Consider the following 429535-nt stretch of genomic DNA (forward strand, 5'->3'; position numbering starts at 1 on the left):
CTACATTTATTCTTCAGCTGTGAAACAGCACTCACCTCCTGAATGGTACTGCTTCCTGAGAAGTTGAGGTTGTACTCCCGCTGGACTTCTCGATGGGTGACAATCAGCATGAAGTTCTGATTTAATGACTCCTGCAGGGCCCTGAAATGGTTGAAAGAAAAACAGGAAAATCAGGGATAAGCATGTTATAGCTTGTTTTACAGTTAGATGCAGAAACCCCAGGGTACCCTAAACTCTGCATGGACAAGTCCAGGCACAACATTATCATCTCTCTTTTCACTCTTAAATGCAAGGAAGCATGCTGAGAATGACCAAAGGCCATTCCTGAACTCCTTCCTTAATAAGGTGACTGCAGCCTTTAAAGCTCATCTGATGTTAAGTATTTTCAAAATGGAGAGAGTCCCATTATCTTCACAAACCTCGGGTGTATTTAGCACTCCTAATGCCATTAATAATAGGCTTGTCTGCATATTGATGGCCAGACCAAATATCAAGCTATGATGCACATTAAGAACTGATGGTAAATAGAACAAGGCAAAGCATGCTCTTGCTTCTCAAGGGTTACCTGAAGCAGAAACCAAATGGAAATTCTTCTGCTTAGATTCATTTAAAGCACACAAACCCAGCTAATTAGAACTGGAAAAGTAACCACAGCAAAATCTCTCATGTGGGTATTGAACATTTAGAAAATTTCATTCTGCTCACATTGTTTTAAATGGACACTCAGAAGTTTTTATTTAAAAAATTCAGAGAGGGTTTTAATAAAAATAAAAACATAAATAAAAATGAAATTAACAAAAATCTTAAGATACAGTTTAAACAGGCCAACCATACCTTTATGTTGTTACAAACTTGGGTTTTTTTTCTGATTTTTCTGGTAGTAAGATATCTGGATATTAAAAAGGTATCCTGATTGCTTAATTAGGTACAAAATTATGCAGCTCTCCACTTTTCAAAGCAGAAGGCAGGACTACTGCTAGAGACATTACAATTATGGCTGTGTGCAATCTCACACATGCTACGAAACTGCAGCAACACTGTACCACACCTTGGGTTTCTAAACAATATTTATGCAGACTTGACTTGTTCAGTAGCATATGAAATTTAATGAGGCCTATTCAATTCTTTTTTTTTCTTATCACACACACTTAAAAGAATGACAGACTGTTTTTCCTTCACATCTTCACTATTCTGTGACACTTCAACAAGCCATTCCTCTTAGCACTAAAGGACAAATTCTGCACGCAGATCAGCACAGCTGTATCCTATGATACAAGAAGACAAGAAAGACTCCTCCATCATTTGAGACCTGATTTGTTAGTTGTAACTCCTGGAATTACTGATCTGCCGTTTTGCTGCTCAGGTGGGAAGGAACTCATACAATACTCAGTGGATGGTTTAGCAAGAGATACAAAGTTTGCTTGAATATCTTAGGGAAATTTACCTCACAGAAATATCTTCACTGGGAAACCTTACTTGGCTCCATCCACATCTCAATAATCACATACTACAAAACAAAATCATGAAGTGCTATTTCTTGTCTTTTACGGGTTTCCAATATGGAAAATAAATATAACTCATTGCCAATGCTGAGTATGATCATGTGCATGAGAGACACTACAAATATAACTGGAGTCATTGATGTGGAACATGTAGTTTTCTGTACTTTCACGAGATTTTCAACAAAAGGCCTAACAATTCTTTAAATACCTAACAGTCCCTCTAAAGAGGGGAAAAAAATAAAAAGAGGAGTCCTGAAAAGTTCTATGCCTATTTTCAAAGGTAATTCTAATTTGATTGTTAGTAAGTTTTGCATCCTCATAACCATATTTTCAGTAGCAACTAAAATATCCTGCTGTGCTTTTTCAGATTCTGATTTTTTATTTCTTTTCAGCAAATACTGGAGGCAAATGACATATTTAATTGCTCTGAAAACATTAATTACCTCATATGTGAATGGCTCTGGATTCCATACAGATTCACACAAGGTTCTGTTAAAGCTAATTTTGACTCTATCTGAAAATCTGTAGATGCTAACTGATAACATGACTCATGTTTTCATTCAGTAATTGATGTAAACATAGAATAAACGGGCCAATCTGATCAAACCCTCAGTCTCTCCAGTTATGCATGATCCACACACTTCAGTACAACTCAAAATACAGCTTGCTAATAAAAAGCATCCACTCATAGGAAAAGTTTTCCACTTGTGAGAGCAGGAAGTATTTTGGAAAGGAAAAAATACTCTTCAAACAAATTTAAATGAAGTGCCTAAAAATTAAAAGCTTTAATTTTTGAACTAACAATTTTGACACCTCTACTTTTGGGATTTCTAAGCAACACAAGCTGAATGCTGCTAACAAGCAAATTCTCAGTACATATTCATTGACAAACAGAGTGAAAAAAGAGGCTGAAAATTAAGCTGGCTAAAAAAAAAAAAAAAAAAGAAAAAAAGAGGAAAAACTGGGTTTGAAAGTGTTAGCAAACACAGTGCATGGTTAATTGTTCACTTTTTCTTTAGAAAAATAACAAACTGAGGAACATTACTTCTGCTTACACAGAAATGCACCGGTCAACTGCTCCAGTCCTTGCAGCTCCTACATCAAAATCTCACATGGTCTGACAGCTGTAAAGCTTGGACAGTGTCCACGAGAAAGTCACAGGGAGGAGGAATTGCTGACACACCTGATGGGTCACTGATGCCAGCACTGGCGCCCACCCTCCTGTGTGGGATGGGGCTGATGTGAACACACAGCCAGAGATGTCTGTCCCTCCCATAATCATTTCCTCCAGCAAAGGGGGATGCAGATTAACCCAAATTACTTGGACCAAAATACATCTTGCCCAAAAATTGTATTACAGCCATTAAGGTAATGATAAATTTTACAAGGTGAAAGTATTTAAAGGAAACTTCTCACTGGCAGCAAGACGAAGCTTATTCCTATCTCTCTTCAGGTCCACATAAGTGTATCGAGAAGATTGACTTTGAATGCAAAGCACATCTCTAAAATTTTGGCCTCAGCGTTTACAGCTGTTTAATTTTCCTACAAATGTTATAGTTCACTACAATTTTCCATATAAAATAGCTATATTAAAAGGGGAAAAAAAATCAGGGTCAAAATGTAGGTCCCATTAAAGACAATACAGATTTTTTTCCCTTCTTTTTCTTTGTTGCCAGAAGTGCTAAGAGAATACAATTAATCTGAGAATTAATTAGTGGGAAAAGAAAACTAAATTCTGGAAAGAGACTAAAGTAGGCCACTCTTACTAGAACATTTTTCCCCTACTGCAAACCCCAGCTTTCAAAAGCATTTGCTGATAGGTGATATACACCATTACAACCTTTTCACCTCAGCTGAATGATTCTGCACTCGCTGTGCAGCACAAGAGGCAAGGGAATCTGTATTTTTGGGTACCAATCCTCCAGCTGAGGTACCCTACCGACACCCAAAAAAGAAGTTCAAGAACAAACAAAAGAAAACAGATCAGAGCACAGTCATTGCTCCGACCATGGCATTAATGCTCTGATTTTTTTTATATGATACTTTGCAATTCGACAGCATTTTTCTTTGAAATTTTAGTAATATTTTCGAATTTGACACCAAAAGTAAATCCTTAAAAAATTATATGTAAATGCTCCTTTCATTCCAGTTTTTATGAAATACACTCAGTATTTCCTACTAGGCAATATCTTTCTCAGTCACACAGATTTCCCCAAAACCTCTGATTTTTATACAAACAGGTATGACACAAGGTAATTAACATTTCCATTTTAAACTTACAGATTTATATAAGCTCGTGTCAACAGAAGTCCAAATTTACTGTAATTACAGATTATTTACATTAAAACAAAATAAGAAATCAGTATGTAAATGTAATGTTTGTTGTAGCTAATGCAGCAGGAGGTGGTAGATTAGGTTCAAACAGCAATCAGTTAGCAAATCTGGCTAACATGTAAATGAGCAGAAGCCCTTTTGTTTACATTCTATTGCATTTTAAACTTCAGGATTTTTAAACTGTCTCATGAACAGATGGGAAAATAAAACATTAATCTTACCATTCTTATGGAAGCTTTCAAAGTAACTAAAGCAAGGCACTGCTCCTGTCCAGCTAAACAGACAGGACTAATAATTGGAGTTGCAGGTTACATCGTTCTTAATTAACACTCTGCTACAGTTGATAACATACAGCAAGACACCACATCACCACCACTGCTCTGCAATCATCTAAAGCAGAGGCATTCAGCAATATATGCACCTATTGCTTGAAAAAAGGGATCTGTGGGTTTTTTCTTTTCCACACAGATGATTACACTTGTTAAACAAGTTACAATCACTTAGTAAAATTGCATTATTTCCAATCATCCCCATGGTATGCACCTGGGGTTTTAATGCTTTTCAACTTTCCAGTGATTCATCAAGTATAATAAAGTATGTTTGCTAAATAGCTGAAAGTCAAAGAAAGTATAAAAGACATTATATCCATCATAACGACAACAGCAACAAAAAACATCTCCCAGAACACACAGGATAGAAAGGAGAGACGATCTGGATGACCCAGCTCCATGGCCAGACTCCCATGCTCATACTCTTCATGCTTCCCTCTTGCATTCTCCTAAACCTATTTCCTCAACTGAGTATTGTCAGCCTTCAAGAAGCATCCAAGGCAACAAAGGGAAGGAATTGCTGAGGAAGGGATTAATCTAATCTGACAAAGCTGGTGCAAGGGATCTATCCCATGGGCGTTGAATGGTGGACATTCTTTGGCATCTTTCCTTTCAGGATTGCTTTCCGAGGGAAATCATGCTCTTCTCCACCCACCTGGTAACTTTTGAGCGTAGTCACTGGTTTTAAGGAGGTCTCATAGTGTTAGAAAGGTCTCAAATACCAGGTGTAAATCAACAGCCAGGAGGAGGAAGGGGACCCAAATTACCACCCACCTCAGTAAAAGGCTGCATTAAAAGTGCAGTATTTTATACTCATCCAGGTGATCCCTGGCCAGTGATCTCAAAACTACCCACAGGACATGACTTCTCCTTTCCTTTGATACCTGACTGTGAGCTGGAGAACAGATGCAGGGCAGACTGATACTCTGTGCAGGGGGAACAATATTACACAGGTGCTACAAAATACACAACTGGAGGCAGTATCAGAGGTAGGTGAGATGATGGGAAGCATGGAAGGGGAAGGCTGATTTACTGCAGCTGCTGGGATGAGGCAGGAATTCATTAGAAATCGGACTTCAGTATGTCCACAGCTCACAGAACACATGGTTATTGTTCTGGATATCGTGCATGGAATGTATGGCTTTACCAGCTGAAATTGTGGTAGCAGGGTGGAACAATACAGGTGATATTTGACATTTAAATTTAATCTTTCCACCTCAATTTACTAGCATGCAGTAGTAATTCACTGGGTTTCTATTACCTATAAAAGCTTTAGGTAGGCCACTGATGAACAAAGATACCCCAGGAGATTGTTGTTTATTTAAAAGGCAGGATCACTTTGCCATTACATTTACATGCCGGTTTTCAGTCAGTTCTGGGTTAAGCCCACTCAGTCTGTCACAATAAACTTCAATGCCTTCATACCAATATGTTGGAATAGGATGTTTCAGACAGTGTTCTGCCTCACTATAAAGAACAGACAAAAACTGGAGCTTACAGAGCTGAGGCCAGACTGTTCCTTTTAAGAAGGGCATATAGATAAAATATCACATACTGGAATCTCAGGCTTTTCAAATATCACTTTCTGGAGATATTCAAATCACGACTATTTATCTCTAGTTCAAAACAGAAGGCATTTGAAGAAAACAACAGATGAACTCCCAGAGCAAGAGGCAAAGTTCCTCAACATCCATTAATAATAGACGTGAGCACGACGCTTTTAAAAATTGTGGGTAACAAACTAATCTGAATAATAACTGACCTAACAGTAGGCAGTAAACAGTGTAACTGGGTTTGGTACATTGCTTCAATTAGATGTGTTTTGATCTGCATTGATGCTTTAATTGGAGGCAAGCCTCCCCTTTCATCTAGAATTTATGACTTCAGGAAGATGATCTAGCCTTCAAATTATCCGTGTTTAAATAGCCACTAATTAGGCACCATTTGCTGTCCCAATGCTACCAACTTTTATCTTAAAAATATCCAGAACTAATCTCCACTATGAAACAAATATAAACTATAAAAGGTAACAACTACTTTGATTTTACTATCAAGTGAAGTTCTTTAAAACCATTAATCCTATAAAAAAGGCTAAGAACTGTTTTTAAACAGTTTGTTGTTATATACTTTACTGCAGTTGCAATAAACAACTCTCTTCAGAGTCCAGTTTTCTCTCCAGATTTATAACATTCAAACTACAATATACAGCAATACCTAGCCAGAAAGTTTTGAAATTGGAAATGAAACAATTAGCAGCTGTAGTGTCTTTTCACTGTTCTTCAAACAGCTGCTAAGGTACAATGCTTATTGTCCTCACACACAAATACAGCTCCTGTTCGCACATACAGTTCTTGTACACCACTCTCTGTTCCAGTGCCACTCTTCCCTCTCTTAATGCTCCTTTTCTTATCATTATTATTTTTATAACTCATATCAGCATTCTTAATTCTTCCACAGACTACAAGTTAATGTGCACAAGTACCTTTTAGCAATATACAAAGTCCTTTCAGTCCTTAGGAAGGCAGCTACAAATTTCTATTGACTCCCCAAGAATTCCTCTCACCAGTAATAGAACTGCACTTGCAGAATGTTCTCCTATCACCTACAAGGTCAGAAAGCCAACTCCCTCTTCGGACAAGGTGAAATCCATGCATTTTGCCCAATTCCAAAGGCATCCCTGAGCTGCATCCCGGTCCGGAGCAGCTCCTTTGGCAGCTCAATTCCCGCGCACCCTCTAGCGGCTACCGAGGAAAATTCCCATTTTCCTGGGAAACAGCACATAAAATGCAACCTTTGGGAAAGGGAAGGACACGGAAAAAAACCAAACCAAACGAATTGCTAACGACTTTAAAAGAGTATTTTCCATATAACGTCGCTTCATTTTCAACCCTTCGCAATATTCCCTGCCAGCAGAAAGAGACCTGGGGTGCTGCTGGGCAGGGACCGAACACGAGCCCGGCATGGCCAGGGGGCCAGCAAGGCCAGTGGCACCTGGATTTGAGCAGGAACATGCAGGACCAGGGCAGTGACTGTCCCCCTGTGCTGCCGAGGCCACAGCTCGGGTGCTGTGTCCAGCTCTGGGCCCCTCAGCTCTGGAAGGACTTGGAGGGGCTGGAGCAGGGCCGGAGATGGGAACGGAGCTGGGGAAGCGCCTGGAGGGAAGGCCCTGAGGTGACCGAGGGAGCCCGGGCTGCTCCTGGAGAAACCCTTCAGCTCAGGGGGAACCTTCTCACTCTCCAAACGCCCCAAAATGAGGAGTCTGTCTCCACTGCCATGTCTCAAGTGGAAGGATGAGAGGAAATGGCATTAAATTGCACCACAGCAAGTTCAGATTAGGTATTAGAAAAACATCTTTCCCTGAAAGAGTGGTTAAGCACTGGATTAAGTTGCCCAGGGATGTGGTGGAGTCAGGAAGTTTTCAAGAGATGTCTGGATGCGGCACCTGGGATTTGTTTCAGGGGTGATTATGGTGGGTTGAACTAAATAATCTTGAAGGTCTCATCCAGCTTTGATGATTCTGTGATTCTGTGACATACGAACGCTCACTGCTTACTTCTTGAGTGTACAAATCAGTAATAAAATATATCCTTCTCAACTCAAGGAAATAAATTATAATTCATTATTAATGAATAATTAATTTATTTATATTAATTAATTATTCAGTCCACCTACATACATTTAAAAAGTACAAGATAAAATAATTCTGAACAGACAGGAATGATTTATACAGATTTATATGATACATTAAATGGACCAACATAAAGCAGCAACTTATGCAAGGCCAGCTCTCATTTCCACAGGGACCAGATTTCTGTTAAATTAAAGTCATCACATCTGTGAGATGCAAAATTCTGTATGTACCTAAGAGGCTCATGTACCCCACCAGAGTTTTAAAAACCCCAACAAGCTTCCTTTCATCCCAACAGTCACTAGTGCAGTGAAAACACTTCTTATTTACTGACTGCAGATTCCTAAAAATACACATGTGGCTTCATAAAAAAACCCCAAAAAAACCAAACAAATAAAAAAAAACCAAACAAACAAAAAAAATCCCCCAAAACAAAAACCATACAAATAGAATTTACGGCCAAAAGACTTACCCAGAATGACTTGAAGAAGGCGGAGGCAGGTCAGGTGTTAGAACATAAAGACTATTATTTTTTGGCAAGTGTAGACTTTTTAAAACAGTCTGAAGGGAGAAAAATCATTATAAATATAAAACATTCACCAATTATGATTTTTTTTTTTTGATCATAGGCATGTATTTATAATATCAGCAAATATTTTGTTTCAAGATACAATTTCTGTTACTTCAGAACATCATTTTTGTAGGTGGGCCACATTATATACAAACCAAACACAAACTGATTTGTCCTGATTTTATTTTGCAATGTTTTAGATTAAGAGTTCTTTGTGTGCCACCCAAGACATCTGACACTGTTTGAAACTAACAATTCTTGCATTGTAATCCCCACCCACAGATGCTCAGTTTGAAACTGAGTTCAGTTAACTGAAAACACAGTTGAAAACTTACACTATCATCTACATCTCCAGTCTTCCACCCTTTTAACAGCATTTTAGATGCAGGAATCTGAAGTTCATTTTCTAGAATATGTTTGATATCTCCTAGAGAGAAAAACAAAGAATATATATAAAATATACACATCTACTGCTTTATTTCAAACAGCAGTGAGTTGTACTTAATAAACAAGAGCAAGGAAAAATTTACAAGAGATGGATTTTCAGTCTAGTTACCCTTGTAACATACCCTTCAAACAGTAAAGGACAAATGAAGCTTAAAAAAACAATCACAAAGCATGAATGATTGGAGAATCACACAAGGATTTGATGATTTGTACATATATATTGGTAATTCTGTATTCCGTATTTATTAGACACAGATAGCTGTGTGCTATCTGGAACACCAGACTTAAAGAGGGTGCATATTTCTGATAGCAAATTTGATTAGCATTAGTCCAGACATAAGGAACTGGAATGTTCATACAACCGACTGCTCTGACAGCTTTTTCAATGTTTTATACGTTTTGATTCTCTTCTGCCCCTGTAGTTATTACAGTCATAAAGTAACTCAGGCTGGAAGGTACCTCTGGAGTTCATGTGACCCAAGCCTAACTCAAAAGTCTAATTAAACCAGTTTAGTCAATGACTTGTCCAGCTGGCTCTTGAACATGTCAGGATGGAAGTCTGACAACGTTTCTGCCCAACCAGTTTCAGTACTTCACCACCCTCACAACAAAAGAAAAAATCTTTTCTTTAATGTGAATTTTTGATGTGTCTATTGCCTCCCATTCTCATGCACCTCCAAGACAAGTCTGGCTCCATCTTCTCCACATCCTCCAGCAGGCAGCTGCAGACAGAGGTCAGGTCTGCACCTTCCCCTTTCCTCCCCAGGCTGGAAAAATCCTCTTCTCTGTGTCTCTCCTCCTGTTAGCCCAGAGCTCCAGAACCCTGACCAGACTTACTGAAGGATGCCATCATCTTTCTTCTAGTGAGCACCTCAAAACCCCACACAGTGCCTCAGATGCAGTCTGGCTAGTGCTGAATAGAGGGAAATAATGATTTCCTGGGATCCACCAGCTACAGTCTCACCAGCAAAGCCGGAGAAATGGCAAGTCTTCTTCACTGCAAGAGCTCATTGCTGAAGCACCCAAGATCCCTTTTACTAAATTGTTTTCTAGCCCATCAGCCTTCAGCCAGGTAGCAGGTGGGGATAACATGGAGTTATCCTATGCCAGACACAGGACTTCAACTTTATTTTCTTGGAACTTCAGGAGGCTTCTATCAGCCTATTTCTCCAGGCTGTCCAGGACCCACTAAACAGCAGCCTTGCCCTCCAGAGTATCAGCCACTTCTCTGAGCAGATTAACATTTATTTTGATCAGTTTTTTATCCAGTTTTCATCTTAACATTGTAACTAGAAAAATACAACAGCAGAGTACATCAAAGGCCTTACTAAAGCCACAGTGACATTCTCTCCCCTTGTCAACTGAGCCGGTCATCAAATTGTAAAAGGCAAATAATGCTGACTGATCAGGTACAATTTGCCTTTAGTAAATCCATGCTGGGTGTTCCAAATCCCATTCTTTTCTCTCCCATGGTCAAAAAGTGCTTCCAGAAAGATTTACTCCATAATCTTCCCACAGACCAAGCTCAGCAATCACCACTGAACACACATTCACATTTGCCTTAGCCTCTGTCCTCCTTCTGATGTACTTACAGAAACCCTTCTAACCCCCCAGTGGTTTCACCTTCAGCTGAGCTTTGGCCTTCCTAGCTCCAAACCTGCACCCCTCTGTGCTCCTGCTGGGCAGCCCACCACTACTTTCCAGCTCTGGCTACTTTGTTTTTGAATTTAGCTCAGCCAGAAATGTTTTCTTCTTCTGTGCTGGCCCTCTGCCATGCTTGCTCCTCTTGCACATTGGAAGGAACTCTTCCTGTGCTTTGAAGAGATTGTCTTGAAGATCAACCAGCTCTTGGGTCCCTGTGCCTTCCTGGGCAGCCTCTCATGGGCAAGCAGATGCCCATAAAAGCAAAATCTATTCTTTCCTCAATTCCACAGCTGAAGTTCTAAAATTTGCCTTGCTCACTTCTCCCAGGACTTCAAACACAAGGCTGCCTTCCATCTTTATATCCCAAAATATAGAAATTCTACACGAACTGCCTTCTGCCCTACAGCTTTCAGGTAAAAACCAATAAGAAAAGAAAAATCAAAGCAGCACAGCTGAAAAAATCTGATCTGGTCAGTTTTTGATGCCTCATTTCCATGGATGCAACTCAGCACAAAGGAAAACAGAAAACACCCATGGATAATTCAAACCGAGCACCGCTAGGTGGCGCCACCCAACACCAAATCCATTGCCGAAAGGACAAGCGAGGATCAAAAGTTTCAATTTCCAAATTTCACCCCACACAAAAGGCTGCAGCACGGAAAATTGCTTTCATCAACTATTCCTTCACGTAGCTCCTTATTTGGATCTGTATAAGCTCTTCACTAAAAGTAAAAAAATTAAAATACTTTTCTTCCTTAGCAGAAGTAAATTAACTCCCAGTTTGGTGAAGGTGAAAAATAACATGCTCTGAAACACTAGCATAATTCTAACATACTGCTTCAAATTGCATAATTTTTAGGGTAAAGACAATAAAACTGATAGAATTAATCTTAATTTGAATGAAAGAGTCAAATAAAAATTGAACTAAGAAGAATGCAATGATGTTCCTCACATCAGGAAGAATTCCTCTAATCTTGTCACTAATCCTGTGCAGAAAGAGATGCCATACAGATTCAAAGAGGAAATGCCAAGATCATCCACTTATTAATAGCTTGCATCTACACTAATCCTATCCCAAATTACATTTTCATGCCTCAACTTAATCATTAATCTTCATTTTGTTTCTGAAGCAAGTTCATAAGGAAACTAGATTTCAAAATAAATATTTGATAGATCACTAACCTTTACAATGGATTAGTGAAATTTTGCTTTTTTAAAGCTGCAAAGAGATTTGAAAACGGTTAGTAGCTGTGGAGGCTGCATTTTTGGGGGGATCTTTTTTTTCTTTTTGAGAGGTTTTGCTCTGCTTTGCTTTAGGACTTGGATTTTTGGGGTTGAATCTTTTTAGTTTGTCCTTTTAACAGTTTCACAACAGCAGCTTTCATTTCATTTTTACAAATCCTTACCAACTGTAGAGCTGTCTTCAAGTACTACATCCACATTTCTGTCTCTGTACTCAACCCTGAAGTCAAGCATTCGAGGTTGTCTTTCCACTATTTGTCTAGATGGCACTACATGGCGAAATGCTGAGGAGGAGGAAGGAGCTGAGGAAGCTGCAGCAGAGTGACTGCTGGGGCCATACGCTGGTCCGTGCAAAGTCTCTACACCGTACTCACTGAAAGACAGCAAACAAGATGATTTCACCAGAACAGCTTGGCATGTCTAGCCAGAAGTTAGGAAAGCAAAATGACAGTATTATTCACTTACTACAGTCCAGCACACACCTCTCGAATTATTGCTGCTGTATCTGAAAAAAATACTTATTAAAAATGAAAAAATAACTTCTGTATTAGCAATTTTAACCTTTCAGGGCTCAGGAGCACTATAGGAGATCAGCATTGATCTGATAAACAAAACATTTAAAATCCACTGTGTAATTAATACCAGAAGTATCTTGAGGAGAAGGATTGTTTCCTGTTCCAGGAGTATTGTGGCCATATAAAAATTGGCACCATGGCAACGACCAGCTTTCTACATCATTGGGCTAGTATCCAGTGGAAAAGAGAATAAGAAATACAGCTCAAAATTCTGCACCCAGATAGGTATTTTCTCACACCAAATTAGTGAAAAACCAGACAGATATGAAAGTAGATACATGTTTAAGGTTAATAAATTAAGATAATGAAGCATGTGTTTAAGAAGAAAACACCTGTAATGCAACGCTGAATTCTGGCTTGCCTTCAAGTTCAAAACCCTGCAAGGCTCCCGGAGATTCATATAAGGATATCTCCATAGCTGACTCTAAGGATACCCACAGCAGAACAGGTCAGAATAAACTGGAATACTCTCACTACCCAGAAGCACTTCATCTTCCTCAGTGAGCCTCTCCACAGGAAACATGTAACTGGGACTGGAAACTAGTGCAACAAAACATGGCATTTCAGGAATATCACTCCAGGCAAAAAAAAAAAAAAACAACAACAACAACAAAAAAAAAAAAAAAAAAAAAAAAAAAAAAAAAAAAAAAAAAAAAAAAAACCCACCAACCCTATGATGTACAGAAATCAAATTTGGAAGGTTGGAAGGCGAGAAACTTCATCAGGTAAGCCTGGGGTGTTGCCTTTTAGATGTTCTTACCAGGCAGATGCTGGGCAGTTACAGAATCTCATGGTGGATTTCAGAAATGCTGCAACATAACTTGTCTCATTTTCATTCCTTATCAAAACTTATTTCAAAAATTCCTTCTGTTCTCAAAGATACCATGAGATTCTCAGTGGAAATGCTTCACAGAGCAAGTCAAATCTGTCATCTAGAGGAGGTCTGAACTTTAAAAAATGCAAATGTGTATGGCATGCATGTCACAAAAGTGCAACAGTACTCAGCTACTCCCATCATTGTGCCTCTCACATTTGAAACAGAAAAACATGTTATGCTTGTAAAACAAGGGGCTCCTTCACTTCTCACATCAGCATGCTCAGAAGGATGAATGCCCAGCCACAAAGACCTGCACTCTCAGACCTATGGCTCAAAAGTCAAAGGCCCACGACAGAGCTCTAAGGAGTACAGGAAACAGTCTAAGTTCAGTATTTTAAAAACTATACATACCAAGTGATACATTATTTGCTTCAACATGGTGGGCAAGTATGAATTAAGTACAATTGTAAAAGTAACAATTCTGTTAGTAGACCCAAGAAGCAATGGATATCCCAGTTCTCAGGACTGGATTACAAAAAGCAACTAAACTACACAACAGTGTACTTTTTTCTCTTCAATAAATTAACTTGCTTCAAGTCCAGTTGCATTAATTCTATTTGATTCCACCACAAAAGGCATCCTACATGTCTGACTAGCAACCTCTAATAGAACATAAAAGGCCCCACATCAGTAAAATAAGCCCTTTCTGAAAACCACTGGAAACCAGGTTTCTAAATCTTCTGAGCCTCCCTTTAAACCACTTCCACTGGAAGAAAACAAAACAAGACAAAAACAAAGTAACAAAAATACCCATTTGAAACACATTTGATGATCTAATAATTTCTAAAAATTAATCAAATGAGTGAAAAAAAAAAAGTGGGCACTGGATCACCTTGTGATTGAAGACAGGCATTAACTACTCTAACTATTCCCCAGTTTCTTTTACCCAACCAAACATTCTGGGATTTTGGATAGAAATGCTTTGAGGTCACAACTTATATGCAGAAAGAGTGCTCCACACAACCAAGACTTCATCTCACATGGACTAAACAGGCCTTACAGCAAATATATATTTAGTAACTTTACTGGGCAAATAGTTTTATCCTCAATCAAAAACTGACTCTGTTGAATTAGTAAGTATTGACAGAGATGCCAAACGCCGCTTTACCTGTATTATGTATCTTATTTCATCCTTGACATTTTTTAAACAGTACATTAAGTATTTTTCTGAACAAACATTTAAACACTGTTTTACTGTCTCTCTCAGGTAGCTTAATCCCTGTTCTGCTGTTTTCAATTGCCTCATCAGCACTTAGAAGATCAAATTTCAGTGAGTTCAAGATATGCAAGCATCAGTATGCAAGCCAAAATTTAATTCAGAAGCTGAAAGAAAATCAGTAAAACTACTTTTAGAAGGGAACAACCTTACTTTATCTATCACAGTTTCTGCTGCTTGTAATTCAATTTTAAAAACAAAAAGAGAAAAAAAAACCAAGTATAAATGGTTTTGGCCCGAAATAGCAAAGCATGGAATATCAATACCTTTATAAATGCATAAGGAACAAGAAACATTTATCCAGAAGCATACCACCCAGTCTTTGTAAAGAGACAACCCTGCAAAGAATGACCTAACCACCAGTGAAAATAAAATAAAAGTTAACTATTTTGAACAGATGTTTGAGCTAGTCCTCTATCAGTATGGGAAAAACCGAATGTTAAATCAGCTTTGCCAGGAATAGAATTTGTGGCTCCAGAAACAGCTTTAAAAGGAGAATTATGTCATCTTTTTAGGATTCAGGAAGGAAAAAAAAGCAACTGTTACCCAGCATCATTCTCTTCATGTACTACTCCAGTCCCCTGTGCTTACCTTTGTAGAATGCCATTTTCTTGCGGTATAACACCATTTATAGCTGCCTGAAAAGAGAAAACAAATTTTGAGTCAAGCATGCAGAACGAAAATACATCAGAACTTTTATAATATGTTTTGAAGAGTGATTAGCCTGTTTCAAAACATGCCCTAAAATGCTCTCTATTTAGTGAATATTCTTGGTGAACGATATTATCATTATGGGATCTACATAAAATAAAAACCATACCCAAGTGAAAAACAAACATGAGCTGAAGCTCAGACTCCTGTTTGGTTATCCTGTGATGGATTTCCCAGGTGGAATGCCTGGGAATAAACTTTGGTACTCACAAAGGAGACACATCACTCCAAACACACACAGAAAACTGTGAACAGCCCAGGCAGCCTCAGAGCACATCCACAGAAAATCTGATGTTCCCCAGGAGCACCAGCCATGGCCCAGCCCATAACCCTGCCCAGCTGCACACACCCTGCGTGCTGCCAGCCCCATGTGCTCCCGAGCAGCTCCATCACACCTACACCTCTCACACAGACACCACCCAGCCTCCTCAGGCTGCCAGGGACCATCCCAAAAATTTAAACTATCCTCAGGGAGAAAAGGAAGTATTTATTAAGCAGGGTCTATGCAGTTAAAATACCATTCCACAGTGTCCAAATCACCAGAAGGTTTAACAGTAAGATTAAAGAGAGCTTGTAGCATCCCACTACTCTCAGTTTTCTCCTGTGCCAGCAGCAACTCATCCATTTTCGACCTTCACCACTTCTAAAATCCATCCTCATATGTCAGATACACCTGACCTGTTGGCCACAATACCTGGTGAATGAGTGCCTGGTCCCCAGTGAAGAAGGGAACACTGATCTCTAGCAGTTCATAGATTCCCTGGTACTCCAGGAGGACAAAGTCATACCCTGTAACTGAACTACTGACAGCAATCATCTATCAACATCTTTTGTACAAACTGACATTAAAAAAATGTAGCTTAAGTAAGTGCTTAATAAACACAAAAATAGATGCAATCAAGATTTAAATGCTATGGTTTCTTTTTCTCTGAATAGATAAACATGACTTTTTTACAATTTCCATTAATAGTTAAGGCTACATGAAGTCAGAACATTTTATTGCTGAACTCAGCTAAATTACTGTGATACTGCAATAAGATTTATCCTGCATTTAGAAACAAATATTGCATTAATAATTTTTTAAAAAGCAGAGAAGGAAAAGGTCAGAGGTACCCATAAGCTATAGCAACAACCCATGAGGCTGTATCAAATTACAGTGAAAACAAAGTTCCCTACCAGATCAGGTTTTAAATCAGTTTATTCACTGTGCATGGTAATAATCAGTGGTTTCTTTCTAACAACGTGTCTCATTTATCATCATTGTGGTTTTTGCAGTTATACACAGCTCTTGATGGTGTTCATCTAATAAACCTCCAGGAAAGAGTAGGAGGTTTTGGTTTATTTGGGTTTTTCTGGATTGGCTTCTCGCTCCCATACTCTTCGACAACATACATTTAATTTATGTCAATCAACAGATAAAGTTGGCTGAGAGCAAAATTATCCTTTATTTTGCATCTGTTAAGATACAGAGAGCAAACACAGGTTTTGTACCACAGAACCTACACTAATAATGATCTGCTGGTGCAACAAAATTCTCGTTACTTGGGGAAAAGAAGGTGCTTCAGCTGTGAAGAAATACATCAATGTGGTATTTTCACACTTCTGTCAAAACTCTGTCTCAGAGGATTAAATCAGCTCAAACTTCTTCTGAGCCTAGTTTGAGGGGTTAAGTACAGTAGAGGCTTCAAGCTATTTTCTTTTAAACTGAATAACTCACTTGTTCATATATCCCCAGTTTTGTAAACTTGATGACATTTAAGGGGCACAGGAGTAAGAAAAAACAGCAGAAGCATTATGTGCTTTTTTGATGAAAAGACCTCTATTAACCACACTGTAAAACTGAAGAGTCCAGACACTGTTTGTTAAGCAAGATGGAAGACTAAAATAACGTAGACAGCAAATGGTAGCAGTGCACATGTACATACTGCATAAATATTAAATATCCATGTTCTAACAAGACAGCTATAAGTAGACCCTGCAAAGAAAAAAAGAAAAAGGAACAACCATCTGCTTTAGAATTTCATTGGGAGAAGGTTGTGACTATAAAAAAAATAAAAATTAAAACAAGAACACGTTACTAAGGCAAGATCTGCTCCAGGCTGTTCCTCCCCAGTGTCAGCCCCCTTTGAGAGGCTCACATCTCTATGGTTATGCAAACGTTTCAAGATATTACTTTTTTTTTTTTTTGTCTCTCCAAACAGGGATCTTTGATCACCAAAAGCACCCTGTGTGGCTAATTTATAGTCATTAAAAATGTGTGCTACTCTCAAAACAATGTTAATAACCAGTGCATTAAATCTATTTATGGGTTATTAATATAAAGAAACCATGTCTGGATCAGAAAGCTCTTTCAGCTCCCCATAACCTGCTGCTGAGAGTGATGCCAGGGAAGCAGCACCCTGTGCTTCTGCTGCTCTCAACTGCATATCCACGAGTGCCTCTGCTGGATCCAGGGTACCACAGCTTGCTAATGCTATCACTATTTAAACAGTGAAGTTCACCTTAAATGGAGAATTACAGGGGTAATTCAGAAGATTTTTCCCAAAGCCAAGAATCCTAGATGAATCCATAAACAAATTCTGCCATAACTCTGTCCCATCCTGAAACAGAATAATTCCTGTTTTGATGACAACCTTCAAACAACTACCAGGCCCCCCATTTATTTCATTACATTATCAACTGAATATAGCTCTTCTTGATTTATACATTTTGTTTAGGGGGATATCAATCATATAGCCAAGAATTGGAACAGCTTATTTAAAAATTCATTAAGTACTGCATAACCTGACCTAATTGGACCTGCTTTGGGCCAGAGAGACATCCAGAAACAACTTCCAGTCTCAAGCACCTGTGACTTCACCATCCAACAGTACAGGTTATCTTGATAAACATACTGTGAATCCTGGGGGTTTCTTAAATGAAAAGGACATCAAGAATGTGACATAACACTAGACTGACAAGTGCCCATTACAAAGGTTCAAAGTGACAATATTTTTGGTGTGTTTTTTTCAGCAGTACGCTTCCAGGTTACAGTATTGAAATATATTCAATCCAACTTTTCTGTTTCCCAAAAACATAGGGAAAAAGAAAGCAATAGGGTTAATGAATTGTTACCAAATTCATTAAAAGTTTGGGCATCATAAAAAATTTGTGGCATTCTGAAATTATTTAGGTACCTGAAGAACACTGAGAAGCAGACTGAAATTTAGAACTTTTCTTCAAGGGAATATTAAAATTAAAATTTGGGCATCATAAAAATTTTGTGGCATTCTGAAATTATTAGGTACCTGAAGAACTGAGAAGCAGACTGAAATTTAGAACTTTTCTTCAAGGGAATATTAACTTAACTAGACTAGTCAGTTCTGACTAATTGTGACTATCTTCTATGAGTACAAAACAGTGCTAGAAAGAAAACCAAGAATCACCATTCCTTAATTACCTATTGAAACAACATCAATGACTTCCTTCAAAATACACCATTCTAGTGCTAACCATGGACAAGCAATGAAGCACATCTTAGAGTGACTCTCATCCCAGGGTCAGTGTGGGGTTTTAGACAGCACAAATATTCAACTCATAAGTTATAAATACTCTGTGGTTTTCACAAAGTTTGAAGATGGACTGGATTTACCAATCATATTATTTAAAAGCAGAAGTCTACATACACTGATTGAATATTCAAATGAGGCAAGGGGTTCCTTCCTCTTCACAAACTACAGATGGAAGGTAGTTTTTAAATTTCCAGAATTTGCAGAATTTAAAAGGGATATTTAGATGAATTAAGAGTTAAAGGCAGTCCCAGGCAAAAGAGCAGCTAAAGGCTTTTACAATAGGTGAGGAGGGAGCTCTTCCTCAGTGGCCACCTCGTGTTCCTCCCCTCTCCTTCCCAACCTCCACAGCACACCATGGTTTTGGCTGACAGATACAGACCCCTGTATCTGTCCTTTGGAAGATCTCCTTTGGAAGCTCCACCCCAGTGAAGAGCAAGAGGTTTTACAAAGGACAAAGCAAGATCAGCTCTTCAAAACAGGGAACCAGAAAAGACATCCATAAGCAAAAGGAGAAAGCAAGCTGGAGCAGCACAGTGCTGGAAGAACAATCCTTTCAGAGGAGGAGGCTGGAGAGATGTAAATAACCTGCACACCTGAGAGATGCACGAGTTTCACTGGGATAAATAACCACACCAGCTTAACACAACCAGCACAAGCTGCTCCCAGAGAATTCCAAAAGCCTTATTTAGGTTTGACTGCATTCAGCAGGTGAGACCACTTGAGTCTCCTTAGCAAAGCCCTCGCAGAGCTTTACATTTGTTTAGCTAAAAACTGAGGAGGTTTACACTGAACAAACGCAGTACACAAATGAGACCTCGAGACAGGGCAACAGGAACTGCCACGGCAGATGATCCAAAACCCAAAGATGTCCAACCAAATGGCATCAAGTGTTTCAGAAAGTCACAGGGAATCACAATGGAGTAACTTGCTCATGGGGCATTTTCTTCCAAGCCCGATTTTCTGACAGTCAGATTTACATCATTATTAATTTTTTTGTGTATTCAACTTACAGCAATAGCCTCATAAACCACCTATTTAATTATTTCTATGAAACTCAGTAAAAGCTTTTTTGATGAGAGGATCCATTTATTATAGCTCTCAAAAACCTATATTCTCCCCTAGATGCTACAAACTCAGATTTTATTTTCAGTTTAACACATCTGACAAGCAAAAAAAACCAAAGTTCTGCATTTTGTCTCTTTACTATTCATTTTGCCTCTCCTTCCTATTAACACACTTAATATCTTCTCGATATAAAAACAATTTCTCTCACATCACAAATGCAGAAAGTTTACCCCATGCTGTTTTCTACATTAACAGAAGCAAAGACAGGAAGAGGTGTTAGCCACTTGTAGGACAGCATTTAAAATTATAACCAAAAAAACGGGCATTTTGTTGTTTCACACTCAGAAAAAAGAAAAACTTGTTTTAATCTTTGACTCTTTCAGTATTTAATCTTAGATTTATTTTCTGATTCTTTGAGTGAATACAATATCAAAACTTACATACAAAACCTCAGTACAGAGGGTGAGATGACACACAAGACAAACATACTGCGGTTTTGAGTTCTGCAGAATAAAAAAATTCTAGCTGTTATATTTTGGAAATATCAGCCTGTATTCATCTGTGCTTGAGGATCACTCAAGATTTACTGAGTTTAAAGAAGTGTAACAAAATGCACTAAAAAGCCCTCATTAAGAATTCATAATAAAATTTTAATTTTTTTTGTCTTTTATATTTTATTATATATTTCCACAGCAAAAAAGGGGTCATTAATAACACTCTGTTTACAACTGTCAGTCCATTGCAAATTATTCTACTCCTAATTTGGGCTAAATGTGATATTCTCCCTGATATACAATACTCCTACTCTAATTTTCTGCTTTCACATGATAAACTTCTTATCCTAAAGATTTAAAATTTCATGTTCAAACAAAATAAATGAACAATACAACTCCAAATGCTTTCTTGAGAGAAGGGTTTTTTTTAAACAAGAGAAGGGGTTTTTTTAAAAGAAAGGAAACAAAACCCAAAACTGAAAAAATATTATCCAAAATGAGGAAAAACAACAAACTAAATGATAAACAAAAGCATTAGTGAGACAAAGCACCCATGAAAGGACTGAAAAAGCAAGAGTGAATTTCAAACTGCTTCCAAACCACAAATCTAAGTGACAAAGGAACATATTTTCCCATGCAACAGTAAAGCAAAACAGAAGTGCACAGGTTTATTAGTTCCTTTTGAGCACAGAAGTATTTCTTAAAATGAAACTAACTCCCAGGGCTCTGCCCTGGAATATGCAAATATTCCAGTAATAACAGTAACTGGTTTGAAATAATGCTCTTCTAATAATTTTCTTTTTTGCAAATAGTGATTTTGGCTAATTTTCAACAGAACTGGTAATAATGGGAACTGGCAGGTACAGACACATCAAAACATTTGTTCTGACCTTCATACTGTGATTTTGGGAAACTGGATAAAAAGCAAGACCACGCACAGACTTCTCTTGCAATCAGTTTACAACAATAACAAAGTTGAAATTTCCAGAATGAACAGCAGAAGTTTTAGTAACTGGTGCTGACAAAAACATCCTGTAAGTATTAGTCAAATACAGCAGTCAATGTGGATTAATACAACAAGGGTTTCCTGAAACCAGCTGTGTTAATTACCAACGTTTCTTTCTGCCCCAAGACATCCAGATCGGACCCTGAGATTCCCAAGAAGAGGAATGTGGCTTCTGAACAGCTTTATCCGACTACCAAATCTCATCTGTTCTAAGCAAGTCTGAGATGTGTACTCTAAACAAGAAATTCCACAAAACCTTCTGCAGAAATACCAATCGCTTTAACCAGAAAGAGACTTTTTACAAACAAGATCACCTTACTACACACACAGCTACTTTGAAACCATTACTTTCAGAGGTTACAAAAAATTGACTGCTAAGAGTTTAAGTAATAAAAAAATATTATTCCATTTAGGTTTTTTAATTAATTCAGTAATATTTAAATAACAAAATTGCTAATTGTGCCTCAGTAGTAAGAGAAGCAATCGCTACCTGTGTTATTTTTGGCAGGCTTTTCAAGGCAAAGGAATGAGTCAGCTTTTTCCTGTAGCTTATGTTATACTTGCTGGCATCTCCCCAGCTTTGCAAGTCTCAAAAGCATTTCCAAGTGCTAGACGTGAAGTTACACCCACAAAGTTTATACAGAATGACAACATTTGTCCCCATCGTGGTTAAAATTTAACCAAAAACCGTAATTGAACTACAATGAAATGTCTTCTATGCATTCTGCTTTATTTCAGCTTGCTTTCTTTACAACAAATATACTTCATGAAAAGCTGCAAAACAATAGAATTGCTAATAAAGCAAAAAATTAACATTTCATCAAAAAATGCCACATGAATACATTCATACAGATGATTCACTTCATCAGCAAGAGAGCACGCGTTGAAATAGTTTACAATTAGCACTCTAGATGTGGTTTCCCATTTCTCCCTACATCTTTGGTGGCTTCAGCAAATTTTTTCCTGTCACTCCTACAACATGCCTAAATGCACTAGGAAGCCTTTCAGCAGTTAGATATCCTTCTAAAATTCTGAGAAAAAAAAAAAAAAACCCACTACATTTTGCAGACTTCCTTAATTCTATGTTGTCACTGCCTAATTCCCCCGACAAAGTGCAACGGAAATAAAAAATTCATAACTGAATGTGTTTTCCTGGCATAGTAAAAGTAAAGAACACGTACAGATTTCTAAGAAGCTTAAGGATCAGCACGTACCTGAGCTGACTCTAGCTCAGCAGGAATAAAGGAAAATAATCTACTCTCAACAACCCACTCAAAACTCATTCACATAGAAAGGGAAAGTAGCCCATGAGGTGTCTCTGCTTTGACACACATACAGGTACCTCGGCCTTAGTCATGAATGTCACAACTTTGACATTAATGCTACTTCACCTTCTGAAAGAAAGGAATGCTCAGTACCAAAACATATTTTATTACTCCTTAAAACATCAATAGATAGAAAGCAGTAGAGTCAGATAAATCAAAAGCTATGCCTTGATATGAATATTGGAAAATGTTCTGAACTCCCATATTTTTACCCCTCTCCTAATAATTTTATGTAAATTTGAATGGCAATGCTAAAATGCGAAGTTTAGGAATAAGCCACCTCATGACAATATATTTTTTGTTCAGTTATATTAAAAAAAAAAGTGGGGTTTTTTTAGTCATTCATTGCAATATACTAGCTCTTAGAAAGTACTACCAGGACACAAGAACTCAGGACACAAGAAGTCATAGAAGTACTGCCAAAAGCCTAAGGCCCCTTCACTGAAAAGCCATAATAACATGAAATATCAACAGTGTTCCAATGACCCCAGCTGTAGTCAGCCAACTGCCTAATCACTAATCCGTAATAAAAAAAAATAATTATGCAAGATTTAGCTTAAAAGTTTGGAAAGCAGAAAATCCCAAGATGAAGTATGTAACCTTCAAGTTGTCTCAGTATTTCTCCAACAGCCAGTGCTGTACTGCTGGAGGGACAGCAACCCAGGACAGGCTAAGGAGAGTTTATTGAAATAAAACTAGAAACTGCTCAGATATCCAACAGCATTGTAAGTATATAAATTTTTAAGACACTCTGCTTTGAAAGTCTGATGGCTCTAGATTGCTCCTAGCTTTTGTGGTAAAAATTTTCACAAGTAACATTCACTTCCAAAATAGCCACAGCACTGGCACAGATGCTGTTTTTAAATAATTTACTTAGTTTTTCTCCTACTCACACAGTCCCAACATGACTCAATGACAGACTAAACACTTGTCAAACACGTGTTTATAAGATGTGTGCAATTTTTAGTTCAACTAAATAGGTCACAGTCACAGGGTAATAAACTACAGATACCTCATACCAGCCAATTCACTATGAGTATATTCTAGAAATTTGTTCTGAAATTTGAATGTCTCAGGACAAATGAATGCTAAGTAATCTTCACAGAAACTACCAATAGGAGGTAGCACCTCTAAAAAAAGTATTTGTAAAAACTGTGGTAGGTGGGTGATGCATCCATGGAGCTCCAGCAGTACTGTGGGGCAGTACTGGGATCTCAGGTGCTGCTTTTTGTTTATTCTCAGAACACAAAAGTCTCTGTTAAAAGAAACAAGAGTCTTTTACCATGAACAGAAATCTAAATATATTAGTTCCATTGCTTGTTTGATCACTGTACAAGAAAAACTTGAGGTTATTTCTTAAGTAACTAAAACTCTAAATTATTTAAGTAACTAAATTCCATCTGTTAATTGAAAAGGAGAGACAAAATTTACATTTTACTTTACCATATTGCCAGCAAAGCTTTACCTAAAAATCTTCTCCACTCTCTTTCTGGTCAGAAAGAGAACTAAAATTTCATATACATTGTCCCAGCAACAAAATGCAGCCACAAAATACATAATCACAACCCCTTTGTTACCCTCACATGAATAAAGCAGTTTTTTGGGGGTTGCTTTGAGGGTTTTTTTAAATGGATGAATGAGCATACAGCTATGTGGAAAGTCATACCACGATTACAAATGCCTACAGACCCACACATTTCATATAACCTTCCATGAAAGAAATACATTAAAAGGAAATGTGTTTTACCAAAGATTAAGGCATTTGAAAGAAAGTAAAACCAATGAATTTAATACTATTTTTAAGAATCAACAACTCATCTGTGCTACCACCCAGCTGCATAAAATACACAGCATCCATCTGAGCTTACTCCAAGACACACAAATGTCACTTTGAAAGCTGCAAAACGCTGGAAATATGGAGAATGAGAAATACAACAATTTTTGCAAGCAGGGATCCCTAATTTAACAGAAAATACATTAAAGACTTCCAAAGGGGATTTCTATAGTCCTTTGTAAAAGACAAGTTCATATACAATTGTGTCCTACAAGGAAAGATTAATGATGCAGTTGAACATACAAAAAAACCTGCAACTCCTGAATTTCCTGGAGAACAGGCACCATATGCCCATGGGATGCCTGCACCAGTGGGATGCCCAGCCACCAACCCTCCTTGGGATTATTTAACTCAGGGCTTCCTTCTTCCTTCCCTCTGCTGGCAGGAAGGTTTTGAATGCTGGACAGGCTCCTCACTGCAGTAACAGTGAGAATAAACCTGCTGAGCTGACAAGAACATGTTCCACAGGACACCCAGATCCACAAGAGAACACCTGTCTCAAACAAAACTCATTTTCCTGGAAAAAAAAAAATAAAAATATGCAAACCTCTGCTTCCAGTAGGCAGATGTGACTGTTCATCTGACCACAGGGAGAATGTTATTAATACACAGACAAGCCCGTGTTCCCAACAGTGAAAATCCCTCAGATTTAGTCCTAATGAGAGGAATATACCCTGAACATCTCACTTGCCCCATTTGAGTACTGTCAAATCTGTGCCATATTCAGTATGCAATTCTAAAGTAAAGAAAATAGCAGGTCAGCAATACAAAATCAAAGGGCCAGTGTGAAGAACACCATGACCATAAAGTGCAGTCCTGGTTCCCAGCCACTGAAATGCAGCCTTGCAATACAACAGGAGAGCTGCTGAACACAGGACATAAACATACACTGAACACTGCCCCACATTTAAGGAAAAGAAAGGGCTGTGTGCCAAACTCAGATTAATCACCTAGTTTCTGGAGGCAGACTAATTGAAATCAATCAAAATAACACACAGAGAGAGACCACATCAAAGCTGTAGCAGAGCGAGAGAGACAAAAGACAATCTAAGTGTATCAGTTTTACCTGCTCCTACTGAAATTTGCTACACCCTATAACAAAAGGATTGTTACTGGTTAGAGCACTGGAAGATACAAATAACAGATTGCTGATAACTGCCAAGAGCCCATTCTTTGCCATGCCCACCTAAATGGGCACCTCCAAGAGAAATAAAAAATTGCCAAGTCCTACCTGATTTTTCTCAGTTCAATTTTTTTGTCTGTTCGGTTACTTTTTTCCAAAAGACATTACATAGATGTAAACAGACATATACAAAATTGGTACTTTGAGAAAAAAAAAATCCTGTTTGACAAATATTATTTTCCAAGAAGTTTACAAGCAATATGCAAAAAAACCCTCCATCTGTCTAAGTTATCCATTTAAAGTTAAAAGTTCTAGTTGAGAGTTGAAGCTTTATAAAAACAGATGTTCAAAATATACAATTTTTCCTTCCAAGATAGAGAATCACTTCTTGTCAGGTGATCCTTGGAACCTGAGTATGACAGGACCTGCAAGTCATCCCATCTCCAGGAGCACTAAACTGCTGGTTTTACTGAAGTTATACTGTGCTTTGATCCTCTACCAGAATATAGAATAATCAAGCCAAGGAGAGCAGGAAGGCACAAAGGTCATTTTGAAAATAAAAAACGGGAGAGGGTTATATACATACAATCATTATACACACATTTACAAGTGAATTGAATATTGGAAAATAAACACCCCTCTCCCCCCATTATTTTGATGAAATTTATTTTCTTCTTAAAGCAATTCTAAAAAGTACCTATATTACAATGTTAAAAAAAAACAATTTTAAACCAGGGAACAGAAGTAAAAACAGAAATGGCCATCCTGGAAAAAGCAGAAAATGAAGTGTGGTGAATTCTGCTTTTCATTCAAAAATCCTGCTCTGATTACCAGTACAGAATATGAAGTCATGCTGCATATGAGGGACTTGAATTTTTCATTAAATCTGTGAAAGGCAGAGCAGAACACTTCACTTACTTTCATGCACAGATTCAAGCACTGGATCTCAAGAGAGCAAAGAGCTCTCACCTGTGTAATAACCTCACACATATAAAGGTCCACAGAGCATAAGGTCAAGTCACTAACGGGTGATTTTCCTTTAAATATGTACCATCATCAGAAGCATTTCAACAGACACACAGTTGGAATTTTTCACACTTTTATTTTATTGTTCATACATAAAGTTTAAGATGTATTTACCTGTCATTCTTACCTTCACATGCCAAAAGAGAAGGTCAGAGCCTAAATGGGAAAACCACCAGACTTTACAACACACAGAAATTCCTAACTTCTGCTTCCTCAGATGGTAAAAATTACTTTAAATTAATAGAGCTGAAAGAAATGACACTCAGGAAATAACATACCAGCAACCCTGGGAGGCTTAAGAGAGCTGCATCCATTTATAGCAGGATGCCTGAAGAGATCATTATATTATCTATGTTGATCTTCTGTATCTCACAGAACATCTGAAACATTTCGTCGCCCAGCCTATAATAAGCCTTGTAATTAGGCTACAGTGTTCTCACACAGAAAAACCCAAAGCTGCTCTATATGCAGCAGACCACCACAAAGGCCAAGTCATATGCACCAGAGGGGAACTAATTATTGGCAAAATTAGGCTTCATGATCCCACCAAGCAGTTTTTACTGCATATTAATTCCTCTGCAGCACTCTTGTGACCAATTTTATTTTGAGCACTTGAACAAAGCCAAGCAACCAAACATTTATGAAAGACAGCTTCCCATACTGCTTCAAGCAGCTACTGCAACATATACAACTGCTTTGAGCACTATAAAACATACACAACTCTGAGACATTTAAATCCAGTTTATTTAGTACCCAACTCAAGATAAATCAGAGGCAGTTTATATTGTCTTAGAGTATCCCATATAGAGGATTAGAGATGAAGACTTCTAACTGGGGGTAAGTAATCTTTTAAAGTTCAAAAACAGGAAGATAATGTTTCAGTTCTAAACTGAAAAGAAAAAGGAATTCTTTTTAATTCTTAACAAAAACCAAAAGTGACTATTAGAAAAACTAAACCCAGAAAGGAGAGCCTTACACTTAACCCAGGTTCAGCTTTGTTTAAAGGTAAAACCAAATGTCCAAAAGATACAGAACATAGTAACAATAATAGGACAGATACTGGTGACATTTTAACCCTTAATACTAAATTCTAGCAAGACCAGGGGGAAAAAATGCAGGGACAAAGTAATCAGCAGGAATACTTCTCCAGTGCAAACAAAGTAATCCTCAGAAAAGCTTACACAAACACACAGTACTTGTAGCACAATGTAAGGAACTTGTTTTGTGAACCTAATAACCTCTGTTGTCTCTGCGCATTCTGATGCACTTCTCTGTCAGCCCATGTCAGTACCTACTTCTCTGTTTCTGTTTGGGATCCTTCTGCTTTCCAGCTCACCAGGGCTCCTTCTTTTGTTTGTTTTGCCTGAAGTCCCAGAGAAACAACAACACCCTTGAGCTGAGTGTCAGAGAGTTCAAGAAGCAACAGGTGCCCAAGGGAATCTTCAACCTGGGTCTTCAGCACAGCCTCTGATAATGCACAACCTTTTTTCCCCAAACAGGAACATGGAATTGAGATACAGACAGGCTGAGTGAAAAGCAAGAGTAAACATCTCTTTGAGACAAGAACTTCCTCATGTTTTTGGTTTTTCCCCCTTTTGCTGCAGGAGTGCCCCTGAACTTTGGTTGATGACATCCAAATGGGATTTGCTTAGCTTTCTACTTAGCCTCACAGAAGATTTCCTCATCAAATCATCAAATACTGACTTCAGATTTTACTTCCAACATCATAGAAGTAAAGGAATCGACATCTAAAAGCCTCTGAATCAGATGCAGAAAATGAAGTGAAATTAGAGAAAAAAGAAATTGTGTTCTTCCCATTTACCTAACACTGGGGACCAAAGGATAGCAGAGGAGCCCTTAACAAAATCATCATATTACTTCACTACTGTCTTCAAGCTTGGTGGTTTTCCTCAGAAATCAAAAATAAGTTTTGCGCTGAGTTGAATGACATATTTAGTGCCAAACTAAAGGATTTCTTTAGTTTTTCATCTCAGCAAAAACAACTAAAACAAACCCTCCCCAATTCCTAGGCACTGAATCTGTACTTGACTATTGAATTTAAGGTATTAAAAAAACCCAACCAAAAAAAAAAAGGAAAAAGAAAACCAACCACCAAACCAAAAAACCCAACCAAAAAATAAAAAAAAAAACAAAAACAACAAAAACAAACAAACAAACAAAAAAAAAAAAAAACCACACGTGGATCATGCACTTTTAATTCCAAAATACAAAATGCTACATTTCTCTTAAGTCTTGAGCCTTTCCTCAAGTTCTTCTGAAATGCTAAAAACCCTTGCTTAACAGACATAGTTGATTCTCTCACACCCCAGGAACTCCTTTTCTTCACTCTTCTCTTCCTTCATTCTTTTGCTTCTACCTCCTTGTTAGATTAGCAGGATTTGACTTTCACTCCCACTCCCTTTTTTATTCAAAGGCTGCTTTGAATAAAAATGAGCCAGTGTCCTGTTAATGACAGCCCCTTAGGGCATCTCCTTCACTTACAGTCTCCTCAACAGTATTTTTTTTTCTTCTGCAACTTACCATTTCCTCTTCATAGACATACCTCTCATTCATCTTCTGCCTAGTTTCAAAAATTATGTACCTTTCTCAAGTACCTCTTGCATTCCTAATTTTTTATCCTTTCTTACTTTTTTTTTATGCCTTTTTTAAGCTTGCACATTTGGGTCATTACTTCTTTCCTCTCTACATTCTACTTCTAGATCATCTAGTAATCAATAATAAAATTAAGCATTTAAAGGTGTTCTCATAGCTTTAGAAACTTCACTCTGCTTTCTGCTCATTCTGGAGTCTCAGGAGACTTATTTGTTCTGACCATTTTTCATGGCACTTCTCTCATTCAACCCAACCTGTTGGCCATTTATTGTAATGCACACAATTTACAAATCCCCCAAACCACATCCAACAGATCTAATGGATTGTACTGGAAACTTCACAACCTGAACAGAATGCACAAGGCTGCTCCTTGCCTTCCAGCAAACACTTGAATTTTCAAAAGAGCTCATGCCATGTCACTACTATGACACAAGAGGTTTTAACTCCAACACTCAACACACATCTGGGTTTTTCTGTTTGAAGCCACTGATGACAGACACTCCCTTCTGCTCACTGGTGTCTCACTTCTGCTCATACCTTGACATGTTGCAAAATAAAGACTGCATTCATTTTAACACATTAGTTTCAAGTGTTGGGAGTTTGTACTTGTTTTCTACAATAGGTTACAGTTGAAAGTATATCCGTAGCCAATTTTGGAAATCAAATTTTTTTATAACTTTCTGATATTTTGGACTGGTCCAAAGGTCACTCGTTTGGAAAAGAGGAAAAAAAAAAAGGAGGAAATCAAATGTTTTACAGTTGAAAGGAAGACCACTCACTTTTTAATGACATTTGTGTAGTTTACACTTCTAAACTTTAAGAAATTGGATTAATAGCTTCTTTATTTACTAATCCTATGTAGAGTCTTAAAACACCTAAGACTACTTTTCTTGGTTTTATTGGTTTCCTCCTACTTGCCTGCACGTTGAACCTTGTTGAAAAATAGATTTTTCAGGATGACTGCTTGCTGGGTTTTTTGTTTGTACTTAATGGTGTCTGGAAAGCACAAAATCTAAATAAAGTTATGGCTTTAATCATAATTCTGACTCAATTCTGCACAACCACAAACAACAGAAGAACAACAATCCTAATTTTAAATTAAAAGCACATGAAAATTTGAAAAAGTTGTTTTATCTTCCATTTTGTCCACGGGAACGTAAATCCTCAAAAACCCACATGTGTACACACAGGTCTTCTAAAAACACAACCCTTCATAACACTTCTTACAAAATGAAGCCAAGAGGAAACTGAACACAATATGAAACATGGCTTTAGAGGACAAGAAAAGAAAAAAGCCTGAAGACAATCACAGCAGAGCAGGGTTTGTTAACTCAGGATCACATTTACTTGGAGATGAGGTTTTAACAGACCAGAAACAGTCTGCACATAACAGCCTGTTTGTCCCAGCCACCAGACACCCCCAAATTTGAAATAAAGCTACCAGCTGTCTTAGCAAGATGCCATGTCACTGTTTGTGGGGTTGATCTATGAAGTCATTTTCTTAGAATACTTACCACTAAATCCCAGTTATTTTGTTCAAGCAACGTTATAGCTTCATCAATATTTTCAATACCAGTACAGGCCTAAAAATAAAAAGAAACAGTAAACAGAATTAAAAGCATTGATCAAAATCAGGGTATTAATACTTATAATTCAATTAATTTCAGCAGGATGACAGGAAAAGTATAGGTTTTCCCTTTCTATTATAAAAGGGTAATCCAGAAATCAGACTTCAAGTTTTAACACCAAACATTTAGATGTAATTCCCTGTTCCACCAGAGGACTCTTGTGTAACCTTGAGCAAGCAACCCAGGGAAGCAAGACCAAGCAGTTATTTGTAAAAGTAGGACAACAGTGCTGTCCCATAAAGGTGTTTTACCTTCAAAACTATGAAGCACTCATACTACTTTAAAAGGGAGCACAAAAAACCTTGAAGTTCTAGCCCTGTACTCTGGCTTTACCTAGTTCAGGAAATCTAACACGATAGCATTTTTAAGGTAGTGTTAACCCTCATAAAACTGTATTTTGAACTGAGCTTAATTCCAAACACAAGAGCACCCCTACTCAGCAAAAACTGAGATGCAGCAACCTGCTGCCTTTTTTTGATACCCAGACCTTTTCCACTATTCAACTTTTCCACTATTCAATGAATCATTGCTGTATTCATTCTGCCATATATTTGCCACCATTCACATTGAAGCATATCAGGTACACTTTACCAAAAAAGAAAAGAGGAAACAGCTAAGTCTCTTTCTGGAATTTATCTTTCATCATAACTGTATTCAAACATACAAGAGGAGTTCAGACTTTTACAAGATCTGAAACATGATCATGTTCCTTCTGCTCCACCACACAGTTATATAAAACTGTGGTATACAAAACTGCATCCAAAAAATATAAAAACAAACCTTTTAACAGTAATTATACAGAGCTAGATAGCAGCAGCAAACAGATCAGTTTTCCTGATTCCCTTTATGTTGTAAGAGAAGAAGGAGGCTAAGCAGACACTTTTTTCCTTCCAAGACATAAAGAGCCATCATCAGGTCATGTATTTCCCATGGTTTTTTTCCCAATTTACAACCATGAAAACATAAAAAGAAGAAATCACAAAGAAATTCAAGGCTAATTCTCTCTTCCTAAATTCAACCCTGAAAAAACCCACACTTACAAAGCACAACATGCAGTATGTCAAAACAAAATGGACCAGTCTGAAGGACCACAAGATGAAATTATGGAGAATTTTGCCTGCAGAGGGGAGGCAACAGTTTCTACTGCTACACAGTGCTCTCATCACCACATCGATCCTCTCTGCAAAAAGACAAAATTTCTTCCACTTCAGAGCATGCTGTGTTAATGCTGAATTTCACCCACTTCACATTGGGGGTGCTAAAAAATACCACTTTGCTCCTCAGAAGCATCATTTTGCCTTCTTTTCCATTATTTCTTGCTCACTTCACATTGGGGGTGTGAAATACCACTTTGCTTCTCAGAAGCATCATTTTGCCTTCTTTTCCATTATTTCTTGCAGTTATTTCTGAAGTTAAAAATGGAACAAAACTTCAACACAATCCCCAGGAAATGCTTACACATTTATATACACTCATGCCAAGTAGGTTTGCAGAGTACAGGGCTCGAGCTTGTCATTTCTGAAATCACAGGATGGTTCATACTGCCATCAACCTGCCACTGGAACTGATGTCAACAGATCTGCTGCAAAAAATCCTGCTTTGAGGAAAATCTCTGCAGAAGTCTGAGATTCTGTTTACATCCCAGTGAAATACACTTAACCTGGTCATTACAGAAATAGTTAGTATTTCTCGTTTGTCAGCCCTGCAAAATCTGCATGACCTTTTTAAGAATACCCTGTGTTTCAACCTACAGTAAGAACTTGACCAGCAATGTGTTGTTTTCACCCCTGGGCTGTGCAGATGAAGTCGAGGAGATGGTACCTACAATAGAGGATTTAACACTGGTTTTAGTTGTTCCCTCTTTTTATCATTCCTGCAGCTCTGCTGACTTGCCACTGTCCTCTTTTAGCCCATACTAACTGCAAATCGATTCAGTTCACTTTGGCATATTCTCATTTTGAGATAAACTAAACAAAATTAGTTTATCCTTCTGCCAGAGCACACAGTGAAAGGAGTTAACTGATCCCAGTGAGGGCAGAGTAATTAAACAGCTAATTCACCTGGTGTCTGCATCCTTCCTGAATCATCTTTCTGCTGATTTACAATGTAAAATAGAAGCCTGCTCTTGGTCACTTAGTAATTCAGAGTCACTGGGTAAAAAGAACAGACAGGTGTAAACACCAGCTGAAAATAAAGATCATCAGAATTCTTAACAGCCAATACCAGCATTTTTGGTTAAAATCTTTGCACCATTTTTACAGTCCTAATATTTGACTTTGAGGAGTTCTTAAACAAAGATTTCACTTTCCAGACAGATCATTTTTTTCTAGTTGTCAATGAAACAGAAAACAAACATTTCAGAATTGCACCAGGAAAGAATGAGTGCTACTTATCAATGTAATCATAAAAGAGACATTCCCAGATCTTCAACACACTGTTAATGTCAGAGTTGCAGCAAATTAAGATTATTTAGAATCTTATTATACTTCAGTATTTCAGTGTTCAAATACTACATACTACAACATACAAATCTTTGTATCAAGTCAAAAGCCATCAGTGAGATAAAAAATCCCCAGCAACCAAAAACTAAAGCTGCTTCCTTGTCATGACCTGCATCATGCCATGCAAGCTAAACTAAAGAAAATCACCTGGTTTGCATGTCTTTGGTTTTCCCTAAGAAATTAAGCACACGAGACAGGCAGTCCCTCAATGGCAAGCGTGACATGACGTCAAAGGCTCTGTGGTGACAGATCAGTCCCAGAACAACCTGGCCTGCTCCTGCCTTTGTTTTCTTTAGGGAAAGGCACACAGGAAAGCAGCAGGTTCTGTGAGCAGCACAATTAACAAAGTCTGGTTCCTCATGGGTTTGCTTCTCATCCCTAATTGCAAGGGCTGATTTCAGCTTTTCCTATGGCTGGAATATTTATAAGAGCCTCTCCTAATGGACTACTTCCCATATTACCTGGCTGTATTTTCATTATATTTGAAATTGTTTCATTAGTACAAGTCCAAGGGACACCTGGAACCTTAGGCTTTATGCCTCACTTATCTAGAAAGGCACACTAGAATTCACAGGGTTTAATTATTTACAATACACAAAGATGTTTTCCTCATGTTTATTCCTTTTATTCTATCCAAGCAAGAAACAAACAGACAAAAAATTAATGGGAAAAAAAAAAAGTTAAATTTGTTCAGAAACAGTAGTGAAAAAACCCTTAAAAATATAGCACAGCAGATGAGCCCTAAAGACGCGAAAATGCATCTCTGAGCAAGTAAAGAGAGGGGCTGAGACTTTTATTGTTCACAGATTTTTATTCAGCTTTATTTTCATAAGAGACCTGCTTAACAGAAGGCATTAAATATTTTAAAAGAAAATTCCTACCTGAATACTACTAAATCTTGTTTCAGTGAACAACCAGCACATCCTCTAAGTCATCAAAAGATGAAAGAAACAAACCACCACAGAAAAGGTAAAACCTTGAAGGCTCACTGATTTGTAAACCTTTACACATCAGAAAGAAACCAAAGAACTTTTTTTGGAAGAAAAGGAGAAGAAAAGGTAGAACAAGTTCCTCCTCCTTTGTGCATTTCCTGTAAATCTAGGATATCATTTTCAGCCTTCACAGCAGCTCCAGGGACTCTAGAGTCACTTCTGTGCTTTTCCAGACCACACAAGAGGAAAACGAATTCGAAGATGAGAAAACTATTGTTGTGTGCTGAATACAAAATCAGATTCTGAAGATAAAGTTACTGAATATTAAAACAACTTTCTTAGCCTGCTTTTCCAGGGCAGATAAGTGTTTCCACCAGGCAGATTGAAATTTTCACATAATAAAATTTCAGTGTTCTCCAAATTTTTTTTCCAGGTAGCTTCATATCCCCACAGCGATGGAGACCTTACCCTTGGAATGCTTCACAGGTAACCATTAGGGTGCTATCCTTGCATATTAACATTAACCTTAATAAAAGAAGCAAAGTAGTTACTGAGGAAATAATTCAACAGGAAAGAAGTTGTGAGGGCAGACAGACTCCAAGGCATTTGAGGCAAACCTAGGAGCTGCTTCCAGAAAGCTGTAATGCAGGATGCCAGACTGGCTCTCCTAAATCCCTTGCAGGGTGGTCTGACCCCAGCAGCTGTAACAGCTGGATGTGTGTTTTGAGACCCTCTGAGACACCCCACCCCAAGAGCCCAGGCTCCAACCTACCTCCACAGCCAGGGAAGCAGCTGCCTTCCCCATCTGGCAGCAGCTGCTCCCCGGCACCTGCTGCAGGGATGCAGGCAGTTGTTCCACGGAGAGCTGGAAGGGCCAACTGCTGCTGCCAGCACAGAGCCAGGCTGTTCCTGCAGGGCTGATCCTGCAGGGTGATCCTGCAGCAGGGCTGGAGAGCAGCAGCAGCTGCTGACGCTCACACACACTCACACTGCTGCCCCTTGCAGCTGCTGCACAGGAGCTGGCAGCACATGGCATTTAGCAGCAAGGCAGGATCTCTCTCACCTGTGACACCATTCCCCTTCCGGCCAAGGCAAAATGCAGCAGGCAAAGTATCCAAAAGGCCACTGTTGGCACAACAGCAGTAGCTGCATATGGAGGACTAAGTCTCAACGTTCCTTTTGAACAATTCCATACTTTCTTTGGATACTAACAGTAGCTGTATTTTCTCCAAAAAAGGGACCATCTAACCCAAACTAGGCCTAGAACATTTTGTACAACAGGTTCAGGCCCATTAAAACCAGGCAGACAGACAGCTGGGAATTACACTGGGTACCACTTGCTTCTGTAACAGTCAGATGAAAAATAAAATAATCTGTAGCTCAGTCCATCATTTCAATGTTTAGACAAATGCTACAATGCCCAAAGAAACAACTGCATGAAGGCACCAAAAGATTCAACTGGATTGCCTAGGAAGAAAATCTTTCACCCTCTGGGATCTCCTACAAAAGGTCAGGAAGTCAGCATTAACACACCTGCAAGTGCACAGACAACACCCTAGGAAGTGCTTACTTTTGAAAGCACCAAATAAATTTTTATCACTAGATAGAGCACGGCAGCTAGAGTTAACTCTATTCCATAAAGATATATGAGGTTTTCAAGAGACATAAGAAATGCTGCCAAAGAACATATATTGTCAAAAATCAATTCACTATCCCTTGGGTAATTTACTCCTCAAAAACTGAGAGAGACTAAGAGCATGGAAAACTCTTTGAGTCCAGGGCACAAACCTGCTCAGAAGGACAGATGAATTACCCAGATCACCAGCTTAAAAACAACAAACCACTCAGAGCTGTTCTGACTAGCATTTGAGCTACAGCAAAGGATATCTCCTTGCATATTTCCTGTGTAAAAGAACCAAGATTTACCTTACTGTTTTATTTACCTCTTCAATTACAACCAGACAGTTCACAGACACACTTCAACTCCCTGCCAGGTTTTGCATATCTCCAAAGACAGGGAGTCTACAGCCTCTGTGGGCATTTTGTTCCAGTGCTTTACCACCTTCACTGAGAATTGTTTTTCTTTATATTTAATTATAATTTCCCAAGCTGTAACCTATATCCACTGCCTTTCACCCTCAGACTCCAACTCCAAAAGAAATTTGATTCTGTATTGTCTGTTATCACCCACTGTACAACTGAGACAGCAACCAGATCCTCCTGCAGCCTCCTCTCTCCCAGGCTACACAAAGCCAGCTCCCTTAACATCACCTTTCACATAAAAATGCTCCAGCCTCCTCCCTTCCTAGGTAACCCTTCACTGGACTTGCTCTGCTTTGTCAGTGGAGTGACTGATAGTGAACCCAGTACTCCTGGCAGCAGCGGTGTCACCTGTACAATGACAAAGAATGGCCTCCCTCAGGCTCCTGGAACACTTGTACAGCCCACTAAGTGGGTACTGCTTCTAGAAAAATCCTTAAGTTCCCTTTCCAAGCATTCCTAACAAAAATCAGATTTCTGAATGCAAGATTTTTAAACAATCCAATCCTGAGTTTCCTCTTTCTAGAATAGCTTCTTTTTCCCATCTATTATGAGGAGAATTGCTCAGTAATCAAGGATAATTATCAAGTCTATGAAGAACCAAGGCTAGCTCCAGATTGTATCAGCTAGAAATCCACTCAAACCTAGAAAGATTTAGGATACTAATTCATCCATGAGATGTTAATAAGTCAGAAAAGTTTCTTTAAATTCACACATATACTGCTGCAATGGTGATTACTTCAAAGCTACTGAAACAAAGTGTAACACTTCTTCCCCCGAAACAGGAAAAGTCAAGCCAATATGCCTAGCCAAGCAAGTAAAGGCTTTAGTACCATAATATCAAATTTATGATGCCTGTGGAACTCCCTTCTGGGCTATCAAGAGATGCAGCACATTCAGACACTCACAATTGAGATTTTTTGGTACCCCAGTTCTCCTCATCCCAGAGTCCCACCAGAATCAGGATCACTTCCACAGACTTCATCAGTTCCACCCCTCTGTGGCATCCCTGCTCATTCTAACCCTGCAACAACCCTACCAGTGTATCGAGACTGTTCTAAATATGAGTCATCCGTGGTTATGAAATTAACTTTTACTTCTGTTTCAGACAAACACTTAAAAAACAACATCCAGGCATATCGACCAAGACATAGACTGAAAGGTCACCTACTGCAAGCATCTAACTGAAGAGATAACAATGCTTCTCTGGTTTTTTTCATAACTCAGAAGACCATCTGGTAAAAATAAAGCAGATTCACCAGCTGTTTGTTTAGCAAAAACAAGCTAATTTACTTACCAGCATCAGAAATCAAGAAAGGGTTTTAGGCAAATATGCCAGAATAAAGTTTGCCCAATGCATTTCAACTCCCACACCCAACTATTTACAAGTTTCATCATTCTCCTATTTGAGCATCCCCTTAAGCAAAGCGAGGTGGGGAAGGAAGGGGGGAGAAGGAAAAATAATATTTATGAAGGTCACAGAAGACATTTCAACCTGTAGCTACCAAGCAGAGAGGAGTGAACTTTGCCCACACTCTCGAGATGACTGTGAGCCTTCCAAACAAAGCAAGCTGGGGACAAAGTCTAAACTGGTAGCATGAAGCTCTAACCACTTCTCAGCAGAACTAACTAACTCAGCACCACACTAACCACGTTCAAATGGATTCCAGCAGTCTGTAAACTCTCTCAAGACTCTGGAGCAAATTCTGATTCCAGAATACCATGAAGGCAGATCCCTAGGAAGCCCATGAGCTGAGCCAAGACATGAACTCAAGCCTCCCAAGCCCCATGCTAACACTCCAGTGTTTAAGCCACACACGTTACATACAAAGAGCAGTGGTCTAACTGAATTAAAAAACAAACCAAAATTCAGTACCCATTAATTAGTACCCTATGCTACCAAACCCATTTGTCTATCCTGAGGACTGAAGACAGCCTTTACCCAACAAACATGTTTTAGTTAGGATTTTCCTAAAGTTTCTGTGTTTGTTTAATATTTTTATTAAGTATGTCAGTGAAGGCAAACCCCCAAGGTTTCCTGAATAATTTTGCCCTTACAGTATCAGATAAGAAAAATTGATGGAAAGAAGAAAATAATTGTATGGGTCAAACAAACACTTGCTGCACATTTGCACTCATCTCCTTTCTCCTCATTGTCTCAAAAGCAGCAGAACTTTAAAAACAACTCAATAATAAATAAAAACCACTTTCTAGATAAGCACACAAAGGAAGAGTACTGATCTATACAAAAGAATATTTTAGTCAGCATTTCACAAACACTCTTTTTAATTTTTTTTGAAGAACAGGATAGCAAGGAACAAACATACTCTTCAAAACCTGGAAAAGGCACTGGCATGGTTTAACTCCAGTCAGCAGCCAAGCCCCATGGAACTGCTCACTCACTGCCCCAGCAGTGGGACCAGGTAGAGAATCAGAAGGGTAAAAGCTGGAAGACTCACAGTTTGAGATAAAGACAGTTTAATAGGGAAAGCAAAAGCCACCTACATAGGCAAAACAACACAAAGAAATAATTCCCTGCTTCCCATGGGCAGGCAGGTGTTCAGCCACCTCCAGGACAACGGGGTCCCACCACACGTAGCGGTTACTTGGGAAGACAAACACCAACACTCTGAAGATCCTCTCTTCCTCTTTCTTCCCCCCACTTCATACACCAAGCATGATGTCATATGGTCTGAAAAATCCCTTTGGTCAGTTTGGGTCCCGTCCCAGCTGTGTCTCCTCCCAACTTCCTGTGCACCCTCAGCCCCCTTCCCAGTGTAGCAGTACAAGAAGCAGAAAAGGCTCTGAGCAAACTCTGCTCAGGAACAACAAAAACATCTCCTTATTATCAACTCCATGTTCAGCACAAATCCAGAGCAGAGCCCCATAACAGCCACTGGGAAGAAAATTAACTCTACCCCAGCCAAAACCAACAGGCATCCAGAGCAGGGAAACAGAAGCACATTCAAACTCCAAGCATAGGTCATACCAATAGCACAGGCCAACAAGGGCTGAAAAGAAAAGAAAAAAAAAATCAGTTTTCTAAAGGCATTAATATTATATAAGCTTTTAAAAGCATCAGGTCAAGAAAGTCTGACGGTAAGTTAGTGGGGCCAAAGGAAGAAAACAGTAAAGAAGTATTCAAAGAAGGCAAGGACATATGAGAAAAGCTACATGAATTCTGTGCACTGATACCCACTACTGAGGAACTTCAAGACCATCCTGTAACACAGATGATCTGTACAGAAAACACTCTCATCCTAAAACATCAGCAGAGACACACACAGCAAACCATTAGATTTGTGAGAGTCCCCAGAACTCTAAAGGAACTTAAATACAAGTTTTTCACAGCAGACTCCTCTTTAAATCAGTCTTGATTAAAGGTGAAATCAACACCACATTCCCACAGTGTTGTGGTGTAAACCAGAAGGGGTTAATATTTCTACAGTTCAAATTTGACTTCTGTACTAACAAGAAACAGCACAAATTCCAATGAAGTACATAGAATAGGCTCAGTATGTACATGTATAGAACACACTGAGGAAAAGCGAACATAGCTTCTATAGAACAAACACATATCACAAAACTATTAAAATGTCCCTCAAGAACTCAGTCAGTTGAAGAACACAAGACTGACTCAAGCAGGCACAGTTTATTTCCAAAGTTTTACAACAAACCCCATCATCAAGCTTTCAAAATGCTGACTTCCAGAAACTAGGATGAGGCAAATCCATTCACATTCTGTCTCTTTCAGCTCTTTCCTAAGGACCAGCCACTGCTGTACAAGAGACATTAGGCCAGCTGGGTCTTCGATCTGAGCTGATATGGCACCTTTGGTATTTGCTCACACAAACAACCTGACCTTTAGTAAAAAAAAAAAAGTACAGAAATGACTCAGTTTCAGTGTTCTTGTCTTTACAAATTGTTTTCCGCAATAGATAAAATATGAAACTTATATAAAATAACCCAAGGGCTAACGTATTCTGTTCTAGTTTCAAAATATGTCTTAAGAACTTCAGCTTTAATGAATTATCTTTTGAAAGCATTAACTACTGCTGTGGAACAAAGACCTGCTCAACCAGTCAGACATAGAGGACCAGTAGATGACTATTTCAATAGACCAAACAACATGTCATGCATACATGAGGGCTTTGATTTCCTCTTTGAGCAGTTTTTTTTTTTTTTTTACAATTGCACATTAACTAGTCAACTCTAAAAAATGGGCTTAATTAGTAGGTATCAATCCAGCCAGTAAGAATGTCATTTCCTTACATCCAAATAATGAGGGACAAGTAAAATGTTAGGTACTTCCCCAGGCCTTTTATTCTAGTTCCTACAGTAGTTAAAGGAAAGGACTCATCTAATGCCTGCCCCACATATGCACAAATTTATTCACTGACTAGAAAAATATTAGATCCTAATCAGAGATAGGCCATGTAGTTCCTTTAAAAAGCTACCTTCTACTTGTAGTATGGAAGTGTGTGAAAACTAGGCTTGCAGTGGTAACTGAACCATAAGAACTGCCCAAATACAGAGGAAAACTCTACCCTTTCAGGTTTTCCAGCTCCAGTACAATATTCTCAAGATGGGAGAATCTCAAGGCCCCTTAAGACAGGTAGCAAATGGCTCAAATGCTCATCCTCTCCCACACCTCCTTCCACACAGAAATATGAACTCAGTAAGTGTAAAGTTTGCTGTAAATGATCCTTGCTTACCAAGGTATATTAGCCATGTGGTATTTTCAACATGACAAATCATTTTCACAGTATCTTTCAATGAAAGCCCATTCCTAGCCTTTGGGAGTACATATAATTAATAATTTCAATATTATAATTAGTACTGGTTGTCATGGCATTTGAAAAAGGATCCTACAGCTACCACCTCTCAATCTGTTTCAGTGACCTACTAACCCAAATACCTATATGAATGGGCTGATGGAAATGGTGACATGATTACTATGATGTGAAGAGTCTTTTCAAGGTAATTGAATGAAAAAACCAGAACAAACCTCTTTCTAAAGACAAATTGGTGCTCCAGTGGTAAATTATTCAGGTTCCTACAGCAGGGGTGTAATGCACACAAATCATAGTCAAAGTAGCCTCTTTCTTTTCTATAAATGTCAGTTAGGATTTCTAATTAACTATCTGCCCTTACATCAGAGAAATTAACTGGCTTTTCCATGAAGAGCTATCAATGGGAACATCCAAGTTATGTTTCTAAAAGGACACCACTCTTACTCCAACTTCTTATTTCTGGCTCTGGAACCCACCTCACCTCCAGTTTAAAGGCCAGTAAATCAAATTAGCCTTGTTCTGATGAACCTGAACTTTGGGATGACAACTGAGCCTAAACATATCTAAAGAAATGAAACTCCAAAACCCCACAAAGAATAAATTAATAGAAGTGATGGCAGAAGTGACTGGTGGCAGACAGTGAAAATGGCAATAACCAAGCTAGAACACACTAAGTATGCAGTATGTTTTTATCATGTCTCTTGGCCCTAGGGCCATTTACAGCAAACAAAACCAATTGTGTTCCAAACCAAGCGGTCCAGCTACCAGTTCCAAAGGTGTTACTGACTGGGAAATGCACAAAATTATAATGTGATAAAATCCAACAAGGATTAAAAGGAATTCTAATCAAAATGCAAATTAAGAGGCCTCACAAGTATGAGCTTCAACATCCTACAGTGTCCTAAAGGCCTCTTTTTTTATACTAAAAAGCAGTCCTGTTTTCTATTTTTAAATTTAACTAAAGATACAGTAACCTATATCCATTAAAACAGGTCAGGTGAAGCAGTGCAGAGCACCTGGGCACCTGACTATTAGAAACCCAGCAGAGCCCACTTTTAACTAAAGACACCCAGCAGGAGGTACGATTAAACAAACCTGTCTATCCCAAACCCTGATTTCCAACCTCTAAAGTACTGGATTTCCTTCCAGCTACTGTGGAGAGCTCAGTTCAGCACCCACTGCACTCTACATTCTACAGAGGCCACACTAAAGAGAGGTTTTGGTTTGAGTAAGACTGAGGTAAGACTGAGGTTTAAGCTCAGACAAATCTGAACAAATGTACACCAGCAGGTATATAGGGAGACCTGATGAAAATGTAGGCCTCCAAGAACTTTAAATCTTTGGAAAGTATCCTCCAGCTTATGTTTAAACTTTGACTGGAACTCTCTTCAGCAACTACCTTTTGTTCCAAATTCCCAAACACTCCACTGAATGCCTGCACAGAAAGCAAGAACAGCCCTTTCTGCCCCAGCACCTTAATGATAAAACATGTCTTTTTCTTTCAGAAATCAACATTAAGGACATCCACTTTGAGATTTGTCCAGAACCCACAGTGAGTGGTTTATCCTTACAGAAATGTTTGAAACACTTTCCAGCCCCCACCCTAAGTCACAGTCCAGGGCCAGAATCAAGGGTACTGACTTGAAGCTATTCCTGTATCTGCCCACCTTTTCCACCCATCAAATCCTTATACTGGCAATAAATTAAAATGACAGAAAACCTGAGCCACCATGCCAACAAGCACAGAGGAAAGCAAAGCTCACTCAGCACCCTTAAAAAAAATACAAATGTAAATTCTACACACAGACTGTTGGACAGTGAAAACTGTTCACAACTAAGATAATCTTCTAGAGGGCTGAAGCAGACAGGAACAAAAAAAACCAAACCAAACCAAAAACTTTATCTTGTCAGTTTTTTAACAGTACTGTGTTAACCTCCAGGTGAAAAGATTCTCCAGTTTCTGTAATTTCTGCCATTCCAGAAGGAAACCAGTAGACTGAATTACAATTAAATCTTCAAAAACAAACAAAACAATACGTTATAAACCGATGTATCACTGTCATGGTCAATTTTATAATTTAAAACACAGTCATTTAGCATGCTTTCTCACTTTGCTGCAACTGATGGCAATGAGGCTCTTCCTTCCCATTCCCCCTTGCTCTTCCCACAAACCTGTTTTTATGAAAGAGATTGACACAAAGTTGAAGCTTGGAAAAAAAAAAAAAAAGACATTTTTATACACAAGGGTGTGAATCACACAAAAGTAGTCTATTATCCAGTTTAAAAAAAATTTGGAAAAAGAAAAAAAAAAGCACATACCTTGGTTTTACAATGAACATAGACGAAAGAGGGAAGAAGAAAACTACTAGAAATCCATTGTCTCAATGAAAGCAAGGATTTTTGAGTTCTGTCATTCTGTCATGTCACTCTGAAATCCTCCCACCCTGACCAAATCCTGAGCTACTTATTTTTTGGTCAATGAAAAACATGAATTCTTCGAAAAATTTCCTCCTGAAGCTCCAGAGTGCCAGATATTCTTGTAATACATGGACACACAGGAGCTGGCAACCCCCACAACACTGCAACCCTTAGGCCCACTCCACATTTAGGATTGTTGTGAGGACAAGCACACAGCATGAATAAAGTGGTCCTATAGGTGGACATAACTTTACAAGGACAAAAAGATGTTCTTGCTAATTCCAATCCTAAGTGAAGCTGTAAAAACAAAAGCAAAAGTGCTAGCGTGCAGAAACATCAGTATCTGACACTTCTGCCAATACTCAAAGTTAAACTTTGGGAATGAAGACCAAACTATGTCAATCAAAGGAAGACCTGTGCAACTAAATTTTACAACTTAAAAAGAAAAAAATACCTGTTTTCTTTATAGTGAAAAGCAGACCTCAAACTGCAAGAGATCATGAGTATATTTGTACCATGTGAGCACCTGGGTATCCCACTGAAGATGGAAGCACACTTTGCAGTTAAACACAACAAACAGAACAGCTGTTAACAAACTGGTATAAATTATGCCCTTATTTCTCCCAGTATGTGAAGTGTGTTACAGCATCACTTACCAATTCACATGCAGCTACCTTTTTGAAGAATTTACACTACTAAAACAAGCTGTTGTGCTTTTTCCTATGGAGTTTTTCCTTTATGCCAATGACACTTTGTGGAGAAGTTCTGAATTGCATTTAGTAAAAAAGCTAAAACTTGTTTGTGCACTGAACTCCACATCAGCTACTTCCACTGGAAACAATCAGGCTACTCATGTACAAAGCAAAGCTCCTGCATAATCTTTCCTAAGTGTGGGCCTAAGAAGGAAAAGTTAGGCAGGTTGCTTACACAGCCCACACGCATGAATACGTATTTTGTGCTCCCTGGGTAGCACACAGTAGCCTCATTAAAAAGGAGGGGAAAAGAAAATAATTATAAACCACACAGAACAGGCTTAAATTGTTTTGAGACATTAGGCAAAAATATTTTGGTAGATCACTCACTGTGCCTTACTCTATACTTAAAATATTTCATAAAATTACATGAGTTTATGTGTGTGTGTATATGTATATATATACATACACATATACATTAAATATATAAATATATATATACACACATATGCAAAATACTTTTTAAAAATAAGTAATTCTCTTTAGTACCTCCAAATGCAGAAGTAGCCTGTTACTACAATCAGAGCTAAAAAGAAAAAAACAAATGCAATACAAGTTCCTGCTCTAGCTGAAACGCAAGGCAAAATCTCTAATAATTCTGGAAGATACTAAATAAATCCATGAAAGCTTCACAAAAGCATCAAGTATCAGTACAATTATGATTTTTTTTTTTTTTAATGGGGAGAAAAACCCTTTCAAGTTTCAGAAGTTTAAAGACCACTACTCTATCCCTCTTAAACACAATTTGGGAAAAGTGAGGGTGAAATGGTGATGGAAGTTTCCCTCCCAATTTAATTCACCAAAGATTAGCTGAACTAAACTACAAAGAATTGCTTTTGAAATTTCACTGTGTGCACAATTCTTCAACAAGACACCTCACATAAACATAGAAGATGGCAGCAGAACTCTGATAAATATATTTATTAATTAAAAGGTACAGAAAATATAGAAGGGAAAATAATGCAGAATTACTTTGCACATAATGTTTTATTCTCCATTTTAAATTCTTAGTGAATGAGTTGCAAATACCACCAAGTATTTAAAAGACCCAAAAACCTTTACTGTTTTGTAACAGTCTACAGATACAAGGCCTAATAATGACTGACATTGTCCTTTACTAATCTAAATCTTTAACAGCATGACAATTAACAGTTCAGTACTTCAAAATCAGGTAGACACTTGATATAATCTTAAAAAGAAATACAATGAAACAGGAAAACAAAGCTGTCTGCTGAAATACAAGAGGAAAATGTTTGGGTTCTTTTTAAGTAAGGATTGGTATATGATAAAATATTTCCTGTGTCCTAGGTTCAGACACATTATGTCATCCACCCTTGAGCTAAAACTGGCTTCTGTGACTCCACCACCCACCTGCAACTTTGTAATGATACTTACTTGTCTTCATGGTACCAAGCACTGCCGTTGCTCTTATACTTTTATTAATGGTTTCAAAATCCAAGCACAACAATAATGCAAAATAGCAAAAAACACCTGCAAAGTGTAAAGCTGTATTGAAAATTCTATTCAACAAATAATCTTACGCTCACCAGCCACTCATTTCATCTTCTGGGATTCCTGATTGTAAGTTCAGGTAATAATGTGGGATCCCATAAGAATCTGCTCCCACTGGTATGAATGCAGAATGGGGGTCCCAGTTTCCTTTCACACAGTGTGCTGCTCCTGGAAAAACTCCTTTGTGAAATCCCAGCCCTAAAATTGGGATGTCATCCCTTACATACACAAAAGCACCTCCAAGTACAACAAAGTAGTGTCAATATAGTAACATTTGGTGAGCATTTTAATGAATACAGGTGTAAGATATGGGGTACAGGAGGGGATGACAGCTCCCTGTTACCAGCTGGGAACTCCATGAGTTACATCAGTCAGATACCAGGTACCTTTTGCAACAGAGGAATTACTTAATTACATCATACACAGGAATTACTGTGCACACTACATCACCCTACCTGTAGCTCCAAAGAAACACACACACAGAGTGAATTGGAGGGATTACTTTTTTTTTCTTTTCAGCTGAACGAAATAGTTTCACTGCTAACAGTGTTTTAAGAAGCTGAACATAGAGATGGCAGTTTTACAAATCAATCCAAGGATATCCAGGTGCCTATCCATGTAAGAACAACCACTGCAAATGGACAGAGCTTAAAAAAACCCGATGGATTTAAAAGCAAATATTAAAAAAGTATATTCAAATATCATCTGATTCGCTTCCCAGATGTGTTTGGCTCCCCCCATTATTTCACATGCAGATATCCTCCACTTTTTTACTTGGTATTAGAAAAACAATATAAAACAAGCAATATACGCTCCTAAACACATCACTTTCACTTACAGGAAGACTTTATTCTGAGGATAAGATTTAGAAGTCTGAAGTTAAATTACAGCCCTTCTGTAGAGAGAAGGAAAGGTAACAAACAACTTTGAAGAGGATATTCCTCCCTTCTACACAAACACGCTGCTGTTTGGAATGGGGTGGGAAGAGTTTTACCGTCATCACAACAGTCATAGGCTGAGGCAACCATGGAGTTTAGTGTTGATGCTGGAATGGAAACACCTCTGTTCAGCACTAATCTGTAGTACCAGCAAGTGATTCACTACAAACACTGTGACAAATCATGTGGACTGGTGAGTTTTGTATCCTCCCTGGCATCTGCCTCTTCCAAGGGAGCTGCCTCACAGCTGTCCCAGGGCCTGGGTGGTTGCAGAGGGTAGGAACAAGCGAAGTGGATGAAAAAGCTTTATTTTATTAATTAAAAACTGAAACTCTCTAAGTTAAAGAAGACATTTTGTCCACACACCTCGAGAGAAGAGGGCACACGCTCCCCATTTCTGACAAACAAAAAAAGAAGGAAAGCGACAGCGGAGCTTCAGAGGGTGGGCTTCACACCCACCACCCCGGACCTCCCCACAAAGAACAAGCAGCACAGCAACGAGGAGAAAGAGAAAAGCAGCGAGAGGCCACGGCTGTGTGGCGGCGGCTTGAAATTTACCTGGAAATCAGCCAATATCATTTCTCGGTCCATGTTGGACGCCATTGCAGCCAGCTGCGTCCCGGCTCTGCTCGGACCCGCGCACCTGGAGCCGCTGCCGCGGGGAGGACGGGGCAGGGTGGGAGCTCAGGAGCTCATGGAGGCGCCGCGCTGCGCTCGGGCTCCCGCGGCGCCCCCGGGCCGCCCCTGCCGGGGCCGAGGAGGGGAGGAGGCAGGAGAGCGGCGGGCCGGGCGCGGGGCCGGGAGCGGGCAGCGCTGCCTCAGCCGCTGGCCCGGGAAGGAGGAGGAGGAGGAGGAGAAGAAGGAGGAGGAGGAGGAGGAGGCAGCGCCGCTCCCCGCCTGCCTCCACAGCGCCTGTGTCGCACATTTTGCCTGTCATTGAGGTCGCAAAGAGGCGCTTTGCGGCCGCCACGTGACTGCTCGCCTGTCAAGCGCTCCCGGAGCCGGGGGCGGGACCGCGCCGAGCCCGGGCCGGGACCGCCGACCCCGCGCCCGGCGGCACCGGAGCGGAGCGGGGAGCCCCGGCCCGCGCCCTGCCCGGCGCAGCGGGGCCGCGGGGCGGACACATCCTTACGTCCCGCGCCGGGGGTTGGCGGCTCCCCGGGCCCGGCCGCGGCGCGCGGTGTCCCGGCTGGGCTCCGCCGCCAGCTGCGGCCTAACGGGTCTGAGGGAACCTGGCTGCAGCCGGCCCCGGGCGGCGCGGGGAAACGCGGGCCGGTGCAGCTGCCGGGCGGAGCGCGGCCCTGCCTGTCTGTGTGGGAGCGGGGCATCCATCCATCCATCCATCCATTCTCCCTCCTCTCCGTGGCCGCGCTGGTTCCGGTGCTGCAGCGGCTCCCGGCCGGTCCCCTCCGCTCCCGGGGCCGCGGTGCCCGCCCGCTGCCCCGCACCGCCCGGCGCTCGGGGCAGCGGCGACATTTCCCCCGCGTTCCCCCGGCTCAAAAGATGGAAATGCATTTTCGCAGGTTTTTCTGAGCCAACACACCGGGATCTGCACAGCGGCCCTCGCTCAGGCTTAGCACTCCAGCACTGTAAGATGCAATTCTATTATATACCGCAAATAAACCTGCTTTAAGCAATGCAAATCTAAACTGATGCTTGCTGAGTCTGCCTTCTACAACCTGACGTTCGTGTACCCCCTTAGCACCGACACAAAATACACATTTGGATGCCAGCTTGCTAATTATCCCAACACGTTTTGCTCTGCTTCTTTGAGTGTCCTGTGAGTGTCGCAGCCGAGGTCACGGACGCACCGAGCCGCTTTCCTGTCACCTCGTAACGCTACATTACGATACCTTTGAATCAAGATACTCTGCCGGCTTTAGGAAGCAGCGTTCTTTATTGTTTCTCTCGCCCATCCGCGGGGTTTCAGGGGGGCTCAGCGAGCTCGCTGCCGCCGCTGGCCCCGGGGCGAGCTGCGGGGGGAGCCCGGCGCCACCGCGGACAAAAAAAAAAAGGAAAAGCTCAGCTGTACCTTCAGGAGGGTCCGTGATCCCAAGGAAAGCCCTGGGGATGGTCTGGAGCCTGCTGCGGGCGCCTGGGCTGGGTGTCTGGCGGCGCTCCGGGCGGGCTGAGGCCGCACGGAAACGCCACTGAGGATGCGAAGCCACGGAGTCAGAGAAGCTGGGTTTTACATTTTACCGTGTTCCTGCTCTAGTTTGTGTTGGCAGGGCTTGCCAAGAGGTTTTTATTGCCCGCTGACGTGAGCTTAACAGTGCGAGCTCCCCACCACCGACCGGAGGGATGATAAATTAATTGCCCTCACACCTGCGCCTTTTTTTTTCCCCCCCAGTTTGATGTTACAGACAGTTCTGTACTAAGTAGAAGATATGGTGCAGTGCCAGGGACAGCCTATGCTAAATTACAAACAAATCCACCCACACATTACTAGAGAGTAACTATAATAAAGGCTGAAAAGCGAGTTTTAGCAATTGGAATAAAGCCAATTAATTCCTGGCACAAATTGAAGCTATAGGTACCTTGTCAAGATTAGTTACACGGCGTTCATGTCTATTACAGTCATATTTTAAATAATGATATCTATATTAGATCAAAACAGGAAGGATTTGATCCAGAACATGAAGAAAAGGTGAAAAGCTGCACATGCCCCACATCTCAGAAAGTTCACGTTCAAGTCACAGCTAAAGTTTCTGTTTGCCTTCTCACAGCCTTTCTGAGCCTTTTGAGGTGGGTTTTATCCTCCAACGAGTGAGAGACAAATTAGGGAGCGGATTGTTTTACTCCTTATAATGCCCGGTGATAATATCTCCCTCCAGAAGTTGTTTGTTGCTGGTTTCTTGGGGCTTTTTTTCTGCTGATTCTGGAACCGATCGGGACAAATCTCTCTGTTTTAGGTGGAGCATCTTTATCACTCATGAGAGGAAATGATCAGGACTAACGAACTGCTTTCTGCAAAGACTTTTGACAGACATGCAGGGTAGAGGAAGTTTGATGGCATTTTCTGGCCAGGCAGCTTTACTTGCAGGAGGCCTGCAGCACTCCAGCTATACGTTACTTAATTATTTTGCTACGTGGCGTGATTAACAGAAGATGGAAGCTTTATTCATAAACCAACAAAAAAAATAGTGTGAGACTGTTGTAATATTTGCAGGTCTAATTTTGCACTAAGTTAGCAACAGGTAACACCACGAAAACCTATGGATTTTAGGCAGTAATTAGTCACAAAATAAGTAATTTATAAGCCATCTGACTGAATAATCCAAGTTTTACATATAAATTCCCTCTTTATGCAACTGTATTTCAATAAACAGATGCTACTTGCATATGTATATTTCTAGAGCTAACTTTGAGGGAAGTTATAATTTATATTTTCGCTTTTAAAAAATGGGGGAAAAGGAGGGGAAAAAAGCACTATTACTTCTGGACGAGAATTACCACAGTGAGGCCCTCAAAATTACATGTGTTTTTTCTCTCCTTTAGTGGGAATGGGAGTGGAGGGTCAGTTGATAAACTGAACAAAAAGTTGTTTTCCCTGCTTCGTGTGTAGGCAGCTCACACTTGTCACCTTTGTGATACTCGCAAACAAGCGCGGATGGGGGAATCAGCACAGGAAAATAAAACTGCAAAGCAAAAAAGCAACCGAAGCTGAGAGGAAAGCCAGGTTCAGAAGTCTGGCTCCGTTCAGCCGCAGATCCACTGCTGTAGAACCGGCTCGGTTTGACGGCGGCGGCCCCGACTCAGGCCCCGGCCAGCCCCGGCCCCTGCCCGGCGGCCAGCGGCAGGTTCCCCGCGCAGGGCAGCGCTGGAGGAGCTGCGGCCACCGCAGCCTCCCTCCCTAACGCACCTCCCCGAGCTGTCTCGCCTGTTTACATTCAAAAATCACTTTCCCGTGGCGTCCAGGCAGAAAACAGACGTGCAGATTGCCCCTGCGAGCGATGGGTTACGTGTGCTTATCAGGGAGCCATGACATCGCTGCTTACCTCTCGGAGGGTTCGCTTGGCAGAACGCAGTCCTCCGAGGGTCCCTGAAACCTAAAGCAATCCAGCCATTAAAGCACTTTAAAACACTAAATACTGTTAGGCAGAGTGGCGGTGACATCCCCGTCCTGCACCATCCTCACTTCTTCGCCCTGGGAAGGAAAAGCGAAGTCCTCGCGTCTTCTCGGTGCCCGGGCGCGGTTCCCCTTCAAAATGGCACTTTCGAATCAATCAAGGACACCAGAAACGCGGGAAGCAGGGAGCGCTGCCGTGGACGGTCGCCTTCCACCGTTAAGACAACTTGACATTGACCCTTCATCCTTGACCTTGTCCTGAGGATGGGAGAGGAGCCCGCGCCGCTGCCGGGGCGGCCCGAGCGCGGAGCCGCTGCCCGCGGGGCGCCGAGCGAGGGCGAAGGGGCCAGGCCCGGCAGCGGAGCCGGCTCCGCTGCCCCCGCGGGCAGGTGGAGACCGCCGGCGAGAAGCTCCGGGCAGCGCCGCGGCGGAGGCCGCCCTCCCGCCTGCCAAACTCCCCCGACCCCGCTCCTCCCGCCGGGGTGCGGCGGCTCCCGCTGCTACAGCCTCCTTTTCCTTTCATTTCCCCCCCTCCCCTAGGCCTCAGCAGCGCTGCTCCGAAACGCAGCCGGGCTGTGCTGGCTGTGGCGGAGCCGTGCCCGGGCTGCGCGGCGAGGGGACGGCACCGGGCGCCGCGGAGCTGCGGCGGCCGGAGCGCGGCGGGGCCGGGCGAGGGGCGGGCGGGAGCCGCTGCAGGCCTTCCTGCTCGAACTCCGCCGCGCCTCCTTAAATCTCTGCCGTTAAAATGTGGGCGGGTGTTTCAACTCAAAAAGCGCTCAAATTTTTTTTCTTTTCAAAAAAAGCTGATGAGGTTAAAAAAAAAAAAAAAAAAAAAAAAAAAAAAAAAAAAAGGAAAAAAAAAAAAAAAAAAGGAGAGAGAAACCGGCTTCGTGTCCTTAGGAAACAGAAGTAGCGATTGTTTGCGCTTAAAAAAAGGGGGAGCGCAAAGCCGCGGGCGGAGGCGGCGGCCGCGGACCGGCAAGTGCAGCTTTATTTCGCGAAGTTGGAAGAGGAGGCGAGCGGGGCTGTCAGTGCGGCTGCGAGCGCGGCCGGGCCGGGGCAGCGGCGGCACCAGCGCAGCCCCTGCCCCCGCCAGGAGCTCGCCCCGCGCCCCGCGGCCGCGGCGGGAGGAGCGGCTGTCCCGGGGAGCGCGGACAGCGGCGGCGGGACCCCGGCCGAGGGACCCCGACCGAGGGACGACGGCGGAGAGGGCTCCGCGCCGCGGCTCCTCCACGCCCTGAGCGCGGGCGGCGGTTCGCGGCAGCCCCCCCGCGCCGCCCGCCGCCCTCCTGGATGCTCCGGAGCCGCCGCCGCCGGGGGCGGCCGCCGGCCGGGATCGCGCCCGCCCGCTGCGCGGAGGCTGCGCGGGGCCGCGGGAGTGAAGCTGCTGCTGCTGCTGCTGCTGCGGGGAGCGAGAGCACCGAGGGAGCGAGCTGGGCGCCGGGACAGCCGCCACCGCCGCCGCGCCCGGCCCTCCGCGGGCTCGGCTCGTCCTTCCCTTCCCTGCTGGGCCCGGACTAAGCCGACGGAGAGGGATGGAGGGGGGATCCCGAGCGGGAGTTGGATGCACATTGCTACAGGAGACCTTTCCTCCGAGCTGCTGCTGCTGCTGCTGCTAAGTTTCAGAAACCGGCTGTGAACAGGGTGGGTTGTCTTCTTCTTCCAAGATCTCAGGTCTGAGTGAGTCTCCGGTGTACGTGTATATATGTTACCTATAACATATACAATATATTGCATAGCTGTTAATCTATTCCCCCCCTCCCCCCGCGAAAGTGGCCAAAGTCTTTAATAAGAGTTACTCTATATGTGGAAGCAAAGAAATCTTGCTTCAAGTGGAGCTGCAGTTTTGCTGAATAATCACGTGTGAGTTAGGGGCGGGCTCTTGGCAAGGAGGTTTTTTACGAGTATTTACTACAAGGTCTTACTCCAGAAGATTAACCATCCCAATCCTTCTGTCAGTCTCCGATGCCATGCCTGGTTAAAAAAAAAAAAAAAAATCTCATCTTTTTTCCGATCGTCAGTCACCCTAAAGAATGGCCGAGCCTTCTGGGAACGAGCTGGCGTCCGCGGCTGCCAAGGGGGACCTAGTGCAACTTACTAATTTGTTGCAAAAGAATGTAAACGTCAATGCACAAAATGGATTTGGGAGGACTGCGCTGCAGGTTGGTATCCAGAGAGGGAGAAAATATTTCATCACTGGTACCTACGTGACCCGGGTTTCCAAAAAAGACAACGTTTTAAGCAGGCTGGTGGATGAAATTCGAGTGGTTTTTCAAACTCGTTGGATGCCATATTTTATAAGTTTAGTGGCTCCAACTCCCTAAAATGACGTACTTGAAATAAAACTGGTCAAAACCATTCTTTCAGTCGGGGATCACCCTCAATGTCAAACGGGCGACGAGTTTGCTAATATTTTGTAACTTCGTGGGGAGGAGGCAAGGAATGAGAGAGCTGAGATGAAAAGAAATCAGCTTAGGTGAGCAAGATTTCATAGCAGGTCTGTAAACACAAATGTTCTGTTCTTGGAAGCTTAGGATTTTTAATTTTTTTTCTTCCCTTTTTTTTTTCTTTTTTTTTTTTTTTTTTTTTTTTTCCCTGCAATGTGCTTTTAAAGCGTGGCTCGTCTGGGTTCTGGGGTGTGCTGTGGATGGTACTTTTCCTTTATACTCTGCTTGTGGGAATGACCTTTCTCATGGGGAATCATGCTGCTCAGAAGCGAGGACCTCCGATGTACATTAAGAGCTAACCCTGCGAGCCAGGGTTCCAGCTGAATCACTTGCTTTTTCATTCATATTTAAGACTTTAAAATTTGCTTTTTTCAGATCGGTTAGCAGGGCACTGCTTCCAGTTATTTCCTTTCTGATCGTATAGGGTTCTGTGCCCTAATTTTTAACTCTGTAGTTGTGCAGGCAGGAGTTGGAACTCGTCCAACTGCTAACTATTGTAGCTGATGAAAGATTTTGCTTTTAATATTATCAGATAATGATGGCAAAAAGGCTAGAATACCTACCAAATAGTGAAAGATGTGATTTATAAATCCAGAGGGAAAATAAGTGGGGTTATTTGTACTTCAGTTGCAAGTAATGCAATGTGGAAGTGGAGCTATAGGTCTTTTTAATTTCACACATTAGTAAAATCGTTTTTTAACCCCTATTCCCCCTTCCCCCAAAACCATGGTAATAATTTCTGAAAGTGGATTTTTAGACAACATAGAACCTGTGAATGTAGTCGAGATATTTACAGCTTTTTGGCTTAACATCAAAATGTTAGAGCTGGAAAATAAGCACCTCTTGCTGATAATGCAGGAATGACCCTTTTTTGATAATTTTGCTGAAGCTGGAGATCTGTGAGCTCCTCGCTGTCCTCTTAACACCTAAATAGGGCATCGCATGGCAGTGCAGGCACTTGCAGCAACTTTAAAGAGAGTGAAAGGGTTTAAATTAAAAACTTAGACAAGCTAAATTCTTTAAGAAAGCAGAAAACATTTAGCTAGTTGATTTATCCTCGGGACAAGGGCTGAAAACTGACTTGTCCTACAGGAATGCTGGATATTTTTTCTTAAAGCAGCTAACTGTCCATATCCTGAATTAAGGTATACTTTACACAATTACATAGCATCCAGCTGCATTAAACATGCATCTGTTCCCTAACGATACTTCTTAGGGATTACAACAACTGAGCTAATGAACCATCACAAAAACCAAAACAGGAGAATCTGTCGACTTATTTTCAATATGTATCATCCTGAAATGTGCTGTGGGTGCCTGGCCACGCTCGAAAGACTTTTCTCTCAGTGCACTCTGCAAGAGTGAGATAATCTCTCTGTAATCTCTCTCTCAATTACAACGGAGAGAATGCTCCTATGTTAATGTAAATGAATTTATATTTTTCCTCTGCATTTATGTTTAATTAAACAACTACTCGGCTTGTCTTGCTCTGTCCTTTTTATTTCTGGTGAGGTGTACCTATGCAGGCCTCAAATACATCTCCTGCCCTCATGCTCTTTGTCAGATTTATTAAATTAACGCTTTCTACTTCTTCACCTCCCTCCCCCCTAACATTATTTTGCTAAATATAGGAGGCATTTGCTGTTCAGTTGTAGCCCACGGCCAAAAAGCATCACCTTTTTTAGGATTTTCTCCCCCTCGCATCTTTAACTGAAGCCTTCAGTCCCCTGGCCTGAACACTGAAAACTCCCACTTAACCCAAATATATGTTCTGAATTCACAAATAACACAGCCTGGGCTCTCAAAAAGAGATCAGAATGTCCGGTTTTTACTAAACAAAGAGAGATCACAATGATCTTGTTTTCTTTTACATCGCTTCCATCTCTGTCAGAAGTGAAAGAAGTGCCTGGAAGTCGGGAGCTGGAAGCCTTGGGGCACAGAGAGATCTCTTTCCCTGAATCCCAGCCTGTCTTATCTGCACTTTTGCTCCTGTCTGTGGTTATAATGTGTTGGGCTGCTTTACACTTCAAACGCTGTACATAAGTGTATTTATTATATCTTGTTTTTCTTAAAAAACTTGATATATATTTTTCATCAGGAGATATTTTCAGCAAACCTCTGTAGAAATTGTACCTTAAGCTAAATCTAACGCACTGTAATGCTCGTTTATGCTGATTTTTTTTAATTAATCAAGATTTTCAAATCAATGTGTGAATTTCTCTGTAAGGAAATAGAAAAGAGTTGGTATTTTTTCGAATTTTATACTTACAATGAGACTAGTTACAAGAACAGGAAAATACTGCCTATAGGGTAGAGATTACACAATATACATTACAGTGTTCATTTTTGGAAAGTGTGCAAACAAAAAATGAGGAATTACAAGGAAATCGGTGCAAGCAGTTAAGTTACAAATAAGAGAGATTTGTGTTCTAATTATGATAGTTTTATGGTGCAATTGAGAAAATTGAAAGAAGCTTTTTTTTTTTTTTTTTTTTTTTCCCTGAGAGAAACAGTCAGAAAATCCAATTATTGTTGTTGTTGTATTTTTTTTAAGGGATGTTTTAGCAACAGAACATAGCCACAGTTTACTTATAGAAAGGTTATGAAAGTATAATATAATATCTGATTTTAGAAGACAACTTCTGTCACTTTGAAACATCCCTTTTGACTTTTCCTTTTTGGGTGACCTAATGAAACACAAATATTGGGGAGAAGAATTTCTTTTAACATTTATGTTTCTCAACAGAGAGAGCTATGGTACAGTCCAAATATTTGTTTTATGATAATGCACAGACAATGTAAACACCTGAAAGCTTGTAAAAACACATTCTACATTTGCTGTTGCTTAGGTAAAATATCTGTTCCTCAGAGACCCTATATTTGCTGTTTAACAAGATTAAACAGTAATGCAGAGGTGTCTCAAAACTTAGGCAAATAAAACCGAACTATACTTAATTTTTATATGTTAAGAAACTGAGATGACCCTCGTTAGGGAAAAAAAAGAAGTTGTTATGTGCCATTCTGTGCTATTTCAGGCATTAATCTCTCCGAGGCAGAAAGCTATGACCACCGAAATGATAACATCTTTCACAATTTCACCGAGTTCAGTAACAAATGCATGAAAAACGAGTCGTTCTGGTGTGTCATTAGTTCTATAGCGAGCCTCCTCTGTCTGCTTTAAATGAGAACTGGACTCTGACAAAAGCCAGGGACGAGAAGCGAGGACGGGAGGCAGTGCTGCAGCAAACCCCCACCCGCGGTATCCAATTCTCCTCTCTCTTTCGCAGGTGATGAAACTCGGGAACCCCGAAATCGCCCGGCGGCTGCTCAGCAACGGGGCCAACCCCAACCTGAAAGACAGTACCGGCTTCGCTGTCATCCACGATGTAGCCAGGGAGGGCTTTCTGGACACTTTGCAGACTCTGCTGGAGTTCAAAGCCGATGTTAACATTGAGGACAACGACGGCAACCTGCCCCTGCACTTGGCGGCCCAGGAGGGCCATGTGCGGGTGGTGCAGCTGCTGCTGGCGCGCTCCGAGTGCAAGGTGGGCCACCAGAACAAGCGGGGGGCCACCGCCTACGACCTGGCCAAGCTCTACAGGAGGGCAGCCGTGGTGGAACTCCTGGAGGCCAGCAGCTCCTTCCCCCCCAGCATGGACTGAACCCCGCCAGGACGGGGTCTCCTTTGGACGTGAGGGTGTGCACAGTTCTTGGGGTGTTTTCCTCCTTTTTAACAACATTTGTTGCCACATTACTTTTTTTTTTTTCTTCTGAACAGCTGGTAGTGTAACTCTCAAGAAATTCCAGAGGTGGGTTTTTAGACAATGGATAAGTTTCGAATCCATGCTCCCAGCAGTTTCCTATACCTTTCACTTTACACAGTACTCCCAGGCTCATCCGTGTGTATGTTGGTTGCTCATATTAGTTTTCCAGTATCAACTTTTACAATTTATTTTAGGTCATTCATATCAAGTCATTAATACAAGAACTACTATTCACATGCTTAATATTGCTGGACTTTTAAGAAAAGGAAATAGTTTACTGTGATTTCTCCCACCTCTCAATGCACCCCTCCTTTCTCCTCACTCCCCCCACCCCTTTCGGTCAGGCTCAAGAGTCTGAGGTCCTGTTTTAGATAAAAACATCTTTTTAATAAGGGGTCATCTGCAGCCCTGCACAGGCAGAGCTGGATGTCAAAGGCTGCGTGGCATGAGGACAGTGGATGGCGCTTAGATGCTTTAGGCAGTAACTGTATTTTGTCACTAACAAGAGCTTGTAGAACTAGGTCACTTACTTTCTAAATGTAGATGACACTTTTCCTCTTTGTATATTTAAACTTTCACCGATCTGGTTTTGAATTTAGTTACCAGAAACAGTATAAGTGGTGTTTCTTCGATTGCCAGAGGTTTTAAACAGCTCAGTTTAGTAGTTCGTGTTTACTGTGCACTGCAGAGGACTTTTTTTTCTAGTTTCAAAACAAGCAGCAGAGAACCATTGTCAAAGAGGACACGAAAGCTGCAATACAACACTTCTGGTCGCTCCATCTGCTGATTGCAGTTTAGATGTTCTCTAAGTAATATTTGCTTTCCAACAACTATTCTGTTTTTTTTTCTGGAAATAAACTATTTTAATGACAGCATCTCACAAAACAAGAACATTTGAATACGGTGACATTTAGGAAGCAGCACTTTTCATATTTGTGAAGTTAAGTTATTGCTTGCACCTAAAACACAATTTAACCATTGGAAATTTTCTATTGCAACAGAGAGTTGAGAGTATTCACCAGACTGAAACTCATTTGCCTCTCCAGCCTCAACAGGAGCTAACGATGCTCAGCACCGTGTCGGGAAGAGTCTATTATGAAACTTTTAACATTTGTACAGGATCTACTTATTGGGCAGATGGGCAGTTTAAAGTGCTTTATTTTGAATAGTCTAAATTTCAGTCGTGCAAAATAGAAGGTTTTAAATAAATGAAAAATGAATACTACTTTAAATAGCACTTAAAAGAGGAGAGGGAATAGTCTTAGTTTTTAACTTTTTTTTTTTTTTAATTAGCCCCCCAAAATCAGTTACTACATTTTCAAGTAAAAAGAAATTTGCTGAAACTGTCTGTCACATTTACTATAAGCTCTGTCACACTGCTGTGTTCTGATTAAAAACCTCTGTGAAATATGAAAAATTGTGCCATGATCATTAATCAGAGCAACACAGCACATAAGAAGCATTTTTAGAGAAATAACCCCAAAATTCCCAGTAGAAAGGGCACTAAACCACCTGAAATATTCAACCGAGCAACATAATCCACAGGTCCCCCAGATGAAGTGACCCAAATCGCTCTGTGCTACTCTCCATCTTCCTTTCCTCGTGTCCTGGAGGATGCTCCAAGCCTTTTCCTTCTCCATTCCTCTCACAAAGAGGAATTCCGTGCTACACCAGAAGGTAACATCCAGCTTTCTCACGTTTGTTATTCTTTTTTTTCACCCGTGCTACTAAAAAACCTCATTTCAAACCCGTTTGGAGCTTCATCAGCATTTAATTTACGCTAAGGCGAAGTTTAAGCAGTGGCTTAATAAGAACAACTTCGCTTCCGAGAAAAATGCCCCGCCTAGTCAGAAATAGCGGCTTTTATTGCGTGCCAGGAGTTCAGGGTTAAAGCCAGGACGGATCAGCCCCCGGCCATGCCCAAAGCCTCGGCGGCTGAGTCACGGCTGATAGTCTGGTTTAAAGGTGTGTTTTATCTGATTTCACTGCTGCGTTTTCTCTGTGAGCCCCTCAACAAGATGATCAATTGAAATTCCTAGTTAGGTACTTGGAAAGCAAAAAATTGCTCTCTATTATCCCAGGAAGTTAATAGTTACTGCAAAGAGCCTCTAGGAAACCAAAGAAATCAGTCAGCTGGTGTTACACGCACCTCACAGGGTTTGCCAGTGACAAAAGGTGCCCGGTTGAATGGCTTTCCAATCACTGAGCGAGGAGAAAATAATATAATGCGAGTCTCATTAATAGGGAATCTTGACACCTAAAAAGGATTGTAATATCCCATGTGGTTTCAGAAATTGCTTTGGCGCTTTCCCCCCACTATTCTGGCAACATCAAAAAGTCCAGTTTCAAAAACTCGCATATTCCTGAAAATGTCGACAAGCGTATTTATCCAGAGACGCAAAACTGCAGCGTGTGAGATTGAATTGAAGATTTTTGAGGGGTTTTATTGAGACACAAACCAACTGCCAAGTTAAGTCTGCAGGCAGGAGCAGAGATCGCCCTGCAGCAGCCCAGGAATCGGCAGCAAGCAGTGCAGTACCGAGATGAGAGGTATAAATAGAAACAAATACAGCAAGCACAGAAAAATGTGAAGAAATAGAGCATAAAACGTAGCTGTACCAGGATTCACAGTGACCAGGCTGTGTGAGGACACAACTGTGGGGCAACAGCCCTCTCCCCTATTTCAGTTACACGGATGAGCAAAGCTGTTGCACTTGACCTTTGTTTCTAAATTATCCTCGGAACAACGGCGGGGGCTGCTGAGCTCCTTTTGGAAAGGGGCAGATCCTAAAAGGATCCTGCAGGGAACGAAGAGAGTTTAATCTGTGGCAGCAGCACCGTGCGAGGGTGAAATACCCGATCTGTGGGTGCTGGGGACACAGGGGCAGAGGTGCAGGGCACTGTACTGCCCTTAGCCGGGGGAGAGTGAATGAGAAGGTATTTGAAGGTGAATTTTCCTCAGTCTCCAGTGCAATAAGCCACAGCACATTTAAGTACAGGAAAATACTTTCTTTCCAGCTTTCAGTGTGGGGAGAGGAATGGAATCAATGGTTTATTCCACGGTGGGGTAAGATATCAGCTCCCTAGGAAATGCCATTGCACCGTTCACATGAAGAAAGAGTTAACACAGGAGAAAGCTACCACTTTTCATCTTCTAAAAGAAAGAAAAGGTTTTCTTCCACAAATGTACCTGGGAATTCACTGGGCAGCCAGAAGCAGCCAGACATTATTATCTCCTGACTGAAGTGCTGAAATTCCCTCGAAAAAGCGAGGGGAGGAAGGCTTTTACATTTATCCGTTGGGACTGTTATCCTGTGCATGGAGGGGGAGGGGGGGGTGGGGAATAAAAAAAAAAAAAAAGAAAGAAAAGAAGGAGAGAGAGAGAAAGAAAGATTTCTCACCGGCTCTCAGCACAGCCTGCCCCACCACACAGGCACTCAAAATGTCGGTGCTCCCGGAGGGCTCTGCCGGGGTCCCCGGGGAGGAGGGAGGGTCGCGCCGGCCGGGCTGCGGGCAGGTCGGGCGGCCCCCGGGGAGCGCCGGGGCGCGGGGCCGCGGGGCGGGGGGGCCGCGCCCGGCTCCGAAACCGTTACTTTGGCTCCTGCGGCTCCGCTCCCCTTGCTCTTCCTGTCCAAATAATTTTAAATTTACGCGCCTTAAATAACAGTCTGATTTTATTTATTTAGTTTCCTCCGCGGGCTCCGCCGCCGCTTCGCTGCGCCCCGGTTCCCCCGACAGGCCCGGGGCGGCCGCCGGGCGGGCAGCGCTGCGGCCCCGGGGCTCGGACACCCCGGCCGCCCCCGCCGCCTCTCTCCCGCCGCCGCCGCAACTTCCACTGCGCCCCTTTTTTATTTTTTTTTTTCCTAGCTTCTCCTTCTTCCTTTTTTTTTTTTTTTTTTTTTTTTTTTCCCCTTTTCTCTTTCCCCCTCCCTTTCCTCCCTCTCCCCGCAGCCGGGACTGGAGTCTCCTCAGCGAAACTCCGGTGCTTTCGCAGCCGCAGTGAGTACAGAGAAGGGACCCGCGTCTTGCCGGGGGATGTTTCTAACGCATCTTTGCGGCCGCTGCCGGGCGGCGGGGCTCCCGCTGCTGCGCCGGGCTCTCCTCCCCCAGCCCCGCGCCCAGGGATGCAGAAGCATCTTCTCCCACCGCAGCTCACGTAGAAGGGAAAACCCGGCAGGTTTGTCTCCAGGTTTCCTTAAAAAAAATGGGTGGCAAGGTGTATCTCCCAGCCGGAGCTTTTCATGCATGACCTTGTGTTACATTTTAAAATCAGACAGGCGAGAGAGGGGGGAGGAAAAATCCACGCTTCTTGGCTTCTGTGTCGCGGAGGCGAGAAAATTATCTTCGGATGTAAAGTACATGGCACATTTTTGAGAGACAGATGTGCCAAGCCTGGCTCTGAAGCCCTGGTCTGCAGAGTCCCACTCGGAAAAAAATAATAATTCACTTCTGCCATGGCTCTGAGTGGTAAAATGGCTTCTGCGTTTTGAAGAAGCACTCAGTACAAATCACCAGGGACATTTTACAGTGCCAAAGGTTCCTGCTTGTCATTTTGTACTTTTTCCCTGTTTGAATTACCTTTCAGCACAGTATCAGTTATAATTGTGCGAAGTTCAGCTTAAGGATCTACGAGAAAGAGAACTCTCCTGTGCTGGATACTTCAGAATAACCTTGACCTTTGATTAGTGCTTATCCTACAAGATAAGTCATGCAGGGAAAGCATGGAATTGGGCAAGGCACCTGCAAAAGCACAAATGAAATGGCTCTATTTTTAAGCTAGTGTTAAAATGGCTTCTGAATCTGACAAACAAGGGGCACTCAGGGGCTAAAAGACAAAATCTAGAGCTCGGTGGCAAATTTCAGTTTGACACACAGAGGACCCCGAGCCAATTTCTTCATCCCCAGATACATTTTGTGCCGTCGGTGCAGCCAGACTCAAACTGCCAGAAAGGGTAAATTCCCTCTGAAAGAAAGTGAATCAGCCAAAAAGTATAATCAGCTTTTCAGGGAAGTACAAGACCACTGAACCATGTTTCCAGTCGCATTTCTTTGTTCCTCTGTAACTGTTTTCTGATATTTGTAGCAGTAATTATAAGGGCCACTAGCATTTATGAATCTTTCAAATTAAAGAAGCCTAATTCGGGGTAGGAAGATTGAAACATTTTCTTCACAGTGCAGCCACTAAAAGGTTAAAGTCGATTCACAGCTCCTCTGAAAGTTTTCCTTCAGCAGATAGTGCCTATCAAGATGGTCTTTCTTTCTCCTGTTACACCCTGAGAGCAGGAAACGGGGCAGCATTTCTACTGCAACACAGCCCTCTTCACTCCTCAATATTAAGATTATTACCAGCACAATGATATTTTAATGAACACTTTTACATACACGGAGCTAATGAACATTTAAAGGAAAAGAGACACAGCACAAACCACAATAAAATGCGATGCCTTGTAGGAACACTGAGTATTCAAAAGCTTTTCAGGGTTTGACCTTAATGAAACACAAGAGCAGTCCTGGGTACAGATCACATTTATATGCGGAGTATATTGCAGGCCCGAATGAGGGCTTCTGCTAAAGTTAATTGTAATTTTCTGGTGAGGGAGGATCCGTGTTCAGGCCTGGAGTTATTAACATCTATTCTGATGGAAATAGGGACATTGGGATACACTTTGCCAAATCAAAAAAAGAGTACTTTCTGCTTCAGATCTGTTACCCTAGAGGTGATGTACCACCATTTGAAAATCTGCACTTCCAAACCAGGCATGCCAGGATGGGACTGAACTGATCAGTCAGGAACTTTTGCTTGCATCTAGTAATGCTGGAGAACAGGCAGAGGAGATGTTCAGTCCACACTAGCTGGAATATACACAGGCCTGGAAACCAAGCTGTTAATTGTAAATGCTTCCCACAGAACGGACTTTTAAAATTTTTCTGAAAGAAGAAGTACACTCTGCTAGAAAAAGCAGTTTTTTTCTCTGTACATAACATAGTCCTTGAGGGTGTGACTGTAGGTACACAAACAAAGCTGTATTTAATCTCCCTAAGAGAATTTTATAGAGAACATCTGTTAAAGAGGAAAGTGTATTTGTTTCAGGAGAGCTGTAACATTTAGTAATATCACCTCCTTGCACCAACATATATGATTTAAAATAGTGTGCTGTCTGTGGATTTTTCAGTTGTAATTGGTTTTAGCTCCTGTAAAATAAGGGCTGCAGAGCTGTGCTACACTTTGATGCAGTCACAGTATTCACAATCCAGCACTGTGTGCACGTATTACAGAGAACAACAATTTCCTTCCTGTACCAGCATTTTAATTTATGGAAACATACTGTTTTGTGTAAAGAAGGTAGTAGATAATTAACAGTATTCATTTAATCTAATTATAGGCCTCTGAGGCAAAAAGCTGACACTTTTCATTGTGGTATATTCAGGGAAGTTAATTGAAACAACATTGCAGCCACAAGGCATAACATGCCCATCGTAGATTTGATACTAATTCTTTTTTCAAAAACGGGACGAATCCGATGCTCACTAGAGATAAGAATTGCTGTTACTCACTCGAGTAAGGAAAGTCTGGGGAACCTCATTATGCAATGCTGCATGCACTGCAATATCTCTGCAATTCCAGGGCTAACCACAGACAACTTAATTTGCCAAATTGTGAGATGATTTTGTAATGTACACAAGTATCTACTACAAATTAAGAAAAGATTGAACACGTTTTTAGCTGGGACGTAGGTCAGAATTTGAACAGAGATCTGCCTCAAGAAGCAAGAGGTCAATGTACCAACTTTTAGCTCTGTTTAATCTTTAGGAGGAACCAAGCAGTAACAGCAACCTTCTCCCTAGGAGTTGTTATTAGAAGTGTAGTTTGTGGATTTAAGCTATCAGTATGACAAACAGATAAACATACAGCAAATCAACACCTGCAGATCCCAAGTATGTATATAAAAAAAAGTCAGACCATGTGCAGAGTAATTTTTTCTATCACCTGATACACACCAACAACTCAATTTTCTGACAGCAGTGCTGCTTTCATTCTCAAAAGGAAAGTAAAGCTCAGTTCTGCAAAGCTTGCCTTCAGCTTGCAGAAAATGTGACAGACCAAACATGCTGTTTGTGGGGAAGCATTTGCCATTTATATTGAAAAAATTGGAATTTAACATAAATGGCAAATGCTTGCAAGCTGAATCACCACGGCAGGGGCAAATTTCAATGTTTCCCCGTTTTACTACTGGAGGAGTAGAACTGGTGTCTCTGCAGCTCCAGCAGTACCACGGGGCAGGACACCTCCCACTCCCCTCCCTGGCTGCTGCTCAGTGACCTCCAGCTCTGCTTTGCCCGTGGGCAGCACCCAGCCCTTTCCCACTCTGCTCCTGTATCTCCAGCCCTTGCCCACTCTGCTCCTGTATCTCCAGGCCTGTTCCTGGGGGTGGGAGGTACAATTGCCAAGGCAGGGCTGCTGACCCCTGTGATGAATTACACACAATGTAATGGGGATGGTGCAAGCCGTCTTAGAGGACAAACACCCACAGTGAAAGGCCATCAGGCTGAATGCAGGGCCTTGCTTTGCTCTGCCAGTGGGAGACACTGCTGGCAGCCCTACCTATCATTTCAAAATTACTTGTAGCATTTTCAAATGGATTTTGCAGAAATACTTTTGACTGTGATTTTTTAAAAAAGCCACATATTGCACTTCAGGCACTTGAATGTTTGTTAACAAAATCAGAGAGAGGAAGCCTGAAAAATAAACAGATAATGACACGCGGTCACCTTAACTCCAGGGCTCTGGCTCATGAGATCCAGAATGTGCGATAAAGATCTCTAACAAGAAAAGAAAATGTGGCTATAGATGTTAGTCATACCTGATTCCTGTTCCTATACCATTACAGATAAATCACTATTTGCATTTATGTCTGACTCAGAAGATCAGCCTAGTCTCAGAGTTCAATCTGTACTCACACCCCTTCTTTCCCTTGATGCTTGTCCTCCTGCCTGGCTCCTGCCTTCTCTTTCTCCTCTCTGATGTTTTAAGGTAACTCCCAGTTCTTTCTCTTCCACACTGTTTATCCATCTCTCCATCCCCTGGTTCCTGCCTTCTTATGCACTTCACACTCTATTTTCATATCCTTGCTTTAGTTGCACACCAAACCTCTTATTTTTTCTTAATTATTTCCTCTGGCATCTTATCTTTATCTCCATGAGGCTTATTAATCTCCTTACCCAATATATCATACCTTTTCCCATGGCATAGCAGGATCTCTTTATGTAAATATGTATAATCTTTTTTTTTCCCTAGTCATGCAGAACTGCTTCCACAATTGATTTCAGCCCATGAAGTCCCAGGAGAATTATCACTGGTCAGCAGTAGTTGTCTCCTTGGACTCTATTGTCCTCATCTCCTCCTTCCTCTCACTTTCTGCTCCCTGGTTGCAGGCCTCCTCCCAGACACTTTCATCTTTGTGACCCATCCTCCTTTGCTCAGCAGGAGAAAGGGAGGTGGTGCACACAGGAGAGGCACCCAGATGTCACAGGAAGGGAGGAGCACTCGTGGTCCCCCTGCCTTGGGCACGGATTGTACCCGGCTGCCCCGCAAAAGCCCCCGAACGTGGAGCGGGCTCTGTCAGCTCGGGCTGGCCTTTGGAAAACTCAGTAAAATGACAAAAGTAAATGATTCTTAACCAATCACATGAAATCTTAGATTTTCTCTTTTTTTGAGACTTTTAATTTTTTTTTTTACATTTGGATGCACATCTGTGAAACCACAGCAGAGATGCTGCCAAATTCCAAGTTGCTGCTTAAAAGGTGCATGGATGAAAGCAGACCAGTGATGGTGTTCCATTCCAAATTCCTTCTGTAATGGGGATACCAACACTTCTGAATGAAGCAACCAGATTATTATTTTTTAATATGAGCAAAATATTTTTTTAACCTTGTTCTTGAAAATTACTACAGCGGTTTAGCTGGCAACTGCCAAAAATTAAACCTGAGGCAGATGCTTGGCTTGGAAAATACCAGCCCAAACAGTGACAAACAGCTGAAAACAAGATGTAATTATGAGGCACTGGACAAGGTTAAGCAGAGCAGTGGAAGACTTTTAAGTGACCTGCAATGAGTTTCTTAATAAAAACTTTATTGAAGTAAGCAGAAATAAGTCAGATTTAATCTTTTAGGGTGAAGATATTTCCTCTGAAAATAAACATGAAAATAAAGGAAAATAATTCCAGAGTGTTTGGATGTGAATAGGGAGAGGGGAGTATGCTCAATTGAGACTGGGAGCAGTATAGTTGAGGACTGGACCATCCTCTTAGGCAATGAAACCAACATGAACGATCTACAAAAGTGCAGAAATAAATGATCCAAAAATATTCTGTGAAGACGAATACAGAGACAGCAGAGTGAAGGGGAAAAGGAATTGCTTCTGGTGGGATAATGCCAAAGCAACAGTTGAGGTTCCTAAATACCCTCATCAGTGCAGTTTACCAGCACAAGCCCCAGGGAAAGCATCATCTAACAGTCCCCCAAAGTGCTCTGCACCTCCCACAGCTGACTGTTTGCCTTCTGTGGAAACTGAGGCAGCTCAGGAGCTGCTCCCTACGCTGAAAGCTCTGATTCAGGGCACGGCGGTGGCTGTGGGAGCGGTGGCAGGGAGGGCAGCTGAGCTGTGACCTGTTCCAGCCCTGTGCTGACACGTTCCACTGCCTCCCTGCCAGAGACTTCCAGAGCAGGTTCACAGCAAGAGTTACAGCAATTACCACCCAGTGCTGTTTGGCACCAAAAATTGTCATCCCATTCCTCTGCTGGGGATGAAAGTAAGAGAGTCACAGAAGGCCTTTCCAATGTACAATGAACTGCCTGTTAATTTGCAAGTACAAATGTCTTTTGTCTATAAAATTAATACTTTTAGCAGATTTAGTGGGTTCTCTGTCACTTGAATCTACCATTGCCTAAAAGATATGCTCTTGCTGGAAAATAATTTAAGTCAGGAGGTCCTGTGGCCTCCGTTTTGCAGGAAGTCAGAGGAGGTGAAAATGTTGGTCCCTGTGGCCATCTCATCTCTGTCAGACTGTTTGTCCTGGATTTTTACAGCAAAACTACACTAATGCTGTAAACTTTCTCTGCAGTTAAAATATCCTGAAATAGCTTGCACAGCCTGTGTTTGAAATTTTTTCACTGCATTTAAGCAAAATGTTTCATGTTAATGGTCATGATTATCCAAATTATGGTCAAAATGGTGACATATGATAACACTGGAAATCAGAATGAAATTAAAACTACTCTAATTTAAAAAAAATCTGTTTCCATAAACAGAAAGTTGAAATTTTTTGCTAGGTGCTGTTGTTTGGCATACAAATTCTTTTGCCTTTCTTATTTATGCATGTGTTTGTTATGTTTAGATTTCTTTTGGGTTTAATGCTAGGCCTGGTCTGGCAGTGTTCAGTTCTGGGACCACTGCAACACTTACACAATGTACCTTACTCTCCAAGGTATCTTATTCTCAGCACATTCTTCCTTCTGATACAGTTTCCCTTTATTTTAAAAAAAAAAAAAAAAAAGAGGAAAAATTGAGGTTTAAGGATAGCAGAAAACTTGGCCTGACAATATGATCTAATGAACCACAAAGCAGCTTTCAAAGAGAAAAAGTAGCAGGAAGTTCTTTCATACCGGGTATTAAAAATAGACTGCACCAAGTCCCGGAATGCACACGGCAGTTATGTAATGATTTTTCAGTGACATGCACTAGGAAATATTCTCAGGACATGTTTTTCCTTCCTAGCACCCAGTTTACTTCTCTGAAGTTTGGAAATTCTTCACATGGATGCTTCTAAGAAGTCTAAAATTATAATGTTCATTTGAATAACCTATCAATTAGCCAGCCACATAATGACAACATCTAATGGTACAATTGAAGTATTTGAATTTAATATACCATTTTCATAATGGTACAAAATGAAACACATGATGGAATCCAATTTTTTTTCCCCCCACAAGTTAGGCTTAATTTATTCCTGGCAATGTAATGATTTTGCACTGGAGACACTAAAAGAGAGAAATCATTTTGGGTACATATCATAAATACTGAGAACATCAGCTCCCTTGGAGCACAGAGAAGTCTCCCAAACATTTCAAAAAGGTTTATATGTTTTTGGGTACTTTCTATAAATGGAAAGACTGAGGGGAGCCAGAACAGCTCTATCTAGTTTCTACCATGCTGAGGAAACTAAATGGTAAATTATTTTTAAGAAGTGCCTTCCTCAGACTTTTCCCTATAGATTTCCCACATTTCCCTATAGATTTTTCCTAGAAATCTTTTCCTAGATTTCTAGGCTCTGGATCTTTGAAGTATAATTTGAGAAGGTAATAAAGGAACTGGAAAAACAGTTGAAATCTAACTTTTGGGCTTTCAGAGTTGTTTTGTTTTCTTGAATTATTCAATGCTCAGAACAATCTGCAATATCCTCTGCCTATAGCAAGAGAATCACACAAGGAAGGCAGCATTACTTTCTTGTTTGCCAATAACCTTTTCTGCCTTTTCTGTTAAAAACCACAAGCCCTCCCACGGCCTCGAGCCTTCCATGGCCACCATTAACTTAATCACTAACATTTTTAGTTTCAATTTATACTTCAAACCCAGCAAAATTCCCTGATGGGAAAGCTCACACATCTCTCCCACCTGTGTCACACACACTGTCAGTATTTCCTAGATTGCTATGTATCAGGATGTACCCAGAAGCACAATTACAGACATTTTTCATCACCCTCTTATGTCAGTGATGGACAGTGATAGGAAGCATTATGGCAAGTGCAATTTTGTCCAATTTTGCCTCCTACTCATAAGTTTTTCCCAGTTCACGTAGTGGAGATTAAATACCAGGAGATCCTAAATGGTCATTTATGACCATGGTAAAACAGTGAGTTTTTTTTTAACATGAGTAGAACTCCAAGTGTTGGGCCTGGCTTTCCTGAGATGTCTTTAAAATATTTTCAGAGCTAAAAATGCTTTTTGTGGAGCAATTGAAGCTCCACGCTGTTCTTTTTGAGAACAGAGAAAAACCTGATCAAAGTACAATCAGATAAAACATCTGATTTATTTTCTCTCTTTACTGTTCTGGGGAATGACAGAATTAAAATATCCATGTTTGACATGTGAACAAACTGTACCACATCCAAAATACTTCATTTTGGAAAGACATAAAAAAAACCCTGAGAACAAGTCAGCATCTTGTAGGGAACCTGTTTGTTTGATAAAATATTAAGAAACATCTTAATTGGCAGTCTGAAATAAAATAAAAAGGGGCATATTGAATTGATATCAAGAATTCATTTTAGAAGAGGTAGGAAGTGAGCACCAGAGCTGAGATGACAAACATGATTTTATAAGATCAAAGTGTCTTTAAGGCCATAAAATGAAAGAAAACCTGGTTATTAACACATTAATTTGCTTCTAAATGCTGTTATACAAATATATTTCTGGGAATCCAGTGCCTAAAAAGTAATTTGTGAATAAGTCAATACTTATTTTTCTGCACTGATCCATAGGCAAAGCTCGAGCTGTTTATGAGGGGAGGAACAGGGTTTCATGCATAGTATTCAGCAGTGCTCCCACTTACAGGAAGACTCATCATCCAGCCTGATTAGTTTACAGGAACTGAAGCAAACAACAGTCTGTGCTTTCTTACATATTTTATGACTATTTTCATATAAGCAAAAATCAGACTTTGTCCTTGTTATGGAAATTTTAGAGCAAATAGAGAATTACAGCCTCTTGTTTAATCAAACTGCTCTGCAAGCTTTGCTTCACCCAGTCACTTGTGAATATTTCTGAGCTGTATTTGATATATTAAATTATTTTTCTATGAGATTTGTTGCCACTTAATGTGATATTCAAGGTCAACACTGCAAACGTATTTGTAAATGAAAGTTTCTGGCTTGGCTGAATTTAAAACCTCAAGTGTTTTCTGTCCCCAAACAAACATGGGAGGCCTCATTTGCATATTCCGAGAAAAAAAAAAACTCCCCCCAAATTTGTGTTACTTTGCTTGCAATTTTCCTTTTTCCCCCAAACTTTATTCCCTCAATTAAAGTTGCTGATGTGTCTAAATTAACAAGTCTTATTATTATATTCATAAATGGGACAAATTTGAGCTCACCTCTGAAACCCAAAGCAAAGCTCTGCCACACCACATTTTCATCTGCTTTCCAGAAAGGCAGGGATTATCCTGTAGCACTGAAGCTCTGCTTTCATGGTGGGAAGGAATTCTGGATTTTACACTGTTTGCTGGCTGTGCACAACAGAAGAATAGACAATACCATCTGAGCTTGGGACAATTAACAGGATGTCTTTAGAATATTTTTATTACGTTAATCTTTTCTTTTGCTTGAGCCAGCATTCCCCTCGAGAGGAAGAGAAATGATGCTGAGACAACTTACTATTGCAAATTAATTGTATGGTCCATTTCCCAAGCATTTAATTTGGCCACAGCAACCTGTTTAACTCAAATGAGTTGTCAAAAAGTGACACAAAAGAGAGGCAAAGTTCTTTAGAGGTGGCCAGTAATTTTAAAGGATGAAGGGAAATGGCTGGCATTATTGCTTTGGTCCAAGTAAAGCCTCTTCTAAACAGGGTGAGGGAAAATCAAGTGATTTGGCCTCACCAAAATTCATGCTACTTGAGACCTTTCAGAAACGTTGAACTCTGGACTGGAACAGAAAATAGCAAAACCATAGGAAACATAAAGAAAAAAAGTAGCATTTCTTACTTCTCATAACAGATAAGTCTGACAATTGGGATCTAAGTTTGGGACAGGAATTGGGACAGATGCACCTGCTCCAGTCTGAGCCACTTATGTGCAAGGCAGGTCTCTCTACCTGCATGAGAGAAGAGGTTGATCCATGAGATCTCTTCTGCTTCAAAGTCAGCAAGGTCTGGTCTGATCTTCTACAGCACGGCTCGTGCTTTCATTCTTTGCTCTGGCATTCTAGAAGTATTTCCATGTGTGTAGCCCCTGTCTGAGCCCACTCTTGGTATGTGGACCTCTGTGATTAAGCTATCCTGGCTTCCTTAACCCATTGCTTCCAGTTTTCCCAGCCTCCTGGGTGTCTCTCTCACAGCTGTATGGATTTTAGCTTTTCAAAGTACAGTTTGATTCATTCTCTCAACACAGGAACTTATCTTCAGCATAAATATTTTTGGAACCACAAAGGTATAATTTTATAGTTAAATAATCACATTTTCCTGGGAAAGCTTCGAGGTAGTGGGTAATGCAGATTAGGATTTGGCACTTTGTCAGACTCTCAAGGAATCTCTGTTTCACTGGCAATATTTATTGTTCAGGAAGCAACACTTAAAACTTTCTTTGCCATAGAAGAAGGTGATCTATCACGTCAAAGACGAATTCCACCAGCCTGATCACTCTCTATAATGATGTATCCCTCTTCCATGAAGCAGATATAACCAAATACTTCTGATAAGGAATTACTCTTTGAGACTAGGACATAGATGCTTCAGTTATAGGGAGTAGAAGACTAATAGACACGAATAAAATTTGGAATGGATGGAATACTTATAATGCTGCATTTTGAAGATAACCAGTTCCCTTTTTGTTTGCGTGTCCTAGAGATGACTTCTTTTCAGATAATTACTTTTCATAAATTTAGATTCCAGAGAAGTATGATTCACAGAAGTGCAGGGATTCCTTTTACTAAGCTGACCTTGAAGAACAGATCTGTTTCATTCTGTGCTTAGTCTCTTCTTTCCTGCCTCCTCTTATCACTTCGGAGCAGCCAGAACCATCAGTGATGTTCCCTCCGCAGGCTCTGTGCTCCAGCCAGCTCCACTGCCCTGCAGATGGTGGCCAGGAGCAAAGCTCTTTGCAGGGTCTGGGCACAAACTCCTTCTAAATGTTACTCAAAACCCCTAATCTGATTCTTGGTACCAGATATCCATTCATTTATTAAGAAAAAACACAGCAGACAACGAATGCTGCACTTTTTCTGTTATTCAAACCTGCTGCTAACAATGAGGAAGATGATGTCATTCCCTGGATGTGACAAAGGACTAATATTATATGCAGTAAAAACAATGAGTCAACAGTTTCTATTCCCTTGAGGTCAAACCATTCAGCAGTTTTGAAAGTAGACTGTTCTTTTTTGTGCACAGAGCTTGTTGTCTATTAACACAAAATGTGTAAAATCAAGATATAATTTGAAAAAAATTTTTGTCCTTTCAAGGGGAATTTTTCAAACCAAAAGGCAATTTGAAATATCTTACAACATAAACCAAAATATATTTTTTCCCCCACATATACTAATCGTAATATTGCAAAAGCCTTTTATTTTTTAGGTCAAAGATACATTATCCATGTTAAGTAATTATTTGTATCATCCTGAGAGGCACTTTGCAGTTCCCAGTAACAGGAGTATGAACTGTGAGTATTAATGCATAACTAAATAAAATGAAATTTTCTGGAGATATTTTGTAATGGTCTGAAGATAAGAAAGACCTTTAACATGAAAATGTGTTTTGACAGACAACTGAAAGCAGGGAGTAGAACAATGACAATTTCCCAGATTTTCTGGAAGAGATGAGGAATTTACCAAATCCTGGCCACCTCTAACCACAGCTGCACCTAGCTCAGGCTAGTGCAAGAAATGTTGTGTTCATACAGATCCTTCCTCCAGCAACTCTCAAACCTTTGTGGAGGATTATTACCCTGCTCATGCAGACTGTGAAACTGCAGCACAGAGAAGTGACAGCTCAAGGTCATTTAAAAGTCAGGAGAGTTTGGAAGAGAACTCAGATTTCTCAATCCCTGCCCAGCACTCTGCCCACTGGGCTCCACTGCCTGATAAAGCTCCTTTTCCAAACTGGACAGAATTTAACAATTTTGAGGAGTTTCAATTCATAATGTTGTTGCTTTTAATAATTTTATTTGGTGGGAAAATAGACTTGCCTAATTAGATGAGGTTCAAGTGCCAGGGAATCCTAGGCCAGCTGCAGTCTCCACTCCTGTTATCCTTTCAGACCAAATCTAGAGACAGGAGAGCAAACTGGACTATATCTAGATGGGCTCTTATGCAGGAAGAAATAACATTTTGCCTGCATTGACACCATCTGACCATGTTTTAGATTAAAATGAGCCTTAGAGTGGAATAAATAATATTCATCATTCTGACAATTAATTGAAATGAAATCTTAGACTCTGAATCCCAAGGAATTTCCTCTGGCATGCTGTCAAAGTGCTGGATAAAGTCTTTTAAGCTTATGCTGACCACTTTAGTATGTCACCTAAAATAACTGCAAATGGGTTCAGGCACAGCCTGTAGCCTGTCCAGTAGGTCCAAGTGATTACTTACCCAAAATGTGGAGGAATACATCTGGCAGCCCAGCTGGTCAGTGTCCTGACAGATTTACTGGAGAAGTAAATGCAGCAGGCATGGCTCAGTCTGATCTTTAAACTCTCTGTCTTCTGATGCTTAAGGAACTCTTACCTTTTCAAATATTTTATGGAATACTGAAACCAAATATCTAAGACCTAAAGACATCTCAGTTGTTTTGGGTGTCCTGTTACACTGCTCAAGTGAGACCAAAAAGCTTGTTAGAGCACTTCAATGGAAACACAGACATTTCCACTAACAATTGCTCTTATAAACTCAAACAAAAATCAGAGAGATTTCAGAAAAGGCAAAATAAAGAGACTAAAGCAACTTACAGAATTTCCTCTGGATGTCTTAAGTTAATTACAAATCCTGTGGCCTGGTATTTTCATTTCCGTAGTCACAATTAAAGGCAAAGTGATTTTGATGTCATGTAAAGAGGGATGAAACAAATTTCCCATATGAAATTAAGAGTCTCCTTTTCAAGTTGTGTCATATTTTTGCAGGCAACATGCCTTACTGCCTAATGAAAGCCAAAACCTGAATGTACTGCAGGAAGAGTCACACATACTGCAGCCACGTAGGTGTGCTGTTTGACTCCAATGACACACAAAAATATAAATATATTTAAGTTATTATTGTCTATTTAATAGACTTATGAACTACCAATAAAAATAGAGACTCATATCCTAGTGTGTTCCAAGAAAGGATCTTCACCTGATCTTTGTTTTCACAGCTCTCATCCCAACAATCAGCTGTGAAAACTTGCATAAGTCCTCTCAATATGACTGAAGCTGCTCCTTTGTTAAACAGTTAAACAAGTTAAAACTAGGGACAGAGATTCCTATTCAGGAAAATAGTGAAGAACTTAATTCAATTTAAACATATCTTAGCATTACTTTGTAAATCAAATCTTACTTAAGCAGGTGACACTTCCAAAAAAGACTGTCATGAGGCTACCCCAATGCAAAGGCATATTAATATCAGGAGGCATCAGCAGGATTATAATTTCAAAATTTTGTAGGTATGACATCTGGAAAAACTACTTCTGTTCAATGTTAGTTTGACTGTCTGCACAAAAATTTCAGACCGGTAGCATTTAAAATTTATAAAGAAAAATGTATTCTTAATGTTAAATAATAAAGACAGAATACAATAAAAAGTTTTTTTTTTTTTCATGAAACTGTGAAATAAATCATTAGGTTTTGGATTAGTTTATGTATGTGCTTGTCACATCTTATTAGATGTTTTTATTAGATCTGTTTTATTATTAGATCTGTTAGTAGGTCAGTCCTTTATTATATGTTGCAGTGTTTGTTTAGAACCTCACCCGTAGCTGTCATTGCAACAAATCAATGTATACAACATAGCATCAGTACAGCACTGTATTATCCATCTGCAACACTATCACAAATATGAATACAGATTTAGCTATGGTCCATGGCTCAATATTTTTGATGTATTGATTTGTTTCACAGTTCTACTGTTACTTTTCTCATCTATTAAGGCAGGCAAGAATGTTTCATAATATTGAAAAAAACCCATTTAGCTGGAAGACTTTTCTAGAGAACAAAACCTCTGTCTTATTTTCTCTTCACTGGTAATTTTCTATTATTGGAAGAACAAGAAGGAAACTTAATACCAATTTTAATCTATTTTCCCTGGCAACACAAAGTAAGAAATAGGCAAAGCATGAACAATATGTTACCTGTGTTCTGTCAATTTGTGCTGTCTGTGGAAAATAGGCTGGCACACAAAATTTGAAATGGTTATTGCATTCCTCTTCTGAACAGATTCCTATCCCACTCCAGGAGGGAACTTGGGTGAGCCCTGGCTGGGCACTAATTTTCCTGGGTGCCCAGAAAGGTCTGAAGCCTACACTTTTCAAGAGAAAGGGGGAGAGAGGCTCTGAGAGGGGCCTCGACACACACTGTCTGCAGCTGCAGAGCTGAGGGTCAACCCACATCCCACATCCTGGGAGCAGCAGCAGGAACAGATTCCTCATTCCACACCAAGGTTGGAGGCAATGTGTTCCTGAACAAGGCTGGTTTGGGCATGTAGGATGGAGAACAGACCTGTTCCTGAATCCTAGTTGGACAAGCATGCATACAGCAGCTAAGTGGGTATGGTGGGTATGGCTTTCTTATTGAGCTGAAGAAATAGGGCAAGATTTTGCCTGGGATTATTTATTTTCTTGCAGAACACATAATCTGCCCTATCAGATGGAATTATTACCCACTCACAGCAACCTTTACAGCTAGAATGGTATTACTCATTCTCCTTAACAGAAACCTAGCACTGTGGTTTTGGTGACACACTGAAAACTTATTTTGATCTTCGTTGTGTTTCAGATGGCAATGCATTGTCTCCTTCCTGATCTTGGATTACAGTCCATACTGAAAAAAAAAATTAAAATTATTAAAAGTTTAAGTGGATTTATTTGTAAATGCTGGTTGTGACCTTCCCATAATGAGTCAGCTTTTTCCCTACAAGTCATGCTAAGTACTAGTTAGCAAATTATCTATTTTCCTTTGCAAACACTGCATTATGGATGAGAATAAAATATTGCTTTTTAAACAGGAGTGGATGTTATCACTTCAAACGTGCTTATATGTACTTCCTGTGCTGAGATCCAGCCCAGCAATAACAATACCACAATTACCAGAATGTATAATCTATAATGTGTCCCCGTGTAAATCAAGCCCCCGCTGAGCAGTCGCACACATCCTGCAGGATACCACTGCCATCCTCAATTGCTTCCGGTGAGCGCCTGCATCTGCAGGAGGAGTTCTGAGCCAGCCTCACACTGGCTCCTAACTCACAACACTGCAAGTCACCTCCTCCCAGGATGATTCAGGCACAGAGCTGAAGCAGGTTTTGTTCATGATTGCTTAAATGGGAATCCAGAAAATCAGGCTTAGGGGAAAAACCGTTTTGATCTTTTAAAAATACTTATGATTTCCGATAAAAGCAGAAAATTATTGCAAATACTGCAAGGGAGAGTGTTCAGGATTTCAACTCTGTTGTTAAATTGCTGAAATAACGCATACCTGGGACTTCCACACCGTGGAGACTTAGATGCATGATCTTAGATACTCTGTCATTCATTCCCTTCAGAATAGAGCATCATTTTTTCTCTGTGCAAAATATCTGAAAAGTAAACATTTTTGAAAGAATTTTCCAAAGTCAAAGAAAAAGCAAAGTCCAAACTAAACCAGAAATATATCAATTTAATTGCAAGACACATTGCAGCCATACACTCAGAACAATCTTACAGGAATACTCTGACAATGTCAGTGTCATGATTCAGTTAGTTCAAGCTAACTCAACAGACTGACTCAGAAATTAATTCTACTTGACCTGTTCATGACTTTATATTTTTAGTTAGTTCTCAGGTTAGATACTGACTTTTTCAAACAGATGTTGAAACCAATACAAAGTTTCAAAATACTTGTGAACCCTGTAAACTATGTAAATCACTTTTACATATAATTTATAGATTAGATCCTTAAAAACAAAATAGGTGACCATTGTGTGATTTGACAACTTTTAGAATTGGACTCAATAAGCTTCTAACTCTCATTCTACTTTGTAACTGGGGGACAAACCATCTTTCCTAGGTATACATAATTTCCACTGAGTCTCTTACTAGCCAGAAGAATTTTAGTATGTTTTAAAATAATAATGTAGCAGTTTAGAGGAAACATTATGCAAACCCTGTTATTTTTCTCTTTCTGATACAGGCCTTCCAAAGAGAGATTCTAGCTGGAGGCAAGTCAATGCACTGCTTGTCTGAATGGTATTTTAAGGTATCCCTTTTTCTTGCTGCTTTTGGTACAAAAATACGTAATGAACAAATGATTCAAACTTCATTTGTCCACTGCAGAAGCTGACAGGGAGTATTTCTTGTGCTAGCACAAATACCTGGATTGCAGAGGCCACTGAGGGGAGCAGGGCAGGGGTGCAAGAAGCACCACGTGTCCAAGGGTAGCTGAAGAACTGACACACACCTTCTCAGGGGCACGGCCAAGTCCTGCTGCACTTCAGCTCTTCTGCGACATACAGAAGTCATCCAGACCCCTACAAACAACTTTTTATGGAAGTTTTATTGTCTTTTGTGTACTGGACACGTGACTTCTTCCATTCCCTGTTACTGCCTTGTACCTTCTCTAGTCTGATCTTTTCTTGAAAGATGCTCGGAAACTTGAGCATCAGTGCAGGTCCCTCTGTAAGCACTTCACACCCTTTGGAATTAACAGTCAGCTGTAAATTAGTATAGGACAGGCAGCCTGGTTATCCCTGGCTCTAGGAAAAACTCAGGAGATTTGGGTCTGATGTGCCATAGCCACTCTAGGGTAAGTAGAAGCTGTCTTGGCTGAAGTTGTGGATGAACTTTTCTGCTTGTCAGGATCCAGGTTGATTCCTGCTGAAATGATCAGATAAAAACATAAGACACATGCCAGTGTTGACACAGGTAATCCTGCTAGGAAATACACAGCCCTTCATCAGCCTGTCTGCTAAACCCTGAGCTGCCTCTTCATTTTTGTACAGGATTTGGGATAGTCACAGGCTTGTGGATGCTGCTCTTGCTCAGCAGACAGGCCCACCTTTGCTCACACAAGTGGTTTAAAAAAAGAGCTTGCAAACCTGTGATATTTGGCTTATGAAATAATTAATTCTTTAATGATGCAGCTACTTTAGTCAGTTACAAAAAGCAGACAGAATTATCAAATTACTTTTGTCTTATTTGTTGCAAACTTCTTAGCTGTGGCACCACCTTGTGGACATTGCTATGTGGAGTGAGAACTCGACTGGTGGCAACAAAAGCAAGAAAACCAGGCATTTTGGAAAAACAGCTGTGGCCACACATGGTTTGCTAAAGGAGAGTAAAATAACTACATTTTAGAAATTAGTCCTCAAAATCCACCTAAGAAATAAAATGTGGAATAAATACCATCATTATACTCAGTTGTCTTTGCAGCTTTTACCAACTCTTCTGCCTGCCAGCCAAGAGGAGAGGCAGCCTTCAGGATTACTTTTGTTCCTTCTCAACTGACTAAGTAGCAGCATCCACACCCCAGTTCTGTTCTTGCTGTACATGCAGACATGACCTTTACACCTATCCCAAGCAACAAGTCTTGCAAAGTCAAAATCATAACACTGGAAAACCTTGGGTCCCACTCCATAAATGTAAACTCAACAGTGAGATTGGTGTCCATCCTAAGCCAAAAGGAAAACAATCTCTGACAAAGATAAACTGGGGGATCTTTTAAATGCTTGCTGAAACACAAGACAAACAAAAATAAATTTAAATTCTACTCTCTTGGCTGTTAGTTTCTCAGAACCTTTTGCAGCTGAGGTAACAGGGGGTTCCTGTTATGAACTCTCTTATCAGCTACAGGCAAAGCAGGAAAGCACAGGGGAGCCAGGATTTCTAACACAAGATCTCCAAGTTGAGTGCAGCACACATTCTCTCTGGGTGTGTCTGAGTAAACTTGGGGAGCATAAAATAAAACACTGAATTGCATTTTCTACTTCTCTCTCTTCAATAACATACAACCTGTCCTTGCAGTAGCATAAAGTGCAGGAGGAGATGAAGACTTGAGCAATGTCAGACTTGCTGAAATGAAATACTGAGCCCTGCAGCCAGGGAAGCCAACTCATGCCCAGTGGAGCTCATCCCTCACTCTAGAACAGACACTACTCTTGTTGCAGCTGGTGTCCTTCCTCTGCAAACAGAAGCACTGCACCTGTTTTAGAAAAGAACAGAGAGTAAAATGTCATCTTTTTTTATTACAAAATTAAAATACCTTTTAAAATATGGCAATGACAGCACTACTTTTACAATTCAGATATTTTTAAAAAATGTTTTTTAGAAATGCATTTCTATTTTCTCTGTTCTTCATCTCAAAAAGATTAAAGAGTTTATGCTGCTAATTTTTTTTCCTTTGGCATATTCACACAGTAAGCATTAAAGTTATTTTATTTTTTGTGCTTGAAAATTCTTAGTATAAGTGCAGGGTTTTGAAAAAAATATAGGACTTTCAAACTCTTAGTGATTATTCTCAGAGATCAACTATTGTTTTCAATTCAACTTAAATATTTGTTTTGGAAAAAATCAGGCATTGGCTACCCCTTACTCACACTGAGTGCAGAGATTCTCTTTCTCCTTAGGCACCATTAATGTAATTTTGTTCCCCATTGCAATTAGTTGCATAATGCATCCTCATTAATGGCTCTGGATGTATCTACATGGAAGTTTTCATCCACAGAATTGCAGGAGCAGTTACTGTAAACATGGGGTGAGTGACACAGAAAAGACTGAACCAAGTTTATTCTTATACAGAACTCAGTTAAAAAAAAAAATCTTATTTCTTATTTTTTTGAGCATGTGAAAATGTCGTATTTGTGTCCATCACATTCAGCTTATTTGCTTTCAGAGAAGAAGCTAATAAACTTTGAGGCACAAATAACCTTAAATCTCCAAAATGGTACTTTTTACACAGACTTGGAACTCCCTTGAATATTTTAATTATCTCTTTCCTAAAAGCCAACAAAGTAGCATGGCACTAGATTAAAACAATTTTCTTTGCATTTCTGCTAGAACTGATTTCTTGCTGAATTAGCATATCAACTCCAAAACCAATTTCCACAGCATCAGTGACCTTATGCCACTTTATGTATTACAGCAGCAAGAGAGAAATGATTTCAGAGGGCTGTAACAGTTTAAAATTATTCAGTATAAATCCACTTATTGAACTGGCACATGCAGGAGACAAAGCCCTGAAATTATGTTGCTAACCTGTACGGCCTAAAGTCAGATTTCTGCATTTTTAAAGGCTGCACCACCTGACACAGAGCTGTGGTGGGTATTATCAGAAAATGGGATGGAACAGGCAGAAATCTGCTCAGGCTGGAAAATCCCAGGGGAGAGAGAATGAATGAGAAAGCAGCAGCACCCCCAGGATGAGATCATGGGGGACACAGCCCTCTGTGGGAACAAAGGGAGGAGTGGAGAAAGGGACCAAACCCTACATATGAACATTTCAGGGGGTCCTTTAATAAGAGGAGAATTTTCCAGGTGAAATTCAGTAAGTCTGCAAAAAAGGATGGATAAACCCAGACTCTTCAAGCCCCAATGCAGAGCCAGTTTGGTCTACATAAAAACTAAGTGCACAGCTCTCTAGCAATCAAAAGACAAGGTAATATTATTATGTTATTTAATACTTTTTACAGGGAATGAAGGTTGCATAAGCCTCTACGCTTATTAGACATTAGATTTAATTTCCTGTATTACTGAGAAATGGGTGGCTTGGAGCTCAGCCAGGCTTGGATAGATATAATAGGTTACACATTTATAAAGGGAAAGCAGTACAAGTAGGAACTGCTGCTAGAGGTGTCAATTTAAAGTAATACTCTCCCCCCAAAAACCCCATCCCACACAGGATAGAGGAGACTGAATCAGAGATGTGCTGTAAAAACATTAAGTCAGGGGAAAGTGGTGCAGAGAAATTGGTTGCTGAACCAATGACTAAGTACATTTGACCTTCATGTGCTATTTTCTTCTGAAGTCTTAATTTTGTGGTTTCACAATGGGCTCATCCCCAGGAAAATCTGATGTCCTCTAACATCTAATTATCACAGGTGTCATTTATACATTTATGCCTTGGTCTGTCAGACCTAATGTGACTCCATATATTGATAATAAAGAAACAGGTTATTTACTTATTGTTTCACTTGCTGAAGTGCAAAACCAAAATGAAATAAAATGTTTTATAATCTGTTTATTATCTAACTACTTGTGCAATGTTGCTCAATTTCTTGTTTTCCAGTGTGCTTTCCTTTTTCCTTAAGAGGCAATATAAAAGACAAAGACTTTTCCAAAGAAGAAGGACCTGGAAATTCTCAATACTGCAAGTTAGCTCCTTTTCATAAAGAAAAACCACAGGTGAATTTTCCTACCACTATTCAGATGATTTAAAAAAAAATTATCTTTGCCTTTCAACATAAAACTTGCTTCAACATAAATAGTTTTCAACTATGAAAGCCCTTTTTGAATTTCATCTTCCTTCTTATTTTGAAGGTACTGTAAGAATAGCTACAAACTAAGTGCCATAGAATATGCAATGTAATTATATATTTTGATTTTACCTTGCTCAAATTAGGATATTTTCAACTCCTTCAGATATGGTATGTGCTTATTACTGAAGTAATATGTCAAAGTAGATTGTAATTTGTTAATATCAGTACTACAAAGGAAAGAAAGTGTGGAACAAACAAGCAAATAAATTCTGCACTGTAAAGCACCAAGTATTAATTTCTAGAGTAAAATATATGTTAAAATTGTACAGAGCAAGATTAAACTAAAATAAACATGTTCAGATAGAGAGAGGTTACCATCTGCAGTCCAGCTGAAGTGAGAGAACATTATGGGTATTCAGTGTCATTAAGACCCAAGTAATTTCTATTTTGTATTTTCAAGTGAAATATCACTCTGATGAGACATTCCGAGTACTTAGCAGCTCCCATTATGCCTTTTCTGGGCCTCAGCCATCTGGATGAATTTCTGGGGTCACAGCCTTTGCTCTCCTTAGGATTCCTCCACAGTTGAGTTGCAGCTAAAACACTGACAAGACACAAGCAAACTGCCTCAAATATTCCCAGTCTGGAAGCATCTCCAGAGATCACTCAGCCCAAGCCCAGCTCAGAGCTGGATCACCCAGGGCAGGGTGCTCGGGACCTTGCTTAGCTGAGTTTGGAGTTTCTTCAATGATGTCAACTTCAAAACCTCCCTGGGCAGCCACAGGACAGATGTTCCTCTTGTCCACCCTCATGGTCCTTTCCTGCCCTCCCTCCAGCATGTCCATGTCCTTCCTGCTGTGGGGAGCCCTGAACTGGCACAGCACTCCCACTGAAGCCTCACCAGTGCTGGGCAAAGGGCAGTGATCACCTCCTTTGACTTCCTAAAAATGCTCTTCCTAATGCAGCCCAGGATGCTGCTGGGTCTCTCTGCCAAGATAGATGTTTACAGATATAACAGAATTTTAAGGACATGATGAGTTATGTATTTCCAGGGTCTGCTCTATATCAAGGAAATACAAACTATATCATTTTGCTAATACATGTTTTATGTCAGTATCAGGGATTGTATTTATGTTCTCATTACATGATTTCCTAAATAACTGGCCCATTAAAACCATTGTTTGGGATGATTACACAGTGCTTTGCAAAAACATCTGTGCACAGATTTCTAAAGGTAACTGAAAATCTCTAAATGCACACCAGGGTATGTTCACAGGAATAAAGGCACCTTGGAAACTGCAATTCTAGAAGACAGGATTTCTCAATTTCATTGTGTTGTTAATGTTAACATCTAAAGATAGCAGATTAATTAGTATTATATTTTACTCACAGATAACCTTTTGTAGCAGTAACATCCAGCTTATAAACTTCCACAGTTTCCAAAAGCACTCCACACTGTTTCAGAAGCCAAAAATCCAGTTCTCCCTAATGTATTCCTGAGAACCTTCCACTTCCTCTGCAGCTGCCACAGTGTAACTGTGGACAATACACTTATGTATTGACAATACACAAATTTTCTGTGGAAAAAGGTCCATAGACTTTCCAGTGGGTCCTCAGGCAGCCTAAAGCAATGAGATGGTCTATCAGATTTGTTTGTCTTGGCAAGGAAGACAGCAACCTTGTTCTTGAAAAATCTACATTTAGTTCCCCATCTATAAACAATTTTCATCAGTTCTTCCATCTGCAGTATAAGTCTTTGTTTGGCAAACAATTTGCAATGTTTCTTGTTATACATGTCAAATTGTTTCTGTTCTGCATGAGCTATAATGACTTAAAGGACCAAAGTTCCATGTGGTGGAAGGAGTTTATTCCCTCTGAATCCAGGGGTACCTTTACTGCCCTGGTTGGCCCATGATTTCTTTGCATTTCTTACAGTCTGTGACTGCAGAAAACAGGAATAAAACTCCTTCTCATTAGTGACATAGCAGTACATGAGCCAACACAGTCTAGCTAATGTCCTTTTACCTTCTGGAATAGTTTAAAGCAGGATGCAAAATATTCTTGCAAAAATATACAAAGTCCTTTCCATCCACTTTCCTGTAAAGCTATGCCAAAAGCCCTGGGAAAGCCTTTTGACTCCAGCCTACGTGCTCAAAAGAAATCTGGGAGACTGGCAAAAACCCACAATATAATTAGGACAATGCTGGGACTCAGATTAACATTATGGAAAGCAAACACCTTTCATACCACTCCCAGCTCTCACATATCCATGCTCAAGGGAGATGAAAATTCAGATGCTCATGAGCAGAGTAGCTCTTCCCAAAACAACACTAGATTGGCCCAGGTGGTCACAACCTGCACAATTTTTCATGGACTGACTTTCAAACTGCCTCATGGCTGCCTCAGTCTCAGAGATGTTGAATATCTTTCTCAGCTTTTTCCAATGCAGACCAGATGTTCTATTGTGATAATTCTCTCATGGGCCTTTTCCATTTTGACTCTCCATCAGCTAGGGATCCAAAGAGACGTTACTTGAAAAACAGGAACCATAAAAGAGCCAGGAACTTATAAATTAAAACATAAACATTAATTTGTTTTCCAAAATACAGATGTCTTTTGTCAGTTCAAGCCTTGATCTCTCCACCAGTTAAAGGCAGCAGTTGTTCTGTGGAGGCATGCACTGGAAATTAGCCAACGGGCATTAACTTTTGGTTCTGATTGAACTGAGGAAAATTTGAAACAGAAACACAGAATTAAAAGTTGTGATAGCAGTTATTGTCTGATAACATTTTAAAATGCTCATGACAATACCAGAAGAAGTGTCCTGCCATAAAGAACTGTAAATTACAGAACCTTTTTGGATGAGGCTCAGGAGAGATTTGGTGTGTCCTTGGTGACAGCAGGGTCTGTCCTTCTCCTCTCCTGGCTGATACAGCACAGGGACCAGGATCCATCCCTGGGGAAGTGGATCCTCTGGTGGTGACTGGTGCAATGGGGTCACAGCATTGGGGCACCAGCACAGCTCTGGACAAAGGGACTGGGCTGGAGAGGAAGGGACACAAGACAGAGACAGCTTTAAAAGAACAATTTTATACATTACAAACACAAGTGCTCAAGGTTCAACTGCATAGATTTGGATTAACACAACACATCAAGCCTTGTTTTCAAATGGCCATTGAAAATCTCTTTTCTAATGCTAAATCACTTGATATATCAGTATTATTACAACTGTTAACATTTTTATCTCAATAAAATTTTGAGAATATTTAAAATAGAAGAAAGGCTAGAGGCAACCAAAAAAATCTATAAAAATGTGCATAATAAAGAGATAAGGACAAAAAATTACTTTCTTTTTTTAACATGACCTACATGTGAACTAATTTTTTATCTTTAAAAAGTAGCAATTCACAAGTCACACCTCTTCATTCCCTTTGAAATCAATTTTATACACCTACACAATTCTTCTGACAGTGGATTACTGCAGGTTTACACTCAAACTTTGAGTTTCCAGTTCTGCTGTATTTTCTTGAAAAAAATCTATGAGAAATAAATACTACTCTGCAACTTTTAGCAAGGAACCCTCTGCAACTGAACACTTTATTGTACCTAAGCAGGGAAGGTACAACAAAGTGCTCTTGATGTAATTTTTTAATTTATGTTTTAATTTCCTTCTTTCTCATACGGGCATCAACAAACACCTGTAATTTATAATACAATCCAATCCAAGAAGTATCACTGAATTATACCCTTTTCTTCTACTCCTTCAGAGACTTAGCTTTTACCAAGAACTACTTTTTCTAGAGCCTTCTGCTGAGAATAAGGCAATAGTCTGTCCTTTACACCAAGACCTGTCCTTCCTCTGTACTACAATGCACTCACCTGGTGGAGCAGCCCTTATTCCCTCCCTTAACCCTGCTGGAATAAATCCTTGCTTTCCAACACCCTTTCATGACAAGCTTTACATCTTCATTTTCTTTTCCTAGGCTGTAGCTCCTCTAGACTTCACACCATACTAATATCTGTCTGTACTCCTCTTGCTGAACTGTTCATGCTTTATTATTTAAGTGCAGGGAATTCTAAGTAGCTGTTCCCACTTCATCTGCTCTTCCCTTGAGGGGTCAATCAGCATCTGCTGTTCCCTGTCTCCTGAGGAAGAAACAACTTCCACAGAAAGGAGCTGCAAAGATCCTTTCATGGCTTCACTTCACACTAAGAAAGATTTTGATTGCACATGCTGGTTCCAGCAGAATTTGCTCTCAGGGAAATATTGTAGTCCTGTATATTGCTGAAGTTTTAATATTCTCTTCCTTAAGGAGAAGACCGAGGTAACAATTTGGAATATACATTTTTCTCAAAGATTTTGCACTGGTCAGATAATTCATCAAAGATGCCCTCCATCAAAAATGTAGAATTCTGTTCCAAAAGAATATGAGAAGCAAAAGGAGTCAGATATTTCTGTGAATTTATTAGTAATATACAGATAATGTGCATTTATAGTTGTACCTGTTAGCTGATTAAGAAAGGTGATTTTTCAGATCTATATATGTTACAAATGAGCTGTTTATGAATTTTCCAGACTACAGAATGATGCAAATCTCATTATTTCAACTCAATATGAAAGAAACAGTTATTTTAAACTTAGACTGTGAAGTGGCAGATGTACACTCACTTCTAAGGATAATTTTAAAATGTATTGCAACTGGTATGTCTTAAAAGTGAAGATTCATCCAGACTACTACTGGTAAGGACTAAGAAATTATTTCCTGGCTTTGCAATGACCAAATTCTGAACTTCTGCCCCTGTTAATCCCCTTGCTCAGTCAGACATTCACATGTAGGAAAAGCAACCCCTGTCCTGCTCCCATCAAAGAGGCTGCAGTGGCACCCTGTTCCCATGCCAGAATCTTCTTTACTCTCGGCATCCCTTCCAAATAAGCCACTCCAACCAAACATTCCCTGCACCTTCACAAAAAAAGAAGTGGCCACAGTTTCAGTGGGAGTTGTTTCAGTTGCAGGCACTTCTGCCAACCTTTCCCTAGATGTCGCCACATTTTCTGGCACCTTCAGTACAGCCTTAATTACTACACGGAAAACTATCATGAAGGATCCTACTTTCTTCATGGAAGAAACAGAAAACTATCATAGAGCAACCCTATTTCTTCAGAGCAACAAAAAGACATTCTAATTATATGCACATATCATTCGCTTTAATAGAATATATCTAATATATCCTACTAAGGTCACACTGAAACCTGAAAATAGCTTTTATCACAGCCTTGTTTTCACACTCTTTTTACTTCCTACTAAGTGTGTTGACTCACTGAGTCTGGAGCTGCTGACCTCATCCACTACTTTGTGCTGAAACAAACAATCTCCTTAAGGATTTTTCCAAAGTCTCCAGATTCAGTTTTTATGCATACTTTGCCATTCTTTCTCTCTTAACAATTTTTTTCAAAGGATGTCCTTCTGCCCTTATATGATTTTGCCACTTAAAGACTCATTTGTACTATCCAAGTGCTACAGGACACTATTTTGGGAATTCAAGCCAGGATTCAGGCTTGTGTTTTAGCTGATTTGGACTTAAAACAGGGTTCTGAGGGCACCATCCTTGGTTCCACCCCAGTGTTAATACCTCTCTGCAATTCACACCTGTGGAAATAGTCTTTGGAAAGCACATGCTGATTTCTACACATGAATGAAGTCTCCATATTTTCCAGAAATACAAAGACTCTCCAGTTTGTTGCAAAACCTACCAAAATATCTCCAGATTTTCTAAGTATTTCAGATTTCAGTTGTGCTGAAGTAGTCATTGATTGGTTGTCCACAAGATGGGGCTTCTACAACAGAGATCTTTATATGCAAATTTAAGATTCTGATGTAAAACCTATGAATGGCACCACAGTTGACAGAAACATACTTGGAAATTTTGGCACAGGAATGGTCTTTACTGCATTCCTCATTTCTCACGTGAAGAAAACAACTCCTCAGGAAATCAAAACAGCAGCAAGTGATTTTATCTTGTCCTTAACCCTTGCACTGTGCTGGTGTACAGCTTGTAAGCCAGAGGCAAAATGCCTCCACTGCAATCACCCTGTGTCTTGCAGAGATTCTGTGCAGTCCCCCATGTCTAAAGGAGTGCTTGTGGAACAGCACACAGACCAAAACACCAAATGGTGTGCCTGTGGTTTTTGAGACATTTTCTAAGTCAATACGCAGCCTTCAGAATTTCTGAAGCAGCCTGCAAGTCCACTGCTAAGATGATAATGCCTCCAAATAAAAGTTTAAGTAGATCCACAGACTGTGCAATTTTTGTAAACTTAACTGAAAGAGGGAACAGTTTGCTGTCATAAAAACTAACTGTAGGCATGCACTTCACAAAAATGAAAATTGTGAAAAGAAATGAAAATGTGAAATGAAAAGAAAAATAATTTATTCTTAGACACAAAATTTTCTAAACACTACAAACAATAAAAAAGAATAGACTTACAGTGCCTTTAGCTGTCTTGTTTCACTGTGGTGTTTGTTCAAACAGTATGTTCTGCTAAAAAAAAAAGGCCTTTCTCCTCTTTTGTCATGTAAGTAAACAAGCAAGATTTTCATGTCTTATAGGAATCTCCACACAACCAAAATCAGAACAGACTAAGGAATTGTAAAATTACCTTCTTGTATTCCTTTTCATATTGTTAGAGGCTTAATTTATGAGAACTTCTGTTTTCTGCATGATATAGCTGTTTTCTAGAATTTTTTTTTTCAGGAAACACAGTAGTGTTTGAGCATGCAAAAGCAAATACTGGTACAAATTTCCAGCCTGTCCCTCCAAGAGGAGGCTGTACAAACACAGACTAATCAAAAAGCAAAACTAAATGTTAAGAAGAAACATTTCTGGCCAGAGGATAAAGTGAATTTCCCAAGGGCAGTCATTCACAACCACCTGATACTTTTAGTACAAAATCTTCAATGGTTCCTTCTCACATTCCTTCTGTTCAGTCTCCAGTAACTTGTCTGCTGCAATTCAGTCAGCTAAGCTGTCACAGACCAGAGCTTCAACAGGAAGTGCAAAATAGTACTCTTCAGAATAATCATCTGGAGAAGCATAAAATAAGAAAATCTGAGTAGGCAGGAATTGCATGGAGATGGATAGGGAGTGACAGGAGCTACACGCTGCAGGCAACAGTGTGTTAGGAAAAGGAAGGACACTACATTTGGTCAATGGCATTTTTGTACACACTAAATAATATTCCTTTATTGAACACTGAGGTTATAACTGGATCACTCAGTGCAGCTTGGGGTGCCATGCTTACTGGAAAAGTGGACCAAAGAAGGAGGTTGCAGGACAGTGAATCATCTCAGAGATTTACAAATCCTGATCCATAAGGAAAAACTGAAACAAAGCATTGTAACAGTTTTCAGATATATAAAATTGCTTTAGCAATGCAAACAGAACACATAATAAAGAGTTTGACTTACAGCAATCTCAGGACATTTTTTGAAGCAGTAAGGGATTAGAACACAGTACCTGTAGCCATCATTCAGTACCCAGAAAGTTTCAACAGTTTTCTGCCAAGGAATGACAAAGACATAGGTGATTGTACCTGTAGCCATCATTCACTATCCAGAAAGAGTTTCAACAGTTTTCTGCCAAGGAATGACAAAGACATAGGTGATCTTGGACTTGGGCAGAGCTGTCTTTGTCAACCAGAATTGACAGGTCACACTCCCTAGGTTCTCATGAAGTTCTATTCATGTGTCATTTTATCACTATTTTATTGCAGAAGACCTACAATTACCTACAGGAAGAAAATAGAGATTTTAGGCTACAGGAAGAATGGTGAAAATGAGAAAAACAGGAAGAGTATGGAGAAGGTGAACAAGAGGTGTTTTAAATTTTGCAGCAGAATGCATATTTAACTAGAACAATTATTTCCCCAACTCTGTTTCAAAGAATTACAAGCACTTTGGGTACCAGTTTACAAGCACTTTGGATACCAACACCTTACTGTTGCAGAGAACTGGAGGAACAAGAAGTTTAACAAACTGGCTTCTGGTGGACTGTGGATACAGTTCACTCCTTGCAAATTCAGGAAATACTCAATCACAGCAAAAAGTGACGCTCCAATTAAAATTTAAAACATAGATTTCTGTGTATTGACTAACCACCACTTGTTGAAAGCCAGCCCAATACTTGTGTCCCAAAGGATGTCAGGACAGGCTGAATGTCACACACGCTGAATGTGATATGTCAGCATGTCACACTCTGCTCAAGCACACCAGCTTTCCTGCAGGAGCTGTGATTCCTTAGTACTCTGCCATTGGAAACATCCCCACCCATCCTACTTACTCAATTTTTAAACTACTGACATCTATGCTTACTGGCACTTTCTGAGAGCATAAGGAAGAATGAGAATCAAAATAACACAGCAGTAAAGCATCTGCTGTAAATCACCTGAGAGAAACAAAACATCATAAACCAGCCAGGAACCTTTTGGGGTTATCTCCATATAATCTACTGCAACTAAAACCATTCCTGAAACATGTGACCTAATCTGCCTTTCAAAGCCTTCAGCAAATGAGATTCCCAGATAATAATTTTCACTGCCAAACTACATTTTCAGTTTGAAATAATTTCCCAATATCTACTTTAAATCTCCAAGTCCATCACCTCTTGCCCTAGACCGACTGAACATAAAGAAAAACTGATTCCTTCTCTCTGCAGAGAAACATTTTATATTTTTGAAAGATCATTACCATTTTTCCCAACACCTTCCTTTTCTTCAGACTAAACAACCCCAATTCTTTCAATCTTCCCATTTAGATCATGTTTTATAGGTCTCTGATCATTCTTGAAGTTGAGACTACAGCAACATGTGGTACAAGGAGAAAAAAAAAAATATTCCTACACAAAATTCCCCAGGAAGATGGGTGACAGAGGGTTTGTTTGAAGACATCACCTTTGTGTGATGACTGTCTGTTTTGTTGCTTGGGTGTTTTAGTCCCAAAATACATGTTCTTTCTGTTCTTTGTGGCTTACAGTGCAGGTGCCCCAGTGCACAGAATAGGCAGGCATTACACTCCTGGCTGAAAAAAACATTTTGGATCTGGGGAAAATCGTTATTAAGGAAAACAAGTTATTCTTGCCAGTCACGGAATACTTCCCCTTACCAAGATGGTATCTTTGGGATAAATTGATATAAGTGGCATATTTGTGATACCAGGATAATTTAGGCAGAAGTTTAAGTAATTTTTAGAAACATGAGTAAAATCCTGCATCACAAAGTACATTTCAGGGAAATATATTAGTTCCATAATTGCTTTCTAGTGCTGCATTCACTCTGTCTCAGAAAGCAATATGCAGTTGTAACATACACTGAGAAACATCTACAGTTCAGCTAAAATCAACAAAACTAAAAATAATCATGTGCATTTTAGAAGATGCCATGTTCTTTATAACCAGATAAATTAATTCCACCATCCTCATAATCAGATTCACATACATAATGGAAGAATGTAATTTACTTCCATTCTCCAGAGGTAGACAAAGTCCTTTTTTTTTTTTCCTCCAGAAAAAGGTTTTAAAATTGCATTGTGTTCTATTCGCCAACATTACCCGAGCAAACAGAGTTATCTCTGAACCTCTGGGTACCACGGCATGGAAAGACTGCACTCAGAAATCAACTGGGCTTCTGTGTATGAATTGGGAAAACAATCCTATCCAGAAGAAAGATAAGACCTAATGAGAGATGATAAGTGCTGGGAAAATAAGCTTGATGGAAGAAAAGGAAGTGAAAAAACTTTTCCATGCTCAGGACAGAAAAGGTCTTTCAAAAACTTTTGTTAAGCATGACATATTAAATATATCCAAAATGTCGTCCAACAATAACATGAACATGGATCACATAAAATAGTGTTATCAAAGGGTCTTTCATTTAAAAATTAGGCAACTTATGATGTCAATTTTGTAGAGGAACTCCTAACAAGAAGGACTTTTTATGTCCTCAGAGGATTTTAGATTCGTAACTCAAAAGGAAATGGATTTTTCAGTAAAACAGTTCTTCATCTCTATCTTGTATGAGCCTCAAGAATACATCAATATGTCACTTGCCTCCTCTCATATCAAAAGCCTATAAAATTAAACATAAACTTTGTCTGCATAGTTTAAAGCTCTTTTTCTTGAATTTCCATTCTGTTTTGAAAGATGGATTTCACTGAGAAGATGGTAGCTGCCAGAAGGGGGTGAGGACAGACCCCCGTGTGACATTGTTGTATTGAAGTGTACCAGAACATGAATTCTGCACACTGGCAAACTTCAGAACATAAACATTTCCACTCTGACAACAGATTACAGTCAACTGTTTAAATGTCTAGAGGTGAGAAAAAGTTTCATTGACTTGTGTTACCAGTTCTGTATTGATATTAGTCTGACACAAATTTTTGTATTTGCATGATCTTTTCCGTCTGTAATATTTGTGCAGCCCTAAGCCACAACACGAATCTTTCTTCCTCTATAGAAGCATTTTAAGGCCCTAGAAAATCCATTCTGACTATTACTTCTTCCCCAAACTAAGTAGAGGAAGTAAAAACCAAAGAGAACTGAAGTTAAACTGCCCTATGGTTCTGCTAAAACACAGAAACCATACCATAAATCCCATCCTTTGAGGACCCATTCCTCTGCTTCCTTGTCCCCAGCCTGCAAAAAGCAAAAGGAGCAGGCTCACAGCTACACCTCAGCATATACAGGGATATTAAAAGACATTTGCGAACACTAAAATTTTTTGATTTTCCATCTGCTGGACCTTTTTACAGCTTTTGAGCCAGTGGTGCAAAGCCACTATTAATGACCTATTTGACAAAACAGGAGTGAATGGCTGGCAAAAGCAGTGCCTTCAACCACCCTTACTTCAAAGAATCCAGGCATGACTGGTAGTAGCTCTTCCCCTTCAGAGCTCTCACAGGTGCAGTCTGTCTTGTTGCAAGGCCAAACATGAACCTCTGCTTCCTCTTTAGTCTCTGTGAGTCCACCATGAAAAGCAGGTCTCTTCTGGCACTTGACAAGTCTGCATTTTTTCAAACATGCCCAGATTCGGAGCATCCTGTACCCACTAAGGGAAAAGTTGTAAGTGGGATTAACAGCTATTCCTTCTGGTGATGGGCCTCAAGGTAAATAAATGCAACATCTCTACCATGAGATGCAGAGGAAATCCCGCCTATGTCCTGACTGCATATCAGGATGAGACCAGTTTGCACTCTGGTTTCCAGAGAAACGCTATTTTGGCACGTCAGCCAGCAGGGAGGCACCACAGTTTTCCATAGGACCTCCTCGCTGTGGAGGATCAAACTGTGATCACAGCCTCACACCACGGCACAGTGTGACCTGTGGTTTTCACTGAACTACATCAACGATACAGGCCCCAGCCTCACAGAGAAAACAAAATATGAGAACAGCTAACTCAGTCTTTTAGCTGCCCATAATCTCATTCCCAGTGGTGCCACTGCCCAACTGAAAATACCAGTGACAACGCTGGAGTTTCATCACCAGGTTCTCACAGCAGACAGCTCTGACATTGCCTTAACCTTGAAATCACGACTGGGTGAGACAGTGGTTTGCTGGATCTCCTCCAACAATTGCTTGCCTAATTCTATTAAACCAAGCCAACAGACTCATAGGATAAACACCCAAATGAGCAAGCCACATACAACACTCACTATTTACAATGCACCATTGCAAAGCCTCACCATCTTGAGCAACAATCCTGCCCCATTTTCAGTTTCAGTTTCCTTGAAAAGCCCGAGACTGTGTTAGAACACCATAAATGGCAGCAATCACAGGCTTTACACCAGGGTTGTTTAACTTACCCATTGATAAGCAGCAAAACAAACCACCCTAAACGGAGCAATAAAATGAAATCTACATATGAACTCATAAGGAGAATCAGCAAAAATTCTGATCCCAGACTGAGGTCCACCAGGAAAGGTTGTGGAGCCAAATACGTCACTGTGGACAACAGGTCTGGAGATACTCTGACCCAAGAGGGTGCAAAGCAGGCCCGAGCTGTATCAGCAGAGAACTTGGTGATAAGCAGCAGCCACGCTGTACTGCCTACAGACTGGACTTTGCAGCTGCTCTCATCTGCACCACATTTGCTTCACTTTAAAAAATACTTCACTTTGAAAATTGGATTTTAAAGTATTTTCCATGGTGTGAATCTGAAGGCCAAGGATGAATTTTCAGGAACCAAAGAACATTAACAGGACCATCATATATTCCACTCTGTGTGGGTCAGTGCTGGCACACTAACACAGTGACACAGGAACATTCGCTGTCCTCAAATTTGCATTTATCAGTACTTACCTACGCTTATATCCAAGTATGGACATATTTTTATGGAGAAAAAAAAAAGGCGCTAAATATACAGCTTATTGGAGTACCTGCTCATAGCATAAAAAACCTTTAGAAACGCAGAAGCCAAGTCCCTGCTGCTGATTTTTCTCCACTCTGGGCTTCAATGCCCTGTGCCTACGCTAACAGTGCTCCTTGGGTCACGCCAGCGACCAGCACGGGGAACCCCCTCCCTGCCTGGGGACCCGCCCGCGGGGGAACCCTTGGGAAGGTCGCTGGGCCCCGCACAAACCCCTCGGCCGGGCGGCCGGGCGGTGCGGGGGTCCCGCTGCCATCCCGCCCTGTCCCGCCCCGCCGGGCCCGAGCGGCCGCCGGCTCCGCCATGCCCGGAACACAAACAAACACGGCGCTCGGGGGCGGAGCGAAGCGGCTCCCACCATTTTGGGGCCGGGGGAGCCCAGCAGGCGGCTGGGTCCCCCAGCCTGTCCCGTCCCGCCTCGTTCCGTCGGGGGCGGGCAGGGCTGTCCCCGCGGCGGAGCCGGGGGGCGCGGAGCCCGGCGAGGCCCCGCGGCTGCTCCCCGGGCCCGGCGGGGAGGGGTGAGAGGAGGAGCCAGGGCGGCCCGTGCGACAAAGCCCAGTGCGCAGGGAGCTGGTGACCGGGAAGCAGAACCGCGCCGGGCAGCCGCGGGGCGGGCGGACCCACCGGAGCCCGCTGCCCCACGGGGGGTGGGAGGCCCGTCCTGCCGCCCCCCCCGGCTCGGGGGTCGGGGCGGCTGCGGAGCGGAGCGGGAGGCTGCCGGGCTGCAGCTGCTAAGCCGCTTAGGGCCGGGGCTGGCATGAGCCTCCCCGGCGGGGCGGCTGCGGGCTGCGCGCTGCGGCGGGGAGGCTGAGGGCGCGGATCCGGAGCGGGAGGAGGCGGAGGGGGGGCCGCGCTCCCCCCGGGAAGATGGGGAACTGCCTCAAGTCCCCCACCTCGGATGACATCTCGCTGCTCCACGAGTCCCAGTCGGACAGAGCTAGCTACGGAGACGGGGCTGAGCCGGATCAGGAGCCGCCGCCGCCATATCAGGTAGGGGAGGGGGCGGCATCGGGCCGGGGGCAGCGGGGCCCCGCCGCGGCTGCCGGGGGTCGCGGGGCCGCTCGCCCGGGGCTCGGCCCGCACCGCCCCGGGGGCCGCCGCCTCCCCGCCGCCGCCGCTCCGGCGCTGGGCGTCCCGAACCTCTCCCTTTCCGCCCGCACGTAGCGCGGGGGAAGCCGCTTTGTCTCGGCCGGTGCCGGCGCTCCGGGCGGGCGGGCGGGAGGCGCGGTGCCGCCGGCGGGGCGGAGGGCAGGGGCCGCCCGGCCGGTGCCGCGTCCTTTGTTGCCGCCGGCGGTGACATCACCGTCTGGCGCGGGGACGCTCCGGGACGGGGACCGCGGGCCCTGCCCGGGCTTTGCCCGGACCCGCTCGCACCGCTCCCGTATTTTTAGCAGCATTTGATCCCCACTGAGTAACTCCCCCAGCGCAGGGGATCCTGTTTCCCTCTGTCCTGTGGGGCACCGGCGGGGAAGTGTTTCCCATTGTTCGATGGGGTTTTTGGGTTTTTTTTTCTGTCTGTGAGAGAATCTGCTAATTTACATCTTGATGACGAATCAAGGGGGAAAGAAGAAAAAGGCCGCGTGTGGTGGCTTTGCTGACAGCGGAGGATAACGCCGATGTGGAGGGGGGATGGTTGGTGTGAAAGCCTGCGCTTGGCTGCCTCTGGGAGGGATGGACACAGAAAGGGAACCTGAACTTGGGGTTGCACTTGTCTGCTCCCGGAGATCTCCACTCCAACCTACAGAAATGTGTATTGACCTAAACAAGCGGTCTACAGCACTGAAAAATGAAAAGGAAAACCATCCAGCGGTAGAACTGCACATTCTATTCAAGTTTTGAAAGTATTTTCCTGTCTGGGATAATAGCATACATACCAGAGGCATCTACAGAAACGGCAGTAGACACAAACACTCTGGGGGGTGACTTGAGAGCTGTGTGTTGTCTAGGATGGGAGTCATTCCCTAATTGCAGACCCTGATGTATAATTAACAAAATTGCAGGAAGTGTTTAACCGGACAGGCGTGTAATCTGCAAATGCTTTAGCGAGTTCAAGAATTCCACCCTGGTAGGAGCCCCGAGAGTGTTGAAGAGGAGCCCTACACGTAGCAGCTCTTTGCTGGTGCCCTGAAGCTGCGCGGATGTTTCTTGGCAGTGTGTGCCTGATTGTTTTGTTTGGGTGCGAAAGCGGAGTGCCACAATAAATTCCATGAGGAATTTTTGTGTTCTGATTTCTGAACTGTGTCTGCTGAAGTCCGGTAAATAGAAAGTGCTTGGTGGCAGATCAAATTTTTTAAAGGTTGTGTTGTTATAAATTGAGCCTGAATGGTCCATGAGGTTTAGAAGTGCGTTGTATTTTTGTCACATCAGCATAAAAAGTTTGACTGTTTGTGCAATGTATTGCATGTATATCTGATTCTAGGAAGTTTTGTGGAGGTTCTTTTTTCTTGTTCTTCCCTTTGAAAGCAACCTGTTAGCTCTTGTAAGAGTCACCAATCAGGTATATGCCTTATGCAGGCCTTCTAGTGTGGATGTTGGTGTAGATAAGGACTCTTCCTCTGTCATCAGAGGTTTTTAAATTTTTTCTTGATTTGTCTGCAAGTGTGGATGGTTGACTGAGAACCTGACAGACAGTAAAATAAATGAACCAATGAACCCACAGTTGTCTATTATAATCGAGTAAGTGTATTCATAGCAAACCTTCCCTCAGCTGAAGAAGCTGTGCAGCATCAGGTGATGTGCCCACAGGCACTTGGCTGTGTCAAACATCACTGTCTGTCCTGAAAACTCCTCCACTGATCCTGGCAGTTCCTAAAGCTTCACCTTAGGGTAGCCTTTAGTGTCTCATAGTCAAAATCAAAGCTACTCTTTCCACAGATTTTGAACCACATTGGATTGTGACTTTAAAAAAAAGATAGGCCTTAGCTACAATATTACACAGCATTTTGTGCGCTTTAGAGGTTGAGGGGATTTATAATTTTAAAGTAGTTAATGTTTACAAGATACACAAAACTCTTAAGTATGAACAATTGCTGATGCTCCAGTATTACTTTTGTGCTAGAAGTCAGTCACCCATTTTAACTTTCAAGTGGCTGCTCAGAGTCAGTGTTACAGATGGGAAAGTTGTGCCCTTGTTCCTTGTAATTACTTCTTTCTATGTCTTAACCAGAGTTAGTGTATAATGTGTAGACATTACGAATGAAAGGAAGGAAGGGGATAAAACAAGTTTGAAAACTTGTGGCAACTAGCCTTGAGAAACTGGAAGGTAACAGTTTTGAAGCCAGCTGCTGAAATGTCAGCTGCATATTTTAGAAGAGAGTAAAATCTGATGTGTCCGTTGCTCTTGGGTTTGCAGCAACAGTGTGTCAGCTTCCTGAACAGCTCTTGCAAGGTATGCAAACTAAGGGAAGGAGGTTTGCTGGGGAAGATAAATACTTGTAGAGGATGACTTCTGTATTACTTTGACATTTAAAGTACTTTTTTGTGTTCTGACAGGATTGTGCCAGGGGTGTTCATGTGGGAATCTTGTTGTGACTTAATAGTTATTTACCTATTGAGTTCCAACTGCAAAATGTACCCCCAGTAAAAATTGCAGTATAACATGTCAAATTCCTTTGATCACTGAGTGCTATTAAACTGGCTGTGCAAAATTCCTACTTTCAAAAGTCGGGTTGAGAATTGGATTGACAGTATGGACACCTAGAATCATGGGGAATAACTTCCATTGAGAGGCTCTGCAAATACCTGTGTCTTGGTTCCAGTGGCAGTACCTCTTACCAGCTGCTGCAGAAAGGCCTCAGAGAGGTAGCATCTTTTTAAACAGGCATCTGAATTAATAAGAAAGTGCCCCATTGAAGCCTCAGGTATTTTCCAGTGCATTGAGCTTAACCACTAACATGAGAAAAAATGAAAACACACCAAAAAAAGAGTGTGTTTTCATAGTGGGGAGGAAGGAAGTGATTTCAAGAGTGGACCAACATTTTCATAGACAGATGCTAATTTTGAATGCCTCCATTTTAGAACCCAGAAATTACAACTGCTTTCCTAAGTGTTAAGAACATGCAGCTCCATTTTTAACCAGGGAATCTGTGATGAGGGAGGAGTTAGCTTTGGTTTTGTTTTTTTTTCTCAAGTCTTCAAAATTGAGTATGCTTTCAAATTTGTTTTCCTTTTTGATGTATGACTTCTTCACCATCTGTTGGCAATATGCCTTCTGCTGTTTTTCCATACAGGTTCACTGGGGTTTTTTTTGGTTTCTCTTATTCTACTAGTTCTCCTCAAAGACTTTTTTTTTTTTTTTTCAGAACAGATGTGTCCCTTTTCTTAATCCATGTCTCATATTTCTTTTCTTAAATAGTTCCTTAATAGCTGTAGGAAATAATTTGCCATTTTATTCAATTTTGGATTTTTTACCCAGTAAAGTACAAAATGCTTTGCGCCTTTTCCCCCAAAGTTTCTATCAAGTATTACTGTGGACAAAATACACTGCAGTCTTCTGAAAAAGATGTATGACACTTGCTAAATTACTTAGCTAAAACTATGAGAAATAAGCACAAGATCTTGGTGTTGATGAAACCTCATACAAGCTCGTTTGATATGGTGATGTGGTAGATAGACTGATAAAATATTTTACCTGCAGAGCTCCAGAGCATCCTCTGGTACTTCGTACCACCGTGTGTTGTCTTACAGGCCAAGATAAAATGTTTCAGTGGATATAGTGGATTTTTTTCTGTTTTTTTATTTGGAGGGATTAATTTAAAACCTTTTGGCCTGGATACTCATTTGATTTGGCTGTAGGCACAAAATGAGACGAGAGATCACAAACAGGAGCTTAACCCAATGCTGTGCTCCCATAATCCTCCAAAAGCTGTTGGGGACAGCAGGTATTGAAAGTGTAATTTAGGATGTCTCATGGCTTCTCTTGAAGCTGAGGTTGCTGCAGTAGCCTCCTTGGGCCTCCTCTGAGCTGAGTGTCTCCTGTACACAGTGTGCACGTGCTCATCCCTCTGGCTCGTCGTGCTTCATTCCAGCTGTTCCCAGTTCAGGGAGGTGGCACATCAGCCTGTCCTGGCAGTGCCACAGGCCAGTGCGGAGCACAGCACACTAGGTGCAGCCCTGGAGATGCTGAAGAAGTGCCCAGTTTGAACAGTCAGAGAATCTTCTTGAAAGAGCCCACTGCATTTCTGTCTGAAGCTTGCCCTGTGGATGAGAGTGTTGGATATTTTTTGCTCAAGAGAGAAACCAAGCCTTTGTTACTCTCTCCTCGTGGCTTAAGGTGTATGCTACATTGGTGTTCTGATGCTGTCTTTTCAAAGGCATGGTAATTAATATAATTAAAAATTGCCAGCCAAATGAATTCTGATCTAGGAGTTGCACCTATTTATAGAAAGAGCTGAACAAAAATTCCCTTCGGCCCCGATGGAAATGATTTAGCATCTGTGACTGCTTGTATTGTACAAGAAGGAAGACTCTGGTAGTGTAACAGGTTATAATCTACCATGGAGTGGTTGTGCAAAGCTGGAACTCTTGGTCTATGTTGGAACAGCATAAAAGGGGGAAAGATGCAATGGGAAAATGTTACGTACAGAAAACTATCCGTGAAAAAAAGCAAACCAGCTGGTAGGGTTACTTTCATATAAGAGACAGCAGTGTATTTAAAAGTTGCCTATGCATGTCTTGCCCTTTTTTCTGCTTGTCCTCCACATCTTGGTGATGATGTGTATGAATTACAATTGCTCTTGTGGATGTGAACTGAAATATCACTCCAGTCCACAATTCCTTAGTCTGCTGGAAACTTCAAAGGGTTTCAAACCCTTTGTTTTTGTTGCTGTGTTGCTGGTTGGTGCCTTCTGGCAGCAGTGCCCAAGGTGAAAATAAGCTACTATGAGGAGGGAAAGTGATGCAGGAGCTGAAACTGAGAGTTTGCTGCATGGATAAGAAGTGGTAGAGTAGCCAGTGATGTTTGGTGCTTCTCAAGGATGAGATTGCTTGAGTGACCGTATGTAATTCATTCTCAGAAATGAAGAAATGTTTTAGTAGTTTTCTGGAATAACATTTTATCTGTGAAAGACCAAGCATTAAGTGATAAAGGCACTCCTGAAAAATAGTTACGATGTAATTTAGACCTGCATTCAGAAAAGCTGTAAGTGCTCCATGTTTTATGCTGCGGTTCAGGTAAATTATTTGTATATGTAATGCAATAAACCATCTTTTTAATATCAGTATAGGGCTATATAGTTCATTTTCCATACAGTAATGAAATATATATATTATGAATGTCATTATTGTAGCATTCAAGATTACTTGGTTAGTGAACAATATGCCATGACACTTGTTATTCTTCCACAGCTGAAGAATTTAGCAAGTTGTCTTGAGAATTCTATTGCTGATAATCAGTTCTAGGTGAAAAGTTTCTTGAGGGTGCTAAGTCTAATCTTCCTTTCTAGACAACAGTTAGAAAAAACCTGCACCTGTATTTCCTGTCTCAATGCATATTGGTTTCAGCATAGCCTGCCACACTGGCTGAGGGGGGCTGTCTTTCATTTTGCTGGTGAAAAAAGCTGGTGGGGCAGAGGGAGAAGAGAAGAAGGAAGAAAGACCTGAAAGTAGAGGATACCAGATGGTATCACGGAGTTAGGTAACTTCAGTCTTGAAAATGCCCATTCATAATCAGTTTAAATGAATATGTTAATTAATATTGGTTGACTATTGTAATGCTTTATCTGCTTAAAATAGATTTTAAACTACAGTTGGTTAAAAATGTGTTAGGCATGGCTGGAGGAGGTGGGAAGAGTATGCTAATATTTGAGTTATCTGTGTTACCACCTTTCTTATAAAACTAGAGCTGGTTTCTAGATTCACTGTTGAGTTGGCAGTTGGTAAGGATCTGTTCCTAACCGCTCTGTCCAGGAGATCTTCCAAGGGGTATTATGAAAAGAAGATAATATGTTTATAATCCCAGTATTGCATTCTGCTTCACGTGGATTTCTGCAAGAAGTGTCTTAAGTTGGCCCAAGATGCTCTACAGCGTCTGTCCCTCTTCATCATTTCAACAAAGGAAGGAAGCTCAGCTTGATGAGCCCTTCTGCAGACCCTGTTAATGGCTGTAGTCAAACTGGTTGCAGAATGTAAGGCGAAGAAACTAAAAATAACACCTCTTGCTTGTGGCAGACTTGTGTCTTCCAGTCCTTGTGCTTGTCCTTGTTTCTGCCTCCCCATATGCACAGAGAAACATATTTGTATTTTGGAGACTTAATAGTCTGTGGAGTAGACTAAAGCAAATCAGCCATGACTTTTCTGTGAGCTAATGAAGCAGTTCCTCAGAGACCAAAGAATTACAAAATGAGCAGATATTTAGGGATGTCATGGTTGAGTAAGAATGAAACCTTTTTGGGGGAAAAAGCTGAAGAGTCACTGTTCTCTTGACTCTGAAAGGTAAAGCAAGCTTTGATCTCGACTTAGACCACAAGAAAAATTGTCCCTGACATTATGAAGGTCTCAGAAGCAAAGATGTGTCTTGCTCCCCCCCGAAGGTAGGATGTGTTTTTGTAGAAGATGCTGTCATGTTCTGCCTGCCTCTTGGGGGGATAGCCATAGCAGTGACCTGTCCCAGCAGAGCTAGAGTTGTGTAACTTCTTGCTGGGTAAAACTGCACTTCAATGAAAAAAACTCCCAGCCCCAAGACTAAACAAAACAAAATCCACCAAAAAACCCCAGTCTAGCAGCCCTAGGGTTAGCCATCATCATCCTTATTTAATCTCTTCTGTTCTGTTTGTAACTTTAGCAAACCACTTAACTGCTCTGTGCTTTAGTTTCTTCACTGTAAAATGAGGAGAGGAGGAGTAATAAAGTTTATCTTTAGTGCAGGCATGCTTAGTAATTTAATTCAAGTTTGTAAAGTGTTCAATGGTAATTTGATTTTAATAAAATAATGTTCCTCTATTACAAAAGGAACCTCCGCAGAAATTTATGACAAACCTGATGCCGGAGAGAGGGAGCTTTATCAGAAGATCTGTTTAAGGCAGTAGATAAGTCTCCTAAAATCTGTTTTGGAATCTGATAGTTCAGCATTTATTTGGCAGCCTGCATTCCAGATGCTTGATTAATAGGATGAAGAGTCTGTGGAGATGGTAATAAGAAATCTTGCCTAATCAGGGTGATGAATCTTTGCTATGCTGGAAGATCATGCATTCTTTTGGACAAGCCAACCCAAACATGCAATACCACCCTCCCTAAAACCTAGGACCACCATGAGTTTAGGAAGCTCTTCCCGTATGTTTCCTGTATGTACCTTGGGTTGAGTGCTGTGATCAGCTGTTGCTGGCTGTACATCTGGAGTCAGTTTGTGACCCACAGAAAATAAACCACTTTTATGTTCTAAAGAGATAATGATCTGTGGAATGGACTAAAGCAAATCAACTGTGACTTTCCTATGAACTAATGAAACAATCTCCAAGAGACCAAACAGTTACAGAGAGCGATTATTTTATTTACCAGCCCCTCCATAGGAATCTGCCAACCACTCTGTTTTTCATCAGTGAAGAAGAAGGTCAGAATGCCGGTGGCATAAAAGCTGCTGGGCCAGGATCCACACACGGTGACACGGACAAAGAGCAGATGCGTGCAGCGACTGGAGGAGGAGATAAAAGAGCCATCCTTTAACCGCGGTTGCGTCAGCCAAATCACAACCAGCTGGGTTATTGTGCTGGGCATTTCTGCTGACCCACCGCAACGCTCACGCGTGCTCTGTGCACGTTTGCACACACACGTACCCTCTGTCAAAGGCCAGGCTGATTTTTGAGCCTTCTCCTCCTCTCTCTGTTTTTAGCCATTGGTTTAGTTGAGGGATGATGGAGACCTGGGGTGCCCGGGGGAGGACTGAAACTGTTGGAAGGATGAGAGAAACTGTGACTCAGGAAATTCAGTTCCTCCCTTAGTCCCAGCATGCAGGGATGAATGTGCAGACTATTATCCTTGCAATACTGAAACCTGTTTCCCTTGGTTGTATTTTTGGACGCTGGAGTGGCCTCCATGTCCTCTCATCTGCTCTTTGCTCAGAGGGAGCAATTTGTATTTCTAGAGGCAAGGTTCAGAAGTGCTTGCATGTAGTACCCTGCACTCCAAGGCTAAAAGCTCATGCAGGGACAACTTCATCCTCAGTTAAAGACAAGTCTCAGCTGGCTGACAGGGCTGAGTTTCCCAGAGCTTGGGACTGTAGCTAGCCCACATGCCAGTGGAGTTTGGACTGCTAAGAGAGGTCCTAGAAGCATCAAGGAAACGCCTGGTTTTGACTAATGAAGTTTAATGAAGCTGCTTGACTATCCAGTTGTAAGCAAAAAATGAGTCAGTCTGTGCTGGTTTGGACAAAAGCAAGGAATTGACCATCCTGCAACCATGATTAAAACCATTACATCTACCACATGCCGCCAGTTTCTAATCTGTGTCATGGCAAAACTGCATTAGAAGAGAAAATCAGACTAGAATATATCTCACAAATATATTATAACATAACTACTGTCCAAGTATAAATAGCTCTGTGGAGACTGTAAAGTGTCCCTGTAGTCCTCACCACTTTCACTCTGTGTGGCTCTCCAGATGATTTGTGTAGAAGCTCTAGCCAGAAGGAAATGGAGCAATATTTCTGTGTATTTATTCCCATAAGATGTATCTTGGTAGTGGGGATACAAATCTCTTATGACTCAGTGTGCGAACACTGCAGAATTGGATGAGGTTGGGTGCTCTTGCCCTTTCTGTTTCAGAGCTGTGGGAGGCTTATCTAAGAGATCAAAGTGCATCAGATTCCATTATTTCGGTATCTATGGGACAGTATAATGCATGAATACTCTCGGCCAATGCCTGTGTCTGACTTTTATTCATCACTGTAATTAAAGCCAGATTCAGAGCTTGTTCTGTGCACTGAACGTTAATCACAGTGCTTTATTAACACAGTTGTCGAAATCTTTAATTCAGACATCGTGTAATTTTGCAATATAGATTAAGACTAGTATTTATTTTGCCTGAATTAATTTTATTTAAAGTTCAGAAAGAGAAGAGATTGCTCTCAGGTTTTGCACACAAATGAGTGCAAGCATTGCTTGACTGCAGACATACCAAACTGCTAAACTGGTTTGGTCTGCACTGTTGCTTAACAAAAAGCAGTGAACTGCTGTATTCAGTGGAAAATACATAAAAGGCTCAGCAAACAAATACTCTAAATTCAGATTTAGTTAAGACACTGAAATTAATATTTTAACATCTGTGGACTTTATTTTGTGCACTGTTGTAGTACTTGCTTAATTGCCATTGCCAGTTTCTGATGTTTTGGGATTTCCCTTGGTTGTTTTCTGTTTAAATATTATGATTTGTATTGCAGTTGCATCCATTTATCTTCAGTTTAGCTTATGAAATATGACTAAGACATTGCTTTAGTTTCTGCTTCACAGAGTTCTTTAATGTTGCATCTGTATATTTGGAGACCTTGAGGCAGTTGGGTTGTCCTGTGGAGAATGGTGTCCTTGAAAGTATATTGCTCTTCCTGGAAGGGAAGAGAATCAGTTTTAAAATTCAAGCACAAATACTTAACTTTAAATTAACTGTTAATTCTTCTCTTGGTTAGTGCTTTTTCACCTCTCAGTTCCTGGCTTTCCGAGTCTCTGTGGGCTCTTTTGATTGTGCTCACAAGAACTAATGAAATCCCCCCTGTAGTCACTAACTGAAATACAGGCCCCCACCTCTACTTGACAATTTTTAGGGATTTGCTGATTGGAAGCAGGCGAGGAGCACTGCATAGGTAGTGTTGCACGGAGGTCTGTCCCGAGCTGAGGAAACTTCCTGCCCTGGTCTCCCACCTCTTCAGCTGTGGCACCTTCATGTTCCTGCAGTGGCTGAGCTGGCCAGGTACCCAGAGGCTGGGCTGGGTTAGGTGGTGGCCCTTGGCCAACCTGAGTGAGATGCTTGGTTATTCACCCACCTGCTCTCGATTGGAAGTGGGACCATGGTGTTTAATCCATTGGAGTGGATTCATATGAAAGCTCACGTGGAGCTGGCTGGGTTGTGTGTAATCATTCCAGCCTCCTGTAAGAATCACAGATGAGGTGCAGGGAGGGATTTTGCATTATGTCTGAATATAGACAAACTCCCTGAAATTTCTGAGACCTGAATTTGTATTTACTTTACTGTGTGGCTAAAATACTGAAAATAAGTTTACTAAAGAATGCCCATTCTTTCTGTAAATATAGTGAGTTTCTCAGTTTAAAGTGGATGGAGTCAGGTATTCAAACAGACAGTGTTTCATGGTGAGTTTTGTTTTTAAAAGTCCTTTAGGAAACAAAAAATTACTATCCACACAAGATTTCATGCTCCAAGTAATCTTTTATTTCCTTTAGAAACTGTATTCTTGTTCAATGAGTAACCTGTTTTTTTTCTGCCTCCCAGAAGAAGCAAGATGACCTAGATCTAGAGGTTCCTGGGGAAAAGTTCACTTCACCCTATATATAGCAGCTCCTGAAGTGTCTTTATGTATTTGTCATTTACTCTGAGCTGATGAACTGAAAGAGAAAAGAGCTAAGTTTTAGGCTAAGGTAGGAAAGGAAGGTGTTTTATCCCTGCTTTTTATGGGGGTCTCTTACGCACATATCACTGACTGGATTACAGCCAGGTGAAGGCTGGACTGCCCATCTTCTGGCTGTAACGCTGAATTTCAGCTCTGTGTCTCCCCTCAATGTGCTGCAGCTGAAAAATGACCAACTGCCTCTGTTAAAGGAGTGAATTGGATCCTGTCTTTGTGCCAGCAGGAGTTTCTGCACAGGACTCAGAATGTGATATCCTGGGGTCACTGTGTTCTTCGCTCCGGTCAGATCACGCAGATGGAGACTCCTGCAAGCAGCGCTGCTGGCACGGTGGTGTTTTTATTGGAAAGCAAAAACTGGGAAAATGGTAGTAACAGCTACATAACAGATGCTACCAAACAGGCTGTTGGTGTTGAGGGATCAGGCAAGTGTTTCCACCTCAGGGTGATGAGTCAAACGGTGAAGTGTACTGCAGGCTGAGGGAAACCTGCCTGTCCTTTTGTCAGCATAAGGCTTTTTGGTCTAGGAGAGTTTATCTGAGTGCATCAGTAACTTGAGCAGTTTGGGCTTCTGCAGCCTTTCTGGGGAGAGAAGGGTACTTTCCAAGTCCCTACAGAAAGTGCCACTGCCTAAGGACACCACACACTCCCCTCCTGGGGCCTTCCCACACCAGGGCCAGTGCTGGTGGAACCCGTCGGTGCTCCTGTGGTGGGTTGTGTGCACCTCTGGCATGTGGAGAAAGCAGCATCTGTGTTTGTTTAACTTGATGGCAAGATCCTGCTCCAGCACTTAAAAATAATGACTTCAGCAGGCCCAGCTCAGGAATGAGCACAGCCAAAGCCCGAGGAGGAGCTTGGAGGCTGTCTTGGTGTTCAGCAGACCATTGGCTGAAACCAGGCTGAAATGAGGTGTGCCTTGTGCTCAGTGTTGTGTGTGTAGATGTTTCTGGGACAAGGAGGTCTGATCTAATCATCCACTGCTGCCAAAAAGGGATTGTTTAGCTTTTCCCTCCTGTTTTCCACATGGAGCCATGTTCTCTGCAGTCAGTCCATGGTGGCTCTGGTGCTTGGTGGGTCAGCTCATACCATTCAAGTGTCTGAAATGGGTTGTCTTTTTCTTCTTCTGGTCAGATTAGTGAAATGAACTGACTTCCTGGTGGACATTTGATTTATCAGCACTCTTTGCCACCTATAGATTGCATTTTATTTAGTGACATCTGTGGAAAGATCTAGAGGTGTCAGGTATTAGAAGTGTGCTATTGCTACCAAGTATTAGAGAAATTTTGACTTTTCCATGTTGAAATTAAGGCAATACTTGGACTCAGCTGTGTGCCAGGGCATGCACAGGATAAGTATCTGATACTGGTTTGGGCAGTGAGTGCATTTGGGAATGGTCTGTGCATGAAATGCAGTCTGCAGTTGCCATTTTTAACTTCAGCAGGGTGGTGATTTCAGTTGAAGGGATTTTACTGCTTCAGGACAAATGTCTGATGTGGACAAAGCCTTAATTCTTTATTTCTTAAATGTGATCTTTCTGGTTAAAAAAAACCTCCAAAACCATAAAAAATAAAAGAGAGAATATAAGTTTGTCTACCACAACCACCTTTAAAGATTATTGAGTTTTCTTTACTATTTTTCTTGTTAAAGAAGTTTCATTAGTGTTACCTAACAGTTCATGAGTAGACTTGGTAAGTGCAGGAGTGTCTGAAGACTTGGGCAGCCTGTTCATATTGTGCAGCAGGCTGTGCTGTCCCTTGGGACACAACTGACCACAGTAACATCATTGATCTGCGTCGTGGCTTCTGCTCTGCCTCTTTCCTCACACAAGCCTTCCAGTTACGATTCTGTGGATGGTTTCCAAAGTCTGAATGTTGCTTGGCAAGCTTTGTCACTGCTGTTAGGAGTTTGATTACCTTTGTGCATATGTATGTGAGGACTGCCAGTGTTCGTGGTTTTAATAAAACAACCTCCTGTAGTCTAAAATGTTTAGAATTAAGAAATTATGTAATTGTGCAAGAGCAGGAGCGAGGCTGGCAGCCTCAATTTGACTGTTCTGTTTTATATGTTGTGTCTCCTTATTCTAGTTTGGCATCACTCAGAGGAGGCCACTGGCTTCCTGTTGAAGCCAGTCTTACTTAAGGCAAATAAAGGGACAAAACCCTGTTTCAGAAAATAAATTTGAGAAACAAATCTTGCTGATTCTTCGTTCATCCACTCATGCAGCATTACCAGCTCTCCTTGTTGGAGTAAGGCTATTCTCTTCTGTAGCTCAATCCCCCTTGCCAGAACCTTTCTATTCAGCTTTCTGAATTCAGAACCAGGAACACTGAGCACAAGCAGTAAGTACCATCTTTACAGCTTTTTTGCATGTCATTAACTGTGTTGGGTCAGGCTTAATTTTTGACTTGGAGACCTACCAAAAAAATCCTCAAAGCCACAGGAGATGGGGCTGCTGGGGCAGAGAGGACACCCTTCCTTGTCAGTCATATTCCACATAACCAGGGCTGTGGGGCACTGCAAAGCTGCAGAAATTGTTTTCTGAATAAGACCACTAAGGTTCCTTGGATTATTTCGCAGAATATGCCGGCCAGGTTTCAGTTTGAATACAGTTATGCATTTCAGCTGGACCAAATATAACTATTTAAATTAGAGCAGTAGCTTGTGCCCTTTCTGCCTTTAAAAGTCTTAAGTAATACAGCAAACTAAAGTAAGACAAATACTATTTTAAATCCTAATTGCAGAGTGGTTACCAGCAGTAAAGTGCCTGTAGATTGACACAGACTGCAGTAATGCCATGCACACTTGTTCACTGATGGCCTTACATTTTACTTGCCATGGGCCAAATCCTCACTAGTGGTGCAGCTGCCTGGTGCTACTCGAGCAACACAAGTGGAACTTCCAGCTAGCATATGTTCAGCAGAAAAAATTTTATAAATGTCTTTTGTTCAGCCCTGCCTTCATTCCTGATTCTGCCTGTAGATTGTGCTGCAGGAGAAAGGGCTTGGCTAAGAACATTTGTGCTCCACTGTAGGGTGTCTTTCACCAGTGGGCTATGAAAACCTTCCCTGAGATCAAACCAGAACTCCTAATGGAAAATTATTTTGCCCAAAAATTTATTTTCTCACATTTAAAGCTTTTGTTTTGTTAGTGTCTTAAACTTCCAAGTGAGCATGACAGTGTTTGCTGACTTGGCCTCAACAAAATGAGGCTTGGATTTAATGAGCGTTATCTTTTGTATTTTATTTAAATTAGCTTTGAGTTAAACATGACAAGCATTATTGCTAGTTTTTACACTGCATCAGAGATTATATTAATTTGGATAACAACTGTTTTCAGTACAGTCTTGAAAATTGCATATTAACAAGGCTGTAAATTGGACTGGTGTCTGGACAAGGAGATATATGGATAATTTTGCATATACTCAGTGAAGTTACTTTCTGCAGACCATGGATGATTTTGAAAGACACTGGTCAAGCTTTGCCCTGTTGCCCCTACAGGGAGCCTCTTTTGATCAACCAAGAGCTGAGGCTCAAGAAGCTTATTTCACAATTCTAGATTATTAATGTAACCTTGCACCTGTTATTCTTCTACCAGATAGGTCTTTAGTTGTTTCTCTGATGTTTACACTCCTGATTTATTTAGAGATCCTATATCCCTTTCAGCCTTTGTTTTTCTGGGCTAACGCTTCTATTTTTATTTTATTTATTAGCGGATATGATATTCAAACAACTTGGTTTTCCTGAAAAACCAAATGTCTCATCTATAGTCAGTGAAACCAAACAAAAACAACAGTGAAAAAAAGAAAATATTAAAATAGGGCATGTGTTAAGTGATGGAGGGAGCACTGCCTGACCACTCAGCGTCTTGCAGTGAATTTGTCATGGGGACTCATGATAGAAGTTAGAGACAATGCTGAACTCCAGATCTGCAGAATGTGCAGCTCCAAGGGGTGAGCACCTTTTCATGTGCTGCTGGATGTTACCTTCTCTCACTGGGGTAAAACATTCCCTAACATGAATGAAGACCTCACCAGGAGTGCAGCACTACATGGAATTATACAAAAGAATTACAACAAGAACTGTAAGTTATTTCAAGACTAATTTCAGTATAAAGCTTGAACAGAGCAAAGAAATTTTCTTTAACCTGATTTCTAGTCTGAAATTCTGCAGGGTACTTGCTTATGGTGTTCAGCAGACTTCATTTAATGAACACTGGACTCGTTTTTGCCAAAGTTCATGGAGAAGGCCGTGCCAATTGTTTTCTACCCCCAAGGAAGAACACAGGGCTGCCCATCTCGCAGAAGGATCAGTTTATTTCTGTTTCTACTGTGTGATTAAAAACAAGTGACAGAACAAAAAATTGTTTGCTGCAGTAATTTCTACTCATGTCTTTACTGCACTGGAGATTCACCCATAAGAAAGGTGGTATCCCATTTAAAGACAGGAATTCAGGTTCATCTTGTTACTTTTCCTGTTTGGTTCAGCAAATCTTCTGGTGTTCCCAGGAAAGCACATTCCCTGACTTCACTTAACTGCAGCCAACCGTGAGGAGACAAAGTGAGTTTGGTCCTGTGGCCTTGCAGGAGTGGCACTAAAGGCCATGTGCTTCCCAGGTTACTCTGCTGCACCCTCTGCCTCTTGGAGAGGTCTCCATTCAGTCAGGGATCAAAGGGTGAGCTAGAAAGTCTAGAAAGATAACTAAAATGTTTCATAGTCATTGAGTCATGTTATTTCTGCTTATGAAGTTTGAGCAGTAAGCTGCTTTTTCTCTTGGAGCTTATCTAGGTATTACAGTTACCTCTGTAGTTACACCCTAATAACTACCAAGGTAACGAGACTGGATGTCCAGACTAAATGTCGTAAATTAAACGTAAAGAATTCATAGGCTTTCTTGATAGCTGTTTTGCTGGGGCTGTGTGTATTTTTCTTTTTTACCTTCCAAAAAAGCTCAGTGTTACTCCATTCTGGCGTTTTGTTGTGACTGCAGTTTGTCTGTGTGAGTATAAACTGACAAAACTTATTTTAGTGAGCGTGTAGGTTGCAGCAGGACATGGTTATTCCACCCTAAACATTAATGCAGCAGATAGAGTGAGTACAAGTTTCTTTATATTTTCATAAAACCTGAGAGTGTTGGTAGCATAATGTTAATGACATTGGGCTCTCATTTCTGACTCAGGGGAGCAACGACAGTAGCATGAACCTCACCCAGAGTGGTGGAGCTACCCTTCAAGTATAGGACCTGAGCTGTATCTTTGTGTGTGTGTGTGTAAATGTTCTTGGTAAATTAGAGCTTTTAAATTTGCACAGACAAATTCTGTATTTCCATGAGACTTTCTCAACTCCAGTTGTAAAACTGCCCCCTGTGTATCACTGTGTTTAGTGTTCAGGGTTTCTGGTGTTCCTCACACAACCTGAACGATGGGTTGTTGTGCATGGATGAGCTGAGGCTGGAAATCTCCAGGCTTTGCAGCTGCCCTCCTGTGGGTGTGTCAGGGTGAAATGGGGCTTTGTGTTCCAACCAGTCAGTCCATATTCGGAAAAATGACCTCTCTGTTCTCATGTCCCTCCTCTCAAACAGTTTTCTGTTCTTCTGAGATTTTGTGGCAGCCTGAGCCATAATTCAGGCAAGTACTTAAGTAGGTGCTCAAGTGCCATGTCCCTGGTAGTATTTGAAATCCTTACTAAGTGTGCTACTGGGGCTGTAGTGGGGACATTGGTAGATTTTATTGATTCATGCAGACAGCAGGATGAATCCATTGTGGAAACTCCCAAGTTTTCCTTCAGAAAGGCAGTTGCATGTAAACAAAGCCCAGTCCTCTGTGACAGTGGGTATAAGCAGGGGAATGGTCTGACAAAATAAAGGTTTTTCTTCATCCCACTGCAGCTGGACAAGATGAAGTGGGAACTGCAGAGACTCAGTTGGGCTCTGTGCTCCCCATCTCCCCCCCTCACCTTTGCAAAACCTTGGACCTGCTTCAGTTCCTCCTTCAAACCACCTATTCTGAAAGCACCTGTGCTGAAACGGACATGGGTATTTTTGGTGTGAAACCAGCCCAGGCAAGATCCAAAGATGAGGGTAAAAAGCCCCACTATGCCATAGATTGAAAAGGCTGATTAGCCAGGTGTTTGCATGTGCAGTTAGTGGTGGAGGTTGTACCTTATTTATCTGTGAAGCTGAACGTTTGCAATCTGTCCTGCTTGTACAAGTGACTGGCTGTTTCATACATAGCAGTGAAATGAATCCGTGTTGTCTGGTGACACATAAAGGGATGACCAGGTGCCCATTGAACTGTCTCTGTGCATTTAAAACTTCAGAATAGTAGGAAAAATGTGTTCTGGAAATATTTCACTTGTATAACCAACTCCCGAGAGAGCTATTTATGATTTCTCTACCTGTTCTTGGCACAGGCTTTTTTTCTGTTAGAAGAGGTTTGACAGTTGCATGAGATCACACTTGGATTTGTGCCCTGCGAGCTGAAAACGCAGAGTCATTGCTTGCGAGGACAAGACTTAGCTGGAAAAAATAGAAACATTGCCCTTGTGTTCACTGCTAATACTGCATCGAGAAGTGGAGCTCTGTCAAGCTTTAGTGTGCCTTGATATTCGTGCAGTCATTATTTGCTTATAAATAGAGAACTGCTTTAAAACAAAACCCAATAAACCAAGAGATTTAGAAATATTCATTTAATGCCTGGGACATTCCTTTAAGATTAATAAATGACTGGATGAGATGAGCCGATAGGCTGACTCGGTGCCTCCTGGCTGTTTACAGCTGCTGCTTATTAACTCAGAGATGAAATAATTAATGTTATTGTCAAATGATGCTAAACAAATAGATCACATTTTTTGTGTGTGCTCATTCTCCCTGAAGTGGGAGATGGCAGCGAGTGGGCTCCTGGGGGAAGTGTCAATGTCCCTGGAGCGCCCTGAGCTGTGCACAGCCCAGCAGTTCAGGGTGCTGCTGGCACCAATTCAGACCCCAGTTCCAGGCTCAAGATGTGGCTGAAATCCCAGAAAACTCCAGTCAGTTTCCCAGGATCTGGTGGAAGAGAGGAGCTGTTGGCTGGAGGGATGGTAGGGACAACTTCTCCAAGCCCCCTCACCGGCAGCGGCGCACTGAGACTCGGGCTGTGTTTGAGGTACCCCAGTGCGTGGCAGGTGTATGTGAGGCTTTCCAGCAGGCTGATGCAGAAACATGCTAAAAAAAAAACCCCAAAAAGCTGTGGTTATGCTGTTGCAAAATGCAGCGTTGTTGATGTATCCTTTAATTGGCCTCAGGAGGCCTCCTGGCTGCCTGTGCACAGTCCCCTGCTGCACTGAGGCTTCTCACACACCTTGATCTCAGGGGTATCCCCTGTCCATTAGAAATTCAGATGCCAGTAAGAAAATAAAAAGGCCTGTGGAGCTGAGTGTACCATCAAACTGCCAAGGTGTGGCAGCTTTCTGCTTGAGCAAGCATTCATAATTGAGGATGGCTGTGTTAAAAAGACAATTAAAATATTTCAAATTGAGTACAAAGTTACGATGCAGTGAAGTATAGCACACATTCCTGGGTTTTGGAGCAAACCCTGCTGTCATGGGCTGCCTCACTGACACAGTCTCACAGCAGGTCTCTCTGCTGCAGGTTTTCCTGCTCTGTGGTTACACAGACCCAGCTCATCACCAGCCCCATCTGCTTTTTGAAGCTCTTCTGCAGTAGCGTGTGGACTGCTGCCCCTTTTCTCCCTCAAGTTGTTTATCCTTAGTAGAGCAATCTGTTTTCTCTCCTTTCCTTATGCTGTGCCAGAGCTTTTTACTGCATGAGATTCCCACTCTCCTGAGTCCCTGTTTGCTGTGAGGCCTGATGGAAAATTCTTCTGTCAGGTGTGGCAGAGGTTTGCAGTGTGTGAGAGTCCTGTGCTGCAGAGTCCTTGTTTGCTGCCTGTCCTGATGGAAAAATGTTCATCGGGTTTCTGCTTGGCTTCCCTTGCTGGGGCAGCCATTGCTGTCCCACCTTGCCAGGCTCTGGCACAGCTTGGCCTCATCTGCTGGGCCCCAGTGAGGGGAAGGTCCCTGTCAAGGTTTGCAGCAGCCCTCTCCTTGCCTCTTCTGTGTATTTTGGTGAGGTAACAGACTATAAAAAGAACAGCTGTGTCCTCTTTCAGACCTCTCTTGGGTGCTTGCTTCCAGCTGGGTGGCTACAAAAAGGCAGTTTGTGTCATGGCCTAGGACAGTGCATGAATGAGGGGCAGATGATCTGAGGGAGCTGCTGCTGTGCCTGTTTGTTTTTGTTACCTCCTAGCTGAAGCTGAATTGACACCTCACAGGGACCTTACCTAAGGGTCATGTTCTCAGTCTTGCTGGGACTGTTGTGTCTAAGTCCTGTTTTAGGAACCAGATGCAGGAGGACCTAAGCGCCTTGATAGGATGCCTTTGGATGTCTGTGGAGAGGAGCTTTAGGCAAGGCTGTTAAACTGCATTCTGGAGAGTCCTCTTTGCCCAAGGAGGGTGCTTGTCATGTGTTGAACAATAACACTCAGCCTAGAGATGAGATCACTTGTCACTTGATTTCTCTGATCTTTTGATATTCTACTCAATCTTTTTCTAAAATCCTTTCCTAGTTCTGCGTAATATTTCTCTGCTATGTGCTATAATGTTCTAATTAATTCAGACTAGCACTCTTAAATACACACATATATATGTCTATTTACAGACTGAAATACAGCCTGTATTTATGTCTCCCCTGATGGATTGACTGCTCCTGCATTCAGCTTATGTGCATTTTCATGTTTACTCCCTGGCTTGGCCCCTTGTCCCCAGTCTGTCCTCTTGGCTAATTAAAGCTGGTTTCCATAATTTTGCTATCTTGTTCCTGAAGTCCTCAGAAGGGCTGTTTTGTTCTTAGAATTGCCATCAAGCTGACCTAATTCTTGCCAGAAGATATATTTTAACACTCTTGCTATTTTTTAAGTGTTTGGAGTCAGGTTCTCACAATTGGCTGGAGTCCCAACAGGGGCACTCCTCCCATTTTCCTCTTGCGTGCCTGTTCCCAACTTTCCCAGCAGCTGCAGGGATCGCACTGTCAGTGGCAATGGCTTGTTTGCTTTCCGTGAGGGGAAGTCAGTCAGAGCAGTGTCCTTGGAGCCATTGCAAGGGACGTGGCAGGACCCACAGTCCTGAGGCAGTGCTGTTTTAGACCAGCTGCAGTCAGCTGTGCCCTAATCCCCAAATTCCCTGAAATGGCACCATAAGCCGGGGCTGCGTGTGCTTACTCAGCTGCACTGAGTTGTTGGTTCAGTAGCAGTTCAGGGCACAGTGTGCACTGCTGTTCACTCTTGGTGCCTTACGTTCCCCACCTGAAGTCCCTTGTATCCCTGTACTCCTCCCTGGGAATGCCTGTCCAGTGATCCATACCCAGCCCTTCAAACAGAAGACTTGCACACACTTGTCAGAGTGATGCAATGCTTGGGGAGCTTTGGGCCAGGCCCATGGCTCTGGTGGCAGAAGCACGTGTGAGCTTTTTGTAGCCGGGGGTGAGTCAGAGCCTCGGGTGGTTTGGGGTGTGCACAGGGACAGTGTCTGGGACAGATCCCACGTGTCCCACATCAGGGAGCAGGGCAGGGTGTGAGCAAAGCCTGTTTGCGGCTGCACCCAGGGCCTGGCTCAGTGAGAGTCACGGTTGCCTGCAGACTCTGTGTGCTCCCAGGATGATCAATACTACCATTTTTTAGCTGTTACCCCTTCGATTTATACTGTAAACAAGTTGCACTGACTGATATTTACCCTTTGCAGAAAGCAAACGTGTCTAAAGGAAGTGTCAACTATTCCCCAATGTCTGTGTGGACTGCTCATGTTCTGTCAGCTTTTCCATCATAGCTTCCCCTGTCTCTTGTGCTTGAATGCAGCCTCCAAAAAACGTGTTAGCTCCATTCCTTTGTTTTGTGTGTTCTTTTTATTTTTTGCTTCCTGCTACCCAGCAGTTCTACAGCAGTAAGTGGGTGGCACATGGTAGGTTCACTTTACCTTTCAGCAGAGGAGACAGTCTGAGCTATTTGTTTTCAGACTTTTCCACCTCAGAACTGTTTTCTTTCCCCGAAAACTTCAGGTTTTTATTTTCTACTAATTCTTTCAGTTTTCCAGCAGTCATCTCACGTGAACCGTAAGTGCTATGTTTAATGCAGCCATAGCACTGTAGTAACTTTCTGCTCTTGTCAGGCCTAGGGAGTGGTTTCTGCAAAGAACCACTTGGCATAAGTGGGAGAGAACACGTACCAGTAACACAGATGTGGGGTTGCTTATGGGGTAGGATGATCCACATTCACGTGCTGTTTTCCACCACCAGCTGCAGAATTGATTGCGGTTCTGCTAGATTTTCTCCCTACCCAGCTGCTTTGTGTTGTAGTCCCTGGGGTTTACCAGTCTCAGGAGGCTGCATTTTGTGCCTGAGTGTCCTTAATTTAATGTTTAGGTGCAACTGTTCTTTCCTGGCTTTTCTCACTGCAGCAGCCTGACAGAAAAAGCATGAATTTTTATAAATTGTTTATGACTCTTTTCCTTCTCAATATAAAAAGAAGCCTATTAAAATAAACATGCTGGGAGCTGCAACAAGAGGGCTTTGTTATCTCTCAGAAGTTGTGGCCTGATGCTGTAAGTTGAGCTGTCAGTGAGGCTGTCTGGAGGGAAAGAATCAGTTCTCTGCTGAGCAATTTACTGGTCTGGGACATATTGGTGTATGTTACTGACTTTCCTGAAAAAATTCACACTCTGATGGGATCTCTGGAGAGTGAGCAATTTACTGGTCTGGGACATGTTGGTGTATAAGTTACTGACTTTCCTGAAAAAATTCACACTCTGATGGGATCTCTGGAGAAAGGAACAAGGATACCTAAAACTGACACAAAGCTGGTGAACAAGAAATCAGCAAGTGGAATCATCAGTACCCAGTGTTGACGCCCTTGAGTTAGAGAAACCTGCTGTGCAGCCTGGAAATGTAAAAACTGGCTGTGTCAGGAGATTGTGCTTCCAGGGAGTAGTTACTGCTTTTTAATTACTGCTTTTTCCCTACAACTCTTTCTTGCTAGTCTTTTGTATTTAGGTTTGCCTTGATGGTTAATCAAATTTCAGAGCAGGTGACTCTGCAGAGCTGCAGGTGATTTCCATCTGCCAGGTGAGGCTGGGTTTGCTCTGGCCAAGCTGCATGGGCACTGCCAACTGTTTGTCTTGGCAGTAGATTGATAGCCTTTTTGGGTTTGTGTGACAGCACAGGGATGAAACTTGAAAGTCCTTTTCTCACAGCCCTTGTCACTGTCTAGGAAAGCAGCAGGCAGGATACATCTACTTTGTACACCTCTCTCTGTCCCAGCCCTATTTTTGGTAGCAAAGCTGAGCTCAGGGGACAGGTGATATTTTAAGAGTCAGCAGTCAGGAGTCACTTTCGTTCATGGTTGCTGCTCTTCCAACTCTTCAGATATATTTATTTCTCAGTAATTTCAGTGGAATAATTGTGAAGAATCCACAAGACAGTTCTACAGTTTTGGTTATAGTGTGAATGAGGCTGTGCCATCTCTGCAGAACCACCGTGGCTTTCACCAAAAAACACCTCTCTGAAGTGTGATCCATGACTCAAAGCAGGTGTTGCTTCTCAACTGGAGTCAGCAGCTGGAGAAACACAGCACAGATCCTGCAGCTTCCTCTCCTGTGTGCAAAGTGGTTCCTCAGTCTGTTGTTATATTAATTACCAACCATAATTGCAGTGCCCGTTTCCTACAATGCCAGAATTCTTAGTAATCTTTCCTTAGGACCACCATGGTGGGAAGTGTGTGTGCACTTGTGTCTGATCTGTCTGTCCCAAATGTCCCCTCCAAAAGGGAGAGGGGAGACGAGGGGATTTTTCTTTCAGAATAACTGTTCAGTGTTAAGTTGCAGTTACTCATACTGAGTGACTACTTGTAAGCAGAAACATAAAAAAATTGGGTAACAATTTCATTACATGATGTTTTATGGCAATTGCTATTCACCTTTATAAATTAACTGCTCTCTTCTGTATGGCAGAGAAAGGCTTTTATACTTGGCAGGCTGTTCATAATATTCTAAGGATTATTAAAGTAAGCTATAGTTGTCATATAGTGCACATTATAATGGAGCATGGTTTTACATTAATGTGTCTTGGGGGAGGATATTATTTCAGAATGTGTATTCACATATGGATGGAGTTTGAGTTTTTTCACCCTGATCAGAATGACATTCACAGAAAAGGTCCCTGGACCATCATCCCAGCAAGTTCTTTGTGAGTAATAAAGTGGTGAGAAGAGAAAATTTCATCAAATTCAGCAGGAATTTTTGAAACAGACCTCGAAGAGCACAACTTTTTTTTTTTTTCTCACCTCCTGACTTTACATTTATAAGCTGAGGTTGTTCATATTTAGGTGAGTTCTTTGGGCTCCCTGCTCTCCTCAGAGGTGACAAAGCTGGGGAGCAGCCAGGCTGAGCTGTGTGTCGGGGTGATGAGTGCTGCAGTGGGGCTGCAGTGTGCTGGGGGCTGATGTGTGTGAGCCAGGGCAGCTGCCTTCAGACACCCTGGTCCAGGCAGGACATTTGCAAGTCGAAGGGATTTCAGAACAGAGCTGTGGGAACAGCTGGGGAAATGCAAATGGAACTGTTATATTTGCATTAATTAATTAGGCAGCGACCGCAAGGAGCGTAAGTGCTACAGCTACTGGTTTAAAAAGTGTGAAAAAGATGTAGGATAACATAGCTAGGGAGGTGTTTGTCTCCTCTGTCGGACTGAATTAACAGAGACACCATTGATCTGGTGATAAAATGCAAATTAATATCCCAGGGTGGGACACACAGCACTGGATTAGGAGAGGAAGAAAATCTAGAGATGGAAACAGGGCAAAGCAATCAGTAGAGGAAAGCAGAGGCTGTGGACAGGGTCTCAGGGACAGCAGTGAGGCTTTAACCTTGAACTGTTTGGTGTTAGGAATTATCCATCTCACCTTTGACCATCCTGGAAGGATAATTTGGGCATGTTGGTGCAATTATAAAAACAACAAACAAAAGCCCTGATAACATACTGCTGATATGTGGCATAGAGGGATCTTAAAATAATCTTTATCCAGGGATTAAGAGTTTCTGATCTACCACTGACCTGTTTTCAGAGTATTACAAATTCATGGTACTTGCAGAAACAAGACAAAAGGCTGTAAAACAAGAGAAAAGCAGATTTACAACAGCATAATTTACTAAAGTAAGTTGCATTAATGAGGAAGCTTCAAACTAAAAACCATTCTTGGTGAAACCTTCTTTTTCTAGCCAAGAATCCAAAGTGTGACTGGAAATCTGTGTGTACAAAGTTTTTGGACCTTTTAGGCCATGTGTGAAAATGGTTTTTTTCATTAAGAGTGAGAAATGCAGACCTCCAGATGCCCTCTTGATTTTCCCCCCCCAAAGGAGGAGGAGCTGGGGTGAGATGGAGACACAAATGCTGCTGCAGTCCTTGAGTCTGAATTAATGTTACTGTTTTTAAGGGCTGAATAAACATTGGGAGTGAATGATTTCTGTGCACAGAAAGCCAGGGAAACTTGTGCTGATACCACTGACTTTGTGAGCAAAGAGAAAGTTGTGTATCTCCAGGATTATGGGCATCTGAGGTGTTTCATCATTACTAAATTCTTATGGGGAAAAATAATTGACTAAAGCAAATTAAGTGCCAGAAAGTGATTTTTATTTCATTGCCTGACAGTAATATGTGAATTTGATTATTTGTTTTGGCCTTTTCTAGGGGTTTTTGCACGAAGTAATAGAGTTAGCATGAAATTTCATCTTAGTTTGAAGTGCCTTACATCTTTATCAAATGATAAATAACACAGACTTTGGCTAGAAGTTCAGTATTTTGTAATTTTGTCTGCACAAACATTTTCTATGGTCGATAAGAGAAATGTGAGACACCAGAGCAATAAATTCATGCTCGTCTTTGGAGTAAAATAACAATTACTTGGGTAATACAATCTTTTTTATATACACCCATGTCAGGGGGCCCCTGGCTACAGATGTGAGCTGAGTGAAGTCTCGAGTCGCTCCCCTTGAGCACCCACCCTGGAGGAGCAGGACCTTGGTCAGTGAAAGCAGCTTTTATAAACTGTGAGGGATTTGCAAAGGGGTGATAAACCCACACAGGACCAGCAGCTTGGAGTTATTGTTGGGTGTTTTAACTCCCAAAATCGCTGCAGAGGTTGGCTGGTGGAGAAATGCAGGGCTGCAGCTGCCAAGGGGCTGGGCCAGCTGGGCGAGTGCCCAGGGGCTGCCGGGGGGCAGGAGCCCAGCTCCACTCTGGGGTGCTGGTCGGGGTCTCCTGGGGGAGCTGGGGATGGCACTTTGCAGTCAGAGAAACCCGGGCTCTCAGATTCTCATGAATAAATAGTTCCAAATAGTTTTAGAATCATACAGGTATGAACACACCTTTTCTTTTTAGCTGTTGGAGGGATAGGGCTGCTTTGAAAGGGTCAATGTTGATGTACCCTCTAATGTGACACTGCAACGTGTGTGGCTGTGTTCTTCATTTCCCTGGTGCATTCATGTGCAGGGCTCAGCTTGGGCAGGCTTTTAGCAGCAGTCGCGCTGGGAGATCAAAGTGCCACCAGGCAGGGTGTTCAGTGCCTGCGTATCGAGTGGTCTCTGTGGTTTATTTACAGTAATTTGTTCTGCATTTTCCACAACAGCCACACCAACCCCAGCTCTCTGCGTTCACAAGCGTGAGGAGATCGTGGTGAAAGACACCACCATTTTCACCCAGTTACTCCTCTGACAAGAGGTTCTTGTCTAGAATGTGAAATCGTAGAAGCCCCCAGCTGGCGACTATAAATTCCTGCCTTAATGGGCTGTGTCAGACACGTCGGGTGGCTGTGCCGGGAGGGAACCCGAGACTGGATGCCAAAGGGAGGGGTTCCCATCCAGCCATTTGTGTGCTTGGCACGCCAAGGGGCCGGGGTGCTGCAGCCCCTCTGCAGGGAAGGTGACACCCGGGGCAGAGGGGCGCTGCAGTAATGCACAAGTGGCTTCCCCAGCTGCAGGGTCTCTCAGTGGTCAGTCACAAATGCCTGTAGAAGACTAGAACAAGAGAATGAGGTTTTGTTCTTGTCTGGCCTGTCGCAGGTTTAAAAGTTGTGTTGATTTCCTGTCCAAAACTTAACCAAAGCAGTTGTTGACTGGGCAGTGTGTGACTGTCGCTCACTTCAGAGTTGTCCAGATGTGACTGTTCTAACTCACAGCAGATTCTGACTTAAACTCTAGTTTCCTTTTGTTGTATCATTTTTGCTGAGATCATCAGTTTGCTGTTTTTCTGCTACAGACATTCACTGTCAGTTTTCATTGCTACTTTAAGACATTTTGAGGATTTCTTGGATCTTTTGGCCTCCTGTTTTTGCCTTTCATTGAATTTCTGCATTATCACTTGCAGCCATGGCTTCAGCCAGGGGAGCTCTAATAAGTACAATTCCCTCTTCTCCTCCTGCCCACGCTGGCACCAGCCTGTGCTGTGCCTGTGGTTTGTTGTATTGCTCCTCTCTTTTTCCTAGATGGGAAGGAGGGTACATCCCTCTCCAGTGTTGATTATTCTCCACATTTGTGTAACAAGTGAAGGAGGTAGCAGTAATATCCTGCTATTGCTTTAATAACTTGTTCAAAGAAGTACAGCAAAGCCCTGGGAAAAAAAGTTCCTGATAGTTTGTGGTGTTAAGTTCTTGAAAGATAAAACCAGGACCAGGCTCTGCTTCAAGATGAAGTATTCAGTGTAGAGGGTCTGCAGCATTGTCAGGGGAAAATACTTTATTTTGCTGGCACCAAAGGTTTCAGTCACTTTCTGAATACTGTTATATCTGACAGGCCAGCCCTAGGTTCAGCTGGTACTTTTCTCTGTCCAAATGATGATTAGAGAGTACTTTGGATAATTTAAAACACTAAAAGGCAGCTGATCCAAAAGAATTCTGTGATCCTGTGAAATATGGTTTAGAGTAGTCAGGAAATTAATCACTTGGAGAACCCCTGGCATTCTGTCTTTTGAATCTTCTCATAATTCCTCTGAGTTCTGCCAGGAAATGAGAAGGGGAAATCCTAGGCTAGCTAAATGAAGAGATGACTGTGAATTTTACCCCACAGCTGAATTGCCAGTGGCAGGCACTGTGTTCAGTGAAGAATTGCCAGGCAGACTTGTATCTGTAATTAGCATTTCTCACGAGCAAGAGCTTCTACTGCTGGGTGGCACCAGCGAGAGGCTGCTCTCTCCTGGCTTTCTCCTGGCCTTCCAGGAGTCCTGGCTGACTGTCCACGTGCTGTGATTCCTGGCAGTGAAAGGAGAAAAGCTTTATTGGGTTTGACAAATGCAGGGTTACATGTTGGAGGTGACCTGTGCTGCCTCAGCTGCACACACCTGCCCTGGCCTCAGCTTTCACCAGTGTCCTCTAAAACAGCAAATTTGGCATTTGCCAAACAGATGATTCGGTGCATTGTGTGTCTGATGCAGCAGGTTTATTTTCAGACACATCTATAAGTTGAGTTTTTTTTCTGCTGTTTAAGAAGGACCATTAAAATGGGTCTCTTGCAAGAAATTGCCTCCCTTTTAATAGCAGATTTATGGCTACTGGCCAATACTGTCCTAATAGTGTATCCTGTTCAAAATTGGTATTTATGTACCAAAAATGCTTTAAAAGCAAGTAAATTAAATACCATGTTAATATAAATGTTAGTGGCAATATCTGATCTAAAGTTGATTAATATTCAAAAGAAGCTTCTCAGAATGTGGTCAAGGAAGGACTAAATAATAGCTATATGTTTCCTGTATTTCTTTTGAAAATACATACCTCAAAGATATCCATAGTTGAATCCAGCTTGGGAGAACTTGTAGTGTCATATTAGTGCACGAGAAGAAATGCAAAACTTGGGTTACTTACTGAAGCTGCTGTTTGTGCTGTCCAGGTAACATTCTTTTAACATGTGAAGATTAAATCTACAGTTCTAGATTTAAGCTTGTGTGGCCCAAAGCAGTTCACATACATTTTAGTTATTGCAGAGGAAGTAAAACCCTCCTCTCTAAAACTTTTGAGAGTAAGCAGTATCCTCATCTTTCCAAAGAATTCTTCCTAAATGTAAAAAGAAGATAAAAATCATAGAATCTGCTTTTGGATTTGCAGGTACTGGGGGCTCTCCCTAAGCCCTTACAGTGCTCAGTTCTGTACCTTAGCACTTCACCAGGTGCCTGTAAGGTTTATTTGACTGCTGGTTTGTGGAGTTTCTTGTCCATGTGTCTCCTGTTTGAACAATTCCTGGAGATCAAAAGCTTTTGCAGAGAACAACCACGAGCAGCTCCTTGCTCAAACACTGCCCTCAATCCTCTATCCTGTTCTCATTACAATTATAGCCCCAAAACTGCAAAGTAGGAGTGGGAGTTCGTACAAATATTTGTAGGATGGTGAATTGCACTGTGCTGTGGAAGGCTGGGAAAGCTCTGGGGTGGATTTTCATGGAACCATTTTGCTTCCAGGAGCAGGTGCCCGTTCCTGTGTATCACCCCACGCCGAGCCAGACGCGCCTGGCCACGCAGCTGACGGAGGAGGAGCAGATCCGGATAGCGCAGCGCATCGGCCTCATCCAGCACCTTCCCAAGGGAGTCTACGACCCCGGCAGGGACGGCTCCGAGAAGAAGATCCGAGAGTAAGTCCTGGGACACAGTGGAAGGGATGTGGCTGTTGCCTTGGTTTGGGATGATACTCTGGGAAACCTGACCTTGTCATCCGGGGTTTGCCTTATTTCAGGGACTGGGATTTATTGTAGCTTTTTAAAAAAATAAATAAAGTCCTGCAGAAGGTTTGATGTGGTGATTAGCATCCCTGCTGAGGGCAGGGGGTTGGGCTCCAAGATCCCTTTAACCCAAACCACTCCATGCATCTGAGACTCTTTCCTCTATCTTACACAAGGCTACTCCTCACAGTATCTACAAATACTAAAAATATCCAGGAATAGATATTACACTGTGTTTAATTTCCAGGCTGGTGACAGCAAGCTTAATATTTTATTTTTCCCCCTTCCAGATGTGTCATTTGTATGATGGACTTTGTTTATGGGGACCCTATCCGATTTCTGCCGTGCATGCACATTTACCACCTGGACTGTATAGATGACTGGTTGATGAGATCCTTTACCTGTCCATCCTGCATGGAGCCAGTGGATGCAGCACTGCTTTCATCATATGAGACTAACTGAGCCAGGGTTTCTCTACTGAACCTTCGAGGAGACCATCCACTTCAATGGGTTTGATCCTTTTGTCATTCAGCCCAAAGAGCCAGGAATTAGGAATTAAGATCATGCACAAAGTATACATTTCCTAATAAATAAATAAAAAAATATTCCTGAATGGCTGCAAATATTGGAAAACATAGTATTTTAGAGACTATAGAAAAGTAGGTTGTTATTTTTAATGTAAAGCCTTGACCCACCATTGTCTTTTAATGTTTGTTCTTACACCCATATATAGGAATTGTGTAAAGTGTTACAGCAACTGTAAATGTTTAAACTGCGTGTATCCAATTTTATTAGCAGCAAGATAAGAGTATTTTTTTCCTAAATAAAGTAACCAGTTTTGTTCTGATTCTTTTCACAAGTCCTGGCATTTGGGTCAAGGCTTTATTGAAATCTACATTTTATAACACTGGCACAAAGAAATAGTTTTAAGCTTGTTTGCACAGTTCTTTTTCTTTTTCTTTTTTTCTTTTTTTTTTTCCATTGGAGATGGAATTCATTGCCTTAGGTCTTTTTAATAGTGTATTGTTATTGTTGGGCTGGCTCTATGCTTGAAAACCAGTTTATTTATAACCTGTTAAAAGTGCTATATTTTGTTTGCAGTTAGGAATATGCAGACTTCAAAGTGATCTCCTAGCTTATAAGCAAACTGAGATGCATTATCCCTTTTCTACAAGTGATGCAGATTATGAAGATATGACACAAGTCCTGCAGTGAAACTCTGGTTTCATGGGGTTTTTTTTATAACTTCCTTTGGTTTTGGTGAAATAACAGTCCTTAAACTTTAATATGTGACCTTTAACTTGATCAGATTAAAAGTGGGCCAGATGAACAATAAATAGTTAAGCTGCCATAACTGAAAAAAAAAATATTTGGAACTAATGTAGTGTTAGGATTGATCACTTATTCTATTTTTTTTCCCTAAAATGGTTGTCTTGGATAATAGCAAATGGATACTGCATCTCTCGTTCTTGTAGTTCTTAGGTTATCAGAAGTTAAGAATAAACATACTGTATCTCAGTCTCCTGTATTAAATGTATCTGTTGAGCCCTGCTGGCTGGCACATCAGTCCACCAAACAGGAATGAATGCAGAGAGGAGAAAAATAGACTTTGTTCTGCACATAAATGCAAAGTTTATATGAACACAGAGTGTCAGGGTAGCAGTGGAGGGGCAAACAGTCCTGCTACAGCCAGAATGACACAATTCCCTGATTTCTGTAGCAAACAGTACATGCTTGTTAAGAGAGGCTCCAGCAAAGATCGTAGCTCTAAAGACCTTTTTCCACTCAGCATGATTTTCTCCTTTTTTCTTCTCCCCCACTCCCTTGATGTACCTACTGTGACTTCTGTGCATTCAGTGCCACCCTGACACAGTGAGAAGCCCTGGTCTCATGAAATGAAACACAATCGCAAGTTAACCACAGCAAAGTGGGGGATATTCTTGGATTGTGTTTCAGATGTGGTTTGAGTTCTTGATACAAGAAGTTGTGTCTAAAGACCCAGGTCTTTTGAGGACTTACTGCATTTGCAGTAGAGGAGAATTGTAATTCTGTGGGTTATGGATAACTGGTCAGCACAATGGAGAGTCAACATTTGTTGTTGTTGTTCCTGCAGCTGACAGCACCCTGCTCCCTTGGAGAAGAGCTCCAAGGAGCAGTCAGAAGGAACTGAAAACACTCTGCAGTTCTAGTTTCACTCAAATGGCCACACATTTATCTGGACACAACGTTTTGCTGAATTCATGCATACCTAATTACATGGATCCATATCTGGGAAGAGAGACCTGAAGTTGTGCAATATCATTGTTCCTTTTCATCATTCCATATGTGTTCCTTTGTGTCCTCCTTTTTGTCTGTTTCAGGGGTTGGGTTTTTTCTTTTTTTTTTTTTTTTTTTTTGGTAAAACAATGTCCACATTAAGTATTCATTTCTTTATCTTGTTAAAACTGGCAAATGAACAATTTGAAAAAAAACAGTGTTGTCATGGTGGTATTAATCTTTCTTTATTTATTACAAGACTTGATTAAGAAAGATTTAAAAGAAGTAGGAAGTGATGGGTTACTGAGCTGAATGCTTTCCTAGGCAGCTGACACCTGAGCAGCTGAACTTTTAACACTGATACTGATGGGGCTAAGGGAAGAAATTACATTTATTAAAATACTTGTTAAATAACAAAAAGGTATGAAGGGCTAAAACTGGAGCTGATGACACAAGACTATTCCAAAAAAAGTTCAAATTTTAGCTTAAAGACAAATGTGTAAATATAAACAAATAAATCAAATTATTTTTCAAGTTTTTAGATACAATACTGTTCTGGGTGATTTTGAATTCCAAGAAGAATTGATCTAAATTTAATGCAAAATAATGTAAAATAATGTATAACCTGAATTCTAGCTAATTGTGGAACCAGATCTGTGTTTTATTTCTACCATCTATAAGATGAAGATCTATTTACCTCCTGTCCTAGAGGTGTCTAACAAATTACTTGCACTTCAGACACATTAAGACAGTCCAGCACAGCACAGCTGTTCCCAGCTGGAGCATCCTGCAGCTGAGTGAGGGGAAGGAGTTGGCTCTGCCTCAACTGGACCTGTTCACCCAAAGTCCTTCTTATGCCAGGGTGGGCAGGTCTGTAGAAAAATGTCTGCAAAGCAGTTTGAAGGAAAAAAAAAACAAACAAAAAAGCCTCTTAGAGCCAGTGTGTGCAGGTACCTGAGCGTGGAGGTGCTCGACAGCCCTCAAGAGCTGCTGCTTTGAAGCATTTTCACAGGGCTGTGCAGTGTGATGGAAGCACAGAGTGCAGTGATGGCATTTGTAATTCAGAGCTGGCAGTGGCACAGCAGCCCTGGCACAGACCCAGGCTCCATTTCAGCAGCACAAGGGACAGGGGCTGTGAAAGCCACACACCCCAGGTCAGGGCACCACGTCACTGCTGCCCCTGCACAGAAACTGCAGGGAGGGAGCACCTGCACCCAGAGGCACAGAAAGGATGTGCTTGGGTTCCACTTGCAGATTAGAGTAGGAAATAGATTTGTCTCCTGCATGAGAGGGAAACTCCCACAAACCTGAAGCCAGAGATGTAACGACAAGTAAGGAATACTCAGTTTTGTACAGACCTTCATGCTTAAAAATTCTTGCATGCTACAGGAATTACCACTTTAATCATTTTACATCTAAGGATGGTAATCCTTATTACTTGTTGCCAGTTCATTATGTAATTCTGGGGGAGAATCATAGATAAACAAACAAACCCAGCCCAGAGCATTTCTTTCTAAGGAACATGAGCCACATAAGGGTTTAAAAAGCTCTTACAGTCTTGCAGCTTCCCAGGCTGAAAGCAGTTCCGTGTTTGGAAGGCTGACAGTCTCCCTTTCCAGTGGCAGAAGGGTACATTTCTGGGCTGAGGGATTATGAAATACCTGAACTTACTTCAGTTGCCACAGTTTCAGGACTTTGACATTTCCTGTCCTTGTGCAATTGTGGTAAAGATGAAAATTCTTTTGAGTCAGACTGCCAGTGAAATAAATAACAAGATGGCTGAAACTAAACATACAGGGTCTCAGCAGTTAAATCCTGGATTAAAAGGACTCAGGAAAAAATGTGGATGGTGGCTGATTACAAACACAGTTTGTTACAGATACCACATTTTTATTAAAAACATACATTCTAGTTGACAGCCTATAAAACACATGAATAAAATCTGTTCAGAAGAACCCTTCTTGACTTCATACCCAGAATAAAAATTAGCTTCAAGGATTAACTTTTCCTTTTATATAGCATTTAACTTTGAAGAATATAATTTATGATAACCATCCTTTGCAGATTATCTTGCATTTAAACCTGTTCTGGGATAAGAGTTCGGGGCTTTGGAATTCTTGGTATGAAATGCAAAGTTAATGCTTTGTGATAAAGAGAACGGTCTAAATGCACTCTGCTAAAGCATCTTTTTGATTTAAGCATAAGAAATAACTGTATTTTCACGCTAGCAACTGATTCATTACAACATCCACTGTGCTCTTTGTTAAGTAAAAGCTGCAGAGAAGAGTTTATAATGAAGCAATCCTTTGTGCAGAGCCCTTTCTGTGCTCCCACAGCACCGAGATATTTGCTTACTCAGCAAGAGGGGCCCAGCCACACGGAGCGTGCACAGAGAGCCCCCAGCCCTCCTCTGTCCTCCCTGAAACGTAATAAAGCTGCTCTTTGCAGCACCAACACCTACAAAACATTTCTCTTTCTTTCCAGGAAGGCATTTCAAGAGCTCTGCACGCAGCAGTAAATGCTGGATTCACCACACGGGCCCTGGCTGCCCACAATGAGCCCTTTCCCAGCCTCACTCTGCTCTCTGGCTGCACTTCTGCCAGGGTTCTCACTGCACCATGACAGACAAACTTCACCTTTTCAGCCTCTTCTGCCCACAGTTCTGCCACGTTAGCAGGAGCTGCCTGTGTAACCCAGGATTCACGCTAGGGAAGCAGATTGAGGGAGGCAGACAAGGCAAGAATTCAAAGGGGGAAAGGGTGAATCACTCCAAATCTCTTTTCTGAGCAGGACAGAGCCATCCCAGGCACTGTCCCACTCAGGCAGAGCTCTGCTAGTCCAGAGTGAAAACTGATGCCTTCAAATCTAGAGCATAAAACTGCATTTTTGTGAGGTTACCCCACTGAAGGGCTCTTGCTAGATTGCATGTTTGCCTTGGGATTTCATCTTCTAGAAGGCTGCAAACTGCACAGTCCTGCAGTGTGACCCTCCTGCAAACCATTAGTACAGGCCTTTAACCTCTGCATTTTCCTCAGCCATCACCAAAGCTTTCTTTTCTTTTTAAAGTATCTTGCCTTTTTTAAGTCCTGAATGTAATAAATAGTTCAAGCAGTTAACTTTTTTGAAAACCTTTGGCTCCAGAACCTGTAACCACCATGTGTGAGTATACATACATACATAAGTGTTTTATGTATATTTATATAGCTTTTCTTTATGTATGTGTGTGTGTGACAGATCAAACAACAGAGCTGTAGCAAAGACACTGTGCATGGAATTCCTGCTGTTCCTTAGAAAAAACAACATTTATTTGCATCAGTGATGAGCCCAGCCAGCCTCACAAAATGGAAACCTGACTCAGGTATCCACAAGCCATAAGAATGAAAGGTAAACCAAAACTTCACAAAATTGCATCAGACATTGGAATAATCTCTCCAAGCAATGTTAGCTCTCCCAGCACTGGATATTTCTAAGATTCAGCTAGATAGGGTGCAGGGTCACCTTGCCTAGCCTTTACTTTTGGCAAGAAAGGCTGGGCTAGATGATGCTTGAGGTTCCTTCCAACCTGGTATTGTATCTATGACTGAGATATCAAAACTGTAACTGGCCCTGATGTTTGCATCCAAAAACCTCTGCAGCTTAGTGCTGGTGAGAGCAGTGCTGGGTACTGTACCCAGATGAAGATGACACTGAACATAAGCCATATAATTCTAGGATCCTCTGGAGTTAACAGCCTTGCTTCATTCCCCAGAATGATTTACAGAACTCCACTGACATACAGTTCCTGTTCCACATCTGCAGGCATCTCACACCAGCACCTTCCCCAGAGCATCAGGGAAAGCACCACTTTCACAAAGCACCAGCTCCTCCTGAGACTGCCCTTGTGACACAGCTGACACCAAGCATGGCCCCAGGGCTGCAGCACTGCAGACAAACATCCCACACAGCTCCAGCACCAAGGATGTTGTTCTTACCTTCACACCTGTGCACTGCAGGATGAAAGGAATAAAGAGGAAAACTGTCCAGAGTATTGCAGCTTCTGCCTATCTTCTCTTTCCACCACATCACTACATTACTTCTAGGCCACAGGCCTGAAAGTGCACTTTGCTAGCACAAGATAAACTTTTCTTTGCCTTTTTTAAAATTGAATCAGCCCATAAAAAGCGCATGCAGGGGGTTATAACTGCTCTGTTTTGTATTCTTCCTGTAAAATAGCCAAGGAAAGAGAAAGCAAGTAGATTTCCCTGCAATGGATAATTCTAAATAAACATTTTGCCTATGCTTAGCCAGCAATAAAAATAAGTAGGTCCTGAGGTTTAAAAAAAATACAGAAGATAATGGAGCACAGCCCAGTTCTACAGAATCATGACTGAATTTGAGCAGACACTATGCAGAACTTTACCACAGTGCATGCAGGTATTTATTAGCCCTGTTGCTATTCATAAATTTTGGAGACAGGGATTGACTTGGCATGCCCTTAAAAGAAAGAGCTTTGATTTTTTTTTTTTTTTTTAACACCTGAAGCAAACCTAGATAGCATCTTTTACAAATATTCTATGATGACAAATCATTCAATTAAAACACTTGCTGGTACACGCTTTGCACATCACCTGCCACCAAAATGTATTTGCAGAGCATAATGAGAAAAGAAGCAAGTTCTTTTCTAGTCTGTTCAGGTTGCCCAGTCTCATTCATCAGTGATGTTGCCAACCATTACCCATTTTCCTGTAGAGCAGTAAACAACATGACTCACCTCTTTATCTTCTCCTCTTCCTCCCAGAGGGGAACAGTGTTGAACGCATTGTTTTGGTCATTTCATATACATTTGCTTTGCTGCTGTGTTTTTATGCTTGAGAAGGCAAAGAAATGCATCTTGCAGGTGGAACTGGAGGCTGAGTGTTGTATTTGAACTCCTGGGAGTGCTTTTTGCATTCTGGCACTGACCTGTAGGAAAGTTTTGTCTCATACGGAGAAACATTACTTGATGCCTTTGTTGGGCCAGAGGCACACAAGCTGTCAGCCTGTGAGCTTTTAGTGAGCTTTTAGTCTTGGACCCAGACCACAGATAACTAAAAATACTAAAGCACTCAATACAGAATTTAATGCCAAAACCAGTGTGAAATGGGAGGAAATGTTTGATATTATCCTGTTCTACGCTGCTGTATTTCATAAAATGCTGTTTCCTAAGCCAAGCTTTGAGATGTAAACAGCCTGAGGCCAGGCACAGTCAGAAGGGGACAGTCCCTGAACCCATCCCTGATGGCACGTGTGAGCTGTGCATGGCAATTGAACTGCATGTCAGCAAGCAAAGCAGGCTCCTATGACACAGGTGGAGTTGAGCAATAAATGTGTGTTTCCAGATCACAGTATCATGGTTGTGACTTCACCAAACTCTCTTCTAACCATCCAGGAAAGCTGTGTCCAGGTCCAGCTCCAGCCCAACATCCTTCACCCAACAGTTTGTATCTCATCTCATGTTACTCACGGGAGCAGGAGCTGCTGGCTCTTCAGCCCCTCTCCTCCCTCAGTTCACCTTGCACACAGGGATTCCACATCACAGAGCTCATGACAAAGGGATGCCCCTTTTAGTGCCTCGCCCTTCCTGCCAGCACCACTTTCAGGTGACAGCATTGTCCCATGTGCCACCACGGCTGCTGCTACAGACATCCAGGAAACTGAGTAGGAATTTCTACCCCTCCCTGGTTACTGGCAGAAAAACACTTCCTAGTTAAAAAAAAAAAAAAAAAAAGACAGAAGAAGAAATAAAGCTTGTGGGTTTTATGATAAAAGTCCTACCAAATGCAGAAAACTTTTCTGCTGAGTAATTTTTGTCTTTGGGTAACATCTCTGGCTTTGCTGAGGATGGGGAAAAGCTGATTGCAGCAGTTGTTGGCTGAAGCTGGTGCACAGAGTGGGTTTCTTAAGCACTGCTTAGACAGTTCAGTGTTTGAATGCAGAAGAAACTGCTCCTTCTGGAGCTGAGGTGTGGACTATATCCATCTGCAGTCACACTTCCATTTCCTGAATCTTGGGCCATGCTTCAGTCTCTGCTGTGCAATTCAATGACAATATCTGCTATTTTCTGCTGAGTACCCCGAGGGGAGAACTCACACCTCTGTGCTTCCCCTGATTCACTGCATTTGGGACTCCAGACTGATGAAGCAATTTACTGTCCTGCAGAGCTGCTCCAGGCACCACAGAGCAGCTGCTGGAGAGGCAATGGAAAAACCAGCCCAGCACTGAGCTTCCAGCCCAGAGTGACCCCACGGAGTTTGGATCCCTGCCATGGAGGAACACCAAAATGAAGGGACTGCTGAGCACAGTGATGTTGGGCAATTGCAGATGTAACACATAAAAAAACTTACACAGTGACAATGTACCAGAACTTCCACTCATCTTCTCCTCAAGCGAATCCATATTATTACAGTCCATAAATCCTCATTGCATAAGGAAGGTGATTATTTGCTATGGCTTGGGAGCAAATTGGGAGCCAAGGAGTCAAACATCACAGTGAACTACAAAGCACTCAGCTCAAGCTGGAGATCAGGTCCACAGTGTGACTGGTGCTGGTGTTTGGAAATGACTCCGAAAATCTTAGGAGGGTTATGAAAACCATAGGAAAATCTTGGGATTTTCATTGCTGCAAAGCATCAGGGAAGCTGGCTGAGTATCACACAGTACATCCTTTTGTGATCTAGATAAGATCAGGCAAAACCGAGTTGTGGGTGAAATTTCAAAGATGAGAAATGAATCTAAACTCAGAAGGATTGTTCACTTTCTGCAAAGTACAATTTATGCTAATTTTCACGTGGCATTACTTGCTTAAAAGATGCTAAGGCTGCCAAAATATTTGAAAAGGACACAACTGGAAGAAGAGGCATTATATGCATGAAGTAGAACAAGAAACTTTTTTTATTCTATACAAAGACTGACTGAATTTTTACACTGAAGTTTTGATGTGCAGCATGTAAAAAGCGTAACTGTTTATACTGAATTTTATCTGAATCGAGAAATTTATCAGAACTGAATTTATCTGAGAAAGTCACTTTAAAAAATGCATTCTTCATCTATGATTTTTAACTTGCAAAGACTTTTCTAAAGGGCATCTATTTTTAAGACAATGCAAGTTCTCCATGTTGAGGAACTGATGGTTCTGTCTCCTTGCATATTAATCTACAGTTATAAAACAATTTAATTTCCTTTGAGGAGGCAAAAGCAGAGCTATAAACTGTCAATTTTCTCTTCTGCTGGGAACAATCACTCTAGAAAGTATATGCACTGTGAGGTACACAGATATGAATCTTCCTGACAAACGTCTCCATTGGAGAAAAAGGGCTGTCAGAAGACCTCCCATCTCCACCCATCAGAATGGGCAATGGGGAAGAAGCTCTTTCAAAAGGGAGGTAGAAGTGTGCCCCAAAACCCCAGAGGCATACAGACATGGAGCTAGCCTGGAGCACAGCAAACACAAGGCAAAGCTGTGGCACCACTGACTTCACCAGTCTTCCAGCAAAGCAGGAATTCCATGGCAGCATTGGAAAGCAGACCCAGCTCGCCGCTCTATTCTCAAAGCCCCTGAGACAGAAAATCTCCCAAAAGATCAATAAAGAGCAGAAAGATAAAGGGCTGTCCTTTGTGCTGAGGGAGCCTGCTCCAGCCCCAGCTTCCTCCCACAGGGAACATCAGCTTTGTGCAGCAGGGACATCTCAGCTTGGGAATCCCAAGAGCAGCCACTGCAGGAAGGGCTGCACTGTCACAGTAACTCCTGTATTGCTCCAGCCACTGCAGTGTTGCCATTTCCTAAATGACCTTCAAGGACTTGTGCTTTCAATTTGACATAAGCTTCAGATCATGTTCATTCTGACAAAATACATTTCCTAAGAACCTCCCACTGTCAAAGAAGAAGTGATGCAGTTTTATGCCATCACCACCTTTCCCCTTGCTATCCTCAGTAAATTAATTCAGCTGCTACAAGCAGCAGACTTGACAGGAAAACCAAACTAAAGAAAAAGTCAAGGTACTTGCATAAGGGAGACAATTCTTTTCACCAGCAGGGCTCTTACAGAAGCAAAAATGTGAAGACAATAGCTTCTCTTCTGGTAAAGAGAAGTTTTCTGTGCACAACTAGACATGCCCAGGATCCAGAGCTCCACCCTGCTGTGAGATTTTTCTCCCACCATTCCAACTAAGCAGGTACTGGGAAAAAGCAATGCTTCCTTCTCAGCTGCTAGCAGTATGGATGCAAACAAACATTTAGAACTAACAGATTAAATCTGGAAATCTTAAAGTTTTGCTGTTTGCTTTTTTTTTCAAATGTTCCCCTTTCACTAAACAAGCTACAACATAATGTTGCAAATGCAAGAAAAAGGCACACAAGTGAAAAATGAGTTACACAGATGTAGGTGTGTGTGTGTCAAAAAGCCACTGTTGGAAAAACAATATTTTTCAGGGTTATGGTTGGTTTGAGAGATTTTTTGCCATATTATTACACTAGATTAATGTTTTATGCATCACCTTTGAAATTTTAAGTTATTTGGTTTTTCACTGACTTGAAAGAAAAGGAAAAATAATTCTAAAGTGTCAGTAATTTTCTGCACCAAAGTTTGCAACAAACAGAACATCAAAGAAGAAAAAGTTACGACACTGCCGAGGCTCCACAGTGCATTCCATTTTCTGGGGCGGATTTGGCTTGGTGCAGGGCAGCTTGAATTCTGAAATGTGTCCTTGTTTCCATGGAATAATTCTTGTAGTTTTGTCTGAAACAAAAGAAGATCCACTCCAATTAATATATATTTTTTTAACATTTCTAAGTTATCTCTGTATTACTGTTTTAAGCAAAACAGCAGTAGACAGCAAAAAATTCTTTCTTCACAAGCTCTTTTGTTGCCCACTCTAAAATACAAGGCATGTGTTCCTGGCCAAACAATGCAGCTCTTTGTTCTTTATTTGTAGTTCCACTGTCTGGAAATTACCAGAAAAATATAGCTTAGTAAGAAATTGAATCTGGTCCACTCAATCAAAATATTGAGTCCATATTAATTATCTGTAACATCCAGTTAGTTTACATTCAGAAATTAGAACATTTTTTCCCCCTCTCAAAGTATAACTGACAGATTTGAAAACAAATATTTTCAGCATTTAAAAAATTAATTTTAATAAGACAGACTCATTTCAAGAAAGTAAAGACAAGGGGAGAAAAAAAAAGAAAAAGAAGAGAGGGAGAGAGAAGGGAAACTGTCCTGAACCAGAGGAGGGAAACACCCCATCTCCATCCTGTGGTTGGCAACAATGTGAATTCTGGGTGTAGGAAATGAAGGCAGACAATTTGCTGCCCCAGAGCTTGGAAAGAGAAAGTGGGCACACACCAGATTCCATAGCAGCTTTTGAGGAGCAATTCACCATCCCAGGGAAAGACTGGCAGGATTTCCACCACACACATCTAGTACCTAGCTCTGCACTGTCATCTGCCTATAGCTTCCTGTAGTTCTGTCATACTCTAAGGAGTTACTGGAAGATTCAAAGAACCTGTATTTTCATGGAAAAGCTTATATTTAAAAAAAGAAAATTTGCCCCAGGACCACATAGAAATTGCAGATCCTACTTAGTAGGAATTAACATGTCAGCTCCTACAGTATGGATACAGAATCCAGATACAAAAGAGGATTAGACCATGCTAATTTTCTTGTAGAAAATATTTGTCATCTTTACAGAAACATAACATTAAGTATTAAACTCTGTGTATCTTAACAGCATTTCAGTTCTGAATTCATAATTCAAAGCAAGCATGGCAGCGTGGTATCTGTCTGTGGCAGTGCCAGTCTCTTGGTGAAAACCAGGAATTCCATGCCCATCCTACACCAGCTTATAATTTTATGTATGCAACACCCAAGAGGTTGACTGAGAAAAGGAGGTGGCCAGGTTCTGCTGTGTGCTGATCTGAAAAGCCCTTGGAGTTTTTCCTTCAAATGAAATCAATTTTGTCATGCCAAGCCTGTATTTCTCATGAGTACGCTGATATTCTTGTTTGTAGTTTCCAGTCATACAAATAGAAATATTTCCATGCATGACCAAGCCAAAACAGTTTATCATCTCGTCCCACTCTTTCTCCCAGAGCTGAGGATCCAAGCCAGCAGCAGGACGTGGATTTAGGTCAGGCAAATCAGACGTCAGGCACCAGCCAAGCGCTCGCCTGCGCTCCTGCCAACTGAATTCTGCAGCCCCAGCCCCACCAACGCTTTGCTCTCCCTCTCGTGGCTCCTGAGACATTCAGTGTTGGTAGCTGAAAGTTCATAAACCCAGAGCATTTTAATGCCACAGGTGGAAATGTAAGAGCTGCACCCTTTTTGTGACTGACTGAAACAAGGGGGTTTGTTATGAGGGCAGGTTTGGGTTTTTTGAGGGTTTTTTGGTCGTTTGTTTGGGGTTTTTTGTTTGTGCTTTTGGTTTTTTTTCCCCAGTCATTACAGTTTTCAAGAGTTCTTTGAGCACAGCAAGTCTGAGTAGCAGCTTTCATACACTGGGCACAGCACATTTTTTAGAGCTGCTGTCTGTTAAGACAAACACCTTCTCCTCAGAGCTGCCAGGGAAAGATGCAATGGCCAAGCAGCAATGACAAACTTCTGATTGACTTGGAATCAGCACCTCCAAATCATTCATTTCTAGTTCTCTTGTTAAGAGAAATTTGAACAAAGGAAATGAGGACAGGTGTGTTTTGAGGAACATGAAGCCAATTGAAGCACTTTCCACTGCACTTTGCTAATGCGATTTTTGCTGCTCTTGATATCTTCCAAGAGTCTACAGAGAACCAGGCTCAGAAGCACAGGAGACTAAAGATTGCAATATTTTAATTTTTGTGCTGACAGGCTTTTGGCATAATTTTTGGTAGACTTGATTTGCTACTGTGACTTGCAGAGTTGCCTGAGTTGGACAAAAAGCAACATAAAAACTCCATCTGACCTCTCTGACCCAAGGGCAGGCATCAGTTTTGTAGCTGCTCACACCTGTGGCAGTGACTCTGCACATCTGGCCTCCTTCAGGACCCGGGCAGAGGTGAACTACCCTGCTGCTGCTGGATGCTTGAAGAGGGGGAGAGTTGTTTGGGTTGGATTTCCTCCCTCCCCATCACTGCCAAAATTTTGGCTCAGCAGAGAAATAAAGGCTCAAACAGAGGCAAAACTCATGTTTTGTTAATTTTATAATAAAGAATACAAATGATCAAGTTCAACTTCCCATAAACCTACTTTGCTAGAAAAATCAATCACACAAAACAGTAAAAGCAGGTGTTTTAGTTGCCTTGATGCAGATGAAACAATACAAAGATACCAAGTGTAACCTGAAGCGCTATCTTAAATGTATTTCATCAAGGAAAGAAACAAGGCATTGCTGGCCATCAATTTAAGTAATGCTATTTTAGCCATAACCCAGAGCTTTGATTAAATTTAATACATCTTTTATATGAATAAGCAAATAGAATACAAAGATTATTACATTTTGTTAACATGGATTATTTCTTATGGAGCCTTTGACATTCTAAGATACTTAATTTTTTTGGCTCTTTTTTCAACTCCAAGACTGAACAAATGCAACACCTACCACTGGAAAGGTCCAAACCAAAACTAAGAAACGCATGCTCCATTGGAAAAATGAAATGAATTTCCACGATATTAATGAAATTATTCTGCTTCCTGCTAACCAGTGAAACACCAAACTGATTCATCAGACACCAACACAGGCTTTTCACTTACTTTGCTTTTTCCAGAAGTTTTATTGCTTCTTCTCTTCTATCCTGGTCCAGATACAGTATTGCCAGCTCCAGCAAGGCATTTGGAATTAGATAATGGTCATATTTTATCTTCTTCTCACTGCATTGGAAAAGAAATAGCCTAGAGACCTTGAAATGATATATTGTTTCCCTCATTTAACAGCTCCACACACAAATAAATAGGAGATTAGCTAAGATCAGAAGGAGCAATCAATCTCTATTACAACACTTGTCATGTTCTCTATCCAAAGCTCCCTCCTGGGTTATTAAATGTGTATTTTGCATAAGCATCCTACACGGTATGTATAATCTCAGGATCAGAAAATAATGCCTTATTATCAGGGAAAAGTTAGAAAAAGATGACAATATCATGAGCTCTATCCACGTGAGCTGACAAAAAGAGGTGCCATTCACCACATGATGTGCAGAAGGTCCCAGTGTAATCATGCTCCCACCTGTCTCTGCAGAGTGCATTTGGTTTTTTGGGTACAGCTTCTTCATGACTGGGAAGAGGAAGGGGGCAATAAAAGCTAAGTGGCATCTGAAAAATTGTGTGCACCTACAGTCCCCCAAAAAGAAGAAAATACCTCAATTAAAAATATTTTAAAATAAAATTTAAAAATTGAAGATTTGAAATACTTCCACACATGGCTAATAACAGTGGAAATTAAAATGGAAATACCATGGAGCAGACACTAAAGATACTGCAAACCTCTCCCTTCTATTCATATCATGGTTGCATCTCCTCTTACTTGAAACTCAAGAGCTCTCCTACATGCCAGGTATGAAAACTTACTTTAAATAGATGTAATTAAAGTGGTCTTCTGCTTCTGAGATCTTGCCCAAATGCTTGAAGCATAATCCCTTTAACAGCTTTATCACACACCGGTCATCTGCCAGTAGTTCAGTAGCTGCAGGAGGAAGGAAATGGCACATTTTAGAAAACTCTACAACAGAGAAGACTTTCCTGCCTGTAGGGAAACTTTTCAAAGGTATGTGTGAGTACAGTCCATTTTAAGAAACAGAGTAAAGAACTAGTTGGTGAATTTAATTTAATGCAGAGACAAACTCACATCAACTGTCTCATAAATTGAGCGAACTTTGTCCAAAAATTTGTTGGGCTGTTCTTTCCCTCCCTACTCCCACTGTGGAACAGCTGTTCCACAGTCTTACTGCTCTGACAGCTAAGAACTCATTTAAGGTGTCCTTTTTGTAAATACTAAAGTCCAATTTACAATCTCTCAACCCTTTGCCTTTATTGCCCTGTACAGCTCTTTTGCTTCCTGACTTGTAGTCACATGGCCTATTCATGGGCAAGGATTCTGTCAGTTCTCCACCTCCATTTGGTTAAATAAAAATATGTGAAACTTTGCTACCTGTACCTCACATCTTACCATACCCTTCTTTCGAGTTTATACTTCTGAGAGCCCAGAGTCTTTACAGCTCCACCTAGTTCAAAATCCTTACTATCAACACTCTTTCTCCATCAGAAAATTTCTGCATAATGCATATCAAAGAAAACTGCTGGGTTTTTCTAGCCAATCCATATGGGCAGCTTATTCTTAAAAGTTAACAGGCAAAATCTTCAGCTTGGTTGCTCATTTCCAATTCATTAAATACGCCTGAAAACAGCAAGTCAATATTTTGAACAGGCAACACTTTAAACTGGTGACATGTTTAAAATATATCCCACTTTTCAATTACATGTCCTCATAGTGTTCTACAAACATGAATCTGCTACAAATCCCTGCAAAATGCAGCCTTAGCCACAATTTGCCAACTAAGAAAAAAAAAGAGAACAGGGAAATACTTCACTTATTTAAAATGATGAAACAAAATGGGTGACAAAGAAGGTGAATAAGTCAAAGGCCTTTTTCTAAGATGTCACCTTCACTGAAAATATTTTCCCATACTCTTTTTCAATTAATTAAACATAGATAGTTTTAGCCAGTCTTTCAGGCAACCCTTTTAAATCTTGTGTAACACTGCACAGAAGTCCAAGGCCCTAGAAAAGACTGCAATGCAGTGTTTTAGCCTATATTCCTTTGTCAACAGGGGCTCGATCCTTTTGCAGGAAGGATAGTAGTAAGATCAAATATTGGTCAAGGAGAAACTGACAAATGCTATGCAGACTGCTTGACTCCCACAGGAACTGGGAAAGACTGACAAGAAGTAAACACCAATTCAATTTTCTCATGGATTGCTAATTAAGAGACTGACAGAAAACGTAGTAGCAGAGGCTGTTTCAGTTCAATCCCATATTGTGCTCATTGACAGAAAGGCCATCCCTGGTGTCCTGGATTTCTGCAGCACACTGGTGACACCAGAACATTCAACACAAAGGTCACATCACAAACTGACAGCACTTTTAAAACAAAAAAAACAAGTCCTCTCCTATTTATCCTTCAAAATTGAGGATAACAAAATCTGAGGGTAACAGAGCTTCAGGATCCTAGAAATTAAGTCAAAGAATATGCTCATGTTGATCTAACATAATAAACAGAACTTTATGTCATAAACCATTCCTGACACACACCTGTGGATGGAAAAATCACTTACTATTATTGTAAATAGTTGCTACCTTAAAAATAAAAAATATTCCTATCTGCATAAATAGTTTATAGTTTCATTATCTATGTTCTTCCTGTGACCCAATTAACTTCACTAATGAGTGTGTCTCTATTGTCAGATAATATCTCTAGCTATTACAGTGTAAAATAACTGCTTAAACCCTACCATTGGTTACCTGAACTTCTTGCCAATGCTTCTTCTGCTTCATTTAAAGTTTCTAACATGCCTTCTGTTAAGTTGGGACATTTTCCAATTACAGCATAGCCATTCCAGATATACATCATTTCCTGGGGTCAGGGAGAAATGACAGCACCATTAATTACAGCACTGGATAAATGTAGTTGTCAAATACTTCAGTTTATCTCTGCATGATGAAAAAGTTACACATTCCTTAAATAAAGTCAGTTTGTCAAAATGTATTTTCATTGCAACTGAAAACTTGTTACACTGTTTTTTCAGAACAAATTAGCCCTGGAAGACACCTCAAGAGCCACTTACTGCAAACAATGCAAAGGAAATTGCTTGACCAGAATGCAAACACATTCTCACTTATAGAAGAAGGCAAGTACCAACAAAACAGACTGAAAACATTCACAGCACATGGCTAATTGTCCCTTCATTGAGGTTTACTCTTGTTTTTCAGTTCTATCCTAGCAAAGGCAGTAATACCCATAAATAACTGCAATGCACTGCTTCCACAGAAAAATTATGAAATCTCAGGACAGCAAAATAAACCAAAAAGAAAACCAAACCCTCGAACCTTTAAGCCAAGTTTCAAACAAACAGACAGAATTTTAACTCTGAACTGTAAACTTCTTACATTCCTCAGGTTTGTTTGATGTTCCCAAAGAAAGCAACTTCTTTATTATTCAACTGTCCTTAGAGAAAGTTTTATTAAAAACTATAGGCTGAATTCCTATTTGCTGTTGGGGTTTTTAGAGTATATCACCAAATGTGCCCATTGCTACTACCAATCACAAAGTGAAAGATGAAAATATTATATAGACTTACAACTGACCTTCATGACATTATTTAATCATAAAATCACAGAACATCCTGAGCTGGAAGGGACCCACCAGGATTGCTGAGTCCAGCCCAATAGCACCCCAAGAACCCACCCTGTGCCTGAGAGTGTAGTCTAAAAACTTCTTGAGCTCTGTCAGGCTGATGCTGTGACCATTCCCTGGGGAGCCTGTTCAGTGCCCAACCACCCTCTGGGGTGGTTGAACCTTTACCTAATATCCAACCTAAACCTCCCCTGACACAACTTTGTGTCATTCCCTCAGGCCCTGTCACTGATCACCAGAGAGAAGAGATCAGTGTGTGATATACTTATTCTATTCATATTCTATTTAAGGTCTACATGACCTTATCTGTGTGTGCTGATTTAAAGCATTTGGATTAAATTTCTATGCAGAACAACTGAATTGTGGAACTGTGGCACAAAAAAGCTGTCAGGCTAGAATAGCTGAAACAGCATGTTAACCCCAGTCACTGTTGCTTTCACCATCTGGTCTCTGTTGACTGGAAAACCTGTGCTGAGCTTACTGGACCTACTGCAGATTCATGAATGTGGTTTTCAAACAGAAGCATTCAAACCACAGTTATTCGAGCTAAATCTCTGAGCTAAGACTTGCTTGAGGACTCACTCTTTCCAGCAAGTCTCCTGATAATGAAAAGAAAAATCCTGGAGATGCTGTCCCCAGCTCCAAATCCATGAAGTGTTTTTATCTGTTCAGCTGCGGCATCTGCTGCCTCGGAAACGCAACTGCACAGCAGCCAAGGACGGGTGCCCGGCCCGAGAGCTCCTGATACAGAAACCTGCTCTGCCAAATCCCAGCAGGATAGCCCAGCCAAAGCCCAGGTGTGTACACTCCTTCCTCTCTGAAACCTGAAAGGTACATCAAAGTAACCTAATTATTTCTCTCACTTCGGTCTTACTAGTAGAACGTGGCCCCTGGTGAATACCCATGCTCTGCTGTAACAACTATTTCAGTGTCACATACTCCTGGTGGGCTGGGGAGTGGTCTCCAAGAGGCTCCTCCTGTTCTGGCATTTTCTTAAAGAATATTTACTAATTATCCACCTCCTTCTTAAAAACAAACAGCTGAAAGCACTGCAAGTGTTAACACCACTGCACTTGGCAAATCCTGAGACTCAAAACCCTTTTATGTTCTTTTTCACATGTTCTTTGCAGACAGATTTTTGTAAGTGCCATGGGTGCCTCATGCGAGTGGCCACAGGGAACAGGCCAGCATAACAGGGGAAAAATAAAAAAATAAACAAAAGCCCTAGTGGTTGCAGTGGTTTTCTGGGGTGGCCAAAGGAGTCAGTTGTTTCATCCCAGCACCCATGAGCTGCTCTGGAGAGCACCAAACTGCAAACATTCAGGGGCATATTAAATAGCTCCTTACATGCAGTGCCCAAACCTTCCATTGTTTCCTTGACACCACCCCTCCTTGTACCTTATAGTGCTCTGTTAGCAAGTGACACCACAGAGGAGACCCAGGGCAAAGTTCCTCCAAAGGGGACCAAAATAAAGCTGCTGGGAGCACGCTACTCTATAGCTGGAATAATGAGTTACACATGCAACACATTTACGTGTCACAAACAGCTGGCCGAGTTCCCTGTGGCTGGTGCATGCCCCAGTTTTACAGCATTCCTCGCATTCATCTGGCTTTGCTCTGGGAACATTCCAGTCTCCTGCAGAGGTTTTACCTTAGAAACACGGAAAGATACTATTCCAATTATCTCGGGTTTATTTCTCTAAATTACGAAAATGTTGAAGAGGGAGTGTGTGTGGATATTTCTAACTTACCAAAGGTGGGACAGGCAAAGGAATGGGGTTTGAAGAAAGATACCGTCGTGCTTTCCGAATTGCAAACTTTTCTGTGGGCAGAGACTTGCCTGCAATTTTCAGTTTCAGGCTGGGAACAATCCTGAAAGTTTAAAGGAAAATGTAAGGCATTGTTTCCCTGTGAATCTCTGAGATGAAGACATTCAAAGTTAAAAACAAACAAACAAAAGAATCAAACCAAGGAGAACTTTAAAAAGCTGTTACACACTGGGCTATTGCTACCTCGGGGAAGCTGAGCAATACATACTCACAAAAGCTGTCTTTATGCAGGGCACGTTTATCTCTAGGCTTCCTCTTTAATCAAGCAGGAGGAGAGGGACTCTTCCCCACTGAAAGATTAAATTAGATGATGCACCTGACTTATAAAGGGCTCATCTCTCTTCACAGACTAAGAAAGAGGCAAACTAGCTTTTGTCTCCCCATTCTCCCAAAGACTAAAACTATTCACTTCATAATGGATTCCAAATTCAGTGAAATGGGTTTATAATGATTACAAAAGACAGAAAACCTGAAAAGAGTAATGTAGTCACATTTTAAAAAATTAGATTTCATATAAAAATTGTAAACTCTAAAGTAACCAAATTTTCTTTGCCCCAGCAAGCCTTTTTGAGCTTAAACATTACATTAACACTGTGAGGTTATCTCACTGTGTTTATAATGCATAGATTCACTGGCACATTTAATTATTTCTTACTTCTCTGAGACTCAGAACCCAAGAATCAAGTTGTGCTGATGCTCCCACTAAGGAAGAACACATCTTGCAGCAAAATCCATTGAAGGCTTTCACATCTTACATTCCATTTTGATTAAAGGAAGGAACTGAAAAAGAATGTATTACATGGAACAGCAGCAGCCACTGTATGGCCAGGAGAAATCTGCTGTCTAAACCCAGGGTCCACTTCAGTCTAAAGGATGTTTAAGTCTGCAATTTCTTACCAATCCAAAGTTATTTGCACAATAATTTTGCCTCTGTTCCCCCAACGCTGTGACATGAAAAGATAGTAAATTGTTGTAACTGTGAGTTTGCAAATTTTACCTAAATAATTCAACTTCGCTGTCTCCAAAAGGACTGCAGTCATCTGGTCCAAACATACTGAGATAAGCAGCTTTCATGTAAATGTAAGTAGCCTGCAAATGCAATGAAGAATATCTATACAGAAAAATGAATTTACAGCATCACCTTTATTCATATAAAGCACAAAATAGCAACATAAAGGGAAGAAGTTGCTGCTTTTGCTCACAGTCTTGCAAAAATTTAAGTAAGAGATAAGTATTTTAGAAACTGAGTATAGAATATCATTTTTAAATCATGTATGTGTTTGTTTAGTATGTATCAGCCAATAGTTTTTGTCCAAATTCCAAGAACAAATCTCATGACTGAATAAAGTAAGTTTTTATTACTCTTAGGAACACAGGCTAGAAAACCTAAGATAAGGTCATGCTCAGAGAAAAGACCTAATAATATACAGTCTCTGTGTCCCATCACAACTTGGTAACATATCCCAAATAGTAGGTTCTAGAAAACAGTCACTGCCTGTTGTTCAGGAGAGCAGACTTTGGCCTCTTCAGGAATCTGTGTGGTAGAGCACCACAAGAGAAAGCCCTGGAAGGAAGAGGGGCCCATGAAATCTGGTTAATACTCAATGATCACCTCCTCCAAGCTTAGGAGCAATGCATCCCAAAAAAAGAGGAAGTGGGGGAAAAGCTCCTGGAGGTCCACATGGGTGGAACAGGATCTCCTGGACAAACTCAAGACACAAAAAGGAAACCTACAGAGGGTGAAGGGACAGGTAGCCTGGGAGGAATACAGAGAAATTGTCTGAACAGCCAGGGATCAGGTTAGGAAAACTTAAGCCCTGATGTCTGGCCAGGGATGGAAAGAGCAACAAGAAGACTCTGTAGGTATGCTGGTGATACAAGGAAGACTAGAGAAAATGTGGGCTCTCTCTGGAAGAAAACAGCAGACAAGCTTACCCAGGATCTCGACAAGACTGAGGAACTCTTTTTTTTCCTCAATCCTCAGCATCAAGTGCCCCAGCCTCCCTGCCCAAGTCACAGAAAGCAAAGGCAGAGAATGTGAGATGAACTGCACAGGGCAGGAGAAGTTTGAGTTCAAGACCTTCTAACGAACCTGAAGGAGCACAACCTCATGGACCCCAAGGGAAGTGGTGAATGACGTTGCTAAGCCCCTGCCCAGCATATCTGTAAAGTCAAGCCAGTTCAGGAAAATTCCCTCTAACTGGAATAGGGGAAACATAACCCCCACTTTTAAAAAGGCAAAAAGGGAAGAGAAAGGCAGGAAAGCTACCAGGGATCTGGATTGAAGAGCTACTCCCTTCCAGATGCACAGGGATATAGGCGCCACTGCTAATTGCATTTATTACTCTAGAGGCACCACCGTGGCTAACCTCACTCAGCAGCAGAAGAGCTTTTATCCAGGGCATAATTAAAGAAATGGCAACTTGCACCATTAATTGCAACAGCTGATGACACAACCAGTCACTACACAGCATCTTTAACAAGTTGCTCTTCATCTACCAGTTGGGCCCAGAAGATTTCTGCTTGCCCACCATCTGTTCAGATTTGGATGTTTGCAATTCACATCATTCTGCAGCAGTCACAGTAGGCCAGGTTTTACTTTACAGTCTGCACCTTCAAAGCTACAAAAAATCAACTCAATTTGCTCAAAAGTTATAGATACTCTGAGGCCTCCTGCCCTCCTGTTCTGCTGAACCTACCTTTGACCAGGTGTTTTCCTTGCTCAGCAGGTCTGCATAGAAAAAAGCCATCTTCCACTGGCGTTTGTAGGTGAAGCACCACATCAGCTCCCAGTAGCACATGTGATGAAACTGCTTCCAGTACTGCTGAGCTTCACAGCATTCCTCGTACCTATTGACTGCCTGCACACAGAGATTTCCAAACACTGCCTTAGTCAGGTGTAAATGCACAGACAGAAGAGCTGTAACACACTGGGGCTCCAGGATCTGCCTGCATGGCTCTTGCAGCTTCCAAATTATTGCCAGCCCAGTGTTTCCCAAAATCACATCTCTTTGCTTCACCCAAGAGATTCTTTGCTACACAGTCATCCTGGTGCTAGCAAGTTTATCCTGTCACAGAGCTCCCCATTCCTTGAAGTTATGTTTCCAAGCATACTCAAAATGAATGTTTGTGTCTCAGGAAATTAGGAAACTGAAGGCAGAGAACAGATGCTCAGCTGACATTTATTGCTGCACTTCCATGGATTTCAAGGGAGCTACTGCCCTGCACACCAGCTGATACTCTGTCTCAGAGTATTTTGGGCATGCATTCTTCATCTTAATTTTTTCAAGTCTTTTATGACTCTGCTCACACTGAAGGCAAAGGATTACCACTGGGTCTCATTAAAGATACAATCTGCTGCAGGATGGGAAAGACAGTGATAGAACTGTGTCATTAATCCTGGTGGACTACATTATCACCAGAAACTGAGAGGGGTAGCAAAATCAGGTGAAGGAACAAGTCAAAATAGTGTACAAAATTGCTATTTGCAATTCAATAAACTAGAAATTGCATACAGGCCAAAGCCAGAGGAAGCATTAGCCAAAAAGGAAATAACATTCCTGGAGGAATTTTTCCAAAGCTTTTGAAATTTACTTTCTCAAGAGCAAAATGATTACTTACCGCATCAATATTACCCTTTAGTGTCTCTATCCTGCCTGCAAAAAACAGGAATATGGCTCCCTGTAATAAATAATAATAAAAACACAAGTATTCTATAACAGTTTTCAATCTGGCCATACAGTTTTTGGCACGAAAACATTAAATGACCACACCAAATAAATTATGATTCATTTTACCTTTGGATAGCGTGCCAAGTAAGGCTTAAGTAGTTTTTCTGCCTCCTCAACATTTCCTTTTCCTGTCCCTAGAATGTGTAAAAATGCAAGCGATAAAAATAGTTAGAAAACAAGCCAAAAAAAAAAAAAAAAAGAGAACAGGAATGCAAGGTACTGATTTTCCATCCTCAATTGGCCAACATGTTGATTCCTCTCTCCACTAAGTAAAGCATAAATACAGGTTGGTGCTGCACTAAGGCAGAAGCAGAAAGCCCTGAAAACATTGTGCTTCCTGACTTGAAAACTCAGGCACAGACAAACACATTTTGTGGAATGATTTAGCAGGAGTTAACACAGAAGTACACATTAGAGGGAAGCTGTCACCTCCCAAAGAAAATCCAATGTCAACAAAGCAATTATCACTTACAGCCATTATTTTAACCTCCCCAACAATGCACCTGGCTAAAACAGATTTCAGTTCCCACAACTTTCTTGGCCATCCCCAGTATCTCTCTTCTCACCTGTTAAAAAACCCTCTGTCTTGAAAATTAAAACACACTCTTCAGTTATGATTGCTGTAAAATGGCCCACAAATGACCTACATTTAATCTGGATACAAACAAACCAGTCACCAACAAATAGGTGATGGAATAATCTTTTTCCCCTTTGTGTCCCACAAGAACTAATCAAATCCAAGAGTTATTATAAACAATCTTACCTAACACAAAGGTCATGAAAGTATGATAGCAAAGCAACAGCATGGTACACAGCACCGACCTAAAGCTGTATGATGATGCTCCCTCTTGAAGCTGCAGCAGACCATGTTCCTGTGCAAACACAGGGAGGGAGACAAGGTGTTGGGAAAGAGCCAGGGCTGTGTTTTGCTGGCTTAACTTCTGCAGGGTCAGCTACAGATTGCTCACTCACCAAATTCCCTAAAAGGCACTGAAAAACTCCTCAAAAGGCACTGATTGCTTGCACAGCAATTAAAGATAAAAATACACCTATTTATTTATCTAATAGTTTTTCATGGAGTTACTGCTTAGCCTGGAAAACACCTGGTGACAGAGCAGCAACTTGAGATGTATTCCATGATTAACACAAGAAAATAAGAGACAATTTATCACTGTGATCCAAGTGCTGCTAAACAGCATTCCAGAAACAAAACACAGGGTTTTGAAAACAAAACCAAAACAAAACCCACACATCACCACTGTACAGTATATTCTTGTTTGCTGTGGTTCACTGCACAGAAGAGTTAAAGGTATCAAGAAAATAAAATCTGCAATGAACAGAGGAAAAGATGTCAGGGCAAAAAGACATTTTAAAGTATGCCAAGAACAAAAGGAGCTTTGCAATGATGTTGGCTCGCTACCACCAGTGGAAAAACATAATGAAAAGAAGAGAATTTCTGTTCCCTTTGGGAAGAACTAAAGCAATCAAGGATAACACTGTGTTCATAGTCAATGACAGCATGATGGATAGCCAACTTTAGGGATTCAAGTTCCTGAGGCAAGAGCATTTATCAGCCCATTCTAGGACTAGTTCCATGATATCAACAGCAAGAATATAAATATGCAAATGTATCAAACAAGAGAGCTGCCTACTTGTAAATATGCACAATAAGACATCTACTGTGTGCTGGGACAGAATCTGTTTCAAAGTTACTCCATCGCTGCCCTGGAAGGTCACTGGAACACGATGTGTGTGACTGCAAGGACACCTTTCCAAAGCAGCCACACTATAAATAGGAACCCCGAGGGATGTCTGTCAGAGGCACCAGGAAAGGCATCAGGCAGAGCACGATTCCAGCACAGATTTACATCTTTTGTGTGTCCTTGTTGACTGAGGGGTGTTACACCACCACGCCTTTACTGCTTACTGTGTAAACACTGAAGCCTGTAATCAAATTCTCATTTTCCTCAGACATCTATTTTTGCACTTAACTAGTGCAGTTAATTGTTTTCACATAAATATAGGGGAGGTTGTGATTTTGCTTCTCTTTGTTTTTATTTTGAAAACTCAGTGTATTACATTAATTACTGCTACAAGGAAAAATATGACTCATATTTGCAGATCAATTATTATAACATCTAATTGGGACAAAGTAATGAAAACACTGACTTGCACGTCACTACAGAAGAAATTAAAAGATAGTAAAATCATTACAGAAAATCAGTGACAATGGAAATCAAGTACTTAGCAAAATAAAATCAGCTTCATTTTCTGCTGAGAGGAAAAGTTTGATTGATGCAAGTAAGTAACAAAATATGATATATTCAGCTTCTTCAAACTGCCCAGATGAATACAAATATTTGTATTTTTTTAAAAGTAGCACTTCAGGGTAGAAGTAAAATAAAACATTCTGTGGAATGAATTTTGGCAAAAAAAAATTTCCAAAGTATATTTCCAAAGTACATTTTTTTGCAATGAAAAATCTTCAGACTTGATATTTCACTAAGCCTTTACTGGCACTAGGCTTTACAGCATTTGGTATCTTCCATATTATATAGAAATAAATATAAAATGAATGTGAACAGCACTAAGAATGATTCAAACAGACTTTGTTTGTCATATAAAATAATGCAACCTTTGTCAAGTTGATCTCAATTATGTTTTAGTCTGAAAAGCACATTTAAGTGCAGCCAAACACAAAGTTATAATCTGTATGGACAAGGAATGAACCCACACCCATTTTACACAGGGCTGCATCCTGGATTAAGAATATTGCCCATTCATCAGAAGAGGGCTGCAAATCTGACGCCCTTAATTCTAAATTCTTGAACTGAGTAGTTGCACAGGCATGAGGAGCTCACTGAGCAAGTTAGTTCACTCTGTGGAATGTCCATAAGCCTATCTAGTGCAGCAGAGGTATTAAAGGGTGTTTACTTTTCACTCTGCCACCTGAATATCCCAAACTTTCTGTATTAAAGTAATAACAATCAGTAGAAGGCACAGCCCAAATAAAAGAAATCTAGAAGTAGTTATTAGTATTTTAATACTTGCTTGTAGAATACACTGCAGCAAAGCTGCTTCTCCTCAAAAACCTCTTGCAAACTGCATCTCTTACAATGGGATACCCAGAAAATAGGAATATGAAGAGTGTCACTGGGAGCCATGTTTTACATCCCACACTCCCTAGCTGGCCTCCCAAGGCTCCCTCTGAGCCTGGCTGGGGCAGGGGTGCTCCTCCAAGGAAGAGTGGATCAGGCACATGATTCACCTTTTCAAGCACCACCCTTTCTCCACAGGGAGCCTACAGGGATTAGCCAACGATCCCCATCAGCCAAGGGAGTGCCAGGAGCTGGGCAATGTAAGGCTCTCCGGGATCAGACTGAGGATCTGGGAACCAAATCACAAGCAGCTACTTGAGCCTGAGGAGTAACTCTGCAAACACACTGCACTCACTTAGGGACTGGCACCATTACTGGTGAGTACATTATATTTAATTGCCAGGACACACCTTCTAACCATAAATGACCCATAACTACCTCCCACACCTATGACACAACTGATAGAAGCAATCCCAGAACACCAGGAATGAGCCTCCAAAGAAAGTCCATTACAGGCCATTTGATGACAGTATAAAACAGATGTCGAGGCAGTAAATGTTTGTAATTTTTCCAGAAAGACATTTTTGTAATTTCCCTAATTTGCACTAACACATTTCAGTTTTATTTTCACACAAAACAAACTACTCTGAAAGATATAAGGTAGAGCACAGAGCAGACATGATCCAGTGTGGTAACTCTGAGCATTCTGTGCAAGCTCCTCATGATATCCCACAATCTAATTCCCAAGACTCACTACATCACATTATATCAGTATCTCATTGATTCAATTCTTGTCCCAAGATATCCAATGTTTCATTCAGGACTCCCCATGTGAGCACTGGGGATTCCCACAGCAGTTGCAGAATGAACAAGGACAATGCTCAAAATCATTACCAGACAACATGAGACTGGTTCATATTTATTTCAGCTGTTACTGACTAAAACCCATCGACTTTCCTGAAGCAAAAGTTCTTGGATGTTATTTTTAAATAATTCTTTTAATTAGGGATCTTTACAATGAAAGCAAAGCAGGGTCATTGTTCTCGTCCCATGGCCTGATCACATTGCTGGAGGTTTAGCAAGGAGGATGGATACTACTAACAGCTTTACAAAGAACTGACTAATTAAGCTGATAGACAGGGCATTTGAATGTATCCCATTAAATAATATTAGATTTAAGCTTCATTTAAAATTTGAAGAGACCAAAATGCAATTCAAAAGAGATGCTTAGTGAAAAACTGGAATTCAATTTATCAGAAATTGACACATCAAGAATATTCTTTACCTTTGGGAAAAATGTCCTCCCACATTAAAAAAAAAAAAAAAAAGTATAATTTGAAAGAAATTGGTTCTATCTGATAGTTTCCCTGCCTTCTCATGAAATCATGCTGTCATCTGACCCCCTGACAAATTGCACTTAACATATGGTAGGCTCATGTCGAACTGTTCTACAGTTTAGCAGCACAGCTTTTGTAATCACTTATAAAATAAGCACAGGAGTAAATATTAGCCTGAGACCTGGCAGAGGAGGCAGTGGGGAGGGTTCAGGCTTCCAGGAAGACAGTGCAAGGAGGCTCCTGCTCTCACGTCACAGGTTAGTCACGGTTAAACACCCGGGACAAACGCTCCACCTGCTGCCCAGTGAAGCTGCTCTGCTCCCCAGCACAGGGTGCCTCACACACCACTGCCCACCAGGCTTTTCTCTCAAAACTGCACTCAACTTCACAGCCCAAATGTGGGGCCCGTGCTACTAAACACAAATAAGCCCATGATTTCAGTAATGATGCAAGGGAAAGGAGCTTAAACAGTACGAAGGGCACAGCTGGCACATCTCGGACTGGAAAGGAACAAACATGGCCTCAGGCTACTTTTTATATTTTCTTGATCTTATCCCACCTACTATTTTGAGACTCCAGACTGCTGTTAAGTTGATAATGATGTCCACAGTGACTGTAAATGGCTTAGGAAGTGCTGGAGCTTTGGGCATGTCCTCATTTGCTGTTCCCCATGACATGACTCAGAGTAGAGTCCCCAGGGGTAAATGTGCTGGCTTTGAGGCAGGTTGGTATCGTGGAGGATCACACAATACAAATTTATATTCAGTTTTAATAAACACATGACCAACACCAAAATCAAGCTGTCCTGCAGTGCATTACAGCTCTCACAGGTAATCTGCAAACAGCTCAAGGCACTAACCATGACTGTGCTGCACAATCTGATACTCAGAGTAAGCATTTAAAGAAAAAGACTGCAGTATCAAACACAGATGTATGAAAATCTCCTGGACAAGTGCAGCACAGACGAACAAACTTTCCTCTCTTCCTCTGTCACTGTCTCCTTCACCCTCTAGACTCCTGCCTACTGTCTTGTTGGAAACTTTGGAAAACCACCACTGGAATGGACTGCACATATAATTGCAATTTTGCTTTTGGCTTTAGGTACCTGACTCACAAATGTTATATGCAGAAAGACTTTTTTATGGTGTTAAAATAAATTTTTCAACAAATAAATTCATTGTTGATCAATGAACTTTGACTAACATGTTTAAAATGCTCCTTCATATGGTGTGCAAACAACAGGGGTTTTGCTCAAATTTATGGTAATCTTAGTCATGCTTCAGTGAGTTATTAAGGAACTGTAATAGGAGCTGACTCATCAACACAAATATCAGCCCACTCACAGCCGTGCAAGAAATCCCAGGGCCAAATGAAAACTCAACTGGAGGGACAGTTTCCAACTGCAGGAGTAAGATGAGCATTCACCAAAGTATTCTCAGAACTCTGCTGGTAGGTGAATTGCCTTTACATTTCTAAGAGAATGTTTTGCTTTAAATGCTCTGTTGTTGAAACTGACATGTAGAACTATTTGATTTTTGCCTTTACTGCTGTGAAATAGCTCCTGATCAGCTCCTGGAAATTTCTAAATTGTAATCCACACTCTGCTCCTTGCTTTTAAATAAGACATTTTATTTTCAGATATAAGATCTTTCCTGTAAACCAATGAAATGGTGATGACAGTCATTCACCTGCAATGTAAGGTTTCAGCTCTGATTTAAAAAAAAGACACTTTTCTCCTTAAAACTTGTTTTGTAAATAGAAAGCATTACAAAAGAGTGAGTTTTCTGGTGCTCCATTACTGAACTTCCTTCCTTAAACATCTTGCTCAAACAACTTAAGTCAGACTGGTTACACTACAGGCAAAAAAGCACCTACTCCCTTAGGCAGGAGAATTTAGGTGCCACACTCAAATTTCCAGATGCTATAAAGCAGAAATGAAACAGATTTTTGTTTTCCTCTGTCATGCAAGAACCCGTAGTCAGGAACATTCAGACCCCACAATGACAGTAACTACCAAGGAAGCTATATAAATATATTAAAGGCTAGGAATACACTTGTGGCTACAGATTTCCGAGCCCAAGCCTACATTAAAAGACCAGTAACTAAAAACCTAAATATGTTGACATCCCTGTATTAGCCATTGCCTCTACCATGTTTCACAATGGTTTCAACACTGAACAATGGTATTACAACCTTTGAAGTGCAATAATTCAGGAAAAAACAAAGTAAAACTGAGCTGCATGAAAGCAACAGTGCCACAGAGCACATGTGTGATACCACAGGGTTACACTCATGTGAGGGAGAAGAGAGAAACTCCTGCCTCTGTTTTTTAATTTAAGAGTGAGGGGAACGTACCAATAATATTTAGTTCACATTTACCTTATTCCCAGAAAATCCAACAAACTCCAGTAATCTCAGAATCCGTGCAGGAAACATGGACAATGTCTACAGAGAAAAATGTAAGAATTATGCAGTAACAGACTTCCTGCCTTTCAGCTACCAATGGCCTCCTACAATTTTTTCAAGCACAAGAAATAATTAATAAAATTACTAAAATCACCTCTACATGACATTTTTCAGGGTAAATGTATACACCTGCTGTATTTTACATACAATTTAAACAGAAATATGTTTAATATAGGCACCTTGTGTCTCCAGGATGCCCTACACAGAAATGTGTTTACACAGCACATGCTTAGTAACTCCAGCACTTGTTGGATGTTTCAGAAATGCTGGGTTCCCACCACACAGTCCATATTTGTTCTTTATGCAGTAAATCTAATATTTGGGCATGTTCCAGACTCCTGTAAAGCAATGCAAGCAAAAGGAAGCTCCAGGCACTTTCTGCAGCCCATCACCCCTTACCATGTCTGGGTCAGTCCCCTCCCAGGAACCATCCTGCCCCATTTGCTCACCTCTTTTTGGCCAGAACACAAGCAGCCAACAGTGGCTGGAGCAGCACCTCAAACTTCATTCGTGCACCCCACCCCTTCCAAGTGCCCTGCTAACAGCCTAGATCCTGGTAGTTTTCCAAGTGTCAGGTAAAGAATAAAGTGGAATTTGACATGCAGAGGCAACTGGTGCTCCTGGGCAAGGCTTCTCTGGGTGCTCACACCAAGTTGTGGGCAGCAATCTCTTCATTTCTGAAGTGTTATTATCTGATGTGCTCAGACCAGACACTGGGATCCTGCACTGTCAGAGCACACACCTAATTTTAACCACATGATCAGTATGATGCCAGTGGAACTTCTCAAGAATCCAAGTTAGGGTGACTTTCAGGAGGTAGCAGGGCAGCAGCTCAGGATGAGAGTGTTGGTACATACCAGGTTAAATGCTCCTACTCCAAGTTTTACACCTCCCTCAAAATGAAGATGGTTCTCTCCTTTGACATAATGTGGGGACTGTATGAGACTGTCCAACTCCCTAGAAATGCACCAGATTCTGTTACAGTGACAGTAAATAACATGATTCATTTAATTCAGTAAGAGAATAACCCCGTTATCCTGAACTACAGAGTAGTTTAAAAAAGGCCAATTTGTCATCTCACTCAAGTGAACAACATCTACATTTTGTTGGATTTATCAACAAATCCTTTCTACCACATTACTTATCAATTAAAAACCATGGAATCCCAGAGAGGAGTTCCTGTCAATCAGACACAGTCAATATTCAACCACATATAAGACTGAAAATGTCTCAAGAATGGCTTTTGGGAGCATCACCAGAACTTTGCCACTGCAATAAAAGAGATAATAGAGCAGAGCATGAGACTTAAATTTAAATTAGCAAATTTAACTTAAGTGTCACTAATCCCTGGATTGACTGCATGTTCAAAAGAAGATTTTGTTTTATGTAGGAAAAGACAACTGTAATAAATATTCTAAAATGGGCAGATGCATCAAAAATTACCTTCACTCATTTTTCTAACTTTTATAGGTCTCAGCTTTGTAGTGTCCCTTTATTTCCCATGTAATCCAGCTCAGCTTGAAACCAATTTGTCTTCAAGCTTTCTACAGCTATCTGGTTTTTACACTACTGTTTTAGTTTATTTTGTTAATTATTAGGAGAGATAAAACATTGTTTTAATGGAAGCATGTATTTGTGTTCAGGCTGTCACATTTTTTTGATTGGTAGTTGCCAACAGACTCAGCACTATTCCCTGTAAGTGCATTCTTCTGGACCTGCATTTAGAGCCAGCTTCAACCCACACAAATATGGACACTGTCATCCCTCTCCCTTCCAGCAGACTTCTGGAGAACCTGGACTTGATGCTGTTTTGTGTCTGTTGGACACAAGACATTTTGTGCCCACTCTGAATCAAAATTTATATTTCTAAAATAAATAAAATATGATGCAGATTTAGCCTTCACTTTTTACTGTGCTTTGGCTACTGTTATTAAATGCTCCAAAAAGCTGCAGCTGGTACTATAAAGAAATGCCATTTCATTATGCCTAAAGCCTACAAGACCTGCAAATTCTGCTATGGAGAACAATGGACAGTACATCATTTAGAACAGTTATTTTTTGGACATAATTTCAAGGATATAGTACTTGAAATAGAAAAACCTTGGGAGTTAACAGAGCTAGGGTCCACTGCCTCCACAATCCAAATCAACCATAATGTTAATGACCTTTGTTATACAAAGGAAGAATCTGTTTGGGCTGAGAAAATCTGTAGACGTGAGGCCCATAATAAAGACTCAATAAATACAACAGTAATGAATTTGTGAATTGGCTAATTTCACCAGCAGCACTTTATTCTGATAGAGTGCACCTAATGACATCATCCCTCTGACTCACCTGTAGGTTTGGTAACTGTTTCGGACTTTGATGCCTCCTTTTATGAAGCTGACCATATTCTCATCCTGTTGGAATGGAAACACATTAGCAGTATGAATTTGTAAGCAGTATAAAGGGCTTTTGTCTTCTGAAGATGAATACACACCTGCAACATAACCAGCATGACACAGACAATATAAGCCTGTAAGATATAATATATGGATTTAGGATTTCCTTTCTATATTAAAATACTTTTTACTCTGCTTAGACACAGGCATTTTATTTTAATGCTTTCTGTGATCAGTTTAGCCCTTGTCACCTTTGAACCATCTGAATTTGCATTAATGAACACAGGGACTCAGCTAATAGATGTCACCAAAGGTACATGCATTTGTGCCTCTCTCAAAAAATAGCTTTCTCTCATTTGTACTTGAGTGTAGTTAGGATGTATCTGGTGCTGAGCCAGGAAATGTTCACAAGTAAGCTGCCTGTCCTCAAGAGTTTGCAGAATACTGTTGCATATCCTAAGAGTGAAGCAGGGTCATTAAAATTATGCAGGATATGCTCTTTCTGGTTTGAATATTCATATATATACATGAGATCCATACTAGTAAGATAACGTTACATGATAAGCCATAACAAACTTATAAATTACAGCAAAGTATCTGGGGGACCATTAGTTAGAGGGTCTTTAGTTTCATAACTTTTTGGAGGCACTTTCTTGCCTCACTTATATAATCAGTCATTCTGGTTTGTTTTGATGTCTGCTGTTACTTTAACTCAGAGAGTCTCCATGTGTTTTAATAGAAGATACCATCACAGAAAAATCATAAAAGGGCATTGTGGAGAAAATAGCATGGTTTAGATAAATGAGATGTACTAACTAAGTACTGCACATTGTGGGGGGGAAAATACAACTGAACCTTTACAGCCATGTGTAAAGATTCAGTTATATTTTCCTTTGAATGGAAAGTGGAACAAGGAAGGAATATGGCTTTAAAATGCTTACACGCAGAATGATACCAACAACAGGGATAGCCAATGTGAGAATTTTTCAGCCCTTGAAAAATGCTGGGACTAAATTTTATGTGTTTTCAACACATACAATTTTGGACATTTTTACTAAGCATCAAAACTAACCCACTTCAGTAGCTGTTGGAACCAAGTGCTTCTGTTTAATTTTTCAAACTGGTTCATGTGTTCATGAAAAATTAAACGCAGAAGAGAACAGGAAGGAAAGAGACCTTTGCAAAAGAGGACAACAAATTGTTTTTGTACTCTTAAATCTCATGTTTCTATAAACACTTTCATAAAAAGATATCTGTGAAAAATACTGCTTAAAACCAAGAGACACTGCTTTTAAATGCTCCTTTTCTATAGACACCGCAGAGAAGTTCTCAAAAGTCTTCCTTCCATAGTTTCAGATCTCACCCAAACTGACTACTCATCCCAGAGGAAAATGGAAACAGATAGCTACACCTTGGTCATTACAAAGTCCATCATCTGCACTCTAGAAACTACTAGAAGCTCCCCTGATTATGGGTGTTGCTATGAAGCAATAGTTTCTAGCAGAGGGACTTAGCAGATGGCTGAAAAAGGTTACATGGTTCATAAACTGTAAGCAACGTAAATCAGAGCCCACCTGGCAACTCCCAAACACTATAAAACCACCACCTGCATTCCATTTCCTATCAGCACCCTTGAGCCAAGAAGCAGCAGCCTGTTTCTGACTGTGGCTTTTATTATCCCCTTGGAAGATGAAGAGGCCCACATTCATACAGCAAGTACAGCCAAATCAAGAAGCAAAATCAGTTATTTCAACTGTCACTAACAATTAAAATTGCATGCTGGAACCCTAGCAAGTACTGCTAATGTTGCTCCATCAAACAAATCAAGCTTCATTAGGACAGACAGATAAAATGCAAAGAAGAGGGAGAGCTCCCCTTTGTTAAAGGCAGACAGCACTGTTAAGGAGAAAGCATGTGTGGAGCCTAATAGCTATGCAGACCATAATTGCTGTTCAAGAAGAAACCAGTGAAAAAGCAGTCTCAGGAAAGCAAACACCAGCCAGACTCAAACAAAAGTCTTGCTTGTATTCCAGCACAGCTTCAATGACCATCTCATTTTTATTTTTTTTTTTAAATCTGATATCCCAACATGTCATTTGGAAATTGGTGCTTGCTGCAGTTAACATTTCACACATCCAAAAGGGAGTGGAGAAAGGTATCACAGGGCACTCAGCACTGTGTGTCTTGAGATAAGTATTTTTTAGTAACCATGAGGGAAAACTCATGTAATATCCCATCAGAGAGCCCAGATAAAATCCAGACTTGATCCAGCTGAAAGATCATTAAGTCAAACTATAATCTTCTATCAGTCTATTTAGGAAAATATACCTGTATGATATTTCCCCCCCCAAGAGCCATGCAGGAATCCATACCTGGAGGAATGTGAGTGCTGCTCTCTGAAGTAAACATTCAGCATAACAAATTTCTGCATGGATTTCCTCTAACATCACACAGAGAGAAGAAAACAAATCAATCAGTCAGAAAATAATTAAAAAACACTTAGACCATTAATGTAGGAATAAGATCACAGAGGTCAAACTGAGAAAAATATTTTCCAAATTTGCTGTAGTGTTTCAGTTCTAGACTATTGATGTAACTCCAAACAGAAATGACACGCACTTACAGAGACTTTGTAGAAATTTTTCTGGTGCTTTCCATAAATTCCCAGATCTAGAACCTTTACAGACATTTCAATACTTCTTTCTAGACATTTCTTTACCCAGTGGTTTTTGGGAGTGCTGAGTCAGAAAGCAACAAGACCAGTGATTTTGCAGTGGTTACACTGCAATGGCCAAAACACTGACATTCAGTCCATCAAATCCAGATCAGTGATTTTGTCAGTGAATTCATATATTGAGTGAACCATTCTACAGGATTCAAACTGCATAAATAAAAAAGGAAAACATTGCCTATGTAAAAGATGTTACCTTCAGTGAAGTGTTCAAGGCTTTGCCTATGCACAAGGTTGTTGATAGAATCAGCTACAGTAGATTTCTTCCTAAATCTGCAAAAAGTCAGTTTGGTCACTCTGAAGAAGGTGCATCAACAACAGAGAACCATCCTCCAGCCTCCCACACAGTCTCTAACGTGCCTCCAGTGCTCACCAGCCCCCTGTTATCTCACCACACACACAAACTTCAGCACAGTCCACAGAGAACTTAGCCAACGTGGTCCTCTGGGATCTGTCTCTTACCCTTTGTGCACAGAAATCTATCTTGATGAAGGAGAGGGGATAAGGGGGCGTTTTGATTTATTTTTTGTGTGTATGGGTGAATGTGGGTGCAAAAGTTGACTCAGACAACTGCAGTACAACCATCACCCATGGGAACATTCTGCAGTGTTTGAACATTGTAAACAACTTCCAAACACTGCAGAACCAGGACTACAGGTAGGACAAATTCCAATTGACAAGAAAAATCAGATATTGTGGTAAACTGAGGTTTTCAAGACTACACTGCTGAACACTCTCATTTATGTGCTGCGATCTTCCTCTGAGCAGGAGACTGGGCCAAATGACCTCCTGATGCCCTTCCAACCTCAGTTTTCCTGTGATTTTTCTAAGATTACCTTTCCTTTTGTATCCAGTAGTCTTTCAAAACTTTCTCAAGAAGGAACTATTTACTGATGGAATTGCTCCAGTCTTACCTTTGACAGGTGGCTTGAGCTTCCTTCATTGTGTTCCCTGCATTCAGTATGTCCTGAGGATCAAATGTCATCATAGCTTGCATCTCCAGTATGGTGGCATAGGTCAGGGCATGATACATGCTGTCTTTAGTTCTGCAAGAAAACAAGAACTTTAGTTCTGCAGAGCACAGCTGGTTTGACTGTATCATTGCTTTTAAAAAGCAGATACAAATCCAATTCTAGAAATATATCAGCCTCATGGGAACAACGTCTAAATGAGCTAGAAATCAAACACAAAGGACACACAAAATAATCAAGAAACAGTAATAGATTGAGATTTGTACAAGAAATCATGTCTATAGTTCTACATACTCTGCTAAAATGCATCAGTTCTGAGCGGAGGATAGATATTTAACAAACAAAGCACAGGAATTATCCACATGGCTCACCATTCAGAAACAATAGAATCATGGTGGGACTTATTTTGGTGGGGGGTTTTTTTATTGCCTAATGAATGCTCCAACATATGACACAAATCCAGCTGATATTCTTCTAATTTTGGACAGTTACTCAGTACAGGCTCAAGGAGATAAGGAACACAATACTATAACCATGGCCAAAATAGAATCTCCTTGAAACAGATCTTCTCACCAGAAGCATTAGAGTCTGTATAAAAAACTACAGCTTTTTTCTCCTCTCCCCTTCTGCCAACCCTCCACCTCAATCTGTTCAAATTAAATATTATTCTGTAGGGTTTCAGACAGTGCCACGTTGGCAGAAAGTAAAAAACTTTGGCATTGGTGCAAGGAAAACAATTAATTCCTATGTACAGCCATTGCTGGCACCTTTCCGCTGACAGCAAAGAGGTTTTGTATATTGCACACATTTAGAACATTCACCTGGCATAATTCTCTGCAAGTGAATCAAAATATCTTCAGGCACAGAGGTCTAATAAGGACGACTTGAGAAATATGTTGAAGGGCAAGCTCAGATAAATTCCTCACATAGAAACTCTCTGTAGACCTTGCTAATCCACCCTGACAAATAGCACGACTTAAGACAAATATTGTTAAGGAGCAACAGTTGCTATTTCAGTTGTTTACACTCTAGAACAGATCAGATAGCTCTGTATTGCAGGGAATACTCAAAAATACTTGCAGTCAAACAAGGATATCCTTTCAAAATCTCCACCCTCAGCACACCTGTTCTCAATGCGTTTACTTCAGGTGCTTCTTCATTTTCTTTTTCTTTCAAGGAGAAAGTGGTGCACCAACAACGTGCTCTTGATAAGATAGGGCTGCATTAAGAGGAGTGTTGCTGCCAGCAGGATGAGAGAGGGGCTCCTTCCCCTCTGCACAGCACTGGTGAGAGCCTACCTGGAGTGCTGTGCCCAGCTCTGGGCTCCTCAGTGCATGGACACACTCAGGAGCAGGGTGGTGAGGATGATTAAGGGACTGGAACATCTCTCCTATGAGGAAAGGCCAAGAAAGCTGGAGCTGTTCTGGCTGGAGAAGAGAAAGCTCAGGGGGCTCCTATAATATATAGAAATACCTGAGGGGAAGAAGCAAAGAGGACAGAGGCAGGCTCTTGTCACTGGTGCCCAGGGACAGGATCAGAGGCAATGGGCACAACATGAAGCACAGGAGGCTCTGGCTGAACATCAGGAAGCACATTTTACCATCAGGGTGACCGTGCAATGGCACATGTCATCCAGAAAAGTTGTAGAGTCTGTATCCTTGGAGTCATTCAAAATGGCCCTCCCTGAGAACATGACTTTCTGATGTGCTTTCCAAACACATCTCCTCTTATTCTGTAGGGTTTTTTAAGGAGAAAAGCCAGACTTTAAAGACACCTCAATCGATGTAATTTCTCACCCCAGAAATACACCTGTCTCCCTAAGTTGTGGTATCTGCACTGAACTGAAAGAAAATTTAATGGATAATTTCAGATCATCTCACATTAATCAATGATCTAATAATTCACTGTGGTGGCTTGGGCCTGATTCTTCCCAATCCTCACACTGATGACAAAGGGCTGCTTTTTCCAACACACAGGGCACAGAGCAGGATGGCTGTACTGAAGGAATTTGCAGTACACATCTTTAAACTTCACTGCAGTCTGTGCTCTGTGGCTGTCCTTAATTCCTACTTGCCCTCACCATCTAAACCAATCCAGCAGAAAAGCTGTTTTGGGAAATATCCTGGTGCCATAAGTGCTATAAGCCCCAGACTATGCTACCATCCATCTCATTTGCAAGCTCAGAAGAACAGACAGATAATGGAGAAATTACTTTAAAATCCAATGGAGTTAGGACAGCTCTTTCTTGGCCTCATAAATCATGATTCTTTCAGTAGACTGATAATGTAAAGTAGAAAAGAATGAACACACTAAAATGCCCGCCTGATGAAGTGTTTCTGTTCATTAGATTTTTCATAAGCCTCACTGAGCACAGAAAAACACACTTCATCTTGTGTTTACTAAACTAAAACCCTTCCAGAGGCTCAAATTCAAAGCACAGGGAAGTGACTGAAATAGTACCCTTTCAAAATTACAGAAATTTGCTTTCTAAAGCAAAGCAGATAAATATTAAATTCACTGCACTAAAAGGAAAACTGGTACTTTTCACATACATGTGGTGAAGAAGAATTTCCCTCTCCAGTAATTTGTTTCTGAAACCAAACCACCCCTTCCCTAATCAATGGTTTCATCTATTTTACTTCTAATATTTAAAGGAGATAATAATTAATATCTATTATTAGCCAACTGGTATTTAGCAACATTCAAATTTGTTCTTTTTATTTCAGTGGTGGGGATGGAGGCAGAAATGCAACTTATCTATGCTATTTCTATTAACCATTCAATTAAAGTTGCAAGCTACATCCTGGCATATTCCCAGGAGTTTTAAGGCCTGGGTTTCATATGGATGGATACAGAATGAAGCTTGTTATCTTTTTACTTTTCTTCTTTTGATTCCTCAGCAGCAATTTCCTCAGGACATTGTTGGAGTTAACAAGCCTGTATGAGATGAATGCAACTAATATTGTGATTAATGACTTATCCCAGCAGTTGGTATCACATGACTGAATAAGAGGATTATAAGCAATATCTTCAGGCAGTTATGGAGTTCTGCCACATGCCCCTTCTCCAACTATGGTGCAATCATTGTCATCTTGCAGAACTGCCCTTTCTTGGAGCTGCTGAAGAACACTTTTATTCCTGCTCTAAAACAAGTGCTTAAGTGAGAACAGTCACAGCTTTCCAGCTGAAGTATGAAAATCAAACACGTTGGCTTGGTTTGACCTCAGAATTAACCCAGGGCTGGTAATCTCTCATGAAAAATAGCACTCAAAATATTTTCTGTAGATCCTTTAAAGTAATCCAGCAGACAGGACATGCATTCCTAAGTTACAGAAACCTCAGATTCAAATCCATATGTTGATTTAGTATCAAGATGCTTCCAACACTTAAAACAAATCCAACAGCACAGAATGAGAAAGACACTCCACAGACCAGTCAACAATCTGTTCATCCAAGAGGAGTAAAGAGTGAAAGATCAATGCCCAAATCAATGCCTAAATCTCCTGCATCAGGAGAACGTGGTCACAAGGGGCCCGAAGGCTTTCCTCATCTTTGATCCCAGGTCCCACCAATGTCTGAACAGCCCACTAGACCCATGGCACAGGCTTTCACAGAAATGCTCCAATTTGATGAACCGACATTTTCTGATAAAAACACTTTTCCTGCAAGATTCTCCAGTAGCAATAAATTAACAACCAGCAATGATCCCTCTAGTCAGCCACCACCACAGCTCCCTTGCTAGCACAAACCACCAGGATGGCCCAAGACAAAAAGCTGTGCTTCAACAAGAGAATCCTTGAGCCTTTTTAACCAAAGCCATTTTCCAAAGTTCAGAATCTGCTAAGTTCATCCAGCAAAGAAGTGAAACCAACAATTGTGTTAGGTTTTACTTGCAATCAATTTATTTACAAAGACTATAAAAGTTGTGTTCTTCCTCAGGTATAAAAAGATAAACTCCCTAGAAATAACAACCTTGCTCTCGTTCATGAAATTCCTTACAATAAATAGATAACCCAAGCTTTGAGCAACATATTTATCCAAGCACCATCTAGAGCTTCAGTCTACCTGGGTGTGCTTCCCCCTATTCTTTCACCAGTCTCCATTTGACAATCACACCTGATCTTTGGGAGATCAGCTCCCAGGGAAAGCTTTCAAAGCACACTCGTTCCAGAATTAACATTCCACCAAACAACACCAAGTGCTTTCTGGAGTCTATTTTCAGAATAAAGTCAACTGCCTGGAATGAATCATTGTCGTATTATTCCTTTAATATTGCAATCAGCAACACATGTGGTGCACCTCATCCAATGGTCCAGAGAATTCTGTCAGGAATTTATCTTATTTACCATTCTCCCAATGGATCTGATATCACCAGACTATCAGGTGATTATGCCATGTTTTCCTTCAGGATAATTATTAAAATATTAAGCATTTGTCTTGGGAAGGGAAAGGGACATCTCACCAGAATCAACCCTTAATTTATTATTGTCTGTTTGCAATTACACAAGGGCTAAAATCCAGTCAGCATTTAATGGATTTACTGCATGTCTCAGGGCTGAGAAGGAAGATGAGATTTTTTTTCCTGCTCCAGTGATTGGGCAGTTTCAGTGTTATGCATGCTAACAGTTAACACACTACATATTGAAAATCACTGCTGGGCTTGGTGACTGAACTTTGGGAATTTCTTAAGAGTTCTTAGATGCAGTGTGAGTACTCCATATAAAAGATAAATTTAATTAAACTTACTGCAGAAAGCACAACATAATCAGAACCCACTATTGTACAATGATTGTTAATAATAATGACAACTGACTCTAAAAGCTAAAAGGTAGTTCAGGAAACAAGAAAAGTTATATAACATAAGGCAAAAACACCAGATGTATTTTTTCTATGAAATGAGATCTCTTTATAATGGATTTGTTTTTCTTTGTGATGGATTTGCTTTTCTAACAGGAAAAAAAGAGCTTTACCTCAACACAAGTCTAGACACCATCCTCAGATATTTATTTTTAAACTGCTAGGAAAGCTCTTCTGATTTTAAGCCTCACACATTGTGCCAAATCTGCTGTCAGTTTCACATGGTACAAATTAGTTGAAAATACACTTATTGTGGAAGTCAAATGCGAGTAATTTAGCGAATCTGCATTAATGTAATACAGAGCAGAGTATGTCCTCTGCTACAGTACACCAGAAGCATTAAAGCCACAAAAATCTAAGATGTTACATTTTCCACAAGCATGTAAAAACTGAGAAGCATTTCTCTAAACACTGATAATACATTTATGGACTGTGAAAACTAATTTCAAATCTCGGCACACCAAAAGGGAACAGTGAGGAACTGGTGGCTCTGTACTCAAGACTACCACATGTGCCCACTCTACAACTCTTCTCATTCCTGAAGAGATGGAGTGTGTCCATAATGGATTTCATCTGTGGGGAAATTCAGCATTCTGTTTCTTCATTGCACTCACAAAGATCATAAGTCTCTATTTCCCTCACTGCCAAAGGCAACAGGAATAAGGGCCTCCTCATAACAACAGGCTAACATGAAAAATTAGTTTCAAAATGGTTTTGCAGTGTGGAATAGAGTCAGGTACAAAAAGAGAATCAGCTCATGAAATATGTTCTGCAAAGCCCTACAAAAGCTGAATGAAAACCATATGCAACAGAAGACAAATGGATTTACAGAAAAAAAACAACCCACAGCCTCACTAGCTTTTGCAGTGTTTTGGAAACCTGCTGCAATAAAATATCCCCTTATTTTATGCTAAGCACTGAGTGAGCCTTCCCAGATGGGCACAGGGGCTTTACTGTCAGGATTTAATGAAAATACAGTTATTCTTCTTACCATTTTTATTAGACCTTCTGATGATATATAAACGCTAAAGAACTTTGCTGTGAATAAACCCAGCATTATTTATACAGCTGATGCTGCAATTTATCATTAATATCTTTCCCAGAATGTATTTCCATGGCTAAACTAGAGATTCTGGCATCAAATATGAGGCTGATACCTCAGCAAAAGAGATATGTAGCATTCATTGTAGTTACCCCTGGTGTATATCAAATACACACTATAAATTTTAATTCTTTCATATTTCAGTGTCCTGAAATAAGGCATGATGCAATTTGCTGGTGGCTCAAAATAAATGGAGCAAATTGGGTGGGTGGAGGAGAAATTTAAATTAACCACAGACTTCAACAAGCCAAGAACACAGGTAACTTCAGGACAGGGTATGACAGATCACAGACATTATAAAGACACAACAATTTTTAGGAACTATTTCATGACCTCACTGCTTGCAGCTGGGCCACTCATTACAAGTCGGGGTGCAACATAATTAGGAAACTCAGTGCATGACCACAACAGTGAATTGCAAAATAAGCTGTGAGAAAGTTTCTGCAAGTAGTTACAACAACTAAGAAAGTGTTCATACCCAGTGTTTCTCAAACCTTCAAGTGATGGCCAGTTGCTCATTTAGAAACATAACTATAACTATTCAGATTCTCACAGTGTGCAGAAAAATATGGGAAAGGAGACAAAAATAAAATGTGACAGAACATGGTTTTTACTCTTCCAAGAGGAAGAATCTCACATACTGCATTACAGCTGAGGACATGAATACTATAATTTTAGATAAGTGTTTTACACTTGTGTGAGTAAATAACAAGGTTTTATTTACTCACAAAAAGGTAAAGCACTTATCAGTCTTCCCCAAAACTTAACACATTAACTTACCCCTCCCTTCTGAACCAAAACCATACAGACTTATCAACTATTAAGAGAGAACCAGACGTCTGGTCAAAATCTCCTGAGAGATGGTGAAGCAAAGAAAATTAAACAGAGAAAAAGTAGGAAGTCTTATCAACTTACTTTGCTTGTAGAGAAGCCAAAGCATCCGAGAACTTGTTGTTAAGAAATAAATCCAGAGCTGCCATACATTCACGCAGTGCCACGTTGAGGTCTGATGTAGATGACCTGCCAGAAGAGATAATAAGCTCAGCACATCTGTTCTCCTTCTACCAGTGCATTACTGCTGCATTTGAACACTCCTTCCTCACTTCCAGATTTATTCCCTTGCATAACCTGCTATTTTATCTTTAGTGATTGCAAAAAGTGAAAGTGACTCCTATTATGCTTGTGGATTTGGGTTCTTGAGGTTTTTTAAGCTATGCTTTCACCAAGTAACATGTGAAAAGCAATGAAGTGTTTCATTTTCTGAAAAAAAAAAAAAAACAACCCCAACCCAGACTCCACATACTTTATGGTAAGAACCTGGACATGCTGAATTAGTCACATGAGAGCACAGCAATTTGATGAGCTCAGGTACCAGGAGCACAGGAGCACTGGGTGACAATGCACATCTCATGGTAAGGCTGCCAGACTCCAGCTGGTGACATCATGATCATGTTATCACTTTAAGGATGAGACACTGTCAATCTGCATCTGAATATGACACCAACTGCTGCCTTCATCCAGCTCATGCTCAGAGTGGTGCCTGAACAACAAACCTCTGCAAACTCACAGGTGGGTTAAAATTTCCCATTGTGCATGTTTGTGGGAACATCTGTGTCTCTAAGAAGTGCCACTGCACTCAAAAAAAACTACTGTGGTATCTCAAAGTCAGAAGACTCTCAGTGACTTACTCTGGCTGTACTTTTCTCCTTTACAACATTCAGATGTCAGCCTGACCTGTCACAAGGCTTCTCAGCTGGTCTTTAGCGTTACTGGCAACAGGATAATACAGACCAGCTGAGTTAGTTTGGCCCAAGTTCATCACCACCAGAACTGCTGGACAAAAAAAAAAAAAAATCCACAAAAGAAACAATAAAGCCTTGCACTAATGAAATTAAGGTCACCTAGCCAGTGTTAGGACAGTTGAAACATCTGCATCTAATGATCAAAAAGCCACACTGCACACATGCACAAGACATCCTCCAACAAAATACAAACCAATCCTCACCATGTTTCTGATTCTGAGCAGCTCTAACTAATGTGATCTATCTTGTGACTTAGAAACTGTGTTAGCTCCTTAAAAAGTAGCACAACACAGAATGCTGAAAGGAAAACCAAAGTCCTGATAACATCTTAAGGAAAGGCAGGGGAGCACAGCACAAGCAGATAGCATCAGTAATAACCACCCACTTCAGCAGTGGTTTGGTTTTGGTTTCACAAATAATGACTGCAAAGAAATAAAGAGTATAATTATATATACAAAAAGCAGGACTTTAAATTTGAGAGAAACACTATGTGATGCTGTTCCTAGTGGCTTTGTCATCACAACTTCAGCTACACTGCAAATCCTTTTGCACCCAAGACACTCTGCGAGTGCTTTGCAAGCATTGATTAACCAAGTTTTGGCATCCGCCTCATACAAAATGCAGTATCATGTCTGCCTATTCTGAGCTATTCTGAGCCCTGCTTAATAATTAAAACTTGGTCAATTACTGCCTATTGTATTAAAACTCCTACCTTCCTGGATTTAAATCTGTGTCCCTGAACCAAGTAACATATTTAACAAGAATAAAGCACATCTTCACCTGTTTTAAAATATTTAGACTATTAGCATTTTACCTGGGTTTTTTGTTTTTTCATTTCTTGTCATGCAGCAGAATTACCCCATTCAATACAAATAAACCTTTTCAAAATGCTCCTTTGAAACAGAAAGATGACAAATAATAAACCACTGCTGAAGCTCAAAGCAGAAATAAGATACTATAATTACTTGGCATCTTTTCTGGAATAACAATACACACTGCTACCCACAGCAGCAGCAGAAACACAAGCAGCACATTTCCCTCACAGTCCAAGGAAACCTGCCACAGGATGCAGCTCCCGAGTCAAGGGCTTAAGACCTGGGCAAAATACACACCTCACATAAATGCTACAAACCATCGCTTGCCACTGTTAACAATAGGGCAGAAATACTTTAAACTCGAGGGTGCTCAGCATTTTAGCAAACTGATTAGTCATGCTTCAGTGGGCTGCAGATTCCCTCCTGCTTCCAACAGCAGGATCAGAACTGCCTCTAAGCCAAACGCAAAGTGCTGTGTGCTGCTACTCACCCCTCTGCTGAGTGTCCTGCGTGTTCTGACATAGTCATTGTAAGCCCACTCAGCTTTCAGGCTCGAACATCAGCAGCACCCGGTGCTCCTGAGCCAGCGGCGAGTGACAGCCCCGGCGGGCGCGCAGGGCAGCGCCTGCCTGCGGCACCACTCTGCGATTGGACACAGCCACGGGAACAGAGCATCGCTAATCCCCCGGCCGCATCCCACAAACCAGCCATTCGGAACCGGCCCGTGCCACACCAGGCTCGTGTGCCACTGGATCCAAATGCAGCTGGATACCTCTAATGTAGGCTGGCAGCCGCCAGCCCCTCCTATCGCTGAGCTACAGACCCGTCTGGAATGAGCAGCAGCATCAGCCACCTTTTCTGCTGTCCAGACCAGGCAGAAGCCAAATACCCTTGTAATTACAGACCTGAAACAACAAGAATTACTGCATGTGGCAGTGGCCCACATCAGAAAGCTGCGAACCAGAACGGAGAGCCAAACGAGAGCAGCTGACAGGCGGCACTCAGGCAGTAATTGCTGCAAACGTGAGAACCACGCAGGCGAGAGACACAAGCAAGTGCTTCTTCCCAGCAAGGATTCTCCACGAAACAGGCTCCAATCCAGCAGCCAAACTGCTGCTTCTTGTTAGTTCCTGTACCTTTGGGAGGAACTGAGACTTTACACACTCTTTGTAACGATCTCTCTTTAATGCCATGGAAAATGAGACGAGCTGGCACTAACAATTTAATCAGTGGAGTGAGTGCATCTGGCTGATTTTGCCCAAAATGCAACACTGAATTTTCCTGAACTGCTTTGCTGGCACATCAGCTGTACCAGCCCTGTACACAACTACAAGCAGAATTACCAGTCCTTCCACTCATTACAAGAGCTGGACTGTGGAAGTTGATCAGCGATGATCTACTTACATAAATTAGTTTCTCCAAGAGCATCTAATGGCAGAAATTATCTGTTTGCTAGATTACCCAAAGCAGTACCAATAATGAAGACATACACTGCAGAAGGAAGACCCAAAAATGATAAACCAGCAAAGGACAATTCCAGGAAGATACTCGGAATCCATTAACATACCTGATTAAATCTCTTGCTGGTTTTATGGCATCCTGTATAGAAAAGCCTGTGCTGCATTTGGTACAAAAATTTCTGTAACAGATCCACAGGCTGCCCCAATAATGACTCCATTACATGTTCCTAACAGCATTGTGTACCTGGGCCACAGCAGGAGATAAAAGACATTACTGGGTTTTTTATCCCTAGTTGGGAATAACTACCGGTTACAACTTAAATTAACCTGGTTGGTTCCATGGCAGGATCACAGGCTACTCTGAAAAGGTTGTTCATCATTCTCACTAGCTGTTTGTACAATTTCTAATTAATACTGCATTCTCCAAATAGTCCTTAAAGCCCTGTATGGTGAAGGCTCTGGCTGTCTCTGACAAGTTCTTCAAGACTTGATTTGGCAGGTTTTTATTTGAATACCACAGCTCTAGGAACAACTATATGCTCAGACAACCTGCAGTATGCAACCTCTCCTTCCCCACATACACACGTTTTCTTTTAACTAAAGAAAGCAAATGTAAAAAACTCAGATCTGAAATATTTCCACATTTAGGCCATTTCCCTGCAGGTTTTACAAGGTTCTTTCCTTTCTTGCTTTTGGGCAGCAGGTTTTGCAAGGACAGTCATATGGTTCTTCTTGTGGTTTTGTTATTCATGAAATCGCTGTTCTCTGCCCCCGGGACCATGAGTGGGGTTGCTTCACAAATCACAACCACAGCATATCCTGAGAGTTGCAGCAAGAACTGCTCTCCTTACTCCACTGCATCCCCATTGTCTCTAGCTGGAAACACAGTTCTTTGGAATATCCCAGGCAACGCCCCTTTTACTTAAGCACCATATATATCCCTTTTATGTCAACAGTAGTATTAAACAAAATGAATAAGCAGAAAAAAGCAAAACCAAAATCTCTAATACTAATGAACAGTAAAGCATCTTAAAAAAATAATTATATTTTCCATTGTCAAAAGGAAAGAGAAACACGATTTTTGAGCACGGGAGTTACCATATTTATGCATAATCTTATTTCATTGTGTGCATGATGTTGACTGGTTTCTTACTACGAGTTTGCAGTGCATAAGCTTTGTGATTTGTCACTGGGTTTTACAGATTTCTTCAATAAAAAAAGCATCTTGAACCTTATACTGTGCAAAATGCTAAAATGCTCAGCCTCAGTAATTATCAGAACTTTTCAAAGAAAGGTAAGTCTGAGGTTTGTGCCTTTGTAGTAATGCTTTTAATAGTAATTCAAGAGCTCCTTCAGTACTGTGAAACATTAAAAGCAAGTTAAATCAGTCATATCCTAAAATATGGATGCATTTCTCTGCCAAATCTACCTTATCTGCATAAGTCAGCTGCGGTTGTGTGCATGGATAACTTCATTTGGAGGAGGAGAATAAAATACAAAGAATCAAACACCATTTAAGCTTCACCAGTGCTAACACTTCAACCATTCACAGATGTGAGAAGCCTCCCAAAGCCCATTTGAAAGGCCTCAGTTTCAGTGTTAAGCAAACTTCCCAGTCTGACCATCCAGGAGCCACTGGCAGTCCCAGCACCTGAGCTGGGACCAAAGCCCCTTCCCAGCTGCACATCCCACACTCACAGTGAGACAGGCTCGACCTCAAGTTTCCCGTAACAGTCTCAGATGTCACAATCCTTAAAATGATTCATCTTGGTGCAATAACAAAATAACAGCTTGAGCCAGTGCCTCCGAGGAGGGACTCCGAACAAAGGAACCCCTGGGGCTTTTATCCCCTCACAGTCTAAACAGGAAAAAGTCTGGGGGTCTTCAGCCCCTGCTGTGTCCCCAGGTGTTCCTCCCTGTGCCCTCTGTCATGCAAAGGCTCAGCAGCTGACATCCCAGGGTACCATCACTGACACCAGAATGTCAATCCCACTGCCTGTTTTCAAAAAGATATAGAAATAGGGAAATTCTTGCCATGACACCATTTTCTGTTCTCCTAAGGCTGGATAATCACAGGGACATTAGGAGATATCAGGGTGCACCTGGGGTTATTTCCTTTAGCCTTTTCCAGTTCTCCACGTCATTCCTAAATCCACTACTACTTTTCTAAATAGTTGACTTCTTTGAGCAACACCGTACTACAAGTGGTCAGCCTGAAAAAAATCTCAACATTCAAAGAGAACAAAAAGCACAACACTTGGGAAGAATTCTTTTCTTCTGCAAGCATTTCCAAACCCACATGAGATCAGAAATAATCTTGGATGAAAAGAACAAATAAGCAGTTCTCACAATAATTTGTTACTATTCAGTTTTCAGACAATACAGAAATAGCTTCATAATTCAAAAGCAAATAAGTAAATGCAAGAAAATTAATTCTCCCATATCCCTTCCTGTTCTATGTGCCAAGCTGTTAATAACTCAGCATTTATCTTTCTGTGTTCCTGAACACTTTTCTGGCCCATGTCTAAGGCTCCTCAGTGCTACAGAAATGCCATTACTTCAACAACAAAGCAACTGGAAAGGTTTCAACATTCATGTTCTCCAAATATTCTGCACAGAGACACAACAGTGATACAATTCTGGAATTCATAGTATTTCAAGTTGTACATGGAGTATGACACCATTTATTTTTGAGGTTAATTCAGCTCTCAAATCACTGAGTTATTGATGCCTCAGCAATGTCAAAGGTCTTTTAAAAAGCTCTTCCATTCCAGCAAAAGCTCACAAATCAAAGGGTTGAGACAAAGCAGCCCAGTGAGCAGCACCAGGGAATTGTCAGACTCATGTTCTGCCCTTGGTCCCACCATATTTAACTTGGACCAAGCAGGATCTAGTTTGCATTAGGCTCACAGTTCTCATCCTGTATTTGAATGGGCAAACAGTGCAATAAATTCATTAAGATAGGTTTGTTCAGACAAATAAAATGTAGTGGTGTCATTTCTCCTGTTCCCTTTCCTTGTTGTGCTGCCATGACTGCTCAGAGGGTGAAAAGCACCACTGTGGGTGAGCACTCCCAGTCAGCAGAACCGCCTGCATCAGACAGAATGAAAATATATAAAAAGACACACAATCCAGTCTGGCATATTACAAAAATAAGCCCAAACATCCTGCAACAGCACTGATCTACTGGAATGCACAAAGAAAAAGTTACCTCACACAGGATGAACACTGAAATAAATATATTCAGCATTACAGAAATTAACAGGATTGCTGCAATTAGGAGTAAATTTTCATCATAAATCACACCATAGTAATGTTTAGCAAGCTTTAATAGCTCCTTTTTTAAAATTCAGATGATCTACAATCTTTGTCACTTTGAAGGTCACATGTGATTGATATAATTCCTTTTGGGGATTTTAAGGGTCTTTAGACAACTTTATAATATCTACTTGCTCTTTTTTCCAAGTCCTCTCACTTTTCAGTTTTACTGCCTCTGGTCCACCTACACTTCTGACATAGTTACTCTCAATTTTTAAAGGTCTAATTCTCATATTACTAAAACTAATGAGAAAAAAAAAAATCAGCAAGAGCTGCACTAGACCACTACCATGCAATGATATTGAGCACATTTAGGTACCCAGCAAACAAACAAATAAAGCATGAAGCAAAATGCAAACTCACTCTGCCGCGTTCATGGTAAAAAGCCAGACAAAATCTGTGAGATTTGTTTTCCTAAGGACTGCAAGGTCAGGGTAGAGAGCTGTATTACTTCTGAAATTTAGTGAGGAATGTCAGGCAATTCCCCCTTTTGATTGGATCCTGCACCTCCCAGCAGTGATAAAGGCTGGGTATGTAACAAGAGAGTTACCTGGGCATGTCTGGTTTATATTTGTTTATGCTGACTTACACTTCACTTTTTTCAGACTTCAGTGTGGTGATCAATTAGACGGGATGGAATACACATTCTGGCCCAAAAAGCATTTTCCTGCAGTACTTCATGTGAGTTGAAATGTTTCTTTGGTTTTATTTCATTTGTTTGGGTTTGGGTTTTTTGGTTTTGGTTTGTTTTTTTTTTTTTTAATCTGGTTTTATTTCATTTGGTTGGGTTTGGGTTTTTTGTTTTGGTTTTTTTTTTCATTAAATCTAAACAAAGTCTTTTCAAAATAAATTACTCTGTAACATGTGTTGTTGCAACTTTAAAAAAAAAAATCATGCTTTTTTTAATCATTCCACTGCTAAACAGTATCTTATGATGCCGCAGAAATAATATATAGGAATGACACAAAATATTTGAACAAATAGGGGATTGTTGCTTTGCCTTTAATCATTGCTTTACATGGCATTACAGATTATATTTCCCTGAGAGCTTCCAAGAGCCTGAGTTTATTCTTCAGAAGTCATCTGCAAAGCATACTTCACAGCACCTTGATCACTAACAATGCCACTTTCTCTCCAATTAAATAAAAAATCAAGCATGGCACTTCAATACACCTTACAGTTCTCTTGAACCTGCCCACTGAATCAATACTCAAGAATAGAAAAAGAAGCACCAGTAAAAAGTTGTCTTGGCACTCAGCATTGCCAAAGCCTTTTTAAGGAGTTATTCTTTGGCACAATGGCTTCAAGAAGAAAACAGTTATTATTCTCTCCATTTCAGAGTGCAAAAACAACCTGCAAACTACCTGAGAAGAAAAAACAAAGGAAAACCAAAATATGTGAGGCTGATGTTGAACTCGGATTCAGTTAGGCTCGGATCTTTCTGTCAATTTTTCACTTTCTGACAGCAAACAAGGACTGGTAAAAAGTAAGTTTTAATGCAGATGCAGTGAGAAGATTGCATCAGTTCAGGATGGCAATTTTGATTAGAAAGAAACATAAAATGACATCCAAGTTCAGTACTGCATTCTGTTTGATGCACAGCTGAGGCTCCAGCCAATGAGTCAAATACATCTGAATGGCCATCCTAAGACTGAGACTTTCTTCTTACAATTGTTTTTTCTCAACAGATGACTGAAAGTTTTATTATCAAGTTGAAGACAACAGCTGAAAATCTCTAAAAGGGAGATAATTTTTCACCACCCCTCCTCAAATATCTGTTTACTTTTCAGTTCAAATCATTCCACTAGATCATTTTTTCACCAACTATGATCTGATAATCTCAGTCTATTCCCAAAACATACATGACATCTAAAGAAACCACAAATTCAGATCTGTGGAAACACTGTCTGGGAGCTTCACTGGGGTTTTAAAGGACTGATTTAAGTAAAATGTGAACTGCAATAAGGGAATAGTAACCTTTTCCCACAAACTAGCCAAAATCCTGATAGATGCTTTTCAACGCTTCGTAGCACAGTGCTGGAAACATCTGAATCCCTTTAGATCCCAGTGCGGCGTCTCTCTGGAATGGGAGAGCTGGTTCCAGCAGATGGAGCTCCAGAAAGGCGATGAGGAGCCAGCACCAAGTGCTCCAGCAGCTTCAGAAACAGAGACTTTCGGGACAACCCGCCCAACCTGGCAAAATTCACCCAGCTCTCTCCTGCTTCTAAATATTTTTGCACACATTGTTCCCCACGCTCAGAACTTCCTGAAGCACAATGCAACTGCAGTCCCTCAGCCCGCTGTTATTGTCAGTGCAAACACAGCACCTGGAGGTCATTTAATGGTATAATTTAACATCATTATCACAAACACACACAGCCCACCTTTCCAGCCTGGAGTTTAAAAATATTTTTAAAATTGCTGGGCCATCCGTTAAAGAATTATCAATCCAGAGCATGGCAATAAAACTATATAAAGCTCTTAAAAATCACAGAATTGTAGAATTCACAGGGCTGGAAAGGACCTTGAACATTATCTCATTCCAAACCTGTGCTGTGGGCAGGCACACCTTCCACTACACAAAGGTGCTCAGAGCCCCATCCAACCAGACCCTGAGTACTACCTAGCAGGGGTTATATATATATAAATACTAATAGACAGGTCATTTTTGATCATTAGCAAGTCTAGAACTCTAGATTTTTAAATCCCAGAGGACTTTGTCGCATTAAATGCCACTAGACCACCTCCTTTGGTCTCTGTAATAACTCTAACATTAATATCAATGCAAGCAAAAAAGCTGTACTATTGTACAGCTTATATAATCTAAAGTTCAGGAAATGTTTTTTTCCATCATGGTTTCTTTAGCAGAAATAAAGTCTCAGGTAAATGTTTGCTGTTTTCAACTTGCAGATAAAAGGAAAGTGTGCAGCCAGAGAGAGCACACCACTGCTCCAAACACCTGATGAAGAGCCATGAACAGAGCCATTACCACTCTTCTAAGAAGCAGTTTGCTGACTTCTCCAACAACTGCACTCTTAAAAGCTTCTACTCCTGCACAGATAATTATAAATATCTTATGTCAAATACAGAATCCACAAGCCGACCTTTAACGCAGCCATGTCTAAAATTTAACACGCCGTCATCATGGGGGAAGAATGTTATTTGCAGACTGATTCAGCTTTTGAAGAAACAACTCTCTCACACGCACACAATGGAAGTTTATGTATTTTAGGGGCAGTGGGAGTGCACACCTGGAACGGAGAAAGTTATCCACCTGCAGCTCCCTCCTGAGGGTGAGCAAGAAGGTATTGGGTTACAGGGTAATGAACGTCAGCGTTTCGCTGTCAAGGTGTGTTGCAAGCTGCACAAACAGGAGCTCAAGCAAAAGGACCTGGTCTTCCACATCTTCCACAGACAAGACACGCTCTTCAGCAACCCTTTGAAGCCGAAAGGCAATTTGCATAGAACTACTGAAGGGCTGCTGCGCAGGTATGTAATTAGCTCAAGCTAATGCTTCTGTCTAAGAAAAAAAGAAACCCCCTCAAAGTGCAAGAACCAGCTTGTGCCCGCGCTGGGGTGGCTCAGCCGGCACAGGTGCGCACAGCCCCCGCCCTCAGCGGGGTCAGGCCGGTGACCGGAGCGGTCCGCGGACCGGCCCGGTGTGTCCCGGCCCGGGCAGCCCCTGCCCGCGGGCCGCAGGCGGCTCCGGCCCCAGTCCCCAGTGCCCGGCGGGGTCAGCCCGGGGGCCCGAACTGCCCTCAGGGCTGCAGCGCCCAGAGCCCCACCGCCCTCACACCGTCCCGCGGCCACCGCTCCCGGCCTCTCCTCCCGCCCGGGACGGAGCATCCCCAGAGCCCGGCGGAGGCGGCGCTGCCCCCGGCGACCCCCGGCCCGGCCCCCCGGCCCGCCCCAGCCACGTACCGGGCTCCGGCGCTGCCGGCCGGCTGCGCGTCCATGGAGGCGTCGCGACGGACAGCGGCTGAGGGGAGGGCGGCAGGGGACGGGCACGGCTGGCGCTGCTGCTGCTGCTGCTCCCCGGCGGCCGCCGCAGCCAGCTCGCATGGTGTGTGCGGAGCGGCGGCAGCCGGAGCCTCGGCGCATGTTCGGGCAGGGCCGGGCCGGGCCGGGCTGAGGGGCCGCCCCCGCAGGTGAGCGGCTGCGGCAGCGCCCGCCCTCCGCCGGCGGCGGGGATGGGATGGGATGCGATGGGGATGGGACAGGATAGGATGGGGAGGAATGCGATGGTGCCCCGGGGTTACGGTCCCACCGCAGCGCCCGGGCGGGACCCGGGCGTGTCGCACAGCACCGGGAACGGCCCAGAGGAACGCGGGCGTCGCTTCTGTGTGCTGGAATTAAGAGTCATTAATTCTTCTCGAGAAAAAAAAAAATGAGGAAAACATAATTCATATTTCGCCAGGTTTTCAATTAGCTGCACTCTGGGTTTGCCAGGGTGCAGCCGTCTACCCCCAGCACAGGGGTCAGCGAGTTGTAGCACAGGAGTAACACCCCACAGGGCTCAGACATCAGAGGGACCAAGTTATGACCAAATCACATAAATAAATAATTAGATCTAACTAATTAAATTCCTTAATTTGTTCATTAACATAAAATTCATAAACAAAATAAATATTTACAATTTTAACTTGTCTTTTCCATAAAAGAAAACCAAACACATTGAAATTGCGAATATGCAATACTGAAAAAAAAATTGCATTACTTTGGCCATTATCTATGTTATAGCCGTATCAATCACGCAGCTTCAGGCTTACAGGGATAACAGTTCACAAGAAATTAACCAAAGAAAGGAGCCTGTGGAAGGAAATGAACAAGGCAAAGGAAGGCAAAGGTATACACGGCCGAGGGAGTGGCAGGACAAACAGAAGGACTGCGTTGACATAAAGAAACAATGGGCACATTAACGGGAACACTGGGTGTATAAGGTTAAAAAAAGAAAGGATTTATTAGCTGCACACCGACAATGTGGCTCGTGACGTGAGGAACAAGGGGTGGGTGGCAGGATGGGCTCACGCTCCAGTGCTCCTGGAGGAGTGCAGCTGCTCCAAGAGCAGAGGCAGACATCCAGTGACTGAAGGAGGATTCCCTCTTCTGACACCAACCGAGAAGTCATGATTGTCTCCACCAAATCAAGCATCTTAGCTCAGTGAGGGATAGCAAAGTGAGTTGTGACAAGCACCTTCCCGTGCTTTCTTTGCCAAAAGAGCAGTTTTGGTACAAATGCAAGCCCACGTTTTCCAGCATAAAATAACTGTTTACATACATTCCATTTTCTGAATTGTGAGGCTCAAACATTCCAGCTCACAGCGTTCACAATGAAGCCAGACTTCCTGTGTATTCTGCACTTCAGCCCATTGTCAGTAGCCAGTCACAGCTAACTTAAAGAACATTTTTATTAATAAATACCCCAAAATATACTCTAAATTGCTTTTTACAACTTTTAGAATTATATGTTGTAGGAACAAAGTTGAAAAAGCTAAAACAGGACAAATTTACTACCCTGGGCATAGTATTGTGTGTTTGAGACGGCTCTGCTTTTAATATCTGACAGTAAAATAAAATGAATATTTTAAGTTAAATGGATAGTATATTAAAGAAAATTAGATAATTTAAATATATGAGTTTATCATTCAGCAAGTACTTTACCTTTTTCAGGATTCAGGGTCAGTGATTTGAACCTCAATTGAGTTAATTATTCAGTAAAAATTATTACTGAATGTGGGCCCAAAATGAGATTCACACTCCAAAATCCTCGGAACTGTTTGGAACTCAAGGACCTTAATTTTAAAAATAAGGAGATATTAGCAGAGCTTCAGTAAGTATTAAAAAAATTCTATAAGGGTCTCACCTAAAAACCCACTGAGTCTTTTAAAATTACGTTTTTCTTTGTAAGTGACCACACCTGTTCATGTAGCACCTCAGGAGAGACTGTATTCTATGGAAAACAATCCTAAAGACCTTCTGGCTTTGAATACAAACATTTCAATGCTACATAGTCTCAACAGAATAAACAATAATTCTGGCCACACAGGAGAATCAGTTTGTGTGGATCAGACTGAGTCTGGCACATGCAAACCTGAGACAGCTGACAATTTGCAGACAGCATTACAGGATCTCTCACCAGGACAGACCTCTGAAGTCAAAGGCAAGAATTTCTCCCTGTACTACCAGCAAACTAAACCCTTAAATATATTGTATAAAACAGCACCTCTGTTAAATTCTTAATTTACTTCCAGTTATTTGTATAGTCCTGTACAGGACTGCAACTGGCTGCTTGCACCAACAGAGAAAACACCTCATAACATCGTTCCTATCTACAGGATACAAAAGTAAAATGGGATAAAATTCCTTTTACTCTGCCCAAGGTTGTCTTTCCAGATTAGAGCAGTTATGTAATAACTATGAGACCTGTTATCACTTACAGAACAGGAAATGCCTTCGCATTAAGTGGTTTGTCCATACTCACTTATTAAATCAGCAAAAGATAACTAGAAACAACATCCTGACCTCCTGAACACACGTCCAAACAATGCAGCATTTCTCACCTCTATCAGCAGATCACCTGCTCTAAAAACTAATGCTCTTTGTTTTCAGTTAAAATCTAAGGTCCAGGAAGATCCAGATGTCTCCATTTTAGCACCACAGGAATTCTAAAGTATTCTGAGCAAGGAATGGGAATGCAAGCTGGAGTTATTTATGTGTGTTTTTTGCTATTGCTTGTTTCTTTAAAGAGCTTGTGGATGAATATGTTTCAGGATATTACTGACTGAGGACTTGCCAGCTGATGAATTACAAGTTCCTTCCCACCTTTTCTGGGATAACATTATGCTGTCTTCCCTCCCTTCCTCTTTACTCCTGCACCTTTCCTAATTTAAGCCTCAGAAGTCCCTGCAAACACAATTCTGCAGAGAATTCAAGAGTGAGTAACACTAACATGGGCAACTAAACTCCACTCTACCTACCACAAAAGATAAAAAAAGATCTTCCATTAGGGAAAATCACTGTTCTCTTATAAAAAAAAAAGGATGCATCTGAAAGCCAGTTTTTATGTTCATTCTGGTTCACAATGGAATTAAATTCAGTTCACTGACATGATGCAGAATTCCATAGTAAGAAAACACAGGACTTTAGCTACCAATATTTTGAACTAACATGTAACTTTCCCAGCCTTACCCTTTGTTATCTAAATCTGGTATCATCTGAATTACCATTCTGTCAGTACTGCAAACACAAAACCATGAGCTTGCACATCCCTGCCCACAATGACGTAGAAGATTCAGGCTAAAGCACAATTAAAACACTCCAATGCTGAAGTCATAAATTTACTACATATTCCAATTCTGAAACAGCCAATTTAAACTTAGGTAGGTAAATGAAACTGTTGAGAAGTTACTGGGGAAATAAGACAATTCTGCCACTGGATCCTGTTCCTGTGAGGGTGACCCATGGCAGGTGTGTCAGGTGGCAAAGGCCACAGACACCAGGCTGCAGTCAGGACACCTCACACTGCATTACATTCACACAATGTTTTACATCTCACAGCACCCTCTGGAAAAAACAGGCAAACAGTTCACATTTATGTACTTAAACTTTATTTGTTCATAATTACAGGCTATTGTTAGAATTTTTAAACAAAAGGGAAGTCTATAAATAGAGGCTAATCCCACCTGAACAAGTTGTTTTAAAAAAAAATCCAACAAAACAAACAGTTAAAACTTCATAAAGTAATGCCATTTAGCTCACAGCAGTGGTTTGTTGGTAGTCTGAGTAAAAGTCCTATAGTCAGAGTCAGTAACATGAAATGTAACATCAAATGACTCAAAACTTTAAATCCCATAAAGGAAAGCAGGAATATATATATATAATATATACATATAATATTGTGTTGGTCCACTGAGTATACATTTTTAACAAAAGATAAGAAACTATGTAATCCAGTTAAGCATATGATTTGCAAGATTAGTGTACACTCATTACAAAGATGTATAAGATAAGTTATAACTATTTAATACTTGCAAAATTTTAAGTTACTTTTTTTCTTTTTTTTTTTGAGCAGGTGTTTAAATGCTCATCTCCCAGTGCAAAAGAAAAACCATCCCAGTCAGGTTACTCATTTTTTCTTGAAAAATTGAAAACCCTCAAACTCATGCAACAGCAGCATTGACAGGTAATGGGAAGAGCTTAAATATACTGAAGTGTGGCTGAGTTCTCCCCCTTTGCCCCAGTGCTTTGTGTTGAAACACTTCAATTTCCTCAAAAGAAATACCACAGGTTAAAAGTGCAAGAAAAAAACCCCTTCTAGATGTTTATGCTGCTGCCATCCATTTTTCTTAGGGCACAAGATTCCTGTTTTTGGAATTATTTTAATGAAACTGATTTTCCAAATACAATTCATTCAAAATGAACAATAAGTTATTTTCATTAAGTTATTTTCATTAACATTCTATCAATCCTACTCTGACTCAGTGACCATTCAGAAATCATTCAGTTTAAGGTGCAACTATCAGTTGGCATTCAATAAATTACATATACAGAAAACAACTGTGGTTAAAAAAAATAGAAATCAGACTACCTGTTTTTTTCTTTCTGTTTTCAATCCTATTTCAAATGGAACTCATTAACTTGCCAGTTCAGCTGCATATTTCACAGGCAAATGTGGCTCAAATAGCAGTGGGGTCTCACAATTTGACAGTCACCTTAGCCAACAGCAAATGCACATGAATTTTCAGTTTAATTGCTTTACAAAACAAAATAACAGGTCTGTCTTAAAACCTATGATCATGCAGGAAAAGTAAGAAAGGTTTCAGAAAGACAAACTCTTTCTGATGGAGACTTCATGAAGATTATGTTAAACCCAACATAAAATCTTCAACGAGGAGAAAAATAATCTATGTGCATACATATAAAATAAAGCACTCTCCAACTCTGGCATTACTAAAACCCCTTCAGAAGAATTAAAGGTTTCCAGTGACTAACTGCTTGATGGGAGACAGTCAGCCATGACAGAGTAATTGCTGTATTCACTTTATGCTCAATTACCAACTGCTGATAGATTACAGTCAAACCCCAATCTCTCTAACTGCATTTTAAACTGATTTGCTTTCAGCTGGGAAAAGTACTTGGCTCTCCTGAAAACTTGAGAGAAATTGAATGCAAAACTTAACAATTATTCAAACAATAACCAAAAGGATTAAATTTAGCAGAAACATTCACATCACTTTCAGAAATTTAAAACCTTTCATAGTTTCTTGTATATATGCATTTTCTGATTAACATTTAAATAGGTTAAGTACTCAGGAAAAAGGACAAAACAGTTTACGTCAGATAAAATCTTATTCTAAACTTCATGCTTCTGATATTTCAGATTTACTGAGTGCAATAGCCAGTTCCAAGTCTTCTTGCTCCTGCTGTTTTAGTCTTGCCAATCTTTCTTTTTCTTCTCTCTCACTTTCTCTCTTAGCCCATTCAATCATGTCTTCCTCAGTAGAATACTGCAAGTTTAAAAGACAAAATAAGAGAGATTAATAATACAGTGATAATTATTACTGCCCAAACATTCAGTTTAAGGGACAATTAGTTTTTCAATAATTTTACATATTCTACTCTTTAAATATTACTTGTTTTGTAGTTGTAATAGACTACATTGGCTTAGTCCAAACATTCAGTTTAAGGGACAATTTTTCAATAATTTTACATATTCTACTCTTTAAATATTACTTGTTTTGTAGTTGTAATAGACTACATTGGCTTAGTCTAAGGTTTAAGTACTAAGAAGTGCACTGAAGCCATCAAAAGGATGTATTTTAATGAAATATGCCATGTTTCAAATTTCAGTATTAAGTTTCTAAAACATTACTGAGCAGAAAGTGGTGTAATTTAAATACAGTTTTATTTGGTTAAATACCAGTCCATACAAGAAAAACTTTGAATAAACCAGGAGAACATTTTGCAAAGCACACTCCTATTCACACTGTAGGCCATCCTGATTTATCCTGCTTTCATTAGGGATGACTTTTCCAGGTGAAAATGACTGCAAAAATTTAGCTGTAGACTGACTGTTTCTGAATGTGTAGATGACAAATATTGCTGCCAAGAAGCAGCAAAATGATAAGGGTAACTGTAGAGTTAGAAGCCTGGTAGTAATACAGAGAAAAGTCAGCATGATATTAGAGGAGGAAAAAAGAACAGATTATTTCCATAGATGAGAACTGATTGTGAACTAAATAGCTCTGGTACAATGATTACAAATCAGAGAGAGATAAGGGTATTATCTTAAATAAAACACAAAAGATTATGCTAAAGTTTCTTCCTAGCAAACATGCAGAAAAATTAAGAGGTAGGTGAAGCCCCTGTCCTCACGGATGTCCCAGCATTAACTGAAAGGGTTAGAGGTTAGAGACTCCAGGTCTCTGCTTTGAGCTCCTTCTTGGGGAAATAAAAGCAGAAACAGCTGAGTTTTTTCCATAGTGCACTCAGTATTTCCAGTAACTGCAGCTGGAAAATAACACTATTTCCTTCACAAAGACAATAAACATTTTTGCAACTCCTCCAAAGTGGCTTCTCAGTCTCCCTAACTACTGCCACGGATGGATAACCACATTTCAGAAGTTACCATGCTCCAAGACACACCAACCAGTGCAAGTCTACTTTGAGAGCCTGACAATCCTTAGTTTACTTCAATCAAGCATGTAGCTTATTAGGCCTGAACAGAGAGAGCAGTATGGTCAAGGTACTGTAAATGCAAATTGCATTTAACAGGCTTGAAAGTGAGATGATGCCTTTCAAAACTTCTACTTGCAAAAGCTCAAAAGAAGAAAATAATATATAGGCATGCACAAACCTTTAGATTTGCTTCTACTGCTTGGACACCACGACTTCTATGAAATGAATTCTGGTTATAAAGAGACACTTACTATTTTACTTCATTGTGCATAAGTCTGGAATTTACTAACCATTCAAAACTCATCAAATTCTATTTCATTAACATACACTGTAATGAGGCTGTTTATCAGTATTTCAGTACATTAAAATTATGACCAAACAGTTCAATGGCAGTTAAATTAAAATAATATTTTGGTTTATTTTTAATTGGGTAGTTAACAGTGTGCTTCTTATAGATTTATAATTTAAATCTGCTGCACACATTGATAAAATGGATAATCCCTAGAACATAGATATTTTTGAAATCCTCTCCTCTAAAAGCTAGAAGGTCTCCATGAAAAAAGGCATAAAACCAATGCAATTTAAACATTAACTACAACATTTTGCAGCATTTTGTTTTAGGACAGCCTCAGCTGTAAACTAAATGTAAACTATGTTTTAACTAGAAGCAATATCCCTTGTGTACATGGGATATGTTTTAATAATTTAAATTAGTCTGAAGATTTTAGTGTGAACATTTCAAAGCTGCCATTATACTGAAACAAATGTAAAAAGTGTTTACTCACAGTACTGAAGTTTGCAAAATTGTTGGGGTCAGCCTCTTTACTGATGCTGGTGGGAGCAAATGGATCACAGAATAGATCTGCTTCTTGTTCTTTGGGAATGTCTGGGGTGGGGAAAGGCTGAAATGGGTCGCTCGACTTAAAGGAATCTGAAGAGTCTATTTGATTGATAGGTCTTTTCCCTTAGATTAAAATGAATTTAAAATGAATTTAAGATAGCAGGTAATAACATGCCAAAACTAGTTAAAAAAAACCCCAAAACATTCAAAAGCTACTTAGAGCACAACCTCTTCCCACAAACTAGTGGAGCTGTAGTTTCAGAGGAAGGGTTGCCAATTTAAAAAATGAGGGTACAGCCCACACTTTCTGAAAGGGTAATCAGGTAAAAAGGAACACATGTATGTTAATGAGTCAGGAACACAGCTGTATATAAATTAACTGTTTTGGAAAGAGGATTTCTAACAGTTTTGAGCACCTACTCTGCTGGCACAGTATTATTTTCTGGTTATCAGCTGTCTTTGATCATTCCAACAAGGCTCTTTTATTATTTCTTTGGATTAAATTAGCACAATTTTATTCAGAGAGCAGAAATACATTACATTTATAAGTTTTCAAAATACCATGTCCTCTCCCTATGCTAAGACCAGGAATTTCTGCAGTTTAAAACAACGAGTATGATAACAAGCAATCACAGGCTGAGCTGTTTTGTTAGTTTTTGCCTAAAAAGCTACAAATAAACAGAATCAGGGACAAACCCTCACTTACTCTGTTGGGTTTTCTTCAGCTTAACCCCAGTCAACTTTCAGCACCATTGAGGACACTAACCCACACACTGCCAAAAAGAGCTGAGCTGAATTCCACCCCACCACTCCCTCTGTATGTTACTGCTCACACAAGAGGTTTCACTGCAGTCTCTTGAATGCTACTATCATATTCTGCAAGTGGTTCCACACTTGCAGTGGCTGTGTTTTAAAACTTGCTTCTGTTTCCATTTCAGATTAAAACTACAGAATTGAACAAAGGTGCTTATTATTTCACATATCACCTTTGAAAATTAGTCTAAAATTACTTCATAAGAGCAAAAGAGAGTCTCATATGGCAATGATTTAGAGTTTGGAGAATATCCCCTGGGAAATATACGATTTACTTAGACACTTCCCAGATAACCCTGCCATCTCTCTCACTGATGATGTTCTACCCATGTATTACTGATGATACTGTGCTGCCCCATCCCTGAAGTGTTCAAGGCCAGGCTGGATGGAGCAACCTGCTCTAGTGAAAGGTGTCCCTGCCTGTGGCAGGGGCTTGGAACTGAATGATCTTTAAGGGTCCTTCTAACCCAAACCATTCCGTGATTTTACAGTTCTGTTACTCCCAAATAATGCCTGCCTATTTCTTGAAAAATGTAGGAGAAGCATCTCCAAATGACAACCAGGGAATTTTATTTCTGCACAGGAAGAGTTAATAATTGTAAGAATACAAAATACACAATCACTAAATCTTCTCCAAAATCAAGAAATGGGAGTGTTTATCAGTACCAAGAAAAGCAACAGAATTCATAGACAACAGCCCTTCTACACACTTTCCAGTAGAGAGAAGAACTAAAAGAAAGATTTTTGGGTATTTCCTTGAAAAAGCATTCCATTGTTTCAAATCAAACCAAAGAAGTCATCAGAAATAATTACATGTAAGTACCTCAGATTTTATTTCCATTAGGAAAATAATTAATTGGGAATGGTTATCAAGATAATCACATTTTCAGTGTGCATATCAAAACCACCTATTTTTTCCTAATTATCTGTTGCTGAGGATGCTGCTGCTCCACCCCTAGAAGCTTGCCTTCCAAAAGTGCACCACGTCACAGCCACTCCCACAGAATCAAGTCAGAAATCCTTTTTATGTTTAAATAAGGACCAACATCAAACATTCAAATTATCATCACTTGCCATGTCAGCTGTTTCAATGTTATTTCCAATGGAAATGATTACTTGCAAGGCATTAGCATGAACCAGATGTCACACCAACATTAGAAATGAAACAGCTGAGTGAGTTTAAACTTCAGTATCAGCACTCCTGTATCTACTGAGCTCCCCTTCTTTTGAGGAAAACATGAATACACGTTTAAGTTTCATGTCAGTTTCTTAAAACACCTTAAGACTCATCCACTTAGTGTAACAGTGCAACAAATGATGCAGCAGAGTTTTTAAAGACAATGAAACAGAGGACAGAAATTTTTAAAGGACTACTAGATTTTCCTATGTTTGCAAAGAACAAATTGAGACGAGCCTGTTGTAATATGGTCTTGTTGCAAGCACAAGAAGGTGCTGTTATGCATGATAATCATGGCCTTTTCTGGAAAGCAAAGTGGTTTGTGCCATGGAACATCCCAGAAACTCCTCTATCACTGAGGAGAAAACAGCCCAGGGAACTTGGGTTTATTACTGTTACTGCTACAGATCTCTGGCAAGGCCACCTAGAAAAAGTTAAGCTGAAAACCTAAGCCACTTCTTTAACCCTATTTAATTCATTTTGCATTAAATCCATCTGTGTTGCAATGTAAAAAGCACACTAAATTCTCACTTTAAGCAGAATTTAATTCAAGATTCACAGTGTAGCACATTAGCAACCATTTAATTTGCAACTACGCTGTGTTCTTGCATACACTTGTAACAAGTCTTTATTCCTGTTTTTTAAATCCTTTGTGTCTTCAAACTCTGATCCCAAACACCATGCAAAACTTTGAGGAAACGATCAGGAACGGACTTGTTTCACATCTTGCTCATTCATTTTAAATTCAGAGCCTTTACCCTCCTCTCATAATTCCTGTCCCTCTGCCAACATGAAGCAGCAGACTGTTTCCACATCTCAGTGTCAGCTCTTACCAGGTGGTGGTGGACAGGGCCTGGTGGGAGTTCCTGTCTTAGGGGGCAGTGCAGGAGGAACATCCTCATTTTTAGCTGGTGCTTCCTCAAACAGGTTTTTAGTTATGGTGACACTGCTGACAGAGCCTGATGTGGAAGAGCTAAAGGGATCCTCGTTGTTGGCCTTCAAAAAACAAAACAGCAACACACACATTTTCAGTGCAGTGCTACCAGACATTCTCTTCAATAATACAGTATTAAATCAGAACTAAAAGTTTGGACTAAGACGAAAGAAAATACTTCTGTTTGTTTTTACACATATCCACATATTCCAGAAGATTGAACAGAAAGAAAAATCAGGAATGGTTACTGTGTACAACACTATAAAGCTGAAAACAGTTGAACATGCAAAAGTAATACTTTTGCTGCTAAAATCAGCAAATTTACAAATAAATTATAGTATCACTGGAAATAGAGAGAAAATACTTATCAAGCCGAAAAGATTGCATTGCATTCTTCACAGAATTTCAGGACAATTTGCTATCAAGACCTTTTTTTCAAGCAAATCAGCCATTATAAATGTTTAGTAGTGGCAAAACTGTAATGAACTGAGTAAGCTTTGCCTTGTCACTGCAGTCTCATGCATTTTCTGTGAGTAGCAGCAGCTCCATATTACCTTCGACAGCGTGCTGAAGTCAGCAAAGCCACCTTCAAAGGATTCACTTCCAAACAGGGAGGCAAAGGGGTCTGTAGCTAAATACACAAATCAAGCCAAGAATAAGATTAAAAGCTAAATATAAAAGACTGAAAAGAAAAATTCCCACTACTACTATTACTAAATAGCAACTATTATATATTTTACAACTTAAAGTAATTCAAGTGAAGTATTTTATGTGGTGAGCACTTCAAATTATTAAGTAACTTTTTAAAAAACTCTAAGTGTCAACTTCCAATTAAGAACAATAAATCTCCTGAACTGAATTACTTCAAAAGAAATACTGGTATGTTTTCCTACATAAAAAATATTAAATTCCACTGAAAGTATCAAATAACCATACTACTGGAAATGTTCTACTGAGATACATGTATGTATACACACAGAGGTGTTTTTTGTGTGCATACACCCATACACATACAGACATATATATATCAAATATATATATGAACATGAACCAGAGCTCTTTTCTGACTGCAGACTCACTTGTGGAATCAAGCATCTGAACCTCATATCATCCCAGACTAATTCAACAGTACCTTTTCATTCTCATGTGCCTAAAATATGTGAAAGCTGCTACTGTACAGCAGAGAAGGAAGTGCCATACTCACTTCTGCATCTCTAATAACCAGCATTTTTTTCCCTACAATTAAAATGAACAGGTTTACAATACAAAATCACACATAGATTCCTGTTTTGGATTATCACTTGTCAGTGCAGTTTAGGAAAATAGGAGTTCAGAGCCTTCCCTAAAACATCTTTAGCCCTCAGATGTGAGAGGCTCACAGAAGGAGCAAACTTGAGCAGTAGAAATTTTCAATGGAGGAGTTACTGCATTCCCCATCCACTCTGGTGGTGCAGAGCTATCCTTATGTTACTTACACAGTAACATGAAATCTCTGAAAACAACCCTAATGGGAAGCAGCACAGACCATCCAAATAGCCCAAACACTTAAATCAGGAACTGTCCCAGTTTCAGTAAAGCAGAGGAACAGTTTTTGTGGAATCAGTCTTCAGTGATGCACACTACAGACAAAGTCAATTTTGGGTTATAAACTTCCCCCCTAAAAACAGGCACCTTATGTCACACTTTTTGGGAAAATTCAGAACACATGGGAAATCCCTCTAATGCTCTGTTGCAAATTCAGTTAAAAGACTAAAAACAAAAGCAAGCAAAAGCAAAAATAAAACCCAAGAAGCTTGATATGTACAATCTACTTTTACCTAGATCATTTGATGTAGTGACAGTGGTTCCACCAGGAGCAAAAGGGTCATTCTTCTTTGATATCTCTGTCTAAAATAAAAAATTCCTTTGGAGGGAAATTTGTTTTCAGCTTAAAAGATTCTTCAATCTAAGAATACAGTCACCATTTATTTTAGTTTAGAAGTTGTAAGATAACACATTCTGGAAATAGCTTTTATCAGCATCAGTAAACAAGCCTATTAATAGAAACTCTTCCTCTCTGTTTTGATTAATACTTTGAAAGGATGGGAAAAAGGTACAATATGTGCAACACACTTGGTAACAGCTAATGCAATAGTCAAGTATATCTACTGCTCATTTTGGTCTCAGATTTCTACAACCAGAGCCGTCTTCAAGGAGATCTAAGATTTCAACACTCCAGAGAGGTGTGGTAAAGCATTTAGGAGGAGTGCATAACTTCAGTTCTGAAGTACACATCTCAAGAATCCACTCCTAATCCCACACCACAGCTCTGACCTCCCTGGTTTTTTCTTCCTTTGGACTGTAATAAGACCAAAAATTGATTACATTAGAACATCAAGACTTTGAAAAGGATAGTGTGCTGAGTACTACAAATTGTAGAACTCTAATTTTTAAGGCTGGAGGTGTAGGCTGTGGTACAAAATACGACCTTGAGGTCTGCACAATGTGCACAGCATGGGGAAGGGCAGTACCACCACTGGCAGGTGCAGTGATTTCTCACTCTTGGCTGCTGCGGGTCCTCCTCAGGCACACTCTACAGCCACTTAACTTGCTTCTTAATCCACATGTATCTGAGTTTTATATATGTCTATGCATGTTTTATGCACACACAAAGCTGGAAGTGAGGCATGAACAGAAACAACACTGAAAAGGAAAGGCGATGGCAAAAGAATGGAGACAAAATTAATGCCATGAAAAATTTCAGCTGCTTAAATTGTTTGTCTATCAGCTTTAAATATTACATATTCAACAAGTTCTAGTCTACACCAACGAGAGTTTTATGCCCAACTCTACCTTATTAAAGGCTCAAGAGTATTCAGTCACTGCTCATTTACAATGTGAGCTAAAAGTTACACTGAAGTACCCTTGAAAGAGGTGCATTCAGTAGGTAACCTGAGATCACAATAGACCTTTGGTGATTCTTATTTAAAAAAAAACAAACCAAAACCTAAACATACACCTATAGAAAAATGTGACTTTTCTGAGGGGAAACCCCATACACCACATCACATTTCAGGTAAAATACAGCACATAGTTCTTGATCCTTTAGTGTGTGGAGGCAAAAATCAAGTGTCTGAACACAACCTGGTGACGTTGATCCTGGCTTTCTTTCCATTTATTATGTTCCACCAACTAATAAGGTTGTTGGAGAGCTCCAAAGCTTAACAGAGCTTAAGTAATTTTAAAATAATAACAGAGCTTAAGTCATTACTATCAATGCTCTTAGCTGTGGAGCAATGAAGATCCACAATGAAGTACTTTAAACATGTTTTTATTTTTACTTCTATTTCATCTGTGACTATTTCTAGAAAATAGGACCCAAAAAGACAAGACAGAGCTGGGGAATCAGAGGTAACCTTTATATGATTTCTGAATATCAATTTTTTAAAGCATGTCTAAATGTACAAAACAGGTTATTTTGTCCAAGTCACATGGAGAAAGCAGTAAAAGGTGTGACACCAGACTTACTGTGGTATTATTACTGTTGTCTGCAGAGCTAAATGGATCAGTGCCAGCAGTCACAAAAGGGTCGGTGGAGGATTGCTTGAAGAAAGAGTCAGCTGCAAAAGGGTCTGAGCCTTTGAAGGGATCACCACCAAAGGGATCTAAAAAGTAAACATCTCCCTAATATTTCTGCTTGCTTTACTTAGCTGATATCTTAAAATCTAAACAATGTATCACCTTTTTTCATACTGCTGCAAAGTGACACATTTAAGACCAAGGACCTTTGAAACAGGAAATTCGCCTGCGAATAATTTAATTCCCCTGTGAATAATTTGTATTCTGTGATTCAGAACATCAGACAAGGCAACGTTTTCTGCACATCACGAAAACAGCAGTTCCAGAATAATCTCAGCATATAGGTTCTTTAACCAAGTCCCTAAAAATGAAGCATTTACAAAACCTAATGCTCCCGAGAACCCTCCTGCCCTCTCCTGCACTTCCCAAGCCCAACTGATATTTCTTATTTGGCACTTGGTGCTCAACCCTATTTTACTATTGCTGTCCCACTGGTTATTTGGTTTTTTTGCCACCAGTAACTTCACTCAGGACCAAGCAAACAATTCAATGACATTGCCTATACAGTTGATGTAAAGAGAGACTTCCCACCTGTTCAGTACTTGATTCCAAAGGAAGTTGGTATGTTAAGAGCCTTTAGAAGAGCACAGTTCTACTACTTTGCAAATAAAACAGGCAGCAAGCATTTGGGGCCTTCTGTTCATCACCATCACATATTTAAATCCCAGCTAAGGAACTTCCAACAGGAGCAAAATTCACTGGCAATGGACTTCTCTAAAAAGCTTTTACACAAGTGGCCAGGTGCTAATGTCACATATATTCTATCATGACTTTTTGTGGCATTTCCACCTACTTTTTACCTCTGAAAGTGGTGACAATTTTCCCCACTAGCAACAACCATTTAGAAAAAAACACATTATGGGTTATAAAGTTACTTACCAATTTTTCCAAAAGGGTCATCTTTGAAGGGATCATCTGTTCAAAAGAAAAGCAAATATTCATTAAAGAGCTTCTTACCATCATGAGACACACACAGAATCAGCCATCTCCAAGCTGCATTTCCGTTGGCTGTTGTCCACAAACACCCACATTCTGCAGTACTACCACTGCAGTAATCCAGGCCAGCTACTGAGATGAGTGCCAGGTTTGTTTAATTGTCACAGACACTGTGGATGGTCCTCCTAAGTGTTCACTTCAGTACTGGATGCATGATCCCAACTCATTTCTACTTTCTCACGCTCATCTGAGAGACAGATATCCTGTCTCTCAGCTGTGGGTATCTACCCCTGAGTACACTGAGTGCTCAAAGCCTAAAAGTTTAGTTCTTAACAGACAGGCCTCTTTTCTTCTGAAAGAAAGGCCTTGTCATGTGCTGTAAGACCACTTCAATATAAACAAAAATGAAGCAGTATTGACTCAGAAACATTCAAGCTGTTTTAAATTAGTTTAATTTATTAATTTAAAATATTCAATCTGCACTGACATTCTTTCAAAAGCCAAGTGATCTGAAACAAATTTAGCTTATTTTCCTTTCAAAGCAATACAAGCTAAATTGATCAGACCATGTTGATCTGAAAGGGTGTAAAATCATATTAATGTGGCTGAAAACATCTGCTTCAGCAGTTAATTCAAATTAACTCCCCTTTCCCAATTGGCTCCATATAGGCAGATCATTCCTTCCATAAAAAATAAGAGCACAGCAACATCATTCGTCAATGGCAAGTTCTTAAAATAAAAGCCAGCACTTCCACAAGATGAACAGATGGTGCAGCTCCACATTACCTTGTTCTGAGAGCCAAACTCCCCAGAAGTAGGCCACAGCCATTCATTCTGAACCACCCACACCCTCCCCAGAGCACAGCCCAGAGAACCCTCTGCTGACCTGTTTGTGGACAGATCACTGACACCACACGCATCACAAGCCTGCCCACACCTTTACAGCCAAAATGCCACCAGGGCAGAGGCAAGGAGGGGATGGGGAAGAGCAGTCCTCATGCAGAGCAATGAGGGAAAGGAGCAATTTCCAGAGCTCATTAGGAAGCCCAGATCAAGGAAGGAGAAACACCCCAGAACTCTCATTTCTATCATTTCTATTTCTATAATGCTATTGGCTCCACGCTCCTGTCACCCACACATCTTCAGATTTATTCTATAAAGAGCAGTCTCAAGGTGAAGATGAGTCTGATGCATTCACACAAGAGCTGTATCTGCAAATCTGCACTTAGAGAGAAATGTTTACTTACTGCCAACAAAAGGGTCAGACTGGAAGAACTCTAAGCTGGCTTCAGAAACTAGATCAGGCAACGGATGAGATTCAGCATCAAATGGATCTTCCTGGGCAATGCAGGCAGAGAGAAACATATTAAATTTTTAAGACTTGCAACGATGGAAAACACTTATGTCATCTCCTGTTACCATTCAGTAGTTTCTTAAAACTTTAAGCAAAGAGACAGCTGGAATTCTATATAATTCATCAATGGAGATCCAAAATATTGTTTAACAACCTGCCTGCTACACAAGATGAAATGTTTTCAAGACATCACACTAAATAAAACCAGTAGGAAGTGACAATTATTCCTCTGCTGTTGTATGACCATCATGCAAGCCTGAAACAGTTTAACCAGTATTTTTTTAACCTACTTTTTCCTTCCCCAAACCTGAAGAAACTCACTTTTTTGGTAACAGTTGCAGCTGGGGTCTCTTTCTCTTCTCCTACAGAGACTGCTGATTCAGGACTATTCCTTATCTGTAAAAGGGTAAAAGCAATTCACCATAAATAAGTAAATACAAGACTGCACAATAAAATTTTAAGTTTTAAATAGAATCACAGAATATAAAGAGGCATACTTCAAAAGGTTCATACTTATTATAGCACATACTTTAGTATTCCATAAACCCTGTAAAAGTTAAAAAAATAAATCAATCATGAATCTACTGAGACATAAGGAGGAACATTTAAAGCAAGACAGTTTTAGATTTTCTGTACTTTTCCTTATTCTGCTCTCATTGCACCAAATGGAGACAGCTGCTCTCCTTTAATGTTAATTCTGCTATTCAATTTATGATAGTTTGCTTTGGAAATAAATACAGAAAAAAAATGTTACTGCTGCTTTCCAGGCAAACTAAAATTACCTCCTTTTCTGCTTATGAACTTTCAGATATATGGAAACACAGTCCCTCAGAAAAACACCCTGAAATTTCAATTGTGCAAGTGTTTAAAAACATAATCAATCTTGGTACATTCTTAACTTATTCCAACTTCACAGCTGCAATGCATCGTGTTCAAGCAGGCAAAACACTACTCACTGGAGACACACAGTTTGTTTGCTCCTCTTCTGCTATGCTTTCCCTCTCAGCATTCTCATTAAGGTTTGCAGTTTCACTGCTGCTGTTGCTAAGACTAGAATGATCCACAGTTCCATTAACAAGTGTACTATGGGGCTGAGAGTGCCATCTAAATTGGTTATTTTCCAGTTCCTTCAGCTCAAGAAGCTTTGTCTGCACCTGTAAGCAGAAATAAATGTATTAGCATCAGTATGGCAGCACATGGAAGCCAGTAAATGGCCATCCCCTCCTAAATATAAGGTGGGTGATATATTTCTGAAAATCTTATTTTCAAAAGCAAATATAATAAAAACCTGTTTCATCAACCTATGGGGGAAATTTGGGAGATAAGCAGAAATCTTATTTAGCAGAAGTGCAGAGTGGTTGAGGGACACACATTTTGCCAAGGAAGAAGACTGTGTCACTGGCAACACCAAAACTTGTTGCCATTCAAACCCATCAGAAAAGTTGCAAAGCTTTCAGGGTTTTTTTTTTTTTGTTTAGTTCTGCTGGGAAGTTTTAGTTAGGCTTTCCTTTTCTTATTTTTGTTTTGGACTAGGGTTTGTGTGTGTGTGTGTGGTTTGAGGCTTTTTCCTAGATTATGTATTTGCAATTTCCTTAAATTCAAAATTAAAAAGGCTGCTTTATCAGAACTCTCATCTTTCAAGAAGGAACATTATGATTTCATTATCATCTCCCACATGACTTCTGAAGTCTACAAAAGCCAAGTATATCTTCCTAAGCAGACACTTATATTCATCTGTTATTATTTCAGCAATATGCTTAATGCAGTGCCTTACAGCAAACATTTACAACCAACCTGCCAGTTATGAAGGAATTACTGGAACTGGCAGGTTATGCAAAAGAATAAACCTAGTCCAGATATTTGGGTGCAAAATCCCACTGAACTCTGCTAGCTCAGTCGCCTAATAGAGTTATTGGGGCATCAGCAAAGACACCACCAGGTGCCTTTCAAGTTAACTGACCTCAAACCAGCCATTAGATAATCTTGTCTAAAGCACCAAAGCGCCTACTGTTCCTTATTTAGGAGTCAAGAGCAATAAAATCAGGAGTACTGCTATAGAACCTAATGAAAAAAATGTCTGTAGTACAGTCAAGCATAACCACTTATATTATCAGTCTCAAACCTGTTCATGGCAAGCACCTCTTGCCATATAAAAACACTGCAGTGGTATAACCTTCTCTCCAGCTGTGATGAAATGATGAAAAAATCCATTTGTTTACTTCTCACTTTCTAAACTAAAAGCCATATTTTAAAATTATGAATTTGTAAGACTCATTAGCAAGTTACAGATGTGAATTGTGTGAAATGACCAACCCTGAAGTCAGCCATTTCTGGGGTTCACAAGTAGGTTTTGCCTTTTGTTTTCAGCTTGGTATCTGTGAGTGGCTAATACATAACACAGCTGGCAACAGGGAAGGAGAACCATGAGGAAAGGGTGTGCAAGCTCAGGCATCACCAAATTATAACAAATCTCTGATTACAGACAGAAACTGGAAATGTTGGTGCAACAGTAGCCACTTCAAAGCACAGGGCTCTCTGCCTCTCAGGGTCTCATCTCAACCCAATTTCTTCTTCCATCCACCCCACTTTCCCCCCTCAACAATGCACTAAGTAAATGCTATCAGTAATTTTATACCAACTTCATACCAATTAAAAAATAGTGAGAGCATGCCCCAGGCCAGTTATTGAAGATGAAAACTTCAATAACTACTGGACACAGAGAATTGAAGTCTGCATCATCCATTTTTCATTCATTACATTATGACAAATTATTTATGGACTATAATAAATTAATCCCTTTAATGAATAAAAGAAAGGCCATGAAGTATTTTGAGTGACTTAAGTCAGCCTCTAAAAATCCTAACAACTACTAGCACAGAACACATGTGTAAGTAACTAAAGACATGAGCAAACAGTGAGGAAAAAAGGAAACAACGCCTTCCCCTTAAGGCAAACCACACTAAAGGTTTCCAGCTCAAAATATTTTTTGGGGGTGGGTCTTTCACACTGCCTTACTGAATTGATTTCCTGTTGTGAATCCTGCAGATGTTGCTGAAGAGGTCCCAGCTGTGCTTTCCCAGACTCGATGCAATGTTCAAGCTCTGCAGTTTCTTGCTGCAGGCGACTCAGCTCCTCTTGGGCTTTGGTCAGTTCATCTTCATAGGCTGAAATCTTTGATTCCTGGCTTGTTATTTCGGCCTTCAGCATGGCAATCTAAAGCATGAACAGTATTTCAAGTAAAAAAAAAAACCCACCCCAAAACCCACACAACATTTCCAAACACATCCAAATACATCCAAATAACTATTATTTATGACCAGAAAAAGTAAAAAAAAAAAAAATCATCGCTATTGCAGATTATAGATCATATCTGAATAAACAGTTAATTCTCTATTAGTCTCAATAAGAACAGAGTATTTTAGCTGTTATTCTGACCAACATAGGTATTTCTGCTTTAAACCTTATTTGTGTGCAAGTATATCTCAATATGTTTGTTGACACATTGAAACTAAATTAGGAACACTGAAGCAAGTGATGTATTTCCTATGCTCTGTTGGTCACAAAACCTTGACACTCAGGCTATTCATTCATTAAAACTTTTTTTTTCTTGCCCCAACAACTAGAACTCTGCAAGGCTGAGTTCTGCAAGACAAGGCATTAATGCTTCCCAAGGGCACTGGCCACCAGACCTTACCAAATGGGCCTCCTCTGCACACTTCTGCCTGATGTCATTAAGTTGTTCTTCCAACTTGGCCTTCTGCTCATCAAGATCATTAAGGGTTTCCTGCGCTTCCTGTTTCTGAGCTTGCAGCTTCTGCAGATTACTGCTTTCCCTCTTTACTTCATCCTGGAGATCCTGAAACAAAACACAGCAGCTTGACATTTGTTCCCTCTCTCCCCTTAACCACTGAATTCCACAGTACAAACTGCAGTGCTAACCCATATTTCAAAGTATCAACAAATTATCTTCAAGAAGCCTGCATGGATACCAGACAAGCAAGTATTCTCAGATTCTAATTCAATGACATAAAAATAACCAGGTTGTTTGCCTTTGCTTTTCTTCAGTAAAACAAATTTCACTGAAGTGTTGAGATCACACACCAAGACACAGATGAACTGTTTTCCACACAGAGGTCAGGTTTTCATTCTAAATTTCAAAATTGTCTTTACTCAGGCTGCCACAGTGCCTCTGTCCTGTGCTTCAGCACTATGTTTTACTGAGTTTCTTATTAAGAACATGGACCTGTTGGAGTGAGCCCAGAGGAGTCCATGGAGATGGTCAGAGGGCAGGAGCACCTCTGCTATGAAGACAGGCTGAGAGAGCTGGGGTTGTTCACCCTAGAGAAGTGAAGGCTCCAGGGAAACCTTAAAGCCCCTTCCAGGAATAAAAAGGGGCTTGCAAGAAAGTTGGAAATGGACTTTTTATCAGGACATGGAGTCACAGGACACAGGGGAATGGCTTCACAGTGACAGAGGGCAGGTTTACATGGGACATCAGTAAGCAATCCTTTGCTGTCAGGGTGGGCAGGCCCTGGCACAGGCTGCCCAGAGAAGCTGTGCCTGCCCCATCTCTGGAAGTGTCCAAGGCCAGGTTGGATGGGGCTTGGAGCAACATGGGATAGTGGAAGGTGCCCCTGCCCATGACAGGGGGCTGGAAGATGGGCTTTGAGGCCCCTTCCAACCCAAAACATCCTGGGATTTTGTGATAATAGAAATCCTTTATTCTGGTCCTTCCCCCTTCAAAAACACATGGCCAAAAATAGGAACTGGTTTTTGGAGTATGGTGAAAGACCACGAGCCCAAATGCACTGCCTCCCAGGGCATTCCTGCCCCCAGTTTTGCAAGGATCAGCCAAAAACTTATTTTCTGTGTGTCACTAGAGGTAAGAAATGCACATTTCATACACAATAATATGGAACCTTTTGATTTATGAAAGAGAAGCAAGTATGTGTCTTGTGTTTTAAGTACATTAAGTAGCATCATAAAATAATTATTTCATTTCTGAGCAACAGGAATGGTTACACTTCAACAAGCTGCAGAGACAACACTGAAAAACATGTCAGGGAAAGAATTTAGGAAGAAGAAAGAATCATCAAAGTCAGGAGGAAGAGACGATACAGTGAGATCAAAAAGGATTAATACAAAAGGAAAAGTATTAGATGAAAAGAGAAGATTGCAGCATTTCTAAGAAAATACAGCAATTTCAGGAAGAATCTTCAACAACAGTAAAACATGAACAGAGACCAAAAAAAAGATAAGGAGGATAAGAAAGCAATCAGACATGAAATTCTGTTTAGATTTGTGTGCTGCTCTAAGCTACAATCGTGCTCTCCTTTTCTAGGGGTGTTTTGTTTGGGTTCTTTTTGGTGAGGGAGACAGTTTATCCATGTGTTGTGTGCTAACACCTCCACATAACGAGGACAAAAAGCCAGATAGGAATAGAAGGGCATATGATGCAGCAGTCAGATGCTGGGGAATTAGGTAACCTCGAGACAACTGGAGGGCTACCCAAAGACACATCACAGATGCTTTTATGTTAAAAATCAACCACAAAACCATGCCAAAAATCTCCCAAACCAAACCACAAAATGCCACCCACAAAACTCCCCCAAATCAAATCTGAATGTCAGTATACAGCAGTCAGACTAGGAAAAATACAAGTTATTTCTAACCCAGGAGAGAAGAACCAGCGTGCACACAAAAAGCTCTCAGAGCAGCTACTGACTTGGATAATTGGGACACTCTTGATCCATTCATTTTCACATGGCTTTGAAAAGCAAGGATCAGCTGACAGTTAACACAAGCAGTGGAAGAAAAAAGTAACAGCTTAAAGAGACTTCAGCCTCCTTTTTCCTAGAGGAAGCAAGAATTCACATCCACACAAGCTAAATATAGATCACCTCCACTTTTGTCTGTTCTAGGCACAGCAGTAGAGAAGCACTGAAGAGACCTAACTAAGCCTGATGGCTGCCAGAAGAGAACAGGAGGAAAAAAACCCCAACCAAACCCAAAACCTGCGGTGGTTTTTGTTCACACATGCACCTAACCTCTCCAGAATTAAAGGCTGCAGTAGATACAGCACACAAAACTGGCTATCATACTCAAAGATGCCTCTTCGTGAAGTAAACCAGGCTCCAATTAAGCTTCAATTTCAAAGAACACCCTTCAGCATGGAAGCAGCATCTTAATGGTCAAGCACTGAATGAGATTTTAAATGAAAACCACTGAGATACTTGAGGTGTTACAAACTGCCATTCTGATGGTAATAATAATCCTTGTATTAGATTTATGATCATGGTAACTCTTATGCCAATAAAGTAGGATAAGGAAAGTTTAGGAATCCGTATTTCCATGGACAATGGATTTAATAGTTTGCCAGTCTGTCCTTCCCAAGACAATTCATGTGCTAGAAAATGCCAAGTCTGCAAGAGGACAGAAAAGTAAAACTTACTGACTTTCTAATGGCATTTGTGCACTGCAATAGAGAAAAAGAAAATGCAGCTCTGAGGGATACTCAGTGCATGTAACTTTGAGGAAACACCCCTTAGTCTCTGCTACTTAAGAGCTGATATTTTAACAAGCACATTAAACCCCATCAATATGAACATCTTCCTTACAACTCTTTTTCTGCCTTTGCTTTTTTTAGTACCTATTAACACAGTCTTGAAATTTTTTTATTGAAGAAAAAACTGTCATTCTTTCCCTCCTCCTATATAAATCAGTTTGACTGATCACTGACCATGGCTATATTTGAGATTACAAATAGGTCTGTGGAAGCAATTCTGCTGTCAGAAACCCTGAAGTGTCATGCCACAAAACCAGCTTGAAACAAAGAGGCAGGTTAGAGCAAACTGTTTTTTTGGTAGACTATCCTTAGAAATGTCCTCATTAGAATAAAACCAGAAGAAAATGTATGAGGGAAAGATATCCTTAATCTGTCCCATTATGCTCTGAAGTTCTAGAAAGTTTGTTGAAACATGCAGGTCCACCAGTCAGGAATAAGAAAACATAAAGGGCCACCAGATTAAATAAATGCTGCAGCCATTTCCTGTTTGATCCTGGAGGTTTCTCATTTTTCTGGCAAGCCCATAATAGACTGTTCCTTCTCTGCAGACTGACAGAACTCTGTAACTATATTTAACGAATAGCTTGTGTGGCTACTAACAGGTTAAAGACCTGAGACAGCTGCTCCCAGCACTACTGCTCAGGATGCAGAGATTCAGGGGATTCTGTGATGCTACTGCCTATCAAACACACATGGATGACACTGGAACATTCAAGGTAAGGCTTCTATCAAGCTTACAAACCTTTTGTGCAAAGGCACCGGAGAACTCAACCCTCACATGAGCCAACACAGATTCCAGAAGACACCAACAAAATAATCCTGTGTGCAAAGCCAGGAACACCCCTGAGAATTCTGTGAACAGTGGGAAAGGGAATCTGCAGGGTGGGGAGGGGAATGACCGTGGAGCACAGGCACGGGCAACTTCCACACGCATTCCTGCAGCTGCTGGAGCTGCTGCCAGCATGACCAACAGGCCAGCATCTGATTATCTCCTCAAAGGTCACACTATTAATTATCATCCACACTCCAAGGATATTAAATAACCCTGCACAAAATTCACAACTCTTGTAACACATTAGCTCCTTTTCAGCCCGACCGAAATTGAAATGCTGAAATCTTGCATTATTTGCTATTAAGTAAAGATGATGGAAAATTATAGATTCTTAAAATAAATTTAGAAATAAATATAAGAGGTCAGATATCACACTGAAGATTTTTTTAAAAACAGCAACTGAAAATTTAACTGCAATATTGCTTTGCAATATTTAATTCAGAGCTTGGCTAGTCTGTCAGCACTCTAAACACTGATGCTGACTGCATAATTTTAACATCTGCAAAACACTTGTAAATTTAGATTTTCAGACATTCAAGAAATTCAATATCATCCTTTCAAATAAAAATCAACAGATTCTTTTTAAAATTCACTTATATTAGGCAAAATTAATTTGAGGCAACATTTCTCCCTAGCTGGCAATTACTGTGCCTCTTAAAAAGCAGCCTGATATACAAACCCTTTTAATTCAGCCACTTAAGTTTATTAATCAATTTACAGTGCTACAGTGTCCTCTTTAGTTTTAATTACACAGTAGATAATCTTGCTTAAAAAAAAAAAGAAAGAAAAATCTAGTCTTTTGTAATATTTTTCATTTAAAACTCCATGCATGCTATATATCCTATAGGAGCTTGCACATTTATATACATATACACACCTACACAAACCCAAAATTATATATAAAACACACTTCAAAGTACATTCTTTTTCTTAGCTACCATTTTTTTTCTTTTTACTGGATAAGTGACGTGATCTAAAGACTCAGTAATCCCACTGTCATTAAAACAGCACATGGTGCAATATCAGGTGCCTGAACAATAATTTGGTGGTTTATTTACCTGGACCTCACTTGTCCTCTGCTTGATGGCATCTTCTTTCTCCTTCAGATCTTGCTCTACATTATTCTTTTCCCTGGAAGACCAGCAAACAATGCAAGAATACTTAAGAACATCAGCTACAGCAGGTACAGTAATCCAGCCCCCTAAGCCTGTATCTCTCTTTAAATACATAGTGAAACATTAAACAAAAAAGATGTGAGGGATTTCTGCTTTCCAAATGATTTACAAGACAGAAGCCCACAGAAGTGTTCTGCATAAACCCCCCTGTCTTTCCACCAACTGCACTCCAGTGATAAGAATGGCTCAAAACTGGAAGGGGGCGGGAGGCAGAAATCAATGAAATACTGTCTCCAGTGATCTCACTGTTGCTATGGAGCACTTGTCTAATGAAAACTGCTAGGAAAAGTGGGAGGGATTGCATCAGATTCCATCTATTAACCCCTGCAAACACAGCCATGCCTGGGCTCACAGCAGCCAGGGAACACTCCCACAGGCCAGCAGAGCCCACGAATGCCCTTTGCCTGTCAGATTTTGGATCTGCCTGCTGGGAAGCTCAGGGACGAGCAGGAAGGTTGCCTTGGCTTGCTGGAATCACGATCTGCTCAGACACTCCACACACAATGATTTGCTGTGTCATATCAAGCCTGCCTCTACAGACATTTATTCAAGTTTAAGTGGCTGCTGATGACAGGGGAATTATCATCAATAAATTCTCATCAGTCAGACATAACAATAGCTTGAAGAAAGGGAACATACAACTCAGAAGTGTTACTTTTATTAAAAAATCATGAGTGTTCCTCTCTAGACAGCATATGGAATCTTTGCTCCTTCCACAGATACAGAAAAACATTAAGCATACAGTTTTTACACAAACTTCTGTAGATATTTACTTTCATAAGGGCTCTGTTAATAAACCAACACACACATTGAAGTTTGAATTTGAACAACAAACCTAACATTTCTACATGAAATACCACAGTGGAAAGCTATTAGATTGTATTACTGGTATAAACCAAAATTAAGAAACTTCATATTTTAATAGCAGCAAATTGTTAATCAATCTAAAACTATTTATTTATTTACCCTTATTTGATACAGAAGAAAGCATTTCTGAGTTGAAGTAAAGCAGGTCTACTCTAAGTTCTCTTTAGTCAAGCTGAGAAAGTTTTGTTTACTGCTAAATCACACAAAATGTAAAATAAAAAGAACCCAGATGTCAGATTTTAAATGAACATTTGCTCTGACAAATAGATTATACTCTGCTATTATTTTTCTCATTATCTGATTGAAGAGCAACTTCCTGATTATGCCCAAAGGTGAAGTTTAAATGGAAGGAAAAGGAACGATGTGGAAAGAAGAACTTTGAAGATCAAGGCTATTTATTCTGTCAAGTGTGCTCCTTCAAAATAAAGGACCACACTTTCATAAAATTCATAAAATAAATTTCATAAAATTAATAAAAATAATAAAATTAATAAAATGCCTCCCTCTGCATTCATCAGAAACTGGAAATTCTAAAAAAATCTTTACCTTTTCAATCAAATCTACAGCACACTCCTCTAGCTCAATAAGCATCTGTAGCACAGTTGTACTTCGATATTTAAAGTATTGCAACACAGGTTTGAAACAAGCTCTGTTGCTTTGGCTTCCATAACTTCCCATGAACAAAGGTTTCAATAAAGCACTTCTACAGATCTATGTACAAATCAGGCTGAAAAATACCTTCAGGCCCTCAAACACCCAGCAAGCACAGACAACAATTATATATATTTTTCCTATTTGAGGATAAAAGAGTAAGAAAACAAATACTTGTTATTTTTCCTGCTGGGGTGGGAAAACTGAGCAAGAAATAGAACTGCAGGCAGGTATGTGTGGTTAATAAACAGCATTTATACATTGCTGTCACTGACGTGCCTGAGACTGTCAGAGATGCAGATCACTTCCTTTGTATTTCAACACAAGCCAGGTACCTAAATCCTTGCAATGTGGACTAAGCAACAGGATACAACACCCACCCACTGGCACTTCCATGAGCCAAATCAGAGCACAAACAATGAATTGGAAAGAATCAAGTGAAAGAAGTATTGTCAGGCAGAACAAGAAAAGCTTAGGCAGCAGTCTCAGGCAAAGGAAAACAATCTGAGTGTATATAGTCTGCACATAACACATCCCATCCTCCCCCCAGAAATGCCTCTTTGTTTCAAAGAAAAGACAACACAGAACTACTTAATTCACTAATTCTTATGAATACCTCCATTTCTTTAACAAACTATCTGCTATGCCCCTTTAGGAATGCTCAGCAACTGAAAGAACCAAAAACAAGTAACAAAATTGATTTGTTGGATATGACAGATTTCCTGGATCATAAAGTCCCTTACTACATTCAAAAAACAACCCAAAAAAAAAAGTGGTCTTGCCAACAAAGGACACTTGTAACCAATCCAAGCTAATTTTTGAAAGCAATACAATTTCCCTATGCATTTTAATAGCAGTCAGGTTGGGAGAACCTCATATCAAATAAACTAAAAGCAATGACTAATAGATGGTTTCTCCCATACAGATGCTTCATGATTTACCAAAACCCTAAATTTAATACTAATTTGTGAATGGAGTCATTTATAAATGGGAGCCAGCACATTGCAAATATCTTTCATAGCTGAGAACTGCAAAGTCCCCGTGTCAGCAGAGGTGTTCCAGCCAAACATTCAACCCTGGCCAGGCTGAATCACCTTAGATACAAAAGCAAAAAAAAAAAAAAAAATCATAGTCCTGTCCCATAATAAGATGATGACTACTCACAGAGTTGGTAGCATTATATACACTCATAGTTGCCCAATATTTCTTATTTTCACATACATCTATAGTTGTGGGAATTCCTAATGTAGTAGTACTTCAGTTTGGCAATACTGGAAAAAATGCCAAGGGTTTGCCTTGTTTCTTCTAACATCTGTTACTCACAAACTCTTCTGCTGCAACAGCTCAGTTACTGCCAAACCAGAGGGTGAGAAGAAATGATCTATCCTACATTAAAGTTCTTAGCTAAGGTGATGTAGATCTCTGAAATTTGAAACAAAAGTTTGATGCAAATGCATGGCAGGGAGAGATTCCCCTGTTTTTCTGGGGGATGTTTTGCTCTTTCATTGCTATTGAGAGACCAACTCATCAGCTTTATGGTCCTTTTAACCTGATTTATAATTCAAGACAATTAAAATATTGCTATCCAGCATATGTGAAGGATGACATCTCTGGTGAGATATCCCAAGTTAAGCTCAACTACTCCTCTGCTAAGAGAGGAATGTAGTGTCAGTAAAGCTTGAAGAAATTCCATGAATTTGTAGGCCATCAATAACTTTAAAAGCAAGCAAGCAAAGCTGGGTTTGTTGGGGAAAAAAAAGGTTTTATGGCTTGAAAAAGAATGGTCCAGCCTTCCACCATGTTGATCAAGAAAAGCTTCAAATATCTTTCTAAAAATATAGTGCAACTGAAACAGAATTTAGAGACAGCAGTGCTAATAGGCAGCATGATGCAGGTTCCACAATATCCCGAGGCAAATCATTCCCCCCACCAGAGGGGTATTATCCTCCCTAATAAGTGTTCTGCATTTTATTCTTCATCTGATCCTCAACCTCCACCTTCCTGACACTGTATTTATCAAATTAGGATTAACAAAGCTATTGCCCACCAGACCTCTTTCCCACACAAACTGCTGAGCCACAAAGACATCACCTCTATATTCTTTGCTCAGTCTCTCCAAAAGCTGCTCTCCACACATTGTCATTCTTATGGACATTCTCCTCTCCTGCCTTTTTTTTTTTTTGTCGTTTTTTGTTGTGCACTTCAAAAATAGATTCAAGTTCTATTACATTTAGCACACTGTTAATCCCATTCTGTTCTGAACCTCTAAATCATATTAAAGTAAACTTCCCCTTTCTAAAAAAATACACACTAAGAGTTGCCTCTACTCTATCTTCAACAATCTAGTATAGTTCAATTAAAAATAATTGTCAATGTATATTTGCCCCTCAAGAAATGGAAGTAATGACTTTTCCAGGACCATGGTTCCTTCATACCTCACAGTAAGAAAAGAAAACCAGACTCAAACAGCCTGGCTTGCATGTTAGGCTGCAAGCCCACCTACTGAAAACCAACTTCTTCTAAAAATTCATGCCAGCCAACAATTTATTTCCTTCAGTAAATATATACAGTTGCAAATCCTATTTCAGGTTAATAAATGTGAGTGTCCAAAACTGGAATGAATATAACCTGAAGAAGAGTGGAGGCAGAGCAGGGAGAAGCAAGGAGGCAGTGGGAGTAATAAGAGAGAATAAGCAAGTGAAATGAAAATATATTTATGCATTTAGGAAACAGATTGTGCTCTGACACACTGCCAAGTCAAATCATTCCCACAAGTGACATGAATTAGAGAGGCAGATTTCATCATGACAAAGCACCACTCACTTAAAAAACAGGAAAATTTACTGTTCTTAATATAATTTTCAGTGGATTTATGATAGTAACAAGAAAAACACTGCAGAAAAATACTTGCTGTCTCAAGAGCATTACCAAGACTATAGAAAATATATTAATTTTATTTTCTTAGTTACTTGAAGTCATCTTAATTACCTTAGAAATAATTAATGGAATCCAAGAGTCTGCAGACATAAAACCAATTTTTCTCAGTCCAGCAGTTTATTTTATTACACAAGAGCAGCATTCCCATCTTTACCCCCATCAAAACCCTAGCAGTGGTCCATGCACAGTCATCTTCCCACTCCCTATCCTGCATATTACTGATCCATCTCACTTTTCCATCTCACTTCCTTACTGCCACCAAAATCAAGTCCTTGGAATGCCCTCTACAAATAAAAGGTGACTAACACTGTCTATATATGGTTCCAGCATCCCAAAGATTTGCTCCATTCACATCTGCCAATAAAGATGAACAATGGAGAATATTTCCAGGTCAGGTTGTTTCAGCTCTCTGAAACACAACCTGAGGGCAGAGGGACAGACCCTTCCCAGCCCTGCTGTCATTAAGTGCACTCATGTGAGTGAACAGGGAGCAGCACTGTCACACAGTACTACAGACATGCTCACCCTTTACTTAGCAGAGTACTACCACCTCCTCTTCTCTGCTGCACTGAATTGTTCTTTAAAAAATAGTAAATGGCACAATCCAAGGCAACTCTGGCTATTCCTCCCTTACATACCTCTGTAGGTCCACAATTTCATTGTTTAATGTATCAAGTTCCTTAATTGCAGAAAAATCTGCTACAGGATTCGGTCCTTGAGTACTCTGAAAGATAAAAAATAAACACTGTTAGTCTAGAGCTTATGCCATTCAACTACTACATTCATTTTACTTTTTGTGGCAACATGAGCTGTCCTCTTGTAACAACTGCTGGTAGCATTGTATTTCAAACCTTCAATCTTAGAAACCCCAAAAGAGTACAGATGCTGTATGAGCAGAACACAACATACAGCCAAAGCATGGGGACACCTCAATTCAAAGAGAGTTTGTCTCCTTGTAGACACCTTCCACAAAAGTACAGCACCACCTAATCATACCAAAAAAATAGAATCTTGTTCTAAAGTAAGTCTCATCTTACAGCTAATATTTAGGTGGTTTCCTAGCATTCATTTGAGAGAGGTTTGCTTACTACTTTTATATTTCTTCACCATGGTGATCCTCATGTTGCAGAGTACAGACACTGATTTGCAAGGATTTAAGAGATACTGAGCTCTTTTGACAGGAATCTCCAGAGTACTCAAGGAAACTCTGATATAAAATCATAGGGTAACCTACACCCATGAGTTCCCATTTAATTAATGTCTTTATAAGACATTGAGTAAATTGAGACAATGATTGTAATACAAATTATTTGTTCCCAAAAAAGTACACATAAATGGATAGAGAACAAATGCTGAAGACAGAAATCACAAATGCTGTAATTATTCTTCTGTGCCTTGTCACAACATGAACATGCTTAGAAAGCAACAGCCATTGTAGCTGCCTCCTGTAAATACCTCAGCTCCTTCAAGTCTTGAATAAAGTCATCCAGGACAAACACAACACTCCGAGGACAAGGGTATACATATAATTTTAAAAGGCAAATGATACCCCCAAAATAACACAAAAGTTTTAAAATGCTTAAGTTTCTCTACAGCTAAGCAAGATACTATTAACTATGTGCTTACTCAAACTGACACTCTGGGGAAGAAAAAAACCAAGAGCTATGAACACCTAAACTGTGAGCACACTGTGGCTGAGAGTATTGTTCAGCAGAGCTACAGACTATTAATGCATATTTTACTAGCACAAATGGTATGAACTGGGAATTAAAAAAAAAAAAACCAAGAAAACCAACCGAAGAACCAACTATACAGCTCTTCATAAACTGTTTAGTGTACAGCTTCTCAAATGGGCAAACTAGCTATAATGCTCAATTCTGCTCTACAGGAATTCCACAGGAGCTTTGCAAAGTTGATCATGGCATTCAAATGGGAGATTTTACTTCTCCTATGACAAGGATAGCAGGAACACATGGAAATATTAGCTGCAAAATTTTTTTTTCCAGGCATCCTCCTTTCACCAGTTAAAGAAATTCTGCACACTAATGCCAGTATCAAACTTGAGGAAAACATAGCTCCATCTTATTTTCAATTGCTCAGCAGAACTGGTGGGGGGCAGGAACATAAAAGCCAACATTTTTAGCTTCAATACACGTGTTAACAAGGGCAAGTTAGAACCATAGGCTGCCATTACTACATTGCAATATGCATGCAAAACAGCACCTCCAGTTTTTAACTCAAAGTTGTAATAAAAGGAAATTCCCATCAAAATTCTTTGAGAGGACCTTACAGAAAAGTTTAGTTTTTATGGCTTGGTATGCAAGTGGTGACTACAAACAGTTCTGGGTCAGGAAACACAGCAACAAGGTTTAAACCACAATGAAATGCCTTATTGATATTTCTGTCAACACCTTTGTATGGGTCAACTCAGCAGAAGCCCAACATGGTGTTTTGGGCTTTTTTTCTCATGTATGTCACACCACATCAAGAAAACCAGCAAAAAGCCTGCCTAACTCTGCCTCCTGACTCAAGCCTTTGAGTTCAAATCTTTAACAATAATCTTGGACCAAAAAGAGTTCTTTCATATCAACAAGACAACACCTCTTTTGAGAAAGCTCAAAATGAGCTGAAGGTTCAGCTCAATTTAGTAAAAAACCCTCTTGTTCAGGATTGACAGAGCTAACTGAAAGCTAACTTACCTTCTTACACAATATTCTCACTCATCACTTAAGTTAGTAATGAAATAAAAATCACACTGATGTCTTGGAGAGTTTTACAAAATCAATTTACATGCACAGAACAGCAGTAACCAACATCTATTGCTTTCTAATCACGCAATGCTCTGTGCTATCTTCAGCAAACCTGTGGGTATAATCCTAATGACAACTGCCAAATGCCACACTGGGCTACTACTCTGTCACCACTTCCCCTGCAATTTCACCAGGAAGACACAGAGTTTTCTCTTTTCAGTTTAATCAGCCCACAGGAGCAGCCCCAGAGGTCTGGGCTCCAGGAAGAACCTCGGGATTACTCTGGATAAACAACACCAGAAATCAGCAGAACTTGAGCTGCAACACACGGTGATACCTGAGCGAAGTGCTGAGCCCATTCATGACTATGTGAGAGTCTTAGGAGGATGCTCATTATTAAACCAACAGACAGTAAATATTAGAAAAGCAAAGTTTCTCTAACCTTGAGAAAGCAGAGTTAACAAACTGACAGAATAATAAGGATGAAAAGCAGAGTGGTGCAGAATGGAAAAAACAGTCCAAACTAGAAAAGAGACATAGAAAGGAAAGCAAACATACAAAAAAGATTAGTAGAGTTGCAAATAAAGCAATTACTTTTTAAAAACAGAATGTAAAAGCAAATTAGATACCAGTTACAGAAACTCAAAAAAGTAATGTCAAATTTTGAGTTTCATTTTTCCATGTGTGAATTTTTCATTCTGTTTAAGAAAGTTGCAGAATTTTTAGGTCAATGCATTGCACAACCAAGAAAAGGTAACCCACATCAGACTTCATGATGTGTAAAACACATAAGAATTTGTGATGACCTCAACCATTCTGATAGCTACAAGTTGAACTGCTGAGGTACAGCTAACTGCTGGATTAAGATAGATGGCAACCAACAGAATATGGAGATCTCTAAACTATCTGTGAGGTATAAAATGGGGGACCATTTACTTTTAAAACTTTAAATAACTCTAAACTTTTAGTTCACATTGTTTCCAAACTTATTAAAAAAGATTGATGTAAAAAAGGTAACTGAACACATTAGGAGAAAAGCACTGAACTTGTGCATGTCACTTCAGATGGAAACTCAAATTTCTTTAAAATGGCAGCAGAAGGATTATTCTTTCAAAAGAGAAAATAATGCTTTCCCAACATAAGATCTCTCTGCTTGGTTGGCAGGTGTAATAAATGGCAGCTTCATTTTGAAATATGGATGGAAGTTTTTTGTCATTTCTTTGCACCTAAGATTTGTTTTCCTCCTGATATTATGATAAATATAAGGTACTCCAGCACTTGAGGTTGCTTCTTGCGTAGCCTTTGAAATTAACATTATTTGTTTGAGATGTACACCAAAAATGCCAAACCCATCCTTACCTTCTGTAAACTGACACCTCTGTCTGAAGGTGGAATCATCTCTGGAGTCAGAGCCTGAGGAGGATCAATGCCCTTTGTTAACTTCTGGTTAATTAAATGGAAAGCCAAAGCAAACTGCTCCTTTGAAAGCTTCCCGCAGTCCTTGGTGTCACAGAGAGCCCTGCACAGAGATGCACATGAAATGTAAAAAATCCTCATTTCTCCAAGTACAGCCCTATTTAGTGTAGCTGCTGTCATTTACAAATGTGAAAATTGCTAGGGTGTATCTCCTCTTCTAAAGCAAAACTATAGGCATAGGAAACATCACTCAAACACACACAGAGCCACTTTCACTTTGCATGTTGAGGCCCACAGTTGTGCTCTGGTGAAAAGCACAATCAGGGCTGTAGGTCACTAGCAACACCTTCAGAGCCAACACAAGTTTATTTACATTTTTCTAAATTAGCAGTTATGTTAAACATAACTTAGGGAAAAAAAAAAAAAAAGTTGTTCCTATCAGTGTGCCCAACAACGGCTCACAGCACAGAAAGAATTAAAAAGCATTGAGTGCAATGAAGGTATTTCTGTAATGAATAATGCCAAATGAATGCATAGCTGTAAGGAAAGACATGCTGTAGAACGAGATGGGACATAAATCTTGCATGCTAACAAATTTATAGAAATAATTCCCTTTCCCAGTACATGAGTAGGATCAGTGATCAGATACCTGTGATGATGTGATGTCTTAAATACACAGGGATAGCTGAAGTGCAGCATTTGTAACAATCTCTGTTCAGGCATAAAACTGATTTCCACACATTTCTGACCCAGAGCAGAAGGAAGTAAATTATCACTGATTATACAAAGGCCATGCTATTATATACAGAAATGTCACTCTCAGAAATGCCAGCATAGCAAGAAGTGAGAACTATGCCATCATCTACACAGCTGTCACAGGGAAAAAAACCTACCAGATATGTGCAAGGAGAGCAGAAGGCAGTCCTGTTTTCAGGAATAGTTCTCTGGCTTCCACACCTGACACAAATCCATCCATGTCCTTGTCAGTTTTCACAAAGATCTCATCGTACTTAATTTTGTCTGCAGGCGACACAACCCACTGAAGGGGGGTGAGGATGGAAGGGAAAAAACCAAAACCACAACACTAAGATACAGGCAAGTTCTGTTTCCAGTTCAGACTTACATAATTCAAGGACTACAGCACAGACTTTAAAAAAAGTGATACAGGTGCCTAGTTCATGAACCAGTTTTATCCTTCTAAACAGACATGCAGAGATCCTCAAGCAACTGCAAAAGTAGAAGCATTTCCCTCAGGAAAGCAGCCAGGCTGCTTGGTGCTGCTCTGCCCCTTTTTCTATGCAACAAAGGCATTCCTTGGAGGCTGGATCTCCTCCCTCATCACTGTGCTCAGTCACAGTCCTGCTGTCTGGCTCTAACAATTTTATTCCCCTTTACACAGCTGAGAAGCTTTAGCTGGAGGGACAGGAGAGCTGCTCAAGCCCAGGTTGCTAACAGCTGGGCACATTCTAAATTGAAGAATTGCCATCTGAACAAGGTAAAGATGGGAATTAGAGCCACTTCTGTTACTTGAGCAATTTTTCACAACATTCAGCTAATATAAAGATGTCTGGGGTTTTTTGAGTGAGAACAGCTTCAAGTGCATGTATGAATGCTAATTAATTTCAGTGCACACAGACAATTAACAGATGACTGTACAGCACCAAATGGTGCTGTACACAAACTCACCCAGAATGGCACTGCTCTGCAATACATACAGCAAGACTTACCCTCAAGGCAAGGAAATTTCCAGGTTAAAACCTTGACACCTCCAAAATTAAGATGCCAGTTTCTTAGTGATTACTCAAATGTCCAAGCTGCATCTGATGCATTAAGTACCACAGCTCTTACCTCAAATACCCTTATCAATGTTTTTTCTTATTTTGAATAGAACAAGTTATATATAAGCTACTTGGAAAGACATTTCCCAGCTTTTGGACTCTAAAACTATGAGGAGGAAATAAGATGTCTGGGGATGGTAAGAGGCATCAAGTTGACTAATAATCACTCAAACAAAAATCAAATCTCCTGTGTCTAGGTGAATGTGCTGGACCTTTTGTTTCCTTTTCCCATTGCCTGCATTTATCTATTCCATTTTAATTCATATCTTCTCCAGATTGTCCACATGCACACGCATACATGACTGCCACAATCTGTTTTAAGGTGTCTATATTCCAATCAGTCATCCAGAAAACTTGTGCTCTGCAGATGTGTACCTGGATCACTACTTTTTTTTTTTAGCTTGAAATAATTTGTTCTAAAAACTATTTTGTTCTTCAAAATCTGTACTAAACAATATTTTTTATCAATTGTTTATATCTGAAGACATCTAGAAAAAGTAGAACAGGATAAATTTTACACCTTTCCATCTGGTCTTCCCATCAGCCTCCTAAAACCAACCAGCAGGGCAAGAAGCAAACTAAAAACTTGTATCAAGTCTCTTCATACAGGCAGTCTCTGAAGCACAGAGCTAAGAGCAGAAACCTTCTAATCCCCAGTAACTTCATGACTGTACCTGTGTTAATGGTGTTTTGGCAGCTAAAATGCCCACAGGTGGCAAGGACTGATGAGGCTCTTTGGTTGAAGATGGTATTAATGGCATTGCTCCTGGAACACTGAGAGGTTTTCTCTTGGATGGTGGCACCAAAGCTGCAGGCAAGGACATTGGCACTGGTTCTTTCTCCAAAGCACAGTATACCAAAAACATGGCCTGAACAAGAAAAAAAAAAGGTGTGTGGATGCAAATACATTAGAAATACATATACATATACAGAGACTAAAGAATTAATTAACAAATAACTTTGTAGCACTTTTTCATTATGTTTCCCCTTCACAAGCCCCTCAATTGATAAGATTGCCTTCTAAATTGTGTTTTTTATTACCACTTTCTTTTGAGGATCAGTGCTTAGCAAGTGAAGTTCAGTATCTTTTAGAACATTAAAATAATTTTCCAAGCTTGTGCCATTACTTGTGGAACTTTATTTGAGAGAAGACTTCAAACACTTCAATTTATCACAATTTTTCCAGAAATTGCTCCACTTAGCATTTAATTCTTTTGTTGTGGCCATCTCCAATTTAACACTTCTTACATTATTTCATCAGTCATGGCTTTAACAGTGTTAAAATTCTAACTTACTACAAACTCTCCTCAAGGATACCTTGAGGCATTCAAGTTCTATAAATACTGAAGGTTAAGGTAACACTCAGTGCAAACACTCAAGTGTCTCATGGGACAGCAGATCTCAGGTGTAAGTTTTTAATGGCTCACCTAACCCACAAAGAAAGTTACTGCTGTGTACTGAGACACATTCAACAAACTGACAGAAACATTAAACAGCACTAAAACTTGATTAAGGACTCTGAATAAAGACAATAAATGAACCACACAAGTCAGAAATTAATACACAGTGCATCTATTTTAAACCCTGCCATCAGGCTTTCAAAATCCCAAGAGGCAGAAGATACTTACAACTGCAAACTCATCTCGGTCCAACATTCCATCACGGTCAATATCACTCAATTCCCACACCTACCAATAAAAAGCAGAATATAGGGATCTTTGACTAAACTGCAGCAGTTTCCTACTTAAAACCTTATTAAAAACAAACATGAGAACAGCCTCCCCCCACCATATCTCAAGTGCTATTAACAACATTAGTTTGCAGTGCGCAATGTAAATTCAAATAAACCACACAAAAGCAGAGAGATTCTTAAGCTGGAGACAGAAGCACCCTGCCCTGACCCAAGTGCTAAAGAGTACACATAACTGATAAACTGCAGCTGGAGGTGATCTGTCCAAACAGCAAAAGAAATTTTATTTTTCCGTTCAAAAGCCACTCTCCATAAAATCTAATTCAAAAGTTAGGCTCATTACTACAATCTTCAATTTGAAAAACATGTATTGCTGAGTGCAGCACAGGTATTACTTGTGAACTGACAATTAAGAAGAAAGATATTCTTACTCGTCCTAAGATATCCACTGGCAGTTTTGAGTTGAGGAGCACAGGTTTCACCTTATCCCCTGACAACAGTCCATTCACTGGATTTAGGCTGTCAAAAATAGAATCATACTTGACCTTGTCTTCCAGCTGCAGGGGCAGAAGAAAAATATTACTTATGCAAACAGTCACATTCATAGCCTAAGAAGCAGAAGTTCTTTCAAAAGTGTTAACTTTTTTTAATAAAGACACATTGCAGTTCCTGATGCTTATAAGAAAACATCAAAAAGATACTATTTTTAAGTCAGAGATTCATCAAAACCCTGTGAGATTTCTTCTTCAATTATTTTCATGGCTTCATGTAAGAACCTTTTTTTTTTCTTTATTTTAAATTTCTAAACATGAAGAGATTTCCCAAGAGTCAAATGTTCTTATTAAATTAGGTCTATTAGCCCAGTTACAAATTTGACAGGAACAGTAACTATCATACTTTAGAAATGTAGCATTAGATTTTTCTAAGAAAGACAGGTTTTCCTGCAAACCAGTAACAGTTCTAGGTAACAGCTAATATTCAGTTTACCTTTACAGCCCATGGTAGATCACTTGATGCTGTTCCACTGAGTAGCAAAGGACTACTAGTATCAGTCTAAGGAAAAACAAGGCAAAAAACCAGCAGACACATTAAAAGAGACGTGATTCCGACTTTGAAAAACCACCCCCGTATTTGAGAAGCTGCTTCTCAAAGCCAGAACTGCATTGTAGTCATTCATACCAAAATTTAGAGCAAAAAAATTTAAAATGCTTATCCTGTTAAGGACAACATTAACAGAACAAATACCACATATCTTCAAATTATACACATTTTATATTCAAATTCCCACTAGAACATGTAGCAGCTTATTCCATGTTGCTTGATTTTTTCCCTGTTGTAGGGCCCCACTGCCCTACAACATCACCTTCTGAAGTGTTTGGTATTTACACCAAACCTTCCTAATTTTTCACTTAAAAGCAGTTCTTAATAATATGTTCAATTAAAAATGAAATCTTACAAATCTTGGTGGAGGAACAGGCAAGTTAAGACTACTCAGGGAAACATCCAATCCATTCTGTGCACAGGCTACAAGTCGCAGAGCCACAAAAAATTCCTACAGGGGAAAAAAAAACACATTTTGAAGGGTTTATAAACTGAAAATAGATGTGAAAATATACATTTTATACAAAAATATAATTTTAGAACATAGTAAAATTTCAGAAGAATTAAGAGCTTTTCTAGTATTACTATACTAGATGAAAAGTTGCACATGGCTTCAAAGGGAGTCAGAAAATGACAGAAAGCAGCAGTCAGCAAATGCTGGATTCCCCCAGTAGGACAAAGTTTGCAATTAATTTTCCAAGAATTTAGTAACTTCCTGGCCAGTATAGTCAGCTCTCAGCACTCAGTTCTTCTATAACAGAACAGCGAAAATTTGAAGTGTAATTGCAGCTGTTTATCTTGGAGGAACTGAGCTGATCCCACAGATGGTTAATGGAGCAGAAAAAAACAGAAAAATGAACCAAAAGAAGCCAAAAAAACCCCAAAATTGTTTGGTAGACATTACAACCTCCTCCTCTTCCTACCATGGGAAGAAGCAGTTCCCTTTCCAGGGACTGTTATTTATATTTCAAATCAAACAGCACCACACATTAGAACTTTTGGCAGTACCACTGAGACATAAATTTTGTCCCCACACTGCTCATTGCCACAGCTTGGGAAGGACAACTCCAAACAGAATGTACCAATGTCAGGTCCACCAAACTTAAAGTAACAATAATTTTGAAGATTTTACAAGAATTTTAATTTCTGCATTGTTTCCTACAAGATTATGAGGAAAAAGTCACCTTCTTCGTAAATGCAGTACATGAAACCTTAAATTACTTCTGAGCAAACTTCACAGCTACACATCAGCCCATTTTGCAACCTGAAGAAAAGTTGATGAGGCAGCTGAAGGCTGTTTAATTTATTGTAGTTCCACTCAAACAGGAATTACATAGCCAGTCAAAATTACGAAAAATCTGTTAGAAAAACTGCTTTCCTGAACCAAAAATTGCAACTTTCATCTTGTTTCAAGGCGGGGTAATAGTTAAGAGTCATACACCACATAAATAAATCATACCTGTTTGTTCAGGATACCTTTGCCATCAGTATCAGCTAGGTCCCAAATCTGAAACATAAAAATAATGAAGGGTTCACAGCACTTCAGAGGAAGATGGCAAGTCCTCCCTCCATTTATAATGGACTCTTGGAGGAAAGTTCAAGTCTTAACCTTCCTGATAGCACTTAACTGTGATGACAAATTTAAATATTGCAATAATTCCCATGACTGGAGTGAAACTATTGGAACTATTGGATAGAACAATTGAAAACACATTAGGGAAGATCATGTATCCTGTAGTACTACTAAGTATTTTAATTTAAACAGGATACTATCTGAAGCAAGAAGACAGGATATTTAAATAAATTAATGAATTGCCATTAAATACCTTTCCAAGTACCAAATCTGTCAATCCAGACTTTTTCAAGAAAACAGCTGCATCAGAAGCTAATACTCTTCCAGCATTAGCAGAATCAACCTGGGGGAGAAAAAAATCCTCACATGACAAACTGACTTTTGAATTGATGCCATCTCTTTACACAGGCTCTCAAAAAGCTACTGAAGAGGAATGCTCAATTTAACAGTCACTTTGAGGACAATCTTTTGAACCTATCTCATTAGCCCCTCCTAATCACAGGCTTTTCTTCTTGATGCCATCAAAACACGTAATTTTTAAGAAGAGAGAATTCCAGGGTTTGATTACATTTCATTGTCCAGCTCTGCATTCGTTACTGTTAGGGTCTGAAAAAGAAAGCTCTGCTTTGAAGATACCTTTACCATCACAGAGGGAAATACTCCCTAAAGTGAAATTTATTTACACTGTGAAGAAGTGGTGATATTGGCAGAATACCAAGCAGCATCCATCTCCCTGGATCAATAGAAAGATTATTAAAATAAAGAGTTATTCAAGTTCTTAAGTGGAAATGGTATCTAAACGAAACTTTTTCAAGTGGGAAAAGAAAAAGGAAAATTTACATCACCTACATGGTGATGGTAAGGGCAAGGAAAACAGAGGAAAAGGTGAGAGTCCTTGAGAGCCTAAAGAAAAGGATTCTTAAAAAGGGCACAGTATGAAAATAGAACTAAAGGTATCTTCAGTCAATTCAGACTGTCAGCCTTACTACACCGCACAGGTAGGGTGATGATGATGACAACTGCACCATTTCCAGTCTCACAGCTTTGTGTTTAAACAAAGGCCATATTCAATATTGTGTTTGGAACACAAGACCAACTGCCCAAGTTCACAGCTGCTGCAGCACACACAAGGTGCTCAAAGCTAACAGCTTCCCAAGATGGGATTAGAGCTGGCTCCTGAAAGACTGTGGGGAATTTATCATTTGGAAGGAATGCTGCAGCAGGTGTCTGTACATATTTCTGAAAGGGAACAAAACACTCTGAAATCCCCAAATTGTAATTTAATATGAAAGTGAAAACAACTGTTGTTTTTAACATAACCAGTATGATTTTAATTAGGAGAGGGCTTTTCCTGTAACTGAGGATGCCCTGGTCAGAGCAATAAGGTTGAAACACTACAGTCCAGCAGTTGGGCTAACTGAGTTTTGGGAGAGCTGTTCATCTATAGGCACAAAGCTGCCAAGACAGAGCATCAAACCCCCTTTTAAATTGTGGAGTCGACCTTGCATGTAACACAACAATCTTGGCATCCACTCAGAAAACCTCCAGCCTAGCACTCCTCCTTCAAGCAAGTCAGAGAACACCACAGTATCAGCTGTGTTTACTTTTTAGTTCCCCAAGCTAGAGGAAGGTGACTTTAAGGAATTTAAGCAGGATTCTTATTTAACCCAATACTGATACTAGTTTCTTTTTGTACAATTAATTATCAAAACCTTAGTAAGTATTTTTAAAGGGCTGATTTCAATTTCTTTACAAATTACTGAGTCTTGAATGCTGAGGTGGGGTTACTTATGTTTGATTATTGCACTGGGATGATTGCTGGTGTTTGTCAGTTATACACCAGCTTGGCAGAGCTTTTCCCCTGATGTGTAAGAAGCAGTTTCCACACCTGCATCAGCCAACAACCCCCTTGTTACAGCCTGTCTCCTGCAGGACCAGGAATTACCAAAAGTTACAGACATATATCTGATGTGATTAGGGCAGAAGGTTACAGTGAGAAGTGCTTCAGCTCAGGACTCATCAAGAATTCAGCACTGCTTCCCTGCTGCACTGCATCATGTGATTAAGTAATTTCCTAGTGCTTTATGACAGGTATTTAAGTTTATCCTTTAACCTCACCCTGCTTTGAGTCAGTCTACAAAAGGTTAAACAGAAAAATATTTCTTTGAAAGAAAAGAGTGCCTACTGAAAGGCTGAGGTTCCAATCTCATTCTAAGTACAAAGGGCAGGATTTACACCCATTTCACAACACACCTTTTGCCAGATGAATTCCTTTAAGTTTGTGATAGAACTGGAAGTGTACTCAGCATCAGAGCTGTTCCAGGTGATGAATTTATTCATATAAAAGCACACTCCACCAGCACCATAAGACAAAGTGGGAAATGTCTCTCTGAATTTCTGTTCTGAAATCTGACATCTCCTTATCTGAGGAATGGAAGGGAAAAGTTCCCTAGTGGAACTGAAAGTCTTCAGACACGTTTGAAAGCTCCTCTTTAGGAAAAATCCTTGCAGCAAAGAGTTCATCTGAGCAAGTCAGATAAATAATCCTCTGGAAAACAAATCCACTGGCACCACTTCACTAACAGTAACATCATGTTTAAGGAATCCCTGTTCCTGTACACTACTGAAACCACTGGACAACAAACAGTGCTCTAGTTTCACTAGGCTATGTATTCCAACAAATGGAAGAACTGACTTAGCCACCAGTATCACATTTGTGCTTAAATTCAGTTCCTTTATCCGAGTTTTTGCTCCACACTTCAGTGGCTGAGCAACTGCAGTCAGGAGGAAGAGACAGGCAGATGGCAAAGGTGGTACCTGACAGTGAGAGTCAGGACTGAGCTGGCAACCACCATGTGCAGAACAATCAGTTCCCAGCCTTTTCTTGTGCTCTTATAATGATATTTCATTACAAGGGACTCTCCTAAGGTTTTTAATCCAATGCCTAGAGATAAGCACACAGTGGATTTGTCCATCTGAAGGAAAACTTTCTGAGGGTGATACTATCTCCTTCAGCCACCCAGAGCCATCTGAACTTTGATCAAGGTAAACTCTCTCTTCTTGTTTAGCAATTTCCAATCTGCTGCTCTCCTGCAGTGGAGAAAATCCCTTACTGAAGTACAATGGCAAGCTCAGACTTCAGGCATCACAGGCTGATACACCTGAACTGCTGGTTTTTTCATTTGATAATGGGACTAATCCTCTAAGCAAAATCCAAAAATAGGGCATGGATAGAAATCATGGCCTGGTCCCTTCCTCAGCACGTAAGTTTACATTCTGATGTTGACACACAAAAGAAGCTCTTAAATAAGGAGGCCATATACACCATAACCTGTCTTAGAGGAACATTACCAGTTGCACAAAGGAAAAGAAAAACTTGGTTTTTTACAGGGTTCATCAATTACTCATCAGGTGTATTACAAAACAAAATTATTTTAATTGTTTTATACAGACAAGTAGTTTAACTTGCTTGAAAGTTTTTTACAATACATTTGTACAATAAAGTATATTATGCACATGACAGAAAATACTGTTATTACAGAATAGGTGAAACAGCTGTTTTTAAAAGAAGTTGCATTTACAGGAATCAAGACATCTTGATGTCAAAATATAGAAGACAAGTGATAAATAAAATTTATAGTCTTATATTTTATTTATACATATTTTTTATTTTTGCGTCATGAAGTCAAAAGATTTGCATTTGTTGAGTGAAGCTGCAAGAACTACAGGCACTCTTTTTGCATTCAGTGGCCTTTTATCCAAATTTCACTCCTTGCAACATCCTCTGATTAACTCTGGGGATATTCTGAGTGAGAATCAAATTTTACATGATGCTAACTGAGCTACAAATGCAAGAAATTAATCTTCACTTGTAAAAAGTAACTAAGAACATATCAATACAGCATTTTTAAAGAATTTACTCCATCCCAAGACCTCACAGTCTGTTAGAAAACTCAAGTGATGCATGTGATACACACCTGGTAGTTCCCTAGAAAATAAGGGTCATCTTACAACCAATATTAAATTTATACTGATGGAGCTCAGACCTAAGTGTTAGCTACTATAAAAATACATTTTAAAGCATGATAATTTTTCTTGAACTTTAATTGTTTACACATTGTTGATCAGGCTGAGTCCATAGCGAAAGAGTATCAATCCTTTAAAATCCAAATGAAGTCTGTTCTTTCAGAATATACATACCTGTCGATAGAATTTCTCATACACAGGATTTGCACTCGACAGCTGTAAAAGAGACACAGAGAGAAAATGAGCCCTGGAGATCCATATTTCAATTTCCCTCTCCCTGGACAAATAAAGATAGAAAACACACTCCACTGGTCTACAAAGAAGCATTAAGGATTTATTCCGTCCAATGATGAGGAACTAGGACAGCTCTTCGCGCTGTAACTTTTAGAAGACTGACTTCTTGTTTTGCAGCCATTGACACCAGCCCAGATCAGATTTCCCTCAGCCAGGTCACCAGGTGAGGCTGTGTGGAACAGGAACTCTTAGGCAACATTGCCCAGGGGTAAAAGCAGAAACCTGAAAGGACTCAGCCTAGGAAGTGCTCTCTAATATTAGAGTACAAAGCAATATAATTTTATTTCACTGTCCTCTGCATCATTCTTTAGAATTTAGTGTCATATGCAACCAGTCTGTAAAATTTTCAGTTACCCAAATTAATCCCTGGATTCAAAACTAAACCCACAGCAACAGCACCACATTAAAATAGAATAATATTCTAACTTTGGGTTTTGTAACTTGAACCCTTGCTGGGGATAACTTCTGCCTTCATTCCACTGCCCTCTACCAGACATTCAGGGCTCACCTAAAGTTAAGTGGACAAGGATAAAACAGCTTCTTTGGAAAAGATTCTTTCTTTATTTTTAAATTATTCTTAGAAACTAAAAAAAAAAAAAAAACAAAAAAAAACAAAAAAACCCACCAAAAACCTAAGACCTGAAACAATGCAAAACCTAATTTCTTGGCATATACTAAATACCCTTGCCCAACAGATTGCCAAAAAAATGAAGTGTTAGGATTACCTCTCTTCCCCAATATAAAAATAGGACAAAATCAGACCCTGTTTTCATTAAGTGCATGTTGCCTAAACCAAAGGCATTTATGCAGAGGATAACCCTAAAATTCAGAGTGAGTTGCCCTCACAAACCCTGTGGGAACAACTGAGCATAATACAAGCTCATTACACAATACTTACAAAAAAGCCCAGAGCACTTAAATTCAAATATGATCCAAAACCAGAGTTCTCCCCCTTAAGAAGATAATGTCAAACCCCAGGATTTGCAGACCTTTGTACAAATAGAATCCAACAAAGTAGCTTCTCTGGATTTAAAATTTAGATGTTCAAATGGAAATATGGAAACCAACAGCATCATGGATGTTGTCAATCACATCTTTGTAAAAACCTTTACTACAGATTGTATAAATGGTTGACAATTAAATAACACCACATCCATTTTCCTACAGCTGCTGTTTTGGTTGAATACTCCATGTTCACAGGTGCTGATTATCAGAAAATTATACCAAGAGAAGATGTTTGGTGGAAATTAATTTAGTGTGATCTTATGCAATTACAGAAAGTGTGCAGCATCACCAGAACATCCTAAAAGACAAATTATTGAGTACAGCTAGAAATAACAGGAGAGCTTCCATTCACAGCTTGTTCAGCAAATACACTGCCCCAGAGACTCAGCTTTTCTAGCTGTTTTTTTCATTTGTGTTTGGTGGTTTTTTGTGGGTTTTGTTGTGTTTGTTTTGGGTTTTTTGGTGTTTGGGGGGAGAGGGCAACAACAGGAACACACAGCTGGTAAGGTTTTATTTGATGGCTGGGAGGTGGGTGGGCAATACCTCTCCCACAGCCAGACATGAGAAATTACATATGCTGTTTTTTGGTTTGTGTTTGGTGTTTTTTTGTGGGTTTTGTTGTTGCTGTTTGTTTTGGGTTTTTTGGTGTTTGGGGGGAGAGGGCAACAACAGGAACACACAGCTGGTAAGGTTTTATTTGATGGCTGGGAGGTGGGTGGGCAATACCTCTCCCACAGCCAGACATGAGAAATTACATATGCTGGGAAACCATCATTGGTATTCACTGCAATACCTCCATTTTTATAGCTTAACCTTGCTCTGACTTTGCTCTGGTACCCAAAGACTTTTATTATTTCAGCCATCAACTAAGCATGCAGTTACACATCCCTTAAAATAGCCTGACACAATATATTCAAGTTTTGCCAGCCCTCAGACTGCCACAACACCAATACAACAAACAACTTCCAGCAATCATTTTCCAGCACCCCGCAGCACGCTGTATTTTCTTACCTAAACCTCACATGTTTTATTTACCCACTCAGACACACTTTGCACAGCAACCTACAGGGGTAGCTCTCCCAAATACTCAAGTATTTGACTTATTAAGTGTTCCTTCATGAGAATGTAAAAGTCTAGGCACAGGACAAAACCAAAGCTGTGAGCAGAGAACGGAGCTGGCCAGCGCAGCCGCTGGAACCATCGATTCCTGGGCATCATCATCCCTCTTGCCCAATGTCACCCTTTGTTCAGCCAAATGTCTCCTTACTGCAGCCAAACTGATCACTGTCACTCCTGGACAGGAAACATGTTGAAGTCCTGAAATGGAAACACTAAGTGCAAATAATCTTTTCATTCAGTACTTAAGAGTATGAGCCAGTAATTCTTTACTTCATTAGTGCTTCCAATATTCATTTTAACATCAGTATGACTGCAGTAACTGGAATTTCCTGTGAATAGAATAGCAGTAGTAAAAAAGTTTCTCAGACTGCTTTACTAGTAAAAGACTTGTTTTTCCTTCAAAGTTTACCCCACAATAAACCAACAGATGCAAATATAATCTAGGATATTTTTCTGGGATGAGAAAAAAAAATACAGTTCAACACCTTTCCAAGTGCTGCCTTAGAATTTACCTGGCAAAGTTCATTTTATGGGATTTGTAACAACAATTTGCAGAGTAAATTCAGCTTGTTTTAAATGCAAAATATGGGAGGGAGAAAAGGTCAGATTCCACAGTGTGTAAAAATAGAAAGACATTATTATGGCTCCATGTCAAAGTTGATCACTTCGTAAGGATAATGTGTGTTGTAGTAATTACAACCTTTGATACAAACCTATGAACTTTAGAATGATAACCTAGGAAATAAAGAACACCTTCAGGGACACCCATCTTTTTCATCTTCTGTTGTCAATCAATCCCCATGTTTTCATGCCTCTGGCACATTCACATTTAGGTGTAATAAGATACTATTACCAGTCTGTCCACCCCATCCAGCCACAACCTTCCTTCCAAAAAGGCTTAAAAACAAACAAACAAAGGCTGTCCATTGAGAAAAACAAAAGTAATTTCCCCTTCCAACCCCAATGAGCTATCAGGGGAGAAACAAGCTATTCTATCCTGATTAAAATCCAAAATACCATATTCTATCACAATACAAAGCTCTAGGACTCATTTTAAGAGTTTCCAAAAGACACAATCTGACCTTAAATGTTCTTCCTGTAGTTAGCCAGCCAAAAAGCAGGTATGCTCAGGGCAAGCTGGTTTCCTTACAATGCCATTTCAAAACAACAATCAACTTATCTCTTTTTCCTCTCTTGCTTTATTGTCTTAGCTGAAGTGTTTCAGGGTAAAGCTTTCTACCACTTTCAATTATATAATCAGGATTATCTCCTACAGCAGTAGCAAATGTAAAGAAAATATTTACTACAAATTTCTATAAAATTATTACCAAGTACTTAAAAATGCAGCACTTTCTTTCCCATTGAACAGCTGAAGCAGGCACAAGAACTGCCGTCTTCTCTCTGCAGAGATGTCTGTCACTGCATAATTAGAAATGGTTCCATTTAATTTTCAAATTGCTACAGAAAATCTCCACCATCTTCTAATCAGTACTGAACAAAGCCTGTGCAAAATGAAAGAGTAGCTGCACTGCCTTTGTAGAGGCAGCTTCTCTCTAACATGGTGCATGCAATAACAACCAAAAAAATTAGCTTCTATCTCCTTTAGGAGCAGTCAGTGCCCTCTATGTGCAGGTTAAAATATACACATGCATACTCTGGTTTATTCATCTGCAGGACAGAAAGAGGAACAACAGGTTCCTCATTCCACTAAAAATTACAAACTCTGATCTTTATTTAACAATTTTGTTAATTTCTTTTTAAAAAAAAAAACAACAACAAAAACACACACCAGAAGTTTGCCAGAGACCTCAAAATCTCTGGCTCTAGATTATACATAATATGTGCATTAGTATGAGGGTATCATTCATACTGCAAGTATTTGGATCCTGTGTATTCCAGTAACAAGACCTTAATCCTGGGAATGTGTGCACGAGACAGGAATCCATCCAGCTCAGCCTCAGTGTAATACTCCATGTTTCCCTTCAACAGCACAGCACAGCATTCTCAACTCTGCAACACAATGCTCAAGTCTAAAATGAGACTTGCAGCTAATTAGGATACAAATTGATATTACATGATTTTGTCTCATTTACCAAAGCAGCTCGTTACTGTTTCCAGGCAATTACCACATTTCTCACAAAAAGCATTTCATCAGGAAGACAAACACAAAGTTATCTTCCTTTTCCTCCTGAGTACTTCTTTACAGTGCTTCCCTGCACTGTGAGCTTCCCCTTCAATCACAGCCAGTTTTCCAGAATAAGCCACAAATTCAATTTTCAAGAGCAACTAGAAGGTACTGAATGTCCACATTAACACACCTTTCAAGAAACACCTCTGCCCCATTCTCAACATCCATTTTCCACGTCTTCAGTTCTCTGTTCTTCCTCTCCTAAATTCCCCATATGAAATTGGTCTGATAAGCAACCATCCTTGGAAGGTCAAAACATACAACCCCTTATACAGGTCATAGCTTAATTTGACTTTTCCAACAACAGATGACAGTCTGTGAGATCGGTCAGTTCCTTCTCATTGCTGTTGTTTGCTTGTTTCCAAACTAAAGGCAACCACAACAAAACACTCCTGTGGTAGAAGTTCCCTTAGAAGTTCCACATTAAATTCACAGTCATGCGTTGAGCAAACGCAAGTGGCAACAAGATGTTCCAGAATGGGCTCAAAACGGGGAGATAAAAAATACTTCAGATATTTACTATTAAAGGGAGAGAGGAGGGGGAGATAATCAGTTTGCAGTCCTTGTTCAAGCATACTTGGTGTAATAAATTTCACTACAGCTACACAGGCCTGAAGTATTTTTACTAATCAGTGAAAAGAACACAATTAGCACAGAAAAGTTTCAAATTACTGAAATTACAGCTTTGATATTCAAATAAAGGACGTGCAGCCCTCTCAGACATTGCAGCTGCAAAGTCATCTGAAAATACCCTCGCATCTCAGTTGGAAATACCCAACGTCCCAGCCATGCTAAAGTAGTGTCAGGCCAAACACAGGAAGGGGAACAGAAAATCGGACCCAGTAGTGAGTTTGAGTGCAGGTTCATGTGCCTGCTGTTCTCTGTGCTGTGAGCTGGAGCAGATCGTAGTGACCTGCACAACTTCACTGCTGCTGTCCGTAACCGATCTCGGCGCAGCCACCACTGCGCTCCCCACCCCCACGCCCTCATTTTCACTTCCTCATGCTCTTCAACAGATTCTGAACACTTCAACACTTGTGAGGACCTTTTATAACCCAAAAATTCCACATGTTAGAACCTACGTTGTAAAGGATTATCTTCAGGCTTGCTTGACTTCCTAAGATGATTCTTATGCAACACAAGAAGAAAAAACAAACAAGCCAAAAAAAGAAATCCCCGCACAAATGGTCAACATACAGAAATATCTCCCTCAGTTTAACCACTGTTGTAAGCTGCGGCCACAATGGTTTTAAGGATACTGGCAATTTTTCTGCTTCTGTCAACATTATCACATTTGTATTTGGTCCCCCATCCATGTGACCAAAAAAGTAAAGAATTCTACAATGAAAGGATTACACAGCCTGTAAGCAATAATGTCTTGCTGTAGAACACACCAGAGCTGACACCCCACTGCTCTTCCCAAATCAGGAGACAGAGAAGCTCTGTGAAAAAAATTCTTTCCCTTCAGTAAGCAGATGTTTAAAGCTTTTTCACTTACTTGAAGACTATTAAGAGACTCAGGCAATGCTAACTTAGCCATATTAATATAAAGCAAGCTTTCACAGAAAATACTACACTTCATAACTCTAGACTCTTAAAGACACATTTGTTTTCTCCACGTATTTGCTCACCTTTTCACTGAACTACCCCTTCTTTCCTTGAAATGGTTCATATTCTCAAAAGCAAGTAACTGCAAACTTGTGCAGCCTCGCTGACAGCTTTTTGAGCTTACTTCCATGTGCTTAAGCTCATTTACCCGCTTTGCTTTCTGTAAATGTCACAAGTGGCTATCAGACTGCAGCATCCCAAGCCACTAGGGTGAACCAATAGGCCCACCTCAGCCTTATGTCAGGTAGGAATGGGAATTTCTCATCTCACTGCTAAATGAAATAAAAAAGTATCAAAAAGTGCTGTTCATTAGCTATCACAGCTCTAGGGAATAAGACATGATCCTAACGGTATAGAATAACCTGTGTGAAGTGATTCCATTACTGTCAGAAGAAAATGCGGGCAACAAGGATTGAGGTGAAGTGAGATGACATGAACACGGAGCAGTGCCAGAGTCTCCAAGTTTTAGGGCCATCACCTGCACAGCACCTGTATGGGCACTGCGTGACAACAGTGTCCCCACACCACGGGGCCCACCAAAACCAAGGTAAAACGATACTGCAAGCAGTATCTGCGGAGACAGGTTTCTTTTAAAACAAGGAATTCGTCTGTCCCTCTCAGGGTCACATGCCCATGGTCTCGCTGCCCCGGAGAAGCCTCGATGCCGGGTGTGCCCGCGGCTGGCACCGGGCACGGACACCTTAACCCGGCGCTATCGCCTTTCAGCCCCTCCGCGAACACTCCCCGAGTCCGCCCGCCCTCGGCGTTCCCGGGACGGGGCTCGCTGGGCTCCAGCCCGGCGCCCCGAGTCCTACAGAGACAAAAGACGGACCGCGACCGCCGCCGGCGCAGCCCCGCCCGCCCAGGGCCGCTCCCCGGCCGGGTCTCCCCAGCCCCGGGCAGAGGCACCTGCGGCCGGGCGGGACCCGCTCCCCGCCCGTGGCACCCCCGGCTCACGGCGCGGGGCTGCCCGCCCGCCTCCCCTCGCTGCCGTTCTCCCTCCTTTCCTCCCTCCCGCAGACACGGACACACCCCCGCCCCGCCGCCACCTGACAGCGGCGGGGCAGCGCTGCGGGGCGGCGGCGTCCGCACAAAGCGCGGGCCCCCGGGCAGCCCCGCGGAGAGCCCGGCCGTGCCTGCGGCGGGAGCGGGCGGCGGCGGCCCCGCGGCCGGGCCGGGCGCGCCGCCCCCTACCTGTGCCAGGGAGAGGCGCGCGGCCATGCTGTTCCATGCCCCCGGCCGGGCCGCAGGAAGGACGCGCCGGGCCCCGCCACTCGCCGCACAACTTCGGCAACTTCCCCAGCCGGCCCCGGGCAAATCCCGGCACCGGATCCGCGCCCGCCCGCCGGACGGAGCCGGAGCCTCCCCCGCCGCCACACGGCAGCGCAGCCGCGCGCAAAACCGGGCGCGGATTACCGGAGCCGGAGCCCGCTCGAGGCAGCTGCAGCGAAAACCCGGAGCCGGAGTCCTCGGCCTGACACGGTGGCCGACATCCCCCACTGCCAGCTCCTGGCCTCTCCCTCACCTTCCCTGTTGGGCCTGCTTCTGCTGGAGATGCTTCCAGCATGGTGAATGGTTGCAGTTCTCCAGTCCAGTCATGACACAGGTGGGGGAAGTCCCAAAACAGGAGATGAACCAGGTCTGGGCTCAGTTGCACCAGAATTGGGCACAAAGCCCAGGAGGAAGCAGCGCGTGAGCCCAGCAGGATGTCCTGACCCGATGCATCCTCACAGCCATGAGGAGCAGCCCTGGGCTCGGCCTCCTACTTCCCTCCACTCACAGGAAATCAGATGCCTGTTCAGGCAACTCATGATTGTAACACATCCTTCTGTCTCTCTGCTTGTACTCAGGGCAACAGTGGCTCTTCTGGGGCAGGTAACCAGAAGAAACGATGAGCCACCCTTATGGCAGGAGAAACTATGAGACATCCCAGGCAATAAGACACAAAGGAGCAAGCTGGAGTGGGGAGTAAAGTGCACCACATTCTCCAAACCCATGGGAAACAATTGTGTACAGACTGGCTGAAAACAACACTTGTGTCACCACTCATTCTCCTGCTCCTCCTGTACCTGCTCACCTCCTCCACTGGCTTATTTCCCCTCCTACTCTGAGCTCTGCACTACCTCAGCATACATCAGTCACCGAGGGCTGAGAGAAAACGTTCCTATTTTTATACTTTACCCCAAAGTGGTTTAGGCACACATTTAAATTTGAAATATGCATTTGGACCAGTAAGAGGAAATTAGCTGAAGTCATACTTGATTACTGGAAAGCTTTCCCTACACGCTTTGTTTTCTTTATCTGTTTGTAATTCTCTACCCCTCCGCATTGTTCTTGTCCTCCTCAGCTCAGTTGTGTGCTCGTGCCCCACCTCTGCATCCTGTCATTCCTCAGCTGGCAGTCATTCTGAGCTGCTAGTGCTCATCATCTGTCCTGAAACGTGGGATTCCTTCTTCCCACCTATTCCTTAATAAAGGTTTTATAGAAGCTCTGCTTTACCAACCTGTTTCTCAGCCATTTTTTTCAGCAAGAAAAAGAAGACATGGAGGGGAAGAATATAAAAAGCAAACAGAATAGATATAAAAATATTCACACCATTCACATACTCACTGTCACTTCTCTACTCCACCTCACACTTCTCCCATAAGCAAAATCCCTAGAAAACAGCACAGACTTTATATTTCTAGTTTGATTTTTTTTCTTCTTTGATTAAAATTGGAATTCTATCCCAGAATAATTAATACCTGGAAATTAAACCAGAAGATTGTAAAGCTACAGCTCTGTCTCCTGGAGAGGGCAGTATTTTTGGGAGGGAGCCCCTTGGTAGGCATTTGGAGAGCCTGGCTTCCTGAGCTGCCATGAGCTCGTGTGCGTGCCCTTTGCTCTGTCAGTTGTTTCCTTCATCTCTCAGTCTTGCAGCTTGGCAGGGACTGGTGGCCTCTCAGGAGAGAGGTTACACCCAGGCTGATGTGTTCTCACTGCAAAGAGAAGGAAAATGCAAAACAGGGACCTGGGATCTGGCTCTGGAGTTGGAGGCTTGATGCTGAGAGCTGCTGTGAGCAGGATTTTGTGGGCAGGCAATACTTGTTGCATCAAGTATTTCCCACCAGGTCCAGGAAGAGACCTATCTGGCTCAGCAGTGTTCTTGCTGCTGTTCCCTTTCTCTCCTGGGTGTTGCATCAAGTATTTCCCACCAGGTCCAGGAAGAGACCCAGAGCTGCAGCAAGGCTCTGGAATAAGGGTGTTGAGTCAAGGGACTTGTGCAGGTCAGCCAGCAGAGCTGTGTCACCCCAGAGCACAATTAAAAGCCCCAAGTCCCCTCAGAGCAGAACATTTGTCCAGTAGAGGTCTGCTCCAGCCGGTCTGCTCCTGAGGACCTGACCTTCCTGAACCTTTGTGTTACAAAATAAACACCACAAACTCCCCATTTTACTCCCTCAGACTGTGAAGTGCACAGCAGTCTGCATCCAGAGAGCCTTTCCACAGTGTTCTCCAAAGCTGCTGTGGCAGACTCCAAGTTGCACCTGCAGCTCAGGAACAAGCAGGCAGTGCCAGGTACGTGGTTATGTACCTTCACCCTGGCTGTGCACACTCAGTCATCAGGCATGACCACTGTGTCCAGTCAGAGGACGAGAATCATTGAAGGTAACCACTGTGGCCTCTAAAAATTAAAATAATAATGCGCTTCATATAATCAACACTGAATTAGTGTGGTCACGTAGATCTGTGCTGTTGTTGATCATTCTGTGCATCTCACAGACAAATTGTCCTGGATGCCTCCAACCACCTGAGTTAAAACAACCAGCTCAGAGCCTCAGACATCTCTATAACAATCAAAACAGCACTTGTCATCCTGCTGATGGTGAATGATTGTGCTGCAGATTTCCACAAATCTAGAATGACAGCTCCCAGAAGAAAAACAGCTCTCTGCTTCTCAGCTGCAATTGAGATGTCATCACCTGATATTGGATCACAAAACTGGACTTCATACTTACTTTCAGCCAAGAGAAAATCACAGCTACTAAAATTTATCCAAAGCTGTTGGCAGGTTTGCAAAACAATGCCCTCCAATGACCTTCTTGGCTTAGCCATGAGCAGCTCACCAGGGCTTGGCTAGGGTGGAAGAGCTCCTGAAATCTGGAACAGAGGGATTTTTTCAATGTACCTCTCCTCTTATTTCCCCCTCAGTAGAAACCCCATTCTTCTGTCTCTCCCTTTGCTGACCCCATGGATCTTGACCTTTTGCAATATCTTCTGTGAATTGTGTAAAGAGTGGTGGGATTCTGTGCTGGGTTTTCAGGAAAGCTTGTTAAGAACATAAGAAAGTCAAAAGATCAATGAACTGCAAGAATGTTAACAGTTTCATTTTATATCTTTTTGCATTCAACATGAATTCTCCTGCAGGAAATGTTTATTTGTAATCAGCTCTGTAAGAATTGCTATATGTTGATTTTTTTATTGCAAGATCCTATACTACAGTGCACTTTATGCCCAAAGGACATGGAAAATAGCATTAGCATGTTTTTATTTGTAAGTGTAATAGGATTTTCTACGATTCTAAGTACTGGCATTTTGACAAATAGGTACCAGATCTCAGTGTTCTTTATTGTTTCTTTAAAAGCACAAGGTTATGTCTACAAGGGACTGCTAACAAATCAAAACTAGCCAAATGGGCCTTGAAGCAGTGCAGCGAGCACAGCAGTAGCACAACCATTTTGGTGCAAATCCTCATGTGAAACACTGTGTAAGAGCACAAACTGACTTGTTCTGGTGCAGCTGAATTTGAAAATTTGCAAGATTGCACAGAAAGGCTCTCTACTAGTCAGAGTCAAACACTAACAACCTCTGTTTTATAGATCTCCAAATATGATTGTTAGTAAAGCTGGTAACATTTTAATCATATCCACTGGTCTCCCAGGAAATAACATCTTAAGTGTCCATCTCTTCCTTTCTTAGAGCTTTGGCTACCCTATGGATCAGCACACAGGCAGCCCAAAACAGCACACAGGCATTTAGTGTGACTTGTTCTGCTCGTTCTAGGAAAGGTGTTACTACAGCCCATGAGCACTCCGGAGGCTGAGAGAGGAATGAGTCAGTCCTGCCTCCAGCATTCCTGAGCATGAAATGAGGTACCCAGCTCCCTGGAATTCCAGTGCAAAGCAGAGCAGGAGCTGCAGCATTGCAGAACCATTACAGAACCAAGGATTTAAAAGAAGGATTAAACCACTTTGAGTTTTACAGAACAAAAGGAAACATATGCATCAATACACAAAATCCTGGCCAGAAAAAGGAATCCCTGCTATATGATCAAAGACTGTAATGCAAGGGAACCTGCCCAAAAGCAAACAGACATTACACATGTTTCAGAGAGCCAAGCAACACCCATGCTCCTGACACAGAACAGCATTTCCCACATCTAGGCTACTGAAAGATCCCTCCTGAGAAACAAGGAAGATCATCACACAAACTTTAACAGACTTTGGACTGAGGGGACCTTTTATCAGAAGTCTCAGAGTACTTTCCAGGACTAGTGACACAAGCTAGTTTAGAAAGTCAGGACTGCAGGCATGCCTTTATCTAGAAATCCACCCCAGGATATGCTTTGTGTGCTCTTTACATTTTATGCAGCTGCAAGTTTTCTAGACAAAGGGTTACAGATAGGCTGCTATGTTTTACAAGAGAACACTACAATCATCTAGCCAGACTCCAACAGACCTTCTGTAGAGATCTGTTAATGTCTGGGTTTCTTTTGCATAAAACATGTAATCTGTGAGTCCTACAATGTATCTTCTAGGAGGATGTCTAGTTACCAGAGTATGTACATTGATCATCATGAAAACTGCATAGGAATAATCTGCTAATTCATCTTGTGATGTGCTCTTGGCTTCTTAAGGTGGTTTGCACAATTTCAAAGTTATAGCAGCTGTGTAAGTATTTCCAAGTGGGTTGTGGGATGATCAAATTTATACAAAACTGTGGCAGTCTTAAAGAAACACAAACTAAGATAGTAAAGTAACTGCATAGTTCTTTATCTCTAAAGTGTTTTCTGTTCAGATGTTCAGAAGTATTTGAATAATCAAATCAAAAATTGATTGTTTCCTTCATCTGGCAGAAACAGAGTACAGTACGGAATCATTGTACCTCTTTGTTTTGCAAAATAATGTCATCTATTTTGCCAGTATTCAGAAATCCAAAGTCTAAAATTGTTTTTGAACTGTTGTAATTAGAAAAAACAATCTTGAATTCTTATTAAGAGAATGGTAAAATTGAAAATAACCTGAATAGGGCTTGAGTGAATCTCTTTAATCATATTTGATGGAAGACTTGGCAAATCTGAAATGCAGCAGTACAGGTCCATGGTATTTTAAAATATATACAATTTATCTTTTCATTAAGACTGTAAGCATATTTTCTCAAACTAATTTATATTAGCTAGTTTCATGGGGCTACACCTCATGTTGTAAAAGAATAGGAGAAAATGTATATACAAGAGGTCAGCTTGACCTCTAGATAATTATCTGGATGACTGACAGCACAATGACATTTTTCATTCAAGACCATATCTGAAACCCAGAAAAATCTTCAATAGGCATTAATTTGACATGTCCAGCTAAGGTAGCAGTTGGAGATTTCGCTGTTCCTTGAACAGCTTAATACATGTTCTGAAATAGAACAAGCAATAGCACTGCTGAAACAGCATCAGTCTTCATTATAAATTAAACACATCGATATCGTAGTGTGTAGAGTACATTAAACCAAAATGAGGATTGAAAACTACTATGTTTACAAAGTAGCAGGCAGAAGAGCTTTTACCACCAGTTTCTTCTGTTCCCTCTTTCCTTAGGCATGTTGCCTATACCACAAATCCAGGAAACACATTGCTCACCTTTCTGAAACAATTAAAAGATTATTATGTTTTAAGAAAACAGAAAGTATTAAAAATTATAATCTATACACTGAATTCCCAACCTTCCCCTAACCTAGAATTAGCTCACTCTGCCCTTCACAAATATTATTAATTAATTTCAGAATTATAAGATACATGAAGTAATTAGATAAAAGAGCATTTGGTATTTTTTCTTCTCATTAAATGGTTTGTCTTTAAGACAAACTCATGACTGTTAATGGTAAAAGACCATTTTTATGGCATTATTGTAACTCTAGATACTAGCAAGCATTTCTTCTTGAGATTTCCTTACTTGTCCTTCCAATTATTTTCATCTTCTTATCTGTTTTTACCTTCTCCACTTTCTTTCATTTTCATCTGGTCTTAATTACAACCATAACAATGTCAAAATGTTTCAAAAAGTATTAGAACAAAGTAACACCAATGCAGTAACTATTGGTCATAAGACAAAAAAATCACTTTCACAAATCACAGTAACCTACTACAGCAACCCAGTCTTGGGTTCAGGTACCAACATTTAAATAATATTTTTTAATTCATCCTTATTTAGGACAACACAATATACATATTTAATTTTACACTAGTAGTTAAAACTTCTCCTAAGTGTAAATCATGTTCCACTTGCTTTCAGCAATGAAGTTTCTCATGTATGGGAGCTGCAGTGACAGAACAGAGATCTCAGCTGGGTTAAGGTTCTGAGTGCCAGAGGGTCAGTGAGATGAGTCAAAAGCCTCAACAATAGTGGAAAATCAATCATATTTGAAAAGGTGTTAATGATTTAGCCCTCAGAGTAGACAAGGACAGAGATGATCCGACCATTTTAGTTAACCTTGATCAAGTGACATTTCAAATGGTGGTTTTGCTGCTGTGGAAAAGCTCACAAATTATTGACAAATACAGTGAGAAGCAAGAGCAAAGCATTACTTTCCTACATCTGAATCAGTGCTGAGAGCTGTAAAGGAGCCTGCAGGTTGCACTCTGTGAAAGCTATCAAACACCAAATTGCAGTGCTCTTTCTGCAGGCAGAAGGAATTTCCACAGATGCTCTTTCAGCTGCACTTCCCCTTCTCAAAAGCACAATCCTGCTGAATGTCCATAAAAGAGAAACCACCATGTGGGACTTTTTTATTTACAGCCCTGTAGCAGGGAGTGGAATCTGTTCTGTTACTTGGCCAACTATTGCACAACATCAGCAGGCAAAATGTTCCTTTAAATGCAACACATATAATCCCACTGGTGTCAACAAATAAAACTAAGGAATGTTCTCTTAAAACCTCTCTTTGTTTTCTGGACTCCTGAATAACTGACATGTAATTATACATTTCATTCTTCTATATCAGGTTGGTATTATCAATAATGGAGTGCAACTTGACTGATGAGATAGTACCAAAAATATTTGTCTTTATGAAAAATGTTTTAAACACATACAATAAATATCATTGCTAAGTATTAAAGACTGAATATTCTCTATTGCTGTAAAGTACAAGATCAGTAAATAGTTCACAATTCAAAATATGTTCTCATTTGATTGTACACACAATGCAATTAAAATATTAAATATCCTTAAATATGACAAAGTTATTTGCTTAATGACTGATTAGTTTACTGGTTTGTTTAGTTGGTTGATTTTGTTTGGGTTTTTTTTAAGATTAAGTTGCAGAAGTAAAGCAGCAGTGATTCAGCCTCAATGGAATTGTTAAGGTGTGCATGTGACTGATCAGATGCAAAAGGGCATTGATGGACTTTGAACTCCATCAGCTGACAAGGACTTGCTTTCTTCTGTGCCACTTTATGTTCCTGTCCTGTTATCTGTAATAAAAGATGTCTCACCTGTTGGACAGGTGAAGCTAATACAGCTATAAACAGATACAGCTATGCAACAACTACAAAGTGAAAGTCTGGTGACCGTTCATGAAAAAGTGTTTCTTTAAATGACTTTTGGTAGCATTTAAAGCAGCTGTGGTAAATAATTCCAGTGTAATCATCACTGTGACTTTGAAAAATACATCATGGATTCAGTAGCTTCACAACTGTTTTTCAATCAAACTTCTCTTTACAAATAAAATTTCATTTAAATATATTCTGGTTTTAAAAATACACTGCAGAATCTGAAAGATTCTGTCAGCTCCCACTATTACTGGTAATATTAATTTAAATGAGATTCACAAAATATGAGAAGCAATTGAAGAATGTTATTTATAAATACCTACATCAGATTACCAAAATTATTGATGATGATGCACAAACATTAAACCACCAAGATTTTTCAGATCCCTGTATCAGTTTAATTTGTTGAATCAGTTCAATGACAAACAAATTTGACCTTCTCTAGAAGGACAACCCCCCCTCCCCAAGGTGCTCACAAGACAAAGATATATCAGGTATAAAACTGACACAAAGAACACTGAGGTCCAAAGGAGAAAATACCAAGGTTTTAGGTATAAAACAGAGGCAGAAGCCATATAAGGCAGGTAAGGTCAGATAGCTGGATGAGTTTTGCAGAAACAGAACATGTATTCTTCCTGAAAGAATCTCCATGATTCAAAAGACATTGAAATTCCATCCAAAACTGAAACATTCTTGATTGTCAGTCTCTTTATGTTTAGTGTAGAATTTGTTCCTGTTGAAATCAAGTTTACTGTAATGTTTTTCCTTACAGAAATATCTGCACAAAATTATTTAATGAATTTCTCTCTCCTTTCCTGGAGATAGCATTAATGATGGTAAATTACATATATACAGATGAGCATGAGTAAAAAACCACTCCAAAATCATCAGCAGAGCTATTTAGTTAACTGTAAAAATGAATATATAGATGAGTTGCTTAATTTAGCTCAACTCCATAATTCTTCTAAGTAGGGAATAAATCCCAGGCTAAAAATCAGCTGTGGGTCTCCTACAGAGGACTGCAGACAGATCCATGTTGTGCTAGATGGCACAACTGCCAGCCCAAAAATACAAACCATACAGGTACCTTGTAGAGATCAAGGTGAGGAAAACCTGTATTGTTGTATTTATAAATAAAGGTATATAGTTACTAATTAAAAGAATGGAACAGAAGACCTTAGGTGGGAGTGTGTGGAGGTTTTATGTGTGTTTTAACTGTGTTTATCATGTACACTGCACAACAAATTGAAGCAGATCCTACAGCCAGGACTTCTGCTGCCAGTGAAATTGAAAGGTGAAAAGTATCCAAAGATTGCTCCAGGACATGGATGAGGAAACTTCTGATCAAAGTCTCTGACAGACACACAGAAGCTTGGTTTGCTTCCTTGGGTTTCTAAATCCCTTCATGGATGTGTTTCCAATCAGGCTACTGGAAATTACTGTATTTTTAATTTAATTTCTACTTTAAGAAATGTGGGTAGGGCAGGACAGGCGGCTTGGCGTGTGTAACAACTGGCACAGATGAAAGCCAGCCAGATGGCATTAGGCTAAAAGAGTTCTCTTGCCCAAAATATAGCAGCCACCTCCTTGGCAGATTCTAAAACCAGCACAGAATCTGTCTCTGTCTCCCTTTACCATTATCACACAGCTGACTTTTATATATATCTGCAGTTCTGATCCCTGCCCTTAGAGCTTTGCAAAAACTTCACTAATTTCTTATACGAGGAAAGCACTTAATAGGATTCAACAAGGAAAAAAATTTAATTAGACCTCTTTTCCTTTCAGGTAACTCAATTTTTTAACATTGATGGAAAAATGTTCATCAATTCCTGTAGCTCTTTGGGGATTACTAATTTAAAAAGTAACAGAATTTAATACTTGAATAAGCAATGTAATATGAAGATCTATTTTTTAGCAGATGAGCAGATTAAATATATCACAAAAAGAAAAACTCCTCAAATTTTAGATGGTGCACATTTAATTGCACATATGCAGTGATTTGATTAAATGAACTATGTAAGCTACTCAAACCAAGAAGAAACATTTCCAAGCTCAGTCTAATCTCATAATTAAGACTCTTCATGTACATTGAATAAGATCTGCCCAAAAATACAATATATCTACATTTGGTCAATGTTCTGTTCACAATTTATTATAAACTATACTAAAATCTGATCCTCATTACCAGAGGACTCAAACTTTGCTAATAATGAAATCTGGGAGTTTGCTTAATGTGAAAACCTGTAAAAAAGAAATATAATTATCTAGAAAAAGAACCTGTGACAAAACTGCATTTATCCCTCAAATCCCCTGGTTAGTTCTAGATTTACCATTCCTTCCATCACTGCACTATGTGAGCCAAATTTTCTTCTCATACACAACTGCACAATTGCTATCCAAGTCCACGGGTTCAGAGAACTTCATGAAGAGCAGATGGTCTCATGTCAGTCTCTATTGCTTGCAAAGAAATCTCCTCCATCTCCAGCCAGCATGAGATTCAACAGCCAGAGGAGATCTGCACAGTGCTCATGAGAGGGAAGTAGAGGGTTCCCCTGAAAACTGGACAAGGAAATGCCTAAAATTGCAAGCTGACTGAAAGAGTAAAAGGAATTGAGTCAGCATTCTGGGTAAGGAAGGAAAAGGGAGGGGTGGAACAAGCAGTATATTCTAAAAAAAAAAAAAAAAAAATCTTAAAAATCGGTATGTTCAAAGCAGATACCATGAAAAAGATAAGTGCTACTAGTATGCCATAAATAATATAAGACTCACATAATGCACCATTAAAGTTTATGGATCAAATCCTCTTTCCTGGCCATGATGTACTTAGGCATTACAAAGACTCTCACAGAGCTGGTTCCAGCTTTCTGATTCACTACCCAGCCCAGTCCATCTCTGGCACTGAGATGGGACTGGAGATGATTCACTAACGGAGGGAGCCAAATTGCAATTCTCTACCCAACAATCCCTTTAAGACACTGTTTAAAGGGGCTGTAAAACTGGCTAATATATTACCTCTTAGTTCATTCAGAACTTGTCAGTCTAGAAGAGAAATTTCCTGGACCTTGGGTGCTTTTCTGTGGTTTTGCCTTGCCTGGGCACTGACAGGGGCCCAGGACAGTGAGCAAGGCCTAAGGCTTTCCCCGTCTAAGCCCCCTCAGGTTTCTCCAGCTTCAATTTGTCCCAAATAAACAGAGTTTATTTAGATGTGTCATGCACATGTACCTGCACATCCATGCTCACTGATCACTAAACTGCAAAGCCAATTCAAATTTCTGGTGTTCAGGGGAACTGGAAGCCTGGGTGCAATGTGCCCTCTGAGCATGCATAATCTGAAACAGATGGCTCAACAGATGAGCTGCCAAACACTCAAGGCCAATTCAAATGCCACCCAAAAGTAAAAGTTATGTGGGATAAAAGTTTTCCTTGTCCCACTTCAAATAAACACGGCCTATCTGCTTGGAAGATGATTCTTTCTCATTTTCTGTTTGTCTACTTATTCTTTTCAAATATGGCATGATCTAGAAAACAAATTCACTTTTTACCAGCTGCCAGCATTTTCCAATCTCTTGTTTGGTTTTTTTAAATAAAGCTCCAAGCTCTGGAGTGAAGAGATTGCAGGGTTATTTGAGCTTAAGTTAAAAAACAAAGCCCACAAGAAAAGAGCAAAATACAGGAACTTTCTGGTCTTCAAGGTTGCAAAGAAAAGGTTGGAAATATGAACTGTTCAGAAACCAGAATTCCTTTTTAACTCATGTTTTGGTTAGCAGCGCTTAAGCACAAATAAATAATTTAAATTGCATGGAATATGAAGTGTATTGATTTCCCATTGAAACACTCTGATACATGGTACTAGAGAGCTCTCCCCAGCTTGTGATACTTCCTAGCTTTTCCACAGGAATCCCTGCCTGTAGCTTGCCTAAGTGGAGGCATTGTTCCTGCAGGCATTGTTATGCCTTCACTGTAAAGTAAATCTGATTTGAAGCTACCATATGTCTTGATTTTCTCATAAAGGCCATTTTTTGACACCTGGAATTTTTCCTGAGGGCACACACACACACACACACATATCTATGTACATATATAAGTCTATTAATCTGTCCATCTCCCCAGATTCTGTATCTAGGTGCCTGAATTTCTTAACATCAGGAATCCTGACACAGGACTATTAAATACATTCAAAAACCGCAGACAATGGCAGATTGCATACTGCAGAGTTCTGCTGTACATGAAAAAAAAAAGAACATTTCCAAAAAGTAATTACACAGTCTGGGCACTCACAGTACAGAACATGTCTACGTGGCTGCTGGGAACAGAAATGACAGCCATCACTTCAGTCAGCCAAGCACCACTGAGATCAGTCACACAGCAGAACATTACCTATGCTTCACACTGCACCAGCTGACACCGCACTGATTATCCCCTGAAATGTTTCAAGTACTACAGTACTACAGTTAAGGATTTGTAGGTGTAGAAGATTCAAGCTAAAACACCCAAAGAAATTGTAAGTTAACTCCATAGCCAAGACAAATGCTGTAAAATTGGTCCACTACCCACAAGAAAAAGGAAATTGCTGTCTCTGTGTTTTAGAAATTCTGTGCAGTGAGTAAATGTAATGCAGGGACTGTAGCAATTAAATGTAAGATATCACTGCCGATATTTAGCAGAAAAAAATCTCATTCAAAAGTGTGAACCCAAATAGATGCAACATTTTACAGACAAATGGGTTAATGTTATCAGTAGGGAAGTGACAGCTGGATCTGTGTAGGACCTTTTTTTGTCTAAAATTGGCATATATGTAAGCCAAAATCTGAAAGATAAAACAACAGCTCATTTGCTACTGGTTTTGCTGTATTGAGAAGAACTGTATCTGTCCTGTATTTGTCAGACTAGAAACATAAATCAGAGAGTGTAATGCTAATGATACACTCAGATCCTCCTCTTTTGCTTATGTATTATGAATAGCAGAGCTTAACTGGGTAGTTACATGCTTTAATCTCTTAAGTCAGTGTCATAAATTTTGCTCTTGATTATGTACATGTAACTACCTCAACACCAAAGGAACACAGAAGTGTGAACAACATTTGGGCTGTTTGGCCTGGAGTGGAAATACCCAGCTGAACTCATGCTTTTCTCTGCTGGTAACATTTCCAAAGGCTCAAGGCTGCTAATCTCCAAACGATATTGCACATTTGACCAGTAAATTAGAACAAATTATTCTGTGTACCTGAAGTAAACAGGCCACGGGAAGAAACTACCATGTCCTAAACATTACCAACTTCAGCTTATGCTGTGCAAATGGAAGTTTCACTCTGCGCTGCAGACTTTTTTGATCGTTAGACTTCCTTGTAAGTACATTCTTTACAAGCTTATTTTCAAAAACTAATTCTCTTGGGCAATGGAAAGCAAATTATGTAACTCTCTATTTTGTCAGTTGTCCAGAGAATTTGGTTAACTCCAGTAGCACTTAGAGATTTTAATATTAATGTTATTGTAGGATTTTCTTAGAAGTTACATTGCAGTTACTGCTGCAATAGTTTATTGGGGCACTGGGAAGTTCACAGAATGAACTTTTGAAACTTGGAAGCAAGCAGATGCAACAAGGCCTGGATTTTCTTGGCTTACAAAGTGAGTAACAGAGCTGCCCTGTGTGCGCTGCTGCCTACAAGCTGAGTAGGATTTCCTTTGTTTCAGTCCATGACATCTGAGTGTATTTCAACAGTTCTGAGAAACTTCAGCTTCAGCAAAAATCAGCAAACCTGTTTATGTTGGAGAAGTGGCAAAGTAAGGTCTGACTACTAATATGTAAAAATTAGGCTACAATATTGTTAAAGATCCCACAGAAATACCACTCTTTTACTGAAAAAAAAAACCCCATGACAAGCCAAAACTCTACTTGAAATAATAGTTAAAGAGTCCCTTGGTGAAAATAAGTCCCTAAATGAAAATAAGAAAAAATATTATTAATAAAATAATATTAATATTAATACTAAAAATTAGCAGTAATGGCTCAGAAGAAAGGCCTAAACAGCTCAATGTCCTGTCTCCAGCAGTGTCAACAGCCAATAGCTGGGGAAAATGGTAGCAGTGGAAAATGTAGTGAGGCTGCTCTGGTGGACTTCCTAAACTTCCAATGATTTACAGTTCAGAAGTCACCTGAGCTGGAGTTAATTCTTGTGAGTTGCTGTTTTACTTTGGACAGCAGCCTAATGTATCCAATAATATATCCAAGGCTTTTGTCTTCACCCTACCAAGACTGAAACCTCACCAGGGTGAGCAAGGGCTTTCCCTGATCCTTGAACCTGGGTTTTCCTCCTGCTCATACCAAGCTGATGGAGCTGCTGGAGGTGCTGCTCTGAACTGAAGCCTCACTTCATCTGGAGATCTGATGGAGCTGCATTCTGCCAGAGTCTGAGAGTTCACACATAAATGGAATATTCTTCTGACAGCTTCTGAGAGCTGACACAGTGGCAAAGCACCCATCTGCTTTCTAAATTCTGGTCCAAGTGCACATCATGATTTTTGGGGAGCAATCTGAGTGTATTCTGCCAACGACTTATTTTTCTTCTACTAAATTAGTTTTCCCTTTCTTTTTTTCATTTCTCATAGAATACAGAGAAAGAGAGAGAGGGGGAGAGAGAGAGAGAGAGAGAGAAACCCAAAGGATCAAAAAAAAATTCTGCATTTTTGCTTTCATCAGAACAAGGAGAAAGCAAATCCTTTAAGCAGGCATGAAAAAGGACTTTTTCATTCTCAGATAAGAAGAAAAAATCTTCTCCAGTTTTTGGTAGGATAAACTTTGCTAGTTTTGTCTCTCATTCTTACACAAGAAACAGTAACCCTAAAGAAAAATCTTTTTGACATCCCAAAATCAGGGCAGTATTAAATGAGGGCTTATACTGTTCATGGACTCCTCCTACACACAAATCCTTGGGAGTGATGCTAGGCCTCAAGAAAAATTATTTTACCTTAAATTCCAGAATAAAATGTAGAGAAGACAGAAACTCATTCTACATTGACACAATGGAAACTTAGTTTTAACAGATACCCTTTTAATACATCTAGTTATGGCAATTAAATGAGCAATAAAGGCACGCATTGTACTTGTGTATTATGATGGATTGCTCAGCTCTAGGTCTCCTTGATTTTACTTTTATCCTTCCTTTCATCACTTATTTAATACCCTAAAAATTACCACAGTCAGATGTCTGTTATTAACCTGGAGAAAATACCAAACCAAACAAAAAAAACCCCAAAAAATCAAACCAAACCAAACCAAAAAAACCCAAACAAACAAACAAACAAACAAAAACAAAAACCAACCAACCAAACAAAAAAATCCAGGGGAAAATAAGATAGGGAAAAAGATATTTTCCCTCCAGATTTTACCATGACTTTGTACACCTGAGTGTGGACACTGCCCGTAACAGTCTAAAAATATGCATATATTTTGGAACCTATCTGTATGTATAAACACCAGTTTTAAATACTGCCTTTGATATTGTTGTATCTCTTAATAACAAATAAATACAGTGTATAAAGAAAAACAAACAGTCCTTAACTGAAAATAAACACAGCATATAATCCTCATGAATAGTGACAATACTCTAAAGTACTAATAGAGTTCTTACCTGTTCCCTTGCTAAATTTGCTACACATCAAACTCTAAGTCTAAATTTTGTGAGAAGATGATGATGATGGATGTATTGCGCTCTTGCTGAACTGACTACAAAGAGCAAGTAACCTTACCTGAACATATTAACAGGGCAAACACTATGAAAAAAGGTGATGGTGAGAAAGCTTTGGGAAAAGAGATTATACTTATTTGCCTTTTTGTAGCAGTGGGCTGCATACCACAGCTGCAATGAAGGAAACATTCCAGTTGAGCAGCATTCCTCTGTATCTTTTCAAAGTCTCTGTGGAGGCTAAAGTAGGAATCACTTATTTGCGGTTGAGAAAACAGCAGGGACTTCTGCATTAAATTTTAAATACATTCTGCCCAGAGGATGATAAGATGTTTAAATCAAATGATGAGACATTATCCAGCTAAGCAATGCATTAGGACTATGAAATGGGATTCAGCACGCTGTGAATTCTAAACTCCTGTACTCAGCAAAGAATCACAGGCTCACACAATACCAGGTTGGAATTACCATATTATCCTCAAGGATAATATGGTCCATTCTTTCTTGGTGAAAGTACACACTAGAAGATATGGGGGGCCCAGCACCCTATCCACCCTGAATTTTAGAAGTGTCCATGGCCTGTTATCTCAAGAGTCAATTATGGTATTCTAACTTTATTTATAATAAAATAATACAAAGCTGACAATGATTTGTTCACCGAAATTCATTCCAACATTTTTCTACTTCCTAGATTGTTTTTCAGATTACCAGAGCTCAGCTAACGTAGAGATGGAAAATAGCCTGTATAACTATTCTTCAGTATAAAGGCTAGGTAATTTTAAAAAGTATTTTGTATTAGATTTATACTATGTTTAAGTTACATAATCTGTTAGAAGGTGCTTTCCCCATTAAATTTTTACTGCTATTAATTCCGTCCTCTCAGAACACTGAAGGTCTCAAGTGTGATCAGGATACATGGGAGGAATTCTTTGTCCTCTGAGTCAAGTGAGTGCAGAAGATAATTACATTTCTTAACAGCCAAGCCCCTCATCAAGCCCAGAAATGTACATCTTGAAGAAATGTTGAGTCCTAAAGTGTCAATCTATACTCCTGCAACTCCCAGATAATGTTATATCAAACTGTCATGCAAAACCTGAATTTACTCTAAAGAAACCACACCAAAAATGTAAGTTTTGTTACTGTTTCAAAGCTACTCCAATTTACAATGTCCTTAAAATGTATTTCTCTGTAGACCTTGTAACAGGATTTGGCCATTAGGTGAGTCACTGGAGTTGCTTAATTAAGCACCTCCACTCCCAGATTTTAACACACTGCAACAACATCTGACAAACTCCTCCCCGTCCTGCCAAGGGTCCGTGCCAGCGAGGTGAGTCAGCTGCGTCTTTGCTGCATCATCCTCTGACAAACAGCACTACCAGGGAGGATTAAATAACTACACACAGAATAAATCTGAGTTTCAGCATCATCTCTATCTTAAATGCAAGACAGAGCCTTCAGCCCTGACTTAAATGGTATTGCAGTTTGGCTGAACATATTCCATGGGTTTTGGGGAACTGGCTCCAATATTCCAGTGCTCTCCAGTGCAGCTCTAAACACACAATGGAAGGATGAGATTCCAAACTGCAGGAAGGCAGACCTAATGTTCAAACAGAAAAACCCCTTCTCTTGTGAACTTCCACCAAACACAGCCATAAGCAATATGCAAAAACAGAACAGGGATTCTGAGACTTCATGACTTGATTCCCATACAACGTGCTATAATTTGATTTTTCCAAAATATGCGAATATGGAGTCATTCAGAAGACTCAGAAAGGTCTGCATAACCCTCAGTGAGGTTCCTCATCCCTGACCAATTTAATGAATTTATGACAATTCATTAAAATCAGAGAAAAACTAGATTAAAATGAACAGGATTGGGAAAATGTATTGCTAATGGCTTTTATTTCACAGAATCATAGAGGAATTGGCAAGAAAGGCCCAAGAGAATTATTTGTTTACTTCAGAAACCAGCTACTGTCCTCCTTCCACCGTCTTGTTGATTTTTTTCATAAACATTTGTATTAAAACCAGTGACAGTATAATAAATCTATTCAGAAAATCTACTTACAATGGCACTTACTGTCATACTTGATTTAATTATCCTCTTTGAAGAATGACTGCTTGTAGGGTGAAGGTGATTCTCTCCCATCTATCTTCCTCTCTGTAATCCCCTAAACCAAACATAATTCTGAAGAAACAAAATAAAAAATGTTTAGGCTCTGATAGTGCTCCTATTCTTAGTGTAGTTGGGATGAATATAGAAGGACTAGAAAATACCTGTAAAGGACAGTAGCTGGAGACTGAGGATGGCACAGAATGCTCCATCTTCTACTTGATTGTAGTTTATTACTGCATGTTACCCGTAAAAAATAAAATGGAGGGAATGTTTCCCTGAAGGTACAAATAAAAGACATTATTTGCTATCAACAAGCGAAAAAAGAATCATCCACTATCAGGCTAAAACATAAATTGTTAATTAGGATGATTACGTTATCAGTAATTGACACAATGAACTTACAGGACAGGCAATACAAAATTAAAGTACCAGCAGATTTCTGAAGTTGGAAAAGAAACTGAAACAGAATGTTATTTGTTCTCTTCTCAAATGCCTTCCTTATGTTCCTCAGAACCCCAAGCAATTGCAGCTGTTGGGAGAACCAAAAGCCACTTTCACTGCTGCCAGTCACACTCCCAGACACCCTGAAGGAAACCCACAAGCCACAACTTCATCACTGAGGTTCTTCTGAGTTCAGCCATAACTTCAGAAAAATTACAACAGAAGAGCATTTTCTTCATAAAGAATCAGATTTCCAGTGTTCTCTTGCTTCCATTGTCTACCCTGATGCTTCACTGGTATTTACTCTGACCAGCAGTTTCTTCCTTTTGGCTAGAAACCATGAAGATTTAAACTGCAATGGGCAAAAATGTAATTTACTGGACAAGCTTGGACAAAGAAAAATAACATAGAAGGAATTTTTAAAAGTAGAGTGCAAATTGGGATGTCCTGGAAAAGACAGGAAGGACTGGACATATCTGAGGTTTCCCCCTACATTCCTGCTGGGACAGTCTGAGTACCCTGGAGGCCACTTCATGGTCAGGAAATGTGTGTGTGGCTGGGCCAGTGGCAGGAAAATGGAACTGAGACCTCTGTGAGGCAAGAGAATGGTGCTGGACAAGACTTTCAGCTGATGGAGCAGTGCAGGAAACAAAGGCAGCACAAGGCAACAGCTGCTGCCTTCAGCCCAGTTCTGTTACCTGTGTAGCATGTTATTCTCTCAGGTGACAGAAAGTACTAAATGTTACAGAGGGTGACACTCCAGTCTGAATTAAGGTGTGTAAAATATGGAGAACATCACAATAAAACTGTCTATAATTACAGAAAATAACAGCTCTTTGTAACTGATCCAGATGGAATTCAGACAGAACATGTTAAAGCAAACCAAATTCTATTAAGAAGATTACGGCACATTGCCGATTTCAGTTTATTGATTTGTTTAAATGAACTAAAATGTTTGCATTGGTTTTTTCAAAAGAATTCTAATAGGCCCCAAGAATCTTAATCAGAAGGATCTAAGTAGTTCATCCTAAATCCTTCAGTAGTGCCCTCATGATCCATGTTCAATATAGGGGAGTTATCTGACAGGCACAGAACATCCTGGCATGAAAGTGCATAAACTTGTATGATACACCCTGGATGCTCAAAGACTGTCATTTCAAACGTATTTATTTCAGTTTGTGTGTGGCTTTCTGAAAAACAATTATTCTCTGATCTCTGACAAATTACTTTAGGAGACTATCCACACTACATTTCTAAAAGAAACCTTGAGCTGAATTCCCCCTTTTATACCCGTTAACACAAATTTTCCTACTCTAAACTTTTAGCTAAAACGAGGTATCTAAAATACATGCTTTTTCTGTGGATACAAGCCTTTGTCACATTTCCCCCCAAAAAAGAGTCAAAGAGAACAAAGAACTACTAAGATATGCAGTGTAAACTGAAGTTCAGGAAACTCAGCCTCTGGCAAACCAAGGTAAATAAAAAGCTCTTCTGTGGAGAATTTCCTATTGTAGATGTTCTGCCCACACACAGGTTTTTCAGGGTTAAGCCGGGAGGGTTTTTTTTTACCATGAGTTCTTTGCATTGTTTCAACTTCTGTTGCATAATAGAGCCAAAGGAGTGATCTGAGATAATAAAGCTCCAGTCCAGCTACAGCTTTAACTGGCAGCACTCGTAATGTTCTGGCACCATCTGATGTTTTTTGTTTTGCTTGCTTGGGTATAATCTCTAGGCAGCCCCGCTTTGTTTAGTCAGTGAAAATAAAGAACAAAACCAGACTACTAAGGTCATATGCAGCTTGAAAAAAATGTTATCTAAATTAACAAGCCGGATTTCAAAATCAGATTGTGCATTAGGTACCTTAAACTGATAACCCTATGCATAAACACACCACCAGGTGACTCCAAGGAGTATCAATGCTCCAAATTCCCACTGGTGACAAACCAGCGTGATTATTTTTCACTAAAGGGCTGATTTTCTATTAAATTTTGTCTAACTTAGTATAAAGTTGCACTAAACCTACTTCAGCGTGACTGTAAAGGCATTTAAATAGTAAAAGAATAAAAAAGGGCTATAAAGGGGAAAAGGAGAAAATGTTATAAAGAACATGCCAGACTGCATGATAAACACAAACCTCATGGTAAAAACACTACTTCTGCTGCTTTATTGTTGATCCCTAGGAAGGAACATGAGCATCCCTATGGGTCCTTGGAAGTTTTCATGTTAAAGCACAGCTCAAGTTCTGTACTTATGTCAGAGGAGATCAGTGCCAAAACCATGCCTTGTTCTGAACAACAGATTTGCAATTGTCCGTAGCTCCTGGGGAATTCATTCCACATTCTTGGATCAGTGCACAGGAAAGCTGTGTCACATTGAAGCCTTAACTTTTAAAGGTCATCTCGAGTCATTAATGGGTTTTAGACACTGTGGACGTGGAGCGCTTTGAAGAGAAGCCCCCTCGGACTCCATTGTTAAACCCACTTTGGTTTCGGCTTAAGGCACTTCGGACACGCAAAAAAGCCGAGAGGCAGAGGGACAAGTACACCAGCGAGAGATGCTCAAAGCTTCCAAGCGGTACCAAGTGTTTTAGACAGGAACTAAAAGGTTCCGAAGCGCTTTAGGGGACACGACGACGCCCTGCCGCCCTCACACTCCGCAGGGCCAGCGCGCCGTGCCCTCACGGCACCGCCTCACAGCCCGGCCTCGCGCCTCGCCCTCTGCCTGCCCCGGGGCCGCGAGGAGAAGCCGCGGGGATGGAATCCCTCAGGCAGCGCCCTCAATGCCCGTACCCCGAACTCCATCCCTCGGGACACCGGGGCCGCCCCCGCCGGGCTGGGCTCGGCTCCGCTCCCCTCATGGCCCCTCCCCGCTGCGCGCGCAAACACCGCCCCCGGGGCAGAGTAGCCCCGTGGCCCCTCCCCGTCGCTGCGTGCCCCGCCCCTCCCCGCCCGGCGGCCGCCGAGTCTCTCCCCCGCTCCGCTCCCCTCACCGAACGCGCGGCGTGCGCGGCGGTGCCGGTCCGGTGCTAAGATGGCGTCTATCATGGAGGGCCCGCTGAGCAAATGGACCAATGTGATGAAGGGCTGGCAGTACCGCTGGTTCGTGCTGGACTACAACGCGGGGCTGCTCTCCTACTACACGGTGAGGGGCGGCGGGCGGGCCGGGCGGGCGAGGAGGCGCCGGGGACCGGCTCAGGCGCAGGGTGGGGGCGGGGAGGGGACTCGGGGCGTGCGGGCGCCCGGGCGGCCAATGGGGAAAGAGGAGGCGGCGGGAGCGGCCAATGGGGGAGGAGGAGGCGGCGGGAGCAGCCAATGGGGCGGCGCTGCGGGGAGATGGAGTGGCGGGGGCGAGCGGCGCTGTTGTTGTTGGCGGCGGGCGGCGCCGCCGGCGGGAGCGGCCGCGGGACCCGCCCGGGCTCTCCCGGCGGCTCCGGGGCTGCGCACCCTCCGCGGCCGGCCCGTGCCCCACCCTGTCCCGGAGCCCTGCTCCGTGCTGGCCGAGCGCTGCCGGGTCCCGCTGCCCCGGCGCTCCCCGCCCTGTGCAGCGGGAACTCGCGCTGGCCCCGATCTGGGGGCTCAGCCCAGCCCGCGGGCGGTGCCGCCCTCCCGGGGCCGTGCGCGCCCCGCGCTTCGTTCCCGCCGCTCGCGGTGCGTTACGGCCGCGCTTGGCGGGCTCGCTGCTGCCCGGCAGGTGCTTCCCAGAGCAGGATCGACTTTCCCGTTTTCGTTCAGGACTTCCCGCTTCCCAGCACGAACTTTTTACTGCGGTGTGTTAAGGAACAGTGATGCTTTCCTTAACTTTTTTTTTTTTTTTTTTTTTTTTTTTTTGCATAACCCCTGACAGATCCTGCCTTACTGGCTTGTTCGCCTTCCTTGTTCATATTTTTACATCACTTACAAGTATTTTAATGGCACGAATTAATTTTTTTCAAGGATGCACCCTGAAATCTGAAGGCTCGCTGGGTGAAATGCATCCATGCCCCAAAGTTTTCTTCTCATGGAGCAATTAGTGTATCAGGCTGAATAAAACACATACAAATTAAACCTGCAGTAACTTGTAATAGATGCACAGCAAATAACTTGGCATATCACATTGTCTGCGAAGCTTTGTTCATACAGAAGCATTGCATATGAAACTTTTTTCCCTAAATCTGGATTTCCATCATACTGGGAGAGAGCTTCTCTCCCCAGATGCAGGGGTAAGGCTCTTGCCACAGAACTGTCACAGGTTCTCACTTTTGTTCATGTGGGTTCAAAATCTCTCAGCTGGGATGTGGATGGAGAAATGGAAGTGCTTTTATAGTTGCTGTTTAGTGGCTCTTCAAATGTCAGCTGCTGACAGAGATGAATTAGTCAGTGTGGTCTAAGTAGCAGTCCAAGGTGCAAAGTCATTTAATGCTCAGCTACAGAAATAGAAACATTTACTGATGACTAGTGAGTATAATTATAATTCTGGATATTGCACTGACTTTCATCCTGTGGTCTTCAGCTGTTTAATAGAATTATATTATTTAATTTTTTTCCTATGACTGGGTACCTCTACATGTACATTATACTTTAATTTTGTATAATTTATTATATTCTCTGTTAGTATAACAACTTTTAGTTCAAAAATTTAAAAATCTTTCTTTAGCTATCTATCCTAAAAAGTTCAAGTTGGGCTCAAGGAGTAAAATCATGTTCTCTGCTTTATGTAGCTTTACCACTGACAAGTGGCTGCAGTGAATTCCTTCAGAATTCCTTCAGAATGCTCTTCCCATCCATGAGCTCTGTCTGCACGTATGTCTCTGAAGTGCTTGCTGGGCCATTCTCCAGACATCTGAATTCATTCTCTTACCTAAAGCTGTGTCCTGCTGAGACCTGCCTGCCAAAAGATCCAGTCCTTGGGCACACCCTCCTCTCCCTGTGTGCTGGCAGGGCTGCTCCCAGGGCAGCAGGCTCAGCAGGAGCAGCGTTTGAAGGATAACTCAGACCCAGTCCCAGCGGATCACACATCTCTCAAGAACCAATCCTACCCCTGAGAAGGTGGTAGGGCACTGTTTGCTTCAGCTTTAGTGTTGGTGTAGTTTATGAGGCTCATGAACAGCATTGATTTGAAACGTTGGCAGGTTGGGGATTTTATTTAAATGGGGCGATGGCCTGTTGTGCTCTGCACAGTGTTGGGAAGGAGCTGTGTGATCAGGTGCACAGGGCTCCCTCTGCACCAGTTTCAGGCTGGAGCAGTGGAGTTGCCTCACTCTGCCTGGGTGAGTGTGGCTGGGCTGCTGTTTGAGCCCCTCCCAGGAGTAATGCACAGCTGGGATGGGCTGGGATGGTTCCAGCCCGGCAGTCTGGACACAGGATCTGGAAGCAGTTTTGTTGGTACCAGGGATTACAGGTACCTGATCAGCCTGTGCCTGCTCATCGTCTCTCCAGGCTGCTCAGCCCATTGCAATCCAGTAAGTTCTGCAGGCAGGAGACACTTTGTCCAGCAGATCCCACAGCCTGTTAACCTTTGGCTGGGGAGCTGTGGAAAACTACAGGCACATAACTCCTGATGCAGCTGAACTTTCCATTAGAGCCTGAGCCACAAACTTCTTCATAGGCGTGTCCGTGCACTCCTGTACTCAACCCTCCTTGGTAGTTACTTAAAATAGATGGCAGAAAAGCACCCTTAATGTGAAATAAACATTCAAACAGAATTAGTGTGCAATAGCACTGCACTCTGGGGGGAAATTAAAAGGTTATGCTTTGTCTTTTGGTGGAGTGAATGGCTGTTACCCTAAGTATGTTTTGGATACATACACCAGGAGCAAATTATTTTAATGAAATTCCATTTCTGGAATGATTAAAACTTCAAAGGAGCAAGTAAAAAGATTTTACATCAAGTCAGAGGCTGGAAAAAAAAGAAAAAAAATGTAATGGTCACATTTATTTATGTTTTCATTTGTGTGTTCCCTGCTCTGTACTTGTATTGCAGTGAGCAATAGTAGTGCTACTTGCATGTGTGAATGTGAATCTTCTCATGTGCATTTACAAAGTGTTTAACAAACACCTTCTATCCAACTTGTTAAATTGTTGGCTTTTTTTCCCACTTCTGTAGTCCAGGATCTTTTTTCTCATTCAGATTTTAAATATTCATCCTCAAATTTTCTTATAATTAATTTTGTGTAAGGTTACTTATGAATTCTGTAATTTACAGAGTATGATCTGGGCTTGTCATCCAAATATTGTTTTCAAATGGTTTTGCTTAAATAAGTGATTGATATCAGTAAATGGCCACTTTTTTTTTTTAAGTGAAATATGAATTAAATGACAGTGTGCCATTTTTGCCATTTTGGATCAGTTTGACCAATGGATTGACAAATTATTTTTTTTTTCCCCACAGTATTCTTGGATTTGTGACTCTGCTCATATTTCAAGTGTTTTCTCTTAAGGGAATAACTTCTATATGTAAATTACTGAAGCATTGTGGGTTTTCAGTGTGTTGTTGGCTTCACTGAAATATTTAGCAGATGAGTCTTGAACTGGCTCATTCCTGCCTTCTGCTGGTGCCGGAGCTGTAAAGTTGTTCCATGAGCTGGATTCCAGATGAAAACTAGCTTTGTGCTGGTTTATTTTTTCAGCTGAATTTGTTCTGCTGTTTGTTTTGTGCATGTCAGTGTAGAAACGTGTGTGTTGACATTATGCTGGGAAGAGAACATGAAGACAAAGAAATGGTCAAGGAGGAAGGGGGAGTTGAATGCAATTTGCTTTTTGACAAAACTGTAAGTGAACTTGTAATAATAAAAATAATTCCGAATTTATGGTCACAGGATATAAAATATTGTTGGTTGTCATACAACACTAAATTGAATTTTCAAAGGGGACTGGAGGAATGGTGGGGCTGGGAGCAGCCTGTAAAGTCTTTAAATTGTTGAGGTCTGTTTCTGCTTAAAAAATGAGCTTTGCCTTAGGATTTGATGAGAAAAAATTACTGTTATGGAAAGTCATCCAAATTTAAGCTTCTTTGGTAGATGTAGATAAATTGCAAAGATTACTGTTTATAGATACAGCTTGTTCCAGGTTCTTCATCCTTAACAGGAAATAAATGTCCCAAGTGGTTTTGCTCATCTGTGTGCTTGTTAGGGATTTCCATGACAGCACTGAGTGAGTCAGAAATGCACCTCTTCAAGTTCTGCCCTTCTGTGCAAGCAGAACTCACGCCTGAGAACTTTTGGAAGCGAAGAGCAGCTGGGTTTTATTTGAAAACTTAAACTTTGCACGCAACAGCTACAACTCAAATGAAACAGTAGTACTTCGAAAGATGAAGGAGGGCTGGGGGTCTTTGGAGCTTGGGTTAGGATTCTAATTTTGTTTTGGTTTCTTTAAATAGGCCCAGTCATTATTTTCATTTCTCTTAAGAAGTTGTAGGTGTAGGTTACCTGAAATGCCTTATGTTAGATCAGTTCTGTATGTGATCAACTTCACAGTATGGATGTAAAAGAGAAACCAATAAAGGCCACATCTTTTTGGGAGATACCTAAATTCCCCCTGAAGTAATACTCTATAGCTTTCTTCATTTTTACAAGTTTTCATTTGAGTTTCAGCTGAAATTTATCTCATATTGCTGTCTGCTTATAACCTGTTCAAGTCCTTTATCCTCACAATCAGTACAGTGTGTATTGAAAGCTTATGGAAAATGTAATTTTGTCTGGTTATAAACTGAGCACTGAAAAAGATAGCTGCATATTAAAATTTTAAATATAAAAGGAAAGTAAAATGTGGGGGTTTTTTATTAGCCACTTAGAGATGTCTTTCTGCTGTATGAGTTTTTGTTCAGTGAAATGGAACCATTCCTCAAAGAAGTTATGGGGTGGCTTTATTTTTAATAGGATATATTGGATAACCTCATTTCAAACAAAGAATAATAAGGGGAAGCTAAAAGTATTTGAATTGTATTTTTATAAAATCTTAGCTGGGGAGGGAACAAAATCTAAAATGGCAGCTGAATTGTGTTTTAAAGTGCTGTCCTGCAGCAGCAGTGGGAGGTTTGCTGTCTGCCAGTGAGAGAATCCAGCACTGTGTGTGATGGCAGCTGCCAGCTCTGGAGCTCAGGGAATTCAGATGCTGGAGTGATGGGTGCTTTACTGCACTTAGGTAGGATGAATTCAATTTAGTGCTTTCATATAATTGGTATTAACGAAGTAAAGCTCTGTCAGAAGATGGTGAAATTATGGGTATACAGGCCCACACTCTGACCTGTTACTTATCTTGTGATTCTTTTTGCAGACTGAGAACATTATAGAGTTTAAACTTCATTTCCATTCCATTAAAATGTGGTGGACAAGAAATAGGGAGGCTTTTACTGTATCTTTTGCAGCTGAGTTGGTGGTCAGTGGAAATGGGTGTTGTTGGGATTCTGCTCTCCCTTGCACTGGGAGGAGCTCTCAAATTCTCTGCATGTCACAAAGGGACCTAAACCCTTCCAAACCCAATCTCTTCTGCTGCCTCTGCTTTTTGTCTGCTCTGGTTCTGTGCCTGTGCCCAGCACAGGGAGCTGGGAGGGCTTTGCCTGCCCCGTGGGATCTGGGTCAGACCTGGTCGGGTCCCTGCACTGTTGCAGCCTCAGTCCAGATATTTTCTTTCCTGCTTAGATTATGCCAATATTCCTTCCAGAAACCACCAGAGGGAGTGATAAGCTCTCAGAAGTGTCCTCCCATTTTAGGAGAACTCTCAAGGCAGTGAATATAAAAAGTAAAAGTGTACTCTAGTGAGCTATGTCTCAAATATACACAATTTCTCCTAGGAAATTGTTGGAGAAACTTTGTAACTAGATCCTCTCTTGGGTTTGAAGTTAAAAAAAAAGACCAAAACAAAACAATGCTCCAAAAAGTCTTCCCTATGTACTTGTTGTCTAAAAAGAAATTATATGTCTGTAGAATACATTATGGAGGCACTGGTGGTCTTTACTTCCATTTCACTTTGACCAGCTAATATGTGCTGATGTAAAAGCAAGTAAATTAATACTGATGGCTTCGAACACTCAGAAGACAGCTCTGATAAACTGGAGCCTGAATTGAGTGAGAGGTCAGCTAAGACATTATTTGAAGCCCCAAGTGCTGTACTTGTACGTTATCTTTAGTGAGTAGGACTTGCTAGGACTGCTTCATTCTTTCCTCCTAGCTATATCCAAAACATGTGGCACATAAAGAAGAATTTGTCACTCTTAAGACTGATACTTCTTGTCCTTTTTTTTTTCCCCATTAATGTCAGCAAGATTTTATTGTCTAATTGCTTCAGTGAAAATAGGTCTGGTAATAATAACATCAATATATTGTCTTGATGGAATTATTGATACACTGTTGAAAGAAGTGGGTGTTTCAGAAGATGACAGCAAGAGAATCTGATCATGAGACAACAGTGGCAGTTGTTGTTTTCCTGACTTGAAAGAATGTAGTTTGAATATTTGGATGGCAAGAGAGAAGGGGTTTTATTAGACAGGACTACCTTTCAGATAAGGCTACAATAGCAAGGAATTTATAATTTAAAAACCAGGAAGTGTGTGTGTGGGTGGTCAAAAAACAGCCCTTACCAGAAAACCAAGTATCCAGGATGACCTAACTATTTTCTTTTTCACCTTAAATCGTTTGTGTGTGCTACTTGGGCTTGCCACAATTGCTCAGTTGCAATGGTTACTGTCAGCTTTGCCTGTGACAGTGATGGGAATAGCTGAAAGCTCAAGTATCACTATTTCTAGTTGAGTTGACTGCTTAGAATTCCCTGCTTAGGGAGGAGATTGAAGCTTTTTTCAGTGCTTCAAACAGGTGTTAAAGAAGAGATTGAGTAATTTTGCAAGGTAGGTTAATGTGCAAGTTTGAGCTGTGGTTATGGATATGAAAATTCTGTTTTCTGGTCTGGGTTCCAAGAGGTTAAATGTCTACAAAGGTTAACTTCAAAAACTGAAATAATGACAGTGTGCTGTATTAGCTAGGAAGTAGATTTACAAACAAGTCTAAACATGAATTTTGTCTCTGCCTAAAATGGGTATAGATCAGGGGAAGCTTCTGTCAGATGTATAATTTCATTTGTGCAATTCTGCCTGCACAGCTAGATTTTGTTTCATAGACACTTTCCTAACAATAGGAGAGAAAGGAGGAAGATGTGAATCAGCATACTGCTGATTTTTAATATTTCTCAACTCCTTTCTTCTTCCTTTCCTTTTACTTTATAGAAAGGCGTGGACTGCATTTCTTAAGTATTTCTTGAAGTTACTTAGGAAACTTTTTGAAGTGGGATATTGTATTCTTTTGAAGGATTAATTTTCCATACCATGGTGGTGGGAACAAACCAATTTTATAACAGAAATTGCATCTTGTTTGGTCAGTCACTAAAACATGGTGCAAAAATGCTTTATTCTTTCTCTATTGGTTTGAATAACTTTCTTCTTATGGTATTTGTTAACCCACTGGTCTGTTTTTTTTCTGTTTCAGTCAAAAGACAAAATGATGAGAGGCTCACGCCGAGGGTGTGTTAGACTCAGGGTAAGTGTTGTTTTATTCAGAACTAAATGACTTACTGTGTATAATATGTCCTAATGGAGAGAACTGCAAGGAGACTTTTGAGGTTTGGGCTCTATTCCTGACTCTGCAAAATGCTGAAATAGTGAAAGTATTTAAAGAAAGAAAACGTTAGAGGTCAAGTGACACGCTGGACTATTTACATTCTATAATTTATATATGGTATAAAAATATTATACATTTTATATGGTATATTAGAAGGCATTCTGTGGCAGAGTAAGATGGGTTAGTAGTAGGATGCTGTGAAAAATTTGCTCTTTGCAGTTCTCATTTCTCTGTTGGGGAGGTCATGTGTATATACACAGATATATATGTGTCTATGTTGTTCTGTACCTGCAGAAGTCATTGTGAAACTGCTTCCTTCTGTCCTGGTTTGGTTTTCTTCTGTTACAGTGTCCTCCATTCTGCCAGTTTGGACACTCCTTAGGCCTAGGCTTGAGCTTAGTGAAAGGAGAACTGGAAAGGGAAGGGTGAACACTGCTGGCAAAGTTTTTGAAATATAGTTGGAGGGAGGTGTGCAAATTGGGGAAAGAGAGGGAGAAGGTGCAGAGTGGGAAAGCTGAGCATTACCTGTGTGAGGCACTCTGGTGTGGGACATTTGACCTTGACTGCTGCTGCTGTAGCTGGAAATGGAAGTACTAAAGGAAGGGGAGACTGCTGTGATGTCTTTGCATGTGCCCAGTTCCTACCTCGTGGTCATGCTCGTACCAAAGCTATTTCTTCTTGCACAAGTCCTATATTTTTTCCCATTTCTCATAGAATTTCTGGTTCTAGCATGCAGCAGCTGGAACAAGTGAGGAGTGAGAATGACGGGTATGAATGGGAGCATTTTGAAAGTTGAAGGAAGAGAAGTCTAGAGAAGGGGATCTGTGGTCTTACAAACAGTGTGATGAGTGTTGAAGGAAAACTGCATTTTCCAGTTACTCTTCCTTCTGTTGTTAGGCCTTTCTAGTCTTTCTGTGGGTACCTCTAGCCTTCTGAGACTCAGAGAATCCCCATTAACTTGGATTCCAGATGACTTCTTTGCACTTTGCCTTGCTTGATGTATTGATATAATTCCGAATTTCTTTAAGGGAAATGTACACACAAACCACTGTCTAGAACAAGACATTCCCAAAGATTCATGAGGGAGGTTTTTTCATTGTGCAGAAAAATTCAGTCCAAAAAGCCATGCCTGCTTTAATTGTGCTGTGAGCCTGTCACTGTGGAGGATGGCCTCAGCCTGCCAGTTTAGGAAATAATAAAAATGAACAATCTGTTCAATATTGCCTGGTCCATCTTTATATGTATTTAACATAAAACAGCCACTTTCTCTTCTCCCATCTGTCACTCTTCCACCACAAATTGTTCTTTGGAGTTTTCTAAAAACTGATGGACTCCCCCAGCCTTTCTCTGAATACATGTGATTTGTTTGTTTGGGTTTGTTTTTCGGGTTTTTTTTTGTGAGGAAGGAAGGAATCTTCCTTTTTCTGCTTTTGTAAAGCAGCTTCCCTGGCAGATGACAGTGATACTGATAGATGAACAGATGGGCTTTTGCAGTCTGAAATTCTATCAAAGAGGTTTTCTGTTTAGGGTAATTGTTGATTTGTAACTGTAGGTGTGAACATAAACAAACATGTAACTTAAGCAATTTGGCTAAGATATTTCAATTTCTCTTGAATGGATTATGAAAAGCTTGTTCCTCACCTTTTTGCTCATGATACACATTTCATAGGCCTGAAATTTCATCTTCAGATTCTTTTGCTGATTGTCTTAGTGTACTTAGGAAAGTGTAGTCATAAAGCATTCTGTGTCATCTGCACTATGCTTATGTCCTGCTAAAGTTTTCTGGAATATCCATAAACTGGAATATCCATAAACAAATAAAAACTCTTATTTTTAATTTTACTTGTTCATATGTATTATCTGCATGACAGAGGAAGCATTTGCTGTGCTTCTGGCTCAGAGCCTTTGCCCCAGTGTTGCAGTGACAGTATGTTTGTGCTGAGTTCACAGGCCCAGGGGAGCTCTCCCTGCTCCCACACTTGGGATGGGGCAGCACTCAGCTGTCTCAGTCTGTGTTTATGTGAGTTTTACCTGTATCCTCTGGGGAGAGTATCTTGGTCATGGTGACATGAGGGCCAGTCTCTTCTCCCAGGTAACAAGAGACAGGATGAGAGGAAATGGCCTCAAGTTGCACCAGGGGAGGTTTGGATTGGATATTAGGGGAAATTTCTTCACTGAAAGATTGGTCAGCCACTGGAACAGGCTTCCCAGGGAAGTGGTGGAGTCACTGTCCTTGGAAGTGTTCAAAAGATGTGTGGACGTGGCACTTGCAGTGGTAATTCAGTGTTGGACATGGTGGCACTGGGTTGAACATTGGGCTGGATAATCTTGGAGCTCCTTTCCAACCACACTGACTGTGGTGCAGCTTCTGAGGAGAAGGATATTGTACAACTTGCAGTGAACTTCTGATTTACTGCATAGCAAAATATGTACTTAAAGTGCCAGATATTTATCTACTGGTATGTTTAAAAGAAATCTGGTGGTTGTGTCCTGGCACTAAAAGTGTTCACAATTGCACTGGCTTGGATATACTTTTTAGGTGCCTCTTTTATAGTGGTCACAGAGCTGTCTATGGAAAGCCTATGAGGAAGATACTCTTGGAGAAGTTAAGTGGCACATTTTATCAGTGGAGGGAAATAAAAAGCCAGCTTTGAGCTATCCTTTCCTGCCACGCTGCCTTGGATTACAGATGGTTGGTGCTGTTCTTACCTGGGGCTGGGCTGGTCCCAGCCCTGCATGACCTGGTCCCACAAATCCCATGCAGGGGCTGAGAGGAACCTGTGTGGGTAACAGTGCCTCAGCTCCCTCTGCCCCCAGGTCTGGACCCAAACCATCCTTAGGTTTTGGCCAGCCTGGAGTAACCCTGGCCCCCAGCCCTGCAGCTGCTGGGAGTGCCTGGCTGAGAGAAGGAAGCCCTGGCTGGAATTGACTCAGGGCTCCTCCTAGTGCTGTTACTCTTTGTGTACTCCGAGAGTAAAGGCAGAATTTACCCTCTAAATAAATATGTGCATCTTCCAGGGATGTCTGTCTGTTTTGTGGGATGGGGAAGATGCAACAGATCCTGGTGCTGTGTCTCCTTGGAGAAGGAGAAAAGAAACTGAGTCAATCCGCTGGTGATTTTTGAGCTAAATATTACAATTTATTGGAGCTGGCAGAGACTTGGAATTGTCCTTTTTTTTGTGTCTTCTCCTGGGTGAAATTGTTATTTAAGTATTGGAGGGGGCAGGAATGAAAATGTGGATAGATTTGTAAATAGCTAAGCACAGATGGTCTTTAATTTATTTGCATTTTCTTGTAATAATTAGTGAAGAATTAGAAGACAAAGCTAGTTGCTTCCCATATATCCTGATTACTTACTGTTAATATTTACTTAGGGACTGAAAATTAGATCATGCAGTGTACCAGTGACATGACATGATGGGCCAAATTCATTCTGCTAGAATGATTTATTTTTTATTACAGGCTGGTAGATAAAATCAGGTCAAGAGCTTCTTTTTGCAGAGTACTTAAGAATTATTATTTTTATACACGGAAAATATATATAAAATATTGCTTCTCACTCTTTAAAATGTAAGTTGGAACGTAGCAGGGAGCTGCCGCAGCATAAAGCCACCGTTACAAAAATAAAAGATGCATATTATTATCCTGATAATAGCTTTACAAACATTCACTGTTTTTTTTCTGCAGCTAAAAATATATTGTTTTAAAGAACTGACTGCATCCTATGACTGAGCAGAGAATCCTTCTGCTCTTTACTGCATTCAGTTTGCTTCTAATTTGTCAAAGCTTTTTAAATTCCAGTGGTGTAGTGATAGAGTGTCTGCTGCTGATGTCACTGCTTGCCTTATCAGGATTTTGTTCTTTGTTTCACAGGGAGCTGTGATTGGTATAGACGATGAGGACGACAGCACCTTCACAATAACTGTTGATCAGAAAACCTTCCATTTTCAGGGTGAGCTGAAAGAAGAGATTGTTTTTTCTTATAATAGATTCCACTTGTATTTGATGGATGATTTTAAATGTTTGGCAACAGAACAGCATGAATGAGCACACTGAGAACATTCTGGATCCAGGGGTGCTGCAGGTTAGGCAGGGATTTACATCTGCAGTGGCTACATATGTGCTAGAAAGAGACTGTAGCTCTGGCAGGATTTGGAGATGAATAATGTAAAGAATAAATCACTCAAGGGGAGAAAGTAATGTGCTTCTGATTATGGGTTTCTGATCTTCGTTATCAAGATACAGTGATGCATTTCTTTATGAAGAGAATCAAGACTGGTCTGAAGGTTGCAATTTGTATCCAAATAGAACTTAATGCTCAATTATGAGGAGACTAGAGGCAACGTTTGGCTTAACGGTGGAGCTTTGCTTCAAGATTTACCAGCTTGCATTCATTTCATCTACATTTCTGTGTCTTGTCTGCCAGTCACCATTTCTCTGCTATTATCCTTTTATTCACATTTCCTAGCACCAATGCCATCTGCCACTGCTATGTTTCGTCATTGCATGCTATGGCTCACCGGTAGAAAGGGTAAGGCTCTATATAATTGCTATGTACTCCTTAAATGATTTTGTCTGCAGCAGTAGGACAAAATACTGTGCTAATATTGAATAGAGAACTTCCCTTTTCTGAGTGTTAAAATCCTAGGGAAGGGTGATGAAAATATTTTGCAGCTAACATTTATTAGTCCTTTTGTTTTTCCTCTAAAATGCAGTGACTAAATAATTGCTTTCTATAGAGCTGGAAACTGTAAATACCCAAGAGGCACACTTGCATTTAAGCAGTCATTCTAATTTATGTAAACTGAAATAATTCTATAACTTATATTGTACTGTGCCTATTTTTAAATCAGTGATTTGCAACTGGGACTTATCATCAATACTGTTGCTTTTGTGAGGTCATTTCTAATGATAAATATTAATTGTACACCATATTGTCACTGGCTTCTGTATTCCTTGTGCTGTAGTTTTTCCTAAATGCTGCTGCTGTCCTCTGGCTTTTCACTGCATTAAGCCTTATAAATATACCTTCATAATGCTGAGCTCACAGTGATACTTAAATCTACTGTTCCCAAGGATAATTGTTAAAATGCAAGCTAATTGCTAGTGCAGTAATGGAATGCTGTACTAGGGCAGTCTCTCAGTCCTACAAAGCTAAATACTGCTGAATATTTGAGAACTTGATACAGGTAAATCTGGAAATCTCTAATCTTTAGTTGCTAAGATAGACATTTTTTAATACATCTTGTTTTCAGTGATTTGTTATGTGCTGTATTCTCCTTTGGGTAGCCAGATGTCTTAAGAAAACTGATGGTATTTGACATAAATAATGTTCTACTCTAAGTAATATTGGTCATTTGTGAACAGCAATGTTGTCACATCTCGTGCTCTATAATTTCTCTTTCTCTGCATTCCATATTAGGCCAGGATTTATGTGTCCTCCTTTAGTGTACAACTAAGATATTGTACACTATTTTCTGTATTATGCTTTTTCTATTAGCATATTATGAAGATAATGTCCCTGATACCCAGGAAATTATAATGACACAAGCACAGTATTAATATACATGGATTTAATGCAAACATATATAGGTACAGGTAAGATATGAGTCCTGTTATATTTCAGTGTCAAAAAATGCTCTGTGGAACTATATATGTAGTTCTTACAGCCACTGTAAATGCATTCTCACCTCATGCAACCTCTGTCATATTTATGTCAAATTTTTGTACATTATATTAAATTAATTCAGTATTATACAGGTTTTAACTTATGCAAAATGTAGGTCACTTTCAGTCATAAATGGCAAGTGGTTAATAATGTAAATATTACAAAATATATGCTGAGACTACATAGGGTACGTAGGGCAAATTCTGGGAATAATCCAAGAAAACATGTAAAATTCCTAACAATTTCTTCCTAACTTTTAATACCTGGTTAAGATAGAGCTTTTGTTCTGCAAGATAGTCATAGCTATAAATTCATTTACCCTTTATAAAAGAAGTCTTGGACAAGAGAAGACTGCAGGAATGGCAACTTACAGTCCCTTCCTTCCTTCTTGCTGCTTTCCTGCTTTCTCAAGGACAGACAGGGATTCAAAGAAGCTGGAGCCTCTCAGAGGAAAAACCAGAACTTTAAAAATCCAAGCTTTCAGAGATCTCCTGACCTGAGTTGGGGTCCCGTCTGCAGTGGAGCAGTTTCTCTTGCAGGGTCTCCATTCACTCAGACTTCAAGTACTGATTGATGCCTCAGTGAAATTTTGCTGACAGCCAGTGATAGAATTTGAATTCTTGAAAAATTAAAGAAAAACTTCATTCTGGGGTAATTAATTACTTCTTAATGTCAGTTGCTCGAAATTGCACATCAGACTAACACTCTAGAGATGGAAGTAATGAGATAAAGGGCAAGTAAGTAATTTAAAACTGCCTGACCAACTTCTCACATGGAAGTTGATTCCATATGTGTGTGACTGAATTTCTGAAGTGCCAAAGCTCCAGCATCTCCCACTAAGATTTGCCTGTCACTGGATTTTGGCAACTTCTGAGTCTTTCTCGAAGAAAAGTTCGTGTTTTGTTTCTGCCTGTGACAATCTCCCTCTTTTCTGTTCTCAGCTGTTCTTCCTAGTGGCCATCCCTGTGTTGAACATTAGTGAAAGTTAAAAAATTTTCATTACAAAGATATTGCAGGTTTTGAAAGGTGACTGGGGTACATCCCAAATGGGATCCATGTCCTTGGTACCTGGGTGTAAAGGACAGAAGTTAATTGAATAAATATTGGCAGTAAAACAAACAGCATGTTCAGTTTTTACTGTCAGCTTGGCTTTAGCTCTGCCAGAGTGCCCAGCAGATTCTTTCCCTGTATTTTATTGTTATGAACAGGTATATTGATGCTTGTTCATACTGCAGGGGGAAGGGAGGTAGAATGACATCAGAAATTTCAAAATAGATATAAAAGTAGTGTATTTTATCTCCTGATTGCTCCTTGTTTGGTCATGCTGAATATCCAGTTTCATGGCTTGCTTCTTGTTAGGCTTCTGAATTAGGCAGATCTTAAAGTATTCCCTCATGGGTTTTTTCAGATTAGATGCAAAAATCCATTCAAGTTGCTGTGAGACATTTGGGATAATACTTTTAGTTTAATTTACCTTCCTGTCAGGAAGTTTTTTCTTGGTAATATATTTTTCCTTGCTGCAGTACATGTCCCTTTTCTAAATGTTCCATAACTTTCAAACACTGTGGGGGTTGGGTTTGTTTTTCTTGTAACATTTTCATATCATCACCAAGCTTTAAGCTCTTTCCATTTAGAAATTCACTTCTTCAATCCTTCATATTACTTAGCTGTTCTTTCTCCTCACTGGGATGCTTGTGACTTAAATTCAAGAGTGGGAACATGATGTTCAAGAGACTCTGGCAAGGGTATTGTTGTATTTCTTCTTGATATTTGATTTTCTGTCTAACCTGAAGCAATAATAGCTTCTATCTGGACTGAAATACTTCACTAAACGCACATTGTATGCATAAAAAATAATTCATAGTTTTTAAAAAAAAAATAAACTCCTACCTGAAAATCCAGCTCTTATTCTTACAGCCTGCAGTACAGTTCCTTGGAAGGCAAATCAGTTTTGTCTCCCCTGCTTTATGTAATAAAGAATGGAAAGATTGGAAGCAGTCCAGTGCATTGATCTGAGATGATTGTGCTTTAGCTTTTGTCTTTCCTTTCCTATTCCTGCCACAAAAGTATCTGAGAAATGAAGCATGAATGTTGCTGTGCAACTTACTCTCCTATTACATGAAAGCTGTCAGCTGGTAAAGGTAGATTTCTCCTTTTTTTTCCCATCCTTTCCCAGTTTTGTAGCTTGATTTGTGTCTGCCCACCATCCCAGCTGAGGAAAAAGGGAGACATGCCCAGCAAGAGGTTGCCGTAATGCTATAAAAGCAAGGATTTTTTGTTAATGTGGGAGGCATTATTATTGAGGATATACTGGATATACAAAGCCTTGGTGCTGAGCAGTATCAAAATATGAGATTTTAAGTATTTGTGTTATGTATCAAAATTAATAGTATTGGTTTTATACCTGTGTTTCAACATTACTTGCAGAAATAGTCAATATTTATAGTCTAGAGATCTTTGACATTGTCCACCAAATAGATGACAGGAAGCTGACTGCTCTTGTGGTAGGAAGAGGCACTTAAGTCTATCACATTACCTGATTTAAATAACGATTCATAAATTGCAGCCTTTAAAAACAAAAAGTTTAAGAGCATTTAAATTTGATATTGAAAAATGCCTAGAGAGAGACTTTGGTGTGAATTCTTGGTCTATAGTCTATGCTGATTTCTTCACTGATGTCTGTAAGTGCTGTGACAACATTGTTTGTCCTAAGTTAATGTTTTTCTGGGTCTTTTAGGCTTCTGGTGGTGCTGAAACAGTGAATTCCTCTGTGCTCAACTGTGCTTTTATGTTGCAGAGGAGGATGAGCAGCTGTGATCTGAGTAAAGCTGAGCTTTCTGTCACCCTCCCTTTACCTGACCAGGTCTGGGCTGCATCTCATCCTCCCTTGATTGGCATAACTACAGAAATTCCTCTGTGAGCCAGAGCTAGGTTTACCTTTGCAGTGATTTTTCTGTCTTCCCTCTCTTCCCTCTGCCTCCTTTTTGCTATTGATGTATTGCACTGGTATTTTGAGGGGTTGGGACATGTGACCAGAGTGCAGGGAATGCTGCAGGGTTGTGCTTTTCCTGTTTCATGCACCAGCAGCATCCTGTGTTATAATTGTTTTCCAATCACCCCATGGTTATGCCATTTTTAATAGGACTTCCTTTACTCAATTGTTAAGGTCATACATAAACACCTCCTGGGTTTCTGTTTTTAAGGTTGAAGCTGCAGATTTCAAAATGTGTGTTAAACTTGAGAGTAGGAAAGAAATAATACCTTGAAACAGTATCTGTGTGAAGTGTTGGTTTGTTTGGGTTTTTTTCCTTTCTCTGGAAGAAATTGTTACTTTTAACATAAATATGAATCTCTTCTATCAACTGTATATGTGATACATGGCAAGTATTTTGGAAAGGGAAAAATGGCCAGAAAAGGTCTCACTATAAGAAGGGGAAAGATACTGAGTAGTAACACTCTTTTCCTTCTGTTTTAACAAGAAATTCCAAATAGCAATAACCTTGAGTTTGACCTGTTAAATTGACAACGATTTTATTGGCTAAGAAAATGGTTATATTTTTGTTCTTCTATTTTGATTTTTTTTTCAATTCAAGCCAAAATACGGTTTCTGCCTTAAACTAGTAGTTTCAGAGCTTTGTGGGTGGGATCTGCAAGGGAAAAAGTCCTTTACTGTGAGGGTGCTGAGGCACAGGTTTCCAGGGAAGCTGTGGCTGCCCCATCTCTGGAAGTGTTCAAGGTCAGGTTGGACTGGGCTCTGAGCAACCTGGGGTAGAGGAAGGTGTCCTTGCCCATGGCAGGGGGTTAGAATGAGATAATCTTTAAAGTCTCTTTCAAACCAAACCATTCTGTGATTAATTTTAAATGCAAACATACCCTAAAAGCCATTTCCATAGAATATACCGTATGAAGTATTGTTTAGTGCTGCTATGATTAATATTTAAGTATTACTCATTAGTGAAAAACCATATGTTTGCAGATTTGTCCCACACTCAGAAATGTTTAATTACAAAATTACACATTATATATGGATTTCCAAAGAGAACTAATAGCAACTTGATCATGTGTTTCCTTTGTCACACAAGTTTCCCCCCAAAGCTGTGTTTCTGGGCTGACTGTAAAGCTTGCTAAAAAGGCTTTTGAGTTTAGGTAACAATAAAAGAACAGTTTAGTTGATTTCTCAAGATCACAGATGAATCTTCCAAACACATTGTACTCAGGAGATCTTTTGCTGTCTTTTGTTTGGGCATGACTTAGTGTCTTGTGACTGCACAGGAGTTTCCTGTAGGGACAGGGAGCTCAGGCTGGTCGGACACCTGAAGAACAAAAGGAGGCTTGATTTATGTGTGTGGGTGGAGAATGGCATCAGGAGGAGGGAGAATAATGATTGGGACAACTCCAGAATTATGATATGGAGGAAATAATGTTCAAGCTACTGCCAGATGTGGGAGCTGCATGTGTTTGGGTGCAAAGGGTATTTGTGGAAGTCCAGTGTTGTGCCAGGCTTCTGTGAAACCCTTCTTCATCTGGCATGTTTTTTATGGTTTGAAAGGCCTTCAGTGACTTTAAATAGCAATTTATTTAGCCATGGAACAGTCCTGTGATGCTGACTTTTCCACCTTATTGAGCACTGCTGATGAAATCTCTCTCCATTGAGACTGGTGGCAGTCTCAATCCTATCGATCTCAGTGTAGCCAGGATTTCATCTCTGTTATCAGAACTAATAGCAACTTGATCATGTGTTTCCTTTGTCACACAAGTTTCCCCCCAAAGCTGTGTTTCTGGGCTGACTGTAAAGCTTGCTAAAAAGGCTTTTGAGTTTAGGTAACAATAAAAGAACAGTTTAGTTGATTTCTCCAGATCACAGATGAATCTTCCAAACACATTGTACTCAGGAGATCTTTTGCTGTCTTTTGTTTGGGCATGACTTAGTGTCTTGTGACTGCACAGGAGTTTCCTGTAGGGACAGGGAGCTCAGGCTGGTCGGACACCTGAAGAACAAAAGGAGGCTTGATTTATGTGTGTGGGTGGAGAATGGCATCAGGAGGAGGGAGAATAATGATTGGGACAACTCCAGAATTATGATATGGAGGAAATAATGTTCAAGCTACTGCCAGATGTGGGAGCTGCATGTGTTAAAGGGTATTTGTGGAAGTCCAGTGTTGTGCCAGGCTTCTGTGAAACCCTTCTTCATCTGGCATGTTTTTTATGGTTTGAAAGGCCTTCAGTGACTTTAAATAGCAATTTATTTAGCCATGGAACAGTCCTGTGATGCTGACTTTTCCACCTTATTGAGCACTGCTGATGAAATCTCTCTCCATTGAGACTGGTGGCAGTCTCAATCCTATCGATCTCAGTGTAGCCAGGATTTCATCTCTGTTATCTGGTGATTTGTGTGTAAAGATACTACACTAGTTCTGCACTTGGCTGAGAAAATACAGGAATTTTGCATACAAATCAGTGGAAGTTCTGTCAGAATAAAGGCAGCATAATTGACTCTATTGACTCTGTGGGTGTAATAGACTCTTCTTACTGAGTTCTGCCTGTAAGTAGGTCACAGTGAATGAAAATAAAATATGCATTTCTTCTTGTGACAGTGTGGTGTTTTTATAAGTAATCTAGTAAATTTTTCTCACTAATTCTTCAGGTTTTTCTTTCATCCTAATGCCCATATAGATGCACACACACAAAAAAATAAGCACCAGTATGCAGATTCTGAGGTGATATATTTTGTGTGTATTCTGTCTTCCAAGTACTGCTGTGCATGACCTAGAAATGCTGGTGGTAAATGCTGTATCGTGGAGCAGAGTTGTTAAACTTGTTTATATCTAATCTTTAGATGCTATCAAGCTTAGGCTGGAAAAAGTAATCTGTTTTATGCTGTACTTTAACATTTGGTATACGTTATATAAACACATATAATCTCTCCACAGCTAAGTAAATATTGTAGGAACTCTAAATTATAAAATTTATTCTCTATTTGGAAAATTAATAGAGGCTGAGAGCATCTAATGTAGTTGCATTTCATTTGACTTCTTATCCTCATAGAATAGAACTTTTAAAAATCCCTGACATATCTGATTTAGCAGTTTGGAAAGTTCAGAGATAAAGGACAGTTTCATAAAACAAAAAGGGAGTTTTTTCAGTTTTTCAGAATTACAGAAATTCTTCAGTAGAAGCAGTAATTCTAGTGTTCACTCCTTTTTTCATTCTATAGTTTTTTCTTTGATCAAATAATTGTTTTTCTTTCTTTGGACCTCCTCTAGGAGAGAGTTCAGATTTTTTTTTAGTATAAGATTGATGTGAAAATATCTTAGGAATAAGCTCGACCAACAGATCACAAAAAATACACATTAAAAAAAATCATATTAAAGCTCATTGTAATAAATGACATACTTTTCAAGTGTGTTTCTCTGAACTAGTCATAAATAGGGCTGTGATCATGTTAAGTACCCTGTGGTTGTCTTAGATATGCCTGAGATGTCACAGTAAATTATACAGGTGTCTTTCAAAGGATGCACCACAGACACAGAGGAGTGAGGGCTTAGGCATATGGGAACAAACTCTAATCTAGCTTGTAAATACTAATTCTACTAGGAAAAAAAAAAGTAAAAATAGCTTAACTGACATAATCACAGTGAATTGCAATGTTTCAGCCATTAATGATTCCAGTCTCTTGCACACAGCAGTGATTATGCAGCTCTGTGTGGATTTAGCTTCTTTCACGTGCAAATGCTCACTGTTAAATTGCAGTAAAAACTGAATTAAAATTCTAGGACTTAAGAGAAAAACACAGGCCCTGTTAGTGCCCTCTCAACTGCAGACATAGCATGGCTATTTTTGTGGGTAGTTACATGCTCTAGCACAATTTGAATTTCAGCTGACCAGGTAACACTTGCATTAACCCCTCAGACTAAGAGCCCCCTTTCTGTTTTTAAGTGTCAGGTAGTTCTCATGTCCAGGTGTCCTTCAGTGTTTCTTGTTTGGTTTTTTGTAATACTGTTATTCTAGAATCAGCCTAGGGAAAAGCAATTTGTTTATCTCTCTTGTCTTTCTTCTCTTTTTAGAAGTTTTGTGCCAGGAGGGACCAGATAAAACTCCTCTATTTTTGTATAAGCACACCAGTGTAATTCCTTGGAGTAGATAAGAATTGCCTTATCCCAAATGTTTTGTCAGAAACAAATTCTGGAGTAGCTTTCACATAGGAATTGAGGAGGGGATTAACTTTAAAGTGGAACCTGGTCAAATAATGGAAAAGTTGGAGTGATTTCAGGGTACTTGAGGCAAGGACTAATGAGCAGGGCATTCTTGTCCCTACCTGCTGAAGAAAGCATCTGCAGATACAGAGTGGATATTAGGAGGTGTGCATCACAACCTTCTTAGGTGCAAAGGTATTTGAACTTTTTCTTTGACCAAAGTTGCCTTCTTTAAATGAAAAACAGCTTGGATATTTAGCTTTCCCTACAGATGGGTAGATAATGATCTCTGACCATTGTGTGTAGATTTTTTCCCATAAATTCTTTCTGAGTGTGTCGACTAATCTCTTTTTTGAATGTTGCCATTGATTTTTTTTTTTTTTCCATCAGTGATCTTTTAGCAGCTGTTCAGTTCTAAATTGCTTTTACCATTAGGGAGCTTTTACTTGCACCTAATCTCACAGCAGCCATTTTGATTAGATTTAATATAATTTTTCTTGCATCTTGCTTTACTAAAAACTGCATCCTGCTGGTTTTCTCCATGGTTTTCTTAAGAGTCTATGGAGGAGAGCCAGGAGGATCTGCTGTTGATGATAGATGGTCTGAAATTAAACCAGTGTCCTGAACAGAGTGCTTAAAAGGTTTTGATGCCGTGTTTCCATGCAGTAAGCAGTCTTCTCATGGCAGTGTTCCTGGATTTATTGTGCCCGAGACTTTCTCTAAGTAGCAGGATTGATGTGTGCTCCCTAAGGATTGATCATGTTATACCAGAAGATTGCAATGTCTAATATATGAGGAAAAAACCCAGCTTTTTCCTGCTCTGCTGAGCCCTGGTAGAGAGAGCTGTAAAGGGGTCATTGGAGAAGCAGAAGCTTGAAAAATTCAGTTTATTAATGAGCACAAGAAAGTCAGTTTCACTTTGGAACTGTATGGGTTGGTTGGTTTCTAGGTCTTCCCTGCTGCTGTAAGGCCTCCCTGTTCTGCTGGGGGTTCAGATTCAAGCCAGAATGTGATAACCTTTGTTAATGGGCTGCTGTATATTAAGATTAGTATTTAACTAATACCGTGACCTCTTTTTGCTGGCAGTATGGAAGATCACAGGAATCCTGCTGCAATACAAGGATTAATTCACTGGTCTGCAGCTTAATTGTTTCCTTTTTAGTTTAAATAATCGTGGGAAAAAACCCTTCAACATAGGATATTTGTATCCCATGAATTACTTAATAGCACCTCAGTGACTTGTACCCCAGTTCCCCAGTAAGATGTTTTTTGGGACTGGGAAATAGTGATTAAAAAAACACCACAGAAAAACAGAAACCTTACACACATTGAAATAATGCTGTCCAAAGCACTATTGTTTTAGACACACCTTTGGAAATTTAAAGCACTGAATACTGGTAGATTAATGATAAAGGTAATTATATATGTTTAGTGGTGACTGCAAGAATAACATAGGAAGAGTAAGCTATAAACTAAAATAGTATAGGAAGAATAAACTTGATTGATATGTCTGGCAGGACTAGGCCAAGGAGCCTGGTTTTGGTAAGCAGAACCAAAGAAACTAGGAAGCATTAAAATTGATTCTAGTTGATTAGTTCAGTAATTGAAACTAGTGTCAAGGTGTAATGCTGTGCAAAAAGAACATCGTTTGTGTGTGCATGTGTGTACAGAATGTGAAAAGAAAGACTGTAATTTGCATGTTGCAAAATGTATTTGGAGTAATGCAGTCACGGGACAGAGTTGACAGGGTCCTGTCCCTCCATCCTGTCTGCTTTCACTGAATTATAAACTTGTCCTCAGTGCCTGCTTCAGGTTCTCAATTAAAATGTGGATCATCAGTAAGAAGAGTCCTGTAAGTTAAAAGTTCTTTCTAATAAGACATATCCAACTTTTTAACCCTTGCTGCATTTCCTGCAGGAAACTCGTCTGCTGTTCCGAGTAACATTTAATTACTTGAACTTCCCTCTTTCTCAAAGTGCATCTAAAAGCACTTTGGTAGCCACTTTTCCTTATGTTTAGTTTTAATTTGTTCAGGTTAATGGTTTTGTGGCTGAAACCTTGTGTGTAGTGAAAATTTTGTCCCACTGTTTTGTGAGGCCACCTCATCAGTTAGGCTCTGAGCAAGCTTGTCTATTAAAAATACAATCTTAATTATTTCTCACCTGCATATACATTGTCAGTTCTCTCCTGATGGTTTTGTTAACTTGACATGATTAGTGTATATATGCTGAAGTAAACAGTGCAGTATGTTTATGTTTAAATTGGTAGGGTTATCTTTGGGGAGTTTAGAAAAATCTACATAATCAGAAGACATGGGGCATTTTTAAGTACTGATAGGTTTAAGCTGCAGAAATCCAAAAAATAAAAGCAATGGAAACAAAAGGGTGAGGAAGAGAACATTGAAACAAAGTATTTTGAGCTGGAGAGTACATTTCACTATAGCCTAAGGATATTTCCTCTGAAAAATAAGTGAGATAGAAATCTCAATTCACTGATTCATAATAGGTGCTAGCTCACTTAAGCTTTCCTTGCTTCTAGCAGGCTTCCTGTTTCTTTTAATATCTTCCATTTGAGTGAGGAACTAGAAACAATTGTTAATAACTTAATCCATTTACAGGCCAGTTTGTTTACAGTCTATTTTGGAAAATGCCTCTGGAATTTTCCCTTCTTTCTTTACCTGGAGTCCAATGACCCCACTCCTTTGTTTTTTAAGTACTCCTAGAGCACAGCAAGGAACTCTTTCAGACTAGTGAAGTAAAGGTGGCTTGTCTGTACTGGGGATAGGGGGGAAAGAAAGCAGTTTTAGAGTAGGATTTTCTTCAATTTAATGTTTGTTTTATGTTTAAGATTATTCTTTGTGCCTCATTATTCACACCAGTGACCTGTTAGGGGTGTTTGTCCCATATTATGAATCCATTCCTGAAAGTTACTATGTCCACACTGAAGCAGAATTATTAGATAATTTATTACAGATAATTTTCTTGTAAATAAGAAAATTTTAAAATTATGTAATGAATTGAGGAATATCTGTGCAAACTCTGTTTGCATATGTTCCCTAAAGCTGGACAAGGAACAGAGCTGCAACCACAGAAGAAGAAACAGGATATTAAGACAATTGTGGAATTATGTGCTTGGTGATTAACACAGTGTGATTAATTTCCCTATTTAGTGTGGACATCAGATCTGTTTGCCTATGCCTTCTAGTATATAAGACTGCATGTAATTTAACAATTCTTTTGAATTCTTTTTCAGCTCGAGATGCAGATGAGAGGGAGAAGTGGATCCATGCTTTAGAGGACACCATCCTCCGCCATACCCTACAACTTCAGGCAAGTTTCACTTTCAGTTTTCGCTTGTTTTACTTTTGTTTTTTCCAAAGCTATGTGATACAGTGGCATGACTTCTAATATCCAACACATCCTGTATAAAATCTGGCTGTTCTATGGCTTATACAATTGGATATAGTAAAACATCTGTTTAGGTTTGAGTCTGTCACATTTTTCTTGTCCTACCATAATGAAAAGTCAGAATGACACTTTCCTTTATTAACTCATATTTATTATATATATAGTTATCCTTGACTCATATTTATTTATAATGTGTATTTATGGTAAGGTTCTGGATTTATTGTTGTACATTTATTTGGGGTTTTAGTTGGGGTTTTTTTGTTGTTTTTTTGCTTAAAACTAGGAGTCCTTTTTGGATCAAGGCTCTTGTGTGCTTGTATGCCACCTAACTTGGAAATTAAAATAAGATAGCAGGATTGAACCTTTTTCTGGATGATAAAAATGATAAATAGCTTGTTTGAAGCTGGATATCACTGTGTAAGCTGGGTGTCAGTGGTTTTCTGGTTCTAAAGACAGATGGTTGGATTGAGGATGGTTCTTAACTCTAGTTACCTAGTTCCAGGAGTTGGACTCTGTCATCCTTGTGGGTCACTTCCAGCTCTGCACAGTCTGTGGTTCTATCATCTAAGATCAGTTTCTGGTGATGCTCCAGAGCTGGACGTGTCTATAAGACTTGCTGAACATTTGTTTTGCCCTGGAGGGAAACCCAAACTCTCATGAAAGGGATTTGGTTTGTAACATATAGGTGTCTGGTGACAGTGTAGAAATATTAAAGCAGGTCTTCTTTATTTGTGTTGAATAAAGCTTTGGTTGTGCTTTTGTAGCATACCAGGAGAATTAGGTCTCAACATTTGGTTCAGTGTGAAGAAAGATAGAGTGAAATCTCTAATATCACTTAAAGAGAAGCTTATGAAGACTGATTTAGATGACATTTGCCCAATCTAAAGGTTTAGAACAAGCCTGAATTTGGCCCATTCAACTTTAGACCATTGTGGTATCTTGGTAAATTTACCTGTTAGACAGTGAGTTTCAACCTTCTTTCATCTATTAAAGACCGCTACAAATTTTTTAGAGAATAGCAGATCTCTGGATAAAAATTCCCATTCAACACTCAGCTTTTTACCCCTCCTACTGTGCCATGGGTATGTTAGAAGTGATCTCTGCATCTGGACACTGTAGCTGACCAAGGGCTGAAGAACCCCACTCTGCAGTGGATGTGGGGAGACAGGGATTACCTAGGGAAAAATATGTGGATGTAGAAGGGCTGAGCTCGCTCCCAAGGAATGCTTTTTTCCCCATCCTCAGCTTAGAAAGTGAATAGGTTAATGTGAGTGGTCCTGTTTAGGTGAAATGAAGTAAAAGAAATCTGTGCTGCTTTCTCCAGCTGGAAGACTTTTTATGACATGGAGATACAGAGTCAAGGAATGAAACACCAGAACATACATTGGTTTTATCAAAATGTATACTTCTATGCTCTCTAGAAATTGTGAGTGTAGTTATATTGGTGGAAATAGATTTCATGATAGCAGCTAATAATGGAACTATTTCCCATTACATAACTGTTCTAGTTCCTGGAGATTTTCAAATAAGTAAGGAAAAAAAAAATAAAGCCCCAGTTAGTAATTTATCTAGTCATGTTTGAGGGAATAATTAAAAAACCTGAATCGAGTACTAAGAAACACATCCTCCATCCTTGTAAATATGTTCACCATTGAATGTAATAGTTTGTGGGCCGCTGCTGTGTGCTCACCACTCATTTTCAAGAAGCTTCTTCAGTGTACGGGTCATGTAACCTTTTAGCCTCTGGCCCTTGTTTGTGGAGTCGGTGCAGAAGTGTTCACTTACACCCCATTCAGGAACTGCCAAGGCTTGCCACGGGAGCTGCTGAACCGATTTAAGAATGAAACAGCTCCTTGCCAAACCTCTTTCTTTCATGGCTTAGGAGCGTGGCCTTCCTTCTGCTCTCCCTCGCCGGTGGGACGCGGGGGCGGCACGAACAGAGGCCGAAGTTTGGGGGGATGCTCGCAGGGCCGAGCGCGGGCTGGGTGAATCTGGGCAGAGACATCCCCGCTGCTCCACGGCCGGCCGGGCCCTGCTGGCCTTCCCCTCCCTCCCTGGCCGCGGCTCCCGGGGCCGGGCCGCCCCCGCTCCAATCTCCGTCCGCCGTGTCGGTGACGCGCTCGGCGGGGCCGCGGCCGGGGGCTCCTGCCCTTCCCATCCCGCCCCTTCCCGCCCCGCTGGAGGCGGCGCTGCCGGGGCCCGGCGGGCGGGCGGCCGGCCCCGCTCCTCCGCTGCGCTCGTAGCGCCGAGGGATGGCCGGTGTGAGTACGGGGGGCCGCGGGTCGGGGCTGCGGGTGTCCCTCGGGGCAGCCCCGGGCGGGCAGCGAGCCCCTGCGCTTGGCGGCCGGGAGTGCTGCCCTGCCCTGCCCTGCCCGGGGACGGGAGCGGGGCCGCGGGCACGGAGCGCCCGGATGGCTCCGGGCAGCAGCGGGTGCTGCCAGGTCCCGTGTGCCCGCAGGGATGCTGCTCTCCGCCACACAGACACGCCTCGGCTTCAGCAGCGTTTGAGCAAAACGGCGCTTCGTGCCCTCGGTGCTCTTTCGCTTTCCTTTTCCTTCGGACAAAACAGCGGAGCGGGTTCTTTGGGGGATTATTGGCTCAGCGGGATGGCGGGGTCTGAGTGCCGCGGCAGAGATTATTTTCTGTAAAGGCATTTTCTTAGGTTCTTAGTTTCTGTCGCTAAATAAACATGTGGTTCACAGTCACTTAAAACCTTTAGGCGTCTGGTTGTGTCCAAAGTGTTGTATCTTTTCAGAGTCTTTTTTTTTCATATTTCTATGCTGCTTTTCAGTCTGCCTGTGCTAGTACAGGAGTGTTCAAGTTTGAAAGTCAGACTTAAAGTTGACTTAACTGCACCAAAAACTCATCTGATCTGTGAGAAACTGTACCAAAGCCCAGGTGGTTCGTGTGCTGTGTGAACCAAAGCAGGAAGGATTACGAGTTAATGCGAGGTGGAGAGGTGAAGTGGTGTCTTTGTGTTCTCTAGCCTGATTAATCTTGCTGGTTTTATTTTTGCCTAAATGTTCTGCTGTGCTGTCCTTCACTGTTTGTAATGGAAATGTTTTTGAAACACAGAATGAAACACGCTTCTTCTGCCCCCACCTCCCCCCAAGCCTATAATGAGCTACAGTCAAGGAACTGAGTCATAAATACATAGAATGTATAAAGGGACCCAAACTGTCCAGAGGGCTGACAATTAGTAATGTTGTAGCCAAAGGGAACAACAACAGTGAGGAAGCGTTTCAGATACACTTGACGCCTGATTTGTTTGAATTTTGAAACTGAACTGTGCTGTGTTTTCGTATGCATTTGTATTGAAGCTATTGCTAACAGTACATGTAGTAGTTCTAGTATTAGCTGTGTCCATTGAAAAGTCATTGAACAGGTGGTGTGATAGTACTGGAAATGGCATTCTGACCCCCGCAGAGTTTTTCCCCTTGTCTCCCCAAATTGTTACTGTTGTGGCATTAGCAGGCCTGTGGCTTTGCAGGGGCAGCACAGCAGTTGCCTCGGACCCACAGGACCTAAGGGGGAGGGTGTGCCTGGGGTGAAGGCATGTTGTGGCTAAGGTTTCGTGTTTGTGTGGGGAGATAAGCGATCTCACATTTTCTTCAGTTCCTCAGCAGCATCTCATGTCAAGCAGCAGTCCCATTCAGACAGGACATGCTTCTCACTGTCCTGCTTTCCTTGCTGTCAAGTACACCCTGGCAGCACCCTAGTGCTACAAGTGCTTTTGGGCAGTGGAATTCGGCTCTGGAATTGTCTCGTGAGTTATAATGGATAGCTCATGTCTTTTAGGAGCACAGTAACACAGTAACTTCCTTATTTGATCTACACTAATTTACTTCAGCCTCTAAGTGGCCTCTGTAGAGACAAAGGAACTGAAATTATGAAGGTGGGCCATTTCTAACCACCATTAAAATGAAAGGAATTAAGTGAAAATTAATTGCTTTGTAGGTTGATAATTTCATAATTTAAACAAGATGTTTACTTCCTGGGTAGCAAATGATAAGAAAACTTGATTCTAATAAGTGGGTCTGTGCTGGCTGTTGAGAAGAGAAGATACAATGGCTCAAACACTGACTTACACCATGGCTTCACCAAAATGTAGGAATTGGTGCTGCTTCTGGAAGCAGTCCTGTCTCACTTCTCCTAGCAAAAGGGAAGAGGCAGTGTGGCAAGAAGGGTGGAATTTGGAACTTAAAATTGCTTTTCTTGCTGCTCTGTCTTTCTGCATTTATTTTTAACCCTGATTAGTTTCCACATTGAGTTGTTTATGTGACAAGGTAAACGTTTATGCTGACTCAAAATAAAGAGCAGAGTGAAGGCTACAGTAAACAGCAGGGGAACTGATTTGTTTCCCCTTCATTTATGCTGGTTCAAAGTGTTTATGAAATGTTGATAGTAGCAGTTCACTTAGTACCACATTAACCAGGATTTTTTCTGACCTTTCTAAAGCTGCGAGCAAGAACACAAGGTAGAATAAAACTTCCTTGTGTGTTAAGTATATTACACTCTAAAGTATATTGTATTGTTATTAACTGGCTTTTCGGTGCTGCTGCTTTTGTGAGTCAAGAATTCTTGCCCAAAACTAAAACCAGGCTCTTTTAGATTAAACATGTATCCAGTGTAGATGTTTTTCAAGCAGTAGTGGGAGGTCATAGGGTTGGCAGCCATGCTGCTCTTTTCAGATTTTTCTAATGAAATAATCAGGATAGTGGCTGAATACCCTAGAACATGTGCATTATCTGCACTGATTATAGATTGTAAAGGTAAAGGAATGGGACTCTAAGATATACTTTGTATTATGAGGTTTCAGAATTATAAACCTATGCTTTAAAGAGAGAATTTTACATCAGTGTGTAAATGTTCCTGTCTTCTGAACTTTCTGTTCTTCTTGGAGATCTGATAGTATCTACAGGTACACAGTCTTTGCTAAGCATTTTGTGTTTTGCAAAGTAGAACCTTTCTTTTTTTTCCTCTAAGAATTGCAGTACTCTGTTTTGAAGGGTCATATGCTTTTCACACACTATATATTTGTTTTCAAACATGTTCTGAGCGTCAAATATTGCATAAAAATCTAGCAGAGGAAAAAAATAGAGGGTTTTTTTTGCCACAAAAGTGCCCTTGTTTAATGGCTTACAAGTTCATTTCATGTTTTTCTTCAATTTTTTATCAGTGGTCCTTACAGGCAATGTCCAGCTCATCAAAATCAAGCATGTAGACAAGGGATATGTTTCTGTTGAGATATTGTGGATGAAAGGAAAACGTTCTTATTCACTCCTTCAAACTAAATTACACAGGAATTTTTTGTTAGATTTGGAATCCTAATTAGATGAAGAATGCAGAAGAAGTGTCTTCAAAAAGATACGAAATTCTACTCTGTACAGCTTTCTGCCTTCCTCCCCCAGGAAAGCTATTATTGTAATGCTTTTATTTGAGAAATATAGTTGAATTTTTCTGGTATGCTTCTTCTAAGGAGGATGCAATCTTTTCATCCCATCTGAGTTTGAAAGAACTGGTTTAAATTAGGCTGAATTACTTCTCAGCATGGACAAGTTTTGAATACAAATGCATTAGAGATATGTGTGACTTCTAATTTGGAGGACCAGGAAACAACACAAAACTCCCTTGGTGCTGGCAGTTCTGTGGTGAAAATAAGGCTCAAAATATGTATTTTTAATTAGGTTTTGTTGTTGCCCTCCTCTTTACCTCCTCCAAAAAAAAGGGTTGTGCATGAAGGGAATAATTTTGCAGGACTTTAGCATGCAAATTGTTTACTCAACTCGAGAGCAGCATGGAAACCCTTTCCTAGGAAAACCATGCTGTGTGGTCACTCCACATCACTGGGGATCACAGAGATGCCCCTGGGACACTGAGCTCAGGCTGGTCCGTGCTGCTGGGCCCTGCCTCCTGCAGACACTGCCTCTGAGATGTGCCCTGGACACTCTGGGCCTTGAGCTTTTGCTGTGTCCTGAAGGAGAGGGACATTCCAGAAGTTGTGGGAGGGAGGGAGGGAGGATGAGGGAAAGAATTCGATGGTACCTTTTTCTCTTTTCTCTAGAGTTCTTATCAGTATGGTTTCTTTTGGTGGGGAGCAGTCAGACATCACATTACTTGTTTTGACACTGAACTTCCTGGTTTGGAAGGTGGTGGTCAGACTAAAATTTTTATAATTACTCCCTTCTGCAGATATTTAATCTGTTAATTCTTTTAAACTTACAGGAATACAGAGTATTTATTTGAGGTTTATAAAGTGTATTTACAAACAGATGTAGTTACTCAATGGAAAAACAAATTCTACTACTTCAGATAGGTACTGACAGTAAGATAGAGTCAGTGCATTTCTGAAGATCAGAAATAGTCTGGATTCCTATTCTTTTCCATAATTTGAAGATAGTTATTTTGGAATCACATGATGACTTCAGCTGGAGAAGACCTCTAGAAGTTGCCTGTTCCAAGCACCTTCTCACTGCAAGGCAAACTTATCCTTTAGATCAGATTGTCAAAGGTCAAATCCAGTTGAGTTTGGAGCTCTGCCCTCCAAGGGTGGAGGTTCAACAATATCTGCAGGCAACCTGTTTTGTCAGCCTGTGAATAGGTGAGCAGTGTATTTTAACAAGTTCCTCATAAAAATCTGATTGCTCGTTGAGATGTGCAGATTCCTAATGTCCAAGTTTACCAAGCTGTTAAATGCCATTCTAGTGACTCTGCTCACCTCTTTCTTTTGAAGCCTCATTTCCTTCATGGAGAGAAAGGGCCCCCATTTTACCTTTACTGTGGCTTTGAGGGACCAGAAGATCAAGAAATAAGCATTTGTTCTGCAAAATGTGCACTTTGTGTATCTCCTCTTTCTAAATTACTGCTGGGTTTGAAATACTGATTGATTTTGTTTGCTATTTATCCAGACTGTTTTTTCTATGGTATTGCTCTTTTCAACTTTTCCAAGTATCTTTTAGTTTTCAATTCTAAAACTATGTGAGAACTTAAATTATTAACCTAATCTCATATAAGACAGGCTAATAAATTTGCTGAGAAGATTATCAAATTTCATCTTAACTACCCAAGAGCAAACTAGTGAGGTGCTGGAGCTTTAAGTTCCTGTGCTGTGCAAAATTATTCTTATGTTTCATCTCTGTTATGTTCAGCTTGACACTTTACCTGGTTTTATGGCTTTCTCTTTACATTGTTTGAAGTTTTAATTTTCTAATAGAGCTTCTTAGGTTACAATTTTCACTCTGTGTTTTGTGTGGGTGTCTGCTCAGTTGTAACACTGAGTGTTTTGATCAGCTTTTCCCTTAGCTCTAAGAACCTGAAATTTAAGAATGACATTTTATCTTTAAGCCACCACTAAAAATATCAGGTGGTTACATGTTCATAGTCATAGAGTGAGGACTGAAATAAAAATCAGCATTTTGATGCAGCATACAGATAACATGCACAGTAAACCGTATTTCTATGTATATTATCTTCAGCAGAAATTTCTTGTATGTGGTTTGGTACATGAAACCTGACCTCCAGAATTTTTAACTGAGCTTGCAGGACCATTTGCTGAACTGATGAGTTTGGCTGGTAGCTGTACAAGGAAATTGAATACTAATTTCACATCATTTCAGATGTAGTTTCAGTGTAATTTAAGCTAGTTTGAGGGAGAGTCAAAAGTTGCTGGGTTGAGAGCACTTTCCCTTCTGCCTATTAGTTGTTTTAATAACTTGTTACACTCAGTGCTTTTTGAATTTATTTTTTTGTCACAGTCAAAATGTTGGGGCTTTTTTCCACATCTTCTCCTCCTTCCTCCTTGCTTCACAACACTGTTTCTAAATTTGACCCTGTTGGCTAATACAGGTGAAGTACCTTAATTTTGATTACAAACCCAGCTGTATGGATAGATGTACTCTTGTAGAGCTGTTGTCAAGATCTGCATAGCCATCTGTAGCAAATGAATAAAGAATAATATTTTCTACAGTCAGTAGATGGGTTTATGTTTTAGGCTGTGTGAGCTACTGTGTGCAAGTCATTCCACTACTGCACAAAAATGCTTACACCTCTAAAGAGCCATCGGTAAAATTCTGAATATGATCGCCCAGTATCATACAAAAATAAGAGAAATTGTCTGTTCTGACAGAGCAAACAATGCCAAAGAAAGACGTTACACTAATGTGGAATTTTTAAATACAGATTGCCTGTGTTCCTCCATGTGGAAAGTTTTCCTTTACATGCTCAGACTCTTGAGATCCTCAGCCGTTCCAACAGCAGTTGATGTTTTCAGCAGAGTTTGAAGTTGTCCTGTTTGAGATCAGTGTGAACACAGGTGAAAATATCGAGGCTGGTAGCAAAGTTGTCACTGCTGTGATGTTCTCAGGATTATGTTATTTTACAGCTGATGTTTGCTTCTTTATTCTTCATGGGTTTTTCCTCCTATATATGTTTATCCTGCAGTGTACAATTTTTTCCAACTTCAGTATTTGTTTCTCAGTTCCATTTGCATTAAAGGTATTATATAAGTAAACCTTTAATGTGTTCACATAGCATATGTGCATGAAGGCAGGAGTAATCAAGAATCCTCTATTTTCTTTCCTCTAAAGGTGTGGTATCCCAGTGGGACTTTGTTTGGGTCTTTAAATCACTGGTGTATCAGTTTAGAGACAGGGATTATGTTATATACAGAAGTATGCTCTGTTATTAGGAGAAACAAATTGCCAAGCAAGAAAATATGAAAGTAATCATTTTCATTGCACTGGTACATTGTCCTTGGTGCTCTGCCTGCAACAGTGTCAAAATTCAGATACAGTGACAAGGATGCAAATCACTATAGCTGTGAAGGAACTAGGGCAACCAGGACTAATAATTTTGAACTTTTCAGATCAAAGGTATTTAAGAAAAGATTTAGCAGTTCTTAGCTAGGGAGCTGTGAGTTGAGCAATACTGTGTAAAGTGTGAAATGTGCAGTTACCCCAGTGGGTGATTTGGGCTTCCCTAGCTGAAGTGTAAGGATATGGAATCACAAGACAATCCTCAGAAAAATGTGAATTCTCCTTTCTATTTTATATAAAAAAAAAACTTTAATCAGTGTAATTTAAGAGGATTTGTTCAATCATAAGTAATGAAATACTCTGGTGTGTGATGATTATACCCCCTCTGAAAATGTGGAGCAATTTACTGCTACTGATTTAGCTGCAAATAGAAGCCAAAATGTGTTCAGCTGTGTGCCTGTGTCTGCACGTGGCAGGATGAGAGGCAAGGCAGCATTTTCTCAGTCAGATGGCAGGCAAAACCATATTGCTGTTGTATTTTTTTCTCCTCTGAGACACTAATTAAATATTTTATTTTTGTTTGTTTATTTATTCCTAGGGTGTGGATTCAGGATTTGTTCCCAGCGTTCATGATTTTGACAAGAAACTTACTGAGGCTGATGCTTACTTACAGATCTTGATAGACCAGTTGAAGGTATGGTAACTAAATGCTGCATTCTCTGTGTTGGGGGTCTGTTTGTCAGGCTGGATTTCAAGGCTAGCTTGAAAGGAAGCTCGACAGAGAAAGTCCATCAAGATGAAAATGCCTTTCTCTTAGGATTGTTAAAAATTGGAATATGTCAAGCAGATTGAAATAAAATGGTTTACAATGGCTGAAAGTTTCTGTTTTCAAGAAAACCTTTATGGAAATTGCAAGGTTAAGTGTGTTAAGTTTCATTTTGAAACACAATTAAATCGTTGTGTTGCTCATAGCATTTTTAGACTCTGTCTTGAGTAGATTTTGTCAAGTGGTGTGTAACTACAGTTGCAGATAGTTTCAGACTTTGTTGCATTGGTGGTGGATAATCCATGCTTTGTCCTTGGGTGATAACATTCTGTAGGAGTGTTGTACAACACAGCTTTTTTAAACTTTGTATTTTAAGAATAGATGGGACTGCAAGGAACAGTGAGGTCATATCTCTCAGTACTCACCTTTTTGAGGAAAACACTTTTTGCTGCTGCTCAGGACACCTTTTTCCCATGACTCAGCTGATCAAAATTGCTGTTAAATTGCTTCAGTTCTGCTGGGTTGGATTTTTTCCCCTGATATAATGTGCAAGTATTGCATGTGGGATATTCAGCAAAAATTCACTTGGAGGGTAGGGTGCAGAGGGGGATGAGCACAGCAACAAAAATGAAGGTGGGCAGAGGAGATGCAAACAAAATTCAGAGCTGCCCTGCAAAGACTTGATCAGGAGCTGTCTTTTCTGCCACTCTGGAGCCATCACTTCACTGATAGAAGGTATTTAAATCTTTACACCTTCTAATTGTTATTTCAGGCCAGCTGGGGGGAGGGGGATAGAAATTAATTAATAATGAAAGATGAGTCAGTTTGAGGATGGACAGAGACCAAGATCACGGTTTATTTTTAGAACTAGAAATCAGCCCTCAAGGGAAGGGGAACACATGAGCAGTTGAGTGGAGAGCTGCAGCTCACTTCCTAAAAATTACATCCTCTTCTCTAAGCTGTAAGGGTGGATGTGATGAACTCTCAGGATTACCCATAGTCTTTTCTCTTCCTTGAACAATTCCATGGTTGTGTGTGCACCTTAGAGTGCCCTCAGAGGCCTCTGTTAACTCTTTCAGCTCAGTTTGTGTTAAATGCACAGGCAGGCTTTTCAGCGAGGGTTTATTTCCCTTTGGTTTGTTACATCTTAAGACAATAAACTTAAATTAATGCTAGGAAGTCATATCTTCCCAAAAAATGTGCTTACAAATCTTCCATGATTTGGATCATGTCCCTGAATCAAAGTACCTGGAAGGGTTGATAAGAGTTAAAGCTCTTCTGGTTAAATGCTTCATATGCCCCAAAGGTTTTTGCTGAAATAGAAGAAAGGCAGCTGGGGCTGTTCTGATGAGTTCAGTTATGTTCTTTAACCTCACCTTTTTGTCCAAATCATGGTAGAATTGTCAGGCTTAGCCGTGAGATTCGGTCTTTTGCCGGATGGGATGATGTGAGAAATTAGTTACAAATCTGTTATATCACAAATGCTGTAAAGAAATCCTAGACCAAAACTGCTTTGGATCCTAATACCAGGGTTGTATATGACTTTATCCTTATTAAATGTTTTTTGTTTTGAGGTGTTGGTGGTTTGGTCTGATTTTATATGGAAAAATAACACTTTCAGTGTTTTCATGAGTATCTCTTTCTTTCAGCTCTTTGATGAAAAACTCCAGAACTGCAAAGATGATGAACAGAGAAAAGCAAGTACATTTTGTCTTAAAAATTGTTTATCAGGTGGTGTTGTGCATCAGTTTGCTGTAGTAGAAATGCTAAGTACGCATTTATTGGGTTGTCAAAATCACTTCAAGCAATTTGAATAACTTACAACAGTTGTGTTGTGACTTATTTTGCAAAAAAACATTTAGTAATAATGGGGATCATAACATTAGAAAAGGTTTCAATCAAATAATTGCTCCTCTGGTATCCTATATATTGAAATGCTTCCAACAGTGTTGAAAGCATTTTAACTTAAATTTGCTATTTTCATTTAGTAATAATGGGGACCATAACATTAGAAAAGGTTTCAGTCTGTTAGAAATAATTGCTCCTCTGCTATCCCATATATTGAAATGCTTCCAACAGTGTTGAAAGCATTTTAACTTAAATTTGCTATTTTTTAATCTTTAACAAGGATGAGTATTAAATGTTGGTAGGAATTACAAAGCTATTCCAAAGGCAAAAAAAATAAATACTCCTAATCATGTATTTCACATAATCAGTCTGCATCCTGTGTAGGTCTGGTTAAATGTTGTTAGGAATTACAAAGCTATTCCAAGGCAAAAAAATAAATATTCCTAATCATGTATTTCACATAATCAGTCTGCATCCTGTGTAGGTCTGTGACACATTGGAAGTCTGAGAATACCACAGTTCATTCACTGAAGTGAGGCTGCCAGCAATGCAGTAGTGGGGAGCACAGCTCTTTAAGCAAGGGTATAATTCAATTAAATGCTTTGTGTTCTTAATTCCCCTCCTGTTCCATCCCAAAGCCAGCTCTGTCAGTTCAAGCACTGTTTAAGAAAGGCTGGCACATACCTTTGGTGGTGTGGGTTTGGCATTAAGTGTCATGCTGGTTTCATATATTAATTTGTGTGTGTGGAGGAGGGATTTAACAATTCCTTATGAAGGGTTTGTTACAGAGCAGTTGCTTCTCTTCAGCAAATGCAGTAATTTTGATTTCATGAAATAGTGGTATATTTCATCCTTGTTCCCTCCCTCAGTGTATCTTGTGGAAAACAAGCTGTGTTCTCTTGGTGTTTGGTTCCTATTTTGAAAAGTCTTTGATGTTTTCTGTGTTTAGTTTTACTTCTTTATAATGGTTGTGACCTTTCAGGTGTAATTCATCTCACCTGATGTGTTAGGTGGTGTCTTGGGGAGCTCTTTCTCATGTACAGGCTTTTAAAAGAACTTTGAAGTACCTCTCTGTCAGTGTGTTTAATCTGTAGACAACTGACCACAGGAGTAAGGTCTAAGGATTTTGTATTTCTCCTTCAGTGTGTTTTACTGGGAAGAGTTGTCCTTCAATTTTGACCTCCCTCCAGATGCTGCTCTGCAAATCAGGCAGTACTTTCTTTTTTCCTGTGGCAGTGCTCCTAATCCCTAGAGACTTTCCACATGTTGTGCTGACTTCTTTATTTGTCTGTGCAAGGTATCTGTGGGACAGATGGATTCACTTTGTAGAGAAAGGAGGAGGCTCATTTTGAAGAGGTTGGCATCCTCTGGTTTTAAATCTTGATGAGGATTGGTATTACTGCAGATTCCATTTATTCTCTATTAAAAATGAAGAACACTTGACATACCACTCTGTTGTCTCTGCCTGTACTGAGAGGTTTTTTGATACAGTATTTAGCATTTTCCCTGTTTGTTTATGGAAGTATGGTTCAGCTGTCAGATTATGAGCTGAGTGTAATCTGCAGGATGCTTCCATCAAACCCATAGTTCTTTCCTCCAAGGAAACAAGTTTTGGATATTTGAGTTTTAAGTGCTTCCCAACCAGCTGAGTGCTGTTCTGCAACTGTTTATGGCCAGGGATTTCAAACCTGAGCTGTTGTTTTTGCAAGCTCACAGAGCATTGTACGAGCTGGCTTTTAGTTACAGAATATTTGGTCTTTTGAAGATGATGACACAGGTTATAGGTGTTCTGACATGCCTCGAGATCTCCTGGGCATCTTCCTTCTGAGCTGTGGTAATCTCTTGAATTAAGATGAAGACAGTGCAGATGTAGGCCTGATGAAAACACAGGGATTTTGATGAATTCCCTGTGCTGCATTGTTGTTCTGGCAGGAGTGCAGCAGCAGGGAGTGGGGGGATCACGCACCAGCAGCAGTGCTCCGGTTCTGCTGAATGCTTGTGTCTGATTGCAGAGGGAGGGCAGGAGGAGGGGGTGTGATCTGATCTGGGGCTGCTGCTGTTTCACGGTGAAGACAAGACAGTGTTACCAATATTACTGGTGGGAACTCCAGCACAGCTTTTCTGTTCAGTTTGGTGTAGTTATCTTGACTACACATCACGCACATCAGGGAGAAGAAAACTGGAGCACTCAAAGGCACTAGAATAGCAAAGAGGTGCATGTTTACAGGCTGGAACAAAGCTGACATTACTTAACAGGATTTGGGGAGGCAAGTGCAGCCTGTTTAAGCTGTTTGGTTCAAAACAAGTGCTTTTTGTGAAGTAAATCCAAGGCTGAGCACACAGATTTGGGTTGCACCTTACAGATTTCAGCGGTGAGTCAGCTCCCCCTCCGTGCCTCTGCTGCCTCTCTGTGCTGGATGAGCTGATCCCTCTGTAGTCACATGATTGTTGAATGAGGCAAAAATCATGTTGGATGAGAAAAAATTAGCCTTCTCAGTGATTTCCTAAAAAATCAGATGTCAAGGAGATGCAATGAGCAGCAAGTAGGAGGAGTAGTTTCAGCAGCAGCCTGCAGTTGGATTAGATTAAATATAGCAAATTGTGTTCTGCAATTGTAAATCTGCATTCTGCAAATGTAGATCTGCAGGAAATTGGTGTCAGATGAAAATATGTGTATTCATTACTGAAACCAGGGGAACTGTCTTACTAAAATTTTATCTTCGAGAAAACTGTGATAAATGTTAGTAGTAAATGTTTGGGGGTTTTTGGGTTTTTTTATTGGTAATGTGTTTTATCTTCAACATACTTGCTTATGGTTTTCCTTACAGATTTGTGGTGTCTAATTTATCAAAGTGCTGTGTTCTTGCAAGGTGGTCATAGAGCACAAATGTGAAAAATACTGGATCAATGCAAATTGTCACTGCTTAATTTGGCCAGCTCACAAAGGATTCATTTTCAAAGAGGAAAAAACTATGGTTCTGTACTTTGCTGAAAGGCCTTAGAAATCTGCTTGTCTTGAGGATTTTTCCCTTTCAATCTTCCATGTGATCTTTGATAAAATTACCCTTTTGTCTGTACCTCTGTGTAAGAATAACAATGTCTCAGTGAACTCTTTGGAAAATTACAGATGGGAGGGGAGAAACCAACATCACTGAGTTGCATCACATGGCCTGAGGTCACTTTCTTATTTTCAGCAAAGGTGATGTCACTGAAGGGACTGAGATGTCAGTTTATTTGGTGTGTAAATACTGTATAACAAGTTGGGGAAAAAATGAGTAAAGAATGATCAAAGCTGCTGGTGGCTGCCTCCAGTTGGCTGTCCAGCCTTGAGACTGCATGATCTCCTTCAGCTGCATCATCTTTCCAAGAAGATTTGTGTGTTTGGGTGCATTGCCTATTCTATTTTGGTGCTAAAAGGCTCAAAACTTCTATGCTGTCATATTTAAAATGCTTTTTTGGATATGTGTTGATAAAGTTTAGACTGGAAGTCTCGTAGAGACGTGAAAAACAAACAAAAACAAAGCCAAGGAATTTTTAGCTGTTGGCATGTTTCTCTGCTAGCAGCAGGAGTAAATATAACATAACTTCATGGTATAACATCCCTCATATGATATATCCTAGATAAACATGATCCAGGTTTTCCAGTTTTTAGCAGGAAGGGCTGAGTCTGGGTTCTGTTCGGCCACCTCTTGCCAATAAATCCTGAAGAAAATGCACAGCATCCCTTGAGTAATATCTGGAGCATAAGAATTATATCTAGAGCATAGCTGAAAATTTCCCCCCAGGAATTGCCTGAGAGGCTGTCACTGCATTTGTTTTCTTTTTAATCCACAAATTAGGACTGTTCATTTCTGTGGATTTATAGCTGCATGTTCTTTTCTTATGCTGGAGGCTTTTCCTTGCAATGCCTGGTGCAGGGAAAGGATCCTTTACACACTTGGATTATTCAACAGTCGAGAAGATTGTGACTCAAGTCACATGAGACACTCAAATTCATCAAAACAGCTCTCAAAAGAGCTCCTGTAATTGCATTAGTAGAGTTCAGTGCTGAGTCCAGTTTAGTGATTTTGCCTCCTGCAGACTGAGGCAAGGACATCAACAGGAAGCATCTGCTCCTGAGCCTCATGTGGAACATGGCATGCAGATGCCTTTTGCATGCCTGAGGTGCAGTTCCACACAGGAAATCTTTATGAACCAGTGTTTCTAGATAAAATCAGTAGGCACATTTCCAGATGCACTTTTACTGGAGGCAGAGCAGGAAGATGTGTGCACTGTTATTTTCTGTGATTTGTTTCAAGCTGTGCTCAACTGCAAATGTTTATTGTACCTGAATGATGGTCACTTGGTGTAATAGTGTTGAAATGTGCCACCATTCAGTGCACTTTATAAGGCTACAAAATGAACTTAGAATCTTCGTGCTGCATTTCATTTTTGTTGATGCTATGCAAAAAGGAAGTGTAGATTTTAATGGGTAAATGTTGCTGTTCAGAAATACTTAACCTTGTCATCTTTGAGCTTTAATTATCAGTTTGACTTCAGTCTTGTCTTGCAAATTGTCTGTATATGGAAATAGTCTTTAACATGTTGGTTAAGGGCTTTTTTCCCTCCCTCAATTTAAAATTAAAATATTGTGTTTATACAGTATTTAGGTCAAACCAGATGCTGGAAATTCCATCTTTAATCACACTGTTTTGATTTTTCTTTTACAGAAAATTGAAGGTCTCAAAGAAACAACCAGTGTAAGTTTCTTTAATTTTTGTAACTATTATATATTGATTCTGAAATTCACCTTATATTCTTTGGGAAGTTTTTAAAACCTTTTTACAGAAAAATGAGAATCCATGTTAGGTCCAGCATTGTGATGGCAGAGGCAACCTGATTCTGGTGCTGTGTTCAGGTTTGTGTCCAGCACCTTGGAATCATGGAATATTGAGGTTGGAAGGGGCCTCTGAAGGTCTGTAGTCCAGCCCTATGCTCAGAGCACCATCAGCTGGAACAGGTTGCTCAGGACCAAATCTAGTTTGGGTTTTGAGTAACTCCAAGGCTGGAGGCTTTACAGCTTCCCTGGACAACCTGTTCCAGTGTTTTATCACCCATAAAAGAATAAAAGGTGTTTTCTTCTGTTTGAGGTGATTTTCCTGTATTTCTGTTAGTGGCCATTGCGTGTCCTGTCTCTGGGCTCCACTGAGGAGAGTCTTGCTCTGGCTTCCCCTGCCTTCCCAGTCAGATATTGATCCCCCTTGAAAAGGTCTCCCTGAGCCTTTTCCTCTCCAGATTGAACACACCCAGCCCTCTGAGCCTCTCTACCCGTGATAATTTACCTGCCTGCAGCACTCTGGGGGTTTGGAGCTGACCTCCATTTCACCCTGACAGCCTGGCTTTGTGCTGTGTGTGGCTTTGGAAACTTCAGTTTTCTGCTGCTGTGTTTTGTCTCTTGGGAAAAAAAATGGGGAAGGGAAAGTAGGGGTTCAACAGAACTGAGTGTCCATTTAGTTCACACCCAGTATTCTATGTAACTAATAAATGCAAAATATTAAGGGATAGTAACACAATCTTTTCTGATATTTTTCTTTTCCTAGAGCATGGTAGAATCAATAAAACACTGCATTGTGTTGCTACAGATTGCTAAAGTAAGTAAACTGTAAACTATTCTGAACTTTAGTTTCAGCATTAATCTAATTGAAACCTAAAAGTGCCTTCTGTATGATCCAGGAACAAGAAAACAATTATAAGTTGATTTCTGCTTTTATTTTAATGAAGTTTCTGAAATACTGAGTTCCACAGCAGACAGTCCTGCTAATGCTCATGGTAACAGTCCCGTTGGTTTGAGTTTTCTTTCAGATAAACTTTCTTTTGCAGAGTTTGCTCTTAGACTAAAGAAGAACTTAGACAAATGTCAGGTTGACAGAACAGGAACTTAACAAAACTCTTCTTTCGGCTTCATTTAAGACTGTGGCTAACAAGTAAAAAGGGGAGAAAGATGATGGAAACAATGAAACTGGTTTGGCAAGGTCTGTCACAGGTCTGAAGTTCATGAGGATGTTGGAACTTCTTGAAGTTAGAATTGTTTCATTTGAGAATGCAGTCTGGGTAATGCACTTATGATTTTCATCTACTTGTTTCATTGGATTTTAAAATTTGGGGAGTTTTGGATTTACTATTTGTCAGATTCTGCCCTTACAGTAGGTTTAACATTCTTTATTTAAGGTATGTGAATTATGAGCTGCTTATTTGTGTCTTGTGGATACAAAACCAATACAAACCAGAGTGAAGGGAGGTGATATTTTACAAAGAAATAAAGGTATTTTCAGAATTTCAGGCTGATCTACTCAGAACACATTCTGATTAATCCAGAAATGGGTGTAGGCTCCTAGATTATATTTTTTTTTCCTGTAATCTAGACCAACTATTTTTTGTGGCTACGGAATGCAAGACTGCTGTTTGTCTTCATTTTAAATGCCAGATATGTTTTACAAAATTTTGACTGCAGTGAAAATTGAAGTATTTAAAATCTTACAGGATCAAAAGTCATTCACTGAAAGGATCAGTGCATGTTTTGTGAAATTCAATTTTCATATCTATTAAGATTTTATGAAGAAAATGTTTGTTAATTAAGAGGGTTGTACAAAACCAAAACTTTTTTACAAGCACAGGGGTTGAAACATTGAAATAGTTTTGTGCCACATGAATTTGGAGCTAGTACAGTCTTTATTTAACATGCAGTGATGCTACTTCAATCCTTCACTGCAGTGCCAGCAGGAAAAGCCTTTCACTGTTTAATTTGCTGTTATTTAGTCCTGGGTATATTTAGAGGTGTTTTAGTACAGTGAAGTCAGTAGACAATATGTCATTTTTTTAGGGATTTGATGGAGTAAATTGTAGATAGGTTAGATGGTAATACACTGTGATTTGCTGTATTGAGGAAACTGTTGGAGAAACTGCAAGGAATTACTAGCTCATTTTTTCTTAATTACTGTATAAATATATTTAGTAATTCTTATTTTCACAGGGGTTTAATTCCTATGAAATTTTACTCTTTTTGAAAAGCTCTGCTATGTAATTAGCAAATGTGAAATTGCAGAGTTGTAATCTGCTTTTCAGGCTGTTGGTCAGAGCTGGTAACTGAGTTATCTTTTTCTGTTGAATATCAAACCCTGTTTCTGCTCTGTGTGAGTTCATTGGGAGTTAGACAAACGTGACCACTTATGCTGATGCTAAAACATATTTTGAAGTTCTTTAGGTGATTTGCTGATAATGGACAAAGCTGGTAGTGGCAGATGCAGTAATTTAGATCAGGTTCAGTACTTCACTGCTCCAGCTGCCACGTGAGTGTAAAGGCAGGTGGAATTTGCGTCCCCCAAAGGTGCTAACACTTGCTTTTTGTTGCACTAAATCAGACCTTGAAGTCCTTCTTTCTTTTTTACCACTAAATATTAACCAGTGTAAATAGGTGAGCTTATCCACTAAGGAGTGGGGGTTTATTGTTTTGGTTATTTGCTAAACCATATCTAAAGCTCTTTTGAAGCTGTTGAAGACAAGGTGGGTTAAAGGGGTGCCTTGTGCACAGCTAATTCCAAGATGTTGATCCACATACAGTGGAAAAAAAAATCCAGTACTTTAATAACCTCATTTCTGCTTCATCTCTTCACCTTCTTTGTCTCTCATTCAACTGTACTTTTTACCTACAAGGAAATTCTGTCTTCCTTCCCCCCACACCTTTTCCATTAACTGTGTTAGTATCCTGATTTCCTACTGCTGTAGAAAATGTATAATACAGAGGGGTTGGGGTTTTTTTTCCCACAGTTCTGCAAGTTGCTTGTGTATGATGCAATCTGTGTGAAAATGTGTTGTGCCTGACTTGAGCTTTGTGCTCTCCATTAGAGACCTTTTAGGGTTCTGCAGGTTTTTTCCCAAATCTGTAGGGCAAGTCTGGCTGCTGACTGACACTGCTGAAAAGAAATCATCTTAGCACCACCCTGCACCCCGTTTTTACTTCCACAGTGCCTTTCTCATGAGACAGACAGATTTGCCAGTCTGTGTACCTTGATAGTGTTACCACTTCTCTACATACTTAGAACACTCTCTTTCCAACACACAACCATTTATTATGTGGATTGTTTTGGAACATTGAGGCAAACCTGGACTTTTGTTTATCGGAGTTTTGTTTTGTTTCTTTTTAAAATTGTGTGTCCAGTTGTTCTGTTACATAGATCTTTACCTGTGTTAATATTTGGACAGTTAAATTTTCATTAAACTTGCTGGTAAATCGAGTGTGTGATTACACCACTTGTTCTGAGGTGACTCATGCCATTTCCAAAATAATGAACTAAATACCAGCTAAACAGGAATATGTCATAGTACATTCATTGCCTATCAAAAGCAGTCCAAATAAGCACATTGGATGGGCAGGTGGAGCATTTGGCCTGTGTTGTCCCCTTTGTGTGTGTGGCAGCTGAAGATGTCCAGCTCTGCTCATGGGTGTGGTGTAAAGTACATTAAATGTTCTGCCAGTGATGTGGTAAACCTCAGTCTTAGAAAGATATGTCATATATGTGTTATGAAGTAACTTTTATAGTTTAGATATTTAGTTTTACATCCTTCCCTTCTCTTTTCCACTCCATTTCTGGCCAGTCTTGCCTGCCCAGTTTTGTGGCATTTCTGCCTTCCTTACCTTACTGATGCTGCATTTCTGAGGTGGGAGAGCAAGCATCAGTGCTCATGCAGCATCTTTGTGCTTTATTTCTTAGGTCTTAGAGATGGTGGACTCAACCTGGGGGTTTTTTGTCTTGGGAAAAAAATGGTGTTTTGTAAATTTGCAACCCAGTGGGACTTTTTGTCCTTGGTGTTCTTTTTATCATGGAAAGCCAGGCTTCAAAAATGTCAACTGGCAGAGATGAAATTTGGACAGCCTATTGCCAACTGTATAAGCTAAGGAAAGATGTATTAAGTACCAAAACATAAATATGTGCCAACTTTCTTTATAGTTCTTACAGCTTTTTTTTTTTTTTTCTTGTTCCTTTGAAATGTATCTGGAGATCCAGGGGATGCTCTGCAGACAAGTTTGGAGGTTCACACTGGATAAAGTTAGGCATTGATGTACTGACTAGTATGAACTTTTGCAGCAGAAGAGAAGAGATTTATATTGTTGTATAGAATTTATATTTATATTAATTTATATTAGTAGAATTGATATTGTTGCTGTACAGTGCTAAAACTGTGCTGCCTGCAGATTGGCATTAACTGGTCTGCTGCTCGTGTCATTTCCCCTGAGGACAGATGTTTTTTACATTGCCTGCTCTTTCACTTATGCTTCTGGGCAAAAAACCCCAAAATCTGAGGTAGTGAATAATCTAAAAGCATTTTATAATATAGTGGATGCCAAAAAGCAAAAGTTAAAACCTTTCAGCTTAAACTTCTGCCTTTCTTGTGTGTTAATCACAGAAACTGAGAACTTCATTTTTCGGGGACTTACAGGAGCCACAGAGCATATTTTGGGGAGCTCCTAGGTATTTGGGCAGCACCCACGTTATAAAGCAGAACTGTGCTCTGCAGTACAGAAAGGATATTTTTGAAATTGTCTGCACTCATGTGGACAGGCCCTCAGAAAATGCAGAGGTGCAGTGAGTGTGTGTGGAATTGTCTTCCAAGTTTAGTTACTTTATCACATGATGAGGAACGTTTTGTGGCTGAAAATGTGAACATTCCTGAGGGAAACTCACTGTTCTCACTTAGCACAGAACTGATAAGTCATGCAAGATTGTTATGTTGATATTTTTAACATTTTTTCCTTAAGGACCAAAATAATGAGGAGAAGCACGCAAATGGACTTATAGTAAGTTTAAATCTAATCTTTATCTCCTTTTAATTCTGCAGAACATGTGAACAGAGACCTGAATTTCCACTCACTTTGCAACATGCTTCTTCCTTTCTCTAATTTACTGCTTCCAGTGTCTTGTTAAAATTCCTGTTGAGTCCTTAGCTCCTGAGGTTGGCTAACACCCTTGTCTTTAGAAGACAGAGCGGTCAGTTTTGTATGGAATGTCTTGAGCAGCAGTGTTGTGACTGAACACTTAGATAAAAATCTGCCATGTGAACAGATGAAAGGGAAATTACTGGGATAGAAATAGTTCTGTGTTCTGTCTGAAGTGTCTTTGTGTAGGAAATAGATCTGCTCTCCATGTGCTTCAAGTAGTTTGTCTTTTCTACAGTGCTGCTCCTTTGATGCAGAGTTGTGTAATGTCTGTCTAAGCAATGTTTCTTCTTTAATAGAACTGCTGCATTTTTAATGTAACTTCTGTCATTTTTGGTTTTGGTCACACGTGGTTTCTCTTTCTTTGTTCTTTTTTTGTCACTTGAGTACATTTCAGATACTTTTAACAGTAGATTGGTTTCAGTAAAAACTCTAAAAATCCTGATGTGTTTTCATTAGAGCTGACAGTAATTCCCAGGCCTTGGTTGTTTGTCCACTACAAACAGCTTTAGCAGTAGGGTTTTCTGGTGTGAAAATGGACTGAAGATGCACATGCACATTTTAGTTTCATGCTTATCATAAATAAGGTGAATTGTTATGTTCCCTGTGGATGGAACATAGAGGGAACAGCTTCTGTGATGTCCCCTGGAAAAGAGAAGCTGTGCAGGAAGACACTTCCACAGGCACAGGTCACCTGCACATCTGGGCTGCAGCTCAGAAATTTCATAGAGATATTGCAGCTTGATGTAGTCTGAATTTGATTAGCCACTGATCTCATTATCTGGGCTGGCTTATACTGGGGAGGAAAAAATATTTCTGTAAGAATATATTAACTATGGGTCAGTGATTGTGAAGTCTAAAATTGTGATGCTGTGGAGGTCAACATCACCTTGGGCTAAAGGTCAGGATTTCACTTTAAAATTAGGCAGAAATATAATCATTGTTTGCTGCCATGGTGGGATGAGTCTTGTTTCTGTGTAATTGTTATTCAATTGTTATGAAACTCAGAGTAGGGACTTCCAGGTCTGCCTTCAGCTGTCTCTAGCCCACGAAGGCATCCCTCAAAATATCCAACAAGAAACTCCAGTTCATATTGCAGTATGGAGAATTGTTCAAGGATGAGGTTACAACCCTGAGTACAAAATCAGAGTTACTTTGTTCTTCCTTTATCATGCCAGTGTTCTGTATCATGTGGATTATTAGTTTCCCTAAAAGATAAAGGAGATGTAGGTAGCAATAGCATCCTGTGTATCATAGAACCATCTTGGGTTTTAAATCTTAACTCTTAAGATGGGATCATCATTTTAAACTGTGAACTCTGTGGGACAGGGACCTTCCTGTGCTGAATACATAATTCCACAAGGAGGTGAAGTACTGGGTAAGGGGCATTGACTTTATGCTGAAATGCAGTGGAGTAATGTTACCTGTACTGGATTATTTGTATACTGAGCAGTGAAACCAAAGAAACTGTAGAAAGCTACTTTTATGGATGTTTTTAATGGAGAAGTTTTTTTAGTGATGATCAGAGAATAATTATTCTGTCTTTAGTTAAAGGAATCCTGTGCTATTAAAAAAATAATAGAACTTTTCACTGATTTTTAGAGTCATACAGTGTCCTGAGTTGAAAGGGATCCACAGGGATCATAGTGCTCCAGCTCCTGGCTCTGCACAGGACAGCCCCAGGGATCACACCAAGTGTCTGAGAGCATTGTCCAGACATCCAAATGTAGGATAAAGTTCAGAACTTCAGGTAACTGGGAAAGAAGGCAAGAAAGAAATCTGCCTGTAGAGGGAAAATGGGAGGAAAGTTAAAATGAGCCCGTTTCCCTCAGTCTGAATGCAAATAGAAATTAATGGACTAAAGGGAGAGAAGAACAGTTGTAGACATTTCTTTTAAATATTGGTGTAAAAAAGTGGATAGGGATGAACATACTGACTGCATTTCTGAGCAAACTGAGCAAAAATTTACATAGTTCTGATAGATCAGGCATTTAAATTGCAAGGTGTTTGGAAAAGGGTTTTATGTCCCTTTTACTCAACTAACAACCAAGAAGTTCTAGTGGTTGTGTGTAAACATAAATAATAAACAGTGCTTGGATGATATTTTGAGTTAAAAGTCATGGCAGTTTAGATTTCCAAGGGTCTTGATGCATAAGTTGATTCCAAGGACATCAACTGAAGTCAGTGACTTTTGGGAGCATTGAATTGACCTGGTGCTTCATTTTCCAAGTGCCCACATTCAGAAGTAGGTTGAGATGTCCTCTACTGAGCTGCACTGAACACTGTCACCTTGCTTTGGGAAGAATTTTGCCAACAAAGCTGCTTCATGGCTCTAAGCATGCTGATGATTCTTGTTTTGATTTATGGGTTGATCTGCAAAATGAATTTTTGAGAAAAAAAAATTTAAATACTGATTACCTATCCTAATTTTGGCCAGATAATTTGCATCTAACTTTCCACTCTTTGCATGCATTATTAATTAATGGACATTGGGTGGCATACCAGAAGCAAGAACCTGAAATAAGAATTCTTTATAGGATGCTTCAAATCTGCATCAAATTCAATTTATTGTGCAGTCTGTGTGAAGAATCAAAATATTCCCACCTCAAAAGTATTTCTCACATCCTCAACTGTCAATTTGTGTTTTACTTCCTCTGCCAGGGATTCACTCTCTTGCATTTGGGCATTTCTCATGCTCACAATGTTCTTGCTATCTATGCTTTATTTTGTTTTAATTGAGGGGAAAAAATGTGCTTTTCTTTTTTTGCCTAGAGCACCATCAACCCCGTGGACGCCGTGTATCAGCCCAGCCCCTTGGAGCCATCAGGGATCAGCACCATGCCTTCCCAGGCTGTCACACTGCCAGGTGAGCTGGGAACATCCCCCTTCCCAGGGTGTCACACTGCCAGGTGAGCTGGGAACATCCCCCTTCCCGGGGTGTCACACTGCCAGGTGAGCTGGGAACAGCCCCTTCCCAGGGTGTCACACTGCCAGGTGAGCTGGGAACAGCCCCTTCCCAGGCTGTCACACTGCCAGGTGAGCTGGGAGCAGCCACCCAGAGCAGTGACAGCACACTCAGCTCAGAGGGGCTGAGCACGGACAGGAGGCACAGAGAATTCTCACCAGCCTGGTTCTGGGGATAACCTGATGTCTTTTATTTACTCTCAGTTACTGGCTTGCATTTCTAACACTCTTTTTGAAAATGAAATTATGATTTTCAGAAAAGGCAAATGCTTTCTAGCTGAACAACTGCAGTTTTTTTTTAAATGCCATCTTTGGTTAATAAAAGAAGGACCTAGGTAAAAGTGATGCTACATGTTTTTCTGTTCAAATGGCTTTTATAGAAAATGATTTGATTTTTGGAGGTGAGGTGAAATAATGTGAAATGTTCTAAATTTTGGGGTTAACATGTCAAAATATCCCCTAGAACCTGCTCAGCTGTGCAAGTCAGAGCAGCGCCCCTCCTCTTTGCCAGTGGGACCTGTGGTAGCATCGCTGGGGAACCAGACTCCAACACCAAATAGTACAGGTACAGTTCTGTAACTTATTGAAATACAAGAAACCCTGGAATTAGTCATTGAAACAACAGTATTATTGGCCTGCATCTTGCTTTTGATCAACACCAATTTCAGTGTTTTGTTAAAGCCAGTAATGCTGCTCTTTCTCCCCACCGTGTGTACACACTGTGTACGACTTTTGCCAGCTTCCCTTTGTCTCCCCAGAATTGCAATCTTGCAGTAATTGGAGAAAACATGTCCCTTAAACTTTCTGTGCTCTTCATTTTCCTTGTGACTTTCCTTTTGTCAACTGTTAAACTCTTTATGAACCTACCTAATTATTGCTTTTAATTTTGTACTTTCCTCAATTCTGAGTTTACATCAGCCCTTATTGATTTGACCAATTCTTGTTTAAGTAGATTTTGAAAGAATTCATTTTTATTGATTCTGTAATTTTTAATACTCCACAGGGAGTGGGCAGTCGGCACCTAGCAGCAGTCTCACCTCTCCAAGCCATGTCAACCTGTCTCCAAACACAGTCCCAGATTTTTCTTACTCAAGCAGTGAGGATGAGTTCTATGATGCTGATGAGTTCTACCAGAGCAGTTCTTCCCCAAAGAGATGTATGGAGTAAGTAGCTGACAGTGTGCAGTGTGTGCTGTGTGCAGTCTGTATCTCCAAGGGCATGGCTCGTCTGCTTGCAGAAATTGGTTTAAAAAGGTGGGGGAGGTCAAAAAGCCACTTTGTGTAACAGAGTGAGATTACCCCTGCCCTCAGCCACAGACAGGTAGAAGGAGGCAGTTTGTTCCTCTGCTCCTTCCCATTCCATCAGATACGTGTTCACAAACTCTAACAAACCAAACTGTGGAAGCCCCAGCTCAGGGCTGGAATCTGAGGCCATGGTGCATTTCAGGTGCATTTGCTGCAGCCTTTGGTGAGTGGCCAATGCCCTCACACATTTGCTAAAAGACATTCTTTGAAGTTGGCACCCTTTTCTCAAAATCTCTATTTACTCTTCATTTTTTATTAATTGAAAAATTAATTTTAAGAGATGCTACACATTCCAAAGAGGAATTAGTCAGCTGTTTTCTGCCTTCATGTGTTACCTGAGGCTGCAGGCTGTCCCCTTCCTTCAGCTGCAATCCATTCTGAGCTTTCTGTGAATTAGCATGCACCATGTGTATTAATGTCTGCCACTGCACATATATTGATGTCTATCACTAAATTCCTGGTCTGTGAATATCAAATAATGTGGTCTGAATTACTTAATTTGAACTGTGAGAATTTATTGGTCTTCTTCAGTTCTTCAGGGTCTGCTGCAGTCCTGACTCGGAGCAGCACAGGGAGCAGCCTGAAACGTCCAGATACCACAGAGTCCCTCAATTCTTCCATGTCTAATGGCACAAATGATGCTGGTAAGTGGCCTGTGTGAACTTTCAGTAAGGAGTTATTGATTGTCAGTCTGTGTGTAAATATATGCAGGGTTTTATATATACATATATATATATATATATATATATATATATATATATTTGTGTGTGTGTATATGGCCAGGTACTTATGGGAAGTGGTTTATCTACTGTTTCTTTACTAATGGAAGATTGCTGAATTGTAGGATTTACACCTGTATTTTTTTACATATATGCTGATGAAATACAGTCTGGTTTTGAAGGTTTAGAGGAAAACAAAAGCCATTTATTTGGTCCTTCAGATCTCTTTGATCCTCCCGACGATCGAGAAGATGATGGGGAAGGAGAGTCGGTGGAGGAGCACAAAAGTGTCATCATGCATCTCTTGTCACAAGTGAGATTAGGCATGGACCTCACCAAGGTAAACTTGCTGGGGTTCATGGGGATGGGAGGGGCAGTAAACCCAGAGTTCTGTGTAAAAAAAGGTTACATGATGTAACTACATGTTTGTTCTATGAGATAGTTAAGCTGTAATCTCTTTAGCATGGTGGTTTTGAATTGGAGTTCATACTGAAGGGGAAAAGCAGCTGCAGAATAAATATATCCAGATGCTAAAATCTGTTTGGGAAAATAGTTTGCTATGGCAAGTAGCTCTTTGTTCTCTTTGAACCTAATTCTTGGAGTACTTGTGAAGCTGGCATAGGGAGAATGCTGGAATGTTACTCCTGTCTTAGCTTCCTAGAACAAAGAGCTACAAGATCCATTCATTATCCATGGCATTCATATCCATGGATCCATATCATCCATGGCATTCAATAAAACACAAAGTGAAAGGGAGAAGTAACCATATAGTGAAAAGCTTGGCTTAGCTGGGATCTTAATGAGTAAATAAGTTGCCTGTGTATTTTGAAATGCTACTCTTAGGTCTGGTAAGGAAAGGGTTGGGTTCTTCATGGATGAGATTCCTGCTGGTGTCTGTCTGAAGGCAGAATGAACAGCATTCTGAAGGTGTTGGTCTTTCCAGGCAGCTTGGATAAATGTAACAAGTAATTCCAGAGTGAGAAAGGACAGGAGAGATCAATCCTTATCCTTAAGTTTCCTTAAGTGGATGAATTGAGCTGTCCAGCCTGGAATGAGCAGTAGATAATAAAAAGATAACACTTTTCTGGGGAAACAGCCAGCAGCTCACAAGCAAACTGCTCCAGGTTTCTGGCAGTTCTGAATAGGAATTTATCCAAATTGTTCTGGGAATTCCTGGGATAACTGAAAATTACTGATCTCAAATTAGGCTGCCAGGAATCTTTATGAGCATGTACCATGTCAGCAACAGCAATTGTTGGTGGATCACACTGAGCAGATCCACAATGGACCTTTGGGAAGAAGTAGGGAAGAGCTTAACCTTCATTTTGACAGGTACATGCAGCAGGATGGGACTGCAAGTGAGTGTAACTGAAAATTGGCAGTGTTCACAGAGATGAAATTAAATCAGCAGTGATGCTGTAATTCAGAACAGCTTTTGCTGTGCTCTGGGTGGGACTAGAATCCATGTAGGATGAGGCTGCTCCTGTTGAGCCTTAGGGTGTGGAGAAGATGCCAACTGACCTGCATATGTCAGAACTCATTGGTGAGCTCGAGCTCACAATCAGCTGAGAGCACACAATGCTGTGGGTGCTCTGTTTGCAGTTGGCTTTTGTACAGGATATTCAGATGCCTAGAGCTGGATGAGCTGTCTTTCTTCACTCAGGTGGTTCTTCCAACGTTTATCCTGGAGAGAAGGTCGCTGTTGGAAATGTATGCTGACTTCTTTGCACATCCGGACCTGTTTGTCAGGTATTGGACTGGAACAGGAGCATTCACTGGTTCTCATACTGGTCATGGCCCTTGTGGCTGCCAGAAGTTGGTACTTTTTGAAGAATGTTTCTTGGATTTTGGTTGGAACTTTAAAAACAGTCAAACCAGCCAAACTTTTAGTTGTAAAACAAGTGTAAAACTTTCCTGTATCCGAGGTCCCTGCTTATGTTTCACTCTGCCTCTCCTTTTTTCTCTCTCTCTGTAGCATTAGTGACCAGAAGGATCCCAAGGAGAGGATGGTTCAGGTGGTTAAATGGTACCTCTCAGCTTTCCATGCAGGAAGGAAAGGGTCAGTTGCTAAGAAGCCTTACAATCCCATTCTGGGGGAGATCTTCCGCTGCCACTGGGTGCTGCCTGGCACTGAAGATGACATGGTGAGCTTCTGGGGGTGTTTGTTTGGAGCCCACAGTGCAGAGGTGCAACCCAAAGCTTTGTTAAGTCACTGACTGAAATGGATTATGCTGTGCTTAAGTAGCAAATCAACAAAGTGTAGCAATTTCTTAACCAATTCTCCCCCTTCCTTCCTTGTTTTCTTTTGATAGAAGTATAAAATCATGCATGAAAAAGTTTGTTTTTTAAAGAATGGCTTGACATGTTGAAAATGCCCTTTTCCCCTGAACTTTTTCATAGCACTGATTATGATTTTGTTTATTCCCAAAGTTCTGATTTTTTGCTTTTATTTTTTAAGCCAGTGCAGCCCAGAGGGGTTTTTTGTTGTTTTTCTTTTTTGGCTCCTCATTTGGGCTTCTTGCCTTAGGAAGTTGCCAGTGGTGGTGTGGGAAGTGCTGCTGTGAGGTGCTTCATGTAGCCCCAGTGTAATACATCCAAATCAATGTGATCATTTGGGTATAAGCCATGTATTTTTCCCATTTCTTTTGCTTCCCACTGATCTGTTTGCTGAAGTCTTGTTTCTGAGGTGGATATTTGCACTCCAATTTGCTGGCATAAAGGCAGTGTTGTATTTGGGCTTCCACTGCTTCTAACCATGAATTAACTACACTTTGCAGTCTTTGCCACAGGAAATAAATATTAGTTTATGGTTTTGTGGTACATGAAATGTGATCATTATTAATATGCAGGTCAGACTTTTTCAGAAGCAAAACCAAAAACTGTTTCTGCCACTTAAATATTGTTTTGTAATTGGGTTTATGCATGAGTCTTTCAGTTTGACTGTTTTTTTCTGGGGACAATTAAAACAACGACATTTATACTTAAAAATAAGAGAGTAGATCCTTTAGAAAGGATTGTAGTTCCAGGACTAAGGAGTGCTGCAGTACACTTTCAGAAGCCTTTAAAGATGGAGGCAGCTTCTCTGGGAAGCTTGCAGTGTTTGCAGGCACTGTGAGTGATGGAATCCTCTCCCTGTCCCACAGGAGCCAGTCTCAGAAGGACCAGTCCCCTGGGTCAGTAAAAGCAACGTCACCTTTGTGGCAGAGCAGGTCTCTCACCATCCTCCAAGTAAGTTGTGACAGTACCTTTGCCAGGAGAGGTGGCAGCTGGAGGGGGGACAGTAAAATCAGCTCTTGGCTTAAATCTTGGATTTGAACTTTATCTTCAGATTTAAAAGCTGAATATTTATAAAGGCTGAAAAATTATAAACTGCTTTTGTGAGAAATTAACTGCAAACTCTGTTGCACATAAAGTGTGAGGCACCTGGGGATATTTCCCAGTGAATGAATTTGGGAACAAAGGAATCAGTGTCTTGTGCTGTTTTTAACACCTGCCTCTCTCTTCAGTTTCAGCATTTTACGCAGAGTGTTTTAGCAAGAGGATACAGTTCAATGCTCACATATGGACCAAGTCCAAATTCCTAGGAATGTCTATTGGGGTCCATAACATAGGGCAAGGTATGTGTGTGTGAACTGAACAGCAGAGGAGAAGTTAAATTCTGCAACTAGGATTTTTAATAGAATAATTTACATAAATTATTTAAAGTCATGGTACTAAATGTAAGCAGTGGTTGAATTTATGTAACTGGAGCTTATGTATCTGAATTAGAGATGCCTTCCACCCTCTCTGTGTGCTGAAAACACCTAGGGCCCAGTTTTTCCCAAAAATACAGCCATCCCTGCCTCCTCCAGAAGCTGGCATTCTCAGCATCCATTAAAAATGAAGCTCCTCACATTTCCTTTTCATGGCACCTGTTTTTAGTGGCATATTTCATGGGATCATTATGAAAAGTTCTGTAGAGGTTTCGCTTAATGTTTTTCAAATCTATTTTTATTTTTCTTTAACAGGGTGTGTTACATGCCTAGATCATGATGAACACTATATTTTGACTTTTCCTAATGGCTATGGAAGGCAAGTAAATGCTCTAATTGGTATTTTCATTTTTAATGCCTTGTAATGTTTCATGCTTAGTATTTATTGGCCAAGAGCTTATCATTAGTGCATTTCTGTGTTTCTAATTGCAGGTCTATTCTCACTGTGCCATGGATAGAGCTTGGGGGGGAGTGCAGCATCAATTGCTCCAAGACAGGTTACAACGCTTCCATCGTCTTCCACACAAAACCATTTTATGGAGGAAAGAAGCACAGAATTACAGCTGAAATTTTGTAAGCAGCTTCCTTCAGTCTCACTTTTTCCTTCCTTAAATGCCAACAGCTTTAACAAGACAGTCAAGAATGTAAAACGCTGAAGCAGCAACACCCAGAAGAACTTAGCTCATCATTACCTGTCATGGAATTTTATAGCCAAGTTTGTGAGAGGGAGCTGCACAGGCCCATGTCCTACTTTATGCTGCTTGAAAACATCCTCAGCTGATTCCCAAAGGGAACTTTGCTCTCCTGAATTATCAAGTGTCTCCATCATTACCTTTCCTACGAATACAAATACTGCAGCAAGCCTTGGGATACTGCTCACAGTGTGTCAGTTGAAAACTTCATGTATTTTACCTGTGGTGTGGTGGATTTTGGTTAAACCCTGTGCACATACCCAGCACAGAGAATTCAGTGGAGATTCCCATTTGGAGATGTGCTGTGATGCCAGCGAGTGGATGCTGACAAAATGAAATTTAACTTGGTTTTAAATCATTGACACATTGATAGATGCCATTTAAAAACTGGTGTCTTGTGTTTCCCAGTAGTCTGGAAACCTTTTTTAAGCTTAAACTCACCACCCTACCTCCGTATGGAAGGCCTGTAAGTGCTTTCCTGAACTCCAAATGCAGATCCAGCCCTCGGGCAAGGCCTGTTTTACCCTTTTCAGTGCTTCCTCTTAAGGTTTATGTAACTCACTCTGCCAAACTGGCCCCTTGTAAACAGAACCCTCCTCTCTTCTGTGCTGGGCATGGACACTTTGGCTGATATAAACCAGGCTTTACAGAAGACCAAGTTTTGATCCTTTAGGATTTTTCAGTTGCTGTAATACAGCTGAGAAATAACTGTTTGTTTCTCTTTAGTTCTCCAAATGACAAGAAACCCTTCTGCTCCATTGAAGGAGAATGGAATGGGGTCATGTATGCAAAGTACTCCACAGGGGTAACAGCTTGCTTTTTTTCTCCTTTCATCAGAAATACAAGATTGTACTTAGAAGGGGGGGTTTGGGGTGGGTTTGTAGGATTGGTATTTTATTTTAAACAAACATTAATAGTTGGAACCTCCTATGAGGCTGTCCAAAAGAATGCTGAACTAGGGGTAAAATTTGTTCATTTGTTCTTAAGGAAGCTTGATTTCTGTACAAGAAGAGAACATGAAGAATTACCATGTTTCATATATTTCCTGCTAACCAGTGCACTAGAGTGTAGAAAATTTGAAGTTAGCTAAAGGACTGAATAGGTTTATTTCTTTTTCATCTTCCACTCCAGGAGAATGCTGTCTTTATAGATACCAAGAAAATGCCTACAATAAAGAAGAAGGTAAGGAAATTGGAGGACCAAGACGACTTTGAGTCTCGCTGGTAAGAACTTCAGTTTACTGGGAACATTAAGATTTTATTTGAGTTAGACTGCAGTTTGCAGTACAGGGACTAAAGCTGCACTGATCCAAGCACTGCATGCTCTGCTCTCCCTGAGCCCAGGTACAGGCAGGCTGGGGATTTAAGGGGGAAGAGGAGACCTGGAGTTCTCAGACACATCCTAATTGGGATCAAATGGATCAAATGTTCAGGGAGGTCTGGAGAGCTCCACCACAGCCTCCTCCCTCCTGCCGTAGCAGCACAAATATCACATATCCTGAGGGCTTTTCTGCCCTTCCTCTAACCTGACATCTGCCTTTATTCACTGCTATGTCTCCAGCTTGTAGCACTCTGCTCCCATAAAAGTCTCCCTTGCCCTTTCTCTTTGAAGCTTATGGAAGGATGTCACCTACAACCTGAAGATCAGAGACATCGACGCGGCCACGGCCGCGAAGCACGCGCTTGAGGAGCGGCAGCGAGCCGAGGCCAGGGCCAGGAAGGAGAACGAGACCTCGTGGGAAACCAGGGTGAGCTTTATTCTAGCAAGGTGAAGCTCAAAGGCCTGTAGCCTTGGTTCCTTTGCGGTTCTCCAGGAGAAGCTTACCCGTGGTTCTTCCTTTGCAGCTGTTCCACGAGGACGGCGAGTGCTGGGTGTACGACGAGCCGCTGCTGAAGCGCCTGGCTGCCGGCAAGCACTGAGGGCCGCGGAGCCCGGGCTGGGCAGAGGCGGCAGAGCCCGACCCCCGCAGCCATCGCACCGTGCGCGGCCCGGCCCCGCCCTGCAGCTGCAGCGGCTCCTTTCTCAGGGATTCTGGACTTACTGAGACAGACAAAGCAATTCACGAGAGGCTGAGCAGCTCCGGGCAGGGACCGGCTCTGGGGGCAGGGGCCGGGCTCAGGCCCTGCTCCTGCTCCCTCTGGAGCGGGGAGAGGCTGGGCCTGGGGCACAGACACTCTGTAACCACTGTGAATGCCACCGGTGGGAGCAGTTGCATAATAATCCTGGGTCCTACATATTTAAAAAGCAAGGAACAAAATGCAAGGTGTCATTTAAATCTCGCTGATGTTTGCAATGTGTAAATATGAGGGTTCCTCTGATGGGACAGTTTGTTAGAAAATGCTACATCAATGTTATCTTCCACCTGTACGATAATCAAATCTTTTGGCATTTCAGTGTCTTGCCCAAAATAACTGTTATTTTGAGATTGAAATGTAACCATAGATAATTCTACCCAATGCATCTTAAAGCTTCATAAAATAGATTTTTCAAACTTCTCTTATGGACTTTTTATTTATTTCATAATAAACCTTTGCAGGAAGACTTTTTCAGTTGAGTCATGATAAATTAATTATGTGAAATGTATTAGAGGTATTTGTTTTTCCACTGGAATAATCCTTGCAGCTAGCTAAACCTACTTATTAAAGTAGTTAATGAACTAGCAAAATGAGCATCTGCAACATCCACAGGAGAAGTTTTCTGGACTCTACATCCAGCCTTGCTAGCACGTCAGGAACCTCTGCATTGTGTGCTTTTGCTGCAGTTAATAATGACTGAGTAAGTAGCTAGATGTAGCAATCAAACTACTTTTCTCTCCACAGTTAAATCTAGCTTTTATTTGATTTCATCTTAATTTTGTCTATGTTGCACATACAGAAAAACTAAAAAAGCAGTGTGAGATGGAAGCCTTGGGCTTTTCTCTCCCTCCCACCACTGTCACTGCTCCGGGAGCGCTGCAGATCCTTTCCTGAGGAGCTGTCACTGCTGAGGAGCTGCTGCAGCACTGAGGGATGGCACAAGCCAGGCTGGACACAAAGGCAGAGCCCACAGCTCCAGACAGCTGGAGGGGAGAGTGTGGCACCCGTGGGGAAGTCAGGGCTGTGCCTCTTCTTAATGAACTTGGGAAGGTGATGAGAGGTTGGCTGGAAACTTGAGGAAAGCTTCCTCAGTGTCTGAAGGGGCTCTTCATCCCAGCTACCACTACAGCTCTGCTTTAATAAAAACAGGTTTGTAATGTTGATGTTGCAGAAAGCACCTGTATTACACAGCAGGGCAGGGCAAGGTATCAGTTTTATTTCAATATTTTATGGTAAGGGAGAACATTCAGAGTTGATGTGTAGGCTTTGATGTCCTTGATGGAAGTAAAGTCACGCATCAGAGAGGAGGGGGGCAATAAAACAAGATGAGGTATTTCACCAGATGAAGAGTTCTGTCCTGAGACAGCTGTCACCTCTGAGTCCCCTTCGTGCTTTCCATATCCAATCACCTGGGAAAAGGTACCAGAAGAGAAATTGGGATCTCATTCAGTGTTTCTCTGCCCTGACAATTAACTTGATACTAAAATGCAATTCTAACAAGAACACTACTTATAAATGAAGAAAATGTGGATAACCAGAGTAAGAGTGACATCACAGATCTCTGCCACACCCTTACTGCACTCTGCTTCTTGAAGGTGGCAGCAGGAGCTGCCAGACACTCACATGTACACTGAGCACTTTCCTCTGGTTGCTTCTGTGAGCTTGGAACCAGTTGACCAGGTCTGCTTGTGTAATAGACTTGAGAGCTTCAATCTGAAACCCACAGGAAGGAGGTTTTAGGAGGTCAGTGGTGATTCAAATAATTTCAAACATAAAAATATTTTCTCTGCAACCCCTACTCCACTGGATAAAAGAACCTTTTTAAAATAACATGTAATTTTAGACCCAGTGTGTCACTAGCAGCAAAAATCCCATGTATGCTTTTGAAACTGCTGCAAAACCAGTGTGGTTTTTGTGTCCCACCACTGCAGAACACCCACCTCCCGTGCCAGCCTGTCAAACAGGTACTGCTGGGTCACCACTTCATTCCAGTTCCTGTCCACTTCTTCCCCAAGGTGGGAGTCTTCACATTCTTTCAGTTTTATCAAAGCTGTTACCTACATGGGAAAAAGACAATTAGTTTTAATGGGTTTAAAACTACCTTAATTTACTAACACAGTCACTGCAGGTGAAAGAAAAGCTGAGTTACATTAACGAGGTAGCTCCTTCCTTTTGAGCTTAACTGCAAATGGTCAGAGAATGGATGTTTAGGGAACAACGGCAGAACAGAGCAAGAGGCAGGTTTTAAAAGGTGAGGCCTTTGTCCAGAAAACCTCAGAAAATTACCAGATAGCTGTAACTGAATCATGCAGTTCAAAGAAGAGCTTTTCAAGATGACATTTTACCTGGGTGCTAAAAGCCTCTTCAGATAAATCCTTGATTTTCTCTTCAAAGCAAGAAAGAAACTCCTCTATTTTTCTGTCAACTAATTCAGAACTAAAAGAGAAACAAATAATTCAATTAGGCAGGAAAAAAACAAATCCACAAAACACATTAAGGGGTAAAGTAGCAGCCCCCATATGATGAGGAAGGACAGGCTCACTTCCCTCATCCCCTGAAAAGCTCACTCATCTGAGAACACCTGGTGGTCAGTCTTTGCAGTGCTCTCGTTTTCAGCTGTACTCGGGCACTTCAGGTGCCCAGGCACCCCAGAGGCCACTGCTGGGATGCTGCTGGGGACCTGTCCTGCTGGGGACCTGCTCTGCTGGGACCTGCCCTGCTGGGGACCTGCTCTGCTGTCCCCAGCTGCAGCCCTGAGCCCTGCAGAGTTAGGGGCTGTAAGGATCAGGACTGAAAGAAAATGTGGTGTGATGGATCCTGAGGTTTCTGACACATTATAACCCTCACTGATGACACAGATCTCAGTAATGGAAGCATCCAAATGTAAAAATTAGAGGCAGCAGCACTGTGCTAATTAAGCTTTCACTGACACAGTGTTATTTTTCACAAGTGGCACATTTTTCAAATAACCCTTCAACTCTGGCAGGTCAAATGCTTGTAGTTCAAAGGCCCAGGTTTGAACAAAACCATAGCAGTGCTGTGCCTGCTGAACATGAGCCACCAAACAGCTAGACAGGATTTGAACTCTCCTGGCAGAACAGCTTCAAAAGGGCAGGGGGATATTTTACTTAGTCTTGAGATTACTTTTCACTATTCAAGTCAGGACCACTGCAGTTTTAAGCAGCCTAAGGCTACTCTTTTATTGAGGTGCTGGTTTTGAGTCAGGATGTTGTGACTGTCAGCAGTGTCCCTTCTGACATCCTCTTGAATTAAAAAATCCCTCTGTGGCCTGAAACAGGAGGGAACTCTTACCTGGGAGCAGGTGACTCCCACAGCCAGGGCTGGGAGTAGTGGAGAACTCTCCCCACAGAGCACTTACTTGTATTTAGTTGCCTGGGTTGCCACTGTGACTGAGAAGCCAAGAATCCCAGAAGTGTTCCTGCAGGTGGGGTACACGTGGTAGCTTCAAAGAAAAAAGACACAAGCACAATTAACTTTTCATTTACAGGACATGCTGCAAGTTAAAATAGTGTTGGTACTCTAGACAGAAAAATCTGAGATCGAAATTTGCAATAGTCTTATTTTCTTTATTTTCTGCATTGCTGCTTTTCAGTGCTTTCTCAGCTTTAGGAAATCCTTTTAAACTTGAGAGTGTTTTATTTGGGTTCCTGCAAACTCATCCAAGCACAGTGAGAGACCCAGAGCTGTGAAAAGCCTGCTCCAGTTTGCTGAGGTAGCAGGGTGCTCTGAGGGAGGCTGCTCAGCACCACAGAGCTGCTGTGAAAACAGCCCTGGGGAAGGGGGGCTGACTCTGGAAGTGCAAGGAACAACTTCATGCTGAATAATCCCGAGTTAACACAAGGGTAATAGCTGCAACTCTTACAGAAGTCAAAAGCAACTTGGCTTGCACCTTGTATTGGGGGTGCTTTTGGTTTTGTAGTGCTGATGTTGCTGTTTCCATTACAGCAACTGTAATTGATTAGCCACTGTGCAGGAAGGATTCCCAGAGTAAAACCACCAGAGACCTGTCAAAGCAGGGGTGTAGGAGCAGGTGCAGGAGAATTCCTCCCAGTGAACTCACCCAAGGGTCTGCTTGGTCCTCAGGAAGTCAAAGCAAGGCTCCTCCATGTGCATCTGAAAGAGCACAAAGGTACAGCAGAGGTGACACTGCCTGCAGCCCCCCAAGGGCTCCACACAGAGCACAGGGACACTGAAGTGCCCCTGGCCAGCCACAACCACTGCATTAAGGGAGCTCAGTCCTGTGGGCTGGGAGCTCAGGAACAGTCTCCTGCAGTGTCCATCACTGCAGCACCCCAACATTTCAGCCAGGGGCAGCAACAGAACCGCTGGGGGCCAGTTAGCCTCAGCCTCAGCTCCAAGCAGAGTTCAAGGGAACTGTGCTGAGTTAGGAGGCACAAACACAAACTTACCACAAGCAGCTCCATAAGGGTGTATTCCCTCAGGTTCCTGGCACCTGACTGGAAAGAGAATGAAGAATTTAGGGTGGGTTTAATGTGACTGCTCAGGCCGAGGTGACTTGTGGCACACACCTCAGCCTGGACTGCAGCACTGAGGGACAATTCACAGCAGGGACAGATGGGAAGTTCTGGTTTTCCCTGAGGGGACAGGCCCAGCCCAGCCCCCAGGATCAGAGCTGGGGACACCAGGAAGCCATCACAGCACTAACCCAGCTCCCAGCACCAGTACAGAAAGGGAGGTGCTGGCTTCAAGGAACACCCCACCTGGAATTCAGGGAATTCCACTTGGGTTGAGCCTTGGGGCACAGGGCCTGTGCTCATATGAGGTGTGTGTCCCCTGTGTGACATCCCTGTGCAGAGCCTGTCTCAAGGAGGGGTGGTGCCAGAGGGAGCAGGCCAGCCCAGCCCACACAGGTACCTGGTAATAGACTGTCACCTCGGAGTTGGCGTCGCCCTTGTTGAGAGTTTTCACCTTACAGAGCAGGTGGGTGTTTGGCAAATCCACCACCCGGAACTGCACAGGGCAGGGATGGGCCAGGGGAGCAAAGTGGAGCTTTCTGGAGGGAGAACAAACAGCACAACTTCAAACACCTGCTCACACCTTGGCCAAAACCAGAGCAACACTCAGACATTTACACACTTGGTCTGATGGTATTTTCTCCTTCCCCAAACCAGAACTACATCTGCTTAAACCGCCACCATCAACAGCCACCTCCTGCAAACACCAGAGGGAAGAAGGGAATTTCTCAGCACTCCCACTCTGACTCCTTCCTCCAGAAAAGAATCTTATCTTGATTATAGTTTCCATATAATAAGCAATTAAAGAGTCAAGAGATACTCACTGAACAACGTAATTCAGGAAATCCTTTGCTTCCTAGGGAAGAAAGCAAACACATCAGTTTTATTTAGAATTATTACCCCAATTCACAACCATACACCCGAGTGCAGCACTTGAGAGAGTGAGCCCCAAGCAAAGAACAGCTGAGCTGTCCTGCTCCCTGCATCCTCACATTGTCCCCAGTCCCTCCAGTGTCCTCTGCACCACACCACAGAGAGTCTCCACGCTGCTTTTTGTACTTCTCCAAAAGGAGAAGGCACAAGCCAAAGAAATAGCACCAGTTATCCTTACTCCATGTGTTTGGCACTAAATGAGGTTTAACCAAAACACTCAGGCAGTCAAATTCCCAAGATAAATGTGCTCTGAGGGAAGCTTCCTCCTGTGGCACCACTGTGGGAATTTCTCCATATCAAATATATCAATACACCAAACAATATAAAAAATGGTGGCAACAGAAGAAATAGATTACAGACATCTACTAATTTTTCCTATCAGCAGTTTAAATACATATTCCTGGAAACTTCTGTTCAAACTGACAACTGTGGGCTGCCATTGGCTTGTCCCCACAAGGTCTCCTGAGGCGTTGAAGGTGCCCAGTACCCAGGAGACTCCAGACTGCCAGAACAGAGTTCAGGGTGCTAGAGCCCAGTGTGAGCACTGGCACTGCACTCACCCTGCTGGTGAAGTTGCCTTGCACGAGCCCCTCCACGAAGAGCTGTGACTTGAAGGCGCTGACGAAGGCGGAGAGGGCCTCGATGGAGAGCCCCTTCATCAGCGTCTGGTACTTGTCGATCATGGACCACCGGCCGTGCTCCAGGATCAGCAGCCGCACGTCCCTGCAGGGCCAGGGACACAAGCACAGCTCGTCAGGAGCTGCTGGATGCCAGAGATGCCACTCCTGACTGCAGGCAGGGAGAGAGAGGGCGCCCAGCAGCCCGTGGCTGGCCCTGCTGGCTCCAGGTCCCTGCGGGACAGCGGCTCCCTGGCTGTGGGGTGCAGCCCCGCGTCTGCCCGGCTGCTGCAGAGCTGCTGGGGCTGCCTAAGCTATGAGCAAAGCCTGCAAACAGCCTGTGAGCACAGAGCAGGGATCCCTGAGCTCCTCAGCTCAGCCCCAGCACCTGCTGCTCAGCCACTGCTGCCCTCCCCCAGAACTCACTTGGCCAGAGTCTCGGGTTTGATGAGGATGTTGTAGTATGTTTTCTTCAGCTGCTCTGTTATCATTTCAAAAACTGCTGGAGTAAAGCTGAAGTCAGACAAGTAATCGATGATGAGCTGAAATAGAAGCTGTAAAGAGAACAGTTTCAAGTTGGGGTTTTTGTTGGTTTAATGCTATAAAATAATATAAAATTATCATTATTGAGACATGGAGCATTACTAAAGCACATTCCTCCATTTTGCCAGATGTTCTTCACTAAACAATTATATCCCAAATGACCCTTTCAGAAGGGCAGTGTTTTTACACAGTGAATAAGCTCAGTATCCCAAATCAATATGAGTTTCCACATTCTATTGAAACAAATCTAGCCTGGAACCCCCAACATTTCTGTATTCAATATTCCATTTTTTCCTTTTACAATGACATCACAACAGAGACATCATTCAGGATTAAAAAAGAGAATATTCAGACCCTGCTGCTTGTGTATTTGGCTTTTTCTGTTAAAACTCCTGTTAATAAGTCTGACAGGTGATTAATGGTCTTAAAGCTCCAGCAAAGCTCTTGCAATAGAAGTTAATGTTGTCTCCTTTTCACTGTGTCCTCTCTGTGCCTGCCGTGTCTTACATGAATTTAGGGAATGGGAACAGGGATCCCCCAATCCTCTCAGCAAGCCAACACAGAAAATCTGCACCCAAAATGAGCATGTTCAGAAGCTGGATCTCCAAAGTCAAATTGAAACCAAGATCTCTTTTCAGACACCCTTCTCCAGACATCATGCAAATAGGCACAACTTAGAGATGGAAAGGCTCCAATCCTCTTGATGGCCATGGGAGACACAAAGCTCTTTTAATAGGAAAAGCTGTTAAAATTTTAATGGAGATACAGTTATTACTTAAAAGGAAGATTTAAGTCAGCCTGAAGTCAGTAATTTGAGCTTGTGTAAGTTCACCCAACTCCATCTTTATACATGTAAGCACAAGAAAAAGCAGCACATTTGCTGCATTACCCTGCCAGAGACCAATTTTTCTATTTAAAACATCTCATCCAAGCATTCAGAGCTCCAGAAAAGCACACACACTGCAAAGCTGCAGGCACAACAGCAGTGAGGAGAGGAGCAGAGCTTACAGGTAGTTTGTGATTGAATCCTTTCACTCTGATGATCAGGCCATACTCTCCAGCCACCAGCTTGTACTCCAGCTGAGCCACGTCTGCTTCGTAAGCTGGTTCCCCCAGGTTGTGGGAAAGGATGTTTACAAATGTATCAAACAAGACTATGCTGGAGGGAGAAAAGGGCAGGGGGTTAAAAAGGAAGAAAAAAAGGATGGACTAAATATGAGAATTAAGCCAAATGAGCTTGATGGTACATGCAGTGAATTCCAACAGAAATGGAATTTGTGTAAAATGAGATGCAAAAAGAAATTTTCCCAAAAAAAACAGAAATAGAGAATGCAGGTTTCCCTTTGTGCAAAAAGCACATGACACTATTTAAAAATTATCTGGACATTCAGCTATTCCTTGCAAGGTGAAAGATTCCAGCTTCACAAGATTTAAGGTTTCTTCAAGATAAGAATGCACATTTTAACAAGACAATGCTCAAAACATGGAAAAATCACAGCAAATGAAATTATTTTACTTTGTGTAAAGGTGTGGGGGACATATAGACTCAGTTATGCTCAATACTTGAGTAATGAGTATGATTATTTAGCTATGATAATGATTATTTATCTACCAAGGCAAAAAAGTAATAATAAGCTAGAGCAAAGCAGGCTATACAACCTGGACACTGCAGTCCCTGCTTTCAGGTTTTTGTTATTGCCTGGATTCCAATTCAAAGATTAAACTAACACACCTCATAAAAACAGATTTTAAAAGGCTTTCCCAAAACACGATTTGTGCGGGTCTTGGCAGGCTTATGACAACAGCACTGTGACACTGGTTACAAGTGGCAATGGCAGCCAAGTGCAGCAGACCCAGAACTGCACCCAGAGCTCTGCCTGACCCCAGCTGGTTTCTCAAGGCTGCTGCAGCCTCTCCTGCTCCTGCAGGCTCCCAGGATGCTGGGACAGGCTCAGGACATGAGTGTGGACTGCTCTTTCCAGGAGCAAGCCCTTCTGTGAGCACTGCTGCTGTTACATTGCTTTTCCCCAGACCTGCCCTGGGGAATACAACACCGTGAACTCCTTACACATCTGATGGCTACATGCAGGACTGCTGCAGAACCACCAGCACCAAACTGCAGAGAAAACCACAAGGAAGGTGGAAGGATGTGAAAGGACACCTTATTCTATTCCTGCTTAAAATGAAAGTCTCTTCCCTGTTTTCCACTAGGTATGGTAATTTAGCTACTCTGCAAGGTAAGCATAAATAATACAATCCTCACTTCTCTGCAGACTGCTGTATCAATGGAGAGATCAGATGGAATCGAACATAACCTGCGGAGGAAAAGGAAATTTCAATGAGCAATTGTATAGAAAGTGACAGTTTTCTGAACTCAAATATATTTCCATCAAGTTGCTCTTTGGTGACAATTTGAGTTTAATGAAAATGGTCATTCATCTGTAACACTTTTTTTCCTTATTTTAAGAAATCATTAAATCATTAATCATTATTTTCTTATTTTAAGTCATCACTAAATGTCTTCTCCTTCTTACTCCAAAAATCTTCCCTTTGAAGTACCAAATATTGGAAAACAAAGCTGTGCTTTGCAGAATACTCCCATGGCATGACCACTATAAATAGAAAAAGAAAACTTCACAGAACATCTGTTTAAGAGACACTAAAAACTGTGACATTCTGCTTGAAAGCAGCAATATATTTTACACCCTTGTTCCTGATCCAGGCTGTATTTTTCTCTTGCTGTAGAAGAGACTATGTCCCTTCTAATTCAAGTGCTTCTTCATTCTCAAGCCCTTGTCTCAGCAGCATATTCTGTCTGCCCAATCCTGTCCCCACACAGACTGTTCAGAAGTCAGTAAATTTCAGTGATTCCACTTTTCAACCTGAGATATCAGCAGGGTGTCTTTGTTGCCTTAGCTCACCTGCTTCTCTTTTATTGTAGCTAATAAACATGTCAAAAGGACTATAGGAGAGCTGACAGCAAGCACTAGTTTAAATTCGGAACACTACCAGGGGTTATTTGCCTTCAAATAAATTCCAGCTGGTAAAAGCAGGGAGAAAACCCTCAAGCATTTACCTTTTGGGATTTTGAATTTATCATCCTTCCTGTACCAGAGACAGCCCTGTTGTGTGCTGAGGGTTTTGACTGGATATTCTGTCTCGGGGCAGTCAGCAACTTTCAAAGCAAAGTCGGTGGCTAACAAAGAGAAAAAGCACACCAAAACCACATGTTAGTGTGTTTCACAGACACAATCAGGCTAAATTCATCTAAGTCTTCAAAAGTATCAAAAAATAGGTTTTTCCCCTCCAGTTTTCTAAATTATTTGTGACAGTACTTTCCTGGACCCAAAGAACATCTCTTTTTCACTTCCACACCAGAACAGTGGCTGGAGCAGAGCAGAAGTGGTGGCATCACATTCCATTCAGGACACAAGTCCTGGCTTTCATTTCATTTGCTTTTGGCAACAAAGCCAGATGGTATTTAGATGCTTTCAGAAGCAGGACGATTAAGCAAATAAAATTCTTTTCTAAGGTGTCTGGAGCTCTGTATTAACTCTCACTAACTGTGAGGCCTGCTCTGTTATGAATATATCATCTGTAATTTTATATACCTTAAAATAACTCAGTTCTTAAGCTTATAAATAAGAGTATATAAAATCTAGCTCTTCTAAGGTGTCTGGAGGTCTGTATTAACTCTGACTGTGAGGCCTGCTCTGTTATGAATATATCATCTGTAATTTTATATACCTTAAAATAACTCAGTTCTTAAGCTTATAAATAAGAGTATATAAAATCTAGCTGAACAAAGTGCTCATTTTTTTTAATTTGCAAAAACTGGTTGATACCAGTTGTTTAGGCTGTTTCTAAACCACAGCAAATTCTCAAATAAATCACTGGGGAAGATTTCACTCATGCCCAGCTGCCTTACCTATGTATTTGTTTTCCTCTGGAAGGTGTAAATCCGGATTTAACTCAAAGTCACTGTCCCATAAATCACTCCAGTACCTGTCAATATCTGTTAAAAACCATGAAATGCATTAGTTCAACAGGAAGGGAAGGCCATTCTATTTCCAGACATCTTTTCCCAATCTCCAGAAAGATCTGCAGTATCAAAGCAGTTTCTTAACATCATTCCATTCCTCAGGACTCTTTCTAAATCCCTTCCTACAAAATCTTCTGGAGCAGGACTGAAGCAGTCCTATTAAAAGGCAAATCAAGTCTGCCTCAGTAACCCAGCTCCCCCTGTATCCTGTGCTCCCTTGCTGCTCTTTCCCCTGAATGGCAGCCAAGTGGAGCTCGCTGGGACCCCTGCCTCCCAAAGGAACTGCAGGAGTGGGAATCCACTGGCAGCAAACAAACAGCAGGTTTGGGTGGCACAGAGACTAATGCAGAGCTCAAGAAAGCACTGAGGATTCATTTCCCCACTGCCATGCACTTGTATGGCACAGAGACTAATGCAGAGCTCCAGAAAGCACTGAGGATTCATTTCCCCACTGCCATGCACTTGTATTTTGTGTAGTCACCCTTTCACTTCCTCTAATGCAGGAATCAGACATTCTCAGCTCCTGCTGCTGTTTTACCTTCCATGCTGTACTGAGTCCCAAACCACTTCTCTTTGAGGTGACACTGGCCTTCGTTGGCAGCAGACAGCAAAACCAGGTTGGCTCTCTGAGGGCTGAGCTGGTTCAGGGCATCAGCAATGATCTACAAGTTCCAGACAATATTTCAGTTCAAATGCAGCTCTGACTGCCTGAGCCAGCAAAGACTTCTCAGTTGGAATGTAGGAAGAACAAGACATAACAAGCTTACAAAACAGATTTGCTTTCTGAATACAACAAGTGTTTCAATTAATACAAAACCTGTGCCTGCATTATGTTGAATTACAAATGCCTGTACACATGCCTGTATTACACAATATGCACATGTTTTCCTTACAACAAAACATATAATCAGAGTTCAAAGAACATTTACCTCTGGCTTGTATTCAAACAAGAGCTGGTCTCCTGTCAGAAAATCTTCCTTCTGAAACAATTGCATATTCTCACAAAGGTTTTCCACATAGTCAACTGGATCTGTCTGCAAGCAAAGAAATAAAGCTATTTGTCACATAATCAGGAACCCAAGATACCAATTTTCTGTTCTGAGAAGAGCTTGACCAGTCAGATACGTTGAACAAGTGTTGGATGCTGTGCTTGTTACAGCATTTCGTTTCAGTTATTAAATTAAATATATTTCATAACCGTATCTAATGTTCAGTCTCCTTTGAGAATCCTGAAATTTCAGACACATCATCTTTGTAGAAGAAACCCTGATTATGCAGTTTACAGGCATGGAATCTACTAAGTTAAAGACCCAGCAGAATGCACTCCTTGCCTCCAGGGGACACAAGCAGAACCCTGCAATAATTCAAGATTTAAAATGACCTGGAAAGCACAAGGCAAGGAACTGCAGCTGCTGCACGAGTACCTCTGGCTGTGCTCCCTTCCCCAGCTCCCTGCCATGATGAGCAGGAGGAGGTTCTCCTTTCTGAACATGAAACACACGCTGTCTTTTAGCAGGGTAAGGCTGCCTGGAGGAGCAGGCTGCTCAGCTTCTTGCTAAGTGCTTTTGGGGTGTTTGCAGCAGCCAGCACAGGACAGGACAGATCCTGGGTCAGACAGAGAGCACAGCACACCTGGAAGGAGCTGAGTTTGGCACATCTGTGTCTTGTAAATGTAGGGGAAACATGCCCAAGGAATTCTTAAGACACCAAACACCTGAGGAAACATTAAACTTCTCCTGGGCACCCCTCATACCAAGCCCTGCCTGTGAGACCATCATTCCTTAGCACAGCTCCATCCACCAAGCAGAAAACTGGGGTGCCATGACTAAGTCATTCTTCTGGCCCTGGCATTCACAACCCTGTCACAAAAGCACACACAAATCTATGTTCCTGCTCTATGTAGTATTTCTATGGATGGATTTGTTTTCCCAAAAGGAAATTTCAGTGACATTCAAAGAAAAAAAAACAAGTTACCTAGTAAGAAACAGAACATGGCTAAATGTAATAGGAGTAAGAAAGTCTAATCTGAAAGAGCCTACCTAGCAGGTAAGGAATGAAAAATCAACATTAAATTCTGTTAGGGAAAAATCTCAATATTTCTCTGCCTAGAATACATCTCCTTTCAGCAAAATACAACCTCATTAAGTGCACAATACATTTCTTCTCAAATAGAACTTTGAAAATGTGTTTCAAAATGAAAAAGTAATTACTTTTCATGGTTTACCTATTTCAGAACAGTGGATAAATACCTGTTCCTGGTAGTGAAATTCATTAGCTTCAATCTTTTGTATTTCTTCCCATATTCTGCAAGGAGAAAGATAATAAAAGTGGATTTTCTCCATTATTCCACAACATTTACCAAGACTCTTAAAAAAGGAGCCTTCTAGGAAAGGCATCAGTGGTGAGATGGATGATTCATTCAGGTACAAGACACAAAAGTCAATATTAAATGCACTTCCCAAAACGGCATTTCTCAGGAGTGGCAGAAAGTTCTTCTATTTTCCAAAGAGAAAGAGAGTTAACTAACAAGAGTCAAAATCTGATACCAAATTAACATAAACTTAGGCTAACACCAGAACACCCAGTCCTGACTTCCACAGACCTGGCTCAACAAATTCATTTAAAATGAACACAAAACTGTACCTAAATATTTTCTAAATATTTAGAAAATTTCTTTTTAAACTTTTTTAAACTGACATGTTTTCCACACAGAGAAGCCTTACTAGTGACTCCCTGTTTATGCTCCAGGAATTCCACAAGAAGTGCAAACGCTACAAATAACAGGATAATGGAGAAGGACACCACCACAGATATCTGCAGGAGTGGCAAACACTTGCCTTTGATCTGGCCCCCTTCTCTGCAGCATCTTCACATACTGAAACACAACGTGGGCCACCTGCAGACAGAAAGGAACAGATTCATCTTTCCAAACATTAGGGAAAACAGCAGGAAAAACAAGCTGCAGGACACCATACCTCGTAGAAGTGCTTGTAACCTTCATCAGTCAAAGTCACAGAAATGCTGAAGATGGAGTAAGTGGAGTTCTGTTCAAATCCTGTCTCTCCATTTCCTCCATACAATGCAAGGGCCCAAAACCTACGGAGAGTGAAAGGTACTTATTAATTAATCCTTTCAGCTTTGTTTGAGCTTAGCTAGAAGCAGGATATCACAGGATATCTTTATTTCAGAAGCTTTCAATCCATTTACAGTTTACGCAAAGCTTTTCCAGTTTAAGGATGTGACCTCAGGATACAGAATTAAAGAAAAACAGTGAAAAAGCTGAGTAACCTTTTGGAGATCTCAAAGATCAGTCATATACTGCTGCTCCATGAATCACAGACAAAAAGCCCATTTATTTCTTACTTGGGTTTATCATCACCTTACAGAATATCACTACAAAATACTGATAAAAAAGGCAGGCTTGGCTTGCTTTTACATCTATAGAAAATATAAATACACAAAACAGAATTTATCTGTATTTGAATGAGATCAAAGTATTTAATAACCATGCTTAAAAAACACATACTTTTTCCTAAGGAAAGAAAGAACACTGCCTTTGCCTTCATGTCCCACCAGCCAGGAAATATAATGAAGAGGCTTCACCCTAAGAGAAAGTTTGGAGAAGATTAGATGTCAGGAGGTAACATATTTCATAGCAAGAATTCAAATCACTGGGCTAATGACTAAAATATGCACTGTCTCTTTTTTCAGGGCAAGTTTTGCATTTTCAGGCAGAATTAAAATAATAAGCTGAAAGTGTGGGAGTTCAGAACATAATGACTGATCTGAGTCAGTGAGGAAAGGAAACTATTTGCAGCAGTTTAATTCGTTTCTAAAATGCCCCCCTAGCTGAACCAAAGTAATCTGTTAGACAAGTAAATGAGATTCTTTGGTTTGTTGTGGAAGTCAATAAATTATTCACAGCATAAACAAGGTAGAAGTAAAATGCAGCACAGTGTACCTGTAATACTGTTCTTGTGGGGGAAGTGCCCAAGTGATGGTCAATGAATGAACTTTCCTGATGGGAACAACTGGACACAAATAGATTAATTAATTATAAATATACCTGACAAGACAGAGATAAGTAATTTTACATAATTCAGAAATAGTTAAAAGCTATTTAAAACCACACAGAATTACTCTACAAAGTATCTGGATCACCCAGACAAAATTTCTTTCAGCATTCAGGTATTCAAAACATTTAAATCCATTTCACTTACCTCTGTAAAGCTTGTGAAACTCCGGTGTGTCAAAGGGCTGAGTCAGATGGCCAAAGCTGGGTTTGGGTAAACCACTTAAAAGCAAAATGGAGGTGAGATGTTACTGGCAGGGGTTCAAGGCTACACTGAGATATTCAAAGGCATCAGGAGCACAGCTCTGCAGGACACCAGAGAGCCTGGAAAGGGCCCTTTTTCCAGGGTGCAGCCCAGCATCCCCCAGCCCCAGGGAGGTACTCTGGGAGGCAGCCTGCTCACACAACTCAGCAATTAAGAGGTGGATTCCACCCCAACACTGCCCCTTCCTTCTGTAGAAGAAGCACAAAACCTCCTTCTGTACAGCCAAGAACAGCAAACAAGAGCCTGAGGTCACCCTGGACCCAAGGAATCCTGACGGATTGTCTGGTGGGGCAGGAGGGATGAGGAGGGGTGTGGCCAGGACAGACAAATGTGTCTCTGAATGGCATCAGGCTCTCACGAGAGCATTTCCACAGAAACAAATATCTTGAAAAAGGGAAAAAAATGCTTTTCAAGTTAGCAAAGCTTTTGCAGAACCCCCTTTTTAGGGGGCATATTGGAGTGAACCATTAAAAAAAAGATTTATTTCTAATCCACTACCACTCTAAGGATGACACTTAAATTCCAGATACGATGTTAATTAATTTTACTTCTAATTATTTGTGACACAAAGCAAAGATAAGCAATGTGAAATGATAATCTAAGTTTGAATGACTTATCATAAAGTGAAGGGAACAGAACATATTAAGCAAACACTGCTTCAAGTGAGCACCACACAGCTCACAGTCTAAATAATTCTTAAGCAGAAAAAAAGTCTTCCTGGAACAATTAACAGTGGTCTTTAATTTAAAAAGTTGCCTTTATTTTTTCCCCAGATAAAAATGTTAATTAACAAATGGTAATTTCCTTTGTTTCTCCAGTAAGGGACTTTTGAAAATGTCATTTTAAGAAAAGATAATTTTATCATCTGCAATGTCTTTATGCATCAAATTAATCTTACTTATTTGGGATCTCAGAGAAGATTTCTGTCACCCACTTTTCCAACGTATCCAGTGTTTCTAAAAAAAGAGAGAAGAAAGACAGAAATGCAATTTCCTCAAGATCTAAGACAAGTTACCTTATCTCACCAGTTCAGTTATTTCAAAGAGGCTGCAAGTCAGTGTATTTGAAAACTGCAAAGTTCTAAATTATAAACTTCAAAGCTGCTGGTTTGAGCCAATTCTTAACATTCACTGAGCGGTATCCGTGGCCACAGCTCTGGATTTGTGTAGGGTGCCCAAATCTCAGGCTGACACAACTGGGATTTAAAGTTCAGTCGTGTCTGGAGTGACTGGGAGAAGGAATTACTGTCTTAGGGATCTACAAAATCACCAGGACTCGTTCCATGACTCGCCAGATTATGCACAGGAGTTCTCCCCCTCAAACTCAGTCCTGCAGTCTTAAGGATTCCTTCTCCCCATCCTCTTTTCTGAGGGAAATAAGTCACAAACCAGAAGGGTTTTTAAAATAAAAACTTTGCTTGTTTAAGCACCCATTCTGAACTGCAAAAGTGATGATGTATATGTAAACAATAGCAGTAAACAAGTCTGCTTCGGGTAGAGGAAGGATTCACTGTTGGGTTTGTTTTAACAGAGAAGGAAATACAAAATAGACCTGGCTGGTTATCAGTTACCACCATTTTCTTCCCAAACACCATAGAAAACACTACAATCCATCACTGGCTAAATGACTATTCAAGAGGCATTCAGCACCCTAAGTAGTTTACTGTCTAGACCAAACTTAAAAGCAAAGGAGAAGAAAAGAAAGAATGCCTCTATTATTACTATCTCCATTTTAGAGATGGGAATTGCAATCAGTTTTAGCATTCAACAAAACTCCTCCCTACGCACAGATCTAACTTGAATAACTTCTGAGAAATGTGTTTCTTCTATTCTCAGCAGAAACAACCCACAGGTCTGCAGTTCTCCACTGAAATAAAATTCTAATCCATTTGTACAGAATTTTTCAAGCTATGGAGAAAAAAACAGAACCTCTACTCCTCCTAGACAAACAAGACAACTGGGAGATTCAGTCTCAGTCTCCTCATCACTTGCTGAGGAGTTTCACTGTTGATGGCAGAGAAACCAGCAGCATTAATTCATTTAACTGGTTTGACTCTTCATTGCTACAAGATTATTTCTGAAATGCTATCTTTGAGATTTTCCCTTCTGTGTTAACGTGGAACCCATTCAAAAGGTTTCTCAAGAAGCAGCAGGATGACAATAACACAGCACAATTGCTCAGGTCTTGTTTCATCTGGAAACCAGGCTACAATCTACATATAAATACCCTCTGCAGGACTGGACAAGTCACTAGACTGGCTTGGGCTACAGCTGGACCGGTTCCAAAAGCACCAACAGCAGCAATGAAGCTGTTTTTAAGGAGCAACTGATGTTACCTTTAGACTGGACAACCAAAGTCATGTAGTGAGCAGAGTAGTGGCGCTGCCAGAATTCCCTCAGCCTGGTGTAGGTGTCGATGTTGTTCAGTTTGGGCTCGTGCTTGAGCGTATCTGCATTACCTGCAAACATCACAGGGGAGGCAGGGCTAGTTATCCACACAGTGCTTGCAGCAAGAACACACACAGTGAGAATTCACTTTCCTCCCTAGGTCTAATCGTGGTAAAAGCACATTAAAAATACCTAATAGAAAATTGGAGCGAAAGGACTGTTAAGTGAAACTGGGTACTTTCTGATTTCTGTTCTTATCCAAAGGACAGCTGATATTTTTATGACAAGGAAGGCCAGAGTCCTCCTGCCTTATCACTTCTCTCACTGTGTGTTGCCAGCCATTCCCTCTCCAATGGAACTTGCAGAACAGCAGAGGGAAACAGAGGAGGAAATAAGAAGTTCAGTGTATGTCACCACAGAAATTTACAAAAACAAGCTACACTTCAAAGCTGGTAACTCTAATACCCATCAATCACACTGCTATTTACTCATGCACCAGCACCACAGGGTGAGGGAGAGAGGACTGGACTGTCCAAGAGAAGGACAAATTTCCATTCTGCTCCCCTCAAATGACTGTGAAGGTCTAACTCCCAGAAATTCAACAGTGAATTATTTACTTTGGAAAGCCTCCCTTGACAGACAATTAGAAATAATTTATTTTTCCAGGAAATTCTAATAGCAGAAAAAAACCAAGCTTAAGAAAGATGGAGATGACTCAGAGAGCACCACCTTTGTGTTAAGAGAAAGTTCCATAATTATACACCCTGGGCACCCAGTTATAACATAGAAAAAAGCAATACCAGAAAGAAAAGTATCTTAGAAAGGCGACAGCTGCTTTTATTCCCAACCATTTTCCTGTAAAATGGATAATTGCTTGAGCTCTTCTGAACAAGTTTAATGGTTGCTGTGATATGACAGTTCATGTTAGTGCATCTAACCACTCAAACTTCTAAGTGGTTAAAAGTTTAAGTATCATTACCATTTTATAACACAAATTCAGGACTTACCCCAAAAGAATTTCTTCATAGGATGTCCAGGCCTGGCAAGACTCCCAAATAACATCTCCTTTCTGTTTGCATCAGAAGGCCTGGCGAGCTGATACTCTGTTAATTATAAGAATTTGCAGTGGCATGCATCAAAGTTTGACATCATGTTCCCACAAAACAAAGCACAAACTGAAAAGGAGACATACACACAGATGCAGTCTGGAATTTCTTTTAATATATGAATAAAGTAGTGAAATAAGAAAGTAATAATGCAAATAAGAAGAAAAATGTAGCTGAGAAGGTGTTAGAAGTAAACTAAGTGTTAAGAAGGAAAAGCATGTAAAGCACCAACTTGTCCTGTCTGAATGATCTGATTATGTTAAGTTCAATGGGGACAAAAGGCTATCAATATTATATAGGATCAGGCCCTGCAGTGAGAGCCAGAGAACAATTACAAACTTGTTTCTACCATATGTCACACAGAACAACCCCTAGCCTAATAATGAAATAAGAAATTGAAAGGTGAACAAGATAAGTTTCTAAAAATGTAGCTTTACAACCACTTTACACTAATCCAAATATGGGCCTCTGCCAAAATCAATTCACCCTCCTGAACTGCATTTTCCCATTCCTGTTTTGCTGGTAATAACAACCAAGTACAGCAGAGCTGTAAACTAATTCCTGTGGCTGGGCTCTCCTGCAGCCAGTTCAGCAAGCTGACACCATTTTCTGGGCAGCACATTACCATGGTGCCACTGCAAGGCAAGGACTGGTTCTGCACCACCAAGGTGTAAAATGGCTGAAGCTGCTGAAGAACCACACCTTAACTCAAAGGCAGGTCCTTGTTTACACTGACTTTCATCTAAATTCAAAGATCAAATCGCCCACTTCTCCTTGCCAGAAGACAGATAAAGAAAATTACTTGGAATAAATATTTGACCTAGTTGGGATATCTGCTATTTTTTTCCTAAAACAGTGACATTTTAGAGGCAGTCTGGGAGTATCCATCACATACAGGAAAATCAACACTCCACTCACTTCTGTGCCTGGTTTAATTTCCTTCTGGGAAGTGACTTTTCAGTTACTCAGGTGTTAGAATAAGGAGACAAGTAAAATCACCTCAACTTATTGTATTAACTCTGCACAGGACTGGAGAGAGCTCTGGAGCTGTGCTGGAGCTAAAAGCATTCCTGAGCCAACAGAGCATCCACATGCTCATGTAACTGCCCTGCCAGTTACTGCCAAACCACTTCAGATTATTAATTTCCAATTAATGAAAATGCAAGGGTAAACTTTCACAGTGCTGGCACCACATCCAGTCTTTCTTCCTCTAAAAGCCACTGATGTCTAACAGCCACAAAGCTTCAGTTCAAGAGTTTAATCTCTCTGGTAAGTTATGTGAAGTTGACTGAAGTGCTTAGAAGGGGAGTTCAACACAGAAACCAATAAACAGTATCACAAATCAGGTTTTGTTTTAAGATGGACTAAACACAGAGGAAAAGATTCTCTTACTTACCACTGTCTACAGCCTCCACTTCTCGATCTATTGCATCCCTGATCATTAATGGGTGAATAAAGAATTGTGCCCACCTATGGAACAGAAAAATTCATGTACTTTTCTTCAGTGTCTATGAAACCAGGGCAAAACCCCAGTAATTAAATCCAACATCTACTATTTTGGTTTACAAAGTTGCTTGACTTACTACAAGCTAAGTCATTATTGACTATAATGTCTTAAAGAAAGACAAAAGCCATCAGAAAGCAAAGGGCAGAACTTCCCAGCTCCAGAATGGCACTGAATTGGGTGGATGCAGTAGGATATGGCACTAATGGGTGCAGGACTATCTGCATTGCATCCTGAGAATGCTCACACCACATGAGACAATGATCCACCTAGTCTGGAATCTGGAGCTAACAGGGACCAGTATCAGATGCTGCAGAGAAAATCCCAGCTGTTCCTCAGGAACAACATGACCACAGAGGAAGTTTCCTCCTAACTCCAGGAAACAAACTGTTGTGAAACACAAGTTTCTATACCCATTACAATTTTATTATCTACTATAGAAGTCAATGTTGTCATCCAAATAAATTTCTTCTGTATCCTCAGAGAGCAGAGCACTGGAAATGGAGAGATCTGCAGAGCATGGAGACTGCAGAAGGCTGCCAGAGAATCTAATAATTCTATTTCATTTGCTGAGGTTTTTTAATGAAAAACTGAACTGGCTGAAGCAAAAGGTTAGGAGTAGTAAAACGTTAAAAGTAATAGATCCATGATGGAGTTCTATGGCCAGAAGACCCATTACACTGAAGACAACTGAAAGGTGATTCATTTCTATTTCTTCAGATCCACAAGTGCTTGAATGAGCAGAATTCATCCTCAGAATTCATTTATCTCCTTTGTCTGAGAAGCTGTCCTACAGAACTCCTAATTTCTGCTTCCCTCTGCACTAAGCAAGTTGTTGTGACAGATTGCAATTATATTTTTTTATTCTTTTCCACTTTCAAACATCTTAAAAAGCTGAAGTAATCTGCAAATGGAAGCTGAAATTGGCCTAGTAAAGTAAAATTTAGGTTATACTTGGAAAAATGTGCAAACACTTGCTCTTGTGTCAAAGTAAATTTGCAGTGGAGCCTACTCTCCTCCTGAGATATTTTATGGCATCAAGAATATTCAGCTACACCCCTATGAATGAGAAATTCCTCTCAATAGAGGAAACAATGCCAACCAGTGGAGCTTTGTTGTTCCAAAAGCACAAAAGAGCAAGTTAAGCACTTTCTGGCAAAAGAGACATTCAGCAGTGAATGCACTGGGTTAAATGCCTCCTTCTGAGACACACATTGTACCATAACTTTGAAGGCTGCCTGAAACAAACTAACAATTTAGAAAAAACAGTAACTCTACCAGAACAGACACTTCAAGGGATGAGTCACTGGGATTCTGGGAGCACTTCCCCTCTGATCAGTTGTCACATTGCACAACATTTCTCCTGTCATCAATGCTACCAGTTTAAGATTGCCAAAACAATCAAAGAGCTGCATGTGTTAAGACTTAAACATGGGTTCTACATAATCCCACAGAAAAAAAAAAAAAAAAAAAAGGAAAGCATGTTCTGTGTAACCTACATAATCCCACAGCAAAAAAAACCAGCAATATATCCAAAGGGAAACAGCCCTTTCCTATATTCAGTATCACTGCTGTAGTGCAGGTAGCTATGGAAGTTCAGCAACAGCTTTGATCACCCCAAAATGAAGAACTGGACAACTACACCCAAGCTCCTGCGGCACATACAAACATTAATTAACACCTAATCACCATTCATACAAAGTTACCTATCCAGGGCTTCTTTGAAGTACTTCCTCTGCACATCAAACTGGAACACTGTCCTCTCACAGTCCGTCGAGGCGTTGTCACCGCCCCCGTGTTTCTTCAGGAACGCATCAAAGCCGTTCTCATCTGGGTACTTCAAACTGCCCATAAAAACCACTGCAGCAAAACATCACCAACAGTGCAAAAATGACATTAATCTGTTAATCCTGACTGCAGCTAGAGCAACCCCTCTGTGACTGACCCACAGCTCAGAGGCAGAGGAAATCACTGAATACCTACAGCCTGGGTGATGTGCCCAGTACCTGCTGTAGTTTGCCTGACAGTGCCCTCCCAGGCAGGCCTGGCCTCAACCAGGCAAGAACAGTATTTTGAAATACACCTGGTCAGAAACTTCACATGGTTTCTGTGTCCACATTGCTAACTCATCACCCTTTACCAGGAGACAAAGCTCCAACCTGGTCTATAGAGCCACAGGTAACGTAATTCCCCTTAATTTAATGTGTAACAAATAAAGTTGATATAAGCTAATGCACAGCTTGGCAAAGTGTATGAGACACCCTCTCCCATATTAAGAATTCCTTACTAAGTCAGTATTTGTATAAAATCATAAGCTCATGAAAATAAATTCTCAAATAGCCAAATTAGGAATTGATACTAAATACTTCAGAAATGCAGAGCTACACAGCACCCATTTTGCACTGAAGCTGGAGAAGATGAAACAGGAGCAGATACATACTATGTTCCAGGAAGTGTGCTAATCCAGGCAGATCTTCAGGATCAGAGAAGCTGCCAACAGCAACACAGAGGGCTGCTGCAGACTAGAGAAAAGACAACATTCTCAGTAAAAGCTGCTTCAAGAAATACTTCAGGAAAAAGACAGAAGTACAAGATGAATCAACTGGGACAGGCACAATAAAAAGGTCCTGTCTGAACACCTAATCACAAGGTTTCACACCTCAAGAAAGTTCATTATATATTTTTGCACCCTACAACTTTGAGTACATACCTGCTTTTCTGAACAACCTCTCTTTCTTGTCTCTTCCTTTTCAGCCAGCTCTTCTAATTCACTGTCCTCAGAATCATTGAAATCCTCATTATCTCCATCACTGTCCTCACTCTCATCCCCCTCATCACACTCATCATCATCTTCTTTGCCATCTTCGATCTCAGCTCCAGAGTCATCATATTCATCACTGCCCTCTTCAGAATCATCATCATTGTCCTCCTCCTCCTCCTCTGAAGATGTTGGAGCACCATCCAAGTAATTCAAATCCGAAATCAAAAGTGCACATAAGCCGTTTTGCAGTCTGATATACCTGAAAGAATAATTTTGTGCAATGAATATGTTCATTTCCTAAGTATGAATTTTCAAAATTGTAAAAATTTCATTATTTCATGTAATACTTAAGAGTGATTTCCTAATGAAAATCTAATGGTAGCCAAGAGTGAGCAGTTTTATAGCAGGAAAATAAAACATTCTTCTGCTATTCAACAGCTCTAGGAATAAGAAGCAGTTCAGGGCAGTAGCAGAAGCCCTTCTCCCCATAAGGTCAGGCTCACTGATTTTGGCTTTTATTCTTCTCTCTGTGAAACATTTCAGCTATTAGCACTCACTTCATGCACTCAGAACAGGCAAACCAGAACTTCAATCATCTTTTAGGCTTGTCAGGCTCTTGAAACAGGTATGATGTGACAGAATGAAGATCTTAGTCTTTGTTTCTAAGTAGGCTCCAGAGCATTGGATTTTATTTGTTTCCATCAATGGTTACTAACAAAAAGGGTCTGCACATGTAGCAGGCAAGTGTTAGAACACAGAGTTCCTCTGCAGACTCCACAGAACCAGTCACAGGGAACTGGCTGGGCTCCTATCAAGAAGCAATAAACAGTTTTGTGTATGTGTTTAAACATGCACAGAAGTTTTTAAACATATTTGCATATGTACAAATAAAACCCCACAAGCCCTCTGTGCAGCACCCTTCTACAACTTTTCACTCTGAGGACTGCAAGCACCAATGCTCTGCACTACAAGAGCCCTCATCAGTATTCATTCATGATCAAATCTGGAGCAGAGTCACAATTTATCAAATTAGCCAGAGCATCCCTGCCAAGAGCTTGCACTGGCTAATACACCAGCAGCAGAAAGGAAGGAAGGTCCAGAAAATACTTCATTCACCCTATGAACTAATGTGATAAGAGACCTGTGGTCTGATCTGATCCAGCAGAAATACAAAAAAAAAAAAAAGCAAGCTAGAATAAAATAAACCCATGGTCACATCCCACGCTCCCAGAAAATTCTGAGTTGCAGAGCACAGAATCACAGAATAGTCTTTGTTGAAAGGGGCCTTTAGAGGTCATCTACTCCAACCCTCAAGTTTGTACCAGGTCAGAACCTTGCAATGTGGACACAGCTCCTGGACTATCAAGTCCATGAAAAAAACTAATGAACAGAAGTCTGATAGTTGTGTTAAGGTTATGACTCATGACCAGTCACCCAAGGGGAACCTCTGGGCCAGGGTTTCGTGATCATGCACACACCCAGTTTCCTTGCTGCAAGACTGCTGAGCAGGACAAATCTGTTCTACCCAAAAGCATAAGTGCATTGTGACTCATTCAAACTACAGCACACACTGTGTAACTCGCAGGGATGCTCTGATGAACTGCAGGAGGCACAGAGAGTGCTGGAATGTCTGTGTACAAAGTTAATCCTCCTGCATTCTGAAAGCATGTTTGTGAACCATTCCCACCAGGCACACCAGGTGTCCCACTGCACAGCTGCAGCACTCCTCAATGTCCTAAAACACACACTGCACACGTGGGTGCTTCAGCCTCTGGGCAGCTGAGAGCCAAAGCCCCAGAGAGCACCTTCCAGCACTTCTTCTCCCCCACACAAACTCAGCCCTGCAGGCTTGCACAGCTCCTGCAGAACCCTGGCCCCCCAGCACTGGTGGAGAGCAGAGAACAGACCAGGGCTGCTCTTCCCGAGGAACAATGTGCCATCCAGCAGCTCTTGTTGATCCTTTGCACAGAGCCCCATTAAGCTAATGGAGCAGATTATACTAATTTTACATTGCTCATCTGGAGGCTCGTGGGTGCTGCACACAGGACAGAAAGCACCCAGCAGCAAGGACACGGCTGAACCAGGGCCCATGCTGTTGGAGGCTCTTGGGTTTCAGTCCAGCATGATTTAAACAGCTTAGGTTATACAGAGCACAGGCACCACTGACATAGGTGTTCTTTACTTTTTCCATGTTTCAGTCCAGTGGAAAAGGACAAATGTAACTAATATCCACTAGTATGCAAAATACAGTACAAAAAATGCAATGGCATAAGGTAGAAACAGAAGCAAGCATAGTCCAGTTGCTTTTTTGAAGGACTATACAATATTGATGCAAGTAAGGCCAAATTATAAAATAAAATTCAAATTCCTAAAAATACTGCTTAAATCTCCTGAATGAGTTTAAACAGGATTGCTCTGACACAAAGTTTTTCTTTGACAATTGTTTAGAAGTTAGTATTTAAATACATATCAGTGCATGGTAAACACTGAGAGAAATGCTACAGTTTCACAAGATAAATACAGGACCAGGAAATTCCATATATGGATGAATGTAAATAAAACATACATTTTTTGTAAAAATAACTACACTGTTACAGCTGTAATGAGCAAACTTTTAGCATGACAAATATTTTGTCCCAACAAACCCACTTTTGAAAATACATCCTGATATCTGCATCAGAGCTCCTTTGGTTGTGTGAATTTGGGAAGGCAAAATAAGACATTTTCCATTAAGACTGATGTCACCAGACACACACACTAATCCCACTGTGACTGGGCTGCAGCACACATCACTGAAGTGTGAACAGGGGAAAATGTGTCAGCATCACCACATCACCTGCCAGGACACTCCCTTGGAGGTTTGGGACACCACACCTGGACACAGGTTCAGTGTGGCTTTGCTTCCAGACACACTGAACTTCTCTTCCGTAAGGACAATGTCTGTGCTCTGTCAGGCTCACTTCACACACATGGAAATCAGTCTGAAAGGATGCAACTCTGTGCTTCCAGCTGAAAAATTCTTTTAAGAATGGGCAGCAGGATTTCTGCAAGATTTTGATATTAGTTTATGCTATGAGCAAACACTCTCTCCAATTCTCACACACAGAGGAGGTTCCTGAGACTCAAAATAGAGAGTGACAGCCTTCAATGGACTTCACCATCAGCACCAGTGTGCTGCATCAGGCAGCAAAGGCAGGAGTTTCTTAACCTGACAGCATCAGCAGCTGAGAGCAGGAGGACAAGCGTGCCACAAAGTAGCATGACTAAGAATGCTATCAGGAGAGGCAGGCAGAGATCCAGAGGAAGCAGCAAGGAAGTAGGGCAAGAAGGGAGGGAGCAAGTTTCCCTGAGCCAATGGGCACAGTCCTCTTCAGGCAGCCAGCAGGGAATCTCACTGTCAGCCAATGCCACTGCAAATCCAAACTTCAGCTCCAGGCTCAGGCAGCAGATTCTCCACTGGCTGCACAGATTAGACATCATGAAAAGTACAGATAAATTTTTAAAAAGCAGCTCTAACAAGGGCTGGATAATCTTCTGTCTTACAGGAAGAAGTTATCAGAGTGTCCTTTCAAGAGCAGACTGCCTTACAGCATCCAACAAGCTCAACCTCTGCTGGAGTTCTCATCTGAGTCTCTCGCTGGGTCTGGGCCACAGACACTGCAGGCTGTGCTCAGGGAAGTTGACCTTTTTCATCACTTTTCGGGGTATTACTCAGAAATATTGAAATAAAACCACAAGCAAAAAGGCAGCCTAAAAGCACTTTGCCTCAACTCACAGATATATTTGCCTTAAAACTTAGAAGCTCATCTAAAACACAAAGAGTAGCAGTTTTGAAGTTGGGATCTGCTCTGAAATACTTAAAGCGCACTTTGCACTGAACGCTTTCGGAGAGGAGCTGCCGGGCCGGCGCTGAATTGGGCATTGCTGTGCCTGGAGAACACCCAGCCCCGACCGGCCGGGCACAAGGGCCGATCCTGCCCGCACACACCCCGGGCAGCCCACCCTCAGCACCACCCGCGGGAGCGCCAGCCTCCTTTCATCACAGACAGGACCCAGCTGCCCCGGGCACCGGCACCAGCCCCAGCCCCTTCCCCGGGGCCCCCGGGCAGAGCCCGGCCCGCCCCACCGACCGGCCGGGCTGCCCCGGCGGCAGCTCATCCTCCGGCACCCGCCCTCACCGGTACTGCTTGGGGTCGCTGGGGGACTTGACGATGTCGGGGTCACCGAGGTTGTGTTCGGGACCGGCCCCCCCGCGCTCTTCCTCCTCGTCCCCGTGAGGCGAGCGGCCCCCGGCGTCGCGGCCCCCCTCCGCGGCCTGCTGCCCCACCGCAAGCTCCGGGCTGCCGTAGCCGCACGTCGCCTTGTTCCTGCCGGGCATGGCAGCGGTGCCGCCGCTCCACAGCGGCCGGACAACGGCCCGTCCCGGCCGCCAGCCCCCGGCCACGGCCCGCCCGCGGGGACCCCCGGCCGCCGCCGCCCGCCCGCTCCGAGCGAGGGCGGCCGCGAGACTGCGCATGCGCATAGCTACACGGCGCTCCCATTGGTGGAGACAAGGCTGCCGGCGTGAGCGGGTGGGGGAAACCATAGATGGGGGAGTGGAGGGGGGGATGTGGCTGCTTTCAAGAATCGGGGGGAGTGGGCAGAGAAATGAGAGGGGTGAGGAAAAGGCGGAAGAGCGGATCCAGGTTTCGGGGACTGCTCTGTGCGCCGCCAAATTTCCATGAGTATGTCCGCCCGCCGCCTAAGCTGTGCTCCCCTACTCTCGCTTTGGAATAGTCCAACAGCCAGCTGGCGGAAACCAGCCTCCTGCCGTCAGCTTCTTCACCGATTGGTCAGGCTGGCTGTCGCTCAAGCCTGCAAGGATCAATCAGCTCTCGGGCCGGCTGTCGGCAGCATGGCGGGTTCCGTGGTTCCCGGGATGGCGGAACGCGGCGTGGCCCGAGCGGCGCAAAGGCTGCACCCACGGCTGCTGACAGAAACCGCTCTTTGTCCTTCGCCTGGCCCCTTCGGCAGCTCTCTGCACATTCCGCTTCCTGGGTCTCCTTTTCTCCCATCCCCCTGCAGTGCCGATGGAGCGGCAGCGCTGCTCTGCCTCTGGGTTGCGGCGCTTCCCGGCGGGGCACCGGGATGCTGCGGCTAGCGCAGCCCGTCCGCACCGCCCGCGGCTGTCCCGCTCCGCTGCCCGCAGTCCCCGGCCGCCTTGGCCGCAGGGGAGGTGCTGAAAGGCGAGAGGCCGAGCCTGAGGATCGTTCAGCCTGGCTGGTTGAGCCCGGGCGCCGCCTGACACTCGGCGCTTTCGTTCTCCACCAGATGGAAGCCGAGACCATCGCCAGCCCCAGCGTTTCCCGATGGCTTTTGCTGAGCTTTGGCTTTGGCACGCTCGGTGCTGTTTTGTACAAGCCGTGGAGAGCTGCTCGTGAGGAGCTGTCGCCTCTTTTATTTTCACACCCTAGTGCCCCTTTTTTACCTTGTAACCAGGCTGCTTTAGTAACACAACTATCCTGCAAGGCTCTCTGCAAGCCCACATCGCAAATTTCGAGTTTGCCTTCAGTGCAAGCAGGTTTATTTCCCGTGCCCTGACCAATCAGTGTCTCACATTCTGCCGTGCCCCTTAAAGTTAATAATTCAAGTAACAATAACTCCTGCCTCACTGCTGTGCTGAAACCAGCTGCAGGCCACTTAAGGCAAAAGGCTTTCCCTGTATTCCTTCACAGCAAACAGAAACTGGTGAGATACACAAAATGCATATTAATTCAGAGATGTGTCAGTTGCCTGTGATGGTTTGATTCGTTATTTGAAATAAATTCTGCAGGATTTCTGCAAAAAGTATTGGGTTTTTCCATGTATGCAGTATCAGGCAGGGTAGAATTCCCAACTTTTCTTCAGACTGCTGTGTAGCTACTTGCTGGTTTGTCCTCTGAAAAACAAATCTGCCCATCCTAGTTTGTATTCTTTAAAGAAGCGAATCTGACTTGACCAGAACACAACAAAACACAATTATATTTTGGGTAGGAAAGGGAAAGGTCTTTTTGCTAGGGGAAAAAAGAGTAAGTGAAAGAAAATAACTGAAATTCCCTTTCTGCTGAATCCATTTTCTTTTATCAGGGAGCTGCTGAGCTGCCAAAATCATTATTTGCACTGAGGTACTAAGTTATATCTGCACAGCTCAAAATCTGATGTGGACTTTTAAAAATTTTATTGCTAGTTAAACAAGTTGCCCTAAAACCTGCTTTTTCTACAATCAGAACACAACACTATGCATTTATTGGCCAAATAAACCTTCTCCTCATTGTTCTAAACCTGCATAGTGATTCCAGATTGCTGGGTTCAAAGACCATCACTCTGTCAAAGAAAGATCAATGTAGTTTGATGGATTTTTAAAGCATTAAAAAGATTTCTCCACACACGTGTAGGATTCCTAACGCAAGAAATGCAGCTGACACAAGCTCTCTGGCCACACCCAGTGAGTACATTTCTCTTTATTTTGCAGTTTCAGGGGTTTAGATACAACAAGCACAGTCCCAGCACTGCACAAATCACACTCTCAGGACGAGATCACACACCCCGAACACGTCACAGTAGAGATTCCCAAAAGTGACAGACAGAGGGATCAAGCCTTTAGCACAATGAGCTCAAACCACTCCAAAAACGTTGCATTTTTGTCCAGAATTTTGTGCTTTTCTTCTCAGAGCTATTACACTTTGAGACACAGCAGAAGGGAATTACAAAAGCACTCACTGGTGTCATGATCCAGCACATTACAGGGCAGTGGGCAGGCACTCAACTCCTGTTCCTGCCATCAAGAAGTCCCCTCACTCAGAGGAGATCACAGACCAAAGGTAAAAACCTTCCAGAATTTTCCCCTTAAGATAATCAACTTCTCTCCATATCCACTCAGTTTAAAAATTTTGCCTCCCTTCAAAGCATGATGCACAAAAAGTTGACAGAATAACAGGATGTCTTTGCCACGTTTCATTTGCAGTTGTGTTTTATTAGTCACTCTTACTTTCCTTAAATGATACTTTGTGGTTGAATCTGAACCCAGAAAATCTAGCCCCCACACACACCCATATAGAACAAGATTAAAAAAAATAAATCAACAACAAAATGCAGAAAGATAATCTAATAATATTGGCACAAATACCTGCCAACACTCACATTTTGGTTTCTGATATTTTTATCTCTCTGAGACATTCTGTTCCATGTCTTTTATGTTTTTGCCTCCAACTAAGCATTCAGCAGCCAGCTCCCCTTTCCCTTCATCCTGCAAGCAGCTGATGAGAGGAGATCCAGACCTGCAGAGATAAAACTACAGGATACAGGGGAAAGGCTGCAGGACAGAGAGATTCTGGGGAGAGGAATGTGCTGAACACAGCCACACCCCCAGCACTTTGCAAGCTGTGCTGGAGAAGTTTGGAGTCAAGGGCAGCTCCTGGAAGGGCTCTTACTCCTTCACTCAGCACCAGCCAAAGCACAGGGAAGGAAGTACAGGGATGGCTGCAAGGCCTCCTCCTCCTCCTCCCCAGCCTGGCAGCTTTGATTCCTGCCTGTGTTCTTCATCTGTTTAGAGGCTTGACACAAAATCCAACCCCCTTCCTCTTCACACTCTGGAGGACCTCATAGTGGCAGACAGCAATGCTCTGCTTTCTGCTCCATCCTACAGAAAACCTGAGGTCCATGTCTGGAGGACAGCAACAATTCTCAAAACATCTGGGGATTGATTTTTTGTTTATGTTTTAAAAAAAGCATAAGAGATTTCCCCCTTTCTTCTCTTAGAGCTGATCCCCTCTAATTAGTTTTTGTGCTTCCTGCTGTTCTTGACAAAAACACTCTTTCTGCAATAGAGGAATTTAGAATTTAAAAATGCAACATTCTCTGTAGAAATAACATTTGCAACACTACACAATTATTATTCTTCAGTGTAACTCACATTCACACAAGGTGCACTTACAATATTTTTTTCAGATTATTAAATTATTGGATGAGGAAATATATAATATTAACACTCCAGCACATTAAACAAACATACCAGTTTCCTACAACAGACACTTCTGCTTCTGGACTACGTGATAATGCACCACCACAAATGAAAAGATAAAATTTAATCAGGGGGCAAGGACAGTGAAAATTCACTAGCACGAGCAGTTCTGCTGTGAAGGGGGAGGGTTGTCTGTGAGCCTCATGCTCCTTCCAGAAGTGCCCCTGGAATTGTCTGATTCTATGCTCTCTGACATCTTCTCACAGATTATATCCACGAGACGCTCAAACACCTGCCTCACGTTGATGTTTTCTTTGGCACTGGCCTCAAAATAGTCAAAACCTGGGAAAAAAGGGAACAAAAATTATCAATAGAGATGGATCATCGTGATGGGTTTCAAAATACCATTTTTTCAGGATTTACCTGAAGAAAACAAGACATCAGATAATCCTGGAAGTCAGTTGATCCCCACAATCTCAGAATAGTGAGGAGAAATACTTTTAAATGTTATCAAGCTTCTTTAAGAGTGAAAAGAAAAGGATACATGGGTCCTTCCCATTACCCTGGTGCAGGTAAGGGTAAACCCAGGCTAAGGGAGTCAATTCTGCCCCTTTCATCAGTGCAGATCCCCTGTGCTGCAGCTGGTGACCAGCAAGGTGTGGGAAATGTCCCACGGCTCCTCTCAGCCCTGCCAAGGGCCAGGCTCTGCCAACCCCTGCTGCTCTCTGGCAAGAGCAGAGCTCAGAAAGAGAAAGAAGATGGGGGGTGCTTTCCTCCTGCTGACCAACTTCGGTGCTCAAAAGCAAAATGCTCCTTAAACACTGACCCTTTCTGATTAAAAAAACCCCAGACCAGCAAGGCTGGAGTTCCACCAAGGGGGGGATGGCACCAGCTCCTCCTGCTGCTTCCTGCTGCCACCAGGGGCTAGGGGAGAAGCAGGCTCTGACAGACAGCAGGAATGCCCTGAACTGAGAAGCATTTCCTTATCTCCCTCACCCCAGGGGCCTCGAGGGCCAACCAGGCTGTTGCTTCTCTTCTGTCAGGTTATTGAATTGCCAGCAGCAAGAGCTGAGGCCCCACGGAGAGTTTATTTTGCAATAAGCTCCGTTCTGTCGTGCTTCATCCTGGGGATATTCAGCATTGCATCAGCTCCCTTTGATTCTGCCACAAACAAAGAGAAAATTTGTCTTAACTGATTAGTGTGCCACTGCTGGCAGGCTGAGTCACCTCGATGTGTGGGATAAGTAGGTGTGCACCCCATTTGGACCCTTTTTAAGATTCATGGGACAAGGGGTGAAGTGATGCTGATGTTTGCCCTGTTAGCAAACAGGGAGAGCTGCCCTGCATCACACGAGGGCTCTGTCTGCCCCACCTGATGTTTTGATGATGAATAAAAATGTATATAAAAAGCACAGGAAATCAGAGAACTGCATTTAGATATCTGTTAGTCCAACATTGGCTTAGGTTCTGCAAAACCAATCTGCTTTGGTTCAGTTCACATTCAGGCTAACAACAATTTCTTAATCTGATTAGGGAATTAATTCAATGGTGTTAATGTCACTATGCAAATTTAGATAAATATGCTGAGGGATAACCTTTATGTGAATCATTATGATGAACATTAGCACTTTAAGCAGTCAATAGCCAATTAGATTCCTCCCACGTAACTCACAAAATAATTTCATATAATGCTGTACACATTAGCATAGCTACTATAAGGAAAAACTGATCTGATCAAATCAGATCTATTTTCCAGCTCTTTTAAAAAGAGTGTTTTGGAAGTTGGGAGGTTACAGAAGAGCAGAGCAGGGACAGCACTTCCCAAAGGCTGCTGGGCTGCCCTGCACTGGGGTGGTTTCTCCAGGGTGAGCTGGACAAGCGTCAGGTCAGGGCAGCACTGGGGATTCTTCTGCAAAACAGTTTCCTATTGATGGAATCAGTTGCTATGGTAACCCTGTGTGTGTGTGTTTTGAAGTGTCCCACACGTAAAAGATTCAAATTCTAGATGCCAAGTTTGTATTGAAACAAGGAGATGAATTTTGGGAGGAGAAAAAAACATTGGAAGTCCAAAGTGGGTTGGGAGTTCAAATAAAACTCAATTTGCTGCTACATTGGCCTGGACAAAATTTCAATTACTAGCAGTGTAATTATTCCTGTGAGATGGGTGGACACACATGCATCCACAACCTTTCTGAGAGTCTGCAAGCCAGGAACCAAGTTTATTCACATACATATTTTCAAAATAAATTAAATTCTGATGGGTAAAAAAGAGCCCATAACTGATTTTTCAAACTAACCATATCTTTGTTTGCTTTGCAACATGTAAAGATTTACTTTTACAATAATAACAACGGGTCTAATTTGATATTTGCTTGTTATTTGTTTAGGATGGCAATGCCTCAAGGCTCCAGCCATGAATGGGACCCCTTTGTGTGTGCCATATGTAGAATTTACACTTTCAAGGTCACACTTTAAAGTACAGCAATGAGTGCAGTGTGTCTTGGAACTCCAGTACCCCCAGTTTATTATGCACCCTCCAACTACTGTTTAACAATTGAAGACAACACAGGATTTTATAAATTGAGGATGATGGTGATTCCTTTGGGTCTGGTAAGAATCTCTACTCTTACAAGGTAAACATTTATGCCCACTGTAAGGGTCTCCACTGTTACCTGAATAAAATTTTAGCAGGATTTACTTGTTACTTTGAATTCTTTAACAGAAAACAACAGTATAGTTAAAATTTTAACACACAGCCCTGATTTCATATAAAAAATATCTTACAGGCTATAATAGATAATGAAAAGTGATAAATAACTTATAAAGTAGTATGAGTTTACTTGGCTCTTCATTATAAAATTTTCATTGCAATCCCAGCTTCCTCTCAATGGAACTGATTTGCTTTTTCTATCCCACATCAATAACAAAATGTCATCTTCTTACCTGGATAGAGAAGCCTAGTACATTTTTAAAATATGTTTTACTCAATTCTTCAGTTGTGATGTATAAACTTCTTTCTTTTTCATTGTTTAGTTAAAAAAAAGCTTCAACAAAAATCAATGTTTGCATTGATTTGCAACGAGCACATGGTACTTAAGAGACCTGGAGACAAAATTATGTTTATGAAAACTTTTTTCATTCTGTAAGCTAATAAAAGCTTTTTTCTTCAGATAAACTTTATTTTCCTTCCACCTCTAGACACCACCTTTATAAACACAGCAACACTACAAGTAGTCTACCAGGTATTCTTGGCTTACTGAGCCGAAAACAAGTGAAATATGAACCTAGAATATATTACACTTTTTAGTTGTGAGACCATTTTTGAAGTATTACTGCTGTACAAACTGAAAGGAGTGCAGTATAAAGAAGCAGAGGAAGAAAGGTGGAAAGAAAAGCTTTGCATGTACCCAGCTGATCTGCCAGATGTTTCCCCTTCTCCACAGGAACAATCCTGTCATCCTCCATGTCACATTTGTTTCCAACCAGGATCACTTGTGCATTGTCCCAGGAGTAAGTCTTGATTTGTGTGGCCCTACAGGAGGTCAAAAGAGATTGTTACATTCCATCAGCTGTGCCAAAATACAATCCTATATTAAATATGAAAACAAGTACCATTAATGACACTATCAACATCCCCAAGCTGTGCTGGTTCAAGGGCAAATGAGCAGGCTTACACACAAAGCAAGGATGCAGCCTTTGTAATTCACAGCACTGCTCTATTTTAGCACTCCTTAACTTTGTGGGACAATAAAGTTTCTTGTTAAGAATTTGCAAAGGTTTTCAAGGTCACAAGATCCAGATAAAAAACTGAATCAAGTGATTTTTGAAGATTAGGGACAAAAAAGGCATTTTGTAAAGCTTATTCTCCTTCAGGTCTCATCTGTCAGAGGAACAACAATCAATTACAATTATATTTTCCCATAAAGAAAGCCATACAGCAGATGCACAATTCATGCTGGATTTAAAACTTTACACATAAGATAGAACAACAATAATTCTCTCATCTTCTGCAGCACATTTTGCTGTAGAGTTTTAGGAAGACCATAAGAACAGATGGAAGTATCAAGTTGTCTTTGCTCAAACAGGAAAACTTCATGGAGACTGAAAATCACATAGAAACAACTGCAAAGGAGAAAGAGAAATTTACCAAATTGGGAAAGCACAAGACCAAAGCAAGGTTCTGTGAGCTTACAGAACCCAGCAGGACTAAAGGACACCTAAGGCTGACAAGAGCAGCTGCAATCACAGACCAGCACTAATTTCAGTGGCACAGGGGTGCAGTGCATGGGAGCTTGGCCAGGAGCACTCGGGTGAACTTGGAGCCTCCAAAGCTTTCTGTGGCTCATGTGCTGAAACTGGAGTGGAGCTCACTGTGGATCCCAGGACTCTGACCTTACATTTAGCCCTTTTAGAGTTTTTCCATGACAAAACAGAATGTTTTTGTTGTATATCCAGGGCCAGTCCTCTCCCTCCATCCTTGGTGTCCCAGAGCGAGCAGCAGAACATTATTAGCTCGGTAGCATTCACTTTCATCCATCTTTTCAGACCCACACCTATTTTATCTTCACCAAGTCAGCTCTGTCTTTGAAGGCTCCCTCCTCCCCAAGGGTAAGCCAGAAGCCATACACTCCTCTCCTCCATCCTCCTCCACTCCCTAACTCACCTTCCCACTCTTTGCCCCACCACCACTCCAGGCAGGACACTACGGCTTCAGGCAAATCTGCCACTTCCCAGGAGAGCCAGGAGTCCACTCCAATTTTATTTCTATGTAAGTTTCCTTGAACTCCCTTAAAAATAAAGCACTTGATTCCTTTTCTTTTGAATTAGCAGCAGCCTCCAGCTCTGATCTATTAATGACAATTTTTAATTAGTTTGAGTTGCTTACTTCCTTTTTTCCATGGAAAGCAGCCAGCTATGTTACTCCACAGGTACCTGGGAAAAAGGGGGCATTTCATTGTGCAACTTGCCTTGAAGAGACTGCCTGCTTGGACTGCCCTGGAGAACAGGAACCTCACCCAAGCCCTGACCCACAGTGCAACATGCAAAAATAAACAAAGACTCTCCCTAGTGTCCTCCTGGAAAGGCACTCACTCCAATCCAAATTTTAGTTCCTCCAGTCTCACCCTTTTGAGTGTCTCCGTGTAGACAAGTCCTGTAAGAGCTAATATGGATCTGTGATGAATTTTTGTGGGACTCTGGGGTTTCTCAAGGCTCATCAGAGAAGGGGGTGACTGCAGAAATCAGCCACAAACCCAGGAAGATGAAATCTCTCCAGTCTCTTTCCCTAAGCAATAGAGAGAAATAAAGTCTCCCTGGTTCAATTTCAAACTAAAGCAGGCTTCTCTTCTGACTCACAGTTCAGCCTCTGGATTCATTTCAGCCCCTGGCATCATATGGGGACACCCTGTCAAATCTTAACTATTTAATTACTTAGAATTACTCAGAATTACTTAGAAAATGAAAAAGAAGCAATCACCATGAAAGATCTCCCAGAGAACTTCCTTCTCCTGCTTTGTACAAATTAGTGGAAAACCTCTTAGAGAACACCAATCTTTATTCTTCTTAGGAATAAAAAGCAACCAAAAAAGTTACAAAGAACAAATAAAAGAAACCCTGAAGTCCATACAAAATGAAAGGCAGAAAATTTCCAGATGCTTTTGGAAAGATAAATGAATAATAACAAGGTTTGTGTAATGGAGCTGTTTCAACAACCATCAGGGCAGCCTAATATACACACTGGGAGGAACATATTTGTGTGATACAATAAAATGCTGTGCCTTGTTTGTGCTGAATTCCCCAAATTAACAAGAAAGCACAAACTTTGTGTTTCATTCTTAGAAGAAAAATAATCTCAGGTTCACAGTTACATGGAGGTATCAACAACTCAGTTTGGGTTAAAGATAAATAATGCTGATGATTTGTGAACCCAGATGTCACTTGTATCTAAGTTAAATTTTACCAATTTTTATTTCCCTTCTATGAAATTGTCTAGATTGTCCAAAGCACAGCTTCCATAATATTTTGTATTTACTTTACAGTTTCAAGTACTGAGTATATTTTAGTTCCATTGCAGTTTCAAACAAGGTATAAACAACTGATTTATCCACACACAAAATCATCAACGCAACATCAAAAAATAGCTATCAAAGAAGACTACTAAAATAATTCTAGAAACTGAGCTGAAAGCTATGAAAGCTCATTGAACCCTTTCTCTCACCCTACATGAAAGACATATTCAAAGGAAATAATTACTTATTTTTAAATACAAATTAAAACAAATTTTTGTGTTTGCCTATTTATACTTTTTCTTGTAAAATAACCTGACTGAACTCTTACCATACTGCAGTAAGGAAAATCACTCAGGCTTAATGTTTTAAGGTTTTTCATACAATGTGTTGTATGTGTTCCAGTGAACAAGAGAACAAGTCATGTTCCAGGTATTCCCAAATGTATTTAAACAGTGTCTCTTTCTCAGTGGTTTTAAGATCATCATCATTAATTGGGGTGATTCATGGGAACGAAGGAAAGACTCTGGTTTGCATTCATATTCTGCTTGGAGAGTTTGTCTAAATACTGATACACAACCATGATCCTCTCACTCAGGAAAGAAAGTGCCTTTACTTGGTTTAGGAGAGCTCTGAGTGACACAAAGCAAACCAAAATCCTCTTCAGGACATCCCCCCATAGGAAGAGTGAGGGCAGTAAAAGGTCTCCCAGGGAAGAAATAATTTGGCAGCCTGGGAGGAATATTCTCTTTTCCCTTCTGGATAGGTGAAGACCAATCAGGAGGCTGCTAAAAGAGTCATGTGCCAATGAAACCAGAGATGGAGATAAAGGAGCTCAAGCAGTAGACACCTTCATTTTCTATGCAGAGTACAGTTCCTGACTGAAGATCATATCAAATGTAATAAGATGTTTTAACCATAACTGTATCATGCAGAATGGGGGGGGGATCCTACTTGCTATGCTAGAAAATGGCAGACACCAATAGAGCAGCACCAGCCAAAAGCTTTTCTCTCCATTTTTTGTGCCTTTGGAAGTTTAGCAAGCAATTTTGCAGACTGGGGGAAAGCCATCTCCTGGATGCAATAGCCACTAGAGGACTCTGCTGGCCCAGAGATGCTGGCTTGGCTGCAGTCTTCATCTCTTCACTGGACAAGCTTCAGGAAGGAAGGAAATTGTCCTTTTTATCCATCCCACTACCTCATTTAGGATGAGAACCTTAAAGCTGGTTGGAAAGATTCCTGACATACAGGGAAAAAACGCCCTGATGGTTCACCTCTGTCCTTTGGCTGACAAGGTGCTCTTAGCAAAGATTCCTGCAGCTCCTGTGGCAAAGGAAGACATGAAGTCAAACAGACAGAGCTGACCTTTCCCCATTCTTATTCTCACACCAGTGCCCTTTGATGGAACAGATCTTAGACTACTTCCAATACAAAGCTTCAGGTTAAACGTCACCTGTGCAAACTTCAAAATAGTAGCAGCTCAGAAATGGAGATTTGGTAAATTTTGGCTAACTTAAGACTGGTAAGTAATAGTTATTAGAGCAGAACCAACAGACAGACAGGTAGATGAACTGTGTGGTCATACTGATCTTGTATCATGAGGGAAACAAGCTGGAAATATTTATGGTTTAGTGAAAGATATTGCCCCAGCTCGCATGCCTGCACTCCTATGGAAAACATCCCTGTGCAGACACTTGCAGAAAAAGCTTTATCTGAGCTTGGTGAGCAAAACTTGATGGATGAAACTGGTTTTAGCAAAACCTTTGTATTTGTGTTTCTAACAAGAAAAGAATGTATTCCCCAACCACAAGGTGCTGAAGGGCTGCCCAGGATGGGGCTGCAGTTCAGTGGGTGTTGTGGTACCAGGGATGGGGGGTGAAAGTGGAGACTGCATCTTTCATGTGACCTTCATGACCAACTGCTGTAGTGAACAGAGAGAACAAAAACTGGGCAGCTTTGGAGGAAACACAAATCACCTGAAACAACAAACCAGCTTTTGAGTTACAGCCTGGCTTAGGGGATACAGAATAGGTGTTCAACAGAAAGCCAGGCTGAGCCAGATGCTAGGAGCCAGTGCCACAGCCAGGATGTCACATGCTCCCAGTGGGTCACTGAGATCACTGCAAATCAATCTGCCTCAGGAGATCACATTAACCACTGCACTGCCCTTCTTTGCACTGTGACCATTCTTATCTGCAGTAATGAGCACCAGGAAACCAGCAGAAATGACTGCAAGACATTTCAGTGGAGTCACAGGGCACTACTAAGGAGAAACAAAGCCTTTCTCCAAATGCCTGAGATGTGAATTGAACAACCACTCTTAATCTCTATTTTTAGCAGCATAGCCAGAAATCTTATAAACCCAAAAAAAAAAAAAAGCATTCAAGGATTAATTTCTTCACAACAAATTGAAACTTTTAAAAGTAACAAATGCTATAGTATGCTACAATATTTGAATTACAACCTTTTCATTAAATGAAGCTGTTTTTCTAAGGAACATTTATAAACCAAATTATTTAGGTAAAGAGGAAAGAACATGGAGGTGATAGTGATGGAGGGTGGGATGTCTCATGTTCTCAACAAACAGTTGTGGGGAGACAGTTGGCCAAAACCCAAACAAACCCAACATTAACAACAGTATTTCAGTATTTCCTACCAGTCCTGCACAGCATTGAAGGAGTCTTCACTGGTGATATCATACATGAGGACAAAGCCCATGGCTCCTCGGTAGTAGGCTGTAGTGATGGTCCTGTATCTTTCTTGTCCAGCTGTATCCTGCAACAGAAAGGAACATTTAGGATTTAAGACTTCAGTTCTCAGAAGAAAAAGCTGTAATTAGGTCCTGTATCTAAAATAAGGCAACCACTCTTTATTATTATACATTTTAAAATTCTCAGTTGCTCCCAACTGAAATGAACTCTACTTACATTTTAGCATTAATTAGTCTTTTGCATCAACCATGATTTGTTAAATGCATTTTGACACATGTACTATTAAAAAAATACCAAAGATGTCAACCCTTTAATTGCTCTTCTCTGCCTCAGCTGCAATGCAATAATAAAATGTTAGCAGAGTTCACTGAAAACTGACACTTCAAAGCAGAGGCAAAATAACCAGTCCAGGGCTGTTCCAGGCAGAAAACATTTACATGTTGCAATTCAGTGTCACGGTCAGGGAAATGTCCTTAAGGAAGATGCTGCAGGTCACTCCCTTTCTTGGCTCAGGTTAGGGACAAAAATTAAAGATTTGATGCAATCACCATTATTATAGAAAGTGAATTTAATGTGGAATATCCCAATCAGAGAATCTGAGATGCACATATTAATATGAGATCAATTAATCCTGTTCTGTTGTTCATCTTAATTCTGTTTACCCATAGAGTTCCTGCAGAGTTCCTCCACCTGCAGTTGTCATTCTGTGTTCAGCTGGGCAGCACAAAGGTGAACTCTGGCATATGCAACAGAAGAATTTTGAAAGACTTGTGACAGCTAGAAAACATGTCAACTACCATCTGTTGAATGCCAGTAGCACTTTTCCTTTACATTCTGCAAGCTTATTTTTAAACTGAGGAATATTTCTACACCAGAACAGCAGTCCTACAGCCCAATCCATTCCCTCCAGACCTGCCTTCTGAACCAAGGAGAGAAGTCATGTGCTGATTGTCTCTCTCACTCTGAAGGTGTCTACCTTTTGAACACATTTCATCCTTCTTTGGGCAAATTGGCAGCTCTGTGAAACAGCCGCAGGGAGCCAAAAGGCTTTGCCTTCAAATTGTGTGCTCAGTATGAGGTGTCAACTTATAGTTACTGTGATGGGTTAGTTCTAAAATGAACCATCCTTCAGTCCCCCAAAACCCACACTGAAGAAAGTATTGCTGCCACTGGCTTAAAATGGGATTAAAGTTCTGAAGAAAAAGACCCAAAAGGACTTAACAACCATGTAACTAGTTGCAAGAGTAAAATAAATCCACATAGAGCACTCTTGCAGGAGTAGAGATCAGACACAGCACACCACCACAGCTCCAGGAGACAGTGGGGGGGAAACTCAGCCTTAAAATCATCCTGCCCATCATACCCATACATGCAGCTTTGTTTTGGCTGCGTGCAAGACACAGTGCTGGCCCTTGCAGAACACACAGCAGCCAGTCTGTGGCCGCCTGTTGTTCTGCACCAGAACATCACAGAGCCTCTCTGTAGGACAGCACTTGTAAATAAGCTCCCTACAGCTTGCTTAAAAGGCTCTGCTATTGCACTACTGTGAGACCATCCACAGCTGTAACATACTGTGGATTTCCCAGTGGAGAGGCTGTGCAGCAGGAATCTTGCTCTTTCTCCACCAGCTGTCTGGGAAAATATGTCATTTTTTCATTTCTTTATTTCAAGGCAGGGTAATCCATTGGCTGATCACGATGAACCATTGCACACTGGCTGAGGAAATGTTCTGTTCCCTCTGGTCAGAGATGGGAATACCAGAATGAGGTGGGCTCCACCCTGCAGCCTGAGTGAACATTTCTTTTCCTGCCAGTGATAAATCCATCACAGAGCACTCTCACGTTCACTGACACCACATCCCCCCTCAGCTGCTGAACAGCTAAACCAGCCATGACAACTAGATCCTAACTATATTTCTTCGAGCAAGGAAGGTCTCAGCAGTAATAGTATTGTTCTTTTGTTCAAAGAGATTATAGTTTATTTTAGCCTGATTTCCTAAAGACATCAGGCTTATTAAACCATCAGTCTCCACATAGGCACTCTTGATCAAATTTGGCTGAGGGAAAATGTGTTCAAATGTTTTTACATATGTCACCAAAAGTAGTTGGTAAGGTGAAGAGACCTTAAGCATATCTTAGCAGTGAAAAAAGCTGAAGTGCAATGATTATCTTTTCCAAATACCAAAGGATTCACATGAGAGAGGCTTTCTTTGTTCCTCATGAGGAGAAGGCCCTAAATCAGTATTAGTAACTTCAGAGATTCTGCAAGCAACAAAACCAAACAAATCCATAGGAAGTCAGATTCCTCCACATCTCATGCTCACAGCATTATTGTTTGATACCTGCATTCAGAGGTTCATCTGCCTTCCAAATCTCATCTCCTATTTTCTCCTCTGTGTTTAAGCAGTGCCCACTCTGGCTTAGGGCATGAGGCTGTGACTAGGCAGTAAGTGACTGCAAGACACATTGTCAAGTTACATGCAGAATAATTTGGAAAGAAATTAAATTTGACAATGGCTCAGAGCAAGGACTCAGCTCTGGGGACATACATCCAGGCTGTCCTGGGAAGCAGCCTCAAGGGACACACAGGGTGACTCCCAAAATCTGTCCTGATACCACCTCAGTGCCTCAGCTCAGTGAGAAATTGCACTGAAAAAGTCAAATTGTGCTATTGCCCAAAAGCTCTGGAATTTAGCAAATCTGATTTGCTGATTTCAGTATTTTGTCTGTGATCCCCCTGTGAATGGGGATGGGCCCCAGTTTATGCATTAGTGAGAGATGGGGCTGCAGGAGGTGCAGATCCCCAAGGGATAACATGGGTTTGCTCAGTCATAACCTGTCCTATGTGGGCAGTGCACTTAAACCACAGAAAGGTAAGTTGCATATTCACTAGGATATACTTTGTGTGCCTGCCTTCTCAGACTATCAGAGGGAGTGTGTGTGAGGGAAATGCATCCTGTATCTCATGGTATACAAAGATGGTTCATACCCTTGCCCTGGTAGCCATGTGCTACAATACAGAAATGTGATTCATCTCCTCCTGAGTCACTGACGGCTTCCTTGCTCTGTTGTACTGCACAGGTACAGGGCATGTCATCTCCCCTCACAGCCTCATAGTGGCATTTCTCCAACTGCATCTGAATTGTTGTACTATCACCCTGAAATTACTTTTTTCCTCAGGTTACATTAGCTTCTTAGACAGCAATAAACTGGCTTAATTTTCTTGACTCACACCATGAGAGATCAAATGCACACCCCCTCCCCCCACAAATACCTCAGCATAAATAAAACAAATCCAACTGCAAAATCTGAGCTCACTTTCTTCAGCATTCACAACAGTTGTCCTTCCCTCAGTTTAGAACACTACAAGCCTCAGGTAATTAGCATTTCAGGTTTTTAAGTTCAAGTCGTTTATCTAATGAAGAAAAAAACAACTGACAGAAATTGCTCCCCACCCCGCCAAGTTGCTTCCAAGACTTCCAGATAGACCACAAACTCATTAGGAGACAAGTACAAGAGGCACAGCAGGGATCAGCAGAAAGGTGATGTAGCACTAATTAACAGTCTAGCCAAACGCCTGGGTGGAAGAGCTGAGCCCCCAGCATCCAGAAACCTGCCAGGCTGTCCCTGAGGAGGAACCAGCGAGCTTGGCTGTAAGCAGGCACAGGAGGGTCTCTGGGAGGTCTATTTACCCCAGTGTGCTACCAGCTCTGTTCTTCTGCAGCTTACGTGTGTGCCTGTGCTTTATGCAAACAATTAAAAACACCCACAGGACCATTAGTGGGTAGCTTGAAACAAAAATTTGAAGTTTTTGCATTAATGAGCAATCAAAATTCAGTGTTTATCAGAGAAGACCTAAATGCATTTGCATTGTGTGCAGATGCCCTCTAGTCTCAAGATCCATCACGCAAACATTCACAATAGGAGTACAATAAGCTTTTCTTAAATTTACTTGGCTGTCTCAGCAGAAACTACAAGGTACTAACACAGAAAACATATTTGAGTTTTTAAATAATGACAGATGCTCTTTGCTGCAGGTCTGAAAACCCACAATCCCTGATTCCGAACCATCCTTCTTCTAGTGGAGATTTCCAGCCACAAATTCTTTGTTCCAAATAAAATGTCACTGAAACATCTAATCTGTACTGAATTTAATCCCGTTAGCACCATGACTTTTCTAGCAGTGTATGTGACAAATAGTCTCTAAGGAAATAAACATTTCAATTTTTTAAAAGGATCATAGTGTGATTTCCATGTTTTTTTGGGTTTTTTTTTTTAAAGAAGAATAATATGCAAGAATGAGAGTTGTTTATTGTCCAGCTATTGGCAACATCAACAAGCTGCATGTACTCGGCATGATCCTTCCTTAGGCTGCTCAGAGTCAGAACAGAGGCTATGTCCTCCCCAATCACCAGCACCCACCACAATCTTTATCAGACCTAGTGAAGGAAAGACTTCCTCTTCCCTGCTGTTAAATGTCACATTATAACACTTACACTATGGCATTTTGCACCTTGTTTGGGGTTTGGTCAACCAAAAACAGGATAATCCACTTCCCAGCCCTGTGGTTATAGGGGGATGTTACATTCACACACAAACACACACATCTCCTTTGCAAAAGTAGATTTTGGAGTGGAAGCCACCAAGAATCAGATAAACAAAAGTCACCTTGGGAAAGGGGAAAAAACAACCCACCCACCACATACCACAAGAGAGAGGGACCTTGGGCAGACTAGACTTAATGTGTCATTAATAAGAGAATGTTAGCATTAAGCTTAGCATTTCCTGCTGGCAGACAGAAATGGGAACAAACAGGCAAGCAGGATGAGTCACTGGTTAAGACATGGAAGAGATGTGATGTCATGAAAAACCTGTGAAGATTCAATTGCTGCCAGGAGCAAAATAACACCTGGTTCCTTCAGAACTCAGCTCTCATCAAAATGCTCCAGTTCAACAGATCATATTAGGCTTTTTTTTTTCCTCTCTTGTTATTGAGTGCTCACATTGCCCAAGAGCACTGGAACCTACTCAGACTCATTCAGCTGCCTTGAGAGACATTTCATTTCAGCAATATGCAGGAAAACATTTCTGATGTGAAAAAGACCCGACACAAAACCCCTGCCTTTTTTGATAAAATGCTCTACTTTTGCTGAGTGCTTTTTAAACATTTCTTCACTATGTCTATCTTCACTTCTACTCTTTAGAAGCAGTAAAACCAGCAGTCTTGTATAATTTCAGTACTTACCAGTTGCAGGAATTTCCCTTTTCCTATCCTATTGTACTTACCCTGTACAGCAAGTTCTACCACCCTGTTCTCTCTAACATTCCCACACTAACTGCTCGCAATGGAGAGGAGGAAATTTTTTAGAAAGAGACTTTTAGTGCACACAGAGTCTTCAAGAGCTCACCAGTCATCAAGGCCCAACACAAAGGCTTTTGAAATTGTTCCCTGTGACTCAGTGGCTAAGTATCTCTTCAGGTGAGGCACTGCACTTACTTTTCAAAGTACTTTTGTAAAATAAGCTTATGGACAAGCAGGAAAAACTACTGTAGATTGACCTAATCCACCATTTAAATATTTCTGGCAGTAGGAAAGCCTCTGCTCTTTTAACTTTTCTCAGCAACTCCACAACATATAAGACAAAAAGTGAATCACTGAAAATGCAACAGGGTACATTTGCTCAGCAGAATGATTCCCACACTGGAATCAGGCCGAGGTACTGTGATTGACACTACTGCTCATGGCCTGGTAAGATGTTAAAGATGTTATTTCCATTTTCCCAGGTGCCTTGAGATTGTAGTGAAGATTAGCATCAGTTGCCCTTCCTGATCTGTCAGAGGGTAAGGAGGACTGGAACAGGACTGGCTTGCCTATGAACCTTATCTGCTCTTCTCATCGTTTTGTAGGCTGAGTTTTTCTGTTAAAGTATTTAAAAGACAGTGGCTGCAAAAGTGAAATCACATAAAGAGATATACACAAAGATTAAGTTCATTGGGCACATTTTTTAAATCTCGTAGAATTTAAAAGTCATATTTTTGATTACTTAGAACTAACATGAAGATCAGTCTCACACTGTTGATTCTTTCTGATCCAGCTACCTTGATAGAAAAATAAAGAAATGGCAGTGATAAAAATCTGTAGCATCCACACCACATGTCTACTTCAAATTCCATTTCTTTAGCTCCAAATAAACAGCAAACAAAGTTCAAGAGGCATGTGATGCGTTTGAAAGCCCATCCACTGTGGGCAAGTGATAAAACCATCACTGATATGATTAAAAACAAAAACATCTAAGAGGTTGAGATCCCCGAGTAAATTGCATTTTGGGCAGTGGATGTGTTATTATTATGGAATATGCTGCCAGTTTTGCTAGATCTTTCTAGTTTTCCCACGTATATCCCTTAATTCTGTTAACCAGCCCCTGTAAAAACAGCTGTACAGCACACAGATGTGTTAGCCACCATAAGCATTATTAATTAGCTGCTGTTGAGAAGCTGCTAAATTAATCACAGCTGGAGCACTTCAGAAGCAGCACTCACTCCCGAGGAGGAGCCAGGTTGGACATCCTAACTGGTCCTGCAGGGCAAGGGACTGATGTTCTCCAGGCCAGGGCAGGCGGGTGGGCACAGCCCCCTGCTAACCCAGCAGCACAAAGGGAGATCTCAGCGCGCCGTGAATCGGCTGCCACAAGAACAAGCGCACAGCCTGCGAGGAGGAAGCGGAGCGACGTGCCGCACAAATCTGCCTGGATTCCGTCGCCCGGTGCTCTGATCTCGGAAGGAACAAACACCGGAGAAGGGAACGAGCACCGTGGGGCTCTCTCCCCCTCCCCAGCAGGCAGGCGAACGGAGCGAATCCCAGCACGGAGAGCAGCCGAGGGAGCCCCAGGCGGAGCGAACGGAGCCGCTCCCGGCCGATCCAATGCCATGGAAACCGGCGCGGCAGCGGCTCTGCGGAGCCACCGCGGTACCCGCGGCTGTGCCCGGCCCCGGGCAGCACCTTCCTTAACTCACTTACAAAGCAATTATTTCGGTGTTTAGGGAAATCAATGACTTTGTGCTCAAAGACCTGTTGCAAGCCCGAACTGTAAAAAAACAAAAAAAGGAAAAAGTTGGTACTCTGCTAGGAGCATCCCTCCGAGGGGTGGTTCTTCTTATCCAGGGAGGATTTTATCTTATTTAGGAGTGGATTAAGGCTAAATCCGAGCCTCATACTTCACAAGAACACCCCAGAGATATTGTGTCAAGAGGGTCAATTCTAAGATAAAGTGCTCAGAAATTCTGGGAAGCTGTCCATGATATTTTTGAGATTAAAATACCAAATTGAATTATAACCATGAGTCAAGAATGTCTGCTTTAATTTGAAGGGCAGCAGCAAGACAAAAATAAAATAATCAAGCTTAATTTATATTAACAACAACAAGCCAATAAAAAGAAAATATAATATTCTTCTAAGGTCTTTAAAATCCTAATGTGTAATTTTTCATGATTTGGTGGAAATTTAGAGTAGACCAAGCAATTTTTCAATTATTACCTCCCAGATTAAGAAAAAAGTCCCAATGCTGTATTCAGGTGAGCGTTAAACAAAAATATAAAGAAGGTTCTAGCACTCAAGAAGGTTGAATGAAAGCTTAAAAGACAACAAAACCCAAGAGCAACCTGAACCATATAAACCAGAAGGTAAATAAAAAGGAAAATATAGAAATGCATATCTTACTTCAGTGAACTTTAAGATATGTTTTTGTTAATTCTAGCATTTAGAAAATGTAAGATTCATCTCTCTCATGTGTTTTTGTTTGACAGAAATGTGCACACAATTTGAAAAGCAATGTAATAAATAGATTTGATACATTGGTGACATGTTTAAATTCACAAGAAATGTAAAAAACAAAATCAAATGAAATTTGAAACTCTCCAAGTAAACCCACATCTCTGCTAAGAATATAAAGGAAGACTTTCAGCCAAAGAACAGCTATTTTGGAGTAGTCCTAAGCATCTTAAAATAGAAGCTTAGAATTGAAGTGCTTTGTCAGCCACAACAGTACACCTGTGATGATGCTTAGCAATAGCACAAGACAAAGAAAATAATCTTCTATCATTTACAGTGATGCTTTCTATTGTAACCGCACAGATAAGATGTTAAAAGAGAAATGTTATTGTGCAGCAGCTGCAGGTGGCTCCCAAGGCAGCCCAGGAAGCACCTCGGGGCAGGAGTGGTTACAGCTCATGCATTTCTAGGTGTGAGGTTCTTTTGAGCACTGTTTTAAGTTCACCCACCCTTGTGGCGATGCTCCTTTCTCTTTTCCATTTGGAAAGACAGCCATGAGCAAATACTCCTCGACACACGTGTGATGTTTTGCTGTTTTTACTGTTTTCTTTTCACTGACCTATTAATCACCACCTCCCTGCTCTTGCTAAGCCCCAAACTGCCTTTGGCCAGTGGGCACATCAAGGGCCTGAGTGGCTCAAACCTCCCTGATGGAAAGCACATCTTCATGTTCACCTCTGCAGAAAGACAGAGGAAAACAACAGCGGATTTCCCAGCTGAAGAAAACGTGGTGTTGGCATTATAAAAATGCAATATGCTGCTCCATGCCTCCAGGTTCACCTGTCCCCAGCCATGCACACCAGTGGTGCTTTGGTCAGGCTCCCAAGCACAGCCTGATGCTTTTACTTTATAGGACCACTCAGTTCAGCCCAAATTTGGGAATTAATATAAAATCAGTTCTGAAGAATTGTAAAGTCGTGTCTGCATATGCAGGGGTCCTGATTTCTCTCAAATGAGACTAAATGTCTAGATAAGAGGAACCCGAGACAGGTTATTCCATGTGATCTGTTTCTCATAACACAAACTTCAGCCCAAGGAAAGGAGTCTGTATAAAAGCTGTTAATGACAACTCCAAACTGTCTTATTTAAAGCTAGTAAAAAGCCTATAAGCAACAGAGACAGCATGAGATCATATTTGTAAAGAACACTAAATGTGTACAATGCTTTACAGATCAACAAAAATACGGGGGCATCAGTCTTCATTATATTCTAGCAATTTTGTATTAATATAGCTTCATAAAACAGGGAAACTGCACAGCATTACCCCAAGCAAGCAAAGGTCTATCAACCAATCTGTAATTGAGGCAATCATAGTATCAGGCAAAATACAAGCACAAGTTCATGCATTATGCTGCTTCCTAAATCACCCAGGCCCTCTGCCAGCAGAAAATTGAAATCAGACTCTCTGTACCCCTGGCTCAGTTCAGCAAAGGGAGCTGATCTACACTCCATTACCTCCCACTTCTGGAAACACTTCCCAGCTTAGGAATGAATTAGTAGTGTTACACTGGGAAAAACACACACTGAAATATTTATCAAATGAAAGCAGCCTCCCTAGCAAGCAGTAACCTCTGGGCAGACTGTGCTCTGCTTTCATGTGCAGCTGAGTGATGTGACTGGAGAAGGTGCAACAAGTTGATGCGTGGAGCAACACACGTTATTTACTGTGACAGTGATTAAAAAAGGGCTCTTAGGACTTGGTTTTGTCCCACCCCTGCCCAAATCACTTCTCTGGACTGAAAGTACAAAAGCAAACTTTGGAGCAAAGCGTAAGTGAGCAGAATTAGATCTTCCAGTGAGCAAAAGACATTTTGCTCACATGACAGGACTTCAACAACAGCATAACTGCTTCAAAACATTATGAAACTACAATGGAATTAATTGCACTTTCTGCCAGCTGCTACTTTACCTTATTCTGACATCACAGAATTATAACTCAACACAATTTTGGAGGCTTCAGAGCAGCAGGGGAAGCTTTGGTGTTGGCTGTCTGGAGCTTACCCTGATGCTTTATCCCAAGATTCAGGCAGTGACAGTATCTGCCCGTTCTGCAAGAGAGAGTGATCCCTGGTCCTTCAGGGAGCTGTTGCTGTTTCATTGCTATGCTCATATCACAAACACCACCATCAGAAGAACAGAGTTCAGAGAACAAAATGTATCCCCATTTAAAGCACTAATAAAATTAATACAAAGAACTGAAAGGAAAAAACAAGTTTCTCTTCACATGGCACTAAGATCTACCTTCTCCATCTATTTTTCCCAGTGGAAGTAATTTCCCTTGACCACAGCTTTTCTTTACATCTTCCGAGCCAATTGAAGAATTATGAAAGCCACAATAATACACAAAACTGTTTAGATGTGTTCTTTTGCTAGTTCTTCATATGGATCCTGGAGGGGAAGTGGAAGATTTCATCCCTGTTCTACCAGGACAAACTGAGAGCTCCCATAACTCTCAACCTCAGCCAGGCCTTTTTAGTGAACTGTGTGATAACATCAGAGCTCATCTCTTGCCAACACCTCTAGCTGAGAGAAGGGAATCCTAAAATCTAACCCTCAACAAGAAGTCTTTGCAACTTTTAAACAGTTCTTTCTGCCAGTCTTCCTGATGCTTAGTGACTAAAAATTTCCTGGATTCTAGTTATCCTCATTAAGTAGGGCAAAAGTAAATATGCAGCAAGGTTTCATCCATGTTATGTACTCTTCCTGGAGTCAAACAGTCAGGCAATAAGTATTAAATGATAAAGAATAAACACTCTGTTCTAATCTCATAGTGTCCTTCCACATCACTAATGCACCCTGCATTCATTAGGGCAGTTACATCAACAGGCAGCAAATGTTATATAAAAATTCTTAGATAAGAACAGGCAACATGTTTACCTCCTTTTAATTAGTGAGCAGGAGAGCTGCAGTCTATCTCCTGAAATTAGATGTAAACATAACCAACCTCCACCCATGGCCCCTCTTTCAAAACAGCTTATTGACACGAGCTGCAGCAACCACCTCACATCCACACTTGCTTCAGTGCCACATCCATGCTCTGCTCTTCAGAAAGGGAAGAGGTGGCACTTTTGTGTGGAAAGAAGAAAAACAAGAGGTATTCAAGGAGGACCTGCCAAACAACGAGGTTAATCTCTGTTCCCATGAAAGAAAATGAGAGGGATGAAACTAGAAATAGACTGAGAATTTTCTGGAAGGAATGGGATCTGTCACTTTAGGGAAGGAGACACCTTGTAACATGTCATGGTTGAGGAGCAAGGCACAAGCTGAAATGAGCCAAAAGAACAGCAAAAAAAGATGATGGGAAGGCTGGCTCATCATTAACTGTTGGAAAGATGAGCTGTATTTGGGTGCATTAAGTACAACAATCATCCCAGGATGTTACAAGGCTTGCCTTTCAAAAAAGGCAAAACAAGCAGCTTCCTTGGGCAGGGGACATGTCTGTTCATCTGTGACAGAGATCAGCAGGTCTTCAGGCAGTCTCTCCTTCAAGCTTGAATGACTCTCTAAATCTGCAATTCCCAAGGTACTCAGAATCTGCAGATGATAAAGTGATATTATCCTTGTTACACTCCGTAAGACCAAAGATCTGCTGCTGATCTCACTAGGTCTAGGACTGGTACCCATTTCACTATTCAAATTTTTAAAAGGGAGGGAAAACACCTCAATTAGTTATTTTGGTAATCATAGACCTCTGCATCTGCTGGTGGGTTGGGGTTTTTTTAGTTTTTTGGGTTTTTGCATCATTGTGTAGTTTCTTCTCTCACTTCCAGAGGTTTCGCCAAACTCAGCAGCCACAAAATAATGACAAAATCTGGTAAAGCTTAAGACATTCAAAGACAAAAGATGCATTTGGTTCATTCATGCAAGACACTCAGGTCAGGATTTGATGCTGTGTGACAGACGTTTCTAGCATGCAGCAGCATCCTCCTCTTGGAGCTTTTCCATTTGTCAGGTTGTGACATAAACTGGATGTTGGACAATTCCATAGCATGGTAATGCAGATTTTAGTGCACAGACTGCACTGAGAACTATATCCACACTCTGGAAAAGCAGAGTTGTCACCACCTCTATATCCACATGGTTACTGAAAAGCCATTTTGCAGACATACTCAGATTCCAGGAGGAACTGATGAAAATACAATTAATGAAATATTCTAATGAAAAGAGAAACACAATCACAGGCTTCACATTGTGTCCCAATTAGACTCTGCTTAGGTCAGAATTCTCAGGTGCTAATAGGATTGTTAAAACAAAGAAAGTGAATAACTGAAGGAAAAAATCATCTAGGCACAGTAGTAAAAATACTTTTAATTACCATCTTTGTTCTGCTGAAGGGATCACAAGGTTTCAAATAGCAGTACATAACAGAGTTTGCAAACACATTGTTGTAGTAAAAGGGAAAACAAGAAATTCGGAAAGAATATGCTATGTTAACTTGATACTGCCAGGGTAAACAGTTTTACAATCTTGTAAGAAAGATTAGGATCACAAGTTACCAGGATACTATTGTTCCTTCCAGCTTTGTGTTTTCAACACAAAATTGAATAGTTTAACACAGACCTGTACTTTCCCTGCTGCATACTCATTCATCCTGGTGTGTAGGAAGCTGCAATAAACCAGCACAGGACTTCTTAGAATTTCTTTGTTCACAGGAGTCACCAGCTTGTTATTCATAATTCATTATAGTTCCTACTATCTGAAAGTGAAATAATTTCTGGGCACAGTTTTCCAATGTAACTTCAGAAAGAGCATCTGATCCAGATTTTGCTCCCAGGTACACTGCTGTAGGAGTTGAGGTTTTTGGGTTTGTCTGAGCTCAGCTGAGATTAGCAGCTGATCTTCCATTTCTTCACTTGCCCAACAGTGACAAACCCTGCCAATCACAGAGCAGGCTCCTGTCAATCCACATGGACGGGGCTGGAGGGGCAGCTCAGAAAAGGAGAGAAAGCTCATCACAGGGTGTTGAAGCAGAGGAGACAAGGGCACATGCCAAGGCCTTTAGTTCTGCTGAGTCTTTGTGAGAACACTTCTCTCTTCACTGACCTTTGACCAGCAAGGATTTTCCTCCCAATTACATCAGCACTTTCCCACCTCCATGGATTACTTCTGGCCACTTCCAGTGCTGTGGATCTTCCTCCATCCCAACTGTCCTTGCAGAGAAGAGCTGAATTTTGGGGGCACGTGAGAGACAGGAAACTACAGACACAGTACGACAAAGCCATTCCAGGACTAGTTAGTGTTCTTAAGGAATAAAGAGTTGATATATGAGAGAAAAAAAGAAAGAAAAAAAAAAAAAAAAAGGAAAACAGAAAATAAAAGAAACACCAGCCTGGAGGTACTATAGGTACTATTCATTTATACTGAAATACAGATTGGAGGTATTACATTGAAATACAGATTGTTTTGGCCTCAAAGAATTAGGTTTCACAGGTTCATATGTAGAGTATAGTTCATTTGCCTTTACTGCCCATCTGCTTACCCACCTGACTGAAGACAGGTGTTAACTGACAAGCTATACCTTCCAAATACCCTATGGAAACTGCCTCACAGACACATCAAGGCTGTCAGCTGCTACATCCAGGAGGCGATACCACCTTTCTGCTTGACAGGAGCACATTAAATACCAGCAAACCACTTCCTGATCTTAGCAACTGCGCTCACATCCCATGAACCACTCCTGCAAAACATACAGCAAAAGCAGAAAAGCCAGGTTGTGTCATTGTGTACCCAAGGAGAACACTTAGCAACAGAGCAACATGTCATATGTCAGTGGGACTTTCTGCTTCTCAGGGGTGCCATCTCCTCCTCTCACACATCACAGTGCCTAAAGGTGAGAGAAATCCAGAGTCCCAAAGCAGCCTCACTGGCAGTACTGCCAGCTGTACTGCCAACAGTGCAACAAGCACTGTGATCACCTTGAAGCTGCGCTGGGACAAAGCAACTGCAGCTCTGACATTTGTGGGCTTATCTTACCTGTGAATTTCTTCTCCCTGAGCAGTAGTTTGCGCCTACGCAGAAGGTCGGACCCCACTGTGGAACCTTAGAGCAGGGAGAAAAGAAGCAGAGCTCCCCTCCTCCAACTCAGGTTTAATACAGGAGGCTCCTGTTAACTTAAATAAATGTTATTTATATGGCTCACCTTGGTAGCTGCACAGAGGCAGTGTGATTACTCAAGTCCTGTGTGAGAAACATCATGCAGAGATGGCTGTAAAGCATCCCACTCTTTTTTCCTCTCCTGCAGCAGCTGTGTCTATAGTGATTATTTGCATAAGTCACTCAGATCAGTTGCTATCAATTACTATGTGGTGGATTATCATTTAATGTTCTTATATAAATAAGATTTTATACCTCCTTGATGAAGTGGGTATTTTTGACTAGGTGGAAATCTCTCTGGGGCTTAGATATCAGTCGTGTCTGGAGAACAGCAATGGAGCTGGGGAAGGAGCACAAGTGAGGAGCAGTTGAGGGAGCTGGGGGTGTTCAGCCTAGAGAAGAGGAGACTTGTCACTCTCCACAACTCCCTAAAAGGAGGTTGTAGCCAGGTGGGGATCAGGCTCTGCTTCCTGGTAAAAACTGACAGAACAAGGGAAAATGGCTTCAAGTTGCACAAGCAGAGGTTTAAATTGGGTATTAGGAAAAACTTCTTCACTGAAGGGTAATAAGGTACTGGACCAGGCTGTCTACAGATGTGGTGGAGTCACCATCCCTGGCGCTACTTAAAAGCCAAGTGGATGTGGCACCTGGGGAAGTGGGTTAGTGGTGGGCTTGGCAGTGCTGGGTAAACAGTTGGACTCCATCTTAGAGGTCTTTTCCAACCTAACCAACTCTACGATTCTAAGTCTCCCATAAGAAGAGCAACTGACTTGCTATGACTCAGCTTCACTTACTGACCACTTGGAAAGATTTTTATTTCACTCCATATTCATAAGAGTAGAACAACCAGCTCCACTGTCTTAAGTTGTACATTTAGAGTGATGCATGTTTGTTCAGCATTTGCAGGACCCCAATGTACATAAGCTGATACGACTTTTTGAGAGTGCAGGAATAAATACACCAAGGAAGGTGTTCTGCTTCGTTTCAAAGAGCAGCACTTCATACCTTAGCTGGTTCATACCCACACAAAACAACAGCAAGGCTTCCTACCTATAACTGAAGGCTCACAAGTAAAAGTATTTAGCCTCAGGTTTGAGATGTTGCATCCAATAATCCACTTTCTCTGAAAATCCTCCACTATGATATTACGATTTTTCTCCCTAAGCAACATGTACACAAACATCTAAACTGAACCTGAACAGGCTCCAGTAAATTGAATACTAACAAACCAATTTCAAAGACATTGGTCTGAGCTGGTCTCCTAGACCTCACACATCTCCAGTCAACAAACTCCTTCTGAAACTTTTTAGATTCACCTCCTGATCTGCAGCAGAAGTTTTCTTGAAAAACGACTTGAGGTTTTTTACAGCTACCAGTATTGCCCATTTCCTGATGCAAAAACTACACCTGTCCTAGCTAGATATATTCAATCAGTCCTAATTTGCACTGACAGAAGAATGCGTTGTCAAGCTGCAATCAAAATAATGTGTCTCCTCCTGTTCACCACAGAATAACACCGAGAAAAATTTCAAAATAGACAACATTTTCTCCCCTACTTTTCATGCATATGATACAAACATGTATCAGCTGTGCTAGAAATTGAAACAATCTTTTAGACATGCCGGATTGTTTCTCATTAGCATATCCTCATGCCAGTAATCAAAATCAATCAACTCAAATCAAATTAGTTCTCCATGTGTTCAGTTAAAATGCATACCATATGCTGGCTGAAATGTATACCAAAGCAAGACTGTGCAGCTGTAGGAAGCTTCTTTCTGCAGCTCCATTTCACGGCAATATTAGGACAATTTCCATTAAAACATCAACATTTAACTATTTTCAACCAGCCTCGTGTAGCTCCAAAGGAGCAATTAACTGACTTGTTGAAATTAGCCACTAGTGATGCATCACAATACCCACTGTCTCTGTGGGATCCAATCACAGGTTAAAGGAAGAGCTCAGTCTCTGATCAAACAGGACCTCTGAGAAATCACAATTCACCAGGCATACCCAGAGGCTCAGCTGTGGTACCATTTGCAAGATTTATATGATGGCATTTTGAGTCCTCGCTTACTCCACCTAGTTAAACATCTGGCTGCTGTCAAATTGTCAAGGTATGCCGAGCTGGAAAGCACCTGCTTACAATACCAACTACTTCTTAACATCATTGGTATTGCAGGAATGCTTAGGAGCCTTCATCATGAAGCCACTGCTGAGAGGTTACCCAGGCTGGCTGAGCAGCCCCTTTGCAGCCACTGTTGCATTTCTCTGTGCAGGAGGGTCAGGAGAGAGCCAGCACCAAGGGGCTGCAGGAGCCACCACCCCAGTCAGCACCAGGGCTGCCTCCTCCCCTCTAGACCACTGCTCTGCACTCCAGGAGGCACTGGGTGGGCAGCCCTTCAGAGCCCTGTGTTTGGGTTTTATCCCACAGTTTGGCTGCAGAACCAACATCAAGTGTAGGATACACACCCTCAGCATGCTCGGCCTCCTGAGGCACCAGGTGAGAGCTGAACCACCTCTCTTCAGTGCACCCAGTCCTCAGCCTGCCTCCTAAAACTGCTCACAAAACCAGCTGTGGTGGACTCTCTCAAGCTGCCTGGGAAGTGGACACATAGCCTGTTTTTATACTAAATGCATTACAGTTATTTTAACAGCCCTGTTCTATTCTGACTTCAAACAGCAGGAAACCTTAGCTTGCCTCTCCGCTCTCCTTACTAGAAGCCTCAATTTGTACTTGATGAGATGACTTGTTTTTCTCTCAGCTGATCACTGTCATATGCCTAACCAAATGTGTCAAGCAAAGTATTAGAGGAGATTCATAAATGCTAAACCTCTAAGAGGCTTAGGAGTGAGAAACATAATCGAGTGTCACTGCTGGAGGCAGAAGAGTTGTTTAGGAATTCTGATAAGCATCAATTCAGCAGATACTAATTTTTATGCTGGTTAATCAGAAACAGGAAGCTTCAGGAAATAGAAATGCTTCTCTGTCTCTATGCTCATTCACCATGGGGTGGAGGAACCACCATGGGGTGAAGACCATGCCAGCTCAGATTAGCAGCTGAAGTGTTTCAGCATCCTGTCCTGAACAGTACAAGCTTCTGATCTAAACAGCGATCAGAAATGGATGTTGCTGCAAGAGATACAAAATTGCAGAGAAGTATAATTATGTAAAACTTTATGTAAGTAACATAACAGGGGAAATACTTTCCTACCTTAGAAGCCAATCTCCAAAAAATCAGCTTGTGGCGGACTACCACTGCATTACCAAAATATTCCTACAACTGAAATACTAAAACCTCTCTTCCTCCTCCATGCAAAATCAGGCAAATTCCCCAGACCCTTTTTTATCCCTCACAGACTCTCAATTTAAAACTTTTTCTTAACCCTACAGGTGTAATTTAAAGGACCTCATCCCTCACAGGTCCCTTCCTCACTGATGAAACTGTACACTGTGAGCTCCAGATGACCTCTGATGATTTTTGGTCAAAAGCCTTAGAATTCTACCGTCAGCATGTACCTCAGATATGTTTTCTCCTATCACAGTGGCTGATACATTTTCAGCCACATTATTTGCCATCACTGCCTGCTTCTTCTTTTCAGTGGTGACCAAGGAGTTATGGCAAAAATATGACTGCAAATTGATGGGGTTTAGTCCCCCTTCCAGAAGGAGCCTGTGACTGAAGCCTGAGCCCTGAGACAGGCTCACTCTGGTGTTCCCTGAGCTGGCAGCAGCACCAGCTCCTGGGGCTGCTATTCTTTGTTATTCCTATTCACAGAGCAGTGTGCACACTCTTCAAGAGTCAGAACTTCTTCCCCTGCACTCTCCTCAGCATCAAGCAAAAGCACATTTTGCACCGAGTACCCAGCTAGACAGTCCCACTTCATTACTTTCCTGCTGAGCTCCTGCTGGCTACCTGCAGGTAAATCCAGCCTGTATTTAATCTCTAAACTTGAAGGGATATTTCGTGTTTATTTTCATACTGGCCTTGACTGCAATATTTCATACCCAGATACCTGCTGTGCCACCAGTCTGAAAACTGACTCCCCACAGAAATCTGTCTAAAGTTCTGCACAGCATCAGGAAGGCACCTGAGCACAGCAGTACAGATACCTGGTGGAGGCATTTCCTCTGCTGCCCTGATCCAGTTAACCAGCAATCACATTACCTTGCTCCTTCAATACCTCTGGGCTCACTTCAATTCACTTTGGTCTCTCTGAACCTGGCACTATTTTATCTGCTGCTGTTAGATCATCTCCAAAAGACAGCTTGATTTGGAAAAGAGCTAAATATCTTTAGCTCCTATTTTGCCACTGGAAACATACCTTTGGTCAAAACACATCTAAAAGATCAGAGTGATCACTGCAGCACTAATAATTAACAATTGGATGCAGGCTTCCAGTGAACCATCTGAATAGAGATAGGATAAAGCAGTCAACAAGTACATCAGTTCTCTGTCAATTTTGAACTGCTGCACTCATTAAAGGCAAAATATGCACACACATAAAAACATTCTGCACCGATAAGCTAAGAACAAATAACTTGCCTGTAGTTTCCAGAAAATAAGCATCCCTTTCCTTTAGTCATTTATTGCACTCTTCTCACTGCACCTATAGGAACTTTCAATGGCACCATCAAATCAATATGGATATGCAATCTGCATGCATTTAACTTCAAAAACAGTATTGCTAACAGCTTTCTGAAAGATAAATGTTTCATGTTATCAAAATAATTCATAAGACATATTGACTTTCATGACTCCTTGCTACTTTCAAAATTTTGTTCTCTGCCAGAGACAATCAAGAAAAATCTCTAAATAGGTTCATCACAGCCTTCTGTTCATTAGAAAACCCCATACTTTGCAGTGTCACTTTGAAGGAGGAATTCTGCAGAAGTAGAGCTGGAAAACTGAATTATATTACAAGCTGAAAAAGCAGAAAGCATGCTGCCATTCATTTTAGTCACTTCCAAGCAATTTCATTTGAATCTGCTGAAGGCAAATTTCGGCATAAAGTATGAAAGCTCAAGATCATCTAGTTACTAAGATGAATGCCTGGTAAGTCTTCAGTTGGGACTGTTGCCTTCATTTATAAAAACACAATTTCTCTTCCAACAACAGAATTAGCATAAGTGTGCTTACAGTCCTGCTCACAGGATCTGCCAGCCATATCTTCTTTCTTATTTCTATCTGAGATTGACGTCAGCAGCATTCACAACCTTTTGAGAACTCATTCTCCAGTTTCTACTTAATTTGATGTCTCAGAACATTTATATGACTCACAAAATTTGCTGTTTGCAGCTTCAGGGCACAAAGACAGAAAGAAATCCAAAGGGGGGAAAAAAAGATTGCATTTAGTGTAGTAAAATAATAGTAAGGAAGAAGAGACAGATAAAATATAGTCAGGTATTTTTGCAATTGCTATTTTTGGCAATGGTTGTTTAGTAAAGGAAGTACAATTTTCCCTTTCATTACTCAATAAAACAAAGAAACACAATTTTCTGTTCCATTCATTACTCAGAGTGAATGAAGAGCTCAATCGTAAGAGCAAAGCTAAACTTACAGGATTTTGCAGCTACCTGTGGGAGCTGAGTGACACTTTGGGACTGCCAAAGCTGAGAACCAAGGCACCAGGACTCCCAAGAGAGGACACTTCTTTATACAGGACACTCCTGACTCTGGAAGAGAGCTTCTCTGGGGTTAGAAAACCCTGCTAGAAACTGCTCCAATTCAGATCCAAAGGGCCACCTGTGTTGGGCAGAACTGTAAAACTCAGGAAGAGCTCATTTTTTAGGAGTAGGAAGTAATCACTGATGTCAGTACAGATTTCATTCCTGAAAACCCCTGACCCTTCCTCTGCACACACACAGGTGCTCCACATGCCCTGGATGAAGGGAAGACCAATTCATTTGGGGAGCTGGATTCCTGACTGTACCTCACAGGGAGACAACTACTGGAAAGCTCCCATTCTCTCCGGTGAGGGGTTCTAGTTCCAAACCTATGTCTTTGTCAGGTCTTTCTCAGTAAAAAAATAAACTATCCCTCCTGTTCTTTAGAGAGAACACTGATTATATGAATCCCTCAAGCCTTGACATACTGTCAAACTAATACTCTTACTGTTATTAATCAAGAATTTAATAGGTGAGATCTTAAAATTAATATGTCTTGGGAATCTTTTCATTTAAAAAATGAAGACCCAATGAGTCACGGCTGCAAAAGTCCCTCAGCATCTCCCTTTGAGAGATTATTTTGAACAAGTACTTTATTGAAAAGACAGATTTTAGCAGAAGGCAGCAGACTCACCCGTGGCATGAGGGCAATTAAGCCTTTATAAATTTTTTTTTAATATCTGTAAAATAAGTAGACAAGAAGTGAAAGATCTCCTACTTCTCCTATTTCTTGATAACAGTCCCTGAGTAGTTCGCAAATCTGATAATCTGTATTTCTTCTCAGCTTCTTTCACAAAAATATAGTAAGAAAAGGAATCAGTGCTACAATTTTCTTAGCCACATAGGTTATAGCTTAAAAAAACAAAAGGGAGAGAAAAGATAAAGAGGACTATTACATGGATTCTGACATTATAACCAACTAAACAAATACACCTCTTCTCTGCCTTTGTATCAGGTGATAAAAAGCAAACTGGTTTTGTATGGGGTTTTTGGTTAGTTTGTGGGTTTTTTTTTTAAAGTCTGTATTTTTTTAATCATCAAACTGACTGCTATAGGGTAATACATCATTACTTGGAGGATGCATTCTCAGGCAGAATAAACAGCTGTCATTCCAGGGATTTGAAAACTCTGAAGATTCCCGCTGGAGTAAAAGGGATGCACATGTTTGACACTTTCAGGACCAGGGTGAATAAACACCTTGCATGTAGTTAATGGAAAATAAAGTTATTCATTTCCTTCTGTTTGAGCACTGGGGTTTGTAAATGCTAAGGCAGGTGGCTACTTTGCCATCACTTAGCAACATCAGGTTTTGACACACAACTGCTTCCTGGTCTCCCAGCCAGGTGGGCAAGAGAGGATTCCCACAGCCCCTGCTGCAGATGGGAGAACTGATAAATCACTTTGAGCTGATGCTGCACTGATGCAAAAGTGCTGCTGTGTCCAACTTTCAGCCACATTCAGCAAGTTCCTCTCACTCAGGTGAAATTTCATGTTAAAGCAGTAAATATCCTGTAGACCAAGACCACTTCCAGATTTAGGTGAAAGATTACTAAATCATAGTTTTGCCATGACAATGGTGTATTTTTACTGAATTTGTTCTCTTTAGATTTCTTGCAGTCTCTTGAACACTAAGTAGCTCCTATACATATTTAGATCAGAATTTTAGCAGAAAAGCTGAAGTAATTTCAAACATTTCCAAGACCTCAGAATGATGGCTACATCTTTGAACATGCTACTGTGGCATGTGCAACTCAGAACAGTAGAAAGTATATCACAGAGGAGGACTTTATGCAGATTCTTCACTTGCAAGAGTTTTCCCTAAAATCATTAATCGGTGCAAGTGGAAGAAAATTACTAATCTTACACTTCCAATTCCCCAAAAATTCAAGAGGGACCAAGCAGTTCTCACAGATATACCTCCTTTAATATCTTTGCAGTAGTGACTCTTCCTGCATGCTGTTTTCAAGATGAAGGGCATTCTTCTAAAAAAGATCATTTTAGCTGGGATAAGGCACCTTAAACAGGCATGAATTTGCAGAAGCTGCATAATTATACCACAGCAGTCAGAATGAGCATCAGTACAGAAATACTGCTCACCTGAAGCTCTGAGTTCCTGTAATCAGCCAAACCATTCAAGTCCCTTTTTTGCTTCACTCTCACACTTAGGAAAACAACCTAGGGAGGGGGTTTGGTGAGGAAGGGTGTATCAAAACAGGCTGAAGAGCACTGCCAAATGCAAACCCCCTTCACATCTCAGGAAGCCCGGACACCAACCATGCCCAGGAGGGCTAGAATCCACCTGGAGCTCACAAAGACTGACTTCTGCAACAATTCCACCTCTCCAGCCCTCCTGGGATTGCTGCTCAGGGCCACTCCTTGCTGCTTGCAAGCCAGCATTTATAACACTGCTCTTTGGTGCTGTTTTCCACTGTAATTAATGCATTCATTACAGGCACTGGGGTTTTTCTTGTCATGGTCCTGCTTCAGTTCTACACAAGCTTTGCCCCAGTTTTCACTGCGCTCTCTTGCTCCCTTTAGGACACATCAGCACTGCACAGTGGAGTTGTCTGCACAGGCCCCCACCTGCCAGAGGCAGGACTCCAGAGGTGGAGAGGGCACAGCAGAGTCAGCTGAAGCTGTGCTTTAGCTAAGCCAGGCTTGCTGCAAGCCCCATCATGCTGCACTGAGCCCAACCTTCCTTCTTTCAGAAAACTTCACCTCAGTTCTCACTACTCTGCTCTCACAGTACCAGCCCTCACAGTGCTGGTGGTTCTACAACCCAGTGAGGGCCAGGAGAGGGTAACAGAGGCAGATAAGTTATTATGGTCCAACATTCCATCTTGTACATGAAAGACTGGAAAAATGCATTCCTTAATTACCCTTGCTTGCTGTAAATTTTCAGTGTTGTTTTTCCATGTAATTAAGTGATGCACCTGTGTGCTTTATCACAGTCAGAGTATTTCTTCTGTAAAAAGCAAACAAGAATTCCTCACTTTTCCCCAGCTCTACTTGCTCACTCTTAGGCACAACTCCATCATTTCAAATGTTGTTATGACAGTACTCTGCAACTCACCTTGCAGTTAGTGCAAAAGTGCTTACAAAGGTGCTCTCTAACCTCTCCAAGAGCAAGCCACAGTGCACAACACAAAGAGGAAACAATGGGAAAAGTAGCCCAGCCTTGCAGAAATGTGTCCAGCATGAGGTTAAACTGCAGAGCAAGAAAGCAATTTAGCACTTGGTGGTAATTCCAATGAAAACACATTTTTTAGCCTTTTACAGTTAAAAAAAAATACAAAACACATTTGATGGGAGTTATTTCTCTTTCTTCCCTCCGAAAAATAAGACTTGCAGTCCTTGGTACAGGACTTCACCTGGACTTAACAAAGCTGACTCACGCCAGTCTACCACAATTTGGCACTTGGAGCACTTGCTTCTTTCCACAACTGGGCAGGCTTGGTGCCCGCTGGCAGCCAGCAGAGCAGGATACAGTTACCATGGCACTGGAACACGCAGCAACTTCACAACTGCCAGGGCTGCAGTGCCGACCCAGGGACCCACCGAGGGGAAGCAGCAGGTGAACCTTTGAATAAGCACAGGCAAAAGCAAAAACAGCAGCAGGGTGAGTGTTCTGCCTTGTAAACATCTGTGCACAGGTCCCCTGTATGTTCTGTTTTATTGCTCTGGCTGCAAGGAAAGCAGAGGGACAGTAAAACCTGGTAGCAGCAGGAGCATCTGTGCACACACGGACCCACACCCACTGCTCTCTCGCCATGACTCTACCCTCTAGCACTGCTGCAGATGTCTGGAGCAGTTTGTCAGAGCGACAAACCAGCCAGAATCTGGCTGAGAAAATACCACCATCGAGCCTTCTTTGAGTAATACACAAAGTTCAATCACTTCAGTCATATATCACATGAAGGTACTTCAGTTAATGAAGCACAGCAGCTCATAACACAGTGTTTATCTGCTGCACTTACACCTGCTCCCCTCAAGTTTCAAACACTCCTGCCACCTCCTGTTTCAGTTTCTAACACAAATTAGTAGTGAAGCAGCGAGTATCTGATTAGCACAGAAATGGATGCAAAGCAGAACTGGCAATACTAGAGGAATTTTCAAACAAGATGCAAGTGCACAACAGAAGCACAGGATGCCAGGTGTGAGCCGAGCAGGACACTCGGGACTGGCAGCTCCATTTTGATGGAGGAACATCTCAGCAATGCTGCAAACCCAGACTGTGGCAGAAGCACAGGAGGATACACTGGGATGTTTAGGGTACACTTTTGGGCTGCAGTGGAGCGATCCCTGGCCATAAAATGCAAGGTGCTAAGCTGCTATTGGAAGATACATCTTACCCCAAACACGATTTATGTTTCCTACTTTGTCACTCTCATTAGTATTTGCTGGGCAGCCAGAACAGCTCACCAGAAATCTGGGTTGAGATTAGTGTCACCTGGTAAACATCACATTGCTCTGCAGATGGGAGAACCTAACCAGCAAACCATAGGCCTCCCAGTTCTCCACACTGCAGGAATGTGCTGCTTTTTGTCCAGTTTATGGTGCTTCTCATGAATGTTTCCTTCTGTCTGCAGAGTCCAATGCCTCCAATGCAACAGAATACAGAAAATGAGTGCTTATCTCTGGGAGCTCAGTTCATGCTGTTTAATGAATCAGGATGATGTTGAACAGCTGGACAACAGAAAATAAATTACAAAGTTCACGCTGCTAAAATCCTTGGTTTTTTACATTTGGTCTGTGTAGCTGTGCTATAGGGTACAACTGGTCATGTACGTTTGGTCATGTAACTGTGCTATAGGGTACAATTTCTCACAGCTGAAAAACATTTTTTGGGGTTTGGATTCCCTTTTTTGAGTTCTAAAGTCAGCCATTCAGTTACTCAAGTGTTGCATAAACATGGCACTGCTGTAGACAACACAAAGCATGAAAGTTATAAATGTGAGTAAGCACAGTAGTTATATTTTCTCATCTGACCAAATGTGACACAATTGAAGTACATGCTCACTTGAGACAAACACTGAGAACTCATAAATCCCACCCACTGTGTTATCTCATAACTGATCACAGTGCACCCAGCGTATTTAAATATAGAATATACCCAGTCATTATGCAGAAGATAAAATTGTGAAAAAATCATAATAAGGGTGATTCTGATGAGACAAGGACAACAGGAAAGGGTTTCAAGGCACATGAGTCTCAGACCATATATAAAATTACTTCAAAATATCTATTCTGAATTTCTGGTAAAAAAGCATTAAATGCAAAATGTCAGGAGGCTGGCAATTCATTTGTCCTCTCAAAGCTTAACTTCCTCACCTCATCAAGTAAATAATTTCCCTTGAAATTTCCCATGTACAGCTTTTCCTCTAGTCAACAAACAGTCAGCATTAGTCCATTTTCTCTAGGAAAGGCCCAAACCTTTGAACTACCAACAGCTCCTTATCAACAAACACACACGACAGCCTGTACACAGCCTGGTACCTCTGAACATGTTTCATTTTACTGAAATGTACAAAACAAGGCTTCCAAGAGCACAGTAACTCTGCAAAGATGGAGCACAAAGAGAGATACTACACCTGCAGTGAGAACAAATCCAGTATTGTCAGCAGGGATAACTGCAGTGGTATCAGAGCTTAGACTGAAGTTGAATTTGGCCTTCACTGTAATGCAGAGTTATAATGAGATAACAATGAGATTGAGGTGATTAACTATAAACAGAAATAAACCCTCCATGTCAACTGTTTGACTGCAAACACAGCAATGCCCCGCTGAGCAAGCTTAGGCTGTTCAATAAATTCAATAGTGAATTGGGTAACTGACCCATCAGTCACGTTGTCTTATTTGTCAAGGGTCTTATTTGTCAAGTTTTTATTTCTCTCCTTTGTATCACCCTTGCAACTCTAATCTTGAAACCATTCAGAGAGGCATGAGCACCAAGTTCTTCTCAAAGCAGAAGTATTATTACTTGAGATATAACCAAGACCTTGGAATTGAATTACAGACACTGTTATTGCATCTCTTCTCCAGTCAAATATTCTGCATTGTATTTTAGCATGAGAAGTAGTGCTTTACATCCACTCACCCACAATGATTTTCATTCCTGGGACCCAGTAAATCCTTAATGCTGCAAATAAAATGTAATCCTTGACTCCCTTACAAGGATCAACCTGATCTTCTCACTATCATGAGTTTCTCCATTTTAGTTCTCCATCTAAACAGCAAATCAGAGGATTTCACAAAAACTGTGAGTCTAGAAAAGCAGAATCCGGCCCATTAGTGCTTTAGAGACACCCATCACTATCACATCTATACATTTAATTACTGAACCTTATTATCTCTTTTTTTAGAAAGAAGTTTTGTGCAAGCATTCAAGCCTGCAGTCAGTGCTTGCAAGGAACTTAGCAAAACCTTGACAGGAATAGGATGCCTTGGGAATAGATGACTCTCTCATCTGAAATGCATAATTAGCTTTTGGTTAAGTGTGCAATTAACATTAAAATTTACAATCAAATATGATGGAGTTCTAATTTTACCTCCTGTAACTGAAAAAAAAAAAAAAAAAAAGAAAGGAAAAAGAACTCAGTTGCCAGTGTTACTGCTTTGAATCCCTTCCCTAAGAGGCAAGCTGCACAAGATGATCCTGTCATCCAGGCAATGCCTGATACAAAAAGCTGTTAAAAACATTGTGTATTTGCCTTCTGGACAGCTACACAGCAGGGGGGTTATTTTGGTTTACACTTTTCTGTTCTGTAGTGGTAACTGCCACTCAGTATAATTAGTGGTTGTCATATTTCTGTTTTTAAAGATCCAAAAAGCCCAGAGCAATGTTGCTTTGTGCCCTCTCCCCAGCTGTGCCTGAGAGCTGTAACACGTGCTTCAGACATCCACTAAAGCTAATCTCACACCCCAACAGGTTTCAGCAGCTAAGCCACAGAGACATTTTTGTTAATGAGAAGGAAAAACCTTCATCCTAGCAGTTTAATTCTGATAAACAGCTCCTTAAAAATCTTACTGCAGTCTAAATATGCTGCCTCTGAGCATCACTGCCTGCCTTTTAACCTGAAGTTAAATTTAATCTCTGCTGCTTTTTACAAAGGGGGTTGAAAGCAGTTTAAACTGTAACATCAGCTGCCAAACCCTGTATTTAGTTATGTTTATTATTAATCACATCAATGTTGAGAGTCCTTTGTGTAAGGTGCTGCACAAAAATATAATGGAAATATAATCAAATTCCTCACACAAAGTATGTATTGGGTTGTTTGGGGCTGAGCCCTGCCAATGACCTTCTATCAGTTAATTTATGTGACTGTGCATGTACTGAACCCAGACTGGGCCAGCACCAGGGCCAGAGGCTGCCCCTCAGCAGCTCCTCTCGATGCCACGGTGCTCAGGAGTTCTGCTGTCATTTTCACCACCATTATTCGTCACCAGCAATAGACACACAAACGCACAGAAGGCAGAAAAAGAAATCTCACCTTGCTCTTACCTAAAACTGAAATCACTTTTATTCATTCACCCTGCTTCCATCTGGATCTGGACAAAGTGGCCCTCTCCAGCTGCTAGGCAACCTGAACTCTGCATTAACCGTTTGCATTTGCTAAGAATATAATAATGTTACCTTTGAGATTTATTTATAATAAAAAAGCATACCTAGATGAAAATTATTATATTTTCCTGCAGTAAACAGTAATTAGCAACTATGGGAATACAAAATTGGTCAAGAAATGAAGAGAGATATTATAAATTGGGTCCTTACAACCCAATCATAAGGAATATGCTTTTTATAAAAGTATTATTACAGATGGCAGTGGCATTAAAAAAAATCTAATCCAAGAATTACATTTATGTAGATATGTAAATATCTATATAACAGATGAATATACTTATGTAATAAATGTTTTAAAATAGATATTAAATTACTAAGCCTGATTCAACTACAAAACAAAGCCTCATCCAACTACAAAACAAATGTTCTCAATAAAGTGAATTTATTCCATTAGCACAACACCACCATTCCTAAACAAGACTGAAAAGATTTGAAATTAAAACACAATCCACTGATCTTGGAGTTCTTTAAAGAAAGGGAAAAAAAGACAACAAAACATTATTTCATAAACCCCTCTCTGAACGATTTTACTGTTTCCATGTGCAGCAGCAGTGCTGCCATTCTACCTTAAAAACATCATGAATATCTCTGCTATGTCCTGTTCCTCTCAAGCTAAAGAGATATTCCTTTCAAGTCTTTTCAAAGCAGATCAGTTCCCAGACTGCTTAGCCACAAGTACAACTGATTATTAAAATATCAATTTGGGTGATTGAGGCGTTAATGTCAACAAAGCAAGAGGCCCACTAATGACACCAAAATCAAACAGAGGAGCACTCTCTTCTGATCATTCCATGTGACAGCTTGTCAAATCCTGATTCACAAAATACAGACTTCCTCAAACTCAGCACAAACACAAATGCAAGATCTCTGGCTTTAAAATGCTCATCAACTTCTGCTGGAGAAACAAAACCAGGAGTCAGGCCAGAGAGACATTTACTGCCACAGCTGCCAGCCTTTCCGTGCAGCTGCTCGGCCCTTGAAGCAGCGTGAGCTTTGCTGAGCTCTAAGACAATACAAGAATTTGGGTCCTGCACCCAAATTCTGTTCTTCTGTTCAACATAGACAACAGGCAGTGTAAAGAAAGCCCCACTGATCACGCATCTCTCTGGATCACAGTGCAGCAGTAATAACTTCCCTCTCACCTTGAGACTTGCAGAGCACAGAATGAGGTAATTGGGCACAGCCCTTGAGCACCTCCAGTCTCTCACAGCTGCGCTCACTTCAGAGCTCCACAAGCACCCCTGAACTGAAAAAACCCTGGGTCTGTGGAGAAGAGAACATCAGAGGTTCCTAGAAGTGCTTTTCTCTGGGTTTTAGAAATATATTTGAAGTGGTGAAGTCAAACACTTGTACCTTCTCCTTCACTTAATTTCACATTAAATCTGATTCAGATAAGGCTTAATGCCAAGCTTAGGGAGAGCATAATTGAAAAAAAAAGTCAACATAACTGGAAAATTGTCAGTCAGAGCAAAGGGTTCAATGGAGCCACAGAGTCCCACACTCCCAGAAACTCAAGAGCAGCTGTAAATAGTTTTAAAAAGTAACTGTAAGACAGGTTGGTATGAAAACTCTTTCTTCCCACACATAGGAACCCATAGTTTTGGTTTGCTAATGGACCCCACTATTACTTCATGTACCCTGAATTGAATGACAAATATGATCTCAGGGCAGGCAGGAGACAAACAAGTTCAAATACTGTGGTTTTGACAGAGGCACGTAGTGTTTTGTTAAGGTCTTTGAATTATAAGTCATGTCAGAGATCCATGCAAAAAGAGAGAGGAACAGAACACAAGTTACTCTGGAAACTGTCCAACACTTAGGTGTATCTTTTTTAAAAAAATAAATGTTAAATCAACAGTGCTGTTGACCAATATTACAGGTCCTATGGATTGCACCCCCTGAGGAATTCACCAGACATCTCTTTTCATAAGAAGTTTAAGGTTATTAAAGCCCTTTTTGCCCCAAAGCCCTTTAACAGATTTAATTAAGATTATTGCTTAATTCACTTTAATCACAGTATCTTTGAAAAAACTCTAACATCTTATGGTGTTTTCTGTCTTGCTTTTACACAGTTTCTTAGAAAATTTCACATTCCAAAATTCAGAAAGACCAACTAAATGGAAATCATCTTTAGCTGCTTATAGGGCCTGAAGTAAAAACATTTTTATTGCCAAAACCCTAAATTAAATCAATCAATTTCGTATCAGGTGGCCTACCTTAGTTTCAACGTCAGGGTTTTACAGCATGAAAAGGATCTTTTATTAAATTATTTGTTTTACATTGTACCCAGCAACACAGAAATAAAATGAATCGTGTAGTTGTAGTACAAAAAAAAAAAAAAGCACCTCATTTTAGATTCTCACTATTCAAGATCACCACAATAAATAAAAAAACCAGATGTGATTACTGTAGTTTGACATTTAAATGCAATTATTAAAGAACTACAAATCAGGTATATGTAGATCAATTAGAAGATTAGGTTCTTAGATGGGGTAGAAATTGGGTAGAAATGGGCTGCTGAGCAGGTACATGAGTTACAGGAAGATACAAGTATCTTATGTAGAGGCTGTAAAATGATAGTATGAGTTGTGTGTAAAGTTCACTCAAATGTAGAAAAGCTCCTTAGACCACATCAGGACCCCGAGTGAGACAGACACAAAGAGAACTCCCTCACTTTACTGCAGGGACACAAAGGTCCAGCCACACACAACTTATGAACAACCAAAATCTACACCAACCCAAAAATCCACTTCCAAACGAGCCACATTTTACCATCACAGCTTTGCTGGGATTAATATAAAGCATCTTTGAAAATGCTGGCACTTACCCAAATCTGCAGCTTCACCCTCTTGTCATTCCTGTAAACTGTTTTCACCTTGAAGTCGATTCCCACTGTGCTCACAAAGGCTGGAGTGAAGGTGTCGTCGGCATATCTGAAGAGGAAGGATGTTTTACCCACACTGCTGTTGCCAATGATCAGGAGCTTGAACATGTAATCAAAATTTTGGTCTGAAGTATCTTTCTGCCTGAATCTGGCATCTGTTACTGAAGCCATCTAAGAAAATGACAAACATGGAAAAAGAACAGATTTAAGAGCAGTTCAGCATTTGTTTTCCTTAACTCTGTACCATATGTTTAGGTTATCTCTCCACTTTCTAATGTCATAACCACCATATCTGCTGAATAAAGAGGAGCACTTTGAAATCTTCTTTTAAATTCTGGCTTTAATCCTGTTTAGTGTTCACTTGTGCTGGTAAGACTTCCAAACCCAAGAAATACACCTGTTGCACTGCTTTGTATTTAAGAGAATAACAGATGGCTACTGCAGATTGTTCAAATACTCATGGGGAAACAGCATTCTTTACTCCAGTGGCAGGGTGCCACTTCTGTTGCTCCAATAAACTGCAACCAAGAACTAAAATCTTTGACAGTGCATCCAACCATGCAATTCATCAAGCAGCCTGCAAGGTAAATAAACCTAAATAATTGTTTTTACTACTTCTATGGAAAATCCGCATTTCTAGTGCATGCACCACCACCATTTTATCCTTACAAAAGTTCCCTCCTCAACATTTACAGAAGAAAAAAAAAAGGAAATAGAAAAAGATGAAAAAACAGGAATTTCAGCTGCAAACTTTGAATGCATCCAACCTCTATCTACTCCTAAGACTGCAATTGGAATAAAGACTGTATAAAATGTGAGGGCTCCAATAGGGGTATAGACAGCATTTAGAATGGATAAATTATCCCTTTTAGATTCAGAAACAAAAAATCCAACAGCAGAATACGAATCATTAAGGGCCATGAGCAGCCCTGGCTGCTCTAATGTGTGCAGCTCAGACAGCTGGTGGGAAGAGGTAAGACTCTGACTTTTCACCTCTGGTTGTAAGAACACAACCACACAAACCAAATTATTACAGAGGAGGAAAAAGAAACTTTACCTTTTAACAGATATACCACACTTTTAATCTCTCATGCTGTTTGAAACTACCACACATCAAATAAGCAAAGGTCTTGGCTCCTTATAACAAGACACAGGGTTGGCAAATTGGAGAAACGACAGCACAGGTTTAATTAGCAGTTACTTATGCAAACCAGGGCCTGGGCTACTTGTGTGCAGTCAGAAGGCACTGAGCAGTGACAGAAGTCTCTATTTCACCCAGCACCCACAGAAGTTAATTTTCTCCTCAACTCAAATTCACAGGCACCTTTGGGAACTAAACTCACTCCAATATCTACTCTCAGCATGTGCTCAAATGCCTTCCTTCTTAGGCAAGTCTCACCTGCACACAGGACTTCACCCATTCAATAAAAAAAACAGCAACAACAACATGCCACAAACCCAAACAAAACCAAAACAAACAGTTCAAAATTCACAACTCTAAACCAAAATGCTATCCCAAGGCAGTTTAAACAGGGATGATAATTTCACTTAAATTTCCAGCAGTGGGGAAATGAGCCAAAAGCTGGTTTAAACTTCAGTACAATATGCACAACGGTTTATCTCAGATTAAACATATGCAACTTTCTCACACAGAAAAGGGCTGGTGCAGCAGACATTTCGTTCAGACTGCATTCACAAGGGCAGTTTCTGAAGAAATTTATCAGTAGCTCAATAGTGAACAGCTGCACGGAATGCATTAAAATCTTCCCAAAAGTATTTCTCAGTAGGATACAGCATAATTCCGATACACTCTCTTCTGAACTTCAGCTGCTCTTCAGTCAGTCTACAGTCCTTTGCAAGCACTCCAGAAAACACATGCACAAATTTTCTTCTCATCAGTGTATCAGAAAACAGCTCTTCTACCCATGTGTTGTGGTTCATAGCAGGAATTTCTAAAAGGAAGAATTCAACATCTGACTAACTTCCATTCAGACACTCAGGCCAATGCACTTACTGCCTTCTTATCCTTAGAAATCTCCTGCAAAAATTATGAATCAGGTGATTAGTTGTTTTGTACCATCACCACACGACAGAAAATTTTCTATTTAAGTAATTTATCTTCCCCATACACATTATAATCTCTACAAATACCTTTGACAGTACTTGTGCACTTGCTAAAGAAAACAAAAATAAAATCTCTACTTCTCCATTCCACTCACACAGGCTCAAAATAGTGAGAAACCCTCATCACCTGAAGCCTGGTCTTTCACAGATGCAGAGGCAGACCTTTAACAAAGGTATTGTACTCATCATACAGGAATCAGTATCTTCTTTCTACCCCTGCCTGCCCAGAACCCATCCACACACTCCAAGCTGATCCTGTAACTGAAGCACTGCTGCCTCTATTAACCCTCCTAGATTGCTCTAATCAGAATTGTACCTAGCTACAAATGTGACTTTCAGATCTCAGCTGAAAAAGCAATTACAGAATGTGGCCAGCTTGAGCAGCTTTGTTAGAAGCACAACACAGAGAATAAGATCAAATGATACTTGTCCAGAACGTGGGGCTGTTGTCATAGAAGCACAACCCTCGCTGGCCTCTGTGCTGGCTGAAGATGCTGCAGGTCAGTGTCTTGAATCACCAGAGGCAGACAGAGCACAAAAATTTTAAAGAAAACACCATCCCCTTGCTTCAGTTTCACTTTTCCCTTTCCCCTCTAGTGAACAGAGTGAAACTGAAAGAACTTTCATACTAATTTCTGATTATCCCTCTGATGGCAGGTCATTACTGAAGCTGTGCTCACTTCCAGCACTTGGGCTGGAAGTGTTTGCAGGGCTGCCCCTGAATTTGTGCTTGAATCCCAAAGGCAGGGAACAGCAGACCTTTCTCCTCCCCTCCCTTTCTCTTCCCCACCTGTTGTCTCACTCTTGCTCCAAGCACTCCCTAGTCGTATCAGCCCTGAGGACCCCGCAGAGAGGTGGTTCAGACGACAGAGATCCCAGTTAAAAATAGATCCTCCTACAGCTTCTCCTGTTTTACAGGGCTGTTTGTAAAGTTGGTTCAGTTCCTGATCCCTCATGGCTGAGGGAGCCAAGCAGAGGGGACAGAGCAGGGGGAAGTGGTGGCAGTTGCTATGCTACTGAGAGAAAGGTCCCCAAAATCACCTCTCCTGCAGGCCCTCTGCACCTGGAGGAGATTCTGCAGCAGGGAAGTGGAGACAACACGCTGAGGTCAGGCAGCTCCTGTCCAAATCACCTGAAGGCTCACACAGCCATTGCTCCCAGGGGATTGTCCCCCCTCCTTGTCCAAAGCCATTTAGCTGGCAGTGTAACCCCTGCTCCCTGGGCACACAGCCACAGATGCTCTTTTAGGATGACTCCAAAGAGAGCACCATCTCTGCTGTTTCACACAAACACACAGCCCAAGGAGAGTGCTGTTACAGGAGACCAGGTCAAATACAGCTGGCAAAGGAGAGGCTCGTGACTGTTTCCATTTTGACTGTCTCGGACTAATTCTCAATAAAATACTTACACAGGAAAGATTTTGCTACAGGACATAAAATCCATTACACAGGAGAGGGAAAAGCTGCCAATCAGATTGTCCTTAAGACCAGAATAAGACCTTGCATCATTTAGTTTTTTGCCTGGGTAGCCCCCATTTTTGTAGCTAAGAGCATACCTATATTGACAATCTTTTTCCCCCATATGCATTACCAATGGGAGCAAGGTCTCAAGCACAGCCACTTCCAACTAGTTTTGTGGGAATAGGCAGTTTTGTAGCTCTGAGATACCTTATTATTTCCCTATTGAGGAAAAAGCCTGCAGTGTGAGCTCATCTTTTATTAGACAAAGAAACCACATAAGAGCAGGATGCTGCAAATGCTCTAAAGCAATAAAATCTTAATCAGAGCTTATTAGCCACCAAAGAATATATTCCTAGGTCAAAGTGGCTCTCCTGCCTTTAGTTTCTATTTTGGTCTAATGAATTTTAAAAGAAAAAAGCCTATTGCCCTAAGACACCTCCATGGGAAACCAGCCTTTGTTGTTTTCAGTGCCCACTGAAATGTGTCACATGGATGGATCCACACAGCTGTGCTCAATTTGTGACCAGCATCATGGTGAAGACTCAAACTGGTTTCTAGTGCAACACAAAACATCAAAGTGTTCCTGTTCTTAGGAATCACTGGAAGTGGTCACTGTAAGCCCTGCTCTGCAACATTTTTTGCCTACAGCCAACTTTAGGACAAGTTTAAAGTGTTGGCTAGAAATTAATTCATATACCTCACCATTTATTTACTGCCAGAAAAAAAGGCTAAGGTTGACTTTTAGTGTTGCCAGCACTTACAGTTTTGGCTACAAACTAATGGAGGGCTGATCTTCTTTATCCTCTCACAGACAAGAAACAAGAAATCCAGTCATTACCTTGGAAGGTTCCATGTCTCTTTATTAGCAACCACGTGGGTGTGCCCAGACATGCTCTTTCCACATCCCATTCTCTCTTACAACAGTGTGAGAAGGAAGTCTGAATTTGGGAAAGAGTCTCCTGTTCCGCTATCAGTCACCCCAGTTAACCAGGAAACCTGGTCACACTGATGCAACTTACACTTCAAACCATACCCTAAGACACATTTGGAAATTCAGCTTGTAATGAACCTGTGTATTCTCTATATTACAACTTCTGAGTAGTTCTAACAATAAAAACATTTTTTCATATGCTTCATTTTTAAAGCCAAAAGCGTAATTTCCTATATTTGTCTTATGTTATTTAGGACCAGTAACAATTTAAATGTGATGGTTTAACTGTTTCATCATCATCCACTAACACACATTTCTTTAATTAGGCAGATGAGAGGACGGGGTGAAATCACTCCTCTGTATTTCTACAGTAACTCACGAGAGGTGTTACTAATGTGCAACATAACTTCTTCTCAAAAGCATTAATACCTTGTGTATTTTTTCCCCAAGAAGTCTTAGAAAGTGCATCTACGTTTAAAATACTCTAGTTCACAAATTACACATCTATCTCTATTTTCTATTATAAAAGCTCCTTTATGTGCTCTGTCATTGGAAAATAAATACTGTTTTCTTTTCAGAAATTAATTTCCATTCTGAACCAGATTTCTACCAAGCAATGGAATATTTTAGGGCCAATGTGTGCTGTCCTAAGGATAAAGCTCATAAAGGAAACAAGGCCACAACCGTAGAGACTCTTATACAAATGCTGTTCTACAAGAGAGATTTATCAGAAGCAGAAAACAGAGTATGAGCAATTAACACAACTGCTAATAAACATTGCAAGCAAGCGATAGTTACCAATTTAGATCTATAATCCATGAGAGAGATGAAGGCTTTGCTGTGAGTATATGAATCAAGAGAGTGGTCACACTGTTGAACCTGCGATGTAGAAGCAAAAGGGTAACAATGATTATGATGAAGATGAATAATAAGAATATTAGGTAAGGGAATAATGGGTAGGCAGGTTAGGCTGGGAACAAGTGCTGTGTAAGGTCTGAGCTTCCTCCACTGAAGGTAAAGAGGAAAGTCCTGTAGTGTACAAAGAGAACAGAAACAGTGTTTGAGTTAGTGACAGATATTAGGATAACAGCAAACATTCGAAGCCATCAGTTTAAAGTTTATTAAAGGGAGATTATCTCTACTAATCTAAAATTAAAGTTCCAGATAAATCTCACAAGTGGATGGAAAACCTTGGATAGGAATCATTACACATTTCCTGAAGAAAGGCAGCAAAGCAAACGGAACCAAGAAGCAGCTGAAATCCCTCTGTACACAAGGTGTTTTGCACAAAGCCTGGATCAAAGTCTACCACGCTGCAAAGACAACTGCAATAGGACATCTGCAACTTATAGCACATCTACACAAAAATATCTGCCTTAAAGTAATAATTATTCCAGATTTAGAGCAGAAAAACGTAACAGAACATAGTTGTCTTTTTCATGGCTAATACAATGTAAAGGCCAAGTTTGTGTCTGGTGCATTTTCCTTCCAGTAAGCCAGGGTACAGCACCATTTGTCATCCTGACTTACATTATCTTCCCTTGTGGAGACTGCCAAAACACCTGGGCACACTCAGACCTGATGTAAATAACAGGCTGCAGCCACCTACTCCAGGCCGGAATTTGGATCAAAGACAAATCCTTTCTCAGGATCCACACAATTGACAATCACCTCGCTTGGCAACACCACAGCAGCTTGGTCTTGCCCAAAGTATTGCACATTTTTCGGTTACATTTCCTCCTGCTCCTGCAGCCCTGCCCTCTGCAACAGCTGCTCCCTGTGACAGCCTCTGGCTCACTCTTCAGTACTGTCCAGAACCTGACTTTGGGGTGTCACCTAAATGCCACTCAACTGACAGATCTAGAACAAAAACAACTCTCTACACAGAAAGTCTATGATTATTACATTAAAAATGTGAGCTCTTCATCTTTAATAGAATTCATTTATTAATGAGTCCAGAAGTCTTTACGAGAAGATGCTTGTAGTGGATTTTTTTGGGAACATACATGCTAAAAAAAGTCCAATATATGACATATATGTCAATATATGACAACTAAAGGATGAAAACCTGTAAGCAATGTCAGTGGTTATTTATTTTCATTACCCATTCAGATTTGGGAACACAGGCTTTAAAAACAGCTTTTAAAGGATTTTTAAGAACTTGCTGGGTGTGGAACATGAGTCAAGAACCAGCAGGTACCACGTTTTTGCCATCTAACTTTACAACAACATTTGGTTGGACTGTTAGAAAGATTTCCTGCAGTCAAACATCAAGCCATGCCTCTCCCATTTCCTGCACAACATTCAACATCCTCGAAGTCCATTTCAGAGCCACAATAAAATCCTCAGGAAGGAGGAATTAGTCCCTCTAATATAACAACAACAACAAAAAATTAAAGAAATAGAAGTTTCCACTTTTCTACTCTCTTCTATGAGCATTAAGTGTTTGCCACTCTCTTACTACCACAAGGTTCCATGTCTGTTGGCAAGCACACTACTCCAGAAAATACAGAGAAAAATATGTAACAGTAAAAAAACCTCCCCTGGTAAAGGGGACCCACTAACTGAACCCAGCTCAGCTCTCTCCCAGAGGATGCAAGAAAGAGGGGATTTTTACCTTCCCTATGCCCTAAAGAGGGGATGCAGAGATTTCCACAATTCCTTGAATATTCTGTTGAATTTAGGAATCCTGGAGCCAGCCAATTTTTAGTGCTACAGAACTGCAAGCTGAGGCTGACCCGAATCCAGCCCTGCCCCAGTGAACAGTGCACACTGACGAGGCTGATGGCTGTTACCAAACTCACCACCCTCAAAGCCCTTCCTTCCTGTCACAACACTGCAGCAATGGCCAAGACAACAGAAATCCGGAATTCAGTCCCCTCCTCATCGGATCTCCAGCCTTGCAGCTCTGCCTCTCTTTCTCAGGAAGGAACTGGCAATAGTGAAGCACTTCCTTGCACCTCACTGCTGAATACACCGAAGGAGCAGTGACATGAAAGCACCCAGAGCAACACACAAGATGGATCTGTACCAGCTCTGCTACAACACACGTGTGAGTCCCTGCTGATCCATCCCCAGCTGGAAGGCAGGGCATGGCTACATTCTGCCCTGGGATACAGCTCTCCATGGGGAAAGCCATGACCATGCCCTCCCACAGTGATGGAAGATAAGGGAAGTTCAGGCATATGATGGCACCCACCCTATCTGGAGCTAGAGTGAGGTCATATGCAGATTCAGGTAGACACCCCTCCACCAAAGAGCAGGAGACAGTTACAGATTTTTCTGCACCACTGGGTCTAAAATCATTCACTTACAGGTAAAAACAAGCTGCTGTCTTCACCAAATCAAGTGACCAGAAACTGGAATTGTCTTGTAGAAACCACCTGCAAACCAGAATCACACAGAGACAGGGCCAGCTCAGGATGCCTCTGCAGTGCAGAAGTCTAATTTGCTGCCTTTTATCCTCCTCTTCCAAGCAGAAAATCTGTGATGAATAAGTTAATTCATTTCTCTATGCCATGATGTTCTCCCATGCTGCAAAGCAAGCCACCTGCTAACTGGGATTACAACAAGCACCCTCATACTTCCATTTTTAATGAGCTAATACTTCCAAACATAAATCTTATTTCAAATATCAAACACTACTGCACTAAGCTAAACACACATTTCCAGGAGGTCAATAAATATGCAGAACCTGATGCACAAGATACATTTTTACAGCAAAAAGCATACCTGAAATGACCAGTTCAGGACATTTCTCAGCCTTAGCTCTGAGAACTGCCTCAAAAACCCTACTTCTTCAGCCCAACCAGTAACAAAAAATAGACATGTACCTACTGAGGAGGGCAAAGTGGACATGAAGCCCTTCCCTGGCACCACAACCAGCTGGCATGATGCAAGACCCTGAACTGTGATGCTGTGACCTGCACGTTTTAATCTGGAGCTGCATGAAAACATATGAAAATGAAGGCAGGAAAAACCATCTCTGAACTACGTAGCTAACATAACTACTGCACAACAACCATCATGTTAACAAATACTAAATGCATTGCTTTGCTACACACAAGAATACTGCTATTAAAACCTAAAGCTGCTAAGTCTTCTCACTTTGTCACCTGAAAATATATTGGGTCTGCAAAGAGGGCACCACAGTTTTGTCAAAATTACAAAGGAATCTTGATTTTAATTTGGTTTATTTGCCTCTCTTCTGACTTATACTATAAATTGTTCTGATAAAACTGTCCTGAAGGCAGTGAAGTCCCAGTAAATGCATATGCAACCACCTCCAGGATAGCAAGCACAAATAACAGGAAATAAAAGCCTTTTAGTTACACACTTCCATACAGCAGTGTATTGATTCAATTTTGTACCCTCTATAACCAAATACCAGTGCTCCCATGATCTGAGTACAGTTACAAACACACAGATCAAAATTATAGTTCCAGTGACATTTTTACCTTTGGAGGGGAAAAAGAAAAAACGTTCACAAGAGAATGTTATTTGAACCCAGAGCTAATCCAGGCAACTCTGAAGCCCTGCAAACTACTATTTGCACAACTAAGAGTGCAGCACTGGGTGAGGAATAAGAAACAAAGCAGGAGAAGTCAAAACCAGATTTGCCACCAAAGAATTTCACAGAAACATGTTCTGAGAGCCTGATCTTCTATTATCTCAGGACATGGGAAAATACACATTAAAATTATTCTCTCCAGTTTGGTTGGTTTTTTGGGGTTTTTTTTTTTGACAAGTTACACTTAATTTAGGTCAGATCAACCTGATGCACTGCACAAGCCCAGAACACGTCGTTGCTTGTAGGAAGGAAAGGACAGCGTAGACAGAGAACCTTGGGAGGCAAAGAAAGGTGGAGCCACAGGTGCCGGGGCTGGCGATGCCGCTGCGGTCCCAACGCGCACACCCCGGCACGGCCGGGCCGCTGCCGAGCGCCGGGAAAACACGGGGAAGAAAACCAACGCGTCGTCCCAGAACGCATGGCAAAAACAAAACAAAAGAAATAAAATAAAATAAACCCACATGCGTTTTGCATGGACAAACTGGAAAGTTTGTACTTTTTATGAACTAAATCAGAAGATGGATCCGTTCGGTTCGGTGCGGTGGGCTCGCTGCCCGGGGCTATACGGGCGGTGTGGGTACGGGCAAGTCCGCTCCTCCGGCTCGGGCGGGCTGTGCAGGCAGCAGCGGGACCCTGCCCTGCCCCGCCCGAGCAGCCACGACGACAGCGGCTGCTGTCGCGGCTCGCGGCCGTGCTCCACCGCCGAGCAGTTGGGTTGTTGTCACCTGTTCCCTCTCCCCGAGCCGGGCACGGCCCGGGGTGACGGGAACGGGCGGGTTACGCACCAGCTGGAGAACAGCCGGGAAGGCCCCGCTCTCCGGCCTCCCCCCTCCCGCGAGGCTGAGGGTATTTTAGAGATAAGGCAATATTATATCGCCTCTCACTGCTGGGAAATGTTTATTTTAGAGATGGAACTGCTGTTGCCCTCTCCGCCCCCGCCGCTCCCGAGGGCTGCCCGTTACACCACACCACACCTCGGGGCACGGAGCTCACCCGCGGGGCACCTCCTGCTTCCCGTCCCGCGGAACCCGGAGACAGCCCCGACCCTCGGGGCGAGGAGGGCAGGAGGAGTTTGTGGGTCCCGGTGGGGACGTGAGGCGCGGAACACCGCCAGCCCCATCCCCGCCACCTTCGAGGGGAAGCAGCCCCGACGGCGCGGGAGGAGCCCCCTCAGAGGGGCTGCGGCTCTTACCTGCGGCGGAGAAGCGGCGGCGCCGAGCCGGGACGAGCCGAAGCAAACCGAAGCGAGCCGAACTGAACTGAAGCGAGCCGAGCGGTCCCACGGCCGCTGCTCGCGTGGCGGGAGCCGCCCCCCCGCCGGTACCTGGGGCGGCCCCGGGGGCGGAGCGCGGCGGGGCGGGGCGGCGGCCCGCGGGGAGCGCGGGAATGGGAATCGCCTCAGGCGCTCCCGCAGCCGCCGCGGGCTGGGGAAACGTCCCGGGTACGACCCAAACTTGCCATTCTTACCGCGCTTTCCGCACGGGATGGGATTCTCATCAGTAGCACTGTTGACTCTGAAGCCTGTTGGTGGCCGATGTGGCATCAAGCACTACATTTCTACTGGTGAGAAGACAAAAATCGAGGCAGTGGCTGCGATTTAAATCGTTCACATGAAGGAGGTCTGATGAAGAGGTTGTGGTGGACCCTCTTAGCTTTAAAACTCTTTAGACCCCAGAGAGACTTGGCTGTGGTTCTGTTCCTCTCCAAGAAACCAAAATAGCCTTTAGACATGATACCCTAGACAGAATGAACAAAATACTGGGTTTTTTTTAAAAACATATTAAACATTATGTGTGACATAACTAAGAGGGTGCTTCCCTAACAACCAGCAAAGATGGAAGGATTTAACCAAGTGCCTCAGCACGAACACAAGGTCTTGCTGGGCCCCAGGAGAGAGGCTCCTTGTGAGGGGAGGCCAGAGCAGGAGGTGCTTAAAGGTACTGGATTTGCAGTGTTTCTGTCTTCAGGCAGTACCTCTGAACTCAAACCCCTAAAACTTGGGGGTGCAGATGTCTTTTTACTCTGCTATGTCCTCCAGAACACTGCTGCTTTCTTCTCAGTCTCATTGTGCCTTTTGTTTGATGTGCAGCACTTTGACTCGGCTTGGACACTGCCCACACAGCACAGGAATAATTTTGTCCACTTGTAAAAGCTTTTTGCACATCTGGTGATCTTCAGCATCTGATCCTCAGTTCTAATCTTCTTGTAGGTCAACCAGCCCTTGCAGCAGCTTGAGCTTTATAACAGTTCGCTCACTTTAGAGGAGTCTGACAATTGATTTATTGCTACATTTTGTCCAGGGCAGTTGACTAGTTACCAGCGTCATGGGAATGCAGAAAGCCAGGGAGTTCAGTAGTACTGTATGACTAGCATATAGCTGAGGAGAACATTTTAGGAACAATCACAGGAGAGATGCTGAGCAGCCTTAAGGACACCTCTTCTCTCTGCAGATCAGAGATGCCATACAGCTTCTCCATTTTACTCGAGTCAGAGCTATCTGCCAGGTGGCCCAGGGGACAATTCTACCCAACATCAGAGTAGTTTTCTACCCTCATCTAGAATGAAAATGTGTATTTGCCATCAAAACCCCAACTAAAATTACTGTTATATAAACCAGGCCCTGATTTAAGCCCTAAGCAAAATAACAGCTTTGTGTAGGCAACTAGAAATAATCAACAGTGTAACAAAATCCCAAACTCATTACAACAAGTATTTCAAAGACAGCCTAGCAGGCTTGACACCTAAAAAAGTCTTTCCAGCTCCTTGCAATCCTCTTGTTGCTCTGGGATAGCTGATCTCTCCCAAAACCTGACTTTTCGTCAACCCAGCATGGGTAGAGCTCTTCTCTCAGTCTGCTGACTGATGCTTAGTCTAGAAAATCATTGTGATCCCACAGTGTGAGCCCTATAAGGCACCAACACAGAGTGCAAATGGTCATGGGCACATACCTGCACCTTTCATGCAAAGGGCACATCCTGGCTGAGGCTCATGGGCATCTGGCAGTGATCACCTGATTCAACAGCCCATAACCACAGCCACAAGTGCGGAGCCATTGCTCAATCCTAATTTCCAAAGGCTTTTCCAGATTTCATGCCACCCCTGAAATGCCAGTGTTTCAAACCCTTTCTTAGTCAGGGATAACCAAAAGAAGGCATGCACCCAGGTAATTAGGAGACAGGAGAATATGTAGTGATTTTTGCTGTCTATCACCTTGTTTAGACATGTTCCTATAATTTATGGAGTGAATAATTTTTGCTCTCCTAGTGCACTTCCCTGCCAGGTTTTAATGTTGTATGGTCATGAATTGCTGACACCACTTCCAGTGGGGGAGGTCTTTGTTATTTTAGATTTATAGATGGGGAAATAAGGAAACAGGAAAGAACTCCCACAAGCACTCGGAGGTGGAAGAGCAGATGCTGTGCTTTATCTTGTTTTCTGACATGTGGATCTATCTCACTCTCTCCCAGCAGTCAGGAGAGCACATTTATCAAGCACAACATACATTCTCTACTGCTCTCTCAACATTTTAAATTCAAAACACTCATCCTCTCACAGTGCAATTGATCTGAAGAAACAAATTTAATCTTTTCTAAAAATGGAATTTAAAAAAATTAATTTATCAATTTACATATTGATTTATTTATTCTCAAAGCAACAGCAGCACCAAAACCGTTAAATCTGCTGTTGTCCATGGGAGCCAGGTGAAAACAGGACACTCACAAACAAAATCCTCCTTGTTTGAATAGGCAGCACTCACCCAGGTTCTTCTCCACTTCAGTGTGGAATAAAGAGCATGTAAGGCCCATGCTGTGTCCCCAGGATGTGTGCGAATTTCATTCCCTTTAACAGGGCTAATGCATCCAAATCCTCACAAATGGCTCTTTGAACACTGTTCATAACATCAGAAATAGCACAATGAAGTGACATCCAAATTTGAGTGTGCTGCCAGTGCAGCTTATTTTATGCACAGCATGTTGTGTTGTGACCTGAAGCACTCTCAAAAAGCAGGGAGCACATCTGCACTTCTTATCAATTAATATTTCTGCAGCACATCTACCTATTTCATGCTGTGCATGTGCAAAATGGTCCAAAAATGAGCGTACACTAGCAAATAAACACTAGTCAGCAGCCAGTTACCTACAGCCTTAGCCAAACTCAGTCCACACACTCCTGCCCCTTCAGCTCTGCTCCAGCTCCTCCCTCACCCTGACTTGGAGTGTTAACAATGGGCTCATGACCTTTTGAGAGGGTGGAAACTTTTGGAAGCTGGCTCTCCTTCACTCTCCACATCACAGCAGAGACATGGGGATGAAGGAGGAGATTCCTGTGTTGGCTGGAGGAAAACAGAACGGGGGAGCAGCACCCACCCACTTGAGAACCCATGCCCAGGTTGTACCCTGCCTGCTCCCACATCCTGCCTGCTCCCTGCACTCTTCCTGATGCTGTGCCCCATGCTGGGGTGAGAGCCAGCACGGGGTGGTGTGTGACAGCCTCTCTCACTGTTCTGAGTCAGAAACTGGAATGCTGTAAGCACAGGTCAGCCAGTCTCTGTTTCCAGCATAGTTGTGAGCAGAGAAGTTTGGGGTATCTATTTTTTTTTCCCCCCCGTAATCAAAGGAACTTACTGCAGATTTCACCATCACAAAATGGTGCCATGACATTTTTCACAGCTTGGAGAGGATCACTCAAGCTTTGGTCCCCGTTGCCACTGCCTGTGGCAGGTCACAGGGGCTGGCTGGCACTTGTCAGTGAAGATTCCTCCTCCTTGGATGGTGCTGACGTGGTGGCACCGGGCTGGCACTGCAGTGGCAGGAGTGGTGCTCTGGACAATGGCAGGCCTGGGAACTGTGCACAGCCACACCTTACTCTAGACAAACTTTGAGGGGAAAAGCAAACTGAGATTATTTGGCTAACTGCTTAACAAATCAGCACCTGTTTCTTCAAGGAGGAAAGGGGGAATGGGTTAATATGCCAAACAGTTTTGAGACAAAGTGACTTTTAACATTTAGACAGACCTTCATTATTGTTTCCTGGTTTCCTCCAGGCAGCAACCTTCCCTCTCCAGTCAGTGCCAAAGATAACTTACACAGCTGTCTGGAAAGGGTATGCAACCCTTTAGAGAAACTTCATCTTTGGCTTTGCTGTCTGTGAAATGAGCATGGATTTGCAGTGACTTCCCCTTTTCATCCCACTCTCTGGAGAGAGTTCAGAGTAATTCCATCTTTATTGCTTTCTGAATCTCTATCCTCAGGCCTCAAGTTTAGAGCCACCTATAGCGACAGTTGTCAAGGAATAGCCCTGGAGTTGTTCTCCAGGCTGGGCAAACCCAAGCAGGCACAATACCAGGTCAGCTGCAAATAAATATCACAGCATAACATAAATGCAAATACCTCTCCTCTTGACAAAAGTTAAGAGAAGCTTCATCACATCCAATGGTATATGATCTTATATTCATAGAGGTTTAATGATATTTCACTTCAGAGGTATTTATTACATGAGCTCTAAATGAGCTCTGAGTGAATGAAGCTCATTAGCAGTTTGATACAAGCTAGACACAGTGGCAGGCAGACAGCCATGGGGACAAAAGTGTGTTTGAAGTAGATGACTCCTAAACTCAGCATGCCAGGATGACAGATGGGACACTCTGGCCGTGCAGGCATTATTGGTTGTTGCAGTTTTGTTCCCTGCTGCTTAACATGGCAAAGGAAAGGTTTCCCAAGTCTCCAGCTGAAACTTCCTTAAAGCCTGTCCAGCCTCAGGTGCACAAAGCAACCTCTGCTCCCAGGCAGCCAGATGGGAGCTGCAATCCAGGCACTCCCTAATTAAATTTGGGGTTTTTTTTCTTCTTTAGGTTGTTTCTGGAAGAAAGAGAACTGACAGCATGTTTATTTACAAGAGATTAATTCAGCCTGGCAGTTTGCTGGGTCTGTACTAGGAATTTTGAATTGTCTTTGAGTTTTTTATCACCGTAGAAGGAGGAAAAGCTGAGAATCCGAGGGGATTTCTAAATGCATCTGAAGAAATGATCATGTAAGTTACTGCAAGTCATACACACATGGGCAGCACAAGAAACAAAGCTGATGGGGGCAAACTAAAGCTGAGGTCTTGATTACTGAGCTGTGCTGCAGTGTATCAGTAACTTCAAACACAGCTACAGGAAACCCTGACCTGCAAGCAGTTTCTCTAAGCCCTGGGGACGTGCTTGTGTGCATAAAGTCACACAACATACAAAAAGCAACTGCTGGGTGGATCCTGCTGCACAGAAGAAAATGCCAACCATCTGTACCACCTTATCAAGATCATGAAGAAGAAGAAGGATGTAAAGAATCTGCAGTAGGAGATAGCAATAAAATATCCAGGTATAAAACTAACAGGTAGAAAAGAAAAAAATACTTAAGTGGCTTAACATCAAAAGTAGGTTCTCCCTGCAATCCAGAGATGTGAAAACAGCTTTTACACAAGTTAACCAGCTGTCCCTAGACATCAAACTGTGAAAGCACATAAATCATATTCTGCTGAGACCCCAGCTAGACACCAAGCAGGCCAGCAAGTGCCAAGCTCCATCCTGCTACAGAGGAAAAAAGTGTGCTCCAGAAAAGAGCAAATGGAAGAGAGGGCGGGGAAGCTCTACCAGCTCACCATGTCTGAAAATACAGAGGGTAGAAAGGATTAGAGAGAAAGGAGACATCTGAAGAACAAAGGAAAAAGGGTCATGAAAAAAGTTCTTCCTTCCAAAGTACCAAATCTGGAAGGCATGAAGTGCTAAGGAGAGGTGTCAGAGAAGATGTGAAGGAGGATAACTGAATCAGGGTGGTCTTAAATGTAAAGAACTAAGTACATTGCCCATAGCTGTCACTGAAGAGAGATGTCTGTGGATGAAGAACTTTCTAAAAATTACTTTGAGGCCACATTGCTTCAGGCATCAGAGCATTTTGCAAAGGGACACTTCATGTACATCCCACAGGCTGCAGCTTCACTGCAGAGATAAGAGCAGGGCAGAGCTGCTGCAAAATCATGCATGGAAACTCTCAGAGGTGCACCCTGCTAATTTGCATCAGAGATTGCTTTTCAATTATGATTTGTTTAATCCTATCACAGATGAACATGCAGAGTCCTCCCCCTGCTGGCAAGTAAAAAAGCCATGGCAATGATTTTTTAGTTATGTCAATCTAAAGCTCTAAATAAAATGAGCATCAGATAGGAACTATTTTTTATTTGTTCAATGGATAGAGCTGGGGAAAAAAAGGGAATATTTTGCACAACACAAATTCTTTTTTAAGGCTTATATAGATTTGCTTTGAGGTTGATATGACTTGAGAGTAGCTGCTGAGTTCAACTCCATTGTTAATTTACTAGACAATTTGCAAGTGAAGCAGAGGATAAAACCTGTAGAGTAACTATTAGCAGCTGAGCAGGGTAATTGCAATATGCAATAATCCCATTAATTCCACTGAGTCCTTGTCCTTTAGTACCCAGTTGAGTTTTGGTGCCTAAAATTTCTTAGACAGACTGGTCTGGAAAGCAGAATTCCTAATGCTGCTGAACAGTAAAAATTGATTCAGTAGACAAGTTGGGTTTATTGTACAAACAATTTTCCCCACCTAATGTCCTCAGATGGCTCCTCAATAAGTATCTGTAGAAAATTATCTCCTTGTTTGTTATGGGAAGTTATGGCAAGTGTCTTTTGGACAGGAATTTTCGCTTGAGATGACTAATTTGGTGGCTGAGGGGAGAGCAGTAGGTGGTGTTTATTTTGGCTTTACTATGGCTTTCAACACTGTCTCCCAAAGCATCCCCATAGACAAACTGATGAAGTAAAACCTAAATAAATGGGCAGTGAAATGGATGGAAAACTGGCAGAACAGCTGGCCTGAAGGGGGCTCATCATTAGTGGAGCACCAACCCTCTGTTGGTACTTTTTAACACCTAGCTCTGAGCAAACTGGCAGACGATATAACGCTGGGGAGAGGGGCTGATATCCAGGTAAGTGTTTGTGCTGCCACTGAGGACCTCAAGAGGCTGGAGAAATGGGCAGAGAGGGTGGTCAGGAGGTTCAAGAAAGGGAAATGCAAAGCCCTTCAACTGGGAACAAGTCTGGAAATCTGTTTTGCTACACAGGAGAATATGGAAATCCAGGTGGAGAACAAGCTGATCATGGGCCAGCAATGCACTCATGGGACAAAGAAGCCACAGCATGCTGGGCTGCATTAGAAAAAGTGTCCCCAGCAAGTCAAGAGGGGTGATTTTACTCCACTCTACTCTTCTGTTCCAGTAAATAAACACATTGCCTTCAATAGTGGGGGTAGTGTAAGAATGGCTGAATTGTAATTGTATGGAAAAACAAATGATGCATTTTAATTATAAAAAAGGAGAAACCTTCAGCTGTGACAGGCAACATTAATAATCACTGCAACACAAACAAAAACATATCCCCCCGTGCTTAAGAACGTAAACCACAAAACACCCTCTGCATGCTTATGTTTAAAAAGGTTTATTTTTTTCACCCTGGTACAAAAATACAGTACAATGTGATGGCAAGGCATTCGCCAAAAACATTCAAAGAATAAAAGGGGAAACCCCGTAAAGCTTCAACATAACCCACCCTCACTTTGATGGAACAATCAAAAGGTGAGTGCATAAGGAAAAAGTTAAATTTCTGCCCAAAGGCAAATAAAGATGAATCACACAGTTTTACACAAAAATACATTTGCAGAGCTGATAATTCACATGCTATCTGGACATTCATGAAATGTATTCTACTTGTAGTGGCAGAATTCACGGTTTTGGATATCTAGAAAACAACTGGCCCAGGAACATGCCCCAGTGATGGGAATGCCCAGTAAAAACTATGGGATCACATAATACCAGTGAGAAAAGAGAGATTCAACCCTGATTAGTGTCAAAATGATGGCTACTTCTAGTTTTTCCCATCACACTGTCCTCAAATAGTGCGTTTCCTACACACCTCCCTTTTAACACCAAATATTAGTGGTTGCTCAAACACACACAGAGATGTGTTTGCACATTACCCAGTTGCTAAGAACCACCACAGTTCAAACTGCCAGGCAGAGAAAACACTGTAACTGTTGTGTGTGTGTGTGTGTGTGTGTGTGTGTGTGTGTGAACTCCAAACAGGGTTTTTAACCTAACATTGCTGACAGGGGAATTATGTCCCTTCAGTGCATCTACATTCTTGGTCTGTTTCATCATTTCCTCTCAGTTTTGAAGTGATGGAAAGGTATCTTTCAGTGTGTTCATTATAGTTCATCTCCCAGGTGCTTTTGTTTGAAAGCATCACCTGTCAGCTTCTCCTGGGCCTCCTTCATCCCTTGGACAACTGAAAGATTACACAGAGAGATACCAACCATTAATCTCAGGGTGAAAACGTCAAGGAGAACAGGTAATGAAAGTGATTTAAAACACGCAGTTACAGAATGTAGATCTGCAGATTAATCTGTAAGGAAAAAAACCAGTCCTGCATCCTTATCCCAACTATGTGTGGCTGGATCATGCAAATTCCATTACTTCCCATGCCAGAACTGGAGACAAAATTAGGTCCTAGAGACTTTTAGTAGGTATTAAGGTGGTCATGATTCTGAATATGGTTACTGAGGCACCAGAGAATCACCCACACTGTATTTAACCACTCCCAGTTACACTTTAAAGTAATATAATTTCTCTCCACTGCCAAAGCTTCATCTCACTAAAAATGCACTTCAAACGATTCAGCACATACCTTGATCAGCATTGGTATAGAAATATTTGTAGCTGGGGTTTCCTCTCTCATTTATGATTTCTGGATGGACTTTTCCACTGGGGTCTGTGAAATAAGGAATCCAACAGGAAATTTAGATGGAAACAGTACGAACCCAGTGCTGTGAATGGACACAAAAACTGTGGATGCCTTACCCATGAAAAGGATTCTGGGAATATAACCTCCATCAGGACTAAAGGCTTCATCCTTTGGCTCTTCATCATCCTTCCACAGCAAGGCAGGAGAGAGGAAAGATATTAGCAAGACTTCTAACAAAACATGGTGCCTTTTACAGAAACAATTTACTGCCTTCCGATTCCTTCCACCCTGAGCAATTTACATCTCGAAGAGATGCTAAGTAACCACAGTATCCTCCACTCTCCAAGGGAAGAAAGTTATTTTTACCTACATAAGTATAATTTGTAAAAACAATTTTTTTTTCTGGTTTGTCAATTTGCATTACCCACCCCACTCCAGTACAGGAATATTTTATATGTACTGAGAGAATGAACATCAGTTCCTTTCGTGTGGAAACTGAATCACACAAGGTACAAACTGTTAAAGAGACAATGGCAGAGAGCCAGGTTTATAAACACAACTAAAATAACCAGACTGAAAAAAAGTCTTTTTAGAACAATGAGCTCTATCAATCAATCCTGAATGCCTATTTTGGAGTGCAGGATTTAGGATGTACACAAAACAGGACACAACCAGTTGAGTCAGATTCCAAATGCTTCATTACTGGGCAGAACATGGATAGAGATCAGAAGGCAACCTACCTCAAGGTTGACCATAACAAAATTATGGGCAAGTTCAGAGATTTCCTTGGATTCAGCAAACTTGGGCTTCAAAGCTAAAGAAAAAAATAAAAATAAGAGGTATGCAAAAGCAGTGGAAAATACTTCAGATTTTCAGGTCAATATCAAAATCTCCACTTCATCCCTCCCTCTGGAGAGGTGGCACTTTTCAATAAGCAGTGAGTAAATGGAATATATGTATCCAACCCTTCCAGCCAGGCTCAGAACAGGAGGTAACTGAAGCAATTCTTGCCTGGCAGCCATGGGCTGAAGCCTGAATAACAAACATAGGTGGTTATTTTGATCCAGTGCAACAGAAACAGAAATCCTGCTGTAAACCACCACTCCCACTCAACCACCTCATCCTCTAAGGCTCAGCCATACACCCAGCTTGTTTGTTTGCTACGACACTGCCATATTATGCCACTCTCAATGAAATACAAATACCATTAGTTACATTTTGGATGCAAAATTCACATTTCTCATGGCTACATGATGTCTGTACAAAGGTTCATCAGAAATTTCAGCAAGTTCTAGTATTCAATGCACTTACCTTTGCAAGCTCCACACCAGGACTTGTGGATGATAACCATAAGAGGCAAACCACTAACAAAAAGAAGAAAGAAAATTGTCAAAGAAATTCTATTACATGTACAGTTTAACAGCCAAGGCTTCCTCAAAGGCTAAATGTAATGGGAAATAAGTCAGATGTAAAGAGATTATGGGGTGTTTTAAGATTGTCTTGCAAAAAGTTTTCCCAATCTTAAAACATGTGATAAAATAATTTATTATAGCTGCCAGCCAATAACTGTTTGTGTAGAGGAGGAGACTTTCTCTTCTTAGTTTAGATTTCTCAGATACACAACTGGTCATGCTTTTTATTCCTGCATTACTGGAAATGGTTAATGACAGCAGCTGCTTGAGAGATCTCAGGATGGATTTTCGTGGCTGCTTAAGGCAATCCAGTGGATGACAATCTCTCCTCCCCATTACAGCCCACGTCTCAGTCACCTCCTGTGACTAAGGCCCTCCACTGAGCAGCCAGCAAACCCAATAACCCAGCAAACCCTTTGGCTGCCTGCATGGCTTCCTACACATTTGTATGCTGAAACTAACACATCCATTGTGATGGATATGTCCAGTACCAGGGATAAGAAGGAGAGGGGGTCTGTGAGGAACTGCAGCCTAAATAAAGTACAATGCAAAAGGACTGAAGTTATTTTTGCTTTCACACTTTCCAAATAATTAATTTTACCTTTACTAGCTACACTACCCAGAGATAGTTTCCATACAATAATGACGTGGCTTCCAAACAGCCTAAAACTAGGTGAAGGAGAGGAAGGAATCTGGAGAGAACATCCTATATGGATACTTCTTTCAGGATATGCCAAGCAAAGCAAACTGTAAGCTTTCTCTGACTGTAAACTCTGCACCATATTAGGGGATAAAAATAAAGTCAAATTTTCATGCACATGAATTATTAACACCTTTGCACACAACAACATTAATTACTAGCAGAACTGATGTATGATTTTTCTTCAGGTGTAAATAGACATGAAAGGAAATCTCTACTTAACAGTGTTCAGTAATGAACTTTAGAACAAGGAAAAGGTGGAAATGAAGCCATTAACATTTAGAATTGTTCAAACACAAATTTGCCATCTATAATTAACTGATATGTCATCAACTTTACATCTGCTTGCAGTAAGGAGCAAGAATACACATTTCCCTAGTAAAGCTGCTACAGTGCCCTCTCCCTGACTTCTTTTCATTGTTTCTATAGAGAATCCAAAATTATTTTGCTTATTTCTTGAGGAGAGGCTGATTTAAGACTGGATTTAAGATTGTTCTCATCATCAAGGATCACTGATTCACATTGAAAGAGTTCAGTGGTCTGCTGGTACTGCCACACTCTTGAGAAATTTTAAAAGCAGATTTTAAATGAAAGTGCTCACTTCCTTGAAATACCAACTCTTAGTCAGTGAGAACTCACAGAGGTTTGAGATAATTGATGTGGTTTCTCAGCTTTGTTCTCTTTAACTGGTAAAATAAACTTATGTACATGAAAAACATTTTTGTAGTAATTTCTAAGTTCTGCAGTGCATAAATCCCCTTAGCAGCTGGTGTGCCAGACAGACACTATAACTGAAGTAACCCTTCCTGCCCCACTTCACCATTTTGTCCCAGTGAGCACTACACATAAAATTAAAACTAAAAGCCATCATTTATTAGAATGAAGAATGAAGCATCCACCAGAAAGTAAGAAGTTTTATATAAGCTGTACCCAAAATTATTGGAAACTTAGCTACCCATCACAGCCAGTAGAGACGTATAAGTTTCACACAGACCAGAAATAAATACATTTATTTCTGTCATTTTAGCTCATTTTTCCTATGACAGCACTCATTCTCAAGCAATTTGTGTTTTTAAGGGTGTAAAATTATGGTTTTAAGGGTGTATAATGACCTTGAAGAAAAAAGACATGGACAAGTTTTTTCGCTAAAATAGTCCTGCAGGTAAATTAAGACTTTACTCCATTTAAGGCACACATTTTATTATTAGACCTGAAACAGAGAAGTTTGAGTCTGTTAAGCTAGCACCCTTTTGCAGTGCAGAGTTGAAAATCTCTCTCGGGTCAGTCAGATTTTTTTGAAACAGTCACATCCTAAGCCTGATCCAGTTCTGGACCTGAAGTCTCTTCTGCAGTTTGACATTATCTGGTGGCAGCTCTGGAAAAACAATCTTCTTATTCCAGGCACACACATGCCAACGTGGAGGGAAAAGTCTTCCCTACAGTCATCACCTTTTGCACTTTCACTATTTGATTGCTGGGGTTTGCATCTCCACGGGAGACTTCACTTGCTTGGGGATACACCAGTAGCTCTCCTTTTTGCAAGATGCCACCAGGGAGAAGGCAGCGGTGAGGAACTGCTTCCCTGGAGATCCCCCCAGCAATGCAGCTGGCTCGGTTGCTGCAGGGACACGGTGCCCACCCTCTCAGAGCTGCTGCTGCTGCTGCTGCCCAGTGATCCGATCCCCGACAGGTGGGACCCAGGCTATGAGGGCTCTGTGCCTCAAGGCCGGACCACCGCCACTGCTGGGTGGCACAGGTGACACTTCACTGGATGCTGCGGCTTAGATATTGCAGGAACATGCTGGCCAGCTGCGGCAGGTTTTCATCGCTGGGCTGCATCTTGGTGTAGCTGATGAACTGCCTCCGCAGCCGGCTCAGCTCGGCCACACTCACGGGCCGGCTCAGCACCAGCCCCTCGGCCACGCCGGGGACGCGGATGGTCTCCCCGGGCTGCGCCCCGCTCCTCTGCGCGGCCAGCACGGCGGCCAGCACGTCCTGGGTGACGCGGTCCAGCTGGTGCAGGAAGCCGCAGGACTGCAGCGGCTGCGTGCGGGTGGCGCGGTGCGGCGGCGGCGGGGCGCTCTCGAACAGCGCGGCGCGGATGGCGCCCAGCGGCAGCGGCTCCTCCCCGCGCACCGTGAACAGCGGCCGGTCCCAGCGGCAGCTCGGGTCGGGCTCCTCGAAGGGCGGCTCGTGGGGGCCGCCCGCGCCGCCGGCGCAGTGCAGGAGGCAGCGCGCCGTGCCCGCCTGCCGCGCCGCGCAGTACAGCTCGTAGCGGATGCTCCGCAGCTCGTTGCCCGCGTCCACGATCACCACGTCCCGCCGGCTCAGCCGCCGCTCCACCTCGGCCCGCAGCGCCGCCCGGCCGCCCTCCGCCTCGGCCACGACGTGCGCCGCCCGCTCCGGGCCGCCCAGCGCCTCCCGCAGCTCGGCCGCCCGTCGGCTCTTGCCGCTGCCGGGCCGCCCGCACAGCACCACCAGCGGCATCGCCCCGCCAGCGACACCCGACCCGGACGTGGAGCGACCGCTTCCGCCGGGCACACACACCCACAGCTCGCCCGGCCCGGGCCAGGCCCCGCACGGCCGCCCCCGCGCAGCCCCGGGCGCTCCTCCTCCCCGCGGCTCTGGCACCGCGACACCGCCCTGCGAGGCGTCCCGCTTAAAAACGCCATCGCAGCAGTTGTTGGAACGAAGGGACCGCGCCCTCGCCCTCAGGGAACTTAAAACCGAGAAGTCCCCAGCATCCCATGACATTGTGCAGTTTACAGAATTGAAATCGAAGGACTTCCTAGACCATTGGCTCTGGTGCACCTCACTTGATGCATCCCAGATAATTTTGTGTAATTTTTCATCTCCTGATTTATGGTCAGACTTAGTTTAAAAAAAAAAAAAAAAAGTACTTTTTAGGTTTATAATTTTTTTTGCTACTAGTAGTTTCTCCCAGCCCTTCAATTCAATAACACTCAAATGCTGCCTCGCTCAAATCAGCAAGCAGATCTGTGCATCAGCAGTGAAAGGAGAGTGTGGTTCACACCCATCCCATCCCTTGCTGCAGGGTCTTTTTGAGCAGGAACACTAATCCTGCCTAAACCTGAGAGCTCAGATCTTGCCATCCTTCCCACCCTCTTCTGTCTCTCTTTAAAGCTTCCTCTGCTACAATTACAACAGTAAAAACTGAAATAATCTACTTCCCCCCCCCCCCCCCCCCAAAAATGCCAAAGTATCAAGTTATAAAAACTTGTAAGACTTCTGAAATGTACCATCTGGGTTAATTCAATGTCTGCACTGGAGTGTAGAACTTGCCAGATGGATCAGTTTGAGAGCAGAGCTAAATTAAACAGCAAACCTGGAAGGCATGAGTAATTTCTGCTCATGTCAGCATTGTCAGATCTAAGTTATAAAGTTAAAATGCAAATAGAATTTTTAAGCATGCCATTCTCCTTCTTGGATTTTAACAAGAAGCAGAAGAAACTCTGAGGAAAAAAAAAAGTCAAGAATGTCATTTTTCACAGAGACATTGTTCTTTTTAGAATTTAAGCTTAGCCCAAACCAGGTTCTGTCAGTTCACTACAGTTTGAAACTGTAGATTTTTGCTGCAGATGGAAACAAAATACCTCATGCTGAGGCCTTATCTATACAGGCACAAGGAATTTTAGGGAAGCTCTTAGCACGTCTGAGTTTAAGGGCATTGAGCACCACTTACACTTGCATTTGTGCATTTGAGAACCATATCTTTCTTTACTGTGATAAATAATTATTTTCTTGTTTCAAGGACATGCTAGGGCTTCAATCATTTAATTAGACTGCAGTGATTAAACCTAGGTGGTGCCTTAGCAAAGTTAACAAAGTTCTGTATTTTCTCTCCAATAACCTGTAGGGATCTGAAGTCTCCTAAACCACACTCATTTTTGTTAATAGAGACTCTTTTCTGGTTAAAGTTAGGGCTGAAATAGAACCATTGTGAATGCTTCTGAAGACACATTTCTGTATTTAAAACTAATGAACATACCTGGCTGCTGCCTCTTTCTTCCCATCTTCCAGTGTTCTCCAATGAATATGATCTCCAAAACCTGTCAGAGAGAAGGATTTATAAATGCTGCATAATTTAACATGTCAGCTAACAGAGGAAAACAGCCCAACCCTCGAGAGTATTTTCAACTCATTTTATATTCTTTTTTTAAAGACAACTATAGCTCCACTTCTGGAAAGACTTCTGGAAATACTTACAGCCCACCCACACAGTCGTATGAGGAATCCCATTGAAATTAATTAACAAAAACATACCATGCTCATGAATACTTCTATATATGTATGTAAATGACACCAAAATCCCCCAAACAGATATTAAAATTGAAGTGCCTTCTGATTATTCTCCGTTCTTTTTCAGCCTGTGAACATTTATTATCTGATGAATGACAAATTAAACATGCCAGCATTTGGCTTCCTAAATCCCACTGAAGGTGAACTAAACTGAAACTTAAAAATGTCAAGGCCAACATATGATCATTAATTGCTCTAAAGCTATTATGCTAAGTATTCCTGCTGATGATAATATCATGGAAGAGCAAGAAAGAACACCATTATACAGATTTCTGAGTGTTACAGTGACTGGACGATGCAGGAAATATTTTATCTGGCATGCAGATAACAAGTCTTGTTATGTCAATTGACTTAAGAGTGAGTCACTGTATGTTTAACAGCTGCAAAGCAGTGACTGCCAGGGTTGGGTTTTTTTAGTAGCCAGCACAGCACATGGACAAAAGCCACCTGGAGAGCTTAGATGAAGGAGGTCCAGGAGCTGTACAAAGAGGAACTCTCTTGGAACACCTCCTCAGAGGTCTTGGTTCCAGTAATTAATAATTACTGTGCTGGATGGCCAAACATGAGTGTTCGTTTACCCCTTTCCATCCCTAAGGGTTTGGATTAGTCAGGAACCCACTGTGCCCAAGGTGCTGAGGAGAGCAGATTTTGGGAGCTACACAGAGATCAGGAGCTACAGAGTGCCCAGTGCAGACACGGGAGAGTGGAGATTGCCTCCGGCAGCCAACCATGGCAAAGAAGCTGGAGAAAGCCTAAAACAAGGCAAGTCTCCAGGACACCTCCGTTCAGCACCCAGGAGGTGAGGACAGTGGCACAGTGTTTGTGTTCCTGATCTCTGCTGATATGAGCAACTGTGACCCTAAGTGATGCAACACATCAAAGAGATGAGCTCACAGCAGGGCGGGGATCGTCCCTGTCCCCTCACACCCACACAGCAAGTGCTGCGGCAGCCCCCGACACAGGACCACGTTTGTACGAGCTCAACATCCCAGAGCAAAACCCAGCTGGATTAGCACAAGTCATGTTTACGCAGAATACTGACATCTCAGCTATTTCAGTCAAAGGCCAAAATGTTAAAATAAAAAGCCCTTCAATTGTTCTAGCTGGGAAATACTTTTCAAAAGCTTTTCTATATTTAAAACAAACCCCACTTTGTGGTGAGCTTCAGTGTGTTTTTAAAAGCATCGCCCAACACATTACAGAGTGTATCTTTTGAATGAAAGTCATCTGGGGAATTAAAGGGTGAATGGCTGGCTGGGATCCACACCACAGCTTTGCCTTCATTGATCAAATTGGTTACAACCAGCCTTGAGGAGGAGATTTACCTCTACGGCAAAGCCACCACCTGCGTGAAGCCCAGGCCGCGGGTGAACCGGGTTATTAGACACGGTAATTAGACAAGGAGCCTGGGCAAGCCGGCAGCGAGGTGAGGAGCGGTCACGAAGGGCAAGGGAAGCCGAAGGCGGAGGGAAGGGCCATTCATCGCCTGCCAGGAGCCCGGCGGAGGCGGGCAGGCACGGGGGGCACGGCGGGGCTGCTCCCCCGGGGCTCCGCGGAGCCCTCAGAAAGGCTTCAGCCAGAACCCAGCCACAACGGGGAGACCCCGCAAATCCCCCCCGCACCTCCAGAGCCCGAGCTGCGCCCTCTGCCCTCCCCCCCCGGCGGCCCCCGCGGGCTGAGGGGACCGGACCTGCCCCGAGTGGGGACAGAAGTTGGGGAAAGCCCGAAGAAAGCGTTTGTCTGACCCTTTCCGAGCCCTCCCGCGGCGGAGGCGGCGCAGGCCGCCAGCACCAGGCACAGGCAGAGGACGGAGGCTGCCGCGGGCTGAGCCTTCATGGTGTCAGCGCGGGCAGCGGCGGCACCCGGGTACGGCCCCGAACCTCCGGACACGACAGGACCCGCTTAGCTGGACTTTTTTTTTTTTTTTTTCGTTTTTTTTTTTTTTTTTTTTTTTTTTTTTCCTCCCCCGTTTTTTAAAGCCCAGGAAGTGATGTGTGGCGGATGTGGGCGGTGCACCGACCTGACGGCTCGGCCCGGGGGTGCCGGGGCAGGCAGCCGGCTTGTACGGTGTGGGGGGCTCGGGATGAGCTCAGCTCCTTACAGGGAGCCGGGACCCCCGGGGTCGGAGTCGTCGCACCGGGGCGCCAGAGCCCTGGTTACTCCCCCTGGGCAAACCCCAGCGTTATCCCGATGGGAGCCGGCAGCGGTGGGAAGGGGGTGGTTCCGGATTTATTTTCTCCATCGCAAATAAATCCTTTTGTCATTCTGCTCTCCGTAGTTGGCAAACTGGCAGGAAGGCAAAACCGACCGCTACCGCAGCGTGTGAGGGAGGGTTCACTAAGGGGGACAGAGCGAGTGGCGGCGCGTTTGGAAGCGCCGCGTTCCAGCTTGAGTCACAGGGCACCGCTCCCTGCCCCGAGGCACGGGCAACTGCCGCTCCCTGGAGACTACAACTCCCAGGAGCCTTTGCAGGCCCTACCTACCCCCGCCTCTATGTAAATGAGGTGGGCGGGCCCGCCCATTGCGGGCGGGCTGGCGCCGTCACGTGGCGCGGCGCTTCCTTTCTCTGTGCGCCTCTCTTTCCTTCCTCGGCCGCCATCTTGTTCTCGCCGCGTGTTGGCAGCGGGGCTCCGCCGCGCTCAGGTGAGGGGGCTCGCTCTTCCCGTGTCCCGGTGTCTCCGTGTCCCGGTATCGCCGCGTCCCTTTAGCGCCTTGTCCCCGCCGGCCTGAGGCGGGCGGGGCGCCGCGGCAGCTCGGTCCTATCCCCTTGGGCAGTGCTGGGCCGTTCCCCGCGGAGAGGCCGAGCGAGCGATCCCCTTGTGCGGGGGCTACCCTGGCTCGCGGGGCCGCGGCTCTCCCGTGGAGCGCGGTTACACGGGCTCCTGAGGGATGAGCCGTGTTCCCCTCCCGCTCCCCGTGCTCTGGGGCTGCCCAGCGAGCCACCCTGAGCCCCTGCTCCCGCTGCCCCGCCGTTCCCCTGTGCGCCGCTCCCTGCCCGCTCCCGCTCTGCCCGCGGTCGTTCCCGGCACAAAGCACATGCGGAGATTTCCGCGGTCACTGGGGACTCTCTGGGGCACAGCAGCGAAACGCATTCCTTTTGCTGGGAGGCTTGAGGCGTTTTTTCACCCATTCTGGATTTTCAGGGCTTTCAGCCTTTAAAGGTCTTACCTGAGCCGTGGGAGAAGCACTGGACAAACTTCCCAGTTACTGTATTGGATGAAGAACTGAAGTTCATGTAGTAAATGTGTCCATACATGAACTTCACAGAGTTTGGATATCGCTCATTAGTCATAAGTATCATAGATTCATTGTATGAATACTGTCCCAGGTAGTTTAGTTATGAATGTGTCCCTGGACCCTGGTAAAGATGAGGTGTTTTCCCAGACCCAGTTGTCGTGTATGTGCTGGTTTGGGTCTGGCTGGAGCCAGTAATTCAGTTAAATACTTCCAGCAGTAAACTGGCATTAGTTTACTAAAAACTAATACCTAGGAAATTAGTACCTCGGCCTGATGCACAGTGAAGTGTCTGTGGAGTTGCCTCATCGTGGCACAGACACTTTAGCTAAATGTGGGTCCTTCCTACTGCAGGGCCATTATGGATTGCTTAGGTGGTGTGGCTTTAAAGCTCTGGTTTTGTGTGTTTGTTGACTCTGTTTTGGGTGATGTGCTGCAGTTGTAAGAGTAATCTTAAAATGGACTGTGACTTTGTTTGTTAGTGTTTTGATGTTAAGTTGAACTTGTTTTTGCTCTTTAGACGTAGCACTATGAACCAAGAAAAACTGGCCAAGCTTCAGGCGCAGGTCCGAATAGGAGGAAAGGTAAGAAAACCACCAGAGATGCTTTTGAAAGCATAGGCTGAAGTTCATAGGAAGAGATGAAAAAAATTATGCTCAGGCTTGACTAATACAGATTTTGTGTGATCTGGCCTATAGTGCAGCTACCTGAAATGCAAGTTCCTTTCAGTTCACAATGACTGGATGAGCAGTTTCCAGTGTGCAAGCATTGTTTTAATTCAATGACTTGTTGTGACCTGTGAAAGCTCCAGCTAATCTCACCTGTTGGGTGTTCCAGTTCTGCCTTTATGGTCTCCCTGGTGGGGATTTTCTTCTTTTTGCCTGCTTCAGGCACTGGCTGTGCACTGAGCTGTTTCTTTTCTCTGAGCTACTGGGGAGTTAATATGACCAATAAAAAGGCATGTAGTTTGTTCAGTGTGGGTGCTCATCCCCTCTCATAGGGATGGTTGTACAAAAGTTAGCAGAGCAGGAATTCCAAAATTGCTGTCTGTGGAACACTCTGAAAGCATTAATGACTTGGTTGCCAAAGTGGGGCTATTTAAATCACTGTATTTGTGCTTTGTTTTGGAAAAAGTATCTTGAGGAAACTTTGTTATGTATTGCTTAATATTAAGTTGTATTTTTGTAGTCTGGCTTAGTGAAAAGCTGCTGTTTGGTATTTCTTTGGTCTTTTATGCTTAAGAAAATACTTAAAATTGGGAATGAGGGCCAAAGCTGTAGGTAAAAGGAAATGAATTGAGAAGCAATTTTGTCTAAGGAAATGTCTCACAACCTGAAAGATGTTGCTCAGACTGTGCCCTGACTTTTGCAGTTATTGTGAGATTTTGAGCAGAGCTGACTGTTGTCTCTTGATTCTTCCCAGGGAACAGCTCGCAGAAAGAAGAAGGTGGTGCACAGAACAGCTACAGCTGATGACAAAAAACTTCAGAGTTCCCTCAAAAAACTGGCTGTAAATAACATTGCTGGCATTGAAGAGGTATAGTGAAAAAAACCAAGTGTTTCCTGTTTGAAATTAAATTCACTCTGTTGTTTTGGTAGTGGTGTGGTGGGATTTGCTTTTGGCTTTCACAACAGTTTTATCTTCCAAGCAAAACCATAGAGATCTGGTTATTGAGAGGTAACATTGTTTGATGTATTGTCTCATTGGCATAAATGTATTTGTGCCTGGAGAAGGAAAGGTGAAGGTTCTGCTGGCCAGGCAGTGTGTGGTGGAGGTAGTAAGCTCTGTGCTGTGTGTGTGTCTTGCATTCATTGCAGAACAAAACTTCTCTTCATTCTTGACTTTTGTGAACTCGATTACCTGCTCTGAAGAGAAGAGCAATAAATGTACATGGACTGTGCAGGCACATCAGGAGAAAGTGTGCTGCAGATTATGAAGGAAGGACATTTAGAAACACCTTGAGTAAGAACTTGAGTCTGTATTATCAAAATTGAGACCTTCTACTACACAAAAATTGCTGGAATTGTTTGCAGTAGTTACAGGAAATGGTTTTTAAAGCACTGCAGAGACTCTACAGAAGCAGCTTCTGTGTTAATGTAAGTGGGAAGGTGAAGGTTTCACATGTTCCTTGAATACCTCTCATTTACATATATTAATAAAACATGTTTTCCATAACAGTGTAGAGAATGACCCTCATACATGGGGAGGAGGAGGAGGTGTCTCTATTGTGAGCTCAGTGGGGCTGTAGTACTTGTACTGCTTGGTTAAAGAAGTGCAGTATTTAATCTGTGATTAATTAATTGAAGCAGGATTGCAAGGTGCATGCAGAAGTCACTAAGTGCATTCCTCCCTTCCAAAGGCAAATGCAGATTGGTGTGGTTTGCCTGTAAGTTTTCAGACTTCTGTTACAGAAACAGCTCAGTTTGTCTGTTTTCTTAAGCTTAATACAAATATGCAGAGCTATATGAACTAAAGACATGGTTCTTCTTAGTGTTCAGGGGTTTTTTTTGTGCACAGAGCACAGGATCTTTATTCAGACACAGTTATTAAGGAATTTAAATATCTCAGTGTAGGAAGATGATGCAAAACGTTTCTACCTTGATAGCAAGAGACATAATTGTGGAATGTTTTATTCAAGTGAACGCAGGTTGACCTTGGTAAGCTTCGTGCACATAGAAGAGTAATGTTGAGTCAAGCATGAGTAACACATTTGTGTCATTTTCAAAGAGACTCTTAAGTAACAGGATAACTGCTTGAAGCCTTTACCATTTTCATGGGCAAAGGACAGGACATTGCTTAGTTTTGCAGGAAAGCAGCACACCTGGATTTCCTGTTCAAAACATATTTGGAACTCTGCTGTGTGAGGATTGAGAACTTAGATTTTTTTGCATTTTAGATCTCATCTTTAGTTCTGAATCCCTCTTTTCTCCCTGTAACCTAAAAACATTGCTTAATAATTTTTTTCATGTAAGTTTAATACCACTGTTGTGTTGGATGGGTAGAACTCTCTTCCTATGGTTAGACAATTACTTTTTGCACAATAGTTTATCCATGCCTAGAAGCAAAAGCTTTTCAGCTTTCTAAAGCAGGCCACTACACTGGCTGTAAGATAGAATTTGTGGTGATTCAGAAGGCCAGGGAAGGAGAGCAGGATCACTGTGTGGTGTCCTTAGTCTTAAGAGCCCTTGTGGAATTATTGGGAAGGTACTGGAAGTCTGTTCCAGTGCAGTTGGTACCTAATCCCCCAGTGCTGCGTGTGCATCCCTGCCCTGAGCCGGTGTGAGTCCTGTGCCTTTGCCAGCTGGGAAGAAGCAGGATCATTTTCCTGGTAGGTGACACAGGCACCTGTGAAAGGCAGTGGCATAACCTGACAAGGTGACAAGGTTGGAGCTTTGAATTTAGATGGTGTTAATTCCAGGTGCTTTATCATGGTTTTATTATCCTTCAGGCGGAGTGCTAGTTCTGTAATTTTGATATTTCAAGTCTAGATTTTAGTTATTATGCTTGTGTAACAAGATGCTACAACACTTAATGTGAATGTTATTAATATATTTAAACAGGTGAACATGATAAAAGATGATGGAACAGTTATTCACTTCAACAACCCCAAGGTTCAAGCTTCCCTCTCTGCCAACACTTTTGCGATTACTGGTCATGCAGAGGCTAAACCGATCACAGAAATGCTTCCAGGCATCTTAAGCCAGCTTGGTGCTGACAGCTTAACAAGTCTCAGGAAGTTAGCTGAACAATTCCCAAGACAAGGTAGGTCTTTTTGGAATCTTTCATAGCTGACTTAAACCACATATGAACTACTGAAAGTTTTAATCCAAATTTAACAACAGCATGTGACTTAAAAAGTCAGAAGTGTGTGTGTGCTTTTATTTATTTGCCACTGTTGTGGAAGTAGAGGGTGGGGGAGAACTTTCTTTTCATCTTTGTTGATTCAAGATTACATAGGCAGGCCGTGATTTATGAGAAATAGATAAGTCTGGCATGCTATGATAGCAGGTGTACAACTGTGTATGGCAGAATGCTTAGGGGAAAGCAAGTTCTTGTTTTTCCTTGGAAAAACTCAACTTTGTCAGGGAATCTGTTTTGTTTTCTTGGTTCATACAAAACATATTTCTATTGCAGTTGTAGAAGAAGAAATATGTTCTTCTGCTCTACAATTCGCTTTGGAATCCACCCAAGACTTAAAAAAAACTAGTTAAAAAAATCAAAATTTTAATTGAAAACTAAGAAAACACCAAATCACAGTTATGCACATAATTCTTTATTTTCTGTTAATTTTAAAATCTTGGGAGCATGGGTGGAAGGGTGTATGCAGTATAACTATTACTGTAATTTTACAATTAAAAAATTAAGATCAGGTACATTTCCAGTGTAGACTGTTATGGCCATTAAGATGAATGTGGTTGGATGTGTTGCAGTTGCCTGTGTTTGGAATGGAATATACATCACCTGTTCTAATGTTTTCAACAGGCAATTATTCCTTTTAAATCAGTTTTAATTTATCCAACATTCATGTTCAGAGTTTAAGTGAAAGTAAAGGGATTTTCTTCTTTAGTAATGTGTAAAATACCTTCTAAAATTTAGAGAGATGGATCATCATAAGCATATTTGAATCATATGATGTGTTGGTCACTGGTTGGTGCCATGTTATTGTTGCATTGAAACACGGGACTTCACTCAGAAGATTGAGTCATGCTGGGGGTTTTTTGTATCATTTGATCTTTTCCAAACTCACCCCATAGCATCTGAAAATGGCTCTGCTAATGCTTTGCTGTCGGAATGTCCCCAAGGAAACCTTTTGGTCATGCTGTTAACGCTCAGTACCTGGTCATTTGTGTGTTTGTCACTATTGAGGATTGGGGAAGTGCTTGCTTTTTTTTCACATGTGTGGTTTTTATTTTGTTGTGTGAGTGTCCCTGATTCTGTATTATGAGAACTCAGCACCAAATTTCTTTTTATAGTGTTGGATAGTAAAGCACCAAAATCTGAAGATATTGATGAAGAAGATGATGATGTCCCAGGTAGGCACATACACACTTTTATGTTCACTTAAGATAGAAATATTTTCATTCTTTCATTTAAATGTGTAGCTTTTGATGTGATTACACTCCTTCCTCACTTGCTAAGGGAAGCTTCTTTTATAGGACAGCATTAAAATATGACATGGGATTCCAGCTTTTAGAAAAGAGATTACCTTGTGCAACTACCTTAATTATTGAGTGAAAGTAGGTTAAAATAGTTTGTGAGGTTGAACAGGTATCTGAATATCCAAACAGGGGTTTAGGGCTGCAAAATAACATAATTGGCATCATTATCAGGTTGTTTTCATATCAGGGTCTGGAGTGGGAATTTTTATTTCTGTAGCAGAAGAAAAAAGGCTTGTGTCAGTGTCTGAAAGTAAATAAGTTTGTTATTTGTCAGCAAATAACTATTTTATCAATAACCACATTGCACTGTATCCTTTGGTATGGTGTGTTAGCTAAAACAACATACGTGTGGACCAGAGATTCAATTCCTCCTGCCTTGGCACTGGGTTATTTCTTTGTGACCTTGCATAAAATTCAATTCTGTAAAATGGCAGGCATTCTTTAAAGAATGCTGATGCTCAAAACTCAGCTAAAGCTAGTAGAGCAACTTTGAAAATCAGCACTTAATGTTAGAATTTTCACTGTTGGAGTGTTTCTGCATTTCTAGTTCTTTGTGTACATTTAAACAAACAATATTTTCTAAAGCCCTTTAAAATCTGCCCATAAAGAAATGGTTTCTCTAAGTGTAATTAGGTATTACTTAACCTTTCCTGTAATATTATGCATTTTCATTAAACTTACAAAGGTAATCTTACTGGGCATTACTGTATTAAATATCTTCATCTTTTTCAGATCTCGTAGAAAATTTTGATGAAGCATCAAAGAATGAAGCTAACTAAAACATTAATAGTTCTGGAAGCTGGCATGGACTAGATTTAAGAAATCAGCTATGTGGTTCCAAAGTTTTAAAGAAACAGAGAACATCATCTGTTAATAGTTCAGTAATATAAATATTTTGTATTTTTATGATGCTGTTTGTTCAGCATTTTCTGTCAGTTGATTTTGCATTTTGCACTTACTCCCAGGATCTACTCTTTTGGTCAAAAAGAAATGTCAGTGCAGTTTGAGGGGTGTGTGTATGTGTGTGGGTGTACGTATAGTGGAGAACAAATTGGAGAACACATATTTAACCATTTACCCTTTTCTTTTGGAAGTAGAAATAAAATGAATCTTCAGCATCATTACTTTGATTATCACCAAATAGTGCACAGAGGGAGTTAAGATTAACATTTTGTCTACGTTTTGTGACCTGAAGGCATTACACCATTAAAACTTGGGGTTAATTTGCTGTAACTATTGTACTTGCAGGTGTGTTTCTCAGTGTACACATATTTGTTATCAACCTTGTGTTGATCCCAGGATTTAGGGGAGATGAGCTGTTATAGCAGCTTGTTTGGTACAGTAACTTTTTAAAAACTTGGTCTCATCAAAGTGTGCTTTTTTTAACCTTTTACATTTTGTTTGTTTGGGGATTTTTTTGGGGTTTTTTTGGTCTCTAAAGTTTTGATACAAGCTGATATTTGACTCCTTCCATGTAGACTTAGCAGTATGTTCTCCTGTTGGTTACTAAAGTATTTCCCAGTCAAAAGAAAAACACCTTGGTTCTCTACTGTCGGGTCACTTCCTAAGCTTGGAGGTCTGGTTGGTAACAGTCCAGTGCACCAGTTTTGCACAGTAACAGGGTTTTGCTTGAATAACTTCAAGCTGTTCTCTTGGCATGACTGCATTTACTAGCAGCTGATGATCCACTCTCATTCTTAGGGCACTAGGAACTAAGTGCACTGTGCGAACAGTGTTTAGGGTGGGAGGAAAGAATTGTTGACACTTTGCCTTGCTTCCTGCTGGGCAGTCTGTGCAGTGACTAGCTCTAAAGGGATTTTTTTTTTTTTTTTTTCTTTTTTTTTCTTTCTTTTTTTTTTTTTTTTTGCCTGTAACTTACCTTGGCCTATAACCTACCTCTAGGTTTGGTGTCATCTATGTAGTAGCTTCTTAAAAAACACAAATGCTCCTCAGGCATAAGGAGGACATTGGGAGGTACTGTTGGTACAGTGCAGTATTTATGACCTTTCTTTAAAATGCTTAATGTGAAGCCGTTTTCTCAGAGGCTCTTTCAAGGTTCTTGATGTAATGTGCATTACAGTATAGTTAGACATCATTGTAACCTCTGTCAAGGGCAGCTGTGGCTTACAAAAGCCACTTTGTTGTTTTTTTTTTTTTCTCTACATCTGTCACTTAACTATGGCTTAATTGGAACATATCAGCTTTTGGTGTAGGCTCATATGCTAGAGAACTGTAATAGTACAAGCAAACAGTCCATGAGTTCTGGAGACTTCATGAACCCACAGAAGTAGAGCTGTAGTGGTTCGGCAGCTGAACTCCTCGGTTCATTTTCTAGGCTTCGTTCAGTTTTTCCTGTTATATTTTATATACTACGTGGATCTTACTACAAAATAAAATAACAGTACAAAAGAGGAAATGCTCCCTCCTGTGTGTTGTCTGCTCCTCCCACCAGCACTGGCTGAGGAAAGCAGGTGGATGCAGCAGCTGTTTGAGACAGCACTGCATTCTTGGTGACAGTGACCAAGGAAGACATGGGGCTAGGGAGGGTCCTGTTAGAGCTCTAGGATTTCACACTCCCTTTACTCCTATTTTTTCTGTGCTGTTGAAAAAAACTTCTGTTTGTTGTATGGCTGATTAGCTGCAGATGATTTGTTCTGTTTATAAGGAGATGTCTCCACAAATGTGTGCTCATGGAATTGCCTTCTGCTGCCTCTGTGAGCCCAGGGAGCAACGGAAGGACATGAGGCCACAGGTAATTGCAGTGTTCCTCCATTTGCTTAAGAGGCACAAGTGAAGAACCTTTCCAAGTAGCCACTGTACAGAGCTGATATATGGGACATCCTCTTCCTAAATATTAATCAGATACTGAAAATTCCTGCTTGTTCATTCTGATGTAGGAGGTATGTCAAAAGTAATTTTGTGAGACTAAAAGTAAGCCTTGGAAACAATGATTCCCTCAGTTTATGTAGCTGAACTTTCTCATTCCTACAAAACACTGATTAAGTTTTTGCTCTTGAATTTACATGTTAAACCCTCACATTTTTCCTGTGTTGACAACCAGTAAACCAACTAACTATGCTAGCTTATGTAGTTATATTATTTTCAGTTTTTTTCACTGTCTCTGGAAACAGTCAACCACTTATGATTTGCTGCTGGAAATACTAGAGCTTATCAATCATTAAACGGATTTTAATTAAAAGTAGCCCATAAAGGCTGTTGTGGGAAAAGCTCTTTTTCTTTTGTATTTATTCATGGTATAACACAAACAGTGCTTGTACGTGCTAATGGAAATGCAAGGTTACTAAAAAGAGTTTTGGGGAGTATTGGTAAAAAAAAACTCCCCTGATAAAGATGAACACTAAGTTCTTCTTTGCTTGGCTTGAAGCATGGTAACCACCATACTCCTGAAGCCCTTGTGCTTGCTCACTACTTAACTCTGCTGATGTATTAAAGATACTGGTAATACTACTGACATGTTAAATAACTTAGCAGTGACTGGAAAGTAGGGAGATGGAGCAGGAAGGAAATCAAAACATCTCCTGAATTGTATGTGAGGGAGTCAAAGCTCAAGCAGTGAAAATCAAAGAATCAGCAAATGTGTGAGACAGCAAACACTGACCTTCCTGCCCTGGCTGCTGGTACATTTGTGTAGTTCCCTAGTTTATGGCTGGGAAACCTACGTCTGGCTGGCTTCTCTGAGGCAGGAGAGAAGTCTGTAAAAACCTGCAATTGTTTAATAATTTTCTCTATGAGAGAGAAATGCTTGTTTGTGATGGATGCTGGGGTTACAGTGCAAACAGTGGCGCTCGGTGCATGGATTTCCCATGCAGAGCTGGAGAACAAAGTGAATTTACAGCTTGGAATGTTTGTAGGGTGGAAGGAGTTTATATAAAAAGGACATTTAATACACAGTACAGACCTTGGATTTTTTATTTTTAGCTTTTGTTATATAGCAATACTTGAAGAGTGCACAGGAATGATAAGGATGAATTTAGAACTGCTGTGGAAATATGTTGATAACTTGCTCATATTTGTCAACTTTCCATGGGAACTAGAAGTTGCTATGAGCTCCCTTCTGCCAGGATCTTCACAAATAATGTTTTGGATTTGGGGTGTAGAAAATGAGCCCTGGAGGTCTTAGAGCTGATTTAATTAGTGAGCAGTAGGTTGATTGACCAGTGTACTTGTTAGCAGGAAGGAACTGATGAAGCCATAAGAACACAGTAAGGCTGTACTATATATGAGATAAATCATGCCTCTACTGAGCAAGGTGTAGAAAGGATCCTCCTGAGGTTCCTTGGAATCAGAACCCACGCAGCTCTGGGCAGTAGGAATTTGCAGAGGGCTGAGCAAAGTGCCCCTTAGCTAAAGGTGAGTGAGTGAATTCTTCCACTAGCACTGAAGATCAGTCTGCTCATATTATTCAAAAGCAGTACTGGTTTGTTCAACAAAGTGAGTAGTCTTTATTCTGGGGATCCAGATTTCACTAATTAAATGATCTCTGTTTTGTACCTGAGCAAATGAAGTGGCGCAGAAGAGAAGCATATCAGAACAGCAGCCATAGCAGCTTCACAGAAGTGACTGCACAAGTGCAGGGAATGGTTATTTGCCTTTAACTGCTTTCCCATTAAATATTTTTTTTTAATCCCTCCCTTTTAAAGACCAATTTGCAGACACTGAAGAACTTAATGGATTTATCCAGAAACCTGAGGGCTGCAGTATCAGTCAGGGATTTGGGGAGCAAGCAAAGACATTATTTCTAAAATTGGTAATCTTGGTATGTTTGGGTGGAAGCTTGGGTTGGTATCTAGAGCAGGGTTATTGAGGCTTTCCTTTCACATCCAGCACTGTTACTGGACAAGAAAAAACAGACTTGTACATCTTCCAGGGCCTTGGTTTGCCTTTATTTCAGGAGTACTGCTCTGCCTGTTCTATGTGCTTTGTAAATTAATGAATACAAAACTTCTTCAGAGAAGCTACATCTCTGCAATTGGTATACAAAGCTACTTCTATGTGATAAACACATAGTGTTTGGTGGGTTCTCTGTGCTGTTAAACTCCCTCTCACTAAGCAGCAGACCCCCAGCTTGCTCAGATGCTCAGATTTTGTCAACTGTCAGATTCTCACATATTAGCATCTCCCTGAATTTTGCATTGCAGGTAGATTTTTTGTAGCTAAGCTAAATTAGTTGCCTCTTTGAAGTAAAAGGAGATCAACTGCTCATTTGAGTTCTTGAAGTTTTGTGATATTTTTGTTAAAGTATGAATACTAAGGCAAACATAGAAACAAAAAACCTTATTCCAAGGCCTTTTGACCTTTCAGTGCACATATCCCAGCTGAATAAAAGGAGTTATGCAACCTCATGCACTTTCTTGCAACATCCTTGTTGCAGCTATAGTAACTGCTTATGTCAAAAAGTAATATTAGAAAGTATTTAATGTATTTTTAGATTCTGTCTAATGCAACTTAGCTGATAAAGAAGAGCCAGTGCTGTGAGACCAGCTCTACAGACATTGGGAAGCGTGGCGCAAACAACATTTTGAGAACAGCAGATCTCATTTTGAGGCCATGTGCGAAGCTGGAAATTTCCAAGCAATGCAAATTACTGTCTGACATAGGTAAGTGAAGATGTAAAATCTCAGCAGATGTCAGCAGGATGCCAGACCTTTGCACACCAGGAGCGAGGTTCCCAAAAAAGCTTTCACTCATCTCTGGCTTTTCTGCTACCAATAGAGCAAGGCTTCCCCTTCCTTTGCATTCCCAAACTGATGCCTGAGGTCAGCTGGACCAGCTTGCTCTGAAGCTACAGGAACCCATCTTGTTGCCTTTGCCTCACCACCTGCCAATGAGCTTGAAACATTTGGGAGATAGAGGTTAACCCCCTCAGAGGGAAGTGTTTGCAGGCAGGCTGGGTGGGGATGGCCAGCAGCAAAGCAGCCTCACAGGCTGGACTGAGCTGGCCTTTGAGTCCTGCTGCTGCTGGGGCTAGGCAAGACACTGTAGGGCAGCTTGTGCTGCTGCTGCCAGGGTCGTACAGAGTTTGGGAAGAGGGGAGGATGGGCCATGTTGAAGCCCTGGGTGATGATGCTGTCAGCTCCTCTTAACTTGCAGTTTGTTTCTGAATTTTTTGTTGTGAAATAGGGATTCTGTCCAGTTCACTTTGCCTGCACCATGGGCAGCCCAGCATGCCCTCACTGCCCTCTGCTCCACAACTGCACAGCCTTCCCAGTGAGCCTGTCCTGCGTGTCTCCTTCTAGGTGAACACTGATTTACTGGGGCAAGCTGCTGAAGTTTTGATGTTTCATGCTGCAGGTTCTGGTTCATTGAAAATCACTTTAAAATTTACTGACTGAGATATGTAATATGGAATTTCCACTTTTGTGACAAGATCTAGTTTCACATGGTTTCTGACACATGCTGTTGAATTGAAAATAACCCTAGTTTGCTTACAGCATTGTTATAATCTCCAGGGAGTAACAATGCAACTAAATTCCTGCTCTGTTCATTTTGAAACCTTTGCTCTACTGCTGGAAACTTGGCCTGCTCTGTGATTGACACTTGTAATTAGTGACATTTTGCATGTTTCTGAAAGAATGCAAATACAATCCTAAAATAATTTTTACTTTGAATAAGGATTTCTTCCCCTCTGTACCTTAAGTTTCCCACAACCTGCTTCCACAGTTTGACAGAAAGACATTGGGTTTTCTCATGATCTCCTGCTGGATATTTGGGCAATTTGCTGAGGCTTTCTTCTATTTTGACACAAAAGTGATGTCAGTCTTCTGAAAAACAGGGAATGTAATATTTTCTAGTCTTTACTATATCACCTTTCAGCAGCATGATTTCAGTGTTCTTGTAAATTATTAACTTTTGAACAGAGGGATATTATTGCCTCTAACTCTTCTCCTGCCCTTTGAGTTTATAGGGTTGCTTTCATTGGCAGTGTGCACTGAGAAATCATGTTGGCCACTTGCAGCCCTGAAATTGTAATAGTTTATCCCATTACACGGTGATTTTTCCCGCTCAGTTCTCCTGAGAACCTTGAAATAGGTTTTCCATAAAAAAATTCCAGACACTCTTTTTTCTTTTAAAGGCTGTAGTCAGATTTGAAGGGATAATCTAGCTATTGTTTCTAGTGGAATACATGTTCTATCCTGATGATTTTGTAAATTATAGGGGATTTTTATAATGCAGTCTGGGTCACTGAGAACCTGGTGAGTTCTTTGAACAAGCTTGCTTGTTCTTTGGCTACAAGCAGACAAACATCATTAGCATTTTAACTGATGGAAACTCTTCCATGTAAAATGCACACAGTCTTACTGGTTTTAATCTGCACAAGCATTTCATGGATTTGCAGTAAACTGTAATAAAAGGTTTGGATGTCTTATACCTCCATTTCCTCATTGGCTCACAGTAGCATCATCAGAAATGTACACTCATTGTGTTTGCCTTTGTGTGACTGCAGTTCTGTCATCTTACTTTCTCTATAGCTGTTGTGGTATTGTCTGAGAAACAGGACTACTGAATTTGACTGCCATCACAGTGTGCTGATCCTTTCAAACTGCTCAGGTCCTCATGTTCATTATGGTTCAGAATGGCCAGTATTTGTTGGAAAAGGAAAAAGGAAAGTAGTAACTACTCAGAACAAGAATTCACTTGCATTGAATAAATATGGTGAGCAATTCTTTTTATTAGTTTCTCTGTTGAGACATTAATCTGCGTTAAAATTTGTATGAGACGTGCCTTGGTTCGATTTTTACCCTTTTATCTTAACACTTAGATAAGCCAAGATAAGAGAGAGGTGATTAAATACTTGTTCTCAATTACTCCTGTCCTCATAAGCAGCCCCATGAAATATTACTACAGGAGGAATTACGTGCATTGGTCTACGTGCACAATAAAAACAAGCTTTAACAGTTGTTCCTACCATAGTTAAGTAATCCTGTTAAAGCAGAAACATTTGCAAGTTTTATACTTGGAATGTCTCTCTGGATTGATGAAAGCAAAATAAAAGACAGATGTCAAAGATGCCAAAGAGCATTTTAATTTTTCACCCCTCACTCTCTCCCCCAAGAGTGGAGCTTCTTGATGTATGTGCTGTTATTTACTGTGTCCTATTTAATTCTGTATCATAGTCAAAATTGTTTGCAAGAGTTCTGGCACCTTGAAATGGAGTACCAGCCTTTTTTAGCAAACTCACAGCATTCACCTGACTGATTGCTGAGGTACGAACATGAACAACACAGAGACAAGAGACATCTCTCACTGAGATGTTGAGGAAATAGCTGGTCAGGCCTTCCCAAGTGTCTGACTCACAGCACTCTACAAAATCTCAATCATGTGATTTAGCAAGGCATAAATAAGCCCGAGGTAGTTTTTTTATAGGCTTAATTACACCCAGTGAAGCAATGTCTTCTTGCTTGAGCAGGGAGTTGCTACACTGCTGCAAAGGCAAACCAGTGCCAGGAGAACAGGAAGGTTCCAGCAGAGCCATGGAGTTCATGGGACAAGCAGGAGGAGTGTGTGTGCACTTCCATGGCATTTGGTGGTGGGGTTTGCCTGTGACGGTAAGACCGATTGATTCCCTGTTTGCCATCACTGCTGACTCAATAAATGACATGATCAAGATGAGCATGTGTGTTTCAGATTTTTTTTGTTGTTTATTTGGGTCGTTTTCCCCCCTCATATGGACTAGTGAAAGAGAAATGAACCAGTGGGAAGTGGGTATACCTGCCTAGAATAATTACTGGTTGTATTTTGTCAGGAGATCTTTACATAAAACCAGTGGCACTATTGTTCCTTCACTCAATTTTTGTGACTTAATATCTGTAAGAAATCATGATAGTGTTGAGGGGACATTAAAGATCATCATCAGTTTCTCCCCCCTTGCCACATTCCAGTGTCTGCAAGATTCTAGACTTGTCCAGTCCATGTCTAACACCACACCTGGCAAATGGGAATTTTAAACATGTTTCCATGAATAAGGAGGCCAGCACAGGCTGGTATGTGAAGCATTTGCTCAGCTTGTACAACTGCAACCAATGGGATATTTTCCACCATTAGGGGAAGGGGCTGGAGCCAATGCCATCCCTTCCTCTGCTGGGCTAATGCTTGGACCCCACGGATTGCCTGCCAAACACAGAACGTGAGTGCTCAGGGGAGAACACAATGTTCCATTAATGTTGCATCACTGCATTGTGTAATGGGCCTTGCTGGATACTAACTCCTTTGTTAGACTGTTCTCTGTAAAAACACTGAATAAAAGGTGTCCCTTTACCTGAAACCTCCATGGGTTAAAATTAATGGCAGCTGGTTTTCAGTAGTTGTGAATGGCAGTAAAGTCCAGTTATGAGGCTCAGGGCCTCTTACAGAAACAGTAACAATGGCCCAGCATGATGACATGGATACAGGATCCATCCCACACATACTGCCTTTGAAACACACATAAAATCATTGAATAATCACCATTTTGTGAAGGTTGCATTGAGGTGTTTGTCATCTGGCAAAGCACTCTTTTTTACTGGTCAGCTTTCATTTTTATGGCCTGTTAGATTAAATGCCATTTTTACCAAGCTCAAATCTTTTCTCAATCAATGTCTTTAGTAGTAGGGAGCACTTTGAAGTCAACTTAGAAAGCACATTCAGTTCTTTCTAGTATTTGAAGTTCTTTGCCTACTGCATAAATTACAGGACTAATGCACTCCCCTTACTCCCACACGTGAATATAATTCATGTAAATTATATTGAAATTCAGTCTGTCTTTCCCAAGCCTGAATTTGTTAATCACTTGGACACTGCCACAGTCATGAAACCATGAGTCTGCCACAACTGAATGATTAGATTTCTGAATTATTAGATTTCTTTCTTGTAGCCTCATACTTTTTATTCAAACACTCTCCTGTAGCATCCACTTCCATGTTGCCGTACTACATAAAGTCCTGGCTCAGTTTTGGCTTGGCTGCCTTATTCAGCCAAGAGACAGGATTTTAGTTACTATTTTTCAGATGCTCAGCTTCTTGCAAACTATAGGGGGAGATGTTTGCTCATCAGGTTTTTTTTTTTCCCAGTGTGAATCATTCATTTTCCTTGGAAGAAAAGAAAAATTCAGCCAGCAAACAATATTTTTCTGTGTGTCCAATGAAAGAACCCCCTCGTTGCCAAAGGGAGAATGGAGAGGGACTGCTCTGTTTTTGTTTCAGTTTCAAGATGTTTGGCTTCTTTCTGCAGATGGGTACTACTCTTATCCTTTGGTGCTTGGAAACATAACCTTTCCATCCAGACTGCTTTTCACTTTATTCCTTTTTTTGTTCTGCTACAATCTATATAAAACTGTTATATAATTCATAGAAAATAATTTCTTTAATAAAAAGCGATAAAACTCTATAAAGAAAATAAGGGATTTGGTATCAGATATAACAAATGGGTAAATCAATTCCTTCATTTTTCTAAGTTTATAGCAACTTTATTCCCTTTACAGAGAATTTTCTTTCATGTCATATGTGGTACTTTAGAATCAGTGAAGGTGACTTATTTCTAAATTTAAAAAACCCTTTTTTCTACGCCTTTTCCTGCTTTACAGTTGCCTGTAGCAGCCTGGAGGGAAGGTGCTAGTGTTGGAGCCAGGCCCTGTGTGTACCTGCACAGAGCACAGTCACTTCAGGCTCCTGTTTTATAACACTTCAAAATTATATCAATTTCAGAAAAAGAGTTTTGATGTCATGTGGATGTGATCTTCAGAGAGTAAATTAAATGGGTTATAACTGTCTTCCCTAGTGAATTTATGGCATGGGGAATTTCAGGTCAGCTCAGTTGACTGCCTCATTTTTTAAAGCTTTTCACTATGGGTTCTACATTTTCAGTTAAGCTGTTGCTATTTAAAAAGATGACTTCCATGTCATTTGCAAAGCATGTAGAAGCTGGAGGCAATTCAGCATTTTGACACTCTTAATTAACTGATGGCCTGTCATGAAAGCAGGTTGTAATTAAATGATACAGTAATTTTGGCCGTGCTGCCTTCCAAACTATTTTTATATCTCAGCAGAATAATTCAGGTGGTGACATCATGCCAGTATATGTGCTTCTCCTTCCTCAGTGCCTGCTCAGGAATTGTTACTCATGGTTTGAAATAGCTTTAAGAAAATAAATTCCGACCAGTTCTTGGTGAAAAAGGAAATAGAAATTTTTAAAATTTCCTGTCACACACTGTGGCCTGTTATCCTGTCAGGGTCTGTGAAGATGACTTGTAATATGTGACAACCTACATGTCCTGTAAAAGAGACTCACACATTCGGGGTTTCTAGGGCAATCCAGATGGGCTCATGAAAAATGGTGGAAGAAAAAGTTAATTTTGATGGCTACAGAGCCTGAGCCTTGGGATGCTGGTAATTATTTGAGTAAGATTGTATTTGGATTTGGGCCCAAAGTACTTTTGACTAATGAAGATTATACTGTCTTCAACTAGAGGGGTGGATGTTGAAATGGGAGTGCTTTTACTGGATAAGCAAACAGTTTTATGTAGGTGTTCCAGGATGGACATGTCCCTAACACAGCCTGACAGTGTTACTATTCACAAATGAGTAGGATTTGTCAGGAGCCTGTAATACCCTCTGCATTTTGAGCCAGGTTCTTTTGATGTCCATTTTCTGATGTGCTGCCCTGGGGAGATCTGCCATCTATTAATCTATTCAATCCTTTAATAACATCCCTTGTGCCAGGAACATCATAATGCTGAACGCCGTGACTGAGACGTTACTATGAATATGCTGAAGATCCTTGCTTGGTGTACGATGAAACAATCTTTGGGGAATAAGTGAAACAAAAGAGTGTGTAGGATATCCTTTAATTCAATGAGGAATGTGGGTGGAGAAGTAATTGAAATGAACAAGATGCTTTGGAGTTTCGTAAATGCCTTAAATACTTCAGGGTGTGCTTAAAGCTTTGTGTGTGTGTGTGTGAACCATTTCACTGCTCCAAGAACTGATGAAAGCAGGAGCCCATGTAAAGAGCAGCCCATGTTTTTAACCATTCTTCACCTGCCCCCCATCACACCTTTTCCCCGAGGTATGAGCACTGTATTCCCTGTGGCATTTCTGATAGAGGAGAAATAACCCTATGAAGAATTTTAGGCCTGTGTGTGGCTGACTGACAGCCACCTGCTGCTGAAAGCTCCTGCAGTGGCTGCCTTCCCTCTCCGTGCCCTCAGCAGTGGCAGCTGTTTTTGGCCCTCCCCTGCAGCAGTCACCACTTGCCTCAGTCAAATGTGGTTGAATTAGAACAACATATTCCTGAGTTATTTCAGAAACAAAGATGTGCCTGCAATCTGCAGCACAGGTGTGTGAGCCTTTCTCCTTTGAAAGACAGCTTCAAATATTCTGTGCACAAAGGGTGGTGGTTTTGATGCCCACTGCACCCATTGTCATTGAGGAGCAGTAGGGAGGAAAAGACCCAAATGCCAACAGTAGATAAGCCAAGAAAGTGTTGCGAAAACGATGCCTGCCAGATTCTTTCAAGAATAAAATCCCTTTTGGTGGAGTTTGACTCAGTCACACTTTGAATGATTTAATTACCAAAAATCATTAACCAGAGCTTGAGAGTCATGTATGTCCATGCATAGCAGCTATTCATCTATCTCCAGTGCAACAAAGAAGGGAAATGCTTAAGATAACAATGAGCCAACTACATCTATCACTTCCTTTCAAGTAAGTTTCAGTTCCTCCCTAAAGAAAACTCAGCTCTTCCTTTGAATCTACAATGACCTAAAGAATAAACTCATATATAGATATTAGATCAAACCCTTCACATTAGCACTGAAAAGAAAAAAAAAAGGCACTGTAGATGAAGGTTTATACTTTTGTTTACTTACATCCTCAAAAAAAAGGTCCCTCAAACAACAAAACAAACCAGACTGGAAATATGTAGCTGCATGGCCATAGACAAGTTGACAACGCTACACTTGGACTGAAAACTTTGTCTGAAACGTATTTCCTACCTCAAACAGAAGCTGTGAGCTTCAGTGAAGATGTGTGTCCTCACTGCTCCTGCTGTCCCTCATCCTCTGCCTTCCTTTGCCCCAGCACTCACTGGGCTCCTTCTCTCTGCGTACTCCCTTCTCCTACTGGGACCAGCAGCTTTCCCTCTCCTCCCTCAGGTTCACAGACCTGTGGATCTGGAGGAATAGGTGAAAGAAATAATGAGAAGAAATTATATTATAGCATTCCCCGTCAGGACCGCAGTGCTGCACACTGATGGGCCCCAGTGAGGCACAGAGATGGGACGCATCCCTGTTTGCTGTGCTCTGGCAGCACAGGCTGACAAGGAGTCAGATGTAGCAGTTTCTGACCTTCATCTGTTTGTTTTGTCTTTGTTCCCACCTTGGACTTCGATTTCTCTTTGGGTGCTTTCCACACAACCACAGAACAGCAGAGCTTCTCTAACTCAGTGACACAGCCCCCTCAGCTCTGCCCATAACCCTCACCCTGTCAATAGGGATAGGACTGAGGAATTAAAAGCTGAAAATGACACCATATAAAGATGCAGAGAAACTTGAGATTTAAAGATAAATTGAAAACACAATAATATTTACAGAAGAAGGAAAAGGAGGTACATAGCAGAAATAGAATTGAGGGTTACACAGAGAACAATTTTTCCTATATGAGAAAATAAAAGGGTATTAAGTTAAATTGTACAGTAGAGCTGATTACATCTGCTGGAAGAAAATACTTTTAAAGTGCCACAATTAGTGCCTGGAACTCACTGTTACAAGACATCACAAACTAAAACAGGATTTAAAATGATTATATGTTTTTCTCTGTAAAATGTGTCTTCATTTATATAAGTACAATGATGAACAGATTTATTTAATTTGTGTACTGAATCTGTAAAAAATTCTGACAGCTTTTTTGGTCATAGAATATGGTTGTGCTGGAAGAAATGAAAGAAAAGACACATCAAAAGATATCACTTTAACAGTCATAATAATGAGTTATTTAATAATACCGATGTTGATGTGATTTTTCAATTTGCAACAGTTCTGTTTTGCACTGTATGTAATTAAAATCAAGACAAGTTTGAATTGTAGTGTTTCGATTTCTCTAAAATTCTTTCATCCTTAGAATTTTCCTTGCATCTGAAGCACCGACATTCAAGGGAGTGGGTTCTGTTCACAAAAACAGTCGTTCAAAAATCCTCCAAAAAACATCCTCTGTGCTGCTGTTTGCTGGTGGAATTCCTCTCTGCCAGTGTCTGGTGAGGTTTGCTCCCAGCCAACACATTGCATAAGCCTTGCTTCTAGGAGTGAGTGCCCCAAGCATGTCCACTGAAGCCCACAGAAATGCCTGAGATGTTATTTGTGAGCTTCTAAGTTCTGTTGTAGGGCCTTTTTTTGGTCTAGGTTGGAGACTCTCAGTTTAAAAATCACCTGTTCTTCACCACTGTGCTTGCTGTTGGTCGTGAAGTGTAGAAATTTTGGTGGTGCATATGGAAAAGTGTGTAGGGCTGTCAACAACTCTGAAACTTCTTTATAGAAGTTGTGAGGTTCTTCTTTATAGAGTTGTGCTGGGTCCTCCTTCTTCACCAACATATCACACTTGAGGCAGGTTTCTTTAGACCAAACTGGCGTGAATTATGGCTTTTATCCAAACTATGAGAATCTCAATTCTCCTCAATTCATTCGCCATCCTCTGGCACAGCTCCAAAATTATTCCTGGAGTACTATCAGCCTTAAAGAGTTTTACATGACTGAGGAAATTAGATAATAGCACATCCCAGGGATACCCCAATATACATGGGATAAGTTGTAAAATCAGGAGTTCTACAATTCCAGGCCAAAACCTTAAATGCATTTTTTGAGTGATAAAGAGCAGGTATTTAATCCTCACAGGGTGACTAGCAGGTTTCAACTATTTGTAAATTACTTTCAGATCTTCAAATGGAAAATACATATCTGTCAGCATTTTAGGGAGATGAATTTTTGTAGATGGAGTCAGTGTCTCAAACTCCTATTCATTTTTGTCTCTGAACCAGAAAGCACATATTTAGGTGGTGATTTCATATCTTACAAATGATGGGTTTTCAGGTAATCATCATAATAACCTTTTCCATAAGAGACTCTCAAACTGGTTTCACAGACCTTCCTAAGGACTCATGGAAAACTTACTCATGCTGTAGATATAACTACTTTTACTGCACACAGGGAGAGGGGATCATTGGGGTTAAATGTCACTCAGCAAGGCAGCAAAGAATTGAACAACAACCTGTTTCTCCCAATTTCAGATCCTGGCAAGTTTTTTGTTCACCTGGAACAGCCTCACAAATACATGAACCCCCATGAGTATTCACTAAAGCCACTTCCAGCTTCTGACCAGAACAGGAATGTAATCAAAAAGGTACTTAAGCATTTACAGGCCTTCTAAATATGGATGAATAACAAAATAAACAATAAGAATTAAATGATCCAGTTGTTTATTGGAACTACTAAATACTGTAATTTGACTTCTTGCTTAGCTGGGGCTTTCAAATTACCTGTGTATCACATCTCATGCTCAAATACCAAGTCCAAACAACAACCCTTGAAAAGATGTCTTGTGAGTATGAGTGAGTTTGTGCATGGATTTGTGTCTTCACCTCTCATCTCTTCCTTGCACTAACCTCAGCCCTGCCATGACCAGGATGACCCTGCTACCACAATGACTTCAGCTCCCTCCACATTCTCTGCAAGGCCAGGGTGCTGACTGCCTGCTGTCTGAGTATGGACCAGCAGAGTTGGACTTGCTTTGGATCAGCCCCTCTGTCTTTGGCCATGGATTGACACAAAAATTGTAGGAACTAAATTTCCTTTGAGACTTACCACTTTTTCAGCCGTGGCAGAAATTGGCCAAGAGATCCTAAAGATACAGGAAACATGGAGGGGGAAAGAAAGACAAACAATTTAATTGAGTAAGTGCTATTTCCTTATGGGTGTAATAATCTAAAATGGGTGCCAGAGGGAGAGAAAGAGAAAAAATTGAGATGTCCTAGATGTCCAAAGCTCAACAGACACAGATCTCTTAGAGACCCTAGGCCAGTGTCTGAAGTATGGACAGAAAAGTGATGGATTTTTCAAGATTTAGCCAGCATAGACAGTAAAGAAGTTTTACTCCTTTCAAATGCATAACCTATTGAGTTTACTGTTGAAAAGGATTACCATGCAACCTTACTTTTTTTTTTTTTTTTTTTTTTTTAACTCCTAAGGATACATGGCACATTTAAAATTCAAACTGGACAAAATAAGAATAGGTATTCAGCATGGAATGACGTTAAACTGACTCACACAATGAGATGGTGACCTAGCAGGCCTTTTTCCTTCCAAGAGATTAAGTCCTATCTGGTGGAAAATGCATCATAGATTAATTAAGTGCCCATGTATTAGTGGCTTTATCGTATGACTCACTAATACTGAGTTAACCTTAATATAGGATTCTGAGAATCTTAAGCCAAGGATTTTATTGATTCACATTGTTCTGGCGCAGGTAGTACTTGAGTTTAATGGATGAAGACTGCACAGAATTTAGAAAAATCAAAGATTCAAGGCTGATGAGGTAATCAAAACATATTAAGACAGACACCACCGGAGCCGGGCCAGTCCCTCAGCCACTAGAGGGCAAAGCCACAGCACTGCATCGGCAGCGCCGTCTGCTCGCCTCTTTCCAAGGGTATTATCAGCGAGGGCGTTTATTTTACAACAAAAACTGGTTAAATGATCACTAGGAACGGCGTTAGTAATGAATACTTACAGTATTGTTTCTATCAAAGTGTGGCATGCAGGCAGTTATTAGCAACTGTGCAGAAAAAAAGCCAACATTTTCTTCCATGGAACTGTGAATAAAAGCTTCAGTCACTCAAGAGGTTTGGACTCTTAGGCTCCCAGCACAGGTCTTTCCTACTCGAGGTCTTGCATATCAGTAGAAGGCTGAGCACTTGTATCAGGAACTACATTGGGAAAGTAATGAACATTTTGCTGCAAAGTTTTCTAGTTTTTTGATGATACCAGATCAGACCGAGACACTCCTGAATGCTTCAATGACAGATTTCGGAGACATCCAGAGCCTTGTGTACAATCCCCTACCCAAGTCAGCCTTTGAGCTTCTAATATTGAGAATTCTTGTTCTGTCCACTGGTTCTTGCCCTCTCCTGCGCAACGCATGTTACCAAGCATCTATTCTCTGCTCACACTACATTTCCCACTGCACTTTTCAGAGACCAGGCGTGGGTCAGATTTGGGGTGGACCTGAGAGACTGCTTTGCACAAGATCAATGTGCTGTCTGTGGCAGTGGCCAGAAGCAGATGCCAGAGGAAGAGTTTAGTAGCAGGATAATCATATAGTCACACTTGTCAGGAGTATCCTCCCAGCTTCCAGCAATGCATGTCTCAGGCTTCCTGAGTGAGAAAAGTTATCTTGGTATGCAATATGCTTCAAAGGCTTTGCCTTCTGTGAACGAGTCCACCCATCCCTTCAACCATCGTAAACACTGCCATCCCCACGGCTGCTCCCATCATGTGCTGAACAGCACATGAGCTGTGTCAGATGATGCTGAAAGGGATGACAGGTTGTTACTTCTTAGTGCCCCAGGAAATCAACTTCTGCATAGAAAAGCAGCCAGAATCCATAGCTACAGACAGAGTTCTACCTCCTGGGGAGCAGACGTACAGGATTGAACTCCTGCTTCTGTTAAAATTAAGTTTTTATGACCTCCTGATTTTGACATTCCCAATGCTGGGAAATCCAGCTTGTCCCGTCCTAAACTGTCCTGGTGATTAATTCCCTTCCCTGGTAGAAGACCTCACAGGAAGATGAATATATCTGCATACACTCACTGAATCTTGAAGGTCCTTAAAACATGTGATTGAGCCACCCCTTCACCCTCTTTCTTGACACTGAAATAGATTGAACCTTTTCACTTTCAGTCTAAATCATTGTTATTGATCTTCTCTGAACCTCCCTTTTTCAGTTTCTATTAAGGAATTAAGGAATTTAGGTATCAGACTTCAGGAATAGTGGGATTAGTACCAGTAAAATAAATAGAGACATCTTCCTAGATTCTCCTGTTTATAAACCCAAGGATTGCATTATCCTCTTGGTTACAGCACCACACCACCTGCTTATTTTCTCCTGATTATATGTGATGATTCTCGAGGTTTTTGAGCATTAACTTGTAAAAGCACAAATTCTCTCATCCTATAATCACTCCCTCTATTCCTTGATGCATGCTTTTACATTTGGCTGTACAGAAATGCACATTACTTGTTATCAAGCTGTCTCAGCTACTTTGCAGCATGACTTGTTATTTATTAATCCCCATAGCTTACATCATTTGCAAACTCTTTAAGTGATGATTTTATGTTTTTCTTAAAACCATTAATATCAATACAATGCAGTGTAGAACTAATTGCCATAGGATGCAGAAACACATTCTTTGATGATGACTTTTTATTTTCCCACTTTGTAACTGTCAGTTAGTTAGAGTCTCAGCAGTTTAATAAGTGCTGTGATGAGTCGGTATCATTTTGGCTTCTTAATTAAAATGCTGCAAGTTACCTCAACAAATATTTTGTAGACCTACTTACCTTCATCAACCAAACTTGTAATGCCATTTAAAAAATCAAATTATTTTTACAAGATTTATTTTCCACATTAATTTGCAGTTATTGTGTTTCTACCCTTTAATTCTTTTTCAATCAGGTAATGTAGATAATGTCCCATTTTTTTACCCAGAATTCTTGTTAGTCTGGCAGGTTGTAATTACCTTGGTCACCTTGCTTACCCTTTTAAAATATGGGTACAATATTTCATCCAGTCCTCTGGAACTTTAACAGTGTTCCAAGATTTATTGAAAATCAACATTAATGGTCTAAAGATACTTTGTGCCAGTGCTTTTAATACTTTTGGATGCAAGTTACCTGGACCTGCTGATAGCCAACTTCATTAGCTTCTGTTTAACATCCTCCTCAGTGCTTGATGGAATGTATTTCATCATCATCATCATCATCTGATATTTGTGTATCATATGCAAACTTCCCCAACTTCCCATATGGCTCTTCCCCAAAAACAGACCAGGAATAGTTATTGAGTTCTTCTGCTTTCCTACACTGTTGTCAACCATTTAATTCCATACATGTTGTTATCCTAGGAACAGAGTGAAGACATTATGAAACTTCCTCTTCTCCAGTTTTCTGCAAGTTTTCTGTAGTTTAAAAAGCCTCTTATTTGTCCTTAACTCTGTTCTTCAAAGATTACTCTGGCATCATTTTGGATCCCCTGAAACTTGCAGATCCCAGAGTACACACATTGTTACACACATCTTTGTATTGACCCTGTAACTCTGTCCTGCTCCCTGCAACCAGGGCACCTCAGAGATTCCTTTCACCTTTCTAACAGTGGTCCTTTTTCCCCCTTTCCCATCCACTGCTTTTTGCAAATTGGAGCATCCTCTTCTCTCTGCTCTTGTTTATGCCTTTTCCTTGGTAGCTTCTCATAAAGAACTGGGAAAAATAATTGGGAAAAGAGGTGGCAAGCTCAATAGCAAGCTGTCATGTGGGACAGTATCAGGCACCATTTCTTATGACAGTGCTGGGGAGGCTCACGGACATGGAAGAGCTGCAGATACTTTTTGGAGAGTTTTTAACTTGGACTCCTGTGCCAAATGAAAGGTCATGGTCCATGGTCCATGGTCTTACGGCCTTGCTGCGGCTTGGGATCAAAATTATTGGTTTGGTTTGTACACAGTGTTTCCCACTATCAATACTGAAATGTTTCTTCTTCTAGCAGAGGGAGCACATTGAGAACACAGGACGGGCAATCTCCCTGCTCTAAGCTCGGGTGTCTGGCACCACAACTGCCTGGAGCAGCTCCCTGGAGCTTGCAGAGTTGGCTGCTCCCCTAGATACATCTCCATTAGGAACAAGTCACAAGGTATCCAAAACACTCAGGAGGAATGGGGAATGAGACCATGTCCCATCACCTTAACTCACAAAGATGATTCCCATTGCTCCTAACTCCTCTTTTGCATGCTTTCATGCCCTGCCTTCTTGCAAAACAGCCAGTTATGATACCCTTCAGGAAAAACCTCTCCGTGTTTGGTGAGAAGACATCCCAATGAATGGCTGTATCCAGAGGAATAGAATTAGAACAAAATTATGGTAGCGATAGGCTTCTGTGAGACATTCACAGATGGCAAAGCTACACACTTGCATGCACTTGGCCAGAGGTTACGGAGTGTTACGCCACTCACTCTTTAATTAATTTTCCCCCTTTTTTTTTTTTTTGTCAGGCATATTGTGTGTTTATCAGTCAGAGGTGTTTCATGAGAACCATTTTGAGGACAGTAATTGTGTATTGCACCAATCGGAACCCCTCATCTGTGCTTCACAAGCATGACAACACTAATTGCTAAAGAGATAGCAAGTTGGGGTTAACCAGGAATTCTTTATGGGAGTAAATAAATTCCATCTCCATTAACATGCTACTCCCAGCTATGATGGATGAGCATTTTTTATCTCCTCAGCTATTTGCTCATGGATTGATGATTCAGTTGATTGGGAGAATCTCATATTTTTTGCTTGAAAAGCACATAGTTCCACCAGAATCAATGAATAAACATTAAGTGCTTCCCTTTCATTTCAAGCAGGATGGGCTGATGCTCTTGGAGCAAGGAGGCCTAGATTTTATCACCGGGGCTCATTACACTGCATTCACTGACATACGTGGCAAGTTAATGGAGAAGCCCAACCTGCTGGAAAGCGACGGCCTGTAAGTGTGAAGGCCTGGGAAGAGGGAATGGCCGTGCAGCTGCATTAGCAGCCACCACACTCACCTTTCCCTCCTTCCTGGGCTGACATGGCACTGCTGCAGCTGGGAGATCACGGACCTGCACAAAGGTGAGGGGACAGCGGCTCCTTCCCATTTTCCTGGCACCAAGCGAGCCTTTCCTGAGGGGGAACCGAGGTGCGGGGTTCTGAGGTGAGGGATGGGCGGTTCC

At 41.2% G+C, this 429535-nt stretch overlaps 12 protein-coding genes and 2 long non-coding RNA genes across 24 annotated transcripts in view; 5 read left to right on the forward strand and 9 right to left on the reverse strand.

Moving 5' to 3' along the window:
* Positions 1-47534, reverse strand: part of FAF1 (Fas associated factor 1) — a 151406-nt gene extending 103872 nt beyond the window's left edge. The window contains exons 1-7 of the mRNA XM_041483617.1: positions 47186-47534; positions 30628-30696; positions 14957-15003; positions 11862-12070; positions 8700-8791; positions 8266-8354; positions 36-141 (exon numbers count right to left, since the gene is read on the reverse strand). Coding sequence (XP_041339551.1) covers positions 36-141; positions 8266-8354; positions 8700-8791; positions 11862-12070; positions 14957-15003; positions 30628-30696; positions 47186-47230 — 657 coding nt within the window. The 5' untranslated portion in view covers positions 47231-47534. The remainder of the gene's footprint in view (positions 1-35; positions 142-8265; positions 8355-8699; positions 8792-11861; positions 12071-14956; positions 15004-30627; positions 30697-47185) is intronic.
* A 4667-nt stretch (positions 47535-52201) lies between these two features.
* CDKN2C (cyclin dependent kinase inhibitor 2C) lies at positions 52202-58324 on the forward strand. Its single transcript, XM_041483618.1, has 3 exons — positions 52202-52340; positions 52718-52858; positions 56431-58324. Exons 2-3 carry the CDS (start codon positions 52730-52732, stop codon positions 56803-56805), a joined length of 504 nt encoding a protein of 167 aa, XP_041339552.1. The 5' UTR covers positions 52202-52340; positions 52718-52729; the 3' UTR covers positions 56806-58324.
* A 2500-nt stretch (positions 58325-60824) lies between these two features.
* On the forward strand, positions 60825-65570 carry LOC121362217. Its single transcript, XR_005956468.1, has 3 exons — positions 60825-61084; positions 64797-64939; positions 65204-65570. It is a non-coding gene; the product is annotated as an uncharacterized LOC121362217 (long non-coding RNA).
* A 9139-nt stretch (positions 65571-74709) lies between these two features.
* Positions 74710-83101, reverse strand: LOC121362215. The gene is made up of 4 exons (XR_005956467.1): positions 82694-83101; positions 77206-79031; positions 76332-76431; positions 74710-75677 (listed from the first exon to the last, which is right to left on the reverse strand). It is a non-coding gene; the product is annotated as an uncharacterized LOC121362215 (long non-coding RNA).
* A 5949-nt stretch (positions 83102-89050) lies between these two features.
* On the reverse strand, positions 89051-94554 carry LOC121361938 (collagen alpha-1(I) chain-like). The gene is made up of 3 exons (XM_041483042.1): positions 94074-94554; positions 92197-92398; positions 89051-89089 (listed from the first exon to the last, which is right to left on the reverse strand). The coding sequence occupies exons 1-3, from the start codon at positions 94472-94474 to the stop codon at positions 89066-89068; spliced, it is 627 nt and encodes a 208-aa protein (XP_041338976.1). The 5' UTR covers positions 94475-94554; the 3' UTR covers positions 89051-89065.
* RNF11 (ring finger protein 11) lies at positions 94171-124567 on the forward strand. The gene is made up of 3 exons (XM_041483043.1): positions 94171-94705; positions 122793-122962; positions 123340-124567. The coding sequence occupies exons 1-3, from the start codon at positions 94583-94585 to the stop codon at positions 123509-123511; spliced, it is 465 nt and encodes a 154-aa protein (XP_041338977.1). The 5' UTR covers positions 94171-94582; the 3' UTR covers positions 123512-124567.
* A 7474-nt stretch (positions 124568-132041) lies between these two features.
* Positions 132042-175973, reverse strand: TTC39A (tetratricopeptide repeat domain 39A). The gene is made up of 18 exons (XM_041483157.1): positions 175851-175973; positions 166120-166224; positions 159189-159320; positions 158471-158547; positions 157916-157983; positions 155497-155561; positions 154020-154119; positions 153076-153141; positions 147025-147133; positions 146328-146395; positions 146152-146211; positions 145230-145391; positions 143528-143619; positions 142453-142573; positions 139810-139921; positions 137860-137974; positions 137047-137163; positions 132042-134058 (listed from the first exon to the last, which is right to left on the reverse strand). Exons 2-18 carry the CDS (start codon positions 166182-166184, stop codon positions 133938-133940), a joined length of 1650 nt encoding a protein of 549 aa, XP_041339091.1. The 5' UTR covers positions 166185-166224; positions 175851-175973; the 3' UTR covers positions 132042-133937.
* Positions 175974-180189: 4216 nt separating this feature from the next.
* EPS15 (epidermal growth factor receptor pathway substrate 15) lies at positions 180190-248744 on the reverse strand. 4 transcript variants are annotated; one of them, XM_041483066.1, is made up of 27 exons: positions 248607-248744; positions 245338-245451; positions 245141-245248; positions 220545-220586; positions 216598-216687; positions 216231-216278; positions 215127-215222; positions 214658-214723; positions 214102-214227; positions 213609-213668; positions 212655-212849; positions 211036-211181; positions 210086-210245; positions 206615-206700; positions 201405-201477; positions 196644-196805; positions 195965-196162; positions 193906-194103; positions 193271-193345; positions 192843-192933; positions 191539-191574; positions 190549-190685; positions 188859-188928; positions 187596-187672; positions 186941-187103; positions 184062-184240; positions 180190-182105 (listed from the first exon to the last, which is right to left on the reverse strand). In XM_041483066.1, exons 3-27 carry the CDS (start codon positions 245207-245209, stop codon positions 181959-181961), a joined length of 2790 nt encoding a protein of 929 aa, XP_041339000.1. In that variant the 5' UTR covers positions 245210-245248; positions 245338-245451; positions 248607-248744; the 3' UTR covers positions 180190-181958. The 4 variants fall into 4 exon arrangements, with proteins under 4 accessions (XP_041339000.1, XP_041338998.1, XP_041339002.1 ...); XM_041483064.1 differs by having other exon boundaries at positions 245129-245248; XM_041483068.1 differs by lacking the exon at positions 184062-184240 and having other exon boundaries at positions 245129-245248.
* OSBPL9 (oxysterol binding protein like 9) lies at positions 248626-305730 on the forward strand. 5 transcript variants are annotated; one of them, XR_005956425.1, is made up of 24 exons: positions 248626-248758; positions 256068-256118; positions 260073-260151; positions 272313-272389; positions 281819-281914; positions 283636-283683; positions 288544-288573; positions 289414-289464; positions 293628-293666; positions 296577-296670; positions 297232-297333; positions 297772-297931; positions 298604-298716; positions 299013-299131; positions 300455-300540; positions 300767-300935; positions 301935-302019; positions 302298-302408; positions 302799-302862; positions 302976-303116; positions 303962-304040; positions 304367-304417; positions 304796-304982; positions 305080-305730. XR_005956425.1 is itself a non-coding variant. In XM_041483069.1 (24 exons), exons 1-24 carry the CDS (start codon positions 248648-248650, stop codon positions 305152-305154), a joined length of 2208 nt encoding a protein of 735 aa, XP_041339003.1. In that variant the 5' UTR covers positions 248626-248647; the 3' UTR covers positions 305155-305730. The 5 variants fall into 5 exon arrangements, 3 of the variants coding, with proteins under 3 accessions (XP_041339003.1, XP_041339004.1, XP_041339005.1); XR_005956426.1 differs by having other exon boundaries at positions 304847-304982; XM_041483069.1 differs by having other exon boundaries at positions 304367-304458; positions 304847-304982.
* Positions 305731-306505: 775 nt separating this feature from the next.
* On the reverse strand, positions 306506-332564 carry NRDC (nardilysin convertase). The gene is made up of 31 exons (XM_041483063.1): positions 332215-332564; positions 327986-328295; positions 327716-327797; positions 326982-327135; positions 325168-325241; positions 323673-323768; positions 322614-322736; positions 321177-321234; positions 320162-320235; positions 319903-319972; positions 319468-319545; positions 318917-319037; positions 318779-318837; positions 318191-318245; positions 316871-316975; positions 316480-316603; positions 315828-315914; positions 314976-315095; positions 314163-314214; positions 312908-313058; positions 311783-311910; positions 311300-311462; positions 310631-310662; positions 310207-310345; positions 309741-309788; positions 309392-309444; positions 308690-308773; positions 307656-307746; positions 307251-307367; positions 306934-307023; positions 306506-306719 (listed from the first exon to the last, which is right to left on the reverse strand). Exons 1-31 carry the CDS (start codon positions 332556-332558, stop codon positions 306525-306527), a joined length of 3477 nt encoding a protein of 1158 aa, XP_041338997.1. The 5' UTR covers positions 332559-332564; the 3' UTR covers positions 306506-306524.
* Positions 332565-335599: 3035 nt separating this feature from the next.
* On the reverse strand, positions 335600-385208 carry RAB3B (RAB3B, member RAS oncogene family). 2 transcript variants are annotated; one of them, XM_041483484.1, is made up of 5 exons: positions 385098-385208; positions 374764-374991; positions 344676-344794; positions 339422-339546; positions 335600-336356 (listed from the first exon to the last, which is right to left on the reverse strand). In XM_041483484.1, the coding sequence occupies exons 2-5, from the start codon at positions 374989-374991 to the stop codon at positions 336169-336171; spliced, it is 660 nt and encodes a 219-aa protein (XP_041339418.1). In that variant the 5' UTR covers positions 385098-385208; the 3' UTR covers positions 335600-336168. The 2 variants fall into 2 exon arrangements, with proteins under 2 accessions (XP_041339418.1, XP_041339416.1); XM_041483482.1 differs by lacking the exon at positions 385098-385208 and adding an exon at positions 380134-380175.
* Positions 385209-392380: 7172 nt separating this feature from the next.
* On the reverse strand, positions 392381-402087 carry TXNDC12 (thioredoxin domain containing 12). The gene is made up of 7 exons (XM_041483005.1): positions 401876-402087; positions 399820-399880; positions 395010-395062; positions 394439-394512; positions 393815-393884; positions 393642-393725; positions 392381-393242 (listed from the first exon to the last, which is right to left on the reverse strand). Exons 1-7 carry the CDS (start codon positions 401964-401966, stop codon positions 393163-393165), a joined length of 513 nt encoding a protein of 170 aa, XP_041338939.1. The 5' UTR covers positions 401967-402087; the 3' UTR covers positions 392381-393162.
* KTI12 (KTI12 chromatin associated homolog) lies at positions 396662-398929 on the reverse strand. Its single transcript, XM_041483004.1, has one exon. The coding sequence runs from the start codon at positions 398562-398564 to the stop codon at positions 397575-397577; it is 990 nt and encodes a 329-aa protein (XP_041338938.1). The 5' UTR covers positions 398565-398929; the 3' UTR covers positions 396662-397574.
* Positions 402088-402650: 563 nt separating the features above from the next.
* On the forward strand, positions 402651-417151 carry BTF3L4 (basic transcription factor 3 like 4). Of its 3 annotated transcripts, XM_041483007.1 has the most exons (9): positions 402651-402773; positions 403885-403948; positions 404787-404900; positions 406925-407126; positions 408338-408397; positions 409256-411275; positions 413973-414141; positions 416014-416197; positions 416952-417151. In XM_041483007.1, exons 2-6 carry the CDS (start codon positions 403895-403897, stop codon positions 409300-409302), a joined length of 477 nt encoding a protein of 158 aa, XP_041338941.1. In that variant the 5' UTR covers positions 402651-402773; positions 403885-403894; the 3' UTR covers positions 409303-411275; positions 413973-414141; positions 416014-416197; positions 416952-417151. The 3 variants fall into 3 exon arrangements, with proteins under 3 accessions (XP_041338941.1, XP_041338940.1, XP_041338942.1); XM_041483006.1 differs by having other exon boundaries at positions 413973-416197; XM_041483008.1 differs by lacking the exon at positions 416014-416197.
* Positions 417152-429535: the final 12384 nt, after the last annotated feature.

The sequence above is a fragment of the Pyrgilauda ruficollis genome, unplaced genomic scaffold (genome assembly GCF_017590135.1).
Source record: "Pyrgilauda ruficollis isolate IOZ18807 unplaced genomic scaffold, ASM1759013v1 scaffold6, whole genome shotgun sequence".
Lineage (NCBI taxonomy): Eukaryota > Metazoa > Chordata > Aves > Passeriformes > Passeridae > Pyrgilauda > Pyrgilauda ruficollis.

Coding starts and splice junctions, on each gene's coding strand:
- RAB3B (XM_041483482.1), bottom strand. CDS start 380,154: ATGGATTATAGATCTAAATTG. Junction 374,992..380,133: donor TGGATTATAGATCTAAATTG/GTAACTATCGCT, acceptor TCATTTTCTTAG/ATGGCTTCAGTAACAGATGC. Junction 344,795..374,763: donor GGGTGAAGCTGCAGATTTGG/GTAAGTGCCAGC, acceptor TTTCTGTTGCAG/GATACAGCTGGACAAGAAAG.
- BTF3L4 (XM_041483006.1), top strand. CDS start 403,895: ATGAACCAAGAAAAACTGGCCAAGCTTCAGGCGCAGGTCCGAATAGGA. Junction 404,901..406,924: donor ACATTGCTGGCATTGAAGAG/GTATAGTGAAAA, acceptor ATATTTAAACAG/GTGAACATGATAAAAGATGA. Junction 408,398..409,255: donor AGAAGATGATGATGTCCCAG/GTAGGCACATAC, acceptor CATCTTTTTCAG/ATCTCGTAGAAAATTTTGAT.
- CDKN2C (XM_041483618.1), top strand. CDS start 52,730: ATGGCCGAGCCTTCTGGGAACGAGCTGGCGTCCGCGGCTGCCAAGGGG. Junction 52,859..56,430: donor TTGGGAGGACTGCGCTGCAG/GTTGGTATCCAG, acceptor TCTCTTTCGCAG/GTGATGAAACTCGGGAACCC.
- KTI12 (XM_041483004.1), bottom strand. CDS start 398,564: ATGTCATGGGATGCTGGGGACTTCTCGGTTTTAAGTTCCCTGAGGGCG.
- TTC39A (XM_041483157.1), bottom strand. CDS start 166,184: ATGGCAGCTCTGGATTTATTTCTTAACAACAAGTTCTCGGATGCTTTG. Junction 159,321..166,119: donor TTGGCTTCTCTACAAGCAAA/GTAAGTTGATAA, acceptor GTTTTCTTGCAG/AACTAAAGACAGCATGTATC. Junction 139,922..142,452: donor CTTTGCCTGTCCCACCTTTG/GTAAGTTAGAAA, acceptor CCCTGACCCCAG/GAAATGATGTATATCTGGAA.
- NRDC (XM_041483063.1), bottom strand. CDS start 332,558: ATGCGCATGCGCAGTCTCGCGGCCGCCCTCGCTCGGAGCGGGCGGGCG. Junction 315,096..315,827: donor AGAGGAAAACAAATACATAG/GTAAGGCAGCTG, acceptor TCTCTTTGTTAG/CCACCGACTTTGCTTTGAAA. Junction 307,368..307,655: donor AAGAGGCTTTTAGCACCCAG/GTAAAATGTCAT, acceptor TTTCCCATGTAG/GTAACAGCTTTGATAAAACT.
- EPS15 (XM_041483064.1), bottom strand. CDS start 245,209: ATGGGAGAGAATCACCTTCACCCTACAAGCAGTCATTCTTCAAAGAGG. Junction 215,223..216,230: donor AAGGTATCCTGAACAAACAG/GTATGATTTATT, acceptor TTTCCCCTGTAG/GAATTTTTTGTGGCTCTGCG. Junction 187,104..187,595: donor ACTTCAGCACGCTGTCGAAG/GTAATATGGAGC, acceptor TGTTTTTTGAAG/GCCAACAACGAGGATCCCTT.
- LOC121361938 (XM_041483042.1), bottom strand. CDS start 94,474: ATGCCAGCCCCGGCCCTAAGCGGCTTAGCAGCTGCAGCCCGGCAGCCT. Junction 92,399..94,073: donor GCTCCCCCGGCCCCAAAATG/GTGGGAGCCGCT, acceptor CTTTTCCCTTAG/TGGGTACAGGATGCTCCGAA. Junction 89,090..92,196: donor TCATGCCTGGATTCTTTGAA/GTAAGGGTGGTT, acceptor TTCTTCCTGTAG/GTAATTGTAGGTCTTCTGCA.
- TXNDC12 (XM_041483005.1), bottom strand. CDS start 401,966: ATGAAGGCTCAGCCCGCGGCAGCCTCCGTCCTCTGCCTGTGCCTGGTG. Junction 394,513..395,009: donor CTGGTGTGGAGCTTGCAAAG/GTAAGTGCATTG, acceptor TTTTTTCTTTAG/CTTTGAAGCCCAAGTTTGCT. Junction 393,243..393,641: donor CTATACCAATGCTGATCAAG/GTATGTGCTGAA, acceptor GTAATCTTTCAG/TTGTCCAAGGGATGAAGGAG.
- OSBPL9 (XM_041483069.1), top strand. CDS start 248,648: ATGGCGTCTATCATGGAGGGCCCGCTGAGCAAATGGACCAATGTGATG. Junction 281,915..283,635: donor TCTTGATAGACCAGTTGAAG/GTATGGTAACTA, acceptor TCTTTCTTTCAG/CTCTTTGATGAAAAACTCCA. Junction 299,132..300,454: donor TAGGCATGGACCTCACCAAG/GTAAACTTGCTG, acceptor TTCTTCACTCAG/GTGGTTCTTCCAACGTTTAT.
- RNF11 (XM_041483043.1), top strand. CDS start 94,583: ATGGGGAACTGCCTCAAGTCCCCCACCTCGGATGACATCTCGCTGCTC. Junction 94,706..122,792: donor AGCCGCCGCCGCCATATCAG/GTAGGGGAGGGG, acceptor TTTTGCTTCCAG/GAGCAGGTGCCCGTTCCTGT. Junction 122,963..123,339: donor TCCGAGAAGAAGATCCGAGA/GTAAGTCCTGGG, acceptor TCCCCCTTCCAG/ATGTGTCATTTGTATGATGG.